We start from the raw sequence: 465,501 nt of genomic DNA, 5'->3' as shown, positions 1-465,501 counted from the left end.
CACAGTCCCTGGGGGTTCCCATCGCTGCTCTGCTTCCCAGGCTGGGGCACCCAAGACGGCACGAATGCCACCACCCCAGGCCCCTACTGCCTCTTCCCTTCCCTGGGGAGCACGTGGAGGACAGGCCACCCGAGGGGGTTGGCAGCGTGGCACCTCGGAGGCGAGCGCTGCCTCGGGGCTTTGTTTCATGTTCTGTTTATCCTGCCGAAAGAAACAGAAGAGTTCAGTGTGCAGGAATCTCGCGCCCTCACCCTGCTCCCCCGCCACATGAAAGCTGCTGAGCTAACAAGAGCAATCAAAGATGATTGCACCCCGCTGCAAGCCCGCTGTGTTTCCGCATGGCTGGCCCCACTGCCAGCTCTTACATAAGCAGCAGGCTCAGCTCGGCGCTGGGCTCGGGGCCTTTTTTCTTCCTTTCTTGTAAAACAAGCAGCTGCCTGAGTGGAGCCTGCAGCTGCCCTGTTCCTCCACTCACCAAGAGAGACCCCTCTCCAGGCCCGGGCAGTTCCTGAGTGACTCTTGCCTTTCTCTGAGCCTGGTTTTTCTTTTTTTTCCAAAGAGGATGTGAAGGCTGAGGAGCCCCATCCCTTGACATGCAATGCCTCCCTCCCTGTGCCAGATGCAGCTAGTCATGCTGGCCAGCGGTGCTTGGCATGGCAGGGCCCGGAGAGAGGGAGACATTGGAGCACAGCTGTCTCCAAGGCATCTGCAGTACCCAGACTCAATGCTGTGAGTCACCACCACCCCATGCCAAAGGCCATCCCAGCCCACCCTCTGCCAAGACCCATCTCTGAGGCACATTACCTTCTTCTGCCAGAAAAAGGAGATGCTTCAGCCCGGATTTGAGCTCAATAAAAGCAGACCTTGCTTCTTCTCCCTGCCTCATGCCAAGAGCATTACAGGACTGGTCACAAGAGAATTGGCATCCATGGCATGGACCTGCGCCCCTTCCACCAAGCATAGCCCGAAGTACCTTGGCAAACTGCCCTGCTCTTGCACCAGAGGAGACCAGCTTCAGTATCAGAGAGGAGGCATCTAAGTGGCTCAGAGCTAGGATGGGAGAAGTACTGAGCATCACTCACATTTCTGGAACGTAGGATTCAGGCACCTGAACTGAGCAGGAGCATGGCCTCCTGCAAGCCTCTACAGCCCAGCACGGGAACCTCTTTGCCAGGGCGCCTCGACCCTGTCACCTTCTGCTTTCAAATCCAAGGGCCCAGGCATGCCCAGGACACCCCAGCACACGCACGGTTACCTGCTCTGCCTCTGTGCCCTCCACAGGGTGAGGAGCACCTTAGGCCCCTCTCTCCATCTCCCTAGGACCCATTTTAAGCACATACTAAGCAGTTCCCACTGCTTAGTGGGAAACTTAGTGCTAGTGGGGCTTAGACACTGATGGTGTGGGTTAAAGAGACTCATTTCCCCAACTCTCTTGGGCATGACTCTTCAGCAGAACAGGAATGAAAACCCTGAGGATATAAAAAAGCCCAGAAGAGAATATTAACACCTTTATGTACAGCCCCACCTCACCTTCAGGCATGGCCTCACCTTCCTCTCCAACAGAAGGTCATTCTCTGATTTTGGCAAGCTGCTGAAGAAGGACAAGCAAGAACCACGTTCTCTCTGCCATTTCTTTTTATCACTACCCCTTCTTTTAGTTTCTTTGCAAGCCTTCCAGTGTGGGAAAAGGAAGAGAGCAGAGTTTCTTCCTGGAAGAGGTCTGCTCTCCATGCTGCTGGGAGCCAGTTCCTGAAGCCAGGTAGCTCTCAAGGGCCCCCCGCTCTCCCCCGGGAACCCCGCTCGGCTTCGTCGAGCTGTCGCCTTGCTGAGACAAGCAACACTTGCAATACTGTTCTCTAACGAAACCGCTGCAGGTATCTTTAGAGGTTAAATGAGGAAATGTCTGTTTGGTAGAGCTCAATATCAGCTCTTGCGATTAATGCCAGCTCTCCCAGGCTCTTCCACAGACAGAGATGGGTCTTGCACTTGTCCAGCAACGCAGGTCCCCAGACCACAGCATCGGCAGCTTCAGTAAACGCTGCTTAGAACTGTGATCCTTTACTCTTTGGCAACACACTTGGCACTATTCTATCCTACAAAAAGCATTCTTACTTCTCTACATTTTTTTTAAACTCTATTATCTCTGACTAAAAGCAATAAGAAAACACCAAAACGCTAATTTCCTGGTTTTATTATCTTTCAAGCCTTTGTGCTAACAGCATGGCAGTCCTGTTTACCTGTACACTCCCTGAGCAACTCCAAACTACAGCATGCAAAACACAGGGACTGTATGAAAGTAATTCATATTTGGAGCTGTGACAGGATCAGGCAAATCTTGGCTTGGCTATCTCTCCTTAGACTACATCTTGCAACCAGAAGGGCTGGAAACAATTTTGCTTTAATTGCTTTTTAAAACACAGCCAGCAGATGATTTGGTGACCTGAATTCATGACTCTTTCCACAGCTCTAGGCTGTTGACCTGAAACCAAACCCAAGCTTGACCCAGGTACTGAGGAGTACATCCTGCCTGCTTTACCAAGGCACCAGCCACAACATCTCAGGTAGGACTGCAGGGCTCTCTGAGAGGGGCGCTGCAAGGCTGCAGGCCGTCAGCTCCTTTTGCTTCACAGCCTGCCTGGAATCCCGAGCCACCAAAGCTAGCGGTAAGAAGTCTTCATTTCTGGCTTTCAGGCATCAGTGCAAAAACCAGCCAAATGGCACTGGTACAGCCCAGGACTGGCAGAGACATGAAAGCATGCTGGTCTCCTGTCCCAGGTGTTATTCTTGGTTGAAGGCGCTTTTGTCAACACGGCGGTCACTGTTGAAACAAGTTGAAAAGATGAAAAGATCTTACTGTCCTGCACACACTCAGCATGGAAAAGACAGAAATAAGGGATACCTTGCAAGTGCACCACAGCATCACGTATCAAGGCCACCACGCTCAGAAATATCCAGGTAAACCTGGGGAGCCCATCAGCGCAAAATATAGTTTGCAACTTCTCTGGAGAGCACACCATGGTCTCTCCAGAGCACCACGGATGACTTGCCCTGTGGACACATCCCTTCATAGGCCTGTGTGCTACAGCAAAGGTTTAACAAATTCTGGCTAACTCTCCTGACCTGTCTGGTTCATTCTTCGGGGGTATTCCCTACCCTACTATGAACAGCTAGGTGTCCACAGTCCCATGGTAACCAGCCACTGAGTCCTGTCCCAAAACTGGCCACATCACAATGCAGATGAATTAATACTGCCCCAAGAACCTCACAAACATCTTATGAAGCAGGCTTGTTTTTCTGTTACAAAGCAATTTGAAATTCTTGGAAGGCAATCAGGAAAGTACAAAGTATTCCAGCTCAGGACAGCCTGGGACTCATTCCTTAGAGGCACAATGGTTGTTTACTCAATCCTTCATACATTAATATCTAAAAATTCATGAGTTCAATTGTAAACAAGGAGTACTGGCTTTAGTGGGGTTGTCTTACTTAACAACAGTGGTTCCAGCCTGAATGCCGATTTTGTTGTTCTCTTTCTTTTAATCTTGCTATCAGAGAGTCAAGATTAGCAAAATTATGGGAAATATTTCAGGCCCGTTTATTTCTGGTTTTGAAACGCATCCCTCTGAAACCCAATGCCAAAGAAAGACTATTTCAAATCAACATTGAAGAGCACAGGCATGGAGAAGAGTTGTTTGTGCCAGCACTGTCGTCTGGCTCAAGAACAAATGAGTAAAAAGCCGGCCACAGATACATTTGTGCTGGAAATTAGCAGAAAATTCCTAACTATTGAGAAGGAAGGTTCCCGAGGCAGTCTCCTAAAGGGATCAGTGGACACAAAATAGCCCAAACCCAACCTGTTTCCAAGAAAAAGCACAATTGGTTTCTGAAAGCACTTGTACTATGGGGTTGCCTGTGGTGAGCAGAGGTCTCATCTGCGTGCATCAGCCTAGGGACCCTGCAATCCCTCCAAGCCCAACAGCCAAGGACTCTTCCCAACGTTACATCCGAAGAACCCTCCGAAACAAACATCCACCTCCCACCAGCAAGCCAGGCTCCCCATCCCAGAAGGGGCCCTGGAGGATGAGGGTAGAGATTGTGTCCCTGAAGATTGGACACAGTGCGAAGTCCATCACAGTTCACGTCCCCTATAATCTGTGCTGGCTGGTGCTACCACAGGCGCTTCTCGCCTCAGGTCCATGCTGCCTCTAGCTCTCCAGCTGGCCCTGCTGAAGGACCTCTCTGCCTTTGGGTCGACGCTTGCCAGGAGGCAGCTGACTGAGCTGCAGATTCTGACTCAGGAGGTTCACCAGCCATTCACAGCTAGGCTGGCGGTGTTTCCTGGCTCCTTCATAAACATGCTGCTGTTTCAGGCATTATTTTGCCAGGGAACACGGATTTAGCTCAGCTTTCTCCTCCTGAGGAACAGCTAGTTGTTTAGGTAGCACATTATCCAGCATGGGTGAGATCTGGATAAACCAAACCAGCTTGTCCCACCCAAATGCTTTCTTGCGTCTGTGCAGAGATCAGACGCCTCCACACAAGCCCTTGTTTCTGCTGTGGGTGTCGCTCCAGGAACTGTCAGGAATGGATTACACCTTCTCCATCCCTTAAGGCAGAGGGGATGCAAGTCCACAGGCTATATGGGAGTATGAAGAACGTGGGCATATTTCATCAAGCTTAGGTGATGCAGCAGGCACCCAGGCCTAGGGGGTACCAAGGACGGCAGCGCCTTATGCACTACAAACACCAGCATACTCCAGTCCTGTGCAGGCTCTGCCTCACGTGGACCCAACCCTCTTTGCTGGGGCTGGACCCACACAACAGACCCCAGTGGTCACACTGCATGCTGCTTTGAGGAAGCCATGGCTGGAAACTTCCTGGCAACCACTGAGGAGCAGGGTTTTCTTAGGTAGGTTGTTCATTCTTGTGGATCTGCGTGGTCACAGTGAAGAGTGAAGAAATACCACTGCAAATAAAATACAGAGATTGCTTGGGGGAAGGGCTGAATTGAGCAAGGAGCGATGAATCAGAGGATGTTCATGAGTAGGGATGCGTGTGAAACCCAAGCTCCTTCTTCTGGGGGCAGAGCTGCCATGTCATGAAACAGCAGGTTGTATGCTAACCTTGTGGAACCGGTGCAAGAGGAGGATAGAGCTTACTTGAGCTGGAGGTTCACGTATCTTATCTTTGCTGCTGTCAAAGGGCAATAGCAAAAATTGCCACGTGTTAGAAAGCCTCCACACAGGTTATGTCCCAAGGATATCAACAAGACTAGAAAGTTACCTTCACTCTCTTGATAAAGGCTCAGTGAACAAATGAACTTCAAGGCCCAGACAGGTTCCTAGGGAGCAACCATTGCTACTAGCTAGAAAAACATTGGCTTACATTTGTGTGAAGTCTTTAGCTTGCTCAAGCCACAGGTACAGCCTGGAGAAATATGAGCCTGCTCTTCCATTCAGGGTCCACTCTCAGCTCTAACTTCCTGCCCTGCTCTACAGACAGAAGAGAGGGTTTATGAGGTGGTCATCCAAGTCCTGCCAAACCACTATTCAAGGGCAAGAGCTCTCAGATAAGCCCAGATTTAAACGAGAAAAGGAAATGGAGAGGAAATGCTCCACAACTCAATTACTCCTGACCTGTGAAAACCAGCAGGACATGCCACCTGAGAAAGCCCACGAGTCTTTGATCTTACTGCTCCCTCTTTAACCAAAGAGACCTCCACTGAGGACAAGTCACTCCATCAAAGCCTAGGGTGCTCCAGCAGTGCAGAAGGTAACATCCATCTTCCCGCTCACTCTGGTCCCCTTTGGGGCATTTGGCTGTATGTTTGTGCACAGATATTCTCCTTGGAAGAGCCCGTCTCCAAAGGCAGGTTCCCAGCCCATGTCACCAAGGAGACCATGTCATGGTCAGCACCGAACGAGGCTGGGACCTCCACACATAGTGCAATGCAATGGCGTCTCGATTTCTAAACATTTGCTCATGCTGGGTCAGCCTTCGATCGCATAGGACACAGTACCAAATCCACTCATGTCTCAGAGCATTTACAGAGCCTCCTACAGCACTGCAGGATCTCAGCCCAGGAGCAGCTGCTGACAAACAAGGGGCCTGTATTAGACTCTAGTAGCAGTGTGCTGATGCCACTCAGGCCGACAAACATCCCACTCTGAGCAAAACAGCTAAATCCAGCAGATTGCCTCAGGCTGTGGTGAGAAAGGCACCTTCCCCTCCCTGCATGGCCCGGAGCACCATCCTGCGCACTACCGGCAGGGTGGCAGTTCAGTTCCTCCCCCATCGCCTGCAGTGATCAGAGCGAAGCACAAAGCTAAACTGCTTTTGTGGCACCACCCTCCCAGATCCCCAGGCTCTCGCCTGTCCTGCTGGTCGGCCAGTCCGCCCTGTAACAAGGCTCTGTGTTTCTCTTGGATGACCTCCTGCCAGACTGGTGCTTTCCGCAGAGCGGCTCTTCTGTGGAGTGGATTTCCTGCCGTTTGATCTGAGTTTGCCATTCATTTCTCTGAGGGCCTCCTGATTGTCTTTATCAGCCCCAATCTTTCCATCACAGGGGCTGTCCTGCAGCCTGGGGCTCTTTGGCAAGGAGCTGGGGAGAGGCCTGGTGGCCAGAGGGTAGTTGCTCACCATGTCTGCTCTGCCCTGGAGCCGGATAAATGGAGGGCGGTGGGACGGAGGGGACCTTTCTTCCCTCCCAGGCGGATCAAGCGTGGACGTGCAGTGCCCTCTGCTGATCCAGCCACCAAAAGAGACATGGGAAGGAGTGGGTGCAGGGCTTGGCAGCTTTGCAAGCCTCTGAACGGGCAGCCAAGCCTCTGGCTCCAGGCTCCTTGCTCTCTGCCAGTTCTTTGCAGGCAAGGCAGGGAAAAGACCTTCCTCTCTGCTAACAAGCTGCTGTTAATCACAGCTCTTTGAGCAGCTGTTTGAAAAGCAGGGCTGGTGGAACAGGCCCAGTGGTCCCATTAGCCAACTCTGTACCTGCAGGTGATGGTTACCTGAAAACAAAACAAAAACAAAACAAAACAGGACACCTTCACACTCCTTCACAGTCCCCTAGCTCTCCGTGCTGTGCCCACTCCACAGGGCCTGAGCAATGCTCTCCTTCACCATGTGATGGGGAGGGTGGCAGCCCAGCAAGAAAGGCAAAGCAGCCTAACAGAGCAACTGGGAAGGTGAAGAGAACATTAAGGGACAAAGAGCCAGAATGGGGAACATGCTAATGCACCTTCTTCCCCTTCCTGGAGGTGTCCTTTCCCAGACAGATGAGGAATGGTCTTCCCTTTATCCTGAAATAGTGGAGGGAAGCAAGCATATGGGGAGGACAGGCTGATGTTCCAAACTGCCCCAGGGAGCAGAGGAGCCTTACCTGGAAGAGCACATATCAGGCATGAAACAGAGACAGGATATCAGAGAATTACTGCTCTGCTGCAGAAACTGCTCACAAGCCATCCTGGGAACACAAAGATGGCCATGAATTAATCAAAGGCCCAGAAAGGTCCCTTGTGATATTCGGCAAGCCAAGATGCAACTACTGCTTGCAGAACTGTATGTGAGGTTAGCTTTAGCCCGAGAGCATTAGCTGCCAGTCCGTTCCTGGTGGACTCAGCAGCTGTGGGGTGCGCTAAGCGTGTGAGTGTCTCTGTGCAGCTCTTCTAAACCAGCCAGGGGAACTGGCTGAGGACACAAGAAAGCTCAGCACAGCCCCAAGGAACCTGGATCCCTGCTACCCCAGACCACTACAGGCCCCTGGAGCAGTTCCTAGAACAGCACCCAGCTGTAGTGCTGGCAGGACACTCACAACCCAGAGCTGCTCATGATGGAAGAAAATACCTTGTTTTTCTTTTCTTCTGTCTTGTCAAGCCCTCTCCAATTCATTTGGGTGCAAAGAACCTAAAGGGATGTTTAAAGAACATGATACACGCAGCAAAGTCCACTCCCAGTTAGCAAGATTCACTTTAAGAGATAAGGCCTATTGGCTTCCGCAGACTGATAAAGGAGTTTGCAACGTCGGCAGCAATGTGACTGGCAGCAGGTTTACGTGCCGCAGGGAGCCTCTGGAGAGACAGTCATCTCTTGATCCTGCACTGAAATTGGCTCCTTTCCCTGACTGCAAAGACTGCACATTCCTTATCTCCCCCGGAGGGAAAGGTTACCGCTAACATGCGATGCATTCAGTTTTTGGTTGATAATTTTTCCTCCCCATCGTTAGCCCTGGCTTCTCTAGCCCTGCATCCCCCCTCTCCAGGTACGCTGCCTCCCTGCCTTTGGCCTCAGGCTGCTACGTACCACGCTTACCACCCTCTTGGGCACCATGACCCAGGCTCCTTGGTGCTGCTCCAGCCAAGATGAACATCTTGACCAAGGGGTAAGGGGGAAAGCCAGACCTCTCCCAATGCCCCCCCTGTAATGCCAAAGGACACTTTCAGTGGGGGGGAGGGAAGGGGAGCACAGGAAATCACACATGGCATCAACTCAGAGCCTGGCTTGAAAACCCAGCACCTATCTTGGGACCTTTTTGTTCAGATTTCTCTCTCGCAAGAACCACTTGCAAAGTTTCATGGTTGCATCAGCCTGGGACACAGCACGGCAGTAAGTCAGGGTGTATTCACAGTCTCTGCAAGCAACAGTCACTTGCATACAAGGCACTCTCGCCCTCTGCTTCACTTTCTGCATGTCCCATACGCAAAGATCCCTTTGAATCCTCCCCCACCCAAATCTCCCCTTTCAGAGGTGCCCCTTTCCCCCTGCCCAGGTGAGGAAAGGGGAGTCCCAGCTGCGCAGCCTCTGCTGCTGTGACATTTCATCCTTTGGTGCCAAGCAATGGTTTGGGGATAGGGCTATTCTGCAGGTGCTAACCCAGTTCTGGGATGGCCCCAGGACTGCAAGAAGAGGCACTGATCTCACAGCACCAGTTTGGGGGCTTCCGCCCCACAGCCACAGCCCAGAACCTCTCTGCTAGGGCAAGGCTGTGGGCTCCCTCCTCCCTCATGTGGGGCCAGCGCAGTGAAACCGTACCAGCGCTATAAGGTCAGCAGCTTCTTAGTGCGACCACGCTCCAGACCTGAACTTACCTCTAACAAAATGACCAGGAATAAACCTGCAGATCAGAGGTTCACAGGTAACTTTCTGGTTACATCTTCCCTTCCCATTTGCCAGCAGGAGTGATGAAGAGTAATCCAAGGTGCTCCACCTACCTCCAAAATCCAGCCACCTCTGGAGTGACGCCTGGCAGATGTTTAACAGATGAGAGTAATGTCATGCTTCAGGTAAATGCAAAAAGAAAGCAATCACACAGATTCTCCAGAGAGGAAGCACTTGGGCTCAGGCCAGGATGCACAGACCTGTGGGGTCCTCTGATGCCTTATGGCTTAAAGCCTTAGATTTTCAAGGGGCACCCCAAAAACGACACCTTCAAAGGCACCTGCATCCTTTTGCATCGTGCGGGGGATGCAGCTCGGGGCTGGTGACACGGAGGCTCTAGACTCGTGCCGTTTCCATGGCCCACATACTCTTTTGCTAACCACCACCTCTGGCCCCAGCATGCTGAGAGTGCACAGCCCGTATCGTTGTATTGTGCCTAATTAAGAGATACGCGGCTGGGATTACTGGCACCCTGTGCACCCACAGGGTCTTCTTGTTATCTCACCCTCGCTATAAAGTGCTGGCAGCAGAAATGCTGAATCAAGAGTGCTTGCCTGGAAGAAATAACTTGCTTTGAGCACTAGCCCATGCTGTTTTGCAGCGCTCTTGCCTTGGAGAGCGGAGGACAACCAGGTAACTGGGTTCAGTGCCCTCTCCCCATGCCAATGCAGAAGTGGAAGAGAAACCGAAATTGGGACTACACCCAGCAACCTGTAGAGGTGCCGAGGGGAGGCAGAGGCAACGCAGGGTATAGCTTCAGCTATACCAAAAGTCTCCCACAAATTATTTTTTAACATCTTCTGGCCTGTCCAACAGGCCCGTGGTGGCACCTGACAAGATGTCTTGGTTGCTGATGGCACCTGCAGTGGAGAATGGCAGCAACGACCCTGAAAACTTCTGCTGCACCAGGCAGGGCTGATGTCAGCCCCGTTTCAGTGCTGCGGATGTGGCCCTGGGCATGCCGTCAGCCCGGGAAGCAGGGAGTGAACAAACCCTGCCACAGAGAAGGCCAACAGCTCCCATTTCCCTGAGCTCAGCAGCCCAGCCTGATAAAAGATGCAACAGAGCTGCCCTGAGAAAAGGGGAAGAAAACACTCAGCATTGGCTCTCCTCCCATCAGATAGAGAGCGCACGGCTGTGCCAAGTCCCCGAGGCACAGCTCCGAGACGGCCCCAGGAGGCAGCTGATCCGTGCTGCACCAGCTGGGGGGAAGGGACCCGTTCTCCATCACCCTGGGGTCTGCTGGGAGGAGGTAGCAATCCTGGCATAGGAAGGTGGAGACCCAGCCCACCAAACTCCCAACGCCTGCTGGCACTGCTGCGTCAGCCCAGGAGGAGGCATGGCAGTGCCAGGCTCTCGTCCAGGGCAAGGTGGGCCTTCAACAGGTCCAGCTGCGGCAGCAGCTTCTCTCTGCTACTGGAAAGAAAAACAAACTAGCTCCATGGGGTCTCCACTGCCAGTTCACAGGCCCATTCCCTGCCTCAGTTTTCCCAGTTGTCAAAATCCACCTGGCAGGACTGGCAAGAGGCTGCTCGGCTGTTTACCTTCTGGGGCTACTTGAACTATGATCAGACTGGTGCGGGCAGCCCCAGGCAGGCAGACAGCAGCCTCTGCACCAGGCAGGGAGTGAGGAGAGCAGGTAGAAAGAGGGTCCCCCACCTGCCCCTCTCATTCACCTCTCCTGCCTGGGTGGCTACAGTAAGCAATGAGGTGACCAGGCCAAGGAGCACCTCTGCCAGACACTCTGCGGCTTTTGGGCCACTGCAAAAGAAGTTGGACCCACTGCAAAGAGGCGCCTGTGCCCATGCTCCCAGCACAGAGCACAGCAAGCACCCGCTGCCCCCCAGGCCTCCCCATGGGGGCCCAGCCGGCTGCTCCTGGCTGGGTGCTTGCTCGCCGGCGGAGCGACATTGCCATCTGCTGCCTGCCGCTCGGCAGGACACACCGACCACGCTCTGCGCCCAGCGCTGGTCATAGCCACCCCTGGGTGCTGGGGGCTGTCCCCAGCAGCGCTCTTGGGTGCCCTCCAGCCCTGAGTGCCGCCGGGGCGCAAGGCGGCACCCGCACCACCACCCACACCACCACCTCCGTGCAAAGCCACGTTTTGCATACATCTCAGATGTAACGTGGCTGAGGTTTAGCTAGGAGAAGCTCTCAGGTCTCACCTACGATACTTGGTAGAGCACACAGCGGGGCCTCGTTTGCTTTGCCAGCAGGGAGAAGGGGCTGTCACGGGATCAGGCTTGGCATCGCCAAGGAAGGCGGGGAGCAAAACTCCTTTCTGCCCTGAAGGAAGCAGAAAGGGAGGATGATCAGACTCAGTCTATGCTAGTCACAGGCTGAAGCAAAGCCCATCCCGTGGGTCAACCGTGAGTCCAAGCCCCGGATAGTCCCGCTTTACCCAGGGAAGCTCATCATGCGCAAGCTCTGGAGGCTCACTCTTCCAAACGAGAAGCGGATGCTTCACAGCAGAGTCAGGGGATCGTGTCTGTATCTGAAAGGAAAGAAAGAGGAGCCAAGTTGTGAAAGTCCATCACTCCCGAGGATGAGAGGTGTGCCAGGGTCATAGAAGTGGAACTCCAGCGTTGGCCTAGATGGGTGCAGACTATCGCAAGCGCCCAGGAACAGCCAGGGCACACCAGCCATCGGCAATCCCTCTGCCTCCTTCTGGCCTGACTGAAGTTATTCCTCTGCCTCCTAACTCCTGCTGCGCGTGCACATCTACTCGTTTAGCAGTGCCACTCCTCCTGTGTATTTATATATTTTTTTAAACCAGGAATTCTCTTCAGGCTGTTTTAAAACATGTAGTTTTCTGAAAGATGTTACAAGGCCAAAAATCTCACTTGGAGTCTGCTAGCAATTTTTAGGAGAAGGATAAATTACTATCTTATACTTCCTTGCATATTCAAAACTGGCAACTGAATTTTTGCACTTAAAAGCAACAAGTGGCATCCTCAGTCACGTGTATATGCTATCGCCATTCCTGATTTCCTCTGGTGTAATATATCTGCAGGCAGCTTACATCCGATATAGCTGTATGACCAGCAAGGATGAAGTGATCCTTACTGTAGATCCTGTTTTATGAGCAAATAAAATATTGCAAATACTTTAGCAATTGATCTGGATAAAAAACACCGCTTTTGGGTCAACTCATTGCTCTGAACTGCCCCAGAGCAAGACCCTGGCAGCTAGTGCTGCCCTCAGCTCTGCTCGTGACTCACCAGCTAAACGTGAACAAACACCTCCAGTTCTCTGCCTCGGTTTAATCATCTGGAAAAACAAAGATGTTATTTTTTAAACTCACAACTATATCAAGAGAGACTCATTTATTTTAAACTTTAAAGTACCTGCATGTTGTCTCTGCAGCTTAAGAAAAAAGATGCCATAAAAGGAAAGAGAAAAATGATAATTATCTGCAGTTCAGAAGTTTAATCTTTAGGAAAAAAAAGAATTGGGCTTCAAGTTATACTTCCTAAATGCCTTTAACCCTTTCTTTTCCAATAGGCTGTGCAGTTTGTAAATGAGCTTACCCTCCTGAGACAGGAGGATTCCACAAGTGGGCTTGAGTTTAAAGGTACCCACATTGACCAAGGTTGACGGTGCCCTGACCTTCAAGAACAGAAGCACAGAAGATGGCAAGGCAACAAGCTGCTGGAGAGAAGCACCTGAGGAGAGACGTGGATTCCCCTTCCAGTGGCTTTAGCTGATGGTGAGGACCATCCCTGAAGCCTGGTCAACAGGGGACGTCATGTGATGGGGCCTTTGCAGGGATCTAGATGACCTCTTATACGAACATATAAATACAGCAGTGTTTCTGTAGGAAACAGCGTAGCGACATTATTCCTTAAAGTAATTGGTGGAGAATGCTACAGGGAGCAAGTACAAGCATTAACGCAAGAGGGGGGAGGTGTACAGCAGGCTTAACAGGCTCGTTGTTTTAGGATGTAGAAAATGGTTGGATCCTAGGGATGGCTAACCATCATCTGGAAGAGCAGTGTGGGCTGAGGACGGCTCTAATTCGAACGGACAGGATCTTCATGTTCAGTCCCCGCTTTAAGTTTGAACAACAGTTTGATCTACTTAAGTGGGGACTGCCAAAATACAGAGTGGCTGGAGAGCAGTCAAGCCTAACAGGTCCTGACAGGCTGAGGATTGTGTATGGAAATTTACTGATAGGATCCCAAACAATCAATTGCTGAAAAATACATTCAAAAAGACAAATAATCCAAGATGTGGGACCTAGTCCCTGGACAGAGGGGCTTTCTTTGTAGGGCAGTCGCCATGTCTGAAGTTAGAAACAAGAAAGGAACTGGAACAGAGCAGGAGTGTCAATATCATAAGAATAATAAGGGGTGGGGGTGCGGGGGGTCTAATTTTAAGGTGTTTCTCCATCGCCAAACATGAGAGACTGTTCTTGCCAGTGGGCACGGATGGGTCTCCTATTATCAAAAGTGAGCACAAAAAAGAGCGTGTCTGCCTCCTCCACCTTTAGGGTTGTGGGAAGTTATTGCTAGGGATCAGTAATGTTCACACATCAAGATGCTGAGAATAACACTGTACCACCGCCTGAGGTTTCTGAGTTTGGATCACAACCAGTTCTTAAAGGGTACAAAAAGGCACAACTAAAACCCACACCTGATCACCAGGCTAAAAGCAGCCCAGGAGAACTTGGCCACCAGTGTCCCTTGTCCTCCTCATTATCACAAGGCTTCCTGGAGAGACCATCTGGCTACGTATCTCAGTGCCCGACTGCTGGACAGGCCACTTGGTCACACATGCCTTGGTGCTGTTTCTTTCCCAGTATCTGGGTATAAGCAAGTGTGAACAAGTGAAAGCAATCTTGTTTGAAAGAGAAGTCACCTTCCCCTCCTACCAGCTCTGGCACTGAGGTGTGCTGCACTGCCACAGTATCATTTTCTGTATTTTCTCTTTCCAAACGGCAGAGCAGTCACACAGGTCATGATGCTGTTCAGAGAAGCAGGGGTTGCTGGAAGGTCAGACATGGAGACACATGGAGGTAGGGGACTAAACTCCTCCAGAAAAGAGCTGGATTAAAACCCAGCCATCACACACCCCATCTTAGCCACACACCCTGTATTTACTAAACCCTCTGTTTAGTAAATCCCAGGGTCCCACACTTGGGACAATATCAAATGCCATGGCAGCGGTATGGTCCTTCTGCTCCCCTAAACACACATCCCTCATGCTTTTCCCAGGGACAGGGCACAGTTTGGAGGGAGCGTGCAAACACCATCAGCCATCTCCGCACAGCCCAGGCTGTCTAGGAGCCCCTTGACACACAGATTTCTTATAGATTCTTGGGGCCTGCCAGCTCCCCCAGATAAGTCAGCCTTAAATAGCCGGGGGCAAATGCTGTAACGGTCCCCCTGCTTGCTCTGGGCTGTCTGCACCCAAACTTTGCCTGCACCTTCTGCCTTTTTGCCTCTAAAGGGCCAGGACTGCCCAGGAGTGCATGCAACTCCAAGGGCCCAGGTCCAGGCTTCACCTCTCCGGGAAGATACTGGGGATTTAGAAGATGCTGAGGCCCTTTCTGGGGTGGCTGGGACTTGTCCCACTGTCACCTCCCCAGATCTCTGCAGGGAGTATGCTATTAGGAGGTACTGATGCTCTGGATGCCCCTCAGCACCCAGATAGTGCAACACAAATAAGCAATGTGAGAGAGTGGTGGTTGCTGGGACTATTCCTGATGAGAGGAAGGAGGCACCATGTCCATCCTGCTCTGACAGCTGGGGCTCTCTCCGCGGTAAGGGTGAACATAGTTGGAGGAAGCTGCAACTGGTGAAATCGAGGCTAGTAAGCAGTGTAAGGAAGGGGTGGATCTCGGATCACTCCGGGGACAACCAGGAAAAAGGCAGGACTCAATGAAGCAAAAAACACACTTGCCTGTGTGCTGTAAAATGAGGAATCCCTCTTACACTCATTTCCCTTTGGTTCCTGAGGTCCAGGAAGGCTTGGAGCGAGCAGCCAGCAGTGGCACAGCTCTTCCTCCACGACGTTCAACCCAGCCAAGGTGAGAAGGAGGAATGGAGAACCCCAGCAGCACCAGCAGTCAGGTGGTGATGGAGGATCCCAGTTACCAGTAAGAGGCCCTTCCTGGACACAGGCTGGCCTGGACAGGGCGGGGGTCAGCCTCATGCCTGCAGGCATGGGGGAGCTGCCACTGGTGCCATCGGGACACAAATCCAGGGACACCTCCTCTGCAGCTGCCACAGCAGCACCACTCTGCGGGGATCGGGGCAAGGGCTTTGCAGGACAGCAGACTCGGAGGTGCGCCAGCATGTCCTTGCAGGCGAGAAGCCCCATAAGCGTTCGTTTGGCAGCAAGAACTTCTGCCAGGCCTTGGCCCAGTTTCTCAGCTTGGCATGAGGCCGCTAGCTCTTGCAGGAGACTTCAAATTAGAGTCCTACCTGCTTGTGGTCCTCAGAGACCCTCTAGGCGCTGTATGTCCTGGCTCAGCCCATATGCTGGAGGACTGTACTTCTAGTGTCCTGCCTGCATCCCTTCGCTGCCATCACCTCCACTGATACGCTTCACCTCATACCCTATGTTACAGCCAAGGATCACACCGATTCATTTGGTAGATAGGCAAAGAGGTGTTTATCTGCTCTTTGTAAAGCAAGTCAAAGTCTTCCTGCATGGGAAGCAGCAACATGAAGTCATCACTTGGTACTCATCCTGCCTTGACATTGATCCAAATTCTTCTTTGTCCCCACACAGGGCTGTTATGACTCCACTTTGTATCACAGCCCCTTGAACTGGTCAATACTGGTAGGAGGCCGGGGGCGGGGGGAAATCATCTGATGGCTGTGCTGATTCTGGCTGTGACCCATTTTGAGTTAATTTCAGAAGTTATTGTAGCAAATCAGTTAGCTGCCAGGATTATTTGCAAGGACAGCATATTTTAAGCGAGTGCGGCTGACCAGCCATGCAAAACAAATTTTAGATACATCCCTAGACACATACTATGAGTTAGGTTCCCCCAGGGAGAGAAGAGAAAAACACTGCAAGGTTGCATATCCTCCATTGCTCCACCTTCATTGTTCCTCCTTCATTGCTCCACAGGTCATGAGTCAGAGAAAGAAATCCAGTCCACGATTCTAAAAGATTATTTCAAGAAAGCTACAATTTGCCAAGAAAAAGGAAGAGGCAAACAACTAAAAAAATAATAGAGACGTTGTACTAACAGAACAACAACAACAAAGAAAAGCTACTGAAGCTTCCCCCTTTTTTCCCGTGCACACATGCCAATGCCTCACCAGCAGCAAGAATTAGACTTTCAGAAAGTTTCAGCCGTGCGCTGCTTAGCCTATTTGCAGGCTACTCTGTCTTGCTGTTCGCTGGCGATCGCTCCCTGCCACACGTGCCCACACAGCCTGCTCACACGCGGGTCTCTGCAGCAGCTCCAGAGGGGCCGGGACGCACGGCCCTGCCACCCCGCGGTTCTCGCTGCCAGCGCCAAGGCCCACGCTCGCTCCCGTCTCCGTTGGTTGCTGGCACCAACGGCACGGACCCTACAATCCATGGTCCAACTCCAGCTACTGGCACTTCACTCTCCATACATGCAGAATAGAGGGCCCCCTGGAAAAGAGTCAGAAATAGGGTTTATTAAAAAAAACAGCACAGGCTGCACTGATGAGGCCCAGGATACAGCCAGACAAGCAGCAGCTGTCCAGTTACCTGTTCGCAGTCCCTCTTATCCCTTTATTCCTCTATTTCCGCAGGGGGGAAGCCCTGTTTCTCACTTGGCCCTCCCAGCCATACCCCCCCAGCCCTGCAGGGCTGTCCACAGGGATTAGGCTTTTGACAGATTCCCTGACAGCTTGTTGCTTGCTTTTTTTTCCCCCCCTCTCTTCTTTTCTGAGATAGCTGCAATCCTCAGGCCAGGCTCCCTTGCTTGTATTTCACAGAACGGACAATGAATATTTTTGTTGCAAGACTGCAAAAAAAAAGAGCAATTTACAGTTCAGGAGTTTTCTGACATGTTTTAAATTACCACTTCCTCATCCAAGGTGTAGGGCTTTGCACTTTTTTAAGCATATAGCATTTTACAAGGCTTTTTGCTCAGCTGCATCTTCAGTACAGCTGGCTGCTGCAGTTAGAACTCAGCCCAGGAGAACATGCTACCTGAGAAGAGCGGAGTTGGTCGTATTTTCCCCTCACAACATCCATGCCTCCCCTGCGACAGGCAGGGGGTGCAGTCAGGGTCATCAAAATTACCTTTTTCTTTTACAACATTTCCTTCTGGGTTGGCTGCAGCAGCACCACCGCCCAGGGCAGGGAAAGAGGAGGGCATGGGGAAGGGAGCCATGGGGCAATCCCACCCTCCCAGGAAGCTCCCAGAGAGACCAAGCAAACCTTGCAGTCTCAGCACCTCCCTCAGCAACTGGGCTGGCAGAGGGAGCCCTACCTCTGGCCCGGCTTCCTTTGGAGCTCCCAGATGGGTCTCAGCTGGCCCCAGTTATGTTCTTCCCAATGGCATAATGAGCTGAGCCTGTATCCAGCCTCTACAGCTTCTTCCAGTGACTTTCTCTTGCCCTCTGGTTTTTAAACCACCCCTTGCTTGTGTTCAGTGACAGCTTTCCTACAGCTTTGAGTCCTAACGCTGTTTCCCAACCCACAATAAACCCCAGTCCCACCAGACCCCAAAACCTAAAACAAAGCCTCAGCCCCTTTCACTTGTTAGATTCACTCTTTTTAAAAGTGCTAATTATTCCTGGAGCAGGGAGGACAGGAAGGAGAGGACTTGGGCTGTGTGACGGGTGCCCCGTGCCAGCAGCATGCCTGGTGTGCCCTGGGTCACGAGCCTGGTGCTGCTGGGGCACGCTGGCCGGGGCAGCTCCTGGCTCGGCACCCGCACGGGCCAGGGACACCTTCCCCAGTCCCCCACCTTGGTGACACCTCAGCCAGGGGGTGGTGAAGGAGACGAGCAGTTCCAGCCTTGCTCTCCCCCATGGGTTTTTTGAGGGGGAAAAAAAAAAGCCTTGCACATGATAAAAGGCTTTTCAGAGAAGAAAAAAAAGGGCCAATCTTTTGCCTTTCTGCCCCCTTTCCTAGCAACTTTTAACATGAAGAATAATAATAAAGCTGTATTTTTTTCCTGGGAAAGGGTTCCTACTCTGCAGACCACCTGGGGTACACTCGTGGAGCAAACCGACTCCTGTGGTGACACTGCAGTGAAGGGAGAGGTTTAAAAGCCACCATCCCAGAGGTGTTTCAGCAGGCCAGCTGGAGCATTAGAAGAGCTCCTTTTCAATCCACTCACTCATTGTTTTCCAGGATTTGTTTGGCATTAGTTTGCTGCAGGTAACTGTGGAGAAATTGGCACAATGGCTGGAAAAATGTTTCTGGTATCCGCTTGCTGAAACAAAAAAAGAAAGAAAATCCCACAGAAGTGCAGCTGATAACATGGTGGAGTCATCCGGGTAGTGCTGGGAGCGACGGCAGTCATGTCTCTCCACGCAGTGATACCATCAGTACGGCTATGACTCGTACAGAATATAGGATACAAAAAACAAAAGCATTAGAGTCAGCTGGAAATTTCTAGGTGGACTCTTGCATCTGGCATCCTACTTGAACAGGGATGTTTGATGCTGGGTATTGTGGGCTGGTTCTTCACTTTGTGCACAGCCCCTCCAGACTTTCTTAATAAGCTATTTATTTAGTCAGTCACAGGGTAAAAAAACACTACTTAGTGCTGGGATTGCCAGAGAGTCAAAGCGATCCCACATCCAACATCTGAATCCCCGGGACCTTCATAACTCTCCTAGCGCCCTTTACAAAACTCCTGGCTGTCAGAGCCTTACACACGCCTGGACTGCAGGCTCCTTGGCAGCTAGATGCCAGGTCCTTGTGAGGGGACGCTCTCAGGATGTACAGCCGTGCCACGGGGCAGCTCGCGTCCCATCAACTGTCCTGCCCTCGCTGCAGGATCCGCTGTTTGAGAAGCCAGCTCATTTACTTTGGATCCCTGCAATAAATAATGGTTTAAGCCTCTAGGAGAGCAACCCGGTCCTGCTGAAACAGCCCGTGCACCGGGGCTTACGAATACCTGTGCTCGGCAGTAGACCCCATAGCCCCATTGGCACCGACTCCAGACAGAAAGGCGTTTGCGTGTCTCTGGTTTCCTGTGGGTTCCTGAAACATTAATTTCTTTGAGTTACTGGATCTAGAGCATCTCTGAGGCACGTGTTCTCGTTTACCGTCTGTAAGGTGCCCGAGAGAGGAAAACCACAAGAAACGAGCACACAGAGAGGAGGCAGCACGATGGCAATTGCTTTGTCATGCGTCCACATGGTCAGTGGTATTTTGCTCTGAACTGTCTTCGTGGCAGTCAGTGAAGATGCTCCGAGCGCAGTGCAGGGTAAGCCCCCCTTCCCATGCGCTCCCTGTGTTCCTGAAAGCAGGATCATCTTCCCCTGGTGGCAGAGATAACTTGCCCATGTTGCAAAGCCCTAATCAGCAGCGTGGGACTGCAGACTGCTGAAATACCGCCTGCTGTAAGGAGTTTTGGGGTTTCTTTCCTTTTCCTCCTTGCCAAGACTGTCTTGTTTTTGCAGCTATCTTTGGGATTCAAGAAAATGATCCATTAAGATCCTTTATATAGTAAAAAATAAAAATCAGCTGCAAAGGGTATGCAGCTGGGATACACAACCCGGGCCTTGGGGCAGGTGATGGCCTCACGACACAAGACGGGGACACAGGCTCGAGCTGGTGTCTTCTTGCCCCCACCCATCCCTTCCCTACTCCCCAGTTTGCCGCCCTGGGCTGTGCCACCACTAGGGTTCAGCATGCTTGCAGGTCCCAGGGTGGCCGGTAGCCTCCCTAATCCAGACTCCAGTCTCCAAGTCCCATGCAACCCACTGTGTCTGTAAAGAAAAATACCAAAGAGCACCAGCTGGGAGGATGGACTTGTTAAGGCCACCATGGGCTGGACAGAAATGTGGACTGTTTACTTTCCAGATGCGAGGCAGCAAAGCAAGTCTGCTTCTGCTAATCCCAAATAAAACAACTATAGCCAGAGTCCTCAGTGCTGAGATGGTCTATGAAGCGAGTCAGCTCAGAGCAAAGGGAAGAGTTTTAGAAGTTGATTCTGATCCCAGAGAGGAGAGAGAAATCCTCGCTTGGAGGGATGGAAAGTTAAGCAGTGTGTGACACAAGCAGTAGGAGAAGGAAGGAGGGAATATAGAGAGACAGAAATACACAGGTTACACTTGAAGGGAGGGAGAAACTGTTTGCACGATGGCCAAGAAACAACCAGACGGGGACAAAATGTGCCTGGAAAGGGAAGAAAAGCAGTGATCCAGCGCAATGCGTCAGAGTCAAATTGAAGGTCATAGTGGGATGTCCTGGGAGGAAGAGGGGGGAAAAGCAGCCAGATAATGAGCACCATTAGCCCTGGGTGCTCTCTCCCAGCAGAAGCAGAAATAGCATCTCAGAGGCAGGAGCGGACAAAAGCACACTGGTAGGCGCTCCGGGAGGCACAAGCTCGCGTGGGCAGGGGGAGGGAGCCCGCGGGTGCTCGGCGCCCTCCATCGCCGGAGGCGGCGAGGGGAGGAGGAGAGGCAAGCTGCTCAGGCAGTGAGGCAGGGCAGCCCTGCTGCATTTCCCAGGCTGCTCTCTGCGATGCAGGCAGCAAGGTTGGGGAGAGCACAGAGGCCCCACCTCCGACGGCTCTGCAGCTGCTCGGCTGGACACAAAAGGGTGAGACGGACCCAGGCACGCTCGCATGGGCTGCTCTGCACCAGGTCCTCTCGTCCGCCACGCAGGGGCCCGAGCGGCTGTTCCTGCCGGGGACGGCTGCCCGCCAGCCCCGCTCACCCATGCTCACCCAGCAAGGTAAGGCTCTGCCATTTCGACCTGGGACAGGTGGGGGAGGCAGGGCCCGAAAGCGATGGGAAGAAGTGCAGGTGGGAGACCCCAGGGAGAGCACAGCCCAGGGGCAGCTGGGGTCTGTCCCCTTCTGCAAGGACACTTCCAAAAGCCCCAGGTATCACATTGCAGACTGAACCCGGATTATTGTCTCTGGAAGACTGCTAGGGCTTTGGAGAACAGCTTAGCCCTCGCACTGTAGGTGAGAGGCTTTAAGTTTTAATGCATGTCCTCTTCCATCCCTTTGCCCCACGTAGCTGTGGACTGCAGCACACTGGACAGCCTGTATGCCACTGTCCCTAGCTTTCCCCCTGAAGAGCAAATAAATAGCTAAGAGCAATCTTGGCATTTCCCAACCCTTGCAAGTGCTGGCTCTATGAGCAGGCTTGCTCAGGTTGAGCCGGCTGACGTGAAATTATCCAGTAGACTCTGAACAAGGGAGCTGGGGAATACCAGTAAGTCAGCATCCAAAGAGGAATTCGCTGCACCTCCTGTTAGTGAGAGCAATGGTGCTTTTCCCTTTCCCTGCCGGGGTTTGCCAATATTTTTGCCTTCCTCAGAACTGAGTGCTCAGACGCCCTAACCTGACTCTCACCTCCTCTGCCTTGCGGCAGCATGGGAGCAGGATGCACTTTGCTCTCTGGCCCCATCATGCAGCATGAGCTCCACAGACTATTTTACACCGTGCTCATGAGAGCAGGGCAGAGCCCACTGACCTGCTCATAAAATTGCAAAGAGCACTGGTGAAAATAAAACAGATCGTTTTCTCAAAACATCAGGCCGTTTGACCAGTGCGCTGAATCCTTGCTGTCCCAGTAGCACCGGGCTCGCAGCGTGCCGATGAGGATTGCGACAGGCCCAACCTCCATTCCTGGGCTCTGCACGTCCCACAGCATCAGGGCAGTGAGGAAACCTACCACCACGTGCCGTCTGCATCAGGCTTGTGGTCAGAGTGTGATTTTTCTGCTCTTTAGATGTTCTGCAATAAACCAGGGGAGCAGAAGTGTGACTGTGCTGCTGCTTCTGTGCCTAGGAGCAGGAGGTGGCTTGGCATGCCCACATCCACTGTGGGCAGCATGCAGGGCATCTGCTCTGCATGACCCGGCCTGGGGGGCCTAGCTGGCAGCCTTCCCACCTTCTTTGTTGCAGCTCCAGATTCTGCACCCTCTCACTACTTTTATTTCCCTGGAAACACTCTAAGTGGCCTGTGACCTTTATTAAGATAATACTATATTATTCTCCATTAACATGAGGGAGTTGATGCCCAGCTCTTTCCTCTGCTAGGCCTCCCAAAGATGGGAGAGGCTGCTACAGCTCACCTGGCATTGTAAAACATTCAGTCCTTAGCCATCAAGAGAAACAACCGCTGGATGTGTAACCTGGCAGATCGTTAGGGCCTCTGTAATTAACAATGTCTACATTTTGCTTCCTAGTGGTTCTGTATTTAAAAAAGCAAAAAAATAGTTGGAAAAGTGCAGGAAAAAAAACATCCATACTTTCAAAAAGGGATTGGAGCCATTAGAAGAAGGAAAAGGCAGATGAGATCTCAGCGTAAATCAGTGCAACCAAAGACAAAGGGGGTTACACTGAGAAATACTTGCCTGCTTACTTTCTGTTGCTCAAGCCTGTCCTCTCCTGTTCCAAAATCCAGGTCACTTGCATCAAGGGCCGCAGCGGTAGAAGGGCCTTAAAGAGGGCTGTGCCAGATGCAGACGTGGAGCATGGCAAGCCCGGCATGCCCCAGCCAGCCAGACCAGGAATATCCCTGTGGCACCTTGGAGGAGAGGATGGGGAGCCTGCACACACTGCATGGGAGGGAAGCTGATGGCAACACCAATGAGGAGGAGGAAGCCGAAGAGCATGACCACGGTGGTTCGGGGAACGGCTCGCCAAAGAACAGCGAGAGGCTCAGCCAAGAGCCCAGGCACAAAAGTCTGAGGGACAACGTGCCCAGGGAGCCGCCGCACCAGGAAGGCGAGGTCTTCTACGAGACCCTCACCCTCATCAACACTAACGGCGTGGCCAGGAAGCTGAACCTGCTAGTGAGCCTCTGTGCCCCAGGCAGCGAGCCTAGCTGCGGGGAGCCGCCGTGCCCACGGTGCCCACCCCGGGTGGTGAGTGGGGGTGCCAGGCCCTGTACCCAGGGGCTGCCTGGCCCCGAACCCTTCACGGACACCACGGTGACCCTGGAGAGCGACTTCAAGGAGGCGTCAGAAGGTGGCCTCTCTGGTCACGTGACCTTCTTGAGCACAGGGGCCAGTAAGCCTGCAGAGAGGCCCCCAGCACCCGGGGAGGCCCAAGGGGTGGCCAGTGTCACCGGGGGCAGGCCGGGGCCCGCGGCGGAGGAGCGGCCCTATAAGTGCCTGCAATGCGGGCGGGCCTTCAAGAAATCCAGCAACCTGCTGAGCCACGTGGAGACGCACAGCGGGGCCAAGCCCTACGCCTGCGAGCTGTGCGGCAAGGCCTACTCGCACCAGGGCACGCTGCAGCAGCACCGCCGGCTGCACACGGGCGAGCGGCCCTACAAGTGCCCCTTCTGCGTCAAGACCTACACCTGGTCCTCAGACTACCGCAAGCACATCCGGACCCACACGGGCGAGAAGCCCTACCGGTGCGCCGAGTGCGGGAAGGCCTTCGTGCGCTCCTCCGACCTCCGCAAGCACCAGCGCAACATGCACCGCAACGACAAGCCCTTCCCCTGTCCCGAGTGCGGGCGCACCTTCAACAAGCCCCTCTCCCTGCTCCGCCACCAGCGGAGCCACTTAGGGGCCACACCGTTCCCCTGCCCTGACTGCGGGAAGGCCTTCGCCGTGGCCAGCCGCATGGTGGAGCACCAGCGGGTCCACACCGGCGAGCGGCCCTTCGCCTGCGCCGTCTGCGGCAAGGCCTTCGCCAAGTCCTCCAACCTCTTCGAGCACCAGACGCTGCACACGGGCGAGCGCCCCTACCAGTGCCCCGAGTGCGGCACGGCCTTCGCCCAGTCCTCCCGCCTCGCCCGCCACCACCGCACCCACACCGGCGAGCGCCCCTTCGCCTGCGCCGACTGCGGACGGGCCTTCGCCCGCGCCGCCACCCTCAAGCGGCACCAGCAGGTCCACGGTGGAGAGAGGGCCCGTGGCGGTCCGGTGCACCGCTCTGCTGCCCGCCGCCACCTCCGCCAGGCCTTGGGCAAAGGGCAGCCCTGTGAGTGACTCCGCCAGCGGCCCCTGGACACCCACCAAGCCCTTGACCTGAGGGTGCCACGGGCGAGTGGGCACGGGAGGAGGAAAACCCAGCTGGGGTGCCAGCAAGCGGCCATGCTCCCCAGCAGTACCTGCAGCGGGCAAGGAGGAGGCAGGAAAACACTTACACCCTCTGCTCTATTCCTGGGAGAGCCCCTTTCCAAAGCAGAGTTGCACTAAGTGGTTTTTACAGCAATAAGCTGCTTTCTGAGACCAAGAACAGGGACTAGACAGTTGGTAAAAACGACTTTTCTCAAGTACCTGGTATCTGAGGCAACTGAAAAAAAAATTAAGCTCACATTTCTAACTTGCTGCATGAGAGAAACGTGCAATGGTGAAACAGTTAAACATTAGTGCTGGGAACACGCTGTTCTTACCAGTTTGTTGCAAAGAACAAAAGGGCAAAAAGCATCTCGGGTCTTCTTTTTTCTTTTTTTTTTTCTTTTCTTTTTTTTTTTTTTTTGATATTTAATCAATAGTTATTGCTGCCTCCCCAAATGCTGGAACCCAAAGGTTTTCCAAATGAGAGAAGAGCTATTCAGTGGCCAGCTTATCGAGCCTTACTAGCGACAAATAACATTTTGCCAGTCAGACCCCCTGCTCAGTTATTCACACGAAGCGCTCAGAGCTCCCTGTTTTTCCAGCACTTACCTGAAGGATCTTTTCAGCGCTGGCCGAGAGCAGCCCCATGCCGCAGCTGCAGTCCCATGCCGCGCTGCCTCTCGCGGTTGGCGTTCCTCAGCTCCCCCGTCGCACCGACGTGCTACAGCAGCTGAAGCCAAGGCTCTCGTGGGCCAGGGAGGCAGTCGGCCGAGCGGGAACCAGTCTAGGAGCGCCCTCGGACAGCTGGGGCTCATGTTAGCATCCCTCACACCAAGCAAAGCTGAGGATGCTCTGGGCTGGCGTTCAGTGCTGTCCTTCTGGAACGTTTTAGGGTGAGCATCCCCTTTCCACACAGCATGAGTAGGTGAGGGGCAAAGCCCAAAATGGTAGTGGGTTTATGTTGCTCCAGCTCGTATATTGCTCTGCTTCAGCCTGACCCATCTTCTCCTGCCTGTAAGCTCTCCTGGGAAGGGATTTGGGGCCAGTCTGGAAGAGTAAGGCAAGAGCACGTTAAGCTGTCTTGAGTCATTTCCACTGCTATGGGCGGGGGTCCTGTTTCACAGATCTATGCACAGTCAGTCAGCAAAATCTTTACAACACAAGATCGATAAATTGTTTAAAACTCTTTCTCAAGGTTGTTTCCTGACGAGAAAAGCAAAAAAAAAACAATTGGAGCCTACCGTGAATTAAAAAAGAAAAGGTCAGAAGACGAGAGAGTGCACAATGCACTCAGCATCGCTCAGCCACTCAATAAGGCTCTTCCCTGGAAATTGCTAAAGTCCCCCCCAAGTTTGCTTCCCCCTTTTGAGAGTATAATTAAAACAGATCAAGTCAGGCTTTTTCTTGCTTGGAGCTGACTGTCTTCCATCTGAATGGGGCAAGAAAGCGCATCAGCCTAGTCCAAAAGAGAGCTTTCCTTGTTCCAAGTTTGGAAAAGAGCAGAGGTCTTGGACCTTCTCTCCTTAGCGGGTCAGACCTTTGCAACAATATTGCTGCCAACATTATAGCCCTGTTCTTTGAGAGGCTGTCCCGCATAGCTTGGATGTTGCTTGTGGATTTTTCATTCTGTCCTTCACAGTGGTGAAAACCTGCTGTAGATCTGAGTCCTGGTCCCAGACTACCAGACAGTGCTGTGCTACTGAAAGCATGTAAACAGATCTGTATATGTGCTTACAATAAATGTGCTTGTATTGAATAGTATTGCAGCTGCCAAGGACTGACCAGGCTGGCGGGAGCCTAGCTTTATTTTTCACTCTTGCAATGTTTACTGTTTGTGATTATTACAAACGGGATGCTGTATAATACTATGTGAATGGAGAAGGAAATAATGTATTTAAAATTGGGGATATTGCTTTGTGTTCACATAAACTCCCCAGTCCTGGAGTTATTTTTAAGACTCCTGTTACATCTCAAGTGAATACACTGGAAATAAATATATCTGCTCATGTATGCCATGGGCCATCTAAAATTAACAGTCTCTGGTGCTTTCAGTTCACATGGGCTGCTTTGTATGTCTCGAGTAAATAGCGGTACCTGTACAGATGCAGTACCCTGTCTATTACTGTATGCAATAGGTGTGCATCTGAAAATATCCGGAAGAGAAGCCGGACATGAGGTCCTGCAACTACTTGCAGATGTCTGTGTTCAGAGGCCAAAAACCTCATCCCAAGCCTACAAGTACTGCTAGGCCTGGGGTTTGGCATGCAGGTTGCACAAGTCTAATGGGAGGCTTTGCAATGAACCTGCAGACAGTCTTGCCCCAACATGAGTTTCACTTGTGGGACCACCACCACTCCCACCACCACAGAAAAACATGGTCCTCAGGTCCGCATTCTGTACTGCTATCCTGCTGCTGAGCTGCAACCACAAGCTAACCTGCTCGTGAAGATGGGGCCTGCTGCATCTTTCTGCACTGAGGAAACGCAGCCCCCCAGCCTCCCAGCTCTCTGAGAAGGAAGCATCCCTAAAGCACATGGCAGCAGGGGAAAAACACCTCAAGTGTGCTGGCTCCAGCAGCTAAGGCAGTGTGGTGCAAGTGTCCAGATTTTCCCAGAGTGCTCCAAAACAGCTGTGCTCTCTGAGAAGGTCAGCTCTCCCAGCAGATGTAACATTGTGCCAGGGAGAGTACTGCCTTGGGGTTGCACTGAGCTATATTAGCTGTATTTTTCTCAATGCAAAAGTCAAGGCCATCTTTTTTTCAGGCTCCTGAGGCAAGGCATTCGGCACAGTCAGCAGACAGATTTCTACAAGCCAGTGAGTCCATCTTCGTTTTGAAGGAGTTAGGCATAAATACAAAATCTAGCTAACAACGGCTCCAGTAGCTTTTTAAATGGAAGTACCAGGGCATAAATATTAGCAGCCTTCCTAAGAGTTCCTACAAGGAAATCCAATTAGATTACACTTTACATTTTGGGGCAGGGGGATCGAATGCTATGCCATACCTTCTGATTCTCTTTTCCAATCAATGAAAACAGGTCACGCATCATTACAACACTTACCAAACAGAAGTCTTCAGACCAAATTCTTTAGCTCTGTAGTAACTCCTGAAACTCCTCTCTTTCCAAATCACTGTCAATCCACTGGTGAAACCCAGCGAACCCACTAAAAAGTCAATAAAGAATCCCTGCAGTGCTGCCAATACCAGTGGTATTTTCAGGATAACAACAACGGCCAAGATCTGAGGAAAAAGAAAACTGGCGCAAGCTCTTTCAAATAGGAAAACAGAGGCTGGGCTCCAGCTCAGTAACCAGGTCAGTAAACCACGCTGACTCTTTTGGAGTAAAACTTACCACGCTTAACAAAGAACATCTTTGCATTGAGGAAGAAGTTTCTTTTTAAAAGGTGCCAGGTAGTTATCAAGAATAGCTGCTAAATGGCAAGTTGACAGCCAAATTACTTTGCTGTTACCTGTGCGTGGCTCTGAGCCCAGGAACCTATTCCTCGGTGTCCCTTGCAGCCAACAAGACCTGTGCTGTTGGCTTGTACAGGAACAGACCCGCACAGAGCAAATTACTACTCCTGCTTTCAGATTTAAAGACTCTAGATAACAATTAAGATACAAACCTTAATGAGAAAAAGAAGTTGATAGCTGTGTTGTTTTCTTCTACTAGATAAACAAGAGGAAAGGCATTATATCTGAATTACACAAACACATTCACTTGAGCACACTCTCCCCTGGAAAACAACATTCCCAAGTGGTTAAGGGGCAGTTCAGAAGCATGATCAAGAGCGCAGTGGGTTGCACTCTTGCAGAGATCTGTACTTTCTGTTTCACGAGCTAGTTCCCATTCAGCGATTGTTCTTTCAAGGTGACTCTAACCTGGCACAGGCCCACAAATTCTTCAGTTCTCCAAGTATCTGACACAGCCAGAATCACCACATTAAAAATACCATTTTCCTGTCTACTTCCAATACCTTACTCTAGTGAAATGTTATTGATCTGCTGTTATGTTGGTGAAATCTTAGCCCTTGCTCGTTTTCAGTCTGCAAGTGGGAAAACTACAGTGGGGGGCTCCTTATGCCAACAGAAACTTATTTTACAAGATCAGAGGCAGATCATCACATGATGCTTAGAGCATTTCAACGGATGGCAAAGGTGTAAAGCCACTTTTGGATTTCACTCCAAAATCATGGGGGTATTTACCCCCATGCAACACATTTGCTAAGAAAGTGAGAAAACAGTTTTGCAGCTGCCAAGGGCTGGCCAGTGACCTCAGGCCAGGGAGTGCCAGGACTCCCCAGTGCTGGAGCTATTTTAACTTACCAGTCTTGCAAGAATTTTCCTATGATGGAATGAGTTGGATAGGGAGGGGACAGGAGAATTAGCAAAGGGCAAAGGATATTTCTGCATTCCACCGTTCATAAGCACTAACTAAAAACCAAAAACACTTGCACGATCAGGATCCCCTGCTGATCTCGGAGCTCCAGCCCCGAGCCTGTCTCCATGGTGCTTCCACGAACGCCCCCCGGAGACAAAGACTTGTGAATGAGCCCTCTGCACAGCACAATATTAGCAAAAGGAACCGCTTCTGCCATGGCTTTTAGGCACAAGTGAGCTAAGAGATACCGTGGCTAATCTGCACAAAGAAAAATGACTTCTGTTGAAACTACACACGTCAAAACCTCTCTAAGGAAGCAATGCTGCAGACAAATTACATTTGCTCAGGCTGCCACTCTGAAAGGCTCAGGGCCTGGAAGAGTTTTCCAAGCCTTCTCAATTTATACTAAAAAGGTAAGGCATACTGCGGAAAGAACAGTCTCTGGTTGCAAGGGATTTCCTGTAGCTTGTGCAGGAGTTAGTGGAAGTTTCTTTGAAGAGGGTTCAACAGCCTGTTCCCAGAAATCATCACACATTTTAATTACTCCCTTCACATATTCAAGCATTTTACATCCAAGTCAACCTTCCAGGCAAATATCTTTTAATAACCTTTTAGTTAAGCCTAGTAGTTTTCATTTCACCAACCATTTAATTTTCCCATTAAATGAGCCTTTGTTCAAAACACTTTCAACATTATGCTCTTACAGGTATGAATTCCACCAACTGCTAACCCCAAAGAACAGAATAACTAGATGTCCCCAATTAGTGCAACTGTCTAATCAGAACAGTCACACAACAAAGATGTGCATACTGATGCAATTTAATTGACTACTAAAACCCCTTACAGCAAGGGCACTGAATACCTGAGGTAGAAAGGAAGTGGGCCGCTGCACAGGCTACACTGCAGCTGACGACTTCAGAATGCGTTTAGAGGATGAGGGGGGAAACTAAGTGCACGGGAGCTTTTGGGGTAGTTTTGTCACTGTGCTATTCACCCTCTCTCCAGGTCATTTCATATTCTGTTGAACAGCATGGCCCCCGCAGAACACCACTGCTGACTCCTCTCTCCAGATCATTTCTTTTTGGCTAGTAATTTTTCCATTTGAAGACCATCCCTCTTAGAGAGGCTAAGCATCCCTCAGTTAAGAGCCTTTGGTGAGGGACTCTGCCAAAAGCCTTTCGCAAATCTAAAATTGTACCGAGCGAGGTCAGTTTGGAGAATAGTCCCTCACAGTGATAACAAACGCACATGACACACAAGGTTCGGAGCCTCCCAGGTAGAGATGCCAGCATTACAACAGCACATCATTTCAGAGACAACATAACATTTCCCTAAGAACCAGCATACAGATCAGTTCCCTAATCCAGAGACTCCTTTGCAGAATGAAATTAAAATGATCCATTAGTGAGGCTGGGAGAGTTGGTCTCCCATCCATGACAAGCTAAACTACTGCTGAGGACAGTGGCTCAGCTTGGTTTGAGCCAAGGTCCTCACACCAAATACTACAGTGACCATGCCTGTAAAATGCTTGCTCCACTGTTGCACAGATGGAAGGTGCTGAGCAGACATCACCCCACAAACAGCAACACCATTAATCCAAGTTCTGAGACACGGTGCTTGGATTTCATCTCTGAATCCAGGGGAACGCTACAGTTATTTTTCACTCTATTAAATGTGCAAACACAATCAGTACTTTGCATTAAATAGCCTGGAACTAAACGTAAAGGTACATTACCTCAAAATTTAACTTTCAGTGTGCTGGAGAACTTCATGCTGAAAACGCACAACTCATTAGAAAGAAACTAGTGAAATTATGGTAGCTGGCAGCAGGAGGAAGCAAAGTTTTCTGACACAGAAAGGAAACCAAGGCCGTGACTTAAGGACAATCTGGTTGTTTCTAGCACAGTGATTAATTGTAGACTATTTTAAGTGTCATGATTAAGTTTCAAATGTAAAAACCCCACTGCTGTAACTGAGGCAACACAATACCTCTTCGGAAGCTACAGTCTTTGGGTATTTCGCAACAACTGCCCAAATCTGAAGAGCTAGTTTCTAAGGGATTTTTTCTTCACTAACCATTTCAGTCCAAACCAAAGCAAAGAGTCCAGCAGACGCTTTGGGTAGTACACAGACACCTGTGTACACGTCACAGAACACCTGAATCAAACACAGTTCTCCTACGAGACATTTCCTTATCGCTGAGGAAATCAAAACAACTTATTTAAATCAGAAAGATTCCTATGCAACGAGTAGCAAAAGGTGACTTAAATTTGGTCTTTTTCCTGCTCATTGTATTTTATGTTTTCAAATGTTTGCTACTGTGATACTCAGCCGGGCAGAGCTAGAGCACACAGTTCTATCAGAAACACAAATTTGTTCTAATCCCCCACCTCAACAACATGCACCATCATAACCAAAATAAAGTTCTCTCTCCATTTTTAACAGTCATTCAACTAATCACATGAAAGTGTGTGAGGGATCAGTACACCCTTAGATAAAAACATGTATGAAATACAGCTGATAACGGTTCAATGTATTATGGAACTTTTTTTTTTTTTAAATAACCAACGGGATACTTCCCCTCCAAATAAAAATACCTAATAAAAAGAAAAAACTCAACAGAATGCACAGACAGAATGTATATGTGGGCACCTCTGGACTGTTCTGTCTTAGTGAAGACCTGCAGCAACAGATCTCCAAACCCAGTGCTGAAGAACAATCTTGCTCCAGAGAGCAAGGCCAGTCTGTTCGGTAACCAAGACTGCAGGGAAAAGCTCCATGGCCCGCACATCCTTGCAGAAAACTCAACCTGATGCACCTCCAATTCAGCTAATAAACACAGAGGTAATGAAGTTATTTCTTCATAGAACACCGGCTTAAAGACAGTCAGCACATCTGTCAGTAGAAGTTGCAGAAATCCCTGTGATGTAACTTTCCCCACTGCTAGGAAGTGGGATCCAGACTGGCCATTGCACATGCGGTGGAGTGATTTCTTCAGCCCAGTTGGACAGGCCTCATTCAAGTAAGAAGCAACCAAGGCAACCACAATCACAATGAACAAAGTATTAAGATTTGTCCAATTTGTGCGTACGCTCATGCCTCCGTAGGGTACCAGATTCAGTGAAGCAGTGACCACAGTAAGCACAAGAATAGGGCTTCTCTCCAGTATGAATCCGGTGATGGCGCTGGAGCGATGCCAGCCGGGTGAACGTCCCTCCACACTCCTCACAATAGAAGGGGCGCTCCCCAGAGTGAGTCTGCTGGTGTCTTTTCAGCCTGAGCAGCTGGACGAATGCCATACCACATTCTTGACATTTGTAAGGCTTGTCTTGTCGGTGGATCACCTTGTGTTTGGAAAGCAGGTTAGGCTTATCGAAACCCTTGCCACACGTCGGACAGGCATAAGGTTTATAATCTTCTTCCTCAGACTTTTGGTTTTCTGCACAAGGCTGATCAGTGTACTCAACACTGTGCTGGTTACGGTGCACTATCGACCACGGGTTCCTGGCCATGCCATTTCCTAAGATCACCATGGAACGCTCTATCTTGTGTACGTTGCGTAGGTGCCTCCAGACATCAGCCGTGCGGATGAAACCCTTGTCACATTCTGGACACTTGTGTGGCCTATCACTAGAATGGATGAGCTTGTGCATTCTCAAATTTGCAGCACGGAAGAACTCTTTGCCACAGACAGGACATCGGTATGAATTTTCCACAAGATGGATTTGCTTGTGTTCCTGCAGCTCACTCATATCCCGGAAAGAGGCACCACACTTCTTGCACCGATAAGGCAAAGGTTCCCCAGGGTTGGGCTCCAGCTCCTCCTCACCAAAAACATCAGTAAGAACAGTGTTTTCACCATCATCACACAACCTTCTCTGTGGTTTCTTGGAGCGCTTAGAGGAACTACGCGCTAAATCTTCGTCTTCACACTGCAAGTCAAAGTTGGTACTGGAGGTGACAAATATCCCAGCTGTAGTCTCACCTCGTTTCTGGTAGTAGGTCTCATAGGTCTCTTCATCGTCACACTGCAACTCTACAGGAAGCTCCTGTTTACCTGAAGGTCCGGAAGGGTTGCAACGAGGAGTGGATCTCTGCGAGTAATTCATGTCTGCCTCCTTCTGGAGGCTAGATTTGTGGCCCATCCGTTTATTGGTCTGTCTGGAATAACTGGAATGCTTCTCACCTGTGTCACACATGTTATTCTCAGAGTCCCAGTCCACCTTCACATCCATCTTCTGATGCATAGGCTATGTTTATCTGTGTATACCAAGATCTTCAGGTCTTTCATGGTAAGTACATCTCATGCTCAGATCTCTTCAGTCCTCTCTAGAAAGCAGCAAAAAAGTGTCATCAAGTGATTTTGTGATATTAACAGAAAATAAACATATATCATCACAGTAAAGACTGTGTTACGATTAAAAGAAATGGAACAGATTACTAGCTATGCAGTGGGAGAAATAGGATCATCATCTATCATATATGTAGACTATATACATTTAGCATATAGAATACACACAGAATATGCTTTAACAAAGTTAAATCCTCTATTATAATCCAGTCTTTGCTACAAATGTAACTTGTTAAACAATTTCCATTTAATTTCACCTGAAAGACTAGAAATCTTAAGAACTTTGGGGTCAAAGCACTTTAGGCTAAGTCCTACACTTATCTCCCTAGCTGCCTCACAGCAGCTCTTTTTCTCAATGATCCACTTCTAATCTTTGTTTTTACCTTGCTAAATATAAACTAAGAGTAGCAGTCACAAGGCATTGTCTTGCAGGAGCTTAGTTAGGTAATGCAAGGAGACCCAGCAACTGTCTTAACCAAACGGCCAAACCCAGAGCAATCAAAGGCTCTGTACGGAAGGAGGGGTCTGATTCTCATGCGTGGCTCACTAGGAACAGGAGCACCATGAATGCCTTGAGCCTCTTGTCCCAACTGGCATTATTGTAAAGTTCACAGGGATCTTTCAGGTTCTTGTGCAACCATCAGCTAGCACCATAAAGTAAAGAGAGATGTGCTGGAGCCATATGCAAGTAGAAACATAAAAGAGCTGCCTAGGAAGCACACTAATCAATCTTCCAGGCTTCAAAGCACAGCTAATAGTCCGCCGTGGCTGACCCACTAGAATAGCTTCAAATTCTCTGGGCAAATTCCCTTTGCAAACTGGCTTTGCTAGCAGAAAATATGAGCAATGGTAATTGTTCAGGAACACCTCTCTGAGTCACAAACTTTCTGTGAGAATCATGCTTTCATTTATGCCATACCAAACAGTGGATTTGCAAGAGGTTTCTGAGATTTGTCCCAGCAGCCTCTGTTGACAGCAGTTCCACATGGAGCTTTCAGTCACCCAGTTTTAAACCTGAATTCGGCTTGAAGCACTAGTCTAACCTTAGAAAGTGTATTTTATCCATGCTGCATGGTTAACTCTGCTTCTGACCTCCACTGTCTCCTTCACACCCACTTTTTTATATTTTGTTTACTCTCACTCTTTCTCCATTTCCTCTTGGTTGCTTTTATCTGGGTTAAGACTTCTCTGAACACAAGCATATATATATGTATGCAAGTATGTGTGTAAATATGTAGGTATGCTTGTATTTCTGCATTTACATGTGTATGTAAATACAAAGATTGCCTATTTATTTTCAGTAGGTTCAACTCGCAATAAGGGCATTATAGCAATGGGCTTTAAGTGAAAGGTCTTATTCACATCTCAGAAAGGCCAGCTTCATTCAAGATACAAACTGAGCTTTCTTCTACTGCGATACTGAAAACAAGTCTGAATTAATTTTCTTCATTAGTCACTGTCTGGAAAACAATGGGTCAAGTCATCCATCAGCATCAACTATTCCCATTAATTTAATAGCACCTGCAGGAAAATAGGAACTATTTTTCCCCTCCAGGAGAATGCCTCCAGCTTCCTAGTAAAGTAGAGGGTTGGTTTGCTATTGCTGTTGCTGAAGACAAACTTTTCAGGGAAGGCTTGGCTTAATAAAACTCCCTGAGGAAGGCCATCCTTAGCAGCCCAACGCAAGAGGACTTGTAAGCGGGAAAATATTTAAATGATGATGTAAGCTTAAAGAAACCGCGATTTTTCAGGTGAAGATAGATGGGTAAGGCAAGCCCCCCCCTCCCCCGGCCCAGGAGCCCGCCCGCTCCGCGGCCCCCCGCACGCCATCTCACCCGTCCCGCCGCGGAGCCAGTCGCCCCGCGGGGAGGCTGCCGAAGCGCCGGGGTAGCCGCCGCCGCCGCCGCTCGGGCTGGGGCTGGGGCTGGGACTGGGGCTGGGGCTGGGACTGGGCCGCCCCTTGCGCCGGCGCGGCGCAGCCGCAGCGCGCCGAGGCCGCCGGCAGCCGGGCGGGGGCGGCGCCGGCGCCGCTCTGCCCGCCGCCCTCTGCGGTGCCCGGCCCCGCGCTGCACCGGTCCCTCTCGGCGTGCTGCAAACCGGCCCTGGGTAGCCAGCCTGGAGAGAGGAGGAGGGACCCGAGCGACGCAGCACAGCGGGGCCGACAGCTGCACGGAAACGTCCGGATGCACTGAGCTCTTGCTTAAAATGCGCTGCTGCCCTCCCCAGTCACGCTCCCACTGCAAGGCTGGTCCAAAGACCTCTGTCCTCTAGGGGCTAGAAGCCTTCCGCTAAACCCCAGATTTTTTCCCCCAATGGCAATAAGTTCTTCTTCCCATGGAAATTTAGGCAGCCCTTGGATTCCTTTTCAAGCTGTGCTTGGTCAAAAGACATAGGCTCGGCTCATGTCAGGCTGTCTTTCCCACTCCCCTGACCTCACTGCTTCACTTCCAGCTTGAATTATATTTTCTTCAACTTGAGTGTCCACAACTGCACTCAGTATTTTTGGTGCAGTCTCCTCAGGGCCTTTGCCTGATACATTCTGGGATCCCACTGGCCTTTTTCAAAGCCACAGCACAACAGCAGTCCATCGGCATCCTCAGGCTCCTTTCCTCCATCATCTACAGCTGATAAGCCATCTGCTTGGGGCACAAATTTCTATCTTTTCTATACCACTGTTTCTGGAGGACTTCTCACTCTCCTCCTTCTTCTATAGTTCTCCAGCCCTCCCTTCTGTTCACACTCCATTTCGGCACATTTAATTCCCACATACCCATTTTTACATTAGCATCATTAATGTAATCATTCAGCAGGACGGGTCCAAAGTCCAGTCCTCTGGAAACGCTGTCAGGAGCCTCCCAACAGCTTCCGTTCCACAACAGTTAGTGCATTTGTCACCTAGTCCTTACACTGAGCAATTTTGTACTTGCTGCAGTTGTAACTACTCTCTGGGATTACTGTATAACTTGAAGAGCAGAGATTGCTCCCACTTTTAACACCAATTTATTTTGCACATTGGACAGCTATGTTGTTGCTGTATTTTGCTAACAAAATTCTCAAGGGTTTTGAAAGAGAGCATCTATCAGTAACAGCAAATCCAGAACTGAAATTAAAAATGAACAGAAGAGTGTACACTATATAGCATTTAAATAGGGTACATGAAAAGGGTCAAAGTCTGCTTTTATGTGATCTCACAGATCTTTCTAAAAAGAAAGATGAAACCAGAAACTACTCTTTCTAGGAGATGAGAGCCGGGAAAAGAAACAGAACTACTCCTTGACCCTAACTGAAAAGCAAATTACTTTTGAAAGCACAGTAAGTGGCACCTGAGTTTCTTCAGATGAGCTAGTTAAAAAATAAACTGGTAATATCTCTTTAAAGATGAGCCTGGAATCCAATGAGAAATCCACATCCATGTTGCTTAGTATGATGAATCTTGCAGAGAAAGAACTATAATTCCAACTCTCACAAACTAGAAAAAACTCAGATTTTCATCATTTTTATTATCATTTTTTTCCTGAATTTAAAATTCTTAGAGATCTCTTACAGTAATGCAGCAGATGGCCAGGGTTTGGCTTTCTTTCACCTTGACCCAAGACACACAGAACCACATACTCCTTCCACATACATTACTGGAAGACAAGCCCACGACTGTCTCCTCACTCATCCATATTCACAGGGAAAACTCTAGTAATATGTAAGCACATGAGGGACCAATACCTCCTCAGGCGAGCACATTTGCATGGGGTGCATATGATAAATAGCCATTTAAAAAAAAAATCCAAATCATGGATCATTACAACTAATACAGTAAAACAAGACAGCATGTATGGAGGGAAGGGATGGATGAATTGTTCTGACCACGTGTGCTGGGCAGCCTAGCAGGACTGTTCTGCAAAACCAGCATCTGAGGGGGGTGATATTCTAGACAGTAATATCATAACTTAGAGCTCTTGTGCACACTGATCTCTACTTCAACATTAGTCTTACATGCTTAGATGCCCCAGATGAGTCCAACTAGTCCTGATAAAGCCCAACAACAACTTGGGCATCTCTTGACTTCAACCTGATACAATGACAGTGGAAGCATCTCCTCTTGCAGCTGCCAAGGAATGGTGTACCGCCAGCAAACACTGGTCTTTCCTGTAGGGATCAAAGAGTTCCTTAAGAATCATGTCTCCTAGCCAGAGTTATACTGGCTGTCCTTGCAGACAGGGACTGGGGACAGACCTTTTTGCACCTGTACTTATGAGTAGAATTTTTCAAAGCAGAGTGGACAAATTAGGTCAAAAGGAAACAACGTAGCCACCAGTGCACAGAGTTCTGGGAACTACGGAGTTTTCATTTTGTGTGTGCGCTCGTGTCTCCTCAAGGAACCTGACTCAGTGAAATCCTGAGCGCAGTAAGCACAGGAGTAGGGCTTCTCCCCAGTGTGGATCCGCTGATGGCGCTGGAGCGATGCCAGCCGGGTGAACGTCCCTCCACACTCCTCACAATAGAAGGGGCGCTCCCCAGAGTGAGTCTGCTGGTGTCTTTTCAGCCTGAGCAGTTGCACAAAGGACTTCCCACATTCGTGACATTCATAAGGCTTGTCTTGTCGGTGGATCACCTTGTGTTTGGAAAGCAGGTTAGGCTTATCGAAACCCTTGCCACATGTTGGACAGATGTATGGTTTATAGTCTTCCTCTCCAGGCATTTGGTCACCAGAACACTGCTGATAAACATCTCCGCCACCATTCTGGTTCCTGTGTGCGGCAGACCACAGGTTCCTAGCCATGCCATTTCCTAAAATTTTTGAACGCTCTATCTTGTGTACGTTGCGTAGGTGCCTCCAGACGTCAGCCGTGCGGATGAAACCCTTGTCACATTCTGGACATTTGTATGGCCTGTCACTGGAATGAATGAGCATGTGCATTCTCAAGTTTGCAGCACGGAAGAACTCTTTGCCACAGATAGGGCACTGATATGAGTTTTCCACAAAGTGCATTTGCTTGTGTTCTTGCAACTCACTCACATCCTGGAAAGAGGCATCACACTTCTTGCTCCTGTAAGTCAAAGTACTTCCAGAGATGGGCTCCAAGTCCTCCTCCTCCTCAAAAGGATCAATAAGAATGATGCTTTCATCATCATCACTTATCCCTCCTTGAGGTTCCTCAGAGCGATCAGAGGAACAGCGCTCTAAATCTTCGTCTTCACACTGCAAGTCAAAGTTGGTGCTGGAAGTGACAAAAACTCCAGGGGTGGTCGAGTTACGTTTCTGGTAGTAAGTTTCAAAAGTCTCCTCTTCTTCACACTGCAGTTCTACAACAATTTCTTGTCGGACTGAAGGCCCAGCAGGGATGCACTCAGGACTAGAAGGTGGCGAGTAATCTTCCTCCACCTCCAGCTGGAGGCTGGCTTTGCGGCCCACCCTCTCAGAGGTTTGCCTGAAATCACCTGAGTGTTCCTCACCTGTGTGACAAGCCTCATGAACAGAAGCCAAGTCCACCTCCATCCTACGGTGTCATATACTGCTTACTTGTTAGTAATTGTGGAGACAGGCAGTACAAATTCCTGTGACCTTTCATGGTTAGCTTCTTTCATCACAGCTTCCTTAGAAAAGAAACAAGAATTTCATTAACTGCCAGGCAAAGACAGCATTTAAGATGTTACTTTAACTTAAGTAGTTAAGAGTTAACTTAAAAGACTAAAGTAGTAATACCTAATGCAAAACACTCCACATGGTAACTCATGGGTTAGATCGAGGATCTAGGCCAACTCTATTCAGTATACTGTGTTTTCTGTTGTTGGTTTGGATGAGACAGAAAAGGGTTTCCGTGTCAGGGGAGTAAGATCAGCATGCAACACTTAGCCCCACAAGTTATCAATACATTCCTATGGTCTACTAGCATGGTCCCAAAACTAGCCTCTTGCTCTCAGTAATGAGAAGTGGGCTACTCTACTAACATTTTCCTTTTAACCCTAAAATAAAAGAAGATAAAAAATACAATTCAGAGGTCTTATCTCACACACATTGGTCTTCCAGACTCATATACTTGGCTCTATCATGTTCTCCATATTATTAATTCTTCCTCCTAACACTAAGACAGCTTCCCTTTAGCGCACAGAGCTCTGCTGCAAGACTAACAATAGCAATTTGCTCTTAAGAGGTACTGAATTTTGCAAGAACAACATCAAGGTATCCAAAACCAGGTACTCTCCTACCAAGGCCAATTACATTAACACATGCTTCATGCTACGGCCACAGTAAGGGAGAGAGACCAGCCAACCCTCCGGCAACACGCAGCTGAGAGTGCGACGCAAGAGGGTTCAGGCTCTCATGCTGTCCTCTCTTCAGTCACTGGGAGCAAGAAACCTCTATCTCTAGCTAGCTCTAGCCTGATGTCGTAACACGCTCGCCTGTGAAGCTCTCCAGGAACCTCCATGTCTCTGGACCCCAGTCAACAGGCACCCCCAAAACAAGGCATTCAAGAGAGGAACGTGTTGAGAAAACAAGTCCTAACCACAGCCAAAGCCTGATGCAGTCACAAGATCTAGAGACAAGCCAAAAAGGACATGGGACAATTGACCAGGGGAAAGTAGACGAGGACTGCAAAAGGCACGTTAGTCAAGTAAAGGCCATTCCAGCATGTTCCCAAACTTACATTTTCCTTTGCAGATATTGATCTGGATGGTCAGCAGCTATGTGAAATCCTCAGCTGATTTTGCCATCTCCCCAGTCCAGCTCTGCCCACCCCATCGAAGCGCTGGATGCAAGAGCATAACAGAGTCGGCAGAGCAACCAGCCCAGCTCCCGGACCCCTAGGGCGCCAGGCCACCCGCACCCTACGGCTTCCCACGGCCACAGGCTGCACTTTCAGCAGGACGTTTCCATCACCCACGTGTCCCGCAAATCCGAGGCATATTTAGTTCTGAAAAGCCATACAAAACGCATGCGCAAAGAGAGCTAAATGAGAAACCTGTGCCGACTGCACAGTTATCACAATGCTCTTGACTCACACTTATTTATTTCCATTGCAACCACCGGATGAACTGGCTGATTCAAATAACCACTTGACCAGCCAGCCAAAAACCCATTCAGCCTACAGGATTTCCCCGCAGCGCCCAACTAAGTGCAAGCGGGACATTTATAACGGTGTCCCAAGGAAACATCCACTCTTTGCAAGGATTTTTTTTTGTTTTTTTTCCAAACGCTCAGCCGCACTCACAGCACACGCGATGAAGCCGGAGGCGCAGACCTCACTTGACACCAGGCGTCCCTCCAGCCGCACCGGGACCAGGGTTTCCGCGCCCTCTCCCGGGGCTGCTGCCCGCACCCGCCTCTCCTCGCCGCGGGCGGCCGCTGGCCCTGGCGGGGCCGCAGCCCCTCACCGGCCGGGCCGGCTCTCAGAGCGCTCCGCAGCCGGCGGCAGCCATGTTGTGCCGGGACCACCTGCAGGAAGGAGGAAAACAAACCTCGCCGCCGGCGGCCCCGCCCCGCCCGCTGCCAACCGCCAACCGCCAACCGCCGGCCGCGGCGCCGCGCGACCGACAGCGCCCGCCACCAACCGCCGCTGGCGGCGCCCGGGCACCCCGCACCCGGGTGACTGGCGCGGCCGGAGACCGCCCCTAGCGCCCCCGCGTGCCTCACTCACACGGCCGGGGACCGGCCCCTGTCACACCTCCTCTGTGACTGACACAGCCAGGGACCGGCCCCTGTCACACCTCCTCTGTGACTAACGCAGCCAGGGACCAGCCCCCCTGTCACACCCCCTCTGTGACTGACACAGCCAGGGACCGGCCCCTGTCACACCTCCTCTGTGACTGACACGGCCAGGGACCGGCCCCCTCACCCCCCGGCCCTGTGACCGGCACACCCAGAGACCGGCCTCCGCTACACCCCCTCTGTGACTGACGCAGCCAGAGACCGACCCCTGTCACACCCCCTCTGTGACTGACACAGCCAGGGACCAGCCCCCCCGGTCACACCCCCTCTGTGACTGACACAGCCAGGGACCAGCCCCTGTCACACCCCCTCTGTGACTGACACAGCCAGGGACCAGCCCCCCCGGTCACACCCCCTCTGTGACTGACACAGCCAGGGACCAGCCCCTGTCACACCCCCTCTGTGACTGACAGCCAGAGACCAGCCCCTGTCACACCTCCTGTGACTGACACAGCCAGGGACCAGCCCCTGTCACACCTCCTGTGACTGACACAGCCAGGGACCAGCCCCCATGTCACCCCCAGTGGGATGGGGGCACCTGGAGACTAGTTGCAATCATGCACCCTCGTGTGACTGACACAGCCAGAGAGACCAGTACCCGTCACACACCTAATGGGAGTGACACAGCCAGAGACTGGCCCTATCACATCCCCAGAGTGACAGACACAGCCAGGGACCAGCCCTTCTCACACCCTTAGTGTGATTGACACAGCCAGAAACCTGCCCCATCACTCCCCTCTTTTTGACTGACATAGCCAGACACCAGCCCCTGTCACATCCCCATCGTAAATGACACATCTAGAGATCAGCCTTGTCACACCCCCAATGTGACTGACACAGCCAGGGACTGCCCTGTCACACCCCCCAGTGTGACTGACATGGCTAAAGACCAGCCCGCATCACACCTGCCCTGGGATGGACACCTGCAGACTCACCCTGCTCACACCCACCAGCGTGACTGACATAGTGAGAGCCTGGCCCTGTCACAGCCCCCTGCATGACTGACACACCTGGAGTTCGGCCTCTGTCACACACACCCTAGTGTGAGTGAAAAGCCAGAGACTGCTCTGTCACACCCCCTGTGTGACTGACACAGTCAGAGACCGGCCCCTGCTCCAACCCCCCAACGTGACTAACACACTCCAAAACTCACCCTGCCACACTCCCAAGGAGACTGACACAGCCAGGGACCATCCCCATCCCACCCGCAAAGGGACTGACACCCAGAGACCAGCCCTTGTCCCTCCCCCAGCAGGACTGGGACAGCCAGGGACCAACCCTTGCTACAGCCCTCCACTGTGACTGACATGCTGCTGACAACCTACCCCCAACATGACTGACAGTCCAAGGCCAGCCCTCATCCCACTCTCATACTGACTGACACACCTGAACACTGGCACCTTCCCACACCTCCAGCGCGACTGACACCCAGGGCAACCACCCCTTAATCCCCCTGTGTGCAGGCCTGGAGAACCTGAAGGCCAAAGACACCTGCACACCTACAACTCCCTCCGCTCACCGGTACACCCGACGGGGATGAGCCGCTTCCCGCAGCCCCACACGGCCGCTGTGGCCCATTGTCCCCCTCCTCCTGGCACAGCCAGCTCACGGCTGACCTGCCAGCGCAAGACCCAGACATCCAGAAACACAATGGGAGACCCACACGAGGAACAGGCTGTTCTGTAGGGCCCATAGCTGTGGGTAACACCCCCTCAGTAGCACCACAGTGCAGAAAAGCCCTTAAAATGAATAAAAATGTTTTCCCTAACCTCTATGTTGTGCTCAGGCCTAGCCGCTCGTTCCCACTGTGAAACACACACCCATCAGACGGGAAGGGTATTTGTCTGCTGGAGATCTTTTATAAACGTCTGACTTCGCTGTATACTCGGGCAAAGCTGCATCAACAAAAAGTCACTTAAATGCCTGCTAATTCCTTAGCTGCTGGGTGAAAAACATGCAGCATGCAAAGGGGGTTAGAGACAGTGAGGCGCTATGTGACACATCCCATTTCCCTGCACCTTGCTTCCATTTCACGCCAACTCCCAGCTTTTCAACAATTTTTTTTTCAGGAGTCTTACATTAATTTGGAATTCTAGGGACAATTTGTCTATAGTTCATGAACAAAAGTCGTTGCACTTGGAAGATGAGCTAACTATTAAACCCCTTTTTGTGGACATCTGTTCCACTAGTTTATCACTACAGTCTTCACCGCTTCATTGCTGTTAGACCCAGCAATGCAAAATTTTTCATGTAAAATTTGCACAGCTGTGCACTAACACACGTGTTTAACGACACGGGCAGCAGGGTATTTGAATGTGCCGTGGAGATCCAGTACCCGCGCTGAGCTGCGGTGAATAACCCCCTGGCTGCACTGAGCCTGGCTCCCCACAGAGCCCCACCACGGGCTGGCAATCGCAGCACCCACCTCCCTGGGCAGGGGGACGCAGACCAGCTTCGCTCCGTCCCCGCAAGCGCAGCAGAAACCACTCCGACCCTCGAGGCGATGTCCCCAAGCTGGGGTCCAGCAAGCCTGTTCAGCTCCTCTGCTCGTATGCTGTGATTTATTCACAGACCACCTGAACTGCCCACAGATAGCGGAGAAATGACGGCGAGAGTGTGAGCACATACTGTGTGTGCATATATGAGCAATCCCCTAAATATATGGGCTATATGGGAGAAGCCTCCAGATCCAGGACTCTCTGCCAAATTAAGGCAGGGGTATGCTGCCTGTGCTATGCAGATGAGCTGTCATATTGTCTCCCACACAAGAGCATCTCCCAAGGAACCTACACCTACTACAAATATCCTGGAACATATGGACATTTATAGGTCAACCTGGAAAAAGTGAGAATAATGATTGTCCAAAAAAAGCAGGAACCCAAATAATTTTCAAAAGCTATTTTGGAAAATGCAGACATGGAACTGGTTGTATTATACACACCTGAGAGCCATTAGAAAATGTCAGGTTGCCTCTAAAACACACTAGAAGAAAAAAGATGCCTACTGGTTACTTGTGCAGTAAGAGAATGCAGTAGGCAGATAAGATTCACTAATAAAATCAGTGCTGGAGTGACTTTGCAAACATACTCTAACCCTTCTGTTTTTATGGGGGCAAAGTCTGGGGTCTAATCCTAACAGCCAAAAATAGCATCAGGCCACAACTCTGACAGAAGATCTGCGTCTTCACTGCAGGAGCCGCCGTGATGTGTAATAGAGGAACTCCTCTGGTAACAATTCCAGAGCAAAACCAGAATGTTTGTTACCCTTCTCTAAACTGAGCTGGAAAAAAATAACTTCTGCTGCCAACTCCATGAAAACAACACATGTGTCTTGACAGCATAGCATCAGATGATTTAAAAATTAAGACCAAATGACAACACAATATTCTAGGTACTGGGGTGGGCTGGGTGGCAGACCCTAAAGTCATTTACCTACTCAGACTCTCGGCGATCACCTCCAGCACATACCTGCCTCGTCTCCCAGTTGCATCATCCTCAGGAAAATTTCCAAAACCTCAGTTTCTGAAAGAGCTAAACCCTCTGTTGACTGACACGTTAGCTGGAGAGCTGAGATTTCTATAATTAGTATCACAGGGAATTTGGGGAGAGAGTTGGATTTTTTTTTTTTTGTAAATTTGGATGTTGCACGTTAAAAAAAAAATATTTCACTTTCACATCAGAACATCAGTCTGTACTTGCAGAGCTAGGGAAGGAGAGCATGCCAGCAGCTGAAAAAGCATTAAATTTGCAGGGAAGTGACTGAAGCAATTGCACAGAAGGGGGCAACTGGAGATAAGACAGGCAGCCTTCTGCCTGCATCCAGCTGTCAGCAAACTCAGACAGAAAAGTTTTTTTAAAGGGGTTGAGGCAGAGGAGGAAAACTGTAGAAATGCCAGCTTTCCCTTATCTGCTACCTATGCGAAGTCTCATTAGATGAATTATTGCTCCACAGCAAGGCTGATCAATGGAGGCAGCCCCTTACCACCAGAACAACACCCTTTCACATCTCTGTTGGGAGCTGCGCACCCAGTACAGTCTGCAGTACTATACAGGGAACGGTGTTGGCAAGGATCACATCTTTGTAAGGTGGGTCCTCATGCCTCGAACATTTTGGTCACTGCTGGGGTGACCAAGGCTCCCGTCTCTGCACATTTGGATGAATGCCCCTTCATTTCTTTCCCTTTGGGCTTTCCTTGTGGTAATCTCCAAGAAGAGTCAAGACATAAAAATCCCTTGCCAACAGGCAGCTATCGAGCCCAGATTAGCCATTTTTTAGCTGCTTCAGTCTGTCATCTCCCATGGAAAAGAGACTCGCAAAGACAGTCGCATGGGGCCGGCCACCTCCGGAAGTGCTGCAGCGGCGTGCGGGGTGCAGGAGAAGCTGGGCTCACCCTGGGACCTTGGCTGGGCAGCAGAAACACCAAGGGGCTACGCAGCGACCTGCTGCCGTCCCCTGAGCCACAGGGCATAACGTGGCCCCTTGTGCCCACCCGCCCCCCCCCATAGCGCAAAGGTGCATCTCTCCCTTGGCAGTGCTGGTGCCACCTAAACCTTGCACCTGAGAGGTTGCTCACGTCTGCCTCAGGGCATCGCGCTCTGCTATTTCATAAGTTGCTTCCCCCGGTGTTTTGTTAAAGGTTTCCTTCACAAAGACCCTTCATCTCAGCACTTTACCTTCAGCTGTGCAAACCCTCCACAAATGCCCCTCTTTGAGAGGGAGCTGCAGCTATACTGTCCCACCGGTACAAGGTGGCCGCGGCAAGGTTCATACCGGCATCATAGCTTTTCAGGCTGGACTGCCCAGCAAAATCCCTTCGCACTCCCCACAGCACGCTTCTGACTGGAAAAGAAAGACCTCTATATACATTCAACACACGAGCATGCCAGCGAAACACCTCTGACCTATGAGGCACTCAGGGTCTGCTCTGATCTGCGTTTGGCAGAATTCCCACCTCGGAGATAACGAATGCAGTATCATCCGCTTACACCGGGGGGGATATCACAAAACGCTTACCTGAAATAGAGGCGTCTATTCTCCATATGGTAGGAAAACAAGCCTAACATTTAAAACAGTCTGCAAATGATGTCTTGAATGAGTGCATAAGGGAACAGAAAATAATAAAAACTAAATGGATAACCACTGATAGATTATCTGGAGGCACAGGCTGATGCAAAACAAACCAGAAGCGATAGCTTAAAAATACACGAGAGCTGACGCATTGCTCCAGTGCAGAGTGTAGTAACAGGCAATCTCATTCTTTACATCTACTTATTTGCTTTTTTGAAACTCTACAATTATTCAAATTTTAAAAATCACTTGCAGGAATCCAACTAACATTATTTGCACCATTTTACACATATATACGTACAGATGCTGCTGTGACTTTGCATCGAAATTAAGCCTTACTTTACACAAAACGATGAACTCACCAAGTAACATTCAAGTTCTATATTATACCTATTTTATGGTTTGTTGTTTTCTTCCTAGAGGATTGAAACTTAAGCTAAAAAATCAGAAAAAGTAAAATGATGGAAAAAAAAGTTAAAATAGCTCTTCTTATTCAGCTGAAGCATCTATTGGTTATCTGGCCTAGATTTAATTAGAGAAAATCACAAGATTGTCTAGCTCAGCACAAAGCTTCTGACCTGAGCCAATTTCACGTTTGACAGGATAAAATACTGCTACTTATAAGAAATAGCTAAATAACACCTACTAAGTGTGCAGGCTGATGAATTTTCAAAGGGGAAATGGCTTTACAAATCCAGCCCCATTTTGATGAAAACTATTTGAGAGATTCACCATATGTTAGAAGTAAACAGTGAGCAGCCTTAGAATTAAAATGGCTGGTTGCCTTTAGGTACCCAGGATTTCCTAAGTTCTGGCTGTTGTACCCTTTTGGGTGACTTTTAAACCAAAGGATCACGGGCACCACAGAGCAGCTAACACAATCAAAGCCACTGCAATATGTAATAACTTCAAGCCTTTTACAATACATGGCAATCACATAAAAATTTATGAGTCAATTGATTGCAACCAGTAAAGTGCAAGGCAAAACCAGATTTGTTGATGTGTCTATTTGCCATTCTGTGCCTGTCCTCACACTAAAAATGTTTCTGGTAATGGTTACTGTTAATCGCCTTTTATCTTACAGCGGAGCAAAGAGTTTTCAGCTGAGGCAGGGGCCTCACCGTGTTAAGCAACAAAACATCAAAAACATCAAAAACATCAAAAACATCAAAAGCATCAAAAGCATAGAAAATCCCTGCTCTGTAATCTAAACAAGTCAGAACATGTAGAGCTCCCTCAAGCCCAAAGAGAGGTTTCTGGTTTGGAAAAAAAAGTCTGAGTGCCCAAGGAACCATCAGGGAAGGTGAAAAAGGGAACCACTGCCTCCTTGTGCTTCATCTGTTACAGCTCACAGTTTAAAACTACAGCCACGATCGCCTGAATTTTAACCCACCGACAGGAACACACAGAAGCATCATATTTCCAAATACCCCACCTCTTCTGAAGACACTCCTCTTGAGGAGGGCTTCGTGCGCAGTGTCATTATGTCTGACAGATTTACTCTGGAAATTTCCTCCTGGGGCTCCTCCAAGTTGACAACTGAATTCTTTGCATTGGAAATATTTGTTCAGAGGCTGTCAAGCTTATCAGTTATTTCCCCAGGAACAAAGGGGTCTAGGCGGGATTTTGTTCTTCCCCCACACCACCCTGTAGAAACAACGTTATCGAGGGGACGCTCACCACAGATACACCTGGGGCCACTTATCTCTGTGACACAGCTCATTTCTCCATCTCCAGCCTTGCTCCTCACAGTCAAATAACAAACATGCTAAGGGTGAGAGAGTAACTGGGACTGGCCTGAACAGGACCTCCATCTACTTAGGGACCTCCTTGCTCTGGGAGCCACGAGGGATAAGACTTCCCTGCTGGCTGCCGTCCACTGGCACTGGCTTCTATGCAGCCAGAAGTAGAAAACATACGTCCACCTCGGCATAGGAAAGTTTAACACACACCTTTGATGAGATAGTATTTCCCCATGGACTATATGAATGATTTACAGCACCCCTGAATAGCATCTCGGATGGACAAGGAGAGGGCGACTCCTCTCAGACAGCATCTAGATTGGTGGGTCACCAAAGGACTTTGATGACTCCTGATCTGCTTAGCAAAGAGCTATTTCCTACAACTCTGACTGCTGCTTCATCGTTCGTTGTTAACGAAGTACTTAGGTGTCTTATCTCTGAACAGTGAGATTTCTGGTGTACGCATAAATCAGCTTCTCTCTAGCAAGAAATCTCAGCTTTCACTTAGCCAGCTCTTTTGAAAGTGAAGCCTTTGCCACAAGAAGGAAAATACCTTCACGTTTTCATTCTCAAGCAGCTACACTACATTCTTTTCTCTTTCGAGTATCATTCACTATTTTTCATTCCATGTTCGCCAATTATTGAAATGATTTTGCTTAGACAGAGACAAGCAAAGCACAGTTTAGCCTTTTCATCTTATTTTTAACTTCTGTGTTTTTGTCATACAACTGTAGACTTGATTTGGTCTCTTTGGAAGAGAGCTAAGGACTCATTTGTCATAATTATTCCACTTTTAAGCTGGTGCTACTCTGCTACACATCTGAAACCGGAGAAACCCAGTTGTGAGCATGTCAGGTTTTGAAAGGTGCCACAGGAGAAAAATTCTTACTATTTCATCCTGCTAACAAAGGTATCGTGCTGGATTTTCAGCCTCACCGTTACTGCCACATCTATTGTTTCTGAAGACAAAAAACGAAAATTCGTTATTTACAAAAGAAGCTGAGAGATAATCTTGTGATTAAGGCATTGGAGCGGGACCTGGGAGAACTGGGTTGATCTCCCAGTCCTAGAATGGTTGCTGTGGGGTTTTATTCAAATCACTGCATGGAGACAGACACAAAATGCTGGTAGGTGCCGGTGCCCCACAAACTGCAAGTACTATGGCCAGGGACCGGTGCCCCACAAACTGCAAGTACTATGGCCAGGGACTGCTTCACTTTTTTTTTTTTTTTTTCTTTTCATTATTACCAACTGGAGTCTCTTAGTTTTGCTGCAAGACAAATGGGAATAACCCCCAAACTCTAAACGCATTTCATGTTCTACAACTGGCCTTTTCTCAAGCTTGCCATTTCTCCAAAATCTCCTGTGATTGACGACATCACTCCTTGTAATTTTTTTTACTCCATTTTGTTCTACTTCCTAGTGAATCTTTTTACCTTCTGTCTGTTGCAAATGTGAAGAGTTTTAATTAGGTGCTGTTGAAATGTCTTTTGCAGTTTGGCATCCTGTTCGGTTTCACTCCTCTCGTTCTCTTTGCAGTTCTGTTCCTTCCCACATTGCTTATGTTTTGTTGTTTGTGGAAGCTCTTCTTTATATGCATAATTTAATCATGCTGCACTTCAATTTCATCCCTAATAAGTATAAATAGCGAAAAGGGCATCTGAATCCCAGCTCTCCAACTGCTCCCTAAATAGTCCTCCTTTCCTATAGCATGTCCCTCAAATGTTATAGGGTTTGCAGTTGAATTCAAGGACAAAGCACCTCAGCCACTCAGTTCAACAGATCTGCGATGCTTTCAGTAAGTATCTTAAATGCCTCCGTTTCTTCTACTCCTTTGCAGATCATACTGAGCCTATACCTTCAGCTGAGCAGGAAACTGTTCAACAAAGACAACAAAAAACCAAACCGCCACGGTGGTGCTTTGAAAGCCTTTCCCTTGCCCCTCCTTTTACTCCTCTAGGGTGGAACTACCGGATTTCATTCTTGCTCAAGTTACCCTTGTTGTTTCAGCAGCATATCTGCATATTCTGCTTCCCGCACACAGATGGGCTATCCTCCTCTCGGCATGCCATCCTCAAATCTCTGGTCTGAGAGCAATGGGTATCACAGGTCATTTTTTTCTGTACTAGCTAGATCCCTGTTGATCTAGTTACATTCGGCTTATCTAGAGAAGCCAGTAATTCTAAAGCTGCATTGTGCATTTGCTTCTGGTTTTTGTAAAAGAAGACAGAGTTCCACTTGCATATTTGCTGATCCCCAACCACAACAGCATAAAAGGAAACATCCTAGAAAATAGGGCTGAAGTGAACTGGAGAGGCCAGGCAGTTCCCCTCTCTAACACTCAGGCACGGTCAACAACACCTAAATCCACTCTTGACAGATTTTCAGGAACAGGCTGTGCAAACGTGAACCTTTTTGAAGCAGCATCTGTAATCTCTCAAATAATCTATTCCAGCATTTACCCTCTACGTGTCATGACTAAGTTTTCTTCTCCTCCTCTGTCATGTCCAAATTGCATCTGCCTTGTGATGATTTAAGCCTACTACTTCTCCTAGCCAGACTGGCTGTGGAGAATGTGACTTTTACAAATGTGAAGCCTGTTATTAGATCCCCCCTTACATTGCCTTCCCTTGATTGTTAAGCCGCTGTAGTGAAGTGGCAGAGGGCAGATGATGTGCGCTCTGAGCAGCCTAGATATGGGCTGTCAAACTCCCCAAAAGGTATTTGAGCAGCAAGGATTAGTATACTGCAGGCTGTGAGAAAGGGCATCAATGTTTGAAGAAGGAAAGATGACTTTTATGAGAAGCAGAAAAAGTAGTAGTGACACTTCTTTAAAATTCTTTTCTGTGCGGTTTGGCATAAGCTACTCAGACAATCACCTCCTATCATGTTATCAGCGACAACCGCCTTGCTGCGATGAAATCATTTAGCCATGCGTGGAAAAACAGAGGATTAGACAGAAGAAGACCCAGAGTGTGATGAATGGGATTTACGGGTGAGCACGCAGCCCTGAACAGTCCTTGCGCTGCCTCCATCCATGGATGGGTGACGAATACTGCGCTGATCCCTGGGGCGTTTTATCCCAGTGTTGATTCTGATCCAAAGGCGAACGATACTGCCAGCTTCTCGTTTGTGCTTTCGGGTACCAAGAAAACCTTTTGAAGATGCTTCAAAAGGTGGGATACTTAGCTTTATCCTGTCCTTGGAGAAAACACAGACACAACTCTTCTCCCCTTCCTTCCTCATGGGAAAACATTAGCAAGCTGCTTACAGCTAACCAAATGCATTGATTCCATCTCCACATTTAGAAATTCTGTCTTAAATCTTTCAAGCACAGGTAAATAAACTAATTTTATCCTTGTATAGTCAAATAAGCTGAATGAGGACACAGAAAATTAGTATCCTGTAGCTATATTCCTAGCCTTTCTTTCAGTGAACAGCACCCTATACATCAAGTGTCTAATTTAATCCTGAGGGGATACTTGTTGAATTGAATACGATTCTGTTTTTAACAAGCTATTGAAAAGCAGCCGCAATGCACTATAAGCTTAGTGATCTGCTCTTGGCCCGCTACAAAAAACTACACCATTAACAAGTAAACTTTCAGTTACTGCAGATGCAATCTGTGCTCTAAAATCAATTTCTTCAGTTGCATTTTTTTGGCCGCATTGGAGGATTCAAGGCCTTGCTCTGAGCTGTGGCTTGAGTTCTCCTTCCTAAACTCTGCATACGTTCTTTTCATTTCTGGTCTCAACCAGAGACAAGAGAGGCCAAAACCCCGGGAACTGTTCTAGGGGTGAGATATCTCAGGCAGAAGAAAAAAAACTTTTAGAGGAACCCTTCTCAGCATGGCTTCCTGCCCAAGTTTTCAGAGCAAGCATTGAAGAGACTTCTGAAAATCACTTTGAAAGTTGTTTATCTAACACTGACTTTGACTCATTATAGGTTTGCTCATGCCTGATTGAAGCGAGAGAAGCCCTGAGTAACTTAGAGCTCTGACTGGCACTATGACATTTTCCTTCTCCTAGGGAAAACCTCAAAGACATTCATGCCTAATAAGGTCTGACTGTATCGGTGGCTCACATTTGTGAAGGAAATAAGTAAACATCTATAGCTACTGGATGAGAAAAGGAAGTCTTTTTCTGCATGGAGTGGAAACCCCAGCTTCAGAATTAAGACAGCTAAAAATCACTAGTTAGTTTTCAAAATCCTGGCCAAGCAGCTGTTGTTTGACGTTAGCGCGTGCAAAGTTATCATACAGAAAGGAGGAAGGAGAGATGTGTTTGGAAGCACAGCGGTAGCTGTATGCAGAAGAAAACACATGGCTCCTTCCAGCCTGGACAGTGCCATTTAGTACACATCTGGATGGGGGATTTGAAGGAATCGCACTGGTCACGCTCGCTGGCACTTGAAAAAATACCGGGGCTAAAACAGGGCAGATTCCTTAACGCTAACAGTGGATGCTAGTGAACTACACAAGCTTTTGGGCATCTCACGCACCTCCAGTCAGTAGAGGAAAGCTCAAGAGAGGGTGTCAGTGTAGTACGGATAAGTCTTACAGCCCTTTTGGTCCTTGGTCAAAGCTAGGGCTCCTCCAGTCTGTTTGGTGGGTCTGACGAGCACTATCACATCTTCAGGACTGGGTTCATTTGTGGCAGCAGAAGGTGCAAAGTGCAGGCTCTGGTCTGATGGAGACCCTGAAATGTTGCTCCATAAGGAAATGTGAGGCAAGGGTGGAAAGGAGAAGGATGCCAGCAGTGTTAATGTAATGGCCAGGAAGTCCTTGTAGGTGAAAGTGACACGGTTAGATAAATTCAGGGTGGTACTGCAGATGAAGCACATGCCACAAAGCTAATGAAAGTGCAGTCGGCGTTTAAGAGGGCCTTGCTGCAGCGTCAGCAGCCAGTTCATTTTCTGCTGGCCAAGATAATGATAATGATGGGGCAGCTGAAAATAAGATGCCGACGAGCAAGAAATACTTTGAGAAACGATGATAGATGATTTCAGGAGAGCCTTACAATAATGCTAAGGTACTAGAGCAGGAAGGGATGCAGATTAAGCCATAAAGCTGACCTGTTGGATCAAGCCCTTTCTCTGTCATTGCAGCACATCCTGCAGTTACTGAGATGCTCAGCTACAATGAAATAAATGTGATAGGAGCTTAATTAGAGTGAAAGATGGGGAAAAATAACAGATAAAACCTTTTAAAAGAATGGACAGCAGACCCCAACAAACAGGGCCTCTAAATCTATGTAGGAGAAATAGCAGGCACTGCTGAACTGGCAGAGGAAGAAAAGCAGAAGACAGACAGGGAGGTCAGAGCTCTAGGTACTCTAGACATACCACAACCTTGCGCCAGGCTTTTGCTGCTGCCTACCCCAGGATATTACACTCATCTGCCATCAGCTCTGGGACCAGGGCTCGGCGTGGCAATGGGAGCAGCATGATGTGATGCACCACCCAGTTGGGCTGCATGCTTCTCCCCTCACTTAAAAGTTATCCCCAGGGTGTCAACTAGAAACCAGACACTGCAAACTCCTTAGCTTATTCGCCTTCATCAATATTTTAATAGATATTGGTTTTTACTGTAAGAGGCATCACTTCTTGTTAATTTGAGTGCTGGAATGGCACTGGCAGGCCAAATACCTTGGCTCCAAACAAACCCTGAGGGGAAAAGGGAAATATATTCCTAAGAACGACAATTGGAAAGAATCTAACTCAATAATAGATTTTGTTTGGTATCATTCTGGCACCAGCAGTCGTCGTCTTGTTATTTTTAGGTTCTGATGATGCTAATAGGGTTTTTTTGTGGGGTTTTTGTTGTTGCTGTTATGAAAAAATCCCAAGGAGAAATTTTCCATAGTTTAATCACAGTGAATGAAAACACTATTATTTCCACAACTTAAAGAAAAGTTTACACCTCCAACTCTTCTGCAAAAATTTACACCTCCAAATCTTCCAGAAAACATACAGAGGTTTGCCAGGGAGGAGGACAAGGACCTCTTGGTTGGCATCTGAGGAAGGACGGAGGGATGAGACAAGGACAGAAAGCAAGCACATATTTTCCTAACAGGAGACTAACAGAGTTTTAGATGAAGCGTATTACACAGCCTAGGAGGCAGAATTTAGGTTTGTAAATACAAAACAAACATCAAAATCACCTAGTTTCATGTGACAGCTTCATTCTTCGGGCTTTTCTTTCCAAGGGATTAGTCATAGAAGTATTTATTTGGCAATATTAGCTCCAATGGCTATACGATCTAGATACCAATTACTACAAATGCTTGGTCCGCTATCGTTTGTGATTTCCACCAGGTTTGGAAATTCTCGATCTCTAAAAAGTATGTGGCTTGAAGAACCTTTTCCTCCAACTCTCTCTGCTTTCTGCATCAGGAAGACTCACTTTTTGTGTGCTAAGTGCCTTGATAGCGCGGCAGTGCTTGACCATAAAGCCAGATTAACTCAGAAGGGGCTCCCAAGGAGAGACAGGGTGAAGGGAAGTGTACCGACATCAGCTGGGCACTGTGGTGGTGAAGAGGCATGCCTGTTGCACCCTTTGCAGTCACCTTACTGCTATTGCCTGAAGAGCTCCAGACTCCAAATTCAGGAGCTGTTGATGCCTCCTGCAGTCAGACATGGCTAATTGACTGCAATGGGGCCATGACATTCCATCAGCATATTGCCTGATGTACAAGCTCCTTCACTGGCATGCAAAGGGACACTAACCTAGCTGTGAACACACATGTAGCAGAGGTCAGGGTCTCTTTGCAGCTGAGGCATCTCTATCCTTTTCCTAGTAGCTGCACATTTCTTATTCTTGGATGGAAATGCCATTCCTTGTGTTTCATTATTTCCCACTGTAGTTTTCAGGAAGGGACCAGCACAAACATGTTAAATTGTTATCAGGCTTGCTGGTAAACATGAAAGGGAGCACCCGCCTACTGTGGGAAGGCCCTTTGATGTCAAAAGGCACGAGGCGAGGAGCAAACGGTGGGGAGGGGTTCACTGAACATCTCCCTCTTCCCAGGAAGGGAAAGTAAGAAAGAAGCAAAGATCATTGAATAATTCATTTGGGAGCTGCATGTCCCATTTCAGCAATAACAACAACTTCCAGACCAAGAAAGAATATTTGTGTTCCAAGGCTGGCCAAAATGCTAGTGAAGCCGCAGCCATTCCAAGGAAAACAGTCAAGAGTAATTCGGTACCTCGTGGTCAGAAGGAGGTGGGAACCTTGATTCCTCACCGTGACTAAGTTACCAGTCCTTTGCACTCTCATTCAATACTTGGAAAAGCAAGACGTGGCTCCACCATAGGCTTGGCAAAGGAATGAGCCTTCACGTGTTGCACGAACTGCTCCACAAAACAGCAGGTATTATAGCAGCTCCAAGGGCCCAGCACTTGCAGGTGTCCATGACAGTACTGATAGGGGATTACACCACGGGGAGCTGAACACAGCTTACAGCAGGCTATCGCCCCTGCTACCTTTTTCACTGCCCAGTGATAGGAGAGGATGAAGACTGCCTTGGTGGAGGAGATGGGCCACGTCTCCAATGTAGGACCCCCTCCTCCACCACTAGCCCCAAACAATGCTACCCTCCAACAATTGCTTCAGAAAAATGAGCATATAACATCAAGCAAAATCTTTTGTAATAGCAGGACTGTGAAGCCAAAGCCAGGCTTGTGGATGTTTTTAAGTGCACACCTTTTTTTAAAGAGTACAACCACTGCCCTCCCATCCCCCATCCCAAATAATTGCCCTTATGGTTCCTCTAAACCTGATTTTCCCATTCACCCTCCAGTGCTTCTTATTTTTCTGTAAGCCTGGAGAGCCATGCACTCCTGAAGACGACTGACGTGGGGGAAGCCAGAGAGGGTTACTCATTCTGCTTTCTCAGAACTACACGCAAGGCTGCACATGCTTGGCATTAGCCACCTCATGATAAGAGCTGGGTCGCTGAGGAGCCTCACTAATTCTGCCTTAACACCACACCAGCTCTGAAAACAGAATATTTTCCACAGAAACACTGTTCCCTGGCAGCTATTGCCCTTCCAGCTCCAAGCATTTTGGAAGTCATATTTCACAATACAAGGCAAGGGAGACCTTCAGCAGTGGGGAAGAGGTCTGCTAAGCAGCATCCGCTATTCCAAATTGCTAGGTTCCTGCCCACGCCTCCTCCTGGTTGCTGCGTGCGTGCTGCCCAGCCTTTGGCTGCAGCTATTGCCCTTCTGCAAAGGCCCTCAGATATGGCAAAGATGATGCCACGCTAAGCCCTCACAAAGAAGGAAAGGATTTGTACTTACGGACAGTAAGGACCATACCCCCTTGACACATGCGGTCCTGGGCCTGAGGCATTTTCTGATCTCACTTGAGCACTTGAGTTGAAGAGACGTTGGCTATAGGAGTCCTTGGCTATGAAGAATACGATGCAAGTTATAAATTCATATTTTCAAGCATTTGTTTAGCTTGCATTTCATTTCCCTGAGTTATACAAGATGCCTTATTTTTGAAAGGTTGAAAAGAAATAACTGGTAAAGTCTCTCTTTTTTTTTTTTTTTTTTTTTTTTAAACTCCAAACAATTACAAAAGGTATTCACAAAACATTTTTTCTTTCCTCGGATAGCTTCCGGCTGGTTTCAAGCTGAAATTTGGCAGTCAGCATGCATTTCTGAATAACATAGACAGATTCTGTACTTTAAAACTTGCAGTGGGTACAGACTCAAGAGAATTTTTTTTCTTTCAAGTCTGCATTAAAAAGCACATATGATTTTTTTTTCCTTTTTGAAAGCAAAAGCTACAAGTGAAAACTCGAGGAAGTACATTCACACAGTCAAGTTGCCACACATTGCCTGGGCAGTGCCCATGGAAAGGGCTTTATCAACAAAATCCTGGAAGGTGATGAATTTTACAGTGGGATGATTTTACATGGGGGAACCTGAATTGCCTTCGATGCAAAACAGAAGTAAGGATACAAGGTTTTCAGCGTCTCTTGGGCACTCGTCCAAAGCCAGCCTCCGTCAGCCCTGCCTGGCAGCTCTGCTGTTTACCAGCTGATTGGGGTATGATGACTGGTTCCCACAGGCAAAGGGTTCGGGAGAGGGACTCCTGACTAGTACTGCCGGAGGGGACTTTCCTCTGATCGTGCTAGGGTAGAGCTGCCTCAGGGCTAACGCATTCATCACCTTTTTCTCCCCTGCAGAAGTTACATCAGAGAAGAGGGAAATGTGCACATCTAATTTTAACTTTGCAGTGGGGGAAATAAGGTGATGGGTTTTTCCCTGGGGCGCCTGCTGCTCCCCCCCGCCCAATATCTTCGCAGACTTTTTTTAAACCTACTCCCATCAATAGCTGGTTTGAATATGCACCGGCTTTTTAGTATTTGCTGGGACCAGTGCCTTTGGGTAGCTTTTTGAAAAATATAAGAAATTAGCATTTGAAAAGGTATTCCCACACACTCTTTGAACAGGAAATGTGACTTCCTTCTCCACCCACTTTAGCACTAAGCAGCACTGAGAAATATTATGGAGGCTTTCATGGCCATTGTGGTTAAAACTCATCACTCAAGCTAGGATAATCTCTCAAGTGTATTTTTGCTGAACAGAGAAAATGGACAGGCAGCACCTAGATAGCCACATATTGCGTCTCAGCTATTGCAAAGGGTCTTCTGTAGACCTCTGGTTGGGAGAGGGTGAAAGAAAGACAAAGTCAAGAAAGCTAGGTCCAGAAACACCCACCTTTCAGCCAGTGCCAGCCCTGCCAGGTCTTTGTCTCTGGACACTGCACAGCCATCAGTGCTTGGTGAGGCTGAAGAACATGTTTTGGTTCTTATATGCACTTTTGGGTTCAGACTCAACCAAGTTACAGCAGCTTTCAGCTTCCTCCTGCCATCTATATGGGCAAGTCTCACCTGCCCCAGGCAGGACAGCTTATTTTAAACCACCGTCCCTTAGGATGGCATCACATGAACATGCCTGGCATGGGTCTACGACCCAGGTTAGTCCCCTTATTCGGTCTGTATGTCCCACACCGACAAACCAGCTTGCATGGAGCTAGCCTGGGATAATAGGTGGAAGGGACTAACAAGGCCTAGTAGGAGTGACATGCCTCGAGACACACGTTCAGGAAAGGGTCATTAGAAAGTCTTATGGGCAAAAAGCTAGCAGATGTTTTACTGCATTAAACGTGGAGATGAAACTTAAACCCTGAGAGTGCAAAAACTAGGAGCCCAGTTTCTCCTGAAGGGCACGTCTCAATACAGCAGTAACCAGGTAGCTGAGAGCTGCACCTTCATAGAAGAAGGAAAAACAGACCCAATTTGCCATCCAGGCCTCAGTGTTTTCTTGCCCATTTTTGCATGTACACCAATCTGCCAAGCCAGATGTACAAATGTTTTGTGTGGGCAAACAGGCACTTATATGGGCAAACATTGCCTTGACGCACACGTTCCTGTGGGCATGAAATCAGGCGGTGCACAAAGGCGGCAAGAAGAAATAGGGCTGGGTGAAGACTGGGCCCTCTGCCCAGGTACAAAAACCTTTCCTCTATTCCTGGCACAAATGCCAACCAAAAGGGCTAGGCTTGATTAGCCAAGTGCCACAGGGCCATGCTTTGAAAGGTGAGCAGTGTTGCAGGAGGGCCTTCTGACTAGTTTCCCCAGAGGGCTGAGCCATCCCGACTCACTCCATGCCAGCGTTACCATGGGGTTTGGCAGGCTCCCACGGTTGCCATAAGAGCCAGGCTTCACTCAATCACATCCATGCAGCTTGACAAAGAAAAGGGAGTTAATGTAAGAATTCCCGTTCTCCCCTGTCTACGAAAGGATGCCCAAGGAAGCAGGAAAGCGAGATAGACAAACTACCTAATATCACACCCACAGTGGTTTATCTTCTACTATCTATGAATAACCTTGTGCAAGCCATTAAAAACAGGTGTGAAGCAATGCATTTGTCATGCTTTCACAAGCTAATTGGGAGCATTACAAGAAACGACTAGGTAATTAACCAGTGTTTCAACCTCAGCAATCATGTATTGTAATTCTAGCAGAGCTACAAAGACTCTATAATATTGACTCCTCTTGGAAGAAAGTGTCATTAACATTACATATGGATCCCTGTTCTTACCACAAACATCATTCTCCCAGAAACAGAAGTGGGAAACAAGTGCTTTCCGTGTTTAATGCCCTTGAAGTGACTTAGATCTGAAGATCTCCAAACATCAGCCCTGACAACTCCAGCTACGCAGCCCCTGGGCTCTGCCTCTTTGGAGGAGCAGCCAGGGAAACATACTTGCAAGGGAATTCATTTGAAATAAGCCCGTAGCTTCAGAGCAGCTACACATAGCTTGTTTGAGCTGAACACAAAGAATTACATAGAAAAAAGCGAGGGGAGAGAGAAAGACCTCTTACAGCACACTCTTCTGTCCTCCACAGGATGAGGAGCCCCTGAACAGCACGATGGGCTGGAGACAGCTCTGGCTGAGGAGAGGTCCACATCCCCTGGTCAGGGTGGAAGACCCTCCCTCCAGATCCAGAGGGACAGGTGCCAGTGTAGGCTCCTCTTTGCGTCAAAGGCGATTTACAGCCCCTTTAAGGCCCAGTTCACTCTGTCTGGATGGAAGAGAGAAGAACAGCTTACAGTGTCCTAAGAAAAATGACATCCAAGCATTAATCAACCGCAGGTTCCTCTGGATTTCATAGCCACCAGCCTCTGGCCAGTGTGTCCCCCTGAAGGACTCAAAGATAATGAATATCAAGGGTGATTTGCAGCCAAAGGTGCTGATGAACACAGCTCCCTTCCCCCTGCAGCTCTGAGCACATTTTGGTGTGCTGCTCTGTGTGATACAAAGAAGATGCCAATCTGGCACTGAATTCCTCCTTTAAAACATTTCTCTTTCAGCTCCTTAAACATCCCCCTCCCTCCCAAAAATAAACAAACAAGTTAAAAACCCCATGAGCTGGGAACAGGCTGCAAGCTGGAATCTCTCACTATGATGGAGAACCACCATCCCACGATGACGAAGGCTTGTGCATCCTCCTGCCTGGTGGTGGTTTCCGGCTCCTTCGCATCGCCACCTGCAGCTCCTGCTGTCCTGGTGCTGAAGCTGGTGCCGTGGGCATGCCACGTGAGCTGCTTTCCCAGAGCATGAGGGACCTGAGGCTGTGTGGCCTCTGCCACAGGGTGCACATGGGCCCCTTCACAATCTCTCAGTGGGTGCTATCGGTACATGGAGATGGGACTAGTCCCCATGCTTGTGTTTGTGACCTTCTCAGCAGCCAGGGTGCTAAAGGGACAGTGGCTGGCTGAAGAAGCAGTAAAGCTGTGTTACTAATTCCGGGCAAGGATGATTTTTTTTCTCCCCATTAGGCATCACAATGCTCTCCTGCGTATTACTGGGACAGAGTCAAGGGCTATGAGAGCCAGGCAGTGAGCCCTCCCCAAAACCGAGGGAGCCAAGGAAGCACCTGATTGAATGCAGCCTCTGTCTCCCACCAGCAAAGGCAGGTCTGAGTGAGGCTACGGCAGCTCCCGCATCTGCGCCGAGGGCCGTGGCAGGGAAGAGCTGGAAGCTGAAACGTCTCTCTCCTCCTGCCTAAGTCTCAGCTGCCCTTTACACGTCTCTGCCCTCCCCCTTCCTCAAGGGCAGCAGAGCAAAGCAAAGCAAAAAAACAGAAGTCTTATTGCAAATAGTACCTGTTTCCATAGAGATTTGCTTAGAAAATGCAAGAGACAAAGATGGAGGTTAACGAGGAAAGCACAAGGGTTTGTCCCTGTATGTCTTGTCAGCCTGCTGCATTCAGCAGCTGTGAACAGAGCTGAGCATAGACATACGGCAAGACCCCCAGCCCATCCTCTCTAGCCCAAGAGAGCATCCTTCCCTGCCACAGTGCATCTACCAGCAGGTGCTGGCACCCGCATCCCAGCCATCCATTTCTGGATCACAGGGGTAAACAAGAGGAGCCCAGCTATGAAACATCAAGCGCAGAAGAGGTATCAATGGGTCTTCCTGAGGGAGGGAACGAAAGCACAAGAGTAGGAGGCAGCTGCCTTCCCGCCACCCCACAAAGGGTGCAGGACAGTGAGAGACAGCATCCTACCCCACCAGGGCTGCATTGCCCTGCAGCACATTGACTGTTGGGAAGAAACCTTCTTCCACCCTTACCCAGGCAACTCCGCCAGCTGAGCAATACTCATCCGGTGATTCACCAAGCCACGCTTACTATTCTGCGTGGGTCGGGACTGCACAGTGCCAAAGCTGGTGGTTGTCTCTGCTGAGCTCTCCCTTCATGACGCGTCTGCTGATGAAAGGCTCGCGGATGTCTTCTTGAATGCTTGCTCCAAACAAGGCCAAATTCAGCATTGGTGCAACTCTACTGAAGTCAACTGAGTTATCGGCACAATATATGCCTCTTCTGTTTAATGAGAGAGATTAGACAAGATTCCTTCACCCATGGAATCCAGGATTTTCTTGTTCTCTTGGCAAATCGTAATGTCTCGGGAGGAGAAAAAAGCAGGGATGCAATTAGGTTCTCTCCCATTTGCCCTTAATCAGCTCTCTGAGGAAACAGAGATTCCCTAAAAAGTTGTTACAAACTCTTGATTATTTCCACAGCTTTCCAAATTAAGAAAAGGGTTGCAAGATGGGCAGGCAGGGCAGCTGACCCCTTCTGAGCTAACACACAGCTATCTGCATCCTGTGCATTAGAGGAGTCACAAGGAAAGAACTGGAAAGGGGCAGACTTGCAGGATCCTACACTAGTTCCCACCACCAGTACTGATATTGGCTCAAAATGGTAAGAAGTGGCTATTCCCCTCATAAGGTAAAGTGGTGGAGAGATACACTGGTCTCACATGTTCAGTAAGGTACATAAAGCACGCAAGACAGACAAAATAGCTCAAGAGACTCTGTTAGACCACAAGATGCCATCTTGAGGAGAGACAAGTAAACTGTTAGATCACTGCTAGGGCTATAAAAGCAGAGCTGGGCTTGGGAAGGCTGGTGTCAGGCTAGCAGGGCTGTGAGGGGCTGGCTGGCTCATAAGACACTACACCCATGGGAGACTGGATTGCAGAGACACCAGCCTGGGACAAGGGAGAGGGGCATTTGTACAAAGATGGGGTCATAAATTACACTGCTTTTCATCTCCACACCTATCTTTAGACCAGAGCACGGATAGCTCCCCTGTGCCCATGGGATGATGCAAAGACCTTGAAGAGTCCCTGCTACTCTAATGAGGAACTAAAGGCGTAGCGTCATGGACACACTCAACCACTCAGCCCTAAAAGCATGAGCAGAGTCACGCGTATACTCATACACACACACACACGCCAGGCTGATCCACGAAAGAAGGTGTTACATTGCTTTGCAATGGTAAGTCCCTGGAGAGGAGCAGCCATTTTTACTAAACAAGGATATATGAATAGTAAATATAAATGTCTTGGTTCAAAGAAACCCACAGATTTGCAACAGGAAAAATACAGCAGCCTCCAGAGGGGGAGAGACCGTTTGAGGGCTAACGAACCTTCTCCTTGAAGAACAGCAGTGACTCAGCTCTACAAGCCAAGAAAAGCAACTACACAAAAATGAGCATTTTGTCCACACAGAAAAGCCTCAGCATGGAGGGTGCAGGAGGCAGCTGTGGCTCATCTCCAGCCTCTGCAAGGAGCATGAAAAAGAGAAGCCAAGCAGACAGCTGTGACTTCCAGCCGTAGTGATGGGTCAGCCTTCACTGCCACAACATCAACCCTCTTCCGGCCACCCTGGAACCATCCCTGGAGCCCTCTGTGCCTCTTGGATCATCATTCCCAGCAGACAGAGCAGCCCCACGGTAAGCCAAACCGCTGCTAGCGCTACCCTTTGCCAAGCATGTTCCTAGCCACACACCATCCACAGATCAGGGAAAACAGTGGTGTATTAGCTTTTCCCAACAGGGCGAGACAATTAAAATGCAAGGAAGATTATTTGATATTATCTTAGCTGGGCATAAAGCATATTGAGAAATCATCTGGCTTTTGTATTCCTGCAAAACAGGACCTGTTTTCCCCTGGCAGGAACTATTAACTGCCTCTGCACAGCTTCTGTTAGAAAGAATGAAAGTCATCCTCCTCGGCTCCGTCAGTGCCCAAATAGACACAAATAGACACTGAGCTTCACCAGGGAAGAGGTGAGGACAAGCCACTCTGCACATCCCTGCAGTCTTCAGGGGCACTTGGTCCCCCCCGAGAGTATCTGGCATTCCTGAAGGATAAGAGCCATGGGCCTGTGTTATAGCATTCCCCCCTGCCCCATATGGGGTCCTGGCACTTAGCAGACACATGGGGACAGCTGGAAATGGTGAAGAAACACTACTGAAGAGTCATCAGGGATCCTACAGCAGAGGCTGATTGAGACAGCCGTGGCCTTGGCTGCTGCATGGTGAGCCCCTTCTGCAAAGATGCAAGCTGCATCTCACCCTACAGTGAAGACAGTAGATCCTTGTGCCACTCTGAGAAGCCACTGCTGGGTGTGCTCTTGTGGCCAGCTGCAGCCCTGCTCCAGCAGCTCAGGTCTCCTCTTTTTCAGCTGACACGCACGTGTGCTGCAAAGCCACTGCAAGGTGGAGACAAAAGACATCTGCTTTCGCTGTCAGTCCCTCGCAGCCCCAGTGCAGTGTACAGCCTTAGAGCAGAGGTCTGCAGCCCCCATCCCTGCTTTTGGCTGCTTTGCTAGTGAGGACCTATCTCTTTGTCTCCCTAACAACATATGCGTGCCCTCTCTGCCACCAATTTCTTCATATCTTCAGTGCCTGGAGAACCTGCAGAACACAGCTTGGTGAGCAAGCACTCAGCAGGTCTCGCAGGGAGACAAAAACCACCTGAGAGTGCTCGAGGAGCAGGTGGGAAGCCAGGCTGGAGGAGGCAGTATGGGACTGCCAGCGCGTGCCCAGGCCCCAGGGCGGCACGTGAGGCAAAGCAGAAGGCCGGCCGTGGCAGCCGGCAGATGTCAGTGATGTTCTGCTGAACGGGACCAGTCCCTGAAGTGGGGTGCTGGCTTCTCCCCAGCATTGCTGCCACCTGCCTCTGGGCACAGCCTCATCCCCCTGCCCCACTGAGCCCTGCTGTCTCTGAGGGCTGGTCTCCAAGCGCCAGGAGTTTCTCTGTGACACTTCCTTGGAGCCCCGATTCTCCATGGTGAGCCAGAGACCAGGATCCACTCTCAAATTCAGACTGGAATGTGCCACACACAGTCATCCTGAGATGTCGACCCCTGTGACATTTTGTTTGATTCAACAAAAATCACACAGTGTGGGCTGAGTTCTGGGAGCGCTTCGATTGTCTGTGGAAGGATTTTCAGACCTCAAAATCTCTGCAGCCATCCTCTCCCCAGGGAGCATCGCACCAGTGAACACAAGGCACAAGCCGCCAACTACCCATGCAAACAACCAGTCTGTGGGGTGCCAGTTATATGCCAAATGCTAACTGTCAGGCAAGCTAAATCTGCAACAGGCAAGCAACACAGCAAACTTCTGCTTGTACAACGAGCGAGCAGGCTGTCCATGGGCATCTGTCACCTCCACTGAAGGTGGAGTCTTCCCTCTCCGCTGCCGAGACCTCACGTCACTAGGTAACTCATGCACAGAGCCTGGACATCCAGGACTCAATATCCATTTCGAGCAAAGCCTCCTTGTTCCAACTTTGGTGCAGCTATAAGAGCCTCCATAAAACAGCACTTGTCTCTCCCACCCTGAGCTAACATGTTTCAGGGAGCAAGGACTGTCTCCTCCTGTGTGCCCAGATGGTACCACCCCCCCAGGAGCCCATCTCTGCTGAGACGCAGGCTGTTACTGTAATGCATGGCAGCGGCAAGCCAACAGCTTGGTCAACATTGTCAGAGAAGCAGTGAGGGAGCTTTGGGTGCAAAGGTCACAGCATCTTGTAGACGTCTGTCAGTACGACCACAGGAGCCCTACGCATGGGCCTTGCAGGTGCTACGAAAGAGTGTGAAGGGGTTATAGCTCCCTCCTTGCATTTCTCCATGAGCAGTTCATCCTCTCTCCCCTGTGGATTCTGTATTTATTAGGACAGAGGCTGCACAGGTCACTTCCAGCCCTACTGCTCTCTCCTCCCCAATCTACATCTGACCTCCCTGTGTCCATCACACAGTGACATTTGACTCTGCATTGTGGCCTCTTCAACAAGCAGCACTGAAGAAGTCAAGCCAAGCTGAGGTTTAGAGAAATGGACTAAAACCAACCACAAAAATTCCAGCATGCTGGTGTATCCCACAGCTTCCTGAGCCCCTCCTTGAACCCAACACTGCTGCGTTAACCCCAGGACAGCTACCAGGCTTGCCAACTGCCCAGATTTCTCCACCGCTGACCTGCTGGGGCAATGTGAGGCCATTTAGTGCATTCACTGCTGGGTGCTCCACAGGACCCAGGTTTCTGCCAGAGCCCTAGAAATACAAATTAAAACGTTACAATTGAAGGGATATTTTGCTATTCCCAAGCTCTAAATGGGACCACATTTCACATCTGTGCACAGTACCCACATACTGCAGCATAAGGCACAAAGCATGGCGATAAGCACAAGATAAAATTTAAGATACCTCTTGAAGTAACACCCTCTCCACTTCTACCACTTGCTGCTCAGTTGTCCCCTTGACCCTGCCATGGACCATCCCACTTCTCCCACTGCCAAGAGTGAGGCCAGAGAGTAGAAACTGCCAGCGAACGAGAAATGACCACATCCAGAAGTAAATCCAGTCCCCAATGGTGCCAGAAGGGCCGCTGGAACAAATAGTGAGAAAAAGGGGAAAGAGGCTGGCCCCTGTCGCAGCAGGGGTATTGGAACAAGCCCATGCCAAAGCATGTCAGACAGGTCAGCAGGGTCTCAAAATCATGAAAGGCAGGGGGCAAAGCGACCACTTCCCCAGGATCTCTGCCAACACGCATGCACTGACGAGAGCTCCCTGCTCCAGCCCCTCTGCCATGGCCTCCGCCCTGTAGCACTTCTAGAGGTGGTGCAAGGGCAAAGCATCCAGCAAACATTTTAGTTAACAGCCTCAGTGGCTCAGAGACAGCACCACCCCAGGAGCCTGGCCCAGGTGTTGAGGCTGGTTTCTAGGCCAGGCTAAGGCAACCCATCCAGCAGGAATGCAAATTTTGCTGTCAGGCTCTTGCTGAGGTTCAGGCAAGAACAAGATAGAGAGCCCGCTATTTCGCTGCGGCCATGGGAAATGTTTGTGAAGCTCGGGGCAATCCAAGCACCCTCACTGGCAGGGAAGAGGGAGGTTGTGCCGCAATGGGACCTGCCAAGGGGTCACACCAATGGGACCAGTTACTGAGAATAGGTGGATCACAGCACTGCTTTGGACAATCCTGGGAGCAGCCCATGTAGACCCTTCTTTCCACCTTCTCCTGCTCCATCCTTGCTCCACCCAGGCCTTCTCCTCGTTAGATGGCTGCAGGGGCTGCCAGGGGTCAGCTTTGCCCGCACAGAGGCCTCCTGCTCAGCCACGCAGAGCCAGCCACATCCCACAGATCTCTGCCATGGTTTCCATGGAGCTGCCAGGGAAGGACAGCAGGAACCCAGCTCTCCTGGCACACAAGAGGGACCAGATGAGAGCAGCAGAGCTAATCCCCTTCGGCAGGTGGCTGGGGCTGGAAATAGCAGCTCTTTCTGCCCCCACCCCCAGACAGCCGCTGGCAATCACTTCGGGGTAACACCTTGCAGGCTGCAAGCGGTACTTGCAGCCCCCCAGAGCCTCCTGGAGGGCAGTTTCTTCCCCTAAACCTGAGTTCTCCTTCCTCAAATCCAACATGCTCAGTGTCAGACAGCCACAGGGCACTTTCCAGTGGCCTTCCTAAAGCTGTAGCACTACAAAACACTGTTGGAAAGGGAACGGCAAATTCAAGCAGGAGGAAGAACAAGGGCTGGGCTCTGAGCTGCGTCCAAGGCCAGGCAACCCTTGACCCTCCCAGCCCAGACGTCCTGTGGGATAATCACTGCCATCCTCTCTGCCCACCCTCCTGTGGCTGCATGGCAGGGATGCTAACATGACATTGCTCCGTCTCCTCCATCAGCTCCACTGGTGAAAGGGCTCATTCTCGTATTTCTGCTGTGCACACAGGAGCCCGGGCTTTGCTTTGGGCTTCTGGAGATTACTCTGATCTGTAGAGGGAGAGACAGAGAGAAACTCAAATTTATGGAAAAACACAAACACTAGGAGAACCACCCCCCTCCCCCCACATCTAAGCCTCTGATTTATATTCAAACTATTTTGACAGGCGTTTTGTCAGGAACGGAGGATACAGCGTTCCCTCTTCTGCAACACGTCTCCTTATGGCAGTTCTAGTAAAATCAGCTACTTGTTCTACTCAGGCTGTGAAACTTTCCACCACCCTGGGAGGTCTGTCTAGCCCTCCTGACCTCTGATTTCCCAGCTGAAACAGTTCTCACTGTTGGAAAAAAGCACCGTTGCCCTCCCCAGCATGCATCAGGCAAGAGCCTGGTTCAAGCATCTCCTCTGCCCTCACCTGTTTGCAGGGACATGGCAGCAGAAGCATCCTCCCAACAGCAGCCTTCTACCTCCCCTCACCTGCTTGCAGCACATACAGCAGCACTACATGGGCAGGAGGCTATTTAAGGCTATCACAGCTATTTTAAGAGGAGGCTGATAAAACACACCTGGTGACAGCAGCACCTTTGCCCTGCTGGGTGCAGAGCCCAGGCCATGCAGCCCTGGGAACAGGGTGTTTGAACCTGGAGATGGTACCAAGCCTTTGGGCACGCTAGACACCAGCAGCTCTGCTCCAAAGCTGCGCGCCCTGGGGACAGTATGAGCCTCGCAGCCGGCTGGCTGTGGGTTTGCATCGGTGGGAGGCATGTGTGTGCAGCAACTGCAAACAGGAGGGTCTGGAAAGGGCTTACCCCAGCAGGGGCAGCAGGTTCGGTTTGCAAAGTTTCCTCCTCTGGCAGGTCCTACTTGCTTTGGCTAAATATTTTAAAGGGGGTCCCCCTAGCCACCAGCATGGCAACGTAGTGGAGATAGGGATTCAAAGGGCAGCAACAGCTTTACAGGCAGAGGTGATAAACAAACATAGAACAACGCCACACCAACATTAACTGACGTGTGGCAACCCGAGTTGGCTGCTAATGCCCTGCTTTGGGCCAGCGATCCCCCTGACCCTTTTGATCCTCTGCTCCTAAGCTTCTCTGTCTTATTCAACTGCAAAGAAAGAGCTCAGGGAAAGAAAGAAAGAAGAAAAAAGCACGCAGAAAAAGAGAGAAAAGATTGGCAAATACCCAGTAATTCGGAGATCAGAGATTCCCTTCAGCTCCACAGAGAGGAAAGGCAGCATGTGAGCTCCCACCGAGAGGCAGCTCTTGGACAGCACGGAGGCCCCCAGCCTCGGTGGCTGGCACGGACCCGCTGACGGGGACAAGGTGCTGGGTCCTGTGTCAGTATGGAGAGGGCAGGCTCCAAGAGAGCCTGGCTCTGCAGGCAGCCCAGCACTTTGCAGCGCTCTCGATTGGAGACGGGTGACACAGCCCCATGTTGCTCTCTCAGGACTGCATTTGTGCAACAGTGACAGCACGTTTTATTGCTAAAGCTGAGAGCGGGTACTACTCCAAAACACACACTCCCTGGAGTAAACCTCCCTCTAAGGACATGGGAGGCAGGGCTGGATAGCTAAAAACTCAGTTTTGGCTCCCTTGCCAAGGGCACTGCCTTAAAGACAAGCAGCTCTCTCAGCCTGTGGGACGTTGCCATCATTGCCGTCCCCAGGCTCCCTCGGCCAGCCACGGCAGGAGCACTTGCCCTCTAGGACCTAGATGAGGTGTCACCAGCCCTTTCCTCCCTGCAGCCAAGACCCAGCTGGAGGGAAAAGCCACCACCCCGGACCAAGGTTTTCCAGCCCTGCTCAGAGAGACCACCAGATCCTTACAGCATTCATGTCCTCATGTTACTCAGAGAGGAAGGACCACAGAGCGAAAAATTTTTCCCACGCCCTCGAGGGTGGGAATTTGGAGGAGACGGAGCCTTGATCCATCACCTCACGACCACCCCGCTGTGCTCGCTGCATCTCTAACGCTGCATGGCCTTTGCCTTCCTGCTGCCAGAGGAGACCTGAGCTGATGAGCAGGGCAGCTCCTCGCAGCAAGGTGAAGCATGGGCCAGGCACCACCACTACCTGAGCACATCGCTCCTGAAGGTCCTGCAGGTCTGAAGCTGAGCTGAGGAAAAAGACAATTTGTAGATGGTAGAGAGGAATTATCTTAGAAAGAAAACCAGGTTGGCTTAGGAAGTCTTTAAACAGCCACTCAGGGCATTGAGCAGCAGTTCAGTGCAGTCAATGGCAGGGGAGAGCGTGCTCCTTGCTAAGCCCCAAAAGCTCTGCTTTTCCTTTCATTTTCCTGTGGGATATAAGCAATGGGAAACACTAAAGACCTGGCTCAGGCAGGCCAGCAGTCAGAGACTGCATTTCTTGACATTGATAGCTGTGCATGGCTGGGGAATGCGAGGGCAACGTACTGCGGCTGTATTCAAGCAGCAGCGGTGAGAGCTCAGTGCCTTGCCAGCCCTGAAGCTCGTGCCCGGAGCCAGGCACCGCTGAGCATGGGGTACCAGAGCCTGTCCATCACTGACGGCTTCTTCCTCCCCAGGCTTCCTACCATTGCTTGGCCTGCACATAACAGCTGGAAGCGATTCCCCCTGCAGAACCAGGTGCCAGCCTGTTGCTTCAGCCTCCTGTGTGCAAACCTGGCTTTGATTATTTCCTGGAGGTTTGTCCTACCTTTGCCCTCCTTCCTCCAGGCAATCAAGCAGAAACTAAAGGAGGCTTGCTCTGGGGCAAGCTGTGTGCAGGCTGCAAACAGCAGCTCCCTGGCCGTCACACTCGGTTTTGCAGCGCAGCACAGACAGCGAGGCCGACTCCGGCGGCGCCGTGCGGCTTGGTGCAGTGCTTTGCCGGCAGCCAGGGGCTGAGCTCACGCAGCAGAGTGCAGGAGACGGTGAATCAGCGCACCGGGGCAGGGAGCAGGGCTGTAACGCCGCCACACACCGCGTTTCGTGAGCTCCGATTTGCACCCCTGGGCTGGGACAGGGGCTGCACAGGTCTGATGCAGGCAGACCTTGTCCATCACTGCTTCTTTCCTCAGGCAGGCTGTTTTGCAGTCACTCAGGGAGACCACAGGAGGGAGACAAGAAGGGGGTCTGGCAAAAGATGCCTATTGTGGCTGAGATGACTTCCCAGCCATTAGCTACTGTTATCAGAGCATCTCTCTAAAGCTCTCCCTAGGGATGGGATTGCTAAATATTGTAGTAAACAGAGCAATGCAGACAAAAGGGAAATTAGCAAAGGGAACCAGACAGGTCGGATTCCTCTTGTCATGCAAACGATGGGCTGCATGTGACAGACAGTCGGAGGCAGGCAAGGGCTCACCCCTCCGCTCCACAACCCACCAGCCTCTGCAGGGACTGGGGGAGGCTCTTCTTTGCCGACGCTCCCGGGGTGTGAGGGCAGCTGCCCTTTCGGAGGAAGGCTGATCTCACTCAGTAACATCCCGTATGGGTATGTTTAAACCCAGTCACTCCCCAGAACCTGAGTATCAGTCAGCGCGAGAAACCACTTGTGTCAAAGCATCAAATCGGTGCTGCTAGCGCAGACTGAAAAGCCATTTGAGGAGAGTCAATGTAGGGAAAAAGATGGATAAAACAAGAATGGCAGCACATGTGACTGATAGTCCCATCTGCCTATTTCACCGTCACGCGTAGGTCTTTCTCCCCGCTAGCACTGCTGAAATGTCACACCTGTGGAAGAACAAGGTGGTCCTTGCCAGTCTGGTGTTGTCATCCTCAAGTTTTCTGAAAACACCATGGAAGACGTGGCCCACAAGGCGCATGCCTTCCTCTGCCCACGCGGATGCTCTCAGCTTGGGGCAGCCATGCACAGGCTCCTACAAGCCCTGAGCAGGCTGAGCCCAGAAACCATCTGGGACATGGCTCACTACTCTCTCCTGGCACCCAATGGGTGTCTGCCAGGTGAGCGCAGGGCAGAGGAGTTCCTGCGGCTCCATCCAACTCCCCCTGGCCAGGCCTCCCTCACCAGCCCCTGTCGTGAGCGTGAGGAAGAGGACACCCTGCACCCAGGCTTGGGGAGAGATTGTCATCTATGCGCTGATCCAATGTGTGTCACAACAGCTGTGTCACATTTTAGGCTATTTAGATCCAGCTGAGGACCACAGTCAGGTGCTCCTGGCTCCTGCAGGCAGACTTGCCACAGTCTGTCTGGTCAAGACAGCTGTCAAATCATCAGCAAGTTGTGAACTGGTCAATGAAAGGGATCAGCTGGTGTTTGCACTGGGGAAGGAGCCCTCTGAGCATGGTTTTGCGAGTTGGTCTCTGCAGCTTGAGCTAGCTCATCCCTTTGGGGGACAAGCAGGGGAGTGGAAACAGGCATCTTTTCACAGACAACAGTTGCAGGATCAGCATCCAGTGCTTTTTGGTAAGAAGGATAAGGCATGATGGATGATGCATTTCTAGCAGGCGCTCCGGACTCTGCCAGCATTTGCCAGTGCCGATCATAGAAATATTGTCCAGTAGTGAAGTATAGAGGAGTGGATGGAACTGGACGGTTTTCTTGGCAATCCCAGTCTGGATTGTGCCATCAATCAGTTCTTCTTCCTTTGGACACGCCAGGGCCAGGCAGGATGTGCTCTGGCGTCCTGATGGTGCTTGTGCAGTTCCTCCACGATCCGACCCTAGCTGGGTTGGGAGATGAGCTTCGGACCAGGTGCCTAACAGTGTGGGTCCCTGCAGATTTGTACAGTGAGGAAGCAGATGAAGAAGCTTTGTCAGAAGATGAAAATTTTCTCTGTGCTCCTAGAAGGGACAGGTTTTCAAATGAACCATGGGTCAGTGTTTCATAAGTGGCTAGTAAACACAGAATTGAACTTTCAAAAGAGCTGAGTCCCAGCATGCTGATCGCTCCTAGAAATCCTCTATTTCAGAACATGAGCATTTTTTAAGCCTCACTTTCACACCAGTTCCTACTGGGATCAACCCACATAGCTACAGGAGAAATAAAGTCCACAGGGCACAAAAGAAACACCCCACACCTCTTCCCTACTGCCACGTTTCTTTACACCAAAGCTCTTCTCATGTCCACCAGGTCTGACTGAGGAAACCCGGTGGAAAACCAGCAGTAAGCCTCTAAACCTCTACCACCTTGAAGTGCTGTCATCGCCATCCTCTCCCCCATTCTTTATCCTGCCCACTGCTGGAAGTACACACCTGGCTTTTTATCTGAGTTCACTGAGCTTTACCTTCTGGTCACTAGATAACGTCTTGCCTTTGCCTATCCTGCTAAAGAGTCATAGCCTTGCAGCCAGCCTGCCCCTGCCCTTGGGACAGCTGCCCCAGCAACACAGAGACCAGCAAGGGGACAGCTTTGCCCAGGTGGGAGCCAGCTTTGCCTCCCCACCTGCACAGCCACTCTCCTGGCAGAGTCAAAAAATAGAGGGGTTTGGTCTCCAGGGCTGCAGAGTGGGCACATTTTGCCAAAAATATCTTCCCTCCATCCCTTTGGAGCAGGCTGTTTTCAAAGGACCATCTCCTGGCAGGGACCTGGGGGAGAGCAGCCTTGCAAAGAGGAACCCCATGGAGAAAGAGCAGCCTCTCTCCCCCTACTTTCCTTCAAGAGCCTTTTCGTGACTCCGACTTGTTTTTCCCCTCAGCTTTCTGCAGGGCACGCATGGGTCTCTGCCCCTAGGCTCTCCACCGCTACCTTCTGCTGGCCACTGCCTCCTCTGGTTTCGGGTACCACAAGGTCTCCCCCCACATTTCTCTCTTTCAGTGCCCAGCTACCATCTGTAAGTGACTGTACTGTCCTGGGGGCAGCTCATCCCCATGGTTTACTCACGCACAGCGCCGCTGACGGCGTTTGTCCTTCCAAGGGTTGGTATCTCCACCAGCTGGGACATGCACGACATCAGAGACATTGAACATGTTGGGGACATGGGGGCTCACACCAAGCCACCGCAACGCCCTGACCCCATGAGCAGTGTGGAGAGCCAAGGCTGTCAATAGCAGATTGGCCGCAACCTCAGGTTTTTCCTTGAGAGGATGGAGTGATTCACAGCTTGTCTAGTCCTAGTCTGTCCCATTGTACCCCTCTGTCTCACACTTATCTGAGTAACTGCTCCCTCCCTACCTGGTCCTTCAGTATTCCCGGAGCTCTTTGTGCTTAGATGCACAGGAGACCAGCTAGCTTTTTAGTGGAAAATCTTAAGATCCCAGCCAGCATCATGCAGAAATGCATCCTGCCTGCACCCATCTGCTCTCACTTCCACCACAAAAAGCAGCTGTAACTATTCCTGCTGCGAGGTGTAAGACAAGGCTTTGCCAAGGGGCAGAGGGGGATTTGCTAATTCACAGCTCCTTTACATAGCTCACACTGATTTCTTAATATGCTTCTAGCTGCTAAAGGAGGTGAGACTTGCTGACGCATCATAATATCACATGCTGAAGGGATAGGAACCTGAGCTGGGACAGGTCTTCAGAAAATTATGCTTGTGTAAATGAAGCCCACACTTTGACCAGTCTTAATCTGGTGAGAAAAACCCTAAAAAGACTTGACTGTACTTTTTTTTTCTTTCTTCTTATTTTGGCCCTAAAATAAATTAGGAATGAAATGATAAGGCCATCTGCAAGCCCATGTCAACATTTCAGAGGCCAAGTGAACCACATGCAAGCTAATCATCTCAGGTCTCTTCAGAGTCAACAGAGAGTGAACAGCAGCTGGTTTGTCCTAAAATACTAGGAGCTGGTTTGTCAGTTGTTTCCTAATGCAGCTGTTTGCAGCACAGGCCAACCCCTCACTTCCTAAAAGTGCCTGTTTCTCCCCAGAACGAACCCTATCAGTAGAGGTGACTCAGGCTGGTGAGGTGAGCTCACACACACTATAGGCTTTGGCCAGCAATTTGGGGCTGGAAACCTGGTGCTGTCATCTAGCCCAAAGGCTGGTACTTGTCAGTGTGCAATCACCCCCCCAGGAAAAAATTGCAGGATAGGGCTAAAAGTCTTCTTGTATTATTTGCAGAGTTTAGCGTAGAATTAAACTGCACCAGAGGACAGCACTCTTGGGCTTTTTACTTCCCTCTGCTCCTCCCCTTCTGGAAAGAGGAACACAGCCTTCACAATGTTCATGAAGCAGATCTGTGAAAATCGATCCGTAAATCACATCATCTATGGCAGATTGCTTCATAAATTGACTGACTGGGTCCCAGGGGAGGGAGCTTGGGAGGGAGCACTTTCACAGATAGTCTTGCTTAGGCAAATAATAGGGCGTCCTTAACCCTTCTCCCTTTCCTTCCCCTCTCCTTAGAGCCCACAGCCACAAATCACCCCTGCAGTGTTCCCACCTACTGACCCAGCCATCCCTACACCAACGCGGCCTCTTATGAGAAGGGGCCTGGCATCCAGAGGGCTTGAAAGCCCTGGTTGGCCAGCTCTGCGCTGGTTGGTAAGCTGGGGGAAGGATAGAGGCTCCTCTCCGCTGCACACCTTGGGAGGAAGATGCTAGCTGGAGAAGGCAAGCAATTAATGCTTTTTGCATGAATTTACAAGGCAAATTTGTGTTGGTTTTTGGCTTATCTGCACAGAAATAGCAAAGGCAAATGCACAGTGGGCTCTTCCCTGCTCTGTGATATTTAACCGGGAGACAGGGAGGCGGGTGTCAAGACAAGGCAAGCCCACGGGAGAGGCAAGGATGACACCAGCTCTGCCCTTCGTTTTTCTCCTTGCCTCCTCTGGGGACTATAAACCCAAAGGTGACACTATCAGCTCCAGAAAAGCTCCTGGAAGACAGTATTACCCGACCTGAACTTCAATGTGCTGAGAGAGGCCAATTTCCAGGCAACCCATGGTTATTTCACCAGCTCACGCGATGAAAATGCAGCTGGCTCTGGTGTGGAAGGCAGCCGCGCGGAGCTGCATCGCAGAGCAGGTGGTGCCAGGAAAGCAGCTGGCAAGAGCAGCAAACAAAAGAAAAGAACGAAAAATAAAGGTGCTGAGCCAGGTCAGGCTGTTCGAGTCCTTCGAGGAGGCCAACCCTTGCAAGCGCATCACCCAGCCCTGGAGGAGTGACCTCGGCCCTCTCGGCCCCAGAGAGGAGCAGTGATTGTGCACGTGCTCGCCCGTGGGAGGGACGCTCGCCCCCGCAGCCCGGCCGGGGAACCGGCAGCGCCGCCAGCCCGCGAGAGCCAGCAGCGCCGCACGGCTCCCACTGTGAATAAGCAGCAGCCCCACTTAAAAGCCCACGCACATCCTTGGCACTGGGAGACCGCGTTTGTACATACGATCGGGGAAATAAAAGGGAAGGGGGAGCGAGAACCACCCACGGCTTCTCCCCTCCCAGCCACTTGAAAAAAAAAAAAAACCTCTCCTCTGCTTGGGAACCACCACAAAGCCTTGCCAATGAGCCAGAGATACGGCCCAGGCCGCCTGGGATGCTCACAGCCACGTCTCTCCTGACGGCACGTGGCAAAGAGCCTCTGCAGCCTTGCAGCTGCAGAGCCCTGTGCCTCCCCCCGCGGCAGGGCTGGCTGCACTGCTCTGCTCGACCCCTCCCCGATTTAAGCCCCCTCTGCAAGGTGTGCACTGCTCAGCTGTGTCCCCATGGAGAACAACCCCCTGCTTGCTCGCGCCTGTACGTCTGGATTTGCACACCTTGCTGGGACAGGAAAAAAGAGGACAAAAGGTTTTGTTCTTTAAAGTTTCCATCCCAGTCCCCCTCTCTTGCCCCTCTCCCCTCCTTGGGTGCTTGGTTTTAACTCCAGTGTCCTCACATCCAGCTTGCCCTTGTTTTCCTGGAGGCTTCAGAGGGCAATGCCTTTTCTCAGCTTGAAGGCATGAGATCACTGAGTCAATATCGAGCTCCTTCTCCCCCAAGGGATCTCCAGGTGTTCGACAAACGAGGTGTTTGGACACCCCAGAAACAGAGCCCCACATCTCCATCACGTCCCCGTCTCCCTCCCCAGCTTCCAAGTCTGGCTGGTGCCTCTGTCGCTGGGGGGGGTCACGCAACTGGCGGGCATCAGCATCCTGCCTTAAAAGTTATTTGGGAAGGCCACGGGAGAAGAGCCAGCTCTCTACGAAGTTCCAGGGGCACCTACCTCCCCTAGGCCTTCGTTTGGCCAGCTTCACAGGAGACAAGCTGGGGGAAACGGGAAGGGAAAGGACTGCTCCCATCCTGAGGCAGCCCCAGCCGGTCCCCGGTCCCCGTCCCGAGAGGCCCTGGAGCACTCACAGCCCCTGTCCGGCTCAGCTGCTGCGTGGGCTCCTCTCCACGTGCTGCGGGGTATCCCAGCCAGACCCTTAGTACCGCAGCTGTAGCCACCTTTAATGCCATCCGGGAAAAAAAAGAAAGAAAACCACACGGATCACTGCAAGGGGTGGAGGGGGGGACCAAAAAACACATTTTGGCAGCTGCATCCCCGAGGCTTTCCTCCCCAGGTGGTGCCGGCCGCGCGCTGGGGCACCTCCGGGAGCAGCTGGGCCACCTACCTCCTGCCACCCTCCCTTAGGGGCACCACGCACCCTCGGAAAACCCCGCGGAAAGGTCTTCTCGCACCCCACCGCCGAGCGAGAGGGGAGGGTGTCAGGCAAAGGGGAGAGGAACGTCGCCTAGGGCCCTACTTCGGCGCTTCGGGGGGGGGGAGCCTCGCCGCAGCTATTCGGCCCTCTCTAAATGGGGAAGAGGCCCCAGCCCTTCCCTCTGCGAGCGGTTTTCTAGCAGGAGCTGTTTCTGGGGTACTTTTGTTCCCGATTTATACCCTGTCTCCCGGAGCTATTATAAGCAGGTACGCGCCGCACTGCCATTGTTATTCAGATGATGTACAGATAATTTTAACCTTTCTGTTCCATTTGTCAAGGGTTTTTTTTTTTTTTTTCCTTTTTCTCTCCAGCCTCAGCGCCTGGCAGGCTCTCAAACAGCAGAGGCTCCCCGTTTGGCAGCACCGATTTCCCTTGCGAGGGTGAAGTGTGGATGGGGAATATCTTCCCCACGGGCCCGGCCACGCTGGAGGACTTGGGGGAAGGCGGTAGAGGCCGATCGGCGCCCTGTTAGGTGCTGCCCAACCCGAAAGAGCCTGGCTTTCCTTCCAGCCCAGCTCTCACTGCGCCCATGCTGGGACCCAGCAGCCTCCAAAGCTCAGCCAGCTCCTCGGCGCCTGCTGCTACCAACGAGGCTGAGCAACCCCTGCCCTTTTCCTAACCCTCTTCCTACGCCCTTCGCGCCTTGGCAAGCATCTAGCGTATCCCCCTTCGGCTTTCCTTCTCTCCCCTCCCAGCCTCCGCTCAGCCCGAAGCGGTTCAGATGAGCACAGCAATTTCCTTGATCCTTTCCCAAAGTGTTTTTTTTGGCACAGCCGCCTCCCCTCCCGCCACTGGTTAAAAAAAAAAGGAGTCCCTCTGAAAAGCCAAAAAAGTACATTTCTCCCCCACGCTCAGCCAGCAGGCTGCAGCCCCTGACTGCCTGAAAACTTTCTGCTTTTCAAACAGCTCTGCAAAAGGGAAAAGACCTGAGTGCAGCATCTTGGCTCGCCGACTTACCTGCACGCTCCGACTCTTGGCATCCACCTCTTGTGGGTGCAGGAGCGGAGGGGCGGCCAGGCCCAGCTCCCGGCTGTTCAAATCCCCCAGACCACCCGGACCCCAGCACGTCTTCGGCACCTTGCGCTTGCACACCGGCGGTCGCTTGCGTTTCTCCAGCAACGCGACGCCATCGCCACGCTCTCGGCTTCCCTCGCTTGCTGAGTGCCGCTATCCGCAGCTCCCCGGGCTCCTGCTCCAGCGCCCGGCTGCCCTCCCCATGCCCTGCAACGCGCACGGCGTGGGCAAAACCCCTCTGCCAAGCAAAGCGAGCCCCTGCGAACCCCTGCCCGGCCGCCCCCAAAGCCCCCTCTGCCGCAGGCATCGCACCCACCCTGGGAAGAAGGGGGGGGGTCCCCTTCCCCTCGGAGGCACTGGTACCTCCGGGCCACGTTCCCGGGGACCGCGGCGCGGGGAGAGCCAACAAGACGGCGCCCACGGCGCTTCTGTACAACAAGGTTTTATTTTTCTTTCCTTTTGACAAAAAACCATTGAAGTTGTACATGGCCGTCAGTCAGTTTTGTCCCCCCCCAGCTCGGGTCCCGACGAGCACGTCAGGTTACAAGCACGTCCAGCAGCCGGCGGGCGGCGCGGAGCCCGCGTCCGACGCTCCACCGGAGCGAGCCGAAAGCAGAGCATCTCCTCCCTGCTCGGCTCCCGGTGCCCGGGGCCCGTCGCCGGAGCCAGGAGCCTCCTCATCGAGGTGGGGGGCTCAGCCCCAGCAGCCGGCCTGCCTTTCCAGGGCTCCGGCCCAGGGCAAACGGCAGGAGAGCGGCGGCTCTTCGGCTCCCACCCTCCCGCTTGCCTGGCCGCCAGCTTGAGTGCCGGTCGCCAGCACCAAACTGGGAACCAGTTGCACGGGACCGGTGAAATTTGTGCCTGGCCAGCGGTTTGTCCCAGAGCGCCAGGCCCATAAGCAGCGGCTGAAACGCAACCCCGTTTCCTCCTCCCGCGGCGGCCGACCGCAGCCAACCACCTCCGCGAAATCCCCGCGTCCCGCAGAGCCATCACCCGGCAGGGATACGCGTTGTCACCCAGCACGCCGGAGCAGGCGGAAAATCAGCCCCCCAGGGCCCCCCAGGGTGCCTGGGAGCTGAAGTCCCCCCGGGGTGGACGTGCCTTCTCCGTTGGCAGCGGCCCGACCGCAGGCGGAGGTCTTAGCAGCAGGATCCATCCCCTTGGTGTCTCTGAGGGGCAGGAAAGGTCTCTAGGGCCAAAAAGCCTCTTAGGCCACGGAAGAGATATTGCACAGCAGCAAAACGAGTCGAGCGACTTAAAAAAGAGAGATGCAGGCTGCAACAGCGCCTCGGAGCTGCGTTTTCTCCCCTCTTCTCCTTAGTCCTCCTGGGGGTTGTTTTTGGCTTTACAGGCTTGCTTTGGAGGTGCCGCCCTGTCCCCGCAGGTCCCTGGCCTGCCCTCCCGCCTCCAGGCGCGGGAGCAGGACCGCCGGGTCCTGCAAGGTTGACAGGGTCAGGCCGTTTTCAGGGGCTCGCCAGGCAAAAAAGGGGCTCCCCGCCCCGAGGTGGTTCTCCCTTCCTACACGCGGTTTCCGTACGTCAGTAAAACACAGATGCTACAGGGAGAGCAGCCGAGGTGCAGCTCAGGCTCCACGCTACCGCGTTTGCCTCGCGGCCCTCGGCCGGTTTTCGGCGCGAGGCGAGCGAGGACGGCGCGAGGCGGCGAGCAGCCGGCTGGGGAGCAGCTCGGGAGGGCGGCCGGCCACCTTTCCGCCGGCTCGCGGCCCCGGGCAGCGCCTGGCCCCTTGCCCGACCGGCGCTTGAGCCCAGTCACCTGGCAGGAAGGGGGGGGGGGGGGGCTGCGGCCGCACAGAGACCTCCCAGCAACGGCGCGGGTGCAAATGCTTCGCTAGCTCCCTCGTACCCCGCACCGACCCCAAAAACGCGGTCAGGCTCCGAATCTGCTCCAGTGATGGGACCTTCACCCCCCATCTCAGCCAGCACGTCACAGCCCGCTGCTGGGAGCCGGTCCCTCCCAGTACAGCCCGACGCACCGGATGCCAACTCTGCACCACCGCTGCTCCCAACCAGTCCCACTAAAAGCCTGGAAACCCACTACGTAACCCCAAATCCCTTCTGAGCCCCCATACGGGCGGACTGTCACGCCAGTGCCGAAAGAAGCCAGCTTTCTTTGACGAGATTTGCTAAGAAATACCGCAAAGCATCGCTGCACGCTACTCGCTGGCCCTGTTCCGGGTCGCAGGAGAGCAAAAGCCCAAAGCTTTAAATCCACACGACCCCCTCCCTCCCCTCCCTGCCGCCTTCTGCCCGTCTTTGAGGGCCTCCCTCCCACCCAGCAAGCACAGACACAAAAAGCCGCCTCCTCACCTACCCTCAGGTTGTTACTCAGAGCACAGCTTATTGTCAGACACCTCTCTGCATTTAGAAGTAGACGACGCAGCCTCCTTATTTTTAGCACCTACGGCATCTCCGCCTCCCCCAGCCTGCAACGCTCCCCCCCCCCCCACACACCCCAAATCCCATCCCAGGGCCTCCACATGGTCCCACACCATCCATCGAGCCTGTCTGCACCAAACTCGCGCCGAGCACCCGCACGAGCCCGGCTCCCAGCAGCCTGGGCTCGAAAGCGCAAACGGCGTCCTGACAGCTGGAAGGCAGGAGGCACCGTCCAGGCCACCAGCCAGCACCAGGGACCTTCCCTGCAGCTGCACAGGGCACGGCTTGCCCTGAAACACGGGACGGGGAGCACAGAGGCTGCGTAAGGGCAGCGTGGAGAGGGTGCCCTGGGGACTTCTGTATCTTTTGGCAGATAAAAGCCTCTGTCGAGAGAGAAAGTGAAGAGCTAGTGCGGGGGGTTGCAGGGATGTGGGTCTGTCAGCCAGCAGGAGAGCAGAGGCACCACCACCAGCCGGGAGGGACGTTTCAAGACAGCAAGAGGTTTTGGCCCATAGAAGAAACTTGTTTTTTGGATGAGGAGAGAATAATTTGGCCGTTAGAAAAGGGACATTCGGTTCCTGACTAAACCCAGGAACTGGGCAGCTTTTAGAAATGGTAGGATTCGTTTCCTGCAAAGCAGAGCTGCTTTTGAGGAGCTCAGCAAGCAACGGGGGGGGGGGGGCAGCAGCTGAGCTGCACCGGCAGGATCAGGGCAGATCGTGCCCTTCGCATCTTTTAGTTGGGAGAAGTTGGTTATCTGGGGGGTGGGATACGCTAAAGCATTGCTTGGCCAGAGCTCCTGTTCGGCTGGCCAGAGGGCTTGGAGACAGCCAGGAGGAAAGGGACCACGACAACCCTCAGCAGAGCAAAGCAGCCGGGGCGAGAAGGGCAGGGACAAGGGCTGCATTGGCCCCCTGTGCAGGGTGCAAGCAGGCTGAAGGCCATCTCCCTTCTCTGCACCTGGACACGCACCGTCCAGCTACCCCGACCCAACCCGCCGCTGTCTTGACCTCCAGCCCCCAGAGCGAGTCCTTCCCCGCGGCACCAAAGAGCACCACGCTCCCCAGCTCCACAGGACCACACTCGGGCTCACAACACCCAAAACTCACTGCATGCCCGGCAGAAACACCGCTGATCTCTACGGCGAGAGCCCAACAGCCACAAGTCCGCTCACATCTCCCCGTCCTGGCAGCCAAAGTACCGCAGCCACAGCCGAGTGCGTGTGCAGAGGGGAGAATTAGAGCTGGCAGCATGTAATTACCAGATTAATTAATGACAGGAGCTGGAAGTCGGCCCTTCCAACGTTTGCACGTTATGTAGCACTACCAGCCAGCTCGACCTCAGGAACGGCGGCTCGGCTCTTACAGCCCTGCGCTCTGCAAGCAGGCACAGCCACCTCTGCCCCGAGCCGGCAGCCCGAGCCCCGGCCCCGGGGCACCCCGCAGCCCATCCTGCCCCAACCCCGGGGGGACACCGTGCTCCTCGTGCCGGTGTGCCTGGGGGGCACAGAGCCAGCCGGGGGCCGGGTGCTCCTTGGCCCGCGTGGAAGGGGCGTAGCCACGGCACGGGGCACACACCGTCCACACCAACCCCAACCGCCTTGGAGGCTCGAGGCGAGCCAGCCGGCGCGTCCAGGCGCAGCAGGACAGCCCCTCTCCTGGCTGCAAGGGCGCCCGTAGCCGCCCGAGCGCCCGCTCCCTGCCCGCGGGCTGCGCTCCCCTCCGCTTGCCCCGCGCCAGGGCCAAAGGGTTGGCAGACGGCAGCAAACCCCTCAGCCCCCTGCCCGCCCCGGGGAGAGGGCAGCAGCAAAGGCTGCAGGGGAAACTGAGGCAGGGCGGCTGCCGCAGCTGGGCTGGGACAGCACCTGCGCCGGCTGCAGCTTTGCCATCGCGGCACAGCAGGGAGAGAGAGAGAGAGAGGCTCGCGCAAAGTGAGCCGTACCCACGAGGGACCGGGAAACAGCCCTGCCCTCGTCCCTTAGGCTCCCCGCTCGCTGCCCAGCGGCACGGCACGGCCAGCAGAAGCCGGGCCTGAAGGCAACGCGGTGACACTGTCGCACCTTGCTGCAGCCCGCTCTGACCCAGCCAACGCAGTTACCGCGGCTGCACATAGCCGAGACGGGGGCAAGAGGGTAAGGGGAAATTTCTACTTCTGTTTCACAGCGACTGCTTTCCAGCAATCCCCCAGAGCGCGAGAGCTGGTCCTGCCCCCACCGAGAGGGTGACAGGTAGTAAAAACTCCCCCAGGCCGGGGTAACGGCTGGCTGGGGGCTTCCCAGGGCAAAGGCAGCTCTGGGCAGCTTCATGTGTCAGATGACTAAAACAATCCCATGTATGTGTATATCTTTATATATACAGCATATAAATATATATACACACACATACTGTATATACACACACACGCACACCTAGAGTTCCCGGTATATAAATAAATATATGTCGGTGTGAGATGGGATACATTCAGCAGCGCTGAGCCCCCCCCTCCCTGTTCCCAGCTCTCCTACCTGCATCCCACACCCCCAGTACAAACCAGTCGGCTTTGTTTTTTCCCCTCCCGGCAGGCACGGCTGCTCCTACCTGCCCACCAGACCCCCGACCCGTCTGCAGCCCACCTTAAAAGCTCGCCCTTCTTCCCGTCCGGCGTGAGACCCTCCGGGAAGGAAACTCAAAGCCACAGGCAACACGAACCCGAGCGACAGAGCAAAGGAGGCCCTGGATACCCCCTCGCAGAGACTCTCGAGGAGCGCAAAGCCATCGTTACAACTGTTCCTGGGGGTCCTGCGTCAGCCTGCGCGGGGCGCCCCGAGGGGCAGCGAGCGGGGAGAGGGGCCGTGGCCGTGGGGCTGTCGCCTGCCCTGCCAGCGCGTGCACCCGGCTGGGCAGCTGGCCGCTCCGCCTTCAATCAAATGCTTCTCTGTGCAGAAAAAAAAAAGTGATAGTAATAAATGAAAGTCGACAGATTTTAATTTTTTTTTTTTGCACAAAGACTTTTTTTTTTTCCGTTCCGGTTGTTGGGGGGTTTTTTTCTTTTTTTTTTTTTTTCCATTTCCCCTGCATTTGATTTTGGTTCTGTTTCATTCCCAGGCGTGGCGAAGAGCATGCATTGGAGAGGGCAGGGCGGAGGGGGCTAAGGAGAGGGCAGCTTCTAGCACTTATCGTCTTCCTCGGTGTCACTGAGCACGTCGATGCTGGCCCCGCACATCACGCCCTGCCCTGCCCCTCGCCTCCTCCGCCGGTAGTGCCCGTTGGGCATCTGCCAGCTGTGCCGCAGTGGCGGCGCCGAGCCGATGGTGTTGGAGCGGCCGAGGCTGGTGGCGACGGCCGCTTCGAAGGTGAGCGTCTCCTCCTCCCCGCAGTCCGAGGCGTGCGAGTCGTCGTGCAGGGCCAGGTAGGGCTCCGAGATGTAGCGCTGCGGGGTGGATTGCCGGCTCTGCTTCCCCTGCGGGGAGCTGGAAGACTCGGTCAGGCAGGCGGCGGTGGGCTCCAGGGCCTTGGAGAGCAGCGGGGACCCCCCCTCGCTCTCCTCGGGGGGCGGCGAGGCGTCTCCAGCGTGCCGCAGCATGGAGGCGTAGGAGAGGAGGGGACGTGGCTTGGGGGGCACCGGCGGGAGCTGGCGGCGGCCTCTCCGGGGGGTGCTGGTGTCCGAGATGGAGGGGATGGAGCTTTCGCTCAAGGAGCCCGTTCCCTGCAACGGCACCGAGACAGAGGCCGCAAACTCAATGTAGGAAGAGTTGCCAACTGCTCTTTAGCTGCTGGTCACTCTACAGGCAGCTTTCTAAGGACGGATCGTCTTCGTGGGCTTGAACCATGCTCAAGCACTTCCATGCCCAGGTTTCTGTAGCTGTGATGCCTTGACCTTGGCTCAGAGCAGTCCCCACGGTGGTGGGACCAGCCTGAGGCTGCAGGATCAGCTAGAGACCGGCCCGTTTCCTGAAACGCACTGCGGGCTGCCCCAAGCGCTCGCAAGGCACCAGCGCTCCGCTCAGCCCTGCAGGGGACGCGGCCGGGGGTGCCGTAGCAAGGAGAGACAGTGGGAGCTCCCAAGGTTTGGGTTTATCTCCCTGGCTTTGGCAGGAAGCTTTTCCTAAACCTTCTTTTGCACTCAGACAGGGGTCTGTCAGGCACCCGGGCTCCCGCAGTACCTACCTGCCTGTTGGGTGTCTGAGACCTGCCCTCGCTGGGTGACCGGGACTCGCGCCGCCTCTCCGGAGATTCATCATGCGCCTGGGGACTCCTCTCCTCTGAGTTGCAGCGGGAGATGTCCGGGGACAGCAAGTGCTTGCGCTCTTTGGATCGTCCCCGCTCCCTGCCACCTGAGCGATGGCCGTCAGACCTGTGGCCTGCAGAAAACCCAGGTCAGGCCCTGCAACCACCTCCCCAGAAACAGGGGCGAGGGGGAGACAAGGCTTTGCTCATTCTCTGCGCTGGCGTGGGACCACCAGCAGAGCACCACAGGCCTGTGCAATGCATGGCCTCCGGGCAGCTTGGAGCCAGGTGCCAAAATAACCTCTTGCCCACCTGCCTCGTCCTTGTCCCACTCACCTGAGTCGGCGTTGAGGCGTCGGGCGGAGAGCTGGAGCGAGGAGTGATAGCTGCGCCGGCGGGACTTGTAGGTGTTCTCACTGCTCCGCTCCATGGAGAACTCGTCCAGCCAGGAGCTGTTGGTGCGCTTGTCCCGGATGGTGGAAAACGATCGCCGCATGGAACTAGTGTCCGTGACCACCTGCAAGCAGACCCCGGGGCCGGCCGGGGCAGGGGCGTTAGCAGCAGGGCACGGGGGCTCGGAGGTGCTTCTCTGCAGCAGGGCGGTCGAGCAGTTACCAATTCACCCGCGATCACTGTCACACCGGCCACTGGGTTAGCTCGTTAGTACAACGGGGAGATGTGGGGGGGGTATGGGGACCTGACATAGCCTCCCCAAACAATCCGGGCACAAACGAGGGGCAGGAGATTGCGACGGGAGGAAAGGAGGAGCCACGATGTGTTTTGGCTTTTGTACTTACAGGCTTCCCTGCCCCAATTAACTGCTAATTGTGCTCTGACAGCAAAGTGAACCACCTCACTTCAAGCCAAGGCACTGAGTTTTACAGCAAGACAGCAGCAGACAGCACTCAGCAAGGAGACAACGGGATATGTAAGACCATGTCCCCAGAGCTATCTCAGCATCACTCCCTACTTTGAAAACTGTTTCTCAGAAGAAATCATTAAGAGAGGGAGGAGAGGGCCCTGGTTCCTCCAGCACCTGAAGCAACTCGCTTGTGTTTATTTTCCCAGTTACTTTTCCAGACTGCTCCCTGGACCCCTTTATTCCTGAGCTGCCTTCATCCTCCATTGCTCTATGACCCCCTTCGCTTGCCTCTCCCCTGTATTAATTCCCTCTTTCCTTGCTCTCACTGTTGTTTTATCATCCCATCAATCCTTCCCTCTCCTCTTCATCTCCATTCTTCTCCCTCCTGCCTTCTCCCCTTCCCTAACCTCCCTTGTGTCCTCAAATGTTTTGTGCGCGTCACCTCCTTATATATTATCTTTTGCTTTATTTTAGCAGCTGTTTCCCTCGTGAGCCTTGGGGTCATTCTCTCCTCCTTCTTTCCTGTCTCTCCCTCCCTGCCTCCTCATGCTCTATCCCTTCTGCTCTCATCCCCTTTTTCTGATCATCTCCCCCATTGCTGAATGGTCAACAAAGTCCACGTGGAAACGCTTCCCTTCCTCTTCATACTCCTCCAAAGTGCCACTGCAGACAGACAACGCAATGTTGCACCAGCGCAGATGTAAGAGCCTGGTGCTTGCACCACCACTGCTATGAAAAAAGAGTCCCTGAGACTTCACAGCAAAAGGTTGCAAAACCAGACTGCACGAAAGCTTTTGTGTCTTGGTCAGAGCTGAATACAGACAGAACAACAGAGAAACCAGGCAGACAGACAAGGAGGTGAAATGCGGCCTCTTTTCCCCTGCGCACACTGTCCAGGGGCACAGGCAGGGACGTGCATGTTGGGACAACAGAAAAGGAAATAAAAGGCACTTTATCAGCCGGGAGATCATCTTACAGCTGGGCAGGGACTCTTCAAACCTGCCTCTGCAGCAAGGACTGATGAACCCAGCCAGTGCCCAGGGCTAGAAGAAAGGAGGAGTGTCCCACAGCGTGGGGAACCACACAGCAACATCCCAGCAGGGCCCTGCTCCACCAGGGACCTCCTGCGTGAGCCAGACAATTCCCTTAGCTGCTCTTTGCTGCCGTCCCCACTGTAGAGGGGGACGGCAGCTCTCTCCTCCTTGCGAAGCAACCCAAAGATGGAGATGCTCTGATAGCAGGGCAACGGGGATCCAGGGGGCTTGGAGGACGTTCTCAGCGCGGAGAGAAGCACCAGTGTTACCTGGTAGACTCTGCTTGGACTCGGCATCCTTGGGGGCTTTCCTTGGTTTTACCTGGGGATCCACAGTGAGACGAGGCATGGAGGAAGCCCTCCCAGATACAGCGTGGTCCTGAGTGTCCACGGGAAGGTAGTTGCCGCGGTTAGAGGGCTGCACTCTTTGAAACTCCCTAACCTCTGGCTCCTGGAAACAAAGACACAGCCAAGCTCTTGGGATTGGATTGGAGCAGGACAGCACGCTGCTTCTGCCAGTGTCTGCAGGGGACAGCCCAGGTCTCTCACAGCTTGGCAACCGGGGGCAGATTTTAAGTTGGCCAAAAAGTAACTCTAAGAAATATTATTAATCATTTTGTAACTGAAAAATAATTTCCATTTCACAATCCTTCGCAGGTGAGCCCAGAAATGGAGTTTCAGGCTCTTGTCCACCTGATCTTCAACTCATCTTGCACTGTTTTCTTTCAACAATGCTACTGAAAACCCTACCTGGATTTCGGCAAACCCACAAAGGCCTAGGCTCTAACTCCTTCTCTTTTTTCCAGAATGGGATCACATGGGATTTTATCTGAACCTGCTTTCAAGGCTTTCTGGCCACATTGCAATTAAAAGAAAGAACGCCAACTGTGGCATCTCTGTGTTTTGGTTAATTCCCAACCGTGAAGGACTCTTTCGATCTGCTACAGCAAGCAATGCCAAAGAACTACAGAAGTTAGCAGAGAGTGGCATCAGACACGTGCAACTTCGTTCGAAGGTGACCCTACGAGGGGGGATCTCATCATCACTCCTCCCTGCTGGGGCGTGCCGCACCAGTCGGCTGCGGTCACCGTCTTTGGCCCGAGGGCGGGCGAGTGGTCAGGGCAGACGGGGTGAGGGGACAGCATGTGTGTGTGGTACACAACTCACAGAGAGTACTACAGACTCTGGGGGACACAGATTGGGCCAGAGATGTACAGTGATACAACACTGCAGTCCAACAAGTGTCGGGGTGGTGCATGACTGCACACACACAGACATGGAAATATATAGAGAGAGATATGTATATATATATATACACACACACACACGCACAGAGACACTACTGCTGCCGACCAGCAGGTGTGCGGGGCTGGAGGGCTGTGTTCCCGTTGGTGACGGTTTCACAGCTCAGTTTGGATCAGGGACATCAGCACTGACAACAAAATGAACATGAATCCGAAAACATCAGATACCATCACTCAGCATGGGATAACCCACTGAAACGAGCGCTCAGTGAAAAAAAGAGCAGCCTGTGAAGAGAAGGATATTTTACTGCAGGACATCAAACCACAGTCACAGCTCTCAAAAGGTTGCAAAAGCACTTGCTGCTGCTTGGTGCCAGCAGCACAGAGCCAAGGTCAGCCCAGGGCTCACTGCGTTCCCATTGCCCAGGCAGAGGCGATGGGCAGGAGCCACAGGTGGGGAAAAACCAGTGGATGTTCGTCCCCTGCTTGGATCCGTATGTGACCCAAAGGCTGTCATTGTCCCCGCTGTACTCGCTGCCCCTCACCCTGTCCATGTCACAGCCATAGGAAGCAGAGTTTCACCTCAATGCTGATAGACCTACACCTCCCCCTGCCCACCAGCATCCTTGCAGGGACTCCAGGAAAGCACCCGTGAGGCAGCGCATGACTTTACCAGAGACTGGTGCTCCTGGAACTGCCCGTGCGTTGAATCCATGCACGCCAGCTGGAATATCTCCTGAGGCGAGAGCGGGCTTAGCGAGGGGAACCCACTGCGGCTGCTCCTGCAAAGACAGTCCAGTTCCAGGGACACCACAAGCCTGGTGCCGTGATCCCTAGGTAATGCCTCTCCTGTGGCTCCCCTTGCCAACCCTCCCTGCCGTTGAGGCCAAGAGCCCCAGGACAAACATCACGCTCCTTGGAGAGCTGAAAGGAGCTGGGTGGCGGTGTCTAGCCAGGAGAGGGCATCACCCCCGAGACCCCATGGCAGAAGAGGCTCACCCACCCATGCAGCCAGGGGACATCCCAAGGGGACTGCCAGCAGCTCATGCTGGCTCCCCTGCCCGCCCTGCACCACTGTGGGACCTCCTGCTGAATGGCTCTGAAGCTGCGTGAGGTTCAAGAGCTACAGTTTGGCCATCTCAGCTTGCTAAGAAGGATCCCAGTCATTTAGTGCAGTAGCTCATGTGAAAAGCGTCCACCTCACGGGAGGATGGGAGGAAGAAAAGCCTTGGTATTGTCCTGTCAGCCAACATTTAAAAGGGAAGGATAAGGGAATTGAGAGGCAGACCCAGAACCACCTGCTACGTGCTTTGCACACTCATTTCTCAACCAAGGAGACACTCCGGGGTTCTGGCATGATCCTGCAAGAGGACCATCCACGCAGACATCTGATTGTCTCCCGTTCGCTACCTTTGCTGCTGCTGGTGATGCTGACACAAACCAGCTATCTGGGATCCTGCCTCCAGCAAACAAGAGCTTTGTGCTGGGAGATTTCTGCCCAGGGAATGGATTTCCCCCACTCTAAGTAGCTCTACCACCCCTCACACATCTCCAATGCCAGCTCCAGAAAACAAAATGAAGGCTACAGGAATACCTCTCCTATTCTCAGGGCAATACTCACAGGCCCGAGATGGTGTCCTGCTGGAGATAAGGCAGAGCCTTAGCATTAGAGATGATTTCTTGCGGCAAAGAGGAAGGCTCCATGCGCTGGAACATGGGAGCATTTTTCTGTATTGAGGAAAGGAAGAACCTGAGCCTGTATAAAATGCAGAAGAACGTCCAGTGCATCACCAAGTAAGCCCCCTTTGCTTGGAAAGGTGACAGTGGTGTTCATGTTCCCTGCTGGTGACTGAGGAGGCTCTTCACATGCGTCTGTAGTCACCTATATGCCCCAACCTGTATTGATGGCCTTGCCCCTCAAAGCAGCTACACAAGCCCACTCAACCAGCAGCCCTGCCCTTTGCACTGTTTCCCAAAAGCCTGGGAGAACATGATGGGAGATGACACCACATTAGAGTCAAGCACCTGAGATCTTGGTGAGGTCCAGAGCTGGAGGGCATCATCTCTCCAACTGTCTCCAGCACAGCACCAGCCAGCTGGGTGCTGAGCATCCATTTCGCAGGGATGTGGTATGAAGCAGCAAACTCCCTGCAGCACCATCCCTGCAAGGATGCTTTGAACTCATCCATTCTGCCCACCTCGTGCTGCTGTTGAACCTCACCTGTTCCTCCAGCTGCTGCCTCTGCTTCTTCGCTTTGCTCTGCTTGTAGTAATCCATGATCATCATAGCTGCGTATATTTTGCCAACAGTCAGGTCAGAGGCTGAGAGCATAAAAGGGGAAGAAGGAGGGATACTTTTGTTTCAAGAGAAACAAGCAGGTCTGAAGGCATCAGCGCTGACCACAGGAAGAGCCCTGACGCTGGATATCTTGGTGACCCTCAGGATCTGCTCACTGCTCTGAGGGAGAGAGAACTAAAGACCCAAACACTCTGGGGGGAGATGAAAAAGATGACGATGGCTTGGAAGCACCATAATAAAGCACCAAAATGCATATCCTTGTCACATCATCAAACGTAATGGAGCAAACATGCTCCTCAGCCTCCTGCCCCTATATGCTCCAGAGATGACTTACAGGAGACTCTGGATTTGCCAAGAGGGGAGCACTGCATTTTTCAAGAGGGTTAACAAGGAACCAGGCAGAGCAGGGCAGAACTAAACCTGTATCAGCATAATCCTTTCCCCTTTTCTCCCCCAGCTGAGGGTTGGTCGGACTGGTCCCCACCCCACTTTGGGAAGATGCTGCTTCAGGTATGACAGTAACTTAGCAGTGATGACCACCCATGGGGAGACTCACTTTTTGGCATGGGTACCAACAGGTCGAGCACCTTCTGGGACAGGTGAGGCCAAATGGTCAGGATCTCCTTCTGAAGCTCAGAGTCCAGCTGCTGCCAGTCTGCACCACCTGGAACAGCAAGGGACAAAAAGCCCACGAATGTCTACACCTGGTGCCAGGGCCCAGCTAAACACCCTTTCCAATCCTGAAGCAAGGCTCGCTTGTATCAACAAGTGGCAACCAGCCCTCCCGGCTGGGAGGGCCACCTTGCACCAGTGAGCCCAGTCTCCTGCTCCTGCAGGCACACTTTCCTATCTTCCCTTCCATATGTGCCTCCATCTCCAGTCCCTTGCCCTCCCACTCAAAGCTGCCATCTTCAAGTTCTCCTTGCGTCCGTCTCTGCAGCTCCAATCCTACTCCAGCCCACACACACCTGCTGCTGCCCCACTTTCTCTTTTCTGGTAAGTGGATCATGTGCCGGTGAAAGAGCAGCTCCACTTGGCTGAAATCCTTAAATTCTCATTGATACCGCTTAGGGAGGAGAACGCAGCTCTCTGGCCAGTAGGGAAGGGATTCACCGAGCTGTGGAAGACCCAGGCTCAAAAGGAACCGTTAACGTGCACCAACAAGGGAGAGATCCAAGCCCAGGGCAAGGGAACTTGGCTAAGCTCTAAAAGAGACCCAGGTTCAAATCTCAGCTTTATCTAGAGAGGGCTTGAATTTGTTTTTTCTAAGATGCAGAGAGTTCTCTGAGCGCTGGGATTCTGATGGTCTTGCCCTAGATTGGATTTTCTTCCAACAGTTGAGCTTTTCCCAGGGGAGGCGTTTTAAAAATTGGATGTTTCCACAGAAAGCTTTTGCTTTGATGAATCAAGAGTTTTTTCCAGCAGCAACAAACCAGGTCTTCCTGCTCTGAACATTTTATCTTCCCTGCAAGACGGATTTCTGTTCCTCAGCCAGAGGAGGCCAAACACACATGATCTTCCCCCTCCTTGGTTTACTTCTGTAGATCTGGAGGAAGGGGAATTCTCCTTCTCCCCTTTTTCCCATTTTACAAATGGATGTTAAGTTCTGTTTCCGCTTTCCAGGCACAGTAGCTTCTAGTAGAAAGCTGGCCAGCTTTTCCACAGAGAAATGGATTTTGACTCGTGATAGAAGGTGGCAGAAATTCACCTTTCTGGGTCAATCGCTTCCAACCACGTTCCTGGTTCTGGGCAGCCAGACTCATTCTGGCTGCGCATATCCTCAGCCTGTCCGAAGGGACTGAAGTATGACAGAATGAGCTGGCTCCCCTCAGCCAGTGCTGGCAACTGTGAAATCCTCCTGCTCTGTCCCCTCTCTATGCCACCAACATTACCTTTGGCGATTTTGATGTCCAGGGCTGTGCGTATCAGTGCCATCAAGGTGGAGGTGAAGTGGACCGTCATGTCCTCAGCCACTGGCATGTTCATCAGCACCAGTCTCTGCGCAAGAGAGAGAAGAAAACAGCGGACGGAAAACAATATCGAAAAACACATCGACCAGGCTGGAGGAAAAGAAATTAAATGTCAAAAAAAAAAAAAAAAGGAAAAAAATTAAAAAATAAAAAGCAACAAAGAGTGTCAAAACAGCACAGCCAAAAAAGAAGGGCAAGGATCACCCCCCTCCACCCCCTCCCCGCCCCCGGCTCCTTCCACCCCAGGACACCGGCTCACTGCCTTCCAGGGCTCCTCCTGCAGCCCCCCAGGAACGGCCCCTGAGCTCATCTCCCCAAGAAAGCACCTGGCACAGGGCTGTCATAGCAACTCACACTTTTGGAAAGACACTCCTGATCCATCAGGGATGCAGGCATCAGATATGCTCAAGATGGGGAGATGAGGCTCAGTTTACCGTTCCCAGGTGGTATGGCTTTCCGGCTCTCAACCCTTCCCATCTGGGGCAGGGGAGAGGAAGGTCCCTAACCTTCAGGGACTTCAGATCAGCTTGATTCCTCTAGCATGCTACATCCTGGCGCCCCCTTTTTGCGTCTTTCAGAGATGAAGTTTGCCAGCACATGCACAGGGTCCAAATTATCCAAGGGTAGAGAAGGGAAAGGCGGGTAGGAGAAGTGCAGATGGAAAAAGAGAAGGGCAACCAAGGCAGGTTAGATACGCCATGCTCCTTTCCCACCCTGGGCAGGTGGGGTGCAAACCGAAGTGACCAGATCCACTTTCCAGAGAGTATATTTTGCTTTGTGATTACCTTGGATCATCCCTTCCCCACTCATTCCTTCTCTCCTGGATTCTCATGTCCTTTCCCTGCCTTCAACCCTCCCTGGTTCTCCTGGACAAGCGCGATGGTGGGTGTATGCATGTGCCCAACAAACATGCGAGAGATGGAGAAGATGGCAGTGCACTTGCAAGTGTGCAGAAACCACCCCTCAGCTAGCACCTTTACCCACAGTGCTAAAAGGTCCATTGGTTGCGAAGGCTGGCAGCCCACTGCCAAGAAACGCTCCAGACCTAGGCTGTGACCCTGGAAGCACAATGCTCTGCATCTCTGAGTCTTTTCCTAGCGGCTGCTGCCCTCGGCAGAAGCGTGGGCCAGTGGCAAACCACACATAGCTGCCACCCAACACCCTTTAGGGCTTTCTGCTCCTCCTGATCTGCAACTACACGGCCAGAAGAAAGCTGTGCAAGCACATGCTCCATGAGTGAGCTGTAAGGCACTACCCGCAAAGGCATAAAACCCAGAGCCTCCTTTCAAAGGCACCTCACTTTGCCTTGGTCCACCTTACACAGGCCATCCTTGGGATAGCCTGTGGCAGTGTGCCACTCCAAAACTGGCTCCTCACATATTATAGAGCTGTTCCTACAGAATATGCCTTCAGTGGCCCACCTCTTTCCCATTTCCATGAGCTTTAGCCAAGTTTCTGCACCGGCTGGGACAAGCATGGTTCCAGGATGAGCGACCCCAAAGCCAATCGGGCCAGTGAGCTCATGAGAGATGTCCCAGCCTCCTGAAAGTGCTATGGGGTAACTCATCACCTCATCTTCTCCAGTCCTTCCACCTCCCCACTATCTCTTTTGCTGATCCTGTTCCTCCTCTTCCACAGTGGTCTGCTATCCCAGAGCTTCCAGGGCTTGGGAGCGACAATGGGAGCGTCAGGCTCACAGACAGCAAGTGTGGCCGAGACTCTTCCGTACACACCATGCTATTCCCAGGAGTGAGCTAAAAACTTGTTGAAAGCCCCCCAACCCCCACATCTGCCCCCCAAGCCCACCTCCCGCAACTCCCTTGAGCCCCAGCTCCTGCTCAGCTCTAGCCCGCATAGAAGGAAGGGTTGATCTACCTTATAGGCCACTTTGGAAGGACATCTCTTGCCGAGGCCTAGCGGTGGTGACATAAGAGTCAGCATTTCATACATCTCAGTGTAATGGATTCGGCCACTGCTCATGAAGGGGAAAGGGAAGGGAGGGAGATGCAGAGAGAGAGGAGGCATTCCCAGAGAGCAGAAAAACATACAAACAAAATAGTACAGGAAACAGGAGAGAAAAAACAAACGGACAAACAGGAAAAGAACAGGAAACCCGTTAATCAAGGCAAATCATACATGAGAGACTGTCCTGATGTGGATTTATAGCACTACTCACACAGACCCAGGAATGCTGGCAGAAACCAACTCACGCCTCTCCTCTCTGCCGCTGGCCTCAAGCGCCTGTCTCGCTAGCAGTCTGGGAGTCCTTGTCTTGTCTCAACCCTTTTCCTAAAGCCCTCCAGAAGCCCCCAACTTGTCCCACAGGTTCCAGGGCTGTGTGCGAGTGGTATAAATCAGATACACGGCACTCAAGCCATGGGTTATTTCAGATACGGTGGTTTATACCACAGCGATTCAAAGTGTTCTTTGGCCTCCGTAGCGTCTTCCCTCCCGGGGCCTGCGTATTGCTTTACATTGCCACCTAACCCATAGCCGGAAGGCTGTGTATCCCCATCTCATAATGTCTATGCAATTGGGAGGCAGCATCTTGCATAGAAGGCAGTGGGCCAGGGTCACTTGTCAAAGGAAGATGCCCAGTTGCTTCCGTCTGGCTCTGCGGATGGACCACTTTCCCACCATGCACCAGTGCAAAAGGCATGCTGAATTGGCTGAAAAAACAAAACCAGGAGGAAAAGTTGTACATGCCATGCTCCCGCCCTGGCTCTCTCCCACATGCGGCTGCAAGTTCCACCAGGATGGAGTTTAAAGAGTCTCAGCAGAGGCAGCTGTTTGGGCCTTCCAATATTGGGGTTTGTTTGGGTTTCCCAAGTGAGACAGCTAGGATGGACCCCCACCTCGTGCTCCTCTGCTTTGTCAGGACCTGCCTAGGATTACTGCAGTGAAGAACACTGCAAAAAACAGGCCACTCAGTGATGCCCTGAGCTCTCTGCCAGGCTGAAATATTTGGACTGTGCCTCCCTCTCTCCGCACATCCTGGAGACTGTTCAAATATATCTCCCAGAGATCCCGGGCTTGGCCACCTCTTCTTCCCCTCGTACCAGGCTTCCAATCTGCACCGCAACATTCAGGATGGTTAATATACAAGAGCAATCTCGCAACAGCAAAGGCGTCAACCATTACAGATGGGCTGGGGAAGAGGCTGCTGGAGAGGAACCTGTCTCAGCTGAAGCTGCCTGGGAGAGGGGGAACTGTCAAAAAATAAAGCACTCTCTGCAGGATCCTGACCTCTTCCCCAGCTATTTGCTGAGAGCCGTGTGGAAAGGGAAGAAGAAGAAACTTCCTCTTCTCAGGGGTTCAGCTAGTTTGAAAGAGCTCCCTGACCAAAGAGGTCCCCACCAAGATTAGTCCCGAAGTTTCTGGTGTAACATAGAGATGTTGATAAAGAGTCAGCAGCTACCATGCAACAGGAGCTGTTCAGGGCACAGGCAGAGAACAGACTGGGCAAGTTGTATGCCCTTTGCAACCCAACAGATCTAAATCAGTTGGAAAGAGGATTGATAACAACACTGGTGACTATCAGGCGTGATGATCAGGAGGAAATATCCCGAGCAGCAGGTCCACCGCTCCATTAACAGGTCTATGGTCATTTCTGCAAGTCATGGTTCTTGCACTGCCTGGCAGAATTGGGCTGTGGGCTCCTTTCTCACATCATTTTGCAAATTATGGCCCTTTCTGCCTCTAGGAAGGTGAACCTCTACACTGTAGAGCGTGAGATAAGCTCACCAAATTGGGAGAGATGGCTGGAAGGGTATGGCCTCCTTCACATGACAGTAGAAGCTCGTTTTGCTCTCTCTGTCTCCACTTCCCCCTTGAGTTCATTCATCTTCACTGCTCTGTCCATCCCACAGAAGCTCAAGAGATCCTGCAGAGCGCTCTCTTATCAAGAAGCATTACAGGCACCTTTCTGAGCCCGTCTCTTCACAATAGACATAAGCCATACTTTTGTCAGCTCTGGTGAGCACGAAAATCTCCTTCAGGGGTTTCTCAGCACATCCTGAGACTGGGGAAAATATACTGGGAATAACCAAGCTCCAGAACATTCATGCTGTGACCTCTTCTGAATCAGAGTCCTTATGCATGGGAAGCATGGGACCCACAGACAAATCTGTCCTGCTGCGGACTTGACTGATGCTGTAGCAAACGGCATTTGTCTAGAATGTCTCCCTTCAGATCCAGAGAAGTCTATGCCAAGTAGGTCACTGCACCAGATGATACGGTTTAGGAGAGCAGCCTTTGCCAGCGAAGCCCTGACGGCAACTGAAAAAGACGAGAAATTCCTCCCGAAGGAGTCTGCTCTCTGCAGGGATCTGAGCAAGTGCCCTCAACAAAACCCCTTGTCCTTTGCCAGGGACACAACAGAGATGAGTTAAAAGACTGGACCTCCTCCTTGAATGCATGAGTAATTTGAGATTCTTGCAAGAAATTCCCACCTTTCTGTAAAGGCTTCTTCATAAAAGAGATGATGGAGTGGCCAGGCCTTGTCTCGCTTCCTCTGGTTTACTTCTGGTGTTAGCCTGCTCCACAAAATTTCAAATATGCGCAAGGTAAACTTTTAATTCTCAAATATGCTGGAAAGCAAAAAGAGCTCCCATGATGTGAGGGAGGAGATGAATCTGGCTAGGACAGGGGAATCTTCTGGTTCCTCTCATGACTTTTCTTCTGCTTTTCTTGCAGTGACACACGGACATAAGCACAGGTTCTTAGGCAGACCTTAGCTCTCTTGCTCATGGAAATGCACCGGGAGGACACAGGCGAGAAGCGACGGAGCATGTTTGCCCCAGAAGGAGTCAACCTGCAAAGTGGGGCAGATTCTTGCCCTGTGAATTGGTACACTCTTGTGAAGCCACAGGAAGGCATGGGCCATCTTCCGTCCCAGAGCAGACTCTGGGATTGATCTCCAAGACCAGCTGTGGAGGATGATAGACCCACTGCAGTGATGCTGTCTTGAAGAATCATTTCTGATGCGGCAGGGAAGATCTGGAGGCTACATCATACCATGAAGAAGAACCACCTTCCCTTCCAGAACAACAATCTGCAGATTGGGAATGTCTAAGCTTCCCTCTTATATCTTCTTAGAGGCTGGGAGAGAATACGAGGGAAGGAAGAGCTCAGTGGTCTTGTGCCATGGACAGGGACATGGCCATTGTGGCAATTTGGAGAAGGTGGCAGGTGCAGGATTTTGCTCAGCTGTCACCCTAAAGCAGAATTTAAAAGAATGTGCAAGCTAAAGATACATAAGGAGGCCAAACTGCTGCCTCAGACTCGCATCTAGATCTAAAAATTTGTCCCAAGCAGAGGAAGAAAAGTGGCTGAGCTCCGGAGAGTTGGGACAAGTGTGAATGGCTGCTGGCATCTGCAATGAGAGACACAGCCCAGGCATTGCAGATGAGCATGGCCAGCGCGGAGCCAGTGAGCCTGCCGGCTCAGCTCTTTGAAGTCCCCTGCTCCACCTCTTTACAGTGGGTTTGGCAAACAAGGGCAGATTAGGGAGCGTCTTGTTCCCCAGAGAAACAACTGTGTAGCATCCAAGCATCACACTTAGAGCGGGTGCTGTCCCACTGTCTGGCATGGCACAGAGTCCATTGGATCTCCTACAAGGAAAGGGGTCAGGTTGGCCTCTTCTTCCTCCCCCCACCTCACTCTCCAAATCAATGACAAAGCATCCAACATCCTCCTGCCTTTACTCTTTCCTTCCTTTCCAGGGGCAAACCATATCTGAGCCCCATTCACCAGCAGGGGAAAAATCTGCTCCCACTGAGTCCACTCTTGGAAGCCAAAAGGGAACAGAGCTGTCTGGCCTGGCAGTCCCATGACTGCATTCTGGGCAGTGCTCGCTCCCTGCCAGGCACAGGGGAGCAGGACAGTGAAGGGACTTCCTGTGCCAATGGAGCCAGGCGGGGGGCTGGCAGGGGATGTAATTTGTCGAAACCCACCCCGGGAGGCTCTGGGCTCCCCTGGACCCCACTCACGCCTCCCCTGTGGGGACAGCTGCTGGCTCTGGGAAGGCGCGGACCTCTTTAAACTCAAAGGAAAGCAACATAAGGGTTCCCTCGGGAGGCGCAGTGGTGGTGGAGCAGGGGGGGAAGGAGGGGTGGATGGTGCGTCCCGTGGCCAGGTTGTGGCAGAGGACTGGGAGGCAAACCTTGCACGCCACCCTGTAGGGGCAGTTCTCTCCTAGGCCCAGAGGAGGCGAGATCACCCGTACTAATTTGTACATATCCTTATACGAGATCCTGCCGCTGCAAAGGAAGCACAGGTGGGTTAATAGGACACTGAGAGGGTGGAGGAGAGGACGGAGAGCTTAACTGGACCAAGTCTCTGGGCCAAGACCCCCGGGGTCCACAGCTCTTCTCCTTCTAGCTCTGTCAGACCCAGAGAGAAGAAAGCTGTGAGCTTAAGCATCAGCTACTGCCTCTCCAATGCAAATCAGTTCATACCTCCTCATACGGATCTGCACCGAAGGGGACAGTGCCCCTGGAAAAACATGGCTTTGGCAGTGAACACTACCCTCATCTCCCTTCCTCCTAGTGCCCCTGGCCATCTGCACCCAGGGGGAGAGGGTTGGGATTTTAGACACGGTGAGGTTGCAACTTGTTTGGGTTCTAGCAACGATGAGCCCTTTCAATGGAGTTGTGTCCCATTACACCACGAGAGAGCCTGGCCTTGTACGGCCAACTCTCTGGTCCGCAAAAAGTCTCAAAGAGGTTGGTAGCTGAGTCAATTGTATCTCCAAAATCTGGGGAACCTGAGACAGGGAGAGATAATGTGACCAGCTGGTAACTGGTGGGTCTGGCACTAGCACCTAGGTCTCTTGAGGTCCAGTCCTGTGCTCTGACCACCAGACCATGCTCTACCAAGGGTACACATTATTAGAAGCAATCCCTCCCATATACAAAACCCTTCTCACCCACAGAAGCAGATGTTCCCAGACCCGATTGCAGTAATCATGGAATACAACCCATATCCCTCCTTTATCAGCAGAAAGGGTTAAATAGTCGAGGCCGAGAGCAGACCTATAGCGCAGATGCTGTCAGATGCTGAGCTCCCGACACCAGCTCCAGACCGGAGTCCCTCAGAAAGTGGGATTGTATTGGGTGGAAGTGCTGAGGTGCAGAGTACTGCAGGCCTCCTGGGCATCCTTAGACAAGTTTGGAGGGAAACCACACGAGGAGGCAAAGCACAGCATTATCATTCTGCCTGGCATCTTTGCCTCTGGTTTCTCCTCGCCCCTCTCCCCTCCCTGATCCATTGCTGGCCAGATAACCCAACCACCTGGTGAAAAACAATCATTGAGCATTCCCAGTGTCAGACCCCACGCGGTCTCCTTGTGAAACCTTTCATGTGACATTCTTGGTTTTGGTGTCAGGATGCAGTCCCATTCAGGTAGCAGGACCCATTCAGAACTACTCACCCATTCCTCGGTCAGCGGTAGGGCCTAGGGCTGCCCCCACAACCCCAAAGACACTGGCTTCTGTGCATGTTCCCTAACAAGTGACTAGATATCATGACAAAAGAGCACAGTTCACTCTGACAAATCAGAGGGGGCCATGGCATCGAGTCATACTCTCAGTGACTGTCCTGGAGACCCAGGCACCAATGTGGAGGACAAGAGAATGAAATGTCTTTCCCAAAAGCCACATGTGAGAAACCCCACATTCAGCGTTGCCCTCACTTCTCACATCTACTCTCCCCACCCGAGAGCTGACAGACATCTATTTACATGTGCTGAACTCTTCCTCTTTTACAAGACACAGTCATCTGCTAGCAAGCAGAGCAGCCTGCCTAGCAGGGCCTTTCACGGACAACAAGACTGCTGGTGGGCCGTCACACTGGGAGGAATGCAGCCAGCACTAAACTGAACTGGGTTAGACAGCAATGGTGAAGGAAACTATACCAGAAACTGATGGTATTAGGCATAAAAAAATATTGGCTTGAGCTGGTGTCTCAAGATGCAGGAAATTAGCAGTGAGGCAAAGAGTCTCCAAAGGGAGAATGTGCAGCTGCCAAGGGCTCCAGAGCTAAGAGCACCTGCGCCCTCTGGCATGGTGATGCATGGGATGCGCTGTCCCCAGGCTGGGGGAGGACGGGGCCACACGAGATGCCCTCACAGTGCCAGAGCTGACTGGAGGGCAAACCTGCTCCCAAAGGTGCTGAGGGCTTCGTAACTGCCCTACGGATGCTCCAGACCACCCTGGGAGGAGCGGCTGAGAGTAGCTTTTCTGCAGCCATGTGGGGAGCGGAGCCAAAGCCCTGCAAGCCAGGGCACGTACAGCTGCCATGAGCCCAGCCCATTGCCAGGAACACACTGCTGCCTGCAAATAGGAGTCCTGTTCACGAGGGCTCTCGTCAGCGAAGGAATGAGTGCAGGAAACAAAGTCCCTCCATCTCTAGAGGGGTGATTGGGCCGGCCAGAATAACAATAAACCGGTCCTCCAGCTTACACAGTTCCCAGAACACAGAAAACACGCTCCAAACAAGGCCCTACATGGATGCCTGGGTAGCAGCCCAGCAGTTTCCCCACCATCTCCCCACAGATAGGAATAAGCCATGCTCACCCCTGCTTGACAGGGAGCCGCGAGGGCTGGGGGACCAGGTGATGGAGAACTGCTGGGTGCCTGCCTCAGGGCAGAGGCTGGTGAATGAAGAAAGAGAAGGAAGCTGAGAGAGTTCTGCCCACCACCAGGCTGTAGGGTGGCATGGCAGGGCAGCCCGCACAGCCGAAGAGGAGAGAAAGCACAGGAACCTCCAGCTCTCAGGATAAACACCACGGGAAACCATTAACATCTCTGGAGTCTCACCTGCTGCTTAGCACTCAAAAAGTCTCTGTCACCAGGTGTTGTAGGAACCAGCTGCTATCCTTGTAATGACCACGAGCCACAGCAGCTCTGATTCCCTTCCCTGACTGTCCCAGGTACCACAGCCAAGTGGTTTCCAACAACAGAACTCAGAAATGTATATTTAAAACCAACTCTGAGAGGTCACTTGAGAGAGAAGGAGCTGACTACATACCACGCTGCTCTGTCATACTCTGCCCAGATCCGGACAAACTCATCTAGATGGTGAGGTCCCAGGATAGAGGAATCCCGAGTCAGGTATTCAAAATTGTCCATGATGACCGCCACAAACAGGTTGAGCATCTAAGTGAAAGGGAAAAAGGCAGAGAGGAAGGAAGAGGAAAGAGAGGGAGTGGAGAATGAAAGAGAGAGCAAGAGAAAGAAGGGTAATTGTAGGAAGACAGAATTAAATAAGGAATCGACATAGAAAGAGCACAGGTTTTCAGGGAGCTCCCCCATTCATACAGCTACTAGACCCATGAGAAACTCTATGCTGAACTCCCACTGAGTAACATATCATATCAGTAGGGGTCTCTCAGTAGAAGGCGCCCAGCTCTGCAGCCTTAGTGCTCGCCGGGGTGGCACTACTCAGCGAGCATGGAGAGGTTAGCATCAGAGGGCGTCGCAGGAAAGGTGGAGGGACCCCTTGGGAGGAATAGCATAAGCTTGGCTCAGACAGTTGGAGCTGCTCTCCTCCTACTGCTGTAGCAAGGCCGTGGGGCATCACAGGTGCTACAAGCTAACCCCAAAGTGGCTTCCCCAGGCCCTGAGCATTCACTGGGACCTGTCAAATCCATTCAAGGAGTTGCTGGGCTCCACGCTGCCTCTCTTTAGGTCCCTGTGGGCCAAGTCCCTGCCAGACTGGGTCACCAGAGAGGCTACCCTGCACGTTCCAGCCCCAGAGAAGACGCAGTCAAGGCATTTATGACAACCTGAGGGCTGGGGTGGGTGTTAGGAGATTTGATGAGAGGGGCTCTTGCAAACTGAGGGCTCGCAGAAAAGGAGAACTCACCAGGAAAGAGCAAAAGAAGATGAAGGAGACAAAGTAAACGTAGGCCAGGTCAGTGCCACAGCGCTCGTTCTCGTTCTGCCCGGACGTCGCGGTGGTGTCCGGCTCGCAGCCTTTGCCCTCCAGGCAGGACAGCATGATCTCCTGCCATGCCTCTCCTGTGGCACTTCTGCAATGAGCACAGCCTCGCTCAGCAGCACATGGCAGCGTGGGAGTGAGCTGGGGGAAGGATGCCCCCAGGAAAAGCTAGCTCCCTTAGAAGAGGCCGTGCAACCCCCCAACTGACTTAGGCACATCTCCAGCGTGCAGTGGAGCAAGGCACTGGGTCAGCGGATACCGAACTGGACCCACACAAGCGCAGCCAGACCAGGATGGTGCGGAGCCCCTTTGGAGGGGCAGGACTTCCAGCACAAGGAGAGCACCCCAGTCGCATAGGCGGACTGGTCCTAGCCCCCTAAGCTTCATCCCGCATGCCCTGCACTTCTCTTCTTCTCTGCCTTGGCGTGCCTTGCAACTCTACACCAGCTAGCCGGTCCGTTTTGCACAAGGAGATGTTCTTTTTTTTTCCCCCCACCCCCCCTAAAAGCTCCTCAGCTCCTCACCCCCCTCAGCTCCTGCAGCCGTGTGTTGATCAGCTACTTTTTAGCGACTCCAAAACCTGATGCCGCTGATCTCCACTAAACAGCTTTCAGAGCATGGGGCTCCGAGTGACGTGGGTAGCCTGCCTTGCTTTGGTCCTGGCATGCCTGGCCCCACAGATGGTGCCAAAGTCTTCTGTAGTTTAAACACTCTTCGCTTACCTGAAGAGGAGCATCAGGGAGCCCAAGAAGCTGCGGAAGTTGTTGTGCCGATTAATGTGGCTTTCCTCATCGAGTTTGATATTCCCAAAAACCTATTGGAGGGAGAAAAAGGGATGAAAAACATAATTCTGGCACAGGAGAGCTGCTGAGCCAGGATATACGCTGGCCCCCTCTGTCAGGGGGCCGACAAGGATAGGAAACGGTTACGTCCCCCTGCAGCAGACCGAGGCGACAGCCTCCTGCAGCACCCTGGGCAGCATGCAGCGGGACGCTTTTACTTGGTGGGGCCCGTTCATCGGGCAACGGCTCTGCTCCCAGCGAAGCGGTTGCATCTTCACCTTTGCCCAGGTGCACATGCACCCACGCGCATGCTGTGCTGCAGGGACCGCTCCCTGTCCAGACACACTATCTTCAGTGCAGCGGGCCCCAAAAGCAGCTGAAAGCTCACTCACCCTCTCGGCGACCCCCAGCAAACCCCCTCCCCCATAAAGGGCCGCCAGTGCAAACCTAGTGCACCAGCAAGAGGAACTGGTGATAAGCTGCAGTCAGGGAAGGGAGACTCTCCTCAACAGAGATTTCTGGTACTCGGTAAAAGCTGCGAGAGGCCAAGCTGCCATGGAAACATGGCAGCACATGATGCACAGAGGACCGGGGATCAACCAAGTCCAGCTGCTGTGCATTTCACTGGGCTCCACGCACATTCACCTCCTGCATTAACAGGCGGCATCTCAGCACCACAGAGCAGCCAGGAGGTCCCTGGTTGGCTGGAGCCACAAGGACAAGCAACATGGTCACTCGGTGCTGGCTTGCAGTCCTGGAGCACTGGCAGGGGCAGACGGAAACCCGCAGGCATGTGCCAGCATGGTCGGGCACAGCAGCTCAGACAGGTGGGGAAAAGCTTGGGGTGACAGGTCTGGTCTGGAGTTTGGGTGACTCCTGCAGAGGCAAAGCTCACAAACGACTGAAAAACTTGTGTCGGATCCAGCTGGATCCTCTGCAGCAGCATGCGATAGACCCGCCAAGCTTGGGTGGCATAGCCCATTCTCTGCTTTGGGAGCCTTTTTCCTCCACTTTCTAACAGCCCCATGCTGGCTCACTGGCACAGACCCAGAGAGAAGTCCAGCAGAGACCATCGCAGCAGATTGCATGAAAGAGAGACTGACTGCAAACCCACTGAGGACAGCCAGACAACTGAGGCTCGTGTGCCTGGACCCTACCCAGGAGGTCCCGGGGCCAAAAGAGGCTATGAAGCCCCAAACTTGGAGAATATCATAATAATGACCCACAGCCAAGGCCGTGGAAGGACATAACAAATGTTCGTAAAGTGCCTTAAATAGGAAAAATGTGCTGTTATTACTGTTAAATATTTATTCTACTTTCCATGAATCTAAAAATACACTAACTGCAGAGTATTTTTTTCCCTGCACAGGTTTTTTGGAATGTGTAATTGTAGAATATTTTCTGCCTCCAGCTATTTTGCTCAAATAACGCCCACAGACTTTACTGCTTGGGGATTTGTTCACAATGGTGTTAAAAAAAATAAATCAAATACTATCACACCGCAGGGAGGGGGGCTGAGTCAGATGGCAGTTGTTTAGAGCAGAGAACACCTGGAGCCGGTGCTGAGATGTGTAGGACAGAGTGGCCAAAAACAGACACTCGATTTTCAGGGCGGGAGAGAGGGGGTGGAAGAGACTAAACACCAGCATTGCCAACCAACCGAGGGAAGCCAGATTCTCTCTGTGCCTGAACAGGTGGCAACTGTGATATCCACTGCCTCCCCAAAATCTACTTTCCCCACTCAGCCCTTCCTAACTGTGAGCATCAGGCAATCGCATTAGTTATTGCGATGGCTCACTCATCAGGCAACTCAAAATCCTGAGTATTAATAGTCAAAGATGCTTTGTCAGATACTCAGCGTGGGTCTTAGTCATCACACTACAAAGCTAACCCTGTGAGGCATTTCAGCACATGTTTAACTAAGTGCTTTAACTCATGTGCTGATTTTTTACTGGACTGGAGACTAAAGCTCACGTTTTCCAATGCTTTCAGGACCCCCGCCCAGGTAAGTTCACGGCAGTTCCGAAAGCTGGAGATCCCAAGCAGGTTGCCAGCAGTGTGGCTACCAAATAAAACCTTCAAAGAGGGACAGAGGCTGTAGGGAACGATACAATTAACCATCCGTTCAGATGGAGAACACAGAAGGCTGCTCACCAGGTCTCTCAGACATGAAATCAATCTCTGGAGGCTGGTAGGCACAGGGAGCTGGAGATGACATATAATTTCTAAAACTGAAATGGGTTGTGATTTGAAAGCATCTGTCCACATGGACTACCCAGCTGAGTCTGCAAGGACACATCTCCCAAGGTCCAAATCACCCTGAGGATCGTCTCTCTGCGCGCCTGTCCCTTTGGTGATGCGGGGAAGGCCAGCTGAGGAACTCGACTAAACAAGCAGGAGGCAACCCCACGAGGGTATTCACTTCTGCAGCTCATGAACAAGCTGTTCCACCCTTAGACTTTTCCTGGATACTGTGACCTAGTAAAGCAATGACAGGCAGACACGGGGCTGGCTCTTGCTCAGCGTAATGCAGAGGACAAGTTCATCCAGCCTGTCCACTCCAGAGAGATGCAATCCTAGCTGTCTGTGCTTACCTGCATCCCAATGATCGCATAGATGAAAAAAAGCATCGCGATCAAGAGGCAGACATATGGGAGGGCCTGCAAGAAAAACACGTGAGTCGTCTCATTTAGCACAGTCCAACTTCAGAGGAGTGCCGAGAGCACAGCGAGAAGGTAAACTGTGGCAACCCACCCCTCCCGCAAGGCAACAGGTCGGAAAGGCCTTGGCAACAGCCTGCGTTTGGGAGCTTCACTCCAGCCCTGCAGCCCAAGAGGAGACCAGGGCATGTGGGGTCTACCTTGAAGGACTGCACAAAAGTCCAGAGCAGAATCCGGATGGTATAACCCTGGCGGAGCAGCTTGATGAGCCGAGCAGCCCGGAACAGCTTCAGAAAGCTCATGTTGAAGCTGCTGGTGTTCACCAGCTGGGAGGAGATCAGAGCGTCAGAAGAAGGCAGAAACCCCCGCCCCTCATGGGTACACCCTGCCGCCCCCAGCCCCGGTGCAGAGGCGGACACAGCACATGATCCTGCATGTCTTCACCTTGGTGTCCGTCAGGATGATCTCTGTAATGCTGCCGATGACGGTGATGAAGTCAAAGATGTTCCAGGTGTCCCGGAAATAATTCTGCAAAAGAGAGGGGAGAAGGAAGATGGATTTGAGTACAGTGACAGCAGGTCTGAATGGCGCTGGGACGTGGGCCAACTCTGCTTACAGGCAACGATGAGAGCAGCAGAGACCTGGCCACCCATTTGTATGCAGCCACAGTCTGAAGCACAGACCAGAACATGTTTACAGTGAGCATTTTTGCCTAGGAGATGACTCACACGTCGGACAGGCCACCTTGGTGAAAGGGAGTGCCAAAGCAGTGCAGCCTTTTCTCACCTGCTCTGGAGGAGCCTGAGGGGCAGGATCTCCGAGCTCGCTGCTGCTTATCCAAAAACGAGAGGGGGACAGGAGTTAAGCGCGTGGTAAATCAGCTCGGAGCCAGGGACGGCACACAGGTCCCCGATTCCTGGCCCCCTGTTTGATCGGCTGCCTCTGCAGCCTCCTACACAGACCCACGCTTCGCTGCAGCAGCAGGTCGCTGCTACGCTCTGCCTCGTGAGAGAGCAAGCTGCTCCAACCCTCTGTCTGCTGGCACCGCGTTCTGGCCTCACGCTCCCGGGAAGCACTTGCAGACCACTTCTCAACCACCAGAGGTGAACAGGCCCATCCAGAACCAGAAACCAGGTCAGTTAGCGGTCACAGTCAGCGCCAGGCAGGCTGCAGGGGCACTGAGGCCAACAGCTCATCACACTGACCATTACAACCACGTAGCTGCTTTGTTCTCTTCCTTCTGGGCATGTCAACCCATCTCAGCCCTTGCTGTGCAAAAGGGGCTCTTTGTGCAGCACCTGGTGGGTGCAATACAGGATTTGACCATGACTGGGGCTGTTGGGAGCAGGGAGGGAAGGCGAGAAACCCTCCTGCTATCGGATCTCATCTGCTGGGTCAGAAACAGAAAAGAAACTAAAAAAAGAGCAAATCCAACAGCTGTTCATAAGCAACAAATTCTGGCTGAAGAAAAGGAAGTCCACAGCTGCAAATCTTAAACGAGCAGCTGAGGACTGGGAACCAAACAGGAAGGTCTCACCACTGGTCAGATCTGGTTCAAGTGATACAGCCCAAAGACAGCAACAGACTAGCATCTCGTGGCCTTAGTCCAGCTCCTGGAGACAAATGGTCACACGACTGCTGGCCGCCAACACGACAGGCAGCAGCACTCTTTTAGCAGAACGGCTGTACACCATACGGTCCAGACACCAAAGTACCACAGAAATGAGGCAAAAAGCAACGGTATGGTTTCCCCCAGCATGACAGTCACGTGCAGTAATGGAAATCTGCTTAAAGTCACAGCAGCGCTGAACTTCGACTGTGGCAGGGACCCCTGATAGCACAGATTACACTGATCTCTTTAGGGCAGTGACTCCACAACCTGCAGCAGCTCTGGCTAGTGGTCCAGAACCTAGACAGTTTTGTATTGATCAAGAAATCTAGCAGTGAGAAATTTAATGAGAATAGAAGGAGTGATTCCAACACCCAGCCTAAAAACAGCCCTCAGGCTGACACCCAAAATAATAGCAGCTACCTTGCATTACTAACACCTTACTTCTCTGAACCCAGGAGCCGAACTGTACTGCCAAGGCCCAAATTAACTGCAAACCGTCAAGAACTGGACTAGCCACTTACCAGGAAGCCAAAAGCAATGATCTTGAGGACACACTCCAAGGAGAACACCATGGTGAACGCGATGTTCAGGTACTTCAGGGCCAGCTCATAGGTGTATGGAGCAGAATAGTACTGATGGAAAGAGAGAGACATCACTAGCTAGCATGGGGCCTACCATCATTTCGGTTGCTGATTTCCCTGGGTAAAGATCTGCAGTGGCCCATGCTCCTTGCCCTTGGTGCCTTGAGACCATCTCCTCCTTCCCCTTTCCACCTCTCTCCCAGGACTGCTGCCACTGTTTCTAAGAAGGAATCACAGAATAAGTCCTGATCTTTCTGCAACAGTTAAGAGGTCTGAAGCATCCTCTGGTTTGGCGAGGGTGTCTCATTTCCAGTGTGAGATATGTGGTGTTTCGAGTGACTGCGCCAAGGAAATACATGCTGGGACAAGTGTTAGCAGGCAGTAAGCACTCTTGAGTGGTCTTGTCACTATTCCCCAAAGGCAGCAGAGGTAACCCTTTATAGGAAATAGGAGTTTTCTTACATTCTCTCAGTAAAAGTTTTGAGGAGAGACATGCAGTTGGAGTGTGGAATAGAGCAAGTTTCCATGTGGAGGAGGTAGAAAAATCCCAGACTTGGACTTGAGGGAGAACTACTGTGTTTGGACAAGCAAATCACTTTGCCAAATACTTCACCTGGATGTGAAAACCTGCAGGGACCTTCTTGGACCGCTCTGAAAAGCTGCCCGGGTGCAATGTTGGATTGATTACCATTCACAGCCACTGAGCACTGCATGCTGAAGACACCCCTGCAGGAGCTCAGCTTGTGAATCCCATCAAGCAACAACAAGAAGATGCTCAAACTCTCTCTCAAAGCATCTCCTGGAAACAAGCAAAATACCCTCTGATCCTGCTCTGCCTAATCCTCCTTCCCTCCCACCACCCTTACCAGGCTCACCCTGACCAGCTCACCTTCATCATCAGCACCACGGTGTTCAATGCTATCATAGCCATGATGGTGTACTCAAAGGACGGGGAGACCACAAAGTGCCAGACCCGGTACTGGAAGGTATGCCGGTTCTGCGGCATGTAGCGTGTCAGGGGCTTGGCACTGATGGCAAAGTCAATACAGGCTCTCTGGAATAAAACAACGTACATCAGACCCTGAATGACAGCGATGCGGGGGACACTGGCTGCCACATTCCCTCCTTCATGGGCTGGACAGGCAGGTAGGCTCATGGGTTTCTTACATCACTGGCCAGCTCCAGGCTCTTGAACTGTCTGCTACAACAGCAAACACAGGAACTTCCTCTTTTCCCCTCCCCAGACTGTACCTCGTTCTTCTCCAGACTGCACTCCTCCATCATTTTGTCTCCTTGCTCTTGGAACGTGATGATGATGAGAGCCACAAAAATGTTGACGAAGAAGAAAGGGAAGACCACAAAATAGACGACATAAAAAATGGACATCTCCATGCGGTTACTGCGGCTGGGCCCACGGTCCTCCTCCGTCACGTCCACCGAATGTTGCAGCACCCTGCGTGCAGACAGGTGAAGAGAAGCGACCAGAGATATGTCCATCATGACTGCCACCACGTGGCACTTTTCTAAGACAAGAATCACCCACACTGTACAGCCACCTCGATCTGCCCACGCTTGTAACAATGACAAGATAAACCTCAGTCTTAATCCACTTTGCAAGTATGACCCTTCAGAGTGGCTATAGCTCATTTTATGGTGCTCTGTCTGCACCCTTGATGGAAAATGGATTTTCCAGTGCTCCACACACAAAGACAAAAATTGCCTAAGCTCTCTTTATAATGGAGAGAGGGCTAGTCCTACAGTTATCTCTAAAATGGACCTAAAATATGCTTCAGGGCCACACAGGAGAAAGGATCATTTCTCATCCTTCCTCTCCTTCCCTGCTCAGCAGTTTCTCTCTCAGCTCTGCATGAATGCAGCCAGTTATTAACCCTACCACATCAACGCGGCTGCATCCAGCTCTTCTCAAGAAAAGACGACAGAGCAGGATACTCACTGGGGCCAACCTTCACCAGTGGAGACTGTGAATAGGGTAAGCAAAGCCCAGATTATATTGTCGTAGTGAAATTCATGGCGTTTCCATTCCCGGCACTTCACTTCCATCTTGTTCTTCTCGTGGTCCACATAGTTCCCTCTGTAAGGGTGGGAGAGAGCAATGATCTTGCTTTACATTATCAGTCTATGAGATGGTGGCTTTAAACTGTGGGGCAGTGTGCCTGTGCGGTGGGGTGGGACACCTCTCCTCCTGCAGGGCTGGAGAGAGAAATATGGGGAGGCTGGATAACAAACTGAGGGAAGCAGAGAAGAGGAGAGCAAAGGAGACAAAGGCAGGAAAGAGAACAGGAGCAGAATACAGGGCTCCCTGTCCTGTGCCCCACGGAAGATGCACAGCTGCTGACAGACAGCAGTGCGGACGGGGCTCAGCTCTTGCTGTCTGCCCCAAGAAACTACAGCCAGGAACGAGTCACAACTAAGCACTTAACTGGGAACCCCAAGATGACATTACCCAGCACCATGCCTTTGCCAGAGGTGTCAGCAGCATCAGACCTACTGAACAGGGCACCTACATGCAGTCCTTTTCCGTGTCCTTAGAGCTGTCAGTACAGTAGAAAAATTTCCCCTTGAAGAGCTGGACAGCAATGACAGCAAAGATGAACATGAAGAGCTTGTAGACAATAAGGATATTGAAGACGTTCTTCAGTGAAGTCACAACGCAGTCAAAGACAGCCTGCAGGAGAGGGCATAGCTCACCTTGGGAAACCAACAGACTCAGCAAAGGACAGGACCAAAACCTACCTCAAAACTGCCAAGTGAAGAGACATATCCCACTCTTGGCAGAAAAAGGAGGCAAGAGCCAGGCCTTGTCCCAGGCTGTTCTGCAGATGAGTAACATTCAGAGTACCCCCCAACACACACAAACACACACACACACACACACACACACACACACTTACACGTGTTACACTTACACACACAGGCTTAGCAGTTCCTTAGGGAAGCAACAATAATGCATATTTATATCTTCCAATGTTCTCTGCAAACAGGGCAGCTGACAGGAGACTGTGATGCAATTAGCAGCACTCGAGACCAATTAGTAAATACTTCTTTGTTTAGCATCACCTCGAATAACAAGGCAGACTGAATACCTCTGCTTGCAACAGCGGCAACTACCCAGGCCTAAGAGGCTGCTCTTTCAGCCCTAATTCTCAAAGAACCTTAGGAAAGAGAGGAGTATCATTATCCCTGCCTTATGGCAAAGACAGAGGTGCCCAGAAATGAACTGACTTGGGCTGAAGTCCATCCACTGATTGAGAGGAAAAGTTAGGATGAAAAGCTACTTCTCCAGGGTCCCACTCATCCGCCCATACACCCTGGTAAGGAAAATTCAGGGCTTCCTGGGTCTCTTACTCCCTGCTGGCTCTGTATTCTTGATGGCTAGAGTAGGGCAATCCATAATCCTACCCGCAGAGTTTTAGCTCTGGTAGGAAAATAATGAACTTCAGAAAGAGATCTGAGCTCTCCCAAAGCTGGGGCAGCCTATCATCAAGAGAACATCTGGGCTCTGCTGCCTTGTTTTCACTCCATCTCCAATTTCCCCGACAGAGGACTAATTCTGATACGTTGCAGATATCTAGTTTGAGGGCGAGCTTGCTTTAAATGGCTCATTGAATAGCCCAAGGTGAGACAGTTTGAAAGGCATCGTGTTTGAAAGCAGGGCTCATAAACACTTCAAGTGCTTTGGGAATTGCTTGTCTGTCGCTCATGAGCACAGCAGCCCACATGGCACAGGCATGGGGCCTGAGGCCATCAACCCGCTATCAACCAATTAATGCTGGAGGAGACAGAAATAGGCAGAAAATGGGAAGCATTACCTTGAGTTTGGGCAGTCGCTTGATGGTTTTCAGAGGCCTCAAGACCCGCAGCACTCGGAGAGACTTGATGGTCTTGATATCCCGACCTTTGTTGGTCCTACCATGTTGGAGAGAGGTGCATGCACCCAAAAATGAAACGGAGAGACAATAACCTTCCAGACACCGGGCTCGATTCTCTGGGATTTCGCAACAGCACACAGCTCCTTCCCAGCATGCACACACACACACACACACACACACACACACACACACAGACATGGGAGGGCCACACTCAGCAGCGGGGGGGCCAGCAACCACAAACGCATTGCTAACAGAGCACTCAGCCCACCTAAATGAGTCGTCTTTAACACACTGACAACTCTCATAGCTGAAAAATAAGGCAATCCTCTCCACCTTGGCATTAGCACCTTTCCTCTTCACTGGGGATCAGCTACCTTAACAAATCCCCTCACCGTGAGAAGCAGTGTGATGACAGGGTTAAGGCAGGCCATGCAATGCTCTCCCAGAGCAAGGCTGTCTGCTCGAAAGGCGTTGTGTCACACCACACTCCTCTCTGTTCCCAAGCCACACAGCTTGCCAGAACCAAGAGGTTTGTTTCCTTAGTGCAAGCACGTGCCATTTGCAAATGGGGTTTTACAAACCACACTGCAAATTGTTTTCTTCCATTGCTAGTGGCCAGAAGAAATTTGCAATAAAATAAGGAAGACGCATGTTCTCAGTGCAGGTCTATGTTCAGGTTGCTCACCAAGGGTTGTCCATCATGGTTTAATTCAAGCACTCGTGGTCCTTATAGTCACCTAGGTAAGCATTTGCTCTGTGCTTGGTTTGTTTGCACAAACAACAACTTTTTGCTCACTTTGTCTTACAGTTGGCTGCTGAACTGTAGAAGGGCCTCCAGCCCTGCTGGAGGCAAGGGCTGATGGAAGGACATCAGGGGAAAGGAATGTTGCTAAAGGGGAGCTGTTGTCCCCTTCTCCCATTAGCACTACCCAACACAGCCGGCCTGGTCTTCCCCATTCAGATCAGGACAGCACTTGCCTCCATCCTAAGTCAGCTGAGAGAGTCAGAGTTTAGTAGTAGGACTACTTAGAAAAGAAGTGTAAGACCCCTCGTGACCCTCACTTCTTGAATGTGACGATTAACCCCAATCACAACATCTTTTTTTTTCCTGTCTCCGCAGCGTTTCAGCACAGGCAAACCCTGACGTTGCCAGGATCTCACTGAGCAGAGCTGAGGAAGACCATCCTGCCTTCAGCTCTCCAGAGGCACCACTTTCCCCACCACCCGCTCCCCTGGGTGTGCTCCCCACCCCGTACATGAACAGAGTACTTCACGGATACTGTGATCAGCAGTTAAAGCACCCTGGGCGAACGGCAGGATAGTGCTCTCCTCCGAAGGGAAGGAATTACGTTGCTTTCAAAGATCTTGTCCACTTTTTTCATTTGGGGACTAGAAATTAAATGTGTTGATTCATCCAGGGTCTGCAGTTCATACTCTTTCTCCTGTCCACAGCATAGCATCCTTGAGCAGTGGAATGAGTCTCAAGATGCTTGTTTGGTCAGCTCAGCTAAGGACACGTACTCCTAGTAGTGCTTTCTGAGTAGGACAATAAAATAACCAGCACTTCTTCCTGCACCGAGAGAGGGGTGTATTCCCTGATCTCCAGGGACTTACAAACGCTGCACACCCTGCTCTCTAATTCAGAATAAAGTTCCCTTCTGTTCAGCTCAAGGCAGACACCCTTCAGGGATCATCAGTCAGGGTCTGGTGTGCAGCAGACCATCTTTAATACATCCTAGGGCGATGCACAGGGTGCAGACTAGCACAGTCCGACCTCTGCAGCCACAGGTGGCAAGAGGAAGAACTCAGCTAAGAGACAGTGCAGAAGCCAGATGGATGCACAGGCACACAAACCAGCTCCCCCAGTAGCCCACGTTCCCCCAGAGCCAGCACCCTGAGGAGAAGCAAACAGCATAGTTACCCCAAAGCATTCCTGTCGGTGATCCAGTCAGGCAGCCACAAAGCAGCAAAACCAAAAACACACCGAGAAAAAAAGAAGAGAGAAGAAGATAAGAAAACTGGCAGAAGAGAGGAGTCACCAGGACAGGGCTTATCTCCAGGGATATCTCCTTATCTCCAGCGTAAGCCCGGAGCCCCTGTCCCTCCTTCCTGGAAAGCTTGGGAGGGCGTACAGAAACCTCCAGGCTTGCTGCAACCAGCCAGAGGAAGGTGCCTGAGAGGGAACCTACCTGCAAGTCACAACTCCCATTCAAACACTGCTTACCTTTGGGAAGTCACCTTCCCTGCAAAATCCACCGAAAACCCAGGAACAGCCAAACCCCTCCCTGACCTGACGTGCTGGTTGGACTAGATCTCCTGCCAAGCAGCAAACCAACAGGACTTGGATGAGACAAGCAGCAAGGGAAATCCAGGAGGTCCCTAAATGTGACCAAAGCTCCACTGTGGCTTGAGTTGAGTCTCTGCCACCTCTATGTTGGGCAGTCAGCACTACAGGGAAATGGGTCAAAGTCCTACAAAGCAATATACTTCTTAAAAATCATCCCTATTAAAATAACCCCAGGCTCTACTCATTGACTACGTGATGAAACAGGTGAAGATACACTTAACAAGCAATAGTTTAGCTCTGTAGCATTTCCCTGATAGATTAAAAGGCCTTTGTCCTGCTCAGTCTCAGATCAGGTCTACTGTTCTTTTTTTTCTGATACATAGGGCTCTCTCTTGTTTTCAGACCAAAATGAAAGGTTTGTGGCAATGGGTTCAAGGAAACGTTGCTTGACAAAAAGAAAGAGGCAGGTCTGCTGGGTACCTCTGGATGGAGAGACTCCTGTCCTTGCTGATCAGGTCACACTAAGGAGGGCTATGCATTGACCACCCCACTCTGCAGAAATGGGACATGGTCAACCTTTTCTACTATTGCACATCCACAGAAATAGGTATTACCACCTCTTGGCAGCTCTGCAAAGCTGCGAGCAAGTGCTGCCTCTTTGTGTAATGCCTCATCAGAGGGTGCCACAGAAGGCAAAAGCTAGCAGGGTCTTTAGTTATGGTCCTGGTTATTTCAGCTAATTTAATTTGAACTCCTCGGAGATTTACGGTTTTATATTGGGCTTTTCATTTAGGCTGCATTTGGACTGACGTATTAGCTTTCCATGCTGAGAGCTACGGACGATTGGAGAGAAGAGATGGCCTCTCAGTCATGACGTACGGACTCTGAAGGGACAGCGGGCAAGCCACAAGGTCATTGGGAGACAGGGCTTTATGGATGGAAACTTTCTCATTTTTTATTTTAGCCACAAGCTGACCTAGGCTATTTCTGCACCACCCCCTGGGGCTCCCAAGCACTGCCGACCTGCTTAGGGTAGTACTGTGCCATCAGACAGCAGGCCAAATCACGGGGGCTGGCAACCTATACACCCAACATGTGGCTCAGCATTCACTCTTGGTGGATGATGCCAGCAGCCACTGTATCACCTCAAGGACCTTCTGCTGGGACCAAGGCTTTAGAGGAGCGCCACAGGAAAATCTAAATGCAGAGAGGAGCAAAACTAGCAGAAAACTCAAAACACCATGGCATGTCCTAGCCTTCCTTCTTGTGGGAAGTGCAGGATCCCTTTCACAAGTCCCTCTCCATGTTCAGCTAGCAATGTAATCCCTCCCACGGATCTGCAGACAGGTTTTCAGGCACACTCAAGGGAGGCAGACAAACACTGCTGCTGTCAGAGGTCCCTCTCCAGTCCAGTGCTCTTAGCTGCCCCGAGAAAACATCACCCAGCAGCTCCTGCCTTGCAGAGAGCAGGTTAGAGCACTGGTTAAATGGGCACATAACCAGAAGGGCCAAGGCAGTGTGCCACACTTTGCCCACCCAGGGAAGTGGAGCCAAGGAGGGAGAGAGGTGTGCGATGCCTGGGAAGCGGCAGCAGAGACGAAGGACACGTTCACTCCCGCCCCTCCGCCCACCCATATCGAGGAGCTCGTCGAGGGAGAAGAAAAAGAAGGAAACATCAGCTGGGAGGGTTTTCCTCTTGAAATCGCAATGGAGCGGGTTCGGACATTTATAGCCAGGGAACATTCTGCATCTCCACGGGAGCTGGGGGCGGCAGCTCACAGCTGAGCACCGCGCTGCTCCCGGGCTGTGCCGGTGACGGGCTGCCAACAGGAGAGACAGGTGTTCTTATAAATGCTTTATAATGTAAAAGCCCATCGGAAACTGCTGTGGTTTCTTTGTTCCCCTCACCCCGAAGTTATGAGATCATCTCCTCCAACAGGAGCCACAATCACACAGGGGGCAGGGGGAAAATTTCACAGGTTTACATTATAAAGAGCCCTTGTCCACAACACAAACAATTAGATATCTATCCAACTACGGCCATGACAGAGGGCAGGTAACATATATGTTTGCTGCAAACATACATGAAGATGCAAGGGCCTTCTCTGTGTGAGGGGCGTCGTAGTCGATGCGGGGTGCTTCCCCATGAGACTTCCTCCATGCCAAGAGGGCCCTTGTCTTTCCTTGCAAGGTGAGTCGCGCGGAGGAGGTGGCTAGGTTGGTTGGGGCAATGCCATGACACTGGACACTGCCAGGGTGGTGCCCGTGCGGCAGTGGCACAGCGACACCAGCCCGTTCCTCCTTGGGACGCCAGCAGGGCAGGGAAGGGCAAGGCGGGCTCCTGGCACCGCTCAGTGCTAGCAGCCAGGGACTTCGCCCTTCTCCAGAGCCCACCCTAGGAATCAGGTGTTCTATTTTCACCCTTTTGGAGCAAGAACAGGGGGCCAAGAAGTGCCAATTATGGCAGTCGGGGTGGTGTGGACACCTGTCCACCGGGGACCAGGCTGAGCCATCGACCTATGTTTCATCAGCCACCAAGAGCTCCCCACTAAAAAGTCCTGACAAAGACACCTTAGAAGCAAAAGCCTCCACTATTCTCCTGCAAACCCTTGAACCACCCAGAGCGTCTCCAGGTTGTCAATACCTCCAGAGTTGCCCGGGACGGCAGAGCCCAAGCAGAGCTGCCTTGGTGGAGAGGGCACCAAGGAGCCCCAGAGGGCTCAGCCTTTCCGTGTGGTGGTGAGACTATGACCTCCACAGCCTCTACGCATCTCTGGGTGGCTCCCAGGGGCTCAGGGCAATGTCCCTAGGTGCTGGGGTCTGCAATAAGTCCTCCCACGGCAGCCCGGCGCAGCCCAGTACCGAGCGAGCTGAATTCTCCTGCACTCCTTGCAAGGGAGAGCGGTGACCGATGCACCAGGGAGCCAGCGGGAAAGGGGCTGGGGGAGAGGAAGGGGAGAAGCAAAGCACACGAATGAGCTGAGGAGGGCACGCAGGAGCGAGAGCGGGGGGAAGGAGCTGCCATCCGGAGGTGAAACGGGAGGGATGGATTACGGGCTGTAATCCATCGAGCGCCCTCGGGGCTTAGGACCTCAGTAACCCCGAGACCCTCACACAGTACCTGAGCTGTGGACAAAGACAGGGCTTCAGTCTCCGCAGCTGCCAGGCCCTCCCTTTTCACCAGCACTAACGCCACCATCGCGAGTGTCCAAGGCACAAAGAGAGAACAACAACATGACAAACCCACGGCACTGGGGAACGCGAGCCTCTCCTCTCCCCTCCACAGGCATCGCTGATGCGCCGCAGCCGCAGGAACCACGGGGGCTGCTCTCAACGTGCCACAGACCTCCAGCTGGTACGGATGCCCTGCCACGTGGCAAAGCCCAGCAGCAATGCAGAGCACGCATCGCCACGGTGCAAAGCGTGTGGCCCTCAGCGGGAGGCTGTGGACGACACAAGGCTGGCGGGCTCTTTGGACAAGGCAAACAGCACCAGCCACGTGCCAGGCCCTGGAGGGCTCCAGGAAAACACTCCCCTCAAGGCAGAGGGGGTGCCTCTGGCTGAAGGCACCATCTCCACAGTGAGTGCACGTTCAGAGGGCAGCTCCACCTTGCAGGTGGCTGCTTTCGCCGTCTATGCGCCTCGGGACGCATAGCAGCTACAAAACTCCAGCTTGGCCACCTGTTAGTCTTTTTTTCTCCCTGCTCTCTTCCAAGTCCAGTTTCACCATCAATCTCTTCCTCGCATCTACAGATCTTTCTTCTCCTTACCCTCCACCTCCTTGCTCACCAGCTAGTCATTTGAAAAAACAAGGAGATACAAATCTCTGGGGCCATACTCGTTTCAGGGTATCAACAAGACAACTGGACTTTGCAGGCAGCCCCAAGGTGCCGTGAGGAGGAGCCATTCCAGGAGCAGAGCACAAGGGAGCAGGGAAAGCCAGAGAAAATCAGAAGTCTCGTAGTTACAAGGCACAGACGCATCCTCCTCCCACCCCAGCCACGGAGAGGTCGAGAGTTGAAAGGGAAGACAGCCACTTACGCCAAGGCGAAAGCCACGAGCGCTCCCACCACCACAATGAAATCCAGAATATTCCAGAGGTCTCGGAAGTAGGAGCCGTCCTGCAGGATCAAGCCCTGATCAATCATCTAGGGGAAAGCGGTGAGAAAGAGGCAGGAAATCAGCAGCTCAGCAGAAAAAAAAGCGAAAGCAGCCACAGATAGGGCATGCTGAGGAACCAGGGACGTTGCTGGAAAACAGCAGACACGTCCTTGGGCCCAGCCATGCTGGCACATATACAAGGGAGCACTGCGCTTCCTGGGCTAATGCAGGAGCCCTGCAGCTACAGAGACCTACAGAAGTGGTGCTGAGCACTCTCCACTCCCACCACTGAGAACCAGGCCTACAAGTTTCTATCATCCAAATTTTGGGACCAGAACTTAAAGACTGAGCTATTTCCCGCACGAGACACTCCACCCCCAGCAAGGATGCTGCCAGAACTTGTCACCACCTGCACAGCCAGTCGGCAAGCGCCTCTTACCTTGATAACCATCTCGAAGGTGAAGACACCAGTGAAAACATAGTCAAAATACCTCAGGACCTGCAGAGAGAGGACACAGGTGGGACATTGCTCCACAGTGACTGCAGTTGCCCAGCAAACAGGCTCCCCTGTGCCCACCCAGATGCCGTTTCCACTCCATGTGCCAGTGCTTGCCCAGTCCAAGTGCAAACAGAGGGCCTGTTTGCTCGTCCTGAGGCCCAGCCTATCACCTAAGCATGCAGGACAACCATGGATCTAGTCTATGTAGGTAGAAGAGAAATATTTCTTGTGCATGGTGCAAGCTGCTCTGGAACCCGGCTGTGAGCCAGATCCATACTCCACCATACCAATCCAGGCATGCATCAGTATCTCTCCGCTTCAAGATGCTTTACTGTCACTCCAGTACCCTGGTCCTGCTCTCCAGGCTCTAAACTCTACGTTTGAGGGGCTGAGAGTGATTTCCAGGCTGGACTGGTGTTTTCAAGGAAGTCAATGGGGCAGGAGCTCAGACTCTGCAGTGTGGTGCAAGTGCTTCAACCAACAGCTCTGACCCAGGTGCTGCCTGGGCTCCCCCGGCCCCAGCGACTGCCACCCTGGCTGCCACAGCACCGCTGCGCCTTGCAGGAAGGTGAGAGCAAGCACAAGGTCCCACGTGGCCCTGAGATCATGTTATCTCATCTCTAAACAACGGCGCTGTGAGAAGAGCCTGATTTTGGAGGTAGTCCCTGTGCTGGGGTCCCTCTTGGCTCGGGAGCTCCAAGGGCCGGGTGGGGTGGGGGAAGCAAGAGAGATTTGTAATCACTTTGTTGCGGTCAGAGTTGGTCAGTACGGGATCCTCTGCTGCCAGAGCAATGCTGCTAGCTGCGATCACCAGGAGAATGCACATCTCAAAGTAGCGCAGGTTCACGATGTAGTGACAGGCCCTCCGCACCCTGTGGGGAGACAGAGCACCCCGGCCCGTCAGCCTGCAGCCCAGGTCACAGCCCGCATGCAAAACCCACCCTGCGTCGCCAGCTGCCAGAGCAGAAAGATGGGCAGCAACGACTGAGGAGCAACGAGAGAAAGCGTGAGGCTGGCTGAGGCTTGCCCACTCCTTTGCTTTGCTGTCCTACCCCCAGACACCCTGCACCCAGCTAGAGCGAGGTGGTGATAAGTCAGTGTACTTATTCTTTCAGCCTCCCAGAGCTGGGCAAGCGCTAAGAGGGGGAGCAGAGCTAAGCTCAAAAAATGCCGAAGTGCGCAACAAGCACTGAATAAAAATCACAGCCTGCAATTACCAACAGAGAGAGAACAACAAGCGTGGCTAGAACAGCAGGAGAGCTCTCTCGGGGTTTGGGGAAGGACATCAGTGTTAATCAGGTAGTCTGGGAGAGTTTTATCTCCCTTCCCAAGGGGATCTCCTGCTTCCAAAGGTGATGTGTAGAGGCTTTGCCCCATCCAGCCCTCCCCACCCCCAGGGCTGGGTTTCTATGGTACAAAGGCCAAAAAATGTCTCACGGATTCGTCGTGCTGAAGATGAACATGGAACTGTGAGGCACCATTGCTTTGCCCGTCTCACTTTTCTCCTTCTTCCGTTTCTTCTTCTCCATCTCCTCCTCATCCTCTTTGGTCTCTGCCTCCTTTAAGGGGCTGGCTTCTCCGTCTGTCTTGTTGCTAACTGCAAATAAAACCAAGAGCCTTTGCCTGGCCTTGCATGCAGAAAGCAGCACAGGACACATGCACAGGTAATGGGAATGTGGTGCCAGGCACCATCAACAGCTGCTCCGCCGCGGGTACAGGCGGCTGCCTGCCCTGCCTCCAGTCATGCCCTGCCGCACTCCCCCAAGGGCCCCCGGAAGTAAGTCTTGCAGCTACAACAGCTCCAGGCTCCTCAGCATTGCTACGGCTGCTGCAATGCGAATGCAACAAAAATGAATTATGCACCCCCCGAGCAGCCTGAGAATGTCACTTCTGCGCAGGGGGAGGGCGCGCACATGCAATCCGTGAGCTTTCTGCTTTACATCCCCATGTCTAAGTTGTGCTGTTACAGAGAGAAAGATCAGAAGAAAAAGACAAGACACAGGCTGCCAGGATGAGACAGACTAAAGGGGTTTTAACAAGGTCAGCTTTTGCAGTGCTGTTTAATTAATAACAGTTTAAAGCGGCTCACCTTGACAACAAGGATGCTTTTAGAGGGTTTGAGTGGCAGCAAGCTGGGCAGAGGCTACTGATGTGTTAGGAAAAACAGAGGATTCAAACATGTTGCCCAGACGTCGGCAAGGGGAAGCAGGGGGGAAGGAAGGCAGGCAGGCAGGCAGGCAGAGGGATGCATTAAACAAAGGAGATAGGAAGGAGGTGAGAAAGGGAGAAGGAAGAAGTGCTCTAGGGGAAGGGGCGAAGAGGCAAGACAACAGCAGAAACAGTAGGAGGAAGAAACAAAAAGACAGGGATACAAGGCCCAGCATGAGGGCAAGAGAGGGTGGATGCAGCAGGTTGCTGTGCCCGGCTGCAGCTGCCAGGCCTGGCTTTCCAGCACAGCAGCGCCTCGGACAGGCTTCCCGGGCAGGCCTGCAGCCTCAAAGCAAAGCCACGACCACCTCTGGCTCCAAAAGCTCTTGTTTGAGGACATACTCCATGGCAGAGCTATTTTTACAAGGCACAGCAAGACCAGAAGAGAGGTCACAGTACACACTGTGCACCTCAGCTTACTGCAAGCCCAAGTGAGCCGGATCAAACCGGAGGTCTCTGTCTCCACCAACACCAGCACCGAGGTACTGGAAGGAAGCTAGCAATGCCCTGGGCCAATGAGGCCAGCTCAGACGCATGAAGGAGGGAGGATCAGAGCCAGAAGACCCACGTGGAGCTACACTAGCCTTTGCCCCGCAGTCTCCCATTGGTGTCTCAGCTCTGGCCGGCTCTCGCACGAGCCCAGTCATGCTCATGGCATGTCAGCATGGCGCTCAGGCTCAGCTGGGAGGCTAAGGGAACTGCTCGTCTCGGCAGGGAGCAAGGAGCAGCATGAAGAAGGCCATCCCACATCAGGCCACAGATGTGGATGGGAAATGAGCCACACGAATGACTTTCCAACCCCCCAGGGAACCATTAGGGCACTCTAGTCCCCACGGGCCAGAAGAGGAGCTGAGACGCATGGGCTCAGGAAAGAGAGACAGGTCCTCACTCTGTACCACAGTGGAGTCTTGGACATCGATCATGATGGTGGTGCTCTCCGTGGCCTTCTCAGTGTTGGCGGTGATGGAGGAGAGGTCAGGTTCGCTCCTGCTCACAGCACGACTTGCCTCCAGCTGCAGACTGCCCAGTAAGGCTTGTTCGCTGGTGTCCAGGCTGCTGCAGTCCTGCTCGGTGAGGCTGCCGTTCTTCCCCTGGCCCAGCTCGGACGCAGCTTGCAAGGGGCTTCCCTCTTTGGCGGTCCCGACCAGCTCGGCAGCAGGGACCCCATTCGTCCTGCAGGTGGGAGGCGAGAAAAGGGAAGGAGAAAAAGAGATGGAAGAAGATAAGGGGACAGCAACAGGAAGGAGCAGTGGAAGAAAATGGGGTGAGAAAAGAGATGGAAGTCAGCACAAGAAAGATAAAAAGCACAGAGAGTGATAAACTCCTTTGGTCTTGTTCTTGCAGCGGATCACTCAGAAACACCAAGTCACTGCCCAAAAACCAGCTCCCACTCTGAGAAGCACGGCAGAGTCCCTCTCTAAGGTTTCCTGTGCTTTGCTTGCTGCCTCAGTCAGTTCTTCTCCAGTCCCTCACATGGTAGATTGGGATGAGCTCCCCTACAAGTAGCCACAAGACTGCAAGATCCCTTCTTCTGGCTACAAACACCCAGGGCCAGAAATAACAGCATTTTACAGAGTTCATCACCCCGTGACCCGGCTGCTCATCACTTCCCTGAGGCCTCTCAACTCCTCCAGGACACAATGCACGTGTGTCCCTCAAAACCCTCTGCCAGCTGAAAGGCTTGGAGGAGACGGGTTGCAATCCAGGGGGAGAGGTCAAGGGAGCTCCCTCCCACTTTGGTGCTCTCCAGCGGCCAAGGCTGCGGAGGCGCTGAAAGCAGTAACCTCCAGAGCACAAAGAGGGAGGCACCGTGCCCGTTTTGCTCACACGGGGTCAGACGGGGATTCGTGCTGTGCAGCCTGCGAGGAGGAGGGGGTCACAAAGGCCCCAACTTGGAAAACGGGGGAATTCAAAAAAATGGCTTAGACCCTGGTTCTCGTTGTGTGACATCAGAGACCAGCAGAGGTGGGGACATGGGCTGAAGAGACCCTGGGGCGGGCTGGGGGCAGCAGGAGGAACGTGCTGAAAAGGAAAAATAAGTGCAGAAGAGAAAGAACAAAAGAGAAAGAAGAGGAAGTGCTGAGCGGCAGATCGCTCCCCCAAGGGCTGATTCCCACGCAACCCCTCCACCTCCCACAGCCAGGGGACAGGGCGTCCGCAGGAAGCAGCGGGGTGGCAGCAGTGCCGTACCTCGCCGTCTCTTGGCTCGCCTCTGGCTCCCCCTGAATCAGGTCCTCCGTTGCGGCGGCGGCGGCCCCGTGCCGGTCCCCGTCCTGCGCCCCTTCCGCGGGGCCGGCCTCCTCCAGGCCCGTTTCCTGGCTGCCCGAGCGGCTCTCCAGGGCCCCGGCGGGCTCCTTCCCCTCGGTCCTCGCTTTCCGGTGCCGGCTACGCCGCTGGCTCTGTCTCAGCCGGGCTCTGTCCTCGATGCCCCCTCCGCCCCCGTCCTGCTCACCCGGCTCGCAGTTGCCGTGGCACGATTTCTGGTGCCACGGCTCCTTGTCCCGCTTGGCCCGGGGCGACGGGCTCCTCCTGTCCTCGCCGGGGTTGGCCCCCGGAGCCGGCTGCTCGGGGCCTTCGGCTGGCGGCCGCTCGCCCTTGCCGCCTTGCTCCTCCTCACACTTCTCCAGCGCGACGCCTTCCCCGGGCTTCTTCCTCCGGAAGATGCTGGCGTGCGGGTTGATGAGCGGCGGCTCGTCCTTGTTGATGCCCTCCTGGCTGGACATCTGCATGTGCCGCCGGAGCTGGCTGGTGCGCTGCTCCCACACCGACATGTGGTGCCGCCGGCGCCGCTCCCGCCTGCAACGGGGACGGCAAAGGGGTCGGCGTCCCGGCCGCCGGCACGCGGCCCCGGCCACCCACCCTTCCCCGGCCCCGCCGCCCCCCGCCCCAGCGACGAGACAGACCCGCAGGGTGCAGAAGACGGAGGTGCCCGCTCCACGGACGTGGGGCAGCTCAGCTGCCGGGGGACGGCCGCCGATGCCAGCGCCGTCCCCACCCTGGCCGCGCTGAGGCTGGGCCACGCTCGCTGCACCGGGGCCCGGCTTGCCCTGCAGCTCCGGGTGCGGAGGGAAGACTGGGGTGAGAACGGTGCTGCGGCGTCTGACCCCAAACCCAGCAGTGGGTGCAGAGCCAAAACAGATTTATTGCACGGGGCGGGATAGGGGGACAAAACGCAGTCGCCGGGGCTATGGGCTCAGCTCCTGCTCCGTCGCCAGCCTTTCGGTACCCTTTCGGTGCGGGACACGGGGCAGGAACTGTACTTCCGCCCCATCAAAAGGAGGGAGGACGTCCTTTCCGAAGAGCCAGGGCAGCGCCTCCAGCTCGCGAGGAGCAGCCCCGTCCGAGGCGAGCGGTGACCACCCTCCTCGCCCCGGCGCCGACAGGGCCCCCGCGGCCCTGGACACCTTTGGGCTGCCCCCCGGGGAAGCTGTACTGGGCTGCTGCGCGTTGCCGCAGAGGGAGGGCTGAGCTGGGCCTTGGGAGGTCGGTCCTAGAGGTTTCATTTAAGCGCCACAGACACAAGCGCCCGGGAGAAGACGGACATGCCCTTGCCGACACACCTAGGGACACAGAAACGCGGGCAGAGCAGCGCACGCGCTGCTCGCCCACAAAGCACAGGCGCTCACAGGTAGCTCTGCGCGCCTACGCGCGCTTGCGGCACAGACACACGGGCGCGCACGAACCCACAAACGCGCACGGGGGCACAAAGGGGGGCACTCAGCACGGGCACGCACACCAAAACGCCCACGCCGAGGAGCACGGGGGCAGACACACGCGCGCACGCACACACGAAACACAGGAGCCACACACAACACGCAACCCCGTGGCCCACATACAGGTGGCTGCTGCGCGGCTCCCACATCGACATGTGGTGTCTCCTTCGCCTGTCTCTTCTGGGGAGGAAAAAACAAACCAGTTCAATCCCCTTGGCCCCCATCCCCGGACAGCCGGACGCGGGGGCAGCGCCGGAGCCCGCGCGCTCGGACATCGCCCTCCCGCGCCCTGGGGGGGGGGGGGGGGGGCAGCAGCACCCGCCGCTGCACCCGCGCGCCCCGCTCCAGCCCGGGGCGATGCGCCCAGCCACGCACGCGCCGGGTCCTCCCTGCGGATAGCTGGCGCCGTGCAAGGGAGAGGCGGCAAAGGGAGCTGCCCCGCTAGCTGTCGCTACGCTCGCCAGGTGGGCGACCGCGGCGCCGGCTTCGGCCCCGCGCAAGCCCTGGCTGCCTCCCTGGATATTTACCAGCTCTTCTAAACTGCTCCTATTGCGGGCAGAGGAGCTATTCGGTTCACTTCCAGCGAGCCACACACGGTCATTTTACAGAGCAAGCAATGTATCAGGCCGGCCAAGAGCTGCTCGGAGCCATCCCCATGGGGTGATGCAGCAGCGTCCGCTCTCCCGAGACAGCGGGGAACGGAGAGGAACATGAATCTCCCCAAGAAAGCAAGGCACAAGCACAGGGCTGAGATCTCGGCAGAGCCAGTTTCGTTTGTGTAGCCCTGACACGGAGAGATGCCTAACGCGGCTGCAAGTGTCGTTTATCCCAGCCTTCAGGCAGCTCCTGAGATTCAAGACTTTATCCTCACTCTCAGCACACAGGAGATTCAGATACGCGCAGCTCCAAGTAAACAGCCACAAAGTATATGCAAATGCACACGCAGGGATTTACATCTTGGGCTGATCCATATGTCAACGGCATGTGCGCGTGCAGGACACGCAAGTGAATATGCTCCACACGCGTGAACAAGAGCGTGTGCGCGCAGAGCACACGCCTGCAGGACACTGCATATCTAGCTGCTTTCATGCAACTGCAACGCCACCCTCAGCAGCCGGGTCGGTCAAGCTGGCTATTGCCTCCATACAGCCACGTTACGGCTGCACACGCAGGAACAGCCCAGCGCCGTGCTCGAGGCACGGCAGTTAGCGGCCGAGACGGCACCTGCACCCCCACTATCCGCGCAGACACGACTCACGTGCAGGCCCCCTCCGCCCGGCGCACGCCACTATTCCCACAGCAAGCGGCTGAGCCTTCAACGGCGTCCATGCACCACAATAGGCTCCGACACATTACTACATCCACATGCGTCCATCTGGACACCCACTCATCAAACAGCCCAAGCCATCTGCACCAACGGCACCCATGTGCAAATACAATACTCCAATCTGCACCACAGCCACCCACGCCAACCTGGCCACGTGGGAGCGCCCGCACTGAACGCAACCGGACCTCTCCGCTCACAGAAACCCATGTACCAAACCTGCCTGCACTGGGCACCTACATACAAACGAAACCATCTGTGTCTGCACACACCCAGCCACGGAGACCAAATCCGCTTCGTGACTGGAGTTTCCAACAGCCCGTCAGTACCTGCTCTGCTCCTGCTCACCCCTTGCCGTGACTCCCCACCGTCCCTGGCCTGATTGCTAACATGAGCGGTGGCAGCACCAAAGGGACATCAGAACTGGAGGTGAAAAACGTCACCCTCACAGCATTGCACACCCTTCTCTGCCCTGGAAACCACTGAGCCTGATGAGGGGGAGGAACGGGGAAAAAAGATGTGCAAATATCAATACCTTCCGTTTCAGTGCCACTAGAACAAAAAAAATTAAGGTTAAAAAATCCATTTTCTTAACTAGCTGTATTTGACAACGGCTATAAAACTCTAGCAAGGATGTACGGCGCGGACAAATCCTTTAAGTGCTCTAATGTATTCCATCTTCCTCCTCTTCTCTCATATCTGTCTATTCTCCAGCCTTTACTGCAACCTAAATCCCTTTATTCCCTCCCTTTATCCAGCCCTTTCACATTGGCAGCCAGAGCCAGCCACGACACACAGACTCTGAGATTTCCAACCTCCCCCCCCCCGCCACTATCTTCCCATTAGCCTGCGAGGAAGAGCCAGTGGCCAGGCACAGATTTATGTGTTGTTGTGAAAATCACTTCACTGCCTGCAAACCAGGGCTGTGCCCGCAGCTGCTTGGAGACTAGGCAGGTCTTAGAGATATCTCTGGCCCATGCTGCCATTCAAAATGCCAGGCATGCCCACAAGCTCCTGGCCTTGGACCATCACAGCCCACTGCTGCCAAGCCAAGGAGTTTGGGGAGCTTGGGCAGGTCCTAGCAGATGAGACGAACTTCGATGCTCTCTCCAACCCGGCTGATCAGAGCTCGTCTGAAGACAGTGGTTTCTCTCCGCAAATTTGCAAGAGATTCTGCAGTGTACAAACTTGGCTGAGTTTCAAAGCATAACGAAACCCAAAATTCCCTGGGAAGGGATTCTATTTAAAAAAAAAAAAAAAAAGTCCGTTCAGCCGTGCTGAAATGTACTGTTTTGGAAAACAAATCAAAACGCCTCGTTCCAATGTTGACTTTGAAAGTTTTATGTGATTTAGACCATATGACACTGCAAAATAAAGGGAAAAAAAGCATATAGAAAGGAAAAAACAAAACGTTCTTCTGTTCTTCTGCTGAAATGCAGAGATAGTGCTTTTTAACACTGTGTTGGGGGTTTTATGTGATTTTGGTTTTTTTCCCCCAAATCAAATCTCTAGAAAACCAAATCTGGTTTTGCAAACCTGTTCCATTTCTCATAACTGCATTTGCTATCAGGGAAGGAGCCTGGGGGAGATTTCCGACACTACTACTCCCAAGACTTCCCTTCTTCCTCCCACATCCCTGCCTGCTCTCCTGCACCTCTGCCACAAAGAAATACTAGGTAGCAGCAAATGTCACCAGTGTTTCTTCTTCATCCTCCAGAAACGACTGATCTTCCCTTCTCTGGCCTCCTTCCCTATCCCTAGCAGCAGTCCTGAATATCTGAGCTTTATATTTGGAGCAGAAAGCCTCTTTTAGCCAACTTCTTCCGTACATCATCATTGAGGCTCCTGTTTGAGGCAGCAGTTTGGCAGCCCCAGGTCCCTCCCGGCGGCCAGGTCTGGCTCACTGCTCTAACACCTCTCTGAAAGGCATGGCTGTCTGGGGGGAGCCCATTCACATAACCATCCATCCTCAGAAAAACACCCCGAGAGGGAATCAGCCCTTGCAGGGACTGCTTTCTTGCCCAGGTGAGCAGGCAGCCCCACAGCCAGCTGAGGCTGGCCCAGCTTTAGGGGCTCAGATTGCATCTCCATCCTTAGGGCGGCAAAACTCAACTTGCCCATGCTGGGCTCAGGGGGCACTGCAGTAGCAGTGCGGAGGCGGGAGGGGGTTCACTCACTCGATAGCAGGCATGTTTGGGGCAGACATTGGGCTGACTTCTTTGGCTTTCTGAAGGGCGTGCTTCTGGTTAAAGGCCTCCTCTTCCTCCTGCTCATCCTATGGAGAAAACAGAGGAGTCGCTTAAGGGGACGATGGCATTTCAAGGAAACATGCGCCCATCAGAGGTAGCAAGGGGCGTGCAGGGCTACCTTAGACACCAGCACAAGACCCCAGGCTAGGCACAGGGGAGGAGGAGGGAGCAGGCACCTGTATTTCCAGAGACAGCCTTTATTTTCCTCAAGCTACGGGAACGCAACTTACTCACTACGCCAAATCTTTCTGAAGGCGTCAACACTGCTTGAATAAGTAGTGAACCCAGCCTACTCCAGGCAATAATTGGGCTGTGCAAGCTAGAACAACTCCAGACAGTGTAGATCAGCACAGCCCTCTCCTTCCTAGCCACAGGGGCGAGACAGGCATCACCCTGATGGAGTGGGAGGCAAGGGCTCCGTGAATGACCTCGGCAGAGATCGTATTACTTTAATGAGCACGGTTGTGCCATTGAAAGTAAAAATGTCATTAGGAGTCATTAGTGCTCATTGAGCCTTTTCAGAAACTCAGCGTTCTCTTAATTGATGCTTCAGAACCACCAGGAGAGGTATGGCACGTGAGGGACAGGGAAACCTCCTGATCAGCACACCCCAGGGCTCTCCTACCCTTCTCATCCGATCGGCAGCTGGCAGCCCTTGGACACGCCGCCTGCACTAGCTGCGGGAGGCAAGGCGCTCCCCGACGTGCAGCCCCAAAGACAAATTAGCACCACAAACTCTTCCACTCCATTTCCTCTGCTGCTCACGGGTCAGCTTTACCCCAGCACTGAGGCCTCTGGGGGAGCCCCGAGGACGTGCATAATAGGCATGGGCTCTGCACAAAATGGGCAGCATGGGTTCTCTGATCCTATTCAAAGAGCAGCAATGATGCTTGCAGCTTTCGCCTACTCACCATTATCCAAATGGTGCCCCAATGTTTCAGCATTCCCCAAATATTTCCCAGCACGGCCTTAAAAACAACCAAATCCAATAACCTTTTCAAGCACTATCCTAAATTGCATCCTAAATCATGTCCACTGCCCCACAGGCAGATGGGGAATAAATATTGACACCACTGAAAAGCGCTTCACACTTCGCATCTCCAGAGTCCTTGATAGATAGTCATCCCTGCATCAGACCCTATCAGATAGAGGAAGGTTATCTTAGTCTGGCCCGAGGCAAACGAAGCCAGCAAGCTTAAATGCAGAAACAGTTTAGGCACACTTGATGTGAAGTGGGGGTGTTCCAGCACGTTTAAGTACTTTCCTGAATCAAGGTCTAACTGGCTTTGTGCAATGATATGGGCGTGTACTTCAGCAGAGCTTCCTGCGTACCCTACTGGAGGAAGAGCCCCCATGTCCAATTTGACCTGACCCCTTTCAAGGCAGGCTGAGCTAATGGAGAAAATGGCCTTGGCTCCAAAGTGACCACAGTCACAAGTGCTGCTCTCAGCACCTTTCCTGCTCGCCCCATCCTTCACAATCTTCACACCAGCAAAAAAACTGAGCAACTAGGACGTACCTTGGTGAGCTCCTGAGCGTTGGCCAGGTTGTCCACAGCGATGGCCAAGAAGACGTTCAGCAGAGTATCTGTGAGCAGCTAAGGACGCACAAGCTGTGTGCTAAGGGCACAGTGTCCACAGACACTCAGGGGGAAGGAACCCAACCCCTGGCTCTGGAGGGTCCTCACCAGCTCGGTGAGGAGCAGCTGAAGGGACAAACTCCTCACACATCCCATACAAATAGTCTTCAGCGTGCGGGAGGCACGGGCTTTTCCCGACAGCCTCCTCCTGTGCGCTTGGAACTTCTGGGGCTGCCCCACATATGATGGGACTCCCCTAGTTGGGAGAGAGCTACATCTCTGAGGAGAAATAAGGAGTGGGTGAGCAGGGTGAGTACTCTCAGAGAGGGAGATGAGATGGAGTCATCTCTCACTAAAGCACTGCAGCCAGGTGGATACAGTTTCCAAACAAGGTGAGGACGATGAAATAGATGGAGGACCACATGCCTGAGCGAACACCTCCCTGGGAGCGGATGCCATTGTACATCACCTCGTTCCAGTCCTCACCTGTCAGGATCTACACAAAAATAAGCCAGCAGCTTTTATCACCAGTGCCTTCTTGTGACCTAGGCAGCCTACCGGATCCACCCCACTCGTGCACAGGGCAGGACCTCAGCGCAGAGATCCCACAAAGTCAATAAGCCAGCTCTACAGCTGCAATACTTGAGGGAGAAGAGATGAGACTCTCTGATGAGGATTTAGGTCTCCTCAGAAGGGTTTTGAAACTCTTCCTCCTTGCAAAACGGAGAAGAGAGTCATATCCTTTGCTATATGGGAGGAGACAGAGGAAGCGAGTTATATTGTAACAGAGGGGAGCTCCTTTGCTTTAAAAAGCCCCTTCCAGACAGGGGTCAGGATATGACAGAGCTGGGAAGAGCAAGCAGATGGTCCCGACCCATTTTTTTGTGTCCCTGTGCCACCCAGCTCCTACCTGGAACACTGTCATGATGGCTGCGGGGAAAGTGTCAAAGTTGGCTGAAGGTGTCCCATCAATGAAATTAAACCTGGAAGTGGAACCAAAAGGATGCAAGCAAGCTGGAATAAAGAAGGCATCCAACCAGAGACTGCTATCCTCTCAACTCTCTTGTGCTAAGGATGGCTTTCCCCACTTTAAGGAAAGTCTCCTGAGCGTTTGGTGCCAGAACCCAAAATGCATCCTGGCCAGAATGGCCCATGCAGTCCAGAGGGACCTCCCCTGCCCCCTGCACTGAGCAGGGGGCCTTATATGGGAGAGGTACCACTGTTAGCAGCATGCTGAGGTGCAGGCTGCAGTCTTGCTAGGCACCCAAGAAGGTATCACCATTCGGCTTTGAAAACACCCAGTGAGGTTGCTTTTCCCCAGACTTGCAACAACCTACCTGCCTCCAAACAGCTGCATTCCCAACAGGGCAAAGACTACAATGAAGAGGAAGAGGAGGAAGAGCAGGCTGATAATAGATTTCATGGAGCTCATCAGTGAGACCACCAAATTCCTCAGGGATGCCCAATACCTGGAAAACAGAGGCATTGCTGGAGCACCAGCAGCGAGGCTGCCATGAAAGCAGGACCGATCAGATGTGGGCCACAAGCCAAGCCCCAAGCAGGAGGGAGAGAGGCATGGACCGTTGGTACATACTTGGTTATTTTAAATATTCGCAGGAGCCGGAGAGCTCGTAGGACACTGATCCCAAAAGAAGTCCCTGGTCTGAAGATAGCCCAAACCACTTCGAAGATGCTTCCCACTGTGACCTGAGAAGCAGATACAGCCATAAGAGTCAGAACACATGCCCTTTGAAAACGAGCACAGAGAGCTCAGGACAGGCTATCGCAGGAAATCTGCTTCCCAGGCCTGAGGATGAGGCACCCAGCCACCCTGCCCCAAAACTTGGTGTCTCAGCCCAGCAAGAGCAGGCTGTCCCAGGAGAAAGGGCTCCCCTGCACCCTATGACAGCTGTCCCACTCCTCTCTCCCTCGGTGCCTTACGCTTTCAGCAGGCTACCAAACATCCCCCCAGCCCACAGCATTTTCAGGGCTGCCTACCCCACAGTCGAAGCAGTTGAATGACGAATGGAAGTAAAGGCGCGGCCCCATCCCATACATCTTTAAGGACATCTCCAGGAGGAAGAGCCCAAGGAACAGGAATTCTGCATAGTCTGAAAGAGAGAAAACCCAGATGCACATTCTGCAGGGGCGCAAGAGCTGTGTCGAGTGCCCCATTTGCACCCATCAGTAGCCCACCTAGCACACCAAGAGGTGAAACGAGTTGAGTAGGCTGCAAACGAGTTGAGTAGGCTGCTTCTCCTTAGGAGAAGGCTCAGGCCAGGATATGAGATAGAGGAAGCTTGTCTGTGAGGAGCTAATTAACTGACCGCACGAGTTAATGTTTCAGGGTGGGTGAACTGGTGTCCCAGGGGGTTCTGAGAAGACCAGAGATGGCTGTCATGGAGCAGAGCAGCTGTTCAACACTATGCAACAGTAGCTGGGGCATCAGCAAAGATATTAACCACACCACACTGTAGTGAAATATTAGCAACCTGCATGCAAATCATTGCACAGCTGGAATTTGGCCAGGGTAACCGAGCTAAACAGCCAAGAGCCAGTGAAAAGCTCCTCCGCTATTTCATGAACATTAGCGGGCAAGAATCTGGCTTTTCACCTTGTCCAAAAGATGCTTCTCACCACGACCAGCTGCCATACCACACTACGTCGTGCTGGGATCCTGGCAGGCCTGAGCATGCGAATGCAGATTTGGGCAGGCCTGGTGCTTGGTGGGGACGTTCTCAAGGTGAAGAAAGAATAACAGGGCTGAGAAAGCAGCACTCTCCCTACAGAAGCAGCTCAGGAGCAATATGACTGCCATGGGGCTGATCGTGCCGCTCTGCAATTAGGATCACACTAGAACGAACATGGATATACTGCCTCCGAGACCTGACCTTGTACCTGGGTCCACAAAGGGCTGGGGGAACATTTCGGTAACTGGCATCAACCTCGAGGATCTCCATGTCAGGCTCTACCAGCTGCTACTACGCCAAAATTTTAACCAGCAGGTTTTCTCATGACCATTGCCCAGGCCTCACTGCAAACTCACAGCTTTCCACCATGGCCCCTGCAATTGCTTGTGGGCATTCAGAGATGGATCTTTAGCAAACTTTCCACAATCACTGTTGTAATTTTAGGATAAACCCAACTGAGACTCACAGTCTGCTGTGAGTCTCTCTCTCAACAAACATGTCAGATCTGGAGGGCATGAGGCCAGTAAAACTCTTCCGTGCTTGCTAACTGGGCAGAGAGCACCATCAGCAGCCACGGGCCAAGGGCAATAACAAGTGGCTGTACACAGTCCTTCATTACCAACAATGAATGTAATGCAGGTTATTCCCCTGATCTCCACCCCAGCTTCATACCAGCACAACTCCGGTGGGATTCATTTGCACACCTCCTAGGGCAAGAAGCCCAGGAGAGTGCTGCAGCCTCTGGCTGCTGATGCTCCTGCACAGTCACGCAGCTTGCTGGAGACAAAAGGTTGGCCCCAGGCCCAGGATGCTTTGCCTTACCTTTTGTGCCCATGCAATGCTTTAACACACCTACACAAAGACCTGGGACTCACAGAGGAAGTGGGTGAGCCAGGCTGGCTGGTTGTGGTGGACGATGGCCACGCAGGCAGTGTTGAGAGCCACCAGGCTCAAGACAATCCAGTAGAAGACCTGGGATTTCACCATGTGGCGGACAGAGATGCGCAGGAGTCGCTCTTTGTGCCGGAAATACGAGGCACCGCTAAATCTGGCACCTTTGATGCTGGAGCAAGTCAAAGGGTTACCTGAGGGGAAAGAGGGGGGACGCCAAGGTGAGTGCACTTGTCAAGCGCTTCAGACTTCCTCAGGACAAGGAGAGAGGATGGATGGCTCATAGACCCTGCTCTTATGGGATAGGACTTATCAAGACACTTCCTAAATGGCACAAGGCGCAGTGGATGGTTTGCTCCCCTTTGCTACTACGCTAGCGGAGACAGAGGATCTGTGACAATCTCCACATGCTGGGTGCAACCCTCACAACTTGACATGATGTGATGGTGTAGCAGAGGCTTTGGGGAAGGAAGCTTCAAATTGCACTGACCCATGTTTGGATGAAGAGGTCTTCTCTGAGCCAGCCTCCGCTCACCCACAGAGGCAATATCGACACAGTGCTCATCACTGGAGTCACGATTCATGGCGTCTGTCCGGTTCCTTTTGATGGTTGCTCGCCGGAGCACTGGAAAGGAAAGAGGAGTGGGAACAGGAGCTGTGGTTGCCCAGCTCTGCCAGCAAACTGCTCATCAGACCGGACCTGCTAATCGGTACCTGGCTAGCTCAGGTCCGGTAACCGGAAGGAGCCACGACCTTCTTCCCCACTAGTCCTTTGGGCAGGACCAGATGTCCCCTGGGCTCCACGCTCTCCACGGGCTTGTGCTATCCCCAGTCCCGCCAGGCTGCTCTCAATCCACTTCCCCACAGCCCTCTGTGGGGCCACAGACCCCCTAGCAAGGAGGAACCCTGGGACCATTCCCAGACCTCCCTCCTCATGTCATAGCTGGTTCCTGGCCTCTAGAGATTTCAACCTCCAGCTGCAGGCAGGCACAAGGGAGGGCAGGCAGATACTTAGGCAGGGCACTGATCATCTTACCTTCTAAGGCTGAAGTTCCAGTGTTTTTGTTCTCTTCAGCCAGCATGACTTCCTCTACGCAAAACACATAGTTTAGCATCAGCATCAGGAGACGAGACACCATTGGTTGAGGGATGCCATTAAAGTGCTACCAAACTTTACTGCCTTGTACCTAAGCGTTTTGCCCAGCCCAGAAGTGGTTGCTGAAGGTTGCAGACCCTCATCAAGTACTGGGCAAGCGTCCAAAATCAAATTCTCAGGGGTGACAAGGGTCAGTTACAACATGTTATATTGGAAAGAAAAAAATCATTCTAATTAACCCCTCTTGCTCCACCATAAACTCACCAAATAGTTTGGACGTTGTGGAGAGAAAAGCCTGTTTCTGAGTTATGCCTTTGGAGTAGAGCCCTTCACATATGCCCCGAATGTGTCTGAAAGGCTCCTTACCCTCTCTTAACTCCTGAGAGAAACAAAGTCTTCCCCCTGACACTTTTGCAAGCTGACTTTAATCATGGATTCACAGTTTCTAAAAGCTGGTAGATTTGTCTGAGTCTGCTGTAGATCCCACAAAAGCTGGGTCATAGGGCTAGCCAGTCTAGGTGGAAAAGGATCCAACTAATGCACATCAAGCCAGACCTGGGTGCAGATAGCGTGTAGCACCAAGAAAGGAGCATGCAAATTGTCAGCTTTCTGGAAAAGAAAAAAGTGCTGAACTTGGAACAGTTTGCAAGTCTGGCTGGGACAAGCAAGACAGTCTTGGATGCACTGACTTATCAAAACTATCCCACCCTGCAGGGATCAACCGGAACCAAACTTCCAAATCCAAACTGCCCTGAGCAGCGGAAACAGCTGAATCTAAGACCAAAGCTGAGATCTGTGGCTCAGGCCTTCTTTCAAGTTAACAGTACTTTTTGAAGTCTGTGTTTTAGATGGAAGCGTAAGTCTACAGTCTCCAGAGCGGGATGACTGAACTGATCCCTACAACCTAGCAGAACCCTTTGGGTAGCTCTTTCAGAAAGAAGCAAGGAGGCGAGGGGCATGCTCGTGGCAGGCTGGAGGCCAGCACTCGCAAGTGGAGCCAGCCCAGTCGGAAGTCAGCAGGAAGCCAAGAAGTGCCACTACTGCCACCTACATTCTCCCAGGTCAGGGCAGAAGCCCAGGGCACCAAAATACCACAGGGACAGATTTAACTGGAAAACCACTGACACCATATGAGGGCAGAGGCCGACAGGGCTCTGGGCCCCACCACCTTCCCGGTAGCCAGCAAGACTTTACCTGCTTTGTCTATCCAGGCGCGATAGCCGTTCAGCTCCCGCTCGATCTGCTGCTGGCGCCGCAGCTTCATGAAGGCTCGGCGGTTCTCCACTCTCTCACGCTCTTTGGCAAACTCCCTGGAAAAAGGCAGAAGGGGCATTTTAGGAGAGCAGCTGAGGAGCAGTGGGTTGCACAGGGGCCCGGCACGCTGTGCGGGAGGACAATGGGCACTGCCAGCTGGGAGCCCTGGGCGAGGCAGTGACCAAGGGTGAGCGCAAGCACCAAGAGAAGAGGAGGGAAGACTGCTGGAGGAATGAGTGAGACGAAGGGCTACTTACTGCCAGGCAAAGCGCAGCTAGAGAACAGACAGATGAGATGAATGAATGAATGAATGAACGAACAGAGGGGCAAAGAGAGGTGGGAGGGGAAAGAGGCTTCTTTGCGGGAGGAAAGATGCCGATGCACGTGAGCTAATACACCACTGCTCTGCCATTTGGCCCGATGTGCCCCTGTCTAGAAGCTGCTGCTGTTCAAGGGGGACATTCCCACAACCCCACTCAACCCCATCTCAGCTCCTCTGGGCTGCTGCTTTGGGGCACAAAGGCAGGATTTCTTCTTCTGTAGACCTGCTTGGAGCCATGCTCGCGGCAAGGGGCCCAAGGACAAAGGGCAGAGGCGAACAGAGGGGAGAATGGCTTGGCCCCCAGGCTCTCCCCTCTTCTTTGTTCCCTTCCCTGGGGCCCTCCCATACAGCAAGACCTCAGGTGCCCCAAACATATCAGAAGAGACAGTGCCTAAATGGAGAAATTTACACTCAAAAGAGAGACAGATCAAACACAGAGGGAGAGGAGAAGTGCTGCAAAGCCCTTCTTGTAAAGGAGAGGATGAGATGCATGGGGAAGAACAAAGGCAATGCCCCCGTCCGAGGCTCACGTGGTCCGTTTGCTTCTCTGACAATGGCTACCAAACGTTTGCCTGGCTTAAAACCCCACCGTGGGCTGGTAACCCAGCACTTACCCTGGATAGCTTCCTGATCTCTAGTAAGGCACCACACCTGAAGGCTTGACGCCCCTTCCAAAATCTTGCTCCCTATTAAACCTATGAGGGTAAGTTGAGTAGTCATATAACGGTCACACAGCTTTTCACTTCTGGCTTCCTTGGCCACAGCACAGGGCCATGGGTTTCATGGCTGTGCATTACTGCGTTACTGTGCAGTTGTGGTTTGTTGTCTTTGCAGTCCGTTAGGCCTTATTCTCTCCTCATGTTGCAAGACAGGAAAGTTGGAAAGTCTTAGCAATCTTTTGCGATGCCATTCACTAGAGTGCACAGTTTTAGGCTCGCATTTATGATTTTCCTTTTTCTCTCCTTCTTTGGAGGGTTTTCCTACAGCTTCAAACATCCCTGTTGTCCTTCTTTGCAACTCACTGTGTCCCACACATACTGTCAAGAAGCAATGACCAGTCCCGGCCCAGCTTCCAGCTGAGATCCCACTACCAACTTACACACAGACCTTCCAGGGTTTTCTCTCTATTACTCACCACACATCTCCTTATGCAACCTGACATTTTGCACACTGCTGCAGAGGAATAACTGATGCACAGGGAGTCTGGGAAGAATGGCCAGAAAAAGCAGCCAGCAAGGGTGGGTCAAGGCAATCATAGCTCAGCTCTCCTGACTCCTGAGCCAGTGTTCCCCCTTGCAGTTTGGCTGGACAGAGACCCACCAGGAGAAAACTGAAAGCCTGGGAGTTGGGGAGGTGACAGCAATTAAGTTTGCTGCGATTAAGGTGCTTCCAAGGCAGCAGGACAGGCGTTGGGTCCAGTAAGTGGCTTGCAAATCCCAAATACATGATTCAGGCAAGGACCGGTCCTTCTTCCTTTACCCATCCTCACTCCCACCCTACGTCCATGCTTCAGTCCAAGCCGAGCTGCCAGTCCCTGCAAAAGGAGGGCTGCAGCTAGGTGCTCCTGCTGCAAAAGCCGCTTTGCTCCAGCACCCAGTGGGCCACACAGCTCCAAGCTGGCACCAGCAATGCTCTTTACCGATACCGGGGCTGGTGCTATTGCCATGGGAATGCGTAAACCAGACCAGAACCCGGTGGGCACAATGCTCGGCCACCCAGAGCAAGGTCACACGCCTGCACAGGCCGAGCACCACGTAACACCAACCAGGGCTAACGCTGTGCCGCTACACGTGCAGATCTGCACAACCTCTCACACATGTGATGCATTGATGTACTAACATCCCCGTGCTGACACACACTCCTAGGCATAAGCATAAACACACTCTTAGGTACATATGACATAAGATTTCACCTATATCCCAGCCAAAGCTGTGCAAAGATGCCAATATGCAGTTAAGACTACATACGCGTTCACACGTTCAGTTAAAATACAAGACCCTGCTGACAAGCGCGGTCTGCTTTCTCATAGGCACGTATCCATAGCCATGCACAGAAGGTCCATTCAGGCTACTCCACCAACAGCGGAGACTTTCACCCACCCTGTCTGAAGAAACACACAAAGCCCTAAGCATTTATGCAAAGGCCATCATGCACAAACAGAAAAACGGAAATATTTGGCAGGAAATACAGGGGTGAAAACAGAGGCAACCTCATACACGTGCTATCCTTACGCCAACGCTGTGTGCTGTACGTGAAATAACACGTTTGGACCTGCGTCTAGGAGGTCCCACACCCCACGTTCACACACGCCAAGTACCTGGAACGTCTCAACCCATGTGTTACACCTCTATTGACAGCCACTTTCATGCACAGCGAGCACATCCTACACCAGACATCCCCCCAGCACATCCTTTCTTTCTTGTGAATATATTATTTGGATGGAATTTGCTGGCTGCAGCTCCCTATCCAACACACTAGCCTAGATACCTGGGCTGCAACAGCCACTCTCTAGTCCGATAATGAGCTTGGAGATGGAATCACATAGGTGAAGGCCCCATCCTGCCCCCTGCTCAGCACCCTGAGCTCCCCACATGCGCGGAGCCAGCCTCCGTTCCAGTCACAAACTTCCAGCAGGTCCAAAGCCCGAGTTGCACAGAGGAAAAAGCCACTGAGAAATTCAGTTCAGAGCCTGAGCCCCCTCCCAGTCCCACAGTGCTCTAATTACGCTCTGAAAGAAGCGTGATTATGAAGAACAAATGGCACTGTGCTTTTTACAAGACGAATGTCTCCCTCCCTGGAGACTAGCAGCATTCTCTATCCTCAAAATATTCAAAGCAACTGAAAGAATTGGTCTGTCTGCTGCAGAGAGAGTTCAAGTGCATTACCCCAGCTGAGCTATTACACTCTTAATGCTGCGTGGGCTTGCGCGTGTGTGTTTGTGCGCGTATGCGTGTGTTTGTGTGAAAAGCCCTGAATGTTCCCTGCATCTCTTGTTTAAGATCCCCAGACAATTCAAGCATTTTTAATTCCACCCGAGGAAGGTTAAGTTTCCTGTCGTTCCAGCATTAGGCATCAAATGACTCTTGCCCCTCCATCTCTGGATTTCAGACCAAAATGAGACTTTTTCTCTTCCTTGGCCAGGGGAGGGGGAGAGAACAAAAGGAAAGGAAGAGAAAAACAGCGTAAATGGAAGAAAGAACGGCAGGAGGAAAGCAAGGAGACAGGGAAGAAGAAAGACCCTCCTATAACCAATGGGCAAATATACTTCCCATTTCAGGCACCACGTGTGAAAAAACCATACTTGTGCTACACGGAGAGAAGGGCGGACAACTGCAGCTGTGGCTTCATCCCTCAATCCCTCACCAGCCTCTATTCATTAGCAAATTTGGGGCATCAAGAAATGAGAAGATGTCATTTACAGCCAGAGTCTATAGCTAAGTTGCTTTTCTCCTCCTGGATTTGCTCAGCTGGTGAAAGTCATATCCTTCTGCCCTTGGAAAGTTGGTCCCATGCAGGCATAACCTCCTGCTGGAAAGTTTATCAGCAGAAGACTTGGGCCAGCCTGCCAGCCTGACCAAGAAGATATATTCTGCAAACGAGGGTGCCGGAAACTTTCCCACGGTGAGTTTCAGACCCGCTCATCTGCAGGTGAAGAGCCTGGCAGGCAGGAGCACCAGTCTCTACAAGCCATCTGGGACTAGGCAGCTCTTCTCTAATTACGCTTCCCCGAATGTCATTCTCCACAGCTTAGAAGACACCTCGCAGGCCGGATCCTTAGCTGGGATATGTCAGCATGGTTCCACTGAAGCCAATACAACCACGCTGACTTACATCTCGTCTCCTTCTTGCCTGTCCCTCCTGCTTTCCAGGCCACCTGGTAGCTCCTGGTCGGCTGAGGCTGGTGCCTTCGCCTCCTTTCACTGCAGGGGCTGTTCAGTGAGCGAAGCTGTCATGATGCGTCCACGATGAAACCCAGCCAGAAGGACCAGCTAAGCCAAAAAAAATCCTTTCCATAGGAGGGAATGAGAGCATCTTTTTCAGTGATCTCCTTACGAAGCCCCAAGTTTGCTGTGTACAGTTCACTTAGGAAAGCGCCCAGCCCACTGCTACTGAGGGGGACTGTCAGAAGCAGCTGGGCTATTACAGGGAGGGACATTTCCCGGTACCCAGCCATTTGCTCAAGCAGCTCTAATTTGAAAGCAGCAGGTGCTCGACACATTGAGGGACAAGGTCCATTCAGCTGCTGCAGTGTCTCCAAGGGTGACACTTTCCAGACTCCCAGGCTCTAATAGAGTCTAATTGCTTTTGTCCATTAGAAGGAGAAAGGGGTGGCAGAGATGGAGGAAAAAAAAAAAAAGAAGTTAAACTCAACTTAATGAATTATTACATTTTAGAGAGACACGTTACTGAGCAGGGCAGCAGCGGGGGCTGGTGACATCTGAAAGTGGGTAGGCGATGCTGACAGATCAAGGATTGCTCAGAGCCAATTTACAGCAGCGGGTAGAGATAATACTGTATGTGAGTGAGAACAGGGCCAGCAACGCTGACTGACAGCCATTTGGGAATGCTCCAAATCACAGGGAGGGTGGCATCATCGAGAGAGCAAGGCGCCTAACTCCCATTGAAGGATTCTGCTCCCTGGTGTATTTAGGTTACACAGCCAGGGACTTCCCATTTTTGCCTTGCAAAGAGCTCTGGCTGGACGGGCCTAGCCAAGGACAGCAGGGCACTGCTCCACTGATCAGAGCTGATATTCTGGGATTTTGGGCATCCAAATTCTATAAAGCCAGGCTGCAAAGCACTTGGTTACAGCCAGAGCCATGCTATCTGCTGGGATCCCCACAAGGAGGCTTAAAGGAGCCCCAGCAGAAAGCACAGTCCCCACCTGCAACATCCCCCTGTCCACCTGGGTCTCCTGGTCAGACAGCTTCAGTTTTAGCATGGGAGAGATCCATCACAGGAGCCTCAGTACTCAAAAAAGCACAGCCAGACTCAGCAGAGCCTTCAGCATGGGAACATCCACCCATAACAGCTGTGCTCCACCTTCACTAAACCTGGGCCTCATTTGATCCCTCTGTGTCATTGCAGGCCCTTCCCGTTGGGCCTCATAAAGCCACAGGCATGCACGAGTGATGGAGGGCAGCATTAAAGGTTGTCATAGGAAGCAGGAGAGCTTGGTGAGCTGGGGCTGGGGAGAAGTAAGCCATCTGTCCTCCTACACACAAGGGCACCATTCAAACAACATGCCCAGCCCATCTGGGTGGCTTGAGCACAGATGGTTCATTCCTCCTCTTACTGTGAATCCTCCTGGCTCCTCGCTGCTCTCCTGCCCAACCTTGACATTCCCTTCTTACCGCATGAGCGTATCTGCTACCACCAGGCAGACCTTAGGGGACACCACCATGCTCCGAGCCCCACGCGTTCTCGCTTACACCAGGCAACACCACTTTTCCTAGATCAGTGTACTCCACTCAAAGGACTGTAGGACCCAGGTCAAGCTTTAACGGGAGAAGAACCCACATGAAAGCATCCAGCCTGAAAATGGGCTCTCTTTGTGGGGAAAAAAAAAAAACAGCAAAGAGAACAAAAATATCATGGATGTTTCAGCCCACTTGTATCCTTTCAAGAGCTTCTTTGAGTTCAGAGTGAGTACACAGCCACAGGGGTGGGGGGGGGGGGCAGTTCACATCAGCGTTGCCAATTCCGTTCTTTGAAACAAGAAGCCATTCATCTTCAAACCCCTCCATCCATTGCTTTTTGCCACCATTAAACATGCCTGCCACAAACCAGTTACCAAACAGGCGTTAGAATGATAACAATAGGTGGCAGAAAGGATGGGGTAGCTAGAGGAGAAATATTGGATTATGTGCCGAAGATGAGGCAGCAGTACCACGCTGCTGTGAAAAAGCCAATTATAATGGGATGTATAACAAGAAATACCATCTGTAAGACATCAGGTAATACTTTTGCTCTCCTCAGCACTAGCAAGGGCTCAGCTCATGGATCATATTCAGTTCCGAGCACCACAATTTGAGGAAAAACACCTTCCTTCCAAGAGGGTGTCAGAAAAGGTTATGGGACAGAACTGACAACAGAAGGTTTAGAAAACACGGATCAAACAGTAGCAAATCAGTGGGATCAGATGGTATTTACCCAAGAGGTGTAATGAAACTAAAAGAAGAGCGATGAACTAGCTGTGCAGTGTGTAACCTGGTGCTTAAACAGAAGTTGGCAAACAGACAGTAGAAATGATGTAGGGAACTGCAGACTAGAAAGTCTGACTACTGCACTGAAATGACAATAAAGACTAGAACAGGGAGTCCAAAGGGTACAAAAAGCTTCTGTAGAGGGAAGCTGTGCTTCACAAATCCACTCTGAATGAACCAAGTTATGTGGACATGAACCATCACTTGATTTAAGTTCACTTGAATTTCCCCAAAAGGTTTGAGAAGATTCCTTAAGCTGAACTGTCATGAGAAAGTCTTCTCATGAAGTAATAATTGGTGAAAAAAAAGGAAAAAGGAAACACCCTATTTCTTTTATTCCCTTCTAGCAGTGGCTACTGGCCTTTGGTTGCTCCTGTGCTCTTAAATGAGAGTTATTTGCTCACCTCATTGTGAGAAAGCTGTAGCAAGAAACAGAGCATAAAGCTGACTATGCTAAAGAAAGAGAGCCCATTTATGGAGTGCCAGCAGACACACAAGTTGGGGAATGAAAAGCTGACAAGCTGTTGGTGACATGGAATGATAAACGGGGAGAAACCATGAGATACCAAGCCTGAGATTACCCATTACATCACTGTCCCATTTAAGAAGGGACCAGTACTGATGGCGCCTTTGAAAAAGCTTGTGATTTAAATTAGGTTTTCTTATACATGCTACCTGATGTCTCTCACTTTTACTAGGTCCTAAAGCCCTAAAGGGGCTTGTATTAGACAGGATTGATACGAAGCTTTAAGAACAATTCAAAAGACCTTGTCATGCTAGTTTGCACTGACACCCCACGCTAATAGGAGAAGACTTCGCTGTGAACAAAAATAGAGGCAGAAAGGAAAGGGAATGACAACATGAAAACACAGAGAAAAGGCAGCCCAAACGGGAAATCATCTCTACAGATGGGGACTCCAGATCCCCATCTGGAGGGGGACTGGCAGAGGGGACTCCAGATGAGGAACCAGAATTGAAGTCAGGACTCCTCGCATGAAAGAGTTCCTTTTATAAGCCAGTTCCTTAAGGAGATAAAGGCCATTCTGGCTCCACGTGGGGCCCAAGACAGCGGGACATGGCCACCCTCAGCTGGCAGGGCTATGGGACATCACGCTCTTCCCAAGGAGTGACACAGGTACAGGCACTGATGACAACGAGCAACGGGAGGAGAGATCAGATAGACTGAAGATCCCTTCAGTCCGGGCCTTGGATAGCTTTGAAGATGAAGTTCAGGGATTCAGATGATTAGTATTTGATGGAGAGCCAGAGCAGCAGAGACACCAAAATGACATGTTCATGTTGAACCGCTCAGGCCAATAGGCATACGGCCACACATTCAGAGCCAGCTGGAGTTTTCCAAGCCTCAGGTTTCCTTTTCAGGTACAGTATATTTCAGTCATCAAGTCAAGAGGTCAAAAATCCCTAGATTCCCATCGCTAAATCGGAATAACGCAGATGAGTTGCTAATCTCCCAAATACTTGGAAACGTCAAAGAGTCAGTCCAGCCTCCGTTGCTCTACTGGTGCTCAAATCAGTGAGAAATATATGAGAACTTTGCATCTGCTGATGGGGAACACAGTCCACTGAACAGGCAAAGACTTTTAATACCCCCCCCTTTTCTCTCCAGTAATCTCTATTTCTTGCCTACAACTAGCTTCAGTCAACAGGCTCTTATTCATCCAAGAGCAGGTTCATCCATTGCTTGGGAATATGGGTGGGCTCAGCTGCATATTGCTGCAAAGCCCGTCCCTCACTGATGGATCCAGGCAGAGATGCAGGTGTCCAGCTCAACTTCTACATTTTGAGGTGGGATCAGCTGCAGGCAGCTTGATGCCTCTCCAAGCACTTCACGCATGCTCTCCAAGAATAAGAAGCACTTTGTGATCAAAGACAGAAAAGCACACGTGGATGCTTGCTTTGTGTTCATTTCAACCCTGCTGTCTCTGGCACTGCTGCCTTTTAGAAATAGGTAGGTTTCCCAGGACATGTGGGCTCTGAACAACCAAGAGTTTGAAGAGCTTACTGTTTTGAAGTAGAGAAAAATAAATGACAAACATGATAAATATCAACTGGGAAAGGGAGTCACTGACATTCCAGTTGCGGAGTTCCAGTTTCAACGTTTTTCAGAAGGTAACAATGCTCTGTGGCTTGCACCTCCGGCTCCACTGGGCCACTACATCCGCTGGTTGTGGTGTTGCATTGAAGGCAGCACAACACAGTCGATCTGTGCTGTCAGAAAGCTACAGAAAGGTGACGGAGGGTCTTGCAACTGAAACAGTAAGAACTGGAGATGGAAGCTTCGAATTTTATTTTGCTCCTTTCAGGCCAGTGCTGGTATAAGCAGTGTAGCTGTACTGCTTCAAGAGCCCTGGGCTTTGTTTGCAATCACTCCCACTGTCTCATGCAGTGCTGAGAAAATGTCACTTCTCCCTTTCCTTCCCATGCTCCAGTTTTTATCCTCTGTAAACGGAGAGTAATTTTAGTCCCCCTTTGCAACAGTGATCTATAGACGAAAGGTGTGGGGCCAGTACTGCAGGTGAGTTAGTTACAGAATGAAAAACCAAGGATTTTCAACATTTCAGCATGTTAACTTCTCAGGAACTTTCAAGCGCTCTAATTGAATCCTTCAACAGACAAATACAATGAATTCATAACTAACCGTCAAGTGTGAAATCCACAATGCAACTGCTAGATATGTCACTGTCACTGCAAAACAAACAAACAACCACCCACGATTTACAAAGAACTGGTAACATCATGTGATCCACTTGGGGGATCCTGTTTAATTCACCCAACCGAAGAGCCAAACACCCCCTTGTAAGCATGGAGTCGGCCACTTAAGAACTGAACATTTCCAAAGCCATCAATCAATTAAAAGTGTTACGGCCACAGCTACATGACTAATAGAGCTAACCAGAACGACAGAAATTACGAAGATCAGGAACAAACAACTCCAAAAGCAATCTGTAGGCAAGAACTATCTGCCGAACGCTTTTGTGATGAGGATCAAAAACATGCCTTTCACCCACAGCCTGCAGACTATAGGAAGTCGACACGTTTGCAAGGAGACGTGAATAACAGTAAAACCGAAGCGGTTGAGACCTGCTGGCAAGTAACTTGCATGAGAAATCAAAGGGGAAAGCCATCAAACCATCTCTTTGTTGTGGGTTTTTTTATCCTGTCCAGTTGGCTGTAAGAGGAATCATTACTTCCCATAACTCTGGGGGATACGGCACACCAAACACACATCTCCCGTCAAGCAGCTTGTCTGAAAAGGGCTTGGAGGCCCCCAGCAGAGGGGTGGTAGAGTAGTGAAAGGCAGAGAGGCCGTATTGAATATGGATGCCCACCTGGCTGCTGCACAGAGCTGAATATCTCAAAGGCTCCTCTGCTTCAGTCGCGGAAGGCGTTCAAATACCATGCTGATGTCACAAGAGCTCCCTCAGCACAGCACAAGCGCGCCCATTTCTCACTAGGTGCAACCCAAGAGAAGGGGTCAGCTTCACGGATCGCCCAAACCACCATGCATCCCGTGACGCTGCCGGGGGACCTGGCAGGAGTCGTTGGGGCGGTGTCATTTCTCCCCCTTCTCCTGCAGCTCCCCTCTCGCCTCCCTTCCCTGGCACCCTGCCTTGAAAAGTGGGCTAAACTACCCCAACTATCACCTTCACCCAGCACAGAGCAGACACAGCCATCATAAGCCTCAGAGCCACTCATAGATACTATATCCATTAAAGAAAATACAATGCTTCCAAGACTTACTACACCCAATACAATATTTCTTCAGTTATGTTTATCAGAATCATGCTATCACTCATAATTTCCCCACAAGCCTTCCTGTATTGTGGTGATGTTTCCCTGCTTTCCCTTCCACAAACTGCCTACCTCCGAGACATTAATCCTCTTCCCACCGTTCAGTTGCAAACCACCTGATCCAGCTCAAACGCAGGGCCCAGGTTTTGTGTAGAGCCAGAAGAAACCCCTGCCTCCATTGAAAATGTACACTTGTTCCTTTAATGCCTTTATTATTAATTGCTAAAACTTAATCTTATTCAACATTTGTTATGCCTCAACATTGGATAGGAAAAAAAATTCAAATTAAGTGAACTGAAAAGATTTCAGAGATGGTACAGAAGGCTCCTGAAGGAGCTGAAGAATACTCTCTGGAGACTGGGAACGCTGCGCTAACCCAACCTGAAAGAAAGAAGATCTTAAGACAAAGAAAACTTGCCAAATTGATCCTTTAATTATAACATTAGTCGTTTCTTTCAAAGGCTTAGTGCACGAGCTGGGGGTGGGGGGGGCAGAAAAGACTTGAAGGGAGAAAAGACTTAACATCACCAGGATGAGTGGAAGCAATTAGGAGGATTTAAATTACTCTCTTGTTTGGTACAAGGCAGATGGATTTCACTTTTCTTGCCATCATGCTCAACTTCTTGCTCTGCTATTAGCTTCAAGAGGACTTCTCTTCAGCACTGCATTAGACCCAAAGACCTGGCCTTCTAGGTTGGTTAGCCCTGCAGGCAGCATCACCTTCCGTTCTGGACACACACAGTTTCTGATCTGGACCATAAATATTGGTGATTGTAGCAGCTTTTCATCCTTAAAGGGGGCGGGAAGTACACAACTGCATAGGGGAAAGGAGTCTACCAGGGCAACCCTCAACAGGAAGACAGATGCTGCAATACGCAGAGGAGGGCTTTACCGCAAACCTGATTTTCTTTTCAGAGGCTGGAGAAGGGAAGATGGAAGAGAGTCGAAACACAGACGGTCTGGTCTCAGAAACACTGTATCAGTCCTGAACATTATACCTTTAAGCACAGCTTATTTTTTATCTCTGCTTTTTGGTCTATTTTAGGACAAGCTAGACATAAGCCATCTTCTTACCAGAAAGGACAAAGCAAATAGGACCTCTGCGGTGTCTGGCGTGGACGGGGCCAGCCATGAGTTATCGTCCTCACCCAGCCAAGGTGCTGGAGAGAGCATTACTGCTGCTGCTTCGCTGTGCAGGCCACAAGCTGAGAGGGAATGGGCAGCACGACGTTATGCTGCCAGGGAGCACTGCTGTTTCGGAGATGTAGAATGAACAAACAGATCCAAATTGTTTCACATGAGAAAAAGCTGCACAAGAATAAAAACCCTGCTGCGCAAAGGAGGGACAAAGGGAGAGCAGACCTTTGCAAATCTCCAGCAGGGAGAACATTCAACTTCTGCATCCCTCTGATTCAGAGCCCATAGCCTGACCTACCTCAGGGCACTGCCTGCAAAGGATCAACAGCAGCAGGGTGGAAGGAGGTTCCGTCCACACCTCTTAACCCTCCAGCAGCTAAAGAGATGGCTGCAGCATAAGGTTATCTTTCTGCATGACAGTAGTTGTCCCTGGGAAGAGGTGCACAGCTGTGGGTGTATCCTGCCACCACAGCAGGAGGGTGCTGGATTACACTAACCTTAGGACACACAACTGTAGTAAGCAATACCTGATATGAGCACTACAATCCTTCCTAACTCCCAAAACCATAGACTGCTACATGACAGAAAACAGGCCATTTTAGCTGATGCTACATCCTCACTTGCTTTGACCGGCTCTCTTCTGCCAAGATTACTTCAGCAGCTTTAAAAGCTGAGCAGTCACATCTCCTTGGGCTTTATACCTGCAAAACGTTCTCAAAGTGGAGCAGGGCCAATTTGTTAGTTCCTGCTTTCAATTAGAATTAATTGATCCGTAATTGCACCCATAGAGGGGAAGAGTTAATAGACAGTAGTAAATGCCAAATCCCCAGAAGAACTGGCTCTCCAGGCCCCTGCCTCGAGCAACTCCATCTCCTCTTAATAGCATTACAATACAATTCCGATGCGTGTGTGTGTGTGTGTGTGTGTGTGTGTGTGTGTGTGTGTGTGTGTGTGTGTGAGGGGGGGGGGGTATTTAGAGAGAAAACCAAGGAGCTTTGGTATGATGGAATTCATTTCTCTCTCTCCCCCACATACTTTGTGCTCAGGAGCAGATGGATTCAGGCTGTTTACATCACAGAGGTCATGCCACAGTTTAACAGTTGGGGAACTGACTGCTGAGAGAGATGCGCATCGCACCCAGAAGACTGCTAAATCTGGGCTCCGGCAAACTTCTGATGGTGGCAAATTAAACATGCAAATGTCCTCATCACAGCCTCTTTGCACACAGAACTTACCTCAGATGTTCAATTGTTTCCCTAATGAAAACAGCTGCTAGGATAAAATAAGGGCAGAGAGGCAGCTCTGCAACAACTTGTATGCGCGAACTTAAAGAAAGATGAAGATCCCAAATGGATCTGATTCTTAGTCAGTGCAGATGGTGCAGTTTGCAAGCAGTGTGTGTCCAGGTTTCCATTCTTCACTGCAGATGAGCTGTGTCTGTGTCATACAGATGATGACCTTTGGGTTAGGCCAATGTATAGTAACATCTCTGTAATCCTGTGTCAGCCACAGTCTCAGTAAGTGATACCATGCTGGAGGACACAGGACAGGGTCTCCCTGGCCAGCAGTGAAAAAGAAACTTCTGTCTCTAGAGGTGCTACCATGTTCTGCATCTTCTTCAGACGTCCTCCCCGTTTCCCATAAAATAGTAGAAGGGACAGACACCTGAGCAAGAAGGCTGCCAGGACTTGGCGCTCACCATAACACTCTGAGTTAAAAGAGTCATCACATCTTAGGCTGGCCAGGTATGACTTTCTTGTGCACGGGAGGGGAGTCTAGAGAACAGCTGACAAGGTTGCTCATATCAAATTATGGTTTCACAGACAGAGACCAGGCAAGTAGCTGATTCAGGGTGGTTACAAGCATCTTAAAAGTGCTACGTTGCTGTTTTAGTAACACCACATCAGACTCCTCCAACCATGGGGCCAGCAGCCAAATCCCCACCGCTTTTGAGATCTCTCCTTGTGCCACTGCTGGGGAGGAGAGCTGATGCGGCTCCTGTCCTGAGGGCCTGAGTCCACTCCCTTCCAGGCAGGGACAGTCCTCCGCCTTGCTGTGTTTAGGCTGAGACTCACCACGTTGTCAGAGGAACCTTCCCCCAAAGCAACGCTGTAACCCGAAGGAAACGTTTCCTTCACAGGAAGGCGTTTCCATAGAGCTCATCACCAAAGTGACCTTCACCTCCAAGCTCATTTAAGCCGAGAGGAGTGAAAAGGGAGCGCAGATGATCCAGCCAGTTCCCTAGGTTGCTCATCTAACTAAGAGACATGGGAACAGAAAGGTCACACTTCAGCTCCTGGAGGAGAGCCAAGTACTTCTAGCCCAAAAGGAATGTGAGAAGTGCTAAAAACAATAAAAGCTAAACAAGGAAAGCAAGGAAAAAGTCATTCTTACTGAGACCTAATCCTCGTGCATTTTTATTCAAGAACCCGTGTTGTTTGTAGGCTGAAGCACTTTGTCTCCTCACCTCGCTCCCCTCCCTAGTACGTGCCGCGGCTCTTCCAGCCGTGCCGTCCAAAGGACACCCAGCTTCCTTGCTGCAGCGGGGGTCTCTGAGGGTGGCACATCAACGGACACAGGTACAGGTGATCTTGGTACACCCACAGAAGTTTTGCAGTCGTGGCCAGGTAGCAGGGAACATGTGGTCAGCCGCTCCGGTGCTGCTTGTCCAGCCGCTCCAGGGCAGCGTGGGGCCCGGTGGACTTGCACCCAGGGTCACAGAACCCGGTTCACCTCCTCTGCTCACCTCGTTCAGCCCTCTGGGGAGCTGAGCAGTCATGCTTTTCCCTAGGTATCTGGCATACCACTAGAGCATCTCCATTGCCAATTAGGCCACCCACCCACTTGCATCCGTCCCCAATACAAACCCTATTAGCAATAAACAAACAGTTGAAATGCCAGCCAGTGCCTGGGAAGAGCCCTAGACAACTGCATCCAACTGAGCGAGAGCAGGGAAGAGCTGCCTTATGCAAACCAGGATGGGCAAGAACCGAGTCTGAGGCATCTGCTGATCAGGGCAAGGGCCAGGCAGCCCATGGTCCTCCTACTGGTGCATTACTCAGCTTGACCCATACCCGGCTAGTTTGCAGGCCAGCGCGGCCTTATCTTGCTGAATTTCACATCACCAGGCTGTTCTCAGCATCACACAGACACCAAAAGCTTCACAGTGTGTTCACAGGACGCGTTATCTTGGCAGCCTTCAACATCACAGTAAAGGGCTCTTCCAGCTGCCTAACTCCAAGCTTTCTAACTTTCCTTCTTTGGATGCTTGCAGGAAAGGTCCAGTGTGAGGCTGATGTCCAGCTGGACTTTGCTCAAGTCCCCAAGTTGGACACAGCCTAAGAAATGCAAAAGCCGCCCAACGCTGCTCAGATGTCTTCATAACCCGTACGTAGCACCTTGCTCCCTATGAGGCAGCCTGAGACCCTTACTGCAGCCCGTCTCCCAAAGCCCCTGGGTTTAGTCAGGCAGCCCCACCGCTCACCCTCCACAGAAGGGGCCACCCGCACGGAGGAGGGCTCGTGCCCTCTGTGCTCTCCCCTTGTGCTAAGCCCCTGCCAGCGGTTCAGGATGTGCTGATGCAACCACAATTCATCGTCATGGAGACAAGAAGCCTTTTCCTCTCCAAACCCAGTCTAAGGGCTTGGATTACAGCCTCTCCTTTGCGCTGGGAAGAGCAGAACGGGGACAGTTGTGTCGCCTCCATGTGCCCCAGCGTGCACCTCAGGCACGTCAAAGCCTCCCTGCTCAGGGCATCAGGGCATCGCATCCCCCCCAGCGCCAGGTACAGCCACAGAGGTGCCCTGCCTCACATCCCTCCCCTGCATCCACCGGCAGCCGTCGAAAGCACTCGTCTGCGTACACATCCCTCCTCATACGCATTTCCGTAAGGCTCTCCCCATCTCTCTCCCCTCCACCAGGTCACAAACAGCCAGAAGGTTTACACTGACAATTTTCCACAGGTGACCAAAACCACGAGCTTGCCAGCAAGGTGGATAAACCATAACGCATCTTCAAGAAGGGGAACAAATCAGTGACCCTTCTTAACGCTAGCCTCGCTCGGAGGTGCAGAGCCAGCAGCTGCCCGGACGGAGTGCGGGAAGTGGGGACACACCAGCCACAGGCCTAATACCCCCTCACGTTTCCGGATTTAACCACAGGCCAGCTGCTGCCGGCTGCTGCTGCTTGCCAGGCTCCCCGAGGAGCCCCCGAGGGGCAGGCAGCCGTGCAGGGAGGAGACGGGGCCTTGCTGCTCCCCAAAGACCTGCGAGGCCCTGAGGGCGACGGCTGCCCCGCTGTCCCAGCGGCACGCACCGGGCACAACGAGAAAAGGAAAGTCTCTGGCTTACCCTGACAGCACTCCCAGGACGAGGTTGAGGACAAAGAAGGATCCAATGATGATGAGGGGGATGAAGTACAGCCAGTTCCAGGTGGCTCCTAAGGCATCATTGGTCTGGAAGGGAAAATAAAAACAGGAGCGTTACTTTCGACACCAGCACAGCCAAGGGGAACCAGGGTCGAGGGTGCGCACGGGATTCGCAGGTGCAGAAAGGATGCTCTTTCCCCCTTCACACCGGCTATTTATTATATCTTTTACTCAGGGGCCGGGAGGCCCGGCTGCCCTCGCTGGCCCGGGACGGGCTATCGGAGACGGGAGCAGGCACCGCGCAGCCCTGGGCAGGCTCCCTCCCCACGCGTCCCCGGCAGCTCGACGCAGAGCTCCTCCGCGCGTCCCGCCGAGACGGGGCCGGGGAGAGGAAAGCGGGCCCCGGCCGCCGAGCGGGCGACGGGTTAAGAGGGAGAGACGCGCAGGCTGCCTTACAGCTGGGGTACGCTGGCGCCTGAACAAGAGGTTGCCAGCGCTCAGCCGTCCACCCGCAGGGGAAAGGAGCTGCCTTTGGCCATCCTGCCCCCAACACCTCCGGGCTCAGCCGTCCACCCGCAGGGGAAAGGAGCTGCCTTTGGCCATCCTGCCCCCAACACCTCCGGGTGGGTATTTTTGCTAATAGCTCACTGACACCCTCCCGCCCCCCGGGGATGTTATCTGGCCCTGGCCGAGGCTGCAAGGAGCCCAGAGAGCTCTAACCGCAGGGCAAAGCCTGACAGCAAAAAAGACTCCTTGGCAAGCCCTGCTCAATATCTCCAGACAATTACTCACGGAGGCTTTTAATAAAGCAGCGCCCGCTCCGTACCTCCCCGCCGCTTCGCCGGCCCCGGCCGCCCTGCCGCGCGCGTGCCGCCGGGCCGGGCGGCGATGCGGCAGAACGTGACTGTCTGGGGGAGGTGGCATCAATCTTGTTGCAACGAAAGACTCTTTCTTGCTTTTCCTTCCCCCCGCCCTCCCCTCGTGCTAATTAAGCCCTCGTCTTTGGCTGAGTCACTGGCACCACGTCTGCCCGCCGGCCGGCGCAGGAGCCAACTCGAGGCGCTGCAAGAGGAGAAGCGCGTCTCCGAGGAGGGTCGAGGTCCTCCTCAGATGACCGAGGTGTCATGTCAGCAGCAATGCCAGCCGAGCACCACTCTCCGGGCCCTGACGGTGTTTCCTCCGCACGAACCTACCCCGGCCGGGGGGGAGGCACCACCTCCTCCGTCAGCAAACAGGCGCATGCGGCAACTAGCGCGTTAGTCCTCGGAGGGAGGCCGAGGAGGGCCGGGCGGAGGTGGTAGAGCGGGGATTCAAACCTGCGTCTCGCCAGGCCTCCCCGGAGACGGGAGCGCTGGGAGCCGAGGCTGCTGTGCCATCCCCTCCTCCGGGCTCGGCGCTACCCAGGGCCCCGACACGGCAGCCCCAAAGGGAGCCGGGAGAGACGGGAAACGGTGCGCGGGACACCAACAGCAGGGCCAACGCTCATCACCGCCCTCCGGAGGTGCCCCATGAACCCTGGCTCGGGGTCGCTGCGCTCTTCTCCTATAGCGCCGTTCTTGGTGGCAACGGTCTTCGGGGTGTTTCCGTCTCCCCAGCCAGTGCCGAGCGTCTCCAGCAGCAGGCGGTCCGAAGGGAGCAGAGCACAGGGTATCGGCTCTTGCTCCGAGCCCGCTCCAGGCGGGTCACCCCACTCGCCTGCCCACGGGGAGCCCTCTCCCCACCTGGGTCGGCGCCACGCAAAGGGGCTCTGATCCGAGGCAGGGCCTTCGAGCAAGACGGTCGCAGTTATCAGCCCCACATCCTAGAGAGGAGCAAAGGGGACGAGTGCCCCCTCTGCAGCCCCCTGCACCACCGCACAAGCAGCGAGCCTCCCCCCGAGTGCAGAGCAGCCCCCCGGGCAAGCGAGCGCCCACGCCCTCCTCAGACCGAACGCAAGCCGGGCTCCAGACCCCACCAAGACGCAGCCAGGTACCTGCCGCCCGCTCTGGGGCCGCTCGCCTGCAAAACTGGCCCCATCCAAAAGCCACAGGCTTTCCCCACGGTCCCGGGCACCAGGGATGCAAAACAGATGAATTCCTTCCCAACAGGTGAACAAGACAACTTTCCCCAGTGCTTGGACCACTTCCATTCCTCCTCTGACCTTCTCCCCTCCAGCTGTGAGGGATCTCAGCTGCAGACAGGGTGGAAAAAGGGGAAGAGATGTAGGAGGCACAGGAGCCATGGCGAAATATAGAGGAAAGAGCTGGGAAGCAGGAGCTGGGAAGCACTCTACAGCAATAGCCGGTTGTACTTGTGCATGAAATACGTTTGAATAAAGAGCATGGTGCTAATTCCTGGGTGGAAGGGAGGAGAAATGACAAAGCCAGAAGAAAGAAGGGGGAGAGAAGGAGAAGGTGGTCTGCCGAGGCAGACAGCCCGTGCTGCTCCCAGACGGGCTGGGAGAATTGCCATCGCTGCGAAAAGCCATCAAATCACATCGCGAACGTTCTCGCTGTGAACGCACCGTTCGCGAGATGCTGGGAACAAAACCCAGGCACTGCTGGAGAAAGGGAGAGAGCATGTGTACGGCAGCAGTCAAATCACTCCAAGGAGATTTAAAGAGAGCTTCTGCAATTGCATGGGCAATTTCTTTCTCTCTGCCCACCAGCTAAAAGAGAGGTGACCACTTAGCAGCAGATTACAAGCAATTTCTCTGGGGTGATCGGCTAGTGACACCAGCAGCAATTCCCAGGCTGCCTCTTCCCCGCTGCAGACACCGCCGTGCTTTACAGGCACAGCCAAACCTTGCAGCATCTGGAGCCCACAGCTGGGGAAACTGCGGCAGGGGCTCAGCACAGCCACGCTGGGGCAGGCCGATCCTGCGCCCAGAGCTGGGCACCGCTGTGCCAGCCTGCACACTCCGCTGGCAAACCAGGGAACAGCCCTGACCATCGCCCCTGCTCCGACCAGCCGCGTGTGTCCCCTGGCTGACACCACCTTTGCTGGCATCCCCCAACCACAGGATGAAGCCTCCCAGAGCATGTCCAGGCACTCCCTACAAAGCCACATGCTGGAGTCGCCCAGCGAGGCAGCCTGGCCGCAGCCGGATAGCTGGGAGCTGCTCGGCCGTGACAACCGCCAGCTTTGTCCTTTTATTCCCCGAGGAGCCGGAGACCTGCTCCAGCCCCTATGCAGCACCCCTGCGGTGCACAGGCAGCCACAGGTGGCCAAGCGCTCGGCTGAGCGAGTTGCAAACGGTCCCCACTGGGGAAACGAGGGGCTATCTAGGGGCTTTGGGAAACGCATGAGCTGAGGGGCTCAGTGTTTCGCAGGCCCTGCATTTTCAGCAGCTTCTCTAGACCTTCACAGGGAGAGTGATCACAAAGGATCCAGTGCAACAGGACACCAGCACGCAGAACAGCATGTGTGCCTGTATGCATGTGCATACGTATATATTTATACGTATTTATATATACACATGTATATGTATGTATTTCCATCTTTCCACATTCAAAGCTAAAGCACGTCTGCCCAGGAAACCAAAGGAACCATCAAGCCTGGCCATATGTCCCGTTAATCCCGACACTTTGACATGCACTACGTTCCCTAGCTGAAGTCCAACAGCTTTGCCTTTGGGGGAGGATTTGGTCTGCCAGGGTCTCACAGAGCTGCCGAGTCCAGATCACTGCCATCTCACATCATGCCATCTCCCTCAGACTCCTTGGGAGCCCTACCTTAAAAGTCCGCTATTCCCCGTGGAAGGCTTATCCTCAAGCAGACGCTCTAATGGTTGCTCTAATTTTCAGCCTAAATTCATTTGTGGCCAGTTCATACCCATTTGTTCTTTTGCCAGCATCAGTGTTTGGTTTAAATAGCTCTTCTCCTTCCTGTTTCCCATCCTTATATATCTATAGATAGCGATCATGGTCATTCCCCGCCTTTACTTTGCTAGCCAAAGTCAGTCAGGTTCCTCTATTTTTTTCTTGTGTGACAGATTCTCTCTCCCTAATTTACCTAGCAGCCCCTTCCCTGCTCCAGCCCTGGCTCAGTTCATCTTCCCTGGCCATAGGAGACCAAAGCAAGCGATCTCGACAGGGTCCCACGACCCCGGTACAGCACCGCTAGCACTTCCTCGTGGCGCCTGCACGTCTTTGCTCCTGCACCTGCAGCCTGCTGCGTGGCTCTGCGGCCGTACAGTCACTTTGCGGTCTCTAGTTTATCCTCGTCCTTCTCCACACCAGCACTTTCCAATCAGAAGGACTTGGGATCCTAGGAGATTTCTTTGTTATTCTTCCCCAAGCCCGCGGCTTTGCATTTTTAACTGCATCCCATACCTCTTCCTCCAGGCCACGGTTCCTCCACCTGGGGTGATAACCTCCACCACGCCCCAGCTCAACAAAACTAGCCAACATCGTAAGCTTAGAGAAGCAACGTCTGCGTCCAGTCCCTGAGGAGCTCCATTGGCCGCCAGCAGCCGCGGCCTCCCCTCAGCACCATCCAGCACCATCTCCACGCTGCTCACTTCCTTGCCAGCCTCACAGCTCCTCTTCCACTTCTCATCTTCTCTCGTTCATTAACAGTTTCCCATACCAAATGCTTTACTACAGAGAGGAGCTCTGCGTGTTTCCTGTGCTTAGAAACCAGTTCTCCGATGCCAGGTTAGCCTGGCATGACCTACCTTTGGCAAACCCATGATTCATTTTCCTCTTTTGCCTTCAAAATCTGTTCTGAAATGGCATGCGATTGAGGTCAGGCTTACAGTCCTATTCCTGCCTGGCTTACTTTTTTCTTCCTCCCCCCGTTTTTAAATATAGGCATTACATTCGTTATTCTCCAGTCAGATGGTGCCTCCCCCAACTTGAGGGAGTTGTTAAAAATACTTGTTACCAGACCTGCCATTTCATGTGCCAGCTCTCTCCGAAGGCTGGGATGGAGCTAAGCCAACCGCCAGGCGGACAGGAGCAATGGTCTTGGCACTTTACCACCAAGCTCGGCTACGGTCATGTCCACTTTCTCCTTTCCCCCTACCCTCCGCGCTCAAGGAATAGCGAATGGTTCCTCACTTCTGCAAATAAGAGCAGGGCAAGGTGAAGTGGAGGGTGGGGAGATCTGGGTGCGGAGTCAGCCCTGGACGGATGCTTCACCTTGGCTTTTGGCACACACAAAGATGGAAGCAGGGAAAGGCTGCCCTTTGCAAGGTCCGTGCCTGCTTGACTTCTGGCCGCTCCCACATCACCTCCCTACTTGTTTAGTGCTAAGATGTAGTCCTCATTACTAAGCAGCCACTTTTTCCACCCCTTGTTGGCACCATTTATTCTTAATATTCCTCCTTAGGCAATTATTCATTGCCTTGGACCATAGCGCCTTCCTACATGTTCTTTCCCCTTGCTTAAGACAGCAGTAGGTTGCCATGCAGAGAGGTCAGGGTAGACAGAGACCACAGCTAATTTAATCCTCAAACTAAATGAACACTGTAACTCCTTTAATAAAAAAAAATTCCTCATTCATGTTCCTGGACTCCTTGCAATGCTGGGCTCCATGTGCTAGAGACCAGGCCCCTTTGCTAATCCATGCCCTTTGGGAAATTCAGGACCTGCCCGACAGGCTAATCTTAGTTTATTCTTCCCTTTAGTTTAAGGCAATTACCTTCCTGTTATGTACCACCCAAGTCTAAAACATCGTTACCTGTGCTCTTCCACGGCCAAAAAAACGTTGCCTACTGCATGCAGAAATAACTGAGCCCCCAACACAAGCAGCATGAGCTCGACAGTGAAAATGAGGGAGCTGGGGTTTCCCTGAGACACAAAGCCCCCAGTGGTGTTTCTCCGGCTCACCCCACTGCAGAGGTCCCAAGCCCTATCCAGCAGGAGCCAAATCACTGCACAGCACTGACCTACCCGCAGCGGACACGGCTTGTCCCTGCTGCCCTCACGCTTGCTAAGCCCAGGGGGCTGTGCCCTGCAGGCAAAGGCCTTTGGCCTAAAAATGACCCAACCTGTCCCCTTCCTCGTGTCGTGCTGGGAAACCCGTGAAAGAGCAGGAGCGAGGCCCAGACCTCACGAGGTGACATAGCCAGGAGGGCACACGCCACCATGGGTCTCCAGCTGGTGAAAGAGCTCCTTCCAGCTCACGGCAAGCACACGCTTCTCAATAGCCTGCTCGGAGGAGGAAATTACTGGTGCCGGGGAGAGTCGGTGGCCATGGGGACCGATTCCCGGGAACCCAGAGTGTGTCTATTGTTTCTGCAGCTCTTGTGTTTTCAAAGGGCGGGAAATGCACAGAGAGCTGCAAAAGAAGGTCTCACTCAGGGGGCTAGAAATCTAAAGAAGTCTAAATATATACGTAAGTGGAATGCAAAGCACAAGCTTGCAGCCCACACGTATCCTCCCTCAGGCTGCACTCGCATGGGAAACTTTCGGATTCCTTTGCTATAGGGAAAGGGGAAAAAACCCACAAACTCAGTCTCTCCTACCTAAAAATAAACATAAAACATGTTCTGCCTTTGCAAGTGTGCCTTTATGCGCCACCCATTTCCCAGTGGCTCGGGGAGAGGAATTAGGATCCTGCCAACCAAGGCAGCGTGCACTCAGCTTGTCTTGGGAGCAGTAAGATCTAGGAAGCCACTGGCCTCCATTCACACATCTGTGCTCTCTCGGTGACTCTCCAGTGTCTAGTAATAGGGCTGAGCTCCCACTTCAGCCTTCACCTGGAAGGTGGGTGCAGGGGAGGGAATTTCCTCCCCTCTACCTAACTACCTGTAAGAACTGTATCATGGAGATCACCACAACCAGCTCGGGTTGAATTTCGTCAACAGGCCTGCAAATCGCAGAGGAAAGAAAAGAAGGAAGAAAGACGGATGGATGGACAATCCCCTAAAGCGCGCAGCTACAAAAGTCTTCCCAACTGGGAAGACCAGGCACAGAGAAAGATGGCCCCTGCCGCAAAGCATTAAGGCCAAACAGCTCCGAGCAGAGACAAGAGATCCCTCTGCCCCCCTCCAAGCACTAGCAAACGCCTCCCTGCACACACTAATGTCCTGTGTTCAATTGAGCCCCCTGTCAAAATTCATCTGCATTAGGATAGAGCCCCTGCGATTTCTGTTTGAATCCAGACCAAACAACGCATAATTAGATTGGTGTAATATACAGTCATTACTGAAACCAACTGTCTGTGACCTGCTCGGGGAATAGATAGCGTTGCCCTAAGAGGGAAAAATCCAAACACACGCTTAGCCTGCAGTTGTGGGCATCCGCCAATCGCAGGGAAGGAGAAAACAGCCTCTTCTCCCGGGACGAGGGCTGTAGGGCGGCCCCCGATTCTGCTTTCATTGCTGTCCTTCTGCCTACGCATCTCCCACTCGGTGGCAGCGCCACCCCATAGGGACCTGCTACCGGAGCTGGAATCATGCTGCCCAGGGCTGCAGATACGGCCATGCCAGGCTGAGCGTCTCGGGCAGTACTTGGGGTGCGGGCAGGCTTTACTAGGCTGAGATGTGGTGCTCAGACCTCCACAACCACCACAGCAGGGCAGGAAAGGTCTATTCGTCCTTCTCTTCTGTGTAACGAGAAGGTTTGGGGAAGAAGAGGAAAGCTATTATCTCAGGAGGCTTTTCTCTAGCCCTGCATGCTTTTTTTTTTTTTTTTTTTTTTTAAATTCCCCAGCACTAGCCCAAGGCTTTCTACCTGCCTTAGAGGGACATCGGGACTGACGGGACAGTAGATGTGAAATCATCAGTACTTCCAAGATTTGCAGTCAGGCCCCCAACTTACCAACTCCCACTGCTCCTACCTCGGCGGCAACATGCACCATGCCCCGGCCCAGGGCAGAGCCATCGCTCCCTGCGCTGCCTCCCACGCCTCCATCCGCATTGCAAAGGCACGCGCAGACCAGCAGGTACAGCATCAAAATCCCAATATACCAGCCCAAAACAACAACAACAACACACCCACCACCCTACAGCCGATTCCCTGGCCTAGCCAGTCCCCTCGAGACCTTGACACCCGCTGCTGCTCCCCCCAGCACGGTAACAGATCTCTTTCTTCCCTTTAATAGCTGTAATTTGATCTGCCGCATGCAGGGCCATGCTTCACTGCCCGCCAGCCGTGCCTGGTATCCATCAGCGACCCCGGGGCCGTACAAGACCTGAATGAAAATGCTTTTCTTTCCCAAATTAGGTTAATGAGGAAATTGGTACATTTCCTTTGCAGGAGGAGGGCTGGCCCTCGGCGGGCCTGATCCTGCCGGGGCAGAGGCCACGGGCCGCAGCGCGGGGCGGCGGCACCTCCTCGAAGCTGGGGTACGCTTTGCTGTCAGGCAGCAGTCGACAGGCGGCCAGGCTCGAACCCGAGGCCGGACGTGGCGCGTCGCCTAGAGCGCGCTCAGCGAGTACCCGATGCTCTCAGGGAGGGTCCCCGAACTCCGGTCACAGGGCACCCGCTGCCAGCGTCCCCTCCCCGGGCAGCATGGCCACAGCCTGCTCGCTGGGCTGAGGGTGGCTGGTGGGGGTGCAAAACCCGGGGTGCAAACAGGCAGCAGGAAGCCAGGGATCCCCAAAAAGGGATGCCCCAAGTGGGTGGGGATCAACGTGCAGGTAAGAGGAGGAAAGGAGGAGATGGGGGGGGGGGGAGGAATCAATATAATTCATCTTTCTATTTTCCAAATGAAACATTTCCACTTTTAACTCCAAAAAAAAATGCACTGCTCAAAGCGTTACGAAAATTAAGCGTTTTGAAACAGTTTGAAACAAGTGCGGAGACTGATTTTCACTCTCCTCTACTCGGCTCTCTCGAGAACAATCACCCGGACAGAGGAGCACGGAGGCGAGTGGGCGCCTTCGGGGCCGGCCGGGGTGCTGCCAACCCTGCGGCGGCGCTCCTGCAGCCGGATCCCTCCCGGGCCTTCGCCAGCCCGGCCAGAACACCCCCCCCGGGGACCAGCACGCTCATTTAACCGCCTCCTAGGCGGGAGGAAGTTTTCCCTTGTGTAAGCGTTTGGTAAAGTCCGCCAGACTGCTCAGCCTTCGTTAAACCCGGCGCTCGGCCGCGGCACCTGCGTTTCCGCCCCGGGTCCGCAGCGCGGGGGTTCAGACGAGCCAACGCTGCTGCTTCGCTCGCTGGAGCCAGCGCCCGTGTGCTGCTGGGTCAGGAAGCACCTCCGCCTAAACGAAGCGGGTGGATGGGCCTTCGTGGCGGTAGGAGGGGGAAGGTTTTGCTCCCTAGAGCCAGGCACCCGCAGCAAGAACCCCCTGACGTTGGCCGAGGACCCCGACTCATCCCAATGTCCCCAAACATCCTTGCAACACGCAAGACGCCGACGCGGCTTGGCAAAGCCTCGCTGGCCCGCTCCGCTTTCGGTGCCTAAGCTCGAAGCCTGTAACTTCGTTAGCAGCTTTAAGAAGGCCCGGCAGAGCCGAGAGCCCCCCTGCAAAGCCCCCCCTCCTCGAGCCCGTCTCTCTTGGGCAGCGCCGGAGCATCGCTGCCTCGCCGACCCCAACGGCGGCTCCGCTTTTGGCGGCCGACGGGCTAGGAGAGAGACATCTCGCAGGGAGCTTTCGGCAGGACTTGCCTTCAAATCTGTGGATCCAGCAGACGCCGTTTGCTTCTTGCTGTGCCATTTCCAGCACGCGCGCGCATGCACGATGCAGGAACGCATGGCGAGCCAGAGAGGGTCCGGCTTTGCTGAGCGCTAAGACGGAGAAAGGAGCCAAGAAGTAGGGGGGGAAAAGGCATCCCCCCCACCCCGGGTCCTCGCACCTCTCCCAGCGGTCCCGCTTGCCTTGCTCCCCGGGGAAGGCGAGGGGAGCCCAGCTCTTGCCTAGCCCGGTGGACGGCGGCAGGGGGAAGGCTCAGGCGCTGGCCCAGGCTCACAGCGTGAGAGAAGCTGGGTGCGCTTCGCAGCAGGCCCGGCCTCTGTCCCGGGGCACAGAAAGGCCGGGGTGTTTTTTCCATCCGCCCTCCAGCGCCCGGCACATGGCGCTTGGCTGCCGCGGCCTCGGCGCTGCTGGGATCCGACTGAAATAGCTGCAGAGGTAATAAGATCTGTGCTTGCGAGCAAGCTGCTAAGAGCGCGCTGGGTGTTGATTAAATTTTCATACCTCCCGACAGGTTGGGTTTTTTTGGTTTTGTTTTGTTTTAATTTAAAACACACAAAAAGGGACTTCTTTTCCCTGCGCAAGTGCTCCAGCGCGAGAGCCTGGCAACGTCCCAGGGCCCGGAGGGCTGAAAAGCAAAGCGCTCCCCCGCTGCTACGCGTCTCTCCCACCTCCTTCAGTCCCCTGCCCCTCTCCCTCCTCCTCCCCTCTCCAAAGACACCCCTGTGTTTCCTGCGCTTCCCGGGCAGCCGCCGTTCTCGGGGGGCAGCTCCGGGAGGGAAGAGCAGCGAGGAGCAAGGCAGACATCTGCCGATGAGGTTTGAGAAAGGGGCCTAGGAAAGCCCAGGGGTTAGCACGTGCGGTACTGGGGCAGGTCGCTGCAGTTTTTGGCAGCCCTGTAACTCCTCTCCCGCTGGCCCCGGCTGCTCTACGAGCACCCCTATAACCCACGGCTGGTGCAGCTCTCACCGTTGGCCCAGGCACCCAAGGGCATCAGGCACAAACACCTACGGGAGAGACCATAGCAGAGGGGCTGCGACAGCTTTATCTGAGAAACAGCCGCAAGCAAGTGGGAAGGGACACAACGGAGTTAAGAGAAAGCAAGAGAGCAAGGAGAAGCAATGGCTCAAAGCATCCCACCTTCCAGCTCCTGAAAGCGCTGGCTCTGAGGGAGATTTCAGCCAAGCAGAGAAGCTGTGCCAGATGCGCTGCTCCAGCTCCGCGCACCCCCGGGCAGAAGCAAACTCCTCTTCGCCGTCGCTGCCCGGCCTCACCTTGGCTGGGGCATTTAGTTGCTCTGGCCTTCAGCTGCCTCATGTTAAAAGCAGGGGCAGCATTGCCCTCTCTCAGAACGGGAGGAAAGACGCACTCAGACCCGCGGGATGCTCAGGTCCTGGTTAGCAACGCGGCAGGGAGAGATGGCACTCAATGTAGGTGCTTCAGGGACGGCAGCTGAGTGCCGACCATCTCAAGCAGCGACTGTGAAACCCCAGGGATTTACGCCAATAAGAGGTCGGCAATCTCGTGCATACACACACACATAAAAATAACTGCTCTGCCTTTAAAACAGAATTCTCCTCTTAGTCCCTCCAAGGCCACTAGACTATTACAACCTGAGAGCTAGCAGGTAGTGGGAGAGCGGAGCCTTGTGCGCATCTCCGAGCTCTGTGCTCCGGAGTGACCGGTGATTTCACACACCTCCCTTTCCGCTGCCCCACTCACAGCTATCTAAACACACCCAATTTTAAAAGGGTGGCTGCTTCACCACGTTTGAAAATCAGGCTCCAACAAAAGATCTCACATTTGTTGCTTTATGCTTAAAACCACCCAAGTCACTCAAAAGTCCTCTCCTCTGCTCGGTAGCACAAAACCCAGACTTGCGCACGCGGCAAGATTTATTTTGAATGTAAATGGGTAAAAAGGCTGGATGCAGCGGTTTCGGTGCTCCTTCTGCACCCCACGCTTACCGCGGATCCTGCCCGTACGCCTTCTCTTCGACGGGAGCTCTCCCGCCTGGGGCAGAGCTGCTCCCCCAGCACCGACGTCGCAGCTCGCCGCGCTGAGCCCGTGGCACAGATCCGAGCCGGCGGCTCCCGGGCCGGCAGGACGGGCTCCCCTGGCCACCCGGAGCCAGCGCGAGGCAGGCTCCTCGCCGCAGCTTGTCTGCCCGCCTGCGCGCGCGCTGGGAGCACGTGGCTGTTGAGTCACGTTTACTGCAAATCCCGCAGCAGCTCCGTTCCCTGCTTTTTACAGGCGGTCGGCAGAGTTTCTGCTGTGAGACCCTCCAAGCGTTGCCTGGCCCGTTGCGAGCTGCGGGGCAGAGAGCACAGAAAGCTCCCAGCGTTTGGCCCTGGCGTTTCCCTATGCTCAAGGCTGAGAGGGATCGAGTTTTGAAACCCCTATATGTTAACGCCCTCCAGCTTCTCCAAACCAGTCTCTTGCGACAGAAGAGTGCTTTTAGGTTTATAGCAGGCAACTGTGGCCTGCTACCTCCCTTTATGCTTTGCCATGCATTTTTAATTTTGCAGCACGCACGCTTCTCCTCCAATGCTGCTTGAATGCTTGCGTGCTCAAGAGGCAAATATTTTTACCCATCACCGCTAACATCCATCACAAAGTCAAGTCAGCTCCTTGCACCGGCCTGGCCGCAGCTTGGTTATCATTGCTGTGCAAACAACCCTGGCTCAAATTAGCCTGTCTGCGGCTTTGCTTTAGCCCACGTATCTTTACTAGCTCGGTAACGTTGCGGTCAGTAGTTGACCTGGCAGCTAGAGCCACATAAAGAAACAGGCTCTCCGCAGGCAGCGGGCTCTGGCGGTCTCCACTGACGGCGTGCCTTCGCGCAGCGCCTGAGCCTCGCAGGCTCCTCTCCCTTTTCTCTCCGGGGCTCGCGGACCGCAGCTGAGCACCCGCAGCCGACAGTGGTGCCCGTCACCGTGCCGCCTGGGCGCCGGCGGCCTCCGCCACGGCCCGGCGAGCCCTGTGCCGCAGCCCGCAGCTCCCTGCCAGCCCCAGGGCAGCCGCTCCGGCTGCAGCTTTGCTCTTTAATTAAGAAACGCAAAGGTGGACACTGTCCCGCGCACAAGCCTGCCTGCCTAAGCAGAGAAATAGGGCAGCAGTCCTCTTTGCTAGAGTTATTTTTCCCTGTGGTCCCTACAGGGATCAGGTTTAATCTAAATCCAGCCCAGGGAAGAAGTATCTGCTCTAGCGGGGGGGGGGAAGGGGGGGGAGCAAATATTTCCTAGCCTTCGTTTTGCACTGCGGCAGGCAGGCAGAGAGGGCCAGAGGAACCACAAACCTGAAATTCCCTCTGAAAGGACTTAAAAGTCCCTCCGGCTCCCAGGGATCCCAGGGATGGGAGCTGGAAAAGACACGACGTGCCTCGGTTTGAGGGCTTTGTTTGTTCGTATTGTTTTGCACCGTACTGTGATTTCTAGATAGGCAGAGAGCACGTCAGGCGGGCAAGACGAGCGCAAAGAGGGGGAAAGGAAAGCACTTCCACGAAATAACACACGGGGAAGATACCGCGGGGCTAATTATCTTCTCATGATGCTCTCTACAAATTCCGAGAGCCACGTTTCCAGACCTGGTAAACAGGGGAAAAACGGATCCGAAAAATCACGATACAGCTACGCAGGGGAATGCGACAGCAGGCAATTGCTTTGCGAGATTGCTGAGACCTTTTGCCTGCGCTCTTCCTCTCCTCCGCCAGGCCTGAAAGCAGTCGCTCGCTGCTCCTTTTACTCCGGCGACAAAGCAGAGCGCCCCGCTGGCCCTCGAAACGGGCAGGGAGCGGGCCCCGGCCCCGAGGGGAAGGCACAGCCCCGTGGGTGCCGGCTCGGGGTCGCTGCAGAGAGGAGCCGGGTCTGCCGGGCTCTGGTAGGGTACGGGAGAAAGGCCAGGTCCCAAATCGCTGGCTCTGCCGGTGCCAGGAGCCCGAGCTCAGAGTGCTGCGCGTGCCCGGCTCCCTCTCTTCCTTGGCATGCAGCTGGGGGTCCTGGCTGCGAGCGCGCTTGGCAGGACGGCCCGCTGGCCCCCGAGACCACACCAGCGGCCAAGGAGATCCAGGAAACCCATGCCTCCCACCCGCCTGAGCACATCGCGTCATTCAGGCCGGTTTCCAGCATGGCAACCCTTGTGCATGGCACCACATCCACCACCACAGACCTTCTCCTCCCCCCCAGCGGGCTCTGGCCACCCCCAGCTCCCCGATACCACTTTACCCCTCTCTCCCCTTCCACATCCTTTCTGCAAAAGAGTCAGAAACGCGTTTTGTTGCCTCTGGCCCCAACTTCCCCACTTGGGCTGCTGTCAGGAGGCAAGGAGGCTCTCCAAGGATCTCCAGGCCTTTAACGGCCAGGAGCCTACAAAAGCAGCCAGGTCCGGCCAGGCAGCCTATGCACCTCTCTTGCTGCGTCACCCAACGTGGAGGGAAAAGAGAAGCCACCAGCAGAGTGTCAAGTCACCTGCCAGACCTAGGAGTCCCCAGAGGAGCCCAACTCATCAGGAGCACAGCCATGTCCAGGGAAGGGAGAAGAGGCACAGCCAGACAGCCGGGGCAAGAGGCGTCCAAGGGACGGCACAGGGAAAAGTGGGAGGTGGAGAAGGATGAACAGCAAAGTGAATCAGCAGCATTTTACTACCAAGGCCCAAATCTTCATTCAATTACAAGCAAAGAAAGGTCCCTAATGCTTTTCATTATAGGTAAGTAATAGCTGAGATTTTGCAGAGAGGAACGGGAAAGGGAGGTACCTTACAGTCCCAGCCGCTGGGGACATCACAACAGAGAGCACCTGGCCAGCGTTGCAACAGATGCTGGGAAAAGCATTTGGATACCTAGGTGGTCACCTAATTTACTAGCTACGGGGTTAAATAGGGAAAAAAATCCCTGCTGAGGCCAGCTAAGTCCTGCAGAGTAGTGGTTTTCGTAGCGTTTCGGGCCTGACTAGATCTTGGGATCTCATCAGGGAGCAGGGCAGCTGGCAGAGCGGGCCACGGATGCGCCCCATCCCAGCGCTGAGCAGGTGGTGGGTCTGGGGGCAGGAAGGCGCAGAGCTGGGCAAGCACCTCCCAGCGCCACGCTAGCTCCTCTCAGACATTCGTGGGGAAGAAGGGCCAAGAGCCTAACCGAGCGCCAGGGCCACGCCACGCTTCCCATGCCATTGCCGGGCATTTAGGGGCCGCGATTCAGCGACGAGAATGCCCGGACACTTCAAAGGCAGGGGAAGCAGGCAGATCTGTGAGGGAAAAAAAGTCACCTTTCATGGTATATTCAACTACGCCTGGGCAATACACAGTGTAGTCAAGTCTCTAATCTCACTGATATGCCAGAATCAGCCAAGAAGTGTTCTTTTTTGGTCTTAACTCCCAAGTGGTTCAATTCTGCCCAATTCCCCTGCTGAAGCAACGAGCTCCAGACGCCAATCGTCTCCTTTAGGATGAGAAAGGACAAGTTCTCACGGCGAGGTTAACCCACTGCCATGAATGCTCCCCTTTTTAGTCTGGTCTAGGTTTCTGTGGTCCTCTGTCCCCTCCAGAAGGGCCCTGGGATCTACGGCGAGGAACTGAGCCCCCAAGGCGGCAAGGGCAGCACCTTCCTTCGGGAGGCCTAGAGTTAAAATCACCCTTTCTGCTCACAACAAAGTAAATATCCAAGCACGTTCCCCCATCACAAACCATCCAATTTGCCTCCTGCAGAGCGATGCCACTCTGCAAGTCTCTGGGCATTATGGGAACCGGGGTATAAAAACATTCCTGGTGCAATGACGCTGAAACTGATGCTGAAATTAGGCTGGGAACAGAACTGGCAGGGCTGTTTCTAGCCCGTAAACTGAGACCTACTTACATGGCCAGTCGCCCACAAAGATATCGCACTTTGTGACACCCTGTGTCTTTTTCCTGGTTCCAGCTCACTCCCCAGGTGCCTCCCAGCTCACCCTGCAGGCTCGGACATTAGAAACTTCATGCCACAGCTCCCTTATGAGCGAACCACAGAAACACGGCGCAGTCGATCCCCCACCTTGTCAGGGCAAACAGGCATCTGCAGCACGAACGCCAAAGGCCCCAGATCCCAGCAGGACACCTAAAAGCCTGTCCCAGCCCAGGCATGGACACCGCACACCCCGCTCTGCCCGCAGAGGTGGTCAGGGCTGCACTCCGAGGCTGGCACATGCCCACACTGTCGCAGACCTGCCGTCAGGACAGGAAGGGACATGGGCACAGCCCTCAGGCATGCTGGCACGTCTGCTGTGTGGCCCGCAGGGAGAGCAAATAAACAGTGCCCAGAGAACATGCCCACGGCTATTAAGCTGCCTTTGGGGAGCGTAGGATGCCAGCACAGGGAAGGAAGGATGTCTCCCACGCTCCCCAGGGACAGCCCTTGAGCAGGAGGGCTTGCTGCACCCCATACTCACAAGGTTTCACTCTCGGCAACAGGTTGCAAAACCAGCCCAGAGATGAGACCAAGCCCAGGGGACCCAAGGACACATGTAACACACGCCTCTGCGTTCCCCTGACATCATCTCCAGCTCCCCATCCCCCTACCGAGCTGCCCAGAGAGACCCAAAGCCATGTTACTCACATTGTACAGGACTGTGGTCCAGCCTTCCATGGTAATGCACTGGAAGACGGTCAACACAGCGAAGAGGATGTTGTCAAACTGCGTGATCCCATCGTTGGGACCGATCCACTCCCGGCACTCATAACCTGGGGGGCATCCTTGCACCCCGCACGGATGAGGGGGGTCCAGCTCCTCTAGTTCACCTGCAAGCAGACAGCAGAGAGTCAAAGGACACAAAGGTAAGGGAGAAGCAGAGGACAGGAGAGGGGAAAAGCCCAAGTGCAGATGGGCTTGGGACAGAGCAGGGGGCCTCCGTTGGGACTGGCCCTGGCTGCACACCAATCTCCCTCGTAAAGGAAGAGAAGAAATTGCAACATCCTGAACACAACTGGGTGATGCCCAGTGTGCATGAAGCAAAATGCAGGCTCTTCTCAGCCCTGGGCTTCCCATGATAGCAGCTGCACTGGTATTTGAATTGTCAGGGCGCAAACACAGCTCGTCCTGGCTGTTCTACCCCTGCAGGGTGCAGGGCAGGGCACGGGGACCTTGTGCTCACCTGAATTGTTTGTGTAGCAGGCCCGGTGCAGTTTCCCACTGTAAAACTCCAGGCCAATGATGGCAAACATCAGAATAGCGAAAAAGAGCAGCAAGCCAATCTGGAGAAGAGGCACCATGGCCTTCATGATAGATTTCAGCACAATCTGTAGACCTGAAAGTGAAAAGAGACAGCACAACTCAGCAAGGTGCTGCTGGCCTCCCTACTCGGGGCACATCTACCCTACACGTGGCAAGGAAGACAGTGACCATGGAGAAAGAGGAAGAGCAGTCAGATACATGCAACAGGCCTGAGCACAGACTGGAGGATCTCTGTTCAGGCAGTTGAGGACCACGGAGGAAAATGCTATCCTGAGAGAAGCAGAAGGGCTAGGGTGCAGAGCAGAGCTCCAGGAAGAGGTGGTTTCTGGGTCTGCCTCTGACTCACCGTGCAACACTAATCAAATCCTCCCTCCTGTATTCTGCTTTCCCTCTGTACTTTGACTTTTTTGAATAAAAGCTCATCAAGGCAGGAGCCAACACTTGCAACACATTATACAGAACCCAGCACCATGGCACCCTGATTCCCATGGGATCACTGAGGTGCTTCCACATTGCACTAACCACCACGTCCTCCCAGCCTGCTGCCTGAGCACCTGGGACTGACTGTCTGGGTGGCATCTCCAAGGGACACAGCGAGAGCCATAATCCCCCCGGCATCCCCCCGTAGCAGTAAGCAAAGGCACATGCTCAGCAAGGAGGCCCACATCTACCCAGCAACCTGCTCCTCAGGGCAGGTTTTTTCTTCCAAGGAACCTTAACTTTGACCAGGTCTTCCAGCACAGCCCACTTTCCAAAGGGACTGATAAGCATCTCCCGAGCAGCAACTGGTGAAAGGGGCCAGGCTGAGACAGCTCCAGCTAGCAAGGGAAGGGATGCCTTCCTTCCAGGATTTCTCTGCTGCTTGCTTTAGTATCTGTACCATGTACCCTGAGCACTAGGGGCAAGGACCACACAGCTCCACTGAAGAGCTAGCGGGCGGTCAATGACTTGCTGCCACCAGCTTTATGGAGAGGGAAGGTTTCATTTGCCACAGCCCAACCCCAAAAGCCACTGAAACTAAGGGGCGTTTTCCTCTTAGAAGAGCTTTTGCTGGGGCTGCCTTCCAGCTTTCCTTCTGGTCCTGCTTGCTGGGGACAAGCTGCTGTTGCCAGTGGCACAAAGCCACTGAGTTCTCAGTGCCCCTTGACTGCATCCTGCCCAGGGCACATAGTTAAACCCCTCACAGCACCCAAGCACAGGGGAATTTCTCAGGGTCTATAAGGCAGGTGTGCTTGCCTACAAAATTTCCAGAACCTAATAAAGCTGGTGCTGCCCTTGATCTCTCCTATTTACAATTATGGCCTGCTCTGCAGGGCTGCAGCTTGTTACCGGGCTCCAGGAAGGCGGTGAGAAAGCTCTCAGCATCCAGCACAGCATTTTTTTTTTTTTTTTTTTTTTTTTTTTACACACCAATAGCAAGTAGCTGGACTCAGTAACCAGCATGACCCACGTTCCTCTCTCTCCCCCTTCCTGTCTCCAAGTTACGGATCGAGCACACTGCACGTTCAGTGCCCAAGGAGGGAAGGAAGGGAGGATCAGAGATACCCACAGCCTAGTTTCTTTATTTATCCCCATTCCTGCAGATGAAATCTTGCAAAAACTAGATCTCCCCTGAATAAACCTCAGTCCTTAAAGGATCCACCCACTGCCTTCTGGCCAGGGAGCCGAACCAGCCTGCAGGTCCTGCCGATCTGCAGATCCCTACCTTGTTCTAGCAGAGTGTGCTAAGCCTCAAACTGGCTGGTAAGGAGGAAATGCCACCCAGGGACACCAAATGTTTCCATGCTCTGTAGTTACTTCTTTCTTTTAGTTTACCAAAGGGACTGCTGGGAAGATTGCGTGTTACGATCTGCCCTGATCCCTTTGTGATCGGAGAGGTTTATTCTCCCCTGCTTCCCTGATTTTCACCCTACATCCAAGGTGGCACAAGGACTCTTCTAAATCTGAAGGACGTCAGAAAGAAATATGAACATCCTAGGAGGAAGACCAAGAGCATCCAACTTACTGGGAATGCCTGAGACGAGCTTCAGAGGTCTGAGCACACGCACAGCCCGCAGGGTCCGCAGGTCCACGTGCGTGTTGAAGTGCGTCCCGGCAGTGGCAAGGATGCTGCAGCCAGATACAGAGAGAGCAGTTACCGCAAGCAGAGCCCTCAGCCATCCCACAGCCCCGCGAGCTTGAGGTGCCCCGGCTGGGCGCCTGGCAGCCAGAGCCAGTGCATCCGCCCTCCTCGAGTCCACAGCCATCTCCTAGCTGAACATAGCAGCCCCAGATGAGCTGAGAAAAGTCACACCGAGTGCACCGCTGCCAAGAGTCACATTTCCAAGCCAGGCTCAGCAGGAGCCACAAAGAGAAACGTGCCCTGCTTGGCACAGAGCCTGGAATTTGCCTGCCGGCAGGTGCACAGAAAGCAACTTTATGCCAATTTGATGCCTCCCAAAGCCCATAAGACACTAAGCCCTGTCGGATGCCGACACAAAAGCTCACAAGCCACGCTGTTTAGCCAATCAAAGTCACCAGTGAACACCCAGCCCCGCAGTCCCCCACCTATTCCCCCCATGTGCCAGGCGTCAGGATGGACGGCTTAGGGGAGAGCCCCACGCCACGGTGCTAAAGCTCAACCCGTGCCACCTCATCGTGCTCTGGGAGCTAAGCACCATCGATATGGCATTCTTCACGACCGTGACTTGCCTTGTGGGATTGGTTTGACCTGCCTGCAGGGCAGGAGGAACTTGGACCAGAGATAGCACTCCAGAGATGTGGGTTGTCCCTCTGATAACCACTTGTGCTCCTAAAGCCCCGGGGGAACCTGCTCTTCCAAGCTGCCAGCCTTACCACCCGAGAGAACACCACCATGAAAGGTTCAACCACTGCAGGCAGGAACACGGCACCTGGGGTGAGCGTTTGCAAAGAAATTATATTTCCTCCTGCCCCAAGCAGTATCAAACAGGGCACGTATACCTAGCCTCACCCTGAGGCAAGCAGGGCAACCACATTTAAGTTGTTCAGGACAGGTAGCACAGGAGAAGGTTCACATGGCCATGACCATGCCTACAGACAAGATGAGACCCCAGGCATCTGTCCCATACTGAGCCAAAGGGACATTGGCAGAAGTGTCCAGCTAACAGGCCACTATTCACGGAACGAGTCCTGTGATGACAACGCATGGCTGCTGCTCAGTGCCTCCAGCTATCAGCTGCTTTGTGACTTCCACAGCACATGGAGTTTCCTCAGACCCCACCTCTGGGATTTTTGAGAGTGAGCTGAGAATCTCACATGCATTTAAAAATATATAGTAATGAAAGTTTGATGACCTTGGAAGACAACCGGCAGGCAAAAGGAGGACTCCAGAGGTTTTCTTTTAAAACACAAAGATTTTTAAGCCAATCTCTGGAAAACAAATTGGGGGAGAGGGGAGCCAGTGCACGCTTTGAGTCCTGCAGGGGAGATATCAGAGGCCACAGCACATGCAAGGGGGACACCGCTGCCTCTGGACTTTGGGAGCAGCACAGCCCAGAAGCTGGGCAGACCTGCAGCAGCACGGCCGGGGAGCACAGATCCTCCTCCTCTGTGCGCTTGGCTCACCTGGGCTTTGCTTGCTTTTCCACCAAAGCTCCTGGCTCCATCGTGCGCCCGCTCTCCCTGCTGCTCACCCCTCTGGGACTGCGCCTGGCTGCCCAGCTGGGTGGGACAAACTGGAGGAGCTGGGCCACATGGTCCCAAGCAGCCCTGAGTCAACCCGCTGCAACCGCTCACCCCTTTCCTGGCTGCAGCGAGCTCCCGAGAACAGCTCAGGAGGGCTGGTGACAGCTCTGTCCCCAGGGTGCTGCACCGCAAGGAGGAAGGAGAGATGCAGAAGGGTTGTAACGAGGGAGGGAAAGCAAGGGCCCAGGAGGAGGAAGAGGAGACAGGGAGGAGAGAGGGACAGGGGGAGGCAGCAAACCTCAGGGCTGTTTGGGCAATCCAAAAACTGAAGGAAATTGGGTCATTGTTCCACTAATTCATCTAATTACAGGCCAGAACAGCTCTCAGGCGGGCCGAGCAATTAGCACCCTTTCTCTCCTCCTCTCCCCAAGGTACAGCAGGTACCTGCCCCTTCGGAAACACGAGTTCGGTTTCCTAGGATACCCCGACAGCAGAAACTCTCTCCCATCAGCAAACCCGGCTGCTACAACTCATTTTCATATTCCCCCTATTCCTGCCTCCCCCAGTTTACAGCGCTGTTTGCCAAAGGGGTCAGACGGAAAGCGCCTCTCCAGCGGGACACACAGGACGGTGTCCACCACCCTCCTGCCACCGCAGCACCAGTGGGCAGCGCTGCTGGCACCCGAGCCGGGAGCAGGTCCAGAGCTGGTTGCGGTGCTCACGCCGCTAAGCCGAAGCCGGCTGAAGGGCCAAGGGCAGCGAGAGGCGTCCTAGGTGCGTTATTTAACTTTGGAAACAAGCAAGCCCCGCGCTGTGGAAGGGGCTGCTCCCCCGCACCGCGCCGCGTGCAGGGAGATCGGTGCAGGAGAGGGCTCCTGCCTGCACCCTGTCCCCACCCCAGCACGTTCCCATCGCCCCGGGGACGCCCCAGGCCACCGCCGCCTCCACCACCACCATACAGTCCCCGCTTTCCTGCTATTACCCACGTCTGACACCCTGCACAGCCCCTGCGCAGGACCCAGGCAAGACGGGCTTACCTCTCCTCCCCTCTCGAAATACCCTGGAAAAGGATAGAGCAGTGACCAGGGACCAGGCATGCTCAAAGGGGCAAAGAAAGCATAAAGGGAGTCAGTAAAGGATAAATGATAAAGTTGGGGAGTCCAGGGTGCAGCCACAACTTTGAAGGAGGCCAGGAGCAAGGGACGTGGTGCAGAAGGACTTGACAATGGAAACGTGGAGCGAGGGAGGAAAAACCAGGAGTGGAAAGGGGGACAGACCTGCCATGGAGCAAGGGCAGGAATGGAGCAGGGCTCAGAAACACAGTGGTCGAGGGGTTGCAAGACAAGCAGAGAAGGGAGGGGAGGGGATGGAGGGGCAGAGGGACACTCTCCAGGGCCAGCGAGATACCTCCCTCTCACAGCAATACAATATCTCCTCACCCCCTCCCCAGCTTCTTCCACTTCAGTCCCCCACCAGGCTGCCTCATCCCACCATCCCTGAAGGCTCCTGGGCACTACAGGGGCTGCTGAGGGCCCTCTCAAGAGGATTCCTAATGGGACAATCCCCATAACAGCTTGCAAATGAACAGAGGGGGGCTCGAGACAGCTGAGACTGCCTGGCAGAGGGAGACCACACGGCACCAGTGAGGCAGCAAACCCTCCAACAGCTTCTCATGGGAATTTCACACCCGTGGTTTAACACAAACGACCAGGCTGGCAGAGGGACATGCAGAGATCCAACCCTGGCAGCACGGGGGCCACCTAGGACATATCAGATCTTCCTAGCACACTGGGCATCCTTCCCAGCTTTGAGAAAGACAGGATGTGGCAAGGGAAGCTCTTTGTGAGGGCTGGTATCACCCAAACCCCCTCCCATATCAGGCTGCTTATCCTGTGGCATGAGCACATGGGGACTGTGGTCTTTCACCCTTTACGCCACGCTCCTTTCCCCTGCTTCAGCAGGGTCCTTCTGCTGGTGCTTAAGCCCATGAACAGCCTCAACAAACTGCTGTGCTGATTGGAGAGCAGAGAGGGACTTAATTAAGTCAGGAGCGTCTAGGGGCTCAGGAGAGCTGCTTTGTTAAATTGGTTGTAAGATCAAAATCAATAAGTATGATAAAGCACGACCACTCAGCGGCACGTGGGAGAGAGAAGAGCACAGATACTTTCATCTCTTTCATGCCTTGTGCCAGCAAGAGCTGTGATAACCTTGCACTCCCCAAAACACCAGCACAGAGGACGCCCTGCTCCTGGCCATGCCAACACCGTGTAGGAGGCGCCCAGTTCCCCCTTTAGCTTTCGCTCCTCACATCCCCAACCTCTGGTATCAACCACCTTCCCAAAGGAAAGGGGAAAACACGCTTTGCACTCTCTGAGCTGCCTCTAACTTGGACTGAGGTTTGCAAAGTGCCTCTAGGAGAATGACACTCCTTGCTTGGACAGCAGCTTGGGCCCCTCTCCCACCGGATCCACGATTCAACACCAGGATAGTGAAAAGCAAAGGCGGAAAGCTCCTGGGGAGAGACCGGGATCGACAGTTCTGTCCTCCCGCACCCAGGCTGTGCAGGGGAGAGCAGGATGGAGGTGGAGCTATCGCATCCATCCCACCCTCCACCACAAGGGCCAGTCCAGCTGGCCTCTGCTGGCCCACATGCAGAGCCACCAGGGCTGGTACTACCCTCTGGGCTGATGCACCCCGGTCAGACGCAGTAGAGATGAGCAGAGCCAAAGAGCAGGACTTTGCCTGGGCTGCAAAGTCCTACCTTAACCTAGATTTGTTTGAAGGGCTTGCAAGCCTTCACACTGAGCCTCCAGGCAAGGTTCACGCAATTTCAGGGCAATACTTCACGGCGCTCTAAATTAGCTGCTAAGAATGGGACTCCTCTGTGGCAAGGCGACATGCTCCCTGTCCTCGCTCAGGGACAGGGGACATCATGAGTTGTCTCAGAAGGGGGTGCGGACAGATCACCAAAGTGGCAATGGTTGTGCTGCAGACATTTCTCCCAACCACCAGAGAGACGACCAGCTGCTACGACGAAGGTGACTGCACACTCTTATACAGCCACAGTCTCCAATTCCTAAGAGAAACAATGTGCTGGGCACTGCACAGCAGCACCGGGAGGGCTGTTGGACGACAGCTCTGCCCGCAGCCAGGGAGCAAGCGCTGCTGGAGGGGCAAACTTGTTGATCCCAGAGCCCCAAAACACCCAAGGGCCTCAGAGCAGGGGCTGAACTACCCCCAAACTATTTATTGACCAACTGAGGTGGCTGGAAAAAAAACAAGCAACCCTTTCAGGCAGGCAAGCCTGGCTTCTGCCTGCTTTTTCCAACCCCTTTGGTCACTCTAATAAAAGATATCACATCTCCTGCTAGCCAGGCTTCACTTGTACGCACCAACACCACCACTGCAACACTGCTGCTAATAAGTTCAGTGCTCAAAACGTACCCTCCTGCTCTGGACTTCAGCATTTCACCCAACACCTATTAAATGCATATTAACCCTATAATTGTGACTTTTTTGCACAGTGCATCCCATATTGCACAGTGCGACCCATTTCTGATCTTCTGAAAAGAATCTAACTCGTTTCATGCTTCACTCTGTTTCCTGCAAGTCAAATTGCTCAGGGAAAGACCTCATTCTGAAATCACACGGGAAAGATCCTCTCTAGATTGTTTTCTAGCCTTTCTTTTTCCCTTAAAATTAAATGTTTGCCATGTGGGGGAGAGGCATTTTTAAAAGCTTAGTCAACTATAACAAATAAACCAAAGTGAAATTGGAAACAAGCATTAGAGTCAGAAACGTGAAAAGCAGTTTGAGGCAACGGAGAAAGCGCACCAGGACTAAACTCCATTTAAAACATTAACTCCTTTGTGTCGGGACGCGAGACTGCGGCTAGGTAGGAACATCCCCTCTTCACCAACCCCATGCTCATGTTCTTGAATGTTTTTACATGTTAAGGTTTCCTATTCCTCCCTGTGAAGCACTGTTTAGAGTTGGGATTCAGGGTCCAACAGCCCTTCCTTCTGACACCGGACAGCAACTTCTGTATCCGTACAACTTAAATCCTATCAAACACTTACAATATCCATGTCTGAGGTATTAATAATTTTTCTCTATTTTTAGGCAAAGACCCAAACTAAAATTACATCTCACTATCCACGATATCTAAAAAAGCTGGCAGATTGGGCTATAAAAATCCCAATGATCTCACGCTTTTCATCATATGTACCGGAGGAAAAAAAAGAGTGAAGGCGTTTTTATAGGTCACACAGGCAAAGGGGTTAGTTCTACTTCTTCAGAGGAAAGGCAGAAGAGAGATTTCAGGTGGAGAAAAGCAGAGAGGGTCTATTGGAAGAATGCAAATGAGAGAGGAGGCAGGATGGGAAATATATGCTAATCCACAAAGTATAATTGAATAGTGAGCAATCCACCAGCAGACAAAAACACGCTTTGGAAGAATCTGATGCTTTGTGTTTGCAACCAGGATGATTATTTTATTTTATTTATTTGCAGCATCTCGAGCGAGCGGCGAGCTCCCACGGCGCCCGCCGCACCTGCACGCTTTCAGGGCCAGATTCTGCCTGCGCCATGAGCGAGGCGAAGCCCTGGGGCTGCGCTCCGGCCGGCAGCCTGGAAACCGCTGCCTTGCGCCTTCAGCTCAAGACCTGCACCCACGGATTTCTCTCTCCAGCCTTCACAGGGTGGAGGGGGCAGAAATCACATCTACACTGACCAACGCACCACTCTGCTCGCAGGGCGGAGTTGGCAGAAAGCAAGCAGGACGTGAGGAGTGATGTGCACAGAATAAACTAAAGAGTGATTTCCACAGCCCCACCCCATGCAGAGCCATTTTAGCAGTACAGAGCATCCTCAGCCCTTCCCTTCAGAAACCTTTGCTTTTCAGGGTGCAGAGATGCACATGCCAGCGAGGTGTCCCCGGGAAAAGGCAGCTCTCAGGCTCCGGGTGCTCTGGGAGGAGAGAGGATCGGCCGAGACAGACTAATGCCAGCTCAAAATCTGGGGCAGGGAGGGCGCTGGCTGGATGACGAGCAAATTAATATTTATAATTAAATGGAAAGGCCCCTTAAGGCCTGCGCTGCCACCTGACTCTACCAGGGAAGCTACTTCATAATTAATAGACTGGTCAAACAACTCACAAAGTAAGTTACCTGATGAATATACCCCATTCTTCCCCCTTTTCTGCTTATGAACCCTCCCCCACCCCCCCCAAAAAAAAAACATCTCCATGATTAGCATTTTTTGCCTAGACAAACACATCACAGCCCCCTGGGCTTTCACCAGGCTTTGCCTTGCGGGCATCTCCCCGGGCTCGCCAAACACACCCGTATTGCTCCGGCAGTCCTGCTCCAGCCCCGCAGCAAGGCTGCACTCCTGGGCGCTTTGCAAACAACTCTCCCAGTCACCCCCCTGCTCACAAACGACCCTTAGGCCGGGGGATAAACGCGGTTGAAGCAAACACCATGTGCAGAAAGATGAATGCAAGTTTGACCATCAAATGAGAGGGGACAGTGAAAAGATCTGCAGGATCCAGCGGTCTCCAGTGTGGACCAGTGCTCAGAAAATCGCGGGATACAAGAGGGATGGGGCAGCTGGGGGGGTCTCAGATCCAAGTCCCACTCAAAGCGTTCAGGGCCTCATCCACCCCGAGGATGCCCCAGGCCAGTGGGATGTTCCTGCTTTGAAGGAGGACACCAGAGGGCAGGGACACTAAGTGGGCCCAAGTCCTGCCCTCGGCACAGTTTAGAGCAACTTCAAAGCCGTCATCATTTTTTCTTGCGCTTTCTAGGTTTTGGGGCCGTGACATACATGAATCGCAGTGCCCACATCCTACGCGGCGAGGTAACACCAAGCTCGGGGGCCCGCCCCGAGCACGATGCTGCCTTCAGACACCCTGCCAGCGGGGCCGAATCCCGCCGAACAGCAGCACACCCGTCCTCCACCCTCGGGACGCCCCACCAGGCCCAATGGGTCCGTTTCCTCCTATCCCTCAGCGGAGCCAAGAACAGGGATATTCACATTTCCTCACGTGTTTTTCCCCTCTCGGTGGAATAGTTGAACTAGAGCAGCATAAAAACACCCTGGACTCGGAGCAGGGGGACTGGCTTTGCTACCCGCATCACAGAAGGGCTGTGCAAGAGGTGATGGCTTTGCTCTGAGTACCCTCAGGGCTCCTGGGCGCTCCATGAGCATCCCTAAGAGTAGAGCGTCTCCATGCCAGGAGCTTTGGGATCCTCTTCCCAGAGTCTGCAGTGCTGCAAGTCTGCTGATCCTATCGTCCTCCGTAGCTTGGGAAGCGCCAAACTGGGTACCACCAGCTCCCTGCCAGGCTGCGAGTAAGCAAATTAGCTCCCGGCTCTCCTTCTGACCTCCCGTTTCACACCTCCAAGCGGGGCTTTTCACTTGCTGCTTCCTCTCCCGGCTGTTAGGAGGCAGCGAGACACAAGAGTCTCCCCACTGCCATCGAGGCTCTGGCTTGGTTTCTGCGTGGTCAAAGGCACCCATGGGCTCTGCTCCCCCATGGCCCACCCTTGTTTTTGGAGGTGGGGAGCTGCAAAGAGTGGTTTGGGATACGTCGGCAGAGCAGCGCGGGGCGCCCGGTCCTTGCAGGCAGGCCGTATGGATGCGGGAGCAGGCGAACGACAAACCCTGCTTTTGACCTTCCACCCGGGAGAGCAAACGAGCCCCCAGAGCTCCCTCTAGTCCCCCGCACGGCCGCCGAGCCCCTGCAACGCCGCTCACCTAAGGAAAGATTGGACCAGGGGAGACGACGTTTGCACAAACGGGACCGCGTGGAAACGTAAAGCGATTGCCGGGGAGGCTGGAGCCAGCCGAAGGGGCGACGCGGGGGCCGGCCAACGAGCAGCACCGAGCCGAGCCCCGGCGCCGAGCGGCCGCGTGGGAGAGCCTGACTCACTGCTCAGCACAGCGGCTGCTGGAAAGCGCCGAAGGAGGAGCTGGGAAGGACGGGGCGAAGCACGTGAGCGGCACGCGGGCCGCATCCTGCACCGGGTCTTCTCCTCGTCGCAGCGTGGCTCCCTCCGCGTGCGTCGCTGAGCATCTCTCCTGAAACGTCGGGAACCCGAGGAGTCCAGCTCCCACCAGATTTAAAAATAATGAGCTTTCTACAAACGGGTGCTGCCAGCACCCACGCGGGAGCGGCTCCCCACAGCGATGAGCACATCTCACGGTGCTGAGGACAAGCGAGCCTCCCCGGGCAGCCCTAGCATCAAGGACGGCCTGGGCGCGTTAACACACTGCTCCATCCACCAAAATTAGACTCGACCTACAGCGCCCCTCGCCACGGGACTACGCAGGTACCAGGGGCCACCGAGCAAAACCGCGGAAAAGAAACGCAACGCTCCTTCGGACCGCGCGGAGACCGCACCTCCCCGGGCCCTGCCCTTTGGACGAGGTGCCGATGTCGGGCACATCCTGTTGCCATGGCACATGGCACATGAATCATTCACAAAGCTCGGGAATCAATTATTCATCCAAACGAAAGACCAAACACTTTACTAATTGTCCTAGAGGAAAGAGCCAGGAAGGGGGGAGGGAGATAGGGAAGACATCATGTCGGAGACTGGCTCCATTTGTGAAAGAAAAAAGAAAGATAGGAAGAGGGGAAAAAAGAAAAACACGTCTGGTGTGATCAAAGAAATGACTCTGTTTTCAGACTCCAGGGTGTCTCTTTGCCAGATTACCCTACAGGACAGCCCTCCTCACCTTGCAATGATATGGGCTCTACCATAATAAACCTGTTGGGTGCTGCCATTTGTGTTCTGATTTAATGCTTGTTCTCCAACCCTTTTAGCCACATCCTCAAACTTTCTTGCTGGGAGGTGCCCTTGGCCACATCAAGCCATTCATAATTTGCTGCATACATACTTGAGGTTTAAAATACCCTTCTCTGTCCCTCTGGTTCCTCCCTACTCACCCTGGGCAGTAGGCAAACGTGTCCATTGCCACTGGCAGGCATGACAGAGTCCTACTGCTGGCCAGGATGGTTTGCTGGTCAGGGATGAATGCAGCCCACAGCGGTGGGACCACACCAGGAAAACCCTGCGCTGCCTCCACCAGGTCCCACGTGCCCTGCCCCAAAGGAGTGCAGCGCTCGTGACCCTGGCAGACGTGCCAAGAAAAAGCCAGCATTTGGGGACAGGGTGTCAGCCCGAGGAGAGGTTGCCTCCGCAGCAATTTGGATAAATGAGACACCAAAGAGACAGACTCTTAACGCTTGTTGAGCCACAGAGAAAAGGGTAGCTAAAAAAGCAAGTCCCTGGACACACGTGTGCACACGCGCACCCGTAAACACCACGCACAGATAGCAAGTCTCCCACCTTTGGCAGGAAAGGGAGCAACTCCCAGCACTGCCTCTCCCACTCCCCTTGCCTGCTGGGCAGCTCCGCGAACACATGAAACTTTAATGGGCTCATTTCTCAGCAGCACACAGGCTGAATATAGAGAGCGGGAGACAAGGCTCAGATGCTTCCTTCCTGCCCGAGACAAGCAAGAAAGCCAGACTGGTCGATCGCACGTTGCAGGAGGCTGGAGCTGTGCAGAGCACAGGTATAATCCCCAGAGGGACACCTGAGCTGGTCTCACCCATCTCCTAGTCCCCCGGATCGACCTATCTGTCCTCCTCAGTTACATTCACTAGATCTCTGATCATTGCTGTAATTGCTTTCGGGAAGGGCAACATCCTTCAGTCTGGCTGGGGTGAACAGGGACTGTACCTTGCTTAGATGTTCAGAGAGCTGCAGATTTCCCTGGAAGGAAAAGGCTGGGCCAGACCAGCTCAGCACTTTGCAGTTTGGAATAATCCCCAGACAGCTGGAAAACACTGTTCACTTTCAGTTAGGAAAATGCAGATGTCAGCTCTGGGGAAAGAGCCTGTTCCCAGTCCCCGGTGTGCGTATGCACACATCCATACGTGCGTGGGTCCTCGGGCGCACAGCTGGCAGTGAATCTTCCCCACTGCACACGCAAGTGGGCACTGGGGACCCAAACTATGAGGGGATGCAGAGCATGCACATCCCTGCACTGGGCTACCTCCAGCACAGCCCTAGAGCTCCCCCTCAATCTCTGGACCTCTAAGACCAGAAGACCTTCCAAGCTGCGCAGAACTTGGGTTGCAAGTGGTCCACTAAACACCACAGGACAAAGATGTCTCTTCCTCCTCACCCTGCCCTCTGCAACGAGGAATCCCAGGGGAGCTGCAAAAAGGGCACCGCACGCTTTCAAAGGGTGCTCTTCACAAAAGCTCATGCCCAGTTCCAAGCAGCATCAATGACAAGCAATGAACCAACTTGCCTTACTCTTTCCCACACTCGCATTGCAACTTTGCAGCAGGAGAAGAACCAGCCTCCTAGAAAGTGGTTGCTCCTGCATCATCCCAGCCACAGCAGAAAGCTGGAGGACACTGAGCAGGATTTCACTGGGACGATGGAGTGAGAGGTCATATCAGTGCTTGCTGCCTGCCTTGGCAGGGGGAGGACCTTGGTTTCCAGGCCAGCTGTCAGGGCTTGGAAAAGCAGAGCTTTTCTCCCGCCAGCACGGGTTGGAGTCCATCCGATCGGCTCCGAGTTTGCTAACGGCAGGGCAGGCTCTCAAAGACAACCTGCGAGGCAGGAGGCTCTCGGCCGCATCGCCAGTGATCATCCAGCTCCTCGTCCCCTCTCACCTCCCCTTGGCCACGTTCCACCTGCGAAATACCTTGATGAAAACCATGGAGCCCGAGGGGTCTGCAAAAGGCTTTCAGCTGCAGCAGCTGCTGTTAAACCCTCTGAAAAGCCCGGACAGTAGTGCTTCTTTCTATTGACCCCAGCATACTCAGTCTGGTTTTGCGCGGCCAGTAACTCGGCGCTACTGCCCCCCGCTAGCGCAGCGGTGGGTGCAGGGGACGCTGGCTCGCACCCACCCAGCCCGACCGCCGCACGCTCTCCCCGGCAAACCTGCTCTCTGCATTCGACGGGGGTAAACATCAAGAGATTGCGTCTGGCACAGCCGCCTGAAAAGCAGAAGCGTTTCCTAACCTCTGCAATACAAAGGGAAGAGCAGGAAGGCAGAACACATGCGGGAAAGCACAGAGGAACCCACCGACAAGGAGTAACGGCAGGCAGAGGACAAAAAAAAAAAAACCTTTTGTAGCAGCATTGGCAGGCGGCAGCCAGCCTGGTCCTCACACAACTTCACAAGGGCCTTTTGATTTTGGTCTTTTTTTTCCCCCCCCGTTTTTAAAAACCCCCTCCCCCCCAACACTCACATAACATGTTATTGTATTACTGCTATTAAAAAAGCCATCACAGAGCTATAATACTCAGGCATTCGAGTGTGTGCAGCACACACCCACCTGGATATTTTCAGAGGGAGTTTAACCCCTCTTTTTCTCGATCGCCTTCGGATACGGAGCGGGCCGAGGAGCGTGGTTTTCGGGCCGGCGCTCTCTCCAGGCCAGCAAAACGGACCCGTCGCAGCCAGAGCAGGAGGAGCCCGGCCACGTCGGCTTCGCGGAGCCTGCCCCAGCCCCAGGGGACATGCGCCTTTTCCCCCCCCCCTCGCGGTTCTTCCTCAAAATGAGTGAAGGTATTTTATTCATGTTTTGCAAGAAAAATATTTTTAGCTGGGGGAGAATAGGCTGTTTTTTCAGGCAGCGACAACGCTTTGGAAACCACAGGTTATAAACAGAGCTGGCTTACCTATGTAACTACTAGCTCCCTAGCGGAAGCTTTAACATTAGGGAGTTTTAAGTGGGCGTTGATTTCCACCAAGGTGAAAAATCTCGATTTATTGACATAAGAAGCAAACACCACTTGACTCAAAGTCTGTGTCATCCCTTCCCGCACAGGATCCCAGGCAAAGGCTCACACTGGCACCTCTCGTTACAGGGATTTACGCCGAGGAGAGTGCATCCAGGAAGCCTTGCTGCTCACGGAAACCCCAAGCCAGCATCCAAGCTGGTGAGCACACGTCGACCATCCCCATTACTCTAGAGCAGGTCCCTGACACTCACAATGTCCTACCGCAGCAAGCTTCTTGCAGCCACCAGCTCTAAGCCCTGACGAGATCCCAAAGACCATTAATTCCTAACGGCTTAAAGGCTCTGTCCAGACACACATATTAATCAAGAGCAAAGTTTTAGTCTGCAAACACAGTCGCGAGACCCAGAGCTGTCGAGGGCCAGCCACACATACGTCACCCGTGGAGAGAACAGGCTTTGCCACCAGGTTACACAACCAACACGGCATGAACTGCAAAGTGCAAATCTCTTCCACAGGCTGTTTGCAAGTGATTCACCATTCAACAATACTTGCTGAAAAAAATTTACCAATAATTCAGAGGCTCAAACGCATGCTAGAATTTCCTAGTAGGGAGACGCAACCATTACACCGAAGAACAGCTTTTTTGCAAGCCTCTCCACCACTGCATGGCAAAACCAAGTTGAACATGGTGCTCAACGACACAAACTGTCCGTGACCTGATCCAGGCAAGCCCCCAGTTACCAGAATTAGCCTGGAGAGTGCGGTCTCTCCCACCAGCAGTGCCAGCCTGCCACGCTCCCAGGCACTGCTGGTGAGCAGCCAGCAGCTAGCCTGGTATGTCTCGGAAAGGCATTTGTCCTGCTGAAGCAACGATCGGGACACAAGGAAGGAGAGGGCAGCTAAACCGACCTCCAGAGGACGCCCCACCACCTCCGCACCCAGCGCACGGCTGCTGGGGGAGACCAGGGTACCTCTCTGCACGCTGGCTCGCGTGGCGCTAACAGCCCTTCACGGACAATTGATTCCCTGGCAGCGGCCCAGCCCGCGGAGCAGCGCCGGGAGGAGCTGGCAAGGCGCTTGCGAGTGAGTAATTGCTGAGCGCTGACTCAGCACCGGATCGGTTACAGCCGGCTCGCCCAGGTCCGTGGGGAGGGCAGGGAGAGGTCTGCGGCGAGTCTCCCCTTCCAGCCCAGTGCTTCCCCTTGGCCCAGGCCCCAAAGGATGACGTTTCTCCGTAACCTGGTCCCTTGCAGGCTCTCTGTAGAGCCAACCCAGCATTGCTGTTAATCCCTTGGTCCCAAGAAGGGCCTTTCTCATCCACGGCGAGGTGCTGGGCCAACTGTACCCTGAAGCATCCCCAAAGCAGCCACATCAGACCAAGATGAACCTCCTCAGCCAACGAGGCTGCTGCCAGGAAGATGCATATCCCATGGTGTCCCCGCAGATGTGACCTTGGGAAGACCTGCCTCCAGCCTGGCCCATCCCCTTTCCTGCAGCTGCACCGGGACACCTTCTCTCACCACAGGGGCTTGGCCCAGCTCCTCTCCCCGCAGCCCCAGGCCTCTCTGCCTCAAAACCCTACCCCATGAACCCCAGTCCTTGCAGAGGCAGAAGAGCTAGCAGCACCCTAGGCGAAGGCTGGACCTCCACTACCAGGCCCACCCACAGATGGATGCCAGCCTGCTTGCTACCCACTGAGAAATGACACCCTGCAACTGGCACACCGAGACACCCTCGCCACGCCACATGGGCGGAGGTGGTCTCACTCTCCAGCGAGGCCATCCAAGCCCACTTCGGACCAAGGGAGCTAGACATTCCCGGCCACGTTCTCTCAGCCATTCTCCCAAGCAGAAGCCCCATCTGCACCTCTCCACCACTGAAAAGAAATGACCATTGCCACATCCCTGGCAGCACTGCGCTCTGCATCAACCTTCCTCTGCAAAAACCCAAACAGGTGCCATTTCCCACATGATGCCACCCACACAGGGGAAGGCGTCAAACCAGGAGACAGGATTATGTGGCAAGCTGCGGTCCCGACTCAGGAGAGACCTGGCACAGCTCGCCTGTCTCCCGTGCCTCAGTTTCCCAGCCTGCCCTGCAATTAGCTAGTCTTCATTAAGCAAAGCTCACGAAGTGCTCAGAGATCCACAGATGACAAGCACCATCTGTTTGCACACATCGAATCAGCTGCCCTGAACATGGTATTTCCATCAGCACACAAAAAGCAATGGCTGTGATCCGGGTACTCCTTCCTCAGGGCTCCTCGGTGGCTGTGCACACCCACCTGCCCTCCACGCAACAGTGAGGGGCTCTTGTCCATGCAGGGTTCACCCGCTCAAGCCAATTACCAGTGTTCACTAGCACAAGCCCATCAAATTTACCCACTCGTTTGTTTTTGTCACCAGCATACCTCATCACACTCCAGACAGGACTCAAATCTGGGTCACATCCCTGGCAGGAGACAGAGCCAGCACCTGCAAAACTGTGTGTGCTGCCACCTCAAATATCACTGTTGCGTGATGGGATGCTGAGCGAGCATCACCTAGGAACACGTCCCCGCTAAGACCTTGTTTCCCAGCCCCTGGCACGAGGCTAGGAAAGCACCTGGGGAGGCAACAGGAGGAGAGCTTTTCCCCATCCCCCTGTGGCATTCGACCAGTACTTGCTTCAGACCAACTTACTCGCTAGGCCGCCCTCCCTCATCTGCCTACCCTGTCTCCATCCCACTCATCTCCCCCCATCTCTGATGGGCGAGACACGCCAGCCCACCAGCTCAGGCAAGTTGGACATGATGTCTTCAGACCAGCCCTCCTTGCCCAATGGAGAAACACATCCCACCACAGGCTGCTTGCCCTATAGCAGGGCAAGCAGCCAGGAGCAAAACTAACCCATGACTCTCCAGTGCAGGGGACCATCCTCCCTCCCCTTGCTGTGACATAGAAACAACACCAGCAATCATGAAATAGGGTCTTGCCCCAGGTTCTAGAGCTCGTGTCCTTGCAGGGTGAGCCCTGTGCCCAGCTGTCCAACCTCCCAGTGCCCCACGCCACTGGACTCACCCGCTGAGGACCACAATGAAGTCCATGACGTTCCAGCCATTGCGCAGGTACGAGCCCTTGTGGAAAACGAATCCCAGAGCAACAATCTTAATCCCAGCCTCGAAGCAAAAAATCCCAATGAAGTACGGCTCTGTCTTCTCCTGCCAAAAGGGAAACAGCAACACAGTGAGAGGGCGGACAGGACAAACACTGCGCCTGCCATTTTGCATGGGATGGCTTTGCCTTACGTCACGCCCAACTCACATCCACCCCACCTCCCACCAGCCCTGTCCTCCCTTTTCTGAGCTTTCCCTAGCCCGTTCTCAGCCAGCATCAAGCTTGGAAACAAAAAGGCAGGGCTCTAGTCACGCTCAAGATGTCCAGTCCCCCTTCCCTGCCCCACTTTCTATAGATGAGGAGCACATGACAGCAACCTCCAGACACCCCACAAGGCTAGAGGGGGAAGGTCCCAGAGCAAGCCTCCTGCACCTCCTACCCTACCCAGGCCTACGTAGAATCAACAGAAATTAGCCCGTTAGGAAGGGATCGCTCCCCTCAGCTGGTCTTGCACTCATCCCTGGGCACTCTGATGCCAGGATGTGCCACACAGCCCACAGCCCCTTCCAGGGCAGGGAGGAGAAGACAGAAAGGTACTTACTAATCTCCGTGACATGGGTGTCTTGTCATCCTCTGGAAGGTGTTGCTCGAGGGCCAGCACGATGCAGTTGGCAATGATAGTTGCCAGGATCATATACTCAAAGGGAGTGGAGGGGAGTTAAGGAACAGACAAGAAGTAGAGCACATGTTCAACCCACCAGCTGCCTCCCTTCCCCACTCCTTGTTTCATCTGTTCATTAGCCACAGCTGCTTCCCTGCACGAGGGCTCACACACAGAGCCCAGCTCCCATGCCCTGGGCAGGGGCAGGAAACAGACCCTCACACTGGTTGGAAACGAGAGAGAACCAACAGCACCAAAACCATCAGGGCCTTCCTCACCAGAGATCAGCTGGACCATCACCTCCTTCCCAAGGTAAGGCCAGGGCCATCTCTAGCCTGTAGGAAGCCATAGGGAGAGGATATTTAGCCCATTGCCCTTGCTGGACTGTGAACAGAGATTGTGGGCTCAGGTCAAAGAGCCAGTGCTTGCAGTGGGAGCCCGGAAGATGAATATAAGTAAAAAGGTGGATGATCGGGCTTTGACCAGGCTGGGTTTCAGCTTGAGAAGGTAAGGGTTTGGCATTGCCAACTTGCACAAAAACTGTGCACAAAAACTCCCTCACAATGCCAGGGAGACCCTCCCCAGTGAGCTGTCAGCTGGCTAAACCCCCAAACCAGCTTGCACTGGGCACCTGGAGGAAACCTCTGCTCTCTAAACATTCTCAAAGACTCAGACATCCCTCATCACACTTACAAGCCCAGTCCCACTAGCGGGGCACAACGTACCTCCTCCAGCCATCTCCTTGGCAATTAGGCCGGGCTAATATGAGACCCAGGGCAAATTTTCATGGACAGCTGTCTGTGTAAAATTCTCTTTCATTCCCCCTGGGCTGAGGGAAGAGGGACACTCCCAAACCTCTCCTGCAGTTAGGAATGGCATTCTAGAAAGCACCAGGAGGGGTAAAAAATCCCAGGATGCCACAGGGGTAATGGATGTCACTGCAGTGAGCAGAGGGAAGGTCTCTTCTAGGAATTAGGAGCCTCTTACTCCAATGCTGCCTTTCCCAGATCACCTGCAGGATCTGGGATGGTTTGGCTCTCTGTCCTGCTGGTGTTAGTGCTGCCTGCCTGGACTAAACCTACTGCTACCATCCCACCGTCAGCTCTGCCAGTCTCTCCCACTTGCCCAGGCCCCCAGGAGGGTCTTGGCAATGGGCAAACACTTTAGCACTTCCCTCTCTGCAGTGTTTTGGGGGATAGGCAGTCAAGGATGTCCCCCCCCAGCCCAGTCTGCACACACATGTTGAACACTCAGCCCCACTGGGCCGTGGCCAGGCACATTGACTGCCCTTTGGCGGGCAGCTCTGCGGGTGGCCAGGTGAGCCTAGGCACACAGGCACACTCTGCCCTCCCACTCCATCGGGGCTCCCAACAGCCTCCGGGAACACCAGGCAGAGCATTTGCAACTCAAGACACTGATGGCATCTGGTTCTGAATCGCAGTTAAAGCAGGGTGGAAATTCCAAATGGGAGATGTCCAGTTCAGCCAGGCTTCAAAGAGACATCAATGGGGTAGCAGGGTCTAAATCAATAGGGTTTTGCTGGACCCTTAGGGGCATCCTAAACGCTACAGGCTCTGTCTAGAGCTTACAGACCCTCCCCTGGGAGCAAACCAACACCAGGACAAGTCACAGCAGATATTAGCACCCTGGGAACCAAGGGAGGGGAAAGCACCCCACAGCCAGCTCCCTCGTGCCTTTTGATTTCTAGTGTCTGCAGAGGAAAAGGTGGACGTGCAGAGCTCCCTGCTCTTGTCTGGCCTGCTGCCAAGCAGTGAAAATAAAGCATTTACAAGCGAAGATAGCTACATCTTTTTGGGTTCCCATCTATCTTTACTATGTTTTTGCAATAAAAGCCCTGTTGTCCTCAGTAAAGGTGAGAGTCATCACCAGGCAGTACCCTTTCCCTTCCACTGCTTCCCTACCAGGAAATCACAAACACATTACCATCATCGCTGGCGTTAGCAGCGGCCACGGAAGGGGACGGGAGCCCTCCAAAGCTTCGTTCCCTTAGAAAGGCAATGGGATCCCGCCAGAGACAAATTTGACTGTAAAGAAATCACACCAGCACCAAGCTTTTACCGATTCAAGCTGGTCTCTGCGTCACATCACAAGCCATCATGGAGAGCAGCATGGTGGCTAAGGACCCAGCGCAGCTCAGCTAACAGGCTGCACTTCCCGGCCAGACCGGGCTTTCCCAGACCCCATGCTCTCAGCTCTGGACACACTGGTTTGCACTGCTCAGGCCAGGAGGTGTTGAACATTCAGGCTGGGGCATCGTCCCACAGAAAAGGGATGATCATCTCTCTTGCTGCTTCACCTTCTGGCAGCTGCCAGCCAGGCAACGCTGCTGACCAAAGCAAGATGCATTAAAACCGGTGGCCCCGAGCCCACAAAACGAGACCTCCCAGCGCTGGCTGTAAGCATGGGAAACTGGAAACTGCAAAGCAGGGCGAAGGCAGAGGCCAGCCCCAGCAGCCTGCCGTCTGCAGCAGGCAAGGTAGGAGCAGAGACAGGCTTCGAACCAGGTCTCTGGAGAGCCGGCCAGGAGATGAAGCCTACAGGAGCTAGGATTTATTTAGCCTGGTAGGGAGAGGAGCCAGACAGGATTCAGCCAAGGCATTTAAAAGGCCACTCAGTGAAATTAATGGTTGATAAATTAAAAACAAATCAAAAGGAAAGACCTTTGCAGCGCACAGGTCCCTTGTGGAGCTCGCTGCTGCCGGTGCAGGCCTCGGTACCGGCTGGTTGCAGGGGCTAAAAACGCGGGGCCGCACGCTGCCGGTCGGCAGCATGGAGTGGGCAGAGCTGCCTGCCAGCGCCCACGCTCACGGCCAGCAGCACTGGCAGGATGACAGGGACAGCAGCGAAACGTCCCGTCTGAGGCAGGGTGAAGCGCCAGGCCAAATAACGAGCTCTGCCGTGCTGGGGGAGAGGCCGGAGGAGTCCGGTGCACAGATGTTTGCTCAGAGGCTTCGAACAACTGAGGATTTTATTTTACGGCTCCTGTGAAAGCCGCACGCTTTCTCTGCTTCCCACCGACGGCCACAGACTTCAGCTAATACACAGAATATAACGTTTGGCCACAAGCCACCGGCCTATTTGGGGTCTTTTGTTTCATTTTCCTGAAAGTCTGCAAGCAATTAGCACGGGCTTAAAAGAAAACAGTGCTTTAGCAGGGCGGCTGCTGGGAGGAAGGCAGGTCCCCAGGCGCTAGGCACATTTGCCTAGATGAGGAGTGTGGGAACAGTGCGTGGCGAGGCTGTCTGTCAGCCCCTCCACGTTTAACCCTGCTGAGCGCCCCTCGCTCCCCGCCGCTGCGGCCCTCCCCTACATGCCAGGCGTTTACTACCTCCTCCTCCCTCCTGCAGGCTCGGAAACACAGCTATCCCACGGTGGGAACATCCAGCTGGGAATATCCAACCTCCCTAAACACAGGACAGACCGAGGCCATGGCATTAAACATGGGAGTGCTGCCTGGTAGCGGGCTGAGGGTCTCAAAACCACCTATGAAGACTTGACTCATCCCTAGGCTTCCTGGCTGGCTCAAACAGCTGGATCAAACATCTGGCTCCAGGTGCAGCACAAGGCCAACGCTCACCTGCTACAGCCATGCTGCCCCCTTGCCTGTCCACATCCCCGCTGCGCCTCCCGTGAGCCTGTGCCACCCGGGCCAACAGCGGGGACGGTCTCCGCAGGCCCTGCTGTCACCAAGGGCTGGGTGTCTGGTCCCACCTGCGCGACCCCAGCACGGCCCTATGGCCAACAGGCATCGCGCTGCCCCAAAAGGGCCAAGCTGTGTGCTCCCGTAGCCATCGAATCATGGGGAAACGGGCAAAACAGCCTGTGAGAAGGGGTCTGCCCCATCCCTGCATATCACTCCCACCCCACCGCGGCATCTCTGACCTTCCCCAGGAGGGTCTGGCTGGGGCTTTGCGACTCTGCCCACCAAGAAGGGTTTGCGTTGCTGGTCTCAATCAGCTTCAGGGCAGTCTAACAGGGGTATGGAGAACACTCATTGCCAAGGTGCTCAAACACCATTCCCCACCCCAGCTTTTCTCCTGAGACCAAAGCACTCCACTTTTCCCCGTCTGCAATCCTGGGCTGCTCCCGGCATCACGGGGGCCCTCTGCTCAGCCCCTCCATGCAACTGGGCAACCACACAGAGTCCCCAGGCAAACTCCCGCGCAAAGAGACAACGCAGAGCCAGGCAGCACCCCACAAGCCCCCCACCTCACATCCCCACGCAGCTCCCTTCTCAGGGCAGCCTGGCACTGCTGCGGACTCGGCTCACGATGCCCGGGAACGCCTCACTCCACAGTGGGCTCCGTGACACCCGCTGCCACGTGGACGCCTGCACCCCTGGGGCAGGCAGCTCCCAGTGCCCACAAGGTCATCTGGGTCAAAAGTGACTGTCCAAACCCCACTGACCCAGTCTTCCAAGGACCTGAGCCTGGATCATTACATCAGAAGCTATGCGACTGCTCCAAGCCATCAACACCACAAAAACAAGCATCCCAGTTTTCTCTATAACTCCAGATGTCCCAGGTCCTGATTTTGGCAGTCCAAACGTAAAGAAAACCTCCCTTCAAGGGAGAGCAGAGCTGGGTAAAACTAGCTAAACACAGGGGGAAATTTTATCCGCAGGAAAGTCACACACTCCACCTCTCTGCCAAGTCAGCAAGCTCCCTCCCAACTCAAGGCTCGAGACCATCGGAAGATGCTCCGCTACTTTGTTTCCTCATTACGTATCTAATTACGTGAACTTCCAGCCACCCAAAATGCAGAGTAGCACTTGCCTCCCTCTAAGCGCAGTAACGAAAGCCTTTCTCTCTCTAGCCTTCTCCTCCTCCTTCATCTAGCTTCTCATGTAGGATCATTAGGGAGCCGATAAAAATAGGTTTTCTTATTGATTTATCTCCTTTATCCAATGCTCTCTCCCCTGAATAGTTGACTTGTTTCCTTAGCAACTCAGCTAATCCCAGCTACACAGCACACCTGCAGGATCCTCATTTCCTTCCCGGTGCACTCAAGGTGGGGAAGGCATCCCGAGGCCGCGGGCCCAGCCCACCATCCCCCACCCTCCGGATCCAGGACACTGCGCACTAACCCCACACCTCGCACTCCAATGGGGGGTCTTGCAAGAGCCCAAAGTGAGCACCGCAGCAATCAGCCCATCTTCCCTCCTGCCACTGCTTTCAACCACGGTGCAAAAGAAGGAGGCGTTGTACCATGCAACAGTGATGGCCAAGAATGCCAAACTCGCTGCATCCTCCCCAAAGAGGAACAGCAAGCCAAAGAGATGTGGCTTTGGGGGAGATGTCCATGCACTGATGGATTCTTGCTTCTAGCTGCAAGATCTTAATGTGAATCCCTTCACCTCCCTCTGCCAGTCCCTTCCTCTATCCTCACAGGGAAAAAATGCTTTGGAGCCAAAAACTGATCCACCCAGAACATATTGCTAATGCAGAGAGCGTGCCCAGCTCCAAGCCCCGAAGATGGATTTATGATGCTGATGGCACATTGATGTAACCTCCCTAAGTGGCTGGATGTGACAGAAATCACTTTCCTAGGTCTGGATGAGGGGTGGGAGCTGTAGAGAGCCTCCTCCACCTCACCTCCCCACCTGGGCCTTTCTGCCCAGAAAGCCAGAGGACTGCTTCAGCATGTGTGCCTCCTCCCACTGCCTGAACTGCAGGCAGGCATGGAAGGAGCAGAAGAGCCAGAGAAGACCACGTGGGCATCTCCAAAAGGGTCCAGCCTCTTGGGAAGCGTACCTCAGAACGTCAGCAAGAAGAGCAGAAAAGTTTCAAGTCCTAGCCCTGTCTGCACCACCCAGACCAGCCCTCAAAAACCCAACATCTCCTGGAAGTTTAAGTCTCCGTTTTCCTTGAATCTTCACTTTTCCTCTAAGAGACGCTGCACTAAAAGACTTTCCCTGCTCCCCAGATGTGAGAGGGAAGCTCAGCTCTTACATCTGCTGACTTAATCTTTCAGGCCCCAAACCCACTGCTGCTGCCTGTCCAGCACAGGCCTTCCCGTGCTCTTCCACCCAGGGCATGAGGATGAACAAAGATCGTCTCTGCTACAACCCCTTCCTCAAGGGCACCCCTGCCTGTCCCCTTGGCTCCACTCCCCAGCAGGAAACCAGTCGTCTGCTACAACCCCTTCCTCAAGGGCACCCCTGCCTGTCCCCTTAGCTCCACTCCCCAGCAGGAAACCAGTCGCCGCCTCCTCTACAAGGCTGTTTTAGAAGAAACATCCAAAATGCCAAGTAGAGCAAAGAAGGTGAGTGGCCCTAATTCAACTCAGGGTTTCCCCAGACTCTCCATCACCTGCCCTGCCTGTCCCCAGGGCTCTTCCCCCGGCAGATAAGGCTGCTCAGCATCCTGCAAACTGGAATTCACACAACACCTCTCCTAAAACAGCCGTAGAGCTGTGGCCCCTCTAGCTGGATACTTGGCTTGGTAGTGGGAAGACGACAGGCTTCATTTCTAGAATTAGCACTGCCAAGCCCTCGCCATCCCACACACCAATTGTCTTTGGGGACCAGGGAGCCGAGCCGGCAAATAGCATGCTATTATCGCCAGCGCTGACAGCCCTCAGCGGACCCCCTACCCAAATGCATTATCCAGGCGTACACTTCAAGCAAATTAGCCTCCACGCGCAGCAGCGAGATAGATTCGTATACCCAGACGACGGGCCTGATCCCACTCATCTGCGCCACAAGAAGGAGCCACGAAGGTGCCAGTTCAGACACCTGCTTGAGGGGGAGCCTGGGGGTGTAACATCCCCCGTCTCCCCGCAGAGACCCCTCTCTGGAGGGCACTCACTGCAGGTGTAAATCTGGGAGCTTGGAGGCTGCTTTCAGCCATGCAGCAAGCTGCAGCATCCCGAAAATACCCTGAGGGCTGCAGGGAAACGCAGCGGCTGCTGCTAGGAGGGGCAGCTCTGCCCACTGCCTACCTGCCCCGTGCCAACAGCACCAGGGTTCCTCCTTCTCCCCCACCTAACCCTGCACTAAAAACTGCAAATCAAACCTTTCTCCTCTCCTGTTTTTTTTTGTTTTTTTTTTTTAAAGCAAAAAAGAACAGCATCATGTGATTTTCCTGCCTTAACATCAGTTTTTTAACTTTGGTTGCCACAGCAACAGGATGCAACTTGGTGTCACCATGGCAACAGCTGCCTCTGTTTAAATTCACCATCTGACAGGCAGCCTCTCCCTCTTCGGCTGTCAAAAAGATGGACCTGCCATTACACCTACTCGCCCCTCCCAAAAAAACATTTTAAAATCTGATGAATGAAGGGCACAGAAAGCAGCCTTGAAGGAAGAAAAAGGCAAGGAGAGACTTCCTTGGGTAGCACAAGGAGGAAGCTACCCAAGAGCACAACAACATGGTGTGGCTCTTCCCATAAGGCAGGTGAGATGTGCGGAAATTTTGGCTGGGCAAAAGCAAAGGGGCCAGAGAGGCTTCCCCAGGCACGGCATAACACTCCTGCTGCGGCCTTCCCCACGCTGGCACAGCCAGCCCGGCACACGGAGCTAGGGCAGGGCACGTCACTGCCACCGTCCCTGGCGGCGATGCCAAAGCAGCGTCAGATGTGCAGGGAGTGATTCACCGCGGGGGTAGCCGCTCGTACCCAGAGAGCTGGCACGTGGGGTGTATGAGGTGCAGAAACGCAACTCACTCCCAGGACACGGCAGGGATGAGTCACCCTTCCCTCGGGATCGGGGTGGGTGCTGCCGTGACACAGCCACAAGCAGCTCCCCCCTAAGAAAAACTCTGGGCAATTAGAAGTCATGTTAGAAAGAGCAGTGCAAGCACAGAGAAAAGGTTTAGGGCAGCCAGGGACAACATGGAGGCAGAGACCTCTACCTTGGGGCAGGAGGAGTGTCGGGTGGTCACCGGCTGCAGCTTGGCCACCTTCTCTTGGGCAAACAACACCTCCCAAGTCACTCGGGGCCCTGCAGGCACCCCTCCACAGCCACACTTGCCCAGCCAGCCCACGCTTTGCATTTAGACCACTTGCTGGCTTCTGCTTGCTCTCAGAGCAAACACAAACGTGTCCTCTGTTTGCACACAGCCAGGAAGAAGTAGAAGCCATCACAAGCAAAACAATTCAGACAAACGTGGCTGTGCTTCCCACCAAGAAAAATCCATGCGTGAATCCCACCCCAACCACGAAGGAGGGATGTAAGGCCAAAATATCCTCCAGTTTTGCCAGGATATTTTGCCTTGCCTAGGTGTCCTGAACTGGTGGAAGAGGAATTGGAGACAACCAGGCACTGCTCCATGTGGCACTTTGCAGACACTCCTGCTGCTCTCAGCCAGGCCAACATTCAACTTGCTACTCAAAGCAGCTGAGACAGGACAAAGCCCTCACTGTAAAGAAGAGAAAGGCTCCCAGAAGGCTGATGCATGTCCCTTCTCCCTTCCAAACTAAGTGGACAGGTATGAGGGGCCCGTGAGTGTCTGAGACAGAAGGCTGTCCTTGGGGATAGAACCAAAACCACACAAGGTCATCTGGCCTTCCTGGGGTGGGAGAGGGATCTTATCCAGGTCAAATATGATTAAGCAGATGAAGAACTAAGCAGATATAGATGAGCCGCAGCCCATTTCATGTACTAACTGAATTGTAGCCTTCCAGGCAGCCAAACAAATGAAATCACAGCTGGAGGCCTGGCCATCAGCTGCTGATTCCTCAGCAGAGTAAGAGCAAGCAGGAACAAGGCTTTGTTTCGGAGAAGAGAAGGAGAAGAGAAGGAGAAGAGAAGGAGAAGAGAAGGAGAAGAGAAGGAGAAGAGAAGGAGAAGAGAAGGAGAAGAGAAGGAGAAGAGAAGGAGAAGAGAAGGAGAAGAGAAGGAGAAGAGAAGGAGAAGAGAAGGAGAAGAGAAGGAGAAGAGAAGGAGAAGAGAAGGAGAAGAGAAGGAGAAGAGAAGGAGAAGAGAAGGAGAAGAGAAGGAGAAGAGAAGGAGAAGAGAAGGAGAAGAGAAGGAGAAGAGAAGGAGAAGAGAAGGAGAAGAGAAGGAGAAGAGAAGGAGAAGAGAAGGAGAAGAGAAGGAGAAGAGCTACTGTTCCTACAGCCAAAATAACGGCTGTCTCCTGCCTCATTTTTTGAGCAAAAACAGTAAAAAGAGCAGCTCCAAAGGTAACAAAGCAGGTTTTCCAGCACAGAATTCTGCAAAGACTAGCTCTCCACAGGAAGATGAATCCCAATCCCATCCTTTCCCTACATGCATCATCCCTATTTACACAGGGAAGCCAAACTGCAGAGGCTGCTCGTTATAATTATACATTTACCCAGCAGATATACAGGCCTGAATCACCAGTTATTTTTAGCCCTATTACCTAGTCAACCGGAGCTGGGTGAAGAAGAGCCTCCACTCCTCCCCTAGCTCCATCCCAGCTACGCTGGCTTCCCTCGGTGTCATGCCTACTTCAACCAGCAGCGCTGACATCGGCAGGCCTCCCTTCTAAGGCCAGCGACTCTTGTTGACTGTGGCCGAGATCCAAAACTCACCTCCGCAAACCACTCTCATCACAGCCTAGAAACACTGCTAGGCTTCACGCTGTGGGCTCTGGTCCAGAGAGCTGAGTTGCTCACAAAATTCCCTGGCCCTGCCGAAAGGCGCTCACAACTTGTGCCAGGCTACAATTACAAGGAACAGAACAACTTTGCCTGGCCAACTTTACTGATAACAGTCTGCAGTGACAGCACTTCCTTCTTAGGAGACCTTGCTATGAGGCTAACACTGCCCAGAGTTACACCACTTTGAGCTCATCAGTCTCCGAAGCAACAAAATAACCGGCCTGGCATTTCAGATGTGTCGTAGTGCAAGATGAGGTTGCGCTAAGGTCTCCTCCACCAGAAGACTCACCCAGCCTTACACAAAGAAAGATTGCTCTGCCTTTCCCCAGCAGAAATGATCAGCTTCTAAAGGTCTTTCAATTCCTTTGTTCGATACATCATCCGGTCGGTATAGACTTATCATCAAAAAGCCTTGTCTGTACCTAAGACCTTGAGAGCTCAAGGTGAAGGGCTGTGGCGCAGAAGAGCTATGCAAAAGCTCCAGGGCACATCGGTTTCTTGGAAAGAGAAGGCACTCACGCGTGGGAACGGGCACGGAGACTGAGCTCCCGTTCCTGGAGCAGACCTGGGTGTAACATTTGCACAGGAACATATCACTTCTTTTGAAAGAATGAGACAATCTTCCTCATGCATTGCAAATTCCAGGAAAGAATGATGCTGTGGGATTTTTACAGCGTGGTAGTGAAGCACTAGTCTCTAGGAGACAGAGGCTGTTTTAGATGATACATCATGCAGCACTACACCAGCACGGGACCCTGGCCCACACTGGGAAAGCTGGGCCATCAGCAACACACCAACTAGTTATTGTTTTAAATAAAAGCTGAACAGCGAGGGCCCACCCACACTGCACTGAAAAAGCACATGAATAATTTGGCATATTCTGGAAAACAAGACATGCTAGTCTTGCGAACGCCCTGCAGTACTCTGAGCAGAGCTGCCTGTGTGTCTCTGAGGCTAGCTCCCACGTTGCTGCACTGACACTTCTGCAGGCTGCACACCAAGCAGGAGCACGGGTGCTGTCAGAAGGGGAACATTTAAGCATGCCACGAGGAATTTAGCAAACCAGTTCCCCCCAAACTGTTCCTTTCCCCCTCAGGCACACAGTCGACTCTCCTAGGGTCCTGCACAGTTCCCTAGGGTGCTCAGCAAAGGCTTGACCTCAATGTGCCAGAGCTACGGGGGGCCTCAGCGTCGGCAGGACGACTTTCCTGATAACGTTTATGCCGTGAACGACCCATCCTGTAATCCCATATATTAACGAGGGATTTCTCCAAGGCACCTGTCGCACCAGACAAGCGCATTTCTGCTTTGCACAGAGGCAAGTTCTCCTGCACCCAGTGCAGGAGCCGACAAGTTAACCAACAAGTTGCAGGCAGAGCTACATGCAATCATCACTGCAAAATGCAATTTAAGGAGGGCCCTAAAGCCAAAGCTTGGCCACGCTGAAGTTTTCAGGCTTGTGTCCTTGCAGGGGCAAAGCCCAGGAGGGTCTTGGGGGCCAGGAGGAAGAGAAGCAGAGCTGAACACAGGCTGATGGGAGGGCACGAGCTGCCAGCGGCGAGGAGCATGCTGCAGTGCTGGGCGCCAGGACCTGGCCGCAGTAACAGCCCTACTGCCTGGGGGCACCTGCAGGGTTGGGGTGGGGGGAAAGAAGTGGGCATTGGGGGAGAAAGTTTGAAAGGATGGAGGAGGGGAGCAGGGGGACACCTGGTCTCTCCACCCAGCCCCAGGAGGGGGTCCCCCACTTTGTGACTCCAGAGGATAAAACACAGTCCCTTGAGTTGGACCTTCAAAGGGCTGTAGGAAAAATTTCAGCATCTTTCCCTCTGCTACACGGAGCAGGAAGCTGGTCCCCATGGCTGCTGACAGAGGGGACAGAGGCTAGAGGGCGAGGATGGCTGAGCCCCTGCCAGGAACGATCAGGAGCCAGCGGAGGCAAAGAGGGCACACAGACACCTCCAGGAGGGGAGGAAATCCACCATCCTGCAGAGTCCGGAGACTTGCAGGCTCCCAGGGTGGTCTGTCTCCATCAGGATGGGTGGCTCTATAGAAGGGAGAGGGGAAAAACCTAGCAAGACATCAAGACACAGAGGAAAGGCCACAGCTCCCAGCCACATAGACATAGGGTCAGGGAAGGGTGCCCTGAAGCGCGCAGGACCAACCCAGGGTGAGACCTGCTCAGCACCTCCCTTCCTTCCCTGGCCACAGCAGGGGGACTTCCAAAAACCAAGTCTCAGGAGGAGCTCAGGTTCCCCAGGCGGGCTCCCTGCAGGGGCAGCGGGCTCAGCTGCCGGCCAGGGGAAGGAAGAAGGAGAACAAGCACCAGAGAGAGGTGAGGAGCAGGGGAGGAGAAGAGCATCCCGGGGGGGGGGGGTGGGGGGGGGACGACAGGATGCCAGGGCACCCTTCTCCACATGCTGGGAGGAGAGCAGAAGGCAGGCACTTACCTGCCAGCTAGTGCCACACACGCGTGTCCTGGAAGGCCACCAAGGCAAATCCGGGCGCAGGGAGCAAGGGGGGGTTAGCGAGGGTTGCAGAAAGGATATGGCCAGTCGATGAGCTTCTTGGCATATTTCCTGACTATGTTCTCTTCCCCAAAGAGGAACAACGATCTGTTGACAGTGAAGCAGTTCTGCCGAACAGGGATGGGGTTGTACAGAGCCATAGTCCGGGCTCTCTGCGCTTTGGTTTGCTTGAAGGCTCCCGGGGTGCCTCCCGCAGGAGCAGGAGGTCCTTGCCGGCTTCTGCTCTGGTCGGAGCCTCCATCTCCAGAGCCCAGCCTGCCAGCCACCGCCTCCCCAAAGCGAGCCATCCTGGAAGGAAACACACAGGTGAGCTGAAGCAGCAGCACCGAGGCGGCGAGGGAGATGAGAGGGGGGGGCTACGGGGCGCAGTCCCAACCACAGCCCCCTCCTCCTCTCTCGGTGATGCTCAGCCCCGTCTCCCCTCCATCCCTCCGGGGGAGCGCGGAGACTCAGGCGGAGCGCGACGCCGGCTCAGCGTCTCCAGCGCGGCATGGTGGGCAGCCGGCTGCCTCCGGAGCAGAGCCGCCCTCCCGCTGGCCACGCTGCCCACCCGGCGAGCAGGCAGGGAGCTGTCCCGGCAGGTCCCAGCGTGCTGAGCGGAGGCCACCTCAGCTCAGTCCCTAAGCAGCCTGGGCACCTTCCACCGCGAAGCAAGGGGTTAAAATCAGCCACATCCTTCCCACCGCTCTGCCTCTAAGCCCAAACCAGCCTCCTTTTAACCCCCCCCGCCCCGACCAAGACGAGCCCAGGGATCGTCTGCCGGCAGAGATCAGGCAGGGAAAGGGCTGGGATCCAAGTCCTTCCATCTGCCCGTTGCAAAGGAAAACGCGCTTTGGTACAGCACCCAGCGGAGCCGAGGGGCGGCAGGGGGAACAGGTTGCAGCGCGGTCCAGCCTAGTTGGAGCGAAGCGTCCAACTTCCTCCTCCCGCCTCCATCTCCGGCGGCCTGCGGGAGCCTCGCCGGCGTGTCTCCCCGGGGCAGGGGCACTCAGCCCCCAGCTGCCAGGGCGCGCCGGCTTCCCGCAGGAGCCGGCCGCGAAATTAAAGGCTGCCGCGCCTCTGCAGCTCGGGGATCGCTCGCTTTAATGAAGTCGGATGCAAGACACGCGCGCGCACACCAGCGCGCTCGCTCGCTCCATCCAGTGCATCCTCTTGGCAAGCACGGGAGCTGCTGCAAGGCAAAGGGAGGGTCTGAAAGGAACAAAGGCAATGGGGGAGCCCCCGCAAGAAGCCCCTTCCCCAGCTCTCGAGGGCTTTCCAGGGCACTGGTGCTCCTAGGTGAGTGGCTACCGCTGGAAACCAGGGTGGGGAGGCAAAGGGGGGGGAAGACACTTCCCCCACCACCCCAACTTGCAGGGAAAGGGGGACGCTCACCCCACAGCACCCCACACTGAGCCTTTCTCTGGCCACAGGCACAGTCCCCTCCCGCCCCTGCGCTCCGGGAAACGCGGGGGCTCCCCGCCGGACGCTGCCTGGGGAGAGCCCTCCTGCTCCCCTGCATACAGATGAGCCTCCTTCAGCCCCGGCAAGCTGTCTTCTGTCTGACACTTGATTCTGGCCAGAAGGAAAACCGGCTCATCGGAGGCAGCAAACTGGGCTGGGTTTGTCCCCGCAGCAGCCCTGAAGCCCTGACAAGGCAGCTAGGACACGCTGGTGGCCCCAGGGACAGGCAGAGGAGCGGCACCGCAGGGGTGCTGCGCCCTGCCCTCGGGGTACAGGCAGGGGCTGAGGCGGCTGTGCTGCACCCATGGCGCTCGGTGCCTTCACCAGCTTTTGGGAGAAGCCATCCTGCCCTCCTGGCCACATGCAGGGGACAGGGGGACGTGCTAGAGGGCTCGCAGCTCCCAAGGGAGATAGCCCAGGTCCCCCGTACCTGCTCAGTATGCCCACGCGCCCCCACAGTTGCACACGCAGGAGCTCCTGCCCCTTCCCTTCAACCCAGTCTCAGAGGGGTTCTCCAGGGCCTTTGGCCCTCACTACCCACCCTTTCCACGGGGCAGGACCCTTCGCAGCTCCAGCTGGCCACAGAAGACACCCCATGTGCCCCATAGCATCAGGCCGCAGGCAGCGAAGGACGATACTCTTTCCCAGCCCACCTCAACAGCAGCAACCTGCCTGCAAGCACAGCAGCTACTGCTCGCCCCAGGCCCCACAGCTGCGGGGCAGCAGCCACAAACGCTCCAGAGTACTCCAAAAAACCAAGCCCTTAACCCCGTAAAGGGCAACTCGTCTGGTGTGCAGCCTGACAGCATCCAGCAGACTTCCCCGCTCTGCAGGCGCTAACATAACTGAAGGCCACGGTGGCAGGGCTCACTTCTTGACTTTTTGGACATTGCTTGGAGCGCTGGGACCGGCTGGGTGAGGAGCACGAAGGATCAGGCCCTTTTCAGTAGGATAACAGAGGAGTATTTGTAAAATGTTGCAGGATGATTCCCTCCAAACTCAGCCAGACACCAAGAGCCCACCCGCTCCAAGATGCCCATCTGCGGGGTCTCTCGTTGCCTTTGCTCCTTTGAGAAGCTTTATAGCAGATGGGGTTTGTTGAACCCCCTGGTTATACCCTCACCAGCTACACCACCACCACGCTGCAGTGGGGCGCAGAGCAGACCCCTGCACGGCAGAGGTCAGGGGACCCCAGGACCTTGCTCTGAAAAAAAAAAAAACAAACTTTTATCTGGTCAGCGAGCTTTCTCAGCAAGTGCACCCATGTGGCTGGACAGACCTTTTCCACCCGTTAAGCCTCTGTTAATTAAGCCTGGAGCCTAGCAGGTTGCCAGGAGCAGATCCTCAGCCCCACAAAGCTCCCAGCTCTGGAAACAGAAAAGGCTTGGAGGGCCGCAGCAAAGTCCCATCGAGGCTGCTCTGTTCACCTGGACCCACAGCCAAGCATCTGCCCGGGCATCCCCACTCAGGCCATCGCCCTCCCTGACCGGCTCAGGGGCACCACAGCAGGCTCCTGCCTCCAGAGAGGTGTAAGGGGCTGAGGTGGAGGCCTGACAAGGAAGATGTAGTGTTTTTCTTCCCTCCTCAAAACAAAGAGGTGCATCTTACCTGGATGCCTCCGCTTCTGGGGCAGCACGGTATTCCCCGCTCCCGGCGCCGGCCGGGCTTTGCCCTCTTCTCTGGTTTATATTCACTGCTGCAAGCACAAGCGCAGGCCGCCCCGGCTGTGAGCCTCTCCCCTGCTCAGCCAGTGTTAAAGGATGGGATATTTATGAGAGGGGAGCTCCACAAGAGAAGATTGAAAGCAAAAAGGTCCCAGCTATGCCAAGAGACACAGGCTCTATTTCCCAGGATGTTTATTGCCATTCTCGTCCTGACCCTCACCCTAGCGCGCTGGGATGCGTGAGTCAGGGAGAAGCGTGGCTGATGCTTACATGATTCAACATGGCAAAGAAATTCAGAGCCAGCTATGTTTTTTTGTGAACAAAGGAAATCCAAGAAGATAGGGCAGTTAGGGGTGTTGGGACAGGAAGGAGCTTGGGTAGATCTATCTTTTACAGAGGAGGGCTAATTCCTCTCCCCATGCTGGGCTGGAGCAGTGCAGTACGGGAATACAGGTCCCCTCCTTGCTTTTTCTCCCCAGCTACGCTGATACCCCGTACAGCGGGGCCAGCCCCACACTGCCAGCAGCAATGGAAACGGGCTACTGCTTCCCAGAGCAGGGCCCAGCCCCAGAGCATCACCAGCGGCTGCGATACTGGGGCACCTCAAGCATTACTGCAGCACTTCTGGCAGCACAGCCCGAGAAACCAGAGTCAGGCAGCTGAGATTCGCTCCAAGCCCCGCTAGACTGCAAAGCCATGCACGTCCCACCATGTTAAACCCTCCTTGCTCTTCGCTGCCCAGGGGCTTTGCAGCATCGCAGGGAGGGATCGCGATGCACAAGGCAAGGGGTGGTCCTTGCCACCTCTCCATAAATCCAGACAGGCTGGCATGCCTCCGAAAACGCTTCTCACCATGCCAGGATTGCCATCTAGCGGTTATGTGCGTTTCACTGCAGTCCAAACGGCTGTGCACTACCTGTGCAATGCACACCCATCTCCCCCTCCGCCTGGGTCCTACACCACTGCATTTAGCTAGGGCCAAAAGCACACATTGTCTTCCCACTGCTGCAGATAATCAGTCCTCAGTCACAGAAATTTGCTTCCTGCAGCTGGGATCAGGCTGATTTGATCCAAACCCCCTGCCTGCTCTTCCTCTGAGCTTCAAGGTGTTTTGAATCAGGCTTGATGGACCTGAGGCCAACAGAGCCACCATGCATCTACTGCAATCCTTTGCACAGCTCTTCTCTTGCAGGCAGGAAGCCCATCACACAGGGCAGTTGCTCTGGTGCTGCACCCGGCTCACAAGGACCCCAAACCACCTACTTATCACTGGGCACAGCGTCAGCAGGGACAGAAGGGGAGGAAGCGCCTGAGCATGAGCAGCTCCCCAAAGGATGGGCAATAGCATTAAGTGCATCCTCTGCTCAGCCCCACTTTGCTCAGAAAGTTTAAGCCGAAGGCTGCAGTGACTGACGATATTCCCAGCATCTCTGATGGGCTGCACTCATATTAGAAAGTGGCTTTTGCTTTTTTTAAAATAATGCTTTAGCTATACTAAAAAAGATAGGATGAAAGGAGAATCGTCTACAGTGCTCTGGCCAAATTTCAAATCAGGACTGGGTAACTCTGACTCAGAAGCATTTTTATAACTATGCAGGAATATAAGTTTTTTCCACCAACAAATTACTTACAGCATCAGGAAAAAAAAAAACGAACATGTTCCCCACTTACAAAGGGGAAGCAGAGCCTGCCAGGCAGACTGCCTCCACAGCAGGGAGGCAGAGGACCAAGGCCCATGGTCCAGCACAGCTCATAGGCACTCAGCGAAGCTGGGATGCTGGTGGAGCAGGTCCAAGCAGCTTATGGATGATATCTCTAGAGGAGAGTACCGCACTCGGCAGCGCAGACCAGACCTTCCTCTCCTCCTGGCACTGCACCGAGCAGTTTTGCCAGCACAGCTGCAGCCAGGTAGACTCCGCACCCAAAGCTGACATGCCGTTATTGGGACAAACCTGTAGAAGGCATGAGCCAAAGAAGCCATTTCTGGCCAGATCCTCAGCTGAAGCAAACCCAAAAGCATTCGTTGCCCATGGATGCAGGGCCCCGCTCACCATCTTCGTTCCAAGGAGGCACAACATACTCCCTACCGCAGAAAAGGCGCCGATCCATCTCCTCCCTGGAGGATTAACACATGCCCATTCCAGCCCAGGACAAGTATTTCCTTTCTGCTGTCAACTCACTTCTTTCAGTAATGGTACTTCTCACATCCTACTCACCCCCAGGACTGCCTCCCTCATTAGGGGACTTGCCTTTCTCAGTGCTAATGACTGAGATGCAGCATCTTCTTGGATCAATTCCTGGATATGTCACCCAGGCAAGCCTGAGGAGCTGGCTTCTCAGGGCCAGCAGCATCGTGTATGCACAGAGAAGTTAGGCAGCTGAAAGACTAGAGAAAGCCAAGAAAGTTCATACCAAGCTATAAATTATGCATCCAAATTTAAGCAAGTGCCACTACTCCAAACTCCTTTAGGTCATTCACATGAAACAGCCGTGCCAGGTGTCACAAAGCAGCGGCAGGAGAAAAAGCTTTAAACCACTAAGTTAAAAGTGTAACTTGCTACATAACAGCATCAAACCCACCAGAATCCATGAGCACTGCTGCTTTTAATCACAGAGACCTGGGAGCCCAGCACCTGATCTCAGCATCTTTAAAATCAATGGGATAAAAATCCCATAAAGACATCTTTCCTGGGACAGAAGAATAACCCTTAGGAAGCAGGTTTTGGTTGTCACCTCTTCCCCCCAAGCTCTTGCAAGGGCGAGAGGGGATGAGGAAGGGGCAGCGCCGCAGCAGCTCCCAGCTTGAAGCGTGCCACCCCATCTGTGCCAACGCAGCCCCTTCCCACAGCAGCCTGCCCCCAGCCTTGCGTCAGGCTGTCGTTTGGTGCCAACGGCATGGCCTTCACATCCAAAAGATTTTGCTCTGTAAGTGTTTAACAGAGAGAAGCAGGCCCAAAGCATCTTTGCCCCCCTGCCTTTTTTTTTTTTAAAAAACATTTACCAGTTCTCAGGTGTCAAGCAAGATTCTCACAAGGAAATGCAAGAGTGACATGAAAAGGTTGGTCCCTGTTGGTCCCAGGTGATGACCATCCAAAATGGCATCCTGAGACCCCAGGATGTCTCACAGCACCCCACAGACATGCCAGTCCCCAGCATTTGCAGAGGCGAGAAGTCAGAGCTGCCCGTGTGTTTCAGGCCGCTCCAGGCAGAGCTCGCAGGCAAACCCACGCACCTCCATCTCTTCCTGCGCTCTCCGCAGTACACACTCGCACGGGCTTCCCACTGGCTGATCTGTTGTGACATCCATCACAAAGGAGAGCTAGGAGAGATATGCTAAAGGTGTCTCCACGAGTCAGGCAAAACGTCAGAACAGGGATCAGGCACTATATATAACCTGCTTTTTGTGCTCGCCCCTACATGTGCTTCAGTGCAGTACACTAGCTTGGAAGGGGGATAGATATATGTATATGTGTGTATATACAAATATATATAATCTTTTAAATGCCTCTCAGACCTCTTGAAGACACCAACAGGGTTCTCCATACAACACAGCCTGAAGTAGGATGGTTCCCCCACACTGCATTGCTGTGGGACTGGAGCATCTCATCAATTGGAGCCACTAATAAAATAGGCGGACACTGCATCTTCAGTTAAAGGGTGATTCAGCAACCAAACGCTCACAAGCTGAAAGAATTAGAAGAGGTTTATGGGGCAGCCAAAAATCCTGCAGTCCTGTGCATTTATGCGAACACAGCTGGACTGTGCTTCCTACCCAGGAATGGTCAGGGGAGTTGCTTTCAGTATTTGTGCTATGAGCAACCTCTGTTTCCAGCTTCAGGCTGTGCTCCCCAGCCTCCCCACAGGCTTTTCAGTCCTTTGGGCTCTCCCAAAGGCCCAAACCAAAACCAACAGCACTAGAGGTGAGCAGGGCCTTACTTATGCTGAGCATGAAGCTGGCTCGAGCAAGGCACACAGGAGATTTTAATAGAAATTTCTCTCATGTTACACTCTTACCCTTCTAGAATATAAAACATAGATAGCAAGGGGAAATAGGAAATTCAAAGCTCTGTGCTCATCTCAGGGCTGAGGTGACTCTTACAGCTTTCCCATTCAGTTCAGCATGCTGCCTCATGGCTGTACCCACTGCTGAATGAGCCCAGGTAAGACCGCATCCACCCCGACCCATCACAGCTGGGGAACGGGGCAGCAAAGGGGGCACCACTTCACACCACTCATACCTGCACCACCCCAAGGCCACGTCCCCATGCAAGGTGGGACGCCTGTCCCACGCTCAGGGAACAGAGAGCACCTCGTGTGCCAGCACACAGGAAGCCCCTGAATCGCCGCTGCTTTGCCTTTTGCTGGGACCACCTGCTGCCCAGCTCTTCAGCAGCACCGCTGCCCTGGGTGGTAGGGATCACTGCCAGCCCCGGGGCGGGCAGGCAGCTCCCAAGCTCACCCCTCTCGCCTCGTCCTGCCTGCAATGACCCCACGCAAGGGAGAAAGCTCCCTTCCCCAGCCTGCCCCTTCCCAGCTTTTCTCTTTCCCAACAAAACCCTCCAACATCAAACGTTTCCAGCAACTGTGGCTCCTCAGGCTGCTTCTCTCTGCCTTAGGCTAGGAGGCTTCGCAGCTCAGCTGAAGAGGCCTGAAATAATCACCCATTAATAAATTGCCTGGAGTGCCCTGCTGCTTTATTTAGTCTTGCAAGTCAGGCACTAATTAGCATTCACAGCCACATCCCAGCAGCACCCAGCAATCCCACCCTCCTGGAGAAAGCTCTCTGTCAGCCCCTGTGTTTCCATCATGTTAGCAAAGTCCCATCCCCATATCCCCATCCTCTGAGGCACTGCGTGACCCACCGTATGGGATGGGAAGGGCCAGGGCCACCACTGCCTGCCCACAGCCCCACACTGACAGCCAGCCTGTGCCAGCAGCTGCCGAGCTGGTGGCACAAGACCTTACCCTTCCACCCTGCCAGCTCTCAGCTGAGTCCAGTCCTGGGCATCATGTTTCCAGAAAGATGGGCTGAGTAGAGAGTCCAAAAGCAAAAATTAGGGAGACTGGATATCTGAGAATCACCTGCTGCTCTGAAAGGAGCAGGGTTGGGCCACCTAGAGAGAGGCGGCTGAGGAAAATGCATTTGCAAGGGGGAGAGATATCTGGCCCCACCAAGGAAGGGGGGCAGGGCCAGAGTATCATGTGTGAGCAGGGACAAGGAAACAGCTCAGAGGAAACAGCCCCATGGCCGGCCTTAATGTTCAATGGAAGAAAGCTTATTTCTAGACTGTCAAAGGTCTGGATAGGGAATGAGAAGTGCATTGTTTCAACCTTTGTGCTACCCAAATCAAAGAATACGCCTGTACTTTCTCCACCAGCATCCTCACGCCCCTCCCCTGCCCAGCAGCATCTTCTGCCAAAGCTAGCAAGAGAGTTTCTTCTTTCAGATCTCCTCTTTCCCCTCCCAAAAGGCAGGCAAGCTTTTGGCTCTCCATGTCTGATAATTGTTCTGCAGTCTTTGACCCTCTGCCCGACTTCACACAGGCAGAAACACAGCAACCAAGATACCTCAGTCTTCCTGCTTGCTGGTATCTCCTGCCTTTGGGCTGTAAATAACCTCAACAATAAAAGAAAAGCATACAGTTGGACCAGAAAACCGGTAATCCCATCCTCAACACAAAACCAAACTCACAGGCTTAGCTTTCTCAGAAATAATCACACTTGTCTGCTAGCAAACAGGGTGGCTACAGTAAAAATTACGTTGTCAGGACAAGAGCCAGGAAGAGATGGAGCTGTTGAAGTTTTCCTGCAAGCCTGAACTTCCATTGAGCAGCTGATGCTCAAAGAGCCACGGCAACACCGTGCCTGGATTTCTGCCAGGGAGATGCTGCTTGCATGCTCCAAACCTGCGAAAGAGAAGAGGCCAAAGAGCAAAACCTCTCCTTGAAAGCTACTCAGTGATGGGAGGTGTGAAAAACACTCCTCTTTCAGTTCCAGAAAGAGGTCAGCCAGAGATCCTTTGCACAGGCAAACGCCCGCACAAATCCCTGGATGAGCATGGCTGAGCACGTCTTGTCATTTTTTTTGCGAAATCCTTCAATGGGAGAAAGTTCACTGGAAGTTTGCTAGGCTTATTTCCACTTGAGCAAACACATGGAGAAGACAGTTGCAGCATGCTAGCCACTGTTTTACTGTCTTATGAGCTGCAGTGGAAAAAAGGTCACCGCCGTGGAACTCCAACCAGGGAAAAAATAGACTTGTTTTGTATAAGAACTCAAAAAGCCGATGCGTGTTTTATTACCGCAACATCCATCACAGCAGCATGCTCCTAGCTACCAGGAAAGCTGTTTCCTGTCAAGCAAACCCTCCTGCAGCTGGTTAGCTTCATCCATGAAAGATCAGCCTTGTAGCACTGACACTTTCAAGTATTTCTTTCAACAAGATGATGCCAGCCACGCTGATCTCCTCCTGCACTGTAATCCCACAGGGCTGAGGGCAAGCGCTGACATGTTTCCTCCCACCTAAAGAGCAAGGAGCCTTGCTGGTGCATGGAATCAGCTCAAAACCAGCAAAGCAATGGAAACAGCAGTGCAGTTTTGGTGACCCACACACCCACAACGCTGCACTGAAAGGCTAGGAGAAGACAACACATGAACTTCCTGATTAAGCGTGCCCAGAGGTAAAGACAAGGAATGCATTTCTTTTCTCTCTGCTTTCTCAAGAAACACTCCCTTGATGTTTAAAGGCTGCTTTGGGAAACCAAGAGCCACATTTGAAGGCTGCTTTGGTTTAACTTCAGGGACCTTTCTAACTTTGCCTGATTTTTTCCAGCAATCAGGCAGAGCAAGTGGTCAAAGTTGGGTGTTAATGTTCGTCATGCACAAATGCAGCAAATTCCTTTGCCACCAGAAAGGGCTGACTGACAAGTACAAAAGAAAAGGTCACAGCCTTTCAGAAGTTGAATCGAGATCATTTTCCACACGTACATAAACCAGAAATTTCACCATCTACTGTGTTCAGTTGTGTAGTTACGTGGAATTGCAATTTCCATGATAATAAGCAAGCCTGCAAGGCAGAAGTTTTGCTCAGGATAGATTGTGCACTAATCCTCACAGCTGTTTCTTCCACCAAATTCTCAAAAATTTTTCACAAGTTTGAGAAATAACTGGTTTGAAATTAAGAAAACTGAACAAATACAATTTTAGGAGTGTTCAGCAAGAAATTATCATTTTAAAATGAAAAACACTGCATTTACTGAAAAATAAGTTACTGTCTGACTGGACTAGATGACTTCCTGAGGTCTCTTCCACCCTGAATTACCCTATGATTCTATAATTTAAGCAGGTTTCCCCCCCCCCCCCCCACAAACTACATCTTAGAAACCGTGAATAATAAGTAGCCTGAACCACATGCACTTCAGAGGCTGGAAAGGAATTACCTAAAGCTAGCTGGAGCCTTCCTGGGACAGACAAACAGATTAGAGAGAGGGGAGAGAGAGGGTGCAAACAAGGGCATTAAATACCAGAAGTTTCTTTGCATGCATGTGTACCAGAAGCCCTCTTCCAGCCCCTGTCCCCTAGGGTGCTGCACTGAACCCTGCACACAGAGCCTGGTGTGGGGAGATGCTACAAAACTGGAAGGAGTAGCTGATACACCAGAAGGCTGTGCTGCCATTCAGAAGGACCTCGACATGCTGGAGAAACGGGCAGAGAACCACCTCATGAAGTTCAACCAAGAAACGGTCCTGCCCCTGGGGAGGAATAACCCCATGCACCAGTACAGGCTGGCAGCTGACCTACTGGAAAGGAGCTCTGTGGAGAAGGACCTAGGAGTCCTGGTGGACAAGCTGAACACGAGCTAAAGTGCCCTCATGGCAAAGGCAGCCAATAGCATGCGGGGCTGCATTAGACAGAGCATTACCAGCAGGCCAGGAGAAGTGATCCTTCCCCTTCATCAGCACTGGTGAGGCCACATCTGGAGTGCTGGGTCCTCTGCTGTGCCCCCTCAGGGCAAGAGAGACATGGATTTACTGGAGTGAGTCTAGCAAAGGGCCACAAAGATGATTCAGAGATTGGAACATCTGACATGAGGAGAGACTGAGATAGCTAGGGTTAATTAACCTGGAGAAGAAAAGGCTCCAGGGGGATCTTATCAATGTGTATCTGAAGGATGGGCCAGACTCTTCTCAGTGGTGCCCAGTGAGAGCAGGAGAGGTAATGGGCACAAACTGAAACACAGGAATTTCTGTATGAACATAAGCTTTTTTTTAATGTAAGGGTGATCGAACACTGGAAAAGGTCATCCAGAAAGGTTACAGAGTCTGTCCTTGGAGACATTCAGAACCTGACTGGACACAGTCCTGAGCAACTTGCTCCAGGTGACTGTGCTTGAGCAGGGGGGTTGGATCAGATGAACTCCAGTAGTCCCTGCCAACCCCAACCATTCTACGATTCCGAGCCCTGATCTGCCTCAGGCCAAGGGAGAAGCTTTCACTGAAGGCTGATTCCTGGGAATCATAAAGAAAACAGCCAGAATAAGAAGCTCACGTGCCTCAGCACAGGCCATGGCTTCAAAACAGACCCAAGATGTGATAACGAAGCTTTCTGACACCACCAACAGCAGCAGAGATGCCAGCAAAGGAAGCAATAATGAGAAGTGCCAGAAAACGGTGACAAAGAGCTAGCCAGCAGCTCCCAAGCTGAAGCATCCACTGGGAGCCGCCTTGTCATCCGCATTCAGCAACCAGTTACTAACGAGCCAAGCTCCCTGGAAGAGGCCTCAGCAGCGCAGAAGAGCGGGGACTGACTAATTGTCCATGCTGCTGACAGACCTCTGAGTGCTCCAGGGTCAATGCCCACCCCTCCGAGATCCCTGTTCCTCCCAACCCTTGCGAGGTTTACAAAGTCACCTGAATTAACCTGGAAAGAGAATTCCTCTGGGGTGTGCCAGAAACCCAGACTGAGGCAATTAAGGGAAGATATCGCTATTTCCATGCTACTCTTGGGACAAGCAGAATTAAAGTTCATTCTGTTCAGAAAACGGAACCTCCCTGTGTATCAAAACCTTGATCTTTATTGAAAGGAGCAAGGGGAAGGGAAGAAAGGACACGGAGGTCCAGGATAGATGCCTCTGGGAGAAATACACCACTCAATCGTTGTCCAAAGTCAAAGGCCAAGTTACTATAATCAAAGCTGTACTTCACTGCCCCCAATATAAGCAACAGATGTAGCACATCCATAGCCCTTTCCATCACTTGTATGCTACTCTTACTGGGTGAAACATGAGCAGGGAGAGTCATCCCAACCAAGACACACACCCTGCTAGGCTCTCAGGTTAAGCACTTTGTTCCAAGTTGCACAGGACTTGCATGTGAGACGTGTATATATCTCCCTGAAGGATGCCCTGAGGTACCAGCTTTGCTGGTCACTGACATCTCAGGGCCTTTGTCTGCAGAGCCCCCAGTAGCTCCTGCCAGCTGCCGGTGTTGGCCCAACCTTTTTGCTCAGCTTCCAAACGTTTTACTGGGCAGCCGAGCTGAGATGTCAGAGTAGGAGAGATGTCTGAGCAGGAGCACGAGGTGGAGGAGGACATGGCGAAGCTACCTCAGACAATGACCAGCACTGCAGAGTTGTTGGAAGAGAGTCCTCCGCTTTCCAGGGCAGAGTCTTGGAAAGAGGAATTCGGGAGGGTGACAGGCACCAATAGAGAGAGGACAGAGCATACTGGAGAACAGCAGAGAGCACAGATAAGGCACCTGCAGGTGAGAACAAAGAGCAGAAGATGAAAGTCATTTAGTCCCCAGGTGGGCTGGGTTCTATCATGCTAATGCCACAGCTGTATTTCCCCAAGGAGCATCATACAGTGCTGAAAAATTCACATATGAAAGAGACAAAGCCCTGGAACTTCAGGTACAGAGAGCCCCCAGCTTACAGAGCAAGCCTCTGAGGGGAGCCATGCCTTGCTCTCCAGAACTCTGCCCAAAGTGGTGTGCAGTTTTTCATTTTACTGCAGCAAGGTGGATATCAGGCCTGAACCAAGCTCCCACCTACCCAGCAAGGTGCAAGGCCTCATGGAGCCAGCCCCGAGCCTCCTGCCCATCATCACGGGGCTGAAACAAACTCTGCACTTGAGCCTGCGCTCCAGAAGGCTCCAAGATGACAATTGCAGCCTCTCCAACTCAGAGATAAGGCCTCGAAGAGACAACCTTCACCCTCTCAGTTGCTGAGGGTCTACATCCCTCCAGGAATGAGGCCACAGGAAAGTCTCAGACACATGGGAGAGGAGACCTGCGTAATCCCAGGAGCTGGGGGCTTTAAACCCAGGGAAAGGAACCCAAAATCCAGTTACAATAAATTGCGAGTTAATCAAAGGACAAGGCATCAGTGCAGCGGTCAACTCTCACCACTGCCTGCCAATCTCAGGAAATGACTGAGCACAAACAGGGCTGGCTACATGACAGACATGCAAAGAAGTCAGTGAGAGCAGCTCTTTCTGTGCAACTACCAAGCCATCAAGAGAATTAAAGAACTATGCCAGGGATCTGCTGGATCATCTCCAAGCACAAGTTCTCCAGTATGCAGCTTGGAGCCAGAAAGGAGTGACAAGAGAGACAAAAGAAAATACACCATATATTGTAATACGTATATAGAAAAACTCAACAGGTAAACTAGTAAAAGTCCCACAGCCTCAAGCCTGCACATAGTAGGCCAATGAAGACACTAAAGGACCTTTTTAACTTTTGGCAAGTCATACTCCTCTAGCTGTACTTTAATATGAACTGAAAGAGAGGTTCTAAAATTTAGGAATTTTCCAACATTCCCTCCCAAGAGCTTACAATTTAGGGGAGGGGATAAGAAGCCAAGGCAGAGCATGCGCAGACAGAGGCAGTTCCCTTTGCATCCTTTGGTGAGACAAGAGCTCTGCAGCCATCGTAACGAGCAGCTAGGAAAAAAAAAATCAAAGTCCTGCAAGGAGGCTCCTCACTGCCTCCCTCTTCCAGCAGCTGAACATCCACATTCAACTCCTTAGAGGTAGCTGATATCCAACTGCTCCTGCACCAGCACTGCTCTGTCACTTAAATAGCTCTTCTCAGTCACAGCATCCAACCCCCACCAGGGAACTCAGAGGGAAGGCATCCCCTCTCAGAGGAGGCAGGCCAATCTCTCCTAGTCATCTCCTCCCTGGCCCCTCAGTCTCATCCCTACACTGCCTCTCCCGCAGGACCACGCAAGCACCATGCAGCCTCCTGCTGAACCACAAGCAGGAACCATTCCAGGCAGGAACGAGTTGAGAGGAAGAGAAAGCAGGGCTGCTTCTTGCAGCAGGGAGGCAGCATCCACCAGGTCTACCACCTCCCAGAGCTGTGCCAGAAAGCCACCAGCATCTGTGATACCAACTCAGCAGATATGTTTTACAGGAGCCATTCTGGGGCTTGTCCACTCCCTAGCAGCAACAGGCCAAAGGAGGGCCAGACCAAGGGACACTACATCAGCCTGGGTCACGTTGCAGGAAAACCAGCCCCAGTTCACAAGCAACACATGAAGGAGGGAGCAGTCCTAGACTTGCCTTGGGCACAGCTAAGGACTTGCCAGGTCTAGCCCCATGATTTACAGGACAATAGGCCAAGACGCGAGTTTGCCAAGCAACAACTCTTATCACTGACCAAGGCCAAACCACCACCTGTTTCCAAGAAAACAACAGAAGAATTAGAAGCTAGGATGAAGCTGGCAGCCCAGTACACATCAAGAGGGCTTTTGTCCCATTCAGCTCCAAGGCGAGGGAACACCAGTCAGCTTCATTTGTAATCTGGGATGCAGAGCGTGCATGTAACCAGGCAGACACTGCCAATTCATAAAGAGCCACTGAGAACTGTTAGCTACACGCTGTTTCTTTTGACAACTTCTGTTCTCTTACTTCTTCCAATATAAGTGCATGAAGCCAGATGATACTGCAATATTAAGCTTCCATTATAACAGACTCCAGGTGGTCTAGCATTCCAGGTGCAGATCTGGAGTGAGTAACAGAAAGCTCTCCTGTCCAGCTGACCCATGCACCACAGAAACATGCTATGGGATCTCATTGCAGATCATATTACACAATTTAACAAGTTTGTATCATTAAACCAATTAACTTTAAGATACTACAGGTATGGCAGTACCTATTGCAGGTGCAACCAGAACTAGCTAGTTGCCATTCCCCAGCATATTGCTCTGCTTAAACATGACTCTTCCAGCTTTGGGGAATCCAACAGTATTTTAAGGCAGCACACCAGTGATTTCACTAAGCCTCAGAAGGCACAGGCAGCAGAGCGCACCATGAATACCAGACAACAGGAGATACGGCTCCAATAACTTTTGCTGCATGAGCCAGGGAGAGCACAATCCAAAGGCTGCAACAGCGGTCTGCTGTATTAGTTGGATCACTTATAACAGCCCTATCCATTAGGAGTACTGTACTGTAACGTGAGCAGAATACACTTTCCACTGGAGTCCGAAATCTGCCATTCCTCATCGCTGAGCATCAGACACTCCAGGACCAAAGTACAGCACCTACCTCCACACCATCACCACTACACAGTGCCCTCTGGCACCCAGATCCAACCACCTTCCCTACCATCTCTTCTGCTCCAACACTCCCTGCCTGAGTTCTGAAAATCAGGCTCTTTGCCACATCCTCACTGCAGCTATTGTTCCAAAGTGAGGGCTCTTCTGAACACAATTTACGTTCCTGCTCAAATTATACATACTAAACCCTACAAATCTACATGTATAACGTGGCTTTGAGCCATGCAAGGCCGGTTTGGGTCCTGTGCACCAGAAACTCTGCTTCAGGCTCGTCTCAAGCTGGAGAATTTATAAGGTGGGTCCTGCCTGTCTGTCTTGTCAGATAAGAAGCAGCAGCAACTCTGGAAAAAAACACAAATCTTCTATTTGCATATTCTGACAAAGGAAAGCGCTTTCCCTTGGGCGCTCTCTCTCAGCCATAGTCCCAACATGGCAAAGACACCAGCAACTCCCCCACAACCCCTTCACACAGCAGCATCGCCCCAAGCCCCTGCTAAGCCACAGCAGACATCCCTGCATGCCTCCATCCCTGATCCTAGCAAGCAAGCAGTGGGCTAGCAGCCAGGGCTTCGAGCTGGGACTCTGGAAAACCTGGTTTAGCTCCTGCCTTGAGCTCAGGCTCCCTTATACACCTAGATGGGAACAAAGTGGACTAGTACTTGCACTCCTCATGGAGTTCAGCCTCCCACAAAGCCACTGTCCTGCTTGCATTTGAGTAGCAGATGTCAGTCTATGTGCTTTCTGGGGAGCGGGGGGGGGGGTTCTGCTCCCTGCCTCAGTCTCTCCATGAAAACTGGAGACAAGAGCATTTTCCCCTCCCATTCTTAGCTCATCTTAAGGGGAAAACACACTTTTCATCATTTATTCGCTACCAAAAGGCAAAAGAGCTGAAGGCTTTGTAGGGATTAGGCTTGTCAAAGCTAACACTAGTAAGAAAAAGACTTCTCTTCCCTTATCTTCTCTCATTACAATCCAAAAACAGAAGAATGGCTGCACAAACATTTGGTGACAAGCCAGAAATGCTGCATCTGCAATGACAAAGATACTTCTGGAGAGGAGTTGTGCAAACAAAAAGCACATAACATTTGCTCTCCATGCTCACTCTGCTGCAGGCATCTGAACCAGAGGCTGTAAGCAGGAGTCACATCAGACCTCCAACAGCTACTGAGTCACTCCTGAAGCCATGACAAAGGCAACAGATGTTCGCAGGCCAGCTGTCAGTGTCAAATACAGATGTCAGCTTTAACTCATGCAAGACGGATACTGCTTGTACCAAACGTTTAACCACAAGCTCCCTTGAACTGCATTGCCCCTACGAACAAGGGGCAGATCTCTCAGAACAGCCCTGAACACACTGGTTTAACTCATGATTTTGGCAAAGCAATAGAGAAAAAGTCCTTTTGGGAGCAGCAAGGCTTGAATTTTGCAGCCTCTCTGAAGGCCCCACTCACTTTTCAGGAGACAGACTTTTTCAGCAGAGCACCAGCTGGACAACATCACCAAATGGCCCTGCCAAGCTGCCCTGACTAAAGGGGAAGGCATTATGGGCAAGCCAGCCATCCTGCTTGCACCCACATGTTGTATAAGGTCTGCCATGGACACCCAAGCAATCTGCTCTGCTTCGAGCCACGAAAACCCTTTTTCCAGGCTCCATGTGACCTGCCTAGTGTTTCTTTTTTTCAGATTGAAGATGCAGAGGCAGCCCTGGTGACCCTAAAGCATCACTGTCCACCCCCAGCAGAAAAAGGACAATTGCTTTTCCAGTTTTCTGATCATACCTTCTCCTGCACAGGTATCCAAAGCTTCATTCAGTCACGGAGAGACTTCCCTTCCTCATTTTGTAACGTCCCACAAGAACATCCAGTATCTTTCTACTCCAACCACTTCTGGATTCCCCAACAGCCCACCAGCACTAAAGCCACACAGCACGCTTGCAGCCATGAGGGAAAACAGACCCACGCTGATGGCTGAGCTCCACGCTCGGCAGCCCTCGCTAGCAGATTTAGAGCCAGACTTTTCAGATAAACCCCAGGGCAATTCATTGCATGCCCGCCTGCGAGATGGGCCCTTTTGAAAATTAAATCACAGGGAAATCATATTACAAATAAAATTATAGATAAGGAAATTAATTTGATTTTCCCCCCTCACATGCTATCCATCTAGTTCCAGAGAGGGTCCACAGCCTTGAGGTTACTCACTCAGCACTGCATAAAGGCCTTTGGCAAAGGTTCTGGGCGAGCATCACAGGAGCCTCCGGTACGTGTTGCAGGGCTGCATGCTCAGCCCCTCTGGCGCACAGGGCTGCACCAGTCCCAGAGCCTAGCGTCCCTGCAATGCCAAGGGCTCCTGCAAAGCTCCAGCATCTCCATGCAGGCAGGCAGCTGCTGCAACGCGGCTACAGAGCTGCAGACATAGGGATCTGCGAGGAGGAGCCTCTCCGCCAGATCCCAAACAGCAATGAGCCTGGGCTGGTAAAGGGAGAACGGCTCCTGAGACAGCACCAGGAAGAGGCTCGTCCTGTATCTCCCATCATGCTGCTTCTGCTTCCCAGGATGGAGGGGAGCAGAAGAGGGGAGGTTTGTGACATGAATGAAAAACATTTCTCCATCAGAAATGCTGCCAGACTGGAGGAAAGGGAGATGAAGGCCAGGACATTGCCACCTAGATCCAAAGCCACAGGAAGAACTGCCCAGACTTCCCACTCGCTCGCAGATGTGCGGGGCCTTCTGGCTAACATGTAATTCCCCAGGCACGCCCACAAAACTGTTTAAAAAGCACCCTGAAGTAACAAAATCCAGCATCCAAGAGTTCAGAAATGCAAAGATGGCTAGAAGTCCACCTGTTGGTATCAGCACAATACAGACACTTCAGCCTCTTTCCCTGTCATTGTCCCAACATCTCCCCTCCCCAGTGCATGTTCCCACCACCAGTGCCATGGACCACTGCCCAGCCCCAGCACGCAGCCAGCACGACCCACGGCGAGGAGCAGAGAGGAGCGCAGCGGGGCCCAGGCTCACCCTGGGTGGGCAGGACCATAGTCCCAATTCCCAACCACACAGCAGTACTTGGACCCTGCCAGCCTGGGGAAACACGCAATTAATAGGCATGCACTGGGATGGCAGAGGCTGGGCACAGGCTTCCGCATATTTCCATCACACTAAATGAAGGCGGAAGCATTAGACTGTGTTCGAGTTGCTGCTAGATGGAGAAGCTGACAGCGGTGAAAGGGGCATATCCTGCACAGCGCGAGCAGGAAGGACACCAAATTCATACCCCTGCAATGAAATAGAGCTGTAGTCATCAAGACAGTTAATTAGCGAGCAGCCGTTAGAGGAACTCGCTACACCAACCGACAATTAACGAGGCCAGCCCTCCGCTTCCTGCCTGTCCATGATTTATTCATCTGGCATCCCTAGTGGGTCGCGAAAGATAACAAGGCACTAAGCACTTGCAAAGCCCATATGTCAATTTATTTCCCCTGTGCAGGGTTTTGTGAGTCACTCTCCCAGCACTTCCCCAGGTTCAAACACACAAGCTCGAGTCAGAGAAGGGCTGGAGAAGACCCACCAAAGAAAGGTGCAGCTGGCCAGCAGCAGCACAAGTTTTATTGCAGGCAAAGCCCCTCACTGGTGCTTTATCAGGCAAAGCCCCCCCAAAAAATCCTAAGCACGTCAAACTAGCAGCGCACTGACCTGGATCTCTCTGACGCAGCATGCCACGTCTAACAGGGGCTCACAGCTCCTTCATCGCCCAGGTATTTTACAAGTGATGCACAGCGATTATTCCCAATAAAGCGCCTAACACAGCGAGCTGTTCTGGACTGGCAATAGTGGAACAGCGTACTCTGCAGCAGCTTATCCCAGGCAGTTTTGCTGAGTAGACACAGAGGGAGAAAACAATCTCGGTAATTTAAATGCAAGACTGAAGCAAGTGGCTGCAGTGTTGTGTGCGTAACAAACACTGGGCAAGGGAGAATAACCCAGGACCTGGAACAAGGGTTTTCTTGCAACACCAAGGCAAGCTATGGAAAGAAGTTAATCACAGGAAAATAAATGAGCAGGCTTCAGCTCTGCCATGCATTTGCTTTCTTTTCTGTGTTCATTAAAGCCTCCAGCTTGCTCTAGTTTAGGAGAGGATGACCACCTCCCAGGATTACATATAAATCCCCTCACAGTAAGACTCAAGCCATGGTAAAAGCAGGAGCAAAGACTCCAAACACATCCAAAAGCCCAGCTGGGAGGCAAACTGCCTCCTAGCCAAATGTCAACAAGCACAGAGGTGAACAGTGCTCTGCGGTGGCCCTCATCTCCTGCGAGGGAGAGCCGCCCACCAGGTAGCAGCAGGCAAAAATGGGATGGAGACACCCCAGCTCAACATCTGCAGCACACGACTGTCCCAGCATGCACCAGCAGCTCCTCAGGCACGAAGGTGAGAGATAACTACCCTGATCTTTTTACAGGAAGTTGTAAACAGAAGACTTTCTTGTCCATAATCCCACAAGTGATGCTATCAATTGCAGTTCCAATGCCATTTTGATTGCCAGTGCAATCTCTACCTCCACAGGCATCACCAACCAGCCACTGCTAGGGTTACTGTCCACAAGAGCTGATGTGCATCAGCTGTTACAACAGTCCACTCAAACAGGAACAGCTAGAAATCTCTCTACCTCCTCTTTCTTACACCATTGCTTTCTAATTCCCAGCTCAGGCAGCTGCTACTTAAGTTGGTCCCTGACTTAAACTGTCTCAAGCCTTCAGTACCAATCTTCAGAAATGAAGATCTTTGTGATTTTCTTTCTTGAAACTATCCACCCCACCAACCACCTTCTTGTCCAGGACTTAGGGATCCCCCTCATCTGCAGGCGCCTTTTTGCACCGTTCCCAGACACTGCCCTGCAGCTCAGAGCCGGGACATCCTTGACCGCTTTGGCTGAACGCTCGCCTCCCGCGCACAGCGCAAAGTTATCTCGCTCCGTCTCTCAAACGCACTCCACAGTCTCGCCCCCTCAGGAGAACAACATAACCCAGATGGCCGAGGGGGAGCGCCAGCACCGCGGGAGCCAGCCCAGGCGCGCCGAGCCCCAGGGCAAGGGCAGGAAGAGCGCTGGCAGGCGGCGGCGGGACCCTGGAGGGCACAGCTGCAGGAGGCAGGGCAGGTCAAGCTGGCATATGGCACGTTTTCAGAGAACGAGAAAAAAGAGGACCCAGAAGAGGTTGGGGGGAGAGAAAAAACAAGGGAAGAAAAAAAGTCATCTCATCTGCTTTGTTCCAGAAGGTTCCCTGCCTTCCAGCATCAGCTTGGCAGCAGGGGGAAGAGCAGCCCGGCTCAGGCACAGCAGGAGGTTTAACGCAGCTAGCGCTGGCTGCTCCACGGCGCAACACCTATTGCCGCAAGCCGAGTCGGTGGCCCCACGCGCCCCCCCGGCTCTGCGCGCCCACAAAGCCACCGTCATAGTGAAGGACCCGGAGCAGGGACTGCTCCCGCCGGCTGCCCACCTGGGCTGGGGGCTCTCCGGTACTTACTCCCACTCCTTCCTCCGCGCCTGCGGCGTGCTCTGCATCTTGTGAGCCTCATGCGCTTTGATGATGTCCCTCTGTTCGATCAGCCCGCCCCGCCGGCGCTTGATAACGTCCGGGCTCACGGGGACATATTGGCCGAGGCCCAGGTCGAAGGTGCTGCCGGCCTCGGCATCCCGGGGCCGCGGCTCGTAGAGGGCATCGAAGCTGGCCGCCCGCGACACCAGGGCCTCCGCCAGGCTCTCGGGCTCCAGCAGGTTGCAGGACTGGGTGGTTTGCATGAGGCCGAGCCGGTGCTTGCGCCACGTCTCCTCCTCGGGCAGGGCCAGGACGTAGCGCTGGGAGCCGGCGTCCAGCTCAGCCGCCCGGCCCGGTGCCAGGGCGCTGGCCTCGGGGAGCGTGTGAGCGCTGAGGGAGCACGTGCTGAATCCGAGCATCTTTGGCGCTGTTGCAGTTCATCACTCTAGAGGAGCACAAGACAGACAGGGGAGGCTCAGGGTTTCGCTCCAGAATCGCACACCCCTGCCCTTTTCCTCCACTCCCTCCCGTCCTCCCAGGGCCTGCCCACACCCACCAAAAGTCCTGTTTCTCACAGGCTTGCTGCGCTAGACCTCTTGAACCAGGCATGTGGCACACGAGACTCAGTCCCAGGCTGGGCTGGGGCCTCCCACGTTATTGCTTGCCGGCCGATTCCTACTCGGGGCACCCCTGCACCCGTTGGACCTGTGGCTGCCCAGCCCACCAGGACATGGGGTGGGAGGCTGTGGCCATGGGGTGCTGCAGAGCAGGGGACAGGGCAGCACCACGCAGCAAGGCCCCCATGGGGCCCTGGGGAGCCTGCGCAGCACAGCTCCTTGCTGCACTGCCCATGGCCAGACCACAACGTAACAAGCCACCACAGGGTCTCACGCACAGGAAAAGAGACCCAAGAGACCTGGGTTAAACCACCCCTACTTTACACTTCTGGAGGTCTTTGCCTCCTGGGAGGGAATAAGAATAAGAAACACAGCAGAAATGCAGAGGGGTGCACTGAGCCACGCTGGGAGTATAAGCCTGTTATGCAGCCTCCTCCAGCACAGCTTTCCCCTTCCAGCCCTGCAGCAAGACCAGACCTAACAGCCTCGGTCATGCTTTCTCCCAAAGGCAGGACACTGCAAAACCTGCCCTCACTCGCATGCCTGTTAGAGGTAGCAGCTGGTGCAGCCTGAGCAGGCAGCAGAGCAAGAAGCCGAGGGATGCAAGCACTGCGCGTGCCGGCAGATGGTGCAGCGCCCTCGCACAGTGCCCAGCCAGCGCTGCCTCCCGGGCAGGCCATGCTGGTGGCCACATGCGGGGCTGCCCAAGGCCCCATAGGCCATGCAGGCATCTGCTGCAGTGGCGTGTGGGGCTGCCTAAGGCCCCATGCACCATGCCAGCACCCGCTGCAGCAGCACATAGGGCTGCCCCAAAGCGCTGGGGCCCACAGCTTTCTGCCCGAGAGGTGTCTGTTCGCACTGAAAGCCAGCTCCATCCACCAAAGCCTTGCACAGACCCAAGCAGAAGAGTTGGGATAACAAAAAGCACGTTCAGATGGTGAATAGCCAGCTGGTGAAATGAAGCTGCTGCTCAGCACCTTCTCTCCACCTGTCCCAAAGACTGCAGCCAAGAGGTATGAAGCAGCCCAAGCAGCAAACAGTTTTAGTGTGGGCCAAAAACCACCACAAAAAAAGGGGTGGCATTTCTACAGGTCTGCCAGGATGTTCCAGCACAGGCTGGAAACATCCGTGCGATTCGAGCACCAGCCTGTCCTCAAAGCAGGCAACACAAGACCTGGAGATGTCCCATGCTCCATCTCACACCAGGTGAGAAGGCAGGAGCATCCCTTGCCAGAGGATCTGTCCCATCCTCCAGCCTCGTGTTCGAGCAGCGACTGTCAGATAGCCTGGCAGAGGCAGACAGCCAGGTCTCAGCTGCAGCAGATACTTAGGAGACTGTTTACGACAGCCATCCCCTTCTGAACATAAAACTAGCACGCTGGATACTGGCAGGACCAAAATATCTGTGCAGTTTTGATTTGGGAGCCGTACAACAAAGAGAAAAGGCACAGGAAGATTGCCAGAGATGCTGCTCCTCAGCTAATCAAAATAGCACAGCAAGATGCGGTTGTCTGACAACGTGCCCCATAAAGTCTCACCGCCGCAAAACGCTGTATTCTCACTTAGGAGAATAGAGAAATTCATTCAGGACGTCATTGCTAAAGGAGATGCTTCGCTTCTGCAGGCCACGAGGAACGAGACAGCCCCAGCATCACATACGTGCTTGCCTGAGACTAGAGAAAGGGAAAAAGGGGCCGAGAGAAGAGCAAGGCAACATGTTCTCACCAGGGCTGGCAGACTCTTCATAGCTAAATCACCGAGAAGCAGGGGGAACAACAGCTGAAAGAGCTAAAGGAGGAATTAAAAGCCCAAACATGGCATTAACACAGCAAGTTAAACACAATCATCTTAATACCTTCTCAGTGCATTGTTTAGAGACACCCAGAGACCCATCTGAACACCTTGTTTGCAGCAAAGCAGGCAGGAGCACACAAGAAGCAGAGAGCGGGGACAGAGATGGTCGCCAGAGCACCCAGCAGCGAGGCGGGAGAAAACAGCTGGGCAAAGGAGGGCAAGCTGGGTGCACCCCTCCCATCATCCAAAATGATTTTGCTTCATATGCAAGACAACAGATGCACGAGAGATGAAACCAAGGAAACTTCACACGCTCGCACGACAGCAGGCTCCATGCCGGGGGAGAGGGGAAACGTCGTTACAGGAAACGAAGCCCCCTGCGTTCGTCCTAACAGGATGGGCCTCGTTTGTGATACTGCACCACAAACATGAAGTATCTAAACTTAGCCAGACAGCCCCCACAAATTGGACCTGCCTGGCCCAAAGGATACTCACCCTTTGCCGAGCTTTCCGAGAAGAAAAAGGCAACTGTCATTAAGAGCCTCAGCAAATCATTTAGCGCAGTGATAAGCACAGTTTGGCTGCTCCTAGTGCAAGCTATAAACAGATTCTTCACTGTGTTGCTTTGCTTGCCCACAGGAATAGTTTGGTTTTTTGTTGTTTTTTTAAGACATTAATTAGTTTTTCAATTCAGTTCTGGGTACCTTTGCAGTTTTTCATTTTCCCAGCTTAGCTGCTTCTTTCCGTATTGCTTGGCTCATTTTATCCCTTCCTCTGCTGAAGTCAAGCTCCTAGCCCAGCTCCTCTGCTGTATTATAGCTGCTCTGCAGCCCCTTCCAGAGCATTCACGCGGGCAGGGGGGGAAGCGAAAGCAAGAGGCTCCCACGTACAAGCGCGAGTGCTACAGGTTTCTGCAACAAAGTGGCTGTAGACAAGCAGCAGGAGAAGCAGGGCACCACGTCAGCAGCAACCAAGGCACAGCCAAGGGAAGAATCGCCTCCAGATCCCCCCTTAAAACCACCAGCACTGACACCAACTTTCACAGCAGAAACTGGCAACAGTAGCTGCTGGTCCCCAATGAAAAAGTATGCAAGAGCAGACTGCGACAATTACTTAATCTGGGCACAAAATAACCCTGCTAGCAAAGGCAACAACATCCCCGCCGAGGGTGCGGGAGAACATTTTGTAGTTTGATTTTTGCAGCACAATTAACTAAGACCAAAGGAGGAGACGTCCTTATGGCCGGTCCAACATCTCCATGGGCATGGGCTTTCCTTACACCTCCCAAAGCGTCTCCCATCAGGCTCAAACAGCTCGAGGAACACATTCCCCAAAGCTGCCTGGCGGCTACTCTCAGGCTTGGAGACAAGTGAAAGGATCAAGCAGAACTATCAAATTAAGTGCTGAGAAAGTTTGAGGAAATAAATAGAAATAATTAGCTCTGCCTTCACATAGCAAAGAGGGCTCACGCTGCCAGTAGAACAAGCGACATTCCCTTCAAAGAAGTGACAAGCAGAGACGAGAGGATGCCAGAACATTTTGTTAAGGAAAACTGATGAGGCTACGTGCTAACGAGGGTGCTCGCAGGACGCCACGCAGAACAGACGAAAGCATCTGACACAAGTGCATCTGCAGGAAGGTAGCCTGCCTTCCAGCCTTTGCTCCCCCCCGCTTGCACTGAAAACACCAACTTTTTTTACATAAAATCTGAGTTAGTGGGAAAAATGACACATTTGCCCCTGTAACTCAGCTTCTGCTGTTTAAATGTAAGCCTTTCCTCCCACAAAGATGAAACCTGTGTCAAGCCAACACGTGGCCAATTTTGAAAATATGGAGCTATTTCATGATCCATCAGTGGAAATACACTTTATATCCACTAAAAACCAGTCAAAGTAGATGGGGAAGGAAATGTTTTCTTTCACGGGGAACTGGGACCGCGCAGTGGGTTGACTGCACTGGACTTGGCTTAATAACATACAACTCAGGCATACATCCATCCTTCCAAATCCTTCCAACTGCAAATCACCATTTGTGTATGAATAAACCCAGTTCTGTTGCACAACTCCCTGTCGATAACCAGGCAGAAGATGGTTTGCAGCTCTTTTTCAATTCACACCACCACACTGCTCAGACTGGTTTGCAGGTTTAGTTAAAAATCAGACACAACCACCTGGACACCAGAGAGAGACCCTAGCTGCCCCTAACATGCGAGAAAAGTGCATCCCTACCTCTCACACAGCAGAGAGGGCTGGTTCTTCATCACTGCAGGACAGGGCTAACTCATCAAGACAGGCACAGGGAAAAAATTAATGACAGTTAATAAGAACGCAAGAGAAAACCGTGTGGGTAGAGAAATTAGCACTGCTTGGAGGAACACGTGTCAAGCTACCATAATCCATTCCCTGCGAGATCTAGGGTGGAAGAGAAAGAAATTAACTGACTTCCTCAAAGATGAACTGCCTAAATGCTCTTGCTCTCCATGAGTAAGAGGCACTTGTGCAGACCAGCAGCACGCTAAGTCATGCAGACTCATACTCCCGCACGCTTCAGGGTTTGGAGGAAGGAAAACCACATTTTCCTTCCCATCATGTGCCCATCTCCAGCCTTGCTAATGGCAGCTTCCCAGGGCCTTTGCAGCACCCCCATGGTATGGGGCCATATGGTGACCAACAGGCAGCTTTCCACTCGGTGACTCCGTCTGGGTACGTATTACCCCCCGCACTGGCAGATCCAGGCACGCACATGAGCACAGTGCCTGCAGCCCATCAGCACCAGGACAGACCAGAGCACGGACCAACACAGGGCCCGGATGCCCCCACCAGCTCACACAACTGCACCACAAACAGTAGCAAAGCTACAGCATGAAAGGACATTACTGCATAGCAACAGCTCATTTATTTGTTTTAATACACAAGAGTCAAGGAACAGCTGCTTTTGTGATAGATAAGAGGTTTTCATTACCAGACAATGAAGTTTTTAGGGGCTCTTAACTCTCAAATTTTGGTCCAAAACAAACAGGAGCCAGGAAATTTACTGCTTGCCCCTGAAACAGAGCAGTCACGAAGATAAAACCAGAGCCATAACATTCTGGGAGCAACAAAACTGAACAAGAAAGAGACCATATATTCAACTGCTAAAGCATTGGCCCTTGCGCTTAACACAGCATGCCCTGGCCCTGCAGCACCATGCTCAGGAGCATGATCCATAGGATATTTGAGAACATGGAGTACCTAACCATGACAATACCCAGCCAGAGCTCACAACAGCCTTGGAGAGCCTGATCTAATGGGGATCTCATTAGAGGTGGCTGCAGATCGCACTCAGCAAGCAGTCCATCCCTCTTCTGTGCTGGGATTACCATGGCATAACAGGGACAACAGAGCAAACACCTATTATTTCCCTAGCCCTGCCAGGGTACGGCCTGTACATCAACATTGGCTGAAGTCGGACATAATCTGCATTAACCTCCTGCCCTGTGAACCACCAAAAATAACCTTTCCAACATCAGTCATGAAAGTGTTTGGCTACCTAAATGGTAAGACCAACAGGAAGAAGTGCCCCTGCAGAACAAGGACACTGCACAGCTAAGGGACTAAACCGATTCTGCTCAGTAAACAAGCTCTGACCTCCTGTAATAAAGCGCACAAGTGCCAAGATTCACCAGAGACAGGTGCACCAGCTGGCTTTTAGGGGGCAAAACAGCAGTTTGGAAAACTCTCCAAACCTCAGCAGTGGGGAACAAGTGACAGAAGATGACAAGGCTGGGTCCTTCTGCAGCATCCTCGAAAGACACCCAGGCCCTGCCAGGTGACTTGGGCCAATTATATGAGGTATCAACCCAAACAGCATGCCAAGGTCAAGGGAGCTGCCCCTCCAACAGAGAACAGACAGGAGACCATAGACTTTCACAACATACTTGAATTTTTATTTAGTGCCCGATTAAATAATAAAAGACTACAATGAGAAATAAGCTCCCAGCAGCACTGCTGGCCTAGAAAGAAAAATTCCTTTTAGGGGGTTTCTCTGTGTATGTTTGTGTTACAATGGCAACAATCAAGTCTTTAGCCAAGTAAACTATGTGTTACCTTAATAACTATGCCAAGCACTTAGAGCTCAGCAAGCTCTTTGCAACCTTTATCTGAATAATCTTCGCCAGTCCCCAAGAGTTAAAGCAGCAAATGCTTAATGCTGCACAGGCTGCTCTTCCCCACCTGACACCGCTAGTCTGCCACATCTGGCAGAGCAGGATGATGACATCCAGGTCACCCCAAGGTTAGGTTCCCACAAAGCCGACCTCCAGCACCTCCCACAAGCCACAGGGAAGCTGGGAGAGGAATGCCTCTTTCCCATGAAAGGCCTAAGCTTGGGATAGACTCAAGCTTTGGGAGCATTGTATGAGATGAGCACAACATCTGCCAGATTAGGTTAGGCCAAGGCCTATCACAGCCCAGCATCCTTCCCCCAAGACTTTTCAGGGGTGATTTCTTCAGCTGTTGACAAGGGGCATCACGTCTCATTTACAACAAGGAGTCAGAGAGCAAAGGCCAAAGAGCAAACTCTGCCTTGACACCACTGTTATAAATACCCATCCCACTTGTCTCCTGAAGTGGGAGGCAGAAAGCACATTAGGGAACAAAAGCCTCAGGAAGAGCTTCTAGGATACGTCCTCCAAGAGCTCTCTCAGCATCCTGGGGCATCCTTAGCCACGCAGGGTTTCTCTGCTTTACCAGTCTCCCCATGAACTCATGGGCTTGGGCAGCTCAACCCCACTCCCCAACCTTCCTGAAGCATTTTGCACCAAGTCCATCACACATGTGCTGTCTCTCCCCACTACCCTGTCTCTTGCTGTCTGCAGAGGCCACTTGGTTTTTGGGACAAACATCACCTGCCTCTGCCAAGCAGTGCTCATCCAGGAGCTGCAGATTATTAGTCCCCAGTCAAGGAGGGAAAAGAGAAAAGGGAAGGAGAAAGCTCACTTAGAGAGGCAAAGCAACATACCACCTCAGCAATAGGAAGAGATTCAGTGCTGGACCCCAAACAGCAACAGATGGGCTCCAAAAGCAAGTGATTTATCCTCATGGCTCTTTTCTGCTTCCCTGCTTGTCCTTACCCTGCTTCTCCAGCCATGCGCACTTCCCTCGCAACAGCAAGGCAGCAGCAGCAGGCAAGCACAATTTGGGCCAGCTCAAAATCCAAGGCTGCCCTTCCTGAGCCCCTGCACTACTCTCAGGGGTGCAGTGCTTCAAGCATTTCACTGCTACTACATCTGGAGCTTCAGCTGGCCAGTCATGCATACCTGGGCTTTGCCCTGCTTCTTGCTCTGCCAATAAGAGCTAGTGTTGCATCCCATGCTCATGAGCTTAGCGTATAACAAACACTTAAGCAGAGGGGAAAAACCAAAACTAACAGGCAAAGGCTCCCTGGCCCTATTCTTACACTCAGGAAGAGGTGCAATGCCAGAACTACAAGGATTGGGTCAAACACCCTGTTATATGAGAGTCAGAAAAAAGGCAGCACTACACACACGACCATGTCAGGACAGAGGCACCAGGCAGAATGAAAGGGCTTCACTTTACTTGTTTCTCAGGGAGCAAATTAGATTTTCACCACACACTCACATATGATAAACTACTTTCTGGCCTGCACAAGACAGCACCGAGAGACTACCACAAAGGGTCCTGGTACAAATGCAAACAGATCAGCTGGAGGAAAGAGCAGCTCCAAATACCCCAGGGCTGCTTCAGGCTGGGAGAGCCTCCAGTACTTAGACATCAGACCACCCTTTGTCTGGTAGACACTCTTAGTTCTGCTGCACTGGAGTTTTCAGGTCTCTCACAGCAGCAAACCAGCAGACAGCTCTTGCCACCACCACCCACTCCCCTGGGCTGAGCACCACTCATCCCTCAGGAAATGCTGTGCTGTACCCAGTCTCCCAGATGGGACCACCAGGCTGCTCCTTGGACCCATCTGAACTAGGGACATCTCACAGGAAAACAATCCCATTGCAAGAAGAGCCTGTGGTGGACAGGAGGGTATGAACAGCAGGAGGGAGACAGCTTGGCTCATGCCCAGCTGGGGCATGGGGAGGCTGTAGGGCAGCAGAGCCAGGCACAAGGAAGCAGACAGACACCCAGGTCCTCCTACACTTCCAGGGGGAGGAATTATTAGCAGTAAGTGCAAAGGGTTCAGGAGCAGCTGAGCCTCCTTCCAAGGGATCCTCTGGCCTGTCTTGGAAACAGGCAGATTAAACAGCTATAATGCTCCACTGGGCCACCAGTGAGTGCTGCTGAAATCACCCTTTTCCCAGGCCGCAGTAAGGCCCTTACTTGGCCACTGATGCATCTACCCCATACCCATTATTAAGATGCAAGCTGGACACCACCTTCCCTCTTGCAGTGCTCCTGCCCATCCCTCCCAGGGAGTCCAGGCGCTGCTGTGCACAGCCAGAAACGCTCCCTGCAACAGACAGTCCCACAGAGCACCACTTTCAAGGGAATCAGCTTCAAGAATATCAAAACATGAAATTATCTCATCTTTCCTTCAAGAGCAACTGTTAAACCACCCCACTATTATTTATATAAATGTACGTCAAGGAAATTAGCCCTCCATCTCCAGCACAGAGACACAGGAGAGCCAGGGACTGCAGGGGGGAGCCGGGATCCCACCTCAAGAGCAGAAAGGTTGGCTGCCAGGAGCTCAGTCTCCAACAGCCCAGGAGGCTTCCAGGTCAGGGCTGTGAGCATGTGGGGAGGCTGCTAGAAGCAGCAGCAAGGGAGAAGGCTTTGGCTGGCCTGACCAAGGGGATCAAGAACTGGCTAATGCCAGGCCTGGCCAGCAAGGCTTCCCAGCACCTGGGAAACCAGCCCTGCAAAGGACCAGCTTCTCCAATTTCTTTGTTCCAACATAACCTTTAGAGACCATCTCACCTCTTCCTGTCCCTGACAGCCCCTTAGTAGCAACAGACAGGCAGGTACTTCTGTGTTTACAGCCAAGGTAGAGCTGCAGGTACACCCCATCACACTAGCATCACACCTGCGCAACTCTAACCCACCACTAATACCAGCCCCATGCAAACTCTGATCCCCATCAGGTACCCCAATTCCACCCAAAAGGCAGAGGAAACATGCAGTGGTAGACTTAAGATAGCATTGCTGTTCTGCTAACAGCACAGGACTGAGCTTGTCACCAGAAATAGCATAAGGGGCACAGGAAAGAAAGTAGTGATTTAGGTGACAGCAATGGCCAGAAAGCACTGGTGTTTGGAGCTATACATACGTATAATCAGAGAGAGCATACCCCCAGGAGTTTGCTTCCCAAAGAAGGACAGAGCAGGACATCAAAAGATTACTTCCAGCTGTAATCACAAGGCCATCCTCCAGGAACACACCTCTGCTTCTGCACAAGAGTGCAGGTTGTAACCCCACCAGAGGCCAGGGAATCATGCTGCCCTCCTCCAATCAGTTCCCATCAGAAAGGGATTTTCCTTGGAAAGGCATGACGATCCTTGCTGGGCTGTCATTCACATGATGCAGGGCAGACTGCTGACAGGGTAGTAGCATGTGTATGTAGACAGCCCCAAACACACAGGCCTCGAAACCTGCCCTTCTCCCAGCCGTGGGCACTGGGAGAGCCACCTCTCCCCTTCACCACCTGTGCTTCCCTGGATATTCAGCAAGCCAAGAGTCAGCACATTTAGGTAGTCACAGGCAGAGCACCACCAGCTCTGAGGAGAGTGCAAATTTATGCTTGAATAAACAAGCAGCAGAGTCAGCTCAACATATCTCACAGCTCTCCTTCTGCCAGCTGCCCTGACTCCCCCTGACTGCCTGCCCGCCCCACAGCTCCAGCAGGAGCACTGGGAACCCGGGCTCCAGGAAAGCACCTCTGCACTCACAGAGCTGCTCTTGCAGTTCTGCCCTGCCACTGGTGGGACAGCAGAAGTGGTTCAGCTGAGCCTGGTAACTCTACCTGACAACTGCTTTCAAAACAGACAAGTGACTCCAAATGATGGAGTTGAGCATTGGTCATCCTCATCCCAAAAGCAACTGCAAAAATTGCCAGAGGGCTGGAGAGGAGAAGACAGCTTAAGCCAGCCAGGGTGTTGTAGTAGAAGTTGCTGTGCAATAGAAAAAGAAAATGCTTTGAAAAGTAGACAAACCCTTCGAACACTGTTAGCAGAATCGAGCCCAGCCAGGCATTCTGTTCACTTCTCCCTAAAGCATCCGAAACATGAGGGCATGCAACAAGGGTGCTAAGAACAGAGTGCTAGATTTAGTGCAGGAGATAAGAAACTCGCACCAACTTGATACCACGGACACAAGAAGTATTTAAACAGGGAGCAGGGAACGAGGAGCCACGGAGCACCCAGGCCTCCCAAGCACCCCTATACAAGTTTGTTCCCCCATGCCACAGCACGATGAACACATGTGGTCCCAATAGACTACAAGATCAGAGAGCTGCTTGGTCTGAGCTCTTAAGAGGACAAGCCATGGGTCCAAACAGCACACGACATCCTGGGCATTACCAACACATGCTCCTGCGTGCTGGCTCCACACTGCAGAAATATCTGGCTTAGCTAGGAAGTGCCCAACAGGACCAGGCAGAACAGACATATGCAGAGCCCTGCAACATCATAGCATCGACAGCAGGGCAGCGTCCTGCAGGCACAGCTGTCTCCTGGGGCTAGCTTTCTGGTTTCTCCTACTTGCATTTCATCTCCAGTAGGATCTGGGGCAGCTCTCTTTTGGACTGCCTTTCTTCCTTCCAATCCATTTATCATGCCACTAACAAAATTAACAACAAAATCCTTGTTTAACCTGGCAAAGCCATGGAAAATAAGCTCTCATTTTCAATGGCACCTTTACCAAAGGTGACTCACAAACCACAATATGTGTCATTACTTAATAGACCTGCAAAGGCAATTATAAGATCATGCAAACATCAAATTCACAGCACAAGGAGTCAAAGCACCCCTGAGAGGTTAAAACAATGGGATGCTTTAAAGGTGAGCGATGGGAAGCTTTATTCTTTTTTCCACTATTATGTACAAAGACTCACAGAAAAGTTCTTATTGCAAGTGCCAAAAAAACGAACTGAGATTTCTCCATTAAAAACATCAAATCTTCCTTTCTCCCTCTTGGCTGGGACACTCTGGAGAGGCCTGGAGTCCCAACACCAGGACAGCAGCCTGGTCACAGCTCCACATTCGAGCCTTTGCCCACCCCTCCGAGCAGGAAGGCACAACTATCACTTTCCTCAGAGAGAGGAGAGGAACAGACCCTTTTCTTGAATGGAAGGGGAATTTTCCTGCTTACCCAGTCAGGTATGGGAGCTGACTGGGTCCGAGTCTTGAGAAGAACATACATGCCCTCAGTAAACAGTCCATGCCTGCCTGTACAGGAGGGCAATGCTTGTTTTGGATAGGGAAGAAGCAAAATTTTTTGAATAAATTGCACAGTGAAGGGAAGGGGACAGAGCAAGCCTGCCCTGCAGGACACTCCAAGAAGAAAGTGCACTGTAAGAGCTGACATGCTGCATTGAGAGGTCCTTATGAAGCAGCTCCAGCTTGCAAGCACAAGGTCCAGGACAAGACAGAGCCCTGGACACAGCAGGCATCACAAAATCATGCCAGATCACTAGGGAACCAAAGCAAGACCTTTTTGATTTAATCTGGAGGGAAGGAGACTGATGTTTTCCTTTTGTTCCTCCACCCAGACCTTCTATATTTTCCTGCTTACCTTGCATGCTGCAAAGAAATTATATTTGCATTTTACCTTATCCTGGCTTGAGTGATTTCAAGACAAATGGATAAAGTACTTCTTGTACTGTCAACATAACAAATGCACAGACCAGGCCTTGAGGACCCTTCAAGCAAGCAACTCCCTTTAAAGGGAAAGGCGACATGCCCAACACCACGCAGGTGCTCAGTAGCAAAAGCCTGCACTAGCCCCACAGAGCCGCCCTGCCCTTCCTCCACCTCCTCTTCCTACCATGTCTCCTAACCTTCTCCTGCCACACTCATCTCCTCCCAGGAACTGGGAACTCTTTTCAGCTGTCACACACAGAGCTCATCTGAGCCCAGTTTCCCACTGATCCCCCTGCCTCCTGCAGTGCAAAAGATGGCAAGAATAAATAAATATTTATGAAGAGCTAAGAAGAACATTTCATCAATCCCGCTTTACTTGCGGGGACTAATAAACTCACTCTACCAGTGCCTAATCCCCACTTCCCATTACTGCACCCAGCGCACACAGCCAGGGAGTCCTGGAGCAGAGGGCCCCTCTGCTCATTAGGGGACATGAGCAAATCACTTGGAAAAATCTGGCTGCTTCACCACAGCTCTTAAACACAGGCACTTCTGAACCCTGCAGGAAGCAGCAGGGCAAGCGAGCCTGGGCATGAACCCAGCCACTTCATTAAGGGGCCAAATGAGTAGTTAGTGCTTCTGGAAATCATCTGGCTGTGGCAAGAGGACAACCACCGAGCACTGCAAGCCTTCACGCCTATGTTAAAGCACTGGTTCAGCCTTCACATCCTGCCTTGCCACAGGCTCCTTCCCCCATTCGAATGGTCTGGGCAAGGGCAAATCTCTGGGGCCTGAGCAGAGCCATGGGGCCAGGCTGCCCACGGGAGGCTGGAAGCACCACGCCACAAACTCAATGCAGCAGCATTTCCTGCTGGACAGACCAAGATACTGTAACAGCAGAAGCCAGCACAAAGCTGCTCGTTATTTTAAGCTGGAAATGAAGGTCTGTCCCCAGCACACTGGGAACGCAGGAGGCAGCAGGGGACATTTTCAGGCCCTGCTCTTTTGGATATGTCCTGTTTGCCCTCAGCCATATTTGGTGGTCTCCTCTCCTTCCAGCAGCAGTCCACCTCTGAGAAGCCCCTGCTCCTACTTCTGCTTTCCCTGGGGCTAATTCCCCACCAAACCCAGCAGCAGCTGCGCTTACTGAGCCCGTCCTGCCTTGTCTCCATTCATAGTGCCAACTCCAGCACATCAGTTGGGAGCAAAGCTACCATGCTACTGTCAGCATCCCTCTCACTCTTGAAATGTTTTCTTTCATTGAAAACTCATTTAGCCTTGTCAGCCAGCGAGCTCTGCACTCACTTCCTTTATCAGTTTGCTACAATAGCTGACATCGAGCTGTTAATACTGCTGTAGCTGCTGTTCTTCTCCCGGTTTTTTTGTGGCACTATTTCATAGCTGCTTTTTCATCTCTCTCAAGCAGGTTACTCGGAATAATTTATACCAATGTAACCTTCCTGCCGGACAGCTGCCTTGTGGGACGTTTACACCTGTGCGGTGCAAAGGAGTTTGAAGTAACAGTGAGACAATTTCAGAATACAGACACAGCTAGGAACAACGGTCTAGGTGCGCACCCCAAGCGCAGGGAAAGGGAAACCCTGCAGTAAGCCCCATTTCTGAGAGGCTTTAACAGCATACTTGCTCTGTGCTGCACCCATCCCATGGTCCGTCCAGCCCTGCATCCTCTCTGCAGTAACAGCTAAGCTGCCAGACAGGCCACGGGCAGACGAGACAGCAAGCGACAAGGGGCTTCGGTCTCACCCAATGCAACTGCTTCATTTGTCATCCACATCTTCCTACTGAGCTGAATCCTGATGGCTGAATTAGCTCATAACTCTATCATGAAATTGGCCCTTTTACAGCATCACGCGTGTTTAGCATTTGGACTTTACTGTATTTGCAAACACGTGCAATCACATTGCAACTGCACATTGTAAAATGCGTAAGCAACTGCTAATCATTGGCCCCACGATCAATCCCTCACCATCGCCAGGAAGCCAAATATGGGGCTTCCTCAGGCAGGATGCGGCTCTTTTTATACTAGGAAACTGCCATCTGTAATTTTTAGAAATCTTGAGGATGTCTGAGTACTGGCAGCGTGAGACTGGCAGCATATGTCACCCAGCCTGCGTCTCCCCGATAAACCTCAGGCAGGGTTTTTCCCCCTGCGCTTTCTGCACCGGCCACCCCGCACTGTGCTCTGAGCAGGGCCACAGCACTGCCACCCGCCACCTCGTGCACGTGCCCGCTGGACACCTTCAGCTGGGGAGATCGCTTGCTGTCTGCCTCAGCAACTCTGAAACGGGCAATGCTATTTCTGCCAGCATCACTCCCCCTCTCTCCTCTCTAAATAGTCTGTAACCACTGATTTTACCATGCCAATCATGCACCGTCTCCCAGCAGGCTTCAGCAGGACCAGCGGGCTCAAGTGAGACATTTCAGCACCGCTTGTTTACGACAGGGCTTCTCGCACCATGAGAGGAGCAATTAAACAAATCCTTCCCTTCGAGTCCCTTGGTGCCTTGATTAATCCTGTCCTCAACACCTTGATTTGGTGCTAGACAAGCACTCCCATCCCCCTCTGGTGCTGGCTTAACAGCTTCCAGGCTAGCCTGTCCCCCCATCAGTCCCCCCCAGCCAAGGGAGCTCCCCACACAGCTTCGCAGCCTTACAGGAATCCAATCTCCTCCTGCGAAAGGCCAAACTTGCTAAATTACACCACGGTGACAAGCAGGCACGCTCTGCTGCTGGGAGATACCAGCAGAAACACCCCCAGACACCTCGCCAAGCCATCCCCTCCCAACAGAGGAGGGGAGAAAGCACTACATGCTCCTCTGTCCCAAGCCTGTTTCAGGCACAAAACCCCTCCCTCTAGCCCACGCATGGACCAAGGAGGACAAGAAACAGCAAAGGCAGAAAGGAACATCCGCACACATTGGCTCAGCTCCAGGTGTTGCAGGTGAGGGGTTGTCTCCAAGCACTTTGCACCCTCACCTGCCTCTCCCCAACCAACCCTGCCTCCTTTGCCCTTGCTGCCCACAGCCTCTGCCAGAAGAGCACAGTCTGTACAGGGAAGGGGAAGGACACCCATCACTAGCTCTGCAGGGCCAAGATGCATTTTTGCCACCTACATCTCAGCTCCAAGAGCAGATGTGAAGCTCAGCTGATGGCTCCATCAAGAGCCAATGACCCTTTCTGTATCCAGGTGCTCCTCAGCTTGCAGATTTTTAAGACAGGGGAATCCAAGAAGTTATCTTTCTGGGACCTCAGCTCTCCACCCTTCCTTCCCATGCCCTCCTCTCCCCTGAATGGGAGAGGCTGAAGTATATCCCTCCCAGGAGGGCTCTGCACTAACATCTGCCCTTCCAAGGCTAGGGCTGAATGCAACTCCCCTGGAACATTTGGGTTTAAGATCAGTCCATTTGCTGGGTTTAGACTAGCTTGTTTTCTTTTTTAAACTGCGTACATGCATGTGTGCTGCAGACAACAAAATCACTTGTGAGGGTTCCCGCTTTCCCTTACAAGCTTTCCTCCAACGTCTGTTGGTCTATCTGGTGCTATATTAAAACCTCATCATTCAACGCACTAGCACAGAATCACCACCTGGGAACACGATGTTTTTCTTCCCCTCCAGCAGTCTTATTTGGCAGCAGATTCCTCCTGGCTGCACAGGGATGCGTCCCTCCAGACACACAGCTCCACTAGCGTTCCCCCCAATTCAGAGAGGGGCAGTGGTACCCCTTGGGAGGTGCCTGGACTAAGAGCAACCTCACACTGCCCGATATCACATGCACAACTAAAGGGCACCTGGGATGCAACAGCACCCTTTCCAGGCAGAGGCTGCCATTTGGCCTTTTCTCCTGGAAATAGTAAAACTAGCCAGGGCTTTTCAGCCTGCAGACAAAACACCACAGCTGTCCTGCTGCTCGCAGGACTACGATACTGCACTACAGTGAACACGTGTCACCAGCACCTGGTGAGGGAAAGGATGGAGGAGGCTGCACCAGGCCGAGCAGCATGCATGACCTCCTGCTGTCAGCAAAGGGCCGGACAGTCCTTCCCAACAAGGTTGGCGCACCATGGGCCTCTGATTTGTTACGGTCCACGTGGCTCTTTATTGAGTTGCCATCTGTGCATTCAAACACACTGCCCGCAGGCCTGGGCAAGCTGCTTCAGGGACTGCCGCTTGCCCTGCCAGCTCAGCAGTCTGGACATCTTGCCAAGGTGCATCCGTGCTCATCCACTTCACCCAACATCACAGGCCACATGTCCTCCCGGCAGCAGCCTCACATGCCTGCCTCCTGCCCGCCCCACGTGGCTGCTTGCACAACAAACATGGCACAAATGCAGCCAGGGAAAGGGAAGGGGGATTCAGGAGCATTTTGCAGCAGGCCTGCACAGAGCTCTGCACAGGCAGCTTGAGTGGTTATTCAGTGCTCTACAAATTGTTCTCACTGGCAGGGCCAGGGGCTCTCAGAGTTCCCCAGCTGGAAATTGGAGCTGTTTAAAGCCTGTAAGCACCCACATGCGAACAGCTGGGCTCAGAGGCTGCCCAAAGCCATGATATACCCACCTGCTGGGCAGGTTTGTGAAGTCCTGACACCACACAGCAGCCTGGCTTGGACACCTCCTGGCCACACAGAGCTTTCAGAAACACATGGGCAAGCCCCAGGGCCTGACTGCTGCTCCGGAGGGGCAGCGCTGAGGTCGAGGCAGTTGAAGTGAGGAGCAGCTCTCCAGCAACACCAAGGCTTTCCCAAAAGCAGGGACTACTGCAGGGACAAAGTTTGTAACCCTCTCCAGCTGCACGGCCAGCCCTAAAAGCTGTTTGCGGAGCACCAGGTCTGCCTTGCAGACCTCCAGTACTGCCACCCCCACTGCAAACCTCCTCAGATCATTAACCTGCACCAGTTTCCAGGCAAACACAACAGGTCCAGCTAAAGGCTGAGCTCATCTTGATCCTCATTCTTGCCCAAAACCTATCCCTTAGTGAAACAACTCTAGAGCCCTGACAGAGGAAGGCAGCTGTGTGCCCTGTCCTTCCCCACACCCTCTCACCATGACCTTCCAAGTTCTCAGAGGGTTCCCTCCTCAAGGAAGCCATGGTGGAACAGGCTGGGAGAGGACATGGACACACAACCCTGCCCCTTCCTTCCTCATCAGCACCCCTCAAGTTAGGGCACTGAACACCAAGCCAAACTCCTTCTGGATACAGGTTGTCCCCCTCATTCACAATGTACAAACCCAAGCAGACATCTTGCAAAGCAGCCACCTACCAGGCAGGTCACACACAGCCTTAGGATGTCTCAAGAGTCTCCAGCACCTGACCTTGCACAGAGACCATGTCTCTCTCCTCGTAATATGACGAGGTCACTAGGGACATGAGTCTGCAGCACTTCTAGGATTTGCCCTTTCCGTGACTCCTGAAACATCCTGCATTACCCAAACCTGGTTGGTCACAGCTGCCCAAAGCAGCTATTCAAACCCCAACACTGCTCTCCCCTAGTCTACCCATCCATGCTTGTGGCCAAGTATTTTTCAACAGTCATTTTTATTTTGACTAGAAAGCCTGTCCCCAGAAATTTAACTGTGAAGCTTAACACCAGCAAAAGAACACACAAAAGACTCAACCCAACCAAAAAGAAATTTCCAAGCAGTCAGTAGCTTTGCAGTGTGGGGGAGTAATGCTGCCTAGGACATGCTGTGGATCACATTCAGCCACAGAGGGTTTTCTAGACAGAACATTCAACAGAGCCTCAGCCAAAGTTACCATTCTGGAGAAACTTATTTGAGGTAAGAATAGATCAGAAACATTTTCAGGGTCCTTCTGGCCACCTCAGATCTCTATCCAGAGTGTTAAATCACCTGTACTGTGTCTTCTGGTGTGGGTCCAAGAGCAAGCCATCCACATGGAGGCAGGTATTTCCCTGCTGCCAAGTCCTAGCAGCAGCTCTGCGATCCAAGCGAAGCCAATAGGAGTTTCACCATAGGAATGAGCTGAGGCCAATACAGTTTCTAAAAAATCCCAGTCTACTGACAGCGATACAGACTACAATATACACAGCCTTCTTGAAACAGCTAATGGATCACGTTTATTCTAAGCTTACTACTTCCATATGCCAGGGCAAAAAGTCCAAAACTGGAGCAAAGAATAAATTTCTAAAGCCTCTATAGCAAGAAAAAAAAAACACAGTAGAAAAATCCTCATGCCATCTTCCACAAACTCCCTGCTCTGCAAGTGCCAAAGTCAAAAGGAAAAAAAAAATCCCTTCAATAACAGATTGCTATTGTGTTTCCTTTCAAAAGAACAACACTAATGAGTTTCCTTGCTGCTGCTTTCATACTTAACACTCGGTTCAGCAGCTTGCTATTCAAGAGCTCAGGAGTAAAATCCACACCTTTGCTCTTCAGCCTGGAGAGGGACGCAAGAGCGCGTGGGAACAGGGACATCCCCATGCTGCGTTCAGAGCACGCCAGCAGACAAATCGCCCGAGATACTGACCACGTGTCCCCATAGCAGTAAGGGCTACATGACACCAGGTTGTTACAGCTGCTGTGAGGTCACCTAGAGGGACTTTTTTAGGGATGACTGTAGGGACAAGTGCCCACCCTGATGCTAACAGGACCTTTCCTTTTTCCACCTGGGCTGCTATTGCTGTTCAAGAAGAGTGAGGATAAACTCCCCTTCCTGTTTCCACCTGTCCTGCTACCCTGTTTTTGCTGTGCTTTGCCCCAAGGTAGCGCACATCCCACCTCAGCTGCGTCCCCATTCCCACACCACGCGCCCAGGGGACAAGGGCCATGTGCACCAGATGGGGCGCTCAGAGGTAGCGCAGGGCCCACGCTTCCAGGAGCACAAGGATGTCTTCCCTTTGAATCCATAGCACTTAATCCTCATTAAGAGCAGCGCTTCTCCTGATGACTCTCCTGCAGGCGTCATCGCCTCGGCGCACTTCCCGACATGACTAACACCAGCAGCACATGACTAACGCCCCATCCCATAGCCCATGAGGGGGACTGCCCCCCACAGCACCAGCAGGCAAGAGCAGGTAGCCAAGCAGTCCTGTTTCAGCTGGATCTCGTTCTCATCCCTAGCAGGGTTTCTCAGCCCACCTCCGCATCTCACCCCACATCCAGGCTGGGAGGGAGGTGAGGGGGGTGCCCACCTTCCTCCCAGCTCCTCCAAAGCCACAGTCACAGGTAATCACAGCAAAATCTCAGCTCTCAGTCAATAGAAGGCAGTCTAGGTCACAGTCCCACACACCCAGCTGAGGCAACACAAGCCTGCTTTGCATTAGGCAAGCAGGGGAGTCTAACAAAACCCCCGAAGCAATCCCAGTCCCTAAGGCTTCAGGGAAAACACTCAGGAAGATGCAGATTTGCTGGAAAGAGTCCAGAACACAACAACAAGAATGAGCAGTCTAGAAAACTCCAAGTTTGGAGGAAAAATAGGAAGAAGTGCAATACTTTGGCATCAAGAGGAGGAAACACAGGCGATAACATGACTGTCTTCAACTATGCCAAGGATTGCCAAAAGGCACAGGAGTAAACCGTTCTGCAGCCAAAACTGGACAGGACAAGTCGTCTCTTCCAGACCAACCTCCTATCTTCGATGCCAAAGTTTCAGAAAGCAGAGACAAACCTGAAATGCGAATACAAGTGCCAACATATTTAAGCTATTTTTTCAGAGCATAAATCATGATTTTAAATGTTTCTATATCAAAGTGACATTTGCATCTCCTTGACTGAAAAGGTGACATGCTTAGAAAATTTTCTTTCCTCTTAAAGGAAAGGTCAGTTCTTCCCTAATCACTTGACTCCTGCATCTGAAGCTTTGCACAGAAACACAAATACTGAGAGGTCTGCAAAAAGCCTTTGAGCTGGCAAGGCCCTCCCAAGCAGCATGAGCAGGCAGAGAGGCAATGGGAAGGACAGGGCAGAGATGGGCCATAACGGACTAGAGCTTGCCGCGTTCAAACTTGAATCCACAAAACCAGAGACAAAAAAAGGAGAAAGGGGCTGAAATCCAGGCAAAGACATTCATCTCATGCAACCAGCACACAAGGAGACTTTTTCAAGCCACCCATATCCTTCAGCCCTTTGGAAAGGCATTAAGCACTCCTAGAGACAGCTTTTATATATTGTGCTAGGAACAGAGAATGGAGCAAGGGAGGTTATTTATCTTTTCCTCCCAACAACATACACTAACAGCCACTGGCAGACTAGGTGATTTAATGGCAGCAGTTCAGTATGTGCAGGAAGGCGCCAGCGTTGAGCATGCGGGCAGCCTGAGCAGACTGCATCTCCGCGGGCAGGATGTGTCTGTCCATTGCATCCACCCATCCTGCCTTGGTTAGCCAGGACCTGCGCTGAGGGCAGGGTGGGAAGACTGGCAGCCTCCACCATCTCCCCTCTGTGGCTGACCACACAACTCCCTCCCTTTTCAGGGGCTTCAGCAGTGCTGGGAGACTTTGCACAGGCCACAAAACAACAGGCAGATGCTTGGCATCAGCCTAACCACAACAGTGAAAAGAGCGAAACCACTGTTAGTTCAGCTGGTGTATGGAAAACTCCCCTGCCCTTCTGCTGTGAAACCAGGAAAGGGCACCATGCTGCAGGACACTGATGTGCTCCAAGCATTACCCTCCAAACAAGGAGCCAAGTTTTTCTTTTTGCTCTGTTGTTGTTGTTGGGTTTTTTAAAGCACTTGTAGGCACTCTTGCAAGTCTCAGGCAGCACCAAAGCAGGTTAAGCACCCAGCTCTCCTGCCTGGAGTTCAGCATATCCAAAAGTCACCCTCAATACTCATTTTCTTTACACACTCAAATATCACTACACAGATTTGGCCTCAGCCTGCGTTTCTGAGCCAAGTGTCCTCTCCATCCCAATGTGCCAGTGCTGTTTGGACCACCACAGCAATGCTATTTCATCTAGTCAGAATCAAGCATTTCCCCATGAAATCTCATAAAGCAACATTAATATTGATGTGCCACAAGAGCACAAGATGGGGTGATCACAGTTACCGTGGCAGGGTATTCACGACCTTTAAGGACAAGAATTCAATATCACCTAGAACAGAGGACTGCCAAACCTTAGTACTTACCCTGTAGTTTCAGGAGTCACATTTCACCTATTCACCCAGTCTAGTCTCCTCTAATAAAAAAGCCTCTGAATTACTAAAGGAACTGACGAATAACAGAGCCAGGTAGAAACACTCGCAATCATATCTGTCAGTCTTGATTTTTTTTAAACCATTTAACCCCCCCACCTTTTGACATCACACTTCCTGTTGCACAGGATTCTTCCTAATCACAGCATAAACCTTTTGTTAATAAAATACATATTTGATTTAATAGGGCAGCTTAAAGCTTTCCTCTCATCACCACACCCCAGCTCTCCAGCACTGATACTGTAGGTGAAGTGTTCTTCTGAAGATGACGGAACTGCAGTATTACACACATGCACACGAGCTTTCCCTTCTCCCTCACTTCAAGCACAAAAGAACAAGGAGCAGTTTCCCAGAGCCGTTCCCATCGCAGCAAACGCAGGCAGGAGGAACGCAGCAGTATTGAGAACTGGATCCCCTCCTCACTTCACTGCAGAAGTGACATTGCTCAGCAGCCCTGGAACTTGCCCCTGCACCTCCCACCGCGGGCCGGTCCCCAGAGCACCCCGGCTGCACCGCACACCCCTCAGTTACGGCCGTCTTGTGTAGTGAGGTCTGTGCTTTCAGAAGTGGCTAGGGACACCTGCAAGATGCTTGGGTTAAAGTGACATTCTCCTCTCCCTCTCTTGCACCCCTGGGAGAAGCAACTTGCTTTAGGAGATCTAAAATGCAGAAGCCACCAACCTAAATACCTAATGCCTCTTCTGAAAGCCTGGGCCAAGCAACACACCTTTTGTCAGCAACCAGCCCCACAGAAGCAGCACGTGAGCTCACCCCAGAAGCTGCTCTGCAGCCGCGCTCAGCAGCTCCAGCTTCACACCAGGCAAGTTGGCTGCATCTTCAGCTCACTTCCTGGGGGTTATTTGAACATTGCAGAAGACGGGAGCAGGAGAAGATAGATATCACATATGAGAGATTTCTGAAATTAAAAATGAACAGGATGGCCTTTGGGGAAAAGTCCTAGATAATTAAAGCATTAATTCAGATTGCAGCTTTTGCTCTGAGCAAGCAAGCTCAAGTCACCCAGAAATCCTAACAGTCAACAGTGGCAGCGAGCCTGCGTGAGGCTCTGGGGTCTGAGCTGCAGCCCCCTCCAAGCGCACCCACAGGCAGAGCCCTCTCCACCACCACCCTCCGAGCAGCACAGCACCTCCAGCAGAGCCACTAGCAAACTCGAGCTGGAACAGCCTGGCCTGCAAACCCTTCCCCTGTCGTTCCTAGAAGAGCTGCATTAAAACTAGGACCAGTCAGGGCTGCAGGCAACATGCCCTGAGGTCTCCTCACATTAGCCTCCCTGCAGGTAACACACATTTCCAAAGAAGGTCTGAAGGCAACTGTGCTGCCAGTGAACAAAGGAAAAAGCAGAGGAGGAAAGCAGGGCTTGGGACACCTCTAAACACCCTCGCCTGTACCAGAGAAGCAAGGCTGAGGTCTTCTGCTCCTGTCCTCTATAACCCATAATAGGTTCCCCCAGCCTGAGCATCTAAGGCTAATATTTACCCCACCACCAACAGATGTAATTAACACGATTCCCGACAGGGCTACTGCTTTCCAGGGGCAAGGAGAGCAGGAGGAGTCTAAAAGGCCACCATGGGACAGAGCATGCTGCACTGATCTGGAAGAGACACATGCCAGGAGCCAAGCTTGAGGTTGCCCTCCTCAGAGGGGGACAGCAACAAAAACAAGATCAAGCTCACATAGCAGGAAGAAAACTAACTGCCTGAAATAAAAAGTAGGAAACAGGCAACAGCTTCAAGGTTAAAACCTCCCTCACCCCAGCAACACTAACACCTTTCTGCATGAGCAAAACAGATAAAGTGACTAAAACAAAGTCACGACACTCACAAATAAGTCAAGTGAGACATGCAAATGACTAAGTTTTGGCAATTTGCTGTAAGCAATCAGTGAGAAAGAAATCATGAAGAGCCGGCTCCAGCATCCCTGCTTGCCCAGCTCCACATGCACCAGTAACCAGACAGGCTGACTTTCGGAGGACTCTTGCAGAGAGTCTTTGCAAAGTAGACTTGCAGTTTGCAAGGGCTTCAGAGCACAAACTCATCACAGGGGTAGCGTGCATGCCACAGCCCCAGGTGCCATGGGGCCAACACTGCTCAGCTGTGTCCATAAGGCATCTCCCACTCCACATGCATCAAAGCAACCCTGGGCTGCTTCATCCCCAGCCTCCCTGCAGCTGCAGTCAGGCACCGACCACCTCTGCTTTGATTCCTCCCTGTGTAACATGGGGTCAAGTTTCTACACAAAAGAATAGGGATTGAGGCTAATATTTGCACATTGCCATAATTCACCAGAACAAAATCCTCCAGCAGCATGAGAAAATTTTTCTTCCCAGACCTTTAATAATGTCTGCAATTGCTCACAGGCCCCGGGTATAAGGAAGAGAGCTATACAGAGGGTGAAAAAGTACTACTGCACAAAGAGCAAAGTGTCCTTTTGAAAAGTCAAGAAAAGAAAGCGCCAAGAGGTAAGGGGAAAAAAGTCATATAGCTAGTGGAAACTACTCCAACAGAGCAGACATGCTTCATTTTGATTCTGCTTTTTCATGTCACATCCACCAAGAGAAATACAACCTAGAGATAAAATAAAAAGCATTCAACCCCAAAGCAACCAAGTGTTCAGCTTCCCATCCCAATATGCAATGTAAAACATCAGTGTTTTCAAAACTTCTGCCCTCTCCTCACTCACCTCATTTTTTCTCCTGAATTTTTCCAGCTTTGCTCTACAGAAGCATTTCAACTGCAGTAGAGTAGCTTTCTTCAAGGCCGGGGAGCTCTCTGCCTCTCCAAACTGAGGACACAAGGACACTCCTGCAGGCCGTAACCCAAGCCACCTGAGCAGCTCACCCCCAAGCCCCACAGCCAGCAGGACAGGCATGCACCGCTCACACTCCAGAATAGCCAGTATCAGCTCCTAGCACCTTCCGCTCCCCTTCCCAGCGGCAGGCCATGAGCCACACAGGGGAAGAGGTGCCTGCAGCAAACCATTCACAAGGGTCATGCGACACAGTTGATGCAATGACCCATCTCGGGCCCCTCTCGTGCAACGCGCCGCGTTGGCACACGGCACTCCCGTGGGCCGCTACGCTGCGCCACAAGAAGTGGGTTTTCTTCTTTCCTTGCACAGCATCATCCCAAGACACGAGAAGGCATTGAAGGTGTCCTTTTTATCCCCCATGGCATTGCACTCCTATGGCAAAGTACTCCAGCACACAGCAGCACTTTTGATGTCAGTCTGTCCTCCAGGGCAAGGCTTTGGGGCACTCAGCCCAGCGCAGCAAGGGGAGTTTTCCTGCACTGGCTCTACCAGAGAGCCAGAGACCCTCCCAAAGGCAACCGCTCCAGGAAAGACCAAACTGGAAGGGGAAGCAGCCCAAGGTCCTCAGAGCTCAACACCTAGCTACAATAAGCTGAGAAAGCGAGGATGGGAGGGTTTAAGAGAAGTTGGGCAGTAGCTATATAGTGTGACTGCTGGAAAGAGCAATAGCTTTCTAGCCTAGTCAAAAGCAGGTTAGGGACAGAGGAAGTGCAGAGGCAGGCGGGAAGGCAAATGTGTGCAGAAAAAAAGCTCTCCCACCAGGAGGGGCTCTCAGCAGGCCAGGCCCCATGCTCTGAGCCCCTTCCAGGGACCTCCTTCGCTGTTTGCATCCTGTTGCTGTTTGCAAGCGCAGACCGTGCAGGCAAGGAGAGGGGCCCGGAGGGGACGGGACAGGACTGCCAGCCCAGGCGAGAGCCAGGGATCCAGGTCAGGAGCACTCTCCAGGAGAGCACCAACCACTGGACATAGGAGGCAGTGATACTACCAAATGCTGAGCAAGAAGGACCAGGAGAAAGGAAACCGAAATCCATGTAAAGCCTTTCAAGATGGGAGAGCCACACGAGTGTGCTCTCGCCAGAGGACACTGGCAAAAAAAGCGACTGTCATGTACCAGCACATAGCACGAGCTCACCCCAGGCCCCTCTTCCTCCTCCCAGGAATCTGGCACCCTGGAAAAACCTGCCCAGGATTTGCATTTTTCAAAGCTTGGCTCTAAAAATAAACCCCAGTGCAAGTGACACATTTTGAGCAAGCGGCAGCCCACAGACCCAGACACACTTAGCATCAGCAGAGATTGTTTTGTAAACAGTTTTTTTTTTTTAAAGGTTGCTTAGTAAGCCACTGAACATCAAACAGCAGGAGCATGTGTCTCATGTGACAGAAACGGAGAGGGGAACCGATGAGCAAGAAATTCCTGCAGATGAGAACAGGGTGGGAGAAACTCTACAGGGAGGCCCCATCTGCCCAGCGTGTCCCTCATATCCCCATCAGACTTTCAGCAGGAGTTTCTCATCCCATAACTCTACTCCATTCCCATTGCAACTCCTTTGGGGGAAACAGTCTCACACTGGTGATGGGGCAGAGCAAGCAGGGGTCACTGCACCCGCACAGCCCTGGCACAGCTGGGGAATCCTGCTCCCTTTCCACCCCTGCCCTCAGAGACGGCATGGTTGCCGCACGGAGTGGAGGGGCCACGCTCCTCCTCTCCCAGGCAAAGCGCCAGGCATCTTGGCTCTGCCCCAAAACACAAGGAAGCAGAGCCTTCCTCCCCACTGCCTGTGCTCTGCAGCCCCGAGCGCAAACCTCCCTTGCAGGAGGCATCCTCATCAGGACCCAACTGCAACAGCACCTGCGGATGCCCCTTTGCTGGTGGGGCACCTGTGCCAAGGGGCTGCTCGCATCTCCCTCCATTGCCGCTTTTCTGTGTGGTATGAGCAAATATCCATGAGGCTGCGGAGGAGCACGATCCCCTGGCAGCTCCCGGCATGCACAGCTGTCTCCAGCTGCTGCTTCCACCACCGTTTACACAGGAAGCAGCAGAACAGCAATGGCCAGGCAAAATATCCTGCTGCTGGAAGAGCGCTGGCAGATGTGAACACCATTTCCTGCCTTCTGCCCCACACTGCTAGCTAACCAGGGCACAATCCTTCCCCAGCCTGGGCAACCACGGCTCATCCAGCCCGCCTGCCCCTGCAAGCGCTCCTCCGCGGGGTGGGATGATTGGCAGAGCACAGAGCAGGAGGAAGAGTCACCCAAACTGTTGCTCAGTTAATCACAGTAATTAGCTGCAGTCTTGAGCAGCTCCCATTAGTTACAGCCAGATTTTCTCAGACACAGCCAGCACACATTTCAATTAAATCTAACCAGACAAACTCTGAAGTATCCACACTAGCCCACGACAGGGCTCCTGCAGGACAGGAGCATGTGGGAGAGGTGCTCCTTTCCTTACAGGACCCAGCTTAATTTTAACTGGGTCTTATTCATCAGATCTGCTTGCAAAGCCTCAGCTAACGCATGCTGGCTTTGCAGAGCAGACACTGTACACTTGGAGGGGAGACACTTGCGTTTTTCGCGCCCAGCACAGAGATTGGAGCCATGCCCTAACTGCAAACCGGCGCTGGGGTTTCTCTCTGGAGCCATGCCGGCAAGCTCCCGCCGTTGCACGAGCCCCCGCTCGCAGTGAGACGCGCACCACTTGCCCCCTCACTGGGCAGCCAGCCCAGCTGCTCCGCATTCCCGGGCTCAGCAGGCACTGCGCCTGGCACAGCCCCTGCTTCCCACCAGCACCCGGCTTGGAGGGGAGCAGAGGCAGCCTCCCCACAGCCCTTTTTTTGGGAACAGGCTAACTCTGCCTGCAGAGAAGCACGTTTTCCAGCACCCCTTGCTAACTGTGCCTGCTGGGCTGCAGCAGAGGCAGGGAGCCCTTTGCTCTCCAGGACCGACCTAGGTATTCAGGGAGATCTGCGCAGTGGTTGAGCATGGTGCCTCACGGACAGGTCAAACCACCCGATATGGACCAGCTTCCTAAAAGGACTCACACTGGCCTCAGTCGGAGGGCATGAAGTGCCCATACCCCTCCACCACCTTTGGGCACTGAAGCCCCAGCAGCACCCTGGGCAACGAGGGGTTAAAGCCCACCTTTTACACGCAGCTCAAAGAGGACAGAGGCCAATACAAACATTTTGCTGATCCAGAAGGAAAAAACTACTTAAAAATATTAGCCACAGCTTAATTGGCCTTCTCCAGGGATTCATCTGCCTCATCATTGCCCAGACCTGCCTACACGCCGGTGCTTTAAGGAACCCTTTTTCTGGCTGGTTTTATACTTATTTATAGGCACCAGTCCTCGGAGAATTGCAGGAAGATAAAGCTCAACCCCTTCCACAGGGAGCTCGACACCTTTGAGCTTTCTGCCGCCTCACTAAGTGAGGGGAGAGGGAAGCAGCGCAAGAGAGCGGAAATCAGGCTCCGGCCATCACCCTGGCTGCTCGGCATTTTTAGTGCTTTATGCAAAGACCCTCAGCACGCTTTCAACAGGATCACCCATTCCCTGTTTGTTAAAGAAAGTATTTTAGTACCAAAGAAATACCAAAAAGAGCAACAGAGCAGAGCAATGCTGTGAAGCACAGATATTTACAGACCACACTGGCTAGGCTGGACTCCTTGCCTCTGCTCCCACAAGGGAAACTGATAGTTAAATGTTGGTGCCATCTTGTTCAAACAACTGTTTGGAAAATCCAGTATTCAATTTAAACTGCAAGGGGTGTTTTCTGAGGCAGGCACAGGTAAGCTGGTATGGAAGCTGCTAAGGATAACACTGCTCTGCTCAGAGGAAAACATCCTTCCTTGGTGGTATTCAAAAGCCATCTGGAGGCAATCCTGGGCAACATGGTTGGACTAGATCTCCAGAGGTCCCTTCCAACCTCAACCATTCTGTGAGCATCCCTTCCAAGCCAATAACTGACACATGATCTGAACAGAGAGGAAAGACATTCCCCCTAACCTCAGCCAGGGCAACATCTTGCTTTTTTTTTAGGAGCACTCACACAGCTAAGCCTGGGGGGGCTGGTGCCTCATTTCGCAGGTGACTCACATTGAAGGGGAATCACAGAATAACTCATGTTGGCAGGGTCCTCTGGAGGCCTCTGGTCCAACTCCCCACTCAAAGCAAGGCCAGTGAGCTCAGGACAACACCAGATATCAGAAAAAGAGAAATCGCCAAGCCAGAGACTAGCTTCTGACAAGCCTTTGCCCCTGCTCTCGCATCTCCTGAATGCTGTGCTCATTTCTCAGCCTGACAGAGCTCAGCAGCCTCTCCCCAGGGCACAAGGCCTCATAGCTGTGACTAATGGTATGTTTTGACATCTCTGAAATACTCCAACACTTCATTTCAGCCACAGGGAGCAGGAAGGAAGGAGGGGACATGCTGGTGGGGAGCCGGCACCAGGAAGGAGGGGCAGGAAGAGCTTTTGCAAAAGCAACAGGCACTGAAAAGAAAAGCAGCACAGAGACAACACAGGAGATGGACAAGGGGTGGGTCAGGAGCCGAAAGACACCTGGGAAGCCTGTCTGATCCACTCTTCTCTGCTGTCCTTGGAGCTCTCTAGAGGTGCAAGGCACCCCCTAAAGCAGGGACACAACCCCCAGAAGCCAGTGACACCAGGATGCTCCACTATTCCTCACGAACCTGGGGCCAGTGAGAGGCACCCGCTTGCCCCCATCCCCTGCCCAGCCTGCCAGGGGAAGGCAGTGGCCAGAGCCCAACCTCCTCCAGTCCTGCATCTCTTGAGCCTCTCTCCTGCCAGCCCAGGGAGGCAGTAGAGGGAGGCCCCCAGGGAACTTAATTAACAAGCATCTTTCTTCTGTTGAAGCAGCTACCTCCCGTCCCGGAGGGGGCTGCGTCTCTACACAGCCCGAGCTGCTAGCAGGGAAGCAAAGTGTCCCGGCCACCAACTGAGCTGCTGGCCACAGCCATCTGTCACCCAGCAGCATGAGAGAGGAGAGCAGAGAGCACAGGGTATTTGGCTTTTGTTTTCCTGACAGCTCCCGCTGCTGTTGGCCCCTCGCACTGGCTTTCAGGTGCTCCTGCCGCACCCCAGCAGGCCAAGAGGACAAGCACAGCAGCTGGACAAGGCTCCAGATCTCCATGCTTCGTCCCCAGAGGGATGGATTTTTGCAATGTGACTGAAACACTGGAAGCTCCTGGGAGACCTGAGCCAAAATGCCCCACATCCAGGCAAAAGGCAAGGGAGATGGCTTGTCCCCTGCCCAGCACTCTTCCAGGCTCACCCCCACAGCTTGCAAGGGGAGGCCCCTTAGCACCAAGCAAGAGCAGCCATGCTCCAGGCTGTGCCACCCTTGTGCCCAGCCATCCGAGTGTGGATGCGTGCATCCTTGGTGGCATCCACAGCCTGGTTCAGCCACTGGGCACAGAAAAGTCTGCAGAAACTCCAGCTGCTGTTGCCAAGGTGCCACACAAATTTCCTGGGGTCACTGTGAGCAAGAGCCTGGTAGCACTGATAGTGGTGATGGGGAGGGGGAAGAGGGGTGATTGTTTTCTCTTTTCAACTGTCACTAAAGTCATCAGTGTGGCTGTGAGTGATTCACACCAGTGTATGAAAAGCCTGTGACTCACAGTACTGGATGCAGTGGGTGGGTGCATTGACTCAACCACTCTGGGGAGGGGGCCCAGGGGGCTGCAGACTCACACATCCACAGGAGGATTTGTTCGCAGGGGGTCAAAGCCAACACTAGCCAGGAGACTTCCTTGGGGAACAGCGGTTACCACAAAGCACATCTGCTCCCCTGCAGACAAGCCACACTCACTCAGCCTTCAACCAGGGAGAGGTTTACTTTGTCCTGTGCAACAGGAGAGAAGGAAGCCCAGAGCTACTTAGACGAACACGCATCCCAAACTACTGCAAACAAACTTTATGGGCACTATAGGACCTCTGAGGAATGAAGAAAGTCAACCAGGCTAAGAGGCTCCCAAAGCAGCAAAAAGGGGAACTCAGCTCCCCGGGACAGCCTATTTTTGTGATCTTCTCCTCCACTCCCTGAAGCCAGAGACAGACAGCAAAGGAAACCAAGTCTTCCCACCACACTGGTGCTGAGAGCCCTGCCCCATGGCTTTGCAATGCCCTCCTGCACTGTGCCACCAGGAGAATCACATTGTTGAGACCCTCACGCTAGCAAACAGGAGGGACTTCCCACAGCTAGTTTGGGCAAGGGAAGTCAGGTCTCAAGTGCCTGGCCAGCACCCCAGCTGCTGCTTTGTACCAGCAGCGCTACCCAAACGCATGGAGGAGCAGGAGCAGAAGGGAATCTCTCCAAAAGACTCCCATTTGGATGGTGCTCTGTCTCCAATTGCTCAACCAGTGGCTGCATGCCCAGGGCTCTGGAGCAGCAATACCCTGGCCTTGCCAAAGATGCCATCAGCAGTCATCAGGGCTGCAAACGTGTGTCTCATCTCGCTGGCAATGCCTTCTGCAGCATCATGCCTCCTCTGCCAAACAGCCCCAGCACAGTGGATCCGGACCAGCCTGGAGTGTCACCACATCCCACAGCATCCTGAGCTGAGACCTCCCCATCTGCAGCATGGACAGACCAAGGCTGGCCTCACATCAGCACCTAAAGCAGGATGAGATCACCCACCCAAGAGGATGCAGCACATGGGAGTAGGCAGCATGGACAGGGTGTAAAGGAGCATATGCCTGCCCAGAATCCCTGGGGGAGAATTATTTCTGTCTCCCTCCAGCTACGTAAAAAACAGCAAGCCAAGAGCACCTAAACACACCCTCTCTGCAAGAAGCAGAAGCAGCCAGGAGAGCTACAGGAGCAAGACAAACAGCACCCTGATTTTGGGAACTGCTTATTCACCAACAGCCATCACCACTTCCAAGGTGGCACTGGTGGAAGACCCAAACTCCTGAGCAGCACATGGACCCACAAAAAAAAGTGCAGACCAGGTGCAGGGGAGATAACACAAGCCAGGTAGGAGCCCAAGGCCATCAGGCAAGGAAACCTGGGGGGAAAGCATGCAGACTGCACACTCCCAGCAGAGACCTGGTCTCCTCAGGGAAACCCAGTACATTTGGGAGGCCACAGGGGTAGCAGAGGAGTGGAGCGGGACCAAGCACACAGCCAATCCACCACTGGACAACAGATCTGCTCCAGTTTCTGAGGAAGGGCTCCCTAACAGAAACAAGGGTCTCAAGCATCCAAGGCAAGAGAAGAGATCTGCACCATCAGGGTTAGACACCCTGACCGAGCTCAGCCCACTCCATGGCCCCCCATACCCTCAGGTATGAAGCAGGGCAGCCACCATCCAGCACAGACCCACCCCCAAGCCCCTTTTCTAAAGGCAGCCAGCCAGGGTCCATGGGGGGACTCATCCTCCCCATGGCCCAAGCACAGCCCCCCAGCATCAGCAAAGCAGGAGCCAGGACAGCCGGGGAAGACCGTCACAAGCAAGCTTTAGAAGAGAAGCAAAGGCGCAATAGCTCCAGCCCAGCCACGCTCCTGGTCCCCACACACACCTGCTGCTCCCGCTGGGGTCTCCGGCAAGGCATCCGCTCCTCTCCTCTTCCCACCGCATCCGCACCGCTACACCCCAACCATCCCCCTGAGGAGCCAGCGATCCACCTTAAAATAACTGAATAGCCTCCACACACTCATAGGCTACCTTAATAAAAACTTTGTCAAACCAGAGCTTTTTCCAAAGCACAGCTGAACCCCAACGATGCAGACAAATCCTCTTTAAGAAAATATATATACAGGGAGTCCTTCTTAAAACTTGAGTCCCCCTGCAAAGAGCACAGCCTAATGCCCCAGTGCACGGAGGGAACACGGCAGAGGCGAGCGCGTCCACAGTGCAACCCCGCGCCAGGCAAGGAGACCCTCGGGACCGCGGACAGCGTGGGAAGACACCGCACCTTTCTCTCCACCCTGCCGCCGGCTCCTTTCCCAGTAGGTCTCCAAACCACGGCTTGCCCGAAGCAGCAGCATAGAAAAAACCCAGAGCATCCCTGGCAGCGAAGACAAAACAAAAGCCTTGGGAGAAGGGAGGAGAGGAAATGTCCACGGAGACCAAATTGCTGGAGGAGAGAAAAAGGAAGGAGGCAGCACCAGTTGACAGCAGCGGGAGGGGGGATTGTCTCCTGGAAGTATCATGGAAAAGGAGGGGCTGGAGCGCAAGAGCCAGCCGTTCCCCCAACAGGTAGCAGCGAGCGCCTGGCTGCCTGCGCTAGGTAGGGACGAACAATGCCAAAAAGCAAACCCGGCGTTACCTACTTTTGGAAAGCGAGCGAGAGCGCAGCGCATCCACCATCTCCACCAGCAGCAAGCGAAAGCAAGAGCTTACCTTGAAATAAAGGCATGGCTCCTGCACTTCGAGCTGGGTGAGGTCACGTATTATTCCAGAGACATTATTTGTAATATAAAGAGACAGAGGGGGGGAGAAAAGGAGACGGGGAGGGGGGCGGGGGGGAGACGGGAAGGGGGAGGGAGAGAGACAAGAGAAGGAGCAGAGGAAGGAGTGCAAGAGGAAAGGGGGAGGGGGGAGAAATAAAAAAAGGGAGAAAATAGAGACAGTTAAAATCTGTCTCCTGCCCACACAGTGGAAAAGAAATTTCTGACAATCGGAGAAAGGGAACTCGCACATATACCAGAGGGGGCAGCCGGGGAACAACAAAGAGGGAAGGAGCCGAGCTCCAGGCAGCGGAGGCAGGACCGTCCAGGCACAGCACGCACCGGGGAAGGGGCCGGGCCCGAGCCGAGCTGGCCACCGTTCAACTCCCAGGCTGGAGCTGAACACCCCACGTCCAGGACCTCTTAACAGGTTTAACATGAACCGACCCATTGCCCAGCAGACGCCCCTGTGCTCTCCCACCCATCTTCAGGTGGGACCAGGTAAGCACCAAGCGCCCACCAGGGGTGGGAGCCGGTGGCCACAGACCTGCAGGTCACCCAGCTCTCCCCAGCCTGGGGCTTTTCACATCTGCCTTGCTCTGAGCTCCCAAGGGAGCCGAGACCTCAACACAGCTCCTGGAATTTAACAAAATTAAAAAAATGCAAGTTTTCCAGCCATGCACCATGTTGGTGCAAAGGGGCCCCTGCTCCAACCCACACACCAGGCCGCCGCCAGCAGCCGGCTCCGCTTCGACCCGCGGCTGAAGCGGGAGCAGCAGCGAGGGGAGGCACACGGGGGGACGTGGCCCTCCCAGGGCTGCCGATGGCCGCCGCAGCTCGAGGCCTCCTCTTACACAGCCCAGAGCCCACGGAAAAAAATAAATCGCCGGGGAGGGTTGAAGCGACAGGCCGCAACTCGACATCGCTGCGGGTTCGCGCAGCGACCCTGCGGCCAGGCTGCCGAGCGGGACAGGCCCCACTGCGCGAGGTGGGGGACACGCTCAGTCGCCATGGCAACCACCAGCTGCCACCACAGGCAGGACGCGCTATGGCCCCCGGCCCCGCAGGCCCCTTGGGCAGCGGCACAGCCCAGCTCCCCTGCAGGCCCCCACACCCCAGCGAAGCTCAACAGGCAGAAAAAGCCTGGAGAGGAGCGCTGCGTTTCAACGTCTCCTCCAGCGTCCGGGCTCCCTCGGGCGCTGCAGCCCTCAACCCTTGGAGTCCCTCTACCATGGCCTCTGCCAGGGGCAGGCCGCTTCCCTCCCCATCGGGACATCCAGCTCCAGCGCAGGAGCGGGCACCGGGACGGAGGCAGAGATGCCCTCCGAGAGGGCGCCCCACTGGCTCCAGCGCCCTTCGTCCCAGCCCTGCCCGACCCCATCATGGCAGCCGGCCTGGACACAAAGGCAGCTCCTTCCCACCAGGGACGGGCTCAGGGTCTTTGTTAAGAAACATATATATATATATATGTTGAACGCCGTCAGTTGGGGGCTGGAGATGCTTTGCATTAGGCTGTCTCCATGGTTACCTGGCGGCGGTGGGAGCGGGGGTAATTGAACTCTGGGGGTTCACCGTGCGACACGCGTCTCGCGCTCCCTCTTTCCCTGCGTTTCCACGCACACCAGCCCCGCTTTGCCTTCCCCAGTAAAAGCCGAGGCAGCGCCAACCATCGCTTTTCGCTCCTTCAGCAGGAGGCGGCAAGGCGAGGCTCCCCAAGAGCTCGTTACACATCTAATTCTGCCAGCTGCACGGATGATTAGACACAAATGCAGATTAGCTTCCCCATCCCGAAAGAGAAGACAACCCCGATCCGCGCAGACACGAAACCAAGCTTCTCCTCCCACCACCCCGCGCAGCTACGGCTAGACAGCAGCGCGATACAGCGAGAGACAGTCAAGATCAGCGCTGACATCCGGGCAGCTTTCGTCTCGGGGGAGCGAGCGAGCAGCAGAGGCAGCAGCACCCACCCGCCAGCGCCTCTCTGCACCCGACTGCCACGCTCCCACCAGGCAGGAGCCCGCACGCACCCCAGAGACCTCCTGCGCTCACCTCCCTCGGCCACGCAAACACAGAGAGCAAAGGAAGCGCCGAGCGCCCCGGGCAGCCCCCGAGGTGCTGTCTGGAAAGGTTTTGCCTGTGCAAAACCACAAAGCAACACATCCCAGCTCAACCCAGACAAGCATCTTTAATAAACACATGAGCATCCAACTCCGCTCCACCAAACGCGGCTTCCTGGGAGCGCCCATCGCCCAGGGCCTCAGCCCGCTTCCCCAAATCCCACCCTGCATCATTTTGCAGACACTTCCTGGGCTTGATCTATTTTCAGTGCCCACTTGCTAAGCTTATTCCTGCACAGCAGCGCTCCCCAAGTAACCTAAAGGACCTGGAGCTTTGTAATAGTGCTTTTCTTCCTGGCGAGCACAAAAGCCCAACTAGCTTTCCTCCTCCCCCTGCATGTACAGCCACAAACACTGCAGATGCAGACTAATTGGAGAAAGTTCAGAGGGCAGCAAAGAGCCATGCAGGGCAGCAAAACATGGCCTGCTGGAAAAAGAGTGAAAGAACCAAGTTTTAGTCAGGAAATTAGGAGGCGGAAGACAGACATGATAGCAAGCTTCAATTATGTAAAGTGTTGCTACAAAGGTAGATGAATAAATCGTGCTCAATCCCCACTGGGGACAGTACAAGGAGTAATGGGCTGTAAATTGTAAATTAGACACTGGAAAAAACTCCTAATAGCAAGATGAGTTAAGCATGGGGATAAAACCCAGCAGCTCCCCAGCAGTCTAAGAGCTGGCCAGACAAACCCTGATCAAGAACCATCTGGATAAAGCAGGTCCCATTTGGGACCAGGGAAGGGACTCTATCCTCTTGAAAGGTACCTTCCTGCCCTACTACTTTGCATTCAGGAGCCACTTTGGGCTAGCTCTGCTTTGGTTTCTGCCCAGTGCTACTGGACTTGCAGCTTTATACTGCCCTGATCCATGCACAGCTCTTTCCCACTCCCACGCCTGCCCCAGGTCTCCGCCTGCCTCCAGCAGCTGCCATTCCTCTCCATGCACAAGGCTCCCCCACCAAGGTGCCTCCAGCACAGAGGAACCACGCAACAGCCAACACATCTCAGTCAAGCAGAAACCAGTCACCATCTCAACCCCGCCAGAGTCAGCATGGGACCCCATAGACCTGCCCCACTCCCCATGTCCTCCATCCCGCACGTGCACCATCCCCACTGGGAACAAGACAAGGAGTAGCGGGCTCCAAATTGTAGATTAGACACTAAATAAACCAACTCTTTACAGCAAGGTTATCTTGCCTGTCCTGAGCAAAACCAGATGAGCTCCAGCCCTTTGCTTAGCAGTCCCACACAGTTAGCAAGCATCTCTTCTCAGCAGACCTGAAGCCAAACTTTCTCCTTTCAGAACATCACCTGTTTTCTAACTTTGCCTAGAAGAACTAATTTTTGTTGTGTAACACTGCACTGCCTCTGGGTCATCTTTAGGAAAGTTTAAAAGAATTTTCTGTGTCAGGAGATGCCATTCATTTTTTAGCTAGAAACAGGTATGTCTTGTAAGAGTTTCACACTCAGAATTGCTTTTCAGTTGATCTGTTTATTGTCCTGCTAAATAGGCACATCGGTATTTTAACAGAAAGAGCCAAGAGGACACTAGGCACAAGCCAGCTAAAAGCATTCTTAAAAATGAAGCAGCCATGGATATTGATATTGAGTAAAGCCTCAAATCCAGCAGAGAACTGCTGCTGAAGGTGCAAACACATGAGCTGGTGGAGGGTCAGCTGGTACCATGCAGTGCTGAAGGGAGAGCCCAGCTGGGAAGCCACACAATCCCCGCACACGAGGATGCGCTGCTCAAAAAGGGATCTGCAGCTTCCATAAGGAGCAGGAATCACATAGGGATTTCTACACTGCTTCCACAGCTGGCAACCTCTGAGACCTGGAAATTACCTCTGGAGAAGGAATAATGCCTTTCAGGAACGACCAAAGGCTACCACAATGCTGCATGGATGTCTTTGCTAAGGTTTGTTTCTGAGGGCCTGCATATGCAAGAAAATATGTGCAAAGTCTGTTTAATAACAGAAGAGTCTATGAAATTTAAAACATTTTTCATTAGACTTACTCTGTCACAACAATATGATCACTACAGCTAGGACTGACAGGGAAAAGATTAGCCTTAATTTTAACTTCCCTTTTTTATTTAAAAGGACACTCAACTTTTTCAAAGTAGGAACTTGTCCAAAAGCAAGCAATCTTCACTTTTTCGTAATGGAAACTTAAACTGTGCTACAAGAACAAAGAAAAATAGCTTTTCAAGTCAGCTCTAAACACCAAAAAACATCTTTTCCCATTCCTGAAACCCCAGCTGAAAACCCAACTTCAGCACCTTCCAGCAGCTCAGATTCACCCTTTCCAGCTTTAAAGTCACTGCATCAATGCATAAATTGATATTTCACCTGCCTGCTCAGTTACTATTACAGTCTGGACTGTTAGGGCCCAGCTTTTGAGGACTTCTCTGTGCTTTCTTTTTATCCACTGGGGCCAACTGAAACAGTCTCAGGACATAGCTCCACGTTCACGCACCGTAAGCGGGCTGCTCCTCTGGCTCTTGCTCCCTCTCTGCAGCACAGCTCTGCCGCTGCCTTCACGCCGCGCTAGCACCAGCACGGCTGAGCTGCTGAGTCGGAGCAGCGAACTGACTCGACTGAACCAACCCAATCGTAGCAAGAAAACCCAAATTTGTCTTCTGGAGAGGGAGAAAGAAAAGTCACCTGCCAGATATTCAAGACCATGAGAAGACTAGCATAAACACCCCTAGAACACTGTTCAATTTTTGTCAATTAGCTTAATGACCAGAGTGTAATCCAGCTATGTTACTTGGAAAGCTGAATTTGCTGCGGACATGCCTTGCCTCATAGTTCACCTTAGATTGGGTGTTTGTATTGTAGTTGCAAAACAAGCATCAGTTTCCAAGCTCCCATCTATAGCTGAAGCATGTATTTTCCTGGCACTGGTTTCGCTTCAGGACCCAAGGCTAACTACGCCTTTTGTGTTTAAAAGGCATCTGCCATCTGGAAGCTAAAGACCCATACATACCCTTGCTTTGCTCTTCAGCTACGCAGAGTCCTGGATTTAAGCACATGACATTTTATCTAATTTTTCTCTGCTTGTGCCTGAGCTGTTTTCTGAGCCATTTCTCAGGGTCTGTCTCAGAGCCCAGTCAACAGGGAGGGAGTTGGTGCCAAAAAACCATTTCTTTCTAATCTGATTGTTTGTTTGCCTCCCTTTCCAGTTTAGGATTTTTGAAAGGAAGCCATGCAAAACCAACTGCTCATTGTTTACTGGAAAGCCTGTGGCTGCATTTCAGTGATTCCACTTGCAAAGACACAAGGATCAGGGGGAAGGTAAATTAGCACCATGCAATAGTCTGGTGCTTGCAAAGCCACTCAGTAGCCACACACACATTCAAAAGATAGTCCAAATAACTGCCTTATGGTTTCCTCATTGCTTGGACCCACCTGCAGCTCAGGTTAGGGTGTGCTTCCGGTAACCAGGCATGTCATTGCTCCAGAAAACAGGTTTCACACTGCCCTTCCCCATAGAGAGGCTCATGAAGTGACAACACAATCAAGCAGACACTTAAGAGCAAGGGAGCAGAGAAGATGCTTTAGGGCAGAGTCAGTCCTCCAGGGAGTCCCAAAGGACATGGCAGCATCAAGATAGGCTCCCCAACACTAAAGGGCTTCCAGGCCTCATCCAGAGTGATTGGCCTCTTCCCAGGACAATGCATCTCAGGGACATGCCAGCCCCCCAGCAAGCCATGGACATGCCCTTTATCCCTTCCTCCTGTGTCCACTTCCCCATCCCTCCCCTCACCTTTCTCCCTGCACCACCTCCCCAACACCCTTAAGGTCTCTGCCACCCACATTAGCCAGCAGTCTCCCACTGAGACAGCTTGGGGACACTATCCCCTGACAAGCAGCAGGACAGGCACATCTGACCTAAAATAAACTAGAGGTGTGGTGCTTTTCTTCTTCCCTCTTTGATCTTTGGGCAGATCCATTTCCTTGTGATGAAAAGTCCCTCTAAAATTACCAAGCAAATGTCAGGTTTTGTTGGGGGGGGGGGGGGGGACTTCTTTAAAACTGTGTCCCTGTTCCAAATCAGTGCTCTCAGCATACATACAATAAAAATTCTCTGCTTGTGCTTCAGCTCTCAAGACTCAAAATGGTCACTTCAGCCTCCTGACAATCTTCTTGCAGTTCCTTTCAGCCTGTCCTCAAAAGAAGCCAGAACACCTTTAAATTCAGCCACGTGTTTGGGAATGCAACCTTGCTTTACTAGAGGTGGAGCATGAGGCCATGCTAGAGCCAAGAATAAACTCAAAGCCAGAGGCTCACACTTGCTGCAGAGTTTGCCAGCCTCCCTCTACCATCTCACCTGAGGCTGCTGGCTTCAGCACTTCACTGAGGCTCCTTCAGCTGCTAGTGCACTAATCCGGGCACAGTGAACAGCCTCCCAGCACCCTCGGGTGGGAGCAAGGGTGTCTGATCCCAACAGGTACAGGGTAGGGGCAGTGCGCAGTTTGCTGAGGTCTAGTCAATGCCACCCTTGGTCTGTGGATCCTCCCCCTCCTCCCTGAGCCCATCTCTTCTCTTGCTGAGGGTGTCTGCTGCCCTTGCTGTCAGATACAATGACCCTGCGTGCTTCTGTAGTGCCTCACATCATGGGTATCTCCCAAGTTACTGTCTCTTGGGAAGCATGCCATCCTCCTCCTCACACTTGTGCAGGACTGGACAGTCCTCACCCTCAGACTGCAACAAGTGTTTGAGAGCCACAGATCAAGTCACTTCCCCATAGCAGTCCAAATACCCTGGGCTCCTCACTGTGCAGCACCTTTCCCACCAAACCTTTAAACATGCTCTTAGATTCTAAGCCACTTTCCCTTAACCCCCCTGACCGTAGGCAAGGACTTGACCACCTTGTTCCAAGAGAATGAGTAAAAGTAGCAGCAAAGTCCTTCAACACCAGCCAGCTGCTCCTCTCCACCTCCAGGGCTTAGCAACAGGTACCTGCCAGTGTGTCACCCCAGGAGCTGGTGTTCAGCTGATTTTTCAGAACACTCCCCTCTCCTTTTTAGGGCCATTGCTTCCCCATCCCGAGGCCCCTATTTCCAGATGTTCTCATCTGGCTGCACAGAGATAGATCCAGGTTATCAAGCACCTGGAGTCAGCATTTCAGCCTGCCCTCCTTGGTGCACACTGCTACTGTCAGCTGCAGACTTTCAGCAATGATTTTGTTGTCTTCCACATCACTAAAAATACTAGCTAGCTTAGCTAGCACAACCCAGGGCTGAGTCGCAGATTCCCCCTAGAAACACACTACCTTTTAATGACTCTCCACTTACAGTAGCACTGTGAAGCTGATCAGACAAGTTTTATCCACTTCAATAAGTCTGTTAATTTTATATCATTCCTATTTAAGCTGAACAACTCCTAACTGATGGCTTTTATGACTTATCTTTTGTGATGTTAGAAGTCACACCAAATTAGCTCAGTATGACCTATTTTCTATTAAACCCCTGTTGACTGAACGAATTGCTTTCCATCAGTTTCTAGTTGAGCTTTCTCAATCATGCATTTTTCCTTTCTTCATCCAAGCTGGATGTTCTGAAAGGTCAACATGTCCCAGTCGCCCAAGTTACCTTGAGCAAACTCTGCCAGAAGGCAAACATTGCGTTCCTCAGTCTCCAAAATTCACACTGTGTTTAAAACAGCCATTATTGTCCAAGTCCTCCGCAGGTCCTTCCAAAAATCTTGACTGCTTGTTATCTACACTTGCTCTTGTAAAATATCTAGCTTCAGTAGTTTGTTTTTTTAAAGTATCTTCAGTTGCAATGAACACCAAGGTTGTCATAATCTGGTATGAAATTTTACCTCAAATACAGTTTGTAGGATAAGTCTGCAGGGTAGCAAAAGGTGAATATGGCCTTTCAAGGTCTATGGCAGAAGCCAGTCCACAGCAAAAGGAGTATTTTCCAGAGTCAAAGCAGGATGGAGGATCCCGTAGGTTGTACAGTCAGCCTTGATTTATCTTCTCCAGCCCTGACCCGGGCAGAACAGCCTAACGCTCATCAGGACAAGAGAGCCACGAGAAGCTGAAAAGCCAGGACATCCCCCACCCCAGCTCAGTGGGCCCAGCAAATTTCACAGGCTATGCCTAATTCACCTATTTGCAATACCCTTGGGCTTGGCAAACCAAGCCCAATTCACCTGCTTCGATCAGGGGAGCTATAGCATGTGTTCTTTGATGTCCAAAAACAGACTGTGAATCTTATTTCCCAATCCTCTGACCAAGGGATTTGCATAGGGACACTGGCTCACCCAGGAGCCCTGACCCTCACGTAAGTACCAATGCCAGTGGATTTAAACCATACAGCTGCAAAGTGACCTTAAAAGGTGTCCTGCTCCACACAGTGGCAGTGGCCAATTGCACACCCTTCATATGCAGGTCCTTAAATAACCCCCATCCTGCCAGACTGCCCCAGCAGTTACCCAAGGAGAACGAGAAACCTAGCAGAGCTACCCTGGGATGAGGGGGAAGAATCAGATGAACTGAGAATGAAAGGCCTAAAAATATATTACACAAAGACAAACATGAGGAGAAGTACAAAAAACTTGCCAAGTGCTGGTTCAGCTAGAGCTCAGAGGTCCGGAGGAAGCTGCTGTGGACCATCCTCCTGGCTCAGCTTTCTGCAGCAAGGGACAGACTTGTCACAATTTCATATCCATCAGAACCAGAAAAATCTGCTTTCCTGGCTCCCTAGATCTTCCCAGCACCTGCCAAAGACTGAGAATGGATGCTCTAAACATGCCCTGTGCTCCAGGGACTTTAAGCCACCCAGCCCATGTCCCCAGGCACACCAGACACTGCTGCCCCCTGCAGAGGTACCAACTGTCCCTGCACTGGCAGCTGCAAGCATCTCCCATCCAGAGAGGGATGGGCTGCTCTTTCTCCCCTCCTCTCCTGCTGAGATCCCAGATGTCACTCTCCTAGGGAAGTCAAGGGCAGGCGAGAGCTCTCCCCAGGGAGACCCCGGCAGACACATCACAGGCAGCCAGCCAGCCCTGGGGCTAGCCCAGCACAGGGAACACTGCACCCCCAGCATCAAGGCTCATGCTGCGCCAGGCAGCAGGCACCCTAGGCTGGCAGACCCCAAACACTGCTCAGGCTTTGAGGCATGGCTCCAAAACATGATGAATAGCAGTATTAATGAAACAATATCTAAATGGATACAGATGGAATCCTCCTGCCAGCAGACAACGAGGGCTTCTCACTGCAGTGTGGCAACCAGGGATACATATATATGTGTATATATATACATATATATGAGCAACAGAAAGATTTCTCGTTACCCCAAACAGCCTTTGTCATCTCTGCTCCTGGTGAAGCTCGTCTTGCTTCCAGTCACTGAGTAGGCTCTTCTCTATGCCAGACTGTCCTTTTCTTGTCCCCTTGCATCCCCGGAGGAACAGTCAGAGCTTTTGCTCCCAAGTGGGCATGCACTCACATACTGCCTCTTCAAAAATTGCACTTTTGAGGCTCCAGCATATTCCCATCCCTACCCAAAATATAAGGACATCCAAATTGTAGCCCCAAGTACCCCACTACCACTGGGAAACCAAACACAGCGTGCCTAAACACAACAAAACCCCCATGCCACCTCTGTCCTGGGCACAAAGCACTGCATAGGAGGGCCCAGGGACTGTCACGCTGGAAGGGGATGGCACATTTGCCATTTGGCAGATGGGTGCAGGAAAGGGACTGATCAACAAAAGGCAGCTGCAGCAGCCTGTGCTCCCAGAGCTGCCTGCAATGCAATAGCCGTTGTTCCCAGTGCACTGGCCTAATCTCCAAGCTGCTCACTTAAACCAGCACATACCCTAAATCACAGTTGTTATACATCGCTCTTATCCCTGTGCTTGTTGTAACTATTTACAATGGGTGTTAAAGCATTACAGAAGTGGCTGTCAGCTACCACATTTACAGAAGCTGGGATATCTGAGCCATCTCCTATCAGGTTTAACACAGTCTTCCCAGCACGTCAGTAGAAATGAGATTTCAAGGGAGCTGGTGAGGAACTTTGTAACCAAACCGTTCAGTTAAATCCAGGGCAAGCTGGTGACCACTGAGGTGAAAAGAAAGCATCAGCCGGTGGCTGTAATGGTACATGTGAAAAGCACCACTGCTTTTCTAGTCTAGCAGCCAGGAAGCAAAGCCAGGCCCCGAGGCCATGCCCTTGCTGATGGGCACTGGACATTTCTGCATGGCTGGCTGGTCATGGGGGAAGGCTGCTGGGCAGCTCCCAGTTGATAGGATTGCTCCTCAGCAGGGTGGGAAAGCCTCCACCAGCTCCAGGAGACCCCCACCCGGGGTATTTCCAGGGCACAAGGGAGCAGGAGGAAAGCACTGACGTACCACTCTGGTTAGGTGCTACAAGAAGCCCATAAGAGCTGCTTCCAACCCCAGACAGACTCACAGGCCTGGGCGACGGAGAATCCCGCACACCGGTGCCAAGTTCTCCTCCCCAAGCAGGGATAATTCAGTACATGCTGCTCTGGGACGAGTCTGGTGTGATGAAGACCAGATTTAAAGCCCTCTGCACAGCTGACAGTTTGCCTAGGAGGCATTCACAGTCCTAAGACTACACAAAAAATGAAAGTATTTATAAAAAGAGCAGGGGAAGGCAGATACAATCAGGCCGTAACTGCCTACAGGTATCTGCAATGAGCACAGCCCATTATCCAGCTGATGAAGGGGAGTTATTGCACTATTTTTAAAGCTAAAATTCAGCAGACCCCTGGATTGGGCAATGAAACAACTGGAAAAGAAATTGCTCTTAAAAGCTGAGCTCAGCCCAGCTGGGGTTCTCTTCTCCGTCTCTGCCTTTCCCTGCCACTTGAGCTGTAAGGCCTGAACCAGCCTGCGGGCCACCTCATCCAGCCAGGGCAGGACCAGCCTCCACAAGGTTTGGCCATATTTCTCTTGAGTGCACTTTAGAGATGCTAAGGGTGGCCCCACACCATGCCTTCGGGAAGCAGCACTGGGGGGTGCTGAGGACACATGGAGGGAGAAGGCAGGGAGCCAGTAGCCAAAGAAACAACAGAAAACACTCATCAGGTTCACAGAGCTGTCACAAAGAAGGGAAAGTCAACAGCTTTGCTTCAGAGAAGGCAGCAAGAAGCTTCATCATTTTAATCTCAGGATTTCAGAAAAATCAGCCCGTTTGCTCTGCTGTCTGTTCCTCCCCCCACACCTTCCCTTGCATCTCACATTTGGGCAGTTTCAGCTGATGGCAGCAAGAAGCTGAGGAAACTGTTGCTGGGAAACTGTTCAAAAATCCTGGCTAGATGAAGCACCTAAAACACAGGGCTGATGGTACCTAGGCAGTACAGGCTGGCATGAGCAGCACCACTTGGTGATCACAGTCTCTGGGCTAGATCATCCATTTATCAATCAATCACAGCCCAGACACTTGCAAATTAGATCATTCTTTAGGATGGACCATGCAGTGCTGACACTAATGAGAGCAGCACATCCGCTAAGCAAACAGGAAAAGATATCATGGTCCAACACATCCCATTAAACATTTTGCTACATGCACAGGGAGGTGATTTCCACTGAAACTGTACCCTGGTGCTGGGCTGCTTTTTCCCTGCCCTTGAACTCCAGGAACCCAGAGCAGTTTTTTCTCCCTCCCAGGCCACAAGCACAGGATCCAGGACTCAGCACTGAGCACTCTCCTTGGGGACAGTGGGGATTTATCACCCCCAGAAGTTATTCTCAGTAACATCATTCTTTGCCATCCTACAGACCAGAACAAATCTGTTGCCTTTCTAAGTGGCCAGGTTGCCCTACCTGCTCCTGGCAGCACCCTCAGCCCGTAACAAGTTCTGCATGACCAAGTTACCATGCATTTCACAGCAAAGCCAGGTTTGGAAGGCACCTCTGGAGACCACCTGGTCCAACCACAGGTTCAGGCAGGGTCAGCTGGAGCAGGCTGCCCACATACCTGCCCCCTAACCCTCGGGAGGATTTTGCTGGCTAGTCCCAGCCTTGCAGAGAGGGACATGCAGCAACTCAGCCTAAGCACAGAAGGGGCATGTAGGAGGCAGTTACAAGCTCTTTAAAAGGAAACAATCTTTTTTGTTTTCTACATACAACAGATTCTCTTCTTGCACTATTGATGATGATGAATAACCTATACTGCACTGCTGTGCAATACCGATCCCAAACTTCCATTTTGTTGTATGCCCACTCCACCCCTCACATCCCATAACACTGCCTGCTGAGCCTCCCCAGCTCACGGGCACTGGAGCCAGCCCTGGCTAGGACAGCCCCAAGGCCCCAGCTCAGGTGGCTTCTGCCCCACATCACCACGCAACCTAGACCCCCCACTCCTGCCGCAGAAGGACGTTACCACTGAGCAGGGCTGACCAGCAGCAAAAGGCATTTTTCCACAGGCACCAAGCAAGCTAGTCCAGTGCAGACACCAGACACCGTATGTGGGACAACCGTCCTCCCATTGCCAAGAGAGATATCAGCTAGCTGGCTTCTGCAGAAGCAGGGGCAATATCAGATAGGACAAGCAGAGCTCCAAAATACAACCCCTGAACACCAGGACATGGGGCAAGCCGAATGTTTGTCACTGAGCAAGCAGATGCAGTGGGGCATTGCTGACTCATCCCAACCCGTAAGAGCATGATGTCAAGGCACAGAAGGCAGTTTACCTCCGCATGGGGCACATCCCCCAGCACAGGCGATTACCTCCCCTCACTTCACTGCTGGTTTCCTTAGGAGAAAGGAAGAGAACACAGTGCAGCCCCCTGCTCCGCCAGGGAAGCAATCTCCCCTCCCTTCTGCCTCAGTTTCCCTGCAGATGAGGGTGACAATTGCCTCTGCCATCCCTCCCTGCCAGTTGGCCTCCTGTCTCAAGGTGAACAAGGGCTGCACATATGGGGCACTGATCTCAGCTGGGGCCTCTAACCACTGTAACATGGCACAAATACAAAGTGATAATAAGAACTGGAGGGTGAATTAAACATATGAATCACTTCCTCTCCTGGCTTTTCCTGCTCCTGTTGTTTGTTATCCCCTTAGAAAAAGCCCAAGAAGAACATTCATTTCCCTTTCCTCTCTGCTTTGCAATGAGCACTGAGGGGGGGAATTTTTCTCTCATTTTCAACCACCAGCAACAAAGCTGTGTTCATGTTCCCGAGAGCTGCTGAATGCTCGGGCATTCACAAAATCAGCCCTTGAGGTTTAAAAAAGCAAACCCATCTAAACAGCTTAGGAGCCAAAGCCATTCATCTGCAGCAATTTAGACACACATGGCCTTGGTCATCAGACAAGCAAACCCCTTGGGTGGCTTTAGCAAGGGCCAGAGATGTAATAGCTCCATCAAGGCAGGTAGGGCACAGTGCCAGCCCAGACCTTATCCTGCCTCTCCTGCTGTGGTCTGCAGCACACACAGGTGCTTGCTCTCTCTCTATATATATATGTATGCCTATGCACACATCCATGTTTAGTCTCTGCAGTTGCTCTAAACAGGCCTTTCTACCCCACATTCCTAAATATCAGGTGCATGGACAGCCCAAGGCCTCTCAGCACATTACAGCCCTCCCTGTCCTGCCACAGCCCAGCCTGGGAAAAGGCTGGGTACCACTGGCCTCCCCAGTCACCATCAACCCCAGCCAGCCCATCGCTCTGGCAAAACATCTGGTTTGGAGTCCAAAAGGCCATTTCCTCCCTGCTGGTGCTCACCCAGCCTGGGACCGATGCATCTCCAACACAGAGGGCAGCTTCCAACGAGCCCTGCGGTGGCTCATTTGCACAGGACAACAGGCCTGGTCACAGGCCTCCCTCCCGCCTGCCGGACCTCCTGCCAGGCCAGCCTGTAATTACGACCAGGCAAGAGGATTAGCTTGGCCAGCTCCCAGGGTCCCATCCCACCTCGCTGCACACAGCAACATCCTCCTCCCCAGCCCTCCACCCCTCCCACCTCTCCCCCATTTACCTTCACTGCAATATCGACTGCTGCGAGTGTAGTGCTAATTACTCCCTGCAAGGAGGAGCTGCCAGAGAAATGAGCCAAGTGGGACACCCTGAAGCAGCAAAAAGCCTGACAAACACAAACAGCAAAAGGACATCTTGCTACAACAGAAAGGCAGAAGGATGTGCCCAGTCTCATCACCACCCTGAGTCCCTTTAAAAACCTTTCTCCACAGACTAGGGCAGGACACACGGGAAATGCTTGACACCAGCTTTGGGCCTCCTGGAATGGTCCTCCCTGCACTCATGCTGAAGGAAAGTGGCCCGAGAGCAAGGCAGACCGCAATCAGCTCACAAACCTCCCTGGCAGATACCAGGCAGCAGCCCCAAGCCAGGCTCAGGTGGCAACATGAAGCATCAAGATTAAAAACCCCTTCTGCAATATTAGAAAGCCCAAGACAACTCAGAGGGTGTGGAGAAGCTGGAACCCAGGAGATTGATCTTCATTTCAATAGCAGGCAAACTCTGCCCAAGACACCCCAGCACGGCATCTGCCCTCCATATCTCACCTGCCCAGGGCTCTTCCTCTTTAGCACAAACCCAGGAGGGCAGGAAGAGTCTGTGATGGTGCATGAAGCTGCATTTCTCTGCCAGAACATTGCCTAGGGGAGAGACAAGGGCCCAGACAAACCTCCAGCCGCTTAATCACACTGCCGGGAAGAGACAGCTCTGGACTACATTTGCTCAGATCCAGCATTTCAGATCATTTCAATGTATCTAGAAGCTCAAGGATTTCAACTCTGGGAACACTCCAAAACATAATTCAATTTCCATATTGCATAAATAAATCACCTTTTCTTTGCCATCCGAGACATGGACAAGCATTGAAATGCTGCAATTTTCCACGGAAGAACTCACCATGTTTTGTCAGCTCAAGGAAGACTAAATTCGCAACCTGAATTTTCATCTACCTCCCCTAAACCCCTGCTGTCCCCCCAGCTCCTCCCATGATGATCATGAGGCAGTCTGCCAGCTTCACACAGCTCAGGCACAGAGCAAAAAAATTTTCATCCTGCTCCCTGAACTACTGCAAATCTGACTTCCAAATCACAAAAGAGGTTCACATCACAGCACTGGAGGATCACACCATAGGCAAACCCCACTCCCATCTTTAAGAAAAGTCCAAGTAACCACAGAACAAAGCCTCATCACAGCAACAGAGAAACTCCAATTATTAAAAGCAGGATTCTAAGAGTCCTTAGGAGAACGCGTGGCAGGCATGCACCAGCAGGTCTTCTGCACCAGAATCACATTTCTCCGAGCTATAGGTAGTTGATAACAGCAGTTTCAAAAGGAAAGGAAATGGCATGATTTAATCTCAATTTTTCAAATGTTTTGGCCCAGGAGTCCCTCTCAAGAGGGAAAGGAAGCAAAGTCAGCAGCCTCATGAGCCATAAACTGAATTCATTCATCAGAAAGCAGTCAAGGTACCAGTACCAAGTAGAATAGTGATAGACAGCCAAAATTTACCAGAGACCAGCCCAGCACAGGCATCTGAAGAGGTAAGATCCTGGAGACCTGGTTGCACAGGGGCAACAATATCGATGGTCAAGACCACAGTGTGAGCTGCTACACAAGCAGCACAAAGGCAGGTGACATCTCTTGTTGACAAAGGAGTGAAAGCCTTTGGCTGAGGCAGCGACTGGAATTAACTTGTACACATTGCTGGGCCCTAGATGCATTGCAGCTGCTTGGAGGGAGGTAGGGGAGACCTCACTGTCACTGCCAACAGGCCTGCAAAAGCCCCCAGAGCAGCACACCACAAAAAATCACAGCACCCAGTTCTGCAAGCTGCTGGGTGGAAAATGCTGCAGAGGGATCAAGTCCTCCAGCAGGATTGTGCTCCCGCTGGGACTGGTACTTGGAAAAGCCTCTGCTTTGGGCAGGACAATGCTCATTCCAGCTCCAAATGGGGCAGGGCAGGATCAGACCAGGGCATCAGACTGACAGATGAGTGCAAAGCTTCCAGACTTGGTGAGACTGAAGAGTTGGCCTTCTGGGGTTAGAACAGGTACATACAGGAGGGAGCAACACAGGGGTCAGACAGGAAGCTGGTAGAATGGTTCTCCCATCTCTACTGGGAAAAGTAAACAAAAAATAATGGCATTGAATTCATACCAAAGCACAATGAATTTAGGACAAATAAAGGACAGAGAATTTCTTTTATTTTTTAGATACAATATCCAATTAACCTTTGGTACTCATACCCACGAGGGTAATTGAAAGGGAACTGCAAACATGACAATGTTAGTAGGCACAACAAAGAGCATCCATGCTGGCGAGGGAGGGGGAAAACAAAAACTTCCAGGGGGATGGGATGCAGGGTCTTTCCTTGCATCTTTGCACTGAAGTGTCTCCCTGAAACAGCCCACCCAGAAATTCAAGTATCCTTGCCACAGGCCAGGGCTGCAGGCTGTTTGGTCAAAACAGAACAGAGGAGATTAGCACCTCTTCAGTGCCCAAATTACTCTGTCCAGTTGCATGAGTCACCCTGAGCCTAAAAGAGCAAGGTCAGGAGCAGGCATGGACCAGACAGATACCATCTCCCCTCTCAGAGATTGTACCAACTACGTCCCCAGATCAAAGGGGCAAACCCAGGGTGGCAGTGTCACAAGGGGACAAGTCTTGGAGCAGGGCCCCTCCGAGCCGAGGGAACAAACATTCACTTAGAGCATATCACAGCCTAGGACAAGGCAAGACCAAGTCTTGCTCTATTTCCACTGGCTCTGGGAGTACAGTGGAGCCTTCTGTTACACCCACTCCCATTTTGAGGCCATTTGTTACCCCATAAGTGCAAAGGGGTCTTATTACACCTGCAGATCAGATGTCTTAATCCCAAAGTGGCCACTGCCTCCCAGGTCAGCATCTGCTCTCCCTTCAGCCTGCAGCCCAGGCTCAGCACACTGCATTCCCACTGCACCCACAGGCTCTCCTTCTGCAACTTCCCCCACCTCCAGAGACCTTGCCCAGCACATGCTGCCTCTGTCCAGAGCTTTACAGGGCTGGGATGTCACCTTGGCTAGCACTTAGACAGGATCCAACATCTGCACATGTTTAAAATGTCAGAAAAGAGTGCCCAGAATTGATCTTGGAGCAATGAGATTCTGCTCCAGCAGCTTTCTCCTGCTCGCTTACACCTGTGGCACACAGAGGGAGGGAAGGAAATCACTACATGCAGCCTGTTTCTGCAGAGCCCACCTAAGGAGATGGATTTTTGCCTTCCCTGGCTAAGGGCTGTGCTGCTGGCTTATGCATGTGACCAAACAGTATAGAGCTGGCAATCTCAGGGAACAGGAGCTGAAGACCTGCTCCCCCTCCTGCAGAACAGGGAGACCTATTGCACAGGCTTCCTTCCCTCAAACCCACCTTTGGGACCCAGCAGAGCTGTTCAGCCCTTCTCCGCTACCCAAGCTGGGGCAAACACTGCACTTGATTTCCAGGGAGATCTTCAAGCAAAACCAGAAGCAGCCACTGCTCAGCATCTCTAAGGACCTCCCAGAGGAACCTGCTCCAGCTCAGACCCTGATCCCTCCCTGAGGGCTGCCAGGGCTCCCTAGAGATTTCTGCAGGGAGTCCCCAAATTTGCCATGCAAGTTTGCCATGCAGTCCCCAGCAGCAGGGAACCAACTACTCAACTTCTCTGCAAATGGAGAAAGTAGAGAAAGGCTAAAGAGGAAAAACACCCCATATCTGCAAACAAGCAACAAGAAGATCTGGCTGCCACAGCCTGGCACCAAAACAGCACACAGACTGCTTGGGGGATGGGGTGACATGACCCACTGCCTCTCAGAGCCCACCTCTGCCTGCAACCAGCCCCCAGTGCTTCAGAGAAAGGCGTAAAACACCTCTAGCGGGCCTGACTGCAGGCCACCTCAACACCTTTAACTTCTGCCTAGCTAATGATAATGAGCAGTTGCTTCTTACTTGCTGAATCAGCAAAATGGCCCCCAGCATCCTCAGCCTGAGCCCCTGACCCCATGAGAAGAGACACCTGCCCCTCACTGACAGCCCCACCAGCTCTCAGAGCAGATACAAGCTCCTGTCAAGAGCAAATCAAATACTAGTAACAGTCAGAAAGCATGAGGTCCAGCATCCTTATGGACACACAAGAGCAGGCGGCTTGCACAGACTAGAGCTTCTATTTCAACACCCCATCTCCAGCCACAGCCAGCAGTAAACATGTAGAGAAGCAGATAAGAAAGGAGTGAGCATGTAATGATGCTTTCCCCCACAATACTCTCCCAGGCTCAGGGCAGGGACAGTTATTTAATGGCCCTCCATGGTTTTTCTTCTTGGAATTTTTTGGCCACTTTTTGAGCTCAGATGCATTTTTAACATCCTGCAGGAAGTAGTCCTGCTGCTAAAAGGCACTTTACACAGAGCTTGTGCTTCTCCAGACCCCACCACTCACTACCTCCGTTTGAGGCTCCAGAGGTCTCACTTCAGAGACCAGGAACAACCAGCTCCAACGCACTCTGCACCACTGTTTTACAACCAGCTTTGGTCACTCCCCAGCCCTCCTGCTCCCCCACACCAGAAAGCTCCCAGCAGCTATGCTGCCACCCATGGGAGTAACCAGCAGCACAGCCCAGAGGGGAAAGGAGCTGGTGAGGAAACCTGCTCCTTACCTCCTCTGCCTGCTTGACAAGAGCAGTGTATAGGATGGGGTATGGAGCATGTCCGTAATCCCCCTGCAAGGGGACAGCTGAGCTCAGCAGCTCTTTGCAAGTAGCACAGCAGCTAACAACACTAACGACCATCTCCCAGCTGCCTAGTAGCCTTGGGTCCCCAACCTAGCTGCTGCAGGCTGTTCCTCAAGACACCAAGTCCCTCGGAGCAGGAAGCTCCCCAGGGAGCTCCAGAGCAGGACAACAGCAGCAAGGAGCCAGAAGTGACAGCTGGATGGAGCAAGCTTTTTTATGGCTTGTGTAAAACAATGAGGGAAAAATCATTAATTTCAATCAAATCATGAGGGGTTTTTTATTACTCTGGAGAAGGCAGAGGGTAATTTATTGATCAAAGCAGGAGATGTTGCTCAACAATTAAAATTAATGCTTTGTCTCAGCACTCAAAGGGACAGCTGGCAAGGGGTGGGAAGGGTGCCAGGGACCAGGCAGGCGAGAAGAGCAGAGAGACCCCAGAGCAAGGGGAGGAGAAGCAAACCTAAACAACCACCAGCCTCTCAGACTAAAGAGACAGGACAGAGTGATGCCAAGAGCAGGCTTTACAGGGTACACTTACCCCCTGGCCTGAAAGCAGCTAGGAGACTGCTGTCTATAGGACATCCTATACAACCACAGGCAGGAGAGCAGAGCACAGGCAGGAGTAAAGCAGGATATCACAGGGCAAAAGCATTCAGGTCCTCCTGATTTAAAGCCTTCACAGACTGGATACAGCATCTCACATAGATTCACCACAGGTGTCTGGGTGCAGACCACTTTATTAAATTTTAAAAAAGCAAGAAGAGATGCTAAATTGATAGCAAATCAATAGCTCTAAAGGCCAGCAGAGCAGAGCCTGCCTCGGAGCAGAGTGGTATGCCTCCCCTCCGCAGACCCCCTGCTCTGACCCGGCCCTGCCTGGACCTCAGCCTCCAGCCAGGCAGAAGAGGCCAATGGCACTGCCAAGGGCACAGCTGGTGAGGAAGCCTGCCAAACCCCACCAAGACCCAACAACTCACTGCATACATCCTACACAGCACGAATCCACTGTGAGCTTCCCAGCATGCACAGCCTTCCCCGGACCCTGAGAGGAAAGGGTCCCCAAGCCCCTCTCCATGGCTAGGAGCAGCTCAGACACAGGCTTTGGGCCAGGCATGGGAGCAGAGGTTAAGCAGAGGCTGAGGATTCCTTTACCCCTGAATGACCAAGCACATGACAAGACACAGCATTGCCGAGAAAGAGCCTCAAGGAAAGTCAAGTTCAGCAGTTGCAAGGAGATAATTAGGATGCAAAATCTGCACAATGGACTGAAAGTCCTTTACAACTGACAGGGAACCAGGACGAGCACTCCCTGTCTGGGCCAAGGGTGGCTGCATGGCTCCCAGGGCTGGTCCCCCTCTTGCAGAGGACGCCTGGAGCCAAGCCCACACAGCCCTCCAGCCCCGTCGTGCCCAGCAGCAACACTCACAGCAGGCAGGAGCCCCATCTGCCGGCTTGGCCATGAAGGAAACATCCCAGGGCCCCTTGTTCAGCTCCAGAGGGCAAAGAGACATCTCCAGACACATCACTAGGGGTACAGAGGGTGCTTCTGCACAAGATGAGCCCTACCACAAACCCGCTCCCTCACCAAGCTGCACCAGCTCTGCGTGCTCTGCTCTCAGCACAGCGCCCCATCCCTCTCCCCCATTGAGAGGGGCCCTGGGGGGGCCACAGACTCCTCCTGAGGACTTGCAAAAGCCAAGGAAAGGCAGGCTAAGGTCATAGAGGCAAGCAGCACTGGAGCCAGAAAAAGTCATTGGGCCACCTGTCTTATCCAAAAATTCACTTGCAAAAATCCCCTCTTCTTGCTACTACCCTATTAGAGAAAGTGTGTATGTTCCTTTGCTTCTCGCACACATGCGGGTTCACTGTTTGAGTAAACTAGTCCCCAGACCATCCAATCTTCACCCAGATGCACAAGTCACACTTTCCCAATGCCCACTGTGGGGTGTAAATCAGCCCCCAAAGCCACCTGCAGAGACCGATGAACAAGCCCCTGCCGATGCACCAATCAAAGCCATCGCATGTGAAATATCAGCAGAGAAGGTGGGCTAGAGAAACCAAAAAGCTGATGTCAACTGAGCAAAAACACTAAATATTTACACAGTCTGCAGTCAGCTCCCAAGGTGAGGAGGTGGGGACCATACAATTTAAATGCAACCAGCACAACAATTTTTGTGTAGCTAGACGTGCAAGAAAATTACTTAACCACATACCCAACACAGCAAATTAAAACTGATTCAGGACAAAAGGAATCAAGTGCCTGGGCAGCACAGAGAAAAAGCACAGCTCCTGCAGCTCTGATAGGTTTTACTATTCACGATGCATCGATGCCCTCAAAGCACAAGGGCATCTGTCGCCCACTGCTGTAACAGAGCCAGCATCGGGGTGGAAAAGCACACAGCTAATGCCAGCAAAACCAAAGCAGCTCCCAAGTAGAAAATACCTTCTTCAGTTGAGACTACAGGAGAATGAGGTGGGGGCTGTGGCAGGGGAATGCGTTTGAATAAGGCAGGCAGCAATTATCCAGCCTGAAATTAAACTAGGACTTGGGGGTTCATAATGGAGTGATATTTGCAAGGTGACCATTAACCAGCGCCTCAAAATAAAATGCAAATAATCCCTTAGTGCCATTTGTTCATTGTTCAAGGCACTTAAAAGCTATATATAGCAGCGTGAAAGACACCACTTTGCAATAGGCAGTACATACTACAGCAGGAACAGGACAACAACTCCAGCAGCACAGCACATGGGAAAGGCTGAGGGGCTCTGCGCAGAGCAGACCAGCCACAGCTCCTGCCAGAACTGCAGCCAACTCTCCCCTGCACCTCCATGGATGCGGCCACCAACTGTGGGACACAACCTGCTCCCCACCCACACCAGGCCATGGCCACCCCAGCTGGGGAGCACAGGTCTTCTGAACACTTACCTGCAGCACAGCTGCACAAGGGCTGTAGTATTTCTCCACACCTGCCTGCAGCACAGATGGTCAAGAACTATAACACCCCTCTGCACAGGAGGGGCCTTGCAGGCTCTTTTCTGGTCATGCTTGTACACCCTGTCCTCAGTTTACTGCAGCCCAAGCAGTCCTTGGAAAGATCAAACCACAGCAAAGCACCATTCTGCATTCACAGTGAGGGCTCCCAGAACAGGACAGGATGGAGGACCTTCTCCCAGTCACTCTGCCCCACAAGCAGGCCAAAACAGTCAACGCAGGGAGGGAAAGGAGGGATTGTTCACCATCTTTTCCAAGCAAATAATAGCTGTTTGCACCAGACCATTGCCCATTCCCAAGCACAGCTTACAGCAACTGCAACATGCAGGCAAACACCTTCCAAACTCACTTCATCCCCCTCTGCTAGCAGGCCTGAGGCAGCCAGAGCCTGACCTGTCTCCCTGCATTCCCCCAGCAAAGGGCTTAACCCACCGCAGGGATGGAAAAAGCTGGCTCTGCCCCAGGAGGGCACATGGGCAAGCTGGCTTGGGACTGGAGCACTCCACACTCTGCAAGACGGACCAAACCTTACCTGAACACCTTGTCCTCAACTGCAAGCAAGGCAGGAACTCCTGCTGCAACCACCAGCACTCCCACAACACAGCCCAAACCAGGCTGAGAGCCCCCAGCTGAGCTTAAATGGAGCTGGGGCCCATGGGTAGGGCGGGAGAGGCTCCAGGTGAGGCTCGTCAGGACCATTAAGGCAATTAGTGCCCTGAGGGTCCTTGGCATCCAGCTGGCCCATCTGCAGGCCGGCGAGTTAAAGGGCCAGACTGGGAGGGGGTGACCCAGTTTAGGTGAGCGAGTAGTGATGTTAAGTGCTAGGATGTTGCTCATGCTTGGCGTGGGCAGTCCAAGAGACCCTCGCCACTGCTCCCCGAGGTGGTGGAGGCTGCTGCCGAGCAGGGCCTCATCCTGCTGCCCTCCACCTCCTCCAGCAATCGCCTCGGCTCCAGAAAGGTTATGGTTTCGCTGGTATTTCTGCGCTGTGTTTGCTTGGCTTTGTCTCGGAGCCTCTTTTATATCAGCTGCTCTTCTTGTCCTCTGTCGAGGCTGAATAAACGCAAGAGACGGGACGAGGCATCTTCCCGCTCTCCGGGAAAGGGGTCTGGGTGGCACCTACTCTCTGCCAGGTGCTGAAGCAGAGCTCCTAACCAGGCCTGGGTGATTTAGCTCTGCTCCCTCCAAGCCGGTACCCATCAGTGAAAATCTTCCGTGAGCTCCACAAAGACAGGAGCCAACCCACAACCCCACGGGCTCCTCACTGCTGCCCTGGCCCCTGCCGAAACGGAGCTGCGAAGACGCCCCCCGAGGCTGGCTAAAGCCTAACCCTGCGTGGCTTCCCGGGGAGATGCCATCCGCTGTCGGTCCTCGGGGAGCTATCCATGCTGCGGGTGCGGCGAGGCTCGCCTGGGCTGGAGCGGAGCCAAGCAGCTCCTCGAGCCTTCACCCTGGAGCGAGCGAGCACACGCTGTCCCGTCCGCAGCGGCTGGAGCTCCCCCGCGGCAGCGCCCGGCTCAGCGCCACGCGCTCTCCATCCCAAGGCGTTTCATGTCGTTTCATATCCATGTCCGGTTTTGATGTCCTCCAGGCCTGACCTCCGCCCATAGGGGCTTGGAAGGATGCTAAGGAAAACGGAGCAGCTACTTGTACATCCACGGAGCTGGGAAGTAGGGGAAGATATTATAAAATGACTGCAGTAGGGATTTATTAACCAAGTGGCTGAGCTGGAAAATTGACATGAAATCACCGTTATTAAAAACAAGGATGCTGTGTAGTCACGGTGCAAACCGGCTGCAGGCAGGCTGGGCCTGAGGGTCTCCAGGGGAGGCAGGAGGGGAAGAAGCCCCTTTGCACAGGTACGGGACGCTCCTAACAGCACAGCCGGCGCCAGCTCTCAGGCTCCCTGTCACCCCCAGGCAGTCGGGGCGCCTAAAGAGGATGTGATCGCTGCCTCGGAGCTCCCGCGCTTGCTCCTTCACCTCCAAGAGGAGAGAGCGGCAGACCCCAGCGGCTGATGCCGCAGGCCGGGGTATTCTGAGGCGTCCTTAAAAGCGGTGGCCCATAAGGAGAGCTACGGGTGCGTCAGCGTTTTCTAAGGGATCAGACCACCCCACCCTGTGCTGAGCAACTTCTAACAGAGCCGAGGGAGCCCTGATTCCCCCAGAAATTATACTTTTCGGCAACACAGACTCCCCTGCCAGATTCCTCAGAGCTGCGGGAAGTCACCACAAGGGTCCAACGCGTAGCAGGGCCGGGGCTAGAGCAGACTCGGCAGCTCCCTGGGAAAACCCAAGACGCTTACTGCAAACCACGTAATAAATTGTTAAGAGACTAAACATAGAAATGTGAAGTTCACATGTAAATGGGCACTCTGGGGATGTGAAAGCACTTTCGGGTCTGTCCCCCGTGCTTTCAGCCTGCGCGTGGGGACGTGCGACAGCCCTGTTAATAACTATCTGCAGGACACCAAGGGATGATGTCTCCGAGGATGGGCTCCGGCTTCCTGGGGAAGAAGCAGCACATCACAGCAGACAGCTTTTTCACTGGCAAGCTACTGCAGCCCTCCACGAGAGGGCTTTGCTGCACAAGGAAACGAAATAAGAGGAGGTCCACTTTCCACCGGTTTCCACTTAGGTCGGTAACCCACTCTTTTCCTCGCATCTTCTCATCCAAAGCTTAGCAGGCAGCAGAAGGACCGGATCACCACAGATTACACCCAGCGGCTCTGCAATGCTGCCACGTTGGTGACAGCACTGTAAATGGTTGCCTTTTTCTCCTCGAGGCCTCTAATTCCTCGGGGAGCTCTGCTCACTTCCAGGCTTGCTGGGGGCAGATAACACCCTACCTGGCCGCTGGTGCCACCCCAAGGGTGCCTGCAGGCCTGGCAAGAGCCTGCCCCTATAAGGGACCCTCCTTGCTCCTCCTGGCAGGGGTCAGGATGAAAACGGGCACCAGGCAGATCTGCAACAAACGTCGCACCAAACATGAAATCAGGGTGAGCAGCTGCAATCTGGGGTGCTCCGCAGCACCCCAAGGTGACAGGGTGTTGCAGCGGCCCTTGAAGCTCACTTGGGGGTGGGTGGGGAGATGGTCTCAGATGTTAACTTGAACTTGGTTATGGGGGTGGATTTTAACCGCGTTGTCTATGGCCAGGTAACGTAACAAGGGCTTCAATTCCCCTCCTGGGAATTGAAGGCCCCGCCAGGCCGCCCTGGCGTGTCTCCTCGCAGGTGCATGGATCAAGGGAAGGCAAATTTCGCCACCCCCCCCCTCCCCGGGGCACAAGGTCAAAACGTGGCTGCCTCTGCCCCTTCCTGTCTGGGTTCTAGGGTGATTTTAGGGCACCTGCTGGACAACAGGGCATTCATGTACTCCGCGCCAGGGGTTAAATCAGGGCAACTCCATCAGCACGACTACCGGAGCTGGTAGTACTGGGGTCTGTGGGGAGCGGGCGCCCTTGGCGCAGCGTGTCGCGGCAGGAGAGGGGAGGATGGCTCTTCTGCCCCTGGCTTGACTGAATGACTTTACCCCAATTTCCAGGCACGCTCTTGCTGGTCTTTAGAAGGAGACATGAATCATTGCGCTGGGTACTTGTAAGAACGGGTCCCAGGCCGACAGCTCCGGTAAACGCTAGCAGCAGATTGCCAGCCCCGAGTGTGCCCTCTTACTATCCTTTAGAGAAAAAAAGAGACCTTGTCTAAAGGGGTGCATTGACGTGGCTGGCTTTGGGAAGCTCTGCCTTAACTGGAGCCCCCTCAAGAGCAGGTCCCTCAACCCCGATGCCTTCCCCATAGCACCAGGGTTTGGGTTAGGGCAGCCCTTTAACCCCAGTGGGTGTTGAGTCCCAGCAGGTCAAAGCCTGGCCCATCTCCAGGCGGCCTCTGGCCATCTCCGGGCATCAGCCTTTCCCCGGCGAGAAGCAGGAGGCGCGCAGCAGGGGCGGCAGGCTCGCTCGGGGGAAAAGAGCAGCGCGCGGTCTCTCAAGGTCACTTCCAGCCTTACGCGTCTGCGATACAACAAGAAACGACGCGCGGCCGGGCAGCCGGTGAGCCGGAGGAGGAAGCGGTGGCTTCCTTCGCGGGGCTGCGCTAACGGCGCTCCTCTCCAGCCCCGCGACTTCCCCCGCAGCTGTACGCCAGGAAGGAGGCCCCTCGGCTGCCCACGGGCAGCCCAGAGCCCTGGGCCGGGAGCTGCGTCCTCAGGAAGGACGGCGGGAGACGGGGCAGAGAGGGAGCCCCCGTGGCGGCCGGCAGGTCCTTCTGCCGTCCCTCCCGTGCCGTTGCTCCCCGGCGGGAGTCACAGCACCCTGCAGGTGCCAGACCGCAACCGGGCGGCCTCCGGGCGCCCCTCCGCCGCGCGAAACGCTCCTTCCTCCTCCCTCTTCTTCCCCCTCCTTGTCCCGGGACGCGGGAGCTTTTCGCCTCCAGGACATGAGCCCCGCAGGAAGGGGAGCACCAGCCTGGCTCAGCTCCCGCCGGCCGCGGGGCTCGAAGGAGCCCCCGGCAGCTCCCCGAGAGCGTTTCGGAGACGCCCCAGCTCTCCGCTCACATCTCGCTTGCGGCTTGCTGGGCGAACCCAGGCAACAAACCCGCCGAGGAAGGGCCGGCGCCGCCCAAGGAGCCCCCGTCGCCTCGCTTGCCAGACGCCGCCGGCCCAGAGCTGGGCAGAACGGGCAAGGCCCAGGCGGGTTGGCAGGCCCAGCAGCCCGGCCTGTTCCCGGAGAGGCCCGGGAGATGGCAGCAACGCGCGCGGCGCGCCATGGCGCCGGAGAGCCCCGCGCCGGGACACGTCGCAGCCCGGCGCGGGCGGCCGTGGGAGCCACGGCGGCCGGGGGACAGATGTTCTCCGCAGCTCCGGGGCCGGGCGGGCGCCAGGAGCCGCGGCGAAGCCAGCGAAGCGTCTCCCCCTCGCTAGCTTCCTCCGGCCGGCGCCAAGCTGCCCCGCCGGCCTCCGGGGAGGCGAAGGCCCGAGGGTTTGGGATGCCCTCCACCACCGCGGCAGCACCCGAGCGAAGGCCGGGAGGGCGGAGGCCGCCCTGGCGTGTCTCCTCGCAGGTGCATGGATCAAGGGAAGGCAAATTTCGCCACCCCCCCCCTCCCCGGGGCACAAGGTCAAAACGTGGCTGCCTCTGGCACTCGCCGTGCGGAGCCCGGCGCCACAGCCGGGCAGCAAAGGCGGCTTGAATCAAAACGGTGGCGTCGCCCACAGACGGTGTCCCCGAAGCAGGGGCCCGGGCCAGGAAAAGCCAAGAGGCTGCCTTAAAAACGATAACACGTTCCCCTTCTTTTTTTGTTTTTTCCCCCCCCTCCCATCATCTTTCTGGCCTTTGAAGGTGGCGTTTTTCTAGCTCGTCCCCGTCACCAGGCACGTTTGCGCCACGCTGGGTTTTAAAGGCGAGCGGAGGCCGTCAGGAGCACGCTCCATCCAGGGGCGTGATGAGCTGCGGCGCAGCTGGGGGAACCCGGGGCAGGATTCGACTTCGCTGCTGCGGCCGGGTTGGCGACAGAGCCCAGATCCGCCGCCGCTTCGGGGCTCCGCGTGCCGTTCACTTGACTGCACGCGTCTCCTCGCGCCGGGCGTCACAGATGCTCCCCTTTCCCTAGAGAAGGACGCGGGGAGGTGAAGGGCGACGCTCCTCTTGCCGCTTGTGCTCTGTGTTTTTTGACAGCCTTCCCAGGCCTCGCCGCTTCGGTTCGGATCTGGCACCCCCTCTGCCCCAGCAAGAAAGCCCCTCCTGGTGTTGTCCCAGCGCTCCTCTGCCCTGTGCCACCACCGCCCTCCGAATCCAGGGCAGCCAGTCGCCCACCACCTGGCTGCCACCCCGGGGAAATCCCGCCACCGCCCCGCGTCCTCTAGGGAGAAAACTTTGGGCAACCCCAGCAAGCGAAGGGCGCTGCCCGGGCTTCTTAGCCCAAAATACCTGAACACGGGCCCATCGCTTCACACCAGAAGATCTTGGCGAGGATAAGGCGCGGATGAATTTGCCCTGCAACGCCGCCCTCATCAGGGCTACCCTCGGCAGCCGGACGCCCCGCTCCGAGCTGGCTGCAGGCGAGCCGGTTCGCCAGCCGCGGTGCAGCGCCGCGTTCACGTGCGCCCAGCAAGGCCGAGCGGGAAGGAGCTGGCCTCTCGGGAGGGCGCAGAAAGCACCTCGCGCCCGATGCCAGGAGTCAGCACCAGGACGGGAGGCCTTTAATACGATGAGAAATGCAGCCTCCACCTGCCCAGGGCAACACGTAAATGCCAAGCGGTGAGGGAAGGACGCCGGGCAGACCAAGCCCCCGAGCTGCATGCAGAGAGCAGCAGGGGAGGTCCAAGCGGCGACGAACAGAAAGAAGACCAAGAGAAAGGATCAGAAAACGATGCCGCACACATCCAGCGGGGCTTCTACCCAACTCCCTCCGGATGGGGTTTACATCCCTCTGACATTTGCTTTCCGTTAATATAAAAGCTACGGAGCGGGGCCATTCGCCGCCCGCAGAGATGAAGCAAGCGGCCCAGGACATCAGCCCCCCTCTGCAGGCTGCGGTTTGGTGCCAGCGAAGGGACCCTCGCACGGAGCTGGGGAGACGCTTTGGGCTGCGCCGGCGGCTTCGATGCGGCACCGCTCGGGTGGTGATTCCTCCTCCTCCTCCTCTCGGAGACAAGCAGGGGCAGCTTTTCTGGCAGACAAGCAGGCCGTCTCGCCCGGGGCACGCGGCTCCAGCGCCGGTCCCAAGGAAGTAAGGCAGGTCCCGCTCCTCCTCCCCTCTTCTTCCTTCCCTCCCTCCCTGCCGGCCTTCCCGCGCGGCAGCAGCGCCTTCCTCCGGATGCGGCTCCTCCCGGCCTCTCCGCCGCCGTCGTGCCCAGGGTCAAACGCCGCCTCCCGGAGCCAACGGCACCAGGAGGTGGGCGCCCGGGCTGGGGGGCCACCGAGGCATCGCCCCGGGCAGGTGAGAGGAGGGCGAAGGGGGCCACGCGCCTCCCGGCAAGCCTGTTTCGATGGCGCTCCGGCTCCCGGCCTGCCATAAAACACACACACACACAAAAACGCTCCCTCCTTGATAAAACAGCGCCTGCGGGCGCGAAGCCCTCCTCCGCCCTGGACGTGCCTCAGCCTGTCCTTCAGCCCCCGTTAATCCCCTGCCACCCCCGGGGCGAGAGCTGAGGTCGGATGCCGTCAGCGCAGGCGAGGAGGAGGAGGAGGAGGAGGAAGAGGAAAGCTTCGCGGCGCCTGCTTCTTCTCGAGCCTCATTGACACGGCGGGCGGGAGCCGGAGCCGCGCCGATGCCCCGGCGAGGGTGGGACGCCCGGCGGCAGCCTCTGCACGGGTGCTGGCGGACGGGCTGCGCAGAAGCCCAGAGCGACGTCGAGCAACGCAGGTAGCGGCGCTTTTCCGTCCTTCCCGGGACAGGCCTGGCTGATTTCCCATCATCAAACGCACAGCTGGAGGAAAGGGGAAAAAAAGACAACTCCCCCCCGCCCACCGCCTTCCCGCTCCCTTTGCGCGCGCCGGGGCGAAGCAGGAAGCCCTGCAGGTCGGGCTGGGCCAGCGAAGGCAGGTGCCGTCCCGGCGGCCCCGGGAAAGCAGAGAGGACAAGCGGTGACCCAGGCCGCCAGCAGCCAGGGATACGAGGACGGCGGGAGAGCCCATCCATCCTGAACCCAGCCCTTTGGCGGGCAAAGCGCCCAGGGCCGGGCGGGAGCGATCGGCTCGGCGACGGGCTCAGGAGAGCTCAGCTCTACGGCCCCTACCCGGGCAATTCCCCTTCCTCTCCTCCCGTTTTCCCCTCCGCCTCGCGTGACTGCTCGGGAAAAACGTGACGACTTAACTGCTTGCTTCAGCCTGCAGCTCCGAGCTCTTCCCTCCCCCTCTCTCGATAAATCACGCCGGTGGGAGAAAGAGCCGGAGGACACCAGAGGCACCAAACCTCAAACGGAGCCTTTTCCCCGCCGCTCTCCCAAGCAGCTCTGCATTTCATTACCGCTCTCTTAAACCGGGCGGCCGGGCCAGCCCTCACCCCGCCGCGGAGGGGGCCCGGCAGGGTTTGCACGTCGGGAGCAGAAATTACTACCAGCAGACAAGGAGGAGAACGGAGTTGTTGGTTGTGTTTATCAGCGTGTCCTGCCTCCGGGAGCCGCTCGGCCGGCTCCCCTCCGAACGGCTCCTGGCGCTTCGCTGACGGCTTCTCCCGCCGCCGCGGCCGCCCGCCTGCGCGCGACGCTCTCGCAGCTCGCCGGCCCCGCGCTCAGCCCGCTGCAGCCGGCTGGTGTCGTGCGAGCCCCGCTCCGCCCTGGCAAGCCCTCTCCTTCCCTCTCCCGCTCCTCCGGCCGCCGCTCCCTGCCCAGACAAACAAGGAGCCGCTCGGGGCGGCGCGGACGAGGCCTCTTCGCTCCCCGCTCCGCCAGCACCCTGCGCCCAGCACGCTGGGGCCGGGGGGCTCCCGCCGCCCACCCTAAATATTTATTCCCACGGCATCGCTGGCCATGGGAAGCAGAGCCATTAGAGACGGATGCAAGCCCCACGGCGCCGCAAGGGGTGGGGAGGGGATCCGAGCCGTGCCTCTAAGCAGCCTTTGGAGCGATCAGCTAGGCAAGAAGCTATTTCTGAAAGACGCAGTCGCGTCCCCCAGGCAGTGCTTCTTCACCCCTCCCTGCCCCAAAAGGCTTCCCGGGGATTTAGCCCTTGGCAGAGCATCCGCCCTCCCTGCAGGGCTGCTGCAGCGCCTCCCAGTTCCCCCGCTCTCCGGGCTGGGAGAGGCCCCAGCAGGAAGGCAGCCCCGAGGCGCTCGCCTGCCTCCCGCCCCGCAGCTCCCTGGATTCCTGAGCGGTGACAACAGCCCCACCAGGATGCTGCAGCAGCGAGCGCGCAGGGCCTTCCCCCTCCTCCCCTGCCCCGGGAGGGGAGAAAGGGGACGCGCAAGCAGGGTCACACCAGGCCAGCACGCTCATGGAGAGCGCCAGGAGGGAGCGAGGGCCTCCAGAGCAAAATCTAGAGTCTGTCTCCAAGCCCTGTCCCCTCTCTCCCCGTCGCCTCCCAGCCCAGCTGGTTTTGTCCAGCGTCTCATATGGGATCACTGGCTGGCAGCTGTCCCCTGACCTACGTACATTCATCCCTTTAAAGGCTGCGATGATTCACACCACTAACACTCCCTTATTGGCATGAGCGCTTTTCAATAATTCCCTCTCTCCAGAAGGTATCCCCAATTAGAGCCACGGTCTTACTCCACGAGCTGCAACCAGCGATCACTCATTACCAATTACAGTAGGAGCAAAGCGAAAGTGTGCTGCTTTCTGTCCTCCCCGGCTACCGCCTCCGGCGCAGCCCAGCCCTCCCCACTGCCAGCTCACCCCACCCTCTCGCTATCTTGCCGGGAAGGGATTTTAACAGCACCTCTCTTCCAGACTCTCAGGAGACCCCAGCCCGAACTCAAAACAGCTGACATCCCTCTACCCAAATCCTGGCTAAGGAGAGCTGAGCAGCCAGGGTGTTCACGGCATGCATCAAGCCCTGCGGAGATAAAACCCCGGACCACCTGCCTCCTGCCATATGCAGCTCTAGGAGCTCGCGTCTCTTCAGTCGCAAGAAATAACCATCACGGGGGAAGAGGGAACCGAAAACACACCAGGCAAAGCGATGCAGAGCAGCGTTCCTCCCAGCAAGACAGGCCAGAGATGCTGGCCCAGTGAAAGAGCACTTTGAACAGCTCAGCACTGCCTCCTTGGCTCTGCTTTCACCTGGCCCGAGATACGCACAAAGGAACGCAAGCGGCACAAGGCTGCAGCAGCCCTGGCGAGCGCTTTTCAAAGTCTCTGTTGTTCGTTGCTATTATAGGAAGGCAACGATCCTGCCATCTTACCATTAAGTCATATCCTTCTAGACTTTGTGAGGTAGTTTCCATAGGAGTCACCCTCTCTTCCAAGTGATGGAAGTTTTTATTTTTATCTGGCTTATTGACACACTTCTCTTTCTTCCGTCAGCGTTTGCATGTGTGGCAGATTAGGGCTGTTAGCTTCTCCTCAAACTTATTCCACCTTCCTTCCTCATTCGTCCCGTCACTCTCACCTCCGCGGCAATCTAAACGCAGCACCATGAACAACAGAAGGAAAAGTCCAGGGATCGAAGCAGCAAGACGGAACAGACGAATTAAGGAAAATAGATCCTGTTTATGTAAAGTGGTTGTAGGAACAATAAAAGACACTGGAAAAACAAAAAAAGAGCAGAAAAGTTGATTGCAAATGTAATACAGCATAGGGGTAACAAGTCTTTTTCAATTCGAGACTCATTTTCCAATGTAGGTATAGCCCCCATCTACGACAAATTGAAACTTGCTGGCAGCTGTCTTGTAATTATTTTTTCCAGATCCCTCAGAAGCAGTCTGTGGCACCCTGGGGATACACAGAGCGCAGGGAGCAAAACTCATGGCAAACGGCCCATTGCAGGGCTGTCCAGCCTGCTGGGGGCAGCCTGCTGTTTCTGGCACACGCACGACCCTGACGCTGCTTACGGCAGCCCCTACAAAGCAGAGGTGCCGCTATGCAAAGGTTCAAGGAATTGTCTTGGGAAGGTCGCACTCCGCTGAACGGACCCTGAGATGAGAAACAACAGAGCACTCCAGTTCTCACCGAGGAGCAGTTTGCTAAGCCTTTCTGCAAGTTATGCAAAAAATCTGAGAAACCCTTGCACAACTGGGCCCTACCACCGAGCCAGGCAGCCAGGCCTCCGCAGGGCTCACGCCCTTCCTCGGGGCCAGCGCAGCAGAGAGCAGGGCTACCGCAGTCCTGCAGAGCCCTGAGAACAGCCTCCTGCTCCTCGCAACGCTCCGCTGTTCAGTATCGGCCCCCCCAAGCGTAGTCTTTAAATACAACGGCCAAGAAAAATCTAAAGCATTATCTGAGCTTGGACTCCAGGGTAGGCTTGTTTCTGGGCACTGCCTTCTGCACATAAATCTAAAGCTAGCCTGTTTTCTCTCCCCTTCCTTACAGCAGGGCGCAGCTTGCTTCGCCCCATGCCCGCATACAGCGCACACCTTACGAGATTATACAGCCACATCCATGGAAACAAATGAGGTGCATGTTACAACAGGAAAGATGGGTCTGGCAGCTATCGACTTGGACTGGCTCTTTCAAGGCCACGGCACTGCACCAGCTGATAAGCAAGCACTCGCTTCCTTTCAGAGGCTCCATGGAGAGATCACGCCAGCCACAACAGAGTTGCATTAGCATCTCAGGATAGTTCTTACCATGAGTATTTCAGAGGCCACCAACAATTAAGCTATTACACAACTCCTCCTCGGAAGACAGAATAGATATGACTGCTGCCAGGCGATGTGTGCCAAAGGGGAGTTGGGCCTTGCCTACACAGGGGCATTGGGTACCCATTCATCAGCCGGATCAGACACTCTTCCAGCGGTTGGTTGCCCAGAAAACTTATAAGCCCTTCAGATACGTGAAGCTGCTTCTGATCAACTCCAAGCGTTGACAGTCAAGAACAAGAATGCCCCGATCCCATTCCAGTGTTCAGGAGCTGACCACAAACCCAGAGCAAAACTGTCCTTAACACTTTAAGGAAGCTCCCACCTGTTTCCTTGGAGATGTTGATGGCAATCGAGGAGCAGAGCTGAAACACACCCAAGACTTAGGAAAGAAATCCTGGGAAGGAGTGCAAAACCTTTCCCACCTCCCAGTCCAGCTTCTAATTTGCTAGAGCCATCTGTGCCCCTTAGAGCAAGGCTTTCCTTCTGCAAAGGGGCAGGAAAAGCACAGCTGGAGGGAAAGACCTTCACAGCCCTGTCTCTTTGGGAGGAACCCATACCACACACTTCCCACATTTCTCTTTCTCTGTCCTCTTATCATAGAGGTCCCAAGTTGAGTTTTTCTCCCCACCTGATAGCTGTATCTATCACACAACTATAGGCTTTTTATGGAGGTCACTCATAAAAGTGAAGCAGGAATTGGCCCTTCCTGACTCCTCCCAAAGGGTATGAAGTGGAAAGAAATGTCTCATCATAACCAATTTATCTGAAGTGTAATGTTTTCTACCAGGCTATAAACAAGTGTCATCAGTAAGAGCAAGTACCAAGATAATTAAACAGATGAAGATGATAGGACTTTCACATCAGAATAGGGAGCTACTAACTTGTACACATACTGGGAGAGCTCTCCCTCCAGAGGACACCTAAACCCAGACGGCTTCTCTCCCCAGTCAAGTCCTCCACTCTCTGCTTTCATAGTGCCTCAGGAGGATTAAGCCTGATGCTTCCAGTTTTCAGAGAAACAGGATGTGGAGAGGGAAAAAAAAATCAAAACAGAAAAACACATACAAACACACACCCTGCAATCCCCAAATCTCCTCTGAAGGGACAGCTTAGACTCCTGACTACTGAGCCCATTATACAAGTGCTGCAGGACACCTGTTTGAGCCACATCAGAGAAAGTCAAGAGCAGAACACCCTGTTCTTAATTGCTCAGCTTCCACACTATCCTCCAGCTCTCCCATCTAAGATACGGGCCTCTGAGGTTCAGTGAGATATCCCAGGCTGCATTTTAGAGGGCATATAAAGGAAAACGTCTTTTTCTAAGGGACTTAATCCTCAGTTGAAGAGTTCATTAATTTAGGAGCAGAGAAGCCTCTAGTGAATCTCCCAGCAAGAAGCAGAAAAATTCCCCCACAATTCAGTCTAATTACAAGGCCTTCAGGCACTCTACACTCACTGTGAAGCAGAGGCCAAACTTTTCTCCCCACCCATAAAAGAAGGAACTTTAACCCAGTAATAGTTTCGCTGGAAGGAAGAAAAAAGCCTAGATATTCACCGTTCTCGGTATTCTACAAGTCAGTAATACAGAAGGTAGCGAAAAACTCTTTTGGCAGAGCAGTATTTGGCCGCTTAGCACAGCCTATGTGCAGGAAGTATCAACTCACACACCCCCACCCCAGGACCTTTGAGCAAGTGAAGTCAGACAGCCAGCCCTTGACCCGGCAGGGCGAGAGAGAGGCAGCTAGGCAGAGCCAAGCTGGGACTGCAGTACAGCTGCTCTTTCGGTATTTAGCAACCGCTTTCAGCGCAAAGGGAGCGCTTTGGCACATTAGGTACTTTCTGAGCAAGACTTCAAGTGCCACCACAGCCCCACCCCCCCCGCCCTAGTCGCAGTCTGACTTCACGAGCACATCACGGAGGCAGCAGGACTGCCCAGCGCTTCCCACCACCTCCCAGCTCTCCGCAGTCAGCGCCCCAGAGCAGCGCCGAGCAGGGAAGAGGCTGCAGCCAGAGGAGCCGTCGGATCAGCGGGCGGGATCCTGGGAGGGACTCCAATTGCCCTGACAGAAGTTTCCTTTCTTCCCAGCTCCCAGGAGAGCTGGGCTCCAACCCACCCCAAGCCTCTGGCTACGCAGGGTGGATCCAGCCACAGACACGCAGCAACCGCACCCTCGCGGCTGCCTGCCCGGCTCTCGGCTCCCCCCTCCCCACGCCAAGCGGGTGCACAAACAGGGACTACGCTTATACAGTTGGAAATATTTAATACGTGTTGTACACGTAGAGTTACATTTTATACAAAACGAGATACATCACTGAGGGAGAATACTGTACAAAATCCCTACCAGAGCCCCAAGCCTTTATACAACAAAGACCGGGACTTACCAAGCCTTAACAAACAGGCTCAAGGACTTTCCATCAGAGCGTCTGTAAACTTCGTTTCTCTCAATAAACACTTTTAAAAAAGCACCATGTAAGAGTTCCGGCCCTAAGCCTTTCCAAAATATAGACTTTATTTAATAAACTTAATACTTCCCGAGCTTAAAACGTGAGCCGGCGGCCAGGGCCGCCCAGGGCAAGTGCTGGTGCCCGGCGGCCGGGGCGGTGCAGGGCGCGGGGTCCGCCCGGCGCCGCGCTGCGCTCCCGCGGCCGAGCGGTCCGGTGCCGCGGGGGAGGGGGGGGTGGAGGGGGAGGGAAGAGGAGGAGGAGGGCGGGGGTCACCTCTAGGTCCGGCTGCCCGTCTGTCCGCTGGGCCCCCCCTGCCCGCGGCGGGGGGCGAGTCTCTGCTGCCCGCGCGCGGCGGGTCAGAAGGCCACGATGGCCGTGCTCCAGGGGTTGAGGGTCCGCAGCACCGGCTCGTCGCAGCAGATCTGCCCCGGCTCGGCCGCCGCCTCGGCGGGCGCTGCTGCTGCCGCCGCCGCCTCGCCGCCGTCGCGGGGCGCTCGCCGCCGGCCCGGCGGCTCCTTGCCGAGCAGTCCCGAGAAGCCGGAGCCGAAGATGCTGATGAGGTTGGCCACGTTGCCCGTCTCCATGTCCTCCTGCTCGCCCTGCGACGGCGGCGGCGGCGGCTCCTCCTCCGCCTCGCGGCGAGGTTTCTTCAGCGGTGAGCCCGCCTGGCCCCGCTCGCCGGCGCCGCGCTTCCGGGAGCAGCAGGGCGGCAGCGGCGCCGCGCCCCCCCCGCCGCCAGCGCAACCCGCCTCGCCGCCCGCCGCCGCCGCGCAGCAGCAGCCGCAGCGCCGCGCCCGGGGGCTCTCGCAGTCCGCGCCGGGCCGCCGCGGGCCGCCCCTAGGCGCCTCGTCCTGCGGCGGCGGCGGCGGCTCGCCCGGCGCCCATGCGGCGGCGGCGGCTCCGGGCGGCGGCGGCTCCTCCGTCGGCCCGCGGGGGGGGGCGCCGCCGGCCGGGGGCGGCTCGGGCGGGCAGCAGGGCTCGCTCAGGTAGACCTGCCGGGCGCTGCGCAGCACCAGCGACACCAGGAGGTTCTTGTGGAGCTTGAGGCCGCCGCGCTGGCCCCGCGCGCTGTAGATCTTGCCCAGCGAGATGCTGACGATGCGGTGCGCCTCCAGCTTGAACTCCATGGGGACGGGCGAGAGCTGCGCCGCCGCCGCCGCCGCGCAGGGCCGTAACGTGCCGTGTCCCGCCGCGCCGGGCCGCCCGCGCTCCGCCTCCGCTCGCCGCTCGCTCGCGCCGCCGACTGAGGCGAGCCCACGCACCCGGCCGCTTTATATAGTGCCCCCGCCCCGGCCAATCAGGGCGCCCCGCTGGCCGCTCCAACCGCCGGCGGGCCCCCGCGCGCCCGCGCCAGCCAATGGCGAGGCAGGGCAGCGGGTTCGAACGCGCGCCCCGCGGAGAGGGCCCTTAAAGCGGCAACGGCGGCGGTGGGGCCCGGCCTGCAGGCCACGCGTGGGACCACGTCTGGTCGGGAAGGGCGAGGAAAACCCGAAGCCCAGCCCAGCTCCTCAGGCCTTGCCCGACCCAGAGCGACAAGCCCAACCGTGCGGGCCGCTGTCGGCTCCCGTGGTTCTGTTTTCATTTGGGATGGGGATTTATTCTGGTTCTCCATCTCCGATGGAGATTTATCGGATCGGGAGGCAGCAGTGGGAGTTTTGGCCAACAACTGAAACATTTCTTAAAAAAAAAAAAAAAAAAAGCAAGAACCGCCCGTGGTTTTGTGAAGGTTACAAATGATTATTGCAATTTCGCCATCAGTCGCCAACATCGTGTAGTTTGAGAGAAGGGACGTATGTTGGGTGGAGGGGGCAACTGCACCTTTCAGTATTTCAAGGGAACTACGCCCCCGCTTTGACCAGAATCACATCGCTTCCCAGCTCCTTGAAGGAGGTTTCTCAGGTTTGGCGACGAAGCTCTCAGAAAGCTGACGATAAAAGAGGAAGATCAAAACCTGGGGGCAGGACAGCATAGGAACGGAGGCTGGGGGAGCACAGCAGGACACCAGCATCTCCAGCAGAGACACGGGGACCACGGCAGCCTGGCGCACTTCCCGTGGGAACTGAAAGCTTCCCGCCGCTCTGCCGTAGCAGTCGGCTATGAAGCCCCCAGGCAGGGCACGTGCTCCAGCCTGCCCTGGCGGCTCGGGGCCGCAGAGGCCAACCACCACCCCAGACATTCAGCTCAAGGCATCAGAGAAATCTCTGGGGACGCTTCACGCTGCTCCCTCTCTCCTTGCGGTCAGCTGCACCCCCACGTGCCGTTTCTCTCCGCAGAACCACGGCCTCGTGCAGCGACCAGGACGGACAAGCTCGGAGGGGTGTTTCCGGGCTCAGAGCGGGGCCATCCCTTTTTACTGAGAAGCGATCACCGCCTTCAGTGAAGGTGGCAGAAGGATACAAGAAATGAGGGTGAAATTAAGGAAGTTAAATGCCCTGCCCTGGAGTATCAGTTTCTGTTCCTGCTTCTTCAGCAGAGTTCCTGCCTGAGACTTGATGCGTTGCTTCAGTCCTTTTTCATAGGGATTCACTCACAGATCCCCCCCAAAATGAGAACCACAGTTAGCAGTGAGAAGCAAGACGGGAGCTGCAGAAGTGCCGGTTTTTGCCATCGAGACAAAGGTCAGCGTACGGGGGCTTTGAAGGAGCAAAGGGCTATTTAATAGCGAGTCCCTGTTATGCATTTCCATCAGGCCCCAAATCCCCCAAATGAGCACACAGCTGATAACCCCGGGGCTGCACTGGCTGTTGTAAAACAGGGACAGTCCTGTCAATGAACACCAGCAGGCTGGGGTGAAATCCAAATCACGTACGTCTGCAAAGTGACCTTATTGGGGGCAGCTGCTGCAGCCCTGCTGTCCCCTCTCCTCTCCTCTCCCCGCTGGAGCAGTCTGCCCCTTTCGCCACAGCCCTACCGGGCAGCTTGTTTGGGGCAATGAATTTGGCACTGAAGTGATCGCTTTCAGCTGGATCAGCTTCCTCAACTAGCTGTGCAGCTGCACCGGCGTTGGCGAAGGATGAGGCAGGCGGGGAAGCGGGGCCAGGGCTGTTCCCAGCCCGGTACAACAAGGTGCAGCACACTGGCTTGGGAACATGCCCTCTAAGACAGGAATAAGAAGCTATATCCAAATGTCATGTGATCGTGTCATTACAGACGTATCTCAGGACGAACAAGCACGAGAGGGGTGGGATGCAGGTTTCTTGAGCAATCTTTACGTTGGCTTGTCCTACCGTCTGAGTGCTTCACGTGGCAAGCATCTGTGTGCTGCTGAGTGAGGATCGCCTGGTTGGGTTTTCAATGCAATGCGGCGTATAACTCTCTGGCCCCTTATCGCAGGCTAGAGACAACGGGCTGCAAGCACAGCGTGGCTAAGCATTTCTCTCAGAGGTGTTTTTTAGAGATATACTGCCTCCTTTGTCTCTCCAGATGCTCTGCTGTTCTGTCTAGCCCAACTCTCACCTGCTGGTTGTTAGAAAACTTGCTTTCTCAGCACTACCTGCCACGCTCCTGGGGTTTCAGAAACAAGTCTTTGTTTCGTGCAGTCAAAAGGAGACAGAAAGAAACCAGCTCTTTTCTTTTTGAAACACTTCAAACTTGTCCCCAGATTCCTCGACAATTTTCCCCAGCCTCCCCGGCACCCTATCCAGCACACGAAGGCTATAAATGCAGTCATCTGGGGGTGGAAATAGGAACATCTGTGAGCTGAAACGCAGAGGACAAGGAGAGCTTTTACAAAGGAAAAACAGCAGAAAATGGATGTTATCGTTTTGCCAGAAAAGAGAGGGACCCTCCTATTTAGGCAGACACAGAAAAATTTCTTCACCACCCCAGCATCACCCATGCCAACTGCCTGCTGCTCCTTGGTGAATGCATCTCGCCCGCCTCCTCAGCATGCAGGACTTCAGCCTTGCTGTGCCAGTGACTCTCAGATGCCCTTTCCTGAGCTGATGCCTTACTGGCAAGAACTGCCACCGTGTTCTGGCTTCCCGGAAGGACAACAGGGTGGCTGGTAACAACAGTAACAAAAAACAAGTGAAGATTCAACCACAAACACATTAAGACACAGTTGACATGGCAGGAGCCTTCCCTGAGAAAAATCCAAACTCAGAACGAATGCATGTTTTTCTCTAGCTCAAATGCAGCTGAAAACCCCGAAATGCCACTCTCTGGACACTTCCTTTTGAACACGATGGTATGGTCTCCCAAAACAAAGCAGCCTGTGGTTTGACTTCTAAAAATTTGCACCTCCTCTCGCACAAACCTGCCAGGATGCCTCTTCTCAAATTACTAGACTGGAGCACTCGAGCGTGCTGTACAACAGCCTAGAAAGCCTTTCCCGACTCTCCCCCTCTCCGTGACAGCGCCAAGCCTTTCTCGGGTTGCAGAGGAAACCACCGCTGCAGAGACGCGGGCCGGGGCTCCGCCACCCACACAGGGCCGTGGGAGGCAGGAGGAATGCGAGTGACAGCGGTGGGAACGGAACCGACGGCGCTGCCGTCCTCAAGTTTCCAGACCTGCAGAACCTGATCCTGCGCCTCGGAGGGCCAGCAACTCCCTGGCCTTAAGCTCTCGGGTCAGTCTAACCAGCTCAGTCAGGTCTGGGTTCACATGTTTGGGACTTCAGTCACTCCTCTTCACTTACAGCCGCCATGCCTGCCCGCCACCAGCCGCTCCGTCCGCGCTGTGATGTTAGGTTACGCTCTTACAAGATGGTATCTCCCCTCGCTGTGACAGCAGATGAGTCACTTGCGGACCCTTGAGCTGGCTTGCAGGACCTGGGCCTCTGGTGTCATCAGCAGAGATGACTCTAGTTAGAAGAATAAAATCAGATTTCATATTTTTCATCTGACTGTATTCCTGCTGATTTCGTGATGCCACGTGCCTGACTCAAAAGCTGATGAAGACCAGTGGTGCAAAGCAGCTCTGTGAGCTGAAAAAGCTAAATATGGGTGGAAAAGACACTGCATAGGATCTATGCTGAGTAAAGGTGACTGCATCCAGAGCTGACTGACTTGTTCTGCCACCCGCCACCTCATCAGAATGATACGAGCCAACATTTCTCTCTGGTAGCCACCACCTACATTTTGGCCACCTAGTCTGCTTAAAACCATGGGCTGGCAGCCAAGGGAGGGCCAGTGTCCATCTTTTCTGCCTTCGTCAGCAATAAACATGATGTACCTTACGTATACATGTCATTAGTGCTCAGAAAGGGGCCTTTGAGATCCTTGCGGGGAAAGAGCAAAGAAATGCATCCCCTGAGCAGGAGGAGCTAATAACCAGTACCCCGTACCCCTGGTTTCGCCTGTAAGCCCTGAGCTTGCCCGGTTTCAGGCAAAACACACGGCACGCACGATTTACAGGACTGGAAGGGCACAACAGACGCTGCTTTGACACCCGCCCCGACCCTGAACGCGTCTCATGCTCTTTGCAAAGAGCAATGGGGGGTGGGAGGAGGGTTGCTTTCCTGGAGGGGACGCGCAAGGAGAGAGGAGCGGGCGGCAGCCGAGGTACAGCCCAGCCCTGCGGCGAGCAGCGCACAGCGAGCCCTTTTAAGACAGGCAATATTTTGGTGGCAGCGCTCTCCTTTCTTTCCCAGGCTGATGTAATGCTTTAGTAAGTTTGAGACAGAGTCACATGGCAGCTTCTGAGGTCAGAGCCCTGGGCGGCTTTGTTGTCTGTCTGCTCGCCTGCCTCTGGGCTCGCGCCTGGGCTCGCCGAGCCGCTCTCTCGGCTTGGACTCGCGCGCCGGGTGGGTGGACGCCTCAGGGTTTCTCTCCGAGCCGCCCTTGCGTCCAGGGCACCTCCGTGTTTCCACGCCGGTGGCCGGAGCGGGCCGCGCCGCTGGAGGCGCGCGGAGGACGCGCGCACGCGCGCGCTCCCCGGCTCGGCGCCCGTCGGTGGGACGCGGTTGGCGCGGGAAGGCGTCGCGTTGGTGGGCCCGCCCAGGGCTGGCTCCAGAGCGTGTCCGCGATGGTGGGACGCGTGTCGCTGCCTCGCGTCCGTCTGCCTGTCTGCAGAAGGGGCACGGCCCCCCTCCCGCCGGGTCACGAGGGGATAGGAAAAGGAGGCGGAGGAAAGGGTGTGACGAGGCGCTCTAATCTCCGCATGTGATCTAACTAGGCTGGAAGGGGCTTGACAAACAATTAACAATCCTCCAGCTCAGCTGCTGTTTCCTGAAATAGCTCGCTGGCAGGGGGAGGGAGAGTGGGCGCGCAGACAAAGGTGGCCTCTCTGCGAGCGAGCTGCAGCCGGGAGCGCTGGCCGAGGCAGCCCAGGAGGTTAAACAGTAGGGAGCCCACAGCCCCACCTGGAAAGAAAAACAATGCAAGATAAAAGAGGCTCGGGACAGGAAACAGCTTGTGGTGCAAATAATGATTGCAGAGGGCTGCACACACCACTGATTTTTAATAGTCATTTAAATTTGCCTTCAACACCCAGCAAAGGAGGCCAGAGCTGGGAAGTTCGGCGGGGATTCACGCGACTGCCTCTCGGCTGGGAGGCCCCGTAAAACGTGGGCCAAGCGTAGCGTGGGTTGCTGCTGCTGAGCGCTAGCACGCACAGGCTGCCCGACAGCTGCTCTGTCTACGTTAGCCTGCAGTCGGACAGCTATTGCAGTTTTTTATTGCTATTGCTGCTTCCCCAGCAACTGAGCCAGTGGGAACACAAAACGTCAAAGCGCCTTATCCACGTTACAACAGAGCTGCAGGGTCCTTGGGCCGAGCATCTCGCTCCTGCTCCCAACGTCCCCCTCCGGCTTGTGCGAGCGCAAGGCGTCGCGCAGCCACGTTGCAGAAACGTGGCTCTGGATCGAATCGCCTCCGCCATCTGGCTCGCAGCGTCGCCTCCCTAACCTGTCGCAGTGGTGGAGCTGAGGATGTGGTTACCAAGATCCTGTTTTGACAGCGGCGCCACGGTAAATAGCTCCCTCCCACTAGCCAGTCGTTCCCATCTCCTGCCCCACTGCTTGCCACCAAATGTGCGGCCCGGGCCCGAGGGGGAAGCGAGTCGCAGCAAAGAGATGGAAAATCCTTCAGCCAGGACTGCCAGTGAAATTTGGGGTCTCTTCAAGGCGCAGGCTCAAGCTGGAGTTGTTCAACAGTTCTTTTGGCTGTCCCAGCTCCATTTCGGGAGCTGGGACACATCCCCTTTCTATTCAATACAGACCAGGATTCATGAGCTAGACTCTTCCCAGGAAGAAGATGGGGACGATACACACACATGTCTCTCACCAGAAGTTGGGTTGGGGCAAAATCCTTCCCGTGAACAGATTGTTCAAGTAAAAATGCAATTTCAGGACAACTAAACCTCTGAGGAGATCCAGGCTGCATCCCTCAGGGACTGATGACAAAAGTTTACAAGGCCAGAGAGTAACATTTCAAAATGCAGATTCATGCATAGCCACAGCCTGGGTTCTGGGTTCATTTCTAGACAGGAATAACAGACATCTGAAAATGAGCCATCTGTGAGAGACCCACACAGGTTGGAGGAGGAGGAGGAGGTTTGTTTGGCGTCAGTTTCGTTCTCTTTCTTTTTTTTTTTTTCCAGAAAAATCAATAATTCCCATGGATGCAGTCTCAAACCGCTGCAGTCAGATATCGATAACCAATCTCTCAGGGTTCCCAACTATTCTGGTTTCTCTGTATTTGAAGATAAGGCTAGAAGAGCTCAGAATCATCCCCAAAACACGGCAAACAGCACTAACCACTAAATACTGCTGAATGATAACAAAACACAACACACAAGTGAAATACAAACAAATCGATACAAACCTAAAACCAAAGGGAGGAAGTAGCTCCCTCAGCTTCTCGGAGTGCTAATACACCTGCCCGTGAAACCACAGCAGAGCGTGATATTACAGCAGAGTAGCATTCTCGAAAGCAAAGGGGTTTTTCCAGAGTTAAAGACCCCCTTCTCGTCCGCTGAAAAGCTAGCGTAGATGCTCCAGACTACTCCTTCCTTCCCCAAGCAGGCAGGACTCCCTCCTCCCTCCCAGGCAGCTTTCTTCATCAGTGACCTGGGATTCCCCCTTTTCTCTCTGCACAAATGATTTAAGATGTCCCCTCCCTCACTCTGAGCCAGTGGCTTGGGACTTCCCACCCCTCCCCTGGCGACCCGTGACCCAGACCCCCTGCCCTTCAGAAAATGCTGCTACTCCTCCGGCAACCTCTCCAAACACAAAGGGGAAAAAATTCCCACTCCCAGCTATCAGCTTCTTCAGGCAGCAATTTCCCCTGGAAAAATCTGGCCCCACATCTTTCACTGTTTTATGGAATTTGCTTTGGTTTCCTGGGGAAAAAACGCATTTATTTGTCCGGGGTTTCCTATCAGACAACCCTTCTATTGTAGTCTACCTTCCTGTATTTTTTTTCCTCTCCGATATGCTTGCAGCGGCTTCTGTGTCTTTTCCAGAGAAGTGCAGAGGACCGTGGTCTGTGTGCTCTCTCTAACCCAGTTTCGCAGATGGAGGTTGCCTTGTGTCCAGCAACCAAGAAACACGACAGCCCAGGGACCCTGCTTACAGCCTGGCAGACGGGTCTTCAGCTGCCCAGCGCAGCCTTTGCTTCCAGCTCACTGAAAGCCGTGCAACAAAGTGCTTCTTGCCGGAGCAATTTGCTCCGCAGCTGTGGCCTTGAGGGATGCACTTATCTTTGCTAAACAGGAGGCAGCCTCAGCGGCAATCACCTACGGCCCAAAACAGGGTTAAATATCACGCGTTAATTGCGTGAACTCCACATGGAGTCAACTAAAGTCCCAATTCAGGGAACCGTGGGGTAGACCGTGTGCCCAAAGGAGTCACAGTCTAATTATTTTTTTCTCTCCCCGTATCTCAATGTCACCTTCCTTTTAGCTGGCAGGCAAACGACTACTGCAGCCCTATGTACATCCCAGAGCGCAGATGTGTCCTCTGTTCGACTGCTTCCTATTTAAGCATGATAGGAAGGTTGTATACTGACACTGTCAAGTCATGGACCTGTTATCCCTGGAAGAGATTGCCTGCTCCAGTTCTCTGCTAGCAAAAGGGCGGACTGAGGTCCTTGGGACTTGCCAGCAAAATCCATCACACACAGCGCTTATTAAAAGTCCAAAAACAGCCAGAAGGGAGCCTTTCGCCTCCTCAGAGTAGCAACCGCCTGAGAAGAGTAGCAAGGACAGAGCAGATCATGCCTGTGTCAAACCTCTCTTCCCACAATAAAGGGAAACTGAAAAAGAAAGTGTCTGTGCCTGCTAGCAGGGTTTGATCTCCCTGCTCCTTTCGATCTGGGGCCCTCTCCCATTGTAGGGACCTGCCTTTGGCCACTTTGTCCTTTCCCTCTGCACAGCTGACCTGGTTTGCGAGGCCGACTAAACGACTGCCTGCCCTCGGACAGAGCCTAGAGCCCTGGCAGGATGCCTCAGGACAGTCTTCCTCGGACAGCAGGATGATGAGCAAGAAACGGTTATGGAGTAAGGCTGCCTAGGAAAAGGTCCTTCTAATTTCTGCCCGGGGACAGATTCACTGGGCGTTCACGTGGGTGCCGCAGATGTCCTGTTTAATATGCTCCACTGCCGTTCCACTATCTAAATCACAGCTGGAATCAGCCTGACCTCCTGTCCTGTCACTGATTGAAAAACATAATGACGACTTCGGCGATCTGGCACCTCACTACTTACGTAATTAATTTCTTTTTGAATCTGAGTAAGCTCTCGGCATCATTGGCATCTTGTGGCAGTGAGTTCCCGAGGTTCGCTCTGGCAACACCTTCTTTGCTCAATTTCATTTCCCATTGTCATCTTCATTAAATGACCAATTGTTCATGCACTATGAAGAGGAAAATTAACTTTCTCCAAAACAACCCTTATTCTGAATAGTCATCCTGCATCCTCCATGAATTACTACCTTGCATTTGCTCATTTATTCCATGCTTATTTGCATTTTGAACTTCTTTTTCTGGTTGCCTACTTAGGGGCTGCAGTGTCTATACAGGCAGGCCTTTCACTATTCCTACCCCAACTGAGGGTAAGGCTACAGCATGAAATCAGCTTTTGTTAGACAACAGAGAACCCGCAAGGAAGAGCAACATAAGGAAAGCCACAGCCACGGCAAAAGCTTCAGTCGGGCTTTACTCCTTCCCAGATACCAGAAAATCCAACTGCAGGCTGCAAGCCCAAGGAAACCCACTCCATCAGCGCTGCCACGCACTGAGCTAGTTGTAACTTAGCTGCTTCCTCTCACACCTTGCTGAACTGGTAGCCATTGCCTCTGCGGCCTTCACCTGCTCCACTTTGGCTCTATTTTGTGCCCTGGGAAGGCAGAGATCTCTTTGAGTTACTGACATTTCTCAGCTGCCTCGTAAACTTGTGGGCAGCTTGGTACCTTCCAGGTTTCATCTCTAGCTGGCTGAGCACGTGTGGCTGGAAGCACCCAGCATTTAAGCCTTCCTCTTGGCAAGGAACAGGCACCCCTTGAGACCTTTTTGTTTTAATACCTCAGAGTCACCGATATCAACATGACACACGATTGCGCAGTAGAGGCCTCGTGCCATCTGCCCCCTTTGCGTTTTAGAGGGAAGTCACCATAAAACCTCACACTGTGATGTCTAAAAATGAGGCTCAGAAAAGCTAGTTATGAATGCAGAGGGGCCATGCCTGGATAGGATTTGGTGCACACTCTTGCAGCCCACCACAGCACTGAATGTTTAACCACAGACTAGTGTTTTGTGTCAAGTTATCACTGGCCTAATCCTCCGGTTACAACCACCATTGAAAATCTTCAACAACTTTTACTAAAAATGCAAACAAGGAAGAAAGGCACATGGAAGCATCTGAAACTCATTTACCTTATTTCCTTTAATGCTTCTTCCTTTCATTGTAAAGCCTTGTCTATGGGGAAAAAAATCCCCTATACTTTTGCAAATCCAAATCTAAACAAATCCAGCTTTTCCCCAAGAAGGAAAAGCCATCTCTTCCATGTCAAATGCATATTGTTAACACCAGACTAGTAGCTAGTACGGGATCAGACACACTCCCCCACACACATGTATACACTTGTCACAAATATTCTTCTGATAAAAGTTTCAGTGAACCCAGTTCATTTCTGCGGACGGTCTCGATTCTGATGAGTTGGCACTTTTCAGCACAAAAGTGTTTAATCAGATCTTTCCTGACCAGTTCTGCAGCTGCGCCGTGTGCCATTCACAGAGCGCTCCTCACCCGTGGAGAAATAGGTTAGCTGAGCGTGGGGAAAGCCACCAGAACGCTCCCTAGTGCTTCGAAGTAAAAGATCGGAACTTCCCACAAGAAACAGAGCAAAAATACTTCCATCCTAAAAAAATACAGCAGCAATTTGACTTTCTTGTGTGTGAATTTACGACATCATGTAAATTAACTCAATTCCCAGCATCATAAAAAAGGCTGCCTTTTTTTCTTCCTGTGAGGTTTGCACTTTCCCTACATTTCAAAAGTGCCTCCTTATTTTCAGCCCTCAACAGCACCACGAAGCTTTATACTTTTTCACAAAGGTGTAAGAGCCGCTTGCTCTCCCTAAAGCGACGTGAATAAAGGTTTCACGTAATTTATTAGAGGACTTCCAAAATTCCCAGCTAGCAACTCTCAGGGGCTACCAGAGCTTTGCTCTTTCATTCCCAGCACAGTGAAGATTCAGTGGGATACTTGCAACGTGAGCGAGCTGAACGGCGCAGCCTCAGCCCACTGACAGCAAAGAGCTGCAGATTGCCAGACTTTTACAAGCGTTTGAACAAATCTAACCAAGATAGCGTTTGGTGTGATGCTCAGCATACACCATCTCTGTGAGTGCACGAGCAGACAACCAAGTAATTAACACAACCAAGTCCAAGCACGAAGAGCGACTCCCTGGGAGACGCTGAAAAGGCAGCAACAAGGCTACGACACGCTTCGAGCTGCCGACTGGCTGCTTCTGAAAGGTTTCACAGCGGAGGGTGTGTATTCACACACGTGAGCTGTGTCTCTGCCACGGTGTCCTGTACTTCCTGGAACAACCCGCCACCCTCTGAGCCTGTTTGTACTACGTATGTAGATAAGGTGCACTGCCCTGAGAAATTCTGCCTTTGCAGAGCACCCCAGCACCTGAAGCAAAGCCAGCACGGTACCTCTTGGCTGCACCACACGGCAGCAAGGCCTTGGCTGTAACATCTCTCGCAGGGCAGACAGGAGGAATCCAGAATGGCTCAGCAGCTCCAGGCCAGCCCAAGCTCTTCTTTCCCCGCTTGGAAAAGTGCTGGTGTCCCTCCTCCATCCAAAAGTTACGGTCAGCTCAAGCCTGCTGGCATTTCCAGAGAAAGGCAAGAAGTCCAAAGGCGCTAGAGCAGGCAGCTAGGGCCGCAGTGCAGCACGAGGGGTAGTGGCAACAGGGGTTATTTTGCAGGTAACATGAGGACTTCAGTGAAGGGGGGACAGAAACAAGTATTGCACAAGAGGAGCTTTGGCAGCTGGGCACGGGGAAGTTGGAGAGGAGGGATGGGAGCCCTGAAGAGTGCAAAGCGCAGGTGGAAATCACAGGAGGACTGCGGGGCTTGGAGGACAAGGGCTTCGGGGGGCAGATGTAACTGAGCGAGTGTCTCCTTGGCACTCTGCTTTCCGCTCCTGTCCATGAGTGCTCTCGGAGTCCCAAGGCAACTCCAGCTCTGCACAGGGCATGTTCAGCACAGCACATTTCGCGGGAATCCCCTGAAACCTGCCTGCGTGGGAAACAAGCCATCCGAGGTGATGCAAGGAGCGGCCGCAAACACAGCCCTAGCGCTCCTGCGAGTTGCGCCACACCTGAGAAGCGGTGGTTTTCCAAGCGCGGGGCTGGCCAAAGCAGCAGGCGGATGGCTCACTCGGCAAACTAAAGAAACCAGTTTTACACGCGCCGCAGCCTTCCCACCCCACGCTCGTGAGTAAATCTGCTGCGATTGCAAAAGCGACTTATCCCTTTCACATGCTGAGAAAGCATCTCTACGGATAGGCTTTGTACCTATTCCTTCGGCTAACCAGCACCGTCTTCGCTATCGGCACCGGACTGCAACCGCACGAGGAAAGCGGCGGCCAGGCCACACCCTCTGGTGAACACAGCAGCGATCGGGGGGATCGCTGGACGCAGCGCACCCCGGGCCTCGCAGGGCCAGCCCAGGCCGGGCGCTGCCAGGAGGGCGGCGGGGACGCTGCCCCAGGCCTGCCCGGGGGTCCCTCCTCTCGGTGCCAGCGCCTCGGGGCTGCCACGGGCAGCAACAGCCCTTTCCAATCCCTCAGAGCCGCCCGGGAGGCTGAGAGGCTACGGAGGAGCCTGAAGGCGGGGAGCCAGGGGCTCCTCGCTCAGCCAGCGGCCGCGGGGCCGGGCCGGGCCCTCCGGAGCGGGGCACCCCACGAAGGGCCACGCGAGCACAAGGGACCGGCTGGCCCTTCCCCTCGTTCCTCCCCCGGCAGAGCAGAGCGCAGCACGGCGGCCGGGCCGAGCGGCGGGAGCGGCCGCCGCTCCCTCAGGGAACCGCCGCCGCCGCCACCACCACAGCGGCCAACGGCCACACGGCGCCGCGCGGCGCAAGGAGGGGGGGGAGGGGCGGGCAGCGTCACGTGCCGCCCCCGCGCGCTGGGCGCAGGCGCGCGGCCCGTGACGAGGCGCGTGGGCGGGGCGGGGCGGGGGCGCGCGGGGCGCCCGGGCTCAGGCGGCGGAGGTGGCGGCGGCGGCGGCAGGGAGCGGGGCCGGCGCCGCCATGTCCATGGAGGACCCCTTCTTCGTGGTGAAGGGGTGAGCGGGGCCCGGCTGCGGGGGGTCCCGCGGGGGTGGGGCGGGCCCGAGCCCTCTGCGCGGCGGCGCCGCCACACCGGGGATGTCCCTCCGTGGGTGGGGGGGGGGGGGGATCGGGCCTCCCCGAGCCGCCACCACCCCCCGCCCCCGTGCGCCAGGCCGGGGCCTCGCCGCCCCCTCTGCTGCTGCTCAGGGGCTCGGGAGGGGAGGAGGGACCCCCCCCCCCGGCCCCGGGAACCCCCCCGAGGGCGGCCGGCGAGGCGGCGGCCCCACGCGAGGGACGCGCGTGGCCGCTCGCGGCGAGGCGGCCGCGGCGCGAGGAGGCTGGCGGCCACCCCCTCGCAGGCGGCTGGGCGGCGCGGAGGGCCGCGGAAGGGAGGCGGTCGAGGCAGGGGGCGAGGGGAACCCTAACGAAGAGGGGCGAAGCACCTTTGACCTCTTAAGAAGCAGGCCGGGGTGATTTCCCCGCTTCTGGTGGGAGCCGGTTGTCCGGCTCCGTGTCGCAGCGAAGCCGTGGGGACGCGAGCGGCCGTCCGGAGCGGTGGAGGGATTCGGAGGAAGCTGCTGCGAACGGGAGGAGCGCGGCACCAGCCGGAGTTCGCTCAGGGGGCGAACGCAAGCGAATCGCTCTTCCAGGTTGAACTGGTGCTATGGGAAACAAAACTACAACAACAACAACAACAAAAACCCACTAAAGGCCGTGGGTGGGGAGCAAACGTCCTGTCAGACTTTCCAGAGAGATTCCCCGCGCTGTGAGGGAAAGGGTTGGGAGGGGAGCGGGGATGTGCTGCCGCTTTTGGTGTTGATTCTTCTCCTGCAGGTTGCAGTGGAAGGGGTTGGTGTTCAAGCCCAGCCGTGCTTCATTCAATTTGCTTTCCTTTCATTCATAACTCCTCCCATCTGCAAACATCGAGCTCCGCTTTAGACTTCCACTTGTAGGGACTTCCTCGAGCACATTCAGATTTGAAAAAAAAAAAAAAACACCCAAAACTTTGCCTAGCAAGTAACAGAGGAAACAAACCACACTAGATCCTTAGTCCTGGCTGCTAACTTTAGGGGAGTAGATGCAACAGACTCTTTGAGCCATAAATGTCCGAGAAGAGGAGGAACACACATCAAGGTGCAGAGACTTCAGCATAATGATGTAATGTAGAGAGACCTGGAGCCCAATGGCCCTCCGAGGGCTGCTGGGTGAGGACGTGGTTCACCCATCTAGGCTTCTCCAACTGGTAAACTGCTTTGATTCACTGGAGATCAGCGCCCCTTGCACGATCCTGTGTGCAAGCTCTTGGATTCGTGGCCACCTTTCAAGAGCCAGCAAAGTCTCGCTGGCGTTGGTCTTGTCTGTCTGCCTCGTCCTGACTCGCCGTTAGCCCAAGAGAATGGTCCATAGTGTTTGTACGTATGGATAATCACACCGACAGTTACCTGCCCTCTTGCCCCAAACCGTGAATGCAGCGTTCAGTGCTGTCAGCAAAGCCTATGTTCCCATGCTGTGAATGCGCTCTTCTCTAAAAAGCTGAGAGCAGCAGAAGAGAGTTCTGTTGGCTAAGCCAGTGCAGTAGAGCCGTGTATTTTTTTAATGCTAAATTAAAGTAAACAGTGCTGCGCTGGACAGTCTGCATGACTGTAACGTGGGGGCAGTTCCTCTAATTCTGTTTGCCCTTGGGGTATCTTGCCTAGGTAGTCAACAGTCTTTAGAGGAAAGCTGTTGGGAGAAATGCAAAATAATAATTGCCAAATAAGAGTCTTGATCAGACAGTTGCACTGCCCTATCTTGCTGTTTGTGACACTGAACAGAAACCTCCGGTAGCTGAACTATGAGTTGTTGCTCAGCACTTCATGCTACAACACTAAAGGAGACGAGCTTGTCCAGAAGCGTGGTGAATCCTTATTTTACAAAATAAACCAAAAATACTTGAAGGAAAGATGTTTGGGAGGAGGTTGCACATCCCTGCTCTCCTGGACATGGGACTGTCCCTGCATGACTGCGGCAAAACAACTAAAAATAATCCCTTCACTTCTCTTTAATTATCCTGACTGCAGGGAGGTGCAGAAAGCAGTGAATACTGCCCAGGGGCTCTTCCAGAGGTGGACGGAGCTCTTGCAAGATCCCTCTATAGCCACAAGAGAAGAAATTGACTGGACCACTAATGAGCTCAGGAACAATTTGCGGAGCATCGAGTGGGACTTGGAAGACCTGGATGAAACAATTAATATCCTTTTTGCACTGCTGGTGCCGTCTTTGGAGGTAGAGAGAGGCAGTTCACACCTTGCAATAAACAGTCAAGTGCTCGTGCTCGCCAGTAGTTGCTTTTTGCAGAAACCAAGACTGTTCGGGATTGAATTTTCAGTTTACCCCAGGTTTTCTCGAATTGCAAATGAGAGAGGAAGATGACAAAACAGGTTCTGCGCACGAATTTCCCTCTGCGTTTTTGTTCACCTTTTGAAAAGGTGTCTATTAAGATGCTTTCTTCCCAGAAAACTGTTCTGTTGAATGAACTTGGATTTCTGTGTAGTCAGTCCTACTCGAGGCTGGCTTCCAGAAATACTCCTTTTCCCTGTGTTCGGCTGAACACTCCTGAAAGTGCTGCACAGCATCAGACAACCAAAAACCACACGAGCGTGTGGTTTCTTTCTCGTGCGTTCTGCAAAGTATGTTGCAGCCGTGCTTTTTTCCTTTAGTGTCTTGTACTTTGCTAATCGAATGTTGGGAAAAGGCACAGGTAAATGGAGGCGCTATACCGCGTGATAGACTTCTCAGTGGTCAGGATTTCTCTATCTGCGTACGTACTGCACCCTGCAAACAGTGATTCCTTGACTTGTTCTCTACGCATTGTTGAGGCAAACCCTCGGAAATTCAACCTCGATGCAACGGAGTTGGGTATACGGAAAACCTTCATCACAAGCACGCGGCAGGTGGTCAGGGTAAGGAACGTGGGCTTCAGGTAGGAACGGGGCACAAGCGTTGGGGTGGGGGGGCCACTTCGGTGGGAAAGCAGAAAGCTTGCGGCCATTTCAGTGCTGAACTGGAAACTGGTTTCCCCCGCAGTAGAGGACAAACCTGTTACCTGCTCTCTCTTGGGCTTCTTCCTCTTCTCCGTATGCTCCCTCCAGGGGCTTCCCAGACAAGCTAGGGGCACAGCAAGGATGTGGAGACCTCATTGCATCCCCTACCTGGCTTTCCTCCCTTTCAGCTGCTTCTTTAAATCTTCAAACGTCTCTTGTAATGATGAGCCTGGAAATGCCTAAAAACTGGAAATGAAGGCTAAGGATTCCTCTGTTATGCAGGAGAAACTGGAATCTCCCTTCGAGTAAAGGACAGCTACTGTTTCCTTTAACTGCGTGTCACAAGTTTTCAAAAACAGAAAGTCCACTTTGAACACTTACTAGTGTTATTTACATGGTGACTTCAACTTCCTACTGCTACAAAACAGTCAGAACAGCCACTAGTTTTTATTTTTGACTTTGGGAAGTTTTTTTTGGTTCAGGCTCACTCCCTTAAATACCAGTCCTTCGAACAGAAGTGGGCCTGGCAAAGCCCACTTTGCCCTTTCATTCCCAGCACAGTGAAGATTCAGTGGGATACTTGCAACGTAGGAAGTTTTCTCTGTATTAATATAACACTCTCTGGCAATATGGCTTAGTTTCTGCTGTCCCTCATGACTTGGATGTTCCTGCTTCATAAAAGGCATTGCTCTGGCTGGAAGCAAGCTTGTTATCCTACCTGTAATGCTGTGGTCTGGATACAGTTCTTAAAGCTTGCTGCTTGGGAACGGATCCTGAAACCGCACCAGCCCCAGGTAGCGGGCATGTGCTCGCTGACTTGCCCTCTATGTAGTACACTTCCCAGGTGAGGAAGAACAGGCAAGCCTGCTTTGTGGTCCTCTTTCTCAGGCTGCAAACTGCTGGCTAATGGATTTTGGAGCGATGTCTCCTACTGTTAAATGAAATTTTTTAGTGGCATTTTCCAGGAGGCTTCCAGTTTCCACAGGAGGAATTTGTGGTGCATAGCAGCACAGGCATTAGCTAGTGAGGTGCTTTTAGAAGATCTGTTGCACATGTCTGAACAGTAAAACATAGCTGCATCTTCTGGTGTCATCAGAACTGTGCTGGTAGATGAGATGGATCAAACTTTGATAGCTCATACTAACTATTTGATAATCTATCCTATAAGAACTGGACTACTTTAAAAAGTGTTTGGGATCCTTCTTTGACTAGCCAGCTCCTACAATGTTTCAAGAACAAACTTTAATTTATAGGAGAGAAATCTAGGCACCGTCAGAGAGGATTGCCATAGGACGAGAAATCTATCGTGGCCTATGCCATGTTAAACCAGAGGCAACTGGGAACAAAGTGCAGGTTACAGGCTTCCGACACCTTCAGGTCAAGAACATAACTCTTCTTTACAGTCTGTTAATGGGAAGATTAGTTTAATCTTATACAAATCAAAGTGTTTCTCTCTGTGGAGAAGCAACACTAAAAGTAAATAAGGAATTTTTTCAAAATATCCCGTTGCAAATGATTCTAGTTCTAGTAAAACTATGAACTATGATGGAGCCTTCTTCAGCATCCTTCCAGGCTCTTCAAAACTGCATATGTTTGTAAGGAAAATCCACCCCCGCAAGAAATCTCGCTGGGTATAGACAGCATTGTAGCAAACTGAAACCGCCTATCATCTCAAATCTAATGCTCACATACTACTTCTTTTTTGAACAAACAGGAAATGAAGGATCAGATGTCAAACTCTTCCATGCAAGCGCTGGCTGAAAGAAAAAACAGGCAGGTAAGACTCAGAAACAGGCAAGTTAAATGAATGCCATAGCCTTTTTGATACTTTAAAGTTTGAGGAGGATTTATCAGCTTTAGCAGCTGTTGTCTTAAGGTATGTGTCACATGAAACTTTCGTTTTCACTTACTCTGGGGCCCCACGTCCTAAGGTAGAGCGTATAGTGTTGAACAAAAATCCTTAAAAGCTGTAATTACAAAATATATCCTGTTTCGTAGCTCCTCGCCTAAAAACATTTGTGCTGGCAAGGGGGGCTTACATGTTGCAACAAAGCCGTGTGTTTGAACTGTGTCTGTTTTGCTGGCCTGTCGTTCCAGAGCCCACGAGAGAGCTGGCTCTTGCAGGCACATTGTCGTCACTCCCTTCCAAACCAGTCTCTCAAAGTAACCGGTTACCACTCACCATCTGTCTCTGTCGTCAGAACTGACCGTGTACAACTGTCAGTGTTGCATCACTCTTCAGGAAAGGGAATCTCCTTCCTTCGCAGGAGGAGCAGAGTCAGAATCCAAGGCAGTACAAGTAATCCTGTGCTCTACTGTACTTAGGAGCCAGGATGCTATATATCCTTACAAATAGCTGCATCTCATAATAGTTAACCTCATAAGAGGATGGAAGAAGTTCAAGGAGTCTCAGGTTGTCCGCACTTGCAATCTAAGTAATAGATGCAACATGTGCTCCCCTCCAGCTGACAGGGAAATTGTAAGGAGATCTCCAAGTCGACTTCCAAAGCTGCCTCTTGTAAAAGTTGGTGTGCGCTTGATACAGCAGACTTTTCTGACTGGATCGATCTTATTACGTGTGGCAAAAATGACAAACTCTGGAACAAGCTGCTGAGGAGGACAGAGCTAATTCCTGAGCTTGTTACAGGGTTAACTAACATGCGTGGCAAACACTTGAAGGTGCAAACTCCTTATACCCCTGCTCGGACAAGTCTGTAGATGTCTCTGCATTTTGCTGCTTTCCTTTCCTTGATGCTCCTGCTCGCTGTAGGAGGTCCAGTTCATGCAGTGACATCTGTTCAAGAAAACAGATTCCTCTTGGTGTCTTCCTCTCCCTTCTCCAGTCCCTCACCTTTCCTTCAGACTTCAGACAGCTGTATTGGGCTGCAAGGCGTTCTCCAGAGCGCCTCTGTGTTTGAGAGGCTGGCTTTGGCTGGTGGTGACTTGACTCTCACATCACTAAGCTAAGGTTGGGAAGTACAGGCTATTGAAGCTGCAGCAAAGCTAGTGCACACTGTTAAGTAAGTGATAGTAGGGCTTGCCCCAAACTGGAGAGAACCAGGAACTTGCCCAGTGTCTCGGGGGTGGACAAGAACAGCTGTCTGTCTGGCTTCCTGCTTGGTCCCTCACGGCTTTCTCTGCGCTCCCTGACCTTTATAAACCAGATGAACCGTAGAACCCGTCTCGCGTTTAACCTGTCTTAGTCGCCCGGTCCTTGTCTGGCTGCTCTTCACAAAGATGCCATCGTCCCCTCCTCCTCAGCTGCCCATGTCCAAAAGCTGCTCATCTCACCCTCCTACACCGCTCTTAAAGAGTTGGCCTTGCCTCTTGCACTGGTGGGCAAAGCTCCCTAACCTGTTAGTAATGCTGCATGGTGCAGCTCCTCGCCTTCTGGCCATAGATGATTCTCCAGCATCTGTCGGTCATATTACCTGTTCCAGGGGCCAGACTGACTCAGCTGTAAAGCCTGCTTCTCCATTGGCTTTGCACTGCTTTTCCATTCAGGCTACAGAGCAGGAAGCAAGTGTAATCTTGTATATTGGCAACTAAATGGTATGCAGCAGGAACAGACAACTTGAATCAAAGAACCCGAGCCCTGCATACAACACTGCATTGTGCATATATTGCACTGTTTTACTCCGTCAACTATCGTGCTCAACTGATTAAGTACTTTATCCAGACCCTCTTAAGCCCTAGTCATTCTTAGCACAGTGTTCAGTTCATGCTCTACATCTGTTAACACTAAATATGTGGATGCTTCCCAGCTTATATGTCCTCCTTGCACACTACCACACCTTGAGCAGACTTTGGCCTTTTGTAGATGTCCTGCTTACACTCTCTCCCTGTCTGCCAGTCATACTCCAGCTCGCCTGTTGCTGCAGTGGCATATCTGCAATAATCAGGCTGCACAGTTTTCCCAGGTTGGCACTGCATTGTTTTAGTTTGACAGCGCTCTGGCTGGATATCAGTAGAGTGGGGAGGAAAAGGATGCTGCTGTATGTGTTTGTACAAGAGTATCGCTCTATCCACTTTCCACTCCACGCTGTAGATGGGCTGTGAGCAGACACAAAGGTCTAGCTAAGGGCTTTCTGCATCTGTTTAGGCACTCCTGGGAGAAAGTGGGAGTCAGAGTTGGAGCTCTGGACCTGACAAATACAGCCGCCTGGATCGGGAGCTGCAATTAGCAAATTCACACTTCATTGAAGAGCAACAAGCTCAACAACAGGTAAGGCATTGCTTGCCAAACGCGTGCCAGGGAGGTGGGGTGCAGGCTGCAAGAGCAAAAAAAAAAAAAAAAAAAAAAATCCAGTCCTTGGCTGGTCTGAAGCCAGGAGCCTGACAACCCGCTGTTTAGCTACAGTATATACCAGTGTGTGTGTTCTCTGGTCAGCGTGGCTTCAGATGTATCCTGGTGCAGAATATTTTACCCTTGAGACTTGGATGTTCTGCTCTGTACAGAAGACAAACAAGATGATCTGGAAACTGGAGCATGCAAAACTCGAGTACTGCAAGGACTGCTGAAATCCTTGGAAGAGTAGAAATGTTGGGAAAAGGGGAGTGCACATTTCTCTTAGGCAGCTTTCCTTGGTTAAAAAGTGAGCTGATATTTGCTGTCGTTTGTGTGCATCTTCCTCAGAATAGACTGAGCAGGAGCACGTGCCTACTTCCTTTTTCTGCTTTTGACCACAAGATTCGCTAGATCTGCGTCAGGGCTTTGCTCGAATCCCCAGTGCAGTGGTTCACTGGAGCTGGTGGAATGTGTTTGGAGAAGTGCTGGGGCAGCGCACACGTCCGCATGCAGCAGCCCACCCAAACACAGGGCCTTAAATAGGCCGCTTCACAGAGGAAGCAAATTCTGCAAAGGCTCCTGACACATAATGCTGCTCTGGCTTTCGAATGAGTTTTACCTAGTGACTCTAGGAAGATAAACAGATTCAGAAGTAGGTAACTAGGGTAAACCTAATCCTTAGCGTGATTGTGCCCTGAAAATGACTTAAAACATCAGCAGACCTATTCCTTTGGCACATTGAGAGCCAGGCTTGTTATTTTTAGCCACAGCAGTTGTAATAGCCTTTTACTCGCATTAACTCTTCCGTAACTCTGCACCGTGCTCTCGGTTGTGTTCCCTCAGGCCTGGCAGCAGCGTGGCTCCCAGGTACCCGCTACCGTACCTGCTGAAGGCAGCGAGGCTTGCGGAGGTCTTGCTAGCCAGGGGCTCTAGCTTTGAAGAGTCTTCTTAGCGGTGGGTGCACAGGAAAAGGACGCGGTGTGGCTGAGTCGAGGCTGAATTTGCAGGGACAGTAGAAGGGAAGCTGCAGCTGGCCATGGTGCAAGGGTGCCTGGGAGACTTTTGTGCTGCTGTCAGTTCTCAAGCATTTCTTAGAAATGCAGTTCTGGTTCCTAGAGCCTGTTCCCAGGCTCCACAGTTGAAATTGGTGGAGTTAGCAAGCGTCCATCCAAGTAGCTGGCTTTAACCCAGTTGCAGAAGGCAGCAGGACTGTAATTGCCCATTTCCCTTCTCTTTGGCCCCAGCTGATTGTGGAGCAGCAAGATGAGCAGTTGGAGCTGGTCTCTGGCAGCATCGGGGTGCTGAAGAACATGTCCCAGCGCATTGGTGGGGAGCTGGAGGAACAGGCTGTGTAAGTGCTGAGACACAACACCAAAAACCCTGTGGGTGTGGGGCTGGGTGCAGCCCATCTAGGGGGGGATTCCTCGCTGACACATCTGTACAGCTATTAAGGCCTTGAATTTCCTCATCCCTTAGGCAGTCACTCCTAGCTTGCCCCCTCCAGCGCCCTAGACTGCCTTTGATTTCCGGCAGTGGAAAGCACTTCTTATTCAGGCGTGCAAGGATCCAACCGCAGTCTTGTTCCTTTGAAAGCTTGCACCTGGGGCAGGTTTAGCTTCCAGTTTTACCTTTAGTCTGTAGTCTTTTTAAACACTCCCTTTAAGGCACGCAGTTATGCTCCTTTGACTTCGGTCAGCCAGCAGTACTGAACAGATGAGAGAGGGCAGTCGTATGTAAGCAGATTATTAGGCGCTTTCCCACTCCACAGGTTTTTGTGCTACCTCTGGGTGACTGGGGTTGTGCGACGCAGTAGCTTGGAGTTCTGCCTTGCTGGGTTTGAAACTTGCAGCGCAGAGCTGCTATTCACAGTTAAAGCTAAAAATAATCTTCACCCACGCAAAGGGTTAAAGGGTAGCTCATACAGTAGTTTGCATCCACCCATTTACATATAAATTAGATTTCTTTCCCAGAGCATGTCCTTTGCAAAGGAGTGCATAAAGTTTCCAGCTCTGCAGGCTAGCAGTTTAGGCATGAACTTAAATGGTTCATGCCTAAAATCTCCTTGTGTGGCTGGTAAGAGTCTAGAGGGCTCTGCCTCTTGTGAAGTGATGTTTCCTTTGATGGACAGGAGGAACTTTAAACGCATCACTTACGAAGCCCTGCAGATATCTGTGGTCTCACTGAAGCAGGTCAGTGTGGTATGTCCGTTCCCAAATCTTCACGTATGCCTTCAGCGCTTCCTAGAGAGAAGCAGATAGTTAAGGCGATACAGCTTTTTTACAACTCTTTTCTACCGCAAATGAAGGTTTAACAAAAAGGGAGGACAGAAAAGATGGGACGGTGGAAGAAATTTGGGTGCCCTAGAACTCCAAATGAAGGAAGCTGTCCTTTTAAGCATGTAAAAGCTTTAGAATCCCGCTCGTTGAAGATGAATTGGGTACCTCGATTCCAGATATACTCATTTGTCTTGACATAGATTCTTGTCACTGACTGCTTCAGAAGGCTTTTAGATCCATTAGTTGCTGCGTGATCCACAGTTGCTGCGTGAAGGAAGCAGATAGGTAACTTCCATACAGAGCTTAAAAGGCACAGTAAAAGCAATTGCAAATCTCATTCCTGCTTGATACATGACTGACACAAGATTTTAGCTTCAGCTGCAAGCCTTGAACAGCAAAACCGATTTAAAGCCCAAACATCACCTAAATCTAAAATTCTCTGCTAATCATGGATTATAAACATGACTTTCATCCTAAAAGGAGGAAAAACCCTGCTCCTCCCCTTGCAGAAATCAGTGGGCCTTACCTGCAAAGTGCCTGCGTGCACTTGGGGGAATCAGTCAAGCAGGAGTCCCAAATGAGTTCTCACTTTCCACCAAAGCAGAGCTGCTGCCCCCCCTTTTTTTTTTTTTTTTTTTTTTTTGCTTGCTTGGGTGCTTTCAAGAGAGCAAACCATGTCCCTTTTCTTTGCTAAGGTCTGACATGCTCATCGCGGTGGTGTTTTGATCGGTGCATGTCAGCACACGGAGAAATCTTGAAGAGATGCATCAGGCATTAATTGGTACTGCGCTTCTCTGTCCCCAGGATGCTGGATGACTTCTCTCATGAATTAGACAGCACTCAATCACGGCTTGATAACGTCATGAAGAAGCTTGCAAAAGTATCTCACATGACAAGTGGTAGGTCCTGGGAAGGGGGGACCGACCCTGGAAAGGGCGAGACAAACCCATGGATTTTAGGGCTGGGGCACATTGTGCTCTTACCCACTGATGGTCTGTCCAGACCTAAGACAAAGAGAGGGAGCAGCTTTCTCCCGGTGCCTAAGAGGTTAAAAAGTGAGGGAGTACTCCAAACCTTGCAACTGCTCATGCCGAGACCCTGCTCTGTAGCCTCTCCTCAGCTTTTGTTTTATTTACGGATGCCTTTCTATTTGTGCTGCTACGGCTATGGTGGGAAAATACCTCTCACAGACGATGCATGGCGACGCTCTGCAGCCTTCCGCTGTGCTGCAGTTTCCTAGGCTGCTTGCCTAGCAAAATCTTTCAGGGTGGCACAAAACAGTTGCAACCATGCATGGCTTCTCCTATTCAAACTCTCAGCTGCAGCAAGCCCTTTCCTGACTCACACCTCCCCGCACAAGATGTTGCTGGCACATGGCAGGAGCAGGCTGGGGGACTGCAGGCATGTTGTCAGTCAAGCATCTCTTAGCTGACAGAGGTGATTTCTAATGGGGGGGGGGGGAGGCTGAGCCCACAAGAAAAGCCCATATAAGGCTGTGCCTGAACTTGGTGGGTCTCACAGCTGGCTGGGTGCCACGGTAGTGCAAACAGGAAATATAGCATATAGCATGCCTGCCAGGAAGTCCCTCGTCACTTGTTCTTGTTACAAAACACTTACTGCGTGCTGTGTGATAGCCTCCTCTGTTATCCCCTCTCCCATGGGTACTCGTGTAGTTTGTGGAAGCAGGAACGAGGCAGGAAGGAGAAGAGTGTTCTCGCTCTGCAGGATTAGGCTGGCCCGGAAATTTACGGGGTTATTGAAATACAGCCCTATAGAGACAGACCGTTCAAAGTGCTGCCAAACTCCTTCGGTTTACTGGTGGTCTTGTGGCAGCGTGACCACTGGCAAATTTTGCATATCTTGACTTTGCACCAGGAAAAATACTTTGCTCATTGCAAAGTGCTTCTGACAGTTGTGCAAGACCGTCACTAGCATCACAAGCGACAGGGCTGATTCAGGGATGTCTGGGAGGGCTCTTCCCAGTGCTAGCTGCAGTGACCCTGCTGTGTTCAGAGGTGGAGGGGAGGGATGACGGCAGCCCTGCCCCCCCCCCCCCCCCGTTGCACTGCCGTCTAACAGAAGCTTTATCTTTGGCATCGCAGATGTGGCCGCAGGCAGATAGCAGCCGTGAAGCCTTGCATTGCCCCCTCAAAGCTTGCTGCAAACAGAGCTTCTCTAGGGAAGAGGTCTGCACTGCACAAGTGACTCCTGTGGTTGCCTTTCCAGTTCGTATTGCACAAGAGCTGTTATCCAGAGGCCGTGGGGTTCCCGGGGCCGGGAAGTCAAAACCAAACGTTAATTCAGACAGAGGAACCTTTCACTGCAAGAGTGAAATGACAGACATCTTAGAGCGATAGTACAGGCTAATTTACTTTTGCTCTGCAAGATGCTCCAATACATCCGTCTCTAAAGAGCAGAGTTGGTCTGACGATGCAGTGAGCTCCCTGAGAAAGCTCTAAGAGGCGATGCAACACTGAGCATCTGCAGAACATTCCTGTGGCCTGAGAGGTGTACCGAGACATCTGAGAAGGAGAAACCTCATTCCGGGGACCCTCTTACGGAGACCTGGGACAAGCTACTCCCAGCAGAGCTATTTTAGAAACCTTTCTTTGGACCCCTTTTTTGTTTCTCTAGCAAACAGGTTGCACAACAAAACTAGCAGCAACACACAACAGCGCTCTGCTTGTTCCTCACGATAGCTTTTGAACTGGCTTATCAAATCTGTTTGAACTTGGCTAGGGAGAAACCTCAATATTCACACAACTGTCAAAAAAAACCCAGCCAAAATCCTGCAGGAAAAACAGTGTGGCCTCACTGAGCCTTGGGCTGCAGTGGGAACTGGGCCCTTTCGAGCAGCGGGGAGCCTGCAGAGGGACATGCTGTTTGCCCTGCTGGTCGTGGAGCTATGCCCTTGCCTTTTTATGGCTTTCCTTTAGCTGAAATTGGGCTCCTAGCAGCACGCAGTGAAAAAAAGCTCTTCTCCTCCCCAACTTCCATTTTAAAGTAGGAAAACTGACACTTCCTTTTTCTTCCAGATCGACGGCAGTGGTGTGCAATTATCGTCCTCTTTGTTATCTTGCTGGTGGTGCTCATCCTGTTTTTTGTCCTGTGATGGACTGAACTTCCTTGGATGCCCCCACTTCCCATCCCCCGCTCCCTTAAAATGGGGAAATGAAACTGTTACTGTTTCCGTCCGCCCTCAGAGATCCCCCTCAGGAAAATCTGCACCCAGCTCTTACCGTTCTCCTCCGAGGACTTAACGCCCATGGCTTGGCTCCGCTGTTGTCAGACTGTCTCGTCACCTGGCCCTGGGGAGGGGGGATGGAAGATTCGAGTAGTCTGTGGCTCCTCTGCACCGGGGCTGTGCTGCTCTGGGTAGCGGGCTGCCTTCTCTCCTGGTGCGGCGAGGAGGGCACTAAATCTGGACCTAGGCAGCTGGAAGGGACTTTACCACTGCGTTTCCACCTCTTGCAGGTATGAGCCGGTTGCAGCTTGGAAGCGGTCCCAAGCCACCTATGGTCGGATGCAGGAATAGAGCAGCAATTGCTCGGGGGGGGGGAAGGGAGAGGGGATTATTTCATTGAGCATTAGGACCTGCATGGCCAGCCAGCTGTGTCACACTTGTAACCTCATGGGTGGTCACTAGGGAGGCAGGGTGGCCCTGGAGCACAGGCTCTCCCAGCTGTTTTCCTTTCTGCTTGGGCCACCTTCGCTCTGCAGCCGGGCCCGAGGCCCCCCGCGGAGGCGAGTGTTTTGGCAGCCGTGCACGCGCACCGTGCTTCTGAGTGCACCGAGCCACGGCAGCCGCTTGCTGACCAAAAGCATTACTCAGAAGAGCGCTGGCTCTCAACTGCTGACCCAAAACCCAATGTGAATGTGTACCTGCGTATCCGAGGCGAGGCAGGGGAGCGCTGGCCAGGCTGCCGGCTTCCTGCACACTGGACTGCCTTCCTCTCGGTGGCGGGGATCTGACTGCACAGCGATGCTGAATTCGCTCTAAAATACTACAGTGATTCTGGAGCAAAGCATAAACATCCAAGACCCCTGGGCAGAAACTTAATATACTGCACGTAGGCGAACCGGAGGGTGTACTGTCCTGCCATAGGTGAGACAGTTGTCACGAGAAACTCCAGAGCTTTAAACTTGTGTTAATGCACTGCAAGCTGAAAGTTGGCAAACAAACATTAGCCTGAGGGTGAATTTCGTAACGCTTTTAAAAGTCTCCTTCGTTATACAAGCCTCTAAAGCTCATTGACTGATGCTTTCCTTGCTCTTGTATAACTGAGTAACTGCTTCTGTTTAACAGCTGCTTCCATTTGGCAAGTGATTTGTCAGTTCTAAAATAACTTATTTTTTTTTTAAGAAAAAAACTTTAAAGATTTTTGGATGTGACCGTTGGAGCCACATTCTCTCTGTGGATGCAAGACACGCGTTACCAGAGGAATAGGGCTTAATCATGTATTTTAACAGCATATGAACGTGTAAATAGAATGTCTTAACTTTTCCCAACTACTATTTTTTGGAAACTTCTGTTGTAAGAAACCAAAAGGCATGAAATTCAAAGCTAGGGCACTTTTCTGTATTACCGCCCAGTCCTTTTGTTACCTTTGACTTGTCCCAGAAGTGTCAGGTAGGCCTAGTGTTCTTGCTCTTACAGTGAATTAGGAGTTATAGCCAATTAATTGAAAGCAAACTGTGATGTAGAAAGCTCACCCTGGCAGTATTACTAGGGAGAAATACAAATAGGGGTTTTGTGCCGCAATAATCAATTGCAGAAATATAGGGTGACTCTACATTAAAAAAAAAAACACTAAAGTCTGTTCCCATATTTACATTTCTTTAGGGAAAGAAACAGAATCAGGACAAGCTGACTTATGCTGTCCATCTGTCTCTCACATGGGGGGGGGGGAGAGAAAGTTCATTGGTGCTGACCCTAAGACTTCCACAAAAACTGCAAACTGCCCCTGAAAAGCATCTGCTCCGCGAGTGAAACTCACCATCTAGACTTCTTTACGCACCCTGGATTTTTAGCCCGTACTTAACATTCCTCTACACGGTGGTGGTTGTGGCCCAGTTTAAGCTGCAGTGTGATTTACTGTTCAAGTGGTTATGCACTGAAAGCAGGCAGCATTGTGCCTTTCACCGCTAGGCCCGGGAAGAAACCATATCACATTGCCCCGTAACGTCGGGGTGGAACCTGTTGTAATTAACGCACGTGTGTCCTTAACGCTAACATGCAAAAAGTATTTTGGCACTTGCTCTTAATTATCGCAGAGCATCTTGTTCCTCTCAGTTACGCTGTATTAAATACATGCTGTCTCCTTTCCAATAATTGCTATTACAATATCTGTATACCTCCTTGGGTTTAATACCTCTCCCAAGAGTGGATTTGCAGCAGGTGGGAGTCAAGACGGTGCCAGTCAGCAGTTGTCCTCTCCAGGGACCTGGACACAACACGGTCCTGCTCCAGTCTGTTCCTGCCTTTGCTGTTACGGAGAGGATTCAGGTCAAGGAGGACTTGGGCCTGAGCATCCCGAACTGCTCACGCTCGTCTTCTGGGGACAAAGCACCTGGCCGCCTGTTTGCGATCGCCTTCTCCGAAATGAATAACTGGTGATTCGTACAGTCGGGGACCCCTGAGCCTGTGTTTCACGGACCAGAGGCGACGTGCAGGGGAAGGAAAACAACCTCTGCTCTAGCTTGTCCCTACTCCGTTTTCGGGCAGGCTGAGCGCATGTGGCCCCAAAGGATTGGGGCATAGGGCTCTCCCTTTATTTATATACCTCCGTTCCCCACATTATTTTAAGCGTGAGCATGTGCTCTCTGAGAATTACTTCTAATGATTCTTGTAAGACCGCTCCTTCGTTTAGGAAGCTGTTAGTCTAACGTATTACCAGAAAGCGACTGGAACCGCTTTGCTTACGTGTCAGTCTGGAGGTCGTTGCTAGCTACCAAATTGTCTTTGGTCGTCTTTCCTTGTATGTCTGCTTTTTTTTTTTTTTTTTTTTTTTGGTTGGTGGTGGCCCTTCGTTTAATGCTAAATAAATGCATTACTGCAGCCTGGCGCATTGTGGCAGAAGAAGTACCCTTTCGTTCCCGTAGTAATCCTTGCTGGAGGGATGAGCAGGGTGTTTTCGCACGGCTGTTGCTGGACCTCGGCAGGTAGAGCCTCGCTTCGGCAGCTGCTCGGTCAACCGTCTCCCGTGGGCTGGCCACGCGCCTTCCTCTCTGGTACCCGGTCCTTGGAACCGGCTAGATTAAACGCTCCCCAAAAACTACAGCGAGGCAGGCCGTGCTCTGGCAACGTCCGGGCGCCTGTCCCAGGGGCAGGCAGCTCCCGGGCACCGTGCCAGCGTGCAGAGGACCTGCGGAGAGGCAGGCAGGGCGAGGCGGTCCAGGTGGCTCCCACCGGGCTCTGCCAGGCATCGCTCTCTTGGTTTTTAAGGCACAAGTCACAGCCAAGTCGCTGCTGTAGCAGATAAAAGATTTCCCATTATTTTCCTTTCCGTTCGGTGGTGGGCAGCCAGCGCCTGGCGGGCAGGAGGCTGCTCTGCTTCTGAGCAGACTTGGCTGGCAGCGAGGAGCCGGGCTGCCAGTCCTCGGGTCCCCTCCCAAGCGTGACCCGGCCTTTCCGCAGAAGGGTTTGGAAGCCAGCCCCACCAAGAGCAGCGAGGTGGCACACGAGCAGCAGCCAAATCCCCCGCGCGCGCTCGAGGGAGCTGGGGCACGCTCTGCGCACGCACGGCGGGGGCTGCCTGCAGGCCGGCGCTTGCTTTGCGCTCCTGCCTCGCTGGAAATGAGATACGGGCACGCGCGCTCCTGTAGGAGAGGCTCCCAGCCTGTCATTTGATCCGGACTTATCAGCTCCATCAAAGTGCCGGCGGTGCGGAGCCCTACCACGGCCACCCCGAGGGTGCGGCGGCGCCTCGGCCCGCGGCACGCTCGAGGCAGCTGCTGCCCAGATGTGCCGGCGAGCAGGCGCCGCCGCCACTCGCCCTGCCCGGCCGCCGCACAGCGCACGCACGTCAGCTATTCGCCTCGCTGCGGCACGCGAGCCCCAAAGTGCCCAAAGCTGCTAGGGCCGGGGGGGGGGGGGGGGGGGCAGCTCAACCTTCATGCAGCGCCCAGGCCGAAGCGCTGAGCCAGCCTCCACGGGCGCCGCACAGCGGGACGGCGGGAGCCGAGTCCTCCCTCTGCGGCCTGCCACCGGGCCGAGGGGGACGGCAGGCACGCGGCGGGGCAGAGCCCGAGAGCCCGGCCTGCTGCGGGATGGGGCCTGACCCGACTCAGTCCCCGCTGGCCATGGGCTCAGCAGCCGCATCCCCGGGGTGCAGCTGTGCAGAAATCAGCTAAATTTCCCCTGAAATTACAGCCCAACGCAGAAGCGCAGGTGCCCGCGGGGAGCCAGGGCAGGTGAGAGCCGGCCGCCCGAGGAGCACTTCCAAATAAGCTTACTCGGAAGCAAGGCTGAAGCGCCGGCGCCGCAGAAGCGGCCGGCGCTCATCCGAAACGCCTGCCGGAGCGCGGCCGCCGCCTGCGCTGGGCTCGCGCCGCCGTTGCACCAGGGAGCGGCTGCCCTTGCGCCGCGGGACAGCGAAGCGGCGGCTCCCTCGGTTGCACGCGGGCTGGGGCGAGCAGGTCTGGAGAACAGCCTGGGGAAAAAAATAAATAAATATCGAAATAACCCCAGAGGCAGAAGCGCAAAGCCCTCTATAATTAGGGGTAGGTACTCGGCACCCCTCAGCTTAGCCCTGGCTGAGGAGGCGGTGGCTCACCCCTGCCCTGAGCAAGGACTGCGCTGGGGCGAAGGAAGCGGGGTGCTGCCCTCCCGCAGGAACAAGCCTGTAAAAAGGCAGCTTTTCTATGGCTTCACTGATGTTTCCACCCAAAACCTTCCCCTGCGAGCCCTGGTAATCAGCCCTGCTTCCCCAGGCCTGGTGGCACCTCGCAGGGCAGCACCGAGGGGGCGCCCAAGGCGCGGGTGCAGCGCCGGTCACCGACGCTCCCGCCTAGCTGCCGTCTGGTTAGCCGACGACCGCGGCCTATTTCTTGAAGAGCGTTTGCCGAGCAGGAAAAGCCTCCCCGGGAGCCTCCATCGCTGCCCGCAGCCCCGGGACGGGGGTTTCAACATTTCACTTCGACAGCGAGGCCGAAGGGCGACGTTTCGGGGCCGAGCCGAGCAACGTCCGTCCGTGCGCCCAGCCGGGGAGGGAGGGGGGACCCCTGCTGCCCCCAGCCCTGCTTCGGCTCTCACAAAACCCAGGCGCCCGGCGCTTTCCTTTCGGCCCCCGGGGCTGAGCCGGAGGCGCCGCGTGGGCTGCGAACAGCCCCGGGCACCTCCGCCCGGCCGCTGCGGCGTTACCCCGCCGCCGGAAAAACCCCTGCCGTTAGCAAAGGGAGACAGACCCGCCGTTCCCCCCCCGCCTGGCAGGACGTCGAGACGGGCCAGGCCGCGAAGAGCACCCCGCGCGGCCGCCCCCGCCGCAGCCTCTCTCCCCTCCCGGCCGCCCCCGAGCCGCGGGCAAGGAGACTTCTGCCATGGCGGTGGTTTCTTTTTTCTTTTCTTTTTTGGTCAGTTTGAAATAATTTAAGAGCAACGCGGCAGCCCCGCGGGCAGAGGTTTCCAATGGGGTGAAGGAAGCCCCTTGGGGGACCCCCCCCCCCACCACCACCACCCCCGGACGCGCTCCGCGGCGGCTCCTTCATCCTGCTTCACCTCCCAGGCGCTGGGGGAAGCGGGTTTCACCCACTACCAGCGCTGGCGGGGTGAAATATTGCACAGCAACAGCCCGGTCTCTAGAGTTCGGGGCAGCTCGGACACGGGGCGCCTTCGTCCCCCCCCCGGCCCCGGGCGCACGAGGGAGCCGCAGCGCTCGGAGCGGTGCCCGGTCGCCGAGACGGCTCGTGCGCCGCCATCGCCGCTGTCGTCCTCCTCCTCCTCCTCCTACCGCCGGGCCGGCCGCTGCCTCAGCACGCGGAGGGACAGGGTGTCCGCCCGGAGCAGCAGCTCGCGGATGTGGGCCAACCCCAGGCCGGACACCGCGGCCCCGTTGACTTGGAGGATCTCGTCCCCCACGCCCAGGAGCCCCGCGTACAGCTTGGCCGTGCCGGCGTCCGCCATCTCCTGCACGTAGACGCCTGCGAAGCGAGGGGCGGTGAGGCGTGAGGCCAAAATGGCCGCCTGCCCTCCTAGGGCGCCCCCCTCGCTCCGTACCTGTGTCGGGCCGGCCGTGGCCGGAGGCCAGGCGAAAGCCGAAGGCGCCGTCAGGGGGCCGCTGCAGCTCCAGCTGGCTGGTGCCGTCGGGGAAGACCTCCACCACCCGCCCCACGGTGCGCAGCAGGTCGGGGGCGCCGATGTCCTCCGCGCTGAGCGAGCGCCGGGGCGCCGGGCCCCGCTTCCTGCCGGGGAGCAGAGCGCCGGGCCCGTGGGTGCCGCGGCCGGGGCGGCCGCCCGTGCGTCCCCCCCCCACGCGCCCCAGGCCTACCTGTCCCCCGGCTCGGCCACCACGTAGGCGCCGGCGCGGGGCGCCTTGCCGGGGACGGCGTGCAGGTTTTGGACGGAGGAGGCTTTCCGGAGCTGGCAGAAGGGTGACACCTAAGGAGAAACCACCGGGTTGAGACGGGGAGCCCAACCCGCGAGCGGGACACCCCGGGGTGGGGTGGGGGGGGGCTCACCAGGCGCAGGGACTGCAGCGAGGGGGACGTCCTGAGGCCGGGGAGAGGGGCGGCGGCGGGGGGCGCCGGGGCGGCCGGCAGCTGCTCCATGCTGTAGCAGCGGAAGCGGCCCAGGCGCTGCTTGGTGCTCTGGCTCAGGCTGCCCAGCAGCCGCCGCAGCCCCGCCGCCGAGGGGCTGCCGCCCCCGCTGCGGCCCGCGGCGGGCTCCGCCGGCGCCCTGCGGAGAGGGACCGCGTTTGTGCACCGCACGGCGGCAGCGGCGGGGGAACCCCCCCGCCTCGCCCGGCCTGCACCCCACCATAGGGTGGCACAGGCGCGGGCCGGCGCATCCGCTCACCCGCCGGCCGCGCTCCCTCGCGGGTCTCTCTTCCCCCTCGTGCGAGGTGTCTCTTCCCGCTCCGGGGCCGGGCAGGCGGCGGCGGGAGCGGACACCCGCTCAGCTCCGCTCTGCCCGGCGCCGTCCGGCGGCCCCCGGCCCCGCGTGTTGTTGCAGTTGTTGGTGGACGAGGCGCGGAGCCGCCGGGGGCTGCACGGCTCGGGGCGCCCCGCTTCCCGGCTCGGCGCCTCGGGGCCGCCGGCGGCCGCGGCTCTCCCGCAAGGCGCCGGGCAGCAGGCCTTTCCGGCGGCGGGCGGCGCGGACGCGCCGGCTCCCGGCGGCGAGGAGCGGGGGGCTCTGCCCGGCCCCGCGCCCCCTTCGCCCTCCTCTCGCCCGCTGGTTTTCCCGGGCGGCGCAGCGAGTGGCGAAAGCGCCGCCGGCCCGTCCGCCGCCGCGTCCCCGTTGGACCCCGAGTCCCGTCGCCCGCCGCCTTGCTCCCGCTCCGGCTTCGCGCCCCGCGGCTCCTTGCCCGGGGCGTCGCGCTGGCGGGCCCGGGGGTGGCGGTGGCCGGCCGGCCGGGCGCCCCGGGGTCCTGCCTCCTCGCTGTCCGTCCTGCAGCTGTCGGAGGTGTCGGTGCTCTCCAGGGCCGAGTCCACGTCATCGATGTAGGTCACGTCGCCGATGTAGGTCTCCTTGATCTTCTCGGTGTGGATGCGCTGCCGGGAAGGGAGGATCCACAGGGGAGACCCCCGGGGGCCTAAAGTCCTGGTTTTCGGCTCCGGCGGGGGAGCCTTTGCCTCCTGGCGCTCGCCCGGGCTGTTTTCCTGCGCGGCGGCGCTGCTCCCGGCGCGAGGGTCCCCGCTCCGGCCGGCCACGGAGGCGCCGAGGAAGGAGCCGCAGGCTTCGCACTTGCCCCCGGCGCTCGCCGCAGCCCCCGGACCCCCGGGCGCCGCCGGCCCCCGGCTCGGCCGCTCTCCGCCACTCCCGCGGCCGGCCGGGTCGGGCTGGGGGAGCGGCGAGCCCCGGCGGCCCAGGGAGCAGAGGGCCGAATCCAGCGCCCGGCGCTGCCGCAGCTGCAGCCGCTCCAGGTAGCGGACCTCGGCGTCGCGGGCCGACTCGTCCTCGAAGCGCACGCGGGAGGGCGAGGGCCCGCGCGCCCGCCGCCGCTGCCCGCAGCTGGACTCGCCGCTCGACGAGTCGCTCAGGCTCCCGCTGGCCGGCGCGTCTCCATCCCTCCGCTTCGGCTCCGGGGCGGGCGTCCCGCCGGGCTCCCTAGGGCGAGGACGGACGAGCTGCGGAGGCGGCCGGCGCTCAGGGCTGCGGCCACCGGGAAAACCCCTCTGCGGCCAGCAGGCGAGGGGAAAAACCCCGGGGCAGGTGGGTTGTGCGCGAAAGGGCAGGGGCGGAAAGTCAAGGCAGCTGCTCTTCGGTTCAAGGTGGAGGGTGTTTCGCTGCAGCCTGCACCTACAATCCGCGCGGACTACAGAAACGCTTCCCAGCCCTCGCTTTTGTGCTCCGACCGAGACCAGCTTTCCTTCAAGCCCCGGCGCGCAGCTAACCGGGCTGCAAAACCCAAACCGCGTGTGATCCCCCCCTGCCCTGCCCAACCCTTGCACGCGCCGCGGGGCTTTGCTGCAGCCCTCCGCCCGGGGACGCACGGCGTGCCAGCCCCGAACCCCGCGCGGGCGCCTGGGGCGCAGCGGGGACTCACCTGCGGCCCGGCGAGCCGGCGGGCAGGATGTCGTGGCTGGCGCGCAGCGGGTTCGTCCGCGCCTTCATGCGGGCTCGCTGCAGCAGCTGCTTGGCCTGCTCGTGCCGCGGGCTCAGCCCGAGCTCCGGCCCGGCACCGAAGGCCCTGCAGCCCGGCCGACGGGATTAGGGGGGGGGAAAAAATAACAGGGATTAGAAGTGGTTTAACGGTGACGAGGGCGCTGCTCGGCTCGGAAAAAAACCCGCCCAGCCTCCAATCACAGGCGTGCCGCCCGGCGCGGGAGCCCCGGCGGGACGGAGGGCAGGAGCGGGCAGCCGCCTGCCCGCCCCCCGCGGCAGCCTTAGCGCCGAGGGAGCGGACGACGCGTGGGGAAACTGAGGCACGCGCCGCCTCCGACCCCTGCAGACACGGCGCGGCGCCCCGAGCCGCTGCCAAGGCGGGTACGCCTGGGACCAAGTCCGTGCTGCCCGCCGCTCACCTCGCTCCCGTCCTGCCCCCGCGCCTCCCGGCCGCGGCCCGGGCACCCGCGGGCTGGCCGAGGGAGCGGACCCTGCTCGGGCGCTGCCGCCCCCCCCTTCGCTGCCGCCCTAATCCCCTCCGATTAATTTAATCAGCTCGGGCAGTCGCTTGGGGAAGCGTGGCGTTAACCCCTGGGCGTCGGGCCGGGGCGAGCAAACTACCGTCCCGCCTTCGCGCCCCAGCACCCTCCCGCCCGCCGCCCCGGGACCTACCTGCAGCTTTCGGCGTCGGGCAGGGAGACGCCCGAGTCCCAGTCGGCGTCGCTCGCCGGCGGCTCTGAAACGCGGCGGACGCGTCAGCGCCTCGAGCCGAGCCGACCCGCCGGCGCCTCCCTCCGCGCCCGGCACCCACCGTGAGCGGGGACGGCGGCCGCCCGGCCCGGCGCCAGCCCCAGCACCTCCTGCAGCAGCCGCCGGTTCCTCTCCACGCGCTGGGCCAGCGACAGCCCCGCGTCGGCCCCGGCGGGCGCCGGCATCCTCCAGGGCCCCCCGGCCCGCCCGCGGCACGCGGTGCCGGGCGCCGTCGCAGCACCCGCGGCCCCGCCACCGTCCAGCGGCCCGTCCGTCAGGTACGTGCGGACCTGGGCCCGCGGCTCCGGCGCCCCGTCCGCCCCCGGCTTGGCCCTGCGAGGCCGCGGCTTCTTGGGCGAGGGGCGCTCGGGGGCGGCCGGCGCGGCGCCCGCCGGCCTCCCGGCCCCCCGCTTCTCCTTGAGGGCCTTCACCTTGCCCTCGAGGACGGCGTGGGGGCCCCGGGCGGCCTCGGGGCTCTCGGCCGGCGCCTGGGCCCGGCCGCGCTGCTTCGGGGGCCGCGGCGCCCGCCGCGTCTCGCCGGGCGAGCCCCCCTCCATGCCGGCGCGCTGCCTCCCGGGGCGCCCTGCGGGGAGAAGACGCAGCGGAGGGTGGGCGAGCGCCCGGCCGGTCCCCTTCCGCCTCGAGCATCCGCCCAAAGCCGGAGGGGGGCGACGGGGGGGAAAGGAGCCTGCCGAGGGCATCGCCGGCGGGGAGACGCTGGCCGGAGCCTCCTCGTCGTCGTCGTCCCCCCCCCGCTGCCCCCGTCCCTCGGGGCCCGGCGGCAGGGGAGCGGCGGCGGCACCGGGCGCCCCACGGCCCTCGGGCGCCCCGCCAGGGGTTTCCTTACCCCGCGGCCCTCCCAGGGGCCGGAGCAGGGCATCGCAGACGGGCCGGGAAGAGGGAGAGGAAGGCGGAAGAGGGGAAGGAAGCAAGGAAAAAAAAAAAAAAAGGGAAGAAAAAAAAAAACGGCACAAACCAGCAAATCCCGGCCCCTTCGGCAGCGCTCGGCCGGGCTGCCGGCCCTCCCTCCTCCTCCTCCTCCTCAGCGCACTCCTGCAACCCAGCTGCAGGGCGACGCCGGACACCGGGGCGCCCGACCGAGAACAGCCCAAACACAGAAACGCGAACCGGCTGCGCCTTGCCCGCGCCGCCAGCCGGCCGGGCCCACGGAGGGACGGAGGCGGCGCGGGGGCCGAGCGGCCCGCGCAGGGCTGTAACCCTACACGCGGCGGCGCGGGCGCCCTGGCCGGCCGTCGGGGGCGTCCTTTGGGGAGGGCTGCCAGAGCCCCCGGCTCCCTCCGAGGGAGCCGAGCAGCGCGGCCCTTCCCGAAATCCCCGCCGGCGGAGGCTGCGAGGGGAGAGGGGCTCTGCCCGCCGAGGAACGGCCGCCGCGAGGCCGAGCCCTGCCGGAGGACGGGTGGGGGGAAGCGGCCGTGTCGTGGCCGAGGGGCCCCCAACCCGGGGAAGCAACGCCCCGTCCTCTCCCTGCCTCCCCCAAGGCCATGCAAAACTCGCCACGCGCGTGCCACCGCTGCTGCCTCGCCCCAGGTCGAGCGGGCGCCGCAGGCGCTGGGGCTCGGCTCGAGGCCGCGCCGGCGGCAGGAGGGCGCAGCCCGCTTACCTGGCCGCTCTCAGGCTGCCGTCGCCGCGCAAACGGGCTGGCGGCCGGCACGGGGGGCCGCGGCCTCGCCCGGCCCGGGGCTGCCGCTTTAAGCTGCGGCTTTTGATATTCGTGATTGGTTTCATAATCCCACCGAAAAGGAAATCACCGGGATTATGAAATTGTTTTAATCCTCCTGCGCGGCTCAGGCCCCGCCAGCGCGAGCGGTAGGAAAATCACTTGCGTCTTCTCAAAAGGGCCTCCCGCGCCCGAGCGGCCCCAGCCCGCCAGCTGCCCGCCGAAGGCACGTTTCAATTTCCGGCGCCGGCCCGGCCTCGCAAATCCCATCGCGGCTGAAAAAGAGCCGGCGGGTTTCATTCCCGGCGGGGCCCGCCTGGGCGCAAAGCTGGATCGACAGGAGCCCGCGCGGATTAATCCTCGCTCGGGGCGGGCTCCAGCGGGCTGGGAGCGGGGAAACCCGCCCGGCCGGCCGGCGATGTCCTCGGGCGAGTGCGGCCCCAGCCCTCCTGCCCCGGGTTGCTGCAGAGCCACGGCGGGTTCGGAGCGACAGCCCGGGAGGGCGAGCGCAAGGCAGGGACCTACGGGCTCTCGGCAGGCTGGGACGAGCGGTCGGCTGCAGCGGCACCCCGGGGATGTTTCAGGCCCATGATGTCTGCCTGGCGGGGCAGGTTTAAGAGAAGCAAGGATTTAATCGCCTGCGGGGAGGCCGTTAAGCTGAGGGCAAAGCTCCCGCTGTCACCTCGCCAGGGCGAGGACACCCCGGGTGCTGCGCAACCCGGGCGGCGCAGCGAGGGCCCTGCCGGGCGCGGAGGAGAAAGGCTCCGCAAAGCCGCTGACACGAGCGGAAACAGGCCGAGATTAATTTCAAGGCACTATGTGTTTTTTTTTTTTTCCCCCTCCTAGTGGAAGATTGATTACAAGAGACGATGAAGGGATTTAACAGAACAAAATGAAAACACAGACCCCAAACAACCACCCAGCGCTTGGCTGCCGGCCTTCACCCGGCCCCCTCGGCCCCCGGCAGGTGAAGACAACGCCTCGAACCGGAGCTGGTCGAGACAGGGCCACCAAGGGTTCCCCTAAGGAGCAAGACCTTTTTGGAGGTACAAAGCAGTCTGTGCCCAAGATTTCCTCCGGCAACGCCCCCTCTGCCAGGCGACCGCCCGGCTGGGCGTTCGGTCCCAGCCCCGCGCACGGTGACGATAACCCGGCCAGTGCGAAGAAACCCTCCTGCCGCCCCTCGCTGCTGTTCCCAACACCTGCCCCAAACCCTGCTACCACAAAATACGGCGCCTGTGCCCCTTAGTGAGTAATAGGGCTGAGGGCCCAAACAGAAACACCACTTCTGTCTTGAACTTTGCAGGCTGACTAAGGCACAAGCCTGGTTCGGCTGGAGCCAGGGCCTGACGCCGGCGCTGGCGGAGCTGCTGCCGCCTTCCCTTTCCCCTCCCCAGCTTCTGAAGGGCAGCAAACGCCTGGTTGGTAGGGACAACACCCAGGGCACGTGTGCGTGTCCCTGCGGTGCCCAAACCGCTTTGATTCACAGCTCTCCAAGCCAAAAATCGCTTGGCAAAAACGTATCAAAGAGCCCACGACGAAGCAGAGGTGGGGCGTTATTACCGCCAGGCCCACGAACGCCAGCAAAGGCCCTCCTCTTTCCTCCCTCCTTTGCGAGCAGCAGCACCGGCACGGCTAGGACGGACACGGTGCGGAGGGCAGCCAGGCCGGCCGCGTCCCCCAGAGCTGGGCCACAGCTGGGCACCGCGCAGCCCGTCTCCGCAGCGGTGCTGGAAACGGTCACGAGCAGGGGCAGGCGACGGTTCCCGAGATCTGGAGTACTGATCAGTGCAAACCAGCTCTCGACAGCCAAGCGATACCAGAAAGAACTGAATTTTACAGCCCCAGACCTGGGCCTTGCCCCTTTCCCCCCAGCAAGTCGCAGGAGTTTTGAACACCCGCTTAGAGCAGGTTTGGACCATGCTTCGGGACTTCAGGGCCTCCAAGATCTGCTCTTTAAAAGTGTGAGAAATAGCGTGGTTTCCTGCCCCGGCTCCCGGCCCTGCCAGAGTTTGGTGCGGGCACACAGTCTCCTGAATAAACCAGACAGCACTGTCTGAGTTCAAAAATTCAACTCGCATCACTCTACAGGGAAGGGATAAAGAGAGACACAGACTGGTGACAAAAGAGCCAGCAGATCATTGGAAAACAAAGAGCTTGTAATAATGAAAAAAGGACAGATTTAGTAACCAATCACTTTTTCCTTTTAAAAACACAATCACAGTAACTTTGCTTTATACGACCACCTAGAAACTATGAAACAGTATCACATTGTGCATTTTTTTTTTAAACCTACTTATCAAGAAGGGTATTCCACACTTCAAAAATTATATCCATTTGGGAAGGAAAGAGGAGACAGCTAATAGCGCAGTCACAGATACATCATGAGTCCAAGCAAGCGGCAATTCTTTGTCCTCACCTTTTCCACTTGGCCAAAAAAGAAGAGTGGAGAAGGGGATAGCAAAAGAGAAAAAAGGAGGAAAGAAAGCACCCACAGAGGACTAATCACATTCCATAATTACTTTTGACATCTACAGTTCAGGGCTTCATAGAATAAATCATTTAGACCAACACAGCGGGGAGAGGGGGAGAGGAAGATGGCAGTGGGACAAGGGGGAAATTTCAGAAGAGGTAAATGCATTCCCACCCCTCGGCCCCTTCCAAACACTGTTCATTTGATAGGAGGATCTACAGGATAGGAAGATAGTCACAAATGCAAACAGGCTACCGAATTTACTTTCTGGAGCAAAGAGTTCACAATTTGGTCTCAAGAGCTTGAGGGAATGTCACACCACAATGCGTCTGGTGGGTGCCTCTCGCCTCCACCTCACCAGGACCGCGCAGGGCGCACCCAGGCCAGCACAGCCTCCGATTCCCACAGCAATAGGGCTGGGCACCGCTATCCAAATTTCACCAGTATCCACGGCCCTTTCCTCTCCTCCCCCTCCCCAAAACCTGCATTTCTCTTGCAGCTCCAGTGATTTTCCCATGATGTTGCAGCCGACACTGAAGCCCCCAGGGTACGATGATACGCTAGTTTAAGCCCACAGCGGTGGCAGCTCATACCTTTGTCCCAAAGCGCAGCATTTGGGTCAGGTGGATGGCATCATGTAAGGGAGGCAAGGTTTCATTAAATAGCCACCGAGACCAACTAGGACTGGTGCAGAGTTACCATAATGACCTTCCCCTAGGAGCCCCAGCCCCCTTTCCAAGGGGATAAAACAACCCAATAGCCTTCCGGAATAACAGTTAAGATGTTTAAGGCAGAAGATTTTCTTCCCCCCGTGAGTGCAAATCAGAACCGCGGAGGAGAGAAGGGAGGACACAGGGCCAAGACGCAGCACTTTGAGCTCACCTTCTCAAGCAGATCTGGTTTTGTGCTTCCAGCACTCGAGCCAAGCCGCCCACCCAGCCGTCAGGGGGGTGCAGCAAGCCACCAAAGTCCCAGGGATGTTTCCAAACACGATGGCCTAACATCAGGGCCACAAACCACCTGCTCTGCAAAGGCCTGGAGCGCACACCAGTGCCAAAGCGAGGCGCGCCCAGCAGCATCCTTGCAGGATAAAGCCAAAGTTACTTCGGTGTTCAAAACCTGCACAAAGTTTGAACACTCTGCCATCTCCATTGCGTCTCAGAAGATTTGCAGCAAAATCCCAGGGACTTTCAGCTCCTGACCTGAACCAGGGCTGTGCTATCCCTCCCCGCCTCTTCCCGGTGCACACAAACACAGCCGTGACAGCTGAGTCCCGACGGTGAACGCTGCTGCCTGGCCATGCCACGAAGGCCAGCGTGTTGGTCCTCTCCCCTTCAGCAGGCAGGTCTGGCCGGAGGAGAGCTCCTCCGAGGAACTTGCAAGAGGAACTTTGAGCCTGGCAGGCAGCAGTGAAGGAAAGGGGAGAGTGATCCAGTTCTTTTTGGCCCCCCAGTAAGCAGCAGCAACAGTCGGAACAAGTAGCACACGAGAAAAGGACCAGGGAAGTAAGAGCAGCTTCCATTGCCTAGAGAAAGGGTCAAACTCGCTGCTCCACAAGAGATTTTTCTTCCCTACGATTCTCTGCCGAAAGCCACTGCCCACCTTCTCTGCACACCATGTGTCTCATTATCTTCAGAAAAACAGCAAGGGCAAAGAGGCTGACAAAATAAGAATGGCCGGGAGAAGGGCAGGGGGAGGTGTAAGACAGGCAACATTGGACTTTGGGAACACGCCTGGATTTGAGAGGTAGGAGCTTTTTTGATACCCACAGGCGACAGCCATGAATGCTTCAAATACATTTCTAAGACATGGTGGGAAAACAACAGTTCAGGCTGACAGAGCCCAACATAGGCTGACCCTTGCTTGCCAAATCTGGTTCTGTAAAGCCAAAACCTGCCCTATGACTAAGGTGTTATTCACCCCTCCAACCCTGACAGCTTCCTTGCTCCTTTCAGAAGGATGCATTCACAGACCAAGGCATTCCCTTCTACAAAGCAGGGGAAGGGCATGGCTTTGCTGGTGACTATTTGCCGGTGAGGCACACCCAAAGCCACGGAGAGCAGTGGGAGCTGGAGGCAACGCTGGGAACTCCAGCTAGCAGCTATAAACTCTGCATGCTGCAAATGATAGTCTGCAACCCAAAAATCCTAACCTCCCGCACCTTGCAAATGCTTGGAAGGGCAAGAAGGATGGAAAGCATCTGGGAATGAGCACGGAGAAATGAGTTCCTCTAAGGGTGCTGGCTGTCTTCAGCAGTCACCGGTCTTATTGGTGGCATCTCTTCCCTTTAGATGGGACCATTCATAAGGGCTTCAACCAGATAAGAGGGGCTTCCGCCCTCCCCAGAGCCGAGCGGAAACCACCACCTCTGACAAGCCCCAGTCCTACCGAGTTGCAGTGAAAGAGGGAGAACTCAATAGCTGAGAGGACATGCTGCTTTGTAGTGGCCAGATCACAGAATTGTCTCAGCTTCTACTTTCAGAAGTCAAGACCAGGTTTCTAGCAATGTCCCAACATTTAAAGCACTGGATGAAATAACGCAGCTCCTTTTTGTTCTGCTCCTCCCCCCACCCCCCTTCTCGATTGCCACCCTACTTCTCTCCCTCCAGCAGTGTTTTCTAATACCCATTTCCATTCCATCTGCAAAGCCTGCTCATGAAATTAAGCCATCCTAGGACTACCATCTTCTCTTACTCTTGTTTTGCAGATTGCTCACAAGGAGCGAAGGGCCAATTTTCTACCACCATCTGCTCTGCTTTATTATATCTCATTTGATTGGCCAGATGTTATTACATTCTCAGAGCCATCCTGCTCTTAGCGCTAACTCTTGGGAGGAGCCTGCACCCCTAATTTCTCCAAAGTCTCTGTTAGGTAGGGAATACACACATGCAGTGCCAGGGAAATGGGATTCTTTTAAAGCCATGCTTCCAGGATTTCAGACTACTTTCCTCAGAGAGAGCATCTTCACTGCCAAAAGGGACAACGTTTTATTTTAGGAGATAACATTTGCTAGCCGTAGCACATCTCCTCCCCTTTTTCTTATTTCTCCTGGCAGCAAAGACAGAAAGAGGAGGAAAAGGAAAGAGCAGAGCAGGGAAGAGGAAAGGTCGAAGCAGCAGATGGACAGAGGGAATTCTTGCTTTCCATAAGGATTTGACAATCTACAGAATAATTATTTGCAACTCAATCCTTCCTTTCAGGTTAGGGATCAAATCGTAAGATCCTGCACTACTGCTCACTAACGTGAGAAGCAGGCCACCTAAACATACCCAGCTCTCCCCAGCCGAGCTCAGGAAGGCAGAGAATTCCTAGTGGTTTTGTCTCACCATAACATTGCTCTCTGTACCAAGCTGCAAAGTACTTTTTTTCATTCCCTCCGAAAGGGAGAATTACCAGTAAGCTCTGTTTCTTCTTATAACGCACCACTTGCTTAAGCAACAACAGCTGTTTATTTTGGATTGTTCCCCTTGGTGTGGCTACTCTCCTCTTAAAATACCCACAGGTATGTACGGCTTCACTATTCTCCACCGTTCCTAGTTGCTGAAAATACCCTATTAGTTAGCTTCCGCGTGAGAGCGCGCCCCATTCTCTGCGCACCTATGAAAGATTTGAACACGGCAACAATTGCTGCAACGCCAATGAAAAAACAAGACATTATAAGGGGCTTTATATCCCAGACTCCACTTCCATATGAACAGGAACCTCTGTTTAGTATGAACAATAGACTGCAGGGAGTTAAACAAGGGAAGCCAGACTCCCGGGCACCGAAAGGACGAAGAGCAGAACTCCCCGCTAGTCCCCATTGTTCAGACTCCCTCCTGTCGGAGCGGACTGAGGCTGAAACAGCAGCTAGCCGCACAGGAGGAGCGACACGACACGCACATCATCTACTCCACCATAAGGACACAATCACAGTCAGCAGATCAATGACAGAGCAGAGGCATTTCCTGGCAGGTCCATCAGAGTTTCTTGGTAAGTTTAGAGCATGTCACAGAAGTGTAGGTAGCTACAGATTTGCAATGTTGCCCTTGTTCTGTCAAGGGGCACCGGTTTACTACTACTTAAGTTATTTTTACCTATTTGAAATTAAACGAAGAGAACTAAGTTTCCTTCTTCAGTTCCTCTGGGCAAGAGGCACAGCAGGCAAACAGAAAACGCAATGCACCAGTCATGTGAGAAACCATGCTATTAGCTAATGAAAAAATAATATCAACTGAACAGCAGCTGAGCAGGGACTCCTACTATTCCATTGTCAAAACTAGACGCGAGTCCGTGGACAGACATCAACACAACGATCCTACTTTAAGGGTTTCAACTCTCACTTGCAGTCCTAGCAGTAGCTACATGGCGACAGCTGCCAAAGAGCTGGGACGCAAGGAAAGGTGGTTAAGGAAGGAGAGCCGCAGTCCCGAGGACCATGCCCATACCAACACGACAAACTTCAGCAGTCCTGGCTGCGAAATTCAGCTCTGGGCTGGACAGGGGGTTCAAGGGAACTGAGGAGCTTCCCTCAGCCACTGACAGCGTTCTGGGCGAGAGCGGGGCAGGCACATCACACGATGCCAATGAGCACTGGGACCCTGCGTGCACAGCCTGCAGCTGGGCAGCACAGCTGCCCCAGGCATGTTTCTTCTTCTAAGGGACAGGAGACCAGTATCAAGTTATCATCATTGTTCCTATACAACTTAGCAATACAGATGCCCTTTACCTGAGTCTGCTCGGCAGGATCACGCTTCCTCAAGTGAGGTGATAAGACTGGGCAAAGGGCATAGACAGCAATCAAACCCTGGGAAAGCGTGCTGGGACAATGCCTGAGGGCCTTTTTCCAAAGTCGGGGAAAAGAGCCATCGTGAGGGGGCCTTTTATTTCAACTTCCACTTCCCTATTAGGTGGGCACAATACAATCCTTTCCTTGCTCCATGGCAGCTCTTCGAAGCACAACCACCCCTGAACCAAAGCCTGCTAAATTCCCCACCCTGTCCACAGGAAAGATCTCGTCCTCACCTTGCCCCACTTTGCTTTTGCCGTACAGAGCTGCAGGAGAAGGCCAGGAAAGCTCCCTGCCTGGCATGCAATGGATCGTGCCCTCGCTTTATCCGGTGAAGATTAAGGCTATGAAAAACAACTGTTGATCTGGACAATGAAGTTCTCAACCCTTAGTTTGCCTAGCTGTTTGTGCTATTGGCAGGACCTAACTCTCCTTTAAAAAGGTTTTAGGATCATTTGCTCTACTTTCACACAGCTGCATGGAAAGTCGGGGATGAACTGGCACATGAGATATGCCCAGGCATCTGAAGCAGTAGCAGCAACTAAAAATTAGAAAGAGAAACTTTGGTTTAAAATAAAATTGAAAAGAAAGTAAGAGAAAAAAGGTAAACGGGTGCAAGTTGTCTCAGGAGAGGGGTATTTGCAAGGCATAACCCCATAACCCTAGAGATCTAGATCTACGTTCCCGGCTTTGTTTTACCATTACAACCTTCATTGCACAGGACTCAAAATCACTCTCATATGGTTGTTAAGTTTCATAAATAATGTGAAAACTATATGCAACAGATACATCATATTTCCAAAAAATTATAAGAAAAGTTACATCAAATTAAAAAGTAGCTTCATGAATGAAGATACTGCTCTAAGTGCACTTTCCCTGCAAGTGCAGCCAGTGCCTCAGCGCTGGATATGAAGGAAAAAAACAAAAACAAAAAATCAGATTTAAAAACCTAAGTCCGGTTTCAACCAGTCAAAACCGGGTCAAGCAGAAACCGAGCATGGTCTCGGCACTGTCCCATTAGGGAGTCCCTATGATGCTTCTTCATCCAGATAGGTTTGTATGTCCTTGTTGAGACTGTAAACAATCCTTCTTTCCTGAACTGTCCTCTTGATTGGCAAAATGAAGTAAAATATTTTATTTTTTAAAATAGAAAATCAAAATTAACCCAGAAGAAACGAAACAAAACACAGTGAGCTTGTTGGAGTCCATAGGATCCGGTCTGGAAGAGCTCGGAAAACATGTTCAGTGTTTTCTCCTGTTTTCAACTGGAACTGTACCAGAGATTGGGTTACTTGGGGAAGAGGGGAATAGAACGGAAAATAAGGGATGCGGAATAAGAGACTGCGGCAGTTTCATGTGTTCGCTTCGTCGTCTGTGTCCTCTATCAATACCTTAGTGTCACGAGCCTTGGACCTGCAAAAAACAAACAAACAAAAAGCACTCACTGGGAGAGCAAAACCCCATTACTACACGCAGAGAGTAAAACCACGCTGGACTTGCAAATTTTTCTTATGCAGATGGGGAATAAGCAGGCTACTGGAATTGTTTTGCACTCCCCCATTCTCAGTGGGAATAGATGAGCTGTACAGATACGCACCAGCTGTCCCCTAGCATCTTCCTCCCCTTCACCCTCCCAGCACCACCCAGGCCGCTTTCTGCGCACGCACAATGCCCTCTGCCGGGCTGTGCCGACAAGGGACAGGACACAAAACGTTCTGGCGCTGCTGGGTGCGTCCATCTGCTTGCCAGCACAGGAGTCCATAAAACCCTTGCAGCAGACACTGCAAATCAAAGTGAATGTCCCTGTTCAATCTGTCACTGAGCTACGCAAAGGTGCAGCAGCTTATTTAATAACATGCTCGACATGCCTCGGTTCATTGCATGTCTCAAGGATAAATGGAGCCTTCAATCTATTTATTTAAATCAACCTCCATGGCTGACCACTACTCAACTAGGGCTGACGGAGCAGAACAGTGTGGCATCAATGCCTTGGAAACCACACCACGTTCCTTATTCCAGGAGCAATGCGAGGACAGCACAGGTTTTGGCTTTTGTTTGGTGTGCATCCTGGCTAGGCAGACTGAGCCCTTTGGCGGAACTCAAGGTGTCTCACGCCTTTCTCCTCCCCCCTCTACCATCCCATCTTTGGGGCACGGAAAGAAACTAGAGAGACAGGACATGAGGTGCCTTAGGGAATTCTACGTGGCCTTTGTCCACATTCTCTCTGCAGAAAGTTTTTAGTCTGAAACAGCCACACAAAGAGTTACACATTTACTCTAAGCCAACAGAGATGAGAAGCAGGGCCCAAGGCTGCGGCTCTGGCCAGAGTACATCCTTTGTGTGACAGCTACTGCCTCCTTTTCCTCCCATCTGCACCTCCCAGGCAGTGATGAAACAGGGAGATGTGCTGCAGTGATTGCACAATGCTTTTTATATGCTGAGCTTCTTTAACCCACAGTAGCCCGGGCTTGCCTCTTCACCAAGGGGCAGGGCTCAGGAGCAGCGCTGGGGGAGAAAAAGTGGTGCGTGGACACTGGAGCACCCTGTGGCACTTAGAGCAGTGAAGGTAAGCGAACAGGTTCGGGGGTGGGATGCAATATGGGGAAAGGTTTAGGGTGCAAGAACTCGGCAGGGAGGGGAACAGAAAGAATATCTACATGGGTTTACACTTGAGAGAAGAAAGGGTCCGAGATCCCACTTATGAGATCTTAACCAAATGATATTTGAGATCTTGGGGCAGCCTAAGTCTGGGAACGGCTGGCTGAAGAGAACCTCTCTTCCAGGCGTAGATACATCACCTCTGGCAACTGCTAAAGGCTGTTTTTGCTGGAAGGGCCCTTCTCTGGGGAACTCCCTTTCTCAGGGCTTAGGGAGAACCCAAAGGTGATGTAAAAGATGGAGGAACCCTCCAGGAGAGGCATATTTACTTACTAATAGGACCTGCCCTTCCTTTGAAGGACTATTTCAGCTGAGGTCTTAGCATGACTATCCAGTACTTCAAAGCCTTAAACGACCACCTTGCATCAACAACAAGGAGCCCAATACATAATTTGGTTTGTTGCACTAGAGGAGAAGTTAAACATACTGCGAAGCAAGACGAGGTCTGCGCAAGGACACGCTCTGGCTGCGCTTCCACTGTTTGTTCTTCTGGCGGTTTCGGACACCATCTTCCTGGTCCATCATCTGCTCCAAGAGTGTCTGATCATCGGCGTTGAGCGGTGCCACGGAGATGTCCCGCACGGCACGGAACTCACCACAGTTATTCAGGTGCTCGTTCTCCAGCCGGAAGAAGTTCCACACAAACCGTCTAGATAGAAAAAGGTGAAATGCATCAGTTCACTTCCACTTTTACAGGCATTGTCCATGTTTGGCAGAGCACTGGTACAGTCACCAAGATACCACTGCCTTTCTCACTGACCACAAACTGCCTCTGGGGAACACGCTATAGAGAGAAACAGCAAGTGACCAACAGCAACAGCTGCTACAACATCTTCCCAGAGGTGGACCAAATTCTCTGGAGAATAGCAGATCTGGCAGGCTTATTCATTGTCCTAACAGGGACGATCACCCTTGTTTGGATAGCACAGAGGTAGCCAAGCATTACAAGTGAAAGGAAAAGCATATGGCAACCTCCACCACATAGATGAATGAGGTTCGGCTTTAAGTTGTTACTCATCTCAAGAGGCTGGAGGAGGCTCCAGCTAGAGTACAAATGCATAAAATACACTGAAACCTTACAGGACCAAAAGCAATGAAGCAGAATCCAAATTAGTATTTAGAAAAGCAGCAGAGAGCTGAGAATAACTGTAAACGCAGCATCAAGTGAAATTTCAACTGCTTCTGCCAATAAGGTAATTTTAAGGAGAAATTTAGTAATAACAAAACTCAAGGTTAGGTCTAGGTATACAGGGAACAAAAAGCACAGCACGAAGGACCCAGCCCCACGGTCCTGTGAAGCACTGTAGAGCTTTCATGAGTCAGCACACCGCTTGGAATAAATGTTCCTGTAAGACCTAATCTTCCGTTTCAAAGACCTGCAGCTTCTGTGTCCAAGCAGCGAAGCACTTCCCACTGTGCTGACGTTATACAAGTATTAAAAATGTAAAATAGAAATGAACTGCTCAGCCAAGCAGCCTTACCGGAAAACCTCAAGTGGGGCAAAGACAGTGGAAATTATGTCCCCAGCATATGGAAAGATCTGCATGGAAGTGAGGGAGACCTGGATGGTCCAGGCAAAACGCAGGATCACGTCCTCTACAATGGCACAATAGTAGTATGCCTAAAGAACAAGACAGACAAACAGCACAGGTTAACTTACATGTTCTACATAAAAGACAGACTGGCTCAGGCCTTCAAGAACAGGCAGGCCTGTACGCTTAAGCTTTTAAGTTAACTCCCTAGCTTTCCACTATACAGGAATTAAATCCTAGATTGGCTGCACAATCAGTGTCTTCAGGCTCTGTGCAAGGAAGATGCAATAACACTTCTTCCTTTCCCTATACTTCCCATTCCTGGAGAGTGGATTCTAATAAGCCCAAGGTTCACTGCAAACCCGCAGCATTTCCCACACATTCACATACCTGCATCAAACTTGGAAGAAATATCATAGAATAGTTTACCGCTTGGAACCAGTTTCATGGACCTTGGAAAGCACCACTGAACACCACAGGCAGCTCAGCAACAGAACCCGCCAGTGGTCTATGCAAAAGTTTTGTACAGATGTGGTAAGATCTGCTTTAAAATTGATTTATGCTTGTGTGGCTTCTCATTGTAGATACAGCTATCCTGCTACAGAAGCAGCAGAAATATACAGAATTTGCTTCTCAACCAACAGAAACGTGAACAGTATGAAATAATCTCTTCGGAGCAAATGACCCCTACCGCTGAGAAAATCCTAATGCATAGCGTTCAGGAAGCACTACTGAACAACTGCAACGTCTTCTCAACTTAACAAATGCTGTTAAAGTATTCAAAACTTTCTCTAAAATAAGAGCAGGCTGCGTACGCACTTTCTGTGGGTAGACGATCTCTTCTCGAAGAAAGGTATTTTCACCAGCATTTTTGTCAAAGAGACCCCAATCCATCTTCAGGTCCCAAATAAGGGTATAGCAGGAGCTGATGAAATAGAAGATAATCCACAGGTAGAAGAACACTTGGGTATCACTGTGGTTTTTAGCTGGAAAAGAGAAAAACACCATACTTCTGTTTAACTTAAAGCCGGTTGCTTCTTAAAGCACCTCTAAACTGGCTGACGTGATCGGCGGAAGTTACGCTCCTTTTATCCAAGTTCCTGGAAAATCAGGTCAACTGATCTGAAGCAAACCGAAAGCCTTATCAGGAATCATCTTTAGACCGGACTTTGAATTCCGCCTTTAAACTCTGCTCAATGTTCTGCACTCGGAATTGAAATTTGCTTTAAAATTTTTCTTATCTTGAAACTTGTGGTAGATCTGTTATTCTAACTCTCAACAGCAGGTGGAAGCTGAGGGCTGTATTTCACAAAGGACACAGGCTTGTACAAAGGAAAAAGCACTGAGGCAATGCTCAGTTAGTCGGGTTGCGTTAAAACATATCCGAGTTGGTATCCATATAAACAACGGCAAAATAATGCATTAAAGGCCTGAAAGAGGATGGAAAACACAGAAACTTCCACTAGCCATTTCAGGGGTGGTGGTGGTAAGGGAGAAAAAGTCAAGAAAAGGCAACATATTAATATCTATGTATAAATCCTGAAGAAGGCTCAGGAGGGAGTTTTAAACTCCTATTCAGAGCGCTTATTTTTTTTAAAAGGAGGTCTATAGGATCAAAGTCTGTCCATTAACGGATATGCTTTTGTAGCTCAGAGGAGGTTCTCAGTTCCACTTAAAAAGGCTACGCTGCTCCCCCGGTTCCTCTAAGTTCCCTTACATCAGTCACCTGGGCAAAAACAATCAGTTCTGTTAGTGTGGTTTTTTTTCCTTCCAATTAGTAACTAAATTTGGATCACACAGTTCATAAAAATAACACGTGCTATAATGCTTTGTAAGGCTGAGACATTTTGCATCTCGCTGCCATCAGGTATCTTTCCTTCTCTTTGTGAAGTGACTGAATTTGCTCATTCACCAACTCCTTGTAACAAAGCCAATAACAATGTTTCACGTACAAAACTGATGCCACACTAACATAAGTGACAGCAGTGCTTTCCATATATGTGGCTTTAAAACAACAAAAGCCTTCAAGCTGATCACAGAGGGAGTAACAGCGCAATTTGCTCTTTCCTTCCCTTTCCGTTTTTAACAATTACGATATAAACGTAATGTGGCGAGCCGATAAAATTAATGGAGGTGAAAATGAGAGGCATAGTGTGTGAGTACATTCTTCCCATTATGCCCTCCAGGCTTCCTGGATATGATGTGCAGGATATAGGTCAAATACACACACTCATTCTCTTCGCAAAACACACCCCCTAGAGCAAACTATTAAAATCACTTGTGCAGCAAAGCCTATCTGCAGCGAAGCTTCAAAGTAACAGAGGACAAGGACGAGAGCTTTCCTTGAGCTTTCAGGTTTGGCTAGCTTTCCTGCTTTTTGTGCAAGGTTAGAAGTATCTGAGTAGTGCCCCTCATCCTCCTGCAGTTCAGCTTTAGCAAGGGGCAGGTCTAACCATCGAACCCCATCACTCAACATCGTCACTTCCGATAGCGCCACGACATCACCTGGAAGCACGCACAAAAGTCCTTCAGAACGCAGGCTCCGACGCCCAGGGACATTAACGCTGCTGCTATAAATCACCTTTCCTACTCCTTTTTCAAAGTGCAATTGCCCACAAAACAGGGCACAGGTGAGGTTTTTGAAGCTCTAGCAACTAGGGCTCTACTATTAGATTTCATTTTGTCCCAGCCGTTTCTCCAAAGTCTCCCCTGCGTCATTTCACGAGGAAGGAAAGGCCGACGCTGATGCTCAGTGACTTACAGCCACTAAGCCATGCTTGCCAACATTATTTTTAGCTCATTAGACCTCCGTGTTTATCAACTACAGGATGCTAAAGGACAATTCAGAGATAATTAGGGAATTAATTGCTTTAAAAGCATCTAAATGCTCCAGACTACCCTCTGGGGCCACATTCTTTGTGTAGGGAGCTTAGGCTTGTCAGTTAGGCCATGCTGGATTTTCTCTTTTGCTCAGGACAGGACTCAAACAGACGGAGTCCTACTCCACATCTTCGGGAGCAGAAATGGGGATGGGAGCGCGGAGAGTATCATCCGGTCCCACACGTTTGGCCACATCCACAGCCACGTGCTTGGCCACATCCACAGCTTGAACCAGGCACTGCGGATGCAGCGGCTTGGCAGGGCACTTCCTTGGAGTCCTTCACTCGAGCAAGGGTGCAGTCTGGCCTCACGGGTTCATCCCTCAAGCTATGTAAGGGCAGCCAGTGAAACTGGAGCCAATAAAACTGCACCCTACACTGGCAATTACATAGCAAAGTGATTTTAAAAGTTAATGCTGCTTAAAGCCACATTACCTTAAAGGTTATTTTGTGCAGTTACTGAAAGGAGGAGTATGAGGAAGAGAGACTCGAGTATGGACTCTTGTTGCATTAGCAATCGCCTCCAAAGGATGTGCTTGCTCTTAGCCTGTTCTCATGGCTTCTGCTCCCTCTCCCTCTCCCTCCCCCTGTCTTCACAGCAGTCTCTTCGCTGGCACCTGGGGTCATGCTGCCTGCCCCTTGCTCCTGCTTCCTTTCTCACCCAAGAGTCGTATAACGCATTTGGGTCCTGAAGAACTCCATCACAAAACTAAATCACTCCCTAGTAAAATGCCCCAATTAGAACAAGACTACTGGACTCCTCAGCTTTGGCATTTGAGTCTCTTCCTTTAATCACTTGCCCTCTTTTTCTGCCTGCCTGCAATTCTGCTTGATACCTTCCTTCCTTCTGTCCTCATTGGTATTCAGCTGGTGTGCAGAAATATGTTACTGCTCTAGGCAAGCAATTATATCTCAGTCTCCACTGGCTGGTCCTAGTGGCCCTCTTCAGTGCTGCTCAGGAGGCTGGAAAATCAAGGCATTGATATTCTGCCCAGAGGTTCCATCTACTACTCGTCTGCCAGTTTTTCCAGGAACAATACACTGCTGTGTATGTTGATGATGATGTCAGGGCCTATTTAAATAGGAACTGTTTCACCTTATAGTCCTTCTTTGTTTAATGATGTGCTAAAAACCACTTAAAAACATGATCAAAGATGGATGGACACAGGAAGAGAGAAGCACATTGGACACCTGGTGGAACTTAATCTTCCAGAGAGGAAAAAGACACAGTCTTTAGCAGCCCGTGGACTCAAGTAATCCTCTTACAATGTAATTGCCAGTCCACCCAGTAAGAGGTGCATGAAGGACCTTTGGATTCAATGTTCGAGAGGGCACCACCATGCAACGACTTCCCAAGCTACACAGCTATTCAAAACAGCACGCACAAGAGCAAAAACACTGTCAGCACCAAATCTCTACATCTCAAGTTACGGCTGCACGTCCCCAACCAAGGGGGAGATTTAAATGCATGTTCACATTAGCACATCTGCAGCTTGAAGGTGTTCAGTCATGTCAGATGCTATTCAAGTTCTTAGTGCCCTGCTGCAGCGTCTGTGCTGTCTCTGCTTGCTGAAAAGGCTACGGACAGCAGCATATCACAGGGGCTATGCTTGCAACCTTCACCACAGAGTTTCCATTAGCATCCTCAGCTTTCCCAGTAGATGCTTTGCACAAATACACCTACAAGTTGCCCCAGAAGGTCAACTAGATAAATAATGGAAGGCTTCGACCTTTGAACTGAAGCTGTGAATGGCAGCAGACCAGAAAAAACAGCCAAAGGTACTTCTAACAGCTGAATTTACTGCCCGCAAAAACTGCTGATAGACAAATACCTTTGATTCCAAAAACAGCCACAGGGGACACAATAGCTCACTAGCATTTGGAGAGAATAATATCTTGCTGAAATTATAGCCCCTTCTAAAACACAGGCAAGAAAAAGGTCGCCTTCCATCAAAGAGAGACAGCAAATACTATACTGGATGCAGTTAATATTGACTTTACCTCCAAAGAATACTATCTGTTTACCCTGCTGAATTATTCTGGGGAATGTAAACACTATATAGTATTCAACACAGGAAAAAAAAAATCAATACCATGTATTATTGAAGATCTGGATAAGAGCACAATGGCCCTCGATAAGCACTAAGTGTGTCAGCCACTGCAGCTGGCTGTGGTTTTTGCTGATGGTGAGAGCTGTGATAAAAGCTGCAAGAAGTCCGAGGTTATCAGAAAACACAGCAAGGCAAGCCCTGCTATGGGACACAAGCCTCACTGAGCTGGAGCAGTTCTGCCTCCAGAGGTATTAAAACCCTCTTCATCAAGGACTACCAAATTCAGTCTCCTTTGATGACGAGCCTTTCAATCACAGATTTAAGCAGAACCAAAACAAAAAGATAAGTACTTACTGTGGACTAGCCAAGAGATAGTGGAAAACTGAGCGTACACTTTCTGCTGCCCAGTTAGCTTGTAAATGATGTGTTCCCATTAACTCTATCCCATAATGCAACGGAAGGAGCATAACAGCCAAAAGTGACATATCTACACAAGAATGCCTATCAGAATGGCATTCCCAAAGCATTTTTGCCTAACGTTTTATGGCTTGACATGCAGTATTAAAGATCCCTCAGTAATCAGACACATTAATGAAGAGCAAGTAGTAGCGTTTCCTTTTCTGTCCAACTAGTAGGCATCTCCATTTTACACTGATCATTGGTAAAGACATGATGTGACCGTGGACTTAAGGCAGTTATAAAGCCAAGTAACCTAGAGAAGCACACGAAGGACTCACTGCTGCTCACTGACAGGCTTTGTCAAATACCAACCACTTCCATACGAACAACTTTCCTGTTGGATTCTGCACACCTCTACTATGGCCTCAAGGCACAATTTAAAGCAAAGTAGCAAGATACGGCAAATGAACTGTCAGGAGGCAACCTCTCATTTCCTCTCCTGTTTAGATTCTACACTCGTAAAACAGGCAGATCCTTAACTTCTGTTTTGACTGCAAAATACTGTGCAGGCTTGCATTGCATTTGTAGGACAGGACAACTACATTTAATTTCAAGATGTCACATCAATCTTGTAACTTATGTCTCACAATCAGGGGAAATGTAATTTAATTGCAAACTGGAGGACTCATATCAGCAATGACAGATTTGATCTGATTCTTCTTCTGGTGTCTTCCCTAACGTTTTTGCGCAGCGTAACCTGGGGATGAATAACTGCTACCACGAGAAGGATGGGTTTTCCAGTCTGCCCACTGGCCAGCAGTCTCCCTAGTAAAAATGTCTGGATTCACCACCAGAAAGAGTTTGGTAATCAGGGCCTTCACTGGGCAATTTAGACATTGCGATACAACGTTATCTGGTACTTCCAAGTGCTTTGAGATCCCCCAATAGATTCCTACAATATATAAGAACAACAGAAAATATCCAAATAAAATAAATAAATGTTGGATTACTGCATCCCCTAGACTGCTGCAGCACCAGAGAACTCCAAGTCTGCATGCCTGTGAAAGGAAAATTGCTTATTTGCGATACAGTTGGTTGCTTTTCTTAAAATGCTCCATTAAAAAAAAAAAAAAAAAAGAGACTTCTCCCTCAAGTGCCCGTGAAATGAGATATCAGTAGGCCATCTTTTCCACTTACACCTTAATCATTAGTGTTGTTGCTTCTCCAGTCACCATTAACTCAAAGACTGTTTTAAGGGATATAAACAGCACTAGTCCACTTTCGAAATTCTAGCTATTAAAGCTCATCTCTCCTGCAGCAGCAAGCTGCAGAACCAAATGCATGAGTCACTCCACTGGTAGGGTGCCGAGGTCGCCTCTCCCACACAGCTAGGCTGCTGGCACTGCGAAGTATCCCGCTTGACATTTATAGGCCTACAAAATATGGGAAAATCTCCCTGTGGGATTGTATGCCTCATTTGCGCTGACATTCAGGGTGCAGCGGCAGTTCCCGAAATCACTCTGCCTCCCACGTCCCCTGCCGGGCGCACGCCGCGGCGCCAGCCATCTCACCTTCCCCGCTCGCTTGTCGCCGGTTGCCGGTGAGTGGGCTCCTGCCGGGCCCCAGCAAAGCCCTGCTGGGGTGCTGCTCGCCCTTCCCGGCTCGCCCCCGAAGCGACAGCTTCGGGACTGGTGTGTCAGCAATCGGACAAGCTCACAAGCCGCCGTTCAGGAGTCAGGCTCGCTTCCGGCGCCGCCGAGACCAGCGTCAGAGCTGGCACGAGGCCAGAGGCCGGCCGGGAAACGTCTGCCCGTGGCAATGCCTCAACGTCTTCACTAATGACACCGCCGCTGTGCTGACGGAAAGGATCAGAGGGACTGGCTAATGAACACAACTCATTACTGACGGCCTCCTGGGCATGGCATGACAGGGTTTCAGAAAAAATTCATCCCAGATCACAGGAATGTGACAGATATTGCACGTTTTGGCTCCAAATTACCATCCCGATGGTGTTGCCAGGACGCTGGGCTACTGCAAGTCACATGAAAACAGCAAGTAGTAAGAAAAAAAGATAGTTCATCTCATCACAAAATTTGCTTTGCCTCAAGAGGTGAACCTAAGCTCTCTGTAAGGCCCTTGAGACACCTAAATCAAATGACCTGGCTTGCTGCAGCGCTGACAGCTCTTCCAGTGCGGAGAAAGAGAGGAGAGATGGGAGATCCTGGACCAATATACACAGAGTAAACTAGGGAACAGGATCTCACAAATGCTAATGTTTCATGAAAAATATCCAAAGTGGTGGGTTTTTGTTTTTGTTTTTTAGAACTGTACTTGAACTCCAGATGTCCATTTATTTTGCCTTGCCAATTCTTCCTGCTCACTAGATACGAAATTACATTTCTCATTTAAGCTGTCATTAGCTACTGCACCAACATTTGATTTCTCTAAAAATCATTTTATACTGCTCTCCCGGTTCTCACATCACCTTGTTCTTGTCTCCTGCTGCAGCTGTTTAGGATCACAGCTAATTATTGTTCCACCTACCAGCAAATTCACTCTACAGGGGTTGCATCCTGCCGTTCCTAGCATGTTAGCAACAAGGGATAAATGACAACCCATCCAAGTATATTCGACAGTACTGTGGCAGAGAAGAGCGCAGCTAGGAGGCAGTCAGACATCCTCCTGCAGATCTCAAGACAATAGCTGGATGTCACCATCCTCTCCCCCTTCCTGCCATCCGTCATCACCCTCCATCTGGAAGCCACCCTCCTTCCTCAGCGGAGCTGCTCTGTGATGGTCCGTGGGAGAACCCACGAAGCTGGTTTCTGCAGCGATGGGAAGACGACTGACAGAAGCAGTGCTCTTTAGAGACACCCTATTTAGTTAACGTCTATATTTTTAATTACTGTCAGTTTCCTAGACTGTTTAATGAGAAAGTGTGTGGCAGCTCTATTGCCTTAGACAGACCCAGGGCTCTCCAATGGGTTCCCAAGCTGATGACAGCCAGCATTCAGCACATCTGGAAAGGGCATGGGAGTAGTACGGAAGGAGAGAGACCTGCTCAAACTGCCAAGCCACGTAGATTAACTATGGAAGAACTCAGAAATTAAATAGCTGGACATCACCCAGACCACAATGATTTCTTTGAGCAAGGTGGGCAAATGAAAATGAAAATTTAGCATAAAGCACTACATCTTTCATCCTTTCACTCAGTTAAAGGATAAAATCCCACAGAGCCAATTTTAACCTAGCTCTTGTGCTTAAGCACAGTAACATATTCCTGAAAAATCCAGGGAAACACAGAAATGCTCACACTGAAGCAGCAAGCGACACGAAAATATGAAAACAACAGAAGACTACCAATGACTCAAGAAGCTTAGTTATTCAAGCACAGAAGCCAAATCTATATTCTCTGTGCGCCAGACAGATTTCAGATGACACCACGGGAGCAAAAAGGCATGAAGGTAAGACAGAAATGACAGACAGCAGAAAAAAGCAAAAGGTGTCTCATTTTACAGAGAACAAAGTTACAGCATAAATCACGCACAACACTTGAGAAGCAACCAGCACTCTCAAAAAAGTACAGCAAACAGTGGTTTTCCAACCGTGTACCTCTATTTGCATTATTTCTCAGTGTGTTACAATAAGAGCCAAACACCTAAGGTTCAATATAACTACTGAATCCTACAAGGATTGAAACGCGTCCAAGGAACGAACCGAACCCAGGTTAGCTCTCCTAGCTACGCCAGCATGTCCTGCTAACGTAAACGCACTTCATGCGAGAGGGAATTCCTGCGGAGCGCTGCTCTAAACGGGACTGCAGCAGAAGCAGCTACACCAGCAACACTGTCCACGGATTTGTCAAGAAAACTGCTATCTGCTTCCGGCAGAGCGAAAACATCGCAAAAAAATAATCACGTGTCAAATTCTGCTCTTCTGCTAAATTTTCAACTGCAGACTAAGACTTAATCATTTGTTTCCTCAGCATCACTCAGGTTTTCCGTAAATAAGCCAATATGACATTCAACTGGCCAGCTCTAGGCAAGAGTCCTCAGCACCCTCAGGGAAGCTAACGACAGCCCTTAGTGCAAAACAACAGCAGAAAAGACCTGGGGGCACGAGCTCGCGCTAAGCCGGAGCTGTGAGCCGGCAGGGGCCCGCAGCACACGCTCCAGTTGCTAGGTAGCTCCGAGTTGCAGCTACGCCTCATTTGCCTGTGTAAACATATCCTGTAGGACTATATTTACAGAACGCGGCCTTTGCTTCCCATTCCTTTGAGTGATATAAAAATGCTTAAAATTCTTCCTCTGGGATCTTAGCAACAGTTGCCTTTTGGATACTGCTGTCTTCCCTGCCACGAGGCTGTGTTTTTGCGCTAGTGGTGTAGCATACAGCTACAGCTCGGATTAGCGCTTGTCCACACAACCACGGTCTGTGTGACTCTGATTTTATGGGGTGGCCGCTCTCACCTAAGCTTCCCTAATTCAAGGGATGATAGCTTGGAGTTATCTCTGTAAAACAAGTGCGGTTCCAGGACACAGTGCCAGTTCAGAGAAGAAAACCTAACAGAATTTGCTTTGATATTTTAAGGGTCTAACATCCAAACTGCAATAAGCAGAGAGAAAAATGCCTTTTTGCATCTAAATCAAAAGGAAGACAAGTAAGGAAATGGCTTATCTAAGAGAAGTAACAATCAGAACTATGCACTGCCCAAGCAATAGGACTTGTTAAAACAGTGATATACGGGGAAATTGAGATACTAGTCAAGAGCCCACAGTATAATGCACTACCTGCAGAGAACATTAACTACAGCGGGTTTCGAAGAAGGTAGTACCATGTATGAATCGAAACAGCACGTTTGCATTATACATAAGATGACATTTGGACGCTTGTTTAGTGCAAGTTGTTTTCCAGGAAGTATATGAAAACACAGCACAACCACGCTATAAGCACGCTCTGCATGAATTAACAGCTTTCAACACTGACGAACCCTCCTAACCACATAGTCCATCTTCACACTGTCGGCAGGCACAGGCTAAAACCTAAAAAGCAGCTACAAATTGTTCAATGTACTAAATCAACGGGGAAAGACAACCCTGTTCCGAGGGCTGCGATGTCCCCCAGAACTCAAGTCGAGCACAGGCGCTGGCGTACGTTACCTGACCTCCCAAGGAAAGGCCACAAATTACCCTTTTGGTCCGGCAGCTGGAAGCTGTCATTCCACAGTTATAACTCTCAGACTTGCACGCAGAGGAATGAAAGACTGATTAAATAAAACGCTAGTTACCACAGCAGTTCACCAGTTTGTTACATGCTGCAATTTAGAACAGGTTTAAGTAGCAAGGACCTTTACCAATTTAACACTCATTTTCAGCAGTGCTTTCATTCATTCTTAGTGGCAAACAACTAGCCCCCAACAGAAGTTATGGGCATACCCCAGGTCAGTGTCTACCTCTGCTGTTACCCAGACACGGAGAAAGTGCGGGGAAGCAGTGCATCTACTTCCAGCGCTAATGTCATAACAACTTGATAACAGACCATCTTACTCCAAGTCCAAAAAGAACTGGAAGCCTATGCAAAGCACATAGATAATGATGGAGTTTTAACAGATACAGCACATTACAAAGTAAACTCCTGCCAGGATGGGCAGAGGCTTGCAGAGCTGTCAAGACACGGCGAGGTCTTTAGGAAGCCCCCTGAAAATCTCCACAAATCTGTGTACAGTGACATTTACAATATTCTGTAAGAACGCACAATTTATGAAGGTCACAAAGCTTCCAATTTTTTTTTTTTTTGCATGATACCAACAACTATGTGCTATGGACTCCCACTGACAAAGCCGGGCAGATAAAAGCTGGGAGTCACAAACGTCTCAGCAATTGGAACAAGCCCTGGGCCTGGCTCGTAAACACCTCATTACAACCCACTCAATGCCAGCTCTGAAGAGCAGGCAACAGTCATGCATGGCAGCAATGAGAACAAGGGTCGGCAACGCTGGCACAGATGCAGGCTTCAAGAGGACCAGAAAGAGGTCAAATTCTTAAACAGGACATTTTGACAAACACTGGTTTTGATCTCCAGCCCGAACTTATCTGCAACCTTTCCGCAATAGGCTGTTTCGGAATGCCCCCATGGGGGCGAGAAACCTCAGTCAACCTCCTAAAACCAGGCCCTGCATATAAAAGCATATAAGCACAAACTGTAACCAAGCAAGCTGCATTTGTCTCACCTTGCAGTTCAGCAGCTGTGACTAACTGGACTGCAGGGCTGGAACCGGAAAGCTGCAGAACGTCACTGAACAAACAACTTAAAACGGGAACAAGCTCCACGGATACAACAGCAGGAGGGAGGCGCCCAGAACGGGCGGGCGCTGGGCCGTGACAACATCTGCCGCTGAACGTTCCCACCCCAGGTTTGTGTGCGCGTCTGGACACAGAGCGCCTGACTTTGAGCCTTCAGGCAGCCTGCAGCACTGCGTTTAGGTGCTATTAAAATGCAAGGCTTGACAAACGTTATCTGTATGACTTCAGGCCCAGCTACTTCAAAACTGCCATTTCTTGGCCACAGGAAGGTTTCTAATAACCCTTCCATCCCTCAAGGTGGGGGGGGGGGGGGGGAGGAAGTACGTTACCTAGATGCATGCCTTGGACATTGCACCCTGCCTTGCCACAACCATATTTCAGGATAAGTAATTGCTTACAAGCATGTGCAGCTGCTAATTCCTGGAGATACAGGCATATATTTTCAACGAAAAGAATACTGCTTTTAGGACTTAAGAACAATGAAAGGCAGGGCGACTGCCTGAAGCGCAGAAACTAAAAGCTTTTTCCTTCAGAACAAGAGCAGAATCAAGTAATTGTCGTTTCCAGGGAGATAGGGAACTTGAGGGATCAGAGCTCAATCTGCAGTTAAATGGGTTGGAAACAACTCCCTACCAGCTGCAGAAAAAACGTGGATAAAAATACATATGAAAATCCAGGGGGGGCTTTTTCCCAGCACTGCGCGCATCTACCCCTGCTTGGGAACAATGGGCCACTTTTATTCAGATGATCCAGAGTAGCTTTTCACAAATGCCAAGGGAGAAGTATTTCCTATGTTCTCCCTTTCCTTACACATCTCTCATGCAACCTCCATTCACAACAAAAACTGACAGGAATTTCAGTTCTCTCCTTTTGAGAGAGAAATCTAAAAAAAAAAAATCTTCCTGACATTCGTGAAGTAGAGTTGTAAGCACACCGGGTAAGTCAAAAATATCTAAAGGAAAAGCTTGAAATACTTCTCACAAGTTAGGCAGGCCTTTGGCTTTCCACTAAAACATTCCACAGACGCCAAAAGTTCCACGTTTGAACGGGAAACCAATTTTTGAGCTTCTCCCCCGCGTAAGCAGCAAATCCCATGACTTAGCCTGAGAAGTTCTGTTAAAAAGAAGAACTGGTGAGATACATTGGCTTCACTGAAGTTGCGTGTGGATAGGTGTGCACAAACAAACGCAGCCCAATCTCCATGGCAGTCTCATCTGTTCCAAAGAAAAACGGACTCAGAGCTGAAGTACAATGATACAAAGACAAAGAACAAATATTGCTTTCTCAGATTGCTCTCACTCTTTCTGACTTGGTAAGAAAATGACTGAGGTGGTCCATCAGTAGTCCCATTCTTTCAGAGGGTGCCCTGAAAAACAAGTTCGGGGAGCACGGGCTGATAAGGAAGGGGTTTTCCAAAATAACCAATACCTTTGTGAGTGCTATAGAGGGCTGCAAATGTCACCATGAAGAAGGTGGTGGAATATTTTCCAGCATTAACCAGATGAGGAAAGGCCCGTTTGGTATCGCGGTAACGACGCAGGCACTGGATGAATCGCAACCAAGCGGGGATGCACTGGACAACTGCTCTCACTCCGTAGGAGTAGCTGTTACAGATTTGATTATCTGGAAGAAAAAGAAGTTTCAGGAGACACGGAGATCGTACGTTTAAGAACTTCTATCATCTTCTCTTCTGTATGAGCAATCTCATTATTTTACTTAAGAGTGCAATTCCCAACCTCTTGTACTTGCACACCTACGTGTATGCATATATGCGCTCACAACAGTGAGAAGCTCATCACCAGGCGACTCAGTGAAGGAAAAGTATTCTGAACCCCTGTACTCCTAGGTATTTAGGTGGCATTACATCAACAACACATCCAGACAGATCATCTTCTAACTCTTTCACTGTTGCCAGTACAATTAACGCACAAGAAGATTAGAAATAATCTATTTTTAATTTGCTTTGTGCTTTTGGCAGAACCGTGAATAATCAAATTAAGGATGGAATTACAAAAGGCCCTCTATACTGAAGCTTTGTGCATAAATGGCAAAGCGTTCCCAAACTCCACAGGAGAGCTCAAAAAGGGTACTTTGTCTGTGATGTCCTTGACTTGATTTTTTCTTGCATATTGTAATTAAAAAACAACAATTTTTTTTAAAAAACACTAGATTTCAGTGTGCTCTTTTAACAAACAGAGGACATAGCCCTTGTTAGAACAACTGGGGTCATGGGAAACTAGACAAACACAACACTACGTTGCAGACATGTGACGCTGGAAAGCCCCTATTTTATCAGGGAGCGACCAGGAAAATTCAGACTTCGCCTGGAACCCCCCAAACATGCCATATTCTTACCCTGTCTTGCTCAGCCCCCCTCACAAACAATCCACTGATAAACAAACATTTGTGTGTCATTCATCCTCATGGAGACAAATTCATTAGCCAACACATACTGCAGGGCACTGTGCTATCATTCCAATGTTTGGATTGGAAGGGGACAAGTAGTAAATCACCCAGTTGCTGTATAACGTTTTTTTTTAATAAATAAATGTTCAGCTAATTCCAGCACTGGCTCTAAGGGAAGATAGAGATCAGATAGATTGGAGGAACAAAGTGATTGATGCTGAGAGAGCATGCAGTTTGCTTCAGCAGACAAGCATGATAAACCCATGAGACAACACGATTTGCCAGCAGTCACTGCCCAAAATGGAAAGAACACTGCCTGATTCAGTGAGAGACAGTATTATTTTGCCACTGGGAAGACTAAAGTCAACATTCGTATGCCATCTCTGGCTTTTCTAGCTAGAAGCAGAGAGGCAGAGCATGCACAACCCTTGTGCCTCAGCATCAGCTCTAATTGAGTAAGGGGTGGCACTAACAAGCTCTGAGGAAGTTCCTCCAACCCCTCTTGCTCAAGGGCACCGTGACAGACCCTGTAAGAAACAGATTACCGCACGGATAAAATCACGGTAAACAAGCTCATGCAACTCCTGTTATCATTTCCAAGCTAAGCAACAATAAGGGGCTAAAAGCAAACACATGGTTAGACTACTACGAAATAAAACAGCAATGCCAGGAAAATTGCTTTCTCTTTCCAGTTAAGCAGCATTGTGTCTAAATTCTTTGATGAATATACAAGTCAGGCCAAATAACTGGATTAGGAAATGAACACTGACGTGAAATTCCACTTCTCCGGATGGAAGTAAGGAATGGGAGAATCTCTCTAATGCTATGCTTACAAGAAATGCTAATTATTTTCGTTTCCTATGTAATTGGTAGGTCTCTTCAACAGGGACAGATGCCTATGAAATTGTCTCGCTCAGTGTTTCCTAGGTCATTTCAACAGCATTCGCATGGATCGTCAGCATTACTCTACCTGTGTTGGCCAGAAGTCCAGCGTTGTTCTCCCACTGAAGCTCAAAGCTGTAGAAACAGATCATGTACTCCAGATCCATGAGGATCACAGCCAGGCTGTTGAGCTGATCAGCCAGCCAGAAGTCTGCGAAGCCCACCTTGTGGAAGGGAGCCGTGAACACCCGAAACTGTCAGGGAAAAAGGAATAGTTACATGACATGCTAGCAAAGACATTAACTGCAGTGGCAGATCACACCATTGAATAACTCTGGAAATAACAGAAACACCTGAAGATCTGATGCTGACCTTCTGCTCCTGCTGCCAAAAAGTAACTGTCTCCCCACTTTAAGTGCAAATAAAATTCCCTCTTTCAGACGTCTGATTCTCCTCCTGCACCAACTAGTCACCCTTCCTTCACCGGCTGAAGAGCCCAGTCTCCTTCAAAAGCGCCCTTGCCCAGAAACTCGCAGTCTCCACGTAAGGCTTCTTTCTACACAGCTCTGCTTCGCCCGCTGCCCCTCACGCTCATCAGCACTTTCTTTCAGGCATTTGTGTCATATCTATTGACATCTTCCACACTTACCTTGTGCTTCACACTTAATGCCAGTTAGATTAGATGCACAGCTTGGCCTTTAATCTGATCCTGGCTCAGTTTAACTCCTTAGGTTTTCTTTGGTGTTAGAAGTTTTAAGAGTGAATAGCATTACTGATGGATCCCCCAAACCCTCCAGCATAGAAAGAGGGAAAGAGCAGAGGAAATCCTATTAACTGTCAATTAGGCTCCCTCTCAGTCCCAGCCCACTCTCCCTTTCAGGCTTAACAGCAGTTATGCTACTTTCAAACCAGACTTTTCATGGTCCATTACCTTTGATTGTAACTCTCTCTACCCAGTTAGTTATAGTTACTAAGGGCCAATTTCTCAAAAAGACAGCACCAGCATCGTCCTGTAGTTCAGAGATTTGTGAACCTTCACATTAATGAAAGTGCAGGCCAGCATTGATCTTTTATACTGCTCTTCTTATTAACCTAAAAGGTATACAGTTACAGAAACCAGTGAAAAAAATGACATGTTCCCATCCAGCTTACAATGCCAGTTTAAGGCTCTGGTCCTAAATTTCAAAATCAAATAGGAGATCCAGATATAGTGACATGAAACAGCAGATAAGGATCTTCAAAGAGAGAGCATTGTGCTCTTGTAGGACAGCACTTATTACAAAAACTCAAGCAGTATCACGTACAAACATTAGGAACATCTGTTCTTAGTCAAAGTGTTCCAGTTATGGAACAGCTTCTAGAGAGATGAGAGAACCCACAACAAGCCTTCCTTTCCAAAAAGGTCCCTCCTCCATCTAATCAACACTCCCTGATACTATCTTCTACCCATTTAATTATCCACTTAATTTTATGCACATTTCTGAAACAAAAATCAACCAAAACAAAAATAAATTGCAAAAACACAGCTTTACAGATAGATTTTCCTGAAAAAAGAGGAAGAAATCAATGGAATCCATTTTGTTATTTACTTTAAGGACAGACACTTGGACACTGTCAGCAGACGACAGCCTAAAAGTCTAAGAGAGTAAAAGCTTTCCACCTAAAGGTTACAGTAGACCAGGAGTCAGCAGAGACCAGTGCCTTAGCTGGGTTACGTACGTATCTGAGTCAAGGATCCTCAGGGAACTGAGCTGCCATCTGAACCCTCCTAACTCTCTGAGCCAGGCACCGTGGTTTCTGACTCTGTGCTGCTGCGGGCTGCCTCAGACACGTTCTGCTTCGCCAGCTCCTCTGAACTGCACGCATCGGGACGGAAGCTGGGCCCAGTGCACTACTTGAGCCATAGACGACTGACACTTGCAGAGTCTTAATGCCACGGTGTGTTAATGTGTATTCCATTCAGAGGGGCATAAAAAGCACCAAAAGCACATCGGATACCCAGTTGGTTCACCTGAACTCCACCCCTGCTTATTTGGTTGGCCAAAAAAAAAAAAAAAAAAAAACCCCAACAACAACAAAAAACCCCACCCAAAAACAGAAGAGAGGAGAAAAAGAAGAGGTCACAGCTTGCAGCGGGGTTACAAGAGGGTGCTGGCAGTAGAAGGCATTGTCCACTGGCAGGTACCACAAGCAAATCTATCTTCCCAGTGAGAAGCATATGCAACATCCCTCGGTAAAGACAGGCGGCAAGAATAAAGTCATAAAATACCAAGAGCTAGAGCTGAACTTAAGTTTCAAGTAAATGGTTCCACAGTCCACGTACAGACTTTCAGGTACTGATTACTGCACTTTCAGTAAGTGCTGGAACAGCAGATATTTGAGCTAGAGCTAAACACTTCCTGGATTTTCACCTCACACACGGATACGCTCCCTGCACTTGTTTCACCACTTCAGCACCCTGCAGAAAGCATCGGTATGTACATGCTGCTTCATTCTTTGCACTGCGATCCGATTCCTTTTGGCTGGCTGTGTCCTCCAGCTACGCAAGTGCATTCAGGATGGTTCTCATTTGGCAGCAAAGGGGCAGAGCACGCTCAGCTGGGGTCATTTGCCACTACAAAGGCACACGTAAGCATACAGGCAAGACAGAAGAAAGCTGGGAATTAAACACCATATCTTGCTGCAGATTAAATAAATATTCTTCCTGAGAGCGAAAGAGTTGAGAGCTAACCTCTAATCCCTCAGGAATTATTAAAACAGATTACACCTATGACAACCAAAAAGCAGTTGCTGATGAACAAAGGTAGATGCAATATGCCTCCTAGCTCCATCAGAAAACGCTACAAAACACTGAAATATACTCCCAGACGCTCTGCGACACCCAGTATGCCAGACTTCCTTCTGGCCAGCATGTAAGCTTAGGAAAATAAACATACCAAGCACAGAGGGAAAAATGCTCACCAAAAGCAAAATTTGTGTGAACGGTACAGTTCTACAGGGTGCACTCTTTAAACCTCTTTCACCCAGGTACCTGCTGGTGACTGCGGTAAGAAATAAAATATGCTCAGCCAGCTAATTACATATAATAACAATTAGAAAAGCCTAACAGCTACTCTTTACGTGGTTTATTAAGCCACCTCCCCCCACTTCCCACCCCCACATAACAGACAGTCAAAGGTACTGTGTCATTTTCCACCACTAAGGTGATCTTGCATTTTGATGAGGCTTTTCTCCCCAGGAGACCTTGGGATCAAGTGGCCTCTGCATGTTTGAAGATATGTCCGTATCGCAGACTACAGTGTAGTCTGAAGACAGCTGAGACAGAGCAGGTACTGGAAACTGTCTAGCCATGGCTACAAAGAGCTCTGCGAAGACAGAGAACCTTATCCTGCTAAGACATTAAGGAAAATTAGCACAGATAGTGCTCACACTATTAGACCATTTCCAGTACTTCCCCTAGCACCAAGGGACAGCAATAACACTAATGAGGCTAGGGACTAAAGGTAAGTCTTTGAGAAATGGCTCAACGCTGGAAGGGAAAGGGGAATAGAAAACTAAGAGTAGTAACATAGCAAATCAAACAACAGAGGTAAGTGCACAGAGGTTAAATACCTGTGTGTATAACTGCACGCACACACTTAAAGTATGATTTTACTTTTCATCTTTGCAACGTTCCAGATAAAGTTAACTGTTTTAATTGGCATTAAATTATGATTCCATGAATAACGTCAGCCAGCCAAACACTCTCCCTACCCCCCAAATGCCCTCAGAGCAGTTCCAGCAAGAATAAGGTATCACGGGAACCAATTTGATTAAAGCTAATTTAAAAGGGCACAGAGGGAGGGGATGAAAGCATGAAATAGTCATTTTGGAAGGAACTGATGAGCCATCCAAGGAGTTTGAAAACCACTCTTTTGGAGTTCCCACCTATAACTGGAACACTGAATTAGCATGCATATTTATGTTCACTTTATCAGATTCTTCTCATCAGGAAAACGGGTACTGGGGCCAAATAAATGCTTCTGCTTAAGGTCAAAAAGGATCTGCAGAAAAAACTATGAACATAATTTTATAAGCAGTAACTTTTGCAAGGATTCCCTCTCCATGAGTAAACCCTCTAAATGTTGGCACTCTCCCAGTTTGGGTTGGGGAGCACCAATGCAGCTTTCCATAGAGCACTGTAACCAAACTGTTTTAATACATTAAGGGATAAAACAAGCAAAGATATATTAGTGTTTCTATATATGCAAAAGTATGCATACAGCTGTACACATGAAGATTAACAAGTAATTGCCTGCCATCCGAAGATAATGACAGACTAGTACAGACAAGCAGAAGTTGCTTTTGCAACCCCATGCTCAACAGACACTTGCAGTCAATATCTTATCACGTCTAATGAATGAATACATGTGTATAATAGTATGGCATCCTTCCAGTCTGAAGATTAGTGAGGCTTGTATATTGAAACTGTTACAGCCTAGTTGCATCAATTTTTTATTTTCTCATTCTTCTCCCCTCCCTCCCCCTTCCCAAAAGCAGGTTTGAGACTTACCAATAGTTTGAGCAGCCAAAAACGGGACTTGTAGTATAAAGTTTTGGTAGGGTTGATGAGAAAAAGTAACATGAAGCCATACAGGATGAGTGGATTCACCTGCATAGGGATGTAGGTGAATTTACCATATATACATGCCAGCAGGCTCAGGCACCACAAAACCCCGAGAAATCCAGCAATCTACAGAAAGACAGAAGAAATACAGAGTTGTATACCTTGCAACTAACAACTCCAAATCGTACAATGAATTCTCATTATAACAAAAGGGAGAACAGTGTTCAATCCTGTAATCAAATCAGACTTCAGCAACTTCCTCCTCTGGATGCAGTAATTATGTTACAATTCCTTGCCAGGAAATGGTACAGGATTTATGCTCCTGATACTCACAGCTCAACCACTCCTGCAATCTGTTCTGCTTACCTCAAAGAGATGTTGATGGGACAAGTTGCTGCGGGGATTGAGTTCAAAGATGAGGACATGGTTTACTCCAGCCTGCCTCCAGCCATATGTGTTGATGCCCAGGAGAAAGAGGAATTCTATCAGGAGAAAGCCACCTCGATAGATTCTCACCAGTGGCCACACATTTGGTCCATCTATAAAAACCACACCTGAGAAGGAAGAGGGGGGGGGGGGGGGAGGAAAAAAAAAAAAAAAGCAAGACGACTTTTATGATAGCATAAACCATGTCACAAATCAAACTGCACTACTCTATGCTGGTTCTCAAGTGCTCAGCTACACCCCACGACAACTGAGTACACTTGTAACTCACCTGCGTAGTCTAGTAATTGGAAGACAGTTTACCTAACCTATCAGAGGCTTGGCTTGCTACAATTTTGAGGTTGTCACTTGACCTCAGGTCAGCCAAGAGGAACAGCATCTTGGCCGCCCTTTAATTCAGTGACTTAAGCTAGATAGGCAAGGCTAAGGAAAAGGAGTGAGTCATCTTGCCTTCTAGGATGAAAAAAAATAGACTGTTACATCAGATATTTCACATTCCTTTTAACCTAAATTTACTGGTGCTACAGAGCTCCTTAAAATGATTTATAAGTACTCTGGGGAAATTTCCATCTCTAGCTTGTGTAGATCATTAGCAGCATCATGGGTCCCGTCTCACGCTACCGACACAAGGGATAGTACCAGCAGAAATAGGACTGTATTGACTTACAGTTCTGGTTTAACAGAGAACAATTCTCAGCAGATGGAGATACAAACCGCAGCTCCCCACAAAACCAAGAAAGTACAATTTACAACATTTAAAACAATGCTAAAATGCACCTAATCACTAAATTCAATGCAACTGTTAATGCAGAATATATTTGTAACCAGCACTATAATTTCCAGCCACAGTCAGAAAGAACATCCAACACAAGGCAGTAGCACTGGAAAGTGTGTTGCTTCCTTTGTTCAGTCTTCAACGTTTTGGACAGAGATTCACTTGCCTTCAAACAATGTGCAGCTTTACAAAGTAGAAGCTTTGTCTAGCATAAGCCACTTTGCAAAACGCTGTCCTCCAGATGGCCTGATATGGGTTTTATTAGTAAAGGACAACTACAATTGTTTTAGTCATCAATTTCAGTTTCACTGAGCATTTCTCACCCATGTCTTTCAAAAGGGAGAAAAGAACATGCAATTTAACAGAACTGATACCGAGAATTTATTCTCGCACACCCTCCTGCCTAAGCCACAGCCCAACTTTTTCCAACTTTTCTTCAGAGAAAAAATATCTGAAGAAATTTCATGTGTTCAGCATTTGTACTTTATACCACATGAAACTATCGAGGAAAAAACGGAGGGAACAACTCCTCAAGAACTGTTGCTATAAATTTATAACTTAAAGAGAATATTGCATTTAGGCAAAATAGAGTCACATTTTGGACAGAAGTGACAGATTCCCTGACAAAGGTGAAAGAAGTGTCTCTTAAGACTAGAACTGAAAAAGTATGCCTTTCACTTTTTAATCTGAAATTCCTACAGACAAAACCACAGAAGTTGCTTCCAAATAGGACAGAGTAACTTCAAAAATACTGAGTCAGAAACACACAAAAATTACTAGATAGGTAATAGACCAGATACACTCTAGTATTCAAGTCAGAACATCTAGACAAGGATTTATCCTTATGTGAACACAGTTTAATATGGCACTATATAGCCCATGTCTTCCACAGCTAATGCCCTCTAATCTTATTTCGGTACTCGCAGGGTGATATAGAGCCATAATTCCCATATCAAGCAAGAGCTGATTCTGGATGAAAAAAACATACTGAACAACATCTGATGGGCTGAGCTACTGAAATATAAATAATAAGGGCATTTCTCTGCGTTCTCTCCTCTGAAACATAAAGGACCTACCTCGATTAGCTTTCACAGTATAAAGCCTAGACTGATTTCTTTTTCATTCGTGTTTCCCAATATAGTGGTTTTCTTCACTACAGCTGAACAGTTTGACCGATGAAACTCAAGAACCCAGAAGCAGGAGGAAAGCAGGCCCTGCCCAGTAAAGGCGTTCACGGCTGCAAACTACTGCGGCACAGACAGCTCTAAAGCCAGGTATCAGCTCAAAGGAGAGGGGAGGGCACTGAAAGGGCCCATCTGATACAAGCCAGGGAGGGGAGAACAGTCTGAAACGCCATGGAAAGTTAAGGCGTTGCACAGCATTTTTTGCAGTGAAGAACCATGCCTCCTTTTCCCTCATTTTCTGCATAACTTGAGCGAACCAGACTAACAGCAGATGGAAAAATGAAACGTCTGATAACAGACACATCAGTGAAGACCAGAGCTAAGATTCAATTTCAAATCAGTTTCAAACACTCTGCTGAAGATTCAGATATTTTCCTTCTCATTTTTAAAATTGACAGACATTTGTCCTTAAGTAAATAATGGGAATCTAGTCTAAGTGAAACAGTAGAAAAATTGGGGAAAGGGTTCTGCTTTATAACTACATGGCACCCCAGACTTAGAATTGTCTTTTTAATGTTACATTTCCAGCCCTTTGTTAGAGCACTTTCCCTCCTGAGGAGCTGTGCTGATACCAGCTAGGACCACTGCTCCAATATAACCCAGCATTCAATTCAGAGGTCTGTACGCAAGGCCTGAGGCAAAAAGATTTTCCATTAATATAGTGTTTCCACTTAAATCCAACCCTGCAAATCAAGTCATTTCCTAGAGTCAGCAGGTACATGACATTTGATTAACTTATCCCTTCAGTAACCAACACCGAACGGCTCCAGCAGACAAGGGCTCTAAACAAGGTGTTCGGAGAAGAAGATTTCCCTGGTGATGAGCCCGACAACATCGCAATCCGATTCTCTTCTACGTAGGCTCTCACGTTGCCTCAAATGTGTTTTAATAGGTCTTTGTACATTCATTTCATAACATTTGAACGTGATTACTCATGCAATTAAGGTCAAGTGCTTTTCTTGTCCTCCTCAAGAATACCCTATGATTTTGAGTGCCTGATGACAAAATCAGTAACATTTCCCTTATTCATTCATTAGTATCAGGGAGAGATACTACATTCAGTAACGTGAACACCATTGCACAGACATGTTTCTTCTGGCTCAAAGCTAGTTCTGTTATCATGCTCCTTTCCCAAATGAGAGATGGAGCGCTGTCTAACTAGCCTTGAGATTCTGCATGAAGTCTTATAGTGTTTTGATTAATAAGTTATGCCCCTACTACCACAAACTTTCAACTTCAGTTACACATTAAATGTGACTCACAGTAAAGCTGATGTAGAAACCAGCAAGGCCTCAAAATAAATGTTCTTTAGGGTGGCAGTCTCCTGGGGTTTACTTGTAGAAGTTGCAACCTTTCATGGAGCCCAAGTTACTCTGAACTCATCTCTATAAACTTTGCTGTTCTGTTTTGGAAGTCGGGGAACACAGATGTTTTTTGCTAAGGGAAGTTACGTTCTAATGCTGTATTACAAATTCTACGCATACAGCGCTAAAATCCTATCTGCGCCAATCAAATCATAACAACAATTTGACAAAAGTAGCATAGGAGTTGGCAAATTAATACCCAGTTAAAAACAAAAACTTCAGAGCACAATTTTTACCCAATATTTGAATAACTTACAGGCATCAGAGCATGTCTCCCGATACAAACATACCTATTATTCACACCAGTTTAGCAATGTGTGCTTTAGAGGCATAATCATGCTTATGAATTCATTCTCACAACCACGTCACTTTTTTCATTCTTCATGCTGAGAGATTAAAAACGAACACAGCCAGCTGCTATCATGTTTGCATCTCATACAGATATCAAACACATAAGTTACAGAAAAAAAGAAGAAATAATGAATAAAAACCAACTTATTCACATTAAGTAGACCCTTCACACAGAGGGTCAACTTTCTGCCTCGGCCACAGAAAGACCAGAAGGGAAGCACTTGCAAACAGGTTCTAAAACACAGAAATTCTATCCCATGGGATGACTGGATCTAGTTACAGAAATACCCGATTAAAAATTCTTTTAAATCAAACACAGGCACGGGCTTTCCATAATGCAAGAAGTTATAAGGTGATTTGTCAGCCTTTTCCTTTGTGCTATTTAAGCAAATTACACCACTCTACTGAAATCACACGCGCAACTAGTAAAGCTGCTTGCGATAATTCTGGATCTAGAGCACTAACGTGATTTTTAAACGGATTCGGAGTTTCCAGCAACTCAGAAGGTACAAAACAGTAAAACTAAAGCTTAAGACAGGCAATAACTTACTGCAGGTTTTTAAGCAATCTTGCCGCAAGTCTGCCAACAATACAAAATCAATTAACTCAGTTAGTAGGCATCAAGCCTTTATGCCCTAGAAACTCCTACATGAAAACTTCTTGAATGCCATAGTGCTCCCGCAGCCATGTGCCTGCTCTCATTCTTTGTACAGAGTCAGTACTATGCAAAATTTAAGCTCTAGGAACACCTCTCTCAAAGACGGTAGGGTTGTGTGTTCGCCAAAAGATAACAGAGATTCACCTTTCCACATAGATGTTATACTTTGCAGGATATCTCCCACTGTGAGTAAGGGGGGAACCAGGAGCACAAATGACAATACCTTCAAAGATCAATATCTGCATGCATGACGTGAGAGCTACAACTCATTCCTGAGCAGAACTAATTCACATCAGTGTGATCTGACTCAGCCTGATGTAACCCAGAACATCCTGAACAATCCAGGTCAGCTCCAGGCCATTACTAAGCGATAACTACAGACCTATACCAGGCTGTGGGAGTCAGCTGGGTGCAGCTGAGCAAACCTACCTGAAAGTATGACAGTGATGTTCAGTACAATGAATATTCCGCAGAACAATCCAACCCTGAACGTAGTCCAGGCTGGTGCAGGCTGTGAACAAAGCAGTGGTGGAATTAAGGGAAGATGAATATGTTATCAAAGTCCAATTACTTTGCAGAATAAACTTAAAATCAGGGATACAACACTCTGGCCTATGATCACGTTTCTCCTGCAGTGAGTTTTTTTTTTAAACTGACAAATGCTGCGTAGTGGTTTTTGGCTCAGGTATCTCAACACCTTTTGAAAAGTCTTCGGGGCTACACCAACTGTAAATATATATTATCATCAGCATGAATTCCCCTTTACTATTCACCTCATCCCTTCATTACTTTGGCTTCGTGCATTAGGACTAGTAAGCTACTTCCGTACCTTCCAAAACTAAAGTAGATTATGTGACCATGCCCCCTCTCAAAATCTGTGGAACGTTCTCACAACCCATGTATTTTCAGTTCTCCATTCAGATGTTGGATCTGCACTGGCCCCTTGACAAACTGGAGAAGCAGCTTAGTTATATAACTTGATCTCTCACCTGAGCTGCTCCCAAGGGTGGAACACGCAATCGTTTCATAGCCTTCTGCCTGTCTCCATCTTCTAACTCATTGGTCACCACTGCCTAAGGAGATTAAAAAAAATACACATCACAGAAGTTCATTGTAATGATATACTCCTATATATTGCCTGCATTGAGTTATTACACAAAACAAGCTAATGCTGCATTAACTCATTGGAGTGAAAAGTAACCAGCTGATGACAACACACACAAATTCAAGTAAGCAATGCCAGAAGTCAGTGGCACTTTAAAATCAATTAACAGTTGCCTTGGTTGTGGATACAAGGTGCTCCTAGGGCAAAAGACTGTAAGAACAGAACACGAACAATAAATGGTTTCCTAGCTAAAAGAGAAGCCAGTGCATAGACTAGCATCTTTACCTCTGTTTCAGAGATAAGCTGATTGATTTTCTTGCAAGTGTAGAATGGTGCCACTTCCACCTGGGCCACGCGCCAGTCCGCTCCTCGTGAGGTCTCCAGGATCTTGTCATGCTTCTTTAAGATCTTGCGGAAGCCAGTGAAGTTTAGGTTCTACAGACAAAGAAAAAAAACCAAACAGTTACTTGTTTTTAACCCCAGGCAATTAAGAAGAAAGTTAAAAGGTTATATTCCAGAAGAATCAAAATTATTATATCTGTTATTCTATCTACTGTCAGGAGGTTTTTGTGTGTTACTACTTCATTAAAGTAGTATAAATCTATTACAAACCACAGAAAAAGCGTGTGGAGCAAGGGCATAGAAGAGAGAATTTATTTGCAGGGAACTAATTAAACCTAATGTTCCTGGAAAAGCCAAATCATTGCCCCTTTCCTCCTTAATCCAGAAAGTGACAACACTCCTGATGAAACTTCACTGAAGATAAACGAACTTTGGACATACTTAAAACTTGCACGTTTAATGTTATTTCAAGACATGGGGTTTTTCTGTACGGATACACCTCACTGCCAGGGAGACGCAACTCTAGTCTCTCAAGATAAGCACACAATACTGCATTAAGGGCAAAAATAACGGTTGATTTCTAAGCTACGTTTGAGCCCTGACCCCATAGTTTAAACGCAGTAACAAAAATATAAAAAGCTCACCACACTGCAGCAGGCAGGCAATTGCTGTGATAAGATACATTTGAAATACTCCATTTCATTATACAAAAAACATCACTCAAAAAACTTAACATTTCATTCAACTAACAGCAGGGGCATAGTCAGACCAGGGCAAGATTCACTTCTTGTTTTCAAAAAGCTTAAAAAATAGCTTGGAAAGAAAAACCACAGAAAACAGCAGCATCCAATACCCTGGGGAGAGGCGCCAACTACTCACTGAAATTATTTTCAATCTAATTATGCTTAGAGTGATTTAATACCAGACCCCCCTCACCTAGATGGGGAAAGGAGGACAGGGAGATGGCAGCAGGAAGCCAATGCATTAACGATCTGCATTATTGCAGGCAAGAGACTAATTGCTTTCTATTGGAAAAGGCAGCATTCCGCCCTTGGGAGAGCAGATCATTATTTCATAAATTTGAAATGAAAAAGATGCAACAAAATGATAATTTTGGTCAGAGAATTTTCTGTAGCCTGACCTGACACCACTTCATTTGCCATTAGTGCAGTCACAGCCTAACTCTGGCGCGCCTCAGCAGGCGCCGGTATATTACTGTGCCAGGCACCCTACAACCTCCACGACGGCATTTCCTCCTCTGGCTGCAAAAATTCTGCAACCCCAAACTGTACAATGAAAAAACTGTTGATTACAATGGTAATTTTAACAAGGAACATTCAGTGATGAACTTATGAATATAATGGTCAAATATCACTTACATAGTCGGAGGTTTTGTATCTCTTGCTATTCAAAACACCTACTTGACAAGAAGCTTTCTCCAAGCCTGACTTCCATTTCTGCTCATACTAATTGAATCTATTGAAAGGAATCAACTAATGGCATGTTTTGCCATTACAAGTGAAAAAATCTTGTGCAACTTGTACAATAATATTATGCAAGATCAAGTAGGATGAAATGACAGACTCAATCTTTGCTCATATGTAAGTGCATTAGTTAGAAAATACAAAAGCAAGGCATTTGCACAACAGTTTTAATAAGACTGAAAGAGCCTCCAGTATTTGCCCCATGAGTATGCGATATCTCTTAATTTCAAGATTTGTTTGTTCTGAAACACAACCTTTCAAATAAATCATAATTAGATTTATATGTGTGTGTGTGTGTATGTACATGTATTCTAGAATTATATACTCTTAATTTAAATTAATTCATTGATAACAAGTTAAATCACTGGAAAGCTGAGAAAAACAACAGCTGTCCTGGAGCTAAGCTGCAGTTTCACTTCTTCTAAAATTAAATAGAAAATGTCATGAGAAGAAGTATTCAGCTATTACCCACGTAGCATTACATAGCTAGTATCAACCCACATGTTTGTGTACTTTAAGAAGTGGGGCATTCAACTTTTGCTGTTGCTTCAGTGCTAACAGCCGGAGAAGTTTGCTTCATGTGGATTTTCCTGTCTTGGTAACCCAACTCAAGACTTCAGCATTCTGTTGGAGCCATGGTTTGATACATACAATGCCACTGGTGACCTCCTACATGGAAGCTTCAGCTAGGTCTTCTTCCCATCAGGTTATTGTTTTGCCTCTCCAAAACTGCAATGGCTTGAATATCCTAATTCTTAGTTTCTAAACCCAAATATGAATGAGTAGTATTTCATTTTTTCTTTTCTCTCCCTCTTTTTTTTTCCAGTACATATATCCCTCACCCTCAATTTCAAGACCAATATGAACTAATTTTTCTCATTCTTTTTGAAGGTAAGTTCTAGAAAGAAGTTCTGCTGCTCTTGAAAACAGTGAAAACTCAACTCCAAATGGATTTTATATCCTTATTTACTATATACATAAAACGGTCCTGGACTCATGATTGTGAAAGCCCAAACAGTGAGTGTGCAAAATGCCTTCCTTGGGTGATGCGGAGTAGCAAAGGATTTTCCAAAGGAATGACCTCTGTCATGCCCTATTTAAATTCTTCATCAAGCCTCAGAAGTGATTCTTCATAACCAAGAGCAAGAGCTTTCTTTTTAAAAGAAGCGAAGAAACCGCAGCAGGTAATACTGCTTCACTCCATTCCAGAAAAGCTGAGGATACTCTACCTTCCCCAGGATTTTGAACTAGAAGCGCTCTCTAATAGTTAAAGGGCTTTGTTGAAAAACCCATGGATCAGCGCCCCAAATAGGTTCTTGCAACTACCAAATCTGGGTTCAGGACTCTGTCTGCTGTCTGTCCAATCAATGGAAATAAGTAGCCATAATGTTGCTAAGAGGTCGTCTCAACATACCACCGAGAACTTCCCTTTAAGGCAGTCTGGAGCCTGTTTTAGTACAAGTTGGGACAAGAATTTCCAGCCTAGAACCCCAATATTAAAGCAATGAAATTCCAGTTGAGACATCTAGGTGAGTGAGTGAATGGTGGCAGCCTAAGCACTTGTGTTCAAGGGCATAATATCACTGAGAGTTGCAATTACTCAGAATTTTGGAAGAATTAAGCCTTGTCCGTACTACAGAACAATATTTAAGTATTTTTTACGGTGAATTTCTAGTGAAATTATCAAGTAGACAGACAATCCTGGTGAAGATCTAAAATAAGACATAGTAATTTTACGTTAAAGAATTTAAGTTTCAACACTCTTAACAGGGGAGGAGGAAAAAAGACATTTAAAACATTTCAGAGTATTTAACACTAAAAGAGTTATAGTCCAGTGATAAAAGACCCTGACAGTTTCAGGTTTTTGATTTGAGATTTTTGCAACAAAATTTAGTCTCTGCAACATTTATTGTGCCCTTTCGTGTTAGAAATACAAGTACAACTAAAGATTTGTTTTTTCATACTGCCTTCAAGGCAAATGACCCTGTACACTACACAATTAAAAACATTTTTTTTAATGGATGTTTTAAAAAGAAATATTGATACAGCAAGGTCAGAGTCACTACCATGGTAACACCAGGAGGAAACAGCACGTTAAAATTTCAAGCTTCCACCGCAAATATTAGATAAAACAGCTTCTTCCCAAGCGTCGCAGCTCCAGCTCTGCTCAGAACAAGGCAGCACAGCAGAACGCGGCCTCCGGGTGCCAGCAGTGACTTCATGTTCTGACCATGCCTGGGGCAGGGGTGCTGGGGTCAGCCAGCTCCGAAAAGGGAGGAGAAGGAAGGTCCTTCTGCAGGTCAGTTTAGCCTTTCTGATTCAACAAAAAACAGCAAAGCAGCAAGTTACTAGCTGCTTTAGATTGCTATCCAAGGATGCGCTCTTCCTTTAATAAAGTTTAGGGGCCCCAAAGTCAAAAGAAGAAACTGAAACCTGCCTCGAATGAGGCAATTCAAGGATACACAAGCACAGAGACAACACATGCACAAAACACAGCGTAGTAAAGCCACCTTGTCTTGTGGCTACCTGATAGTTCTGCAGTAAGATGAGGCTGAGGTAGAACTCGCTGAAGGCCAATTTCAGGTCTTTGATGTTCCTATGCTGGACACGCTCTTCATGGGACAGGTGGAAGACCGGCTTTCTGCGCTGCCGCAGCGTGGAAATCCCACTGGCTTCTCTCTGTGCGTCCAAAGTTGACTGTAACTCAGTCTGAAGAGTAGCGGACCTGCGCTGAGCTTCTGCAAGCTTTTCTGTTAGCACAGAAAGGAAAAGGGCAGGTGAGTGCGCAGCAACTTGCTTATTAAGCCTGTAAAAAGCACTACACTCTTTCCCCAAATACTGCACTTGTAGATAAAAAACACTGAACAGAATAACCCACTGCATGGCCTTTCCCCGCTAATCATTAAATTCGACAACTCTACAAACATTTCATTTACGCAGCTCCTTCTCATTAAAGATTTTAAGGTACTCCTATGAATAACTCTTAAAAGAAAAAAAAAAAAGTGCTCATGTCAGACAAGTCTCATTCACTCAAGTCAAAAATCAAGCGTGCAAACGACTGTCCCTTCGGCGCAGGCTAACGCAGCAGCAGAAATAGAACTCAGATCTCTTGATTTCAATTTCTAAATGATGCTCATTCCAGGGCTGTATAAATACCCGTCACTGACGGAAGAAGCCCAACCTGAGCAGCTGTTGCATGCAGAAACTACGCATCTGACACCTGTAACTAGAAGCTATAACACAGCCCTTCTGAGTGCCAAGGGGACGCAGAGTCCGATCTCCCGACATGCCGCCATTCTGGCAAAGCCAGAGGTGGAGGCAGCCAGGCAGATACTATCTCGTTTAAATACCAAAATAGTGACCACATGTCTATTCCGTGCGCGAAGGAAAGCATGCTTCTCTCTCAGCTCTCAAAAAAACAAATCCACAAAAGAAAAAGCATTAAAAAACCTGTTAGCCAATATTCGGAATCGACCCAAGAGCTCGTAAGTAAAGCACTTTCAGTACTTGGGCACCCAGTACTGGCTAAGAAACGCTTGCTATCTTTTCATAGGACAGTAAAGAAACCAAAGACACACACTTCAAATGTGATGCAGGATTTAGGAGCTCAGAAAGCAATGCAACTCTTTTGCCAAGTACCGACAGAAACACAGCACAGCTTCTGCTTTGATCAGGACTCTCAACACTACAACTGCCGCGTACGATTTGCGGTAATAATTTATCCCTCCTTACCTCAATTCAGGTTCACATAAGTTAGTAGCATTGCATTATATTTTTTATTGGTTAAAAGGATAGTCAACCTGATTTTAAATATCACTTTATTTTCTGAATAAATAGGTCCTCTTCTTCACACCTCTTAAGTATGAGAGAGGCATTCCTTTAGACATGCTCCTTTATGTTCTTCCAGAAAACGATCTTGTGCTGAACAACAATCTTTTCATGCTAAAAACAGAATAACCGAACATATTATCTTTCTTTTAGCTTTGTACATGTAGTTCCTTCTGGGTCCCACCCCCCCAGTGAGAATTTCAGTCACAGCTTTGGTATCTGCTGATAAGCACCATTGGGAAACGGCATTTGCCATGAAGACACCGAGCAGATTCAGAGTCCAGGACAGACCGTCAGGCACTGGAGCCATCTGCACAGAGCTGGCAGAACACAAGCCCATCCTGCATCAGAAAGCGGGGAGCCACAGGATCGTTGCACAGCACAAAGCTCTGCCTAACTGTCAGTTCAATTCTCTTCATTAGTATCTTATATAACAACTTAATGGTAATTCTCAATTACTTCCCCCCCCCCCCGCCGCCCCACACACACAAGTAAGTCTCACTCTTATGGGAGTTATTCTGACCTTTTTTGAGCGAGTCTTGTTCAATTCTGATTAATTTTAACAGCAAAATTCCTCTGTAAATAATTTTACAGCGTTCTCCATAGAACATTTTCCAGCAGCAGAATACCTTTCTGAACAAAGTACAGAAAAATCAAGTATGGAAGAGACTGAACCTTTCCATCACTTCATCGATCATAAGCCTAAATATGGAAGAGGTCCTAAAAACACAGGAATGGACTACTTCTCTCCTGTAACTTCTGCATGCCCAAGGAATCCACCAAAGAGAGGCAATGTATCCCACAGCGATACGTCTGCTCATAGCCTCCAGCCACACAATATTTAACATACACAAGGCCAGACTGCAAAAAAACCTCTCCCTCACTTTGGGAACTCTCTCAGGAAGTAGTAATAGATAGCTAGCTAGCTACTGGAAACAAACGCCTTCACATGAATATATGAAGTTCACATAGTTCACACTCTACACTCAAAATGTTATATTAAACCATTTGGTGATACACAGATTCCTTTTGGATCAAATTATTAAATACTCTGGCAAGAGTTTAGATTTACACCTCCCCATTCAAAGCATATGTTCTCTTACCCCAATGTCCAGAAAAATCTTTAAATCCAGTAGTTTAATAACATAATATTTAAAGAAAGAAATGCTTTGAAATAATTTTAAACTAGATGTTGCAATTTTACTATCTGTTTGCAAACCTCCAACATCCATAAAGAAGATCATCTGCCCATTTAAACGCTCCTCCCAATCATGGAAAAACGTAGCTTGGAAGGAACCACTGCAAGTCTCTAATTCAACCTCCTACTCAAAGCAGGGTTAAGAGTAAAGTTAAATCAGGTTGCTCAGGGCCTTGTCCATGCGGATTTTGAAAATCTTCATAAACAGAGATTGTACAGCCTCTCTGGGCCCCTGCTGCAGTGTTTAGCCATTGCCACGGTGAAGAATTTCTTCCTTGCGTCCAACAGGGATTTCTCTTTTTATGGCTCGTGACTCGAGTCACCTCTTTCACCGTGCACCGCTGAAGAGAGTCAGGTTCCGTCTTCGTACAGCCTCCCACTGGGCAGGGGAAGACTGAGGTTCTCGTAGGATGACGCTTTAAAGACAACTGAACCAGTCTAACGACTTGCCATGTCTGAAAAAAGGCGATCCCTGCCACCTTCTCACTCCTCCTGCCCTAGCCCTTGCGCTGGCTCCAGTTACCTACCACAAATCACTTATCTTATCAAGGTGCAATTTTATCACCAAGAGCCATTGCAGACGCAAAATAAGGCAAAAGGTGTGCTGTCATTCTTAACACCCACCAAACCGCCCAGCGAAGCTGCAAAGCACAGTAGACAGCAGTTTCCCAATTTGCAACATACTCCAAAACATTTGAAAAGACATTCACCGCTATTGCTTATTCGGCGCTTTTAAAACTGCCTTTTAAAAAAATTGGCCACAGAAGAGTCAGAAAAAAGCAGTACGTGTTTAGAAGCTGGAACCATTCCAGTTGCGTTTGCTGCATATTGCATGCCCCGACGGCCACTAACACCACAGCTAGAGCGTCGTCTCATCGGCAAAGACTAAGGAGAAATCTAAAACCAGCGGAGGCAGACCTCAACAAAAGCGTTTACAATAAAGCAGCAGCTTTGCCCAAAACCTGCTTCTAGATCCTGATCAAAAAGCATGGCCTAAAATAAAGAGTTACCACCTCATCTGTGCGATTCCCAGTTGTTTTTGTGTACCATTTTCTGAGGGTAAAGAAAAGTTCCTACGTAAGGATCCTGAACAAACTATGACAGCAAGGAGCCAATAAAATACCCCCTGAGGTTCCAGTCCCATAACCAACTTAGTCCCCAACCAAACGACTGTTTGAACACTCGGTCATTTACGGAGTCACGCTTGTGATTAAAAGCTGTTGGTTTCAACCGATACAATGCAATTTAATAGTCCTTCACAGCCCCTCCTTTTAGGGCTCTGCGCAGCTCATGCAGGCTCTTTTTAGAATCGGTTTCTTTAACTTGCATATGTCATGTTTTTGTTTACTAAGTTAACAGCACGACTTCCTATGATTAATAAAAAAGAGCTCCTAAAATAACCACAAAAATGCGACTAGTTAAGACTGCTAAACAATAGGCCAAGAACAACTTGATTACACTAATTTAAAGTATAACAAACTTCCCCTCCACAAAATCCCAAACACAAATCAAAACCGGCCACAGAAAGTTCTCACAAAGTTTTTGCACTTGACCAGACGTTCCTCTGCGGGAACTATCCGTAAAATTTACTGTTAGTTTTCTTTCAATTGAGTGTAGAATTTCTTGGTAGTAGCCCAAATCATCACAGACTGTTTATCAGCTCAAATTTAGTTAAAGGCAATTTCCCTTCCTTCAGAGACAGAATAATGGCCCGGGAAATAAAGACCACGTTTGATAACAGAGGACTCTCTCTGAGCGCACGGTGGAAGGCAAGGGCGTTTTGCAGTAAGCACCGCAGCCCTGAGCCATCTGAGGGGTCCGGGAGGAGCTCGCGGTCAGCAAAGAGCCCAGCCTCCGAGGACGAGGCTGTCTCCACTGGGGGCATCCCCGACCACGTTCACTGAGGACCCCTCAGCGCAGGGAAAGGAGATGCAGAGACAAAAAATGGAGGTGAACAGAAGGATTAGCCTTCTTTAAAAGTGGGCAAAATTACTGTACTAAAGACAGGCACACGCCTACAATAACTAGCACATACCCGGTCATAACCCGAGCCAACACACGGAGATGCCTGGAGATGCAATGGGTCTGACATGTCACGTCCTATCTCTGACGTGAACAGGATAAGAAATGTTTCTTCAGTCGTTCCTACATGTAAAAACGTTAATAACCCTAATAAGGGGTTTTCATACTATTAAAGTCACGTTGCTCTTCTGCAAATAAAAGACTTACTTTAATCTTATCACAAGAGATTTTCAAATTGCATGTACTCTGTTAAGTACACTTTTTGAAGTGACAGCAAGCAGAAAAAAACCTATCCTATATTATTAATGCTATTTCAAAAAGTGTTAGAACATGTGTGCATATGTGGGTGCACAAGTGCTAGCAGGCCTTCATTATGGAAAATTCTAATCTGCATTGTGCATATAAGTCAACAGAATTTTTTCCACAGAGTCTAGCTTGAAGTATACAGGATCTCTTATTAGACCAGCTGATATAACTAGAAAAGTAAGTCAAGCTTCCGAGCAGATGAGCCTTTCCTCAGAAATGGAACAGAAAGAAAAGATCTCAAAGTAAAACAAAACTGAGAACAACTGCTTTGAGTTTAGGTAGCTACATGTGAACTACTTGTAGAAAAGTGCCCATGGAGTAAAGTGTAAAAAGCAGCAAGCCTTTTTAATATATAAAAATATATTGCTTCTACCTACGAGCCTACACTTGCCTCTGTCTCTACACCACTATGGCTATAGCAAAACGCCACTACTTAGCAGATGCAAAGGAACTGCTGTAGCCACCACAAGAGAGACTTCCCTCCCTACATGGAAGCCGAACAGAGCCAAGCTGCAGTGTACAGTTGTTGCATCTATTGTGCTTTTAGCTATTCTCATGCTCACAGCCCAGATTCTGCTAGCAACAAAATAAATAGCAATAAAATCATTGCCTGATGCTTATTAAAATATTCTATACAATTCAACTTGTCTTTGTTACCAGGTTAAAATCAGAAAAGACTATCATGAAGCGCTGCAAAAGCCTCTTCATAGCAAGAAGCTGATGAATCAACAATATCTTAAGAAAAAGCATGGCAAAAGTCCATACATCGCTGCATCCATACTTAAATGCTTTTCTCATTGGAAACCCTGTTTAAACATTACCAAAAGAGGCTGAGAACTGGTTGAAATGTGATGGTGGGTGGAACTAGAGCACATTATTACAAAGTCTTTTCTAGAAATATTACAGGGAAAATCTGATTGCTCCATTCTAAAGTTGATTTTCAAAATACAGGGTGAGAAAGCAAACTTTCACTGGGAAAACAAACCACAGCACTTTGAAATATGAAGCCCAGAAACCCCTAATGTTACCACCATTACCTTTTTATTCAAATTTACTAAACAGGATTATATATGTAGCCAATGACAAATTGCAACTTTCAGAAGTAGAAGAGGCAGTAGCAAGTGTTTAGTTGAAAGGGACCTGTCGGACATCTCAAGATGGACAAGTTACCATACACAGGTGAGTCCATGACAGCTATTCCTGCACAAACTTAACAAATACTAGCTAGGTAGCTTAGCATTTATGCCTAAAATATGCGCAGGAAACAGTCACCACGAATATGCAATGCTGAGAAAATGTGCCCTATGTATAAACTGCTACATAAATTTAAGAGCACCTTCCTAAAGTTCAGCAGATGCTACTCATAAGCAATGAATCACCTTCCCTTTATTCTCCCTTCATTCAGACACCATGGTTTAACTCTGCATCTGTGATTAAAGCAGAGCAATTTCCCATATAAACCCTGCCCATAATTACCTGACGGCAGACCTGCATGAACACTGCAGCAATTATGAAAGTTTGGAGACTTTAGACTCTTTGCGTTGCTTTATTTTCTACAAAAACACATAAATAAGCACCTTACCTGAATAGAAAGTGTTGATTTTGGCAAGTTCTTTCTCACAGGTTTGGAAGAACTTCTCTTCAAACTTGGCAAAATACCTTTTCACTGCGTCCTCGTCTGTGACTATAAAACAAAAGGAAAATAACGCTGTAATACGAGAATATGGCAACGATTTTCTAAATGGCTACCGTGGAAATATTTCTTCAGAGTAAATGAAGCTTCCTTGTCACGCAGAGAAAGAAGAACGATAAAGCTAAAGAGAGGGAGGGAAAAGTCACAGAAGCGGTGGCTGCACCTTGGAGGGTTGGCCAAAGTTCCCATCAGCTTTTCAGAACCGGCCTCTAAGCGCTACTGCAGATCTCCCCCGCTTCATGCCCATTCCCTAACCCAACTTTGGTGTGTGACTGCACCTGTAGTGCCCTCCTGGACGAAGACTGCACTTTTAACTGAAGGAACCGGGCTAATCAAAGCTCACTTCAAGTAAAGAAGCATCTTCCAAGGCTGTCGCAGGAAATAAACTGGGCTAGATTTTGTTTCATAAATACACTGCAAATCCCCAAACTAAATAACAACTCTTGTCAGTGACCTCTTTGCTGACTGTGCTCTGAAATGATTTTTCTTTTATTGTTTTGTTTGTGACTTAGAAATCCCCCTTTATTCAAAAACATCTCACCTATCATTACAAAGACCCTTTAACCCACGCTAAAGCCCCACTCGAATGGAAAGGGAAGACTGCGCCCCATCCCCACTGGGCGGCTGCATCCCTGCTGCTGACGTGGGTACTTTGAAGCCTCCCCTACGTTGCCATTTCAACCCGGGATAAATCCCCAGGGCCACTCCAAGGGTGGTCCAACCCTCCTCCTCCTCACCCAGCTTCTCTTTCCTCCCACAGCATGCAGTGAGTCAGATAGGGAAAGATATTCCAACCAAAAAAAGAAGGCAGACTAAAGCAGCAGCATAACCAACCTCAACATGCTACCACTGTTCTACGCCAGTTTTGATTTTGTACATTTATCCACCCAGAAGTTGTCCTCCTCTCCAGTCTTGGGCACTAGCAAGTCCTCCAACACAAACTTTATTGAGAGCAAAGCTCTTGAACACAGATCGCTTTTTATGATGGAGCTTTGTTTTCTTCTCCAGGCTTGGCGTAGCTTTGGCACCAGAACATGCGTGCCGTCTCCTCTGCAGCTCTGCAATCCCGGCCCCCACAGAGCTAGTCCAGCGTTCCCTTCCAGCTCGCCTTGTGCTGCAATTAGTACCCATGCTCTCAACCTCACCGACACGCAGGTCTTGTTCTTTCAAAACAAAGCTGACCACGGAAAGTATTTATGCCACGTTAGCAAACAACTAATTTTTATTTAAAAGAAAAAATACCCAACTTCTAACTGAAGATTTCATTTGACCTTCCAGGTATACTCACTGGCTTCCACAATCTTTCCCATCTTCTTATCACTGGTATCTCACTGTTCCTCTCTCCTCTTTTATACGTAGTTTTGAATCATCTTTCCTCAGCAAATGACTCAGATTTTGCCAAATGCCTCAGTCTCCTCTGGTTTATGCGGGTTTTGCTGTACAGTAGACTGTTAAATACAGCTCAGAGACTTTCACTTGGTAAGAGACACCGTCCTGGTCATCCAAAGAAACCAAGCCGAGACTTCACTTGCTCTTGAAGTCCCATTTTGTGAGAACCGATCAGCAGTGCTGAACAAAACCATTAAGGCAGTCTTCCAGGCTTCAGCATAAAGAAAAGAGACAGGCTGTGATACCAAAGCCACTGCAAGACCTTGCTTAAACCTCTTCATATTTTGTATTGCCATGAGTTGATGACAGAATAGCTCTTCCTCCCCTCAGCCTCCGAGCTGTCAAATAGCGCAGTAGGACCAAACAAACAAACAAATTCTGCCTGGAAAGTAAACAGGAAGTACTACACAGCATCCACACTCTTCCTTCTCGTGAAATAAAAAATTTATCTCAATGAAAATGAAAATTTAAAGGAAGAGACCTAAATTATGCCAATTAAACAAAAGGAATTGTTGAACAAAGCCTCGTTTCTCACCCGCTGGCCCAAGAGTACTTCAGCTCTTGGAAGAACTACGAACAATTCCATAATTATAAATCTTTATTATTTATGAAGACTTGTAGTGCATCATCTCCAAAAGTGCAGCCTATCACAGACGGAAAGGATTTTCTAATAATTAAGAAATGAACTGAATGAGTAAAAAAATCAAAGGGTCCACACTATAATTAAAAATTTTACCACTGCCAAACATTTGTCCCAAATGTTCCTAATGATGGAATAACCCAGACTCTTCACTCCTCTCATTGTGACAGCTTTCTGAATTCTCATGCACTCTTACAGACTATAAAAGGTTGCGGTTTTACAAAAGAGGAAAAATTAAGAGGTTTATTATGGTTTCAATAAGGTCAGCAATAGATTTGGAACCACATGTCATTAAATAAGCAAATGAGTGCCTACTGAAAAACGTCACTAACTAGAGGTTAAACACTCTGGACTGTCAAAAGCAAGAAAACCTTATTTTAGTATCAACTTCTCGGTAAAAACAACCCCAAATTAATCAAGAGAAAACGTGCATACAAATCCTTAACATCTAGAATTTTCTGAGTTTTATGTTTGTGGCGCTGATGCTAAACACCATGAACCTAAACACACTATATTGCTTTAAAGGGTTTACATTTAAGGAATAAATAACACAGCACAAGACTGTCAAGGGACAATTTGGAAGACGTCTTTTGTTGCTGTAGAGTTTGACACCGTGTATTTCAACCTCTAAAGAGTAAAACAGGAGGCGAAAACACACTCTTGCACAGATGAGGAGCGTTTACAACTCTACCATCCGAGCAGGAGCTCGCACAAAAGAACTCACAAAGGCTCCAAGGGCAATTACACGTTCAAAATTTTGGCTCGTGAGGTCTGAAAAGAGTTACCATTAAAAGTCCTGTATTTATTGTTGATTATCCCGAGAGATCCGCAGCTGCTCCCAGGGACGAGGAGGCCCTCGGCCGTACGAGCGGCCTGGAAACGACAGGGACAGGGCTCCGACCCCTCTCGCCTGCCCGAGGCTGCAGCGGTGCAGGGCTGTTGTTAGCTGCTGCCGGAGCCTCCAAGCCCAACGCAGCCTTTGCGGAAGCGAACACGCGTGCATGCCTCATGTGCGCCTGTTCAGCCTAGTGCCTTAACACCAGCCGCTCTCAGCCAAGAGCCTAACACACCAGAAGGACTGAAAATAACTCTGCTGCGGAGCTGGTTATTTCTCGCAGCAAGCACGGCGGTTGCAACATCTTCCCCTGAGGTGCTACCAGCAAAGCCAAGCAGAACTTGCCTGCGAGAGCCCTAATCCTTGACCCAACCACCGCTAGCGTAGGCGGACAAAACAAACAGGCAGGCGAAGCAACAGAAATGACTGTGCAATACTTAACATGCAGGGATTTCAGCTCCCTAACCGCCTGAAACGTTTCAAACGGCAGTAAGCAGGGAGTATCAAAACAGAGTTGACTTTTAAGGAAGGACCTGAAGGACAAATTCGTCGGTCTGCAGAGTTTACACATTGCTAACAGAAGAATTTACCTAAAGTTGCTTTCCGACGCGAGGTAATGATTCTTTCATGCAGAAACACAAGCGCACCGGCTTACTGCTTTCCTCCTTCAGAAATACTGAACCGCTTCGATCGCGGCTTGTTTCTAAGCTTCGGGAAGTCCACCAAGCAAAAGCAAAACCAAGGAAGTTTTTAAAGTTCAGTCTCTGGAATTAGGCAAGAAGCAGCGATCAGAAAGTGGAGTATACTTTTTGTCCATGAAGCCAAACAAATATTTCTACTCAAAACATCTTTTAAAACAACAACAAACCCAGGAAAGCACTATAATGCTAAACTAACAAAACCAAAGCCAAATAAATACCTTATCTTCTACATAACATTATGATTACTTTAGGAAAGGATAAATAAGTGTGTAGAACTGTTTGACTGTATCTGAAGTTCAGGAGAGGAAAACAGGCCTTAAAAAACAAACAAACCACTTCTGGAAGACCTTCCAAAAACCTTGAGATTAGGAATTCAGGTCTGTATTTAGAGCTCAGAACACAGCGGACTCAAATGAAAGCAAGGGTCTATATAAACTACTGAAAATCTTTACCAAATGTCAAATGCCTTCTTATAAAAGAGATTTTGCAGGCTACAACGGATGTCAGTTTTAAAAAAAAAAAAAAAAAACACCCAGACCTCAGTGAAGAACAGGTTTTCCCCCGGTTCAGTTCCCACTGCAGTTCAGCTGCAGTAACGGACAAGTGCTGCCAAGGCTATTGCCTTTATTTTTTTATTTCTTTTTCTCCAAGGCTAGGACAGGACAACGTTTTCTGCCATGAGAAAATCACAGTGCCAGAAACCGGCCTTGGATTCAGAAGCTCCATGACAACAGCAGCTGTTTTTAAAAGGCATCCAGCTATTGCTGCCAAGAAGGGCCAGCGGTAACCTTCCTTTTGTTCTTTTTCTATAGCCCTAATACTCCATTTACCCTGATCCCCACGCTGCTGCCATGAACCAGGTTGCCAGGAAGATAGTCTGATCAATATTGCAGCTTCCCAACCTCGCCGTCCTAGGCAATTGCCTGGTTTGAATCAAAGCTGACCCAAGCAGCCTGACAGGCTCTTGCTGGCACTTGCAAAGCCAAGTGGTAAACCAGGAACGCTCTGGAGCTGCTCCCCGGTCTCCCTCCACGCGTCCGGGTTTGCGCAGAGCTCAGATACTAGCACACCTACAATAAAACATGCACTTCAAAAATCCCAAAGGAATTAACGCACAAGTTACATCGCTAAACCGTCTCCAGCACTCCTCCCTCAGCTTCTCAGGGAACTGATCGTTTATCTGCGGTTGCACCCTCTGAAGCAGCGCTGAGCGGTCTCGACAGCTCTGCTTACTCGCTTCCACGCACAGGAACAGATTGCAAAACTCTTCTATATTAGAACAATGCCCCTTAAAAGTAATCATTACAAAAATCCTTCAGTTTTACCATACTGAATTTTAGTGGCAATTATATATTTAAAAAAAAAAAAAACACACAAACATTAGTTTGGCTACTGGATCAGCACAGGTGTAGTTCTCTGAATCACCTTCTGTTTGCCACAAAACAGTTTTAACTGAGTAAGGCTGTTTCAACACTTTAGCTAAAGAGGAGCAAAGTTTTAGGAGGTCACTGCAGCCTACCCAGTAAAAACAGAACGTCAGGCCCAATACTGACATCCTGCACATTAGACTACACTGAACAGGCAGGTGATCCTAAGTTTAATGTCACCATCATTTCAAATACTGTTAAGCTTTTAAGATTTTCCAGCTTGGCCTCTTGCTATCTTAAAAACCCTGTCCACAGGGTTCAAACAGGACCGCTAGAACGGATCTGTGCTCTGAAAATTAAAAAGATTTCAATTGAAAAGGCAGCTTTCTTGTTCCCAGGTCTAGGAAGACAGTAACTGCTTACGCTTCTCGGCTTAGTGGCATGTTTGCTTAAGTCTGCAGACAGCTTCAAACAAAGGCTCCAAAATGTGCAAAGTGATACAGTCACCTAATGACCCAACAGAGAAAAAATTTAAAAGAAAAAGAAGCAGCTTTTATTACCACTTTCAAAGTTCTAAAATAGACGTTCACTATAATGAAAATATGCACCTGCCTCCCCAAAAAACCCCAGTCAGCTTTATCTACCCACTCAGCTATCACAATGTTCAAATATCCTTAGTTCTACAGTACCAAGACTGTACAAGTTCCCAAAGACTCAAGCTTTTATGTAGTACAATAAAAAACTTTACAGTTAAAAATAAAACTCTTTGTAGCTCACAAAGGCAAGAACGAAGATTACCTTTATACCCCTAACATGCCATCCTCATGTTTACGGGGGTATTTTTGCAAAGGAAAGATTCTTTTTCCAAAAGGCAACTCCCTTCCTCAGGATAGAAAGCTGCAATTGTCTCAGCTGCAATTTTATCTTACAAACTTGCAGTGCATGACAAGTTACTCACTACGCATCCTCATGTCCAGTCTTGAGGAAAATAAACTTTTGCATGAGAAAACTTTTAAGTGCTTAAAGAATGGATATAGAAATTTCCTCCTAGGACAAACTCTTGCTACAGTAAGGTAAAGGAAGCTGATGCCGCTTCACATGTGTTGCAAATAAGAAACATTTGCATTTTCATTTTCTTTCACCTTAACTCTGAGTTGCAAATTGTAAATTCATGTGTAATGGTGTGCATCTCTCTTGGAATTTATTTTATCAACCCAAAAAGAGATCCCTGGATAAAATACTATAAAAACAGCAAGAAAAACTCCATGCATTAGTTGGCATTAAAACACAAAGCTAAGAAACTTTATATCAGGCTATAAACTAACTTTTCTAAACTATCGTGGATGGTTTAGAACTTAATAAATGCTTCCGTTCAAATCAGATTTGGTTATTAAATAATTTCCTTCAGTCAAGTAATAAAAAGGACTCTCAGGTAGCAAACGAGACTAGTACCATCTACAGTTGTAGTGTTTCTATGTGGACAGAGGGAGGAGGTGGGAAGAACTGCTGTAGCTCACCGACACAAATTCTCTCAGGTTTTGGGTTGTTATTTGTTCACCATATTGTTATCCTTATCAATTAACCCAGAACAAATGGAATCTATTTCAAAATACCTTTAGAAATTATGATTTTCAAGCTTCTAAAAATTCTATCTCCTTATTCTCAGACTGTGCCACTGAAGTCTTAAGAGCAAACCAGTCTCATTCTTACAGCTGGTTTATTCAGCTGGAAAGAAAAAGCAATCTCCACAACATGCCTACAAGCTAGACAACTAACAAAGCATCTACTATAAATTATTTAAATCTGTGTCTCTGTGAACGTATATTCTATAGCGCTAGTGTCACCCTGGTAACACAATTTCATGCACATAAAAACCTGACAGTACAATAGCAGGATGTGGAAAGGCAGCTGTAGCCCAACTGGCTGGCTACAACGGAGTTCTCCAGTTCATCGAGAGCGTTTGCCAGGTTTGGTAGTCTGCAAAAACTGGCACGTAGCATGGTAGCTGCAGAGCTGTTCTATGCTCCCGCTTCTTCAAACGAGTGTTTAATAAGAAGTAATTTTGCAAATGTGAAGAAAGAGGCAATAGTCTTGGTCAGATATTACACCCCAAAGTTGTCTTAAAAAGAGCATCATTGTTTAGTACTGAAGTAAATGACACTAGATTTTGTTGATGGAAGTCACCAACGGCAAGAGCGTGCTTACGTTGTCACTGTAGTCCATTGGTAATGTACAAATACTAATAAGCTCTGTTACTTGCTTATTACCCTGTGACAACAGTTCCATAGAGCAATCTGTGCAACAATGTGAAACCCTGACGAGAAAACTGAAGGAGAAAAAAAGAGGAGGGTCTAAGGGGAAGTTGTCTCCAACTAGAGAAAGATGGTTCCCCAATTCAATTTCCCTAGTACTCAGCAGAGCAGGTGGGACCCAGTTGCTGAGTCAAGAGCAAACCTCCATCCCTCCCTACGTACTTGCGAATGAGCTCTCCTCCTCTACAACCTACTTCCTAATTGCACCTATTTGGGTTCTCCTCCTTTTGTTTCCAGGATACACAAGGACAGCAGTAACCTCCAAAACAGAAAGCAAAGAGCCAGAACTCATCAGCTAAAACCAGATATAGGCTTCTCTGAGGAGACACTCCCTATCAAAACTGTCTATTTCTGTCCATTTCAGTTTCACTTTACTTCTGATTTAAGGAGCTGCTTTTTTTTTTTTTTGCGCCTTCCAGATAGCCACCATATTCAGATGCACATCATTTAACAAGTCTAAGCAGACAGTCTGAAAATTTTCTCCAAATCTTTAGGTACATAATTAGGTCTCTTATTTGGTTTATTTTTCCCTATAATGTCAACATGCCTCCTAGGAAAAAACAAGCAAGAACTATTTCTCTCTATTCATCATTGAAAACAAACCAAAAAAAGGTACAACTATGCAAGAACAGGTTGCTTCAAAGTCCGAGTTTTTAAAATCCTCTTATTTCAGGGGAAAAGGGTCTTAACCTTTCAGCAGACGTGCACAAAGCATGTCTAGTTGAATCCTAGCAGGCTGAAAGAGGATCTAAATGACTTCTTTCCATCCCAGGTAGGGTTTTGTTTGTTTTAAACAAACACACACAAACAACTAGGTTGCCCCAGCTTTGGAGCAGAGAAGACCCCGAGGCTCTGAAAGCTTACGTCCTGGTTTCCAGACCAGCTGGCCCCAGCTTTGTCATTATACCTGAACATTATTAACTTGTGGTCTGAGTTTTGCAGACTGCCAGGGTCACTTCGGCTTTGGAGTTCCACCTCCGTTCCGTCCTCTGAGCTCGCACGTGACCGCAAGGCTTCAACGTTTAGGAGTATTAATATTCCCAGTCAAATTACTAAACCAGGCCATGTCGCATCTAAGATGTGAAGGATAGCTGTGCAGAACTTGTAGCAAAGAATTTAAAAAAAAAAAAAAAGTAACACAAATGCCTGACAACATTGCAAAAATTACCATAAAAATACTATTAATACAGTATCACAGGACTGAATTCCAGAAGACATTAGAGAATGACAGGACTCAGAATAACTCCCTTCCCCAGTTAAGAACGATCTCTAAATCCTTATTCTTTTCAAGGAGGAAAGTAAAGATTCATTTTGTTTTTTTATAAAAACGCTCCCAATGATCTCAGCTAGAAATACTGCCACACAACCAAGAGTCAAGAAGAGACAGTTAACAAGAACTATGACTCCAGACGAAATTTCATATTGATCATTACGCATCCAAGATTCACATGACAAAGAACGGAGACTATTAAGGTTTAGTTGCTCAACCTGTGCGTCCTAGAACCTGCCCAGACATACTGGTCATGTATGATCGCTTTAAACAAGTAACCAGTGATGCAAGGAGAGATGTCGCAGTGTTGTGGAATTACTAGGATCACACTGAGACAATCCCTGCTTATAAAACACACCCGTACATTCTTCAAACTACTGATCTGCTGTCTAGCATCATTACTTTAAGTAAAATAAAACCGTAATAATTATGGCTGCACAAAAATCCATAGTGCAGTTTACACGTATGAGGTTACATACTGCAGAGGTGCTCCAGCCTTAAAGGGACAAAAGGTCTGAACTGGCCCATACATCTCCATCCACTATTAAATGAGACAAAAAAAAAAATCCAACACTCCCACCCATTCCTTCTGCAAAGAGATGATTGTGCATCTTTAGCCTGGCATCTGAGATGAAACTTTTCCCCCCCTCCCTCCTTAATGAAGGTGCCACCAAACTAAAAGATTAGCAGTACCTGCTCACCTTTTTAAGCTCCACTGAATGGAGTTACACAGCTACATAACATAACCCAAAAAACTTCCTTCTGGTAACTCACATGGACAGAAATGAAGGACGGTGCCCCAAGTTTCCCACTTCGGTCCTTACACCAAGCAGACAGACATAAAACAAGTCACAAAAGAGAAAACAGCAAGGAAACCCAAGACCAGAATTGTCAATTTAAAACCAGGACACTGGAGTTGAATCTGAAGCTGTTCCCTAAACGTGTATCCCACGTTTCCCTTCAGCCTGGTGAAACCGAACAAATTCGACAAACTCTCCTGATACCAGTGCCACAGGAGCTGACCTTTTAGCCAACTGACATTTAAACACACATATATATGCTCTAGAAGTGGGAGGGGGAGATCATCCCAATCCTACAGATGATTCCTCTGGGTCAGTTCTCAAATCAATGCTGGAAGAAATTACCATGGAGACTGGGAGGTGCAGCAAAGGGTAATCAAAGGAAACTCAAATACTTCAGTGCTTAATATAGTAGAGGTCACTCACCCTAACACCCACAAATAATCCTTCCCTGCCCCATCTCCTAAAGATTTACTGCAGAACCTGAATGAAGGTCCATGGCATGCAAACGGAAATAAGAGGAAATTTTTCAACCTGTCTTTAACGTGCATTCGAATCAACAAAGATGGACAGAAGGTCAATCTTACCGACATTTTGTCAAGCTGAAACATTCGCTTCTGTCAGGAGATAAAGCTTCATAATAAAATGGCTGCTTATGCTCTGTTTATTGAGCCTCTGCTTCTAATAGTTTTATTTCCAGAGTATCATTAAGCAGTAACAACTATCATCTCATTAAAGCATTGCACAAAAACTTTCAGAATGTCTGATGTAACTGAAGACTCAAGACAGGAATTAAAACTACGCATTTACAACCAGTTAAAGGAATCGTGCTACAGTGTACTTTTAAAGTGCCACGTTATTAGACACGGAAAAGTTTTTCCTTCCCCTACAAAGGGCCTTTAGGTGGAATAACGGGCAGTTTAGAGGGAAGTTCAGCCTGCTCCTGATTTCCTCTCGCAGACACGCGCTCGTGCCACTTCCCTTGTGCTGCCCCTAGCAGTCATCCAGCCCTGCAGTGAACAAGCTCAGGAAGCTAACCCAGCATTTAGAGAACTACTTCGCCTTAGGAGGAGATCTAAAAAGCATTAAAAATAAGAGTCAATAAAATAGTTTCTTGCAGTTTAGTTCTCTGAAACAGCTCGTTGCAGGTAAGGAGGAGGCAGCGAGAGCGAGATCATCCCCGTTGGCAGTAGCTGGTAGGCTGATGTAACCGGAACATCATCACATCACCCCCTTCAACTCCCGCCTATCTTGTGACGAGAGACGACTAACAGGGGACGCGTTACCCCACAGCTCTGCTGACGAGCGGACGTTGGTAAAACCAGCATAAGTCGCTCGAGTTCAAATCGCATGCCCATACCCTTGGTACGAACATAGCAGATGTCTCAGTTACTGGTTAAACATCATGAAAATTTGTAACCTTTGGTCTTTTTCTCAACTGTAGCTAACTTTGTGCTCACGCTCCAGCAGCACGCCTGCCTCTCGTCTTCCCTTCCTTTCAAACTTTTGTAAGGATGCATTTATAGGCAAAAGCCTTCCTCGTCTTGGGCACAAATTGTCTAGTCCAGATTTCAATTTACTCCAGCACAATCTATGCGAACACACTCTTGGGAGACTTTAATATAGTTTTATTCTAACTACTTTAAACAGAAGTAAAAATTATTTTACTGTAAACAGGAAAAGTGCTTAACTACAAGAAATAAGTTTGAAAAAGATGAGAAGAAATGCAATGCAGTGCTACACAAGTGTCTGCAGCAATGTTTTGCTATGCAAGTTTTATTGGGATCTTTCAAAAAGGCAATGCCTTGATCAAAGGGCTCAGGGACAGGATGGCTGGTCACTGTCTAAGGGATCTTGTCAGGAGTCACCTCCACAAGCGTCCTCATGGAGGTGTCTTCTGCTGGGTCTGCGATCCTTCCCAAGACACCTGCGCTCACAGGTCTTATCTGTATTAGAGATGCCTTGCACATGACTGGCTATGCAACTGGTCAGAGTTTCCATACATTCCCCTGCTGGTATTTCCTTTGTTCCCAGCCCCCCACTGTAGAGGTCACATTCGGTATAACTGGTTAATCACAATAATATACAAACTAGAAAAAAAATCTTTCCCCAGAAAGGAAGGTAAAAGGTTATGCAAGGTTCATGCATGCGTGCCACAATAAACTTAACCTGTCCCTCACTCAGTCTGAAGAGCAAGACGAATGCAGGGTAGAATCATTTCTTAAACGGAACTTCAGTCTTGTTACTTTACTTCTTTATCTCCCACTTTCTTACCCTCTCCATCTCCCAAATATCAGTTTCTACAGTGTGCTTGTTCATTACTTTAATTGCTGGCAAAATCAGGTTATGCGTGAACAAGTCCTATGTGAAAAGTGCTAATTTATGCTGAAACAATAGGCCCAGAAACCTAAGTCACACGTTCACAGTGATGAAGCCATGAAAGCAAACACAGCCTGACAACCAAATCACTTGGCGGTGGACGACCAGCCAGCAAGACCTCACGCTTGCCCCAGTCAAGTTGTACAATATAAGCAGCTCTGTCCTTCATCAGGATTTGCAGATAGCCACCAGTAGGACATATACTCAAAGAGCTTTGGCAAATGCCATCTTTCAGAGTTAATATGTGCTCTATTCGGGCTCCTCGCACGCGCGCTTCGAGAACACACACACACACGAGGTTTGCTCTCATGAGGCAGGTTACCTGCCAACAAAGTGCTTAAGTAGTTGCAGAAACAGGACCCACATCAGTTCTTTGGGATTTAAAAGTAACACAGATGTAGAGGTGTTAAACTGGTTTTACAAAGCCTCAAAGAAATGCTGGTGTCCTAAGTAAGCGCCATCCTTCTCCTTACACTCACCAGTCTCAGCTCCTCTTCAGTTACTCTGGTACAACTTGTTTGTGCAATCAAATGAGGATCTGCTGGAAAAGGTTGTTTATGACGTTCCTCAGTTCGTTGATCAGCTGTCACACAGCTGCCTAAACAGCTGCATGGATACAACCAAGGGAGCAGTACAGCAGCTGAAACAAGCAGCAAGGTCAGCGTAAGACAGATTCGAGAGAAAGGCAAGCAAGCTCCGACTATGCTCGCAGTGCTCAGAAGGCCCCAGTACGTTTCTTCTGAAGAACCGAGTTGTCTGGAATTGTTTCACCCTGCTGAAGATAATTCAGTATGTACATTGGCAAACTAGAGCCAAAACACAACTTTGCACAGAGGAATCTTCTCCATACCATGCAGAAGGCATGTACCTCTCCTCTCTCTGCTATTTAAATAAACATCGTGGGAACCTGCATCTACAGGACTTCACACATTTTCAAGAAATCCTCTATATGGTAATTATTTCTACCAAGAAACTCCTCCGCCTTCTCCTTGTTCTTTGTCAGTGCACACGGAGGTGGTAATCTCAGAGCAGAACTACCTCAAAACTCGCATGAACGTTTTGCTCAATTATTGACATCCGTTCTCTGTCTTACGGAGCACCACTGGAACTGCTATTTCAAATAAGCCTTTAGCCCATTTAACAGAGCATCCCACTTTCAGTAGTTACAAATATTAGGCAAAGCACTTCATTCCCTGTTATGACTTTGCACAGTAAGGGAGCATGTTCAAGAAAGCTTTGAATCCAAGACAATGACTTGTTTCCATTGTTAGTGACAATATTGTGAGACTGAAGACGGAACAACTACCCCAGGCGCGAGTAACTGGTTTATATTAAATGCACATCCCAAACAACATGGGCTGCAAACGTCAAGCTAACAACTAGATGGAGGAAAAGAGAAAGAGACAGTGTATTGAATGGCGTTGTAACTAGTTGACAATTAGACGTTTGGCTGTCCAGCCAGAAGTTACCTTTGGACTAGCAGGGAGGGAAATGATGGTGCTATGTTTCCAAAACAAAGACCCTACATTATCCCAAACGCTTGCTTTCTCTCCCAGAGGTGTTGTACAAGTGTCTAGCTGCAGTAATCTGAGACGATGCAGAACCTCCCGTAATTTCTGTCATCAATATTAATGAAAATCTTTAGGGAAATGTAGTAATTAAGAATATCACAACTTTTTAAAAACGCAGAGAGTAACAGAGTGTTTTACAATCCTACTAGTCTTGAAGCAGGGCACTACTCAGAAGGGGAAATATTGCTGCTGTCTAGTGCACAAGATGTCCCAGGAGAGGGCTTGCTTGTTTGTTTTTGTCTTGAGGGGGAAGGCAGAGAAAGGAATTATGGCTAATTGATTAAAAACACTTTGCATAGTTGGAGTTGATAACAGACCTATACTTTTTGCTCTGGGAAACCATTTTCATTCCTATATCAATTACACATTCAGACAAAGAAATTAAAACACTAATACCAGGTAGTAAAAAACAGGTGAATAAAGGGACAACCAAGTTTAAAAAAAAAAAAAAATCAACTTTTAAAATTCTTTTCAGATATACGTAAAAACGCTTTTGTTGAAGTTAGGGGCTGGGGGAGAACGAGAAAAAGAAGATCAACAAAAGCCGTGTCTCAGGAAAGGCTTCAATTAATATTAAGAGCAACCAGAAAGACAAAACAAATGATGCAGAACCAACTACGGGCTCCCCATATGGATGAAAGTGAACGCACGGTACAAAGACAAGTCTACTTTAAACGTTATTGATGGCTTAATTTCTCCCCAGGGAGCGAACACTATTCAAATTCGCTTTTCTTTGTTTTAATTTTACCCGCTATTAAGAGTAAACAGTTAGCAAGAAGATAATAAGCAAGCAATTATCAGATGAAGAAAAATGTGTTTCCAAGGTATCTCAGAGAAACGACACAGGGCATGGAAATGGCACTGTGCAAGATTTTACCAGGGGACCTCTACATGTTCAGTTCTTTCCAACTTCCCAGGAAGGAGGAAACTTAAAAGCTTTTTAATCCTTATCAGCGTTTACACCAATGTCTGCCTAATTTTCTACACAATTTAAGATAATATTTTAAATGATACATGTCTAGTTCAAACAGCAGCTGATGAGCATTAAGGTAGCTGCGAGTCTACTCAAGACGGTAACAAGTCTGTTTAAATTCTTATAACATCCTAGTGACAGATGTTCCAAGGTCCTCACAAAATCATGAAGCCCACCCCAAGTTATACCCCTTCGCTCTCATGCATGTGCACAGCGGCACAGTTGAGCCCCAGCCCTGCTACTCGTTAAACAGTAAGCCCCGAAGCACGCCTGGAGACACTGCGGTAAATTCAAGACAAGCAGAAGTTCTCCAACGCAGGCCTCCACAAGTCTGAGGTGGTTTTGTTTTCAACAAGCGTTCAAGTAGCATCCCTTGCCCTCCCCTATTTTAAATCCTGCATCTACAGGGCTTGTTTAAATCCAATTCAAGTAAAAGCAGTATATCCCAGATGCCGCTTTGCGATTCAAAGTTTTGCCATGATTTAAGAACACGCAAGGAATAAGCTGTAGTTCAAACGTCCTTCCTTCAAGGTGATAGATGATGGTCTTTCAAAGGGATTGACTTGAGAGTTTATGCCCACTGCAACTCTTCAACAGAGCTACTGTGTTTCAAGGGGTAATTTTAGTTTAAGATTAAAATGCACCAGAGACCAGGCTTCCGCTTGTTTGTTGGTCTGTCTTCCAAGCTAATCACTTTCTTTCCGCACAGCACAACTCCCCAGCCAAAATGCACAAGGGCTGGGTATCCCTCTTGGAGCGTCCAGGCCAGCCTGGAACTGCAATCCCTTTGAAAAGGATTTTCACACCCCAAATGAGAAGAAAGGTTTAGAGGCATGTGATCCCACCACAGATTTCCCGAGGCTCAATGCCTAGCACTGCTGGCACTTTATAAATAAAAAGGCAAAAGGAGCCATTCAGTTACTTCTATTGCTTACAGAACAAAACCTGGTGGGAAGGGAATATACAAGCTGCAGAAGTAACTGCCAACAAAAAAGGTACATTTTGCATCCAAACACAAACTCTTAAGCAAGTATTTGGGGGGGGGGGGGGGGGGGAAGGGACGACAACTTCCTAAGTCACTTCTCTTATTTACTCTTCAAAGACCGAGTTACGGAGCCATCACAACCACTTCTATTTTCCACCTATTGCTGATAGTGATAACAAGGTTGAACTATAAGCCTCAGTTGCCATCCTGGCTGTGCAAATGAACAGATTAACAATATTTCAATAAACCTGAACAAACCATCCATGGATATTTTCCCAAACAAAGCTACTTTTACCTTCAAGCTGGCACATTTAGCAGTGATATCAGATAGAAACACACAAAAACCATTTTACAACATCCGGAGCTGAGGTTACAAACCAGCTAAATAAGACAAATCAAGGCACAGAAATTCAGGATTATGATATCCAACTTCAGTTTTACTCTACAGTAGTCCGTACAACAAAAAAATTAAAATTAGAACATTTTAGTACATTGCTGTTCCAGATCAAATGAATGAGTTTTTAAAGACGGGGTGAGGGGAGGTGTTACATGGTACACTCCAAAACTTGGGACCCATTTCCCTCTCCATCCTACCTTTTGCAACCTCTGAACACGTTGCCTTACACACAAGCACTTACTTCCTATGTTAAGGGTAAACCAAATGAAGCATGCTTTGCTCAAAAAACTGTCAGTCCCTTGCCCGAATCTGCTGTAGACAACAACTTTGCCAAGCAGCAGTTAACAAAATATCTGCCCACTTTGTTAACAAGACACCTGCCGACAACGCTATTGTTGACTTGAAACATTTGTTGCTTGCAAAATTCATTAAATTAGAGATTGATAGGATAGGTGATATAACCAGAATAGAGTCAAAACCACTCAAAACAGCAGTGGAAGGAAGCAGGGAGGAACTCCAAACTTCTTCCACCGCAGTCCCTGAAATCTGGATCCAACAACGCTTTTTCAAGTCAAACCCGCTCACAAAGCTTCCCCTTTTATTAAAAGCAAAAGCCAAAATCGTTATTTGCACTCCACTCACTGTGCTTTAGCCCTGTGACCGTGTCCTCATAAAAAATTTTAACGCAACAGATGACCGTTGCTTCCAGCAACACTGCTCATGTAGCCGGCATGTTGCTAATCAACAGCCAGAGCAGATGGAATGCAAATCTCACAGCTACGGGAAACCAGGAGGCTGTCACCATCCGTCTCTAAAAATGTAAACGAGCTATTATCGGTTAGGAGCTAAATTCAGAGAGAATTCTGGTGAAAGGCAACACTTGAAGGTGTTTACAGGGAAATCAATCTGCTCCATTAGGGGGAAAAAAAAAATCATGTATTACAAGGTTATTCTGCACTGTTTTAATCTGTCAGCAACGTATCAGCACAAGTTGTTATTGCCCTGATTTTTTTTTTTTTTTTTTTTTTTTTTTACTGTGAGGATTTTAATTTAAATCTTAATTTAAATCTTAACCCATTACCTTAACCATACATACAGTCAGAATGGCCTTAAAGATAACGTTATTCTCTTCTCAGCTATAGTTAAGTTGTTTCTTCTGACAAGTACTTCGTAGGAATCAACCGATCTTCAACAGGAGGAAAGAGTGTAGAAGGCCGTGAAACCAAAGTGGGAAGGTAGGGGGAACACACAAAAAAAAAAAAGTCTTCAACAAGTCATACTGAACTGAAGAACTTTTTTGCTAGTCATGCTTGTACATAGCAGCGATAATCCAAAAAGAATCAGTTTCAAGAGGTCCCAGAGTTTCTTTTAAGCATATTTACACACATAAGTATAAGAAACACTGAAGCTGCTCCAGCTCATTCATTCATTCACCAACTGTTCTGAAACATGAATAAATACGTAAGTGGTTACTCTGCTCTAATTAGTGACAGTCAGTGAATCTAACAAGAGAGCCTAGACCTCTAGTCCACGCGTTTCAGCTTGCGGTGCCTCTCTCTTGGGAACTGAATAATAATCAGGTATGTAATGCATAGATGGTTGCTTTTTTCTTCCTATTTAAGCTGGAAAACAAGAGAGGGGAGGAAGCAGAAAAAAATTGAATTAGTAACCCCAGAAAAATGATGTAAACATGCTTGAAGATCTGCGGGGGGGGGGGGGGGGAGGGCGTGCTTAGAAAATAAGGAGAAGAAAGAAAAGAAACATAAAAATTACTACAATTGCAAAAAACATGAAACAGATGATGCATTTCCTGCGTGATAGCTTAAACGAGTCCCAGGGCACACCTAAGTCTATCAAACACCAGATTTACATAAAATCATTAATTCATTACAGTCGTGAAAGAAAAGAGAGATGGGTTAGGAGGGTCAGGATAGAATGAAAGAAATCAAAATTTAAGCCAAAGACACAGGCAAAATCTCCATATCCATGCACTTCCAGCTTCCTGGAAGAAAGAAATTTCTCAGATTGTGGAAGACTTTAAAGTCTGCTAACACCAAAACACTACGGTTTGAATACACAGAAAAGTGCACATATGATAGCAGTACCACCTGTCTACCCACGCTAACCCTGCGGCAATACAAAGGGAAGCTGCTGCTGGTCTTGTTCCTACTATGGACAAGAGCTACTTGCTCCTGCTTTAGGTTACATCTCCTTAAATTAGCCACCTGGCCCATACTCTTGCTAAACTTCTCCACGAACTGCCAGATTCTCAGCCACCTCTTTTGACACACTAGAATAAACTCAGCTTTTCATTAAACTTCTCCTTGCACCCCTGAAATTATGGTACCTTCTAATCAAAACGTGATCCAAAAGATTAGAGATCCCTGCAAACTCGCACATGTATGCAAAGGTGTATATTAATTTTCAGATTTCTTTGCTGTTTTTAATCACTCGATTCACACACCCACCCTGATATTGCAATTCTGAAGGTATCATCTGCTGTAAGAGGCAGTGTTATCATGGTAACCCCTCAACACAGCATAATTGGTCTTACAGAAGGTTGCAGTCATTCACAGAGCGGAACATGGAAGTATCTCCCTTTCTTTTGCCAAGCAAGTGTATGAAATATGCCAAATAGCAGGTAACAAACAGATGACAGAACGTTTAGCAGAAATACAAGATGGAGTTGTCAAAAGGATGCCAACAACTCTTTGTCAAATAAATATAGTGATACCTATTGCAACAAAAGCTTTAACGTGTCTTTGCTCTCTAGAGGTGATAACTTCCACAATTACTACTGTTGTAATAAAAATCTCCAGCGCAGTTGAATAAAGGAGACCTGCATATAAGCCACAAGGAGGTCTTGCATTTAAACTTACTCAAGTATCTGCTGATGTGTTTGTCTTAATGTCTCAGATGTTTAAAAAAAAAAAAAAAAAAAAGGTCACCAGAAATTTAGAGAATATTTACAAGACCTAAGGCTGATGCAAAGGAAATACCTTATATTGAAGGCAAAGATAGCAAGTTTTCTGTAACACAGATGTAGATAGCATATACAGCTATGTTTTGGGGAAAGAATCCAACTTCGGAACCTACCTGGCAACCATTTAGAGGTCATTACATGCATTTAACATTGAACAAAGCAGCAGCAGTGAGTGTGAAAAAACCCTTCACAATAGAATTAAAGTCTTCATATAGACGAGCAGTCTAAATAACATTTCAGATTTGTGGCCAGAACTGCTACAATCACCGTATCACCCGAATAAAGTCAATCTGGGGCTATATATTCCAAGCAGTTATAAATCAAAGATTCTCACAAGACCTGTAGGTTTTATGACAGGACCGCAACAGAATACAAGGAGAACGCAAAGTATCAAGGCAGTGAACACAAAAGGGACACTGTAAAATGTAATTATGTTAAAGGAAACCATAATACTCACTGGAAAAAAAGTAACTTTCAATTTCTGAATGTAATTTAAGTTTGTAAGCTTTTTGTTTCTTTGTATTAAATGGTCCACCCCCCATTATTTGCATCAACACAAGAAAGCTACAGATCCAGGCAATGGAATATTTCCCCTAACTCTCCATCAGAGCCGGCAGGTACCTGTGCTTATAGCAAGATAAACTGCACCTAACCTACAAAGCCAAATTCTCAATTGCAGAGTCTGAGCAATTGTGAGGCCTGTAGCAGTGAAAGATCCAGATCAGCTGACAGTATAAATTACAACAACTTGTTTTGAGGGAGATGGAGAACACCCACAAGGCACAAACCACATAAATACAGGCAGCTCGTATACGAGTAGTACCCAATTATTAAATTGAGCTTACTTTTTAAGAACAACCCTGAAAAGAGTTATCTAAGTGAATGCTATTGAACTAATATATTTGCTTTTGCGTGTTTAATGAACAAGCACGAATTAGGAAATCTGCAGCAAGTGACAATTTATAAGGAAGTATTTTTGCAGCTAACTTAAAAGAATAAATTCTATCATTTTAATTACATAACTCCAGACACCATGAAATCAGAAGACATTACGTAAGGCCCACAGACTGAGAAAGATCTATCTATGATCAGTTCACCAAGTATATGCTAAAAGATGTTTTTAGGAAAGTAAAGATCTATCTAATCTACAGCATTTGGAAGAATTTTAAAACGACTGGCCTAGCACAACTGCCTTGCAGCTCTCCAGAGCTCCCCGCAATGGTTCCTTTCCCCTCTGGTGCATCCAAAACCCATGACTGAGAACTTGATTTTCATTTTCACTATGAAAGGTGAGGAACAAGCATGTCAAGGTGATCAGACACCCCTGGAAGGCATTACTGTGTTTCTCCTGAACACCACAAAACTACAGATTTCCTGATGTACTACACTGTGCGCCTTACTGTTACTAATACACTGCTTAACACCAGCTATGAAGTCCTGAGCTGTTCTTTGGATACCCACACAAGCCATGCATCTCTAAGACCTCCACCAGCACCGAAAAAGGCAAAATAAACTATTCCCTTGTAAACATAGTACAAATACATACCACCTCTACAGTCACTAGTAAAAAAAGATTAGACAGCAACAGTCGGTATGTAGGCATTTGAAGTATTCACAAAATAAGGTTTCCAGCAGGCAAATCTGACTCTGACAAGAATTAAATTTTGTTCTATAGCGATGATGGTATATTCGTGCGAGTTCTACACTTCTCAAAATGCCATCAGTACCGAAAAATGTTTATAACACTGTAAAACACGGATTTGATAAATAACTGCTTTTTAATTTCAGTGGTACAGTGATTTCCAAAACAAGAGTTTAAGAACCAAAGTTTACTCTCCCAGATTCCTCTCTGAAAATTCTCATTATTCCATTATCATAAAATAGTTATGTCATTTTCAGAGCCCAAAAATTTAATGCCATCAGTTTGCCTCTAATTACTAGGAAATTCCTCATAACCTGACAAAGAAATCCAGTACCATCAACCATGAAACCTAACTTCCTCTAACAAGTCTCTATAAAAAAAACACTTCTATGTCTCCACAGCATGCATTGTTTAGGAGACGCGGCTAAGCTGTCTCCAACGCCACTAAAATATGGAAAAGATATGGGGAGTTGCAGCAGGAAGAGTTTTCTTGTCTGTTTTCCTTGCTGCTATCTGCAAACCCCTATGGGTAACCACAAAGCTCACAATACTCGCACCAGCAGCATCTCACCACAGGTTAGGAACACAGTAAGCAGGGGAGGCAAGCACTGAAACTACTCAGCCACAAGTAAAACCGAATCCCATCCTCGGCTTTAGCTGGCAGTCGGCAACCTGGATCTGGCAACAGATGAGTTCAGACTCGGTCAGGTCTCTGTTAGTGGAGAATCTCTCATCGCTGCTATCCTCAGCGAGAAAGTCCAAGGGAGAAGTAATGGCAGAGGAGCCATAAATCAGAATGGAGAAACCTGCTGTACATCAGACTAAGCATTATATCCTTGTGATACTCTACTCCAGTCTAAGAGAAACAACATACACACGCAACCCCAAATATCTGCCATCACTGCTTATCAATGAAACGCTACAGGGCTGAGTAGCGAAGCAAATGCCTGCTTCTGCGTTAAGCTGGGAGGGAGGAGAAAGACCTTCCTCAGGAGGTGGGAGGGGAAAAATACGGAGATAGATCTTTAAATGAATTTACAACAACCTTTTCAAAGAAATTTCTTTCTAAAGAATCAAAAGCCTTCTCACTTCTCAATAGCAAGAACTAAGGTGCTTGTAAAGTCTCCTGGCTTTTTTGCCTATGCAGAGTCATTAATGAGTTCTCCACTTGCACTTCCACAATTGCTTTTAACATCTGTGCAGCCTGAGACAAAGATTGTATCAGCGAGTCCACTTCCGGCAACTTTCAAAAATGAAATGTCAAAGCAGTTTGGTGACATCTTTGACCTCTTTGACAATATTATAGGTTCTTGGAAGGAGGTCCCTAATGAACCAATAAAGCTTACAGTTAAGTGCTATAAAACCTTGTCAGACTTGCTATCGCTCTACAGAAGAGCTGCATCAGCAAGACAAGAGTGACAGAACTCAGTCCTAGGATATGCAAAGGAATGAAAAAGGCTCCCATCCAACCAGGGGCAGCAGTGGCTTCAGGAGAACCATCAAGAGGCAGCTGCAGGGTACGTGTGGGCTAAGAGGAGACTGCAAAGTGAGCACTCCTCCTAGATCACGCCCAGTTCCAATCAGCGGATAGATACAGAACCAAAGAGCTTGCTTTTGGCAAAGTAGTAATATATTATAATCAGAAGGAAAAAAAAATATTTCCATAGTTTAACTTCATCTACTTCTCTTATTTTACCTGTTTACTAGAGTTTAGGTACCTTTTCACCGAGTCACGGCGAATTTATTTTCAAACTCCAGACACTGTGACACACGGATTGTGAATGCACAAGACTTTCTAATTAAGAGCCCTCTCCAACACGCCGGTGTGAGGCCGAGACAGTTTACTCCCACTTCTATCAAAAGAGCATTCTCAAAGCTCCAGCTTCTCCAAGCGGTGCTGTACTCAACTCGTGCAAGCGTGGCTCGTACGCATGCAACCCACGTGAGAAGGAATGGTATTTAAAGAACACTAACATATCATTCCCCCCTCTTTCACCCTTCAGCGTTATCCCACAGTGGCAAGTCCTGGCGTCTGACAGTTTGGGAAGACTGCTCATATTTGCTATGAAACACTGCTAGGAAGGCTATGTGCCTTTTCCCCAAGCTACCAGCAGCACAACGCACACGCCGCCTTCCTACGTTCTCTATTGTCTTTTCTCCCACTCGTTTACAATTCCTAAGGGATACTGACAGATTTCAGTGGTACTTTAATAATAGTCTAATAATTGTTCCAGACAATAACGTACATTGTATCAAGACCCAGTGTGTTGGGGGAAGTAGGAGGGGTTGCCTTGGTAACACAATGGGGGGAAAAAAGTAACAAAAAGAAAAAAGAAAAAACACCACGTGACTAAGGGACAAAGCATTAAGGGACATGAACTGATCCATTTGCTCCCTGCTCACAGATCCATAGGAAAGAGTGAACCTGGCAAGAGGGTAAGGATCCTGCCTTCTGGTCAGAATGAGTAAATATTGCAAAAAAAACCAAATTATTTGGAGATGACCTCCAAGTTAAGGCTTAGGTAAAATAAAGAGGATATTTGCGTCCACGCTATATAGTCTTCGGAGGAAAAGGTGAGTTGGGGAGGGCAGCAGTGTTTGGGCTGACAACATTCCCATTCCTCAGTATCCCAGAGGATACTGGCAGTAGGGGAGGGTAGTTTGGGAGTTGAAATTTCACCAGCGAAACGCACAGCAGAGCCCACCGAGGCCAGGAATCAGGCACTGAGGAAGACTTTCCATGGTTTCTTCATTGCCAGTACTGAGAGGTGGGATTGCTGAGCTAAAATTAGCCTCATATCCCTCCCCCTGCTTCCCAGCCATCCCCACAGGACCAGCTCTGCAACAGCCTCAGACCAAGATACAGGCTCCTGACTACCGGACGTCACACGTTTTTCAACTATAGCAATTATTCTCTAGCAACTGATGTCCTCCTCGCTATGCTTAGGTATAAGGAATCAGACAGTTAACTCTTTTAGTCCTAGGAGTTGTTACATGCCATAAATGTGTACAGCAGCTGAAAATGCATGTTCTCACCATGAAGGGTGCATAACCTAAATTTTATAGCTTTTATCAGGAAGAATATAACAGCTAGTAAAGATGCCATTATGATTTATGCAGTAAGGGCTAAAGGTGACAGACACTAAAGAACTCAGCTTGCTACCAAAACTTGTCCTGAATCGTAGCAGATGTAAGCTTGTAGTCTAAAGAGCTTTTTCAGTGTTGGAGAAAAAGTAATCAGGTCAGTAAACTCACTTCTCAAATGTTCCAAGCTTATGTTTTCTCTTCGCTCTATTTTGATCAAGCCGACAGCTTTGTTTGAAAGACATCAAATGCAACATACAGCAACTCAAATCCAGCTTTTAAAATATGGTAAGGACTTCCTCTGCATGTCTACAAAAACACACGTACAGACTACACGTTCTTGCATTTGTCCTCCAGAGCAGGAAGAAAAACTTCTGCAAGCACAAGCAACCTAGCTAATCCCTCCATGTTGTTTTTATCCTACAAGTCCGCAGAAAAACTGGCTGCTCCCCAGGAAAAAGCATTCAGAGAAAGGACTATGGTTATTATCGACATAATGGCTTGCAGGTCCGCGCTCCTCCAAATCTGAAAGCGACAGCAGTAGATACAGCAGATTGGCAGCCAACAGCTTGCTCTGCCCAAGCGGAGATCACATTAATGGATGTATTAAGGACAACATGCCTAGCAAATTAGAGGCACAGCCGCAGAGAGGAGCCAGGCAAAAAAGATGCCACTGAAAACGCTCCCCTAGCATTTTGCCATTAGTTAGCTCAAATTAAATGCATTTTCCAAAACAACGCGAACAATGATAACTAATAACATTTCAGTCCCATGATACCGTTTTACGGTCATCTGTTCCACAAAAACTATCAATGACTTGACATATTTGCATGCACTGAACTGCTTATACAACATGTAACCTGCACCGTAAACATCTACTAAGGAAAGCTATGAATTAAATTCTTTATTTGGCGATCACATCTAAGGCTGTTTGCAAGAATCAGGGCTAACAAAGGAAAACCAGGAACAAAGTATCTGAGCCCTGAGACGATGGCTGGCGCAAGATGAAGCAGCAAAGAGCTTCTCTGTTGAGGACAAGGTCATGGAGGCTCTGAAAGCCGAACAACAGAGGACTACAAGCTACACAGGAGCAGGAGGCATTCTCACATACAAGAGGGAGGCAGTTATTCACCATGGCTCACCCTGTGAATAAAAGCCGCCTCAGTCTTGCACTAACAAGGAAGCTCAAAGAGGGATACAATAGGCAAGAAAAATCACTAATAGAAGAGAGGCAGGAGGCTCTCAGAAGGGCAAAGGACAAAGAGACCCTCTTCAAAGGAAAAAGGCACAGGCTGATAAGATGGGCTCCTTCCAGCACGCGCTCTCTTCCCAGCAGCCAAGTAAAGGGGTTGGGCTTCTTAGTATCGCCTTTGGAAACATGATCAGAATATGGATATTTAAAAATATATACTGGCACAGATCCAGTTTCCTTGCCAGCAAGATTTTCGACCTCTAACACTGAGCAAAATCGTACTAATTGCAACAGAATTGTTCCTTCTTCAAAGAGTCATTCCTATAAAGACATGAGAGGAGGCTCGTAACACTTGTTTATTCTGCAAAATACTTGAATTTCTTCCATTAAACCTATAGGGATCAGAAAGTAAACAACTAACTACAGAAAGCCCAGTCGATTCTGAATTTCACATTTCAAGCAGCCTGCAGAACGCCAACAGAAAAGCTGTTAGCTTTCCCTGTGACCTGGAAACAGCACTGGCAGAGGAGAAAAGGAAAAGGGGGAACAAGGAAAGGGCTGGAGAGGTGAAAATCCCTTTTGACGTCTTAATCGTGTTTTGCTTTGTATCACAGGATACCAGACGGCATCTCAGCAATGGAAGTGACAGCCACCTCTGCTATCAAGGGCATTTATCTGATGCATCCTCAAACCTGGGAAGGAAGCAGACCAACGATAGTGCAATTTAGTTTGGCTATCCGAATTGATTAACCAAACCTACAGATACGACTAAAAAGACAAGTTTATCTACAGTAACTGCATTCAGATTTTTTTCTGCCAGACAACTGAGGAAAAAAACCCACAAAAGCATTGTTATCCATGGCTCAACATGAGTACCTCAGTCAGTCATCAGTATCTTTGATGCCTACACTCTTAAATTATAGATGCAAGAGCATGCCATAAGGCAGCAAGCATTTCTTTAGTTAAATAGCTTTTATTTCCAAATGAGCCAAATAATCTTTTCGATATCCAAAAGATTACATTTACTTTTTGATAGCCCAGGTAAGTAAATGCGTATAGATTAAGACATCACTTAGAAAAATTCATGAACATGATGTTACCTGTGCTTTTTTCAACTGAAAGTCGTCTGCAGAAGTTTATATCAACGCTCAAAGGAAGAGAATAGATGAGAAATACCACGACTATGGGAAACTACTGTGGCTACTGAGACTATACTAACATCATGGTGAGGGGAAAAAAGGTTAAAGAACAGTAATGTTATTTTAATAGGTTCAAAACTAACCTGATGTTAGTAAGTGCATTAAACAGTAGAAAAATAGGGCATTAAAATATAGGAGTAAAAGGGGAAGACTGGCAGATTACTGTACTTTTGCAACAACAAGAACGAAGCGTGCTACAAGAAACACAGGATAAAGCAAAACCAGGATTTTCAAGGAAATCTGCCAGTTTCTTGAAAATTATGCAAAGAAGAAGAAGAAAACGAGAGACATGGACAGAAGTGCTCGTTTAGGAAACAATTTATGGTAAAGTTGTTTTTTCCATGCCAGAGTTATAGCTCAGAGCAAAAATTATTGCAGGACTGGCATCCAATCAATTCAATTATGAAATGTAACGAGTTTCGCCATTTATTTATTTATTTATTTTTTAAAGAAGTATGTCTTCAGGCCATGTACTCACAAATACAAGGTAGTAAAACGTAAGTAAGAAAGGTGCACAGAGTTGGTTGAGAAACACTGAACTGGAAAATACACTGAGTAAATACTAGAACTCCCATACCTTGTCTGCAAATAAACTTGTATTAGCAGCTTCAAGCAAATAATTAACAGTGCAACCAGTAAGGAGCTCTAGGTAAGCAATCTCTGACCTGTTTTTTTCTGAAAATGCAACCATTACAAAGAAGCTGGTAAATCCACCAGTCTGACCTCCTGTCCCCTGTCCTTCCCCCTTGCAGCCCCCCCGTCTGCCCCTCTGTTGTTTCACCAGGAGGACCTACAGGGCTGGGCTGAGCTTGAATCAGGAAACAGACCCAACTTTAAAAAAAAAAAAAAAAAAAAAATCCTCCTTCTTCCCCTTTTCCCTGTCATCCCTACAGAGAAAAACTCAAAAGCAGAACTACTGCCTTTTTTCCAGGTTCTAAGTCAAGTCAAGTCCCTTGCTTCGGTGCACAGCGCCACTGCACAGACCCCTGTGCCAGGCTGCAGCAATGGGAATAACAGGACTCGGGAGGGAAGTACTCCTGAAGCCAGCATTGCTGTTCCTTTGTATTGTGAAACCATGGCTCAAGCTTCCAGCATTTACAGTAAAAATAGGCTCTCCGATGGCAAGCATACCAGACTGGACAATACATCTTCAAGTGCTTAGATTTTCTTAAACTCACATGATCAGTGACCCATGCACTGTCAGTGGGAGTCACCTTTGGCTGCTGTGTAGTTATCCAATAAATGAATAAGCATACCTAATCTGTTAGGAGAAGAAAAATAAAGAGAGATTTTGGCTGTTCAATATCCCCCTTTACTTTTGAAGGGCATGTTAGTACGCACTCAAAACTATCAGTCTAAAAAAAGAAGTACCTAAATCTGTCTGATTTCAAAGAAATACACCCTTTTCTCAGAGTAGACCCATATTTTCAATTGTACAGGCTGAATAAAGAGCAATATGCAATAATTTTGGATACAAGTTACCTGTCTGGCATGTCAGTGAGTTCTCCTTTAGCTGCACTTGTTTACAAATGAGTCAAGTCTGACACAAGGTATATACAATGTCTGCAGAAGAAAGCTGTTGAGGCTTGTAAGCTGGAATAAACAAGAACGTCTCTGTAGTCTTCTGCCAATTGGAACTACTCCTATGAATATTCCCGCAGCTCAAAGGAAGCCCTCTACAACATCTGCATCTGTTACAAAAATGCCAAAGATAGTCTCTCTCTGTCAGCTTGGATAAGAGCTCTAGGTTTTTTCCATCTTAGGAGAAGATGGATAGCAGGGTCTCATTGCTGTCTGCAGCTACATAGTAGGAGGGTGCAGAGAAGACAGGAACAGACCCTTCTCAGAGTAAAAAGGTCAAGAGGCAATGGACACGAGTTGCAATAAGAAAAATCCCAAATAGTTTGGAAAGTGTTTTCATTCCAAGGACAGTCAAATGCTAGAAGAGGGCCCAGAGGGGTGGTGGCACCTCCCTCCTTTGGAGGTGCTCAAAACTCAGCTGGATAAGGCCCTGAGCAACCTGATCTCGTTGGACCTGCTTTGAGCAGGGGGCTCTGCTCCCGAGAGCTCTTCAGCTAAATTAGTCTATGAAACTACGAGCAACATCTTTCATCGCTGGAAAGATCGCAGGTAATACCTGAAGATGAAAAGCATTCCTGGAGGTGGACAGATTACTCATTTGCTTTTTTGTTAAATTAAAGGAAAATAATAAACTCAGTGGTCTGTTAACATAGGCTTGATACTCCACTATTACTCTGCTGAACAGAGAACATACTGTGTTTTTATGGTGAGGTTTGAAAAAAGGGCTGTGCCTCGTGTTCTCCGACTTCTCTCAGTGTGCTGAAATGGAGGGGGGGGGGAAAAGGAAACAGCTATTCTTTGGGAGGTCTCTTAGGATCAAAATTTGTAGCTCTAGAAATCCAAACCAGAAGTTTTAATTCATAGTCATTTTAATGATTAAGAATGTTTATCCATATTGTAAAGGAAAAAAAAAAGACAGCACAAGACTTGAAAAAAGGAACAAATCCATGTAGGGAAGTGCAGCTTCTTGCAAGGGCAAGCGTTGCTACTCTTCACCTGTTGGCCAAATGGGCAGCATTAGCCAGCAGCAAAGCAGTATACCTGCCAGTACTCCTTCCACGCTGGCCCCGTGCTCCTGACAAGGCTCAAGTCTCACAGCCCAGGGAACTCGGGGCCAGAAGAGCTTTGCAGCAGCATTGAAATAACCCATATGATATTTGAGATTAGTGTGTAGGGAAATGGACAGGCCTCACTAGCATATTCGCAAAGCCATGCAGAAGATCACCATCTAATTGTTAAAATATATATTTTTATCTGTAAATTAAAAAGGAATAACCTAGATGAATGATCATGAAACACTTTACTAATCTAAGCCTACATCTGTATTATCCATTCTTAAAACCACCTATGACAGCCTTGGCTAAGTCCACCTCTCAGAGCCTGAAATTAGAGCAGGCTGCCAGTTAAGTCAGCTGAAAACAGGCACTTCCATCTCCCAGACACCTTGTGACCTCCCCTTGTTCCTAACAGCGCAGAAAGTGTCCTGCAGTTCTAGTCTCAAAAGTAAGGCTGTTCCGTCATTAGCCTTTGGATCTCCAAACAATGAAGAGGTCTTCACTTCTGGTGAGGAGTTCCCTGGTGTTGCACTCGCACAGGGAGGTGGGGGTTGCAGAGAGGAAAAAAAAGCAGACGTCTGAGGACTTCACGCATGGTGAAAAAGACATCTGCAGAGATCACTGAAGAAAGAACATTTGACCAAGCAGTAGTAAAACAGGAATTAAGATGTTAGGCAGTCTTTGCAATCTTATAAAGCATACTATTTACCCTAACTGTGGTAAGAATGGACAAAAAGGCTGCAGAAACTGAATCAAAAAACAGCTTTTTAATGTGCAACAGGAGCAGCAGCCAAGCTCTGGACTGCAAGCAGAGTAAACTGCCAAGAACTCACGTACCTTATGAAGGCTGTAATATCAAGAGCCCCTAAGACCAAAAAGGTACATGGGAAGGGGAAGGCTTAGCTAAAGCACTAAGTTTTAAAGATGTTATCTTATTATCAAGATGTCATGAGCTGGAACGATGTAAGTGTTTCAGGCATACTGGAAACTATGGGTTGAATTAAATATATTAAAGAGAATGCTTCTGATGCTTTCAGAGTACTTTATATAGTCTTCATGTTGTGGCAACACAGGAAGTGGTATGCACAGCAAAGACAGCACCCCATAGGTAAGCACAGAATGAGGTATTTACATAGGTATTTGAACAGTAAGGTGACCCAGGCTAAGAATCAAAATAGAAGACGCATGCAAAATTCACCTGGAACAAAGAGAGGAGGAAATGCAAAAGAGGATCAAAATAAACCCTGAGACACAGGAGCGAGGCAAGAGTTAGGTCCTCCCTAAGAACTTAAAGGTCACCACCACCTCCTCCTCTGCTACTCGTTTGGCCTTTAACATGTTCATTCCAACTTGTGATAGTTTTATTAAGCATTGCTCTTCTTTTAACCTCTGAAGAAGGGTTGGAACGCAGGAAGTCTGCCTAATCCTGAGAAGGGAGCAGGAGGCATCAGCGTGCATGCGTGGAGAGACCTTTCCTCCAGAATTCAATGTCATTTTGGAATGAATCACGGGGCAGCACAAGCAGGGTCTTTGCCTGGCCAACCAGTCAGCTGCACTGCGAGAAATATTTGCACATTTGATGAAGCAAAGAATACAGACTGGGGGACTTGAAAATTTAAGTCAGGTAAATAGCACTGCTCTAGGTAGGTGGCCTAAGAGAAAGATCATCAGTTAAAATATCTGCTCTCACATTAAAAATACACAACCCAGAAAGAGGGCACTAAATAACTAGGTACTAAGGCTATTCCCAAATTAGTTCTATACTGAGAGAGAGCACAAATACCTTTCCCATTTTGCTTCAAAAACATATAATGTAAAAATCGGTCTGGTTACCAAAGTAGAAAGGATTATGCCCTGCATATCCACTAGCTAGCATTATGAACAAATAAAACAGCAAACTAGCTAACAGAGCACCATGATGTTGTAGGTGTGAATTGAGAACACATCAGCTTGGTTTGTGTGTGTGTGGTTTTTTTAATAACAAAAAAAAACACACCTAAAAAGTGTACTGGTCTGAGATGTCTCTAAGTGTTAAATGTGTAGTGTAGGAACTTTTACCTGCACCAGAAATGGGCAACAGCTTTAATGCTTAATAACCTCAGAGGAAAAATTTGGGTTAGCCTGAGACAAGATGTGCTTACCTGTGATACTCAGGAGAGTAAACTGTCTTGACACATGACAACATCACTGTTTAGTTTATGTGCAATTTCATTCCCAGATTAAAACATCAAAGGTATAAATTCTTCTAATCTTATTTTCTAAGCAAGCATCCAGTCTACAAGGGGAACGTTTACCTATTTTGATTAGAGCTATCATTAGGTCAATACTATAAAGCCACCACATCAGCTTAGATCCTCAATTGTCAAGTCACAACTTTCTGGTGAGTCTCCATTTCTTCAGAATCAATGTTATTCCTGAACTTCGGTCAGGAAACAGGAAATCAACCAGAAGACAACATTGGAAAGGCCACTAAATGCTCTGTCTCAAATTCAGGGGTTTCGTTTAAGAGCTGCACTACTTGCTGTAGCATACACTGTCTTTTGGTAAAGCATACCTAACAGCCACAACTTTAAGGTTCAGAACATCCTTTCCCACTGTCCTCTGGACCAAACGTTTACATATTTTGTTTTATTTCCTTATCTTGAAACAAATCCAGTACAAAAGAAAGTTACAACTAAGAAACAGCTTAAACAGCGTGGTTCTTTTAAAAGTCTGCTGCAAAGCAGCAGACTGTAGTTCTCAGACTGTTTATTTCAATAAATAGGCCTTTATTTTCTCTTCACCCTTCACGCAACCGTAAACCACCAGGCTTGTTCCAGTGTCTGTGATGTTTTATTTGGTTGATTGACTTTCTTTTTGAGTATACAAAGAAAAGTCTTTATTTAGAACATTCAACTTTCAGAAGCATAGCAAGCGCTATTAACTCATATTTGTGTAAAACCATATAATTCAGGGGGAAAAAGGCAAGCAGAATCTTAACTCTAACTGGAAATATCATCAGTTTGATAACTGTGTTAAAAAATTAAACATAAACAAACACTGAAGTTCACTATGTCACCTAAATAAGTCTACCAAGAACTGCTAAAAAAAGGGAGAAGAGCAAATGCCTCAGAGGGAGGAAGCACAAATCATTAGCAGTAACACAGGAGCCTTCTTAAAAAAAAAAAAAAAAAAATTAACATTTCAAAACCTCCCACGGGCTTAGCTAATTGGTATGATCAATTCTGGTTTGTTCACAAAAGCCTGGACAGCTAGCTAGAGGGGGGTAAAGAAAGAACTACAGAATGAGAGATGCAACTTAATGAGCTTCTAAATAGTTAGGGCAACGTCCTAATCTACAAGCAGGTGCGTTACAGCCCCAGAGACCACCTTAACAAAGTACAGCTTCCCCCCCCCCCCCCCAAACAGCTGGGAAGGGCTAAGCAGAAGACATGAACACGCATAAATCTCCTTGTGTGAGCGCCTTTGAATTACAACTACCTAATTCGCATACGTCAGCATCAAGCAAGAGGTCCCCAGAAGCCGGCCACTGCTACCCTCACTGCAGCGAGCTGCTTAACAAGCGGCTGATTAGACCAACCCGACACACTGTCGCCTACATCACTAACACACAGCGATCCCTGACAGTTTTTAGGCACAAACTTGGGCATATTTTGAATACTTAAAGCCACGCATGCCACTTCAGCTGTATTTTGCCCAACGTGATAAGAGAGAGCTTTTGTACTATCAGATAAACGTAATCAGACCAGGCAAAGACTATCATTAACCCTTCACTCCGTGTAATGTCTCACTGCAAAGTAACGCAGAGACCGGCTGGCTAGCTACGCCTGTCCATTAGCGTACTTTTCGGATGTAAAGTAGCTGAGAAGCCAGTTGGGAGAACTATGTTACTTCAAGTGCTGGACGATGTCTCAGTCACCAGATGCCATAATAAAATAATTGATCGTTCTTCAAAAGCAAAGAACTTCTGTTGGATTCATTGAATGAGTCCTAATACACTGGCAATTATTTTAGAAAATAGGTGCTTTTGATTTCTAAATGGTATCTACAGATCAGGAAATAACAAAACACTTGGAAACATACTTTCAGGAGACAAAGACACATAATCTTCTTAAGAAATAACTATTGTAAGGCATGGATAAGAGTTCATAAGTATCCAGTGTCCTTGTTCTTTTCTTCACACATAATCTGGTTCAATCCAAAACCTCCACTAAGGTGCTACACATGCACATGCTATGCTTCTCATAGCTGACCGTCATCTATACCCTAGCTTTACGCTTCCAAAATAGCCCAGCGTTGCACTCATTTTCACCCATCTATACAAAACAGGATTTTGAAACACATCTGCAGAGGTGAAACACAAATGGATTATAGTTAATACGGGGCATCCTGCTTGCCCGTGTTAGTTGCCACTTCAAGGATTAATAAAATGCCGCTCGGTGAAATACAGCCTTACCATCTAAAGATATTTCAGCTCAGGTAAAAACCAAAAACAAACACAAACACACACCCAAAAAGCAAAACCTCACACCCACCCCACAACGACAGATTCCATGTCTCCACACAGTAGGCAAGCGTACCATGTCAAATGACCTTTACCACTCAGCCTGAACAGAATTTAAAACTCCTTTTAAAGGAGTGATTTCTAGTTTATGATTGTAGAAGGTATCCTAAATGCAAACGGCAAACTAGCCCAGAGCAAACCTCATTGTGTCTGCAGCCAAATCCTATGTCTTTATGTCACTCAGGTGTTCTTCCAAAAGACAAGGTAAAATTAATACACCGTCCTCAGAAGCAAGAAGTGACACTCGCTCGCTCCCTCAACACACACTTTAATTTAAAGCAAGCAGAGGGGACATAAAGGTCCCACTCTCTCCGTTAATAATTTCCAGTAATTCTGTAAGACAGACTCCACATTTCTTTCCTCAGTAAAGGCAAAGAAAACCTCATCTTACAAACTGTACCAACTCAGGTGCTCTTGAAATCCAGAGTGTCCAAGATCCAGGATTTTAAAAAATAAAAGCATCCCAGAAGATTTTTTTCTTTCAATAAGAGAACACCCACTGAAGTTCACAAGCAAATATTCTCACTACTGAGAACACACATACCTTTTAGCAGCAGCTGTACTTTTCAAATCTTGGTCAATAAGAGGATTTTAAGAGTTCAAGGACGCTTGACAGCTGAGAGGCAAGAGGAGTGTTGATTAAGAAAGGGAAGACCAAGAGAAGATTTGCAAACCAGCAGATGGCAAGTAATGCGCTTCTGAATTGAAGTCCCCGAGTTCGTCTCTGTGTGCTGAGACCAAAACTTACTGCTTAAAAGCCATGTTCCTAGGGAAGAAAGGCACTGGTGAGGAAAGCTGCTACTCAGGGCACAAGGAGATAACTGGATGACAGGGAGCACCTGAATTTCAAGACACAGTGTAATCCAAGGATATGTTGTATCCATTTGTCTGAGCTCATTCACATACTCTCTCATCCCATAACTTTTTTTTAATATAAGGAACAGATGCACTTAAATCCCTCTCTTTTGAGGGGTAAAAGAAAAACCGTGCATAAATTAAAATGTGTAAAAAGTGGCATCCTCAGAGGTTTGCATTGCCAGGCCACTGTATTAACAAGCTAATTTTACAGTTTATTCATGTCTTCATACATTGACAGAGATGCTAACAGTAATCAAAATATTGGACGAAATCCTTGAAAAAGATTGCTTCAAGCCATTATAATTATGCTTTGACTTGAGACACAAATAGCAAAATGCTGACTTCAGAGATAAAAAGCTCAAGGGATAGCCAAATCATGCTTTTCTACTGCAAAAAGATAATTCTGTTCAATATTGCATCTAACCGAGAAAACCACAGAGTGGATATGCTTAAAGAGCTGTTACAATATCCTTCAAAAGAAGATCTTTTGCAACGGACTTCTGCTCACAAAAGGTACGTCCATCTTGCCAGCTGCACTGTAGGGACAGCCATAACAACTTAGGCCAAAGGGCTGCTTAGCCCAATAAAGTTCATTTCCAGCATCACACAAAAGTAGTTATCCAATGAAGAACACAAAGAAAGTACAAATACGTAGTGAAACTTTCTTTAAATGACCCTCTCAAGAAGTAGCTATTTGTGGTTAAGGGGCTTCCTGACTTTGTGTTTAGGACTTAAATATTTGTCTTCCATGGAATTTGTTAAATTCCTTTTTGGAGTTGCTTCTAACATCCTCTAGATCCCGCAACAAGGAGCTAAGTATTCCTCTGCAAGGAACAACTTTTGTTTTGAATCTGACACCTGCTCCTTCCTTTCGATGCCCCCTCCTTCTTGTTTTGGAAAAAAGAGTAAACTGTTCACCTTCCCTGTAGCATGCAGGCCTCTATCAGATCACTTATTCAAGGCTGAATAGTCCTAATCAGCACAATCGCTCCTCATACAGAGCCGTTCTATGTCTTTATTCATCCTTATTGCCCTTCTTTGCACCTTTTCCAGCTTTGCTATAAGCCTTTTGAAATAGGATCAGCAGTGGGGAAGAGCAGCAACACCAGAACTGCACACAGCTGGTCTGAAAAAAAAAAAAAACCTATCATCTTCCCTACTAACCTTGCTTTCATGTAATAAAGTTTTCTTCCACCTCCAGGATGCCATGGGGCATCTTCCCTCCTTCTCATATGATGGCCTGGTTAAGGCAATCCAAATTTTCATCAATCCTAAATCAAATCATCTTTCTTTATCTGAAAACAGCAGCAATGCTCAAGTTATCTACTGAATTCATCAGTGCAGAAGGCCACAAGATATAGCATTTTCTTCCCACACTCCTTCCGCTAACTTGGTCTGCTTCAGGTACAAAATAAAGGCCTGTGCATCAAGGCCAATCTCTGATCGGAATTCAGGTACATCCACAACGTACATTTCCACGTTTCGCTATGACTATATACGCTTCCTAAGGCGACCTATAAAGCCCAGGATGAAACACAGAGCAACCTGATACAAAATACTGTCAGCCAAAAAAGGCTGGCTGTGGATAAATCAGGAGGGACTTACTTTATATCCATCTTCCTTACAGGCTGTCAGTTTCCAGGAGCCTTGTTCAGTCACTGAGCATACGGTCCTTGATAAAGCATCAGCCAAAACCATAAAAATAATGTACAAAAAAGCTTGTATCTTTCCTCGAGCTTAATTTCCACTGTTGGGTGGCCAGTATAGCAACGCTGCGTTCTTTCACGGGGATGCAAGAGACATCTCATAAAATTCAACTTAGTAAGATTAATAGTCAAAGAGATAAATCAACAGGAAGAAAGCAGACAGCGCTGAACTCATTTTGAATCCACGCATTTAGAAGATCAAAAAGAAACAGAAACACATTGATTTTTAATGATTCACACACATTCCCCAAACACACACCCTGAACATTCAGCACAAGCACAAAGTGGTTATGCATTACCAACGCCATCATCCTCCCAAGTCTACCATTTATACTGCCTCTGCACTGCTCTCTTTTCTGAAACAGCTCTCAGCCTGGCACACAAACGAACAACACTCAGAGTTATAAAAAAAACTCATTCAAGTAACTGATGTAACACTTAGGTCTCTACTGAGCATGCCTTTTCATATGCCTCAAGTGTAACAGGCATAGATCTTTCATTAACATTTTGCTAGTATATTCAGACAACAATGAGAACTTCAAGGAGACAACAGAGCCAGGCTCTCACACAAGCTGCAAAGCAATGTAGTATTCTGCAGTGAGTTAGTTTTAAAGCTCAAGGTGAAAAGTTTTACCACGACAGTCTCTGAGGGCTGGGAAAAAAAAAAATTGCAACAGCAAACACGAGTTTAAATTAATTTCTTCAGTAGAAAGAATGAACTTTGCTAGAGTGTGGCTAGTGCAAATACAGTATATTCATTCAACAGATCAACTCTTTTTCAAGTGTATACTAGCTATGCAGTCAGGTAACTCCCCTAGCCCCCAGTAAGTTTTTCCCTTTGATAAATCTGCTCATTATTTACTGTAACTACTGCTCTAATCCCTCAGTTTCCAGGCAGATGAGAGCAGGTCAGGTAAAGGACAGGTCAAAAAACTACTAGACTACAACTTCAACCCATACAAACTTCAGCATCACGTTCTACTAATGTGTAGAATCCTGCTACTGTTAAAAGATTCACTACTTTTTTTTTTTTTTTTTTAAGGATTGATTACAACAGTTTAGTCGGTGCTTTTACATTCCCTTGCACAAAAAAAAAAAAAAGGAAGAAGAATCCAAGGCATTAATTCTATTCTTTACTCCCAAACAAGAAATCTGAACACTTAACACGCTTTTCAAGGGTAAAAGGTTTTTGCTCTGATGCCAACTCCAACGAGATCGCTGTCCCAATAGATCACTTTCCTGCAAGCATTCGGGTGAAAAGACAATCTATCAAAGAAACGTCATTTGTGGCCAGCTCAAGCTGGCTGCAAAGGACAACGCAATAAGCCAATAACAACTCTGTTTAATGGCCTTCATAAAGTTATCCACAAAACCATGAACTGTTCTATTCGTTTTTACTAGATGTTTTGCCTCTTACATACGTATCACATGCCAGCATGCAACAAAACAGAAGTTATTTCCCTCTTCCCCTGGCTCATGTATTTTCATTAGCTACAAAATTATACAGCATTTGAAGTCAGAGTTAAAAACTCATTTTACAGGATTAATGCTTTTTGCTTGTAGGAACAGTTAAATATAGTCATGCTAACATATAATTAACAACAGAAAAAAAATGACACATCTGATGACTTCTCAGGGTCACAAACCCATCCGGCTTGCTACCACTGTAGCTGGAAGAAAAATTCAAGAAAATGCATTCAGACTTCAGTTGTTCTGTTCTAAATCCAAAACACTAAAATTATGACGTGCCCAAACAAACACTATTACATTATTAGTTGGGATGGGGGGGGGGGGGGGGGAAGGAGGTTGCTTTTTGTTTTTTATAGTCACCTCCTACCACCACCACTCTGCAAAATTTCAGCCACCTACCTACCTGTGAACATACACACAAAATATGAGGAAATGCAAGTCTCAGGCCTCTCTTAGGCCTTCATTCTCATGGTAGATACCTTGCATTTGCAGCCTCACTGAAGGAAAAAGAACATTTTCTGATAGAGTCAAGTTTCCGTGTTTTTCACGTTTATCCTCAAACTACTCATGTCCTCTCACAACATCAGAGTGCTTATAAACATATTTGTGTGTACGTGAGCGCACACACGTATGCATCAGAACGTATGTGAGATCATCGCTTCAACACATTCAAAGCCCAAGCTTATCTAGGAGCACAACCGAACACAACTGTACATTCTTCCATTACTCCCAAGTGAAAGAATTCTTTGAAGGCGTTTCCCTATCCTTGAAGCTGACTTCTCACTAGTACTCTCAGATTCTGGTTTGTTTGTTTGTTTGTTTTGGGGGGGGGGGGTTAATTTGGAAAACTCCATCATACCGAAAGAATTAATAGTCATGCTTGCTAACAGTGCACAGACTGGTTTCTTAAGATGCTTCCTCTGCCTCTTTTTCCAGTGAAACTTATTCAGCTTGTTGGGAGTTCCCAATAAGAAAAGCAAAAAAAGGAGTTCTTATCTACATTAAAGGAAGTCCTAGATCAAGTGAGAGCTGCACATATTTCTCCTCAGGGTAAGTCATGTATTTATACAGCTACCTGCATTAGATCCCATCCCTACCATAGTCTCATTTCGGTTAACTAGAAAACCATTCGGATGATCATGATACTCCCCAAATCCATCATAATACTCCCTCAGATGGCTTAAAAGAAAAAAGACCAACACATTTTCAGGACCCTTGTCCTTGCCCTGTGGAAGCCTTGAAGAGCTCAATACCATGAACTTGACGAGTATGAGAGCCCATCTGCCTTACAATTTACTGAAAATATTTACCAAGAAACACCTGATAAAGGTCACTTCTGAAGGTCACAGTCTAACATCATTTCTGGATGATGTCGAAATGCTGCACTCTAGAGGGTCTCCCTGTGCCCACATCCTTCACACCTTCATACAGCACAGCTTCATGTAACCCACAGACAATGAGATAACGTTATAAATAGCAGCAGCATGTCGTAGCTATTCGTCTCACTAAATTCCACAGTAAACAAGGCAGTGACTCAAGGTTGAATAGCACTTGACTCAGTAGTCACGGGGAAACAGTTCAAAACAAGAAGAGACAATGCTTTTCCATCCATACCTAGGAGCTGATCCCCTCTCATCTGTCCACAGAGGACAGCTGAAGGAGAGTAAGAAAGTTGTGCCCTGCTGCCAGGACCTAGTTTTATCCAAATCCCTTGCACTTCGTTTTAGTCTACCTCTCTATCCCTCTAGGCCTAGAGATTCCTTTGCTGTAATTACGTTTTCTTGTTGCTGACCTGAAGATCTAAAAGCTTTAGGAAAACCACCACGAACATACAGGGTCAAGATGTGCTTCAAGGATATAGCCCTTCTTAACTTATCATGAATAAAGACCTTGCATCTCCACACAGTGTTGTGCATGTGACCATTGTAAAGACATGCAAAAGAACCACAGTTTTCACCGGAGCAACAATCCACTCCACCCCGTTAGCTAATTATTGCATATTTTCCATTTTTCAAGCCCTTTGCCTCACTTTCCTTCTAGTACAGTACCAAACACTGAAATCATTCAACGCCTAGATCACAGGATAAGCACAAACAAGCTACAACAATAAGATATGGCATGACCATGACATCTCAAATATAAATTTCAAACTGCATTATAACCACAAGCTTTGTTAACTTATGACCCATTTCAGTGCTGAATGCTATAATTTACTTTCATTTTGGTTCTGGAGGAAAGCCAGTCAGCCACAACAGTATTATAAAATTATATAGCTAGGAGAAGCCAGTAACAGTAATAGCCGCGTCAGTAGAAGGGTACAAGACAAACAATCTGCTTGGGGCTCTTTACAATCAGCGGAAGCACTATCACTTACATAGGAATATTCTTCACATAGTTACTATACACAAGTGTAACTTAGGCCAATTATACTCTGGAGAAATAGTATCTGAGGAAGACCTAGCATACCAACCAAAGGCACCCAGATGATACAAAAATACCTCACAACGGCAAATGGGATCCATTACTGAATCAACCGTTAAGAGGACATAGCGTGCAGAAAGCAACAAACTGATCGGTAGTTGTGAGCAAAGAAGCGCTAAGGAACTGAAATTAAGACAGCAACCTTCATCCTTTACAAAGGCGCACAAGCCCAGAAGGAGGCCCGTCTCTACTACATCTCTGTCCTCACAGTTAAGGACTCCTAAAGAGCTAAAGGATTCATCAGCACCAAGGACTTCAGACCAGTAAAGACGATAAACATGCAGGAAGATAAACATCACAAACAGTATTGGTTTGCAGAACTACATAGGGTCCAGGCTTAAAGAGATCACCGTTCATAACAGGATCTCACTAACAGCTTTCACAGACACTGCAAACAGTTAAATCTGGCCAATGAAAAGTCACATTTCTATGTCCGTTCTCAAGACACTTTAGCCAATGTATTTGCTCCTATTTCCAGTACAGGTACAAATGTCAGAAAACTTCATTCAGCTTCACAGCTCTGATATGGACAGTGATGATTTATATTCACAGAAAACCAAAGCTCACTGTGATCAACTGCATAATGCGTGAAGCACAGAGATTTTATTTCTGAAAAAATTTACTATAATTAAAGTAAATAAACAGTACCAAATATAGAGAAGACTTACTCAGTTCTACCAATTAAGCAAAGTAAAATTACTAGGTGGGAGATTTTAGGTAGACAAACTGGGCAGCTAAAGTTTTGAAGCTGGCACAAGAGACAAGACAACATTACAGGGCCTAGGATGTTCAAAAGTTATGGATCCTGCCAGCTAGAGAAACATCTATGCAATAAATACCCCAGCAGCGAGCTCTGCTCTCTGTTGACTCACTCACACTGACGTTTTAGCAAGTGCTTCTCAGAAATAAGCACAGGGACTTTCTGAAGTAGCTCAGCTCACACAACAGAGTCAAAAGAAAGTTACCTTTTCCTTTGTCCCTTTCCTTTGCCTATGTCCCAATTAAAGAAAAGACTCTAAAGTAACATTATAAAGAGAATACCAGGAAGGGATAGTTAAATCCTGACCAACAAGCAGTTCATGGTTAGAATACTATGATCCCCGCTATTATTCATTATAACCTATTCTCTAAAAGCTCATAAGAAAGAGGAGCAGTGTGGGTGTGCACGCGTGTGTGTACATATGCTCATGTGTGCATCTTCACACAAGTACAGAAGGCCATCATCTTCTAAGGGGTAGCAATAATTTTGAAATAGATGAGTCTCTGGCAAATTCTTCAAAGCATTTTTCAGCATCATACTTGGAAGTTTTCAGTCAGCAAGGACTTCATTAAGCCAGAAGCAACCACTCCACATCAGCAGCTTTCCGACAGCATCTGTTCCCACGGCCGGGCCCCTCTTGGGTCCAAGTAGGAAGCATCAGTTAGAAATGCTGCGTTCCAACCTTGCAGACACCTCCACTCTTGGGGGAGGGGAAAAACCGCATGTTTCCCTAAGGTGCTATATTACATCACTAATCACTTTACATTGCACTGTGCAGTGCACATCAGCAAAACAATGCAATCAAGAGATCTGTTTTGCCTGTTTGGATCTCTGTCACAGTAAACCTCTTATTCTAATGCCTTATGCCATGTTGAACTGCTTGCCTTATCAAACTAGGCTCAAACACAGGTCTGCCTTAGATGGGTTACTTTGAAAAGGAGCTACGTTAGAATTAACGGCCAGTGCTTGAAATGGGAAAAATGCCTATGAGAAGTGTGACAAATTTGCTTAAAAAGAGCCTCCACATTTTCTTCTGGTTTTTAACTTTTCTCCAAAGTGATTTACTCTTAAAACCTGACTACTAGAACTATTTTATGTCTAGATGTGGTATCTAAAGGAAACCGCAACCTCCTATCCGAATCTCACTTCATTCTCCAAAGTCTTAACAGTTCCCTGGAGAGCGCACTATTGCCTCAGATTCCTCCATTTAGTTTTTCTTAAACAGCATGAGCAGCCAGCCTAAGTGAGGTCAGGCTCCAACGACCCATCAGAAAAGTACATGAGAGTAGGAGACAGGTCTAGGTGATACACGCTCATCTGAATCCACTCTTCATTTGAGTGGATTTCCCTCGCAAAACACAGGTACTTTTTCTTCTGCAAGAGCATTTGCAAGGTTGGAACCAGGGAATTAGGCATGGAGAAAACCCTGAAGGGGAATTAAACGAACAAAACACCACAAAATCTTCAGATCATACTAACAGGCTCCCAAAAATTGCCTTGCTTCACTAATTGAGAGATCCCTTCATAATTACTACAGGAAAAAGCAATAGATCACGTCACCGAATAATCCAAACTCAATTTTAAAATGTTTAAAACTGTTTCAAATCCAATATGGATGGCATTTTAAAAAGACTGGAAATAGAAGGGCATAGTTAAGCTTGTAAGAATATACCACAGAAATCTCTCTTACTTAACAGATAAACAGGATCTTTTTGCAAAGAATTCTAATTGTGCCAATTTCTCCAGAAAAGGTATCCTTCTGACAGTCAGACCTAATCATGTGATTGTCACTAACACCTAACGCATCTTATATCACCGTTCGTACTTCTTTAGAGAAACGCAAGCAGCATAAGATGGCAATATATCAACGTCAAATGTTTCAGCAAGCCTCAAACTGAACAACTCTGTTCCTTTCTGATTTCAGCTATTTCAGTCGTTCAGCTGGTGCACTGATTTGTAAGTCAGGCATACTGCAACACACAGGCAGGCAGGTTTGAAGATAACCAAATATGTGGATGCTGAAAGAATAAGCGTTTAAAAGTCTAAATGAGTTGGTTCTTGTCAGGAAACCTGACTGTGTGAGCCCAGTTATCCGTGTGTCTGCCTTCCAGTGCTACCTCTCTTCTCCTCTCACCCCCAAAAGCCTCTGAATCCATCAGCAGCTTGCTCAAATATGACAAAGTAGTAGATACAGGAGGGAGAATGAAACTCCACAGAGGTCTGTCTCCACAAGATCCTTTAGAAGTGCCTCCCCTACAGAAAAGGTTCTGGTCAGAGCTTGTACTGTCTCAGGCACCAAAATCACAACCAGAGACACACAGGAAACAAGCTCTCAGCTCCAGAGTTCATGAAGCAGCTTGCTTTTGGAATAGACAATTCCTGTGTTACACGTCTGAAGCCACGTAACAAGTTACCAATATTTAGAAACTGGACAATAACAGCTACATAGCCAGTAGATTCAAATACATAAGGCCTGCTTTTTGACAGACATTGCACAGAAGGTCATTCGTATCCTATGGAGTTAACAACAATTAAACGTATCACTTAATCAAGCATCTCCAGTCAATTGGGTATTAGCTAGTTTTAACTAATAAAAGATTCAGGATGACTTGAGTTTAGAACAAAACACGTAAGACATCACACTGAAAAGCACAGGCAAGTAGAAATAATTGCTCACAATAAGACAGCATAACCGAAAATCAAGAGGCTAGTTTCCGTAGTGGCTTATGCTATCAGATAGCAGGGGTGGTGACCAAGCTAGGATACTAAAATAAGACACCAGGGCTTCAAAACAGCTTCCAGCTCCTCCTCTCCTAAGCTGAAGGCACCAGAGAGATGTGAAATGCTGAACCTCTGGCAAAAGAATCAACAGCATTCCTCAAAGTCTGAATCAACTAGTGCCAAGTATTTAGAAAAATTCTTGTCTAGTCCTTTTTAGGTACACAGGGACTAGCTACTAACAAAGAACCTCAACAATGGGAACAGGGAAAGGAGGTGAGACTCGATGGATTTTCAGACTGTAACAGAGGCTCTCCCTCCTCCCTGTTCCTTTTCTCTCCACAACTAACATCAATACGTCCTACCTAGCCCAGCAACTTTGTTATCTCCAGGCTCTTGGGGCAAAGGCGCTCCTTGCACTTGAACAGCATTTGGCACGTAGGTTCATAGGTTGCTAGAAGTTATGGAAGAAGTTGCTCTTACTGATCAGCAAAGAAGAAAGCACAAGCATCAGAACTGCTCAGATGCTGTAAGACAGAAGAGTCTAATTCTGAAATAATCCTCTTCTATGGAGAAATAGATACATTTCAGATTATCTCTTATCAACTGTCCAATCCAAGCGATCAACCCACTAGAGGTTTCTTTTAAAGAGAAATTAGATTTTAGCATACAGTCAACATTGCATAAGATAGTAAAAAAGCCCATTATTACAAATGTTATAATAAAGAGGATACATTTTCATCATTTTGCAGCTAAGTCAACTGATCACAGTTATGAAGTGGAGACCACGCCAGCAGCTTTCCTTAACTAGAAGGAAGAGACACAGCTGACCACTCAGACATGTAAAACAAATTACCAGCTATAAAAATGAAATGAATATTTGTTCAATGCTTTTTATTTTTCAATGAAGAGTAATCTCTTTATTTTACCATAGATTAAGCTATGTCCAGTTTATGATATCTCAAAAAGACCAAACAATAAATGTTAAAGTTAAAAAACAGATCATATTTAATTATGATGCTGTGGAAGTATTAACTTCCAAACAGAGAAAGACAAGCGATCTCATGAGATATGTATCTAAAATAAGATAAAAGCTCACTGAAGAATGCATTCCAACTTATTAAAATTTCCAATTTCTATGTGCGACTCAAATTTAGGCTGCAAGATTTAAATACAGTTCCTCGTGCTTGAAATAACAGCAAGTAATCAGTCACAAGCTCTTGGGCTACAAACAGCTGGTGGACCAGCTCGCCTGCACCATGCCAAGGACCAAGCATTCCCCTTGGGGCATATGGTTGGCAACTCTGAACAGCCCAAATATCTCAGAAATAAACCCATTCTCTGATTATACAGCTCGTCACAGAGGTAACTCGTCTCCAGCAGGACTAGCCTGCTGATTCTCACAAAGCTTACTGGGGATGTGAGAAGAAAACCAAGAAAAATTACTGAGGACTCAAACTTCAGTGAGTCTTACACACAAGAATATATCATACCCTTACATTTAGCCAGTTACTCAGAAATAAGCAAGTTGTTCCACAGACAGACAAAAAATAACAGAGCCAGGTTCCTCATGGATACCTGTTACCTCCCTCCGCCCTCACAACAGGATAAACCAAACCCTTCTTCTAGAGCTACCCCAGGTTACCCTCAGCTCTCTCGCACGTGCCCTATCAGCAACAAACCAATTTAGGTCTCTCAACCACATCTTTCTACAGAAAAGATACAGGAACTCAGTAATACTAGTGACTTCTACCCTTCTACTGAAACCAGGCAACAGGCTCAGAAACTGAGCGAGAGACACAGTATAATCACGCTTCCTCAAGAAAGCGGGCAGTACACTACTGCTTTGTTTATAGGTTTAGCTCATTTGTAGTTAATTGGCTTCAATCTCATTTTAGGGAGACAGTAACACATACGGTCTAAATTTAAAACAAACTGAATTCTTACTTTAAACTCAATTCTAAATTTAAATGCTGGAATTAAGACACAAAAAAAATGTGGAATATTCTTTAATTTGTCCTTGGTATTTTTCTCCTGCAATCTTTAAAATATAATCTAGCAGTAAGAGTAGGTTACTAGTTTCAGACAACGCAGTGGAAAAGAGCTGTTCATTTCCGTTTTTTTAAACTCGATTTCAATGACTGTCCTTTGGGTTTCAATGAGCAAAAAGAGAAGCTGGTCCGATTGCTAGTACAAAATAAGCAGTTTTACTGTTTTCCCCCAGAGAATTCTTACATGTTTAAAACTTCTAGAAAATTACACCTCTAACAGAAGAGCCCTATGTTCTGTTGCTAATATGAGTGTGAATAAAGTCCTTCTAGCTGTACCTGTGCGGAGCAGAAAAAATCCCTGTATTTTTCTAGACTGAACAAGAGTCTTTGCCATTCCTTAAATAATGCTTTCACAAAAGCCAATAAAATTTTTTGGCTTCACATAAAGCCTTTAAGATTGCCACCTGCTCAACTTACCCCCCCAAGTTACAACAGAAGTCTGAAAGCGTTGTCTGAAAATGTGCAACACAAGCTCAGCCAAAAACTGCCCAGAGCCCTATGAGAAACCTGAACTGCTCCATGCAGATCTGAAAATACCCTAAGTTAAAGGATCTGACGTTCCTTTCTCAACAACAGAATTTCTTATTATTAGTTTTAAACATCTAACTCACTGCAAGTGAAATCATAAGAAAAGACAGCAGCCCTCATCATTTACGAGCCCACACCCAACAATCTCAAGCAAGTAAAGCACTGGGAGAGCAGCTTGCGCTCCATCAGACTCCATTTTATCAGGTTGTCCAAACGTCACAGGCTTCAGAAACCAGTGATTTGAGGAAAGGGAACTTTGGATACGGCCATACTTCCATATTTGAAGTATTAGACAGGCTAAAAGCTCTGAACAAAAACCTGTGACATATCTAGCAAAGATAAGTACACATACATACTAAATTCATTCAATGCAATTCAGATCCGGTCTAAGTACATGTCATTCCACTACCAAGGACAGCACCTATTTACAAGCGGTAAAAAAGTGCCCTGGGTGTTAATACTGTTGTAAGAATATTCGTATTTTCATCACAACTGCAAGTGAGCTAAATTTTGGCAGAAAAAACTTAGGTCCAGTTACAAATGCAGCACCTTAATACGCTCGAGGGCAATTAGTATTCTTCTCTGCAATTCAGTAGCATGTTCTTGGGCCCCCTTCAGAAAGTTATCTTCATAAGAGTATTCTGTACAGTACGTATGCAGACTAAGAGCTGAGAAGTATCTGCCTAGAGAGAAAACATGACTGAATAAGCCCAGTCACGGTAGCAGGGGTCCAAAGAACAGAACCATTAGGCCTACTCACGGCATACATCATCCCCACAAGTACCAGGGCTTGCAAACACATTCGAGTGGTGTAAGAAGGCCATCATCTCTGACAGCACAAAAATCAATTTCCACAACTCAGCTACTTAAAGTGAACCCAGTTTTAAGCTGTTTTGTCCTACAAACAAAGATTAATGTATGAAATGCAAAAGCAACCAATACTTGAGACTACATCACTTTCTACCCCTAAACCCCTCCCTTCCAAACCTCCAAATACTAGGTCTGCAAGTGAATCCTCAAGCCTGGATTACAGAGATAAGAAACTTGGGCAAATGGATAACTCCACAAAATTAACTTCTTTGAAGACTTTAAAGCAAAAAAGCAGCACTGAGGGAAATGTTTTTTCTTTGAATACTGCTAACTGAAGGCTGCCACAACAGATAACAGATGGCTTGCGTTGGACAAACAATATTCAATATCCATTGAAGCTGGAGCTGTGTGAAGAAGTTTCAAAAAAGTTTTCTGAAAGTTAGAGACACAAAAAGCATCCAAAGAAACCTCTGACAGATGCCAGCAGAACACAGGATCGCAGCACCAGGCTTCCCTCCGCAGCAGTACCAGGTCTCACTGTCCCCACAAGCGTCCACCAACATGACACAGGCAGTTGCAGCACAGACGCTACAATGGGACTCCAAGGAGAGATTTACTGATTCCTGTACTGACTCACAGCTTTGCCATGACTCTAAGAAGAATTTCACCAGTATTGCACACAGTAAATAGCATTTGCTTAAAAACAAAAGGTTGAAATCCTGCAGGATTTTACAAAGCTAATTTATCCACAGGTGATTGTTTTTTTTTTTTTAAATAAAGCAGACAAAAAGTAGGGGGTTTTTTATTACTTGAATTCCTTGTTCACATGGACTTCTGCATGAGCAGAGGTTAACCTCTTTGTCTTGACTGACTGTAGCAATGAAAACACCTTGAGACTAAGAATAAATTGTAGCTGTAAATCTTTCCCTCCCAATTATCTTCTAAAATCAACCAAAGAACAGGATCAAGAACACCCTGCAGAATTAAACAAGAAATGTCAATTTACAACATGTAAGTAATCACTTTTGATACAACTGGGAATACGAAAATAATCACACTTTTCTCTAAACATAGCTGCATGGAATTTTATCCATCGTTGCGCAGTTAGAGGTGAGCATAGCTTTCATCAGTGCTTTTAGTCATTGCAGTCATCTTAATTTGCCATTTTATTCCTGAAGTGCAGGTATGGTTTACATTTTTAGATACACCGCATTTTTATTTCATTTAGGCAATGACATAACTATGGGAAAACAGGGGGGGAAAAAAAAAAAAAAAGGTGATGTAAGATTTTTTTGTGTGTAACCTCACCAGCATTTCGAATAGCTCTTGAAAGACTGCCTACAGTTATAAGTCTTGTTGAGCGCTTAGTTCCAAAGGATTTGAATTGCTCAGATCAGTCATATGAAATCTGTGATTTATCTGAAAACTTGGCTTTGCTTGTATAAACAATACTAGACTCCCGTAAGAGTGGAAAACAGTTCACCCTTCGCACAAACAGAATCATTTGTCCCCAGGCAAGAGACAGGCACTATCTAGTTTAAACCACTATACTGCCTGTACGCTTAACTTTATACATCTGTACATCAGTTCAAAAAAAGTAATGCCTTGAAACTGAACTGTGACACTTATTTGCAATCATCATCTTTCTCATTCTTCAGTTCCTGAGCTCATAATTGCAGACACAATTTGTACATCACAGTGAATTAGCATATAAAGAGTCTGTAAGCTCAAGTCCATTTCCACCACCTCCCCCCCCCCCCCCCCCCAAAATCTTCATTTTTCAAAGCTGGTGAACCATATAACAAATAGTTTGGATAAACTAGCTTAAAAGGAGTTCTCTTACGGATCATCAGCCTCACAAGGGGCCAGAGTCTGATCCACTGATTTTCTCCATACCCATATGATGTCATCTTCACTCCCATTCAATAATAATTAATAGCATTAACGACATGCTCTACTCCACTTCAGATATTCAACAACCTAAGAGCTAGAGAGCCAGCATAACTGCTTTATCAAATAAAATACTTCAATTTGTGAGGGAGCCATTTTTATCCCCACTATAATCCACATGCATCTACTTCAGTACTAAGCTGTTCCAAGAACAGCAGAGTTTAACTATTAGCACAGAGTCATGGCACACTAATGGATTTTACTGTGTGGTATATATATTGGTATTCAGGGAGATTAATGGTAGAAAACTGGAGTAATTAATCTCCTTAATGAGTCTGACTGTTTCTCTAAAAAAAGTTGCAGGAAAAACACTTCTTGTCTGCAACTGGAGAAAATGCACTGTATTCTACATACCTCTGCTGTATTTCTCCTCTAAAAACATTCTGTGGTAACTAAAAAGTAAGAACACATTGTTCGCTCCAGAATCCCATTTTGGAGCAAACAATGACAACAGCATTTTTGCAAAAGCACCTGGGTTTGTGAAAAACATCACCAGGGACTTCTCTATTCCAGGATGGCAAGAGAAGAAAAGAGAAAAAGAAAAAAGAAAAAAGGTTGGGGGCGAAGGGAGAAGCAATGTTTATTTCTCAGAGCTTATTTGCATATAAAGTGCTAATTTCATACTATTTCCAACCTAAAACAAGGGACCAGTTCTGGTATTTCCTGTAGGCATCATTCAATACTTCAAAAGACTCCTTTCAGATAAAGTAACAGGAAGTTACTTTTAGTTTCAATTTTAGGTTTATTTTCAACTCGCAGACATATCAATGACTTAACACACTCTGCTCACTCAGACTTAAAAATGAAAGCTTTAGATAGGTATTTTTCAAAAGACACGCTTGATATTACAGCAAATTAACACTGTATACCAAACTCACTCCACTTTGACAAATCTAAACAAGCTCTCCAGTTCCAACATGCCTTTATTTCAGCACGCGATGACAGGGGGAAACACATTTCTTTTCACCGGAGTCTAACAGAATCACCAGTTTTACTCCACCGCTGTTTGGAACAAGCCCTACTTGCATGATTACCATCATAAACTACGAAGTTGGGTCCCCTGCTTTGGCGAGCATGGCTTTCTTCAGATTAGAGCTTCTCTTCCACTTCGAGGAGATTAAACTTCCATTACATATGCTTTCAGCTCAGCGCATTTTAACCTCCCTTGAAAGAGAGTTGAAATGGAAAGATTCACGTCCACTGCTCCTAGAAATATACTTTTACAAATTCTCTTCTCCTTTCATCACTTTAATTTCCTTAAATTAAAAAATTAACAGATCTTAACTCAGCATTCTGGCATCAAAGGTTGCAACAGGCCAACACAAAACCTTATCTAGCAGTCCGTCTCAGAGAAGCATCTCTGCAATATAGATTTTAGGAGCTGCCTGCAGTGTGAATTTCAGAAGTGGCTCATATAAGCTCACATCAGTCAGAGGAAAACATAGATCTGTTTGCTTGTATTTCTCTCACAGAAAAAGAAAGATTCAATGCTATTTGTTGCCTTTGTAGCTCTAAAAAAGTTTCTTAAAAGTTGTCTCTATTGAGTTTAACAAGAGGGAGGAACACTCAGAACACCAACACATCGGCTCCTTGAGCGTCAACCCCCGGGGGAAAGTCCTGTGGCAGGTCTTTCAGCACTTTAGATTTTTAGCCAAAAAAGCAAAATGTAATGACGGGTCAGATGGAATGTATAGTTAGTATAAATTGGTTTGTTTATTTGGCTACTTCTTATCTAAACAGTTACAACAATCATCAAGACGGATTTAAGGGGAAGCCTTCATTTACACAACGTATACATATATTTGTCCATTATATTTATTTGCCACGAAACAGTCAGACATGTCTTAAGAGGTTACATAAAATAGTTCCCTTAACTATTCTAATTAACATTGTAAGTCCTTAAGGGTCTTGGACTCTTAATTTCCTAGATTTCAGGAATTTCCAACTAAGTATGAAGAAATAAGAGAAAAATCTAGATGATTAAAGTTCCTCCCACAGGATAAGTGTACTTATTATAATAAGTCACTTCCAAAATATTCAAATGAAGTACAAGCATTACTAAAGAAGGCTCTAATACATAAATGACAAGAACAAAGAGGGTCCAAAGAAACATGCAGACCAGAAAGATTTTTTCCATCCTCAAAATTATATCTAGATAAAGCTCTTAACACTGCTTATTAAAGCTAACGGCAGAGTCCGAATCAAAAAAACACCTTCCCCAAAAGCAACATTTTAAGCACGTAGAACAGAACCTTTAACATTTTAACTGTAAAAAATTAAAATCCTAATATAATATTATTTGCCATGCGCTTTATAAAAAAAGGACCTCCACCTTTCGCGCGTCCCAAAGCTGTTACGTACAGAACGATATTCAAAAAAAATGTACGTACTTACTTTATCTCTACCCCTACAAATAACTTGCATTGATTCTACTCGGAAAGCAAGAGCCTTACCCCTTCCAATATAAAGGTAAAATGCTTTTCCAGACACCCATCACAGCAAAACATTTGAAATTGCATTCAACCCATGAAGGAGCAGTAGAGGTAAAGGCCAGAAGCCTCCTGCCACTAGCAGCAGGCAACGCAGAGCATGAAGCAGCAGGAGGACAGAAGTCCCGCTTGCTACCTCTAAGGAGCAGACTGTCATGTTTCGTGCTCACTGCCAGTGCCAACCATTAGGAAAGCTTAAAACGAAGTTCAGCATGATTAGTAAACCTCCACACCAAAAACAGTTACAATAGTTGGATGGTGGAATAAGGTGCAGTCTAGTGGAGAGAGTCCTTTCCACAACTGAAATACAGTCCTCCTGATAACTAGTGTAAGATGCTCATGAAACAAAGTCTGTTCAGCTGCAACACTGAAAGCATAATCTCAGGGAAAAACACAGTAAGAAAAGCTTGCAAGAGAGCAGTGCAAGTTCTTCCTAAGCAAAACAGAACCCCTATCAGGGCACGCGTAAAGAATTACACAGCTTTTGCTAGTATCACTGCCTGATCTTGTTTACCTTCTTAGACTTTGGAAGGTGTATTCATTCTTGGGCTTAAATAAGGCAAACAGAAAACAAAAAGAGTAGCTCAACTGATGAAGTACCGCAGAAGACCATGAAGCAGAACAAAAATAAAAATTAAATCGTTTCAAGTCACTTGGAACCCACCAGCAAATCTTTTTATACTTCTCAGTCATAACAACATCGCATTCAAATTTCAAGAGCTTTGGTCTACACTGTCCACAGTTCCTCATGGAGAGGACATTCAATCACACCACAAGACATGTACCCTTTCAGTATCCTTCACGTAGAGGCAATGAGCTGAGCTAAGAAGCAAGACTGCCTACTTAAAGCAGCTACTTTCCACACCTCAAACCCTGCGCTCTTTGACACTACACAGAGCTATATCAAGGCTCTCAAGAACACTTTAGTAAAACTCTGCCAAAAGACACAAGAAACAATGCATCCAACAAATTAGCTAACCTAAGAGGCCAAAGGGAAAACAGAAAATACCCCCAAAACATACCTTCTGGGCTCTCTCAAGCTATTCCGGAGCAGAACTGCTGTTCCTGATTAAATCAGATTTTCTCATTCGGCTGAACAAGACTTGATTGGCCTTGTGAAACCAGCCCAAATTATTTTGACTGCTAGTTCTCGTGTGTCTAAAGCAAAAAATATTTCTTATTCCAAGATACTTTTGCTTAAGAGATAAACAAACCGCAGTACCTTTAAGGTAATCTGGCAGATCAATTTTAACAATTCTAAGCAAAACAATGTCATATAAAGACAGTGCATTAGATACCAGAAAAAAAGCTCTGAGCGTAGCTATGGTACCTGTTCCGTAACACATTCTACGAGAAGATGTCATGGTTCCGACAGTTCTAAAAGCTTTAATGAATTTGAGGAGTTAAACCCCATTCAAACCACAATCAGTTAAGTTTCTTCCCCTTGTCAAGCGCCGTTCATTCTGCCGAAACCTACTCCTCGCCCAAAAAAACCAAACTACAATTTTCTTTCTTTCTTTCTTCCTCTTCTGTTTCTTGAGAGTTGCATATAATCTGAGCTTAAGCTACAGCACTACAGACTTTTGGAATACAGGGATGCCTTGAGTCACTGGGCACTAAGCTATCTATCCAAAAAGCAAGTATTGCACTCCATAAAAGACAGACAGAACAGTAAGCCGCTGGTCAAACAGAATCAGACACCAGCTCCTATTTCCGTCACAGTATTCTTCGCCGTGCATCAAGGAGAAAGTTTCATTTTAAAAAGTGACATGAGAAGGCTATTAAAATATGCTTTTTGAAATGACCTGATAACACAAATACTATGTGTACTTTGTGAATTGAACTAAACTGAAGGGAGCAGCAACTAGAAGCAGACTGCAGTTGACAAGCTGATGCACTTCTAGTCTTGATCCAGGAAGAAAATCTTCATCTTCTAACTGGCTTTCTAGTTTTAAGTAAAATAACACTAAAAAAAAGAGACCAGAACCTCACTATACACAAAGCAGCCGCCACAGTTGGTAGCAGCTCATTTAGCTCTTCAGTTGACTGGGACTGGTTCCGGACAGTGACATGCAGCGTTTTAGTGGTTTGGATTCTTAAATCATTAGCTGAAAGTTAGTGCTATTCATTTTTATTTTAGTGATCTTCTAGATCACATTAACTTCAAGATTTGCTTAAGTTTCAACTCATTGAGAGCCTAAAAACATTATTAATTGGCAAATAATTTAAAATTTTAATTCATAAATTCATTGTGAAGGTCAGAACACGCTGTGAAAAATATTTGGCACAAAAATTCTTCTTAAATGAAGAATATTATACAGACAGACCGAGAACAAAAATGCAGATATAGGTAGAACATACCACTGTTCAGAGGAGATGTTCCAAGCAGAGCCCATTCAAATATTTTGCTATTTTGAAAGAGGTATAAGCCCCAGCCAAAACACCGGAAATGCCACTACAGACACAAAACTTGTTTGTTAGTGTTGCAGGATATAGTATGCAGGGATATAACTGATACAATTATGCCTACTTGTGCTAGAGATGAATTTGTGCAACTGTCTTTGGACTGCTTTTTTCTCTCTCACTTAAAGATGTGGATGCATAACATACAAAGCCGCTCCAGCCTTCTGGAGAGCATCGTCAAACCCAGCTACAACTTGCTCCACGTAAGCAGGACGGTGCAAGAATAAGAGCAGACGACTTGCTTCTAAACTGGCATAAATCAGTCATTGACTTTTCGCACTTCACACGAATAAAAAGCAGCGTTGCAGAGAAAGCAAAGGACTGTCTTTGAATATAGCTACCTAAATAAATGCCACTTAGATGAAAATAGCTGGTAAGTCACAACATCTGAAATATATGGGGAGAAAAGAGGACAACTTGACTGCCTACCTACAGCACAAAAGAACGGGCAACTTTCATCTTTAATGTATTGTTAGTTTCATACATACCTCCATTTCTGGCATAAATATCGCTTAATAAGAAAGCTACAACCACCTTCAAGCAGGTTTTATATTCAGACTATTAATAGATAGGTGCCAAAGATGCCCCCCCTCCTTAAAATACACACAGGTGTTCTGAAAAACAAAACCCACAAGGATGTCCTACGTTCCTTCCAGCTAGGTAACTTTCCATTAACGTTACTGAGTTATTCAGGCTTTGAAGCGTCAGAGTAAGTATTCCAACAGAAGAAGCAACACCTCTGCTAAAACACACAAATTATTCAGATCATCCTGTCGCCAACAAAGAGCTGCCTCTTCAGTCAGGCTGGCTTCAGAACTGCCATTTCTCCCCATTTGCCAGTTTAGCTCTACAGCAGCAGCATAATCCTCCCTCTTTGATCAGCAGCAAAACTGCTTGTTTAAAAGAAAAAAAAAAAAACACACACACGCCCACATACAACAACAAAACAAACACATCACACACACGGACTAGTCAAATTCTGAAGCCATCATCTTCTAAAAGGCTCCCTATCCAGACAGGGAATGCCAAACAGCAAGTAGCAGAGCTCGTTAATCAGAGATCAAGAATATTTGCAAATAAATGTATGTACAGAACATTTTATAGCACAGGCCAGCTTTTTCTTCAAATCTAAACAGATTAGTTTTCCTCACACGTGCTCCTCACTCAAGGAAAGGAAAGTATATGCTTAATTTAAAATCACTGGCCAGACCTCGTGTCTGCTCAACGCAGTGCTGCGTAACCGGCCGGCCGGCACGGCCTCCTCTCTTCCGGTTCTAGTCGGCAACAGCCAAGGTCCTCACGACTCAGCTATGAGCCTTCCTCTCCAGGCACAGCTAGTCCCACTTGGTGCAGGAGAGGCAAAGGATAAAACCCAGCAAATTCCATTAGACAGCATCCCCCCTGCTTGGTTCAGATTTTAAATAGCCATTTAAGCCTGTGTTTTCAGTTCAAATAGCCTCTTGGCATCCTAAAACATGGGAAACCAAAGCTCTGGATAAATTAACTTTAAAATGTGTAATGTTGCACTGATCTTCAAACGGGAATTAGTACTGCGTAATTCCAAAGCTGCAAGCGCTAAGCAGCCACCTTCCCTTCAGACACCAAAGCAGAAGTGACTTCTAAGGAAAATCAGACACGTGATTGAGCATTAAAGAATTCCCATCAACCTAAGTCTTGAAAGATTAAAACCAGAACAGCACAAACAAAGGATGACCCAAAACCAAATCTGAATCCACAAATAAGACCCAAACACCTCATATAGAAGAGGTGCTAATTCTGAACATACTATTTATAAAGCAAGAGCACCACACACCTAGACGGCCAACTGTATTGCCTCAAGCACTACCTCATTTTTGCTAATTTCTCTAAGTGAACTAGAATGATATCTGCATTAAAAAAAAAAAAAGCAAGGAATTATAAAATACCACTGTTTTCAAGCAGTCTAAAACACATCATCTTAGTCTACTCTGTTTTCAAACTCCAGTTCTCCAGGTCAACGGTTGGGAAAAAGGAAGCAGAAGCATGACAAGAGAATTTACAGTGGCAGCTTTCTCCAATCCCTTATATTCTGTACTTTTTAAAGAATGTATTTCATGTATTCAGAATACCAGGATGGCACTTAAGAGACCAACATTACAAATGTGGGAGTCAAATATTTTCATTTGAAAACTATTTAAGTGAAATATTTTCATCTCTTGAGGTTACAGTTATAAGCTACTCCTAAAGCACGAAAAATGATGTATTTGACACCAGTCTTTATTCTAAGAGGGTTAGTTTTTACTTCATCTACTTAAAAAAATCTTACAGCAGCAGAACCAGGGAAAGACTGTAGTCTGATGAATATTTGCACATAAGCTGAAGGCAGTTGTGATATCTGACACACCTTTTATTTTTTGAAAATTACAATATTTCAAGGGAGCTCACCTTTAACTGGTATAAAGAGATTTTACAGGAACATTACAGCACCAAAAACTGATCTCTAGACTACATTTTCATAAAAAGACTGTTCTCAAAGTTCAACACGCTTTTGCTGAAATAACTACAAAATATTTAGAGAAATGACTAAGTGCGAGTATAAAGTGCAATTTCATGTAAACTCTAGCTGCTTGCAAAATTAAGAATGAATCTCCCTGCAACATTCTAATTTTGCATTTCCACCACAGTTAAATATAGGAGGAGAGGGAAAAAAAAGGCAAGCCCTTAGGGTACCAGAAAGTTAAGTATTGAAAAAACTACGCATAAACAAAGCCCACACCTTCAACCATAATCTTGAGTTTCTTTTGCCACTTCCCCTCACTACAGCAGAGGATCACTCATTTATTTGTTGTTCCACGTGGTGTTGGTCCAGCAAAGATAACAGAAAATTTGACAGGCTGGATATTAGCAGAAACAGAATCTCTCCGTATGATCAGCATTGGTGAAAGGCACTACGGGGATATTCATAAGGCCGGAAGAGAATACTGACACTAGCTTCTTTTACCCACTCTATAAGGATAAAATAGTACATACACAAGTGAAAAACTCAAATACCGACCTTGATCTAGCTATGCACAAAAAAAGCCCATAACGCCATCATTTCTCTTCCATATTTGATAAGGCTTCCAAATGTCTTAGAAAAGAGTTATCAAACACGAGACCAGACAACACGAGCCACGTGCCACAATGGAACACCAACAAAAGGGGGGAAAAAACCAAAGGGGTCAAAAACAAGAAGGTGATGAGTAGAAACATCTCCTCCCAAACATACCCCATTATCACCCTAATACCACAATAACCATGAAATCACTCCTGAAATTGCTGTGGGATGGCAACCTTCTCTGGCATATCCTGCTTACCACATAAATATGATTCAGTAAGCTTAACTAGCATGTACGAGACTGCCGAATTGCCATAAGAAAGGTCTGCTGCCTTTGGTTTCACAATAGCAAGTTAACACATACAAAAAAAATCAGGTGAAGAAGTCAAAGCAGTTAAGAACATGTTATAAAGCATTATGTGGACCACTGAAATACCAAACTAAAGGATTTGGCAATCCAGCCTTATTATATTAGCAGGGGTGGGGAGAACCTTCTCAGCTGGCGAGAGCTCCTACATCAGCAGCTCCTGACAGATGGGCTGTACCAGCCTCAGTAACTGTATCCCCAGGGAAATGAATTCCATGTCTGATGACTAATTCATTACTCGAATTTGTGCTTAGGCAAGTCCAAGCACAGATCACACACCTTCCAAGGCTGAATTCCTTTTCAGCCAGCAAGAGAGCGGGTACACATCTGCTCCATCTAGAACACTGCATTAACACGCATACACATGAACCTAGTTCAATCAGTTGAGCACAAAAGCCGGAATTGAATCCGTAGTAGTTGGCTGAAAGCAGAAGAAACTGAAAGGGAAATTGGTACAACTCAGTTCTAACTGAGCTGTATTCGGATCTCTAAAACCAGAGAGACAAATCTGAAAGATCCATTAAAGCCCTTTTGTGAGCCGAGTCACTCGGTGCCTTTGAGACTCCAGCTCAAAGTCCAGCACCTAAAGCAGCAAACTAATCTTCCGCTCTAGGAAGCAATGGGTGCATCTAATGCCAGAGCCGATGCCAGCTGTGGAAGAACACCAGGGCCCACATGTACACAGAAACATGAGCCAGAAACCAAAACCAGTCTGGCAAGCTCCGATGGGTAATGTACCTCCTCTCAGAGGCTGGGGCTCAGCCACAATCCCAGTGCACGGCAGACTGACTGCACACAGAGAGATGAAGCTGTCCACCTTTTCCCTTAATTATCCTTCCTGATCCTTCGCTTTCTGAGACATCACCATGAAAAAGACATCTGCTGAAAAGAACAGTATGGAAGCTGTGGCAGGCTCCCCATTGCTGATTTATTGCTAAAACTGACACCTAGTAAGGGGCGTGTTTGCAGGGTCTGAAGGGCTCATCAGAAACAGCACTCATCTTACAGCCAGAATAATTACAGCAGCCACTTCTGATCAGGTGTGGCGAATACTAGAAGCCTCATACCCTGTCTCTAACAAGCCATTCCCAACATCTCTCATCTCCCTTCCTCTGACTGCTAGCTGCAAAAAGATTTCATTCAGGATCCACACTTTAACAACTTCCCTTTCAAAGCATGAAATTTTAATAAGTCAGTCTTATCAGTATCCTATTAGAAGTACACCGTAAATGACTATACGTTAAGAGGATCACCGAAAGCATTCGAAACCCCCAAATGCAACCTCTATACACACAGTTACCATTTGTAAGTACTGTTATCAACCCAGTTTAATCGTGGAAGAGCAGAAGGTATTCTGACATTTATTTTTTCCTTCATCCTCTCTAGAAAGCTTTTTTGTCTTTAGGCAACTCTGAATTAAAAACTCTAAAAGGCCAGAAAAGTTGCAAGAAATATTTTCCTGTATCTGTGTTCCACCAATATCAGAGTAGAACCAAGCCTTGACTCAGACTTTCAAGAAACACATTATCCTGTAACTGGAGAAAGGAGGAGGAAGGGGGGAACCTGAACTTTTGTCTCAGATTCCTGCAGAGTTCAAGGAGGATTTGGCATATACCAAACAACAAAAGAGATTTTTAAGGAACAAGGAATGCCATATCAGGCTCTCAGATCACTTATTTCCTTCCTTTCTAATTGCTACTTCTGATTAGGGAAGACAAAGTCATACTGAAACGCTATAGTCAAATTCCATTAATCTATTTATAGAATTTGCTTTATAGGTACATCAGCCAATCCTGCTCATTATTACCCCATTCCACTGCACTGGCTGTGACTCCTTCCTACAGCTGTGCTCATAAGGGAGCTGCCTTTAAAAAGAATACTTGAGTTCACAGGTCAACAAACACACCGTAACTGCTCACGTCCTGTCCCGACACACAGCATTAAAAAGACAAAGATATTCACAATGAACTCAAAAGATCAAGCAGCTAGAATGGGAAACGGTGCAAACAAGGAATTACGGTTCAGTACTGATTTTCCCTTAGACTGACACATAATGACGACTAGACGCGCTACTCTGTACTGAACGGCTCCATTTCAGCAGAGGCAAGAAGCTGCAGCTGGAAGGCTCAAAGTAGCTGTTCTCTCGGATAGCTGCACGGGGACAGGGCATCAGCAAAAGCAGTATCAGAACAGCAGCCTCAGTCACACCATAAATACATTAGGAACATTTATAAAAGCATGCTAAGCAATTACAGGAAAAATAAGATTATAAACACAGTCTGGAAGCCAAATTTAGTTGTTTTCGCTACTTAGGACTTGCATTTCAGAATGCAAAGAATTCTCCAACAGCCCAAAACGCGTGCCTGAAATTACATATCATCCGCAAAACAAACTGCATTCATATTGGTATGTTATGGCATGCAATTCCCCTCTACCAATCTCAGTGACTGCGCCTCTTGTTAAATCAAATAGCTTGTCAGCTTCTCATCAGGAACTAAAAAATTGGTTCTCAGTCTCCCAGGAGATAAACTAGGCTTCCCTCTTCCCCAGAGGGGTTGAAAAGATGAGCGCACCACCTCTCCCAGAGCCACGGCCCGCAAACGCGCGCAGCGGGCTCTGCTCACAGGCCTCGGAGGACTCCAGCAGCCAGGCCCGGGGCCGCCTGGGCCAGCCACTTCACCAGTCACCTTGTTATATAAAGTATGACAACAACTACTTTAAAAGGTGGATTCATGCATTTTCATACAGTTATTTTCATATGATTTTTAACTAAACGTATTCAGCTCCGGATCATAGTGAGGCTGCCTTACGATTAGCTAGCTTTAGATATTCTTGTGAGACCACACGTTAGGAGAACATCCTTTATATTTTTATGGAGCTTTTCTTGAAGCTGCATTCCTTGTCACGTGGGAACAGAACCATAGGATTTGACTTTCACATTTAGGCTGCACTAAGTCAGGGGAAAAGGGACACCACACAGCAGAAGTAGCATAAACCAACTTAAAATATAGTTACAAACTAAATGGCCTTATAATAACTAGATTAAAATATATATACTTTAAATCTCAACTTTCTGAACCGTAGCTTTGTAAAACTGGGATACTGTAATTTTGCAGCTTTACACTGTAATAAAAATCAAAGATGATATATTTACAAAAAAATATTTACATTGCTAAAGGATTCATTATCTACTTCTAATAATAAAGGGTCAAGCCGCAAGGCTGTAGATACACCGTAAGTAAAACTAGTGAAAAACTAGTTTTCACTTTACTTCAGGTATCAGGAAAACCAAACACAACCAGTAGCAGCTTGACTTTTATTTAGCACATGTCCTTATTAATTTTAAAAATATTTAATCAAAAGGACGGACCTTCTCATGTTCCAAGAACGTTATTGTGATAGCTACCACATGGTGCCCTTTAAGCAGATTAATGTAACAAAACTAAAAGGGATAGCTCCAGCAGGACAGTCTCAGGGGACAGCCTTCACTCCTCCGCTGTATTATGCGGCGATGTCAGGTCCCTGTGCAGTATTGGCAGGGTGGCCATTTCTCTGAGACACCTTACAAAGCAATTCTGATCTAGAAGAATGAGATTTCTTTCCAGGGATAGTCTGCTCTGCTCATTCTCTGCCCGCAGCATGCATTTTTAAAGACAGAGAAACCAATCAAATTTAATTCATGTTGCATTATTCACCAAGTAGCTATAGTCTCATCCAAAATCTTAATTGTCTAATAATTCAAGCCACCTATATTTCAAATGCAGCTCCAAAGAATGACTAGAAACCCAGCAGCTGCCTCCTACACGCACACGAAATCTTGCTATTAAACTGTCAGTTGTAGCCTTTTTCGAAATCAAGCAATAAATACTAGCCCCTTTTATATACATGTGCATCGCTTCTTTATGTCTACAGCCAAAATGCTATTTGATGTTTTGTTATTGTCTCAGGGGTGTTTCGTTGAGAGCATGGCTGTCTGTCAATCATCCAGCTTTTGTGAACCCTCTTCTACTTTCCAACCCTCCTCAAGTTTTGACCACTAACATGAAACCTGGAACATACCAGTTAAATTACAAATACCATTAATTTCTCTCACCACTGACAAGGAAACATACTGGTCTTTTAAAAACCACTGGAAAGCAAAAGCAGGACGGAAAGAAAACACAGCTGAACAGTTCTGATGTTGCTGTTACCCCGCACCATTAATGAATAATCTACAGCCCTTCTGCAGCTGGGCTGATAAGCAGTTCATAGACTTGCAAAAGAAACCTACCTCTAGGAACAGCCTTTCATATGGGCCAGCCTAACCTACCAGATCCAACTTTCACTATCACCTACTGAGCTACATATAATTCTTTGACTATCCCAGGTCTCATAACTGTTAGCACCCAATACCAAAGGATGCTTAAAGAAAGAAAAAAGCGTATAGAACAAAATTACAAAGCAATTAACTGCCCCTCCCTAGCCTCAGAAGCAGCCTTGAACCTATACTACTTGGTATACCTAAGACTCAATAGCCAGCAATATTCAAGTTCTTCACCCAACACAAAGGTCTCAAAGCTGTTTGAGCTACTGGAGAAGTTACCCAGAACATGTCCTAAGACACAGAACAAGACAAAAAGATCAGCTCAGCAACACCGCAAGCTTCTCAGCTTGTGCATGTGTATGAAGCAGTGTATCAGTCCAGGAGCTGGCCAGAGAGCAAGCGCAAAGTGAGAGGAGGCTTCCTTCTGAAAAACAGTAATTGACATCATCCACCTGCTAAACCACTTCCCACCTTCGTTTCCTACCAGGTCCCACCCTAGCCCTGACAGCACCAGGGAAACCGCCTTCTGCATTAGGGATGTTCTCCCACTGGCTTTCCAGAGCAAGCAGTTTCCAATAGCTGAAAGGATTCACAGCTGGGTGCCACAATGTGAAAGAATTTGCAGCCCACAGAAACCAGCACCTGCAACCAAGACAGAAACCAGAGTGCATCAGTCCCTAGGGGCGACAGCAAGAGCTGTTCCCTGCTGCCAAGACAGGTTTGCACATAACTCCCACACCACAACCTGGGAACTTGTGGTCTACGCTACAGTAATAAAATCAAAACCTATTTTGGCAAGTTGTCTGCACTAATCACAAGTTAGTCTCAATCATTCCAGCATCTTACCTGCTCACCTTAATAAGCTGCCACTGAGGCTATTTATGCAAAATAAATTTCTGATAAAGGTCAAGCAGAATTCAAGCACTTGTTCCTCAATTACTCTGAGGAGTATCACTCTACTGATAACATAGTTGGGTCTACACTCCTCAATGAGCAGAAAAATGCATCCATATGAAGCAAGCACTGTCATCGGTCTCAATGCTGAATTGCTGTGAGTATATGATTACTCTTGACAGAAAGATTACTTCTACATCAGAGCAAGGCGCACTGTAATAACAACAATAATGTTCATACTTAGGCATCTGTGCTCCAAATACTTTGGCGGTCAGTCAGCTGTTTTCTCATGCTACTCTGCACCCTACTCCAACCATACATGCTGCTTACCTTTCAAACTTTATTAGAAATCAGATATCACCTCCTTCTCTAAATGCTGGTATGCAGCCAGCTTCTCCACTTATACATCATTTGCATGCTCTGGAAACCAACATTTTCAGGAAGCGCAGGTACTCACTTTTCTAGCTAGCCTAATACCTGGCATCAGGTATCCAACTGAAAAGAGCAGCACCATGGGATTTTGAGCTTTACACTCCAGTTATAAATATGGAGGCCTCCAGATCAAACTACATCCCGCACAGAATCCAGGATCATAGGGTGCAGGATACCATCCTTCAGTCAAATGCATCCTTCAAAAGGACCCTGATCCCCAAGTCCTTTACGCGCGCACAACAACGTAGCAAAAGAGAGACAAGGCATTAATACTCTTGGCTGCTTCATGGTAGTTGGCCATGCACTTCTACCGAAGACTCGCTTAGACCAAAATATTCTCATATAAACAAAACCTTGGCCTGCTACAAAGCAAATTTATCTAATTCGAAATAAACATTTATTTTTAAATAAAAAGGATACATATTTTTACATAGGATATATATCTGTGTGTATGTATGTATGTGTGTGTAGAGAGACACAAACCTTGAAAACTGTCAGAGCCTCATAACTTTGGAAAAAAAAGAAAATGTAATTTTCTACATCCTTTCTTATTCATTGAGACTATTTATCACCCTAAAGAACATTATTTATTTAGAAACAAACATAAATCTGAACTACTTAAAGATATTTAGCTGTCAGTTAATATTGTTAGTGTATTAAAAATGAAAGCAGAAACAAGGTTGTAACCACACAGGACATGCTGCCAGTGCTGGCACTCAGAACGTCTCACGCTCACACCTCTTGCTTTTCTAACCTAGAGCAAATAAGTAAATGAACATACAAATTACAAGTACCAGTAGAGGATCTCTGCCACTATGAGAGCTTTTCCCCTACAAATCAAGTCTTATTTTAACATCACCCATTAATTTTGCTTAGGAGTTTGAGCTTAAAGCATTCCTACCTTGTTCAGCTATTCCAGTTTTACAAAGCTCTTTAAAAAGCAGTGATCCTTCTTCAAAAGGTACTACTGGAATTCAGGACTGGGGTTAAGCGGAATAATTAATCTCCATAAGGAGAAGACACAACAGAATGCTCTTGTACCATCTGATATTACAACAACATTTGTTTACATAAGTTTTAGAAGAAGGTTAAATGTCAATATCTGAAAGACAAATATTCTAGGAAATAATATTTAGAGCGGACTCTGTCCATTCAAGCGGATAATCAGAATGAATAATTTACAGCCGCACTTTCATCTTCACTGCAGCTGAGAAGAGCTGAATTCTAAGGAGCTTGGGGAGATGCCGACACATCTGCTCACCAAGTGGAATAATCTGGGGGGCTCTAAGCAACAGTGGTCCAGTAACCGATTTTACTTAGGTGACCACTCTGCCAGGAAGCAATGGGAAAAATGTTAAAATCAGCACGCTCATTGTGAGGTCAGTATTTCACGCTTTCGTTACAAAGCACATTTTGATGCAGAGAAATCAAGTACTACGTTAGGTTTTCACCTCTAAATTGTCACAGCTTCCTACTAAGAGTAGCTCAGAATAGAGGCTGCGTGCCTGCTTGCACTGACCTGGCACACTGTCATGCAGGCCTTCCTGCCATGCCATGAGGCCTCGGAAGCTGAGAATATCATCATGGCAGCATCAATTTGTTCAGATCGGTCTGTTAATAGAAACTAGCCCAGAGCATACCATAAACAAAGCAAACATGCATCAAAGGATTCTCCAGAAATTCAAAACAAGGCCCATCATACTACTGGGAATCAATCACCATTTGATAATTCAATCTCATACACATCACTGGAAGAAGTAACAGGACTAAACACTGATTCCATACAGATGTCGCTCAGGAGAAAGGATGGTGCAGTTTTCATCAATGGAAAGCTTCATAAAAATAAGATGAGACTCTAAAGGAACAACACAGGCATAAAGAAAACTGCCACCATGAAGCAAGCAGACGAGGAAAAAAATGATACGTTTGAACATATTTAATAAAGCTACGTGTTTAGCAAGCAGCTCTGCCACAGAAGACACGCAGACAGTCTGGTACCACTCTCAGGCAGCACAGGGAGCCATAGTGCCTTGCACCAGTACTGTACTGCTCCTGCAGCAGGCAGGAGACAACTGTGGAATAAACTACATTGAAAAGGCAGCTGCAAAAAGTCTCTTCCTATCACACAGCTTTGACCAGCTTTGCTTATTCACATCTATGGAGTTTTTGTTTAACATCACAGTTTGCATTTTTAACTTGAAAATGGGGAAGAGCAGATGGACAGAGATGTGATTCATTTAGCAAAATGAGGAGGGTTATCATATAACTAGATAACCAGCAGAGTAAAAACCATCTAGATTCAAGATCTCCTTTCCAGTAAGGCTTTGTCCACTAAAAAAAGCAGCAGAACTACCAGTTATAGAGCTTAAGAATCATTTTGGAGTTCACTTTCTTTATCCACATCCCATGCACAAAGAGGCTAGTCCTACATGTGACCCTACTGAAAGCTATCAAGGTTGCATTGTTTACCTGCTACTCAAAGATGCAGTTAAATGTTTTAAAACATGGACAGGTGCCTTGGTTGGGCAGTCTTATCTTTTAAACAGTTTTCAAAATGCTTCCAGCAGACAACTAAGCAACATGAAGCATTTCTGCACGTGCCCAAGTTTTATCATCTGACACAGAGAGCAGCCTGCAGCAATCGAAGGAAGTCATTCACAAACTCTGCATCCAATGCACACGTGCAATGCACGTAGTCCTTACTCTGCTCCAGCTTAGTTTTTGCAAGCAAACTCACTTTTCCTCACAGTTCAAGTAATAAATCAGAAAGCATTAACTGAAGATTAGCATCACAGTACATATAAAGTGTATCCAAACCAACTGCGCGTGTCTACAGCGTCTGGGATCAACAAGATCATTTAGAATACGGATTTTAGTTAAAATAGTCTCAAATGAGATTATACGAGACTCATACTGGGAAGATAGGTTTCAGTAACACATTCCTATAGTTTCCGTGCTAAGCTCAAAATAAGTAAACTGAAAACACGCAGGGCAACAACCAGTCCCAGACAATAGTTGCTACATCGTCTCGGAACTTCAAGGAACTTGCTCCATCAGCTGTGATGGGGACTAGAGCAGAGTTTTGGACACAGTCTGTGTGTACTCACACACTAGCCCTGGCCTAAGGCCTCTACAAATGAGGCCTATGCAGCCCAGATACGGGTAAATAAAGATTTTTACAAGTGTCTACTCATCCCTTTAAGTGGTTTCCTAAACGTAGAATTTGGCTTCACATTTTCAGTTGTTACTACAAACGCCTCAGCTACACTGAAGAATCTTAGACACGAGATAACTATGAAGCTGAGAACTAGTGATCACAGCTTCAAGTAAAGGCAACGGCAGAAGGGCTTAGGGGAAATGGAAGTAAGCAACAGGGACAGAAATATCTCGATCCATTTCCAGCCAGTACAAACCCCTTCCTAAAGCTGCAGCTCATGGAAAGATATTTGCCTTCCCTCTGTTATCTCAGCACTCCTATGGTCAATGGAAGAAGAATCCACTGACTCAAATATATCTGCCCTTGTAGACAGCTCAATGACACCAGTGCAAATAGCCCAGTCCCATCCTGGGCAACCCACAAGTTTTTAGCAGAGGGAAAGCCAGAACAGAAAGAGCAAAACAGATTCTAAGCAGAGAGAAAAAGGGAGGGAAAGAACACTGTAAAGTGAAATAAACTCCACTACCCATACATTCCTCTACTGGTAACCACAATAAGATCTTCTCAACCAACCACACTTAGAACTAACAAAAGTTGAGGGAAATAGTAGCTGTTAGTAGCATAGCAGTTTGGGCAAGACAGTTAAATGAGCGTCTCAGGTTTTGAAATTATCAAAGGAGGTAGAAGCACAAGGTAAAACTCTTTAAATATTTAAGAGAACAACATAAACATGCCATTTTATTCTTCATCTTCTCTTACTTTGCCAAAGAGGTTTACACACAAACATTTCAGCATGCAAAAAGATGGAACATTAATACACCAAAACAAGCACCAAAAAAAGAAATAAAAATGCTGAATTATAACACTTGGAATTTTATGCTTAGCTTATGCAGTATCATCTGATCCTTAATAAAAGCTTTAAATTTTAGGAACAAAAATATAGAAGATTTGCATCCCTATGCATTTTAAGATGTGCACTAAGTCCCACACTGTTTGGAAAACAGTTACACCTAAACAAAAAAAAAAATGCCTTTAGGTATGGAGTTTCAGGCTTAACTTGGAGTATACCAAGTATTCTGCATTCACACGGTATTACGTAGGACCTCAAATTTTATGCCAGTGGCTCAACAATATTGCCAAAGACCACGACCCAGAAAAGTGAGCACACTCATTTCTTACCTTGTTTGATATACATGCAGCCATTAAGTCAAACAACAAACTCGTATGGATGAAGGACAGTTGCGAGACAATTACTTTAAAAGAAAGGCTATGATCAATCCTTTCTGCTAGTACAGAAGAAGTGGCTTCCATATACCTCCTCTTGTCTGACCACAGAACCTCAGCAACTCCAAGTCCATCTAGTCCTTAGACAGCAAGTCACCTTGAGATTCTGGATATCACAAGCAACATCCAGGAAGTCATGTTCCAACACTAGACTACAGATTTTTATTAGTAAACATACCATTCACTTCCCTGTCAACGATGAACTGACAGAAAAAGGAAAAGAAGCCTTGTGTATCATCCATCTTCTATAAAACTAATTATGAATTTCCAACCAAATTAGTGAATCCTCTTTAAAAGTGAAGAAAGATAGCCAGTTTGACCTACACAGATCTTCTCTCCCTCCCAAGTAGTACAAAATCAATTTTCTGCACCAGAGGACCTAGTGTTCTATGTTTATCGGTGTTTTTAAGCAATTTTGTCCCCAGTTCAAAAAATAAAGCAGGACTTTCCTCTTTTGCCAGTGTATTGCTTGCAAGTTTTTTCTATTATCAAAAATATGAGTTATTTTTGGAAATATTAGGACCGTTGCCACCTGGCTGTAGAAATCTAGTTCTAGAACCTGCACTTTAGAGAAAAGGGTTACTGTTTTAACAAAATTAGCAGGCTGAGTCAAGTAAGCAGCCAAGTGTCAAGTTACATCTAAGAATTATACTGGTCCAAGCATCGCTTAAAAGAACCTTTCAGCCTAGATTGTGCATTTGAGAAGTTTAACTAATAACTGCTCTATCTCACACATACACACATACAGCTTATTAACTATTACTGTGTTTTAACATTCTAATCAAAGAGCAGGTAAGTACAGTTAAATCCATCCAATTAATATTCCACGTTATTTTAACCACACCACACCTCATTCCCTGAGTCTAACCAACACAGAGCAAGGCAAAGCATTCAGTTAATGAAAAGGTATGCTTAACACCATTTCATAAAACGTCATTCATGTTAGCCAACTGACCACACTAAAAGCAGCAGTTATCTTTCGCACTCGTTTGCGTTCTCTCCCACTCACGCTCTCATGTGCACGTGTGTATATATTTATATACACATGTGCACACACACATATATTATATATATATATATATATATATCTCTCAAGTGAAGTCCAGAACTGCAGTTAAGAGATTTGTGAAATTAACATTGCACTACAATCAAACTAAAAATAAGAAAGATAAGGAGGAAAAGAAAGTTCAAAATCCACATGAAGGGCAAGTAAGTAGGGACTGAAGCAACATAAAGGCAAGAACTATTCAATACCTCAAAGGTAACAAAAGGAAGACGATAGACAAAGAACGTAAAGGACTATATTGAAGAAATGCTGTGCAGATCATAACTAAATTAAACAAACTATTCAAAATGCAGCCAGCTAAAAAAGTGCTGTTCTTAAAAAGAAAAAAAAAAATCTATTTAGAGAACTCAGTGGCAGTAAATGCATGCAAACAAAAAAATACACTCATGTGAACATAAAAGATGTAAAACTGCATTCAGGGAGGACACAGGATGAAAAGAAAAAATTCTTACAGTTGAAATCACCAGTAACAGATCAGGAACCAGTATCTCCTCAGCACAACTACCTCCTGAAGTGACTAGTTGTCACAGAAAAACAAAGGTCTAGTCTGAAGTGATGAAGAAATTACTTCCACCAGTGAATGTTCTTATAAGTAAGAGGAACTCAGCTGTTAAAGTCTCAAACCATACAAAGACATGTATTGTTCTAATGACAGAGGACAAACTGTTCCAACAATCAAAAATAGCCCATAGAATGTGAAAGGCCAAGCTTTTGCCCATCAGTGTATTAAGTTTACCAGTTTCGGAGGATTGAGGATAGAAAAGTAGCTGTATTATGCCTCCAGTATCCAATGCCAAGAAAAACACGGCACTAGATTAAGATTTGCTTACCTTCTATAGAAGGGGCCTGGTCCTGAGCTGCATACAGCATCTCTTTGAAAGCCTGCAAGGAGAAGGGAACAAGTAATCCAGTTAGTACTGAAAGGAAAAAAAAAAATTAATTTACATCATTTGATAAGCCTGCTTGAAAACAAGTAACAATTAAAGTCCTTTTACCCCTCCGGACTGACACACAAAGCTACAGAATGTGATGTCAATACTATTACACTTATTTCTGATAACAGAAGACACGCAAGTTCATGCTTACTGACTCCTTTGTCTAAAGCTTGTTACCTTACTGATCTACAAAATTTATTCCAGCAATATTTAAGCGTTCACCTTGGGAGAACTGTTTTCTATTTGGTAGGATGTTAAAGGTTTTATCCGGAAAAAAAAAGTGCCTATTTCAGAGCTGTGGCACGACACAGAGAGGAGTTTGTCATGGCAAATGGAGGAAAAGCAGCCTCAGGGATTTCTTATCACTATTAAGTAGTAGTATAGAAACACATACACACACGTTCTAAAAGCTGAAGACACATGACAAACGAGATCAGGGAACCAAGAGCGACTGCATTCTCTTGAGGTGGAAACGGAAGGACAACATTAACACAGGCCAGAATTATTAACCAGGTCTTCAAGTCCTAGAGGCCCCAGGAATTGGCGTTCCAGAGACCAAAACAACAAACTGCTCATTTGCTTTGGTGTAATACTTTCAGTTACCACAAACACAAACTGGAATCACCAGTGGGACACAACTGCCTAGAAGCAAACAAACAAGAATCCTAATCAATTGTGACTCCTTTTTAGGGTACCTCCTTTCGGAGAGTTAAAGACATTGGTATTACGTCAGCTATAAATTAAACATACACTCTATCCCACATAACAGTGCAAGCAAAAAAAATGAAAAAAAAGAAAAATTTTGATCAATGGCTGAAGAATTTTAATTATGATTTTGGAAACAGAAGCAATTAGGAAAGGCCTATTACCTACTGCAAGAGTAATTTAAATTAAATGCACCACATCACTTGATAAAGACAGACATCTTAACGCTGACAGACAGACAGACACCATGAACATGAGTGTGCTTTACACATCACTGCTCCAAGAACTGGATTTTATTTCCCAACTTTTGAACTCGTGGAAATCTAAACCACAAAAGTCATCTAGTCACCTTTCTGGTCTTTGAAGCTTCCCGTCTCTTCTGTCCATTACCCAACCTATTCTAGACTTCTGTAATCCTACATCTCTGCATTCACTATGTTGCCCTCACCCCAAACCCTCTCAGGTCAAAACGTCACAACTTAATTAGCAAATACCGTCAAGGAAAAAAAACACAAGTTCAGCAATTAGAAAATCAACACTGTTGAAATATGGTGGTTATGATCTTGTTAAGTAAATATAAGGTCTAAAGGACATGTCTATTTATCACAGGATATCATAGATGGCAAGCTAAACAGGCAGTTCAGACATCTCTCAAAGGACTGATTCCCGAGTCCATGGAGGTCTCAAAGGTCACTTGCATAACTGTTTTCCTAACTAAGCCACTGCTGAATGATCTTCATTCCAGTGACACAGTTCTCTCCTACCCTCCGTTTTTGTTTTAAATTCCTCCTGAACACTGGCCATTTCAATCCTTTTCCTTCCATGACTCACTAGCAGCACATGGCCTGGTTCCATATATCAAGTGGTCAAAAAACCCTCCTCCTTTTTCACCCTGCTCATCATCCTCGCCCATCTGTAACTTTTTCCATGAACCACAACCACCACACAACATAAGAGAAACAAACTTGAAATGGCAGGCAACTGGAAGCCAAAGCAGTAAGAAAACGTTTCTCCCCTTAACCTACTAAGAGTTAAACTAGCAGTGTGTCTCCTATCCCCAGGTTTATGACTCATTTAAAAAAAGACCACAACACTGAAGGTCCTGCATTAAACAACTTTGAAAGCTGAAGGTATCAGTTGTCATGCAGACATCTCCCTCATGCAGACTGTGATATATTACAATCTGGCAGCTGCACGGCAGCAGATACTGTTACTTACTCACCTGACCTATATAAGTAAACCAATGACCTGAAAGTGAAAGGCTTAGTGCTTCTTAACACCTAAAGTATTTAGTCCCCTAGATGACAGAATTTTAGAAGTGATTCTTTCCAAAAGTTATCCATCCCTGTCACCTTCTAATGTGCAAGAATTACTCTGTCTGCCCTCAGAAACTAGACCAAAAAGGGGTTTTTTTTCCCTTTTTTCTTATTTTAAATTGTGTTACTGATAGCAACTAGCCCCTGCACTAAGCTCCCATAAACGCACATTAGACAAGAGAAAAGCAAAGAGAAAACACGCCCAGAAATGCAACTGTCAAGCCACCAAAATGGACAAATTCAAGGGCAAAAAACTTAAAATGTTAGAACAAAACAGTTGTTTAAGCTGTCTAGCTTTCAAACTGCTCATGCTCTTTTAAGCTTGTCCGCTAACACCCAGAAGGACAAATAGTGAAATAGCACAACAGATTTGTGTCAGGAGGTGGCAAGCTTGGGTGTGAACTGCCTATCATGAAGCACAGTTTGAAGAGCAGAATTGGCCACATCCCAGCAGCTGAAAGACTGTTTCTGGAAAAGAGACTCCAAAGACAAGCAGACTATACAAACTACCAGTTTCATCTTCCCAACCTATTTCTTGCTGTAAGGTCTGGTCTCATAAGGAAATGGTTTTTTAAAACTCAGCAACCTGTTTCCTTATTCAAAAGGCAGAGGTGCTTAAAACCTGAAGTCTCTTTAAAAGGGAATGGAAGTCACGCGCTTGTGCATTTTGCTCACTCTTCCCATGAAGTTTGAACCTGTGATGTCTCTAACTCTCCTCCTTCCCCAAGCCTTGCAATTTCAAAAGAATTCAGCAGCCCCTCCCCCCTTTCTTAAGATTATCTGCAGTTTTAAAGTTTTTCTCTAGAACGTCTCACAAAATTTGGTCACTAGTTCTCAGCCTTTTTTGCTGTAACAGAACATGCAGCAATGAGACAAAGACAAGGAAATACATGCAAAAAGACTACAGGCTGATGAGATTGAGATGACTAAAGAGACTTCTGCCTCCAGATAAACAGATTCAGACCAGATTTGCCAGATGGCAATTTTGTTTCGCTTACTGTAAAACTCAACCGAGTTTCCATCAGACTGATACGCGCACATGCACTTACACTTGGAAGCCTACACAGACAGAGCTAAGCTCTCCTCTTCCCACTACAAGTACTCCAGAGATGCACATAGCAGCAAAGGAAACTTGCATCATGTTTGGATAAACAGAGGACGAGCAATTCAACACTGCTACTGCACCTAAAAACGCATATTAAATGCAGTGAAGTATGTTTTTAGGAAAAAAAGCATCAGTTGAAATTCATCTAAGAGTTACCTTAGTTTGTTCAACACTGACTTCTTTAAAAAGAGAAGTCTATTGTCTGATAAAAAAATGGGATTTTGTTTCTTTAGATTTTTTTTCCTTTTAAAACACCAAAGGGAATGAAGAGTAAATGAATTGTTTCAAAACACAGTTTTAAGACAAAAAGCGCACTAAAGCAGAGCTCCCCTGGAACGAGCATTTAACTGACTGGGAAAAGGCTACTAACTTGATAGAAGATATGCTGTTAGATAACCTGAAACAGGGTAATCAAATCTTTTTCAATGCCACGGGCCACCTGCCAGGTTTGGGGCACATCCATGGTCACTGTCTGGTTGCATGCTGAGAGCCTCCCCCCACCACATTGTGGATGCAGAAGCTCCTGGAGCTGCAAGCCCAGGTGCACACCCAAGGCATCCCACACCTGACATCTTTGCACATGCTCCCAGGGACTGCTGCTCCCTTCCCTGTTGGGCTTTATGCAGAGAAGAGTAACGGTCAGCTTGCAGGCCACCAACTACACTGCTCTATCCTAAGCAATAAAACCAAAAGCAGTTTCTGACGGTTCTTCAGTTACTGAAATTTGAAGCGTTACTTCTAACAAGTAGGAAAAGTTTTCTGATGACAATCATGAAATCACGACTAAAGTTTTAAACGGCTTTGACGTCGCCACATTTAATATTTACTTATCAAGCATGTTCACAAATTAAGCATTTCTCAGGACACTGTTTTAAATTGTTAATCATATCCAGGGAGTAGCCTAAGAAAGATATGCAGAATTTTAATGGTAAAAATGCCATTTTATTTTGAGATTACATACTATGTTATTGCTGTAGATGCTCACATAAAGCCCTCCTTACCATTTGCACTGACTGAGGTTTCAAGAAACATCAGTTCCGAATGGACTTTGTGTAGAACACGTGAAGTATAAAATCCTGCTTTTATGCAATCTTTCAGAATGAAAAGTCAAATTAAATCAATCGTGGCTTTTTTTTTTTTTTTTTTTTTTTAAAAACTCCAACCTTATGTGGATTCAGTCATGGCAAATGGTTTGTGAAACGCTGAATGTAACAGCACAGTATACCTCTTCTCCCCCGCCCCCCATTACAAGCCAAATGCTCTTTCTCAAAATGCAAACATACTGCAATGCTTTTGCTGAAGGAAAGAAAATAAGAACCCAGCCTGTAACTATCAAAGTATATCTTCATATCTCCTGTTTAAAGAAAAAGAATGAACTCATACCTGTCTAAAGCCCTTCCAGTGGCCAAGTACCTGCCTTAATTCTGGGCAACTTCCATAGTTCCTAAAAGCAGTTACAATACTTAACCAGATTGTTGTTTGGGAGAAAGGTCATGTTAACAGTAAGAACTTTGAGAACTGTAAATTGTTAAGGAGCATCTGAAAGCGATACTAAATGTTTAGGTATTCAACACCAATCAGTCTCATTCTTCCTTCTTCCTGACCTAATCGGTAACGGATTACATCTTCCTTCCAGTTTTACTAGGAATTTATGCAAGAGAAAAAGCTCCTTACAGCCACACTAGCTGTGCAGCTGTTCAAAGCAGAGACATCATCCAGTTAGGATAACTTCTGAGATCCTAGGTCTTAGAAGACTTGGAGGCTGTATAACCGCATGAAAAAGTCACCTGTTCTCCAGCAAAAATAACTGCAAATATCACAGTAGAAAAATAAGATAATTACATATGAGCTTTATGACACAGTATGACTTAGAGAAAGCAAGTTCTATTCCATTGTATAGTCCTTTCATTATCACCATGGATTTCACATGGTAAGTCCCTGGAAACAGGAATGATCTCTTCTGAGTTAAAAACCTACCCTGCAAAAAACTTGTTCTGAAGCAGTGTTTGTGTTTCAATCAAAAAGACAAAAAGTATAAGCAGTAAGGTGAAAAGAATAATATAATGCCATGAAAGAGCAAGTAATTTTTAAAAATTTTGTACACGGTATGTGCTGTAAGAAATATTTTGCACGAGTAATGACCTTATGTTTGCTAATCAACAACTTGGTATTTTTCTTGACAAAAGCAGAAGGTTGTGCGCTCTTTCTGGTCTCAAGTCTAATCAACAAGTAAACCAAGTCAGCACCGCCCTCTTATGCTCTGCACCCACCGGACCACCAGTTACTGAATAATAAATGCCAGACTATTCCATTACTGGAATATGCATGAGCAGGCGGTTGACTCACATTCAGCCTGCTACGACAGGAATAACAGAAGGAGTCTTGAGACTTATTACTAAAAAAAAAAAAAAAGAGGGTGGGGTTTTTATTTTAATTCCTTCTAAGTTCAGCTATCTATCCAAGGAGATAAAAAAAATCTTTTAAATCTTAAAAAAAAAAAAATTTAAATCATGTCTAGAAAGAGTAACAACTATAAGGAAGACCCTACTGAAAATTTATCTTTATTTTTGCTTTGGAGAGGAAATGACACCCAATAACGCTATCCTAGTTAAAACATCTGAAAACCAAGAGACACGTTAACCTCCTATAACAAGAATGGTAGCCTACAAGCAACAGAGCTCTTCACACATTAGTCAGAGCTATCATAGCTCACTGGGTCTCCTCCACCTTCCCTCTGTAGCTCTGTAGGTCAGAAAATAAAATATACGGAGCCAAATCTTCTGCACTTCTGCCATCTATTTCCTTTTCCATTCCCCTCTAAACCCACTTCCAAATCTTCATTTTGGAAAATACGTTTCCATTTCCAAGAACAGAAAACAAGTCTGAGAACCCTTCTACAGATAGCTATCAGAGACACGATGCAGAAATAATCTGGCAGGTTATGTTATTAAGACAACGGATTTCCTCCTTCACAAATTCTGAAGCATTGTTTGGTCATCTAATTCTCTGAATTACTTAAGGAGCATGCAATATTGTTCTAAAATCAAATTTGACTGCTATTGTTATGTAAACATCCATTCATTTGCAGTCAGGTAGCAGAAAAGAAAACAAAGGTCTAGACAAAAGCGCAGGTGTAAAATTTTCTTTTTAAGTTAATAACAAAGTGAGTGAAAATAAATATGACTTTCCTTGCAAGGGCAGATGTCTTTTAATAAGTATATTAGAAATAAGTTACTGTTATGGCCCTAAAAGAGAGGACACAGGCCTTCAAGAGGTAACAAACGTTGAATGGTTTTTGACTGGCTCAGCCAGTCAACAAGTTTTGCTGATCACCAATGTCCTATAATCAGCTTTCAGTTGTCTGCCTTTAACGATCACTTGTGGAAGACACTGACATCACGGGCAGCGATCCCTGTCACTGCTAGCCCTAAAACGAAAAATGGCTTTACTACAAATAATCGCCTCCTTGAGCTTCACCCAGTTAAACTGAAATGTTACAACGAGCAGCGCTATGATAAACTTCAAATTTAGCAACCAGTGTGACCTTTAGAAAGCCAGTATAATAAGAACCGAAAAGCTGTATTCTACAAATAATCCGTGATGAATGCAGGAGAACTTGGTGTTGCCTGTGTTCATAAAAAGCCCTAATTCAAGCGGCTCACCTGAAATCAAGTATGAAATACTGAGATGCAAAGCCTCACTAGCCTTTAAAAAATAATAATAAGAGACAATCGATGCGAGGTTTACCGCCCTGCCTGGGGTCACTAAGGAAAGGCGCTGGAATCGCTCGGCCCTTCAGGAGCAGCGGGCGACGTTTGCAGCAGCGGAGGAGTCCGAGCGGCTTGAGGCAGCTGCGCTACCCGGCCAGCTCGCTCACCAGCGGCCGCCCTCGGGCGCCGCGCAAGGGGCACGGAGCTGCCAGCCCCCCTCGGCCTCCCCGCGCGGAGAACTGGCGGTGGTGCTGAAAGGCGACCGACTGCTCGCACGAAGCTGCAAACAGCCGCCGCCGCCGGGCTGCCGGCAGGGGCCACGCAGCGCGCCCAGGAGCGGGGAAGCGCCGCGCAGCGCCGCGCTGCAATGCCGCGGGCTTCGCGCTGCGTTCGCACCGCACGCGAGCAGCGCAGAAGCGCCGAGTCCCAGCCTCTCCGGCGCGCCGGCTCTCGCACACAACGTAACATCACCGGTTTCCCGGAGAAATCTCCTAGAAGACTTTTTTTTTTTTTTTTTTTTAAATATCTCATCTCTCTCCCAAGCTTCTGACCTTACTACCGCCCCAGGAGGTTACAGGCAAAAAAAAGAAAAACAAATAAAAGAATTAACCCCCCGCCCTGCTTTTCCCCCGAGCTGTCCCCAGCTCTTCGGGATGGCGAGAGCTTCAACCTCTTTGCCCAGATGGACGAACAGATCGACTTCGCCGCGTCCCCCCACCGAGGGGGCAAGCGGACGACGGCAGGATGCTGCACAACGCTGCCGGACGCGGAACCGGCCCCGCACGCCGCCTCACGCGCCGGGACGCCGCTGTTTTCCTTAGCGTCGCTCCCGCAGCCGCCCCCGCCGCTCCCCAACGGCCGCGCCGGCCACGGCAACGGGCGGCCGGGGCCGGGCTCGCGGCAACGCTCCGCCGCCCCGCGGCTGCCGAGCGGGGGGGGCCCTACCTCGTACTGGATGTACTGCTTCCGCCACTCGGGGGTGATGTGCGCGGCGAGGTGCTCGGCGAACTTCATCCTGCCGCCGCCGCCGGGCCGCCGGGGCCGCGCTCGCTCAGCGCCCGCGGAGCCGCCTCAGCGGCACCTCGCTGCCAAGGGGCCGCCGCCGCCGGTCGTGGGGAGGGGAGGGGAAGGGGGGGGAAGGCGGCCGCCGCCGCACATGGGCCCCCTCCGCCCGCCCCGCCACTCCTCAGCCCGCCTCGGGGCTCCTCAGCGCCGCCCCGCCGCCCGCTGCGGCCCCGCTGCGGCCCCGCCCGCGCTCGCCGCCGCCACCGCCGCCTCTGCCGCCGCCGCCGCCATCTTCCTCACCCCGCTTCCCCCCCCCCCTCCGCCTCCCCTCCGTCAGCCGGCCGCCCAGCCAACCGGCTGCCGGCAAGACGTCATCGCCATAGCAACCTCCTCCGCCGCCGCCGCCCCCCTCCTCCGCCGCAGTGCCGGGCGGGCAGGCGGGGCTTGCGGGCACGTCAGGCGGCAAGCCGCGCCCCCGAGGGGGCGGGGCGGGGGCGGGGCCGTGCCTCAGCCCCGCCCCCAGCCTGGGGGCGGGCGGGGGTCCGCGCGGGGGCGGGGGGGGAGGGTCCGTCCCGGCCTGCCCGGACCCCCCAGCTTGTCCCCGTCCCCCTCAGACGGCGGCAGCGCTGCTGCGCGGCCGCATGGCCGCCCGGCGTGCCCAAAAATCACAGCTCGCCCTCTCTGTTTCGATTATTTACCACCCACCCACCCACAAACGTCACCCGTGGCGAATTTATACCTCCTTCCCGGTCCCCGGTGCAAGACGTCGAGTTGCCTCAGGCCAAGCGCCATAAAGCACGCCCCGGGCGGCAGGCCGGAGAGCGTTCGGCTTCATCGGTTTCATTCTTTTTTTATTCGGTTTTCGGTCCGGCCTCGCCTCGCTCAAGCGAATACGTCCTCGTCCCCGAGGCGCTCGCGACTCCCGCCAGCAGCACGGGCACCTCCTTCCCGCCGGGGCGCCCAGGTTATAGGGGACCTCCCCCCTGCCGGCGCCTCACCTGCCTCCCAGGCTGCTCCCGCGCTCAATTAAGGGCGGCGAGGCTGGGCTGAGCTTTGAGCGAAAGGCTCCTTCGAAAGGCACCAGTTACCGAGGCGCTGCTGAGCGCACCTCGACCGTCTGTGCCGGGCGGTGTTAAACAACCCATGTCCTAGAGCGTGACTACATTTTGCACGAGGACGTGCAGGCACGCGCTTCCTCTTCCGCTTTCTTTTCGGACTTTTGCCGGCAGCCAGCTGGTGTTTTTCCCCTTCTCCCCGTTCCTCTTTCTTGCTGCACCGCGACCGGCTCTGCGCTCCTTCGGGTTTTCGGCCCGGCCCCGGAGCAAGCGGCGGCAGCCCCGGCACAGCTCTAATTTGGCTCCTGCGCGCATCAGCTCCCGGCGGACCGGGCTGCCCGCCCGGCCGGTGGTTGGCAGGGGACCGGGACCCGGCGCTGGGCTGCAGCTGTTGAGCCGGAGATTTGATCCCCTCCGGCAGCCGGGCGAGAAGCGGGTCTGGGTGGAGACGCGGCGCCTCGGCGGCGGATGCGATGGGCAGCCCCGCCGGGCTTCTCCTCCCTGCGGACGGCAGTCCCCGGGGGCCTCCCTTGCCTGCCGTGGGGAGGGAGAGGGTGCCCTCGCCCCCCACCCCGGGCGTCCGCTTGGGGCTGCTCCCTTGGGATGGGACGGGGACAAGTGGGGCAGGGAGAGCGGGGGGCGCTTGGGAGGGGCGAGACGGGGCGGGGGGGAGAGAAGGGCATGGAGGGGTATCGGCCAGGGAAAAGGGTGAGAACGAGGAAGAAGGGGAAGAGTAGAAGAAAACGCAGGAAGGATGAGAAAGAATTTAGGGAGGAGGAAAATTAGGCCACAAAAAGCCGGGGGTGGAAGGAAAAGAGAGAAAGGACACCGCAAAGAAAAAGGGAGATTTCTCCGAAAGTTACGTAAAACACACAGAGCCTGTTGCCTTTCACAAGCCATCGCCTTCGCCCCACGCGGTCGCAAAGGCGCTGTCCGGGGGCGCCGGGCTCAGCCCCCTCGCTGGAGCGGGGTAAGGCACGGCGGGGCTACCAGCAAGCCCACCCGCCCAGAGGCGCCGCTGCCCTTTAAAGCACGGATATCCCGAGGATCTGGAGCAATCGGTGCTGTGTTATAACGCAGAAGGTCAGGTCTCTCCCTTTGCACGGCTCAGGCGACGCAAAGCCTCCCGGAAACCGCTTTGTGCTCGGCCTCGGGCATCTCCGGCGCCTATGGAGGGCTGCATATTGGCGGGGCGTACGTCGTCCTCTCCTGCCCGGGTTGCACGCGGTCCGACGGCTCTTCGGCGGTGCTCTGCCCATCGTCTCCCCTCGCCCAGGGCTCGCTGGGTCTGGAAAGAAACAAATGCTCCTGTTCCAGCCGAAAGCCCAGGGGCTCTTTGCATTTCAGCTTTACTCCGCGCCGTGTTGCACGGCTACGCAGAGCAAAACTCACACTGACTTTAGCCTGAGCACGCGCCGACCGTCAGCGCACAGAGCTCACTTGCTGCAGTGATTTCGCGGGATGCTACTGTCAGCGGCCCAGGGACCTCTGATTTGTGAGCGCTCTTGCTTGCTCTGAGATTTACCCAGCAGCAAGAGCGGAACGTGCGGCAGCGACGTCCGAGCTCGCTGACACCATCTTTTAATTACGTTTGCAGAAAACCATTTAATGAATAGAGCTTTAGCGCCCTTCATCAGAAGCTTCACACTCAGCGACCTCCCCAGTACTGACCTTAAGGGAGAGCTAACCACTATGTCACAGCTTGACTAACATTTAACAGGTCACCAGCTTTTGATGCGTTACCGTCGCAAACTTGTACCAGATGAAATCACTTCGCGCCTGACTCGGCTGCCGCTCCGAGCAGCACCGAGTTCAGCGGGAGCAGGCGTGAGAGGTGGGCCTCCGCAGTTTCGACCCTTTGAACCTAGTAGAGCTTCCAGAGATAACCTGCTACATGGGGAACAAGAACAGATTCTGAAATAAATATTCTCTTTAATATTTACTGGGTGCATTGTATGAGATCCGTACCGCACCTTGTGATGCGTGGCACGTGAGTATCTTGTGCGACTATGGCCTGCAAATTCAGCAACGGAAAATAATTTGTGATCTTCCCTTCCCTTTGTCCCTTGGATATTTCTCTACCCCAACGTAAAGCAGGTAGGAAATGCTATTTATTCCTATTATACTAGCACAGGCGACGACAGCAGAGGTAGAAGAGAGGCTGGGATCGTTCTTACCAACCCTCACCATGTTCTGTAGCAACAGGTCAGTTTGCTTAAATATCTGATTGGCCTAAATCTGCCTCCCGTGTCAGATGTGCTTTGGGAGCACGCTTGGCCGAGGAACAATGTTTTTTGCTGCTCCGCTGGGACTAGGGGCTTTCCTAGTCTTCTAAACATTTCAAACCTTCCAGCTCCGCACATCTAGCGACTAAGGGAAGGAAGTAAACACGAGGGGAGGAGGAGCGCTAAATAAAAGAGGAAGGGCCACGCGCTCAGGCCTCCGCTCTCTTCTGCCTGGAGCTGGGGTCTGGATGGCAGGAGACATCCCTGCTGAGGATGGACACAGATCGCAGCTCCCGACGCCTCGTGTCCAGAGCACGTCCACCTCTGGGCCTAGACCTTGCTGCCCCTCGCAGAGGGCAGGACGCTCTGCGGCTCCGCTCTGCACCCGGGAGAAGGTCGGACTGCGGCGGAGCCGGGTGTCAAAGGGAGACTAGGGCTCCCTTCGCGCTGCTGGGCAAACCCAGCCTTTGCTGTAAAGCAGAGCAGCTTCAGAGCTGCTAAGCTCTGCCTCCCCTCTCCCGCTTCCCAGCGGCGTTAAGTCATGCTGTTGTGACTGTACGGCACGAAGGGCCTTTGCTCGGCCCAGGCGCCCACGTTCCTCTGATCCTTCTCTCTCTCTTTCCCAGGAACTGATTTGCGCTGTGATTTTCTCCCATGCTGTTTTAGCTAGGAGAAAATACAAGAAACAACATTATTTGCATTTTTAAACCGAGCAAGAAGAATTTAGGAGTGGGCTTTCTGCCAGCGCAGTCTGGCACTTGCTTTGTTGAGAGCGTATAGAATAATTTATAAATAGCATCTTTAAAAAAATAATTGCATTTTTAAAGATCCTGCTTTGCTGGGGAGAAACAGTCTTCAGAAGAGGCTTTAGAGAAACAGTCTTTCAGAGGGGAAATTTTCCTTAACGGCATTGACAAAATCAGGAAGAAGAAGGTTCTGCAAAGCAGGAGACAACGCACAACACCCACAGACAACTATTCCTAGGCCCTTCTTCTGAACAAAGCAGCCGGCCTCCTCCCCGGGCATCCGACCTTTAAAGCCACCTGGCTGTTTAAAGGGTTGGTTTGTCTCAGGAGGGGACATTTCGAATGGGCCGTTGCTCACACCTCCTTCCTTCGAAACCAGCAGGTCAAAAGCAGGGGGAGCCGCGAAGATGTTGCGGCAAACTCATCTCCCCGCCACCAAAACCTCATTGGGGGCTCATTGGGGGGGGGGGGGGGGCGGAAAAAAAAAGAGGCTGACGCTGGGAGGACGTGAGCACCGGCTATTTTCTCCGGCAGGAGCGCCAGCAACGTGCCCCCGGCCTCAGGCCTAACGAAAGGTACGGCGAAGCCGCGGCCTCCCGCGAAGCCCTGGCTTGCAGAAACGGGCTGGCGAGGCAGGGGAGCGGCGGAAAACGGCTATTTTCTGCCTCGCAGGGAAGAAGCGGCCGTGCCGAGGCAATCACTTCTCGTTCTGGCGGGGGAGCGGGTGCTTCGCTGCCGCAGCTGGGGAGGGAGGGGAGATAAATGAACGCGGAAACGAAAGCAGGGCAGTGGCGAGCTTGGCGCGGAGCGACGCAGGGATTTAGCAAATCGCACCAGGAGACACAGCGCTGCCTGGGAGCATCGGCAGAGAGGCAGCCCGGGCCTCCCGGTGCGCGCGCGCCGCGGGGCCCGCCGGAGGCGCGTTCGCCGCTCCCGTTAGGTGCTTTTATCGCTACCGTTCTGGAGAAACGCGATCGGTATATCAGATTTCCTAGAGACAGCTGTGCAAAACGCACAAATCCTCCGGCAGCCTGAGCTGGAGCTATTGATTTGCCGTGCGTTCTCCCGCCCGCCACGGGTGGGGACGGGTGGAGGACGAGGGAGCGATTACGAGCATCAGAAACCAGAGGGTTTTCCAGTGCCCGGGGCGCAGGCAACGCACACGGTCAGATCAGGAGCGGTGCAGCCTAATTCGCTGCGGTCCGTTGCAACGTTTGTACGCTCGGGCAACCTGCCTGCAGCGGTATCTCCATGCCAAGAGAAGCGGTGGTTACCGGGCAGTGATAACGCACTTCCTGGGCCTGATTCCCCTGGCAGGGGGGTCAGCACGGATCTCGCCTCTTCCAAGCGCTCCGCAAGGAGCCAGGAGCCAGGAGCCATAACCTCGGACGGCTCTCCCCAGCTGGGTAGGATGACGGCTTTGTCCCCATTTCGGAGGGCCACCACGCGTCGAGAGCCAAGGGGACGCCTCTGACCGCAGGTGTGCCCCGTTTCACGTGGTCTGAATGCGACCCATCGAGGCTCGAGCTGGCTGCCGAGGTGGATTTAGGACTCGGCTCCCAACAGCTGGGGAAGCACGAGCAGGAGAGCACCAGTGGGGAAACCAGGCATGGGGCATCAAAAGCCTACGGGCACAGGGCCTCTGAGCCGCCTGTGTGCACCCGCCATGCCCTGCAGGGCTGATGTATCGCCTCCCCCGGGCTCTCCGGGGCAAGATTCGACCCATACTTTGCTCAGCCAGTAATGAAGCACCTGATCTAGAAAGTCCCAAGGTCAGGCAGCAGCTCACCTCTGGCTGCACGCCCACGTGTGGAAGCGCGGATATTATTAAAACCCACATGGATGCTCAAACGCAGCCCGAAAGGCCAAAACAACAGCGCGTCCTCTTGCCGGCCAGGCTGCCCCGGCAGGCTGCGTTTTTAGGAGAGGGTGGCTGCCTCTGATCTTGACGTTACGACCACGAAGAGGCTGACCTTTCCCAGGGGCTGACTGACGGCCAACGTATGCAGGGCCGCAGCGGCAAGCATGCGGCGCCTCCTCATTGCTTGCATGCTTCCCCTGGGGTTTGCTTGGGATCACACGGATACCTCCTCTGGAAACCCAGCCAGGGAGTCATCGCTGATTGGAAGGAAAAGTAGCTGACGAAAATAGGGAAGCTGCACCCAGGAGGGAAGCTAATCCCTCGGCGAAAGCGTGGCCACTAAGGGATTGCTTTCCTCTGCCTTTGGCTCTGCTCGAGCTGCTCCTCACCTTCCCCCAGGCAAAGCCGATCCAGGTCAGCCGAGCCCGCGCGTCTGCCTGCAGCGTCCTCCTTCCTCTTCTCCGGGCTTCAAATGCATTTCACTCTCGCTGCTGCCTTTGCGCGGCGCAGCCCGGGAACACGCCGCCTGGGAAGGCTGCGAAATCCCCGTCCCGGGAGATTTTCAAGAGCCGTTCAGGCAAACATCTGTCAAGACAGTTTAGGTCAAACTGATCCTACCCGGGGCTGGGGAGACAGCCAGGAAGATCACAGAATCACAGAATCACAGAATGGCCGAGGTTGGCAGGGACCTCTGGAGATCACCTAGTCCAACCCCCCTGCTCAAGCAGGGTCCTCTAGAGCACATCGCCCAGGATCGCGTCCAGGCAGGTTTTGAATATCTCCAGCGAAGGAGACTCCACCACCTCTCTGGGCAACCTGGTCCAGGGCTCAGTCACCCTCACAGTCGAGAAGTTTGTCCTCACGTTCGCACGGGGCTTCCTGTGGTTCAGTTTATGCCCGTTGCCTCTTGTCCTGTCGCTGGGCACCACGGGGAAGAGTCTGGCCCCGCCCTCGCAACGCACCCCCCTCCCTTCAGATACTTGTACACATGGATCAGGTCACCTCTCAGTCTTCTCTTCTCCAGGCTGAACAGGCCCAGCTCTCGCAGCCTTCCTTCATAGGAGAGATGCTCCAGTCCCCTCATCATCTTGGTAGCCCTCCGCTGGACTCTCTCCAGTAGTGCCATCTCTCTCTTGTACTGGGGAGCCACGTCTCTCTTGTACTGGGAATTGGACACAGTACTCCAGATGTGGCCTCACCAGGGCAGAGTAGAGGGGCAGGCAACACTCGACCTGCTGGCAACACTCTTCCTCATGCACCCGAGGATCCCCTTGGCCTTCTTGGCCACAAGGGCACATTGATCTTGGCAAGTTGCTCGCGTTCCCGCTTCTGCGACGCCCCGGCTGGCGTGCCAGCGTCTTCCTGGCCGTGCCGTCTCGCCTGCCTCCTGGCGGGACCCGCCGTACGGGGTGGGGGCAAGTACTTGTGCAAGGACTGCCTGCACGGAGCTGGGCTGGCGGCTGGCTCGGCCGGGGACAACCGCCATCGCATGTTCCCCCGGCCCCTGGCAGAGCTGGTGGTGTTGCCCGGGGCCGGGGATGCTGCCGCCCGCCTCCCGATGGCCCTGCTGGCGGCCGGCTCCTTGGCAGGCCAGGGGCACGGCGCCCCCGGGGCTCGGACAGGCAGGACGGCTCCCGCGGGAGAAGCAGTGGCCGGCTCGCGTAGCCAACGCCGCCGTCACCTTTGCGTAGAGGAAACGCTCGATACGGGCGTATCTCCGCTTATCGAAAGCGCCCGCCGTGCTGCAGACGCGCGCGGAGCTGCAACAGGCACAAAGCAAGCGGCCGCCTGCCCTTTCCAGCGCCGCCGGGATAACAAACCAGCTCAGGGGAGCTAAGTCCCCAAACCGGCCGGCAACACGCAAGCGGCGGCAGCCGGCAGGAAGAAAGCGGCCGCGGGCAGAGCCGGCCTGCGGCGCTGCTACCTGAGCCAGGCGCCCTGCGAAAGGGGGTTTGGCTCCCCGGCGCGGCACCAGCTTGAAGTACCGGCTCCCCTGCTCCTGCCCTGCCCGCGGCCCTCGGGCAGACGTTAGGCGGCCGGTGAGCGGGGCGCGGGAGCCGGGGTGAGCCCTGCGGCGCCCGCTGGGGAGCAGGGCACAGCTCCCTTCGCCTTCCCCGGGGTCGACAGCTGCCCGTGGATGCGCATCAGAGCTGCCGTACAGATGCTGCGCAGCTGGCGAGGGACGCGCGCACGGAGGGGAGAGGCGGCTGCACGGGCGCGGGGCGCCGCACGCCGTGCCGGCGCGGCCCTTTGCGGTATGCCTTCGGCTCTTAGCCAGCACGTCTGTAATGGCAACCAAAAGGGACGTGCAGAGGAGGTTGAGATGTTTGGTCACGTTTATGGGAGAAACTTGCCGAGCTGGCGAAGCTTCCCGGGGCTTTTCGGAAGTCCTGCCACCGATCTCCGAGAGGGTGGGGGAGACCTCCGTTTGCGAGCTTCGTGGTTCCCTAACAACCCCCAGACCTCATCGAAAGTCACATCGTCAGTGATGGCCAAAAGGCCGCATGCTTCCTATTCGCAAGGAGCGCCTTAGGAAAACACCAGCCGCTCCTGCCAAGCCCTGCTCGGCCTTGCTCCTCCGGCTCCAAACGTTTGAGAAGGGTCGTTCACCCTGTGCGGTTCCCTCAGAGACCGTTGGCTGCTCGCGACTCCGAACCCCCCAACCGTCCCCGGGGCTAAAGCGAAGCCTGTGCCCAGGGCACAGGGCCTCGCAGGGGCTGGACGGTGCCCACAGCAAGCTCGCTTGGTGATTTCCCTGGGACAGCACTGTCACGGCAGGCTCCTTCTCCCTGAAGGCTCTTCCTTGGCCTCCAAGGGATTGCGTGACTCCCGGTCACTCCCGTACGCAACCAGGCTGAGTGTGAACTGTCCATAGGTGCTGTAACACCCAGCTCCTGCTTCCACAACCCTGCTGGGAACAGGGATCTTACGGCAGACTTAAACGAAGCATTTAAAGCAAGCGGAGAGACGTACCAAAAACCCTTGGGCCGCCAGCGGGGACAGCAAGAGGCTGCACAGCAGCTGGATTTCCCAGCCCTGTGGTGGACTGAGCCCAGCCAGAAGTGACTTCGCTGTGTTAATGCTGTCGAGTTCACATCTGTTTTCATCCCGCTGCACAGAAAACAACAGCGCCGTTCTCCACGCGCAGCCCACAGGCTGGCCGGACGCACCGCCCGGCTCTGCCCTCCTCGGGGACGTTAGTCCTGCAGCTGAAAATCGCACGCATGCAGACAAGACCCGGGGCTTTCAGCGGCTCGGCTACGCCGATTGATGCCAGCAGATTTTGCAAGGGTCCCGTCTACAGCTGAGACCCCCGTCCTCTTGGCTGACGTTCCCCGCTAGCTCCAATTACCGCACGGATTTTACGATCCGTCGGGCAGGAACTAGCGCAAAACCCTCCACGGGCTCGCAGGGCCACCGCACGGCCGCGGGCAGGGGCTCTCACCCCGGCTCACCAGTGCAGCCCACGCTGGCGTGAGGATGCGACCGGGACGCCGGGCACCCCCTGGCCCCCAACCGCCCCAGCCTGCCTCCGTACCGGCACTTCAGGAAGCGCAGACCTGCCAGCCTGAGCGCTGCCTGCTGCATTTTATGGCAGAATCAGGCCATAAATCTCCCTCCTGGAAGGTGCAGTCGCTTGTCTTTGGAGCGGATTTCTGCTTGCAGAACTTGTAGCGCCACGTGACAAAAATCTGTAAGCAAAACTCAGACGTGAGCCATTTATAACGGCAGCGATGTGATTGTTGCTGCTGACAGCTGCAATTACAGCCGCTTGCTTAAATCTCTGCTCGCTGGGGGAAGGCAAAGTCAGCGCCAGCCGCTGTAGTCACGCGCGGCAGCGGGGAAGGGGTCAGCAGCGACGCTCCCTGTACTTTGTCCCCTCCCTAGTGCAATTGGTCACCTATAGGCAATGCTCAGGTGGGATGCAAGACGGGCACCGGGCTGCTGTGCCCGACGGATGCGGCCAGCGGCTGGGGAGCTGCGGAGAGATCCCCAAGCCAGGTGCCTAACGCCGTCGTGCCCAGCACAAATGCGGAGGGGCGCTGAGCCCGGCATAACGCCAGCGGGGGGATGGACAGGTCAGAGGAGGCCTTCTTCGGATGTCAGGGGTCTCGCAGGGACGGTTCGGTGAGAAACGCAGCCTTCCTGGACTGCTGCTGCTGCCCGCGGATGCGAGACGAGGGGGCGCTTGCAGGAGGCGGCCAGCGCGGAGCCGGCACCCTTGCAGCGCCCGGCCCGCTCGCCCGGGCTGTCCTGCCAACCCCTTCAGTTGCCTCTTTTAAATGCAGTTTCAGAGGAACTGAAGCATCCCGATTTGAGTTAAATTTCATAACTAGTTTAGGTCAAAGAAAAGAAAAACCCTTAAGAAGCAACTCTCTTGTTTTGCTGTTGTCAACGAACAGCACCTGGTTTTTTGTGTCACAGCAAACGGCGCTCTCGCGCTTTTTTGCACGAGCATGAAAAAGGAAGGGGAAGAGCGTGGGCCGAATAAAGCAAAAGAGCAACGAAGCTCCTTTTTTTAGTTTCAGGTCGAGCAAAACACTTCAAGGTCAAACAAAAATGAAACCGCTCCTTAGTTATTTCACCTTAATTTGCAAAACAAAACGCCAGGCAAAATTTCTCTTGATTGACCTGAACTGAAAAGGTATCATTCAGTGGTGAGCTCTGCCGCTCCACCAACAGATCCACTATTTGCACAGCTCCCGCTGCAACCTTTGAGCAGCTGGACAGCTGCGATGTTGCAACCGCGCTGCTGCTTATATGAGCTCAGCCTGCTGTCAGCATCACCCGGCTCAGCGAGGCTTTGGGCACACGCGGAGAGCGGCGTTTGGCACCTGGGAGAGGGATTTTTCCACCAGCGTTTAAGAGGAGGTTTAATGATACGCTGGGGAGAGGGGAGATTTAGGCGGGGGGGGGGGGTTGCATCCCTTTCCCATCACGGCTACTGATTTGTATTCACTACAGCAAGGGAGTTTACGGAAGGGGGGAACTGCTGTTTTATTGATATCTAAAATCGATGGATATCAATATCTATCACCTGATCTGATGGATGTGCTAATCACACGCTTTTCTTCCAGCTTCTCTTTTTCCTAGGCAAACGGCCCCGGTGCTATGGTGAAGGCAGGTAAAACGTGCAGCCGAGCGATACAGCCAGCCCCTCGGCGTCCCGGCGTCCCCGCCGGACCGCAGGCACGGTGGGCCCGAGGGAGCCGCAGCGCGCGGGTCTCCTCCCCGCCACGTTACGCCGCCGCTGCGTCGTCTCCCGAACGCCTTCGCGTGCCGATCGCCGCAGGTCTCAGCGCAGAGCCGGCTGCCCCAGCCCCGTCTCCTGCTGTTCCTCCGTCCTCCGGCTGGTCCCATCTCCCAGCGGCATCTTCCCTCGTGTGCCCGGCCGCCCGAGCTGGGACACCTCGGGCCTGTCCCCAGGCGCACGGCTGCACCCGCCTCCGCCGTCCCTGCCCGCTCCTCCTCCCGCACGGCAGACGTACCCAGCGCTGTATAAAGTCTGATAAAAGACGCGTTCCCTGGCCGGGGCCGCGTTGAACCCGCATCGATCCTGGCCTGGATCGCGCAGCCCTGACGGACATATCTGCCGTTTTACGGCAGGACGACGCCAAGACGCGCGTTGACCGCAGCAAATTGCTTGGCGGCGCGGGTCTGAAAGCGTAGCGGGCGCCCAGCTGGGATCGACTCGGGGCGAAACCATCACAGCGGCCAGCCGGGCCGGCAGCAGAAGCGGCGGCGAGGCCCCCCCGGGAGGCGGGGGGGGCCGGGTCCCGCGGGACCTTTCCTCCGCAGACCTCTCCCGAACCCGGCCGACGCCAGGGCAGAGACCTCGGCCGTTTGTTTAGGTTCCTCCCTGGCCAATATTGAATTTTGGAGCCGCCGAGCGTCCCGGCGGGGCGGGGGTGAGCCACGGCCGCAGAGGGCCACCGCCTTGCCTGGTGGGTCCGAACAAGGCAAGGGCTGCTCTGCTCGGCTTGCGGGCCTGCGAGGGCAAGCTCTGCTTTTGGGGTAGCGGCTGTGGGTGCTGGGGAGCACCCACAAAGGACCGCGTCGGTACAGGAGCTCGCAAAGATGCAAGAGCGGGTAAAGAATATAGAAAGGGGAGACGGGATAAAGTAACGAACCCGAAGGGTAACATCGGCGCGCCTCCTTCCAGAAACTCACGGCCCGGTGTCTCGCAGCGGGAACTCGGAGGACTTGGCAGCCAGGAGAAAAGCTCCCAAATGTCGGCCCCGCGCCCCGCCGAGATGGCTCGTGGATGGGCGGCCGTCACCCACGCAGCTCCAGGCCCGCCGGGCTGAGCCGTCCGCAGCTACGGGCTCCCACCCCGTGGAAAGGGCGCCTGGTTGCACGGGTCCCCAGAAAGTCCGCGGTGCACCCGTTGCCCTCGGCTCGTCCCCCCGCAAGACGCCGGTAAGCCCGGAGGCGCCCGCTGCCCTGCCCGGCCCGGCGGCGGAGGTGCTCCTCCGTCGTCGCCCCGCAGCCCCGGCGCGCTGCCGAGGTGAGCCAGAGCCAACCCTCCGCAAAGCGGAAGCGGGCCAAGGGCGGTCTGCGGGGGACGGCGGGGGGGCAAAACCAACCGGAAAGGCAGGGGAACGACCAACGAGCCGAGAGAGGGGCCGCGCGGGAGCCCAGGAGCTCAGAGGGGACCCGCGTTCACCCGAGACGCGGGTCTGCAAGGGCCCGAGGCAACACATGCCACCTCGAGGGCTCCTCGGTGGCGTGGCCCCCGCGTGATTTTCAAGGGCTGGGGACCGGCCATCCGCACGCCCTTGGGAGGGCGCACAGCTCCAGCCCGTGACCTATTTTTTTCTCCGTAGCCAGGTGTCTCCCGCAGTAAAATGAATGGGCTTAAACAAAACAGCTCTTAATGACCTCTTTCTCCTTTTGTTGTGGAAGGAAAACGTAAAATCATAGCTTAGCTCCCAGGGATCCCTTCAGATGCTCCTTCCAGGCTGCCCCGGCTTGGAAGCGAAGAGCGGCCTCCTGCCCTTCACAAAGGCACAATGATGGGTTTCCAAGCTGACCAGTATGATGGATGTGGTAATTACACGGGGATATTTTTTCCCTGCTCGTCTCTGCTGGTTACAGCCTGTTATTGTGCCTCTGAGAGCCCAGCGTGGGACCTGGGGCCGATCCGCTCGCACAGCTCGGGCAAGGGCCCTGGCCGAGCAGGACGGCGCCGGTCCAGCCCGGCTAATTTGGGGCTGAAAAGATGCAGAAAGCCGCGCCAGGAGCCGCGGGCTGATTGCCTGCATGGAAAAGCCATGCCCAGGCAGCAGCGCGTGCGCTGGCCGAAACGGCTGGCTGCACCGGGGACCCCAGGCCAAGGAGGGACATGTCCGGGGCAGCCCGGGGCACCGGCTGCCGGTACCAAGCCAGGCGCCCGCCGGAGCCTCGGAGAGAGAACGGGCCTGATTTTTGGCCCCGCTCTTAATGGGAGGGCTGGGGCTCTGCGGTGCGCGGCCCTGCTTCGTGCTGGCTGCGGGAGCTCGGGTGCCACGGCCAGGGCCCTCTGAGTCTCCGTCCTGCCCTCTCCCCCGGCCGCTGGGAACCAGTAAAAAAACAAACGTGATCCCAGCGAGCAAACGAAGCGTTTTGGAGCCTGCTATCCACCTCCTTAGCTTTTTCCCATGCCAAGCTCCTAAAAACTCCCCGGGTGGCTTGTAGCAAACCTGCTCCCACGCCTGCCGAAGCGAGGGGGTAGAGGGAAGGATTGGGCCCTCCGTGCAGTTGCTCTTTAAAAAAAGGGAAGGAAAAAGTGAGAGAAATCTGGTATGAGCTATAAGTGCTTCAGCAAAGCAGCCCAGCAAGGTAACAAAGGCCTCTTTCACCATGGAGACGAGGCAGAAACCGTGCGGAGGCTGTGCGCTTCAGTCAATTTGCAGCAAGTACTTTTGCAAGCTATTCCTAGAGGGTTTCATCCTGCCACCCTGCCCCGGTTGCCGTCTCTTGCCGAACGCTGGCGGAACGGGACCAACCAGCGCTTTTCCGCGGCAAGCGGGGCCGGCGGGGACCGCGGCGCCTGCGAGCCTTGGCGTGCAACGCACAAAACCAAGCTTTTTCCATGCCCCTTTGGGGCAGCAGGGCTTTTCTGCTCGTGCGGAGTCCCGCGCCTGAGCGCTGGGGTGCTGCAGGGCCCCGGGGTGCTGGGCCGGCAGCGCGGGGAGCAAAGGGAGCTGCACACGGTGCCGTGCGGAGCCGGGCTGGGAAGTGGCTCCGTGCAGCCCCGACGCCAGCTGGATGGAGCTCATTGATTTCTGGTGGAGCGCAGCACGCGGGAAGAGCTCGTTGTAAATATTGCGGTCTGTTTATGAGTTTGGGTGTTAGTCATGCACTCGAGACGAGCTATTATTTTTTATTTGCAAGCAGCAGAGCCAAGCTGATTCCGCCTTTCCCCCCCTTCCCGGCTCGAGCCAGGGACTCGCTCTCCTCCGCAGAGGCTAGGAGGCTGCTGTGACTTCCAACCTGCTTGCACAGCACCGGCAGGCTCTTCAGCAGGCAGCCTGGGCGCACAGGGCTGCACGGGGGGACGGGTGCTCCCAACCCTGGTGCAGCGCATGCCTGTCCCTGCGCCAGGCCAGCCCCATCCTCCTCCTCCTCCTCCTCCCCCAGCTGGGCACCCTGCACTGGCCCCCAGATCCTGGTGCAGCCCTAACGGGTAGCACACAGGCTGAGCTGTGGCTTGCTCCGGGACAGCTTCGGCCACCAACAGCAGTGGGGAACGGGGGGGACACAGGCAGGAAGAGGAGGACACGCTCCTACACACACACACTCCTGCTGGCCCTGCACAGAGGGACAGCACCGAGAGGCTCCAGTGGGAGGGAGCACAGGAAGTTTTGCAGCTGGGCACAGCAAATGGGTCCCTTTTTTCCTCTAGCTCAGGGCTCACCTCCCCTAGCTCTCCCTGCTCTCCACTTCCTCTCTCCGCTCTGGCCCCCTTCCTCCCTGGGTGAACCAGAACAGGGGGTGGGGGGCAGAGGTCTACTGCAGGCAGTTTTGAAGCCCTGTCATGCAATGAGTAGGTTATTTAGGGCAGCTGCACTGGCCCAGTCAGAGCAGCTGAGCAAAGGCTGTGCTCCTTCTCCTCCTGGTCCTGGTGACCACCAGGACCGAGGGACGTGGTATGAGCCAAGCGCAGTCCTTGCTGCAGCTCTCCCGCAGCCCGCGTCCTGCCTTGCCCTCACGTCGTCCTGCTTTTGCAGCAAAACAGCCTGAACTGCGGGTCTGCTGAGGCGCGAAGGAGCCCTCCAGTTCACTGCCTCAGCCGCGTTGTTTCACGGTACCTCAAAGCTTTTTCCTCCCTAAAGAAAAAAACCCTGCTCGCAGGGAAGCAGGGAAAGGGCTGTAAAGTGAGTAAGAGCCAGTCTATTTCTGGCTCCAGCGTGAGGGGGTTTTTTCCACAGCTCCTGCGTTTCCCTCTGAAAGCCCCAGGGCAGGAAGAGGGGCGCGCGTGCCGCTCACGTGCAAACGAGCGCGAAGCATCTGGGATGCGTCAGGGAGGTGCCGAGAAGCTGTGCGGGTGGCCCAAGGCACGCGTGCGGGGCCCGTTTGTCCTTGGCCCCGGGCGTGCCGTGACGAACGGCCGCGGTCCTCCTCTGCCACCTGGGGCAACGAGAGGAGGTGGCCGGGGGACAGCCGGCAGGTGCCATGGCAGCCTCCAGCTGCGGCACCCGGGCTGCGCCACGCGTGTCTCACGGCCGGTAGCCTGGGGCGAGCTGGGGGACCTCCGAACGGGGGGGTCTATGGCTAGCGAGCTGCTGTCAGGCAGGCTGCAGGACTGCCAGGAGCGGGGCGCAAACCCCAGCCGTGGCGGGGCCCGCTGCTTGGCGGGCGCTCTTCGCCTCAGTCCGCCCCCCTGCAAAGCGGGGGCCGTAGGGCACCGCGCCGCTGCGAGCGGCTGCGGCGGGCCGGGGAGGAGCGGAGCGCCCTGGCCAGGGTGGAAAGAGGCCAGAGGAGGATCAGGTCGGGGCTCCTTGACCCGCTGGGCGCCCCGGGGTGGGCCAGGTTTCCTCAGATGACTCGGAGCTGCCATTTGCTGAGGCTGGGGGTGGAGAAGGGAGATGGACTCAACAGCTGTGCGGAGGGAAAACTTTCCACGCCAAGCGGATACCGGGCTAAATATAAACCGCCTTTGGGCTCGCGTTGGCCGGGACCCCCCCCGCCCAGTGCAGGCGAGGGCAGGGGGACCTGCCAGCGCTCCCCGAGGGCATCCCCCGGGCAGGGTGACTGACGGCCGCGCGGCGCGGTTCGCTGGGGCTGCCCTCGGGCACCCCTGCGTGCGCCCCCGGCCCGCTCTGCTCTCCGGCCGCGACGCCTCCCGCGCTCCTGCGGAGCCGCCCGGGTTTGTTTCCTGCTCGAGCGAGGGGAGATGCCATCACCCCCCCCTTAAAAAAAATAAAAATAAAGGTATGGGAAGACCCTCAGCAGGCAGGAATCGCAGACGAAGATCTGCAGGCCGGCTCGGCAGCCAGCAGCGGGCCCCGGCAGCCGACAGGCGCTTTCGGGTTTCTCCAGGGGGGCGGAGCTTGGCCGGGAGGGGCGGGGCTTGGCTGGGCTAGGCGGAGCTGGGCGGGGCGGAGCTGGGCGGGGCGGGGCAGAACTGGGCGGAGCCAGGGAGCGGAGCGGGGCCGGGAGGGGCGGGGCTTGGCCGGGCGGGGCGGGGCTTGGCGGGGCCGGGCGGAGCGGAGCGGAGCCGCCAGGCGCAGCCCTGGGCCGCCCCCAAGCGGCGGCAGCGGCGGCCGGGGCTGGGGTGAGAGAGCGGCGCTGCGGCGGGGTTGGAGGTCTCCGGGGGGGAACATCCAGTTTTGGCAATAGTTCTTTTTAAAACAAAAACCAAAAAAAAAAAAAAAAAAGAGAGAGAGAAATATCTGAGGAGCAGCTGGCGGAAGTGGACTGGCCGCCTTCTCTTCGCAGGGAGAACGCAAGCTTCAGAAGCAGAGGAGAGATGTTTTAATGCCAGGTTTCTGGGTGGAATTAAACAAACCCCAAAAGCCTCGCTGCCCGGGTGCCGCCCTCGGGAAGGAGGCCGTACCCGAGGGGAGGCGC

The 465,501-nt window shown here is 50.8% G+C and overlaps 7 protein-coding genes and 2 long non-coding RNA genes across 25 annotated transcripts; 3 read left to right on the top strand and 6 right to left on the bottom strand.

Moving 5' to 3' along the window:
• Window positions 1–2,177: 2,177 nt before the first annotated feature.
• LOC138067990 (uncharacterized) lies at window positions 2,178–7,907 on the bottom strand. Its single transcript, XR_011142463.1, has 3 exons — window positions 7,840–7,907; window positions 7,376–7,459; window positions 2,178–2,818 (listed from the first exon to the last, which is right to left on the bottom strand). It is a non-coding gene; the product is annotated as an uncharacterized lncRNA (long non-coding RNA).
• A 7,769-nt stretch (window positions 7,908–15,676) lies between these two features.
• On the top strand, window positions 15,677–29,022 carry ZNF648 (zinc finger protein 648). 2 transcript variants are annotated; one of them, XM_068952124.1, is made up of 2 exons: window positions 15,677–20,632; window positions 22,691–29,022. In XM_068952124.1, the coding sequence occupies exon 2, from the start codon at window positions 22,746–22,748 to the stop codon at window positions 24,228–24,230; it is 1,485 nt and encodes a 494-aa protein (XP_068808225.1). In that variant the 5' UTR covers window positions 15,677–20,632; window positions 22,691–22,745; the 3' UTR covers window positions 24,231–29,022. The 2 variants fall into 2 exon arrangements, with proteins under 2 accessions (XP_068808225.1, XP_068808224.1); XM_068952123.1 differs by having other exon boundaries at window positions 15,677–21,006.
• A 183-nt stretch (window positions 29,023–29,205) lies between these two features.
• Window positions 29,206–40,493, bottom strand: LOC104142730 (zinc finger protein 665). The gene is made up of 4 exons (XM_068952544.1): window positions 40,238–40,493; window positions 37,361–38,621; window positions 36,577–36,661; window positions 29,206–32,931 (listed from the first exon to the last, which is right to left on the bottom strand). Exons 2-4 carry the CDS (start codon window positions 38,521–38,523, stop codon window positions 31,747–31,749), a joined length of 2,433 nt encoding a protein of 810 aa, XP_068808645.1. The 5' UTR covers window positions 38,524–38,621; window positions 40,238–40,493; the 3' UTR covers window positions 29,206–31,746.
• A 21,487-nt stretch (window positions 40,494–61,980) lies between these two features.
• Window positions 61,981–80,731, top strand: LOC138067964 (uncharacterized). The gene is made up of 2 exons (XR_011142414.1): window positions 61,981–62,365; window positions 76,488–80,731. It is a non-coding gene; the product is annotated as an uncharacterized lncRNA (long non-coding RNA).
• On the bottom strand, window positions 77,613–251,374 carry CACNA1E (calcium voltage-gated channel subunit alpha1 E). 13 transcript variants are annotated; one of them, XM_068951817.1, is made up of 50 exons: window positions 251,240–251,374; window positions 218,649–219,105; window positions 197,479–197,744; window positions 185,284–185,390; window positions 184,647–184,786; window positions 169,170–169,273; window positions 167,085–167,237; window positions 166,550–166,731; window positions 150,385–150,488; window positions 134,498–134,613; window positions 133,244–133,297; window positions 132,698–132,832; window positions 132,192–132,401; window positions 130,625–130,737; window positions 130,221–130,333; window positions 129,964–130,095; window positions 129,537–129,609; window positions 129,005–129,122; window positions 128,567–128,634; window positions 126,976–127,073; window positions 123,598–123,654; window positions 121,952–122,557; window positions 120,651–120,934; window positions 118,991–119,150; window positions 118,296–118,425; window positions 117,494–117,553; window positions 116,995–117,101; window positions 112,588–112,599; window positions 110,607–110,703; window positions 109,302–109,462; window positions 108,731–108,868; window positions 108,028–108,229; window positions 107,666–107,830; window positions 106,717–106,827; window positions 105,028–105,111; window positions 104,784–104,909; window positions 104,518–104,583; window positions 101,864–101,955; window positions 101,067–101,232; window positions 100,230–100,357; window positions 93,075–93,171; window positions 91,122–91,227; window positions 89,786–89,893; window positions 89,152–89,252; window positions 88,552–88,658; window positions 87,604–87,712; window positions 86,009–86,137; window positions 84,128–84,308; window positions 83,732–83,925; window positions 77,613–83,270 (listed from the first exon to the last, which is right to left on the bottom strand). In XM_068951817.1, the coding sequence occupies exons 2-50, from the start codon at window positions 219,077–219,079 to the stop codon at window positions 82,731–82,733; spliced, it is 7,341 nt and encodes a 2,446-aa protein (XP_068807918.1). In that variant the 5' UTR covers window positions 219,080–219,105; window positions 251,240–251,374; the 3' UTR covers window positions 77,613–82,730. The 13 variants fall into 13 exon arrangements, with proteins under 13 accessions (XP_068807918.1, XP_068807919.1, XP_068807917.1 ...); XM_068951818.1 differs by lacking the exons at window positions 93,075–93,171; window positions 251,240–251,374 and adding exons at window positions 97,363–97,459; window positions 250,812–251,046; XM_068951816.1 differs by lacking the exon at window positions 251,240–251,374 and adding an exon at window positions 250,812–251,042.
• A 35,216-nt stretch (window positions 251,375–286,590) lies between these two features.
• On the bottom strand, window positions 286,591–288,044 carry IER5 (immediate early response 5). Its single transcript, XM_068952346.1, has one exon. It carries the CDS (start codon window positions 287,913–287,915, stop codon window positions 287,145–287,147), a length of 771 nt encoding a protein of 256 aa, XP_068808447.1. The 5' UTR covers window positions 287,916–288,044; the 3' UTR covers window positions 286,591–287,144.
• A 12,375-nt stretch (window positions 288,045–300,419) lies between these two features.
• STX6 (syntaxin 6) lies at window positions 300,420–314,461 on the top strand. 2 transcript variants are annotated; one of them, XM_068951982.1, is made up of 8 exons: window positions 300,420–300,529; window positions 302,576–302,745; window positions 303,363–303,457; window positions 305,253–305,315; window positions 307,641–307,763; window positions 309,071–309,177; window positions 310,907–311,001; window positions 313,138–314,461. In XM_068951982.1, exons 1-8 carry the CDS (start codon window positions 300,495–300,497, stop codon window positions 313,212–313,214), a joined length of 765 nt encoding a protein of 254 aa, XP_068808083.1. In that variant the 5' UTR covers window positions 300,420–300,494; the 3' UTR covers window positions 313,215–314,461. The 2 variants fall into 2 exon arrangements, with proteins under 2 accessions (XP_068808083.1, XP_068808084.1); XM_068951983.1 differs by having other exon boundaries at window positions 312,205–314,461.
• A 4,211-nt stretch (window positions 314,462–318,672) lies between these two features.
• On the bottom strand, window positions 318,673–323,513 carry KIAA1614 (KIAA1614 ortholog). The gene is made up of 9 exons (XM_068952543.1): window positions 323,461–323,513; window positions 322,675–323,196; window positions 322,536–322,599; window positions 321,805–321,948; window positions 320,115–321,365; window positions 319,778–319,994; window positions 319,588–319,697; window positions 319,317–319,501; window positions 318,673–319,240 (listed from the first exon to the last, which is right to left on the bottom strand). Exons 2-9 carry the CDS (start codon window positions 323,168–323,170, stop codon window positions 319,047–319,049), a joined length of 2,661 nt encoding a protein of 886 aa, XP_068808644.1. The 5' UTR covers window positions 323,171–323,196; window positions 323,461–323,513; the 3' UTR covers window positions 318,673–319,046.
• A 2,916-nt stretch (window positions 323,514–326,429) lies between these two features.
• On the bottom strand, window positions 326,430–452,605 carry XPR1 (xenotropic and polytropic retrovirus receptor 1). Of its 3 annotated transcripts, none has more exons than XM_068951813.1 (15): window positions 449,299–452,605; window positions 440,614–440,665; window positions 371,891–371,992; window positions 365,481–365,704; window positions 361,414–361,563; window positions 361,013–361,096; window positions 360,453–360,534; window positions 355,614–355,801; window positions 355,194–355,373; window positions 350,730–350,895; window positions 348,782–348,976; window positions 336,542–336,708; window positions 335,672–335,811; window positions 334,618–334,839; window positions 326,430–332,945 (listed from the first exon to the last, which is right to left on the bottom strand). In XM_068951813.1, exons 1-15 carry the CDS (start codon window positions 449,401–449,403, stop codon window positions 332,885–332,887), a joined length of 2,118 nt encoding a protein of 705 aa, XP_068807914.1. In that variant the 5' UTR covers window positions 449,404–452,605; the 3' UTR covers window positions 326,430–332,884. The 3 variants fall into 3 exon arrangements, with proteins under 3 accessions (XP_068807914.1, XP_068807915.1, XP_068807916.1); XM_068951814.1 differs by lacking the exon at window positions 449,299–452,605 and adding an exon at window positions 448,500–448,802; XM_068951815.1 differs by lacking the exons at window positions 440,614–440,665; window positions 449,299–452,605 and adding an exon at window positions 373,290–373,326.
• Between the last annotated feature and the right edge of the window lie 12,896 nt (window positions 452,606–465,501).

The sequence above is a fragment of the Struthio camelus genome, chromosome 8, assembly GCF_040807025.1.
Source record: "Struthio camelus isolate bStrCam1 chromosome 8, bStrCam1.hap1, whole genome shotgun sequence".
Taxonomy (NCBI): Eukaryota; Metazoa; Chordata; class Aves; order Struthioniformes; family Struthionidae; genus Struthio; species Struthio camelus.
The sequence above is the reverse complement of the archived record's forward strand: the minus strand, read 5'-3'. Positions and strand labels throughout refer to the sequence as shown.

What these genes read in the sequence shown, in the direction of transcription:
- STX6 (XM_068951982.1), top strand. Translation starts at nt 300,495, where the DNA reads ATGTCCATGGAGGACCCCTTCTTCGTGGTGAAGGG. An exon ending in CTGAAAGAAAAAACAGGCAG is followed by an intron (nt 305,316 to 307,640) that starts GTAAGACTCAGA and finishes GCATCTGTTTAG; the next exon opens with GCACTCCTGGGAGAAAGTGG. An exon ending in GAGCTGGAGGAACAGGCTGT is followed by an intron (nt 309,178 to 310,906) that starts GTAAGTGCTGAG and finishes CTCTGTCCCCAG; the next exon opens with GATGCTGGATGACTTCTCTC.
- ZNF648 (XM_068952124.1), top strand. Translation starts at nt 22,746, where the DNA reads ATGCAGACGTGGAGCATGGCAAGCCCGGCATGCCCCAGCCAGCCAGAC.
- XPR1 (XM_068951813.1), bottom strand. Translation starts at nt 449,403, where the DNA reads ATGAAACCGATGAAGCCGAACGCTCTCCGGCCTGCCGCCCGGGGCGTG. An exon ending in CACCCTTGGGAGCAGCTCAG is followed by an intron (nt 360,535 to 361,012) that starts GTGAGAGATCAA and finishes CTTTGTTCACAG; the next exon opens with CCTGCACCAGCCTGGACTAC. An exon ending in TGGACTTCTGGCCAACACAG is followed by an intron (nt 348,977 to 350,729) that starts GTAGAGTAATGC and finishes TTTTTCTTCCAG; the next exon opens with ATAATCAAATCTGTAACAGC.
- IER5 (XM_068952346.1), bottom strand. Translation starts at nt 287,915, where the DNA reads ATGGAGTTCAAGCTGGAGGCGCACCGCATCGTCAGCATCTCGCTGGGC.
- CACNA1E (XM_068951817.1), bottom strand. Translation starts at nt 219,079, where the DNA reads ATGCTCGGATTCAGCACGTGCTCCCTCAGCGCTCACACGCTCCCCGAG. An exon ending in GCGAGCCAAGAGACGGCGAG is followed by an intron (nt 120,935 to 121,951) that starts GTACGGCACTGC and finishes TCCCACCTGCAG; the next exon opens with GACGAATGGGGTCCCTGCTG. An exon ending in GGACATCAAAATCGCCAAAG is followed by an intron (nt 89,894 to 91,121) that starts GTAATGTTGGTG and finishes TTGCTGTTCCAG; the next exon opens with GTGGTGCAGACTGGCAGCAG.
- LOC104142730 (XM_068952544.1), bottom strand. Translation starts at nt 38,523, where the DNA reads ATGGAGGTGGACTTGGCTTCTGTTCATGAGGCTTGTCACACAGGTGAG. An exon ending in CACAAAATGAAAACTCCGTA is followed by an intron (nt 36,662 to 37,360) that starts GTTCCCAGAACT and finishes CTTGTCTTCCAG; the next exon opens with TAATGTATGTGGAAGGAGTA. An exon ending in TGGCCATCTGCTGCATTACT is followed by an intron (nt 32,932 to 36,576) that starts GTAAGAGATCTC and finishes AGATAAACATAG; the next exon opens with CCTATGCATCAGAAGATGGA.
- KIAA1614 (XM_068952543.1), bottom strand. Translation starts at nt 323,170, where the DNA reads ATGGAGGGGGGCTCGCCCGGCGAGACGCGGCGGGCGCCGCGGCCCCCG. An exon ending in CGAGGGAGCGCGGCCGGCGG is followed by an intron (nt 319,995 to 320,114) that starts GTGAGCGGATGC and finishes CCCTCTCCGCAG; the next exon opens with GGCGCCGGCGGAGCCCGCCG. An exon ending in GTGGCCGAGCCGGGGGACAG is followed by an intron (nt 319,502 to 319,587) that starts GTAGGCCTGGGG and finishes GCTCCCCGGCAG; the next exon opens with GAAGCGGGGCCCGGCGCCCC.